General features: G+C 40.8%; 4 protein-coding genes and 1 long non-coding RNA gene across 13 annotated transcripts in view; 1 reads left to right on the top strand and 4 right to left on the bottom strand.

The window, feature by feature from the left end:
* LOC140488171 (clustered mitochondria protein homolog) overlaps positions 1-50,638 on the bottom strand; it is a 92,862-nt gene extending 42,224 nt beyond the window's left edge. For 2 of the 4 annotated variants that reach the window (XM_072588029.1, XM_072588030.1), the window contains exons 1-11: positions 50,471-50,638; positions 31,736-31,917; positions 30,791-30,962; positions 27,093-27,236; positions 22,958-23,103; positions 22,364-22,518; positions 15,496-15,621; positions 10,766-10,913; positions 9,496-9,588; positions 6,096-6,790; positions 3,508-3,605 (exon numbers count right to left, since the gene is read on the bottom strand). In XM_072588029.1, the coding sequence (XP_072444130.1) occupies positions 3,508-3,605; positions 6,096-6,790; positions 9,496-9,588; positions 10,766-10,913; positions 15,496-15,621; positions 22,364-22,518; positions 22,958-23,103; positions 27,093-27,236; positions 30,791-30,962; positions 31,736-31,917; positions 50,471-50,597 (2,086 nt within the window). In that variant the 5' untranslated portion in view covers positions 50,598-50,638. Of the gene's footprint in view, positions 1-3,507; positions 3,606-6,095; positions 6,791-9,495; positions 9,589-10,765; positions 10,914-15,495; positions 15,622-22,363; positions 22,519-22,957; positions 23,104-27,092; positions 27,237-30,790; positions 30,963-31,735; positions 31,918-46,724; positions 46,921-50,470 lie in introns of those variants that run through there. The other 2 variants (XM_072588032.1, XM_072588031.1) reach the window with 2 other exon arrangements.
* A 67,926-nt stretch (positions 50,639-118,564) lies between these two features.
* LOC140488170 (protein-tyrosine sulfotransferase 2-like) lies at positions 118,565-210,271 on the bottom strand. Of its 3 annotated transcripts, XM_072588025.1 has the most exons (7): positions 210,151-210,271; positions 153,500-153,591; positions 131,708-132,656; positions 129,571-129,769; positions 128,249-128,299; positions 121,155-121,214; positions 118,565-119,690 (listed from the first exon to the last, which is right to left on the bottom strand). In XM_072588025.1, the coding sequence occupies exons 3-6, from the start codon at positions 132,565-132,567 to the stop codon at positions 121,179-121,181; spliced, it is 1,146 nt and encodes a 381-aa protein (XP_072444126.1). In that variant the 5' UTR covers positions 132,568-132,656; positions 153,500-153,591; positions 210,151-210,271; the 3' UTR covers positions 118,565-119,690; positions 121,155-121,178. The 3 variants fall into 3 exon arrangements, with proteins under 3 accessions (XP_072444126.1, XP_072444127.1, XP_072444128.1); XM_072588026.1 differs by lacking the exon at positions 153,500-153,591; XM_072588027.1 differs by lacking the exons at positions 118,565-119,690; positions 121,155-121,214; positions 128,249-128,299 and adding an exon at positions 130,235-130,274 and having other exon boundaries at positions 129,619-129,769.
* A 126-nt stretch (positions 210,272-210,397) lies between these two features.
* On the top strand, positions 210,398-231,677 carry LOC140488169 (uncharacterized). 2 transcript variants are annotated; one of them, XR_011963007.1, is made up of 2 exons: positions 210,398-210,509; positions 229,681-231,677. It is a non-coding gene; the product is annotated as an uncharacterized lncRNA (long non-coding RNA). The 2 variants fall into 2 exon arrangements; XR_011963006.1 differs by having other exon boundaries at positions 210,398-210,625.
* Positions 221,776-240,573, bottom strand: LOC140488168 (uncharacterized). 3 transcript variants are annotated; one of them, XR_011963005.1, is made up of 8 exons: positions 240,223-240,573; positions 238,796-238,906; positions 235,762-235,917; positions 234,330-234,466; positions 228,530-228,680; positions 228,128-228,263; positions 225,024-225,398; positions 221,776-224,293 (listed from the first exon to the last, which is right to left on the bottom strand). XR_011963005.1 is itself a non-coding variant. In XM_072588023.1 (7 exons), the coding sequence occupies exons 1-7, from the start codon at positions 240,532-240,534 to the stop codon at positions 225,298-225,300; spliced, it is 1,104 nt and encodes a 367-aa protein (XP_072444124.1). In that variant the 5' UTR covers positions 240,535-240,573; the 3' UTR covers positions 221,776-225,297. The 3 variants fall into 3 exon arrangements, 2 of the variants coding, with proteins under 2 accessions (XP_072444124.1, XP_072444125.1); XM_072588023.1 differs by having other exon boundaries at positions 221,776-225,398; XM_072588024.1 differs by lacking the exon at positions 234,330-234,466 and having other exon boundaries at positions 221,776-225,398; positions 228,530-228,676.
* Positions 240,574-255,693: 15,120 nt separating this feature from the next.
* On the bottom strand, positions 255,694-558,329 carry grk3 (G protein-coupled receptor kinase 3). The gene is made up of 21 exons (XM_072588022.1): positions 557,713-558,329; positions 545,879-545,955; positions 398,568-398,641; positions 378,275-378,376; positions 377,131-377,205; positions 373,658-373,719; positions 371,173-371,224; positions 363,060-363,151; positions 359,184-359,283; positions 345,629-345,707; positions 340,580-340,710; positions 324,349-324,443; positions 322,562-322,669; positions 319,129-319,195; positions 316,717-316,817; positions 301,211-301,277; positions 290,613-290,708; positions 288,483-288,645; positions 286,833-286,969; positions 270,839-270,952; positions 255,694-270,189 (listed from the first exon to the last, which is right to left on the bottom strand). The coding sequence occupies exons 1-21, from the start codon at positions 557,823-557,825 to the stop codon at positions 270,028-270,030; spliced, it is 2,067 nt and encodes a 688-aa protein (XP_072444123.1). The 5' UTR covers positions 557,826-558,329; the 3' UTR covers positions 255,694-270,027.
* Between the last annotated feature and the right edge of the window lie 18,387 nt (positions 558,330-576,716).

Below are 576,716 nucleotides of genomic sequence, written 5' to 3'. Positions count from 1 at the left end.
CACTATGCCGATGAAAAATATAACATAATGTCAGGCTGACTATCCAACAACATCGTGCCAGTCTCTGATATTATGGAAGTAGAACAGGTGAGGAAATCAGGAGCCCATCTACCATTTTGAAATAAGTGAGTCACAAATATTCAGCACCCAAATGAATGTAATCTTTCACTGCCCACACTTTTTCTCAGGCATCAATTGGGCAAGTGTTTAGGCCCACTTCATACAGCGGGAATGAGGTGTCAACACAGGGGGTGGAAGGAAAGGCCCTAACAATGGTACCTTTGGTGCACCTCACAGTCTGCTAGTAAAGGTGGAAGCATTATACTTTTTCTGGCTTCACTTATTCACTGTTTTCTGCCTGCTGTACACAATAAAGGAGACAGCAAGGGGGCAAGGGGCACTCAAGGTTGGAGGCTATTACCAACATCCTGTCCCCAACATAACCCACCTCCCACCTGACATCACAGTCATGATATCCATTTGGGTGCGGAACCCATCCCAATGTACCACTAATTAGCAATCCACCAATTAACTGGTCATACTGAATCAGTGGAAGCAGAAGCAAGCTGACCACAAGCTAAAACTTTAAAACATAGCCTCAGTTTGTTTCATGTATTAACCTGTTCAGACTCTAATTTGGAACTTTTTTTAAGCTGCCAAATGGCTTCTTATCCATTCTCGTCTGCTTGTCACTTGAAATCAGCAACCTAAACAAAGAGGCAAGAATGCACATTCATTTGTGCTACAAAGCTCCTGCTTAAATTTGTGGATCAAGGAAGAGAAGTTTATAATGGAGATGCAACAACCCCGGACACTCTGAACTTGTCCATCACTACCCTAGGAAATGTGACTAAATGCAGAAAACATTTACCTACAGCCTCTTGACCACATTTATCTGCTGCCCAACATATACACACACATCTGGATTAGGAATGCAATTTCTCACTGTAGTGAGGATGACCTCAATATATCCTAATCTTCTAAACCATCCTAGCATTCATCTGTTACATTTGTCTATAATACAGTAATGAAGGTAAATCCTTCAATATTTAATAGGATTGAGAAACAGTGGCTGAGAAAAATGCAGCTACAATGTAGGTATCAGAGCTTCCTCAGAATCAAGCACATTTACCCTTGGAAATAAAATGCTTGACTAGATGTTCCTGGTTCTGTCAGAATGTAATCACAGGAATAGCATCAGTGGCCAGCATCCTGTTAAGGAGATGTAGCACCTTCATTATTCAGTTGTGTCATTTTTACGTAGAACACTGCATTAAAAACAAAAGCAATTCTTGGCATTCAGCTGCAGACTCTATTGAGAGAGGTTCTAATGCAGAGAAGTTCCTCATACAGCCTACACAGCATTACTCAATAATAAAAAAAACCCAAAAGAACTGCAGTTGCTGGAAATCAGAAATAAAAACCGAAATTGTTTAAAAGTCTCAGCAGGTCTAAGAGCATCTATGGAGAGAAATGAGAGTTAATGGCTCATGTCTGTCAGAACAGTGGGTTCCAAGGAAGGATCACTGGACCCAAAATGTTAACCCTGATTTCTCTTCACAGGTACTGCCAGAGCTGCTGAGCTTTTGCAGAAATTTCTGTTTTTGCATTACTTTGTGCTTTTTCAGCAACATCACAGCTACACAAAGAAAAATAGCTTGCTAAGGCCAATGGTTTTTTTTTCATTTGTTAAAAGAGTAGAGTCATAGAGCTGTACAGCATGGAAAAGACTCTTCGGTCCAACTTGCCCATGCTGATCAGGTATCCTAAATTAATCCTGTCCCATGTGCCAGCGTTTGGCCCATATCCCTCTAAACCTTTCCTATTCATCTGCCAGATGCCTTTTAAACGTTGTAATTGTACTTGCCGCCACCACTTCCTCTGGAAGTTCATTCTGTACACACACCACCTTCATTCAAAATAAAAATGTTGCCCCTTAGGTCCCTTATAAATCTTTCCCCTCTCACCTTAAACCTATGCCCTCTAAGTTTATGTTCACACCATAATGATTGCAAAAACAAAAACTGCAACAATAACTACACTAGCCTTTACCTTCCTCTTGCACCAATCCATTCATTACATTTACAGGTTAACTACAAGTAACTTACATAATGCACTGACTAAGGCAGACTCCCTTAATGCAGGCTAGACGTGTGCTTTTACCGGGAAATTATTTTTGCCCTAAAGACTTTAATCCCAACACTAGGATCTACAATACTACAACAGAAAAAGAACAGTTTCACCAGTGGCATAATGGTAATGTTACTGGATTAGTATGGGACCCAGACTAATGCTCTTGGGGTTCAAATCCACAATAGCTGAGGAATTTAAGTTCAATTAATTAATTAAAAATATGGATTTGAAAACTAGTCCCACTAACGATGTCTGTGAAATTATCATCAGTAGTTGTAATAACGTGTCTGGTTCACTAATATCACTTTGGCAAGGAAATCTGCTGTCCTTACACAATCTGACCTATTCATGTCAATGTGATTGGATCTTAACTGTTCTCTTCAAGTGAGGATAGGCCACAAGTGCTGGCCTTTGCTAGCAACATTCATACTCCCATGGAAGAAATAATGTTAAAACAAAAGAAGGTTAATTGTGCTATGTACCAAGCACTCCAGATAAGTCCTTCCTGAGGCCGTAGTCTATTCAAAAGATGACTGCATTTGGAAAATTGTCACAGTGTCACCTACACCAGCAATATGTGGAGATTCAGTTATTTTCCATAATCAAGAAAGAACTAGCATTCTGACACAGTCACATATTTGTAAACAAATGCAGCACCTAATTTGCGCACAGCAAAATCCTGTAGACAGCAAACAAGATATTTGTTCAGTTAATACTGTGTTGTTTTTGCCGAGGGATTCACGCTGGCCATGATTTGGGGAGGTCTTCGAATGGTGTCTGTCAACTTAGCAGACAAGGACAGTAACAATAATTACAACACTGCAATGTTACTGCATTGATGTGCCAGCTTAGGTTATATGCTGAAGAAGAGTATGAGATAACAACATCTAACTAACAGACAACAATGCTATCATTTGAGCAATGCTGATAATTTTTATTTTAAATATAGGCTATTCTATACTAACATCTGAGAGATTTCCAGAAGGTAATTCTCCTGTAGAATGTGGGGTTTGGAGAAACAATTCAATGCTGAGTACCCCTACACAAGATCAATTAGAGCATTCAGTCATTTCACAGAGTCCACTTTATCAACAAGAGTTGATTGAATATTCAATTCAACTGCAATGTGAAAGAGTAGTGAATTGAAAATCAAGAGCTCAAACATTATTCAAGAATTCAAACTTCGCTCACATTTTTCCATAAACTAGCAACACCTGCATTTTCTTTTTTAAAAAAATTCATACATTTACTGCCCTCTAGGAATAGCCTCTGACACCTAATACACAACTCTCCCATCTACTACAGCATTGACAGATATTATGTTCTCCCCACCCCCACCCTCAGCTAACCTCTGCAAACACTGGACTCCCTTACCATAATTTTCTGTTGCACTCTCTCCATCCTCCATTAAACTTTTTCTTCTGTCACTTCTACGCATTTTCTCCTTCAAGAGTTTTGTAAACTGTGTGTGCCTAAAGTATGAAAAACAGCTGAACGTAACACGAGCAGAGATTGTAAGGTGGTGGTTAGCAGCAGCAGCTTATTGTATGTTCAAGAAACAAAATGCCCTGTTAGGATTTCAAATTTATAAATTTGGCGCACTGGGTTGCAAAGCAATGCACTGCGCAGCAACAGGTCACACAAATATATCTTCACATGGCACATCTCTATTTTTACCTGCACCAGTAGAAACTGTCAAGTGAAGATGGATGCTGTGCACAAGAGGGTAAGTCTCCTGGTATACGCAAGATACCTAATGGTTTAAGCAGAGGTCTGGGAGCAGGTTATCTGATTAATCAGAGAAACCACTGAAGGACACAACTCAATCCATGTGGAAGATCAGATCTTCATTATCCTGTACCATGTATCAATTTTTACCTCATGATAGTTTAAATGCAAATACAATTAAAATATAATAGAAAACAGATTTCAAAGAGGTTTTCAAATTATAAGTCATGTCATCCAAGTCTGTGCTCCCAGTCTAAGCTTCTTTCCATCTTCTCAATCCAATCTGAATTTGGGGGAAGATTGATCTCACTACAAATCTATCCAGTTTCTGCCCTTGTGTTTACCTGAAGATGAATACCTCACAATACAGAACATGTTCCAACATGCAGCATTGTCCAAACATTATATTTGTGTTGCACCCACATTGTGATATTTCCAGACTAAACTGGTTCACCATATTCAGTTTTTAATTGCAGGTGTAAAATTATTGGCTGGCAATAGATCAGGGCCCTTCCCATGTGGAGAACATAGGGGGAGGAACAGAACAGGAAAAAGAAAAGACAAGTGGTAAAACGTTACATATTTACCAGAGCTTCTTACTCAACAGAATTGACAGGAGTGTAGTATATGCCATAAGGAGAAAACTTAAAGCAAAGAAGTCTGCTTATGCGCAGTGAAATGATAATGCGGCAATCTTTTTGGAAGACTTTTTAATGTCCTTTTGGAGTTATTTGACTTTAGTCCCACTAGATCAGTGTACAATCATTTTCTTTTATTCACTTATCGGGTGTGGGCATCATTGGTTAGGCCAACATTTATTATCCAGCCCTATTTGCCCTTTGAGTTGAGTGGCTTGCTAGGCCATTTCAGTGGGCACAGTGTTGTAAGTCTGGAGTCATGTGTATGTCAGATCAGGTAAGGATGATACATTCCTTTCTCTAAAGGACATTAGTGAATGAGATTTTTGTTACGATACAACAGATAGTTGGCATTAGGCTAACTTTGAATTACAGATTTATTTCAATTTAACTCATATTTACCATATTTGAACCCCAGGCCCCAAAACATCAGCCTGGGTTCTGGAATACTTGACTGGTGACACTAAAATCACATCATCACTTTCCCAATTGACTCAATTATTCCAGGTCTTGAAGAAAGGAGTAAGGGTAATTAATCAATGTTCCTTCTATTAATCATAATTCAATGATACCCTGATGGATTCAGCACATTCATAGATGTCAAGTGACATCAGGATCTGGCTTGGTTTTGATGCATCCCCTAGCATTTGTTATAGACAGAGGTAAAACAGCCATTCGTGGCCCTGCACCCCAGGTCAGCTAACGCCATTGAGGTCAGCCAGACATAGTCCTTCAAAGAGTGCAGGACATTTACATAAATAATACAGAACATATGAGACTGGACTTTTGAAATGGAATGGCTAAAGTTGGCAAGAATTCTTAAAAAAACATCAATAAGAAAACAAGTGAGAGCCATTTCCCTTAAAAAAGGTGATTATTACCAGGTCAGTTAAAAATTTACAAACTGCAGTTGATAGATTAGTGTTTGGCAAAGGTTTTAGCATTTATGAAACTAAGCCAGGTAGATAAAACTAAGATACAGATCAGTCACTGTCCTCTCTAATAGCAGATGAGATTTGAAAGACTGAAAGGCCTACTCCTGTTATTATGACAAAGATAACATTACATAGAAATGAGGAGCAAGTGGCCTCAAATCGGTGAGATAGAGCATAGGAAGTAAAGGGTAGGGATGAAAGAAAGATTCTCCAGCTGGAAGGAGGTGTTCCACAGGGCTTCAAGTTGGGCTTTTTTCATATTATCTATACCCAAATAATTTGGACTATGACTCACATACAGTAAATTGAACACTGAACAGCATTGATTACAACAAAATGGTTTGAGGATTGTGAAAGATTGCAGGAACACACTAATAGATTTGTGTGTAGGTGGCAGTTCAACATGAGAAATGTGAAATTATATTAAATGGTAAAGTTTAAAATGAAAGATCAGAAAAGCTTGTTAAATGTTAAGTGCAAAAAGGTAAGCATACGAAAAGAAAAAATATTTAAAGGGATGGAACAGGAGTGGGAAAAGTTCCTGTGGTTTATGCAGATAAACATACCAACATAATTGGATTGACCTAAAGACCCGATTCTGTGCTGAAATATTCTATGACCTTCTATACATTGCTACAAATTACATCAGATAAAACATTACTTATGTTGGATGAAATTCTCCACTAGCTCCGGCCGTAGACAGCACAACTTATGCCGATATTCCTTTGGGTATCCTAATCTTTGACATTCCTCATGCAACTCTTCACCAATCATTGGCAGGAAGTTCAGATCTGAGGGGAATGTGCGGAAAAGATCCAGAATGTAACGTCTCCCATCATTGCCAACAATCCCTTTGCAATCTACTGAAGAGCACAAGAGGATGGGCTGTTCTAAATCATTCAGGACCAGGTGCTTCTGAATCCGAAGGGGTCTGGAGGTTTGAAGCAATAGGTTGATGTACTCATGATTAGAAATAACAGTCTTCCCAAAATCTATCAATCCATAAACCACATTCTGATCTTGCTCCTGTTCCAGGATTCCAGGGATAATGGATTGTGCAATTATCCGATAGCCCCGGTAATCCACTATTACAGTCCCCAATACATGCAGACCTGCCACATCCAAGTTACTATAAGCTTGGATCCCTTTCAAGTCATTGCTGGATGCAACATAAGCAGCATGGTCCCCCCCAGATTCTTTGTAGTTGTCCCGGATGTCGAATCCAAAGCTGAAGAAAATGTTGTTCCAGATGAACATCTGCATTTTGGTATCATCACCTGGGTTGATGGCCACGATATTCCCATCGACAACTGCCATTGCACCACGGGTGGCGGCTGCAACAAAATCACTGTTCACCTAGTTAAAAACAAAAACAGCATCTTAATTAGTTACTCTGTTTCGGGTGTGTATGACTGAGGGATAGTCTTTAATGCACTAAAAGTCAATTGCAATTTCAGGAAAAGCTATAACAACTTCCCAGGTTTCCAATGTGGCAGTGTAAATGTGTACCAATGGGATTTAGGCAGGCTGCCCAGTGGCAGATGACCGCCCTTGGAAATGTCCTAGTCAGTAATTTAAATAATGTTGGTGAGAGGATACATCATGGACAGCCTGAAAAGTTTGGGAAGCGGGCAAGTGAAAGCCAGAACATCTTGAGCAAAAAAGGACTATGTGTAGTTAAAGGACAGTGCAGGCTTTTGCAAGAGGGAACCCAAAATATCTAGAACTAAGGAAAGGAAAAGGGAAGTATCTAGTTTTACTGAAGCTGATGAGAAAGCACAGCCAACCTCAGCCATTAAAAGAAATAGAGCGTGGGATTGTTAAAGTACTATGAAGAAACTTTTCAGCAAAACAGACCATATAAAAGTAGATGGTTATGAGTAGGGCCTTATCACCCAAAGGATTCCCATAATATCACAACTCTGTCTCCCCACACCACATCTCCATACACACATTCCCTGCCAGGGAAGGGGTTTTGCAAGCTCATTGGCTCAGCAAAGTTAAAGGTAAATTTAGATGGATAACAGGGTCAATAATGGGACTGTAGAGAAACATGTGGTTACATCCTAGAAAAATCATCATTGCCATATAGGACTACTGCAACAGCACTGTACTCCTTCTCCAGGCAGTAGTCATATTGTGACTCACATCTTGAAAAGAATGGAAATCTCACACGAGAAATCATTACTCTATTGACCCTATCCTTCCTATCAGCCACTCATGTTTCTGCGTGATTAATGAAAGATCTGTGAACTGCAGCCAGTAATTTACATGTATTCCTCCCATCACACAATTCCCACCTGCTCCAGAAGTGTGTCTTAATGTCACTGAATTGGTTGATTAAGAAAAATATCTATTGTTGGGAGGGTAAGAGTGCTGGGAGAAATATGCCAACACCAAACACTCAACTGTAATTGCTACAACTGATTCCAACTCTCACCCGACTGTTAATGGAGGGGAATGGAAGAGATCCAATGTGCATTTGTAATGATGTACACTTTTTAAATAATTATACTGTGCTTCCTCAGTTTCTTAGCTGGTGAAAAAAGCAGAATGTTGCTCGAGCACAATAAAGTTAACTGTAGTTTTTTATCGTTATGCAGGCAAAGACTCATCCATTCCATCATTCATCATTTCCTTTATAGTCAGCAGCCCAGAGCTACTCAAGAGATACAAACAAAACTGAGGAATTGACAAATTGGGAAACCCACAATATAAAAGATGGAGGCAGCAGAAGATGTAGTTAAGTGGAGGGGTAGCACATGTTAGCCACTAACTGCAGAGCAAACGTATGATGATTTCTGCCATAATGAGAAGGGTTCTAGTAGACACTAAAGTTCTGTGCAGCCTTTAAGATGTGAAGCAAATGTCTAGGATTTCTGTACTTTGCTCCAAAATGGAAAAGGGATTCAACAAAGTTCAGGCTGGCAAGGAGAAAGCAACAACGATAGAAGAAACTGCAAAGCTTCCTCAGAGGATTACAGATTCAAACAAGTCAATCAGTTCAACATTGAGGTTCTGAATATAGGTCTGCAGTTCTTGAGGGACCATATAGCTAAGTCAATGTCAACTTGAAATGCATATGGACAAACAAGGGGAACTAAAGCATATTTTGTATCCTTTCTCAGGAATATAAATCATTTTGATCTCATGAGATCTGTTCCTCTATTGACCATGGCTGACCATAATCTTGTTCGCATGACACACAGCCTGTTCTGCATTTACCTCAGGACTTGGGTGCCTGATGAGAAAGGCAACCTCCATGCTTAGAGGCACAGCCATGCATATTTTAGACCTGTGCATCTGGACCTACACAGCACACTGGATGGATGGGCTCTCCTCTGGTGCTACTGAATTAATCTGACTTCAGTCTTGCTTTCCTCCTGTCCAGGATACAGTCATGTCAATTGGAAATCCACTGTGCAACCTTCAAATCAGAGTTCAGTAATGATCTTCAGATGAGAAGAATATATGAGAAGACTTTGTGAGTTGAAGAGTAAACACTGTTTTCCAGTATCTGCGATGAACCCGATGTTTTGTCCACAAGTCTCCATAAGCAATCCTCAGCTAATCATGTACTTGCACTTCAATGAACAGGTCCTTGAAACTATGCACTTTAAATAGTGGCACACAATAGTGACCGAAAGTAACACAAGCGAGCTTGGGTGCTTATGTTTGTCACGGAGAGTGTAGGATGGCTTCACAGAATTCCTCTACACATTCGTCCCAACCAATGTAACTAGTCCTCAAACATGTAACTGCTGACTTAAGCCATCCTCCAATCAAGTGATCATGCTGCCCTAGTTGTTTTTATTTAATTCCCATCAAATTCCAAAAGGTGAACAACAATTCTCCGAATCGACCACAAGAAAGTGACTCTTTTTGTCATACATTGAAGCTACTATTCTTAGCCCCATCACTGTGGAAGCCAACAAAGCCATTAACCTTCCATTGAAAAGGCATAGGATGAATTTCTCCCTTTGGATAAGACTCACCTGATACTGCTCTCATAGTATTAACGTTGTGAGGAATTGCTATGAACAGATGTTTGTATACCTTACCTTAAAGATGGTCTGCTTCCTCAATATCCGCTGCATCATATCTTGACAGGGTATCTCCCATGCCGTCTGCAGCTCCTCATTCCAGTCCCGGGGCTTTATGAAAACAAGAGGCAGCAAGTCATCCAATTTTTGCAAAATTGCTGAGTAATCATAAAGGTACCACTGAAAATTCTATGTTCTAGTTGATTAAACTATGACACTTTTATTAAAAATGTTTTGCAGTGAATTATCAAATCTTTGACACCCCAATAAGTAAACTCCTACTGACTAACAGTGATTCCAGTTTGAATATATACAAAATAAAGCAATATTTGACACTGGTATATCCACATGTTTGAGTATTGTGTCCAATTTTGGTCCCTGCTTAAAATGCAAAATACCACAGAAAGGCTAATAGAATTCTGACCAAAATTAAAATCATCTGAAGATGGTCTCAAAGAGTTCAGATTATTTACTCAGGAGAAATGAAGGTTGAGAGACGGTTGTAATTTTTTTTAATGAATGGATTTGGTTCAAGATAGGCGTTTGGAGATATTTGGGACAGCAGAATGAAGGGTGGTGCATAAAAGATCCATACGCAATGAAAGAAGATAGACTTCAAGAGGTATTTAATGTGAATGTCAAAGCCATCTGAAAGAAAATGCTAAACATGAGGCTGAGTTCCTTTAAACATTCTGAGAAAACAGGACATGACCAATTATACAGAGAAAATTGCTAATAGGTTGCTGTCTTGAGGTGTCATGAGCTATCACAATCTCTTGGGAACATCCATAGTTATGTTAGGGAATCATCTCAACATGAATCTTTTCCCAAGATTTTTAGTCTCTTTTCAGACCTCATATAGTTGAATGGGTAAACAGTGTACAATTTCACATTGTTATCTGCATAGCTAGATAGACAGATAGTCTTTATTTAACCTTTTTAACCTTCCAACATTTTCTGCAGTTAGTTGATCTCAACAGGATATTGCTGTGGCTTTACCACAGTCAGTGACTCTGGGCACCATTCTTGCAGGATAGTGATGGTGGCATAGTCAGATAGGCTGGTGGATACAAGAGGGCAGGTGGCACTTGAGTAACTGCACTCAGTGAGCCAGCAGTTTCAGGAGAGGAGAAAAAAAAAACGAAATTGCTGTTTTGCAGCAAATAACAACTAAGAGTTGAAACGCGTTTTCTCCAAAGAGATTTTCCAGACACCCCTTTGTCACCTTCCCTCATCCCTAGTGCCTGACAAAGAGCTCTAGACCAAAACATTGCCGGCCAATTCTCACCTGCCCAGTAATATGTTCCTCAAACCCTAGTCGGGAGGTATATGCATCCTCAGCCCTCACACAATCAATGGTGTGCTGTTTGTGTGGGATGATCCAACTGTAACTTAGGAATGGTGTGGCAACCCTCTCCAATGGATGGCAACTCACCCTGAAAAATAGAGAATTAAAATCTCAGAAAGTCACTAAAGCTGTGGCATGACCAGAATACTAACTATATCACACAAAAACGTCAAAAATATGATGGCACAACTGGTGTATGGACACAGTCCAAAATGAATTTAATTGAAGCATGATTAGAACAAAACTATTGCATAAACCCAAAATCAAGACAACACAATGTCCAGCAATTTTTGAAAGGATCAAGAAAAATTATTCTTGACTGCTCCTAAACGTCTCTGATCGTGTTTTCCGGGTCCTTAAGGGGGAGGGGGAGCAGCCTGAAGTCGTGGTCCATATTGGCACCAATGACATAGGTAGGAGTGCTGAGGATGTTAGACAGGCTTTTAGGGAGCTAGGTTGGAAGCTCAGAGTTAGAACGAACAGAGTTGTTGTCTCTGGTTTGTTACCCGTGCCACGTGATAGAGAGTCGAGGAATAGGGAGAGAGAAGAGTTAAATGCGTGGCTACAGGGATGGTGCAGGAGGGAGGGATTTCGGTATTTGGATAACTGGGGTTCTTTCTGGGGAAGGTGGGACCTCTATAGACAGGATGGTCTGCACCTGAACCTGAGGGGCACCAGTATCCTTGGGGGGAGGTTTGCTAGTGCTCTTGGGGGGGGTTTAAACTAACTCTGCAGGGGCATGGGAACCCAGACTGTAACTTTAGGGTGCAGGACCTGGAGTGTAGGGAGGGTAGGAATATGGTATCAATCTTAAAGGATCGTGCCTGTAAACAGAAGAGTGGCTTGAAGTGTGTATACTTTAATGCCAGAAGTATACGAAATAAGGTAGGTGAACTCGCAGCGTGGGTTGGTACCTGGGACTTCGATGTTGTGGCTATTACGGAGACATGGCTAGATCAGGGACAGGATTGGCTGTTGCAGGTTCCAGGGTTTAAATGTTTTAGTAGGGTCAGAGGTGGGGGTAAAAGAGGGGGGGGTGTGGCTTTGCTTGTCAAAGATAGTATTACAGCGGTGGAAAGGAAGATGGATGAAGATTTGCCATCTGAGGTAGTTTGGGTTGAGGTTAGGAATAGGAGAGGTGAGGTCACCCTGTTAGGAGTCTTTTACAGGCCTCCTAATAGTCCTAGAATCGTTGAAGAAAGGATTGCGAAGATGATTCAGGAGAAGAGTGACAGTAATAGGGTGATTGTTATGGGAGACTTTAACTTTCCTGATATTGATTGGGAAAGCTATAGCTCAAGTTCGTTAGATGGGTCAGTGTTTGTGCAATGTGTGCAGGAGAGTTTCCTGACACAATATGTAGATAAGCCAACAAGAGGTGAGGCCATACTGGATTTGGTTCTGGGTAACGAACCAGGCCAGGTATTAGAACTAGAGGTAGGTGAGCACTTTGGGGACAGTGACCACAATTCGGTGATTTTTAGTCTCGTGATGGGGAGGGATAAGTGTGTACTACAGGGCAAGAGTTATAGCTGGGGGCAGGGAAATTATGATGCGTTGAGGCATGACTTAGGATGTGTGGATTGGAAAAGTAGATTCCAAGGCAAGAGCGTAATTGATATGTGGAACTTGTTCAAGGAGCAACTATTGAGTGTCCTTGATAAGTACGTACCTATCAGGCAGGGAGGAAAGGGTCGTGTGAAGGAGCCGTGGTTTAATAAGGAGTTGGAATCCCTTGTTAAATGGAAGAGGGCGGCCTTTGTAAAGATGAGGCGTGAAGGTTCAATAGGGGCGATTGAGAGTTATAAGGTAGCCCGGAAGGACCTGAAGAGAGAGCTAAGAGCAGCAAGGAGGGGACATGAAAGGTCCTTAGTTGGTCGGATTAGGGAAAACCCTAAGGCTTTCTATAGGTATGTTAGGAATAAAAGAATGACTAGGGAAGGAATAGGTCCAATCAAGGATAGTAATGGGAAGTTGCGTGTGGAGGCTGAAGAGATTGGGGAGGCGCTGAATGAATACTTTTCGTCAGTATTCACTCAGGAACAGGACATTGTTGTCGATATGAATACTGAGGCACGAATAAGTAGAATGGATGGCTTTGAGATATGTAGAGAAGAGGTGTTGGAAATTCTGGCAAGGGTGAAAATAGATAAGTCCCCTGGGCCTGATTGCATTTATCCTAGGATTCTCTGGGAAGCAAGGGAGGAGATTGCAGAGCCATTGGCCTTGATTTTTGTGTCCTCTTTGTCTACAGGAGTAGTGCCAGAGGACTGGAGGCTAGCAAACGTGGTTCCCTTGTTCAAGAAGGGGAGTAGGGATAATCCTAGTAACTATAGGCCAGTGAGTCTCACTTCTGTTGTGGGCAAAGTCTTAGAGAGAATTATAAGGGATAGGATTTATGCACATCTGGATAAGAATGATGTGATCAAGGATAGTCAGCATGGTTTTGTGAAGGGCAGGTCGTGCCTCACAAACCTTATTGAATTCTTTGAGAAGGTGACGAAGGAGGTAGATGAGGGGAAAGCGGTAGATGTAGTATATATGGATTTTAGTAAGGCGTTTGATAAGGTCCCCCATGGTAGGCTACTGCAGAAAATACAGAGATATGGCATTGAGGGTGAGTTGGAGGTTTGGATTAGGAATTGGCTCTCTGGAAGAAGACAGAGGGTAGTAGTTGATGGCAAAGATTCATCTTGGAGTGCCGTCACTAGTGGTGTTCCGCAAGGATCTGTTTTGGGACCATTGCTGTTTGTCATTTTTATAAATGACCTGGAGGAAGGGTTAGAAGGTTGGGTGAGCAAGTTTGCGGATGATACGAAAGTCGGAGGAGTTGTAGACAGTGAGGAAGGATATGGCAGGTTACAGCGGGATATAGAGAAGCTGCAGAGCTGGGCAGAAAGGTGGCAAATGGAGTTCAATGTAGCTAAGTGTGAAGTGATTCACTTTGGTAAGAGTAATAAAAAGATGGATTACTGGGCTAATGGTAGACTACTTGGTAGTGTGGAAGAGCAGAGGGATCTTGGTGTCCATGTACACAGATCTCTGAAAGTTGCCACCCAGGTAAATAGTGCAGTGAAGAAGGCATATGGCGTACTGGCTTTTATTGGTAGAGGAATTGAGTTCCGGAGTCCTGAGGTCATGCTGCAGTTGTATAAGACTCTGGTGCGGCCGCTTCTGGAATATTGTGTGCAGTTTTGGTCGCCATACTATAGGAAGGATGTGGAGGCACTGGAACGGGTGCAGAGGAAGTTTACCAGGATGTTGCCTGGTATGGTAGGAAGATCCTATGAGGAAAGGCTGAGGCACTTGGGGTTGTTTTCTTTGGAGAAAAGAAGGTTTAGGGGTGATTTGATAGAGGTGTACAAGATGATTAGGGGGTTAGATAGGGTTGACAGTGAGAACCTTTTTCCGCGTATGGAGTCAGCTATTACAAGGGGGCATAGCTTTAAATTAAGGGGGGGTAGATATAGGACTGATGTTAGGGGTAGGTTCTTCACTCAGCGAGTCGTAAGATCATGGAATGCCCTGCCAGTAGCAGTAGTGGACTCTCCCTCTTTATGGGTATTTAAGCGGGCATTGGATAGGTATATGGAGGATAGTGGGTTAGTGTAGGTTAGGTGGGCTTTGATCGGCGCAACATCGAGGGCCGAAGGGCCTGTACTGCGCTGTATTGTTCTATGTTCTATGTTCTATGTTCTATGTTACCACGAAGCCTAAAAAAAGTCTTCCTTGAAAAAAAAACCATAAATCTAGAAGCGACAGGACTTTGTTGGGGTCAGCAAATTCAAAGCACAATGACTCTCCATTTTTAAATTAACTGGTCATCACACTCATTAAAGTCAAAGTAAAAGTAAGGCAAATGGAAAAGTTATGTAAAAGATCAACGGGGTAACTTTAATGTCAGGGAGAGATTTAATGTCCGTTTATGCAAGGATAAAGAAATCTTAGCCATTTTGATGTGGGTTAATTTTGTGAAACAAAATGATGATGGGTTCTTTTAGAAAAACAGACTGATCATAATTCTCTAAGCAGATCAAGGATGGGGCACACAGTTGGTTGTTCTTGATGAAAGAAAGCATTAGTTCAAATTTAAAACTACAGTTTACAGAATCAATGAAATTGGCTCCATCGTTTTAGAGAGGAACTCAGTGCAAGGTGGACACTTCCCAAATCCAGCCTCCAGTACCAACTCAGTTATCTCATCCCAGAACTTGGGCGGCATGGTGGCACAGTGGTTAGCACTGCTGCCTCACAGCGCCAGAGACCCGGGTTCAATTACCGCCTCAGGTGACTGACTGTGTGGAGTTTGCACATTCTCCCCGTGTCTGCGTGGGTTTCCTCCGGGTGCTCCGGTTTCCTCCCACAGTCCAAAGATGTGCAGGTCAGGTGAATTGGCTATGCTAAACTGCCCATAGTGTTAGGTAAGGGTAGATGTAGGGCTATGGGTGGATTGCGCTTCGGCGGGGCGGTGTGGACTTGTTGGGCCGAAGGGCCTGTTTCCACACTGTAAGTAATCTAATCTAATCTAATCTAATCTAATTTTGTGAGAAGGGTCAGTCGCCTTTGTGATGTATGGAATTGGAGGTGCAATCATGAAAACAGAGTTTCTGAATGTTAGAAATAAATAAAAGGATCTCTATAACATGGATGATTCTCCTTACATTCCATACCTTTTCTTCTGCAATACTGCAAAATTCTTCTTGAATATCGGGCTAATTTGATTCAGAAGGTCCAACAGTGAATGACATAGCAGGCTGGGACTGCCTGGTTTTGGATTAAACATATCTGCAGTTGACCTAATTTAGAACAGAATAAATTAGAAACAGCTTTTATTGCAGGACTATAGAAAGGGGAAAAAGTTTGATATTGTTAGTGCAATGTCTTGATATAGAGCACAATTAGAAAAATGTTTGAACACCCAGCAAAAAAAGTTTCAACCCATTTAGCAACAGCTTCACTTTATAGCGACACAAATCCAGAGAACTTATACCTCTCTGTCAAAATTTTAAATTCAATTTAACCGATTCTCCTCCGTTTCTGCATTGTGAACTGTGGTATTTTCTGAAATGAATATTCATAAAATCGAGAGCTTATACTTTCACAGCTTAAATACTCCTGGTCTGGAAATCACTCAAACTAAACTTTTTTTCTGAAGAAATAACTTCCCTAAACTGAACTGAAGAATACTGCTTTCTCAAAATTGCTTTCTGAGAAATTAAGGGTGAACAATAAATGCTGGCCTAGCCAGTTCACATCATGTGAATGAATTAAAGAAAAACACCAAGTGGACCAACTGGTTTCCTCCTTATTATACATGAATGTTTAATACAACCAAGTGGCTCACTAGACCATTTCGGAGGGCAATTTAGACTTAATCATAAAGCTGGAGTATAGAATGAAGTGTGCAAACAGTGAGGAAGATATTAATAGATTTCAAGATACAGTAAGCTGGAGGAATCTGTGGCATACGGCAGGTGAACTCTAAAATCAAAAAACACGAAATGATGAATTTTGTTAAGAGTCAACAGGGAGTGATGCATGTTAAATGATACAATGTTAAAATGGGTAAAAGGAAAGAAATAGAGAGCAAGACAGAGAGACAGAGGGAGAAAAAGGTCAATAGATTCATACAATGCAAAAAGGTCCTTTGGCCCAATGAGTCTGTACTGACATAATTACCACTAAAAGTGCACTAATCCTAATTTCCTATACTTGTCCCATATCCTTGAAATTTATGATATTTGAAGTATTCATCAAAGTATTTTTTAAAATTTGTAAGGTTTCCAGTCTCCAAGACCTTCCCAGGCAGTGCATTCCAAATTCACACTGCCTGCTGAGTGAAAAAGGCCTTTTTTTCCTCAAAATTCTTCTGAATATCCTGCCCCTTCTCTAAAAGTATGCCCCCTCATGACTGACCCTTGACCAAGCTGCTCTCTAATCACCCTGTCCATACCCCACATAATCTTATACACCTCAATCATGTCACCCCTCAGTTTCACCATCTCAGACAATATCCTGGTGAACATCCGCTGATGCTATCACATCCTTCCTGTAGTGAGGGGACCAGAACTGCACACAGTATTCTAACTGTGGCCTAACCAACACTCGTCACAACTCCAACATTACCTCCTTGTTTTTATACTTTTTGTCACGACGGATGAAAGCAAGCCATATATCTTCTTAACTATCCTATTCTGTTCTGCTGACTTCAGGGATCGGTGAATAATTACCCCCGAGATCCCTGTGTTCCTCTAAGCCACCCAGTGTTCTGCCCTTCATTAAATACACCCTCATCTTGTTTCTTCTTCCAAAGTGCAACACTTTGCACTTATTATAGTTAAGTGCCATCTGTCACTGGTCTCCCACCTGACCAACCCATCTGTATCTTTCTATATCCTACAACCACCTTCTTCACTATTAACCACTCTACCACTCTTGGTGTCATCTGCAAATTTGCTTAACATTCCCCCCACATTTTCATGTATATCATTTGTGTACATAGCAAACAGCAAGGGTCCCATACTGACCCTTGTGATACACTGCTGGACACCAGCCTCTAGTCACTCAAACAGCCTTCTACCACAACCCTTTGTGTCCTATTACAGAACAGAATCCCTACAATGTGGAAACAGGCCATTTGTCCCAACAAGTCCACAGTGACTCTCCGAAGAATATCCCACCCAGATCCATTCCCCTACCCTATTACTTTACATTTCCCCTAACTAATGCACCTAACCTACACATCCCTGAATACCAAGGGCAATTTAGCATGCCAATTCACCTAACTTGCATACTTTTGAACTGTTGGAGGAAAGTGGCGCACCTGAAGAAAATCCATGCAGACGCAGGGAGAATGTGCAAACTCCATACAGAGATACCCAAGGTTATATTCGAACCTGGGTTCCTGGTGCTGACAGGCAGCAGTGTTAACCACTGAGCCACCATACCACCCTAAGCTAGTTTCTGATCCACTCATTTTCAATCAGTCTCCCATGTGAGACCTTGTCAAGAGTGTTGCTAAAATCCGTATAAACTACATCAACTTAATTTCCAGCATCCACACACTTGATTACATTTTTAAAAATTCTAACAAATTTGTTAAGTGCAACCTCCCTCTGACAAAGCCATGCTGACTACCCCTAATTAACCCAAACCTTTCCAAATGGATATTAATTCGCTCCTTTAGAATTTCCTCCAATAGTTTTCCTACCACGGACATGAGATCCAAATGACTTTTATCCTCTGCTTGTGCAGAAATCTTTGAAAGTGGCATAATTAATAATGCATTTCGGATTCCTTGTAGAGTATAGTCACCAATAAGTTATGTTAAACCTATTTATAACATTAGCTTCAGCTGAAGTTTTATTATTTCTGAGTACATGACTTAGGACTATCATGAAGGCTTTGGAGAAATTTACTAGAATAAATTTGTTGGCAATGTTTCAGGGATGATGGGTTAATTATGTTGGCAGACTCAAGGAGTTAGGATTGTTCTACTCAGAACAGAGAAAACTTAACAGGAGATTTCATAGAAGGTTTTTTAAATCATGATGGGTTTAGTGAGAGTAAATACAGTGAAAGTGTCTCCAATGGTTGAAGGACCACTATCCAAAACAAACAGGCTTAGGTTTGTTGACAATAGAAGCAGAGGCAGCAGGAGGAAAAAACCCATCCTTCCTCAATGTTCAAGACCCCGAACACAGCTTCTGGGTGAAGCGCATTTCATCTGTACTTCTTTCAAGCCAATCTTTTTCAAACAGCAATTGCTGCTCACAGTGCAGTCTCTTTTATGTTGACAAGATCAAACACAGACTATGACCACTTTATGGAAATCCTCTGCATTGTCCAAAGGAATGACCTTGACCTCCCAGTTGCCTGCCATGTTGCTCCTTTACTAACATTGCCTGCTGCAATGCTCTAAGGAAGCAGTAAAAATCACAAATGCCCTGCTGCTCTTGTATCCTCTGTGTCAGCTCACACTTCTGACAGCTTACTCCATAAATATCATTTCAGCTGAATGGTGCAAAATAAACTTAAGAATGGCACATATGATGAGAACCCCCCCCCCCCCCTCCCCCACTCCAGTGGCATCATGAAGATTCATGTTTATGTGCTGGCCAGGCATTATATTAATAATAAAATTAGATTAATCAGCTTAAATATTTGGGAATAGTGGTGGACCACATTCTGTTGTGGGCTATTGGATTGCTCCAAGTGCAGGTACATCAAAGGGTTGCTGGTCTTGGCCAAAATCCAGTGATTCCCCCTAAAAGATACATTTACAAGGACTCAAATGGGGTTAAGAATTGATCACTGCTCTGGTTGGTCCGGCCTGCTGATTTAACTGTTCAAGAGGGTTGAAATGTGGGTTAATATGTGGATCAAACAAGGTGCTGGCTGTTAATAAAAACACAATATGCTGGAAATACTTTGCAATTCGAGACCATCTGCGGAGGAAGAAACAGATAATTTTTCAGGTGGATGGCTTTGCTTGATAGTGAAACTGCAATCTCAACAAAAGAGTCAGCACTTTCTGTAAGAAAGGAGTTAAAAACCACCAAACATGAAAGTTAATTGAGAGTGAGACAGAGAATACAAGACCCAACAGGCCCCATTTAGTGTGCAGCTGTAGGGAATGCCTGGACCCACCCAGGTAACCGCTACCAAAGATTTCAGTTTCTGGCCTGTAAATTCTGCTTTCAGGTATTTGCTGTGCGCTCACAGGATCTAAGCAACCTGCTATCAGTACTTTATTTTTAGTGTCAAAAACCCAGTTGTTTTTTCCTATTATGCCACTCTGGCACACAAGAAAGGTCTGTTCTTATCTATGTCTGATAAAATTGTAATGAGTTTTATGCTTTTTAACCATCTGGAAATACTTAGTGGCTTTGTGTTACAACCAGAGTATGGGACTCAAGTGCCTAATTTATGAAAACTTGAATAAAAAGGCCTTTTGTTTTACACATATTTCATGGAGCAGGCTCCAGGGGCTGTATGGCCCACTCTCGTTCCTATTTCTTATTGTCTTAGTCAGATCCTGGGAGAATGGCTTAAAAAGGCTGCTTTCCTGAATTTACCTTGCAAATCATGCTGTGGTTCTCAACCAACAACAAAATACACCACAGGGGATGTGCTCATACTTAGGAGCCAACACTTTGCATGTTTACAATATTATGTCAAAATATCAGCCTGTGTCAGTTATCATGATGTAAATCGCCATATTCTTGAAACATTGTGCCATCAGGAAAATGCACTTTGGGAGGATGCATAAAGCACATACACATCTGCTGCTGTTAGTTCAGGGCCCTCCTGGTGGCTACCATTACACTGGCAGCAGGAGATGAAATCGACAGGAAAAATACATGAATCTTGCTGACTTGTAGTTTAACACATTCTGACAGGTTGATCTTGACCATTTTGGAAGTCAAGAACTGAAGATCATTACGAAAGCAGTTAGACATTTGAATGGACTGCTAAGTCAATTGTTTCTACTGTCTATTAGATGACAGTGGAAAGGAAAATGATATGGTAATAAAGAGATTTGTTTCCCCATAAGGCACCTAATCATACAATTCTACTACCACCCTCAGTTCCATCAGGATCATTTGGCATCACTTCCCCTCTCCCCATCTTATCCCAGTTCCAATCTTCCAGCTCAGCTCCACCCTCATGACCTGTCTCACCTAACTGCTCCACCCTCCTCTCCGACCTATCACCTTTACCTCCACCTCCATCCACCTATTGCACTCTCAGCTATCTTACCCCCAGCCCACCCCCCTCCCATTTATCTCTCCAACCCTAAGGGTCCCAGCCTGATGAAGGGCTTTTGTTTCCTGCTCCTCGGATGCTGCCTGACCTGCTGCACTTTTCCAGCACCACGTCCTCAACTCATTGCAATTACACCCAATACCATCAGAACCTGGGAACAATATATTTTATCTGTGGTTAGTTGGAGGCGGCTGAATGCATTGAAATGAGAGCTTAAAACAAAACATGCACAGAGAGAGAGGAGCACTGTGTGGCACAGCTAGAAAAACTGGATCAATTCTCAAAATAGAAATAAGACTTAGGTTTACAAAGCAAGTAAGTCAATAGTAATTGTTTTGATTTGCTTTGGGAAATCATCATCACCAACACAAACACTGAGTGGCTTCTACCATGCAGAACACTCCATATTTCAACTCTAAAACATAATCAAAAAGGTCATCCAAATTATTCAGATAGAAGTCTCCTCTCTAAGTTGCCCGTCAAGGATCAGCATAACATGAAGGTGGGCTACTTAACTGTCACCCCAAAATGCAAAACTACAAGCTGTTCCTAAATTCGCATAATTTCTCACTAAAAATTGAGCAGTCACACAAGGATGTTTAGCTGCTCTAATGTAAGAAGTATCCACTCTATAGATTAAGGCAGGCAAGACAAGGAAGGAAGAGAAGATCAAAAGGAAACTAAAGGAATCTAATCCTTAATTCAAAAGCATACCTGTTCCAATGTGACTGACAATTCACACAGAGAAATAGTAAATTACATGTTCATACAGGAAAATGCTAGACAATTTTTTTTTGTATCAGGGATATCCCAACATATTCCAAGACTCAGCAGGGATAGCCCCACAGCTATCAATGTTCAATGGAAGATTTAATCACTAAGGCCAAGGCTTTTATGAGCAGAGGTAGCACCTCATATTCCTAAAAGCACTGAGTTTGAGCAGCTGGTGTCCAAAGTAGAGGAGTTAATGGAGGCTGGATAGAGGAAAAGTCAGTGTGTGTAACAAACTTGGGGGCTGGGTTTTGAGAGGTCAGTATGAAGGCACTAAAGAAGTGTATGACATTGGGTGGGTGTGGGAGTTGGATGTCCATGATGAGCACAAGGGACCCAAACAAGGGTCCTCACCTTTACTTGCCTGACACATGAGCCCTGTCATATTGTCAAGCTGTGTGCTTGGCCTGAGGATCCCTCTGTTTATAGCTAAAACAGTGGCCGAGGTGGGATTCTAGCCATTAATCTGCCACTTATAGGTTTCAAGAGGCCCAATAGACTGGTGACAGCCCCATTTTCTCCCATCAGATAGTAGGCAGGTCAAGGGCAGGCAGGTAATTGGCAGGCTGGTCAAGTGCTGCTCTTGACAAGCCCCCTGCACATCATCAAGTCCCCTGTGAGCAGGAGATGTAAAAGTGTACCCAATCATTTTGGAATGATCAGTTCTTCAACTGAAATAAATGAGGAATTAAGTAATATCCACTTTGGGGTTCTCAGATCTTCATGCATCACACATCCAGGCAGCAAGCTTCAAGTTTCCATGCTGCTTTTGTACAACTTTCTCCAGCATTGATTCTGATCTCTGAATTTAGTCTATCAATTTCATAATTTGCCCCCTAGCAAGTGAATTTAATAATTTTGCATTTGATAACATTGCAATAATTGAATCATCTGAAATCTCTAAAGGTCCAATTTTACTTTATTTGTTTGAAAAGATATTGCGAGTTTTCCTGTATGAACACATTTAATAGAGGTACTGAGCACAAGGCTTGTACTCACTGGTTGATGTAGAATCCACGTGTGGATGCAGTGATGCTGACGTGACGATCCTCCATGGTGATAACATTAAAATACATCAGATCCCCACGCAGCTTACGGTTACCTGGAGGTGGATTCCACCCACTCACCATCAGACACTTCAAACACTGCAGGGACTACAGAGAGGATATCAGTTAGTAAACTCCACCTCCCCACTGAATCCAGAGGAAGAACCAACCAGTTAAACAATACATACCCGAATCAGAATCTCTAGTTACTCCTACTAAAGAACTCTGTGCTCAGATACAAACACTGCAATCATCTTTATTTTTCAATTCAAAGCAGAATCAGAAAAAATTGAAATAAGGTAACGTTGGCTAAATCTGTAATACAGCAAGACTAGAACTACCACACTGTTCAGAACACAGTTGTCATTACATTACACAAGCTTGTTTCTGAAATATCATGTCGACCTCTGATCCGACCCAACTTCCGTGAAACAGTAATTTCTGAATGCTGCATCTTTCTGCAAACAAATGCAAACATTTCTGAACAGAAAAGCTGATTCTGTCTTAAACACAAATATCACTTAACTCCACTGGCTTCGTAACACACCTTGCTATCCGCAGTTAGTGGCTGTAGGAATGAGAGGGGCCGATCTTTGGATCCTGGCAAGATATATTCCGGAGGAGAGCAGTCGATAGTCTCAAGTGATTGATCTGAACCAGAACGTCTTTTCCGTTTTCCAGTTGTAGATATATCTAGAGGGGAACATATTACGTTCATAAAATGGTTGGAGTACAGAAGAAAGCTGTTCACACTGTCTGTCCACAAAATCAAAACTAATTTCACCCAATTACCCGACACTTTCACCATAGCCTGAGGGTTCACTTCAACTCCTTCGCCAATGCACATTCGAAAGTCACAATTGAATATACTATCTATACAATCCTAAGCAGCACAGTCCAGTTCATAACCAATCACTATATTTGAAAAAAAATGTCATTGCGCTACAGTCACTGGACTAGTAATCCAGAGGTCCAGGTAATGATCTGACAATCCAGATTTGAGCTGCCCCACAGCACAGGGCGAAATCTGAATTCAGCATACATCATTAAAAGAGTAATGTGATCAGGAAACAATTGTCGATTTTCTAGAAACCCACCTGGCTCACTAATGTCTTTTAGGGAAGGAAACTATTGTCTTCATCTGGTCTGGCCTACATATAACTCTAGACCACATCAATGTGGGTGTTTCTTAACTGCACTCTGAAATAGACTAGCAAATCAGTTATATCAACTGCTAGAGAGTCTCAAAAAATGGAATGAAACTGGATACAGTACCTGGCATCTATCAAGGCACTATAAGCAACAAAAGCCGACTCAGCCCCATTGACCCTGCGAAGTTCTCCTTAGCAACATCTTGGACAAATGCCAAAGTTGAGAGAGTTGGCTCACAATCACCTGCCATTGTCCTACCTTGCACACATGTCCTATTCAATCCCATCATCAACTTGTATATACTGACTCACCAGCAAGAGTGACCCAGCAGAAGTGGTGGCATCTGTTGGATAGTCAGGAGGAAGTTGCTCTGGGAATCCTCCCAACACAATCTTCAATCTCATGACCTGGTATATCTCCCACACTATTAACATCAAACCAGGGGTTCAACCCTGGTTCAATGAAAATTGCATGAGTACATGCTGGCATACCTGAAAATTAGCTGTCAACCTGGTGAAGCCACAAAATAGGACGACTTGAAAACTATCTAGTCTCTCTTTGTGAAAACACTCCATATCTGGCAATGTCCTGGTGAATCTCACCTGCACTCTCTGTAGTACACTAAAAGTTATGCTGTGGAATGGCAACCAGAACTGCACACAGTACTCAACCTGAGGCCTAACTGACAACTAATATAGGTCCATCATAATTCCCCTGCTCTTGTAATCAATTCTCTGACTAATAAAGACAAGTCTCCCACATGCCTTTTTAATGTCCTATTCAACTATCTTACTGCTTTCAATAATCTACTGACATGTACTCTAAGGTCCATCTAACTAGGGTCCTATCATTCAACAGTTACACCCTTGCCTTTGTAATTCTCCTAAAATTCATCACCTCACACCTTTCAGGATTAAAATCCATTTGTCATTATTTAACCCACTGTACCAGCATATCTGACTATCTTCCTGCATTGCAAAGTTTTCCTCCTTGCCATTTACTACACCACAAATTTTCGTGTCATCTGCAAACCTGCTGTTAAAACTTCCTACATTCATGTCATACAGTCAGAGATGTACAGCACGGAAACAGACCCTTCGGTCCAACCTGTCCATGCTGACCAGATATCCTAACCTAACCTAGTCCCATTTGCCAGCACTTGGCCCATATCACTGTAAACCCTTCCTTTGCATATACCCATCCAAATGATTTTTAAATGTTGCAATTGTACCAGCCTCCACCACTTCTTCTGGCAGCTCATTCCCTACATGTACCACTCTCTGCATGAAAAAGTTGTGCCTTGGGTCCTTTCACATCCTTCCCCTCTCACCTTAAACTTATGCCCTCTAGTTTTGGCCTCCCCTAACTTGGGATAAAGACCTTGTCTATTTATCCTATCCATGCCACTCCTGATTTTACACACCTCAATGAATGTCACTCCTCAGCCTCCGATGCTCCAGGGAAAACAGTCCCAGCCTATTCAGCCTCTCCCTATAGCTCAAGCCCTCCAAACCTGGTAACATGCTAGTAAATCCTTTCTGAATCTTCCAAGTTTCACAACCTCCTTTCTGTATCAGGGAGACCAGAATTAAATGCAGAATGCCAAAGGTGACTTAACCAATGTTCTGTACAGCCATAATATGATCTCTCAAACTCTTATACTCAATGCATTGATTAATAAAGGCAAGCATACAAATGCTTTCTTCACTACCATGTCCACCTGTAACTCTGCTTTCAAGGAACTGTGAACCTGCACTCCAAGATCATTTTGTTCAGCAACACTCCCCAGGACCTTATCATTAAATGTATAAGTCCTGCCCTGATTTGCCATTCCAAAATGCAGCACCTCACATTTATGTAAATTAATCTCCATCTGCCATTCCTCAGCCCATCAGCCCATTTGATCAAGGTCCCATTGTACGCTGAGGTAACCATCTTCGCTGTCCGCTACATCACCTATTTTGGTGTCATCTGCAAACTTACTAACCATACCTTCTATATTCACATCCAAATCATTTACATAAGTGATGAAAAGCAGTGGACCCAGCACCAATCTTGTCTCAATCATTAATGTACACTACAAGCAGCAAAGGACACAGTACTGTGTCACTGGGTTAAAATTCTGGAACTTTCCCCTTAACGACATTATGAGTCTCCTGACGGTAAATGGACTGTAATGATTCAATGGTTCAACAGCTCACCAACATCTTCTCAAAAGTAATTGGAGATTGGAAATAATTTCTGGCCCAGCCAGCAACATTAACAATTTTTTTTCCAATCACCTTAAGTAAGTGTTCACTGGTTCTCAACCTTCTCAACCTAAGTAGTTCTCTGCCTGTTCTGAACAGACCTTTCACAACTCTGAATACCTCCATTAAATTCCTCTTAAAAGTTTCTTCTCCAAAGAGACTAAAAGAAAGTTCCTCCAATCAATTCACATCACTGAAGTTTCATGGGCCTGGAATCATTCTCATAAATACGTTCTGGACTGTCCCTAAAGGCTTCACATCTTTCCTAAAATACAATGCCCAGAATTAGTACTCCAATTCAAGCAAAGCACTGTTTAATAAAGGTTCACTATGGCTTTGTTGTTTTTGCATTCCATATTTGTACTTATAAAGCTCAGAGTCCTGTTTGTCTTTTTGACTGCATTCACAACTTGCTCTGTTACACTCAGAGATTTGTGCACATTTCTATCCTGGATCTTGGTTTTGACCTACTTTAGAATTGTATACTTTAGATTATATTGCCTTTCCTCATTCTCCCAATCAAAAGGTATCACTTCTCATCATTACATTTCAACTGTCCTATGTTGGCCATTTCACTTGCCTGTCTGTATCTTTTTGAAATCTATCACTATCTTCCACACGGTTCACAATCCTTCCAAGTTTTAGTATCTTCTGCATTCAGTTTTTTCCCCAGGGAGGCTGGTTCAAGTTTATATTTCTTGAAAGAATGAGAACCTGATGTTCAGCCTTAAGAAATAACATTAATGCTGTTTAAAATTATTACATAGAGTGGGTCTTGCCAACCCACAGTTTCACCAGCTAATTTGTGGCGAGTTAAAAAAAGAGAGCCACATCATCATAGGGAAACGTCAATGATTTGTTCTTGCAAGCAATGCTCTAGCATGTAGCTTTCCAACTTAAACTGATTTACTATTAATGTTTGCAAGTGCGCCAAGTCCTTTGCATCTTACCTTACAAAGAGCTAATTTTTAAAGACATAACACACATAAATCATAACATCAACAGCAATCGCATCAATTGAGTAAAATTGTAAATTGGTTTCCAGATGAGGTCACCAAGTGCTCTGGATGATGTGCTTCTGGATATTAGTTTTGAGACTGCCCAAATTCATGTAGAATCATTGAATAATACAGCAACAAAGAAAAACAGGTCCATCAACTTACAATATAAGAGAAGAGACTTTTATCCTATCACTCTACACTGGATCTAATCATATCATTGTGCTAATTCACTCCACTACCCAATCTACTTTTCATAACAAAGTACTTGCACAAATCATACCTGCAATATCTCCCTCAGAGATAGTGGTTAAAAAAGAAGAGGAGTTACATTCAATGCCATTATAAGCGTCAACAGGGTCCAGACACTTCAACAGATCCCGGACGTGGCGGATGTGAACCTTAACCTCTCGGACTGTATATGGTTCTGAGGCAAAAACAGAAAGATGTCACTTCAATGCTGTACCAGGGCACAATACAGCTCCACCTTAAACTGCAAAACTCCGAAAGAATAAAGAACAATCAGAAAACACACAATACAAGTCACATAATGGAAATCTGAAACTCTTTACCACTCTCTCAAAACAACTTTTGAGGTTGGGGTGTCAATTAAAAATTTAACAACTAATATTGATAAACTAAAGATTACAGAACCAAGGCATGTAGATGGGATTATGATCTAAGTGAAGGTTGGAATGAGTTGAGGGGCTGAAGAGCGTATCCATGCTCCCACGAAAGCTTAGTCACTATCTTTGCAATTTATTCACAGAACAATTCTTTTAAAAGGTCAAACAGGCACTGATCATTTTCTGGAAGAACTCATCACAGGGGCAGAAGAGAGAGCTACTCAATTGTAATGCAAATCTTTACAAAATACATTTCAAACAAAAAGGATCCAAATTAGAAACTTCAAGGTAAGGAATAGTTAAAACATGTTATGGTGATACTGTGCCACATTGACCGGCAGGTCAAGTTGCACTATGCTGTTCTGTCCGCAGCAACAGGCTGCAGAGTAAGGGATGCAGTGCACTGTGCCAAGGCCACAACAGGAATGCTGGGTAATAGTGGCTGAGACAGAAGCCCCCCATCTGACAGGACATTATGTAGGTCACATTTTTTCATCTAAATGGGCGCTTTTCCTTTTTTTTCAACATCATGTAAATACTGAACGTTGATGTTAAATGTGTGAACTTCTATTGGCCGAAACAGTGACATAAGGGATGAAGTGTCAAAATGGCCCTTTAAAGAGGACAGTGAAACCTCCAGAACGATGTACACCCCACTTTCACAGTAAGGGTGCCAAAATGGAAACATATTAGGATTAGACTAATCTTGAAATTCTGTCTTCCATTGGCCCCACCTCTTTCCTTTGTATCCTACCTCTTCCTCCTCCTCCTCTTCCTCTAATAAGTTCTCAATCTAGAGCATCACTGTCCTCCAATTCCAGATTTCTCTGGAAGACCATGTTGTGAAGAAAGCAGCAGACAATCACAATGAGTGTACTGCGGGGGCACCACCCATTAGTGGTGGTTCTTGTGACCAAGTGACTTCTGTTATTGTGCGTCTGAACTTCTTACTCGGACCCATGCAAAGCCACCTCAAGAAATATCTCTATACTTTGTGGAGGTGGTGGGTGAGTCGGTGAGTGAGATGAGTGAAGTGGGCCGAGTAGAGTGAGTAAGTGAGTGGTGACAGCGAGTGTACAAGCAGGAAGCTCTTATTGGAGTTCACAGCCCAGCTGAACATTGAAGAAGTCCTCTTCATTGTTGATGAATCTCACTCAATGAAATTAATAATGCTCTGCACCTTGAGGATTTCAAGATTGAGGTAAAACCCACTGCTCTCCTAGGCTCAATCCTCAAGGTGCAGAGCATTATTAATTTCATTGAGTGAGATTCATCAACAATGAAGAGGCCTTCTTCTTCAATGTTCAGCTGGGCTGTGAACTCCAATAAGAGCTTCCTGCTTGTACACTCGCTGTCACCACTCACTTACTCAATGGTGCTGTCCAATGCTCACTAAATGGGCATTAATGACCAGTGAGGCACAATGGTATGTAGCCAATTTTGAATCACTAACAAGCGGCTGAAAGAAGCCAAAAGTTGAAAGTCTTCAAAGGACACAGTGCCATTGGCAGCTACTGGTAGGAAAGGACAAGCACTAATGTAAAGTGATGATTCGGAGATGCCGGTGTTGGACTGGAGTGTACAAAGTTAAAAATCACACAACACCAGGTTATGGTCCAACAGGTTTAATTGGAAGCACACTAGCTTTCGGAGCGACGCCCCTTCATCAGGTGATTTTTAACTAATGTAAAGTGAGTCATTTGAAATGAGGACACAGATTTTGGTGAAAGTCTACCTGGGTCTCCTAAAGCAGTGGTTTTCTGGTGGATCCACAAAGCTGCATCATTGGTAGTAAACCCCATGCTGAAGATACAGCCTCTGCTGCTTTTTGTTCATCCTTCTCCTCTGCCTTTCTTATACCCATTGCTCTACCCTTCCTGCAAAGGACATTGCTCCTTATCATCACTACATCCAAAATCAAAGATATACTGTCATTGTGAACAGTTGCTTTCCTTGTACTTAGGTGGACTCTCAATTGTGTTTCGAAGTCTTATCTCCTTCTCTTATGCCCTCATGGTATCAGGCAAGTGATAACATCCTGCACTTCCACATATCTTTCACCCTAAGCAAACCCAACGGTTGTGAAGGATTCTCAACCATTCTCCTTTTCAAAATGACCAACTTCTTTTCCCAGTGGTGGCCATGACTGCCTGACTTCCCTGTGCTGCTTCCTCCATTCATCTAGTCTGCCCTGACCCAGAACGCAGCCAAGCACTCCCACTAAAACTGCTAAACAGCCCTCAATGGGCTCTCCTCCAGCCCTTTAACAATTTTACTTTGATTTATCTGGGAATAAGCCAGGATTGTAGGTCTGGCCTTTTAATGGAAGCTCCCCAGCAACAGCATCAGCAATAGGAAACTGGCACTTCTGTTTTCATCACCAAGCCTCCCACCCAATTCTGTTCTTGAGGTAGAGACTGGGTAGTGAAGAAGAATTGAAAGAGTGGGGAAATCCAGGGAATCAGAAGGATGAACAAAAAGGCAGCAGAAGCTATACCTTCGGCGTGGAATCTGTCTCACTTCATTGAATGCTTTACTTTCACTTTCCTAGAACACAGCTAATGAACTCCAGTGGCTACGTTTTGATCTGAGCTCCCATCCTTAGCTGCAGTTGAACATTGATATTTTCTCCTGTTGCATCACAACTCTATCAAATTTTCCATCAAAAATTTCATTTTGGTTTTACATTAATTATGTGGTAGAATTCGGGAATTCTCAAATGTCTGGGACTTCTAGTTTCACAACACATTTTTTATTTGCAAGTGCTGGTTTACAGTTCTTGAAAAGACACTACCTCAACATATGGTAAGCAACAAATTCATTGGGACTACTCAACATATAGAGCAGGTATAGGAAACTACATTTACAACATCACCTATTGGTGAATATGTTTAGCATCTTGAAACCATTCAGCATTTAAACACAAAGAATATCTACAAAAAAAGGTCCAGTTTTTCTGTTCATTGACAAGTTATTGTCCTCAATGTGACTTTGTGTGTATTGTGGTATGAACCCAAGAATCAGCCCATGAAACACCCTCCCCATATCACAGCCCTCTTTGGTCTGCGGATAAAATTTATCCCTGGTTCTAGCTGAAAACCTGGGCAGGTGACTTCTGCCACTTACAGCTTAAACAATAGTGATTGTCATTCACTCAGAGGAAGTCTCCATCTATTCCCAATGACAGCATAGCCAAAATTAGGTCATCAATAAGTAAGGAATTATGGGTGCAAAGTATTGAAAATCCGATTCCTACATTTCTGATGAGTTATTATCAATTGAGTATTGAGTAAGTGAAGCTTGTAGGTAATCTGCCAAAGACACCAAGATCCTTCAACACAGTGTCTCCCTTTACCTTCTACCACTCGGAGAACTGATCCATCCTTCAGTCCTTCTATATTTGCCAACCCCGCAAAGTTATCCAGAATGTTGCCATCATGCTGAAGTGAGAAGCAGGTCCGATGACATGTGTCCTCACGTTCCATCAGAATCTGGATGATCTCCTGGACCATCTCCTCAGAAGATACCTAGAAAAAGGATACATTATGATTTGTGTTGAGGTTCATTCAGGAAATCTCACACCCTTATCAATGGTCACTGAATAAACTGTTTAAAATAACTGGGTGGTTTATCACGTCGAATGTACATTTTATAGATTGGAGTCAAAGCACATACTATAGACATATTTATTGGTCTCCTTCAAGAGACAATCAGTCCCTTTGAAATTTCCAAAATTTCCAAAATTAGCAAGTTACAGGTTCTACGAAGTGGTCTGGAATGAGCTGGACTCATCATCCAGACTTTGCCATCTCTTATCTAGCCATTTGCTAACTATCCTTCTGCTCTCCAAAGTTATCACTTCATCTAAACCCATCAACTCTTGACCTTACTGACATTAGTGACCAGACTTTCATTGCCTCTTAAAAAAAATCATTACCATGTATAACTTTGCCAATTCCTTTCTCTCCAAGTTCTTCCTGTGTTCCTACCTCCCTCAGACTCTCCATTCTGAACTCTCAGCTCATTTGTAGCGATCCATCTCCTCTCAGCCACCAAGGACAGCTCCCTACTCTGGAAACGCTCCAAACTTTTCTGCTTGTTTTGTAAGGCTCTTCTAAAATTCACCCCTTTGACCAAGTTTTTGCACACTGCTTCCAGAATATCTTCCATTGTTTCTTTTAGAGTATATCACCTGGAGGCTTTTTGCTTTCTTTGATTTTCTTTTAATAAAGGCGGCTGTGGTTGTTGAGAGATGGCATTAGGAAACCTAAATGGTAAAACAAGACTACAAAGAACCTACTTGTAAGCTAATGGTGTCATTTCCAGGCACTTGAATCTTAATTTCAAGCGTGTTTGGAATAGGAGTGATCTCCATCACGCCATTTGTAAGCACATCAGCAGCACCATTGGTGACGAGATTATTCACCGGCAGAGTCATCTCTGAGTCTTTTCCACTACAGAGGGGTTCACTACCCTCAGCATCTGCAATGAGACAATAAAAAAAAACAATGAAGAAACAAAGCTTAGGAACCATGAACATTAAATTTTAAACAAACGATCATACAAGGCAACAGAAAACATGAATCATAAATACATAATTTATTGCTGCTATTTAGGAATCACAAGGGATAAACCTGGATTCAAGCCAATGGTGCTCAATTACAGTTGCTTCGGGTTTGTGAGGTTGACATCTGTTTGATCAATGATACATCATCAATTGCTGCATAATTATCAAGTTTACAATACACTTGAATAAAGCCAGCTCCAGGGACAGCTCTTGTACGTTCAATGTCAGAAAATAGTACTTGCTTCCAGTCCTCTCCCTGGTTATTTTTCTTCATAAACCCACAGAACCTCCCAATGGTGCAAAACTGTTTATCTAATTGTGTAAGTGGGTATGGCTTTATAAGAAGCCTGGGGCATGCTTCCATATTTGCTCCTTGATTTCCTGCATGTTGGTTAAGTGGGCACTTCAATGCAAGGGTGTCAACATGAACCTGACATCATCCCTTGGTTCTGGCCTCATATTCATCACTGGGTTAGAAGGTATGGCAGACAAATCAGATAATTCAAAGCTCATGCAATCCAAGGGAAAATGACAAATTGAATCTAAAGGCAACCATCCCAGTGACAGAAGGCAAAAAGTAATTATCCACAACCGTAAAGAGCTGACGTTTCGAGTCTAACTGACCCTGTGTCAAAGCTCTGACAAATATTTGACAAAGGGTCAGTTAGACTCGAAACATCAGCTCTTTTCTCTCCTTACAGATGCTGTCAGACCTGCTGAGATTTTCCAGCATCTTCTCTTTTGGTTTCAGATTCCAGCATCCGCAGTAATTTGCTTTTATCCAGTAATTATCCATAGAAGCTTTGTGACTGGAAGGCTGTTTCCTGTGTGGTTCTGCCGGGCTCCACAGTAGATCCCTTGCTGCTCATACTATAAGAAGAAAGTGGGACTGGAGATGCTGGAAATCAGAGTCAGAAAGTGTGGCACTGGAAAAGCACAGCGGGTCAGGCAGCTATATGGTCAATCATTTCAATTGAAATGTAGTGGGCATAATTAAGAAGTTTGCAGATGGTACAGAAATTGACAGTGTGCTTAATAGTGGAGAGGAAGAGCTGTGAAGATACCAATGGACTGGTCAGATGGTCAGGCTAAAATGTGATAAATATAGAACTCAATCTGTAGAGTGTAAGGTATTGCGCCTAGAGAGGGCAAACAAAGCATGAGGTGTGGAGTAGCACAAAGAGGCATACTAGATGCTTTTCATCATCAGTCAAGACATAAAGTATAAGCACTGGGATGTTACGTTAGAACAGTAGAGAATATTATTTAGAGCATATTGAGAATACTGCATACAAATCCAGCCATGCATTTTATGAAGAATGTGAATACAGTACAAATGCAGGAGATCAATATGGGTATTGCCAGGAATGGAGAATTTGAGCTATGATGAAAAATTGGATAGGTTGAGAGGTGATTTAATTAAGATGAATGAAAATTTGAGTGGTCTAGATGGAGTGGATTGCAAGAACCTATTTCTGTAAGCAGAGACGTCAATAACCAAGGGGTCCAAATTTAAGGTAAGCATAATTCTTTGTGCACTCGGGGTTATTTAAAAAACCATGTCCAGTCACAGAATCATGCTTCATGTTCAGCACTATCAAAGTACCACCATCAAGCCAAAAGGTCATTCTGCTTTCACATACATGAGTAATGTGGTATATGAATTTCAGTGTTGGTGTGATGCTAGGTGTGTAGGCTGCATACTCTGGCAGCTCATATCAAAAAGCACAAACTTTATCTTTTTTGCAAAAACAGGGTACTGATGCAAAACTCTCAACACACTGTTCAATATTAGGTGTGATTCCACAATCGGGGAGGGGGGGGGGGGGGGGGGGGGTAGCCTTTGTTTGTGAATTTTGAGTATGTAAAGAAATACACTGGCAAATCAATTCAAGTCAATTGAGTTCACAATGGGGTGTACCTTCCCGCACTGGAAGCTACGTATATCAATTCACAGTGTCCTGTTTTTTGCACACAGAAAGAACATGTATTCGCACTGTGCCTATTACCATTCAAGAAAAAGGATGACCGCCATTTTCTGGTTAATTTCTCATAGCAATACCTTGTTAAAAATTTCAATAAGGTTGGGCAGTTAATTGATGTTATCATTAACTGGTGCATTAGCCCACTCACCAAACAATTAGTGCTCACATCTGATACAATATAAATATTATTTTCCCCTGAGTTTGGTATTTCTAATGAATTGCCCTGTTCATAGCAAGGTGAAAAGCTTTGATTGCATTGGCACTTTTCTGCAATACTTGAGTTCTGCATCACCAAACAATTATTTGCATGTAGATAAGTTGCTGATGTATTATGAAGCACTATATCAGGTTACTGCAGCTTGAGATTGTCAGGTCCACCCAAAATATCCCCATCAGACAGGTTTATCGGAATACTGCACTGAAATAGGGAACTACAAAACTGGTCTTCCCACTTAAATGCTCCAAAGTACATCATTCTACGTGAGAGAAAAGGTTTAACTTGCTTCATCTACTCCTTAAAGAACAGTTGCTAGTTTTTGCCATTCCTCATAAAATATCAATTATCCAAATGAAAATTAATCAGACAGAAAACCTTAGAACTCAATCCTCCACTCTGACCGTGAGTCACCAGCAAATCATTTACTTACTCTCAATTATACACCCAACAGCACTCTTTAAATGCTAGACTTGATCTCATTCATTTAAGTTTGCTGAAAATATTTCACATATTTCCCTGAAAAACCATGGAGTATTGTGGGTGCACAGGCACATTTTTGCTGGGGCAAATATCCTACTATAGACCAAGGGTGTTACAACAAAGAGCAGGAAGGCAGGTAGCAGCCACGCAATTAATTATACCTGCTGCAGGTCGATGTCAGCAATCCTCCTGCTCTTGACTTCAATCATACAATTAAGTATAATTAAATATTCTACTTTAATAGTCACAGTTGTTTCTGACACCAAGGAAAACAACAAACAGGAGGACAAAATAGCAGAGCACGAAAGGAAAGTGAGAAGACAAACTTTGCCAGTATATTTAATAGATTTTAACAGCGCAATGGATGCGTGGCACAAATGATCTTTAAAGTGTTTCTATTTCATGATGGTACACATGTGGGTTGTTGGCTTGATCCCCAACAACTGCAAATTAGAATGATGTAGTCTCTGGTTTGGTTCCAAAGCCTTCTCAGCTCAATCTGCTGATTAACATGGTTGCCTTAAATGGAAGTGACAAAACGTTTGTGGCATTTGCTAAGATAGGCAGGTTGCTGTGATTTAGAAGGTGAGGAAAGTGTGCACTATCCTGTAATCGACAGTAGACAGTTGGGGTAGAAAGCTGCTGATAATGCACTGTGAGAGAGGTGGAGATATTGGCAATACAGAATACACTAAAAACAGTAGTTACAGATTCAGAATTCTCAAGTCATTCCTTTGAAGCACCAAACCCAGAAATTTCACTGTCACATTAAATTCAAAGAATTTTGTTACCTATTCTTTCCTGGACAGTGTGCAGACTATAGGGAAGATCATAACAAAGTAGAAGAAGTTAATGAGAATGAGAAAGTGGCCAGTGAGAACTAAGCCCCAAAATGTTTTGAACAAGTGATGGCTATAATTCCTCAAAATCAACCGCGCAGATACTTGGGATTCTCAGCTGTGAAAATGGGAGCAGTTTAGTTTGAGGGAGTGAGGATGGGTAATGCAATATTTCACATAGAATGAATACGTTCAAGAAGTTGGTGAGGCTGTACCATCTTCTCCACAAGAAATGGTGGAGAACATTGCTTTTGCCTTTGCTGAACTATCCCCATAGACTGAGTGGGACATGAATGGTACTACCAGGCTGTCCATGCAGGAATTCCAGCCAAGCAACAAACTGCGCCGTCCAAAGTCAAAGCTGCCATAAGAGGAAAGTCCAATTTAAACATTTGGAGGAAATGGTTTCATGAAAGGGAAATCGTATCTGATTAATTTATTAATTTCAAGGAAGTCTCAACCAGACTGGACAGAAGGGAACCAGTAGATGTACTGGACTTGTAGGTGTTCAACAGGGAACGCCTCAATAGGTTTAGTCATAAGAGCCCATGGTGTTGGAGGTAGTATATTGGCATGGATAGAGAGTTACCTAATGGACAGGAAACACCAAGTGGAGAATAAGGGGTTCTTTTTCAGGTTGACAAACCATGACCAGTGGAGTTCCACAGGGATCAGTGTTGGTCCACAAATGCTTACAGTATAAATTAATGACTTGGAGGAAGGAAATACGATAGCAAGATTTACAGATGGCACCAAAGTAGGTGAATAGATAAGTTGCAAGGGGGCGACAAACAGTTTAAAAAGACACATTACATAAGTGTGCAAAAAATTAGAAAATGGAGAATAATGTTGGAAAATGTGAGTTTGTTTGTTTTGGAAGGAAAACAAAGAACAGTATTATTTAAATGGAGAAAAGCTGCAGAAAGCTACAAAACAAAAGGGACTTTGGATACTTGTTCGTGAAACACAGTGGCAGCAGATAAGCAAGAAGGTTGATGGAACGTTGGCACTTATTTCAAATTGGCTTGGTCATAGAAGACAAAGGGTCGTTGTGGAGGGGTGTTTTTCTGATTAGACGTCTGTAAAGCTGGGACCTCTGTTGTTAGTTATATATTTATATATCTCTAAGCACACATACATTAAGGATTTGCATGTTTGCAGTCATGGAAGTTGGTGGAATTGTAAATAGTAAGGAAGGCTGTCAAAGGAATCAGCAAGATATAGATCAGTTGGAAAGTTGGGTGGATAAATGGTAGATGGAGATTAATCGGAATAACTGTGAGGTGATGCACTTTGGAAGGTAAAAGGCAAAAGGAAAGTATACAATAAATGACAGGATCCTGAGGAACATTGCTGTACAGGGATATCTTGGGGTGCAAGTCCATAACTCCCTGAAAGCTGATACAAGCTGATAAAGAAGGCATACGCATCCTGACTTTCATCGGTCGGGGTATTGTGTCTAAGTGTTGGAGTTGTATAAGTGTTGTAGTTGTATAAAATTTCTCTTAGGCCATAATAAGAATATTGTGGTCACACCACTTTAGGAAGCATGTGGAGGCTTTGGAGAGGGTACAAAAGAGTTTTGCCAGAATGCTGCCTGGATTAGTGTGAATTAACCATGAGGAGAGGTTGGGCAAACTTGGGCTGTTTTTGCTTGAATATCGGAGGCTGAGGGAACCTGACAGAAGAATATAAAATTACGAGAGGCAGGTTAGGGTGATAGTTAGAGTCTTTTTCCCAGGCTGAAAATGTCAAATACTAGGGGACATAGGTTTGAGGTGAAAGGGATAAAGGTTAAAGATGTGCAGGGCAGGTTTTTGACACAGGCTTTATCAGGAATGCACTGGCGCCGGAGATGGTAGACGAAGATACGATGGTGATGTTCGACAGACGCATGAACAGACAGGGAATACAGAGATATTGCAGTTGGATGAGATTAGTTTTGCATAGCATTAAGATCAATATAGGCATGGTGGGCTGAAGGGTCTGTTCCTGTGCTGTACTGTTCTATGTTCAAGGGGGTTGGCGTATAAGACAAGGGAAATCTTACTGCAATTGTGCAAAAATGTAGGAGCACTCTTGAGCAGTTTTAGTCCCCTTATTTACAGAAAGCTATCATTTCATTGGAGAGGGTTCAGATCAGATTCACTGGAGAGACTGTCAAAGGCTAAACAAGTTGCAACTCTGACAGTGAAGTTTAGAAGAAACAGAAGTGATCCCATGAAACACGTAAGATTCTTAAGGGACTTTACAGGGTTAATGCCAAGATGTCTCCACTCAAGGGAGCATCTATCTCGGATCACAGGCCGTTGACTCAGAATAAATGGGTGCAAATTTAAAACTGAGATAAGGAATTTCTTCTCTAGAGGGTTAAATGTCTTTGGAATTCCTTGCCATGGAGATCTGTGGAGGCAGAGTCCTTATGTATATGTAAGGCTGAGACAGACGGATTGTTGATCAGTCGGGGAATCAAGGATTTGGGCAAAAGGCAGGAAAATCAATGTCAGGAATGCCAGATCAGCCATTATTCTATTGAATGGTGGAGTGGGCTCGAAGGGCCAAACAGCCTACTCCTGTTCCTAATACTTCTGCTCTTCATGGCAAACAAGAAATAGGATGCCTATTCATCGTTGAACAACAAGTTTAACTAAAAAGAGATACACAGGTTTCATGCTCACTTATTCATGATGCTTATAAGAGATTTTCATGTTTATTTTTCTATTTGTTGATAGATATAATGCAGACATTTCTTGCAAGACCATCATTTATTGCCCATACTCAATTGCTCTGGAGAAGTTGGTGATGGTGAGCCACTCTTTTGAACAGTGTGTGTGAAGAAGGTCCACCTACAGCGTTCTTAAGTGGATAATTCCAGGATTTACAATCAGCAACAATGCATATCCACATCAGAAACATGTGACTTGGAGGTAGTTATGATCACATGCCTGCTTTCATGTTTTGAAGAAGCCTTAGTATGTTGCTGACATGCCTCTCTAGATAGTAAACACTGTAGCCATGTTGCACTGGTAATTGGTAAGCTGCATGTTTAGATGGTGGATGGGGTACCTATCAAGTAGGTGCTGCTATGGTCAGTTTCATGTTGACCTTTTTGAATAATATTGGAACTCCATTCATCCTGGAAAGTTGCAAATATTCCATCATATTCCTTACATGTATCTTGTAAATGATGAAAAGGCTTTAGTGGGTATGGAGATCAGTCATGAGAAAATACCAAGCCATTGAACTAATCTTGTTGCCTCAGTAATTATGTGACAGGTCCAATTAGATTTCTGGTCAATGGTGACACCAAAGATGTTAATACGTCTGACTGTTGAGAGCAGTTGTTTTGAGTCCCTCTTATGGAAAATGGCCATTGCACAGCAGGAATGTTATTGATCATGTTGGCGGTAGCTAGAATGGTGTTCAGGGCTTGCTGTAAACAGGTATGGATCATATTTAAAAATTTTAATTCTTAGAAGTGGTAGAAAAAGAGTAAAAATGGTAACAAAGAAATTATTTGTTTATAAACTACTGGAACATTCCTAGCTGAGCTGATTTTAGATGCCCTTTGCTGTAGTCATCTGAATGACAGTGAAAATCTCCATGCAAAATGGAGTCAGGAAAGCATGGATTCCAAGATGTTGGGCGTACTGCCCAGGGACTTTTATGCATCATCTAAAGTTGTGCATGTTTGGAAGCATATTATGAACCTCCTTTTGTGTTTTGCCAAGGTAGTAAAAACAATACTTGCAACAGTCCATGCTAAATTGCCCATAGTGTTAGGTGCATTAGTCAGAGGGAAATGGGTCTGGGTGGGTTACTCTTCAGAGGGTTGGTGTGGACTTGGTGGGCCAAAGGGCCTGTTTTCACACTGTAGGAAATCTGGTCTAATCTAATCTCTTTATCATAACTTTGGGAATGTAATCAAACCTAACAGCTCATTGGAACAAGTGCTAAAATAAAGTCTGTATCTGTGGTTGCAAAGGCTCCTTTTTTGCCATTCAGGACATACAGCCATGACTTTTCCTCCTTTGTAAAAGTGAATGGAGTATTTTCAACACAAAGTATCATGACAATTTCCAGAAAATACACAATTTATGTTGTATGATCCCATTGAACCTCGAGAAGCCTTTCTATTGAACATGTTCTTTTTTCGTTCAAAGTCATTCATAGGATATGGGCATCACAGGATGGGTGAGCATTTATTGCTCATCCCTAACTGCCCCGGAGAAGATGGCGGTGACCATTGCAATTCATTTGGTGAAGATACACCCACAATCCTGTTTGGGAGGGAGTTCCAGGATTTTAATCATCAAAGTAAAAGCAATGACAGATTCTGGATTACTGGTGCTGGAAGAGCACAGCAGTTCAGCCAGCATCCAATCGACGTTTTGGGCAAAAGCCCTTCATCAGGAATAAAGGCAGTGAGCCTGAAGCGTGGAGAGATAAGCTAGAGGACGGTGGGGTGGGGAGAAAGTAGCATAGAGTACAAGGGGTGAGTGGGGGAGGGGATGAAGGTGATAGGTCAGGGAGGAGAGGGTGGAGTGGACAGGTGGAAAAGGAGATAGGCAGGTCGGACAAGTCCGGACAAGTCATGGGGACAGTTACTGAGCTGGAAGATTAGACCTAGGGTGAGGTGGGGGAAGGGGAAATGAGGAAACTGTTGAAATCCACATTGATGCCCTGGGGTTGAAGTGTTCCGAGGCGGAAGATGAGGCATTCTTCCTCCAGGCGTCTGGTGGTGAGGGAGGGAGCAGCGGTGAAGGAGGCCCAGGACCTCCATGTCCTCGGCAGAGTGGCAGGGGGAGTTGAAATGTTGGGCCACGGGGCGGTGTGGTTGATAGATGCGGGTGTCCCGGAGATGTTCCCTAAAGCGCTCTGCTAGGAGGCGCCCAGTCTCCCCAATGTAGAGGAGACCGCATCGGGAGCAACGGATACAATAAATGATATTGGTGGACCTGCAAGTAAAACTTTGATGGATGTGGAAGGCTCCTTTAGGGCCTTGGATGGAGGTGAGGGAGGAGGTGTGGGTGCAGGTTTTACAGTTCCTGCGGTGACAGGGGAAAGTGCCAGGATTGGAGGGTGGGTCGTAGGGGGGTGTGGACCTGACCAGGTAGTCACGGAGAGAACGGTCTTTGCAGAAGGCGGAAAGGGGTGGGGAGGGAAATATATCCCTGGTGGTGGGGTCTTTTTGGAGGTGCCGGAAATGTCGGCAGATGATTTGGTTAATGCGAAGGTTGGTAGGGTGGAAGGTGAGCACGAGGGGCGTTCTGTCCTTGTGCGGGATGTAGAAGAGATGCGTTGGAGGGCATCTTTAACCACATGGGAAGGGAAATTGCGGTCTCTAAAGAAGGAGGCCATCTGGTGTGTCCTATGGTGGAACTGGTCCTCCTGGGAGCAGATACGGCGGAGGCGGAGGAATTGGGAATACGGGATGGCGTTTTTGCAAGAGGTAGGGTGGGAAGAGGTGTAATCCAGGTAGCTGTGGGAGTCGGTGAGTTTGAAAAAATGTCGGTGTCAAGTCGGTTGTCATTAATGGAGATGGAGAGGTCCAGGAAGGGGAGGAAGGTGTCAGAGATGGTCCAGGTAAATTTAAGGTCAGGGGGGGAATGTGTTGGTGAAGTTGATGACTTGCTCAACCTCCTCGCGGGAGCACGAGGTGGCGCCAATGCAGTCATCAATGTAGCGGAGGAAGAGGTGGGGAGTGGTGCCGGCGTAATTACGGAAGATCAACTGTTCTACGTAGTCAACAAAGAGACAGGCATAGTTGGGGCCCATACGTGTGCCCATGGCTACCCTTTTGGTCTGGAGGAAGTGGGAGGATTCAAAGGAGAAATTGTTAAGGGTGAGGACCAGTTCAGCCAAACGAATGAGAGTGTCGGTGGAAGGGTAATGTTGGGGACGTCTGGAGAGGAAAAAACGGAGGGCTTGGAGGCCCTGGTCATGGCAGATGGAGGTGTAGAGGGATTGGATATCCATGGTGAAGATCTTCCAATCCCTCTACACCTCCATCCGCCATGACCAGGGCCTCCAAGACCTCCGTTTTTTCCTCTCCAGACGTCCCCAACAGTACCCTTCCACCGACACTCTCATTCGTTTGGCCGAACTGGTCCTCACCCGTAACAATTTCTCCTTTGAATCCTCCCACTTCCTCCAGACCAAAGGGGTAGCCATGGGCACACGTATGGGCCCCAACTATGCCTGTCTCTTTGTTGGCTACGTAGAACAGTTGATCTTCCGTAATTACGCCGGCACCACTCCCCACCTCTTCCTCCGCTACATTGATGACTGCATTGGCGCCACCTCGTGCTCCCGCGAGGAGGTTGAGCAAGTCATCAACTTCACCAACTCATTCCCCCCTGACCTTAAATTTACCTGGACCATCTCTGACACCTTCCTCCCCTTCCTGGACCTCTCCATCTCCATTAATGATGACCGACTTGACACCGACATTTTTTACAAACCCACCGACTCCCATAGCTACCTGGATTACACCTCTTCCCACCCTACCTCTTGCAAAAACGCCATCCCGTATTCCCAATTCCTCCGCCTCCGCCGTATCTGCTCCCAGGAGGACCAGTTCCAACTTAGAACACACCAGATGGCCTCCTTCTTTAGAGACCGCAATTTCCCTTCCCATGTGGTTAAAGATGCCCTCCAACACATCCCGCACCTCCGCCCTCAGACCCCACCCCTCCAATCGTAACAAGGACAGAACGCCCCTGGTGCTCACCTTCCACCCTACCAACCTTCGCATAAACCAAATCATCCACCGACATTTCCGCCACCTCCAAACAGACCCCACCACCAGGGATATATTTCCCTCCCCACCACTTTCCGCCTTCCGCAAAGACCGTTCTCTCCGTGACTACCTGGTCAGGTCCACATCCCCCTACAACCCACCCTCCCATCCTGGCACTTTCCCCTGCCACCGCAGGAACTGTAAAACCTGTGCCCACACCTCCTCCCTCACCTCTATCCAAGGCCCTAAAGGAGCCTTCCAAATCCATCAAAGTTTTACTTGCACATCCACTAATATCATTTATTGTATCCGTTGCTCCCGATGCGGTCTCCTCTACATTGGGGAGACTGGGCGCCTCCTAGCAGAGCGCTTTAGGGAACATCTCCGGGACATCCGCACCAATAAACCACACCGCCCCGTGACCCAACATTTCAACTCCCCCTCCCACTCTGCCAAGGACATGGAGGTCCTGGGCCTCCTTCACTGCCGCTCTCTCACCACCAGACGCCTGGAGGAAGAATGCCTCATCTTCCGCCTTGGAACACTTCAACCCCAGGGCATCAATGTGGATTTCAACAGTTTCCTCATTTCCCCTTCCCCCACCTCACCCTAGTTCTAAACTTCCAGCTCAGCACTGTCCCCATGACTTGTCCGGACTTGTCCGACCTGCCTATCTCCTTTTCCACCTATCCACTCCACCCTCTCCTCCCTGACCTACCACCTTCATCCCCTCCCCCACTCATCCATTAACTCTATGCTACTCTCTCCCCACCCCCACCCTCCTCTAGCTTATCTCTCCACCCTTCAGGCTCACTGCCTTTATTCCTGATGAAGGGCTTTTGCCCGAAATGTCGATTTTGAAGCTCCTTGGATGCTGCCTGAACTGCTGTGCTCTTCCAGCACCACTCATCCAGAATCTGGTTTCCAGTATCTGCAGTCATTGTTTTTACCGGACGATGATTGGGCCTACCCTGAGGAACTCCTGCAACGGTGACCTGGAGCTGAGGTGACTGACTTCCAACAACCACAACCTTTTCTGATGTAATCACATGCTGGCCAAACCAGGCAAGGCCAGCAGTCTTCCTTCCTAAAAGGACATTAACTGTAAGGGCAATACTCCATACATAGTTTCAATTGTATCCAACACGTAAAATTTCAGCACAGTGATAAAACGACATGATTCTTATACGTAGTGAACTGCAGCACCAAGCTGCATCAATTCTGCAGTATTCTAAAATTTATATTATTTACATGATGAATGCAAGTCAGTATGAAATACCGGGTTATAATTAGAAAAGTCACTGGTTTCCAAACATTATCGCTGCTTTCTTCCCACAGATGCTGCCAGACCTGCTGGATTTTGCCAGCAATTTCTGTTGTTATTTCAGATCTCCAGCATTTGCAGTTCTTTGTTGCATTATACTACAAAGCTGTGTTAAGCTGTTTATTTGACTGTACTTACTCAGGATACTAGCTGGAATGGAACAGATAACTGGGACATCAGAATTGTGCAACATTTTTTTAACTGAATCATCATCGTTCAAAATCTCTATAGAGGAAAAACAGGCTACTGAAGAGATTCCCCTCTGCCCCACCCTGATTCCCATTCACTTTAATTTTGATAGTTTTTCTTGATGCCACGCTTAAGCAAATGCCATGCGATGACATCAGCCCTCACCACATCTCTCGAATTCACCTCTTTTATCCATGATTGAACCACATTTCAAATGAGTTCTGGAGTCAAGTGGTTCTAGTGGAACTCAAGTTTATGATTTCTGTAAACAACTTGTTACATGGTAAACGATGCTCCTCAGCAACGAAACAATACTAATCATTTTGCTGATATTTGAGAATACATTAATGGGAAGGTCAACGGACATCTTGGATTTGTCCTGGCTGTTATTAACAGGATATTCCAGGGTAATTTTCCACATTGCTGGCCAATGCTGGTTTGGAGCTGTACAGATTAGATTGGCTGGGTGCACAGCTAGTTCTGGAGCTGAAGTCTTCAGCAATACAATTGCGATGTTATTCAGCCCCGTCAGTTTTGCCATGTCCAGTTTGCTCAGCTGTTTCTTGTTATCACATGGACTGAATCAAATCAGGTGAACACTGCCATCTCTGTTGTTGGGCACCTCAGGCAAAGGCCAAGATGAATCATTCATTTGGCACAGCTAACTGAAGATGGTTGCCAACACTGTACTAGGTATGCTGCATTCATCATCATTCAGGAAGAGCATGATCGCTTGGTGAATCACTCATCACCAATCCTAATCTGGCAGTATTTCCAAGCTTTGATCCAATCAATTAATTGTGGGAGTATTTAGCTTTCTTTATAACCTGCTGATTTTGCTGGTTAGGGTGTGTGTGTTGTACCTTTGCCAGGTTGACACCTCCTTTTTTACATATGCATGGGGTTGTTCTAGGCAAGCTCACCTTGACTCCTTACTGAACCAAACTGGTCCCCTGGCTTGATTGCAAAGGAGCCAAGGTCATGGAACCACAGACCATGCAGTATTAACAATGACTGAGCTTAAAGCTATTTGTCCTCATTTTGTTCAGCCCTTCACCTTGCTGAATCTAAAACCATTATTGACATGTTCTCAAGTAACATATACTGAAATTATGTTTACCAAATTGTTCCACTAGGAATTAGTACTATAGAGCCTGAAGTGAAAGATCTGAATCATGGCATAAATACTACATATAAATCTCCATCAAATATCGCCTGCCATCAAAGACATTAATCTAATACTTCACAGTATAGTCAGCATCTCATGGTGAACCCTTGGGAAGAAAGTCAGATAATCAACTCAAACCAACTTGTACTTCACACTGTTTCTTTCTTGTTATTGCGACAATTTCCAGCAATGCTATCAGTGATGGCTTTGACCTCAGAGGCAGCATGTTACAGTCCATCAGACACCTGAACAATCTGAAACACAACAGTCGAGCTGGTTTCTACAGATGGCTGGAGGCGGTGCCTCTTTTACAATATAAAGGTGCTTCTACAAAATGCAAGTACATTCCTGTTGATGTGATATGTCCTGTCTTTCCAACATGGATTACACTTCGAAATATAAAATGGCCAACATAATGCTTGTTTTATATTGGCCTTTCCAAATTCTGGCAGCAAATTTTCTATCCCAGATAGAAATGTAAATATGCCACAATTTTCCTCAAATGCCCCATGTAACAACATCTTTAATGTCATTGAGGGACAACCAATTTTTCTAACTAATATCCATTGGTGGAAGGAGTGTTGTGGTGCAGTGGGTAGTGTCTTTGCCACTGAGCCAACAGCATCAGGTTCAAGTCCCACTCCAGAATTTGTTGCCATTCATAGGGTGCCAAACAGGTTGAGTAACAACTTGCAAATTCTTCCAATGTACACCAATTACAGTTGGCAAGAGAGACTGGTCAACCATGTGATGGAAATAAATTGTAGCTTCTCTCACCTGTATCCATTGCTTCAGATTACAATGTACATTGGCCAAAGTGAGGACTGCAGGTGCTGGAGGATCAGAGTCAAGGATGTGGTGTTGCAAAAGCACAGCAGTTCAGGCAGCTTCCGAGCAGCAGGGGAATCAATGTTTCAGGCATAAGCTCTTCATCAGGAATTTCGATTCGCCTGCTCCTCGGAGGCTGCCTGACCGGCTGTGAGTTTCCAGCACCACACCCTCGGCTACAATGTGCATGTAAAGATGTATGTTACCTTAGCAATTCAGACTCGGGTGTTGGGTGGCAGCTGGGGAGGGGGGGGTGCGGGGGGAGCTCAATTGGCCAAATGACTGGTGTGGGTCAGCACACAGCATTCAATTTCCACTAAGGATCAGGTGATTTCAGAATCAGGACAGTCTTGCCCTACCTTTGGTGGAGATCACCTCAACGGGGATCTGACCTGCCTTCAGAGAACACAAAAAGAAGATCCAGGTGTGTTGAGAGTATTACAAACAAATCACTGCATCAAAAATAATAGCAGATGCTGTTATCAATATTGTGGAAGTCATCCAATTATACAATCACTGGCATCTTCAGACCATGATCTGGGGATGGGGATGTAGAGAAGTATACTGCAAATAGCTTCTAGCACTGTTGTCTTATGCTGCTTGGGTTAGATAAAGAAATAGGGAGGAGACTTATCTGGAGCATGAACTTCGGTATGGTTACTTTGGACCAAATGTGTCACGTCGTAAGCACTTTGTTGGAAAGTATTTTCATGGGAAACCAGAGTTTCCAACTTTTTGTTGTGTTCAATCTATTAGCTGGTTGCCAGAGGATATGGGGCTTGAAACAGTGATTCTCAGCAGCTGGTTATATACAGTGGTCTGCTGTGCTCTGCTCTGCACTGTCCTGGCAGCAGTCAGTTATCTGTACTGTTCAGACAGCACGCCCACAAAATACAACTTATGTCAATAATTAATTCTTAACATACAAAAAAGGTTGTTATGGTACTCACAACTTAAATGACGACCAATTTGCATAAACAGGGAATCTCCTTCTGTGATAATAATGTTAAACCTTCATTTGCACTTTGACCATATACTCCTTGTTCCATTCTTGTATCCCTTCCACTCCAGCCATTTGAGAGTCTGAATTAACTGCTTAAATTCAGGAACATTCATTGGCACTTCTGGTCTAATCTTCCACACTAAGTTCTGGCAGCTTCCTCATATATATTTATAAAATGAAAACCACTTCAGGCAAATAGCAGTGCTGAGAAAGAATATCATTCTCTTCTGAACCAGCAACAGCCACCAGCCACTCCCATTCCAGATACAGTAACTCTACGGTAGGGTTAAAGTCTATCAGCAGCTCAGAAAACACAGTCACTAAATGTTTTCTATTTGCCAAATAATTCTAATAACATTCTGAACTCAGCCTTCCACCAATTCACATGGCCTTGTTGTTCCAACCATTGCAAGGGTTATCAGTTGAGCGTTCACTTTCGCAATGATATAGATTTAAAATGCCCAGAAAGAACTCAGTAAGAATAACTCCACACATTTCATTCAATAAACTGGATTAAAATCCTGGTTTTGCAGATCAAAGCTTACTCTAAAATAATGTACAAGCATCCAATGACAAAAATAATTCGTCAAAAGAAAAGACATTTGTATTGAATGTATAAATACAGAGACGGCAATTGCCAGTGCTGTAGGGTAAATATTAGCAACAAATGCCGTTGCAAACTGTCCACGTGCATAATAAATAGCAGGATGAGAAGGGAGGCCAGATACACAGGCAGTGCAACCTGAAAAATCTTTTGATGAATGCAGAATTCATCCCTGTTGATACTGTAAGTCTTAACCTGAACAGCTTTCTCCATGTTGCTGACACTTTCCCTTCTGAACATGAGCTGGTCAATTTCAAAGTTCTGCTACAGTTGTAATGAGTTTAAAAACAAAACCAACAGGCAAAATTCCAGTTAATAAAATGATGACTCATACACATTAAAATCAAATGTCAGCAATATTCTGTAAAATGTAATTGATTCAGTCTCCAGCATTTACTACTGCCTTTTAGAACATGTAGATTTATTTTAGTTTTGTGAGCTTTACTAATACAGTCCAAATCCTCTGGAGGATTCCTACAATCTATAAATGCCATTTAATGCTTGTAGTGAAGGCATCACTTCAACAACAACTTCTACAAAACAGATTGACGGAGGCTTAAAAACTTTGTGGGGTGGGAGAAGATTATTTTTGATAAACAAGTCATCTTATCAGTGAGAGTGTTGCTACTCCAAGGAAGCAGCATTACATGATACAAGCTCCAGATAATGAAGCATGAGAACAAGGTGGTCTTGGAGCAGAGAGAATGATGCATGACGATAAATACCATTCATGAAATAAGAGCAATAAAAAGGCTGCCTGTATTGAATAAGTAGTAAGAAGCTAGTGAAGGTAAGAATTACATTACTAGGGTGAAGGCTTGCCATTCAGAGTGAAGGAATGTTAAGTGTGTCCCCCCCCAGACACCGAATTGCCGAACCACCAAACATTTATGTAAAACAGTGAAAATAACTAATCAAAGGAAATGATACTAAACAAGTTGTGCAAACTCAAGCCAAACAAAATCACCAGGATTAGATTATTTGTATCCAAGGATCATGAGGGAAGAGAGAGAAATAAGGAAGGCTTCATGTATATCATGCCACAAGTTTGTAGAATATAAGAAGTACCTCAGAACTAGAGGGTGCCAATTGGCAAATGTAATATAAAAGGAAGATAATGATTAAGAAGTTATAAGACTATTTGTCTTGCTTTGGCAAGTTTCAGATTAAAGTACAAGGGAGGTGCATATATACATATACACATCAGTTTTGAGAAGTGTTTGAAAAGATGCCACTGTGAAATCTGAAACAAAGAACAGCAGTGTCTGGAATGATGGGAATATGACATATTGATAGAGAAGTTTAGAAGACAGAAAACTAAACATTATGGAGTCAAAATACAACACAAGGGGCTATTCAGCCCATCAATGAGTCCAGTGAAATTGGGACAACTCTAACTAGCTACATGAAAGGGATAAGCAATTGGCAAGATGCTTGGAGAAATATATTGGAATTTGCTCAATACGCTAAATTAATTAATGTGGAAAACCATAATAATTTTGAATGCCTGTAGGACATGGATAGGGCATCAAGCTGCTGTGTCGTGTACAAAGCTGTGCAGTAATCCACTTTGGAAATCAGAGTAGGGAAACATATAATAAGATTTTAAATGGACCAGAGGAACTTTAAAGTGTAGATGTACAAGTCAATATTAGACAGTTTAACTATGGACAGCCTCTTTTGAATACATTAATTAAAAGTGGGCATTGCTCGGCCAACGCTTATTGCCCAACCTTAGTTTGGGGTGGTGGGCTGTCCCCTACACCTGCTGCAATCCTTCAGTCATAGCTACACCCAACACAGTACTGTTAAAAAGGGAGTTCCAGAATGTTGACTGTGGCAATTAAAGAATGACAAAATACTTCCAATTCGGGATGATGTGTGGTTTGACAGAAAATTTGTAGGCAGTGGTGTCCCAATGCATCTGCTGCCTTTGTCCTTCTCAGTGGCAGAGGTTGTGGATTTGGAAGGTGCTGTTGGAGAAGCCTTGGTGACTTATAGGTGACTAATTAAATTGTTGAGTTTGTATTCAGAGTATCAAATGCAAAAGCACAGAATTAATGCAAAACTTATACAAAGATACAAAATTGTAAAAATTTCAACACAACAATCAGTCAAGCAAGATTGTGTATACTTTTAAGCACCGCTATAGCAAAGATATGAAAATGAAAAGTAAAATAAATTTGTCACCATATTTCTAGAAGTAATGAGTTATAGTTACAAAAAAAGACACTTTAAGGAGTTTTGACATTTTACATACAACATTGAGGTGAAGAGGTGGCAAAGTAAAGTTCCAGATTATAATAAACTAAGTAGTGACAGATTATTCTTTCCTTCATATTAGTAGAAACACTTATAACTGTAAGTTAACCAAAATGTATTTACACAGGCATGTTAAAATGTAGAAGATAACAGTATTTCTCAAATAATTGATTGTTGCTTGAAAAAAAAGTCAGGAGACTAATGAGCAGAAAAATCAAATGACATTATCGAGATTCAGACAGATAAACACGCGGGCAGGAACAGTTTTGTCTTTGCACTGTAACATTCAACAATTCTATTTGTGACCTCTGAGATACTGATCTCACACAAACAGCCACCAGCACCCCAGCGTGAGTCACTAACTTTTCATAAGCAACAGAAATGTCTGGCTGCCTCTCCCTTCCTTACCCTTTACCAGGTATGGTGGCACCAATCCTGCTAGTCACCAGCTGACTCTTAAACACGAGAGATTCAAATGAAACTTTTTTTTATCTGCATCCCTTATAACCCTGTGGAGTTGGAAGTATTTTAAATCGACAATCAGCCACATGATCTAAACAGTTGGACAATTAGAATTGAATGTGCCTCTTACTCATTCACAAAAGCAAAATTTCTACTCAGCCTCCTAATACTTTCACTCCTTCCTTTTCACATACTTCCTCTATGTTATTTAAGGCGTCGTGCACCGCCCTGTTGGTTATTGATTATCTTTTGACTGGATTTTAATCCCTCTCACACCCAGTGCTGTCTCGCCCAAGGTGTTCCCGATCCTGTACTCGGATTTCGAGCTACGTTTTTGCAGCCACGTTTCGGATCCATGTTCTTACCTATTCCACTGTTTGGTAGCTCACTCTTGGGGCGGCCGCTGGCTGTTTCCCCCGCTTCATTCCCCACGCGTTTACTCACCATGTCCCCTCTCCTATCTTCACTTAAACAAACTATCCCTCTCTCCATGTACAAGTAACTCGCCTCACCCTAGGGTTGCACTCATTAGAAGAGGGCGACGCCCAATTTTCAAATATGGTCATATTTCCATGGAAACCAGGTGGGTGGGTGTGTTCCCCAGACAGAGAGACGGTTTGTGGCTCCGGTCCAAGAAAAAAAATGACGTGAAAGCTGAGGACAGATCCAACAGGGAACGGTCATCTAAGTAAATAGTTAATATTAAGTTTAATCAGAAGTGCAGTAATTGAATCAAAGACACAGAGATCAACCAAGATGTGTACTTGTTTGTAGTCAACCCAGGTGTCTAGATCATGTAAAATATTCCCCAGAAGCTATACAATCTTAAGGCTGGGTGTTACTTTTGCTTTTTGCTGGGAAGTCCACTCACTCCAGCCCCTTGCTCCCTCAGCATTGCCAGTCAGGCATTAGATGGGCAATCCCAGTTGCAAAGAGGAGTTAGGCATCCAAATTGGACATCCAGGCTGGACCTCAGCCAGGAGAAGGATTATGCCATGAACAGAAGTCCGTCATGGCCATCAACCCAAAGGTCCCCAATCCTCCCATTTTTCTCATTGCTTACAGCAGAATGAAAACAGTGAATAAGTGAAGTCCGAAAACATATAGGAGCTGCCATTGTTATTAGCTGTCCTTGCTGCTACATGCAATCGTGGTCCATTCTCAGTCTGTTTCTGTTTACCATTGCTGCCTCCTCAGACTTGGTACAAAACACTCCTAAAATGTTTGGATGCCTGAAATTGCAGTGGCCAACAAAAACCTCTGTACATTTGTGTCCTTTTCGAGCCCAATAGTTTGTCAACTCGTTGGTCATTTTAATACAGCGTGCAGGCTTCCAATTTCAACACCCCTTGCCTTCAATAAGACCAGAAACTGGTGATGAGGCAGTGCCACCTTGATACATTGTGCCATAGTTTATGTACACTCAGGGTTTGTCAAATGATTTAAGGTCATAAAATCCAGAATGTGATGAGTAAAGGTTTAACCTAAGAAAATGGAAGTTTGCAAACTGGTTAGCACTTTTAGTGAGGACAGCAACAATGAGCTGCAATGTGTCTTGAAATCAGAGTAAACAGGTATACTGTTACAGTTCAGCTCAACATTCTTTCCTTCAATAGACTGAGGTAGGAAAGCTAGGCGAAAGTGGGCACTGCAGATGCTGGAGATTAGAGTCAAGATTAGAGTGGTGCTGGAAAAGCACAGCAGGTCAGGCAGTATCCGAGGAACAGGAAAATCGATGTTTCGAGCAGGAGCCCTTCATCAGGAAGAGAAGGAGGTAGGAAAGCATTGAGTTCAATCTCTACAGATGATGACTAAGTACAGTGCAAGACTAATAATTAAACCAATTATAATAAAATACTTACAATAAATCTGCAGAACACCCACTATAACATTTAACAATCAAAAAGAATGCCTTGCACTTTTCATGACCACAAAGTGTGTCAGCGTTTTCCAGCCAATGAAGTTGTCCTGAACTGTAATCATCTTGTAATGTAGGAAACGCAGCAACTCGTTTACGCACAGTAAACTCTCACAATCATCAATGTGATAATGATGAAATAATCATTTTTATTGTTGATTGAGGCATAAATATTGATAGGGATAATAGCAATAACTCACCAGCTCTTCTTTGAAATAGTGCCATTGGAACTTTTACATTGACTCAAGGAGACCGATGGGAATTTGGTTTAACAAAGTATTCATGAAACAGCATTTCTGACAGTGTAGCACTCCCTCAATTCTATACTAGAATGTCTATCTTGGTTTCGTACTGAAGCCCCCAGTGGTACTGTCATGATTGTAATGAGATCAGCCAGATAGACTTCATAGAATATGAGATTCCTGAATGGGATTGTTAATCTGGTCTGATCAGGTAGCATACAAAGGAGTGTCAGAGATTCTGTTCATTCGATGTTGTGGCCATTTTGGAGCATGGATGGAGCAGGGACAGGAATGATTGTTGCAGGTTCCGGGATTTAGATGTTTCAGTAAGAACAGAGAAGATGGTAAAAGAGGGAGAGGTGTGGCATTATTAGCCAAGGACAGTATGATGGTGGCAGAAAGGATGTTTGAAGATTCCTCTACTGAGGTAGTATACACTGAATTTAGAAACAGGAAAGGAGAGATCACCCTGTTGGAAGTTTCTAAAGGCCTCCAAATAGTTCCAGAGGTGTAGAGGAAAGGATAGCAAAGATAATTCAAGATAGGAGCGAGAGTGACAGGGTAGTTGTTATGGGGTCTTTAACTTTCCAAATATTGACTGGAAATACTATAGTGCGAGTACTTTAGATGGTTCAGTTTTTGTCCAATGTGTGCAGGAGGGATTCCTTACACAGTATGTAGACAGGCCCAAAGGGGCAAGGCCACATTGGATTTGCTACTGGGTCATGAACCTGGACAGGTGTTAGATTTGGAGGTAGGTGAGCACTTTGGTGATAGTGATCACAATTTGGTTATGTTTACCTTAGCAGTGGAAAGGGATAGGTATATACTGCAGGACAAGAGTTATAGATGGGGGAAAGGCAATTATGATGTGATTAGGCAAGATTTAGGATGCATGGGATGGTGAAGGAAACTGCAGGGGATGGGCACAACTGAAATGTGGAGCTTGTTGAAGGAACAGCTGTAGCATGTCCTTGGTAAGTATGTTCTTGTCAGGCAGGGAGGATGTTGTCGAGGGAGGGAGCCGTGGTTTACTGAAGACATTGAATCTCTTGTCAAATGGAAGAAGAAGGCATATATTAGGATGAAACATGAAAGTTCGGTTAGGGTGCTTGAGAGTTACAAGTTAGCCAGGAAAGGCCTAAAGAGAGAGCTAAGAAGAGCCAGGAGAAGACATGAGAAGTTGTTGGCAGATAGGTTCAAGGAAAACCCTAAAGTTTTCTATAGGTATATCAAGAATAAAAGAATGACTATAGTAACATTAGGGCCAATCAATGACAGAAGTGGGAAGTTGTGCGTGGAGACTGAGGAGATGAGGAAATGCTGAACGAATATTTTTCTGACAATATACACACTGGAAAAAGACAATGTTGTCAAGGACAATACTGAGATACAGGCTACTGGACTGGATGAGATTCAGGTTCACAAGGAGAAGGTTTAGCAATTCTGGCAAGTGTGAAAATAGATAAACCCCCTGGGCCAGATGGGATATAACCGAGGATTCTCTGGGAAGCCATGGAGGAGATGGCAGTGCCTTTGGCTTTGATCTTTATGTCATCATTGTCTACAGGAATACTGCCAGAAGACTGGAGGATAGTAAATGTTGTTCCCTTGTTAAAGAAGGGGCATAGAGTCAACCCTGGTAATTATAGACCGGTGAACCTTACATTGGTTGTGGGTAAAGTGATGGAAAAGATTTATAGTGATGGATAGGATTTATAATCATCTAGGAAGAAATAAGTATATTAGGGATAGTAAATATGGTTTTGTGAAAAGTACATCATGTGTCACAAACCTTACTGAGTTCTTTGAGAAGATGACGAAACAGGTGGATGAAGGTAAAGTGGTTGATGTGGTGTACATGGATTTCAGTAATGTGTTTGATAAGGTTCCCCATGGTAGGCTACTGCACAAAATACAGAGGCATGGGAGTGAGGGTGATTTAGTGGTTTGGATCAGAAGTTGATTAGCTGAAAGAAGACAGAGGGTGGTGGTTGATGGGAAATGTTCATCCTGGAGTTCAGTTACTAGTGGTGTACCGCAAGGATCTGTTTTGGGGCCACTGCTGTTTATCATTTTATAAATGACCAGATGAGGGCATAGAAGGACGGGTTTGCAGATGAAACTAAGGTCAATGGAGTTGTGGATAGTACTGAAGGATGCTGCAGGTTACAGAGGGAGAGATGCAGAGTTGGGCTGAGAGGTGGCAAATGGAGAGGTGTGCAGTGATTCACTTTCGAAGGAGCAATAAAGAGTACTGGGCTAACGGTAAAATTCTTGGTAGTGTAGATGAACAGAGGGGTCTCGGTGTCCATGTACATAGAACCCTGAAAGTTGGCACCCAGGTTGATAGGGTTATTCAGAGGGCATACAGTGTGCTAGCTTTTATTGGTAGAGGGATTGAGTTTTGGAGCCATGAGGTCATGTTGCAACTGTACAAAATTCTGGTGCAGCCGCACTTGGAATATTGCATCCAGTTTTGGTCACCACATGACAGGAAGGATGTGGTAGCATTGGAAAGGGTTCAGAGTCGATTTACTAGGATGTTGCCTGGTGTGGAGGGAAGGTCTTATGAGAAAAGGCTGAAGGACTTGATGCTGTTTCCATTAGAGAGAATAAAGTTGAGAGGTGACATAATTGAGACATATAAGATAATCAGAGGATTAGATAGGATGGACAGTGAGAGCCCTTTTCCTCTGATGCTGATGGCGAGCACAAGGGGACATAGCTTTAAATTGAGAGGTAATAGCTATAGGCCAGATGTCAGAGGTCATTCTTTTCCTCAGAGAGTAGTCAGGTTTTGGAACACACTGCCTGCAACAGTAGTAGAGTCTCCAACTTTAAGGGCATTTAAATGATTGTTGCATAAACATATGGATGATAATGGAATAGTGTAGGTTAGATGTGCTTCAGATTGGTTTCACAGGCTGGCGCTCCATTGAGGGCTGAAGGGCCTGTACTACACCATAATGTTCTATGTTCTATTCTGACAGCTGACTCTGGGAGCCAGACCAGTGTCAAGTAAAATGCACGTGTAAATAAAGGGTAACTTGGTAACCGGATACCAGCCTCTGTGGAGTTATTTCTTATGACTAAGAGGTGAGAGTTACCAACTGAGCCACAGCTTCCACCAATATTAACAAAATAGGTGCAAAATGCTCACTAGAGAATTTGTAGGACATCCATTGTATTTCCTGCCACTATGGAAAATATTACATAATTTCACCATTTTATGTAAACTATTTAAATTATACTTTTATAAATTGTTATGTAAGATGTATGATTTACATAACAATAAATGTCAATATAGTTTATTTTCAAGTTTAGATTTTTATCCATTGGTGTGTTGGTTTTAGTCTGTGTTTATGAGAGGTTTGATGATTAATTTATCTGTGTTTCTTGAGCCATTACATTTTCAAAAACCATATGAGAGAGAATGTTCCTGGAAAGATAATGGGAATTTGTTTGCATTGCACACTTTTACATTGACAGAGTAAACATTGAAAGACATGCTTGCTTTAAGTTTAGAAGGATCAGGATTTTGTTTTACTTTGAGGAAGAATTGATAACTGGGAAAGTTTTTGGGTCAGTTCTGTGAAGTCATGATTGAAGTTAAATGTAAGAATATAATTTCTCCTGAAGTAAGGAGATAGTTCAGAACAGTTAGGAAATAGTCTACCTCAGTGTAAGGAATATATGAAAGTCCCAGACCAGAAGTGTTGGTTGGAATTCTAAAAGGGATATTGAAGCTGAGAATGTCTGAATTCAGTTGTGCGAATAGTCAGGGAAGAGATTGTCAAACCTTCAAGACTGGAAATTGAAAGAAACAGTCAAGTCAAATCTATAAATGTGATAGAAAAGGCAATTTATTCTCTCTGGTGCTGAATATAAAGTGATGGTCATAAAGCCAAAGAGATCTGCAGTATAGAAAATGGCCAGTGGCCTATTGAACATCTGCTGGTCAAAAACAACCACCTGACTATTCTAATTCCATTTTCCAGCACTTGGCTGATAGCCTTGTATGTCTTGCTTTGCAAGTGTATATATAAATACTGCCTGTACCATGCTTATAAATCAGATTTCCACCATCTTCTGTGTGAAAAACAATTTCTTCACATTCCCTCTAAACTTCCTGCCCTTTACCTTAAATCTATCGTCGTCCACCAAGGGAAAATGTTCTACCCTGGCTTTTAATTTTATACATCTCAACCCATGCCCCCTCTCCCCAATCCTTTAGATTCCTTTGACCTGAGGGAAAACAAACCCAGTCTATCCAACCCCCCTTCATAGCTAAAACTTGGCAGCCCAGCCAAAGTCCTGGTGAATTGCAACCTCTCTCATGTAATCACACCGGTCCTATAATGTGGATTCTGGAACTGTACACAATACTCTCACCGTAGCCTGATCAATCTTTTGTGCAGCATTATCTCCCTGCACTTAAACTCCCTGCCTCCTATTGAGCCTCTGCTGGTCAAAATAATACAGACAAGTATCCCATATGCCTTCTTCACCACTTTATCTATCTGTTCTACTACCTTAAGAGAGTGATAGACATGCACACCACAATTGCTCTGATCTACATTGTTTCTCAGGATCCTACCTACCAGTATTCTCTTGTCTTTTTGTCCTGTCCAAGTGCATCACCTCAACTTTTCTGGATTGAATTTTATTTGCTGCCAATCAGCCTGTCTATATCCTCTTGTAATCTAGCACTATCTTCCTCACTATTTGCTACTATTGTTAGGAGTTTAGAATAGATGGGATCTATTAGAAACACACTTTTACTGTGTGTTTCACAATCTTGCTAAATAATTTGTGCTAAATAACTTGATAATCTATTTTATGTTCTTTTTTCTGTATTATCTTTCTGTTAAATTGTTAAAACCAGATCTATAGAGAAACAGAGTGAGCTAGGTTTTCAAGGAGACAGTGAGAGAGCCTTTAGGTGATAGCGACCACAACACAGTATGTTTTGAGTTTGTTATGGAAAATGATGGTCTGCAAAAAAGGGTTTTGGATTGGGGAAAGCAGATTTTATCAAAATAATCTGGCTAAGATAGACGAAGAACAGCTTCTTCTGAATATATCTACAGCAAAACATTGGGAGGCATTCAAATTAAATTACCAAGAGTACAGGCCCACATGTTTCCTTTTGGGGTGAAATTTAAGAACAACAAGCCCAGAGAACCCTGGATGTCTAGGAATATTCCAGACTGCATAAGAAAGAAAACAGAGGCTTTAGGTACAAAGGGATCATATCAACAGAGGCCTCAGTGGACCACAGAAAATGAAGGGGTCACTTAAGAAAGTAATTTAGGGAAGCAAAGAGGAACATGAGAAAACAATGGCAGGTAACATTAGAGAGAATCACATGATATTCTGTAAGTATATCAAGGGGAAGAGGTTAACCAAAGAAAGAGTAGGGCCCATTCGGGACCAAGGGGACAATCTGTACATGGAGCTGAGGACATGGGCAGGGTGAGAAATGAGTCCATCTTCACTTTGGAGAAGGAGTATGTAGATACAGAATTCAGGAAGAGGGAGTGTGTGGTCCTTAAGCAGTTTGACATCGGAAGTGAGGACCTATTGGCATGCTTAAAAATGGATGAATACCCAGGTCTGGGTGACTTGTATCCTAGGTTGCTGTGGAGGATGAGGAAGGAAATTACAGAAGCTCCAACCAAATTTTGAATTCTTGTCTGGCCACCAGAGAGGTTCCAGAGGAGAGCCAGAAGACTGGAAGATAGTAAATGTGATTCCAAGAAGAATGGTAGAGATAAACAAGGGGACTACAGACCAGTGAGTCTCACACAATGGTAGGGAAATTACTGGAGAAAATTCTGAAGGAAAGAAATAAACCCCACACGAAGAGGCAAGATTTAGTCATAGTCATACAGTTGTACAGCATCGAAACAGACCCTTTGGTCTAACTCGTCCATGTGAACCACATATCCTAAATTAATCTAATCCCATTTGGCCCATATCCCTCTAAACCTTTCCTATTCATATACCCATCCAGATGCCTTTTAAATATTGTAACTGTACCAGCTTTCACAACTTTCTCTGGCAGCTCATTCCATACATAAATCACTCTCTGTGTAAGCAAGTTGCCTCTTGGGACCCTTTTACATCTTTTCCCTCTCACCTTAAATCTATGCCCTCTGGCTTTGGACTCCACCCCCCAGGGGAAAAGACCTTGGCTGTTCACCTCATCTATACCCCTCATGATTTTATAAACTTCCAAAAGGTCAACCCTCAGCCTCTGATTCTCTATGGAAAGTAGCCCCAGCATATTCAGCCTCTCCCTATACCTCAACCCTCCAACTTTGGCAACATCCTTGTAAATCTTTTCTGAACAGTTTCAAGTTTCACAATATCCTTCCTGAGCAGGGAGACTTGTACTGAATGCATCGTTCCAAAAGTGGCCTAACCAACGTCCTATACAGTTGCAACATGACCTCCCAATTCCCACACTCGATGCACTGATCAATAAAGACAAGCATACCAAACACCTTCTTCACTATCCTATCTACCTGCGACTCTACTTTCAAAGAATTATGGACTCTAAGGTCTCATTGTTCAGCAACACTCCCATGGGCCTTACCATTAAGTGTATAAGTCCCACCCTGATTTGCCTTTCCAAAATGAAACACTTCACATTTGTCTAAATTAAACTCCATCTTCCACTCCTCAACCCACCAACCCATTTGATCAAGTTCAGTTGTACTCTGAGGTAAATGTCTATGCTGTCCACTACACCACAAATTTTGATATCATCTGCAAACTTAATAACTATACCTCTTATGTTCACTTTCAAATCATTTATATAAATGTTGAAAGGCAGTGGACCCAGCACCGATCCTTGTGGCACTCCACTGGTCACAGGTCTCCAGTCTGAAAGCCAACCCTCCACCACCACCCTCTGTCTTCTACCTTTGAGCCAGTTCTGTATCCAAATGGCTTGTTCTCCCTGTATTCCATGTGATCTACTCTCGTTAACCAGTCTACCATGTGGAACATTATCAAATGCCTTACTGAAGTCCGTAGACACCACGTCCACTGCTCTGCCTTCATCAGTCCACTTCATTACATCGTCAAAAATCTCAATTAAGTTAGTGATACATGCTTTCCCACGTTCAACGCCATGCTGACTAGCCCCTGCCTTTCCAAACGTATATAAATCCTGTCCCTCAGAGTAACTTCCAACAACTTTCCCACTACTGATGTCAGGCTCACCGGTCTATAGTTCCCTGGTGTTTCCTTACCAACTTTCTTAAATAGTGGCATCATGTTAGCCAACCTCCAATCTTCCAGCACCTCATCTGTGGCTATCGATACAAATATCTCAGCAAGGGGCCCAGCAATCACTTCCATAGCTTCCCACAGAGTTCTAGGCTAAACCTGATCAGGCCCTGGGGATTTATCCACCTTTATGCATTTTAAGACGTCCAGTATCACCCCTTTTGTAACATGGACATTTTCAAGAAGTCATTATATATTTCCCGATGTTCTCTATCTTCCATATCCTTCTCCACAGTAAACACTAATGCAAAATACTCATATAGTATCTCTCCCATCTCCTGCGGTTCCAAACAGAGGCGGTCTTACTGATGTTTAAGGACCTCTATTCTCCAGCCAGTTAACCTTTTGTTCTTAATATATTTATAGAATCCCCTTGGGTTCTCCTTAACTCTATTTGCAAAGCCATCACATGTTCCATTTTTGCCTCCTTGATTTGACCAGGGAGAGTCAATATGGCTTTGTCAGAGGAGGGGGTCATGCCTAACAAATCTTTTGAGGAGGTGACAAAGTGTTTTGATGAGGGTAGTGGATGGAGTTGATGTAGTTTATATGGATTTCAGCAAAGCCTTTGAAAAGGTCCCAGATGGGAAAAGAAGCCAAAAGCACATAGCATCCAGGGTAGCTTGGCAAGTCAGATTCAAAATTAGCTTTGTGGTACAAGCGTCTTCATGTAACTGAAGGACAGTGTCCAGTGGCATCCCAAGGTGTCAGTGAAAGGTCCGTTATTGCTTATATATAAATGATAACAGAAAAGATGCAGACATGATAAATAAGTTTGCAGATGAGGCAAATATTGGCCAGGTGGTTGACAATGAAGAAGGAGGTTTTAAGTTAAAGGAGGATATAGAGGGATTGGTCAGATGGGCCAATCAGTGGCAGGTAGAATACAACAGCAGGGACGCCATGTTGGAACTGCACAGAACTTTAGTTAGGTCACAGCTGGAGTATAGTGTGCAGTTCCAGTTACCACACTCTTGAAACAATGTGATTGCATTGGAGAAGCTGCAAAGAAGATTTACAAGATTTTTCCCCTTGGTGCAGCATGACAGCTATGAAGAGAGAGGCTGGATAAGCATGGATTGTTCTCTTTGGATTAGGTCAGAAGTCATACAACACCAATTATAATACAACAGGTTTATGTGAAATCACAAGCTTTTGGAGCACTGCTCCTTCATCAGATGAAGTGTTTTCTTTGGAGCAGAGAAGGCTGAGACAGGATCTGATTAAGTTGGATAAGATTATGAGATGCATGAATAGAAAGCAGCTGTTCCCCTTCATCAAAGTATCAATAACAAAAGGCATAATTTTAAAGTTAGGGGCAGGAGATTTAGAGGGGATATGAGGAATTTTTCTTCACCCAGAGACTGGTGAGAATCTGGAATGCAGTACCTGAGAGATAATAGAGGGAAACCTCACAACCTTTAAAAAGGACGAGGATGCACACTCAAAATGTTATAACACTCAAGGCTGTGAGACAATTGCTGGAATTGCTGGAAAGTGGGGCATGTTTAGATTAAAAGTAGATATTTGTTGGGGCATACTCTATGGGTTGAAGAGCTCTTCTGTACTATTCTGTATTATTCATGTTGATTATATGATTCTATGATTCTGTGTTTCAAAAAAAGACCACAACACTAAATAAAACAGAAAAAATATATGATTGATCAAACCAGATTACAGTTTGGAATCTGAGTCAAGAGTGTGGTGCTGGAAAAGCACAGCAGGTCAGGCAGCACCTGAGGAGCAGGAGAATCGATGCATCAGGCATAAGCCCTTCATCAGGAATGAGGCTTGTGGGCCAGGGGCTGAGAGATAAATGGGACGGGAAAGGGCTGGGGGGAAGGTAGCTAGGAATGTCATAGGTAGATGAAGGTTGGTGGGGGGATGGTGAAGGTGATAGGTCAAAGAGGAGGGTGGAGCAGATGGGTGAAAAGGAAGATGGACAGGTCAAGAGAGCATTGCTGGGTTGGAGTCTTGGGACTGGGATAAGGTTGGGGGGGGGGAAGGGGAAATGAGGAAACTGGTGAAACCAACATTGATCCAATGTGGTTGCAGGGTCCCAAGGCAGAAGATAAGGCGTTCGGCCTTCAGGTGTCAGGTGGTTAGGGTTTGGCGATGGAGGAGGGAGGATTGATGGAGTGGGAATCATAACAAAATAAAACTGTAAAATAAAACACTGGTGGCTTCCTTACATCTCATAGGATAGTTAACTCTGTTCACAATTGCCTGGTGTGGTTCAGGAACCACGGAGTGGCATGACATTTTCTACTGCATTTGCTGCAGAGGAAATTAATGTGATGAGGAGTGCACAAGTCACTGGTTTCAGACTTCACTGAGCCCTTTTTTTGGCCATGTGAACTTTTTGTTTCTGCTCTCCTTTTCCAACAGTCAGCATTCAGAAGTCACAGCAGTCATAGATAGAGTCATAGAGTCATTGAGATGTACAGCATGGAAACAGACCCTTCGGTCCAACCTGTCCATGCTGACAAGATATCCCAACCCAATCTTGTCCGACCTGCCAGCACCCGACCTATATCCCTCCCAACGCTTCCTATTCATATACCCATCCAAATGCCTCTTAAATGTTGCAGTTGTACCAGCCTCCACCACATCCTCTGGCAGCTCATTCCATATACGTACCACCCTCTGCGTGAAAAAGTTGCCCCTTAGGTCTCTTTTATATCTTTCCCCTCTCATCCTAAACCTATGCCCTCTAGTTCTGGACTCCCCGATCCCAGGGAAAAGACTTTATCTATTTATCCTATCCATGCTCCTCATGGTTTTGTAAACCTCTATAAGGTCACCCCTCAGCCTCCGACACTCCAGGGAAAACAGCACCAGCCTGTTCAGCTTCTCCCTATAGTTCAAATCCTCCAACCCTGGCAACATCCTTTTAAATCTTTTCTGAACCCTTTCAAGTTTCACAACATCTTTCCTATAGGAAGGAGACCAGAATTGCACACAATATTCCAACAGTGGGTTAACCAATGTCCTGTACAGCCGTAACATGACCTCCCAACTCCTGTACTCAATACTCTGACCAATAAAGGAAGGCATACCAAAGCCTTCTTCACTATCCTATCGACCTGCGACTCTACATTCACGGAGCTATGAACCTGCACTCCAAGGTCTCTTTGTTCAGCAACACTCCCTAGGACCTTACCATTAAGTGTATAAGTCCTGCTAAGATTTGCTTTCCCAAAATACAGCAATTAAACTCCATCTGCCACTTCTCAGCCCATCTGGTCCAGATCCTGTTGTAATCTGAGGTAACCCTCTTCGCTTTCCACTACACCTCCAATTTTGGTGTAATCTGCAAACTTACTAACTGTACCTTTTATGCTCGCATCGAAATCATTTATGTAAATGACAAAAAGTAGAGAGCCCAGCACTGATCCTTGTGGCACTCCACTGATCACAGGCCTCCAGGCTGAAAAACAGCCCTCCACCACCACCCTCTGTCTTCTACCTTTGAGCCAGTTCTGTATCCAAATGGCTAGTTCTCCCTGTATTCCATGAGATCTAACCTTGCTAACCAGTCTCCCATGGGGAACCTTGTCGAATGCCATACTGAAATCCATATAGATCATATCTACTGCTCTGCCCTCATCAATCTTCTTTGTTACTTCTTCAAAAAACTCAAATCAGGTTTGTGAGACATGATTTCCCACGCAAAAAGCCATGTTGACTATCCCTAATCCCTGATTCCTGATGAAGGGCTTTTTCCCGAAACGTCGATTTCGCTGCTCGTTGGATGCTGCCTGAACTGCTGTGCTCTTCCAGCACCACTAATCCAGTATTTGGTTTTCAGCATTTGCAGTCATTGTTTTTACCTTATCCCTAATCAGTCCTTGCCTTTCCAAATACGTGTACATCCTGTCCCTCAGGATTCCCTCCAACAACTTGCCCACCACTGATGTCAGGCTCGCCGGTCTGTAGTTCCCTGGCTTGTGTTTACTGCCCTTCTTAAACATTGGCACCATGTTTGCCAGCCTCCAGTCTTCCGGCACCTCACCAGTGAATATCAATGGTACAAATATCTCAGCAAGAGGCCCAGCAATCACGTCTCTAGCTTCCCACAAAGTTCTCAGGTACACCTGATCAGGTCCTGGGGATTTATCCACCTTTAACCATTTCAAGACATCCAGCACTTCCTCCTCTGTAATCTGGACATTTTGCAAGATGCCACCATCTATTTCCCTACAGTCTATATCTTCCATATCCTTTTCCACAGTTAAGTACTGATGCAAAATATTCATTTAGTATCTCCCCCATTTTCTGTGGCTCCACACAAAGGCTGCCTTGCTGATCTTTGAGGGGCCAATTATCTCCCTAGTTACCCTTTTGTCCTTAATATATTTGTAAAAACCCTTTGGATTCTCCTTAATTCTATTTGCCAAAGCTATCTCATGTCCCCTTTTTGCCCTCCTGATTTCCCTCTTAAGTATACTCCTACTGCCTTTATACTCTTCTAAGGATTCACTCAATCTACCCTGTCTATACCTGACATATGCTTTCTTCTTTTTTCTTAACCAAACTCTCAATTTCTTTAGTCATTCAGCATTCCCTATACCTACCAGCCTTCCCTTTCATCCTGACAGGAATATATATTTTCTCCGGATTCTTGTTATCTCATTTCTGAAGGCTTCCCATTTTCCAGCCGCCCTTTACCTGCGAACATCTGTCTCCAATCAGCTTTCGAAAGTTCTTGCCTAATATCATCAAAATTGGCCTTTCTCCAATTTAGAACTTCAACTTTTCGATCTGGTCTATCCTTTTCCATCACTATTTTAAAACAAATAGAATTATGGTCGCTGGCCCCAAAGTGCTTCCCCACTGACATCTTAGTCACCTGCCCTGCCTTATTTCCCAAGAGTAGGTCAAGTTTTGCACCTTCTCCTGTAGGTACATCCACATACTGAATCAGAAAATTGTCTTGTACGCACTTAAGAAATTCCTCTCTATCTAAACCTTTAACACTATGGCAGTCCCAGTCGATGTTTGGAAAGTTAAAATCCCCTACTATAACTACCCTATTATTCTTACAGATAGCTGAGATCTCCTTACAAGTTTTGTTTCTCAATTTCCTTCTGACTATTAGGGCAGCAAGTGTTCCCCCAGTTGTCAGTGTCTGCTGTTACAATCCAAACCAGATCACCAAATTTATGTTAGGATCTGTCTAGGTCTTAGTAATTTTAAATTGAATAAGTGAACAATCCTAGATACTTTATAAGAGAATAAAGATTTGAGATTCCATGGTTTTGAATGAACGACCATAAGCTTTGTGATACAAAGTGCAAACAGTAATGTAGTCTCCAATATATACATAAAATTTATTCTAACATCCAGATTAACCTGTGGTGAATATGGATACTGGACAAACTATCTTTGAACATTCCACAGAACACCTCAAATAACAAATGCACTCAAGACAGATTCCACATATTTCTCAGTAAAGCCCCTCCCCATCAGACATTACTAATATGGTGGGTCATTAAATCTAATTAAAACTTCATATGTAATTTCAATTCTTTACTTCTTATTATCTAGCCCCAAAACTTAACTTAAGAAACATTCCATCATGGAGTGTTCAAGTTATAGTATTTCACCTTTCTTCCAGTGGTCTATACTTGTTTGGATTCTGGAAACTGCACACCAGCACTTACAGGCAAATTTCCAGCTCTTCACCTCGAAGCGCACTTGAAATGTCACAACACACAAGACTGTGAGCTTCATCAAGCTCGTTCTGCTGATGGGTTTCTTCCTGAGATCTCAGTTTGTTCAACCATATGTACTGGTTCCTTGATCGTCTTCCTGAGACCTAACTGGATTTAGAGCTGGACAAGGTGGGTTGGTTATTTGTGCCTCTGATTCTCCACCCCTCTGCCTCAGGTAATGGGGTTACTGCACGATAGGTGGTGAGTGCAATTGTTATTGTGAGTGTTGTGAGAGCTTCATTGCTCGCAGCTATAAGTATTATTATACCATTAACTTTCTTGTTTCTGCTGGTCCTGTCACCAAACTACTTTGGAATGCAGGTCATCCTAGTAGTTAGTATCAAAACTTTTCTGCCCAGTTATAGGCATGTATGGTGACACTGCAGCCAAGCTCCACAGAATTACTTGTCAACGTCACAGCTGTTTGCCTATCTCAGGAGGGTAGGCAATTACTATCCCATCATGTATGCCAATATCATGGTCAACATGGGTCAATTACATCTGCAACTAATTATCCTGGAAACCTTCAATCAGTTAGTGACACACTTCAGTTACAGGGGAGATGTTGGTCTAGTGGTATTTTTGCTGAACGAGTAACCCGAGTAATGTTCTGAGAACTTGGGTTTGAACCCTACCAGGGGAGATGGTGCAATTACATCTTTTTCTACCTACAACATTTGGACTGTAGCGGTTCAAGAAGGCAGCTCAACATTACCTTCTCAAGGGCAATAGGGACAGGCAATAAATGCTGGACCGCAGGCAAAGCCAACATTCCACAAGTAAATAACACAAAAAACAGAAACCAGTGCTTCCAGCAGCCCTTCCCTTTCATTCCCACTGAGGTGCAAATATTGCAAATCATTATCACCTAAGGTCCTATTCGCTTGGGCAAACTTGTTTTTCAGATGTCACCTTCATCATTACCTTACTTCTTATACCAAATACTTCAGTCTGCTTTGTTCCTGCCTTTATTTTTTGTTTACTTACCCTACATTTCTAATCTACCTGCTCAGCGATATTATTACATAAGATGGGACTTCAAGCTGAGCCTCCCAGTCCAGGGGGTTGGGCATTACCACTGCAATGCAAGATCACCATATCAATCTGTTCAGAGGTATTATTACACACCTCTAGAGTGGGTGGGACTTGAACATGGGTAGGGACACTTGCTGATCACTGACATCTTGTCTCAATTTGTGCAGCTGCTTGCGTAGCTCTCCTATGAACCAGTTAACTCTCTCACTGATGGGTCATACTTCCTCATTACCAGTCACAACATCCCTGGCAATCTCCAAGCTCTTCCTGTTATTAACTCATATGGAATTAATTCAATTGATCTCCTGGGTGTTTCCCTGAGACCCATTATGATACCAGACAACAGATCAGCTCATCCACACCCTGTCTTTGAATGGCTTCAGCTAATTCTTTCTTTCATGTTTTATTCATTGACTCAACCTTGCCTGTGTCTGCAGGTATTGGATGTGAAACTTTTGTTTTATTCTCAGCACTTACCAAACGTTCCTTGATCACTCATCCTGTAAAATATGTTCCCTAATCTATCTGCAATGGTATTCCCATTCACCCTTAGCTTTCCTTCTTTTAGTCCTTGTTTCTTTTGTAGTTATGGGTTCATGGGGATTCATTTTTCCACACATGGTGGTGATTTGGTATCGTGCCTTCTTATGATGGTGGAAATGTCACGTACTTGGCTTCTTCTTCTAAACTTCTTCAATTTCCTCCTCTTCATCAGTAGCAAAGGCCTATCTACCACTTTTGTTCTGTTTCTTGGTGCCGTTTTGTTTCTTTTTTATTGTCTTCCTTTCAGACATTCATCAGCTCTGTGCAGTCTTCATTTTCCAATCTGCATGGTTTAGCCTTATTTATTCCACTAATAATTTCTGCCTGGTTTTGGTTTTCTATTCTACCAGTGCAATTCGGCCTCCTTGTCTGGTGCACCTGTCCTGATCCGTCTTTTAGATTCTTGGGTTCTCCCTGACACCAACTCAGTTAGGCTAACTGCTCTACCTGCTGTAAATTAAACATACTCAACTCCTTGCAGGGGAACATAATATGAGATCCTGTCAACTACACCAATATTGCTGTGGTGTGATTTCACAACCTGACAAGAGACTCAGGAATTGGTACTGACCGTTTATTCAAGCATACCTGGGAGAGTCAGCCTTAGACTTTTTAGGACAGTACTCTGAAAAGCCACTTGGTTGTCTAGCCAGGTCTCAGTCAGTGGTGTGGTGGTCAAGGATCTTAGAAGAAATTGAAGATTTTGTAACTCATTGTGAAATCAACAATGAGGCAGGACAAATTTGGAAAATGTTCCTGTCATCACTGAAGCTAAAACTTAGCAAAACTTGTCAGAGAATAAGAAGCACAACCCACTTGAGCCTATTCATTATTCTTTCATTAATAAACCTCAGACATCAGACCACTCAATGCCAGTGACAGAAATGGTGCTGGATGTGCAGCAATCCTTCTGTAGCATGACTAAGAGTCTGAGAAGTCTACTTCATCAGTTGAAAAAGTATAGAGGATGACTGAAGACATTCAATAACTGATGGGACATAAGCGGCATGGGACTGCATCAGAGCTGGACCAACATCCAAAGATTCACGACATGGTCAGGAAGATGAATCTGCCTACTCTAAGCATCCCCAAGTTACTGTTAAAAAACCCAAGAGACAACCTCATACAATTAGAAAGATATTGCCTAGTGCACTTTCACCTACTTCAAGCCTTCCTCTGCTGCCCCTGTTTTGTCACTCTACTGGTCTGATATATACTGATGATCAGGAACTTCTTCTTACTACATATTTGCAAAACTAAAATGACTGTCCTAAGTTCCCACTATAAGCCCTCTTCCTGAGTTAACAATCAAATCATTTGTTTCTCTCCACAGCTGCTGCCAGACCTGCTGAGTTTCTCCAGCCATTTGTTTCAGACCTTCAGCATCCATAGTTCTTTGCTTTATTAATCATTTATAGCCATGGTGTCATACATGCCACAGTGAAGAATTTCCAAACATATATTTGTGCTCCTTCACTGAGAAAATCTAATTCAAACTCTATAACATTACCCATCTCCATTGCTACCTCACAGTATTTACCAGCAAAATCCTCAGGCATACCTTTACTACTTCTAGGCTTGATGATTTCAATGCTTTCTTAATCATTCCCCATCTTCCATTTACCCTCATCCAAATTGTTGATGTCTATATTCTAACTTGCCTATTCACCATTATCCCAGTGTTCATTGGCTTATATCAGCTCTGAGTACAGGAACATCTTAATTTTAGAATTCTCACCTTAGTTTTCAAACCTTTGCATGGCCTTAACCCCTCCCTGTCTCTGTGACTTCCATACCAACCATCTTCTGAGATGCCAAACTAAAAGGCAAAAGAGGATGGGGAGGAAATTACAGCAATTGTTACTACAAGAGAAGAAGTAACATTTAGTGACAAAAGGCTGACTAGTCTTGGACTTGATAGCCTCATCTCTTGAAACAATTGATTGTGGATGCATTAATCAAAAATCCAAAGAACTTTGAATGCTGGGACTCAGAAAAAAAATCAGAAAATGCTGGAAAAATTCAGCAGGTCTGGCAGCATCTGTGGAAAGAAAGCAGAGTTAGCAGTTCGGGTTCAGTGAGCCTTCTCAGAACAGGAACAGAAAGTTCTGAAGAAGGGTCCCTGAATCTGAAAGGTTAATGCTGCTTTTTCTCACCTCAGATGCTGCCAGACCTGTTGAGTTTTTACAGCAATTCCTGATTTTGATTATGGAAGCATTGGTTGTAAACTTGCCAAATTCCTCAGTTGTAGAAAGGATTGTGCTACCTCAGCACCAGGGATCCAGGTTCAATTCCAGCCTTGATAATTGTCTGTGTGGAGTTTGTACATTCTCCCCATGTCTGCGTAGGTTTCTGCCAGTGCTTTGGTTTATTCCCGCAATCCAAAGACATGCAGGTTGGGTGGATTGGCCGTGTGAAGTTGCCATGTACTGTCCAGGTATGTGCAAGCTGTGGGTTAGCCATGGTAAATGTGGGACACAGGGATACGGTGGGACTGGGTGGGATGGTCTTTGGAGGATCAGTGCAGATTTGATGGGCCAAATGGCCTGTTGTGTTTCTGTTTGCCGAGCTGGGAATTTGTCTTGCAAACGTTTCGTCCCCTGTCTAGGTGACATCCTCAGTGCTTGGGAAGCGTTTTTGTGATGTTTCCTCCGGCATTTATGGCTAGTTGGTGTTCACGAAACGACACGACCAGCTATCCTTAGTAGCCACACACGCAGATGACAAGCAACATGAATTCGACTGGGACAACACTACCATTATAGGGCAAGCCAAACAGAGAACAGCCAGGGAATTCTTAGAGGCATGGCACTCATCCACAGACTCTATCAACAAACATATCGATCTGGACCCAATATACCGGCCACTACAGCGGACAGCTGGAACTGACAACCAGAAGCGGCAGAGACAGGCCACTATAAATGCCGGAGGAAACATCACAGAAGCGCTTCACGGGAGGCTCCCAAGCACTGAGGATGTCACCTAGATAGGGGACGAAACATCTGCAACACAAATTCCCAGCTAGGCGAACAGAACCACAACAACGAGCACCCGAGCTACAAATCCTCTCCCAAACTTTGACCAAATGGCCTCTTTCTGCACTGTAGCAATTCTATGATTTGGGGAAATTGCAGACATAAAACCTTTATTCAGGAAGGTAGAAGACAGAAAGCAGGAAAATCTGGGCCAATTAGTTGAACATTTCTCATTTTAATTAAGATTTCTTCATCACTTAAATCCAACAGAAGAATTTTTCAACGCTCTTCCAAATTCTCATTCAAAATGGGTGGCACTGTGGTTAGCACTGCTGCCTCTCAGTGCCAAAGACCCGGGTTCAATTCCCACCTCAGGCAACTGTCTGAGTGGAGTTTGCCCATTCTTCGTGTGTCTGCGTGGATTTGCTCCAGTTTCCTCCCACTGTCCAAAAATGCAGTGACCAGAACTGCACGCAATATTCCAAGTGCAGCCGCAACAGAGTTTTGTACAGCTGCAGTGTGACCTTGTGGCTCCAAAACGCAATCCCTCTATCAATAAATGCTAACACACTATATGCCTTCTTAACAACCCTATCAACCTGGGTGGCAACGTTCAAGGATCTATGTACATGGACACTGAGATCTCTCTGCTTATCTGCACTACCAAGAATCTTACCATTAGCCCAAGACTCTTTATTCCTGTTGCTCCTTCCAAAGTGAATCACCTCACACTTTTCCACATTAAACTCCATTTGCCACCTCTCAGCCCAGCTCTGCAACTTATCTATGTCCCTCTGTTACCTGAAACATCCTTCAGCACTATCCACAACTCCACCGACCTTAGTGTCATCCATAAATTTACTAGGTAAAAACAATGACTGCAGATGCTGGAAACCAGATTCATCCACTTCATCCTGTTGCTGCTGTTTTTGAATCTGTAGTCTGTACTGTTTGTCCTGTTCGGGTCCAAACTCTGCTGGTTTAAAGGTGGTGCGGAGTCCATGTGGGATGAGTTGGTTCCGGAGGCAGGCATTGAGGAAGCAAATGTGGCTGTGGTAGCGTGTTTGTTTCAGGACATGGTTGAAGAGCTTCAGAGCAGAGGAAATGACCTGGGAGTTGCAGTGGGAGAGGGACTCCCTGAAATTCTTGTAGAGAGAGGAGGAAAACTTCCTCAAGGCAGGCATCCTTGCAAGAGGATTCGCAGTAGGGTTAAAATCAACTAGGTAAAAACAATGACTGCAGATGCTGGAAACCAGATTCTGGATTAGTGGTGCTGGAGGAGCACAGCAGTTCAGGCAGCATCCGAGGAGCAGTAAAAGCGACGTTTCAGGCAAAAGCCCTTCATCAGGAATAAAGGCAGAGAGCCTGAAGCGTGGAGAGATAAGCTAGAGGAGTGTGGGGGTGAGGAGAAAGGAGCATAGAGTACAATAGGTGAGTGGGGGAGGGGATGAAGGTGATAGGTCAGGGAGGAGGGTGAAGTGGATAGGTGGAAAAGATTCAAAAACACCAGCAACGGTTCTCCTTCAAGATCCTCCGCTCCACGCTTGCAGCAATGCGCCGGCACCTAACCTCTCTACAGTCAGTCCTGCCTCAGCTGAGGGCCACACACTCTCAGAATTGCAAAGGACCCACTCTGTACTACATCCTCAGGAGAATTCATACTCTCAACAAACAGTATTTCAATTCCATCTCAAACATCAAAAACTAAGTACAACAAACTTTTATCTACCCACCTCCATAACCAGCGCTCCTCAAACATTCCAGAAGATTCCCCCAGCCTCTTGAACTATTTGGACGCCATTAGCCAGGTGGCTGGTGCAGCTGCCACCCCCACGTTGATTGGTGATGTTACTTCCACCCCCATCATGCCCACTCCACAACCACTCTGCCCCTGACAATTCCTCATGCATCACACGTGACATCACTTCTGCCCCTCACATCATTGCTGATGTCACACGCTCAGTGACTTCCGCCACCCCTACTGCCATGTCTGCCACCACTTCTGCCCCCACCAATGCCACTCACCTGCATTCTGCTGAGACGCCCCCCACAGATCCCACTGTCATCATTCCCGGTCCCCAGAACCCCGAGGGGAACACCAACTCTGCTCATGAGGCCATCCCCATTTCCCCCCACCATCACACCCACTCCAGTTACTGGCTCCGCCCCCACTCCCAGCTCCACACCCACACCAGATCCCAGCTCCCAGCCCTGCCGAGTTTTCACCATCCCTCCAGACCTTCCTCTCACTGAGGACGAATGAACAGTCCTCAGCAAAGGACTCACCTTCATCCCCCTCCGTCCACGCATCAATGAATTTAATACACGCCGTGACGTCAAACACTTCTTCCGCTGCCTCCACCTCTGAGCTTACTTTCACAATCAGGATTCCCGCCCAACTTCCGAGGACCTCTTCGCCAACCTCCAACACACTGCATCCACCTGGACACCCTGCACTGGCCTATTACCTGCCCTCGACCTCTTCATTTCCAACTGCCCCCGGAACATTAACCGCCTCACCCTGTCTACCCCCCTCCCCCACTCCAACCTCTCAGCCTCACAACGCACAGCCCTCGAATCCCTCTGCTCCAATCCCAACCTCACCAACAAGCCAGCAGATAGAGGGGGTGCAGTGGTAGTCTGGCGCACTGACCCCTACACCGCTGAAGCCAAACACCAACTCGAGGACACCTCTTCCTACCGCCCCCTTCTCCATGACCCCACCCCCCATAACCAAACCGTCATCTCCCAGACCATACAGAACCTCATCACCTCAGGAGATCTCCCACCCACAGCTTCCAACCTCATAGTCCGGGAACTCTGCACTGCCCAGATCTACCTCCTTCCTAAGATCCACAAGCCTGACCACCCTGGCCGACCCATTGTCTCAGCATGCTCCTGCCCCACTGAACTCATCTCTACCTACCTCGACACTGTCCTATCCCCCCTAGTCCAGGAACTCCCCACATACGTTCGAGACACCACCCACGCCCTCCACCTCCTCCAAGACTTCCATTTCCCCAGCCTCCAACGCCTCATCTTCACCATGGATATCCAATCCCTCTACACCTCCATCCGCTATGATCAGGGCCTCCAAGCCCTCCATTTTTTTTTCCTCTCCCAATGTCCCCAACAGTACCCTTCCACCGACACTCTCATTCGTTTGGCCGATCTGGTCCTCACCCTTAACAATTTCTCCTTCAAATCCTTCCACTTCCTCCAGACCAAAGGGGTAGCCATGGGCACATGTATGGGCTCCAGCTATGCCTGTCTCTTTGTTGACGACGTAGAACATTTGACCTTCCGTAATTACACCGGCACCACTCCCCACCTCTCCCTCCGCTATATTGATGGCACCACCTCGTGCTCCCGTGAGGAGGTTGAGCAATTCATCAACTTCACCAACACATTCCACCCTGACCTTAAGTTTACCTGGACCATCTTTGACACCTCCCTCCCCTTCCTGGACATCTCCATCTCCGTTAATGACGACCGATTTAATACTGACATTTTTTACAAACCCACCGACTCCCACAGCTACCTGGATTACACCTCTTCCCACCCTACCTCTTGCAAAAATGCCATCCCGTATTCCCAATTCCTCTGCCTCCGCCTTATCTGCTCCCAGGAGGACCAGTTCCACCACAGAACACACCAGATGGCCTCCTTCTTTAGAGACCGCAATTTCCCTTCCCACGTGGTTAAAGATGCCCTCCAACACATCTCGTCCACATCCCGCACCTCTGCCCTCAGACCCCCCCTCCAACCATAACAAGAACAGAACGCCCCTGGTGCTCACCTTCCACCGTACCAACCTTCGCATAAACCAAATCATCCGCCGACATTTCCGCCACCTCCAAAAAGACCCCACCACCACGGATATATTTCCCTCCCCACCCCTTTCTGCCTTCCACAAAGACCATTCCTGGTTAGGTCCACGCCCTCCTACAACCCATCCTCCCATCCTGGCACCTTCCCCTGCCACCACAGGAACTGCAAAACCTGTGCCCACACCTCCTCCCTCACCTCCATCCAAGGCCCTAAAGGAGCCTTCCACATCCAAAGTTTTACCTGCACATCCACTAATATCATTTATTGTATCTGTTGCTCCCAATGAGGTCTCCTCTACATTGGGGAGACTGGATGCCTCCTAGTAGAGCACTTTAGGGTCAGGTGAATTGGTCATGCTAAATTGCCCGTAGTGTTAGGTTAGGGGTATGGGTGGGTTGCGCTTCGGCGGGGCGGTATGGACTTGTTGGGCCGAAGGGCCTGTTTCCACACTGTAAGTAATCTAATCTAATCTAATCTAATCTCTGGGACACCCGCACCAATCAACCACACCGCCCTGTGGCCCAACATTTCAACTCCCTCTCCCACTCTGCCGATGACATGGAGGTCCTGGGCCTCCTTCACCGCCGCTCCCTCACCACCAGACGCCTGGAGGAAGAACGCCTCATCTTCCGCCTCGGAACACTTCAACCCCAGGTAATCAATGTGGACTTCAACAGTTTCCTCATTTTCCTTCCCCCACCTCACCCTAGTTCCAAACTTCCAGCTCAGCACTGTCCCCATGACTTGTCCTACCTGTCTATCTTCTTTTCCACCTATCCACTCCACCCTCTCCTCCTTGACCTATCATCTTCATCCCCTCCCCCACTCACCTATTGTACTCTATGCTACTCTCTCCCCACCCCCGCCCTCCTCTAGCTTATCTCTCCACGCTTCAGGCTCTCTGCCTTTATTTCTGATGAAGGGCTTTTGCCCGAAACGTCGATTTTACTGCACCCCGGATGCTGCCTGAACTGCTGTGGTCTTCCAGCACCACTAATCCATACATTTACTAACCTATCCTTCTACACCCTCATTTCGGTCATTTATAAAAATGACAAACATCAGTGGCCCCAAAACAGATCCTTGTGGTACACCACTAGTAACTGGACTCCAGGATGAACATTTCCCATTAACCAACACCCTCTATCTTCTTTCAGTTGGCCAACCTCTGATCCGAACCACTAAATCACCCTCAATCTCATGCCTCCGTATTTTGTGCAATAGTCTAGTGTGGGGAACCTTCTCGAAGGCCGTACTGAAATTCTGTTTGGTCACCATCTCATTTAACTTAAAAAGGTTTGTGAGGCACAACCTACTCTTCACAAAACCACGTTGACTATCCCTAAACAACTTATTCCTCTCTAGAATATTATAAATCCTATCTCTTATAACCTTTCCAACACTTTACTCATAACCAACATAAGGCTCACTGGTCTGTAATTACCAGGGTTGTCTCTACTCCCCTTCCTGTACAAGGGGACAGCATTTGCTATCCTCCAGTCTTCTGGTACTCTTCCTGTAGACAATGACAACATGAAGATTAAAGCCAAAGACTCTGCAATCTCCTCCCTGGCTTCCCAGAGAATCCTGGGATAAATCCCATCTGGCACAGGGGACTTAGCTATTTTCACATTTTCCAGAATTACTAACACCTCCTCCTTGTAAATTTTAATGTATTGGATGCAGTTCAGAGGAGGTTTACTGGACTAATACCTGGAACACCTGGATTGCATTATAAGGAAAGGCCAGACAGAGTAGGTTGGGATCATCTGGAGTTTAGAAGAATCAGAGGTAACTTAATGGACAATATCTGCTGGTACTTGACTGGATAATGTCGAACGGATGTTTCCTCTTGTGGGAGAATCCTGAACTGGTTTAATAGATGCAGAATCTTTAAATATTTTTAAGGCAGAAGTGGATAAATTCTTAATCACTTGGGATGAAAGATTATCGATAATGTGCAGGAATGTACAACAATGATTTTATTGAAAGGTGGAGCTGACTCACTTGTTTTTTATTTTGTATGTTTATATGTTCACTACTGCTTCCCCCCCATCTTTTACATGTTGAGCTGCTTGCCTTCAGAATTTTTGTCTACTCTGCATCCCAACATGTTGTGAATAATCCCCACAACTGACTTTCCCAACTTTCTGAATACAGCAGATAACCACTTGATTTTCATTGATTTCGCGCCAGGATTGACTGAGCCCAGGATTCTGACTGATCTCTGTGCACTGACTTACTATAAACCCCTGGATTGGTTGAACTGGACCAGAGTACTAACTGTGGCCTACTCCCAGGATTGCAGTGATACAGAACTCCTCACCTTGACTGCCTCAACTGATTAACTGACCATGTCCCAGTCCTTGACTGACACCAGGGACTGCGCTAAACTTACTGAGCTGGTACCCCCTGACTTGAACAGAGATTACTCTCCTTGACCTTAAGGCATGGTTATTTGGTTGAAACACATACAACTTGTGTAAGCTACTGACACAAGGTGCAGATAGAACATTGATGTATCAGGGAGGCCTAAAGCAATACATCCATCCCTTGACTGATGACAACCACAATAAGATACCTGGCTTTTTGTCTGTGGCAAATAACAAGGTAAAATAGAAGTACTGTGAGTTTTTAAGTTCTGTTAATGTGGCAAAAAAGTGAGCCAAGGCAGAGACACCATATGCATCCAAGTAGGTGTTAACAAAATAAGCGTAGGTTCTGAGATGAACCTTGGTCCAATCCATGAGATGCATGGATGCACGAAGTGTCCTGGTAATTACAATGGAATGCACCAGTGCACTCCAAAGTGCAGCATTGTGGGTTGGCTATGATAATTTGGAGAAGCTGGTATATGTCTAATCCAACCTTCTATGGAGCAGAGGGACTCGTTCGAGACTATGTACTCCTCTTATCTTGGTCATAACAAGTTTTTTTCTCTCAAAAGGAACTCTCTTCCACAAACAGTAGTGTAGGCTGTGTCTTTACATATATCCAAGGTTAAGGTGAACACATTTTGATCTATAAGGGTATAAATGTTATGGGAGCTAGGTAACAAAATGGAGTTCAGGCAACAATCAGATTAGCTGTGATCATAATGAAGAAGGGCTTATGCCCGAAACGTCGATTCTCCTGTTCCTTGGATGCTGCCTGACCTGCTGCGTTTTTCCAGCAACACATTTTCAGATCATAATGGAACAGGCTCAATGAGCCCAATGGCCCACTTCTGCTCCTCTTTTATATAATATTGTGATTACTGTGTACCACAAATTCTGGTCTTTTGTGCATCAATTGATGGCCATGCTTCAGCTGCCGAAACCATTGCTCTAGAATTCCCTCTCCAAACCTCTCTGCCTCATCATCTTTCCCACTTTGATATACTCTTGAAAACTTAACTTTTAACTGGGCTTTTGTGATAATATGTCTGTGGCATATCTTGTGCTATTTTATTATGTTACAGACTCTACATAAGTTGTTGTAATCTGTGGCATCAAATGGAAATTGGAATTTGTTTTCTGTTGATGGAAGGCATTGATTCTTTATGATAGGTGTGGGATTTAATAACAAAAACATTTGTGTGTCAATAGATTCACCAAAAGTAAGCACTATTGGATAAGCAGAACTGACAACTGACTTTTCCAGGATTTCTCTGCTTCATCCAAGGAATACTCATCTTGTCTACATGTCCACAAGTGCATCAAAATATTTTACTCATCAAATAATTTAGCACTGTTGGTTATACAATATCCAAAATGCCTTGGTGGAACATACAAACATTACCAGCGAAGAGGGTTACCTCAGATTACTACAGGATCTAGACCAAATGGGCCAATAGGCTGAAAAGTGGCAAATCGAGTTTAATTCAGATAAATGTGAGGTGCTGCATTTAGGGAAAGCAAATCTTAGCAGGACTTGTACACTTAATGGTAAGGTCCTGGGGAGTGTTGCTGAACAGAGAGACCTTGGAGTGCAGGTTCATAGCTCCTTGAAAGTGGAGTCACAGGTCGATCGGATAGTGAAGAAGGTGTTCGGTATGCTTTCTTTTATTGGTCAGAGTATTGAGTACAGGAGTTGAGACGTCATGTTGTGGCTGTACAGGACATTGGTTAGGCCACTGCTGGAATATTGCATGCAATTCTGGTCTCCTTTCTATTAGAAAGATGTTGTGAAACTTGAAAGGGTTCAGAAAAGATTTACAAGGATGTTGCCAGGTTTGGAGGATTTGAGCTATAGGGAGAGGCTGAACAGGCTGGGGCTGTTTTCCCTGGAGCGTCGGAGGCTGAGGGGTGACCTTATAGAGGTTTACAAAATTATGAGGGGCATGGATAGGGTAAATGGGCAAAGTCTTTTCCCTGGGGTCGAGGAGTCCAGAACTAGAGGGCATAGGTTTAGAGTGAGAGGGGAAAGATATAAAAGAGACCTAAGGGGCAACTTTTTCACACAGAGGGTGGTCCAGGTATGGAATGAGCTGCCAGAGGAAGTGGTGGAGGCTGGTACAATTGCAACATTTAAAAGGCATTTGGATGGGTATATGAATAGGAAGGGTTTGGAGGGATATGGGCCGGGTGCTGGCAGGTGAGAATAGATTGGGTTGGGATATCTGGTCGGCATGGACAGGTTGGACCGAAGAGTCTGTTTCTATGCTGTACATCTCTATGACTCTATAACCTTTCGTTTTGGGTTCTGAGAAATGCAGTCAGTCAGAATTATAGCTACAAATCTACTGAGACAGTAACTGCAACTTATATTACTTGTGCTGCACCAGAATTGGCATTGATAGCTGCTGCCTGAGTCACTGACACCACACCTGCTGAATCAATGAAATGGTGGGAGGAATACCAAATACATAGTTTCACATGTCATTCACTTCTCAATGAAGGACTCACACAAACAGTGCTGACTCTCCGATTTCCATTCCTGCTTTTCTAAAGGTCAAATGATGAATTAACCAGTATTTGAGTCAAAGAGAATTAAAGAGGAAGTTATGGGAAATGATTCTAGTGGTTAGAATGTGGATTTCACTGCAAAAGACTATTGTAGAAACTGAGGACATCAGTAATTTTAAAGGTGAATTGCACAGATTCTTAAAAAGAGGGCAACCAGAGGAATTGTTAGGCCAGATACATCATGTGGATAAAGATATTGGTGAAGGCGATGGGATCAATGGTCTATTTATGTGCTGTACCTGCCTATTATTCAATTCTAGAATCAAAATGAAAGAAATCCAATGCCCCAGTATAATTTCATCAAGTTCTTCTCTATCACTGGCATCAATTTCATCAGGCCTGTGTTGATTACAATGATCTTTTGCTCAATTAAATTAGAAATTGGATATTGTTATGCATGATATAATGATTTAAAACAGGCAGAATGAAAGCCAATTCCAGACAGAACACCTTGCACCCAGAAAGCAGTCAGGGTTACGTATTGGCCTAAGTTACAGTCTAGATACCTGCCAGAAAGAAATCCTAGGCCAATTAGATCTATAAATAAAGGGGATGACCCTTATTTCTGCACCCTGGCATTTAACTGGTTAGCTGTGAGTGGAGCAGGCCTGCTCAGAATTTGAGTTTTCAACCCCTACCCTCACTGGTAGCCCAGAGACTGGTAATATGCCTCAAGGTTCTTTAGCATAAGTTACCTGTGGAGGTATGACAAGTGTTGGCAGTTTATCCAAGTTACACAATAAAAACCAAGATCGACCACCAGACAATTTTCAGGCCTTCAGATTAATGTGTTCACTATCTGTGACCAATGGTCATGTATCCAAATATAAACTATAACTAACTTTTACATGACTATGCTATTACACAGTAATTCTCTTTATTATTGGATTTGAAATATTTCTCACCTGAGGTTAAGTTGCAACTGCAAGCAACAACTCATTGTATTTTCATTGGCACAATGTCTATATGCTTCTTAAAGAGGATTAAATGCAACTCTTAGCAATATTAAAAATTGTTTTTGGGATGTGAGCATTTTTGGCAGTGCCACCTTTTAATTCCCATCTGTAATTGCCCCTGCCCAGGCACCCTTATTGAATGGCTTGCTAAATCATTTTAGAGGGCAGCTAAGAGTCAACCACATTTGTGAGTTTGAGGTCACATGTAAATCACGCTAGGAATGAATAGCAATGAAAACAGGAAGTCTTGAAGAAACTCACCACGTCTGCGGAGAGAGAAAAACAGAGGGCAATATATCTTATAGGAGCCTAACGACATGGGGAATGGTGAGAAATGTGGGACAATTGAGTGAGAAGTTGAGCAAGATCATTCTCAACCCCCTGGCATTTTCCAACAAAGTTCCAGTCATCAAGACGAGATTCTGAATAGAGAATGTAATGATGCCAACTAATGGTGTTAACAGCCTCATTAACTGTAAATCTCACTTCATTAAAATAAAGCTTCCTGTCCTACCACCTGCCATGAAGAAACTAGATATCCACAGTTCCCAACATGAAAATGACAGTGGTTAGTTGACGAATTCAGCTTTCTGTTTCCTCTTCTTGACCTACACCTTGGATAGTTGGCACCAAAGTCTCAGGAAACCTACTTGGGTGGTGCAATATGGATCCATGTTCATAAACAGCAGGAACAGAGCTATGGTTAGGAAGCTCTTGTCAAGTCTTGCCCTGCTGTTGCTGCCTATGGAAACAGCACTTGACAAGAAGAACATATGACTTTCTGAATTTGCTCCACATTTCTCCTTCAAATATGTAAGCACACATAATAATGGGCAAGGTAATTTCAAATAAAACAAAACTTACTTTGAACTCAACACAAAATTGATTGTGAAAAAGTTAATATTAAAATCTGACAAAATAATCAAGATAAATTACAAATACTCACTTGAATGTGTTGCAACATTTTTACTGAATTAAAATATATACTCATGACAGCAGTATTTTGCTATTAACCCATATAAAATGGTGCAAATTTCAGGTCTATGAGTCATTGTTCACATCATGATTATCTTTGTTGAAACCTTTGCTAAGCAGAATATCAGCATGTTACAGGATTAGCAGATTTTTGATTTCATAGGCTGAGTGATACAGCGTGCAGTCACATTTCGCAGAAACTTTCTGAGTGCTTTTCTCTCACTTGGATTTGAATTTTGCAGTTCTCTCTGAATGGCTTCAATGTCCACAGACTTTAAGAATGAGACAAGGTCTTCATGGGCATTACTGTAACTGTCTTCATAAGTTGTCAGCTTCTTCCTGTTCTCCTGGTTTTTGATGTGAGCATATGTTATAGCTGGAACTATTCCCTTTGGTGGAATATCCCGTGTGGCATTGCTGCCATTGCGAGCAATGCTATGCATTAAATGCTTGTTTAAGCATGGTAAACGGTACTGATCACGGAATTCTGTGATCAGCAGATGAGGGATTTCCTTTTTCTGCTCAACTGGTCTGGGAAGAACAGGTTTTGGCATGAGTCCTTTAATCTCTGTAATAAACTGGTCCTGATATTCTGTGGAGAAATCCCCACCAAGAATATCACGTATCTCTTTTTCAGTTGGATATTTGTTCCAATACGTACGAGGAGTAGGGACTCTTTCGACCTCTTTTCGATTCATATGGTGTACCATGAATGTTTCATCAGGATGGGGATTATTCCTTTTATGTTCATACCAAGGTCCCTTGCCAAAGGATTCTCGAACCCCAGAGGTTTTAAGAGTATAATCATGTTGGTATGCTGACTCATATGGATTAAAGGGTATTATGACTGCTGGACAATCTGGAATATCTTTAGACCTGTTTTTTGCATGCCTTCCTTCATTATTACACTTGACGCGCTGCATAGTCTCTTTAGAAATGACCCATTGCCTCCATTTCTAAAATTCTTCATAAATTCCTGATGGCATCTTTTAGTTCATAATTGACTTCATCTCCCAGATCACTTCCCCTGCCTCTGGACAAGTTTCCCAGTGAGGTTGGTGCCTTTTTAGGCAGCATCTTAAATGTTGTGGGCTCTTTAATTAACTAAATGATTGTGACATCACAACAATGATGTTATGTCATGACGACACTGTGCCATGTTATATAATGATGAACTCAAATAGGTGCTTAAGTTCTGCGAAGCAGTCAGAAAAAGGCTTAAACTACAAATGTTGGGAATTTGTAAAATGACTAGTCTGTTAAAGTTAGCATTGTTCAAGCGAGAGAAACTTAATCCAGTATTATCAATGATATTTTGAGGAAACTACATCATAAATTATCTGATGGTATTCTTATGAATAAATTTATGTATAATGTTCAAATAAAATTAGCAAAGCCAGAATTTCTGGTTCATATTACTTGATATCAAACAAAAAATTAAATAATTTCCTTCTCATCATATTATCCAATAATGCCAGTCAATATCTGTGCGAAAAACATGATGGGCATATTCTTCTCTGATACTAAATGATGTCAGCAATGGCGAGGAAGTTGGGAAAATCACAGACCAGCAGTGAAGGGTTTCTTGCTGTCAAAAGCAAAAATTCCCATTTTCCAATCCAGTTTTGAACACTGTTGAGATTAAATTCTTGCTAGTGAATGATAGGTCTATTTACATGCATCAACATGTGTTAATATCTCATTATTAGTTAATCTTGCCTCTTTATGTGTAGTTTCTCATTCTAGATGGTGCCAATTCCTGCCATGAAAATTAGAGCAGTTATCTGGTGACTCTAGCTCTCCACTTGCTCCTCTGATGCCCCATCGTGCAGCCCAGTCATGAATATCTCAGGGCATCCTTCATAGGTAGCAACAGCACACATTTCAAGATAGCTCCACATTTCCATGCTGCAATTTTGAGCTCACTGGCACTTTTCATTGGAATGTTATGGCCAGGGCATTGTGGACAGGGACAGGCATCCAACTCATGGATTGCAACAGGGTGCATTTTAGGGCTCATCGCTTGCTCTTCCAAGTTCAGCAGTGGCAAAAGAAATTCACCATGGAAAAGTGTGAGGTAATGCACTTGGGGAAATATAACAAGGCAAGGGATTTCATTGAAATTGAACACCGAATCGGAGAATTCACCACAAAGGTCTAAAGGAAAGCCACACACACAGACCAAGTCCTGAACTACGAAAGCAACTACCTCAACACATACAAAAGAAGTTGCATCAAGACACTGTTCAAAAGGGCCACAACACACTGCAGCACACCAGAATTGCAAAAAGAGGAAGAAGAAAACCTCTACAATGTATTCGCCAAAAACGGATATCCCCACAATTTAATCAACAGATGCCTAAGGGAAAGACAACGGAATGAGGACATGCCACAACCCAAAGGACTAGCCACGTTACCATACATCAAGAACATTTCTGAACTGACAGCCAGACTACTATGACCACTAGGACTCATAACAGCACACAAACCTACAGCCACTCTCAGACAAAAACTCACCAGGACAAAGAATCTGATACCCAGCATGAGCAAAACCAATGTAGTGTACAAAATCCCATGCAAGGACTGCACAAAACACTACATAGGACAAACAGGAAGACAGCTAATGATCCGTATCCATGAACACCAACTAGCCACGAAATGACACGACTAGCTATCCTTAATAGCCACACATGCAGATGACAAACAACATGAGTTCAACTGGGACAACACTACTATTATAGGACAAGCCAAACAGAGAACAGCCAGGGAATTCCTAGAGGCATGGCACTCATCCACAGATTCTATCAACAAACACATCGACCTGGACCCAATATACCGACCACTGCAGCGGACAGCTGGAACTGACAACTGGAAGTGGCAGAGACAAACCACTATAAATGCCAGAAGAAACATCACAGAAGCGCTTCACAGGAGGCTCCCAAGCACTGAGGATGTCACCTAGATAGGGGACGAAACGTATGCAACACAAATTCCCAGCTCGGCGAACAGAACCACAACGAGCACCCGAGCTACAAATCTTCTCACAAACTTTGAGCAGTTTATAAGAAAGTCAAATATTTTCATCCCATTCCTTGCAAAATGGAGTTAGACTATCATGAAGAATGCATCATAGACAATCACATAGGAGAAATGTGAATGGCCCAATCTCCTGACTTTTGTCAGAAAACATCCAGGCAAACTTGTGTGTTCAAGTGGATGTGGAGCAAGCCATTCGATGTAATTATGTCAGACAGTGAACGTCAGCTAATGAGGAAACTCTTTTAGCCATAACATAATCATGTTGGTACCATGGACGTAGAATTAGCCTGCTTTCACCATATTTGGGTAATTGATTAAATGGTGAGAGATCATACAATAAGCCAACAAACGGGGAAGCAATAGCCTAGTGGTATTGTCACTGCCAATGGTGAAATTTGAATTCAAATAAAAAAAATCTGGAATTAAGAGCCTAATGATGACCACAAAACCATTGCCAATTGTCAGAAAAACCCATCTGTTTTACTAATCCCCTTTAGGGAAAGAAATTTCTATCCTTACTCGGTCTGGCCTATATGTAACTCCAGATCCACAGCAATGTAGTTGACTCATATCTTTTGGGGGTTGCTATTAAATCCTGGTCCAGCTAGTAATGTCGATACCTTGTGAATGAATCATTTTTAAAAAATTGGTTTGGAAAAACAGCTTTTCTCTTGAGCAGACAAAGGAAGGAGACGAAAAGCAGGAAAGGCAAAAGATGATAAGCTGTTTTCTCTCGCTTCTTCCATCCAGTAAGATCAAAACTTCTTTAATTAAGGATTTGAATAGTCATTGAACTTCCTCTTTCCACAATAAATCTTTATAAGACTGTGATTAGGCCAAGTATGGGTCCCATTCCAGTCAGTACACTTTAAGAAGGATATAAGGGTTGGAACATAGAACATAGAACAATACAGTGCAGAACAGGCCCTTCGACCCTCGATGTTGCGCCGTCCTGTGAACTATTCTCAGCTTGTCCCCCTACACTATCCCAAAATCATCCATGAGACATTTCAGAGACCATTTACCAGGATGATTCCGGAGATGGGGGACTTTAGCAACAAGATTTAGAAAAACTGCAGTTATTCTTCTTGGTGCAAAGGAAATTGAGGGGAGATTCAACATCTGTGTTCATTAGATAGGATGGAAAAGAAAAAAAATGTTTCCATTTGCTGATAGTACAAGGACTAGGGAAAACAGATTAAAGGTTTTGTGGAAGAGATTCACGGGAATGTGGAGGGAATATTTGATAGAATGAGCAGTGACAACCTGGAACTTGCTGCAACAAGGATGGTAGAAATGAAAACAATCAATTATTTCAAAGATGAGCATTTGGAGGAAATAAATAAAAAGGCAAAATGAATTGAATAGGAGAACTAAACTGACTTGGTTTCCATTCTGAAATGAAAGTAATAATGAGTTAGTTCGCAATTCTTTAGATTAAGTGCTTGGGAAGAAACACAAGATGAAAGAAAAACACATCTAATGATAGTACAGAAAAGTGACAAAAGGAAATTGGTTGCAGCTGGACCAGCATGAATCTGAGCAAGGAGCCTTAACCTGCAGATAGAGTTAAGCCTTCACTGAAGTTTGGGTGCTCTGTGATCCTGGGCCTTCAGTAAGTGTAATTCCCACAGCAGTCCCCACTTCCCTGGTTGGGCTTCTAAACAAAAGAGCTGTCAGCATGTGATGTCGGGAAATGGCTCCCACCCTTGGGTCCTGATCGTGTGTAAAGCCCACCGATGGCCTGTTGATGACCTGAATAGTTTGTAACTTGGTGGGATTTCATCAAGGAGGCAATGTTGGTTGCTATCACTCTTCAGCAGGTGGAAAGTGCTCCTGATGCCTCCACAAAACCCACTCCATCGCCTCACCATTTTACAAATTGAATTACATCTGTTGCTTTTCAGACCCAAACTTGGGGTAACATTTTGTTGAAATCCCTTAAGATCACTGTTGTTACGACAAAAGGTAAATCTTTTCTGTGATGTTGGTTTTAAATTAATCAGGAGGGTTTACACCATGTCGTAACAGTTTGGGGACTCAGGTCCATGATTGGAACTGGTTTAGACAGACTTGAATAGATTTGGGGGTATGAAAAATCCCAGCAGATTTAAACACTTACAGGTTAGTGTCCTAAATCTTTAAATAAAACGCAGGTGAGGCAAATTTGTTTAATTTCGGTGACTTGTGGTTAATTAAATTAAAGGTTTGGGTTTAACCAAGGACAAAAGTAAAGCTGAAATTGTAAGGGAATTACTCAAACACTTAGGTATATCAGAGAAACAGACAAGTGCAATAGAAGTAGAAAAAACTTAAATAACAATTGAGGAAAATGGAGTTAGAAGACAAACAAAGGGAGAGAGAGAAGAGAGAGAGAGGAAAGACAGAGAGAGAGACAGACAGACAGACAGAGAAGGTTCTTGCTGAGTGAAGGGAGAGAGAATTTGAACTTGAGAAGTTGAAACTAAGTCAGCAAAGTCAAGTTAATAGGATTGAGATTAAAAAAGATAGTGATATATATAAATATGTCAAAACTCTGCCATATTTTGATGAGAAAGATGTTAAAGCTTTTTTTATTTCATTTGAAAAATTGGCTAGGCAGATGGAGTGATCCGAGGATTTATGGGTAATGCTAGTTCAGACTAAACTGGTAGGTAGAGCTAGTGAGGCATTTGCCACACTGTCAGATGAGGTGTCAAGAGATTATAAAGAGGTTAAACAGGCTATTTTAATTGCTTATCAATTGGTACTAGAAGCATATAGACAGCGGTTCAGAAACACAAAGAAGGAACCAGGTCAGACGAATGTTAAGTTCGAAATTATTAACCAAAGTCATTTACATCGATGGGTGCATGCTTTGAAAATAGATAAGGCTCTAAGAGAGATTATTCTGCTAAAGGAGTTTAAAAACTCACTTCTAGAGAATGGTAAGAATTCATGTGGAGGAACAGAAAGTTCAGGAAGTGAGATGAGCAGCAGAATTAGTAGATGAGTACATGTTGATGCAAAAGATAAGCTTCCGGCCAGAATTTCGTCCTGTGAGGGTTAGAAGTTGGGAGAAGGAGAAATCCTACACGACTAAACCAAGAGGAGAGAGCACTGGTAAGATTTTATCATAGGATAAGAAAAGAAGAGCAAGAGAATGGAAAGGAGATGAAAGGCCTCAGGTGTTTCCACCATGGTAAAGTGGGACACATAAAGACACAGTGCTGGACATTAAAGAAAGGCTCTGTGGGAAAAGATGTGGTAAAAAAAGCTAAGCCAGTGACATTAGTTAAGGTAATAAAGGAGACCCCAAGAAGAGCTGAAGAAGAGTGCAGGGTCTAGGCAGGGGTTGGGTATGGAGCTAGTACCTGATCTCTACAAATAATTTGTCTCTGTGGGTACAGTTTAGTCAGAAAGAATAGGGGGAGAAGGACAAGAAATTATAATTTTAAGAGACACAGGATCTAACCAGTTGCTGATAGTAAAGGATGAGATAATATGCATTCTTTCTGATCTGTTACCCAAGAGTGTGGTAATTTGTGGGATAGACGGACAGACATTTAGTGTTCCCCTATGTAAGATCAGGCGGGAGTGCCAACTTAAGACTGGGGAAGCGACAGTGGGAGTGATTGACACAGTGTCACTTCCAGGAATTTAGTTTATTCTTGGGAATGATTTGGCAGGATCCAAGGTGGGAGTGACACCCTTGTTGTGGAGAAGATCAAGAAACTGAGGAGTTAAAACAGAAATATTTTCCCAGACTGTGTAGTAACCAGATCCCATTATCATAAGTCACGGCACAAAGTGAAAAGAGAAAGATGAAAGAGTTGAGGTTCAGTTAGCATATACCTTGTTTGTTATAATGGTACAGGAAAAACCTGAACAGGCAGAGGGTCAGACAGACATGTTTAGTCCTGAAAGGCTACGAGACTTGCAACAGCAAGACAAGACGATAAAAGATATATATATGGATGCGTATTCTGAAAAGGAGGCAGGGAATATTCCAGAGGGTTATTATCTGAAAGATGGAATCCTCAGACGGAAATGGAGACAATGGCAGGTTATTGCAGAGGAGAACATGCCAAGTCCTAGCATGTAACAGACTGCTTGAAAAACAAGTCTCTTAAAAGTACCTTTTCTATCAGTAACCTGTAACGCAGAAACTCCTAACAAGGAGAGAAGAAGACATAGGAAGATCTTAAGACAAGAATCTATAGCTGTCTGGTTTTGAGATAAGAAATGTTATTTTGTAAATCTTAATTAGGAGTATTGGACTAGTATTATAGAAGAGAAAAGATAGATTAGAGAAAGACATTGTAAATAGTGGTTAGTTAATTATTCTCTGTTATACTTTAAGAAATACAGTTGTTAATGTTTACTTTAAATAGTTCTTGGCCACTTAAAGTTTCACAGATTACCGTACAGGATAAATCTTTGTGTGTTGTTGGTTTTAAATTAAGCGGGATGGTTTACCCCGTCATAACACTGTCATATTGTTTCTTTCCTTTATTTGTTCATAGGACATGGGCATTGCTTGCTAGGCCAACATTTTTTACCTGTCACTAATTACCCATGAGAAGGTGGTGGTGAATTGTCTTCTTGACCTCCTCCCTGGGGTGACAAGCTTCCCACAGAGGTTGACCTGTTTGGTCACCAAATGGAGACTGGCCCACATGTAGCTGGATTAATCCCAGCCATAGTGTACAGGCCTTTGTGTGCTCTTTAACTCTCTAATTTCAAAGTCTCAGTTGGTGACTGGGAGAGAAGCTTGACCATGGGCTTTATCAACCATAATTTCATTCCAGAGGAGGTGGAAGGTGGCAGGCCTTGGGTATGTCATTGCCTAGCTTAATGAAGTATCCTGAGTCAAAAAGGTGAGGCACAGCAGGTCCAGGCAGCATCTTATAAGCAAAAGAGTCAATGTTTCAGGCATAATCCTTTATCAGGACTGATCTCGATGAAGGGTTATTCCTGAAATGTCGACTCTCTTGCACTTCAGATGTTGCTTTACCTGCTTTGCCATTTTCAGCACCATGCTCTTGGTTCTGACTCTCCGGCATCTCCTAATGAAGTATCCTACCCAACTTCAAGCTCATAATCTCTGGGGGCTGAAGATTCTGCCTTTTGTTTGTTTTTGGAGGAACAGCATTCTTAAGTGACAAGTCAATGAGTTCTTGTAGTCATTCAAGATGGCATTAGATACATTTTTGGAAAACTATACGACCAGATAGAAGGAAGGCAAGACTGTGGGTAATGTCCAATAAATGAGGTTCCCTGGGGTTAACCAGATGGCGTTTGAGAGGTCAGAGAGGAAAGGTTTGACTTGGCTATGAATCTTGCTCTATTTTGTTTCTTCCTGAAAATTTATGTAAAATAAATGGTCAATTCTTTTTTTTAAGCTTGGTCTGCATATACAACATAGCGTAATCGAACATAAATAAAGTTTGACTTTCATTTTTTTAATGTGAAGTGTACAAAGAGTAAGAAAATTGATATTTTAATTACATCATCGGAAACTATGGTATCATTCACATTATGATATCATGAATGATGATCTTTGTCAATAAAAGAGGACATTACCATACAGGAGCAACAGCAGTAATGTTAGGTGGTTCGTGCCATTAATAGCTTGTGGCTCTGTAAGGAATGTACTGACAATATAGTGAGTATTCCACATGTATGACGATTCTGAGTAGAAAATTATTCTGTTTTCAAGTATGGCTCTGCCCAACCCAGGTTAAGGCTGTCTGAATCCTGAGCTCAGTCTCTTCTGGAGCTGCATCAGGATACTAAAGACATGCCCAACATATTCACTGCAAAGTTAAAGTAAAAGAACTAACTCTCCTTCACTTTAATGTGGAGGAGCTGGTGTTGGACTAGAGTGGACAAAGATAAAAATCACACAACACCAGGTTATAGTTCAACAGATTTATTTGGAATCACTAGCTTTTGGAGCACTGCTTCTTCATCAGGTAGCTGTGGAGCAGGACAATAAGATACAGAATTTATAGCAAAAACTTAGTGTCATGCAACTGAAATGATATATTGAACAAACAGATTTAACAGCAATCTAGGTTTGTTCAATATATCATTTCAGTTGCATGACACTGTAATTTTTTGCTATAAATTCTGTGTCTTATGGTCCTGCTCCACAGCTACCTGATGAAGGAGCAGTGCTATGAAAGCTTGTGCTTCCAAATGAATCTGTTCGACTGTAACCTGGTGTTAAGTGATTTTTAACTTGGTCCTTCACTTTAGAGTGACCTCTGCTGGCCAGTGTATGCCAATGGACACAACAAGACACATTTCAGCTGAGTCACTCCAATTTACCAATGAAAAGCATAGGCTATTTTACTCAATACTCCCCTCAACATAATCCTGGCAAAAATGTGGCTGGCTGATGGGAGCAAGGTGAGAAAATGCAGGTGCTTCTCATGCAACTCTGAGAGATGGGCCCTAGTTATATCAGGTTAGGATCAAAAATCAAAAGACACCAGGTTATAGTCTAACAGGTTTATTTGAAATTGCAAGTTTTTGGAGCTCAGCTCCTTCCTCAGGCATGGTATGATGGAGAAGTGTAAGACACAGTATTTATAAGCAAAAGGTTAACAATTTTAAAACATTGAATCTTTTAATCAGTTAGGAAGTAGGCTGCTGATTAAAATACAAAATCCAGATTCCTTTCAAGTCTTTGTCCCTACATAATTAAAAGTTTTATCAATGTATAAGAGGTGATATCTCAGATTAGACAATTCATTTTTGGTGTGAGGTCCCATTTAGAATCTGTCTATGTTTTAAGCTGAGGTCAGATTTTTTTTATATAGAAAATAATCTTGTGAAATTATACACCCCCACCCCCCACAAGTGAGTGAGTGAGTGTGTGTGTGTGCATGTGCGAGAGAGAGAGTGTTTGCCTGTAAAAGTGTGTGCGCGTGACATTTGTGACAATATGTGTGTGTGCATATGTGTGAATATGTGAGTGTGAATGTGGGAGTATATAGTGTGGTGTGGTTACCTGTAGTGTGACATGATCAAGGGTGAGGCTATCCTCAGGGGTAGAGAACTTAGCTATCAGCCTTATCTATGCAGCAGGGGGGAGAAAGTGAGGACTGCAGATTCTAGAGATTAGAGTCAAAAAGTGTGGTGCTGGAAAAGTACAGCCAGTCAGACAGCATCTGAAGAACAGGAGAATTGACATTTCGAGCATAAGCTCTTCATGAGGAATCCTCATTCCTAATGAAGAGTTTATGCTCGAAGCTTCGACTCTCCTGCTCCTTGGATGTTGCCTGACCAGCTGTGCTTTTCTAGCCCCACACTTTTATCTTTCTAGCACTCTTACTATGCCTTAGCACCTAATGTCTCATGTCAAGTCGATCTTCTGGTGTCAATCATACAATGGGAAGTGAAAAACAGCATTGTGGTCTGAATAAACGCAGCTGCTGAATCTCAGTGAGATTCTTTTCTGTTCAGAACAAGTGCCTTTTATATACCAAAATACAACTCGTAAAATAGTGAATAACGCAGCTGTCACAATTTTATATTCATGCCATGGACAGTGTGGGGGTTTTGGGTAAATGACCCAAATTAGATTACTGTTGGTATGTGAAATAACTCCATCACATCACCAAGTCATCCTTTATTTACACGTGTATAGCACATCACACTCATATGATCTCACAGAGTAGCAGGACCCCTGACAATCCTGGTTTTTTTTGACACTGATCCAGCTCCCTCAGAGCCACCTCTCCGAATGAACAGCACCTCTGACACTCCCATTCCATCTTTTCTTCTTAACATAACCTCAGACACTTGTATTTGTTTTTTAAAAATTTTTCCCCAGCACCCATGCTGTGTGGGCGCAGGTGTGGAGACACAGTGAAAGACACAAGGTGCGTGAATCTTTATTCAGTTTACACCACCAGGAAGAAAAGAAACACACAAGTGGCCAGTGACAAGCAGTGCCCTTCACATCAAAGGGCAATCCTGTTTATTTTTTCTCTTTTTGCCTATTAGTCCCACACTACCACCTAACTGCGGTAGTGCTTATTTTTTCCCCAGCACCCATGTTGTGTGTGTTCAGGTGTGAGACACAGTGAAAGACACAAGGTGCACAAATCTTTATTCGGTTTCCACCGCCAGGAAGCAAAGAAACACCCGAGTGGCTAGTGACAAGCAGCACCCTTCACATCAAAGGGCAATCCTGTTTATATCTATCGGCCAGATTAACATCCCCAATCGGGCAACTTTTATTCCACCTGGCTGACATGAAGCCAAACTCTACATCCCTCCTCCTCTAAATCCTGGCACGTAGCTTCGTTCTTTTTCCTGTAGTTTCTCCAGGGATGTTTTCACATGAGGTCCAGTTCCTCCAACTTCTTCAGGCAGGGGTAATGGTGTCGAGGCTGCAACATCTGCTGTGGCCATTTCATCCTCAGAGGTTTATTCGATGCTAGGTGAAGGGGGAGAACCCACAGGTTCTAACAGCCATGCCAGATGTTCTGAAGGCCTGGATATTTTTTGCTCTTGACCCATTTGCGCGGTTGCAGCTCTCATGTAGTCCATGCACTTGTTTAGGACTGCATCATCTACTCGGACGTTGTACATCAGGGGACCTGACCGTGTATCGACTATGCCTTTTAGCTATTGCCAGGCTATTCCTGTGGTTTTGACACTAAACTCCATCTCGATCAGAGGCATTTTGTGATTGGTATTGGGGGTTCTGCAGCCATTTCACCCTCCCCCTAAGGTCCAGGAAGATCCGATTTAATCCGGTGAGTCTTCTCCCCATTAGTAACTCTGCAGATGTCCCTGTTGTTGTGTCAGAGATGGACCTATAATCAAGTAGGAGCCAGGAGAGTTTGGTATCAGGTGAAGCTGTAGGCTGATTCTTTAAGTCTGCGTTCAAAGTTTGGACTGCCTTTTCGGCCAGACTATTGAACAATGAATGGTATGGAGTGGTCCTTACATGTTGAATGCTATTCAACTTCACAATATACTTGAATTTCCCTTCTGGTAAATGATGGCCCATTGTCTGTGACTAACAACTCCAGGAGTCTGTGCATTGCAAAGAAATGTCTGCAACCTTTCTGATGTCATCATGGTGTCTGATAAATGTCCAAACACTTTGAATGAGTGTCCTCAGTGACTAAAAACATTGAGCCCATGAAGGGATTTGCATAGTGTATGTGTAGCGAAGGGCGGGGTTTACTTGGCCATTCCCACAAATTTGGGGCAACTGCTAGCAGTAATTTTTGTCTTTGTTGGCACTCTGGGCACTGCCCCACCAATGCAGCTCTGTCAATATCCAATCCTGGCCACCATACATAACTTCTCCCCAACATCTTCATTTTGGAAACCCCTGGATGACCCCTGTTGGAGGCCAGCCAGTATCTGGTGGCAATCTTTGCTCGAGACAATTACTCTTGCTCCCCATAACAAGATGCTGTCCTCGATGGTGATCTGGTCTCACCAGATCCAGAAAGCTTTCAATTCTGGTTGATATGACGCTTTTGTTTACCTCAACACCACCAGCTGTTTTAGTTGTTTCAAGACAGGATTCTTTTGTGTCCACTGACAATATCAGACAGTGGTGACCAGAAGGGTTTAGAAAGTTTAAAACCAGAACGGACTCTTCCAGCAGCAGCATCACTGGTGGCTTATCCGACAGTGGGAACCAGGTCAACGCATTCACACTTGCCACTTTGCTTCTGAGTGCGTGCAGTTTAACCTGAAGCTTTGGGCAGCATTACCCTATCTCCTTTAAGGAGCTCTGGCAGAGGTTTGTATTATTACAAATTTACGTCAGTAAAGGTGTTGGTAGAACTTTCTCACACCAAAGATGACCGCCAAACATCTGTGTGCATATTTGGCATCAGCTAAAGTCCTGGAAGTATACACTATCAGGAATTCATCTCCACTGGGTCATAGATGAGCTGACGTTACCCCAATACTGTAATGGGAAGCATTGCATGTCAGCCGCATATCTTGCTTGGGACCAAAGTGTGCCAACACCTTAGATGATGATAGCTGCTTCTTCATATCCCTAAAGGCTACATCTTGCCTTCAAGACCATTTCCAAGGCTGACCCTTTTTCAACAGCAACTGTAAGAGAGCCAGGATGGAGGGCAGGTTACATATGAATTTTCCGTATTAATTCACCAACCCAAGACCTAAGCTCTGTTACAGATGTGGGAGGAGGGCACCTTTGATCGCCCTTACATTATCTTCCCCACGGGCGTAATCCTGTAGCCCAAGTAGGTCACTTCGGATGCCTGGAACACACATCGTTCCCTCCTAAAGCACACACCTGCCTTGGAGAGACATTAAGCACTATGTCCAAGTTCTCTAAATGCTCTTTATTGGTCTTCTCAGTTATTAGCAAGTCATCCCACACATCATCACTAAAATAATTACATGAAGGTTGGCAACCTGTCACCAAGTCATCCTTTATTTACATATGCATAGTAAATGGTACTGATCCAGCTAGCACAGAGCAGAACCCCTGACACTTTTGTTTATATCATTCAGCCAGGATTCCCTGATTGAACAGCCCCAATCAAGGAACTCATTCTACGAGATCCACCTGGCTAACATCATTTTAATCATTGCAGTGTGCTTCAACCAAAATTACTACAATGATACAAGCAAGCTAAGGCACAAATCTGGCTCAGTAACAACTCACTCATCCATTGTATATATCATTCTTGTATGTACAGAATTAAGACACTTCATATAAGAACATATAATTAAAAAGCTTCATTTTCCGAATCAAAGTTCAACAGCCCAATGGAGTCAGTGGGAGCTAAATGCTGTGGAGAAATTATTTTTGGCATCATTTCCAAAGACAGATTTAAACTAAATGGGTTGATAATCATTGCAGCCATGCATAGACTAATCCAATTCTTTTTAGTAAAGCTCAACTCTAACAGCATGTTACTGATTGTATGGTCTCGATGCAGCTGCAAGTTTCTGCAGTGAAAATTAACCAGAAGTTGCCAGCAATTGAAAATACAACATACAGATCCAACATGATCTGTTGTGGCAGCCTTCAATCTTGGCATCCTTCATTCATAGCATTTCTCTTACAGACTGAAAATCAGGTCAATTGTCGATCTTCCAGTTTTGATCCAGGCTGGGATTCAGGATAGATGCATTTAGAAATTATCTGCTGTCTGACAAGAGCAATGTGGGTAGATAGCGTTCACAGATTATTCTGCAGGCAGATGCTGCAATCAAAAACTTCCTACAGTGTGGAAACAGGCCCTTCAGCCCAAAATGTCCACACCAACCCTCCGAAGAGTAATCCACCCAGACCCGTTCCTCAACCCTTTTACTCTACATTTACCCTTGACTAATGCACCTAACCTACACATCCCTGCACACTAGGGGCAACTTAGCTTGGCCAATTCAGGTGACCTGCACATTTTTGGACTATGGAGGGAAACCCTCGCAGACATGGGGAAAATATGCAAACTCTAAACAGACAGTTGCCTGAGGCTGGAATCAACCAGAGTCCCTGGTGCTGTGAGGCAGCAGTGCTAACCACTGAGCTACAATAGTTCCTGCAATCACTGCAGTTTCCCTTGTTCCCATAAAGAATCACAAACACCATCATTTTCCAGCTATCTATAACTTCTGCATTTAATATAAAGCAGAATACTATGGATGCTGAAGTCCTAAGTAAGGATAGAAATTGTTCAAATATTCAGATGGACAGCACCAGTGAAGAGAATTGGACAGAGGAGGGGTAGCACAGGGATGGAATGAAGGTGGAAAGGGAAAGAGCTTCAGGATAGAACAGAGACACGAGGAGAACCAAAGAAAGAATAGGGTAGCAGGTGACAGGGTATGGAGTAGTGGATGAGAAGTAGATGTAGGAGAAAAAGAGGGGATAGGTAAAGGGACAAGACAAAAGCAGGGAGTGAAATAGAACAAGAGTCAGGAAAACAGAGAGAGGTTGGTCGAGTAGTGGGTTTTAGAAAGTGGAGTCGGTGTTTTAGTGAAATAGATGAGGGAGGAGAAGGGGACAAGATTTTGGGAAGGGAAAGAGAAATGGGGAAAAAGTGATAGGGGAGTGGGTGAAAGGGAAGTCAAGGAAAGGGGAGAAAGAACAAATGGGAGGGCCTATGACAGGGTGAAGGGCAGAAGTGATAAAATGACAAAAAGCAATGGATGCGAAAATAAAAAGAATGGCAATGGGACAAGTGAAGAAACAAATATAATTGTGAAGTCAATGGAGTAGTAGAAGCATTACCACAGCTACTGTTTGAAATAAAGGTAACCAATGATTATGATATGAACTTTTGACAATTCTGAGGAAAGCTTATTGACTGAAATGCTTCTGCTTCTTCAGATGCTGCCAACATAAGTACTTTCAGCACTTTTTGATTTGATCTCTGCTCACTCTCCATTATGTACAGTCTATGTGATTAAATTTTCTCAAACTTAGTTCTACTGTTTCTTTCATGTACAGTGCAAACTGTAACTTTAACCTGGAGACGTTTTAATTATGATGTGCTATTGAATACATTTCTGATCAATACATTTCCCAGTAAATGTTTTCTTTACTTGTGAACCAATTTAATTTTAAGATACATTTTTTGTGTAGGAACTTAAACAGGTGACTGACGTGTTAATTCAGTTACGAGGTTATCACAATCCAACTCAATCTTGATGTCACCCAAGGTCCTGGTTTTACCATTAAATGCACATGTACTCTTCCAGTATGACAATGAATAATGATTAGGAATTCTGTCAATGTTAACCTTGCCAGTGTCCAACTGTAACACCCTGAAGTGCTGCTCTGATTGAGAACACATTCACCAGATTGAAAATCTGTATTTATTGTGTGAATATTTGGTTGAGATCCTAATTCTATTGTGCAAAGTTAAATAACACACAAAATATTTTGTCTGCACTCATTATGTTTACTGTCTACAAAGCATTCAGTTAAACACCTTGTTCTTAATCACATACTACAATGCCAAGATTATTATTGATACACTGCCTTTTGCTTCACAATTTTATGTCCTCACATATGAAGTCTTAAAGCACTGCTTCACTATGCATTGCTCCTACAGTCTTCTAGGTGTAGTTGTTCCTTATAGATTTTCACTACAGGTTGTAACCAGTAATCAGAAAAGCTGCCTTGAATCATTTGGACCAAGACCCTGAAGATATCTGTCAATTTCTCTGTGTTGCATGGGTTTCACAAAAGGACAGATGTTGATGCATAAGTCCTCAATTTTCACTTCACATGACTTTAATGGATTACTGTAATTCTGGTTTTCCATTTTAAAATGTGTTTGTGTGTGGGGTTTTCCCATTTGAATCCTATTTGGACACGTACAGTTTGAAGAGCTGTCCTCAAACCCCTGTTTGTAGTTTTCTTCATATTGATCAAGTCGCACATTAAAATTAGGAAGGATCGTTTTTTTGTTGTAATACTTTGTTCTTTCTGTGGCAAGTTTTTGGACTGTGCCCTGAAACAATGTGTTAATCATTTTCGTTACCAATGCATCACAATATGGATTTGCCCAGCAGGCCTGTTGCTTGTCAGAAGTCTTTCTGTCCTCTTCATGAATGTTATTATCACAGGCAGAGTTCCAGAATAAACGAAACCTGTTAGTGTTAATCGGTACTGGTGTTGAATATCTCTGCCAACTCATTCTTGTAGACCTGCAGGGATATGCACACTCATGTCTGAAATGCTGATCATTTGCCTGAATGGACTTGTAGATTGATCCAGCTCTATCCTTTCCTTTGTTGTGAAACATCTCGAAATTCAGTTTTTCCATTGTTCTTTTCAGGAAGTGTGCTAACAAACTTAGGGCTTCCTTTGTCTTAGTCACCCCTTCTTGATGTTATTTGAACGTTCCAATCACTTTGTTGACACATTTAATTTGCAATTCCTCTAGCACTTGCATTCTACAATATTATGAGTAACTAGCATTACCTGCTGTTGGCTTTACCCCACAACTTAAGCCTTATTAATATTTTTCAGGTTCATTTGGTACCTACATTATGTCACCATGCTGAGTATATGGATTATAACACATGACATCACACTGATTTTACACATCACAACACTTTGGTTACTGCCTCATTTATAGCACTTTAGGACTAAAGTTAAATCCTGGTTTTGGTCCTTTAATGCTCTGATCTAGGTTTGAAAATGTCCATGATAGAGAGCACAGATGTGCATACCCAGGTGTGAGCTACAGATTGCACTCTAATGAAAAATTGAAATGGCTTCTCTGTACATATCTATAATGGATATCTGGAAGTAGGTTACAGACTGGAAACTAATTAAGGTCTCTGATGGTTTGAATTTATAACAGATAACTTGGAGTAAGTTGCAGATAAGGAAAGAATCATGTGGTTTTGGTTGGCTTACACATAAGCCATTGAACCTTGATTATAGCAAATATAAGAGTTTCCATTCCAGGTCATGATGATCAAGCACACAATTTATTTAAACAAAAATTTAGATTAACATTATGGTCAGTGATAGAACTGTAACTAGACTAAATAGTGATACTGTCAAGAGTGTGGTGCTGGAAAAGCACAGCAGGTCAGGCAGCATCTGAGGAGCAGGAGAATCAATGTTTCGGGAAAAAGCTCTTCATCAACCCACCTCCTCCTACTGGCCCCTCGACCACGACCTCACCTCCAATCACTAAACCACATCTCCCAGACCATACACAACCTCATCACTTCAGAGGATCTCCTACCCAGAGTTTCCAACTTCATAGTTTGGGAAGCCCGCACCACCCAGTTCCACCTCCTACCCAAGATCTAAGCCTGACTACACAGGCCAACCCATCGTCTCAGCCTACTCCACAAAACTCATCTTCATGTACTTTGATACTGTCTATTCCTACACCTTGTCCTGGTCCAGGAATTCCTCACATACATTCGGGACACCACCCACGCCCTCCATCTCCTCCAAGACTTTTGTTTCCCTGGCCCCCACTGACTCCTCTTCACCATGAACATCCAGTCCCTATACACCTCCATCCGCCATGACGAGAGCCTCCAAGTCCTCACCAGTACTCTTCCAGTGACACTCATTCGCTTGGCTGACTGGTCCTCAACCTCAATGATTTCTCCTTTGAATCCTCCCACTTCCCCCAGACGAAAGGGGTAGCCACAGGCACCCGCATTTGCCCCAGATATGCCTCGCCTGTCACTGTATCAGTTATGTGGAACAGTCCATTTTCCACAGTTACACTGGCACCATTCCCCGCCTTTTCCTCCGCTACACTGATGACTGTAATTGGTGCCACCTCGTGCTCCTACGAGGAGGTTGAACAGTTCATCGACTTCACCAACACATTCCAACCTGACCTTAAGTTCACCTGGATCATCTCAGACACCTCTCTCCCCTTCCTGGACCTTTCCATCTCCATCAACGATGACCGATTCAACACCGACATTTTCTACAAACCCATCGACTCCCACAGGTACCCGGACTACACCTCCTCCCACCCTGCCTCCTGTAAAAACACTATCCCTTATTCCCAATTCCTCCATCTCTGGCACACCTGCTCCCAAGAGGACAAGTTCCACCACAGAACACACCAGATGGCCTCCTTCTTTAAAGGCCACAATTCCCCCTCCACATGGTTGATGATGCCCTCCAGTGTATCTCATCCACTTCCCGCACTTCCACCCTCGAACCCCACCCCTCCAACTGCAACATGGACAGAACCCCACCACCCCTGGTCCTCACCTTCCATCCCATCAATCTCTGTGTACATCACATCCTCCGCCATTTCCACCATCTACAAATGGACCACACCACCAGAGATATATATTCCTCCCCATCCCTATCCACTTTTGGTGAAGATCATTCCCTCTGCGATTCCATTCCTGATGAAGTGCTTTTGCCTGAAACATCGATTCTCCTGCTCCTCAGTTGCTGCCTGGCCTGCTGTGCTTTTCCAGCACCAATAGGCAAGCCAAGCTGGACAGTTTTCACCAACTAGTGATACTTCTGTAAATGCCATTAGAATGCAGCACGTGTGAAGAAGATCAAGTGCTTATAGCTATAAGAGCTACCAGATAGTTTGAAGAGCACTTCACCTGAAGTATCCCTTTCATCTACAATACACCATCATTCATCTCAGTTTCAGGACAGCACTGCAGAGCATCATGGGCAGCATGGTGGCACAGTGGTTAGCACTGCTGCCTCACAGTGCCAGAGACCCGGGTTCAATTCCTGCCTCAGGAACTGTCTGTGTGGAGTTTGCACATTCTCCCCGTGTCTGTGTGGGTTTCCTCCGGGTGCTCCGGTTTCCTCCCACAATCCAAAAACATGCAGGTTAGGTGAATTGGCCATGCTAAATTGCCCGTAGTGTTAGGTGAAGAATGGGTCTGGGTGGTGTGGACTTGTTGGGCCGAAGGGCCTGTTTCCACACTAAGTAATCTAAATCTGATCAGGGTTTATTTTCTAATCAACCTGTTCAGAGATGTTATTACACACCTTTGTAGCATGTGAGACTTGAACCCTGCTTCCTGGCTCAGGGATAGGGACACTACGACTGCACTGTAAGGCCAGTCATCAGGATAGTGACTCAGATCCAACCATCTCAAGATGCTTTTCAATTACTTTCCTGCCAACATAAGTTCAGAAGTGGCAAGTGATTGCGCAGCACCATTTACAACTCCTCAGATACTGAAGCAGCCTATGCGAATATGTAGCAAGACCTGGGCAAAATTCAGAATTGGGCTGATAAGTGACAAGATTGAATTAGAAGCTGGGAATTCTAAAGCAAGAAAAAATTGTGAATGTGACTGCCTAAGGCCTGACAATAAAAGGCACAACTCAATTATGGTGGAATACATTTAATTTGCTTGGATGAGTTCAAATCCAGTTACACTCAAACAGCTTGATACCATCAAGCAATCTACTTTCTTAAATCCCATTTTAAACACTCACTCCCTCCAGCATTAATGCACAATAGTAGTAGGGTATGTCAGGTACATGATGCATTGTAGCAACCTACCAAACCTCCTTCAGTAACCTCCACCACTTAGAAGACCAAAACAAGGAAGTCAGGAAATGTATTAAAGAAAAAGAGAGATCCTATAAAGTGGCTAAGAACAGTGGGAAATCAGAAGATTGGGAAGGATACAAAAGCAAACGGAGGATAACAAAGAGTGTAATAAGAAATGAGAGGATCAAATATGAAGGTAGGCTAGCCAGTAATATTAGAAATAATAGTAAAAGTTTCTTTCAGTACATAAGAAACAAATGACAGGCAAAAGTAGACATTGGGCCACTTCAAACTGATGCAGGGAGCCTAGTGATGGGAGATAAGGAAATAGCAGGAGAACTTAACAAGTACTTTGTGTCAGTTTTCACAGTGGAAGACAGGAGTAATATCCCAAAAATTAAAGGGTGTCACGGGGCTGAGTTGAGTATGGTTGCCATTACGAAAGAGATAGTGCTAGAAAAGTTAAAAAGTCTTAAAATTGATAAATCTCCTGGCCCCGATGGGATACACCCTAGAGTTCTGAGAGAGGTTGCTGAGGAAATAGCAGAGGCATTGGTTGAGATCTTTCAAGAGTCACTGGAGTCAGGAAAGGTCCCGGACGATTGGAAGATGGCTGTAGTAACCCCCTTGTTCAAGAAAGGATCAAGGCAAAAGATGGAAAATTATAGGCCAATCAGCTTAACCTCGGTTGTTGGTAAAATTCTAGAATCCATCATTAAGGATGAGGTTTCTAAATTCTTGGAAGAGCAGAGTCTGATTAGAACAAGTCAACATGGATTTAGTAAAGGGAGGTCATGCCTGACAAACCTGTTGGAATTTTTTGAAGAGGTAACAAGTAGGTTAGACCAGGGGAACCCAGTGGATGTGGTCTATCTGGACTTTCAAAAGGCCTTTGATAAGGTGCCACACGGGAGACTGCTGAGCAAGGTGAGGGCCCATGGTGTTCGAGGTGAGCTGCTGGGATGGATTGAGGATTGGCTATCTAACAGAAGGCAGAGAGTTGGGATAAAGGGTTCTTTTTCAGAATGGCAGCCGGTGACGAGCGGTGTCCCGCAGGGTTCGGTGCTGGGGCCACAGCTGTTCGCATTATATATTAATGATTTGGATGAGGGAACCGGGGGCATTCTAGCGAAGTTTGCCGATGATACAAAGTTGGGTAGACAGGCAGGTAGTACTGAGGAAGTGGGGAGGCTACAGAAGGATCTAGACAGGTTGGGAGAGTGGTCCAGGAAATGGCTGATGGAATTTAACGTGAGCAAGTGCGAGGTCTTGCACTTTGGCAAAAAGAATATAGGAATGGACTACTTTCTAAATGGTGAGAAACTTAATAAAGCCAAAGCACAAAGGGATCTGGGAGTGCTAGTCGAGGATTCTCTAAAGGTAAACATGCAGGTTGAGTCTGTGATTAAGAAAGCGAATGCAATGTTGTCTCTTATCTCAAGAGGGTTGGAATATAAAAGCAGAGATGTACTACTAAGACTTTATAAAGCTCTGGTTAGGCCCCATTTGGAGTACTGTGTCCAGTTTTGGTCCCCACACCTCAGGAAGGACATACTGGCACTGGAACGTGTCCAGCGGAGATTCACATGGATGATCCCTGGAATGACAGGTCTAGCATATGAGGAACGGCTGAGGATACTGGGATTGTATTCGTTGGAGTTTAGAAGATTAAGGGGAGATCTAATAGAGACGTACAAAATAATACATGGCTTTGAAAAGGTGGATGCTAGAAAATTGTTTCTGTTAGGCGAGGAGACTAGGACCCGTGGACACAGCCTTAGAATTAGAGGGGGTCATTTCAGAACGGAAATGCGGAGACATTTCTTCAGCCAGAGAGTGGTGGGCCTGTGGAATTCATTGCCACGGAGTGCAGTGGAAGCCGGGACGCTAAATGTCTTCAAGGCCGAGATTGATAGGTTCTTGTTGTCTAGAGGAATTAAGGGCTACGGGGAGAACGCTGGCAAGTGGAGCTGAAATGCGCATCAGCCATGATTGAATGGCGGAGTGGACTCGATGGGCCGAATGGCCTTACTTCCACTCCTATGTCTTATGAGAACACTAGCGCATTAGTTTCCCCTCAACATCAGACATCAAACTGAACTGGAATTTATTACGATTCCTGCACTCTTTCTGGGTCAAATTCTTGGAACTCCTTCCCTAAACAACACTGTGGACGCACCTACACCAGATAGTTTGGAGCAATTCAAAATGTCACACTTGGGCAAATGATGCTTTGATACCGAGGCTAATCCCTCTGACTTCACATTTTAAAATCTGTCTTCTGCCCACTTATGGGCTAATGCTGTAATGAGGTCAGGAGGCAAGTAGAAATTCCAAAATCCAAATTGAGCATCTGTGAGCAGGTTATTGCTGTCAAATACAGTTTGATAGTGCAGGCAGTCCGTGGGTTGTAAACAGGTTCCATTCTGGAATCTGTTTGCAAGTCGATTTGTATGCAACTCAGAACACAATGCAGGAGTGGGAAAGCAACTGTCAAAAATGCAGAAAATATTTGTATGCCTGGTCTTTAAAGTTACACCCCTGTAGGGGATCATGTTTGTAAGTACAAGCGTCATAATTGGGGAGCTCCTTTAGTTCAACAATACCTTCAATCACTTTCCTGATGAATGAAAAGAGATTGATTTGTGGCAATTGATTGGATTAAATTTGATCTGCCTTTTGTCAACAGGAGAGAAGCAGGCAAGTTTTCATGTGATAGGGTTCCAACATTGACAATGTGGTCGAACAACTTGGCTAGAGGTGTGGTGAGTCTTGGAACACTCCTCTTCAATACCACTGTCAAGACGCTGTCAGTGTCGATAAACTTTTCTGCATCAAATGCCTTCAGCAATTTCTTGATACCACGCGTAAGAAAATGGACCTCGGATTAGCATCCATAAAGTTGGTGGCCTCTAAGTTATCCACTAAGATCTGCACGATGTTCAGCACCATTCGCTACTCCTCAGATACTGAAGCAATTCACACTCAAATATAACAAGATGTGGACAATTTCCAGCCTCGGGCTGACAAGTGGCAAGCAACATTCGTGCCATGACCATCTCCAATAAGAGATAATCTAATCACCGTCCCTTGACATTCAATCATGTTACCATCACTGGATCTCCCACGGTTAACATCCTCAGGGTTACCATTCACCAGAAACTCAACTGGACTCACCATATAAATACAGTGGCTAAAAGGGCAGGTCAGAAGCTAGGAACATTGTAGCAAGTAACTCCCCAAACCTTGTCCACCAACTACAAGGCACAGGTCAGGAATGTGATCCTCACTTGCCTGGATGGGTGTAGCTTTATCAGTACTCAGGAAGCTTGACACCATCCAGGACAAAGCAGCCTGCTCGATTGGTACCACATCTACAAACATCCAGCTCCTCCACCACTGATGGTCAGGAGCAGCAGTATGTACTACCTACATGATGTACTGCAGGAATTCATCAAAGATCTTAGACCGCACTTTCCAAATGCACAAACACTTCAATTTAGAAGGAAAAGGGCAACAGGTACATGGGAACACCATAACCTGAAGCTTCTCTCCAAGCCATTCACTATCCTGATTAGGAATTATATTGTTGTTCCTTTAGTGGCACTGGATCAAAATCCTAGAATTCCCTCCTTATAGCATTATGGATCAACCTAGAGCATGTATATTGCAGCAGTTCAAGACAGCAGCTCACAACAACCTTCTCAAGGGCAATTAGGTAATAAGTTCTGGCCCCGAGTGAATAAAAAAGGTCAATTCATGAGCTGGTGGGTATGTGTGTGACAGTGAGTGGTGTTTCTCCATCATTTGTGTCCTCCTGCTTTTCCATTTCTTTCTCTTCTACCACTGCCTGGTCTCTTTATAACGTTTTGGTACCTGCATGAAAGAGGTACAAGGATGGGTTTGTGGTGCATACAGGAAGAGGTGAAAGCATACAGCAGTTGGATTATGTAAATCAGTAGAAATTGTGGGATTTTGGGCATGGGCCAGGGAAATAGAATAGAAGGATTAGTCATGAGCATGCTGTTCACTACCGCAATCATGGCTGCTCTAAGAATGCAAAGCAGTATGACGGTAAGGATAAACAACTGTGTCTGTTCCCTGTTGTTCAGGTATTACCTCGGTTATGTGTTATCTTGTCTTACAAGAGAAAGGGAAGTGGACCAGTGAAGTGCAATCTGTTTGGGAGATGCAGTTGTTCTGGTTGAATAGCTGACAGTCAGTGCAAACAGTGAGATGTGAAATGTGGGTGGGAGACTTGCAGCAGCACTCACCATGCTCTCGCCAAAGGGGGCTTGTACTCTTTAAAGGTACAAGCTAGTTTTAAATAAAGCAGACAAGCTCTGATGAAAGAGTCCCCAGAGCTGAAACATTAACTCTGCTTTCTTCCAACCAATAGTACCAGGCCTATGAGTTTCACCAGCAATTTCTGTTTAAACTTCAACTAACAGTAACATATCACAATTTTGAATCTCTGTTCAAGAATGCAGCCATTTACCAGAATGCTTAACATTAGCTGCATGCTGCAAGCATTTTTATTTGCAGGGAGCACAAAATTTATACTACACATCACAATCCTTCTGCCTTGCCCAATCTTAAAACTGAAATCCCTTTTACTTTATGTGGTAATTCAAATAATTGAATAATATATTTCAAAATCGTACCAGACTCCCAGAGCTCATTTTGCCTGATTGTCTGTTTAGCATATAGAAATTATTAAAACTCAAGGTTGTCCACCCAGCATTCCAGGTATCTTTCTGCAAACTAGGTTGAGATTTTTGTTTCACCCTTTTCCTTGCTGCAAAGAATTACTTTGACTAGCTCAAATAATAAATTCTTCAACGGCTGCTTTAAGTTATGGAAATTAGTGAAGCCTCAAGTTTCCAACAGTAGCTGCTTCCATCTTATGATGTGTTTCGCAGCTATTTTCTCTCTTCTGATGTATTTTTATTCTTGCTGTGGCTCATCATTAATTAGTATTTAAATCAACTTTTTTATTAAAATTACTAACTCTGTTATTATTATACTTTCTTTTCTAATTTCTACTAATTATTGATCTCAAAGTTATATTATCAGGGATCTTCCTTATTTTTCAGAATGTAATTATCAAGTTCAAATGGTACTCAGGACAGCTGTTTAACAAACTAAAATAATTTGCAACACAAAATATAACAATGCAAATCTGGAATATTTGAAATAGTTCAGTACCAGAAATGTGTGAGTACCTGAAAGACAGAGGAAAGGCTGAAGATCCTTGCCAAAGCTTTGATGACTGTAATGGTGTTCTTCCTGCTCTTCTCTGGAACTGAAAAATTCTGAAATTTTGCTTCTGACTTTCATCCTTCTCTTATCTTCACCTGGTCCATCTTTGATTCTTCCCTTACATTCTTTAACTTTGCGGTTTCATTTCCAGGAATGAACTATGTACTAATATCCATTACAAATCCACCAACTTGCACAGCTATATCGATTATGCTTCCTGTAAGGACTTCATTCCATTCTTCCAGTTTCTTTGTCTCTGTCACATCTATTCTGATGATGCTAGCTTCCACAAGTTGTACTTATGCCATGTCTTCCTTCTTCCTCAATTCAGGATATCCTCACACTGTGGTTGATAGGGCCCTTAACCATGTTCAATCCATATCTCAGTACTGCTCTCACCCCTACCTCTCCCTCCCAAGACAATGATAAGGTTCCACTTGTCCTCACTTTCTGTCCCCCCCCCAGTCCCACATTCAAAGGATCATCTTCGGCCATTTCGGTCACCTTCAGTCTGATGCCACCATCATACATATCGTCCCCTCCCCTTTCAGCAGTCTGAAGGGACCATTTCATACTCTGGTCCACTCCTCCATCACCACTGACACCTTATTCCATCCCTCCCCCTAATCCACACAACTTCCCATGCAATCATAAGTGTACCACTTGCCCCTTCAACTCCTCCTTCCTCACCATCCAAGGGCCCAAACTCTATTAAGCTATTTAAGTTCATATTTCAATCTAATCTATTGTGGCCACTGAAGGAGACCAAATGCAGAGGATGACTGCTTTGCAATAACACCTTGGCTTAGCTCACAAGCAAGTTCAATCGCTTCAGGGCATGAACTGTGCCCTCTATTTTGATTCCTTCCACCTCAACCAAGAGATTTGCCCTTTTTTTCATGGTTTTGCTTTCAGTCAGAGCTTGTTTTTATTCGATTATTAGCAACTAATCTGGCCAATGCTTGGTCTTTGCAATCATCATTACCACTCCCTTTGTCTGATGTTCAACGATATTTTGATGCCTAAAAATCCTTTGAACTCTCCCTGACCTGCTGTTTCTGTTCTGATTCACTTGCACCATTCCCATTTCAACTGTATAAAGATTGCATTTGTGGCCAATACCACAACATGCACATGTGAAACATTGGAGTATTGTATTAAAATTCACAATAGCAGTCTTGGAAACTTTTAATAAGAGTCAAAGAAACCAACATACTGAGAATTGTTTAACTATTCCATTAACAAAAGATTTTTTAAAATAAATGAACTGCTTACTGGGGTTTACTGTGACACACTGGACTGACTCAGGTTCCACCCTTCCACCTCTGTGACTGATGACAGAATTTGCTGCTTCCTTTGTCTTACAGCTTCAGAGTTCACTTCCTATTGACTCCCAGTACAATCAATTAATCAGTCACCAATTGCCAACATTTTGTTGTCAGAGGGAGTTCAAAGGCCAAGTGGAAGAAAATAATGCGTGACTATGAATTTGAGTGGGGAAATACAATTAAACAAACAGGACTCCCTTTATGTCACACAGCTTGTTTGTGTTTGTGTATGCTATTGTGCGCACTCAAATGGTTCAGCCTGCCTTATGAACACAGGCTGAAGAATAAAGTCTAACATTCTTCCGCTCTGAAGTGTCAATGGGCTTGAAACGGTAACTCTGTTTTTCTCTGTATTAATACAGCCCGTTCTTTTTGTTTATCCTGCACTTTTTTTTTACATTAAACAAACAAACGAGTCAGTTTCTATTTAATTACAATTGCCAAATTTACTAATGTCTGCTGGCTGTTACTGATCACTGTATTCATTTTGCACATTCTATTAATTTAGCATTACAAATGTATAGAAGTGGGGCAAGGTACACATGAGGCAATCATTTAAATTATCGTAGTACCTTTTTAATATTTAAATTAAAATGACATTATTTTGATGTACACATAACTTAACAATGTTTCTACATGTATTAAGTGAAGGATTTATCTGCCACAATGAAATAAGGTGAAGGATGAATAGAGATCATTGTGTGTGCAGGTTAATTTAAAGAGATAATAAATAGGAAACAATTTTCAGTCATTGTCTTTACCACCTGTGGAGATTAATATTTCTAGGAAGCTTAAAAATGTATCCACTTGGATATGTATGCACCCTAATACATATGTCAATATCTATATTACCTTTACTTCTCACACTCTTCAACTCTTTATAACAATCAGTGCAAGTTTGTGATTAGTCAATAATTGTTTTCCGGGCAGTTTTTAAGAAGCCTTCATTCTAAAGCAGCCTGTGTTACTAGCAGTACCACAAGGACAGATCTTCAAATGCCACACAGGCAATGAAGAGTACCGTCTGGAACCTGATGTTATACTTGTATGCCAATTATGTACAGGAACAGGTGCTGTCACTCCAGCCAAATGGACATTACAGGCATTTTGAAGTAGTGCTTCAAATGTTTCAGAAATGTCTTGCAATTCACCCCAGAGGACGCTGTATGGCTTAATGTTAAATACTGCATATTGCATAGCTTTAATGTTTTGGTTTCAGTTATCTTTTGTCTTTTCAGAAGTAACGCAAGTTCTATACCTAAACTATTTAATTTATTTTGTACCTTTCAAATGCTATTCTCAGCATCATGTTGTTAATTCAGATACACTCAGTATAAAATTAGACGTCAACTCCAAATTGTTATATTAGGATTCAGCACTTATTGGATTATACATTTTCTTCTTGTCCTGTGACAAGGCTAATCAGATATATATTGTGAGAGAAATAATAAGAAGCTTTAAATTGAATTTTATGGCCAAAATGACTTTTCCTGACACTGTCCAATATGTAAATTAGTTAGAAATTTAAGGGGTTGTTATAATGTCCTCAACATTGAGCTCAAGACAGAAATACAAACTCACTTTATTGCCACCAGCTAAGAGGAATGTCATCAATTAATTTACCACTGCAGCCAACAAAAGATAACCTTGATTAAAATTACGTGAAGAAGCTCCTAAATGTAATAGATAGCAACATTCAATTTTTGTTTTGAAAATCAATATTCAGGGTTTTCTTGGAACAAATATATGCTTAGAAGTTCTTATATTCTGGTTTTGAAATTCTGTCATAAATCCACAAAGAGTCAACAAAGTAAATCATAGAACTGCAAGTTCCTAAGAGTACAAACATGTTCTGCAACACACAAAAAAAAAATCAAGAAAATAGGAACAGATCATTTTTGATTGTAGAGTCTTCCAGTAAGGGAGGGAGGGAGTCTATGTGTGTGTGTGTGTGTATATATATATATATATATAAATATATATTAATATTATGGTGCAATGCATTAATCAGGCAAATATTTATGCATAGCTCAAACAATTTGAAAATATTAACCAACAATTTTTAACTTAGGATTGACAAAGGGGGTATAGTAAATAGAGAATAATTTACTAAGAAGATCACCGTTATGATTTCCAGAGAAGTGAGCAATTTGACAGAAAGGACAGAAGATAGAGAAAACAGTGGGAGTGGCAATGGTGAGTGAATTATTTCAATGCTATATTACAATTCTGTGTGTCAAGGACAAAATAAGTATATCTGATATCAACAAATTTATATTTAAGATTCAATTTTTTATTACTTCTTCATGAGATGTGAGTGTTGATGCTGCTATATTGAGTGTGACTTGAAGGTGGACCTAAACCTAGTAAAGTTGCCTTGGATCACCTTAAAATAGATACAGCACTAAGAGAGGCCATTCAGCAAAGTGTGTCTGCACTGGCTCTTTGCAAGAGCAACTTAACAAGCACCACTCTGTTGCCTTTCCCCCCAGAGCCCTGCAAATGTTTTTCTTCAGAAAACTAATTTTATAAAAATTCTTGATATTTAATGTTGCTTGGAGGATTTAAGTTTTGCAGGATGGTGGAAAAAATTTCAAACTTTATGGAATTACCTACATTCCTTTAAAAGATGGAATTGAAAGGTCACTGTGGACATTTAAGATTATTTCTTATAAAGCTACCAATCATATGACTGGTGATAACGGTTCTGCTGTAGACCCTGGGTGGTACTCTAAACAGTGATTAGTTGGTGAGTGCTTTGGTATCTGAAATAAGTTGGGGAACAAGAAACCCATGAGGATGAGCTGCTCAGCTGATCTTTCCCACTTGTGAAAAAAAAACCCTGTTGTTGAGTTGACGGTGAAACCGATTTATTCTTCTATAAGAGCGATGAAAGAACTTTTCAATATTCTACTTCGTGAGCAAGCTGTATCTGCAGGATCTCCACAGACAACCGTACCTGATTAATGACAATCAAATTCGACATATCCAGAATACAGAAGTTGTACAGAAATTCAGAAATTGCAGAGGTACTGGTCATAATCTTTCAAATCTGCTTAGATATAGGAAGTGCTGCCAGAGAGCTAGAGAATTCCAAATGATACACCCTTTGTCGAATAAAATATGGAAGGATAAGCCCAACAACTACAAACCATTCAGTTTAACCTTAGTGGTGGAAAAACTTTTAGAAACATCAGTCAAAACAAAATTAACAGTTACTTGGACAAATGTGGATTAATCAAGGAAAACCAGCACGGATTCAATTATGTTTGACTCACTTGAGTAAGTTTTTAGTTGAGACAGCAAGGTGGACTAATGAGGGGATTGTGATCAATGTAATGTACATAGACTTTCAAGAGGCATAAGATAAAGTGCAACATAAGGAGATTGACTTAAATTGCTCACCTTGCAACAAAGGATTTTGGTGAAACAGAAGGGTTGTTTCAATTATGCAAGTTATATATTCACTACGACAGGTACAAGTTTGATTCCAAAATTATTTAATTAGATTATTTAAATTTTCCCAGCTGTTGTGATGAGATTTAAACCCAAACGGGATTGAGGATTATCAGATAAACCATAATCTCATTGAATAGCAGAGCAGAACTGGGCTGAACGGCCTACTTTTGTTCTCATACCTTGGGTGTCTGGATCATTAGTCCAGGCTTTTGAATTACTAGTTCAGTAACACAATCACTATTTCCAGTACACATGGTCAGAAATCCAACCTCCTTCTTTCACAGGTTTCAGAAGAAGCTGGGATATGGTTCAAGAACCTATCAGTCAAACAGACCAATAATGTACAATTAGACTGGGCAGAGGCATACCTCCCATCATGTCTTCATCAGAAAATTAACGAATGTGAGTTGTGCTGGACTTGTCTATTTTTCAGGTCTTGAATTAAGAGTAGTTTGTGCATCTTTTGAAACAAATCTATTTCATGGGATGAGTGCAAGTCAGGTTTAATTGTCTCTTTCTCACTGTCTTCTAGAAAGTGACGCTCAGCTGCGTTCAACTGCTACAGTCCTTAAGATGTAGATATACCCACAGTGCTGTAAGGAGATTCAAGAATTTTGGACCATCGGCTTGGAGGTGAACGTGGAGGCAGTGTTCCCATGTATCTGCTGCCCTTGTCTTTCAGGGGTAGAGGTCACAGCTTTGAAAGGTGCTGACAAAGGAACCTTGGTGAGTTGCTGAGCTGTATCTTTTAGATAACATATCGCTGTACTATATGTCAGTGGTGTAAGTTATGGATACGATTCCAATCAAACTTGTTGCTCTGTCCTGGACAGTGTCAAACTCTTTGCATATTGGTGAAAATTCATCTATCCAGGCAGGTGAAGAATATTGCATTATACTCTTGACTTAAACATTGCAAATGGTAGACAGGATTTCAGAGTTGGGAAACAAACTACTGACCACTGAATAACTAGCCTCTGATCTTCTCTTATAGTAACAGTATTATACAGCTGTTCTATTCAATTTCTAGTCAACAGTAACCACTTAGGAGTTTCAATGATGATATCACCATTGAATGTCAAAGGGAGACAATTAAATTTTTTCTTATTGAAATAGTCATTGTCTGGCATAATGCACAAATATTACTTGCCACTTATCAGCACAAGCCTAGAGACTGGCCAGGCTTTGCTGCATATGACATTATTGGCGAGTTATGGTATTGAACATTCCATGTCAATTGCACAATGTCCCCATTCTGAAATTATAGCGGAAGGAACATTATTGATGAAGTAGATAAAAATGTTTGGCCCTGAGGAACAGAGATGAGAGATCTGCAACTACTACAATCACCTTCCTTTGTGCTAAACAGCAGCATGTTTTCTCTCGATTCCCATTCATATACATTTTCCTGGGACTCTAAATCAAATGTGGCATCAATGTTGTTACTTCACCTTATTTTAACCTTAGTGGTGGAAAAATATTTGAATCGTGGAATTCAGGGACTGAGTGGCTCTGGTAAAATGCAAACTGAGCATCAGACAGCAAAACTCTTGTCATTTCTCACCATTTAGCATCTTTACATAAATGATTTGGATGAGAATATAGAAGGCATGATTAATAAGTTTGTGGACAACAACAAAATTGGTGGCATAGTAGACAGTGAAGGATGTTTTCTAAGATTACAAAGGGATCTTGATCAAAGTGTCAATGGGTTGAAAAATGACATTTAACTTGGAAAAAATGTGAGATATTACAGTTTGGCACAACAAACAAGGGTAGGGCTTATACAATCAATGGTAGGGCCTTGGGTCGTGTTGTAGAACAGAGGGACTTAAGGGTGCAGATACGTAATTCTTTGAAGCTTGCATCACATAGACTGGGTGGTTAAAAAGGTGTTTGGCATGCTTGCCTTCATTGCTCAGTCCTTTTGTGTAAAGGAGTTGGGAAGTCATGTTGAAGTTGTACAGGACATTGGTGATGCCTCTTCTGGAATACTATGTCCAGTTCTGGTCACCCAGTTACAGAAAATAATCAAGCTATAGAGGATTCAGAAGAGATTTACCAGGATGTGGCAAGCCATGGAAGGTTTAAGTTATTAAATAAAGGCGGAATAGGCTGGGACTTTTTTCACCGGTGTGTAGAAGGTTGAGACGCAACTTGATAGAAATTTGTAAAATAATGAGAGGTATGGATAGATTTAATGGTTGTTGTCTTTTCCCTAGAAACAGAAGATTTAAAGACTAGGGGTCACATTTTTAAGGTGAGAGCAGAGAGAGATTTTAAAATGTCATGAGAGGCATTGTAGTGATTTCTACAAATTCACAACCCTTTGAGAGAAATAATTTCTCATCTATTTTAATCTGCTATCCTCATCCTAAAACTGGTTTTTCATTCCAGATTACCCCAGACGATGAGATAACCTCTCTACCCTACTTTGTCAATTAACTTCAGTATCTTATGCACCTCAATTATATCTCCTCTCATAGGCTGAAACTATTATATATGGAATCAGTGAACCTCCTTGGAACTGCATCGAATGCAACTAAATCCCTCATGTAACTCCAGGTGTGGTCTCATTAATGCCTTATGCAGTTGCTCTATTCCTTTCGCAATATATACCAACATTCCATTTGCCTTCCGGTTTATCCGCTGTACCTGCATGTTAGCTTTCTGCAATTCATGTACGAAGACACCCAGACTCCTTTGCAACAAAAACACTCAGTTTATCTCCATTTAGGTAATGCCTTTCTATTCTGTTTATCAAAATGGATAACCTCACACTTATCTATGTTGAACTTCTGCCAAATTTTGTGCATTCACCTAACTTATCCATATTCATTTGTAAATTTCTTTTTTCTTCACTGCAACTTATTTTCCTCCTTATTTTAGGGTAATCTGCATATTTGGTTATAGTACTTTCTATCCCCGCTGCCAAGTCATTAGCTTGTAAATAGTTGGGGCCTGAGGAATGAGCCATGTGATTCCCCACTAATTACATCTTGCCAGTGAGAAAAAGGACCTATTTATCCTGATTCTGTAGGTTAACCAACATTCTATCCAAGATAATACCCCTAATCCCTTGTGATCTTATCTTGTGTATTAACCTGTTGTGCAGCACCTTATCAAATGTCTTCTGGCAGTCCAGATATATAACATCTCCACGATCTCCATTATCCACCTTTACTGTTACATATTCAAAGAACTCTAGCAATCAAACACAATTTTCATTTCTTAAAATCAAACTCACTCTGAAGTACTGCATTTTGAATTTGCAAATGTCCTATTGTTACTTCCTTATTAATGGATTCTAACTATTTCTCAAATGATACATATTAAACTAGTCTATATAGATTCCTAATCTGCTTCACTCTCTTTTTCAATAAATAGGGCATTATATTAGCATTCATCCAATCCACTGGATCCTATCCCTTATTCAAGAAGTTTTAAAATATTATGTCCAATGGATCCACTATCGCCACTTCCTTTAAGACCCCAGAATGTCGGCCAACAGGCTCTGGGATCTTGTCTGCCTTCAATCCCAACAGTTTGCTTAGTACTTTTTCCCCTAGCAATGTTGATTGTTCTCCATTCATTCCCTTCGATAATAGGTAATGCAGTGGTTATTATTGGATGGCATTGGTGTCCTCCACCATAAAAACGGAATTTTAAAAATTGATTTAATGACGCTACTATTTTTGTGTTCCCCATTATTAACATCCCAATCTCATCCTACAAGGGACCAACATTCACTTTAGCTACTCCATTCCTTTTTACGTATAGAAGCTCTTGGTATCTATTTTGATATTATGTACTACTTTTCTTTCATAATTTACCTTTGCATTTTTAAATTACTTTAGCATCTACCACTGCTCAATTGTCCTATCTTTTAGTCATCCAGCCCGGTCAACTCAGGACAAACCTGTCCTCATACCTACATAATTATCCTGGTTTGCTAGTGTGGAACAGCAGTTCCTCTTTCTAATTGAATTCGAATTTCTAGCATGCCATGATCACTTTTCCCAAGGAGGACCCTTTGCAATTTCTGTACTTTGTGGAGTTAAATGGAATCGGTTTTAAAAATCAAGAATTGTTGGGAGGATTAACGCACTTTTTACAAGTGCAGTTTACAAAGCTGCTGGTTCAAGAAGTAGTGGTAGGGCTTGCAGACGAGCTGGAGCCTAGGGCTGTTTACAGATGAAAATTCAGTTGGCAACAAGTTGCTGATTAACTGGTTGAGTCCACAAATCACTGACAAAAAAACACCTTTACCTGTTGACACAGACATGACTGATTCCTAACTTGCTGAACAGCTTGGGCTATGAACAATATAGTGAGAAGCCAGAGATCTCTAAGCTCAGGGGCTACGCCGGTTTTCAGCAGAAGGAATGGCATTAAGCATGAAAAAAGCCAGTTCTATTTTTCCTTCAGCTGTTGCTATAAACTGTGACTTCTAATAAATAGGGACCTGTGTGTGAACATATTTAGAGAAGTTGGATCACAAATCAGCATTAATCAGCAAAATAATTCTCAGAAAACTGTGGGAACAGAGAAGGCCCGATTACCTAACCGATCTTTCCCTCCGACATAACACCCACGTTTTTTTCCCCGTCTGTCTGTATGTATGCATTTATAGAGGGGGTTAGAGTTTTAATTAGTAATTATAGGCAGGCAGCTTATAATTGTTTATCTGTAGCTACAGTCTAATTATTTGTAATAAATAGTAATTCTTGTTAAGTCCAGAAACTTGGTTCATGCATTGTCAATCTGGTTCTGATAGCTAAATTGGGCACCTCTGCCTACTTATAAAATGTTAACTTTTGTGTCAACTCTGTAAATTGAAGTCCATTTTCTGGTGTGTTACCCCAGAGAGATGTAACAGTAAGTAATGAGGACAATGGACAAGTTATACCCTTGGTATAAGCACAAGTTTGGTAACAAACCACACGAGACAAATCTAATGTTTGGTTACTGGTCTTTGATTGGCTAACTGCTGTCCACTAGGGACTCGATGCAGCTGGGATGAAACCAACCTTCTAATTTATGAATCAATTCTTATTGTCCTGCTGAAGGTTTCAGGTGTTGCCAGGGAGAAAACAAACCAATATGCATCCGTACATGGCACAGATCTCGTGGAAGAGATTTAAATACTCTTCGAAAGGTGATTTAAAAAAAATGAGCTGGAACGCTAGGAGGAAAATCTTTTTGTAGAGTGATGCTGCCGTCCCTGCCCCAGCCCCCCTCCTTTCCATACATCTGCACAATTAAGATGTACATGATAGTCAACAAATTAAAATTACTAGTTTCTTAAATGTTTTCCTATTGTTCCTCTAGACTATTTTTTAGTGTTTCTGCACTCAATTCTGCAAATGTGTAGTTAAAATTGAGGACAAATTTTGAAATTACAGAGTGGCAGGGAAACATGACATTCCCAAACCCAAAGAGAGAAAATGCTGGAAAATCTCAGCAGGTCTGGCAGCATCTGTGAGGAGAGAAAAGAGCTGATGTTTCGAGTCTAACTGACCCTTTGTCAAAGCTAAAAAAAGGGAGAAATAGGGAGGTATTTATACTAGGCTGACAGAAGGGGAGTCATGGCTCCAGAAGCAAAGGTCACAATAAATTCCCGATATCAATTTGCATTTTAATGCACAGTAACCTAACTGGCCCCTTAAGAGCTGTTGGTTCAGCTTGAAGCAAATTCAGCAATCAGATGTAAAAACAGTGCAAGATTTCCATTCATTGGCAGGGTAACACTGTTAAATCTTTGTAAAGCATACATCCTCATGTCTTTTCCTAAAGCAGAGTTAACACTAGAATGGAGAATAGTAGATATGATAACTAATGCAATTATTATCTAATTCTGAAAGATATTCCTAATTATTTCAGCGATGCAGATTAATGCCTGCACTAGAGTTTTTTTCTAACTTTTGGAGTAAATTTTGTGCTAATCCAGAGGAGAAAGATTAATGTTGGTAAGCAAAAAAGGCTTTCTTCGGCATTTAATCAATGGCAACATAAACATTTCTAGACCAGATACAACATGGATTAGATACAACAAATAATTTCTTCCACTCTACTCAAAAACATGTCCCAGTAGCAACTTTAGAATACTGCTTCCCGTATTAAAATTTTTCTCGATCCATAATAACGACCTTTATGTCCTCAACAAGAATAGAAATGCAATGGCAATTCAGAAGTTTTATGCCATGAATTTGTGTCCATTGAGAACGGACTTAAGATTGCTGGGATGAACAAACTCTTTTCCTGTAACTAAGAGACAGAGGAGACTTGTGTCAGCAGCCTAGAGAGACTAAAACTCAATTCACAGGTGGAAGACCAGAATCTAATAACTTCACTAGCAACTCAGAACACATCTTTGTTTTAAAGAAAAAAACTGAAAGAAACCTAGCAGATGAAGAAAGCAAACACAACCACACCTTCGGTAATTTTGAGAGTTTAGTTACCATCTTAAATGGATTCATCTAATAATTGGCAAATGTTGTGCAATTCAGTAACTGAAGGTAAAGTTTAGTCCTGAAGAGAAAGCTTTTGCTCCTTTTGATTTAAGTGGTGAGCAATGTAGTTAAAATGTTTTTATAGATTGTACTTCTACTTATAGATTAAAATTACACATTTAAGGAAGGACAGAATCTTAAGAGATCATCCAATTTCATTTATCACCAATAACAGAGTAAATATTTCTAAGTGACAAACGAAGGGAAACTGCCTCAGTAAGGTACTTGACAGGAGGCCCGCGACAATGGTTAGGCACACTGAGTTAAGACAAATAGCTGGATGAATAACAAATGATCTTTAAAAATAAGCAAGCAGATAGTGGTACTCAAGGATAGTTATACAGATTGAAGAAATATGAAAGCAGTGTTCCCAGAGACCACTATGAGTCATAACTCAGTGAATGTTTGGACTCAATAGCGAGTAACTCAATAATCAAATATTGGCACTGATATCAAATTGGCGTACAGTTAATATGGAGGAGAATGCAGCACAATGTGTATTGGGCAGGTGGATGACAAATGAACATTAACAAAAATGAGGTGATACCCCTTGGTAGGGAGAATACTAACAGATTCTACACCTTATCAAAAAGAGAATGCAATAGAAGAACAATGAGATCCAAGGATGCAGGTGAAATAAATCATTAAAAGCAAAACATATCAGCAAAGCAATTAAAGCACAGTGGAATATGTCAAACCTACAGAGGATTCTGGTCATGCTGCCATAAATCTCTTTTTTAAACTTCACACTATGAAAGAGACATAAAAGTACAGAAGAAAAGTACAAAAATGGTTTGAGGTTAGGACCAAAATTGATTCTAACTAAAAAGAAAGACTGAGTGTTTGGATCTTTTTCTTCAGAAACAATATAAAGAACTGCCATATTATAGATGTTTAGCCTTTTGAACAATGCAAAAATAGAGCAAAAAATTTAAGATAATTAATAAATCCTCTCAGGAAAAATTAATATATTCAAAATGGTTAGAATGTGAAGCATGCTACTACATATAGTTTTTTCCAAGGCTTTCAAAAAAAAATTAGATAAGTAGATAGAAGAGAGATGTGAAAAGCAGAGAAAAAAAATTGACTAGAAGGAGGCTTGTGGAGTATAAATGTCACTATAGACTATTGAACTGAATGATCTGCTTTTGTATTGTATGTATTTTATGTGAATTAGCCTTTATCTGAAAAATGAAATTTGTTTAGACAAAAACAAATGTTGAACAGTGAACCTAACCTAAATTTTCTTTACATTCCAGGAATTATCAGAATCTGGTCAGAACAGAAAGATTTTATTTTAAAATGTAACACTAAATTATCATAGCTCCATTTCTGAAAGGTAAGATTGAGCAGAAGTGGCCAGCTAATATTCTGTTTGCGAGTGAAGGTTGGATAAAGAACATTAACAAAGCAATAGAACAACCGGATAAGGAATGATTTCCAAATGGAGAATTATTTTATCCTCAGGTTTTCTTTTGGCAACATAATCAATTAATAATATGCAGATAACTGAAGTTTTGTGCAATTTACAACTGAAGATCTGGAAGTCATACAGAACATATCACAGTATTATGAATTATCCTACGTCACATGGCATTACTCCAGTGAAGGCATTTATAACATTAAGACCCAGCTTCTTGCAATGCTATTTACTTAAAGTTCAAGGTGAATGCTTTCTATCAGTCCACTACTGGTACTAGACTTTACATGGATGCCGATTTATGTCACCTTCAGCTCAAATTCTCCTGAGCTTTAATACATTCTGGTCAGCCAAAGCAAAACTGTGGTAGACAGCCAGTCATGACAGTCAAAAATCAAAAGACAAAAACTTTGCTTGAAGGTCTTTTAAAAACAAAATCACCATTTTTAACATGATAAAACCAAACTGGATTTTCAGAATTTAAGAAATATTATAGTCTGTATACAGATGCTACCTACTGAGTATTTCCAGCACCTTCTGCTTTTAGTATGCTAGATTCAGGGTTTAGCTATTACACAAACTGTTATTGGAACTCCTTGCTTGAATTTCACTTCGACACTGGTTATCTTTTGGGAAACTATTAGTTTTAACTTTGAAATTGATTAATATTAATTGATCAAGTATGCACAATATCCATTATTAGAAATACTTTGTAAGAAAAAAACCATAAGGATTACACATTCTTGATTGTCATAGTGCTGATAGGAAATAATACAGCAGCTTAAAGCACTGCTCATTTCATAATGGTCAATATATGCATGAAGGAGGGAGCATGGCCAAATTTAAAAAACAGCCATCACAGAAAACTATCGATGCAACATCACTTACAATATGAACACAGATCTTTGCACGAATGACTTCACCTTGGAAACATTTAGCAAACATTAGCTTTGGAGAAGAATCATGAAATTAGCTTTCTTCACAAGGAGGTAAAATTCAGTAAGATAGTCACAGATACATTCCTTCCATCAAAACTCCACAATGTGCACAGATAGGTTCTCCCAGCAGGTGTTTATGCTTCCAGTTTAGGTTTCCAGTAACTTCATTTTCTGTTGTGTCTTCCAGACAATCTGATTCCCTCTAGACCAGAAAGGTTTGCATTAGTTAAACAATTTGCTAAAAACGATTGTAATTCATTTTCCCCCTTTCTTGTTCACTCTGGTTAATATATGCTATTTCATATCATTCTGTTTCAATTACAGGGACTTTTCCATATTATAGGTTCAGAAGTTAAAGGGGGGTAAGGTTTAGTCTGAAAGAACCCAAAAGGGCAGCAGATCTGGGGACAAAGGCCAGATTACCATAACTTTCACTACAATCTGCCCAAACCAGCCTGGTGCACTAATTGGCCAGTGTGGATGTGGCAGGTTGCAGCCATGGAACTGAGAAATTAGTTCTTGTTGTCAGTTAAAAGTGGGAAATTATCATTTGCGTGGAATAGGGGGGGGGGGTTGTGAAATTAATAAGGATCAGGATGAGGGAAATACTAAAATAACTAAAACTGATATTTATGAGGCTAGGCCTTGAAGTTAATTGCGAATGAATTATTTTTCAAAGAATGCTCTAGATATTTTGGTTCCAGAGATGCATTACACTCAAAAAGATGGCAGATGTTTTAAAGTTAACAAGGACCTTACAAAGAGACAGCTAGTTTAACAAAGAAATGAAAGTTTAAACTGGCTTTTGAACTGTGTTCAAGTCAGAAAGATTGTGCCCATGAAAGCTACAGGACAGAGGTTTAATTGCTACCTGGTTGTCCTTCCATTATCAGCTCATTGAAAGTTCAGAGCCTGGAATCTCAGTTTTAAGTATAATGAATACTCCCCACAATCTACTGGAAGCTAATTGCATAGATAGCTGTCTTCAAAAACCAAGCAGGATACAATTCTGTGCCTGTGATGTTACAGATTGTGGAGACTGCGTAAGTGATCTAGCCAGTTATATCTTATTTATTTCTTTTCTTTTGATTTACCTTGATCTGTGTCTGCTTATCTGCCTATTCCCTTTAGTTTTACTGCCTTTTGCTTGGTTTATATCCCAGGCAAATCCAATGTACTCAGCTACAACAACGCAATAAAAACTAGCACTAAAATAGTGTAACAAAACATTTTAAGATGCTTTATGAGATTTTAAAAAAACTATTCATGGGATATTGGCTATTGCCCAGAGGACAGTCAAGAATCAATGCTATGGGCCTGGAGTCACATGCAGTCCAGACCAGATAAAGATGGCAGATTTCCTTCCCTGAAGGACATTTGTGAACCAGATCAACAAGATGCTGGCTACTGGAGGCCAAGAGCTATCCATATATCAGTTGACTCCTATCAGGCACAGATGCAGAGTGCTGATCGAATGAGGCAGTACAAAGCTGCACCTTTATAGCGAAATGTTAATTAACCTAGAACTTGAACCGTTTTTACTCCCGAGGTCCAGATGCATGTGGAAATCTAGTCTGTCAGAGTGGGGAGAGAAATATGGTGTAAAAAAGTGGCATTGTAGTGGCCTTTAGGTTGAGCTACAGCATAAATGATTAAGTGCACATACCTGTCATTATCCACGGTTTTGTTGCTACCGAAATCCAGTTGCTGTAACATTCAGCTTTACCTACAAGAAAGCGAATTCACGGAATTAAATGCCATGTTGTTTTGGAAGTACTTAGATTTTCAGCTAGAAAATAAGTACAAGAACTTTCACACAGTCTTTTCTAAGTTGGAACACAGAATGGCAGAAGTAGGCAATTCAGCTTTCAAGCATGCTCTGCCATTTGAGAAGTTTATGGCTGATTTGGTTGTGGTCTCACTTATCTACCTCCCATAGTCCTGGACTCTCAATTATGAAAAATGTATCTAACTCAACCCTGAAAAAATTTAATGACTAAACCTTGACTGATTTTTGAAGAGAAATCCAAACAGTAACAAGCCTTGAGAAAATTCTCATCTCAATCTTAAATGGAAACCTCTTATGCTTAAACTGTGTCCCTTATGTTTAGTCTCCCCTGAGAGAGAAAATATCTGTCCAGTATCCATACTATCAAGTCCCCGCACGATCTTTATGTTTCAATAGGATCACAAACCCGACGTACTCAACTTTTCTTCACAAGGTAAGCCCTTTATCTATATGCTGTACAAGTGTACCTTTGGAACAGTCTTGGCAATTAAAAACATGTTAAATGACTTTTCTAATGAGCTACTGACTTGTCAATCAACAAAAATTCAAACACTGCTCTCTCAAAGTTGTTCCATGAATAAGTGTTGTTCAATTGCACAGTGTCTGCAATGTTGTGTTCCCACAAAATGAACTACTTGTCCCTTCTGTTACTTTCAACTCAACCATAGAGATAAACGTTAGAAATACAAGCAGGAGTAGGCCATGTGCCCTGCAATATATTCCCACTTTTCAATATGATCACAATTGGTCTTATTTCCATTTTCCTGCAAATTCTCTATATCCCTCGATTCCCTGAGGCACCAAACATCTGCCTCTCTGATGCTAGAATTTTTAGCAAATTAGCACCAATGCATTTACTCTCTCATTTACCATCTAAGACCCTAGGATGAAGTCCATCAGGACCTAGAGACCTTAGTGATTGTCACTTTACCAAGTAGCCGTCTCCTTTCCACTCCTGACTTCTAGTTATTACTAAATTTTTCCTGTCAACTACAAAAACAAAATATTGAGTAATTTCACGTGCTATTTCCCTTATTATCTATTAACATCCCATTCACCGTCTAACAGGACTAACACTTATTTTATTTATTTTACTTTAAAACACCTGTAGAAACTCTTGCTATAAGTTTTCACATCTGTAATTAGACTCCTTTCATACACTAATTTCTTACACCAGATTAAGCTTGTGCTCATTCTTTGCTGTTCCTTAGATGATTGATCAGAATGTCATGCCACTTTATGCAGTCAGATCCTTCTTCCTCAAGTTTGATGCTTTCCCTAATTCCTTCAATTAGTCATAGATGGTGGGGTTTTAGGAATGTGGTTTAGAAAATGGAAGAAATATAAATTATCTTGACTATTCATAAATATATCCTTAAATGAATGCCACTGTATATCCATTAATCTAGCCACTAGTCTAGTATCCTAGTCCACTCCAGCCACCTCAGTTTTCATGCTTACAGTTGCCCTTATTTAAAACTCTAGTCTTAGACCCAATCTTCTCCCTTTCAAAGTGGATCCAAAATTCAAACAATATGGTTACTGTTACCTAAGGGTGCCTTTACTCAGATCATTTATCCCATCACATTATATAAAATCAAGTCTAATATAATCTGCTCTCTACTCAGCTCCAGAACATGCTAAGAAATTCTCACAAAAACATTATCCATGATTATCATTTTATTTTAAATCACAAACACCCAATATTTCCAGTTGTATATTTTGCCCTACATTGTGGTTAGCATTAGGGGCTGTAGACCACATCCACTAGTAACTTATTTCCCCAATTATTCCTCCTCCCCACCCAAGCCGATTTTAGATCTCAATCTCTGGGATCATAATTATTGTACAAATGTCTTCTTTGAGTAACACTGCTGCATCACCCCAATTTTGCCTAGTTTCCTATTCATGATTGTTACATTCCCTTCAATATTCAGGACCATTTCAACCTGTAGCCACAGCTCTGTAATAGTTATCAAATCATACTTATTAACCTCAACATGCACCACCAATGTTAACTTTGTTACAAATAATATACACATTCAGATACAGAACTATGTTACATCTTTTTTATTTTTGTACCATCTGGTCTTGACTGTTAGTGTATTGTAGTCTTAGGTTTCCTTTTTTCTGTCCCTTCCAACTATTTTCTAACCCTGATTTATCTGTAACTCCTGTCCGGTGTTGTCTCAGTTCTACTCTTGGACACACCTTATCTTTCCATGTTGAACCCTTACCTCCACTGTTTAGTTTAAAATCCTTTATTTCCTTAGTTATGTGGTCCACAAGAATACTGATCCCAGCATGATTCAGTTATGGACTTTCCCAACTGTACAGCCCCACTTTTTCCAGTACCCCATGAACTAGAACCCACTTCTCCCACACTAGTCTTTCAGCCAAGTATTCAACTCTAATTTTAAGAGCCCTAGAACAATTTACATTCATTTTAGCTAATAATCCTGAGATTATAATCTTTGAGATTCTGCTTTTCAATTTACTGTTAACTCTACATTCTCTGTATACATAACCTCTCAGTTTTATTTATATTGTTGGTGCCAATTTAAGCCACAACTACTGGATCCTCTCTCTCCCAGTGCATGTTCCGCTCTGAACTGGAGCGGATGTTCTGAATTCTGGCACCAGGAAAGGAACATAGCTTTTTCGACTCTTTGTTGTGAAGAATGGTGTCAATTCCCTCCACAATACTACTTTCTTTCCTTTCTGCATCCCCTAATGTTCCTGACCATCGATCAAATCACATTACCCGACCTTAAGTAGCATGATTCCCTCACTGATGAGTTGCAGTATGTAGTTCAGCCTCTAGCTCAATCTCCAAGCCAATGTTGCATGCACTTAACACTTGCTGCAGACTTGCGGACTGGTTTTCTCTGGATCACTAGAAGGTGCCACACCAGCATTTATTATCCATCCTGAATTATCTGGAGGGCAGTTAAGAGTAAACAACATTGCTGTGGTCACATACCTGTATTGAGTCACATGTAGTCCAGACCAGGTAAAAATGGCATAATTTTCTTCTCCTAAAATGTTATTAGGGAACCAGATGGGTTTTTATGACAATTGACATTGATGATACCATTAGGCTAGTTAGCTATTCCATATTTTTGCTGATTTCAAATTTCAACATCTGCCATGGTGAAATTTGGATTAATGTTACCACAATATTAACCTGTAGCTCTGGAGTAATGCACAGCAACATTACCACCCTGCAGCAACCTCTATCCAGTTGCGACATCACCTTGTCCTGCCAGCTTTGACAAATTTTAATTTAATTATACTATTCCTTTTTATATATTTTATTAATTTGACCATCGATTGCATGCTGGGCACTCTACTTTTTGTCATTTACATAAATGATTTGGATGCGAGCATAAGAGGTACAGTTAGTAAGTTTGCAGATGACACCAAAATTAGAGGTGTAGTGGACAGCAAAGGGGGTTACCTCAGGTTACAACAGGATCTGGACCAGATGGGCCAATGGGCTGAGAAGTGGCAGATGGACTTTAATTCTGATAAATGCAAGGTGCTGCATTTTGGGAAAGCAAATCTGAGCAGGACTTATACACTTAATGGCAAGGTCCTACGGAGTGTTGCTGAACAAAGAGACCTTGGAATGCAGGTTCATAGCTCCTTGAAAGTGGAGGTGCAGGTAGATAGGATAGTGAAGGCGGCGTTTGGTATGCTTTCCTTTATGAAGGCCCTGAAAGCATCGAAGTGCAATCAGACATGTCAAAAACTGCAATAAGGAAGATTCACCTTTCAGAACTATTTAAAGGATGTTATCTGTGACTTTGATTCAATTTATATTTCAATCCTGAGTCAGCATCAAGCTACCTTGTTTGCCAGTCAGTATTTGAAAAATCTGGGCATGTTGCCCTCAATTTCCTTGTTGTGTACAGTCATGTTGCTATTGTGCTGTATTTGGACACAGGTAAATTTGGTTACTAGATCTTCCTTCAGTTTAAGTATTTTTCTCCCTGCATCTTCAATGTACACACAGTTTCCATGAAGTAAATGTTTGCAGACTTTATATCTTTGAGAAAGTCTAACTAAATTGGGAGTACAATAATTTAGCATGCAAATTCTATATCCAATTCATTGGTATTTAATCTGGAAACGGGTTCTAAAATTCTAGCTTCATATCTTTGTTTTACATTTGTAATTTCTTTTGGATTGTTGAAGCTAGAACTTTTGGGATTCTCTCACATTTTCCTGGAGCTGTGTTAGCTTTTACTGATTTGGTATGCATGAGACTATTATTAATTATGACTGATGAGCACTAATTTTACCAGTCACTGGAGATGAGATAACTTTATATTTGCATTTTATGCCTTGTCTGATTGTATGTTCGACTGACATCAATGGAGCATAAATTCTCAGAAGAACATTAAGTAGGTTTCCAATCCATGTTAAATTACATTCAAGAGGTATAGAATTGAACTGGCCAGCAGAGGTACAATTTACACTAACTGTGAAAGTTAACAAAATATTACATTAAATAAAAATAAAGATAAAATCCAAGTCAGGATGGTAATTATGGAATAAATATAAACTAGCTAATACTTTGAACCGAGAAACTCATTTTAATTGTGACAAATATTGAGATTTAAAAATCAATATTAGAGCAAAATGTTACACAATGCAGAAATTGTAGCCTCAAAAGCAGCAGATGTAATGAGAAAATGCTGATCAGTAGTTGGGAGCTATCCAAAAGAAATAGAGTACTGAAGGTTTCTGTCAAATAATCAGAGACGTCATGTTAAGAATACTATCTGTTTGTAATTGTAATTTAGTGCAGAGAAGGGCATAAACAACATTTGTGTTTCTGTAATGTAGTTGTTATGACATTTTCCCACACATGAAAGGTCCTCAACTTGAAACCAGCAGAAACATTATTAAAGCTCAGGCTTGAGTGCAGAGAGAATAGATGCATTACTCTTCTTTGAAAAGGGACTCTTGTGGCACAGTGGTATGTCCCCATCTCTAAGCCAGAAAGCCTAGGTTCAAGTACCAGCTGCTTCAGAGATGTGTCAGGAACGTACTGCACAGAAACAGACCCTTCAGTACAACTTGTTTATGCAGACCAGATAACCTAGCCTAATCTAGTTCCAGTTGCCAGCAGGTGGCCCATATCTCTCTCTACCCTTCCTATTCATATACCCATCCAGATAACTTAAATATTGCAATTCTATCAGCCTCCAGCACTTCCTCTGGCAGCTCATTCTGTACACTCACCATCCTCTGTGTGAAAATGTTGCCTCTTAGGTCCCTTTTAAATTTTTCCCCTGTCACCCTAAATCTATGCCCTCCAGTTCTGGACTCCCACACTCCTGTCTAGCTTATCCGTGCCCCTTATGATTTTATAAAACCTCCATAAGGTCACCCTTTTCAGACTCTGTCGCTCCAGGAAAAACAGCCCCAGCCTATTTAGCCGCTCCCTGTAGCTCAAATCCTCCAACCCTAGCAACATCCTTGTAAATCTTTTCTGAACCTTTTCAAGTTTCACAACATCCTTCTAGTAGGAGGGAGACCAAAATTGCACACAATATTCCAAAGGTGGAATTTCAAAACCAATAACATGACCTCTGTCCAATGAAGGAAAGCATACCAAAAGCCTTCTTCACTATCCTATCTAGCTGTGACTCTACTTTCAAGGAACTATGAACCTGCACTCCAAGGTCTCTTTGTTCAGCAACACTACCCAGGACCTTACCACTAAGAGTGTAAGTCCTGTTCTGATCTGCCTTTCCAAAGTGAACATCTCACATTTATCTAAATTAAACTCAAATCTACCACTCCTCAGCCCACTGGCCCATCTGATCAAGATCTAGTTGTACTCTGAGGTAATCTTTTCTGCTGTCCACTACACCTCCAATTTTGGTGTCATCTGCAAGCTTACTGGCCATACCTCCCATGTTAACATCCAAATCATTTATATAAATGATGAAAAGCAGTGGACTTAGCACCGATCCATGTGGCACACCACTGGTCACAAGCTTTCAGTCTGAAAAGCAACTCCACCACCACCCTCTGTCTTCTACCTTCAAACCTGTTCTGTATCCAAATGGCTAGTTCTCCCTGTATTCCATAAATTCCAACCTTGCGAACGAGTCTATCATGAGGAACCTTGTTGAACATCTTTACTGAAGTCCACACAGATCACGCCCACTGCTCTGCCCTCACAACCTCTTCGGTACTTCCTCAAAAAACTCAATCATGCGAGACATGATTTCCCATTCATAAAGCCATGTTCACTATCCTTAATCAGTCCTTTCCAAATGCATGTAAATCCTGTACCTCAGGATTCCCTCCAACAACCTTCCCACCACCTATGTCTGGCTCACCGGTCTATAGTTCCCTGACTTTTCCATACCACCTTTCTTAAATAATGGCACCACGTTAGCCAACGTCCAGTCTTCCAGAACCTCACCTTTGACTATTGATGATACAAATAACTCAGCAAGGGGGGGTCATAACACATCTGAACAGGTTGATTTAAAGTAACCATTACTAAAAATATAACTGCTTAATTCCATCATGAGCATTAAAGAATACCTTATTCACAGCCTTAAATAATGAGACACGAGTTGATTAACTTGACAAGTTAATCAGACACCTTCTTATCTGCTCTATTAAATATAATTTAAGTAACAGCTCATGATCAAAAATCTGATAGCCAGCTGAGTAAAGAACTCATTGATATTAAGAAATGCATCAGTTTTACTCGGGATCTATTTTACAGATATTACTTTGCAACAAAACAACAGAAGCACACAGAAGAATTCTTAACTCACGAAGTCTAGCAGTGTCAAATATTTGCTCATTATAGAAATCAGTGACAATAAGTGGCTTCTATAAAGATGCTAGTTTAATGCCTGTACAACAATTTGAAGATGGATGTCAACAGTTTGTTGACAATTTCCTGAATAAGGTTATAAATATTGCTTTCCTACCGGAGAAGGTCCTTTTAAGTTGACAGGTGTTTTAAAGTCACCTTGCAAGACCTGTGTAAAATGTGATGAAAAGAAGAAGTTGTTTTAGCATCTGAACAATACCCAATTTTTAAGGCAGACAGCATTTTCTATTCTTCCACAATTCAGACTGGAAAGAAACATCTAGAGCCAGGCAGACTAAGACCACAGAACTTTCCATTTAAAATTGTCAAAAATCAAAAGTTGAGAATCTAACACCTATTTGAATTTGCTTACTATAATCAGCAGACACTTTGCCATCTTCCCTTTTGCCATGTGCTATCTAAAACTAACAGGAAGCATCAATAAATCTTCTTCACAGTCTTGAGGTCATTCACCCATTCACTTTGAGCCGCCCATTTACCCATGTCAGTGGAAAAGATTTACTTGAGAAGCCTCAGTTAATCCAGCATTCTTCTATTCTTGCACTAACATTGGGAGGGCATGTCAAACTAGTTGAAAACGATAGTTAATTTGGAGGAGGTGGTGGTCTTGAATTCTGCTGATTTACTTTTCTCAGTTGCAGGCAATCTTCAGGGTTGATTTTCTTTCGTGCAGTCCACAATGGCACCATTGTCTCAGGACAAACCAATCCTGAAGTGAGCAGCCAAAAAGGCCTTTTTGCAAATAGGGTCCTACATTGTTTGTATGGGTGCAAGATGCCATTTGTTGGTCCTACTCAATATGGAGCTCAGAACAATACCAGTATAAAAATGTGTCAATGCTTTCTGATCACCCTATTATTCCTTTAGTAGTCCAAGTAGCTCCACGTGTAGATCAATATGTGAACCTTGATCTTTCCCACAAATACAAGTGATCTCCCATTTGTGATCTGTTCCAGAGAGAGGGGGGGGAGCTATGTATGTACCTAGTGCATACATGTTTTCTCTCTAGAAGAGAGAGGAAAAAAAATTGAGCATTCTTAAACTTTATCCAGTGATCTTTGTATGATCAAATGATATGAGAGTACAGAATTAAGCTGAGCTCTCATGTCCTCAGAGTCTGAATCACTCATGTGAAAAGCAACTACTTATACATTGAAACGATACCCTTTGCAGCATGTATCGACTTCACAACAGAAGTTGTAAAATAGGAGAAGTATCCCTTTAAGAGCTGGATGGAGAAGGGGATGATAAGATGTGTGCGGATCAATGGAGGAACAATTCATTATCAGCCAGTCTCATTTGTTTCTTTCGAGTTGACTGAACAGTAGCATTGAGAGGACTTACATGCATGTTTTCTGGGGAAATAAAATGTTAAAAAACTACCAATAAATTATCTAGAATAAAATATTTCTCACGTACCCTTTTGGTATTATTTATAACCAGTGCGTCAGGATTCCCATAATTTGGTGGGTTGGCATTGGGATCATATCCCAGCTTGGCCAACATAGGTGCTATCCGTGCCATATCTTCAACCACACTATTTGGAATATGTCCCACCCATTTTGTCAAGGCCTCAAGATTTACTGGCTTGATAACCTGGTCAGTGGATCGTTCTATTCTGCAGAAGGAAGAAAATACAGAGAGCTTTTAAAGTACCAAGTTTATGATCAGATTAGTGTATTATTAACTTCTAGTTAGCAAACTAAATCAGGTAGACCTTGCATAGAGATGGATGTTTCAAAAGAATATGCCAGGCTTTAACTTTAGTTTTCCTACATTGCTTGCAAAGTCCTTGTAACAAAAATTAGATTGCTGATGGCAGCAGTTGTTTTACAAATATCAATATTCCCCTCATTAATCCTAATTGTTAATTATCAGGGTAATTAGAACCATTTTTTCATACCTTACTGGCCAATACTGTGCTATCCACACATTGCAGGTCATAACTCACAAATCCAATTATATCCACTCTTCATTTTGAAAGCCACAAATGGGAAAAAGTGAGATCACAATTAAATACAACCATTACAGTAGAGATCAGTACTTATCAATACAAAATTTGGGCAATGCCCAATGTCATTACCCTGCAAATGTTGCTGGCTGATGAAAGCCAATTACTTGGTCTGAAAAAGGGGGAAGAAATAAAAAAAACTGTTAGGAAACCCACGAAACAAAGCATCTGTTAGAGCAAGACTTTTCTTCCTTTAACAACTCTGGTACTAGTATCTCCTGATTACAAATTTCCATCAGTTTTAAATCAGATGGTTTCTATTCTGAGCAGCTAACCTATAATGCTGGTTTGAAAACTAGACGGCAAGTTAAACATTAACCCCATAAGGCATGGGATGCATGAACTGGGCTAATGTCACTCTTTAAGATGCTTCTTAAAAACCTACCTCTTCGATCAAGCATTTGGTCATCTATCTGAACTTGCGTCAAGTTTTGTTCTTCCATCAGATAAGTTGTCTGATTTCCTGGTCGAGTTTCACCTCAACTTTAAATTCATCCTGATTTTAATTGCCTTGACCCTTCATATTTCTAAATTCCTTGAATCCTACAATCTGCCAAATCTCCATATACCTCTTTTTTTTGTCAGTCAATATTCCCTGCAAGAAAGGCAGGTGCAAGGCCACATGGCAATCGAGAACTTCAATCCAGGACAAACAAGCTGCACGCAAGTATTAGTCCATTATGCACATTTGCAGGTGTGTAGCAATCTTAAAAATGGACTAAGTGGCGTAACAAATAGGCAGTGTATACAAAGGGGAAGTAGAACTAACATTGGCATGCCATCAACTGGCTTGATCTAAAGCAATAGAGCAATAAAACTCTGCTGTCTCTCTCGCTTCATTTAGAGGCTTGCTAAAACCAACCTCGTTGACCAAGTTAAATAGTCAACCATTCTAATATCTTCTGATATGGTTCAGTGTCAAAAGTTTGTTTGAATTGTTCCTCTAAAGCACCTGGGGATGTTATACTACATGATTACTAAATTTAAGAGGTAGAATTTCTCAGCATTATACTCTTTTACTTTAAGATGCATCAAAAATAAAACCAATCAGTCTGAACAGTTAAAACTTCAATTCTGTTCTGAGGTAATATTGGAGAATTTTCAGCTGGGAAAAAGTTGACAAGTTGCTGACTAGTTAGTAATAACCTCCTGTTAGCAAGTGCTGTCAGTGAACAGTGTGTGAGTACAGCTTCAGTGGGGATGTCAAACTAGCTGTCCATTATTATTACACATGAACTGTAGCAAGCCAAGACCCTTGTAGAACTTATAAAAACAAAATGGTGGAGAAACTGCAGTCTGGTAGAATCAGTATAGAGAAAAAGAGGGATTTAACATTAGGAGGTCCAAAATGGTTTATCTTTGGAACTCCAAAGAGTCTAATTCTGTTTCTCTCTGCCAATGTTGCCAGACCTGCTGACATTCTCCAGTACTTTGCTTTTATTTCAGATTTCCAGCATTCCCAGTATTTTGCTTTTATTTCCTGTAGCGGTTAATCAGTTTAAGGAAGAGGAGGGAAAAGCAACAACAAAAAAAGCATAAACACACTTTGAAAGTGAGACTCCTCCGGATTTTCCTATTAGTTCTTCATGATGTAAAACAGCATCATTCCATGGAATATCCAGAAATGTCATGATCTTCTCCATAGTTTTTCTGGGATGTAGTACTAGTTGCTCATAATAAACAGAGAGGCATCTGGAGGGTCCCACCTCCATACACTGTCCATACATAATTTCAATAGCCTTATTCCATTTGATTATACAATCCCTGTAGCTGTTAAGGTCAAATCCAGCTATTGTCACTTTTCTTGTAATCATGGAATGCACCGATGCCCGGCCATCTCGTATCATCAGAATAAATTTAGATTGTGTAAACAGTTTGGACAGATAACTTAACGATTTTAAGGTGAAAGGGTCCTTATTGCATAAGTATTTTGCTGGTTCACCATGTTTTGCAATTACTTCTAAAATAAATGCTTGTAATGCTGCATCTAGGACATGGTCTGTCACTCCTGCCTCATTCAAGCGCATCTTTTCACGTTCTGATTTAGACCACACCTGACGCATGGCCAGCACACGTGGAATGATCCGAGTTTCTTCACCACAGCGTATTTCTGGATGTGCATCCATCATGGCTCGCATTAATGTTGTCCCACTTCGGGGAACTCCTCCTATGAAGATTAGAGGCATATTTTTACTGTAGCGAAATTCAATGTTTTTTGAGTTATACATGACCAATTCATCCTTTTCTGGTTTCATCATACTATGTGTTTGTCTGCCATTGAACCAGCCCCCATTCTGATTCAATATCTGTTGACATTCCCACATATGCTGGCCCATGTGGAACACCATCATAGTAGCAACAGCACAGCAAGCAAGCAGAACGATTCTTCTCATGCTGACGCGCATATTGAATAGTTTCACTCCTGTATGGGCATATATGGCTTTTCAGCTTCAATGTTCAGGTTTTCTCATTTTAATAAGGTTTCATTGCAGCTCTGTAACAAGAAAGAATATATGAGACACAAACCTCCAAACTTCAAAACATTGCCAAAAAGCATCTTTAATATCTCTGACAAGACAGACATGATACCAAAGTTTTTCATCTTGCACTCATTGGAACAAATACAAGAGTGTCTAATTTTAAATCATAACAATAAAATTATACCTCAGGGCCTTCATAAAAAACTAGAAGTGACTTGTATTCATAACATAAGCATTAGGATCAGAAGTATGCTATTCAGTCCCTAAGCCTGCCTCACCATTCGATAAGATCATGACTCTTCTGCCCCAAGCCTCAACTCCTCGATAATTCAAAAATCTATTTACTTCCTCTTTAAATACTTTCAGTGACCTAGCTCCAATAATTCTCCAGGGTACATAATTCCAGACATTCACTACTTTTCAGAAGAAATTCCTTTGCGCCTTAGCTACAGAATAAGGAGACACTTATTCAAAACTATGTTCATGTTTGAGACGTTCCCCACTTGTGGAAATGTCTTCTCCGCACTTATCCTATTAAGCCTCTTTGTTTCAACAAAATCACTCCACAGTATTTCAAACTTTATTTAATTAACCATTAGTCGGTTTAGCCATTCTTGATTAGCCAACCCCTTCACACCAAAGGAGGAGCCTAGTTGAACTGTTTTGCTTTTCAACTTGTTGAATGTGTCATTTGCTGGTACTGTTCGTTGTATTAATAGTGAAATTGAGCTGTGAACTACAGCTTTTCACTGCTGCCTTCACTCCAAGAACATCTAAGAAACACAGATCATTTAAGGTTCAAGGTGATGATGGTTCAAGGTTCATAAGGTTCAAGGTGACATTTATCAATCCAGAGTAAGAAAAAAAAATCAATTGGTATAAAGCTGACTTCATTGGACAAGGACAGTTGGGCAGGATAGACTGAACAAGAGATACTTCGGGGAAAAAAACTAAATGAACAATGCACTACCTTCAAAAAGGAGATGGCTTGTGGTATATTCCCTGAATGGGAAAGATCGAAAGAACAAACACAGAGCACCCTGGATGTCAAAGGAGACAGAAGTTAAGAAGAGAACAAAATTCTTATGACAGGTGTATTCTGGCAGATAATACAACTGACAACCAAGAGGAAGTTCAGAGGCGAAAAAGCAAGAAAGAGAAGTAAATAGAAATTATAAAGAAAAGACTGACAGCCAACATAAATGGGTGTCGCAAAATCTTCTTTAGTCACATAAGAACTTAAGAACAGAAGGAGCAGAAGTAGGTCAGTCAGCTCCTCAAGCTTGTTCCACCATTCAATACGATCATGGCCAATCTCATCTTGGCTTCAACTCCAGCTTGCTGCACACTCCCCACAACCTTTTAACCTGCAACTAATTAAAAATTGGCCTATTGTCTCCTTAAGTGAATTCAGTGTCCTAGCATCTATCACACTCTAGGGCAGTGAATTCCACAGATCACAACCCTTTGAAAGAAGTAATGTTTTATCGATTTCAAATCTGCCACTGCTTAGCCTAAAACAAGAATGCTCATTCTAGATTGCCCCACAAGAGGAAACATCTGTTCCATGTTGACTTTGTCAATTCACTTTAGAATGTTATATACCTCAATTAGATCTCCGCTCATCCTTCTAAAGTCTTGTGTATGTCAGCTTAAACTGTTCAACTTCTCAAATACAAATCGTAAAATGATAAAAAGGAGGAGTAAGGCCATTTGGGCCAAATAAGGGATTTACCCAGAGGAAGGGGACATGGCTAAGGTATTAAAATGAATATTTTGCATTTGTCTTTACCAAAGGAGGAAATGCTATCCAGATCATGGTGACAGAGAAGGAAATCTCAGTTGCTAAAAAGATTCCAAATTGATCAGAAAATACCATTGGATAGACTGTTGATAAGCTTGACAAGGCACTAAGCAAAATCTTTCAGTCTTCACTAGACTGAGGGGGGAAAAGTGTCAAAAGACAGGAGAATTGTAAATATTACACAGTGTTGTTCAAGAAAGCCTGGTAACTATAGACCTGTGAGTCTGACTTCAGTTGTTGGGGGCTATTCTGAAGGTTAGGATTTATATGCGTTTGGAGAGACAAGGAATGATTTGCGACAGTCAGCATGGTTTTGTGTGAGGGAATTCATGTTTCGCAAACTTGATAGAGTTCTTTCAGGAAGTAAACAAGATGACTGGTAAGGAGAGAACAGTTGACCTTGTTTACATGGACTTTATTAAAGCCTTGGACCAAAGTTCTGTATCATAGATTAATTAGTAAAGTTAGATCACATGGGATTGAGGGTGAATTTTCCAATTGGATTTATGGTAGAAGAGAGAGGGTGGTGGAGGGACTTTTTTCAGATTAGAGGACTTTGACCAGTAGTCTTCCCACAGGGATCAGTGCTGGGTCCACTTTTGTTTTCCATTTACATAAATGATTTAAGATGAGAGTGTAAAAAGAATGGTTAGAATGTTTGTGGATGACACCAAAATTGATGTATTGTGAACAGTGAAGAAAGTTATCTAAGACTACAAAAAGAGATCTTGATCAACTGGGTCACTGGGCTGAGGAGTGGCTGAAGTAGTTCAATTTGGATAAGTGTGGGATATTGCATTTTACTAAAACAAACAAGGGCAGGATTTATCAATTAAAAGCAGTGCTTTAGGTAGTGTTTTAGAACACAGACTTAGGGATTCGGTACATCATTCTTTAAAATTTGCGTCACATGTATACAGTGTAGTTTAGCATACTTGCCTTCATTACTCAAGCTTTTGAGCATATGAGTTGGGACATTATGTTGAGGTTGTATAGGACGTTGCTGAGGCCTTTCTGGAGTACTGTACCTTGTTCTAGTTGCCTTGTTATACGAAGAGTACTAATAAACTGGAGTGGATTCAGAAAAGATTTACCAGGTGTTGCCAGAAACTGAGGGTTTGAGTTATGGGGAGAGGCTGGTTAGGCTGGGGCTGTTTTCACTGAAGCATAGGGTGTGGAGGGGGTGACCTTAGAGGTTTACAGAATCAGGAGTGGTATAGATAGGGAAAAAACACCTGCATTCACCTTAAGGTGTGGAATTTAAAGACTATTTTTAAGGTGAGAGGAGAAATACTTTTAAAAAGAAAAAGGCATAGGGCAATGTTTTTTAAGAAAACACACATTGGTTAACGTGTGGAACGAATTTCCAGAGGAAGTGGTGAATCCGGGAACAGTTAAAATAGTTTAAAGATATTTGGATGAGTACATACTTCAGAAATGTTTGAAGGGATATGGGCCAAGCGTGGGCAGGTGGGATTAGTTTGGAATAATGGTCAGCATGAACTGTTTGGACAGAAGGGTCTCTTTCCACGCTGTATGCATCTATGATTTTGTAAAAGTTGTAAGGATAAGCCCTACAATCACAGACCAGTCAGTTCAACATCAGTGATGGGAAAGCTGCTGGAAATAATTATTCAGGACACAATTAGTCATCACATGGAAAAGAATAGACTAATTTGGAAAGTTCAACATGGACCTCTGAAGGGGAAATCATGCTTGACTAACTTGGATTTTGTTTTGATGTGGTAATAGAAAGGCTCCATAAGGGAGAAGGCCATTGATATGGTCTATGTGGACTTTCAACAAAGGTTGAAAAGTGTGGTGCTGGAAAAGCACAGCTGGTCAGACAGCATCTGAGGTGCAGGAGAGTCAATGTTTCGGTCATACGCCCTTCATGACGAAATGTTGACTCTCCTGCTCCTCGCACGCTGCCTAACCAGCTGTGCTTTTCCAGCATCACACTCGGACTCTGATCTCCAGCATCTGCAGTCTTCACTTTCTTCTTTCAATGAAGGTGTTTGATATTATTCCACACAACAGACTTGAGGGGAAAGTAACAGGCCTAAGAGTACTCTTACTCAATTTACTCTAGTGGGACTCTTTTGCTGTCTCCAGTTCGCATACTGGCACTGCTCCACCTCTCCCCCACCACCACCCCCCGCCCCACCCCTTACAGCCAGGATGTGTTTTTATTAGTCAGCCAGGGTTAATGCCTGAACAAAGATTAAAATGAAATGGCACAAAGTGTCTCAGACAGGCTTTACATCAACATTTTCTCTCTTGTGTAAAGCTGGGAGTCCCCAATCTCCAGGTCACGTAAAAAACTATCGTAAAGTTTCTTACAATTGAAAAGTACAGATTTCTAGTCTGCTCTGAAAGTATTAGAAATTTGCGAAGCAGACCTTTCTGCACGCATTATGAACTAGCATTCTTTAAATGGACAGACTGGGAGATGCAACCAGAAGCATAGCACACTTTGTATGAGACTTTATAAAGCTCTGGTTAGGCCCCATTTGGAATACTGTGTCCAGTTTTGGTCCCCACACCTCAGGAAGGACATACTGGCACTGGAACGTGTCCAGCGGAGATTCACACGGATGATCCCTGGAATGATTGGTCTAACATATGAGGAGCGGCTGAGGATCCTGGGATTGTATTCATTGGAGTTTAGAAGATTAAGGGGAGACTTAATAGAGACGTACAAGATAATACATGGCTTGGAAAGGGTGGACGCTAGGAAATTGTTTCCGTTAGGTGAGGAGACTAGGACCCGTGGACACAGCCTTAGAATTAAGAGGGGGTAAATTCAGAACAGAAATGCGGAGACATTTCTTCAGCCAGAGAGTGGTGGGCCTGTGGAATTCATTGCCGCAGAGTGCAGTGGAGGCCGGGACGCTAAATGTTTTCAAGGCAGAGATTGATAGATTCTTGTTGTCTCGAGGAATTAAGGGCTACGGGGAGAATGCGGGTAAGTGGAGTTGAAGTGCCCAGCAGCCATGATCGAATGGCAGAGTGGACTCGATGGGCCGAATGGCCTTACTTCCACTCCTATGTCTTATGGTCTTATGGTATTTTCCCAGTGTCCAGTTCAGAACAGTAATTTTATCCAACAGCATGCAACATGCTTAAAGCAGTCAAAAAACCAGAGTAAAAACAAAAGGGTATTTGGTATAGAATTTGATAAAATTGATTCATTTTGCCATTTGTTTCAGAGCTAATAGCAGGAAGTGTAAATAACATTTTCATGAAGAATGCTTACAATAGTCTGCCAGTTAAGGTGGTGCAGACAAAAACAAAGGCCTAAGTTCAAATTCATGTGTGGGAGATAGTGATGTGATATCAGATTATAGGCCGTAGTGAAGCATATACAAATATGGTAGTATCCCTCAGCTATTCTCTATCTTTGGAATCTTCATGAGACCATGACTGACAACTTGAGGGCATTTCAACATTAGCTTCTATGATGTACACATAATGTAAATTTACAAAATGTCTTTGTTACAGCAGTTAATTGTGAGCAGCGAGTATTCAAAGGGATTCTGTTAAATAAATTGTGTGTACTTTGTATAAAGGGATAGCGCAGGTCTTCACCATAATTCACACAGGTGCCAAGTATACGAGTGATAATGCTACTTGCCAAACCAATGTGTGCTGGTCCACAGACGCCATTCAGGAACGAACTAAACCATAATTGTTTTACTCACTTTGTATTCGCTCAACATGCTTCCTGGTAACCGATCATATACTAGTATTAAATCGAGATCAAGAAAAGTTCAAATTTACACAAACAGATTGCTGTTCTTAAATACTGGATAATGTATTTTATGAAATTAAAACTGAGTGCACGATTGAGTTATTTTCAATAAATAATTTTTACTTGATTAAATAGGTGAAGAGTCAAATTATGTTTAGTTTAGTTTTGGTTTTTCTGTACATAACAATGCCATATGACCCAGGTTAAAAGGTTATGGTTGCTTTCATGGTTCATACACTTTAGGCTAACATGTGAGGATGCATTGAGATAAAAGGCTTTTACTCAAGACACAGCTCTGAATTATTACATTAGTTTAGTTTTGCAATTTAAAGTATATAATAGTTCTATGAATGTGATTTTACAGCCAGTTTAATAATCTTGAATTTATTTTGGTCTTTATTGATATATGTATCAATGAATTTGAATAGTTGGTTTGATAATTAATCACACTACATTTTCTTATGATTTGGAGATGCCGGTGTTGGACTGGTGTGTACAAAGTTAAAAATCACACAGCACCAGGTTATAGTCCAACAGGTTTAATTGGAAGCACACTAACTTTCGGAGCGACGCTCCTTCATCAGGTGACATCGCTCCGAAAGCTAGTGTGCTTCCAATTAACCTGTTGGACTATAGTCTGGTGTTGTGTGATTTTTAACTTTGTACATTTTCTTAGAAATGGGTTCATCAGCACCTGCTATCTTGGTAAAGATCAAGTGGAGATAAGCTAAGGACAAGCTTTTACACAAGCGAAGCTCTTTTAGAGTGATTGTCATGTCAAAGAAGACTTGGGAGACACTAGAAACTGATTAGCATTGTTAAAGGAACCAATCAAAAATTAGGCACATCTTGTTTAGTTAATCCAACACCGACCATGAGATATAAGCCAGTTCAAGTTCACAATGGTGGTGGGGAGCGAGGCTTAATAAGCTTTGATACAGAAGATGACCAAAGACAGAAGGAGAACTTCATTCAACAGGATAGGAGACCTGTGCCCATTCAACCAGCGTTCTGACCTGGATGGATTAAAAAATATTGTTTATTTTTTACGTATTTATTTACTTTTATACTTATTATGAAGAAGTTAATAACATTAATTCTGGAAACTTGTGAAAACACTTGGATTGGGTCTTGCAGCTAATTAATTAGATTTGCTCCTTAAACTAAGTCTACAATGGTGATTGGCATGGGTTTTACGCTTAAAGTTGTGGACTCCAAAATCTTGTATGAGGTCCTAAAGAAAATAATGGTATTAAAACAAAGTTTCTTGGAACTCAGGAAATCTGTCAAAGAGCACTAGAACTTCCATGGAGCTAAAGAATGTAAACTTGTGATTCCCACAAAATGTGCTTTTCACCTTGATAAAGCAAGCACATTGAATGAGAAAAAAACAAAGTAAACACTGGCAATGCATAGTTACACAACATCTAAATCTCTAATATTTCTCCCACTTTCAGGTTGGGAGTTAGCATGTAGCACAAAAATAGGTGGAGAAAGAAGAAGTTTAAACTGTATTTGCTATTAAAGCAAGGAATTCAACAATACCAATAAAAACTACAAAAAACGAACTGCTGGTACACCACATCTCAGAGCATCAGACAAGAATTAGAACAACTCTATGCCATATTGAGGACCATGAGTTTTTTCCTAGTTAAGTGTGAACCCTTGAATTTATAAATGGAAAATTGTTTAAAAAAGGTAACAACAAAAAGGACAAGTTCCATAGTCGTGTAAGCAGATGTAAAATTGTAGATTATAAACCAATGGCTGACACTTATGGTTTACATTGACAGAGCTGTGCAAGTTAATTGCTAAAGCACCTGTAAAAATCTGAATCCAATAAAAACACACTTTGGAATTAGAGGAGCGGACTCTTAATGGTATTCAGTACAGGCCTTCTTGTTTCTTTATTTCATTTGTGGGATGCGGGCGTCGCTGACTGGCCAGCATTTATTACCAGTCCCTAGCTGCTCTTGTATAAAACAGCAAATAATCAAAGAACTCCTACAGTGTAGAAAAAGGTCATTGGCCCATCGAGTCTGCACCCATCCTTCAAAGAACATCCGATCCCTGCACCATCCCAGTAACCTGTGGCATTTACCATGGCTAATCCAAGTAGCCTACACATCCCTGAACACTATGGGGTAATTCAGCATGGGCAAGTCACCTGACGTGAACATCTTTTGTACTGTTGGGAGAAAACCATCGCACCCAGTGGAAACATATGCAGACACAGGAGAATGTGCAAACTCCGTATAGGAATCACCCAAGGCTGGCATCAAACCAGGGTCCCTGGCACTGTGAGACAGCATTATTAACCATTGTGCCGCCCAAAGGCTCAAAGTCATCACACAAAATGAAACAGGACATCGACCAGTATACTTTGAATCAATGAAGATTAAATTAGCAGCTAGAAAGTGGAATTACAGGTGCAATATACAGTGAATGAATCCAAAACCTCATTTCCAAACCTTTTCAAAAACTCTAAATTTACAGCGTCATTTCAAGGCCAGAATTTTGCAACAAAACGTTAGTGTTTCATGTATGCATAGTTAGTAGATAAATAATCCAGTAATTTGATAGACAACTTGTGCCGCTCTGCTATTAGCATCATGAAAATATTGCAACTCCCTGCAATATTAAATTAAATCACTGAAGATAGTTAGTGATATTCAGTGCAAGGACCTTTCAAATGATGAAGTGTTACAGGCTACTTTTCTTCTGCTCAGAAAGGAAACATTTAAAACTGCAATGTCTCATTGATGAACAATAAAAATACATGAGATTTTTAACATGGTTAAATGCTATTTTTTCCTCATTTCTTTTTTGACCCAATATTTCTTTCTCTCCATATTTCCAGACCTGATTTGACTACAATTCACAATTATCTTTTTCAATCATCCTTATTTTGTTTTCATTATATACCAAGGTGCCTGATGCCTCTTTGTGTTTACATATGCCAGTACATTTTTGTTGCAGAATACAACTAGCATTAGAAATTCTAGAATAAGAATTAGAAAGCAAATAATTAAATATTCTATCTTAAACAATGCAATAACAGTTTCTTCAAATCAGAATGATACCTCTTTTAGAAAAGTTTGCAAATCATTTGGGAATACTTGAAACTATGATCCAAAACCTTAACATTTTCAAGTGGGTATGGTTGTAAAGGAGAGAATTAGTGAAAGAGAGGGGAAAATAATTCTGAAAAGAAGTATTTCAGATTTTTAAAAAAGGTTTAGGAAAGAGAGGCTCAGACTCTAACTCTACACTTCACTCTTTGTGATCACTACAGACTGTAGTGTAGAAAAAGAGAAGGGCAGGAAACACACACCCAAAGTAATGTTCCACTTCAGGATATTCGGTCTGCAAATTTTTCTTCCGTTTAGTTTACGTACAAAGCTCCACCTTAATTAACAAACTTCTAAAGTTTGCACATTATTTTTTTAATACTATGTTGAGCAAGATTTTTAAGAGAAAATCACAAACTAATTTCATGCATTGTACTTATCGGTTTTTGTACAGCAGGATGTTTATGTAAATATTTAAACTAAACTGAACACATTACTTACCTCTACAGGAAAAAAGATAAGAAATGTCTATTTGCTCATACTACCAGTTAACCACAGCCAGCCAACTCAGCAATCATGAAACATTTATAGCTGCATTAGACAGATTAAAACTAGGTCATTGACTATAGTTTATTAAACATCAATGGTTGTGGTGATATTTACTGTTAAACTGTCAGAGAGATTACTTACTGAGTAATAATTGGCATGTGTGTGGGGAGGGGAATGGAGCGGTGGTGCAGAGAAGAGTGCTTTTAAGTTGAAAATGCTGTTTTCACCAGTTTAATAAGCAGCAGCATGATGGGTTTTGAACTGTTTTGTCGAGGAGAACTTGGACTACAATTTGCAGATACATTTCAAATTGTGTAGACTATTGAGGAACAGAATGAATAAATGCAAAATACTTATTTTGGTAGCAGTGGAAGAGAGATAGGATAGTGGATAAATAAGACACATATCAAACAGCACTCAAGTATTCACCCTTTCAGATTAAGGCTGGTGTGACAAACTGGCAAATTAAGGAAACTGTCCAAAGGTGAAGTCTAGCTGGCAGAAGAAGCTAGAATACAGTTTTACAGAATGAAATTTTATGTCAGCCAAAGTGTAGGGATATAGAAAAAGACCTCTGTAGTTGATAGTGCAGGTAGGAAACTATAATTGAGTTCACTGGCATTGACTTTGGTTTATTGGTGGTACTGATGAGACATCGTATGCAAATAAGAGATAAGTAAGGAAGGAAGGAAGCAACCCAGGACTAGGCAAAGATATCTGCAACAGGTCAGTTATACTATTCCAAGTTGCTGCCTTCTCACTATACAAATATATTAATGCAATGCTAAAATCACAGTGTACTATAATTAAAACTCATTTGCTAATTACTAGCAAAACTAGCATGGTTCTCAAATATTAATAAATAATCTTATAGGAATAGTGTATGCACTTGAGATCTCAATTTAGGATTAAGCAGGGTCTTGTTGAGGTATCTCCTTGGACAAAATGTCTTTAAATGTATTGGCAGATGCAGAGTGATTTAATTTACTCCCAGTATTCCCACCCTCTTTGTGGGTGAGCTGCTCTGGATATGTTAGAAAATTACTCCAAATTGGTAGTGAAATACTAAGGCACAATTATCAAAATGGTTCAAATTTTAATGCCTTCAATGGAGAATGCCAGCATTACTCTACTAATTTCCATTTAAAGACTAACACTAGCACAATTACAATTGGGGGAATAACCTTACGTAATTTCTACAATTATGTGAAAAGGACAGTAAAATTTCCAGTTATTTCCTGTTCAGTGTTAACATGCAAGATGAACTAGCAATTGAATGCAATTTTCAAACAAGATGTGGAGGTGCTGATATCGGACAGGGATGGACAAAGTTAAAAAACACATCAACACCAAGTTATAGTCAAACAGGTTTACTTGGAAGTACTAGTTTTCAGAGCAATTGCTCCTTCATCGGAAGGAGCAGCGGCCTGAAAGCTAGCACTTCCAAATAAATCTGTTGGACTATGACTTGGTGGTGTGTGGTTTTTAACAGCTTGCATTCTGTAGATGACCAAACTATAGTCGATATTTTTGATTCAGTGTTGCTTGAGCCAAATTAGTTATTGCTTTAAAACACTAGACTCAAATATAATTCCTACATTTATTTTTCCAAATTCACTACCAAGTTGTTACGTGCACAAAGTGATAAGACATTCATACTTACCACATTTTTAAAATATATATTTCCATTCTAACAGGACAATGGTTTATCACTGTATCCTTAACATCAGTTCCTGCCCAAAGGCAGGTCTGTCTCCCCTCAAAGCTCAATCCAACACATTAACCCAAATCACTGTGCTCATATCATTAGCTTATGAGAAAATACAGGCCTTCTTTTAAACTCCTTACTTGTAACTTGCATTGAAACAGAACTCAAATGTTAACGGAGTGATGAGCAGTTGTTGCCCAAAATTAGAACTTAAGTGGTTGTATTTCTGAAGTGCTTTGTCACATACCTGTCTCAGAAATCTGCAATTGTCTTATAATTTTAAGATTAGTATCTAATCACAAGATACATTGTATTTGAAATTTGCAAATGTTATTTTTCTTTTGCAAGTAATAAACAACCACTAAAAATTCAAATAATGTTCAATATTCAAGAACTTGAGCAAACGATTGGCAGGATGCAGCTTTGCGCATCTGTTCGCTCATTAGTTCTTTGATGTTGAAAGAAAGTCCAACACTAAATTCACTCTCAAAATGACCAGCTGAACTTAGTCATTCATTCAAGGCTCCAGCCACCTAGAAAGTACTGTAAACACATATGGCAAATGGCCTTTGGATTTTCTATTCCCAACAGGTGTCACACTTAGAGGACGAGAACCTGTGTGACATTGAGAGAGCAAGCTTTCACAGCCAGTATAAGCAATTTTACAAATCTACAAAGCAAATTAAACAAACTGCTTTTCCAAAATGGTAAGCTGTTATTAAATCAAATGCCATTTCCTCATCCAGTTTATTTTATGCAGGTGACAATTTTTTTTTAAATTAAATTTTTTTAAAAGTACATTTCAATATCAGTATGGAATAATGTGGCACAGCAAGAATAAATATACGTATCTTGCTATAATGCATACATACTATGTCACATTTGCCAGCACCCACTGTTTGAAGACTTGAGTAACAATGAATTGGCATGGTCTCAGAACTATTATCACATTATAAGCTTAAATGTGCAACGTTTAATTTGATCTCAATGAACTTTACTGAGAACAAAAAACAGTATAGATGTTCTCATGACAACAATGTTTCAATTGTACTACACAAAGCACTCAGAAGAGCTGGCCTTAATCTGACTGCGTTTCTCCTTTTTTGGGAGGAACACCTCAACAAGATTTCTGTTTGTCTGCCCTGATTTCCTTGATATTAGAATTAAAGTGCAATTAATAAGTGCATAATTACATGAACAAATTCTGGTTTTCCCAATCTTTTTGAGAAGTGATGGCAAATAATTGTAATATTTAGCATATGATTCCAACTTTTCACATGGCAGTACAGCAAGGAAAAACGTAATTTCTTTCAAAGTGTGTCTGAAATTGATAGTAGCTTTTAACAACATTCAAAGGAAGTTTTAAGACTTTGCATCGATTATAAAGGGATCAAGGGACCCTCCTCTGGCATAGTGGTAGTGACCCTACCCCTGGCACAGGAGGCCTGGGATCAAGTTCCACCTGTTCCAGAGATTATAATGTCATGGAATCCTATAGCACAGAGACCAGCTCTTTGACCCAAACGGGTCCATGCTGACCAAAGCTGTCCATCCACGCTAACCTCATTTGCCTGCACTTGGCCCATATCCTTCTAATCCTTTCTTATACATGTATTTGTCCAAATGCCTTTTAAGTGTTATTAAAGTACCTGCCTCAAACACTTCTGCTGGCAGCTCATTCCATATGCATACCATCCTCTGTGTAAAAAAGTTGCCCCTCAGGTTCCCTTTTGTTCTTTCTGCTCTAACCTTAAACAGATGCCCTCTAGTCCTCGAATTGTCAACTTTGGGGAAAAAAACTGAGTGCATTCACCCTATCCATGCCTCTTATGATGATGTACACATATGTAAGCTACCCAGAGTCTCCTAAGCTCAAAAGAAAAAAGTCCTAGCTTGTCCAACCTCTCCCTATAACTCAGACCATTGAGATCAGGCAACATACTAGTAAATTTATTCTGCACTCCTTCCAGTTTAATAATATCCTTCCTGTAACAAGGTGACCAAAACTGAACACAATACTCCAGGTGTGGCCTCACCAACATCCTATATAACTGCAACATAACTTCCCAACTTCTATACTCAATGCCCTGACTGATGATGTGTAATAACATCTCTGAACAATTGGTTAAAAAAAGAAAAGTTAAACAAAGGAATCAATTATAATGTTCTTCAAAAAAAAAATTGGCCCATGTGATTTGGTGATCCTTCACCTTTTCAGTACCAGTGAGAAGGAAGTTAACGTTGAAACTGTGTGGCCAGACTCAAACAAGACCTGCAGATAATGGCGAAGTGCAGTATAGGGAAGCACAGGGAACAGTCATCCACAAGAATGTGTGTCTATGAAACACAATTAACCAATTAGCCTTCGATAAGGTGCCTCACAGGAGGCTCCTGAGTAAGGTGAGGGCCCATGGTGTTCGAGGTGAGTTACTGGCATGGATTGAGGATTGGCTGTCTGACAGAAAGCAGAGAGTTGGAATAAAAGATGCTTTTTCAGAATGGTAGCTAGTGACAAGTGGTGTCCTCCAGGTTTCAGGGTTGGGGCCGCAGCTGTTCACTTTATATATTAATAATCTTGATGAAGGGACTGGGGACATTCTGGTGAAGTTCGCAGATTATACGAAGTTAGGCGGACAGGCAGATAGTTCTGAGGAGGTGGGGAGGCTGCAGAAAGATTTAGACAGTTTAGAAGAGTGGTCTGGAAAGTGGTGGTGAAATTCAACACGAGCAAATGCGAGATCTTGCACTTTGGAAAAAAAAGAATACAGGCATGGACTATTTTCTAAAAACGGTGAGAAAGTTCATAAAGCCAAAGTACAAAGGGATCGGGGAGTGCTAGTCCAGGATTCTCATAAAGTTGACTTGCAGGTTGAGTCCGTGGTTAAGAAAGCAAATGTAATGTTGTCATTTATCTCAAGAGGGTTGGAATATAAAAGCAGCGATGTGCTACTGAGACTTTATAAAGGTCTAGTTAGGCCCCATTTAGAATACGGTGTCCAGTTTTGGGCCCCACACCTCAGGAAGGACATAGTGGCACTGGAGTGTGTCCAGCGGAGATTCACACAGATGATCTCTGGAATGGTAGGTCTAACATACAATGAACGGCTCAGGATCCTGGGATTGTATTCATTAGAGTTTAGAAGGTTGGGGGGGGGGGGGGAAGATCTAATAAAAAAGATGATGCATGTTTTGGAAAGGATGGAGGCTGGGAATTTATTTCTATTAAACAGGGAGACTAGGACCCATGGGCACAGCCTTAGAATTAGAGGGGGTCAATTCAGAACGGAAATGAGGAGACATTTCTTCAGCAGAGAGTGGTGGGCCTGTGGAATTAATTGCCATGGAGCGCATTGGAGGCCGCGATGTTAAATGTCTTCAAGGCAGAAATTGATAAATTCTTGATCTTGCTACGGGGAGAGTGCGGATAAGTAGAGTTGAAATGCCCATCAGCCATGATTGAATGAAAGAGTGGACTCAATAGGCCGAATGGCCTTACTTCCACTCCTATGTCTTGTGGTCTAACCAGGACAAAGGTAAAGCAGATTGGCAAGTGGATAATTTTACTCCTGCTGTTTTAAGTTTGCCAGAGCTGAACAAACCATTTAATGACATTTATTCATAAAGGAATTTCTGACAAATAAATAATTCAAATTGCTGCAGAGTTGAGAATGTTGGAAATATATGTAGTATTAAAATTCTCTACGATCCTGTGCATGTCAATCAGCATGATGATGCAGATTCCCAACTTAGGAAGTCAATGGTAAGCATGGGCCTTGGAGGAAAGCACATTGAAAAAAATATAAAGGGAGTATTTCGTGGTGCTACATCAGCAAGGATTGATGCAGACAAACAGAAATTAGGAGACTTGGACCATTTGGCCCTCTGAGCCTGTTTAGCCATTCAGTAAGATCATATTTGATCTGTTTTGAACTGCACATTTCCACTTACAGGCATTAATCATTGATTCCTTCGCCAACAAGAATCCACTTCTCTGCCTCAGAAAGCCTTGGATGTGGGATCATTGAACACTTAAGCAGAATATTCCAAATTTGTACAACTCTCAGAAAATATTTCCCTTCATTTCAGTAACAAAAGGGAGATCCCTAATTTAAAAACAGTGCCTCCTATTTCTGGACTCATCCACATAAAATATCCTTTTTATATCCACCTTATCAAGCCCGGTCACGATCTTATACTTTAATGAAGTCACCCTTGAGTCTTTTAAATTCCAGTGGAAACAAGCCTAACTTGTCCAAGGTTTCCTTACAAGACAACCCATTCTTTCCAGGTATCAATTAGCAAGGCTCCTCCATAAATAAGGAGACAAAAACTGCACACATAATTCTAGATGCCACCTCATAAATGCCCTGTATAACTGAAAATAATATTCTTACTTTCATGTTCAATTGATCTTGTAATGAAAGGCAGCACTCCATTAACACTTTTAATTACTTGGTACATCTGAACTTTTTTGGTGACTCATGAACACAGACTCCAAATTCTGAGTTGATCTTTGTTGAAGTAATACTCTGCTTTCTCATTCTCCTTGCAAAAACTGAACACCACATTTCCCATATCTACCAGATTATTGCCCATCACTCAACCTATCTATATCCACTTGCAACTCTATGTCCTCTTCACAATATACATTCTTATTTGAATGTCAGCTATAAATTTATCTACCATGCCTTTACTTCCCTCAAAGACATGGATGTAAATTTGTGAAAAGCTGAGGCTCCATCATCGACCTCTGTGGGAATCCATTTGTTACATTCTGCCAGAAAAAGCCCTATTTATGCATACAGTATTGTTTTTGGCAACCAATCTTTTGTTCACACTAATACGCAACTTCATGCATCACAAGTTCCTACAGGTCGTTCTGCTATAGCGTGTTTTGTTAAAGCGAATTAGTGATAACGTGGTTGCCTAATTGGGGACACTTAAAAGCATGAACTTTTAAAAGTATGTTTTGGCGCTAATGCGATTACATCACCAACACTTTAAGCACGGTTTCTAAAGTGTGATTTTTCTATAATGCAGGGTTGCACAAGAACACAACCATCGCGTTATAGAAGAACTAAGTGTACTTTGTACAATAACCTTTTAATATGGCAACTTTGTCAAATGCCTTCAGGAAATTCAAGTATCGTACAGGCTTCCCTTTATTCATTGTTAATGTTATTCCTTCAAAAAACTCTAATAAATTGATTAAACATGACTTCCTGTTTACTTTGATTTTTTTTTAAAAATGCACAGCTACAGCCACCTTAAATGGTAGATTCTAACATGTTTCCTACAACAGACATCAAGCTAACTGGCCTGCAACTTATTGTTTTTGTCCTCTTTCCCTTCTGAATTGAGTTATACTTACTGCTTTCTAGTCTCATGGAACCTTTACAGAATCTACTTTTGTTGTTTCAGCTTTTAAAAGTAAATCTGCCTCCTTAATATGAAGAATGATTTGCCCGATACTTCAAGTTTCATTTCATTTGGATCTGTTTCATGTTGCAAGACAAGATGCAAACAAGACTTTACATAGTTTGATAAATTTGATTATTTTGGTTTATAGTTTCTCCACAGGGTTTGCAATAAGGGAGAATCATTGAGAAATATATTCAATTCCTTCATTCTAATTAACTTAAACTTGGCATTGGGTTAAGATCTTGAGGGAGTTTTTGAGCCCAATTGTCTTCTCCATAAGACCATAAGACATAGGAGTGGAAGTAAGGCCATTCGGCCCATCGAGTCCACTCCGCCATTCAATCATGGCTGATGCGCATTTCAGCTCCACTTGCCAGCATTCTCCCCGTAGCCCTTAATTCCTCTAGACAACAAGAACCTATCAATCTCGGCCTTGAAGACATTTAGCGTCCCGGCTTCCACTGCACTCCGTGGCAATGAATTCCACAGGCCCACCACTCTCTGGCTGAAGAAATGTCTCCGCATTTCCGTTCTGAAATGACCCCCTCTAATTCTAAGGCTGTGTCCACGGGTCCTAGTCTCCTCGCCTAACAGAAACAATTTTCTAGCATCCACCTTTTCAAAGCCATGTATTATTTTGTACGTCTCTATTAGATCTCCCCTTAATCTTCTAAACTCCAACGAATACAATCCCAGTATCCTCAGCCGTTCCTCATATGCTAGACCTGTCATTCCAGGGATCATCCGTGTGAATCTCCGCTGGACACGTTCCAGTGCCAGTATGTCCTTCCTGAGGTGTGGGGACCAAAACTGGACACAGTACTCCAAATGGGGCCTAACCAGAGCTTTATAAAGTCTTAGTAGTACATCTCTGCTTTTATATTCCAACCCTCTTGAGATAAGAGACAACATTGCATTCGCTTTCTTAATCACAGACTCAACCTGCATGTTTACCTTTAGAGAATCCTCGACTAGCACTCCCAGATCCCTTTGTGCTTTGGCTTTATTAAGTTTCTCACCATTTAGAAAGTAGTCCATTCCTATATTCTTTTTGCCAAAGTGCAAGACCTCGCACTTGCTCACGTTAAATTCCATCAGCCATTTCCTGGACCACTCTCCCAACCTGTCTAGATCCTTCTGTAGCCTCCCCACTTCCTCAGTACTACCTGCCTGTCTACCTAACTTTGTATCATCGGCAAACTTCGCTAGAATGCCCCCGGTTCCCTCATCCAAATCATTAATATATAATGCGAACAGCTGTGGCCCCAGCACCGAACCCTGCGGGACACCGCTCGTCACCGGCTGCCATTCTGAAAAAGAACCTTTTATCCCAACTCTCTGCCTTCTGTTAGATAGCCAATCCTCAATCCATCCCAGCAGCTCACCTCGAACACCATGGGCCCTCACCTTGCTCAGCAGTCTCCCGTGTGGCACCTTATCAAAGGCCTTTTGAAAGTCCAGATAGACCACATCCACTGGGTTCCCCTGGTCTAACCTACTTGTTACCTCTTCAAAAAATTCCAACAGGTTTGTCAGGCATGACCTCCCTTTACTAAATCCATGTTGACTTGTTCTAATCAGACTCTGCTCTTCCAAGAATTTAGAAACCTCATCCTTAATGATGGATTCTAGAATTTTACCAACAACTGAGGTTAAGCTGATTGGCCTATAATTTTCCATCTTTTGCCTTGATCCTTTCTTGAACAAGGGGGTTACTACAGCCATCTTCCAATCGTCCGGGACCTTTCCTGACTCCAGTGACTCTTGAAAGATCTCAACCAATGCCTCTGCTATTTCCTCAGCAACCTCTCTCAGAACTCTAGGGTGTATCCCATCGGGGCCAGGAGATTTATCAATTTTAAGACTTTTTAACTTTTCTAGCACTATCTCTTTCGTAATGGCAACCATACTCAACTCAGCCCCGTTCTCCTGTTGATAACTATAAATAAAGCAACTGGCTACAATGACAGTTTATAGAAACATTATAGAAGAGTTTTTAAACAACTTATTTCTGATCTGTTAAACTGCACTGATATCACTTTAAACAAAGTATCACGAAATCAGCTCTATGCAGTTTAAGGGGGTGGGTCTACTCACAAACATGCAATTCAATCATTTGACAGTACAAAACTTTGTTTTGCACTCATCAGGACAAATTGTGAAACTTCAAGCTTGGACAATCACAACAAATTATACTCTCAGAGAAGAGGGCCTGTTTCACTGAGGCAATGCCAAAGAACTACCAGATCCCCAGCTCCAAAGTAGTTCAACATCGAAGTGTCTGCTGTTAGATATGCTATGATTGAGATGCACTTGCTAAATGATCCTGAGTACACCAATAATTGCACTAATAACTAATATAAGACAATCAACCTTATACTGTGGCTCATTTACGCTTGCTAGAAATAACAAACACTGCATGAGACATATTCTCCATAAACAAAATAAATATGTTCAAAGCTTATGCCTTTTTAAACTTACTGAATCAGTATCAACTTGATATTAAATATATATTGTGGTTATTTTTCAATCAATCAAAAATCTTAACACTTAAGAATAATCGTAGACTGGGCCATTATCTCAGCAGTGACCTCATGTGTTTTTACACACTGGCATACCTTCCAGTATTAATATAAAGTCAGTGTATGATTAAAACATCAAGAATTATAAATGTTTTAGTCTTAAACAGTTTCGACAGTACTTACACCACGAAAACTAGGTAGGTTCAAAAAGTTTTGAATGGCGTGCAATAACCTGAAGGTCAAGATCTTCTAGTTGAAGGTGAGGGTTCTAAAGCCTGTGCCCAGTGGAAGCACGCCAATGCACTAACGAAACTCCATCCACAACAACTTAAACTGGGAGAATGCATGCATGCAAAAAAATCAGCTTTGACCAGGATTATCATGCATTTGGAAAGGCAAAGACTGATTAGGGAAACATGGCTTTGCGAATGGGAAATCATCAATCACTAACTTAACTCAGTTTTTCTGAGTAAGTGACAAAGAAGATTGATGAAAGCAGAGTGGCAGATGTTGTCTATATGGACTTCAGCAAGGCATTTTACAAGGTTCCGCATGGTAGACTGGTTAGCGAGGTTAGATCACATGGAATCTAGGAGGAATTAGCCAACTGGTTACAAAATTGGCTTGAAGATAAGAGACAGCGTTATTTTCTGGACTGGAGGCCTGTGACCAGTGGTATGTCACAAGTATCGATGCTGGGTCCAATGAATTTCATCAAAAGTTTAAATGATTTGGATAGGAATTAAGGAGGCTTGGTTAGTAAGTTTGCAGATGACACCAAAATTGGTATGGGGTGGACAGCGAAGATTATTTGAGTACAACAGGTCCTTGATCAGATGGACTGAGGAGTGGCAGATGGAGTTTAATTTAGATAAATGTGAGGTGTTTCATTTTGGCAAATCAGGGCAGGACTTTTACACTTAATGGTAAGGCCCTGGGAGGTTTTGCTGAACTAACAGACCTAGGGGTGCAGGTGCATAGTTCCTTGAAAGTAGAGTCTCATGTAGACAGGATGAAGACAGCGTTTGGCACGTTTGCTTTTATTGGTCAGTGCATTGAGTATAGGAGTTGTGATGTCATGTTGCAAATGTACAAGACATTGGCGAGGCCACTTTTAGAATACTGCGTTCAATTCTGGCCTACCTGCTATAGAAAAGATGTTGTTAAACTTGAAAGGGTGCAGAAAAGATTTCCAATGATGGTGTCAGGTTGGAGGGTTTGGGCTGTAGGGAATGGCTGAAAAGGCTGGGGCTTCACTTGCCTGGAGTGTCGGAGACTGAGGGGTGATCCTATAAAATCATGAAGGACAAAGATTGGATGAATAGCCAAGGGTTTTTTTCCCAGGATAGGGGGCCCAAATCTAAGCGGCATAGTTTAAGGTGAGAGGGGAAAAGTGTGAAAGGGACCCAAGATGTAGCTTTTTCATGCAGAGGATGGTGCATGTATGGAATGAGCTGCCAGAGGAAGTGGTAGAAATGGGTATATTTACAACATTTAAAAGGCATCTGCACGGGTACATGAATAGAAAGGGTTTTAAGGGATATGGACCAAAGGGGATGGATTAGTTTAGGATGGATAAGTCAGCATGGACGAGTTGGACCTATGGGTCTGTTTCTGTGCACATAACTATAACTCTATACAATTGTTCAAAGATATCACTATTTAAAATCATCAGAACCCCATGTACTAAATTGTATTTTAAAAATATATTGTATGTACACAACTAGTAATGAATCAAAGATAATATACTGCCATTCTGGTGCACTGTAACTGAACTCAAATACATTCCTGGAACTCGCATTTCATACCAAATTCAAGCACAATCATCAACTATTAGTTTCCAATTATATTCAGAAGCAAAACTATTTTACCAATAACTTTTCAATTTCAGTTAGAAAATGTGACATGTACACATGCACACTGTAAACACTAAATATTACAATACTTTTATGCTCAGAAAAGGGTTTACATTTGAATTTTCACCTTGTGCAGTTTCTAGAAATATACTGTATTTAACATCAATCATACCTCAGAGGCAGAATTAACAATCTTGTGTTGAGAAATCATCATTTTTGACATCTACTGCTGTCTTTTCCACGTAAATGAAAAATTACAAAAACCTGGGGAAGAGAAACAAAATTGAAAACTACTGCAATTTAAAACTACTTGTTGATGAAAGTTATTGAATAAACGATGTACTTTAACATTTCAAAATTTGGAACAATAGCAAAAAGTGTTTTTTTGTCCAGAATTGGACAGAAATGATGAAAGATCATGGACCTGAAATTTTAACTGTTTCTCTCTTCACAGATATTGCGCAATCTACTGAATATTCCCAGCAGGTATGTTTTTATTCCAGATTTCCATTATCTGTTGTATTTTATTTTTGGCATTGAAAATATCTAGTGTGAGAGAGTTACAAGACAATTCAGCGTAAGGTACAATTTTACTCCTTAGCAAGGATAATTTTGGACTACGCATGCAGCTTCAGTTTACAAAAGTATTCAGAGAAGATTAACTATGACGATTGCTGATCCAAGGGTACTAAGCTAGCCAGCAATTCATATTGAACACCAGGCACACGATTAAAGAAAACAAAGTGCAATAGTTCCAAGTAAAAACTCATCCACAGCTACGTCCCATTCCCCCAAACAATACTAATGTTACTTGACAAAATATAGAGAGAACAGGAAATTTGAAAGAAAAGATCATTCGGTCAATTACATTAGCTCTGCACAGCATTTGTTTCAGATGGTCTCTTTTGCCTCCTCCCAATAACCACTAATTTCATTTTTATCCTAACAAAAATAATTCTGCCCATCAGTTTCTCTATAGATTCCAGTTTTCCTTAAAGTAGACAAAAAAAAATGTGGTGCAGGTAACTAACACAAGTTCATGGGAGAATACATGTTTAAAACTCTGCATGCAATATATTTGATCTGCTGAATAGACTCTTTCCATTTTTATTTTGCTTTCCTTCCTTCAGTTCCTATTAAACAGAGAACCATGCCATTCAGACCAACCAGTCATGTTCCATTTGAGCCCCCTGCAATCTTATCTTAATTTCTCCCATGTGTACTTGTCTAACCTCCCCTTAAATAAAGATATGCAATATTTTCCTCAATTATTTCCTGTGGTAAAAATACTCAGATTGGTATGTGGAAGAGAGTTACAATGAGCTATACAAAATACGGAAAGTCATCTTTTTGCCTTTCTTTTGTTTGGAAATATTGTTGATGGTTAAAAAGTTGATTTAAAGAAAAGGGACTCTGTGCTAATGGTACAAGATTAAGGATGCAAAAGGTGAAGTGTATTTCATTCTTGTGGCACAGTAGTAGTGTCCCTGCTTCTGAATCAGGAGGCCGAGGTTGAAGTCCCAAATGCTCTTGAGGTATGTAATTACACTTCTGAATAGGTTGATTAGAAACTATCTATAAAGGCACATGTTACGTGCTTGTGGCACAGTGCATTTGACAGGATCCTGGCTCAATTCCCACCAGTTCCAAAAGGAAAAGATTGATTGAAATATATACAAAAGTTTATTTAAGAGAGTAAGAACTCCATGTTACCCTAAAGTTTGCTAGGGAGGAGACAGACATAATGCACTTTGTAAATTAATTTTTTTAACCTTGATTTATGTCTTGATTCTTGCTTCACCTTGTGGCCGCAGCAGAAACAACAAAAGACCTCTATTATCTTTGTCATTATCCACACAGATTGTGTCTTATTGATTGACAACAACATTCATCACCCCAATACACACTGCTATTACTAATGTGTAGTTCCTCCATTTCCCACCTATCATATCTAAATGTTCTTCTGATTCAGAGTTCTGATGTTTCTGTAGCCATAGCTCAGCCAGAGAGTAGATCTGGTTCCTCATAATAAATTAAGGGAACTGACAGCAATAATTATTAACACCATGTGCACTGTTGCACAGACAGTTACATCATTGTTAACAACAATTCCTTTGTGTTTGTTAAAATGTAAATCATGTTTTATAACCCTGCTGTATTCATTCCCTCGCCATTTATGGCCTTCCTTAACTCGGAGAAAGTGAGGACTGCAGATGTTAGAGATCAGAGTCAAAGAATGTGGGACTAAATAAGTACAGCCGGTCAGGCAGCATCCGAGGAGCAGGAGAATGAACATTTTGGACATAAATAAATGGGAGGGGAGTGGGGTGGGGGGAGGAGGAGTAGGATAGCTGGGAAAGTGATAGGTAGATTAAGTTGTGGCTGAAAGTGATAGGTCGGTTGGGACTGGGATAAGGTTGTGGGGGGGGGGGGGCAGGGGAAATGCGTAAATGGGTGAAATCCACATTGATCCCAGTTAGAGGAAGCATTCTTCCTCTAGGCGTTGGGTGGTTAGGGTTTGGCGATGGACGCAACCCAGGATCTGCATGTCCTTGGTGGAGTGGGAGGGGGAGTTAAAGTGGTCAGCCACAGGATGGTGGGGTTCATTAGTGCAGGTGTCCCAGAGATGTTCTCTGAAATGATCCGCAAGTTGGGTGTCCTGTCTCCCCAATAGGAGACCACAGTAGAGAAGACCACATTGGGTGCAATGAATGCAAGAGATAACGTATGTGGAAGTACAGGAAAATTTCTGTCAGATGTGGAAAGATCCTTTGTGGCCTTAGACGGAGGTGAGACAGGAGGTGTGAATGCAGGTTTTGCACTTCTTGCGATGCCAGGGGAAGGTGCTGGGAGGGGAGGATGGGTTGGTGCGGGGGGTGACAAGGAAGTCGTGGAGCGAATGGTCTCTTCAAAACGCAGATGGGGTGGGAGGGAAATATCTCTGGTGGTGGGGTCTGTTTGTAGGTGGCAAAAATGGTGGAGGATGATGTGGTGTATCCAAATTTTAGTTGGTTGGAAGGTGAGGACTAGAGGGGTTCGGTCATTGTTGCGGTTGGAGGGGTAGGGTTCAAGTGCAGAGATGCACTGGAGGGCATCATCGACCACATGGATGGGGTAATTGTGGTCTTTGAAGGAGGAGGCCATCTGGGATGTTCTACAGTGGAATTATTCCTTCTGAGAGCAGATGCAGCAGAGATGGGGGAATTGGGAATAAGGGAGACCATCATGGGGTGTCCCATGGATGGGGTGTGTTGGAGTTTGGAGAAGGGGTCCTTGGAGTGGCCGAGAGTCTTGATGGAAAGCAGAAGCCCAGAGGCGGAGGAAGAAATGTTCAACATTGCAACGTGTGTCAAACCCATTGATCTGGGAGCATAGTGGGATGAAGGTGAGGCCTTTACTGAGCACTAAAAACTCATTCTCAAATGAGAGGGATATTGGGGGGGTGGGGGGGGGGGGGGGGAGGATGGTGAGAACCCCTAGCTGGGAGCTAGGACCTGGTGTGGGACTGGAGTAGAGAGGTGGGATGGAGACTATCACAGGAGTGGGGGTGTGGTTGTGTGATTGAGGGTGAGGTCACAAATGAAAGTGACATTGGCGGTGTTCAGGCAGGTGATGTCAGTGGGGGGGCCGGAAGTGGTTGCAGCAGCGACGAAACAGGTAACGTGCATTAAACTACACAGTCCTTTCCCAGTTAATTTACTCCTTCTACCCAAACTTCGTCAGTTTAAAAGACTTTGACAATTCTGTTTACATTAAGACGTTACTGGTTCCATTTTGAAAAACTCTCCATGATTAGAGTTCATCCTTCTATTAGGTAACATTAACTGCTTCCAGTATTCACCTGACTGGATTCAGTTCCACTTTGTTTTACAGAACGAGATCAAGGATATTATGAGAGGATGATGTTGTCCAATTCTCTTGCTAACCGTTAATACCATCACATCAATCTACTGCCGCCACCGGGGTTAAACAAACTTCACTGAATGGCACGGAGAACAGTTACGGCAGGACGAGGCCTTTAATTCTGTCTGGAGGGCCTCAACTATTCCACAGTTGGCAAGTCACAGGCACTTACTCTGCTGCAAGCAGCAGAGATGGCAGAGCAATCGTGTCTCAGTCACCCTAGCCAATCTGCCACACAGAAAGGAGGTGGGAATAACATTGTGAAGGAAGCATAAAATTACAGTCTTGAGCATGTCCACTGCAACCGGAAAAGATGCAAAACCTGCCAGCACACCACCCCCCCCCCCCCTCACCGTCCTGGGCCTCAAATAGTCCTTCTAGGTGAGACAACGTGGTCTTCTCCATATCAGGGAGACCAAACGTACACTAAGGGAATGTTTCTCCGAGCACCTCAGCCAGGCCCGCAGGGGCTGACCTTACCTCCCAATCACTGCCCACTGCCCTTCCATCCCACTCCGTTTCCAACATGACCATCCTTGGCCCCCTCCACTGCAAACTGGAGGAACAACACCTCACCTTCTGCCTGGGCAGCCTACAACCTGGAGGACTCAACACTGAGATCGCCAATTTCAAATAACCTCCCTTCCCAGCCTCTCCTCTCACTGACCTTCCCTTCCAGCCAGCCATCAACCGGATTCAATCATCCCATTGATGGACCAGATCGTACACTCTACGTGTGTTCACCTATCCCCACCTCACCACCCTGCTCTGCCCTGCCCTGCCTTCAACCTCCACCCACACTTTTGTCTGCAGCTCACCTTACACCCACCCCCTAGTCATGAAGGAGGGTTACATCTGAAACATTGACTTTTCCACCTCTCGTTGCTGCCTGGCTTGTCGTGTTCTTACATTAGGATGGTAAAAACAATGACTGCAGATGCTGGAAACCAGATTCTGGATTAGTGGTGCTGGAAGAGCACAGCTGTTCAGGCAGCATCCAAGTAGCTTTGATGCTGCCTGAACTGCTGTGCTCTTCCAGCACCACTAATCCAGTGTTCTTACATTATCCTGCTTGTCTACCTTGAGCATATCCAAGTCTAGATATCTGCCTTAATTGTGTCAATATTGTCAATCAAGAGAAGTGGTTGCAATTCAGAGTTGGATGGCATCAGATCGCATGTAGAATCCAATATTTCTTCGAACGTTGTCAAGGAGCAGTAGATTAATCAGATGGTATTAGAGGCTAGTACACAATAAAGTTAAAAATCACAGCACCAGGTTTGCACCCCAACCAGTACCCTTCCACTGACACCCTCCTTCGGCTGACTGAACTGGTCCTCACTCTGAACAACTTCTCTTTCCAATCCTCCCACTTCCTCCAAACCAAAGGAGTAGCCATGGGCACCCGCATGGGCCCCAGCTATGCCTGCCTTTGTAGGATATGTGGAACAGTCCATCTTCCACAGCTACACTGGCACCACCCCCCACCTTTTCCTCCGCTACATCGATGACTGACTGTATCGGCGCTGCCTCGAGCTCCTCCCTCCCCTTCCTAGACCTCTCCATTTCTATCTCGGGCGACTGAATCAACATGGACATTTACTATAAACCGACCGACTCCCACAGCTACCTGCCCCCTACTACATCATCTCTCACCCTGCCCCCTGTAAAAACGCCATCCCATATTCCCAATTCCTTCGTCTCCGCCATATCTGCTCCCAGTAGGACCAGTTCCAATACTGAACAACCCAGATGGCCTCCTTCTTCAAAGACCACAATTTCTCCCCAGACATGATCGACAATGCTCTCCACTGCATCTCCTCCACTTTCCGCTCCTCTGCCCTTGAGCCCCGCCCTCCAATTGCCACCAGGACAGAGCCCCACTGGTCCTCACCTGCCACCCCACCAACCTCCCATATACATCGTATCATCCGTCGTCATTTCCGCCCCCTCCAAACGGACCCCACCACCAGGGATATATTTCCCTCCCCTCCCCTATCAGCATTCCGAAAAGACCACTCCCTCCGTGACTCCCTCATCAGGTCCACACCCCCCACTAACCCAACCTCACTCCCGGCACCTTCCCCTGCAACCGCAAGAAATGCGAAACTTGCGCCAACACCTCCCCCCTTACTTCCCTCCAAGGCCCCAAGGGATCCTTCCATATCTGCCACAAATCCACCTGCACCTCCATAGACATCATTTACTGCATCCGCTGCACCCAATGTGGCCTCCTCTATATTGGGGAGACAGGCCGTCTACTTGCAGAACGTTTCAGAGAACACCTCTGGAACACCCGGACCAACCAACCCAACCACCCCGTGCTCAACACTTCAACTTCCTCTCCCACTCCAGCAAGGACATGCAGGTCCTTGGACTCCTCTATCGCCAGACCATAGCAACACGACGGCTGGAGGAAGAGCGCCTCATCTTCTGCCTAGGAACCCTCCAACCACAAGGGATGAACTCTGATTTCTCCAGTTTCCTCATTTTCCCCTCCCCCCACCTTGCCTCTGTCCCAACCCTCTAACTCAGCACCACTTTCCTAATCTGCAATCTTCTTTCTGACCTCTCCGCCCCATCACCCTCATCTTAACCTCCTTCCACCTATCGCATTTCCAACGCCCCTCCCCCAAGTCCCTCCTCCCTACCTTTTATCTTAGCCTGCTGGGCACACTCTCCTCATTCCTGAAGAAGGGCTCATGCCTGAAACGTCGATTTTCCTGCTCCTTGGATGCTGCCTGACCTGCTACGCTTTTCCAGCAACACATTTTCAGCTTGCACCCCAACAGGCCAACATTTTCATGCACAGGTTCATACAAGACTTCTTTTCTGCACATGGCCTCCAACGAACACTATACATCAGATATATTGATGACATTTTCTTCCTCTGGACCCATGGCAAGGAGTCATAGAGATGTACAGCATGCAAACAGGCCCTTTTGGTCCACACCAACCAAATATCCCAACCCAATTTAGTCCCACCTGCCAGCACCTGGCCCATATCACTCCAAACCTTTCCTAATCATATGTCCATATTCAGGTGCCTTTTAAATGTTGCAATTGTACCAGCCTCCACCTCCTCTGGCAGCTCATTCCATACACATAACACCCTCTGCATGTAAAGATTGCCCCTCAGGTATCTTTTATATCTTTCCCCTCTCACTCTAAACCTATGCTCTCTAGTTCTGGACACCCGCACCACAGGGAAAAGACTTTCTATTTATCCTATCCATACCCTTCATGATTTTATAAACCTCTACAAGGTCACCCCTCAGCCTCTAATGCTTCAGGGAAAACAGCCCCAGCCTCTTTAACATCTCCCTATAGCTCACATCTTCCAACACCGGCACCATCCTTGTGTTGGAGGCGATTTCCTCGAATGCCAGCAATTACTGTTTTATATGCTGTTGCATAGTTTTGGAACTTTGGAGAAAAAAAAATCAAAATAACAGTACTTTTAAAGAGGGAGAAGGACAGACAAAGGCAACACATTGTCAGTGCAGGAGAGAGAGTCACTGAAACAATTACACAGTGATATCAACAAGTTTCATCCCACCCGACTTACTGAACTACTCTTTAGTATCCATCTCATTCTTGGGACACATGCAACTCCATTAAGGATGGGCTCTTCACTCGACCACAAACCCACGGATAACCTCATGATGCTACACGCGTCTCACTTCCACACTAAACATATTAAACAGCCATCCCTATGTACAAGCCCTGCACATACAAGCCCTGTTCACATAAGAAGGAATGTGATGGACACCTGAAGGTGCTCAAGGATGCCCTCATAAGAACAGGCTATGATGCTCAACTCATTGATTGCCAGTTCTGACATGCCACAGCGAGAAACTGTAAGACCTCCTCAGGAGACACAGTCACAGGTTGCAATCAATAAACTACCCTTTGGTGTTCAGTACTTCCTGGAAGCAAAGAAACTACGGTACGTTCTTCACAGCCTGCAACACATTATCGATGAGGACGAGCACCTCGCCAAGACCTTCCCTTTGCCTTCACTTCTCACCTTATAACAACCACTAATCCTTAAACAGATCAAATTATCTTGAGAACGTGACTTAAAAGAAATTCTGAGATTTACATATTAAAATAACTGAAACCAATAAACCCGTTCTAAAAGATGAAAGACTTAGCAATGCAAGTTTGTTCAATGAATCATTGTATTACAGTAATCTTTTGCTATAAATTCTGTGCGTTATAGTTCTGCTTCATAACCACCTGATGAAGAAGCAATGCTTCAAAAGCTAGTGTTTCCAATTAAACCTGTTGGATTATAACCTGGTATTGTGTGATTTTTAACTTTGCCCACTCCAGTCCAACACCAGCTCCTCTAAATCAGTATATAATAAAATTCTACCAGAATACAATCTAGGATTGTATACAGCAATTGTATTTTTGCCCAATTTCCAGCTTAAGACATCTTATTTTTCAAGGTATATTGAACCTCTGAAAGTTAATTCAATAAAGCACTTTAAAACGATCATGCACCAGAACTCTTATAAGAAATAATTGCTTATAAAAGCAATTGCACTTTTTTTCCCAATATCTTAGTGAGTTTAGTAGATTTAATATGTAAATTTAGATTCTCCCTATACAGTTATTACTGTATTCTTTTTAATCCTCCAACCTCCATTTTTTATTTGGGGGCTTGCCAGTACTAGATGAAGAAAATCCTCAGAGCTGAACTATTTTTCACATAACTATCATTCTGGCATTTTTAAAACATGGTATCTGGTGCTCCAAGAGTAAAAGCTTAGACATTTTATTTTGCCTGATGCAAAATTAAGACTGCCTCAACAAATCTGCACATGCCAGAGTAAATGGTGTTCCAATATCAGCTCCACTGTCCTTGACATTCCAAATTTTCTCAGACCAACAAATATCTTAAATCAAATTGAACAGATCCTACTTTGTCAATAAGAATTCCATAAGCATCACAATTCACCATTCCTATTAAAAGGTAGATGACCATAAAAAAAAACAACTGAAATAATTATCAGATTCTTCTACTTTATGAATCACCAGGTTGGACCTGTTCGGGTTAATGTACCTGATATGAAGTCTCTTCCAAATATCCCTGCTGAGTCAGTAGTCTCATAATATGGACTATTTGGAGGGGGTATGTGCTTATCAAAGTTATACTTTCATTTAAGCATTACTTTCAATTAGGTAAGACCACAAATATACATTCTTCTCCAAAGAATAAATCTTTACTATTATTTTAAAAAATTGAGAAAACAAACAAGTATAGCTCCTTCCGGAATCTACAGGACTGCATTTCATGGGATCACAATTGTGGACTTTAAGATTTTTTAAAAACAGAATTGAATATGTTGCTCATAGCAAAAGCATTATGGAGTGCATCAAGTAAAGTTCAGAGAAAGAACAATTAGAAAATTACCTTAATCCATTTCGCACTTTCAGAGCATCTTTTTAAATATTAGCACTAACATGCACAGCTCATTAGTTACACATTAAATTTTGTAAATACAAAGTCTCAATTTATCCCTAAGTGACTAGTCTAATAACTAGAAACCTGCTGTATTTAAAAGCTAACCTAACTTGAATAGACTACTTGCAAAACACTGTCTTGCTGTTTATTATACAATACACCAATTGTTCTTTTATAACAGGAAAGATAACATTTCTTCTTCTTGCAGCTTTTGCAATTCCAACAGCAGGCAGCATTCCCAGATTTAAAAAAATTCTACATGTGATTCTCATACAGATGGTTGCCTTGCACAAACACAATTATATACACTGCAAAGGCAAAGGAGTACCTAGTAAGTATTCTGAAGGTGACCATCTAAATGTTCCTGTACACTCACCAAAAATTTCAATCTAACAGCAAGTCAGATAAAAATCAAAGGAAATTAACTCTATTAAAAGTTGAAAAATTGCAATGTTAGAAATTGACATGCATCAGCAGAATGCAGGATCATGTTGAACAGCAATTTACAGATATATATTATTTTGTTTTTAAAAGTAAAATTTGAGATAAATTAGCAATAAGCTGCGTTACTGTATTTGCAGAACACAAAACCAATCTTCCCTGGGCCAAGCTGCAAAACTTTTATTGGACGAAGAACAGACATCTCTCAGAGATATTTGGCAAGTAAATAAACATTGCTCTGGTTTCCTACCTCTCCGATAGGCATGGATTACAGTCTAGAAATAGGTTATTTTAGTTGCCAGTGTTGTATAATCCAGAATAAATCAAGCACTAGAGAAGAAATGGGGTGACAAAAGATTACCAGAACAAACATGTATCCCATGTAAAGTTTGAAACTTACTCCCCCCCCTCACCATTACAAATGTTAATTTAGACACAAGTATCAATTTAATGCCTCAGTTCACAAACATCATTGTTTAGGTGTTTGTAGTTTAGGAGTTGGTTTGATAATCTAGTATTTTGCCAGACAGATCTGTAATACGGTAAGTCATTGTTCATAATTGATGACACCCTGGACCACAATTAGAACCTGTTATGGACTTGGCCTACATTGATTCATACATTGTCCAAATGTAATGAACCTATTGTCCAAGATTTGCCATGACATCAGTCTCATGCAAAGATCAACTTCAGTTGTTATCAGGATTTAAACCCATAACAAGGTTATTGTACATCATGCTCTAGTCACAGGAAATATAACATCTCAGCACTAGTTTGATCATTCCAGCCCAGAAATTGTTAGAATCTGGAAGGGATTAGTTGAAGATAAAAATGTTTAAAAGTTCAGTTGTGGGAATAATCAAGGAAAAGACCATCAAGTAACCAAGACCACAAATTGGAACAAACAGGTCAAACCTATTAGATGTGAAAAGGGAAATAAAAAAGTGTAGGGAATAGATGAGATTGTATTTTGCCATGTTTGAAATCTTTTAGTGTTATGTGTAAAAAGCTTGGATGATTCCATTTTATCTTCATTTCCTCTATGTAATAAACATTTTGATTGTCAAAACAGAATTGCACAACATCTGGCTTGTCCAGTAGTATCAGAGATCATATCACAAGATAGTAGCTCATTTGACTGTAACCTCAAATCCACATTTGCATTTTTCTCTGGTAACCTTTGAACTAGTTACTTATGAAAGATTTATTTACCTCTGCCTTAAACATTTTCGACTTTGGAGCTTACTTCAAGAGGCAATTGAAACAGAGATGACCCATAGACATTTTTTAATTACTGTATTTAAATGGGTGACTCTATTTTTAAACAATGATCCCTAGTTTAGATTCTCCCATACAAAAAGTGAACATCCTCTCCATATCCACCCTCGCAAGACCCTTTTAGATCTCATGTTTTAAACAGTTTGCCTCTTATCTAAATTCCAGCAGATAGAAGCCTCTTCTGTCCAACCTTTCCTCATAATAGAAGCCGCCCGTTTGAACTGTTTCCATTACAGTTACATCCATCCTTAAAGAAGGTGACCACAACTATAGACAGTATTCCAAATGTGGTCTCACCAATGCTGCCAGACTGAAGCATAACCTCTCTACCATTGTATTCCATTCCCTTGCAACAAATGATTACATTTTATTAAGTTTCCAAATTACTTGCTTTACCTGTATACTAAGTGATTTATGCGCTAGGACAGCTAGATCCCTCTGCAGCTGAGTTTTAATCCCAGTTATTATCAACTTTAAGTATTGATAGGCAAGCCAACACTACTTCATCATCAATTTTAAGCCCTTCTAGTGACAGTATTCCTTCCTGTCATCAGGCCTGGGTAGCCTTTGTAAATAAATGCTTTGCATCTGTCTTGAACACCTCAGCCATGCCTATTGCCTCCATGTATAAATTCCCTTTTTGGTCCCTGATTGGTCCTACCATTTCTCTAACCACCTTTTAAAAAAAATTGGTGTGTCTTTAGAAGACTTTGGTGTTTGATTTTATGCTGGTGGCCAGTCTTTTCTCATAATCCCCCTTTGCTTCACAAATATGCTTTTTCACCTCATGTCTGAAACTTGTGTATTCCTTCAGGTTCTTGATTGTATTTTCCACCTGACATGTCATTGCAGACATTTTTAAATTTCAATTTACAGTATATCTGTTTTATCATTCAGGGATCTCTGGATTTAATTTCCTCCCTTTTACTTTTACTTAATTGTACTGAACCATCTCCTCTTTGAAGGTAGTCATTGTTTAACTACAGATTTTCACACATCCTCAACCTTTAGTTGAGGATGTGAAAATCTGTAGCTCTGTTCTTCAAGCTCTGTTCTTCAAGCAATTGAATTGGCTCTCCCTTAGTTAATTATTTTTACCTTGAATTGACTATTTTGTTTTTATATCATGATTTTATTTTACTCTAGACCTTACGATACATTAGGGAACATTTAGGAGAGAGTGACTAACTTATATTTGATCTATTTAGCCCACCTTATTTCCAATCTGATCTGACTGTGCACCCTTTCTAGTTGGTCTAGACATAGCTCTGTAGATTTTCTTGAACACACAATCTAAAGGATATCTGCCCCCCCTGCCCTTTGCACAACTGTAGCAAATCTTCAACATAATTTTCAAAATCACAAGGTGCATGGATTGAGTTTATAGGGAGGAACTGTTCCCACATAAAATGATTGAGAAGGATAAGGTACAGATTTAAAGTGATTTGCAAATATAGCAAATGTGATACAAGAAAAAAAGTTTTCACATACCAGTGGGTCAGGACTGGAATGCACTACCTAGAAGTGTAGTGTAGGCAGAATCAATTGAGGCATTCAAAAGGGCATTGTTGGCAACTGGTACCAAGTTATAAAGTTCATTGAAGAGCAGTCCAGACATCACAGGTTAAACGCCCATGTCAACACTACAACAATTCTGTGATTTTGCTAAAGGCAGATGTTAAGCCAATTGGCCTGTAGTTTCTATCTCTGAATGAAGGAATTACATTTAGCATCTTCCAATCTAATTGGAAATAAACTGAGTTTTGGAAATTAAAATCAATGTATCCATTATATTACTAGCCACTTCTTCTAAGATCACAGGATGAAGTCCATCAGGATCTGGACATTCATCAGTCCACAACTCCAACATGTTACTCAGAACCATTTCTTTGGTGATTATAATTTTCCCCAAGCTGCCCCCCTCCTGAGCTTTTGCCAACTTAGAGATGTTACTCATTTCCTCTAAGTGAAGACGGATACAGAATACCTGTTCAGTTCATCTGCTCTCTCTCTCTCTCAATTTTCCATCAACCGTGGAAAGTGCATATTTGTTTTCTACAGAACCACCAGTTGCTTTGTTAACTTATTCTTTAAAATTTGTAGGGTTATCTATTTTAACATTTATATTTCTGGCTAGCTTTCTCTTCTATTCTAATTTGATCCAAGAGGAGGACAGCATGTGGGAGAGGGCAAGAGACAGTGAGTGTTGGAGGGAGAGAAGAGAAAGGAGCGGAAAAGGGCAAAGTGAGATCATTTTAGAAAGGGTTAGTGTCTTAAAAGAATGTAAAAATAGATCATACTTGTTTATCTGTGGTTATAATCTATTCCTTTGTAATAATTAGTAGTCCTTGAAATGTATAAAATCCTGTTTTCCGTTAACCTGGGTCTGACAGACAGGTATAATAGGGTCTTTGATGGATATCTTTGACTTTTGTGACAACTCGGGATAGTGGACCTGATATCCAGCAAGTTACCCCAACGAGGCTTGACAGCAGCCATAAAGTGAAATGTGAGAACAGCATTGACAAACAAGTTATGAGAGCAGGACATATCATACATCACTCATGAGATGCTGGCACCACTAGCATCCCTATGGTCCATCCTGAATTACCCTTTAACTAAGTGGCCATTTCAGACAGCAGTTCAGATTCAACTGCACTGCAATGGGTCTTATCACATGTAGACCAGGTGTTGCAAGAGTGGCAGATCCCATGCCTAAATGAGCCAGGTGTTTTTTTTAAAAACAACTATGATAGCTTCACAGTCACCATTACCGAGATTAGCTTTCAATTTTTCAGAAAATTGAACCTATATTCCAAGATCAAATTTGAACCCAACCCCTAAAAGCACCAGCCTGGGCCGCTGGATTACTTGGTCAGTGATATTACTACAATGTCACCATCTGCTCATAAGAACACTTCAACCCCAGGGCATCAATGTGGACTTCAACAGTTTCCTCATTTCCCCTTCCCCCACCTCACCCTAGTTCCAAACTTCCAGCTCAGCACTGTCCCCATGAGTTGTGCTACCTGCCTATCTTCTTTTCCACCTATCCACTCCACCCTCCTCCTTGACCTATCACCTTCATCCCCTCCCCCACTCACCTATTGTACTCCATGCTACTTTCTCTTCCCCCCCCCCCTCCTCTAGCTTATCTCTCCACGCTTCAGGCTCTCTGCCTTTATTCCTGATGAAGGGCTTTTGCCAGAAACGTCGATTTTGCTGCTCCTCGGATGCTGCCTAACTGCTGTGCTCTTCCAGCACCACTAATCCAAAATCTCCTCATAGGTTGCATGGCAGTTTACATTTTCTTTTGTCATTTCCTAATAGTGGAATAGCAAAACTAAAGTAAGCAATCTTTAATATTAACATTATGAAAATTGGAGCTAACATTTGTTTGCAGAATTACAATTTCACCTCTGCAAACCTTGTACTCCATCTGAAAGAACATTCATAAACTCCCAAGCTCAATTGTGACAACGAAGTCAATTTCCTGATAACTCTCAACTATTGACATTCTTCCATATGCTGAGCATAGACAATTATTTCTTCCTACAAGAGGACGTTTTCTGAAGTATGCAATCTGACAGTTCACTTGCAGTCTACAAGCAATGTTGTAACAGAAACCTTTAAAAAGACATTTCAGCTGATATGTGAACTACAATTGGTTGTCAGCCAGTATAACTGGTACAACTTTCATTTTGTTACTTACAGGTGGCAACATCAAGAAACAAATTAAAATTGAACTGAACTCCTAATATTCCTTTTCCTTATTTCACACATTTCATTAGTTGACGGAGACAGGACTAACTGGAAAGCATTTTAAAATGCTAACAGCAAAATCAATGAGATAGTATTGCAGTCATGCGCAGGGTTAATATGAAAATTATCGAAAACAACAGAAGGGACAGGTTTAATTCAATGAGGTACTGTTATACTTAATGAAGTTTTGCTTATTACGAGGCAGAGACATTAAAAGGGGAATGGTTTATAACGACCAAGTGGATTAAGAATTTTATGAACCAATGATTTTGCTAAGCTGGTTACAACAGTAAAAATACAAAGTTATGGTTATGACAGCAGACATTAGCAAATTACAGCACAAACTGTTACTCAAAGTAATAAAAAGAGTACCAAGAATCACAGAAGTGTACGGTGTAGAAGGAGGTCATTCATATCATTGTGCCGGCACCTGTTTGTTCAATGAGCATCATTACATAGTACCAATCCCCTGCTTTTCCAAGATTGCCTTGTACACAACTTTTTTCCAAAAAAAAACACACAATACCCTCTTAAATACTTCAAATGAACCCACCTCCAGTACACTTCTAAACCCTAATAAATTGCCAAGTGAAGAAATGTTTCCTCACTTCACTCTTGCTCCTTTTACAGATCACTTTAAATCTATCCTTGCTTAGGAAGGATGTTGTGAAACTTTTGAAAGGATTTAAAAGATTTACAGGGATCTTGCCAGGGTTGGAGGGTTTGAGCTACAGGGAGATGCTAAAAAGGCTGGGGCTATTTTCCCTGAAGTTGAGGGGCGTTGAGATTTATAAGATCATGAAGGGTATGTGTAGGATAAATAGGCAAGGTTTTTTTCCCCCCAGGATGGGGGAATCCAAAACTAGAGGACAGAGAGGTTGAGGAGGCTGGTACAATTATAACATCTAAAGGCATCTGGATGGGTATATGAATAGGAAGAGTTTAGAGGGATATGGGCCAAGTGCTGGCAAATGGGGCTAGATTAATTTAGGATATCTGGAGGAGTTCAACCAAATGGTCTGTTTCCGTGCTGTACATCTTTATGACTCTATTCCTTCTTGCTCTTGTTCATTTACAAGTGGGAACAGTTTCTCCCAACTACTTGATCCAGCCCACTCATCTGTTGAAAACTTCGATCAGATCTTTTCTTCAAAAGGGGAATAGTCCCAACTCCCCGATCCTTGGCGACATTTTTCTAAATGCTCCTACACTTTGCAAATACATTCACAACCTTTCGACATGACGTGACACCCAGAATTGTACTCAACACTCCAACTGACATCTGTTATGACACAGGGTAAGCCCTTTTGCTAATTTAAACCCAACACACAAAAGCTCACCTCACGCTGTAATCTGTTAAATTTTGAGAAGCAAAGGAACCATATCAAATATCATTTAAAGAAAGATTTAACAATTTTATTATTCTAGTCTAAAAGAGAACATTAGACAACAACTATTTCCAACTCCTTTCTCTTAAACCTATCTTTTACCTCCTACCCTACAATACTGGGCCGATAAATTTCCTCTTACATTTACAGCAAATCAATTTCAAAACCAGGTATCATCTTCGAATGTCAAATGTTCTCCATAGATTTAGAGTCATAGAGATGTACAGCATGGAAACAGACCCTTCGGTCCAACCTGTCCATGCTGACCAGATATCCCAACCCAATCTAGTCCCACCCACCAGCACCCGGCCCACATCCCTCCAAACCCTTCTTATTCATATACCCATCCTAATGCCTCTTAAATGTTGCAATTGTACCAGCTTCCACGACTTCCTCTGGCAGCTCATTCCGTACACCTCATTCCGTACAGAGGGTGCTCTGTGTGAAAAAGTTGCCCCTTATGTCTCTTATATCTTTCCCCTCTCATCTATACCTATGCCCTCTACTTCTGGACTCCCCGAACCCGACTTTGCCTATTTACCCTATCCATGCCCCTCAATTTTGTAAACCTCTAAGGTCAATCCTCAGCCTCCAAAGCTCTACGGAAAACAGCCCCAGCCTATTCAGCCTCTCCCTATAGCTCAAATCCTCCAACCTTGGCAACATACTTGTAAATCTTTTCTGAACCCTTTCAAGTTTCACAACATCTTTCCAATAGGAAGGAGACCAGAATTGCACTCAATATTCAATCAGTGGCCTAACTGAATTCCTGTACAGCTGCAACATGACCTCCCAACTCCTGTACTCAATACTCTGACCAATAAAGGAAAGCATACCAAACGCCTTCTTCACTATCCTATCCACCTCAGACTCCACTTTCAAGGAGCTATGAACCTGCATTCCAAGGTCTCTTTGTTCAGCAACACTCCCTAGGATCTTACTATTAAGTGTATAAATCCTGCTAAGATATGCTTTCCCAAAATGTAGCACTCCGCATTTATCTGAATTAAACTCCATCTGCCACTTCTCAGCCCATTGACCCATCTGGTCAAGATCCTGTTGTAATCTGAAGTAACCCTCTTCGTTGTCCACCACACCTCCAATTTTGGTGTCATGTGCAAACTTACTAACTGTACCTCTTATGCTCGCATCCAAATCATTTACATAAATGACAAAAAGTAGAGGACCCAGCACCGATCCTTGTGGCACTCCACTGTTCACAGGCCTCCAGTTTGAAAAACAACTCCCCACCACCACCCTGTCTTCTAACATTGAGCCAGTTCTGTATCCAAATTGCTAGTTCTCCCTGTATTCAGTGAGAGATCTAACCTTGCTAATCAGTCTCCCATGGGGAACCTTGTTGAACGCCTTATTGAAGTCTATATAATTTCTCTAGGCTGGCTTTGGTGTTCTGCTGCACAAATTTCTTATGGACGGGTACCTTTCAGAATTATCCGACTGGCCTTAAGTTGGTGCTTGCTTAGCTGCTCTTTGCTGTTCTCCCCCTAAAAAAAGGTTCAAAATGTCCAATTTTCTACCCCAAAACATTGGATCATTTCATGGATTGATGTCATCCAAAACAGTTCAAATTCAAATGGATTTTGGTAACTGAGGTATAATTGAAATTGATTGGCCAAAGCTGAATTTGTTTTTGTACCATGGCAATACATCTCCAGCTATTTGTTTCAACCAAATCTTACATCTTAGAACTTTTCAGCACACTCCGTGCTTATGTAGGTCTGTCCCAGCTTCCACTCTCTCAAAAGGTATAGTACACACCTAAACCTTCATAATACATCTAATACCATATATTTTATACAAGTTCAACAACACCTCCTCGGTCATGTACTGTACTGTCCCCTTCAGATAAAGTCAAAAGGTACTGTATACTTTACTTACTCTCTCTACTCTGTCCTACCATTTTATGATCTGTACACATATATACCCAAGGTCCTCCATTCCTGCACCCCTCAATCTTTGAGACACAATTAGGTTCATTTGGTTATTCCTACCAAAATGCATCACTTATCACTTCCTGCACTGAAACTCATCTACTACCTATCAGTTCACTCCACAATTTGTAAGAATAGTGCAGAACTTAGAAGGCCAGACAAGTTTTGCATCATCATCTGCAAACTTTGCAACTGCCCCTGGCACACCAAATATTGATCATTAGAACATAACAGGAAAAGCAAGGCTCTCTCCATGGACGCTGCCTGACTACTTGTGATCTCCAGTAATTTTAGTTCCCATTCCCAATGTCTGGAGAACTCTACCAAAAGCATTCCTCCAGCCTGAAAATACCAATTTAACCATTATTCTGTTTCCTATCATTCAGCCAATTTTGTATCAATTTTGCTATTGACCCTTTTACTTCATGACCTATAAATTTTCCTCAAGTCTGTTGGTGGCACTGTATCCAATGTCTGAAAAATCACATATTGTGAACAGTATTACAGACATTGAGCCTGTCACCCTTAAAGAAATTCCAGTATTTAAGCACAAATTTCTCCTTTAGAAATCCATGCTGACTCTTCCTAATAAATCCACCTTTTTTCCCCCAGGTAACTAATTCTATCCCAAATAATTGTCTCTTGCAACTTCCTGATCACTGAAGTTAAATTGACCAGTTGGTCATTTCTGGGCTTATCTTGTGGTATTAAAGAGTTAACTTACTCTGCTGAAATTTAGGGGAACGGTTCGGGGTGGGTTATTCTTCGGAGGGTCAGGGTGGACTTGTGGGGCCGAAGGGACTGCGTCCACACTGTAGGGAATCTAATGTATCATTCAGGGCCATTTACATGGCCATTTCCTTGCCCTTGAGAGCAATATACATTGTCATCCCCTATTCAGAAATCAATAAGAACATTACAGTTGGAACTGGACTACTCCCCTATCTTTAAAAAAATACAAATTCACACCAGATCTGGCCATTAAAGGATGATTTGCATTACATGGTTTCTGGAGATGTGGTCACTGCATTGTGTCTTGAATGGCATGTTGACTGTGAGGGAGTGACTGGGGGTTGTCTTGTGAGCATTACTGACTGTGATGTAATGATTTTGCATAAAGGACTGTTTCCTTTGCTCAGAGATCTTCCCTGGACAAACATGGCGAAGGGTATTCAGGGTTTCTCCAAAGCTTGTATTGTACTGTGCTTAATAAGTTTTGCTCGTTCACAGAAGTTGGCATGTTGCAGTTGTGTCAAGTGTGTAAAGACCTCAGAAAAAAAACTTAACAATCTTAACCACATTTTTTGAACAAAGCCATAATGTTTGTGGTTTTCTAGTCCTGTCACCTCTCCAAGTTTAAGGAAGACTGAATTGCCTCTGCAATTCCTACTCTCACTTTCCTCAAAATCCTTAGATACACATTTGATCCTGGTGCCTTGTCAATTTTAAGTACCAACAGTCTATCCAATACTTTGCCAGATCAACTTTGAATCCTTCTAGTGACTGAATGATCAATTAAGCAAAACTTAAAACCTGTTTAGACACTCAAGCCAGTAATAAAATAAAAAACATTTTAAAATTGAATGCAATTGATGAAATTGGAGAAATTTCATTTGGAAGCCAATATTACCCTGAATAAAATCAACAACAAAAGTTAAGGGAAGTTACACTTGAGATTTGAAACATACTTTCAGTTGCCTGTAAAGTAGTATGTAGATTTTGGAGGAGACAAACAAAAATCACTGAGAAGTTCAGAAGAATCCAAGGGTGGTTGCACAAAGATATAAATAATGCTGACCGGGTAAAAGATATAGTATTCATTCAACAGATGAATAGTCTGTAGTAGAATAGATTAGACCATGAAATGCAGGTTACTGAACCTAGGTACAAGAAAATAAAAGCAAACAAAAAGGCAAACAAATCTGAATTTCAAAAAGCCAAAGAACTGGGGATGCTGGAAATCAGAAACAAAAATAAAAATTGCTGGAACAACTCAGCAGACCAGATGGTATCTGCTGAGAGAAATTAAAGTTAACGTTTTAGGCCCAGTAACCCTTCTTCAGAACTGTTGTGTTTGAAATAAATCTGAATAACTGGCTGATTTTCACAAGTGATCAAGATTCCATGCATGTATGATCCATTGGCACAATGTTGCCAATGGGAATGTTTGCATGCTTCCAACTCTAATGAATGTTGGTTTTCTCACCTTCCAACACAGAATTGTTTCACATCTTTCACATACTGCTTTTTTTTTTGAAAGGTTTATTTATTCACACATCCAAGAGTGAATAGTAAGCATAAAACCATTGGGAATAACTACAATTTTGGTTAATCTCACATCCCTGACATATGACTTTTTAAAATTTCATTACCAAATAGGCTGCTGCCGGAGTCTAGATTTATATACAGTAGTGACAATGCTTCAAAAACAAAAACAATCCGAGAGTGTTTAAGGATGTCTCAGGAATGAGAAATACCACACAAATATGAGCTCTTCTTTTGGCGTATGAAGCATGGTAAAGCACGTAATGGAAAAAACGTCATTCAAAGCACCGGAAGAACCTGATCAGGTGTACCCTAGAACTCTGCAGGAGGCGATTGCTGGGCCTCTTGTGAAGGTGCCAGAAAACCGGAGGTTGGCTAACATGGTGCCACTATTGAAGAAAGGGATAAGGAAAAGCTAGGGAACGATTAACCGGTGAGTCTGATATCAGTGGTGGACAAGTTGTTGGAGGGAATCCTGAAGGGACAGGATTTACACATATTTGGAAAAGCAAGGACCGATTAGTGATAGTCAATATAGTTTTGTGTGTGGGAAATCATGTCTCACGAACTTGATTGAGTTTTTTTGAAGTCGCAACAAAGAGAATTGATGAGGGCATAGCAGTGGATGTAATCTGTGTGGACTTCAGGAAGGCGTTCGAAAAGGTTCCTCATGGGAGACTGGTTAGCAAGGTTAGATCTCATGGAATACAGGGAGAACCAGCCACTTGGATACAGAACAGGCTTGAAGGTAGAAGAGTGGTGGAGGAAGGTTGTTTTTCTGACTGGAGGGATGTGACCAGTGGTGTGCCACAAGGATCAGTGCTGGATTCACTACTTTTCGTCGTCATTTATATAAATGATTTGAATGTGAACATAGGAGGTATACAGAGGAACCTCAATTATCAGAAAATCGGATTATCCGTAGGAGATCTCGAGGTCCTGATAGAAACATTACATCAAAAGATGTGTTTCCAACAGTGATCGCATTTTTTGTATATAGTGATCAAACAGGCACAGTCTCCAAATGACTGACATTCTGCCCGCTCTCTCTCCCCACACTTTGCCTGGAGTTCTATAGAGGGGTGTACCCTAAACCCCCCTTCCCCAGATAATCTCTTCAACATTGTCCTGTACAGGGCAAATGGTGGAACTTGACAAAAAGTTGCAGTAAAAAAAAAAGTGTATGTGTTGTGTGTTGTGTGTGTACGGACACTTACCCCACAAAGACAGCAGCAGTCTTGTTGTTGGTGTACAGTGCACCTGCCCCGGGGGAGAGGGGGCGGGGGCGGATGGGTTGGGGCGGGTGCAGGTGGTGCTGAACGGGTTGGGGGCGAGGGAGATATTGGATGGGATTGTGGGGTGGGGGCAGTGTTGGATGGGGTTGGGGGCGGTGTTAGACGGGGGGGGGGCATGGACGAGTTGGACCGAAGGGTCTGTTTCCATGCTGTACATCTCGATGGCAGTATGTAGAGTAGAGTAGCTTTTCATTTGTCATTTCTATCATATACAGGTGACACAATAAAAACAAGACAGCATTCCTCCAGGACCGAGGGTGCTGCATGGACAGCACAAACTACACAAGTGTAGATGGCATAAAGTGCATAAGAAGTGTAAAACATACAAGTTACAGTGCAATAGAAGAATGATAAATAATAGATATTTTTCTAGCAGCAATTTGAAGTTGTGCAAAGAATTTCTGATGAGAAAGAGTCCGATCATACTGTGTTAACGAGCCTGACGGCTTGAGGGAAGGGACTGTTGCACAGTCTGGCCATGAGAGACCGAATGCTCAGGTATCTTCTGCCAGATGGCAGGAGGGAGAAGAGTTTGAGTGAGGGGTGTGTAGGGTCTTCCACAATGCTCTTAGCCTTTTGGATGCAGCGTGTAGTCCATCTACCTTGCCATTTAATCTTCCAAGGAAATATTTTGCAGATAATGATTTCCAAAAGTAAAACCAAGCAATTATCTTTTATGGAATCCATGCACTCTTATCATTATAATTGACCTTTATTTGCAATTAAATCCTGTTACGAATCAGACAGCTCGACTTCACTGCATTAACGGAGAGTCCACCCACGCTTCAGTTTAAATGTTGGGTGAACGGATTTCCATTTTAAGTATTAATGAAATTTTGTAAACACAGTCATTTCTTCCCTACAAGAGAGGTCAGAGGAAGTGAAAATCCAAGCTGCTGAAGGTAAAAGACTTGAACTGCAGCTCTCTACAGTCTGAACAGAAACTTTTGCATTATGGAAAACAAGAACCGTGTCATTTTCTCCTTGCAGTGTTCTATAAAAAATATTTTAAAACAGTATTTAATACTGACTAATTACCAGCTTATTTAATTTTGTACAATTCAAGCTTGCTTCAGCAAAACAATAGCGATAGACAGGATGGTGACATCACTGCAGGAAATGATGTCACTAATCCAAAGAAACCCAAGCATATAAATAGAAAGCAGGAATCATCAACTGCTTCGCCTGAGGCCCACTGAAGATATTTCCTAGTAGGGTGACGAAACGTCTGGAAATTAACCTTCCAGCTCAGTGAGCAAACCTACATCCAGCTCATAATTCTGATTTACTAAGTAAGGCTAATTTATTTAAGGTTGTGTAAGCAAAATCAGAAACCATTTTCTAATCAGGGAATTTCACATAAGTGAGTTTCATTTTTGGAGCAAGAATTTGCTGATTATTACAGTAATAAATTTCTGAAGTACAAAGTAAAACTGAAAGTTACATACAAAGGTGTACATCTAGTTTTGAAATATCCAGTAAATTAATTTGACAAATAATTGCTTGCAGTACAGCTAAAAGGATTACAAAGCTTTCTTGTTTTGCACTTATCAGGACTAATTTGCAAGAAACAAAACTGGGAAGAAAAGAATACAAATTTATAAAGCATAAGATGGTGCTGATTGTTGGTCTGGTAGTGGCATGTATATGCAGCAAGAATAGTTATCGGTCAATCTCAGTTCCCAACATACTCATATTTGTAAGCTTCTGAACTTAGAATGTGATTCAGCTACTGGACATAATTAGTTCATACAGCCGAGAGTCTTATAGCACAAAAAGAGGCCCTTCAGCCCATCATATTCACATCTGTCATCAAGCACCCATCTACTCTAATCCCATTTTCCATCAATTGGCTGTGGCATTTCAAGTGTTCATCTAAATATTTAATATGTTGAGGGTCGCTGCCTCGATCACCTTTTCAAGCAATGAGTTCCAGATAACCACCATCTTAGTGATAAAGAAATATTTTCAAATCCCCAACAAAACCTCCTGTTCCTTACCTTACAACTATACCCCTGGTTATTGACCTTTCTACTAAAGGGAAAAGTTTAATCCTATCTACGCTTCTCAATTATGTCCCATCTCAGCTCCTCTGCCTCAAGGAAAACAATCCCAGCCTCACTCTTCATAGGTGACATGCTCCAGGGAACATTCTCGTGAATGCTGTGCAATCCTGTTTCTTCAGAGAGTGCAGTGAGCAGATTTGGACACAATATTCTAGTTGTGACTAAACCAGTATTTTATACGGCAAATTAAATAACCTGACATGTGCTGCACTTGAACATGTTAGAAGCTACATATATGAAAAGGATCCAGTTTTGTGGTTAAATACAAATCATGCATATGTTGCACTTTTTTTGGGGAGAAAAATAGTCATTTCCGCTGCGTTCCTGTGGCAAGCACCTTGACAAGAGATTACTTGCCTGTTTTCAGAACTAAAGATTGGCATCTCCATACCCAGTCAACACCTTTTTCTCATGTTTTTTTCAAATAGTTTCTTGTATCCTACTCCTAATGAGGCAAGATGAAAAACTTCAATTTCTTGTTTCTTTTTAAGGAACAGTTTAATTCTACAAATGTGAAAAACTGATTTAGTTAAGAGCCTACTGTGTACTGTTCAATGTTAGGCACTGACTTTGTTTGTAATGAATTTTACTTTCGCCAAATTCTTGCTCCAAAAATGAAACTCACTTCTGTGAAATTCCCTGATTAGAAAATGGTTTCTGATTTTGCTTACACAACCTTAAATAAATTAGCCTTACTTAGTAAATCAGAATTATGAGCTGGATGTAGGTTTGCTCACTGAGCTGGAAGGTTAATTTCCAGACGTTTCGTCACCCTACTAGGAAATATCTTCAGTGGGCCTCAGGCGAAGCAGTTGATGATTCCTGCTTTCTATTTATATGCTTGGGTTTCTTTGGATTAGTGACATCATTTCCTGCAGTGATGTCACCATCCTGTCTATCGCTATTGTTTTGCTGAAGCAAGCTTGAATTGTACAAAATGCTATACCAAGAGCCAATTACAAAAGGATAACTCGGCTCTGCTCGCCAATAGTAATCAGAGGAGGGATTTTGCGCTCTAACTTTAAACTGTAAAAGGTTAAGCAGCTTTGTGTGTGCCTTACTGCTAAGAAAATCTGAAGCTGTGACATAGTTGTACCAAAATAAAGCCGTACGTGAAATTACCACCAGACCTGGACTCTCATTAGAAAATATGAGATCTAAAAGTAAACAACATTAAAGTAGCAGCTTCTAAAAATAACTAGAAGATAAGCAGAATTCTTTAATTTGCGATCGCAGACTTTGGCTGTCACAAACAACTCCAATTCGCATGCATCTGCGAATTTTCAACTCTTTCACAAGTAATATTTTTGTCATTTTTCACAGCACATTGTAACTAAAACAGGAAGCACACACAGATAAAAAGTTGGCCTCTATTCCTGGATAAGAAATACATATCAAGAATGTTGCCCAGGGGAATTTTCAAATCTACACTGGCCACAGGAGAGGTATCAGAGGGCTGGAGGACAGCCAATTTGGTACCATTAATCAAGGAAGAAAAAAGGTATAAAAATCAGGAAACTCCAGATCAATCTAATCTCACTGATGTGAAAATCACAAGTAATTCTGAAGGACAGAATTAATTTGCATTTGAAGAAGCAGAGATTTATCAAGAACAATTAGCATGGTTTTGTTAAGGGAAGAACATATCTGACCAACTTGACAGAAGATTTCAAAGATGACCAGGTGTTAAGAAAAGGGCAATGCATTTGACTTAAATCTACTTGGACGACTAGGCTTTTGATAAGGCCCCACATGGGAAACAGATAGCGAAAGTAAGAGCCCATATAATCAAAAGAAATTTGCCAAATTGAATCCAGAAGTGGCTGAGTGGCAGGAAGCAGAGGGTGATGCATGGGGGTGTGTGCGCGCGCGAGAGACAGGATGCCTGTGTCCAGTGGAGTCCCGTAGGGATCGGTGTTGGGGCCCTTGCTCTTTGTGGTATACATATTTAGATTTAAATGTAGGAGGGTTGATCAGTAAGTTTTGGATGTTGCAGAATTTAAATGGGCATGTAAATTATACCTGACATCAGTAGGATGACACAAAAATTGGAGTTAAAAATCACACAACACCAGGTTATAGTCAAACAGGTTTAATTGTAAGCACACTAGCTTTCGGAGCGACGCCCCTTCATCAGGTGATTGTGGAGAAAAATCAGGTGTATTCTAACAGCTGAAAGGCTTAAGACAATCAATTTTTCAATGTATAATTTCAGTTACATCACACTGCAAATTTCTGCTATAAATTCTGTGTTACGATCGAGCCCTCCACAATCACCTGATGAAAGAGCATCGCTCCGAAAGCTAGTGTGCTTCTAATTAAACTTGTTGGACTATAACCTGGTGTTGTGTGATTTTTAACTTTGTACACCACAGTCCAACACCAGCATCTCTAAATCATGACAAAAATTGGAGGGATGGTAAACAGTGAGGAGGTTTGCTTTAGATTACAAAATGATATAAAAGAGACTGGTCAGATGAACTAATCTGGGTTGGAAGGATTGTTATGAAAAGAAACTGGATACATGGGATTGCTTTCTTTCGTGGAGAGGAGACTGGAATGGTGGGAGTTGGGGGGGGGGGGGAAAGGAGAGGAAAGAGAGAGAAAGGAGGAGAAGAGAACATGATTAAGATGTATAAAATCATGAGGAGCATAGACAGGGTGGACATAAAAGGAATGCTTCTCCTAGATGGAGAGATCAATGTCAGGGAGCATGGATTTAAGGTAAAGGGCAGGAAGCTTACAGGAGGATGGAAGGAAAATATTTTTCACATAGGAGGGTAGTGAGAATCTAGAAGTTACTGCCTGAAAGAGTGGAAGAGTCAGAGACCCTCACAGCACTTCAGAGGTATTTAGACATGCACTTGCAATGCTCAAGCATACAAGGCTACGATCTAATTGAAAATGGGGTTAGAATGTTTGATTTTGACCAGTGCAGACTTGATGGATTGAAAGGCTTTTTCTGTGCTGTAAGCCTTACTGATTCCAAAGTGCTACAGGATCACTGCTATGGAGACCATTATTTACAACATAAATTAATGACCTGGATGAGGAAGGTCAATGTACTACAGTCAAGTTTGCAGATGACAAAAATAGGTGAGAAGGCAAATCATGAGGATGACAGAGTCTGCACAATGATATAAAACCAACAAAAAAAAACTGTGGTTGCTGGAAATTTGAAACAATCACAGAACAACAGAAGAAGTGATTACTGGGCCTCTTGCTGAGATATTTGCATCATCGATAGTCACAGGTGAAGTGCCAGAAGACTGGAGGTTGGCAAACGTGGTAAGAAGGGCGGTAAAGACAAGCCAGGAAACTATAGACAGGTGAGCATGACCTCAGTGGTGGGCAAGTTGTTGGAGGGAATCCTGAGGAACAGGATGTACATGTATTTGGAAAGGCAAGGACGGATTAGGGATAGACAACCTGGGGAAATCATGTCTCACAAACTTGATTGTTACTTCTTCAAAAAAACTCAAAGAAGATTGAGGAGGGCAGAGCAACAGATGTGATCTATATGAACTTCAGTAAGGCGTTCGACAAGGTTCCCCATGAGAGACTGATTAGCAAGGTTAGATCTCATGGAATACAGGGAGAACTAGCCATTTGGATACAGAACTGGCTCAAAGTTAGAAGACAGAGGGTGGTGGAGGAGGGTTGTTTTTCAGACTGGAGGCCTGTGACCAATGGAGTGTCACAAGGATCGGTGCTGGGTCCTTTACTTTTTGTCATTTACATAAATGATTTGGATGCGAGCACAAGAGCTAAAGTTTACAGATTACACCAAAATTGGAGGTGTGGTGGACAGCGAAGAGGGTTACCTCAAGATTACAACAGGATCTGGACCAGATGGGCCAATGGGCAGAGAAGTGGCAGATGGAGTTTAATTCAGATAAATGCAAGGTGCTGCATTTTGGGAAAGCAAATCTTAGCAGGATTTATACACTTCATGATAAGGTCCTAGGGAGTGTTGCTGAACAAAGAGACCTTGGAATGCAGGTTCATAGCTCCTTGAAAGTAGAGTCGCAGGTAGATAGGATAGTGAAGAAGGCATTTGGTATGCTTTCCTTTATTGGTCAGAGCATTGAGTACAGGAGTTGGGAGGTCATGTTTTGGCTATACAGGACATTGGTTAGGCCACTACTGGAATATTGAGTGTAATTCTGGTCTCCTTCCTATCAGAAAGATGTTGTGAAACTTGAAAAAGGATTCAGAAAAAATTTTCAGGGATGTTGCCATGGTTGGAGGATTTGAGCGAAAGGGAGAGGTTGAACAGGCTGGGGCTGTTTTCCCTGGAGGCTGAGGGATGACCTTATAGAGGTTTGCAAAATTATGAGGATAAATAGACAAAGTCTTTTCCCTGGGGTCGGGGAGTCCAGACCAAGAGAGCATAGGTTTAGGGTGAGAGAGGGGAAAGATATAAAAGAGACCTAAGGGGCAACGTTTTCATGCAGAGGGTGGTACGTGTATGGAATGAGCTGCCAGAGGATGTGGTGGAGGCTGGTACAATTGCAACATTTAAAAAGCATTTGGATGGGTATATGAATAGGAAGGGTTTAGAGGGATATGGGCCGGGTGCTGGCAGGTGGGACTAGTTTGGGTTGGGATATCTGGTTGGCATAGACAGTTTGAACTGAAGGGTCTGTTTCCATGCTGTACATCTCTAGAATTCTATGACTCTATAACACAGGGAAGCTCAGCAGGTCTGGTAACACTTGTACAGAGAGAAATGGAGTTAACATTTCAAATCCAATATGACTCTTCTATAGAACTCAAGAGGGAGTGTTTCACCTCAGCAATATACAAGCTTCAAAATTCTCCTGACAACTGCCAGCTTGAAATGACACAATCTTTAATTGTACTACTGGATGTTGCAGAATTTAAACGGGCATGTAAATTACACCTTACTGAAATCCTGATATTTATGTATGCGATCAACTCGGCAATAATAATCAGATTTGGACAACTTAAAAGCTAAACCACTGAAGTATGGGCAATGAACGTAAAAGATGTAAAAAGTTACTTCACCATGCTCCAAATCACTTTGTTAAATAATGTTGAACCAAACAGGTTACACTTCTTTTTTACAAAAAGAAAGAAACAACAATACATAGTGAGTATCACTCAGGTTGACTTAATAGATTTTTTCTAGGAGAAAGTGGGGACTGCAGATGCTGGAGATAAGAGCTGAAAATGTTTGCTGGAAAAGCGCAGGCCAGGCAGCAGGAGAATCGTCGTTTCGGGCGTGAGCCCTTCTTCAGGAATGAGGAAAAAGTGTGCCCAGCAGGCTAAGATAAAAGGTAGGGAGGAGGGACTTGGGGGAGGGGTGTTGGAAATGCGATAGGTGTAAGGAGGTTAAGGTGAGGGTGATAGGCTGGAGTGGGGGTGGGGGCGGAGAGATCAGAAAGAAGATTGCAGGTTAGGAAGGTGGTGCTGAGTTCGAGGGTTGGGACTGAGACAAGTTGGGGGGGAGGGGAAATGAGGAAACTGGAGAAATCAGAGTTCATCTCTTGTGGTTGGAGTGTTCCTAGGCGGAAGATGAGGCGCTCTTCCTCCAGCTGTCGTGTTGCTATGGTCTGGCGATGGAGGAGTCCAAGGACCTGCATGTCCTTGGTGGAGTGGGAGTTGAAGTGTTGAGTCACGGGGTGGTTGGGTTGGTTGGTCCGGGTATCCCAGAGGTGTTCTCTGAAACGTTCCGCAAGTAGACGGCCTGTCTCCCCAATATAGAGGAGGCCACATTGGGTGCAGCGGATGCAGTAAATGATGTGTGTGGAGGTGCAGGTGAATTTGTGGCAGATATGGAAGGATCCCTTGGGGCCTTGGGAGGGAAGTAAGGGTGGGGGGGGGGGGAAAAAAAAAGGTGTTCGCACAAGTTTTGCATTTCTTGCAGTGGCAGGGGAAGGTGCCAGGAGTGGAGGTTGGGTTGGGTGGGGGGTGTGGAGCTGACGAGGGAGTCACGGAGGGACTGGTCTTTTCGGAACGCTGGTAGGGGAGGGGAGGGAAATATATCCCTAGTGGTGGGGTCCGTTTGGAGGTGGCGGTAATGACGACAGATGATACGATGTATATGGGAGGTTGGTGGGGTGGCAGGTGAGGACCAGTGGGGTTCTGTCCTGGTGGTGATTGGAGGGCAGGGCTCAAGGGCAGAGGAGCGGAAAGTGAAGGAGATGCGGTGGAGAGCATCGTCGATCATGTCTGGGAGAAATGCGGGTGCCCATGGCTATTCCTTTGGTTTGGAGGAAGTGGGAGGATTGGGCAGTTGAACAGTTCATCCACTTTACCAATACCTTCCACCCCGACCTCAAATTTACCAGGACCATCTCAGACTCCTCCCTCCCCTTCCTAGACCTCTCCATTTCTATCATCTCGGGCAACCGAATCAACAAGGACATTTACTATAAACCGACCAACTCAGACAGCTAACTAGACTACACCTCCTCCCACTCTGCCCCCTGTAAAAACGCCATCCCATATTCCCAATTCCTTTGTCTCCGCCGCATCTGCTCCCAGGAGGACCAGTTCCAAAACCGTACAACCCAGGTGGCCTCCTTCTTCAAAGACCACAATGTCCCCCCAGACGTGATCGACGATGCTCTCCACTGCATCTCCTCCACTTCCCACTCCTCTGCCCTTGAGCCCTGCCCCTCCAGTTGCCACCAGGACAGAACCCCACTGGTCCTTACCTACCACCCCACCAACCTCCATCTACATTGTATCAGCCGTCGTCATTTCCACCACCTCCAAACAGACCCCATCACCAGGGACATTTTTCCCTCCCCTCCCCTATCAGCATTCCAAAAAGACCACTGTCTCCATGACTCCCTTGTCAGGTTCACACCCCCCACCCAACCCAACCTCCACTCCCGGCACCTTCCCCTGCAACCGCAAGAAATGCAAAACTTGCGCCCCCCCCCCCCCACCCCCCACCTTACTTCCCTCCAAGACCCCAAGGGATCCTTCCATATCCGCCACAAATTCACCTGCACCTCCACACACATCATTTACTGCATCCGCTGCACCCGATGTGGCCTCCTCTACATCGGGGAGACAGGCCACTCACTTGCGGAACGTTTCAGAGAACACCTCTGGGCTCTGGGACACCTGGACCAACAAACCCAACCACCCCGTGGCTCAACACTTCAACTCCCCCTCCCACTCCACCAAGGACATGCAGGTCCTTGGATTCCTCCATTGCCAGACCATAGCAACACAACGGCTGAAGGAAGAGCACCTCATCTTCCGCCTAGGAACCCTCCAACCACAAGGCATGAACTCTGATTTCTCCAGTTTCCTCATTTCCCCTCCCCCCCAACTTGTCTCAGTCCCAACCCTCGAACTCAGCACCACCTTCCTAACCTGCAATCTTCTTTCTGATCTCTCTGCCCCCATCCCCACTCTGGCCTATCACCCTCACCTTAACCTCCTTCCACCAATCTCATTTCCAACGCCCCTCCCCCAAGTCCCTCCTCCCTACCTTTTATCTTAGCCTGCTGGGCACACTTTCCTCATTCCTGAAGAAGGGTTCACGCCCGAAACATCGATTCTCCTGCTCCTTTGATGCTGCCTGACCTGCTGCGCTTTTCCAGCAACACATTTTCAGTTATAGAATTTTCATCTTAATCAGAAATTGCAAGTTATTTACAGTAGAAGGATTACACTTTTAGAACAGTGTAAGCAAGCAAAGAATTTTGGAAAGGATTGTGTTATTTTTGTCTCTTTTCAAAAGGCAGATCAAGTGGTCGTAAGCAGAAACCATTTCTGACTCAAGTAATAAAGAGTGTGTGTTCAGCTTTCTCTACTTCAGCAACCTTGGCACAAATAGGCTAAATTTAATACCTTGCTTCACATTTAACAGCAAGATGGCAACTCCAACAATTGAATCAATTTAACAGAAAAGGCATTAACACAGTCATAATGAGATATCACAAAACTGCAGTACAAAGCTGTCGCTGCTTTATCAGTACATTTACAAAATCAGATTTACTGTATTAAACCTGACCTACATATACCTGATCAATAAACAGAGACTCAATAAGACCATGAGGATTAAAAACAAAGCATTCCAAAACACAAAGAAAGATCTACCAACAACTGAAACAGAAGACAAGTTACCATTTGATAAGTTTCCAACTGAAGCATACACAGGTCTTTTGAGATTACTAATGTGCATTTCCAGCATGGGTTTTCTTAAAACCTGAAACTCAAAAGGCTTATTGAAGTGAGACATATTACAGCTTTGTGAGCAACAAAGTTAAAGCACATCAATTTGCTTTCATATTTATATTTCTAATGCAGAAAATGTCCAACGCAGTTTTTCAAAAGTGGTAGTAAGGACTATGAGATTGTAAGGCAGGAAATGTCATTTGGGAGGGGTGCTTCAAAAGTTGAGAAAAAAAATATTTAAATGGAGGAAGGATAAATGAAAAGTCAAAGCTCAAGTCTCTGACAGCAGCAGTAAGGCACTTACATGTGCTGTTATCAATGATAGAACTGAGGAAAATAGGATGCCATGTTAATCACAGTCCAATGACTGAAGGCTGTGGAAGCAATATTATCAAGTTTAATGGCACAGATTGGTTCTCACTTTTTGACAAAGTCAGAAGTCACAAAATTAGATTATAGTTTAACAGATTTTGTATGAAATCACAAGCTGTCAGGGTACTGCTCCTTCGTTAGGTGAAGGTTCCACTTTCTCTTAAATTTGATCTTCCAAAGCACAACACAGTTCACACTTGCACATGGGATGATGGGCAAAAAAAAAGGAGAATTACTGCAAATTGAAGGGATTGCAAAGGAATCAATGGATAGTTCAGCAGGTACCAGCTGTTGCAAAAAACTCTTTAGGAAAGTGTGCAGAGACCTGATAGTATGAAACAAGAGGAGAAAGTGTTCCATATGGCTAGGAAGAACTGTTTGTTTAGTGTATGGATTCTTCTGTGGATGAAGAACAGTAGAGGTCTGTTGCAAGTCTGAGAGTGTTGACTTGAGCTGGGGTAGGGTTAATTGCAGGGAATATAGGTAGCGGTGCATGGCTGCAAGCGTGGAGTGGAGGATCCGGAGGGAGGTCTGTTGCTGGAGGCTTCGGATTTGTTGAAGGTACTGGTTGTCCTGGTTGGGTTCAAATTTTGTTGGTCTGAACATAGTCCGGAGTCCGTGCGGGGTCAGTCGGTTCCATAGGCAGCTGCTGAGGAAAGAGATGTGGCTGTGGTAGCAAGTCTGTTTCTGATATGGCTAGGAAGAACTGTTTGTTTAGTGTATGGATTCTTCTGTGGATGAAGAACAGTAGAGGTCCTTTGCAAGTCTGTGAGAGTGTTTCATTCCTGAAGAAGGGCTCATGCCCAAAACGTCGATTCTCCTGCTCCTTGGATGCTGCCTGACTTGCTGCGCTTTTCCAGCAACACATTTTCAGCTCAGTATGAAACAAGAGGCAGTAAGATAGGGTGGCAGGTGATACCGAATCATAGCATGATATTTTTGAGAAAGGATTGTTCGGGAGGTGTTAAAATGCTCTCCACTCTGTTTACAGCCCTCAGTCATCAGTAAATTAGACCTACCTGCATTCCTATACTAAAACGAATTATCTCCAGTCCAAGCAGCATCCTGGTAAATCTCCTTTGCACCCTCTCTCATACTTCCACATCATTCCTGTAATGAGGCGACCACACCTGTACACAATATTCCAAGTGTGGTCTAACCAGAGCTGTATAGAGCTGCAACGTAACCTTGTGGCTCTTAAACTCAAACCCCCTGCTAATGAAAACCAACACACCACATGCCTCCTTAACACCACATGCCTCCTTAACAATCCTATCAACTTGGGTGGCAATTTTGAGGGATCGATGGATGTGGACCCCAAGATCCCTCTTCCTCACACAGCCAAGAATCCTGCCTTTAACCTTGTATTCTGCATTCAAATTCACTTCCAAAGTGAATCACTTTACACTTTTTCCAGGTTGAACTCCACTTGCCACTTATCAGCCCAGCACTGCATCCGGTCAATGTCCTGTTGCAACCCACAACAGCCCTCCACATTATTTTCAGTGGTGCATACTGAAGCAAAGTATTCATTAAGGACCTCCCCTACCTCCTTCGACTCCAGGCACAAATTCCCTCCACTATCCCCGATTGGCCCTACCCTCACTCTGGCCATCCTCTTGTCCTTCATATAAATGTAGGAAGCCTAAGAGTTTTCCTTTAGCTTTATCAAGCCCCCTTCTAACTCTAACTTCTAACTTCAGTTCCTTCCTGGCTACCTTGTCACCCTCTAGAGCCCTGTCTGATCCTTGCCTCCTCAACTATAAGTTTCCTTTTTCCTCTTGACTAGATGTTCCAACTCCCTTGTCACCCAAGCATCTGTTAACCTAGTGATGGACATAAAATATTAAAGTTGGTGGATGGAATGCTGATCAAGTGAGCTAACTTTGTCCTGGATGATATGTTCAAGATTCTTGAATGCTTTTCGAAACTGTGCAATGTGCATCACAGAACACCCAGCCTCTGAGCAGCTTGCCATCATTCAATTCTTGAAAAAGAACAAGTCATGAAAACACAGAAGTAATAGTGATTAAATTACTAAAGCCAGGTGGAATTTTGGAAAACAAGGAGGAAAGATTACAGGAGTTCACAGCACTTAAACACCAAAGTCTTTCAGATTACTGGTTACATGAGCAGGGGGAAGGGGAGCCTGGGATTCGGAGCTGAGAGAGAACTGGTTTGAAAACAAACAGAGATACCATAAATAGTGAATTCATACAAAAAAACGTGCATCAACAAAGGGGCAGGTAGAGGAATTGCAAGGCCCTGCCAAGCATTGCTGGTTTGCAAAATTGGCTTTAATAGGATTTCTTGCCAACTCGTACAAGCCAGCAGTAGCATAAGCAAGGTGAATATTTACCAAACAAAGAAACTGCTCTGTGAATTCAGCTGCTATAAACAAGACATTAATTACATCTAGTATTTCAGACAGATATGGATACAAAATTTACACACACAGTTGTTCACCTGCACAAATCACATTCAGCTTCCTCAGCAACTTTCATGTACTGTCAGCAGTGAAGATATTAACTGCAACATTCAATAAACCACATAATGCATAAGCAAATTGAAATGTAAAAAAAATTCATTCAAAACATGTCAACAATTGACTATTCAACAGAAAGAAAGTGCAAAATGCAGTACCTAATTCACAGCTATTTCAGTGAATGCTACATAACCAAAGTACCAGCTTGAATTAATTTTAGTTCAACAAGCTGGTAATGCAAAATTAGTAAAGGCTTTGGAGAAAATGCTACCAATAATAAAAAAAATTCTCACATGGCAAGAAATACAGTATTAGCTCAAGGCCTAAGCCAGCAAAATGCAATGCAAGCATGCAAGGATTGCTATAGTAATAGGAGAATATGACAGTATGGCTGCTGCAATGCCATTGCCAATTGTGGTTTTGACACTTCTGCAGATAAATTAAAACAGCTTCAAATTAGAAATGAACTACTGGGACTCAATATATATCTGAGCACTTGGTGGTGGAAACTGAATAAAGATTTGTGCACCTTGTGTCTTTCACTGTGTCTCACACCTGCACACACACATGGGCGCTGGGGAAAAATAAGCACTACCGCAGTTAGGCAGTAGTGTAGGGGTTTAAAAAAAAGGAAAAAAAAGTTTAAAAAATAAACAGGAATGTCAGAGGGAAAAAAATATATCTGAGCAAGCTGCAAAGCTGCATGGTCACTTTGGTTACACTAAACATTAAATAAAGATAATTATTTCTTTTTTTTCGTAATTTATTAACAAGGTAGGAAAAATTATTTAATAAAAAGTTACAAACAGATTAACTGTTTTCTTAAGATGCATAATAATCATAATGTGCTAAATTGAACTCAATAAATCAGGAAACAGCCATCTGTTAGCAGCTGGCCTTGCACCTGTAAGACCAGAGCCAGCAAAGTTCTGCAAAACTTAGTAACACCTGCAAAATAAATCTGGAACGACTATGAAAACTAAAATGGGAGATTAAAGTGATAAGACTGGAAAATGGACTGGAGATCATGGTACATAATTAATGCTCATCCATTCATTCATTGTGGCCAGTATGTTAAACTGATACAGCCTGCTGATTGCACATGATTGCAGAGTTCAGCTAGTGCTACCCATAATCTTTACTGGCAAAACACATCAGTCTGGGAGAATCCCAAATCAGCATTCATCCCAAAATTGAAAAGGACACCTTGCATCTCATGAAGAGGAGGTGCATTGTGCGTGCAAGAGGTGGGAGTCACTTGAAAACTAAGAATCAGAAGTGTAATACATTGAGGAATGGCTACATGTGCAAAAAAATGTGCTCACCAAGGTTTCCTAACAACTGTTGCAAATATGGTACTTCAAAATATATCTTTTTTAAATTATGGGGTTTAAGAATAGATTCCCTATATTGTGGAAACAGGCCCTTTGGCCCAACCAGTCCACATCGACTCTCCGAAGTGTAACCCACCAAGACCTATTTCCCTCTTACTAATGGGCAATTTAGCACAGCCAATTCATCTGACCTGCACATCTTTGGACAGTGGGAGGAAACCGGAGCATGCGGAGGAAATCCACGCAGACACTGGGAGAATGTGCAAACTCCACACAGACAGACAGTCACCTGAAGCTGGAATTGAACCTGGGACCCTGGTGCTGTGAGGCAGCAGTGCTAACCACTGAGTCACCGTGCTGCCCCCTGATCATACCAACTCTACCTGGAGACATGCCCACGTGATCTAGACCAAAACTTGAGAATCATGTGGTATTTTTATTTCCTTGACACAGAACAACAGTTTTTATTTGGAACAGACAGCTTCCATCCACTCATTGTCAGCCACTAATGGTACCTAATAGCAGCTATTTATTCTCCCAGGCTGACTTTTAGCCATTCCTTTGTCGGCTAAACTGTTTTTTCTCTCTTTCTGGGCTCCATCTCCAACTATCATTTATCCATCCCCCCGCCACCCACACCCTCTCTAGAATAAATATCAACCTTTGCCAAGCTACGTCACTGGACCAAACATTAATTCTGCTTTCTCTCCACAGATGATGTTAAACCTGCTGAGTTTTTTTAAAAGCAAATTCTGATTTTGCTTCATCATCCTTTGTATTTTTCTCTGCCAAAAGGTGTAATAGACTTTTAGCAATTTTATATATGTTTTTCTGGTTTTGTGCTGTCTCTTGATTTAGTTATTCATGAATGCTTTTATGGAAAGTAGGATTTTTGCCCTTAAGGGGTGTAATTTGGCTGACTCATGTTAAAATACTTTCTTTGAGCACTTCCTATTGATCTGTCATTTTAGCCAGTGTACTGTGGACAGTTTCTATGATGTCAATTGAAATCAGCCTCACTTAAATCAGAATCCCAAAGGCAGTTTCATTCTCCTCTTTTACAAACACTCCATCAATCTTGGCAAATGAGACATTCACTTTACATAGAAACATTTGTGTGCTCGGAAGTCTATGCCTCATTACTAGATTGGACATGGCCTTCACCCTGGTTGGTGCAAAAAAAAACTCATTATATTTATGAAGCAAGTGTGCTTGTTCCAATCTAAATGAAAGTTAAAAGCCTGCTCCTCCAGCCAAGCAAAACCACCCTGCCTTTGCATGCTTGTCTAATCTTAACATTTATATTAGTTGTCATTTCAAGGCCTGTACAGAGACCAGGGGTCCATACACAATTCCTCCTCAAATCAAAATCCTGCAATGTTCACATCCCCATGGAACACAGCAGTTCAAAAAGACAGCTCATCGCTGTCTTCCCAAGAGCAATTAGGCACAGACAAAAAAAAAATCAGCCTAGCTAGTGGTGCCTGACATTTGTTGAACAAATTCAGTTAGCCTTAAATCCTTTCCTAATTCTACTCAAAGTCTCCAGTTCATACTTACCAATCATGATACTCTCTCTCAATAACAAAATTATTTAAATATTCGGGCTACTCTTGGTATGCTTTCTTTTATTGGTCAGAATATTGAGTACAGGAGTTGGGAGGTCATGTTGCGCCTGTACAGGAGATTGTTTGGCCACTGGTAGAATACTGTGTCCAATTCTGGTCTCCTTCCTATCGGAAAGATGTTGTGAAACTTGAGAGGGTTCAGAAAAGATTTACAAGGATGTTGCCAGGGTTGGAGGATTTGAGCTATAGGGAGAGGCTGAACAGGCTGGGATGTTTTCCCTGGAGCGTCGGAGGCTGAGGGGTGACCTTATAGAGGCTTACAAAATTATGAGGGGCATGGATAAGATAAATAGACAAAGTATTTTCCCTGGGGTCAGGGAGTCCAGAACTAGAGGGCATAGGTTTAGGGTGAGAGGGGAAAGATAGTGGGCGGCACGGTGGCACAGTGGTTAGCACTGCTGCCTCACAGCGCCTGAGACCCGGGTTCAATTCCCGCCTCAGGCGACTGACTGTGTGGAGTTTGCACGTTCTCCCCGTGTCTGCGTGGGTTTCCTCCGGGTGCTCCGGTTTCCTCCCACACTCCAAAGATGTGCAGGTTAGGTGAATTGGCCATGCTAAATTGCCCATAGTGTTAGGTAAGGGGTAAATGTAGATGTAGGGGTATGGGTGGGTTACGCTTCGGCGGGGCGGTGTGGACTTGTTGGGCCGAAGGGCCTGTTTCCACACTGTAAGTAATCTAATCTAATCTAATCTAATATAAAAGAGACCTAAGGGGCAGTTTTTTCACGCAAAGGGTAGTACGTGTATGGAATGAGCTGCCAGAGGAAGTGGTGGAGGCTGGTACAATTGCAACATTTAAGAGACATTTGGATGGGTATATGAATTAGAAGGGTTTGGAAGGATATAGGCTGGGTGCTGGCAGCTGGGACTAGATTGGCTTGGGATATCTGGTCGGTATGGACGGTTAGACCTGTTTCCATGCTGTACATCTATGACTCTAGGACTCTACTCCTCCCCACCACCGTATCTTTCTGATGGACCTGACAACCAAATACTTTAGGTTCTCAGTCCTGACCATCTTAATGGCCTTGGCTCCACAATGATTGTTATATCATATAATTTAGCATGTATTTGTAACTGCAATTCATTCAATTGTTCTATGTCGAAAAAGGCACAAAGGTTGCAACCACCTGATGGAACAATGATGATAGTACCTATACCTAACCCCCCTCTTCACTTCCTATTTTCCCTTATCCTGCAATCACTTCTAATTTTAGAGATGCACATTATGCAAGTATGCACATTTCACTTTGTTTTCTTTCAACTCTAACCTAGTTTCTTTTCCTTTCAGATATTCAAAATGGAATCTAAGTCAGCAGAGAATGAGGCAAAACAAAGATGAAGAGACACTCTCACTCAATCCTACTTGAAGTCAGTTTAGAAACAGCCAGTGTGCATTTCAGGAGCTAGGATAGAGAAGGGGCCCACACATTAATGACTTGGAGATGCCGGTGTTGGACTTCCACACATTAAGACACTGATCCTGTACACTTGTGCAAAAAAGGGAGAGGGAAAAGGTAACACAAGGGCCAGGTGCTAGAGACTGAGGTCAAAGGCTGGTCCTGTTGCAGAGGGTCAGATGAGGTATTTAATAAGCCAAGCTAGGAAAGTAATGGTGACCTTGTTGGTTATTTATTATGGACCTCCAAAGAGTGGGAAGTAGAATAGAGTATTTGACGGCAGATTATGGAAATTTGCAGGTTAAGTACAATAGCTGGCAATTTCAATTAGCTATTGGTAGATTGGGGCACAGAAGGGCTGAAACTGCTGCCATGTGTGAAGGAACAACTTTCTGGAGCAGTACATTTCCAGTTCTATCAGGGAGGACGTTGTGCTGGGAGGCCAAGTGGAAAACATCAGAGTGGGGGAGCACTTGCAAAAGTGATCATAATCTAATAAAGGTTCAGTAAGAAGCTTGAAAAGGATTAAGATCACAGACTGGAAAAAGGCAGATTTTACGGGTCTAAAAGGTGAACTGAAGCACATTGATTAGAGATGCATCTTGATCGTTAAAACGGTGGATAAAAAAAGGGAAACTTTCAAAAGAGAGATGAACAGTGTGCAAACTAGGTACGTACCCATGAGAAATAAGTACAAAGAACCCAAAGGTAGCATACCCTGGATGACTAAGGAAATTGATGAGAAAATAAGCATACAATGCACACCTGAATAATAGTGGCAAAGAGGAGGAAGATTCTCTCATATATAGAAGAAGAAAGGCTAAGGCTGAAATAAAGGTTGCTAAGAAGCAGCACTGGGAAAAGATGACAGGTTGCACTAAAACAAAATGGTAATAATGTTCTACAAACATATAAACAGTAAAAGATCAGTGAAGTATAGAGCAGAGCCCATAAGATCAAGCAGGGTAAGCTGCTCATTGAAAAAAAGGACATAGCAGAGATATTAAATGAGAACTTTGCTTCTGTCTTTACCAAATTATAAAATGGTGACAATGGCACAGTTGAAAAAGTGCTTACAGTAATTGACCAGCGTAGGATAGAGAACTCTTATTTAAGCAAATTTTCTTTATTCTTTTTGTAATTCACCTGATTACAGTGACAAAACACCTTTCACTGTATCTTCAAGATATATGTGCCAATACATCATTCATTCCACAATAGTTAAAGAAGAGGTGCTAAAAAGGCCCAGATGGGATCCATCCTAAATTGAGGTGGGGGGGGGGGGGGAATAAGGGAGCAAATTTTCAATACCTCTTTGAACATGGATTGTGTTCGGGGCAAAGGAGAATTCAAATGTAACACCATTATTTAAGAAAGGAGCAAAGGATAACCCAGTAAACCATAGACTTGTCAGCTTGACATCAATAGGGAAAAAAAATCTGATGGAGGCCATAATATAGGACAAGACAAATTTACAGAGAAAAATAAGTTAGACAGTCAACATGGCTTTGAGAAGAATAGGTCATGACTGATAAATTTAATTAAGTTCTTTGACGAAGTGACAGACAGCAGTTAAGGTAGAGCTACGGATGTTGCATACTTAGACTTTCAGAAAGCATTTCATATGGTGCCACATGACAGGTTTATTAGCAAATTAGAAATGTTTAGGATTAATGGTCCTTGGTAGCATAGATTAGAAGTTGGCTAAAAGATAGGAATCAGAGGATAGCAATAGATAGGCACTTATTGGACTGGAGAAGAGCTGAAACTGATGTTGGCTAAGGATCAATGTTTTCGGAGCCACACCATCCTGAGTTAGAACTATATTGTCGTTCATCCATGTCACTGGGTGAAAATCCTTTTTAAAATCCCTTCCAAACAGCAATGTAGCCATCCTTATACCCAAAGGACTGGAGTTATTCAAAGTGGTAGCTGACAACCAAGTTTTCCAGGACAATGATGGATGGGCAGTAAATACTGGCCTTAGCAGTGATGTTTTCATTCTATAAAACAAACTTCAAAAATTGCACAAGATATTATAACCCTTCTATAATTATTTTCTCAAACTGGTTCTTGTATCAACACCAAATGTAAATTTTGCCTTTATTCAAGGCAATCCATCAAACTAAAACATGTTTATACTTTCTGACATATTAATTTTAAAATGTAAAAAACAAAATTCTCCCCATGTTGTTCTTCCAGAACTATTTCAGTGAAGACTCTTCAGCCAAGTACATACAGAGGAACCTCAATTATTCGAATACGGGATTATCCGAAGGAGATCGCGAGGTCCCGACAGAAAAATTACATCAAAGAGGCGTGTCCAAAGCTGATAGTGTCTTTTGTTTACTGATTAAAAGTGCTGCCGAAAACAGGCCTAGACTGATGGGAGCGCAGGCACCATCTCTAAGTGACTGAGCCCCCATCTTCGCTCTCTCTCTTCCCACATTTTCCCTGGAGTTCTACACAGGCGTGTACCCTAAACCTTCCCTTCACCAAATAATCTCTCTAACATTATCCTGTACAGGGCAAAGGTGGAACCTGTCAAAATGTTGCAGTAAAAAGTTTGTGTATGTGCGTGCGCTATTTGGAGACTCACCGCCCCCCCCAAAGGCAGTAGCAGCAGTCTTGTTGTTGGTGTCCAGTCTGGCTGCCCTGGAAAGGGGGAGGGGATGGAAGGGGGTAGGGGAGGCAGCCAACAGGGGGGCGGTGGTGTTGGTGGGGCAGGGGGAACAGTATTGGGGGAGGTGCATTGGGGGCAGACAGGGGCAATGTTGGACAGGGTTTGGAGGGCTGGAGTGGGGGCAGTGTTGGATGGGATGGGATGGGATGGGATGAGGGGGCAGGTTTGGGGGTGGTGTTAGCAGGATTAGGGGGCTGGATTGGGGCCAGGTTTAAGGTGGGGGGGGGGGGGAAAGGGGGGAGCGAGGGCTCGCACGTGCTGTGCTGCTGCTAGACTCCTGAACGGGGAGCAGACTTAATACAAAACTCCGAGCCCCAGAGGAAAGGCATTGAATTGATTAACCAAATAATGAATTATCCAAACGAAATAGTGTCAGCCCATCTCACTCGGATAGTCGAGGTTTCCCCTGTAATTCAAAATAAAGTCAGTTCTTTCACTTCACCAACTTGCACTCAAGCTTCCCATTTTTTACTGTCAAGTAAGGTTTTTTTATGGTACTAGAAGTGTTAACTACATTTTCGTGAAGTGCAATGCATAGAAACTACATTACATGCTTCCTTCCTACTGCATTTCAGATGCTTTGCTAACGTGATGTAGTTTTAGTACATTTCCTGTCCTATAGAGAGGTTTAATTGTTCCTGGTGAGAGCTAGAAAACAAATGCAGTATATCAAAGATTAAGGGCAAGCAAGCAGCAACATTATAGATTCTATTGCAACAAAAATGACCAGTACACTACGTAACCATGTCAATGTTATACTTCCATAATTAAACAAAACCTACCACTTAGACTAGATTTATTAGACTAGATTTGATTACAGTGTGGAAACAGGCCCTTCGGCCCAACAAGTCCACACCGACCTGCCGAAGCGCAACCAACCTAAACCCATTCCCGTACATTTACCCAATCACCTAACACTACGGACAATTTAGCGTGGCCAATTCACCTAACGTGCATATTTTTGGACTGTGGGAGGAAACTGGCACACCCGGAGGAAACCCACACAGAAACGGGGAGAATGTCTGTGTGGAATTTGCATAGTTGCCTGAGGCGGGAATTGAACGCAGGTCTCTGGCGCTGTAAGGCAGCAGTGTTAACCACTGTGTCGCCATCCAAGAGTCAGAATCAATTTTCTCTCTCATGGGCATTAAGGTAACACTCAGGTTCTAGACTTGGCAATTACAGAAAATGGAGCTATTACAAGAGATTTCCAGCCCTTCCACAATGCTCCAGGGTGTCCTAAGGATTTTCTAAATGGATTGATCCAGTTCTGCATCTACAACAGTCATTGCTGTGTAATTTGGCAGAAGAGTGCTTTCGTTCAGTTGCCTCTTTCTGAACAATACAATTTATATCATTGGATTGTCAAATTTAGGTTTGAATAAGCACAAGATCCGTATCAGATCAGAGCATCTCAAGTCAATGAACAAATTTAAAACAAGATTTACATCAAGTATCCTTCTTATTTCCTTTCCAAATAGGGTCACTTGAGCCTTCTAGTTAGCAGCTACATGCCTTGGAGAAATATTTTATGGCTACAGCAGTAGCATAAATGACTGCTCTCAAATTCTGTTCTTGGAGCAATTTGATTATAACATTGTTGAAATAAATGAAAGTGAAATGTGGACAACTCAAATATTTACTACATGGTGACCATGAGGGTGTCACAAACCTTTAAAAATCTGTGTACACATTATTTGAAATTTTTCAGCAGTTCAATTGAAGTCAAATCAACACACATACACACTCTTTAAATTCAAGTCCTGAAGCTTCAAGATGTCGACTCAGCTTAGTATCCCTATGACAGGATGGAGATGACGATTAAAAAACATACATTTGCACACGCACACACGTACACCTTGTGAGAATCCCAACATAAACTGCAGTAAACAGGAAACTAGTCCTTCCTAACAGCTGCATCTACAGACTATGTAGTAGCTGCACAAACATGGTTACATTTTTTCCAGGTTTGGTTGTTCTAGTAATGATTTCCACATACTACACCACAACAGGATGCCTACTAATGCAATCTCCCTCCACGTTACCAAATTAAAATTTTGACTATCAAAATGAAAAGGATCCTTTTCTTTATGCTATTCACCATCACATAATCTGCAAACATCTTCTCAACCTTACAGTTGAATTTCTTGAATGGAAAAGTATTTTACAAACGAATGATGGTAGAGATGATTGGTTGAGCCCCTGGGACCACAAAAACAAACAGGATATCCTTCACTTTCAGTAAATCATCAATGACATTAATACGAAGTATTTTAGACACCAATAAGTTGAATGAAGAAACCACAAAACAAAGAAAACCTTCCTGACACATTCAAGCTTGCAGTGAATACAAAGTTACTCTCAAGAGAATTAGAAAGTTCTAACCAAATCATGACAAAAAAAAACACTCGATAAAGTGATAAATTAAGATTGAAAGTGCTGGTTATTTTTGCAATTGATTAAAGCACAATATCTAGCAAATATCAACATTTGTAGCATGAATGGATTTTATAACCAACAGTCAACTTCAGCTATAAAAGAAAAAATTTTGTTACAGCCTCTCAGCATTTTTACTACCCAATTTGCACTCTACCTGTAAATGACAACTTTAATTTCTCAGTAGTAACTGAGAGAACACTAACAAAAACAGAATGCTATGGGGGTTGTGCAGTCATAGGTATCCAGATTGGTGGCGATTAGTCAAGCAAGAGCTGGTGACCAAAATACTCGATCATATTTACAAGCTAATGCTATAGATTCTTGCAGCATCATTCCTGCATCCTGTCCAGTTTATGCAGGATTATCTCACCAGAGCTGACAGCAGCGGCATACAATCGTAGTGAGGAGGAAAGGACTGTCGTAAGAGTCCTCAGCATTGACTTGAAACCAGAGATTTCGGGCCAAACACAGGCAAAGAAGCCTCAAGAGGATTAATACCACATATCGTCCCTAGGCTGATGAATCAATACTCCATGTTGAATGCCACTTGGAAGCAGTACTAAATGCACAGAATGTGTTCTATATAGGGCAACGTCAACCCAAAAAGGGGGTTGGTAGTATTAGCTATGCCTCACTTTTCTCTATTTTGAAATGCAGTATGTGATTTGCTGTTTCTTTTCCTCTGTCCTTGATTTTAATTGATTAAGGAGGTAAAGTTTAGCACCCAATATTCACAAGACCCAGGTGCATTGACATCATTCCTTTATTCGTTCATATTTCCAATAATCTCTACTACATAAATAATAGGATCTGAAGAGGACTGTTGGAAGAGAATCTAATTCTTGCCACTTGCTCAGAGATGCACCACCTTCAGTGATTTCTGGATGTTCTTGTCAAAAAATCAAAAGCCACCACAAAGCGTTCTTTGCCCCTCCATTAACACATCTTCAAAATTATTATTTACGACTACATCAGAGTTAAAATGAACTCTGAACCAGCTTTAATTAAAAGGTTCAATTAGAAAAGAAGTCATAGTATATGAAATTGTGAAAATTGTCAATCATTCAAGGTTGATTAAAATGTCAAAATAAAATTACATTTGTTTTCAGTTTTTATTTGGCTTGGCTTTCATCAAATAAGAGTCTGTTGTTAAATTTAGTTTGATGGCTCTTCTGGAAGACCCCTTGAGTTGCTGTAACAAGTAGTTTTTCTTCAGTCTCTTAATGTTACTTGTGACATTACCACTCCCAAACATGAACTTTAACTTGCAGTCATGGTGAATTAGTGGTGTTGCTTTAATGGCATCATTCTGCGAAGCAACTATCATCAGCTTCTCCTTTTGCTCATGCTATACATGCTAGAAAATTCCCAAACTAAACTGGTAAATGATCCATTTAAAAACAAAATCTCCTCCTGACTGGTCTAAGCATATCCAACAATTATATATTGGGATGACTGAAGTGGACCCAAGTTTTGGAAGCAAGCAGGATTAATAAAGAAGATAAAGACGCCATAGTTTTAGTGGACTGCAGGGCTACTCAGAGAGATGACTGGTGGTGGTTTACCTTGCCTCAGAGGTGAAGGGAGAGATTGGAAGGAGAATTCTTCATGGTAGCCTCAGTGTGGGAATTGAACCCATGCTGTTAGAGTCATTCTGCATTGCAAACCAACCATCAGTTAACTGAACTGAACCGACTCCCAAGGTTAATACAAGAGAAGTTAAAAATCACACAACACCAGGTTATAGTCCAACAGGTTTAATTGGAAGCACTAGCTTTCGGAGCGCTGCTCTTTCATCAGCAGTGCTCCCAATTAAACCTGTTGGGCTATAACCTGGTGTTGTGTGATTTTTAACTTTGTACACCCCAGTCCAACACCAGCATCTCCAAATCATATACAAGAGAAACAATATAAACCGGCCTGTCCTTGGTTCAAAAGTTAATCTTGAATCTCAAGATTCTGGATGTGTGAAGTAAAAACAAAATGCTAGAAATACTCAGCATATCAAATAGCATCTGGAAGGAAGTACAGAGTTAACAATGTATGTCAATAATGACCCTTTTTTTTGTTTACCAAATCATCCACTGGCATGGAGTGACTATCACAAAACGATTGTTCCATGTGGAACACTTCCTGCTCTTTGTTCTACATCCCAGATTTATCTATGATCTTTCAACCAACACCCATGTGCATAAAATTACAGATTACTTTGTATGGCTAGAAGATCTCATTACCCTTAGGAAACTCAAGCTGTTGTCTCCACATTCCAAAGCTTAAAACTACAATGTAGAAAGTGGTATGTCCAAATTCAGTAAGAATCAAGCAATCCCATAATACTTTAAATTGTTTCAAATTTACTGATGAGTTCTCATCCTAAAACACTGTTAGTAGTACAGTCATAAAAAATTCATTAAAACTTCAAGTAGTTATTTAAAAGAGGATCATCAATATCCATTCTGCAAAACAATGGAGAAACCAATTTCCTTGAAACACTGATTTGCTTTTTATATTGTTTGTACAGACACACTCACGTATTTCAGTACTTAAGTAACTCTTATCATTACTAGAGCATAAAAAGAATTAAAGTGATTTCAAAAGCAGTCTTGTTTTCAGTCACAACAGTTTCTTAGTTGTTTCACCACAGTAGGTTAAAAAGTGCCAAATAAAATCACAAATCCAATTTTCTCCCTCCTTTTCTTTTTGCCAATTTTCTCCAGCTTTTCTCCTCTCCTACAAGTATTAATTTTATCCTAGAGTACCTTCCAAAATTTGCAGATATCTTTCAATGCCTGCAAAATGTAGTTTTGACATGTAAGCCTAAATGAAACAAAAAAGGATATTCACACTGGAGGCCATCCTGCCATCATCCAACTGCTAGAAATGAATTTTGATAAGGGTCATTGAATACCAATCAAGAGCAAAACCAAAGATAATATTTCCTTTTTGTATCTAGGGGGTGCTGAGGCCAACAGCATGCCTCAATGTTGCCCAGTCTAACAATAACAAAATCAGCTTTGAGCAGGGATAACCAGAGAAGGATAGTCTGAATAAAAGCAGCTTATTGAATGCTTCAACCAGTAATAGAGTGACCAGAATTCAAGTTTTGTACTGGATAGTCTGGATTTTATCAAATATGGCCTGTCGTTGTACCAGATGGCCTTTGATTCCAGTATATATATTCTGCCACTCAGTTCATAATGCCTAGCAGCCAGCCTAGGATAGGGCTGAAACAAGAACAAATATTGCTAGAGAAACTCAGAAGGTCTGACAGTATCGGTGGAGAGAAAAGTGTTTTTTTTAAAAATAGATCAAATCCAGCAACCCTTCTTCAGGGAAGGGCCATTTACTTCATAGGTGTCTGCTGACCAACGTAACAAGGAATCAGAATATAACTAATTAGAAGCTGTACAGCACCAAAAATGTCATCTTACCGGTGAATGTCAGCTTAAATCCCTCACAATCATTTCCCAGTTGCAAACGTGCATGGAGGAAAAGATATTTGGATCGACCCTATATTCTATGTCCACAACTTCCATATGTTTTTCCCAAGCCTCAACAGTCAACACCAATTAATCAAGCTCCAGGCCAGCAAGTGCCCAGGGGAAAAATATCCTCACGTTACCTACTTCAGTCACATGATTCACCAACACAAAATGTCCAAGGGAAAGTCATTAATCAAATCCAAATAGTCAAAGGAATGCAATTTCATAGCAAAAAGAAGTGAGAGTATTGTGCACTTTATGCTGATATGCCATCAAATGTTAGCCACTCAAGAATGGGAGGGGAATTTGCACAGCGTGCAATTATTTCACTTTGCTTTTGTGACAGAGGCCAGCAACCCATCACCAAGTCACCTCACATGGACTTTGATCAGCCAGCTCAAAACCAGTGCCTAAAAGGGGGAGACTTTCTGAATCTCCTGTTTAGATCTGTCAGCCAGTCTCCAAGTCAAGGATCTCACAGTCAATGAGGTCGACCTGGTGCTCGTTCCAATCGTTATAGAAAGTCAGTAAGCACCTCATCATTTAGCTATGTTTTTAAAATTGCCTGTGCTGTCTCAAAATAATAGTGACAGCTGATCTGCACAAGCCTATCATACCATTAAGCATCAAAAGGTTTACAGGTATATCAAGTTAAAAATCACAACACAAGGTTAACTTGTAAGTACAAGCTTTTGAGGTGTTGCTCCTTTGTCAGGTAGCTAGTGGAGCAGGATCATAAGACACAGAAACTATAGTAAAATATCAAAGTGTCATACAACTGATTCGGTGTATTGAACAAACCTAGATTGCTGTTAAGCCTTTCATCGTTTAAACTGGATTGCAGGTTTCACTTAATTAATATGTAAATCCCAGAAATTCTTTCAAGTCACATTCCTGAAATAACTTAAGGTTTTATTAAAAAATAAGTGACATCTCAGCTCAGAAAAGGCATTAAAAGATGTGAGGTTAGAGTTTGTCTGTGCTCCACTAGCTACCTGATGAAGGAACAGTGCTCCGAAAGCTTGTACTTCTGAACAAACCTGCTGGACTATAACCTAGAGTACTGTGATGTTTAACTTTGTCCACCCAAGTCCAACACTGGCATCTCCACATTAGGTGCATCAAGAGCAGCATAAAAGTTAATAAGTCTATAGCAACTCAATCTTAGTGAAAGACTTGATGCATAGGAAAACACAGGTCAAAACTGTGAGCAAAATTGTTCTAGTGGCATATTCCGCACAGAAGCACTTAGAATCAAACTGATATTTTTTATCTCCCTATTTGACAACTAATGCCATGAAAAAGGTTGCGACAAAGTGTTTCTCCTCAGCAATGAGAGGTTCATATTTTGAGAAGGGACCGACCACTTCAGCAGAAATTTCTTTACCCAGAATGGTGAACCTATATATTACTTGGGACTAAAGGGATCAAAGGACAGAGGAGCAAAACAGGAACCAGCTATTGAAGTGGATGATAAGCGATGTTCATAATGAATGGCAGACCAGGCATAAAGGGCCAAATAGTCTAGCTCTGCTCCTATTTTCTATGTTGCGATCTAACCAATGGATTTCTATCATGATAGCTAGGGAACATTGGAAGTAATCAGAGCAGAAATATTATTCAACCTCAGTACCTTTGAACCCAGCCTATCAAAGACTTTCACATATTTAGCTGTAGTACAAGTATCAATTCCAGAAAGCGCACCATATTTATCAAAAGCTGAAAGGTGTTCCAAAGAACAGAGTTGATGCCAATGTTTTGGTTTCTATTTGCAAATAATCAACCATCAGAAAGCTTGAATTTGATGCAGAAAGCGACATTGTTAAGTATGATCATTCCAGTGTTTTGGTTTACAGAACATCAGCAATTGAGGATGTTATGTGACATCATTAATGTCAAGATGGGTAATCTATTCAGGCACATAGGTAACCAGTGATTTTTTTCTGCAGCTATCTATCGACATACTGCTGAAAACCTGGAAAACTGGGACAAGGTATTTTGAGTGCAGATGAAGAATGAGTGCCCAAAATAGGAAGACATTGCTTTGTTGACATGGGTTTTGCCAATTAAGTAGTTGAACTTTATTTTATCAGTGATGCTTCAAACCTATCAATTTTAGAGCCCCAGTTGTTCACTGACACTTTGAAAATAAATGATATGAATATGGACCGAGAGAGAAGGAAATCAGAAAAGGTTTTTCGTGCTCGTAGCATTTCGCACCAAGAAAACTCGAGACAGACCTTTTAAACTTTCAGCAGAAGTACTTGAGTAACAAGTATGACCTGTTCAAAAGCAGCTTTCCAAATTTCCTATTTAATCAAATATAATGGCAGTTCAACAGTGATGATGCAACAGGTTTGTGCTTGAAAACTTTGGGCAAACTATGGTCCAGTAAGTTTGTTTAATGTGTTCTTTTGCAAATTAGGTAACTGTAAACAGATTTCAGCTGAGAAAGTGTGCATTTAGAGTAAACTATGCAAACTGTTTGATCCCATTTAAAAGAATCAATTATTTACAGAATAGAAGGAAGATTTTGGTCTGCTCTTCCTTTTGAGAACATAGTTGATTCTGCCTCTACTGTATACTCAGCCAGGCATTCTAAATCCTTGTCACTTGATTTTAGACTACATTAGATTCCCTACAGTATGGAAACAGGTCCTTCAGCCCAACAAGTCCACACCAACCCTCTGAAGAGAACCCACCCAGACACATTCTCCTACCCTATATTTGCCCCTGACTAATGCGCCTAATTCTATGGGCAATTTAGCATGGCCAATTCACCTGACCTGCACATTTTTGGAATGTGGGAGGAAACCGTAGCACCCGGAGAAAACCCACATAGACATGGGAAGTATGTGCAAACTCCACACAGAAAGTTGCCTCAGGCAGGAATCAAATCCAGGTCCCAAGCACTGTGAGGCAGCAGGGTTGACCACTGAGTGGGAAGAGTATCAATTTCAGATGATTGACAAAAAAGCTCTTAACTCTGCCACCAATTTCTTGTTATCTGCTCTACTTAAACAGACAGAAGTGTCCCCTCCCATTTGGAGAACACTTCAGTGGTCCAGGACATTCGACCTCAGACCTTCGGGTGACCATCCTCCAAGGCGGACTTCGAGACAGGCAGCAGTGAAAATTGGCCGAGCAGAGGCTGATAGCTAAGTTCGGTACCCACAGGGAGGGCCTCAACTGGAACCTTGGGTTCATGTCACACTACAGGTGACCACCATTGCACCACACACACAAATATACAGTCTCTCTCTCTCGGACACTCACAACCCCCCACCCCAGGCACACACATCCACACACTCCGACACTCACCCTCTTACAGACTTAGACCACTTTACACTCTCTCAGACACTCAAGTCCCCACCACACACACACGTTTGAGGGGTGAATTTGTACTTAGAGTTACATTGTACTTCGCTCAAACACTGCATGAATCCATATAAGACTCTGTTAAATCACTTTTTAATTAGAATCAGCCTAAACATTATGGCACAGACAGGGAACACAGGGGGCTAACACCTTCAACATCTCAACATCTTATGTGCACTGACACCAATTGTTACAGTTCACCTGAGAATGTAACTTTTAAAAGAAGTTACATTCTCCTCATGGTTTTGAGGAGCTCCATCAAGTATACATTTCCCAAAAAGAGTATAGCCCTAGCTTTTACATTCTGCACACAAATTAAACATTTATTCCTGGAACTAATATCTCTAAAACCCTCAAAAGTACAGTTAACAAAATTGCCTCTATTCATAAAACGTAGGACCCCAGATGCCTTTTAACCATTCCCAATTTGTCCGCCAACATCAAATATTTGCACACATATACCAGAGAATGCTGTTGTCCCTTTGCGATCCTATGTCTTGGTTTTGTATAACCTCGCCTCATTATTTCTAATAAAATGTACCATTTCACACTTTTCAGTATTAAGTTCAATCTGACATCTGTCCGCTCCATCAAACTTTGAATGTCTTTTTTTTAACCTATCACTATCAGACCATGTGACATCTGCTTATTTTGAAATTGAGCTCTTACATCCAATTGATGTCATTAAATATATATCAAAGAAATTAGGGGTCCTAGTACTAGTTCATGCACGAAATCACAGTGTGTCAGCCTCCAGTCCAAACATTTAGCATTATTTTTTCAGTCACTCAGTCAAACTTGCAGTCATGCTACCCTTGTCACTTCAATTTAGTTGGCAAAACCCTATGGAGCATTTTGTCAAAAAGTTTTTGAACATAATCATCCACATTACCCTCATTAATAACATCAAGTTAATTAAACATGATTTCCCTTTAACCAATTCCATGCTGTGTTTCTCTAATCTGCATTTGTCCCAAGCAAATTCAGTTTTATACCAGATTATTGCTTTTGAAAGTTGACCCATGACGAAGGTTAAACTGACTGCCAGTAGTTGATGCAGTTATACATACTTCTTTTGAAATATCCAATATTTGCAATTCCTTAGTCTTGAAGTCCCTGTACACAATGAGGATTCACACCTCTGCAATTTCCTCTCCAACTTATTTCAGCATTCTTCCATGCATATTTCAGTATCCTAGCACCTTTAAGCACACCAAGTCCTTCTAATATCTCCTCTCTTTCAATTTTAATCCATCTGGTGTCTGAACTGCACTACAGGGGCATCAAGCTCTTCCTTGGTGAAGATAAATGAGTATTTTGCATCTAATACCTTAGCTATGCTCACTGCCTCATGAAGAGAACCTCTGTGCATCCCTATTAGAGTCACAGAGATATACAGCACAGAAACAGACCCTTTAGTCCAAGTCGTCTATGCAGACCAGATATCCTAAATTAATCTTGGTCCATTTGCCAGCAGTTGGTTCATATCCCTTTAAGCCCTTCCTATTTTTATACCCATCCAGATGTCTTTTAACTGTTGTGATTGTACCAGCCTCCACCACTTCCTCTGGCAGCTCATTCCACACAATTCTTTGTAGTGCCTTTTTCTTTAAATAGCTTCATAACCAAGAATTGTTTATTCTGGACTTCTATCTGGCCAGGTAACTTTAAAAATTGGCTAGTTATTTTCCTTGTTGTGGTTCTGTTCGCCGAGCTGGGAATTTGTCTTGCAAACGTTGCGTCCCCTGTCTAGGTGACATCCTCAGTGCTTGGGAGCCTCCTGTGAAGCGCTTCTGTGCTGTTTCCTCCGGCATTTGTAGTGGCCTGTCTCTGCCATTTCCGGTTGTCAGTTCGAGCTGTCCGCTGTCCACAGACTATCAACAAACACATCGACCTGGACCCAATATATCGGCCACTACAGCGGACAGCTCGAACTGACAACCGGAAGCGGCAGAGACAGGCCACTATAAATGCCGGAGGAAACAGCACAGAAGCGCTTCACAGGAGGCTCCCAAGCACTGACGATGTCACCTAGACAGGAGACGAAACGTTTGCAAGACAAATTCCCAGCTCGGCGAACAGAACCACAACAACGAGCACCCGAGCTACAAATCTTCTCCCAAACTTAGTTATTTTCCTATTAGTGACGGATTTCTCAAATACATTTCCTTATTTTTGTTTACATGCAGTCATTTGGATTATTAGCTTAATCAGCAAGTGGAATTTCAAATAATCACAACATTTTACATGTTACACAAATAATACTTCAAGAAGAACTAATGGTAATGATACACACTGTCTTTTAATTACATAGACAGGAGGTTTCCAGTTTACAAATATTGCTCCACATGTATGCAATCCTAAGCAGGGGTGTAACTTTAAAGGTCCGATATATGAACATTTCCTCGTACTAATGAGCAGCTATTTTACTTTGACCGTGTTGTATTCTGACTAGCATACAAATCGACTTGCAAACAGAAACAGGAACAAAATCCATTCACAAGTCGGGAATTGCCTGTACTGTCAGAACTTTTATATAGGACATGGAATTTGTGTGTGCAAAAACTAAAGCTTGTTATCATGGTTCAGGTCAGTTTTGAATCAACATTCACCATTGTAAATTGCTACAAGACTATTTAATTTTTAGACACATGAAAGGATATCATTCAGCCCTTCATGTCTGTATTAGTTCTGTGAAAGGAGCTGTGAACTGTCAGTGTTTGAAGTTTTGGTGAACACTGTAGAAAACATTTTAATTTCTATTCCCACTCCATTCAGTTGTCACCTTGTACAGAAGATTATATTTCTCAATTTACTAAAAGGTTTCCCAAAACTGCATACACTGCCATAATTCAAGAATCCCAGAAGGTTAGGTAAGTTTTGAAAAGCTACACCCCAAGCTATCCACGTGAATGTGTACATTAATTTTCTGCTTTAGAGGCAGTGAATTCATTTATAATTAATTACTTGAACAATCTTTAAAAGTTCTTGAAAGGTGTTTCAATAATTCCAGAAAACTGCTGAAAGGACCACACGTTGTTAGACAGACTGCGGGAATTAGCAATCATTTGAAACAGGTGTCATCACTACTTTGCATAATCACAATGACTGTGTGCCTTTTTGTTGGGGAGCCATGGTACCAGTTTGCTGGTAGACAATGTAAAACATACACAATACTACAGATCATTCCTGCAAAATACAGATATATACATTTTAATGAAATATCACTTTAGGTGGCATTCTCCCAAGAGAACAGCGCTGGGGGCAATATATGGGGTGAAAGTGAGGACTGCAGATGCTGGAGATCAGAGCTGAAAATGTGTTGCTGGAAAAGCGCAGCAGGGCTTATGCCCGAAACGTCGATTCTCCCGCTCCTTGGATGCTGCCTGACCTGCTGCGCTTTTCCAGCAACACATTTTCAGCAATAAATGGGGTGCTTAATCTAGTGTTTGAAACTTCCACTCCCTTAAGCTCAAGATCCCATATCCTCATTCAAAGAATTAATTACCTCGGATTTCAGGTTTTGCTGCCTCCCAGTTTGATGAATAATCCTTTGTCAACTGATTTAAGACTCTTCCTCCTTCCAACAGCACTCCCATCCAATCACCACCACTGCCTGCCCTTAGAAGTCATTTCTTCCCCTATCCAACTCCTTTGCAGCCTCCTGCTTCCAACTGATCCCCTTCAGAAATCCCACAGCATGAACAATTAAATTCATGATGTACACAAAGCAGCTAATCTAAAGTTCAAAGCAACTAAACAGATTTGTACAAGTGCGTTTTATGGTCTCCTCCTGCCACACCACTACCTGTACCAACCCACTGCAATCCAACCTATCCTGTGCAGGTGCACTTGACAGAATTGGCTTTACATTTGCTCTAGAAGAGGTTAAAGAACCAGAGTCTGTATTCATTCTTCATATTTTCAAAGAATGAAACCTTCAGTACATGCACACCTCAAAGTTCCTATAAAATACAACGGGTAAACACCGGAATTCCCCTTGCTGTTCAGTCAAGAACTAGGAGGCAATAAATAGATCAGAATAAATAGATCACTTAAGACTGGGGTAAGGAAGAATTTCTTCATAAAGGATGGCAAATCTTTGGAATCCTGTACCTCAGAAAGCTATGGAAGCTCAATCTTTGAGTATGCTCAATACAATAGTCAATAAATTTTTGGATACTAATAACATCAAGATATGAGAATAGTAAGAAAAAATGTGACTTCACCACAGAGGTCTAGAGAGACTGGAATAATAACACAAATTGTTGTCAAAACTCTGGGTTTGGCAGCATCTTTGGGAGGAAAGCAGTGTTTACATTTTGAGTGCAGTGATTCTTCATCTGGAGTAATGAGATGTGGATGTGAAAGTGGTTTTTGGCAGAGACGATGTCAAATTTCAGGCAAGAAAACAAAAGTAATGATGGAGAGCAAGAAGAAAGTTTAGAACAGAAATCCTGTTGGATTTCTTCAAAGTGGGCATTGCTGGAAGAGATGCAGCAGTGAGCTAAATGCTAAAAGGACTGCAGATGCTGGAGATTTGAAACAGAAATTGCTGGTGGAACTCAGCAGATCTGGCAGCACCTGTGGGAAGAAAACAAAGTTAACATTTCAAGACACAAAGGGCAAAAGTGGGCACTGCAGATGCTGGAGATTAGAGTCAAGATTAGAGTGGTGCTGAAAAAGCACAGAAGGTTTTTAGCAAGGGCTTTTGCCCAAAACGTCGATTTTCCTGCTCCTCGGATGGTGCTTGACCTTCTGTGCTTTTTCAGCACCACTCTGATCTTGACTTTCTTCCCACAGATGCTGCCAAACTTGTTGAGTCTTCCCAGCAATTTTTTTTTTGTTTTAAAAGAGAGGCAGGGTTAAGAACATTCAAGGCTGAGACAGGCTTTTAATCAATGCGGGAGTAAAACGTTATGGGGGAAACGACAGAAAAATGAAACTGAGGAGTATCAGTTCAGCAATACCTCATTCGTGGTACACACTTGATGGTCCAAATGACTTACTTCTGCTTCTACGTCTTGCAGTTCAATTACCAGCCCACGAGGTACTGGAGAAGCGCAGTCATAGTTGTGATATGATGGTACTGAGTGAGGGTAAAGGTCAACCTGGATAGTTACCAACAGCGTTTAACAACGGCGCTGGTGCAGCCACACGATTCCCTCACTCAATCACTCTAACTGCGTGCACCATCATGTTTGCATTAACTGTCTTTCTCACACACAAAAAATAATCTTGGAAGCTTGGGAGGTTTTTTGCACAGTGATTCTGTTAGACGAGTGTGATCCCTGCCTCCAGATGCGAGCTGCCGCAACTCGCTTTGCTTGCGCACCCATCACAAAGCAGCGATCAATTTACTCCCTTATCTCTTAAGCAACCACAGCAGTTGAAACGGAATGACCAAATTAGCGTTATCTTTTCGCTCAAAAAAATAAGGAACGGACTCTGTGACCTGGGATAGTTGGAGCGGACTAGGTCCGGCAGAGGGGAGTCACTATCATTTACCCCACCCGAGAATATATTTGTCAGTGTGAAATTACGGAACGGAAATGAACAACGCTCGCTCACTAAATCTCCATTTCCCATTAGGGTCCGTCAACTTCTCATCACAGTCAGCCCGAGTTTACCTCATGAATTGATGGAAGGCGGTCCGATCGCCTTCTGGCTGCCGTTATTTTCAGTGGCGGCAGCACCGCGTCTCGAGCCGCTGTCCGACCATCGCGCCCGTACCGGTCCCCAGCTCGAGCCGGTCGCTACTTTAAAAAGCTTCTTTAACTGTTCATTTGAATACGCGATTACGTCACGGGACAGCTCTTCACCTCTCGACGCTGCGGGTGTCCGTTCGAGGGCGCATGCGCGGGTCACCTGCCCTTCTGAGGGCAGATGCGTGATGGTCTTGGGAGTATCTTCGCTGTTTCAAACGGCCAACTGCAGTAAACAATATTGACGGCCGACCTGACCTGACCTGACCTGTCCTCGGCGATAAGTTAGTGTTTGTTCAGCACCTTTAACGTGCAATGAAATATTCCGAACCGTTATCGGTCGCCTGATATACGAAAAATAACCGAAGGTTTGGTCGTTGCAACGGTTTTTTTCTCCGAGGTAAAGGCGGTTTAGGGAAGTATTTCCAGAGCTCATAGCAGCTTGTATTAGCTGAAGGCAGTAGATCCAGTGCAATGACTCGAATTTGGAGATGCTGAGGAAGAAGAATTAGAGTACAGATGTCCTAATGTCGTGTGTTATGAGAGAGATAATAGGTTATCTAGGAACACGCAGTTGAGTTTTAAAGATGGGGTATTGTGATTTTTAAGTCTTATGTTCATTGAGGAAATGCCATCAATCGTAAAATTGACCTTAGGATTTTTCGTACAAGAATCAAATTTAAGTGCCCAGTATGAAATGTGGCACAACAAGTAGCAATAAGTACTGTAAATCAAATATAATTTGAAAGACTTCAAAGGAATTGGAACGTCAGTTGTTTCTCCCAACTTTTTTAAAATTTTAAATCCCTGGTATCTACATATTTTTGTATTTAATTTTTGTAGATGGTTTTGTCACCTTTGGAAAGTATATGGGAACATAGAAAGTTTGTAGAGTAGAAGGAGAACTATTTTCAATGTAGTTTGAAATAGACATTTTGTGCTCAAAAACTTCCACTCACTAGAGCAGTATCTTCTATCCATAGTTGTGTTTTCCAAACATTTTCTCCCCAGCTTGACTTGTAATACCTTAAAATCAATGTGAGCCCAATTGTTGAACAGACTAACTAGTACACTAGCTGTGATAGAGGGATGGGAGCACAGAAGTTATGTGGAGTTGTTGAAAGGTGGGGATCTCAAAAACCTAACCTATTTGCACCAGCAATCAAGCCTCAAAGCTTCTTAGGCTGCACCCACCTCTAAAATGCATAATCATTTAAAAGACTCTCCCAGCTGTCTGAAATCAAGCCAAACTTCAAAACTGTTGCTGCCTCAGAACTTTTTTCCTTTATTCATTCATGGTTGAGGGCAGGCAGCATTTATTGTCCAACCCTAATTGTGCAGAAGGCAGTCAAGAATCAACCACATTGCTGTGGGTCTGGAAGCACATAGGGCAGAGCACGTAAGGATGGCAGCTTTGTTCTCTAAAGGACATTAGTGAACCAGATGATTCTGACAATTGACAATGGATCCATGATCACAAATTCTTAATTTCAGATACTTTATTGAATCCAAATTCCATCTGCCATGGTGGAATTTGAACCTGGGTCCCCAGAACTCTTTCTGGATCTCTGGATTAACAGTCTAGTAATATACTACAAGGCCATCAACTTGCGAATTCAAAACCTCACCTAACTACCCCAACCAACAGTTTGGGAAGCCCTGCAGTAAAGATAACAAATGGTGTCCTGAACAAGTTTTACTACAAAAAAAATCAAGCTTTTTTTTTTCTTTCTCTCTCTATTATAACTACCAATTGGGGGAAAACAATTGCTCATCTCTATCTGACCAATTGGTACATGTGATTCCATAAAGCTCATCCCTGCTTTCAAACCAAAATGGTGTGCACCATTAACAAGCTATTATTTCATAAATATCAATTTGAATTTTTAAAATATACACCAACTCCAATCATATTTAACTTGTTACACTTTCCCAATGACCCACAGTTTCAGCAAATCACAAGAATGCTGCAATATAACTGCAGATTATATCAATTCCTGGAGCTGATATGATAATCTGAACATTGAGCATACAACATAGGAACAGGAGTAGGTCATTCATCCCCTTGAGCCTGTTGCACCTTTCAATGAGATCATGGCTGATGTGTGGCATAACTTCATGTACCTGCCTTTGGCCCAGATTCCTGAATATTTCTTTGCTGAACAAACATTCTCAGATTCAAAATTAACAACTGATCCAGCATTCACTATCATTTGTGGAAGAGTGTTCTAAACATCTACCACCTTTTGTCATTTTTTAGACTCCTTTGGTGTTTGTCATGGTGTGCTATTATTTTCTGTTTTAGGTTGCCTGTCTATTTTGACTGGGACAGATGGTTTTTTAAATCATTTTGGATGAGAGTTTTGTTGACAAGTTATTCATAATTACCTTTGAAGCTAGCAGTGGGCCTGAATCAAGAGATTAAGGGTTTTTTTTCCAAATTTATTAGGAAGTTCCAGGACTTTGAAGCAGTGACATAAACTACTTTGGAAACATGCTGATACTCGAACCCTGGGTTATCACTAAAGTTAAAGATTTAATCAAATTACTTTAAATTTCCAGTTTCTGTCGGACAAACTTAAGTTGTCAGAAAATGCTGACCAGGTTTCTGTACTTAATAAGGAACTACTTTTTAAAAAAATTTTAAATCAATTCCAAACACAAAATATGAATAGCTCTTACACTTAACCCTATCTTAAACCCAGACACATGCAGCCATGAGATCGACAAACAAAGAAAATGTTAAGGGTGAAGGAAAAAACTAGTGAACGCAATTTGATGGAACTAGTCTACAGTACTTAATGAAGTGTCCTTTCGGTTCTTTACTGCAGACATGGCAGTTGGCACACTAACAGTTCATTCTCAGTCACTGGTTGGAGACAGCAGCTTATATGTTACTACTTTGTCTGTCTCCTTTTAAAGTCTGTAGGCTTTCTGCTGCTGTATTATTCACACAGTCTGTCCACCTGCCCAGGAGCCAGAGAATTGTCATTCTATGCACTTATAACTGACATAATTAGTCCTGATTGTTGGATTGGTTTTTCAGACTGTCAGTAGGAAAAGATGTCCTAAACACAGTTCCATAATGCCAATAAGTTCAATAATCAATCCCCACTGAAAACAAAAACTGCTGGGAAATCACAGCGGGTCAGGCAACATCTGTGGAGAGAGCAAGCTAACATTTTGAGTCTCAATGACTCAATTCTACAATCAAAACTATCTAATTTCACTGATCTATCACTCATCTCTATTCCTCCCTCAACTCCAATGTTTCCCATTTATATTTCAGTCAGATCAATTCTTCGTTTCATCAATGCCCTGCACCTGAGATCTACCAACATAAACATCAACTCTTAGGGAGAGGTGGGCGCCGCAGGGAGTGGAGTGTATTATTTCCCCGTCCAACTCTATTTTGATTTAATCCCTACCCTCCCCTTCACCTTTTTGATCACATAGCATTGCCCTTTGGTTTGAAGGGCAGTGCTTGTCACTGGCCACTTGGGTGTTTTCCTATCTTCCTGGTGGTGGAAACTGAATAAAGATTCATGCACTTTGTGTCTTGCACTGTGTCTCACAGGTGTACACACACACACCATGGGTGCTGGGGAAAAAATAAGCACTACCGCAGTTAGGCGGTAGTGTGGGGGTTATATTTAAAAAAAGAAAAAAAAACTGAAAAAATTTTTTTTAAAAAATCTAAAAACTGCGCAGTTAAAATAAAAGGGGAGTTTTAGCATAAAAAAAAATCAACTCTTCTAGAATTCTGAATGTTCTCCTGGTTCTCTTATCAAATCACCTCAGTTTTGAATAAATGGCACTCTATTTTCATAATTCACTCTATTATCATAACCCTTCGCAGTCTGATGCATGTTTGAGTGTATTTTCTACCCTTCCTCCATCATACCATTTGTGGCACAAACTTTAGCTCTTTACTTTTCTAATTCTAACCTTCCCTTGCTTAATTGCTCTTTCTCTTTGCTGAAGGCTCTTGAAAAGGCTTGCCTTGGGCCATCATTCTACCCTACAGTCTTGTTCTAATCTTGTACAGCTTTTGCTGTACTGTCTGTAATCAAGTTCATTACCATATAATAACTGTCTTTGGAGATGCAGTTGGAGTTTCTTCTCAAATTGGATTTAAACCAAATAGCATGGAAACCACTTCACAAACCTCTGAAGGAAAACTAATTCCAGACATACTAAACTTATTGATTCAAAACTATTTTAATTGATTTTCATTTATAAACTGACAAATGCTGCCATCTTCTGCAAAAATAACATTGCCATTGGAGAGCTGGAGAGCCTATTGTGCTCATTTTGGGGTGTGAGCAGGAATAATAGCCTCCACTATGATGGACAAAAAGTAAAAAAACACTTTTGTGTATTGCTCATCACATTTTAAAAGGGACAAAGCTGATGTTTTTACACTTATGAAAAAGGCATAGACACTCTGCATATGCAAACAAGGGGTCTAACACCTTCATAAAGTAACAGATGTACAGCACGAAATAGACCATTCAGTACAATTTGTCCATGCTGACCAGATATCCTAAAATAATCTAGTTCCATTTCCCAGCACTTGGCCCATATCCTTCTAAACCCTTCCTATTCTTTTAAATGTTGTAATTGTACCAGCCTCCACCACTTCCTCTGGCAGCTCATTCCGTACACGCACCATGCTCTGTGTGAAAAAGTTGTCCTTTAGGTCCCTTTTATATCTTTCCCCTCACCCTAAACCTATGCTGTCTACTTCTGGACTCGCCTATCCCAGGGAAAAGACCTTGTATATTTATCCCTCTGACTCTCCAGGGAAAACAGCTCCAGCCTATTCAGCCTCTACCTGAAGCTCAAACCCTCCAACCCCAGCAACGTTCTTGTAAATCTTTTCTGAACCCTTTCAAGTTTCACAATGTCCTCCTGATAGGAGGAAGATGACAATAGGGTGGCACTGTAGCTCAGTGGTTAGCACTGCTGCCTCACAACGCCAGGGACCCGGGTTCAATTCCTGCCTTGGGTAACTGTCTGTGTGGAGTTTGCACATTCTCCCAGTGTCTGCGTGGGTTTCCTCCAGGTGCTCCGGTTTCCTCCCATAATCCAAAGATGTGCAGGTCAGGTGAATTGGCCATACTAAATTGCTCATAGTCAGGGGTAAATATAGGGTAGGGGAATAGATGGGTTACTCTTCAGAGGGTCAGTGTGGACTTGTTGGGCCGAAGGGCCTGTTTCCATACTGTAGGGAATCTAATCTAATTGCACACAATATTCCAAAAGTGCCCTAACCAATGTCCTGTATGGCCACAACATGACCTCCCAACTCCTTTACTAAATGCTCTGACCGATAAAGGAAAGCATACCAACACTGCCTTCATTATCCTATCCACCTGTGACTCCACTTCGAGAATTATTTGTCATGAGGATTTTAATGTTGGCAAGGATCCACTTGGGGAAACCAAATATGGTGTTATGTACAACCTATAACTTATGTTTTTTACACTTAGTTATCTGAATATACAGTCAAGAGGAAGAAATCAGCCCTGACTTAATTTTCTCCCCCTCCCCCAAAATCCACCTCACTAAGCAGCCTCTTTCCCTGATCAATTTCCCTCTTTTTAGAAATTTAATTGTCATCGAATTGCCAGATCAATTTATCTGAGGGACATTTTACAGTTGATAGCTGCTAGATGTTACATAGCTCTTTACTGCAGGCTCTACTATGACACTGGCTCGATTATAATGCTCAGGTACAGGGAATATACCCTGGGCACATCCCTATTTCTATTACTTTGTATGTTGAACTTAAGTACTGTAAGGAGTTCTGTCAAAGTATTTCTGGTGGTTTTCCTTTAGTTCCAATGTGGCCACATCTGTCATTGAGGTGACATACAAGTGATCGAAGTGAAAAAATGACTAGAGAGGCTGGCTTGGGAATCAATTTAATAAATACACCAAGCCACATTAGTCTCCTACATCTTTCTCATTCTAACAATCTTAAAAAATAAAAAAGATTTACAGGATTGTTGCTAGGGTTGGAGGGTTTGACATAGTGAGGGGCTGAATAGGCTACGGCTATTTTCCTTGGAGCTTTGGAGGCTGAGGGGAGACCTAATAGAGGTTTATAAAATGAATAGGATGAGTAGCCATGGCCTTTCCCCTGGGGTGGGAGAGTAAAGAACTGGAGGACATAGGTTTCGGGTGATCAGGGAAAAATTTAAAAGGGACCTAAAGGGCAACTTTTTCATGCAGAGGGTGGTGTGTGTCTGGAATGAACTGTCAGACGAAGTGGAAGCTGGTACAATTCCAACATTTAAAGAGCTTCTGGATGGGTACATGATGAGGAACAGTTTAGAGGGTTATTGGCCAAATACTGGAAAATGAGACGAGATTAATTTAGGATACCTGCTCCCGGTGGATGAGTTGGATTGAAGCGTCTGATTCCATGCTTAACATCACTATGACTCTTAAAATATTTCATTATGCTGATGCATCTAGTTATGCAACACATTGAGCAATATTCTACCACAATTTTGTTTCAAGATATTGAATGCATAAAGTCCTATAGATTAAGACAGTTTTATTGAAACATTGATGTCTTTTGGACTAGAAGCCTGTAACCAGTTATGTGCGACGAGGATCAGTGCTGTACAGATTGACTACAAAATACCTACAATTGTCCACATCATGAACATGGTTAAGTTTAACATTTATTGTAAGCAGTGGAGTACAGGCACTAGAAACCAAAACAGTGCATCCCTCTTACCTCAGTCATAACACATGGTTTTTAAAGAGAATTCTTACTTCAAGCATAAAGTGAACATTTTCATAACCTTAGGACATATCAAAGGATTTTACAGTCAACTTTTTTTTTCTGGCAAGTGATGTCACTTTTCTATGGAGAATGTTTGTTTTTCTTATTCATCCATTGCTTGTGGGACTCATGCCAGCCCAGCAATTAAGTGTCCATCGCTAACTGCCCTTAAAGTGGTGGTGGTGAGCTACCTTCTTAACTTGCTGCAAGCTATGTTGGGGAGGGAGCTCAAAGATTTATCTTTTGTGAGAGTGAAGAAATGGTAATATAAGTTTGTGACTTGGAGGGAACTTTCAGGTGGTGACATTTCCATATGTTTGCTGTCCTTGCTGTTCTAGGTAGTAGAGGTTTCAAGTTTGGAAAGTGCTCTCAAAGTCTTAAACTTTGACAAGTTTGCTGCAATGCAGGTTTACATGTGGTATATACTGTTGCACTGTTAGTGTGGAGGGAGTGAATGTTTAAAGTGGTGGATAGGATGCTGATCTAATAGTCTACTTTCTAGTAGTTAAATGTTGTTGGAGCTGCACATCCTGGCAAGTAGAGAGTATTTCATCACACGTCTGACATGACGAGTATTTTGCATCAGCGTTTATTGTTGAGAAGGACAAGGAAGATATAGAATGTGTGGAAATAGATGGTGACATCTTTAAAAATATCCATATTACAGAGGAGGTGGGGCTGGATGTCTCAAAACACAAAGTTGGATAAATTTCCAGGACCTGATTCGGTGTATTCTAGAACTCTTCGGGAAGCTAGGGAGTTGATTGCTGGGCCTCTTGCTGACATTTTTGTTTCCACTGTTTAAGAAAGGTGGTAAGGAAAAGGGCGGCACGGTGGCACAGTGGTTAGCACTGCTACCTCACAGCGCCTGAGACCCGGGTTCAATTCCCGCCTCAGGCGACTGACTGTGTGGAGTTTGCACGTTCTCCCCGTGTCTGCGTGGTTTTCCTCCGGGTGCTCCGGTTTCCTCCCACAGTCCAAAGATGTGCAGGCCAGGTGAATTGGCCATGCTAAATTGCCCATAGTGTTAGGTAAGGGGTAAATGTAGATGTAGGGGTATGGGTGGGTTACGCTTCGGCGGGGCGGTGTGGACTTGTTGGGCCGAAGGGCCTGTTTCCACACTGTAAAGTAATCTAAAAAAAAAGCCAGGGAACTATAGACTGGTGAGCCTGACATAGTGGGCAAGTTGGAGGGGATCCTGAGGGACAGGAAGGCAGCGACTGATTAGGGATAGTCAGCATGGCTTTGTGAATTGGAAATCATGTCTCACAAACTTGATTTGAGTTTTTTGAGGAAGTAATGAAGAGGATTGACGAGGGCAGAGTGGTGGACGTGATCTATATGGACTTCAAGGCGTTTGACAAGGTTTTTCATGGGAAACTGGTTAGCAAGGTTAGATCACATGGAATACAGGGAGAACTAGTCACTTGGATACAGAACTGGCTCGAAGGTAAAAAAGACAGAGGGTGGTGGCAGACTGGAGGCCTGTGATCAGTGATGTGCCACAAGGATCGGTGCTGGGTCCACTGCTTTTCATCATTTATATAAATGATTTGGAGGTGAATGTAGGAGGTGTAATTAGTAAGTTTGCAGATGACACCAAAATTGGTGGTGTAGGAGACAGTGAAGGTGGTTACCTCGGAATACAACAGGGTCTTGATCATATTGGCCAATGGGCTGAGAAGTGGCAGATGGAGTTTAATTTAGATAAACGTGAGTTGCTGCATTTTGGAAAGGCAGTTCAGAGCAGGACTTACACTCTTTCCAAAGAGACATTGTTCCTTGAAAGTGGAGTCGCAGGTAGATAGAATAGTGAAGGTGTTTAGTATGCTTTTCTTTATTGGGAGTTGGGAGGTCATGTGGCTGTACAGAACATTGTTGGAATATTGTGTGCAATTCCTGTCTCCCTCCTATCAGAAGGATGTTGTGAAACTTGAGAAGGTTCAGAAAAGATTTACAAGGATGTTGCCAGGATTGGAGGGTTTGAGCTATAGCAAGGCTGAATAGGCTGGGACTGTTTTCCCTGGAGCTTGTAAGGCTGAGGGGTAACCTTATGGAGGTTTATAAAATCATGAGTATGGATCAGGGGTCCAGAACTAGAGGGCATAGGTTTAATATAAGAGGGGAAAAAATTAAAAGGGACCTAAAAGGCAACATTTTCACGCAGAGGGTGGTGCATGTATGGAATGGGCTGCCACAATCAAAATTTTTAAAAGGTACCTGGATGGGTACACGAATAGCAAGTGATTAGAGGGATATGGGCCAGGTGCTGGCAAATGGAACGAGATTGGTCTAATTCTGACCAGATATCCTAAACTAAAGGGTCTGTTTTTGTGCTGTATATCTCTTTGACTCTATGGCTATGTTGCTGACGGTTAGACTTTGGGGAGCCAGGTGACAAGATATTCACTGTAGAATTCCCAACCTTTGTGCTGCTCTCAGAATCAGAGATACTTACAGCACAGGAGGGCCTCAATGATCCACAAAGTAATCCAATCAGTTCAACTCCCCTGTTTGGTGTGTGGTCCTGGGAGTCTGTTCTCTTCAAATGCTAGTGCAATTTCTTTTGGCATCATCATTGCTTTTGCAACAAACTTCCTTGTGGGTTCAGTTCGATAAATTTGTAGCTATGTTACTGGTATGGGTGATCCTGTTAGGTTTCTGGCAATAGCACTCAGGTTGATGATGGGAATTTAATGATGGGTATGCCATTGGGCACCATGGAAAGGGTTATTTTCTCTTGAAGATGGTAATCGCCTAGCACTTGTGGCACAAATATTACTTGTACCTGGACAGCCTACAGCCTGGAGGTCTCAACATTGAGTTCTCCAATTTCAAATAACCTCCCTCCTCATCCCCAGACTCCCTTCCACCAACTGGATTCATTCCTCCTCTTGACCAACCAGGTTGTACCCTTTACCTGTCTTCACCTATCCCCACTTCACCACCCTGCCCCCGCCACCCCCTTTATCTGCAGCACCCCTACACCCAACCCCAGCCCAGAAGAAGGGTTACACCTGAAACGTCGACTACTCCACCTCCTGATGCTGCCTGGCTTGATATGTTCTTTCAGCCTGTCTATTTTGGATTCCAGCAGCTGCAGGTTATTTATCTGTAGTAAATATGAGGCTGGATTTTATAGTAAAGCCCACTGACAGTAAGGCTGAGAGTATTGAATTCAGGCAGTGGCCGCCTTGCTGACTATGCAAACCCCCATCCAGTCACAGTACATCTGATTGTCTTTACTGTTCCCTGGTTTCATATCTGTGTTGCAACTGCAACTCTTAAGCCAATACATCATTAAGAAGGTACAGTGCCCAGAATTCAGTGCAATACTGCAAATCAAGTCTGACCAAATTTTATCATTCATGGAACTTCCACCTGTTTTTGCATTTCAACTCCCAAAGACAAAGGCTAGATCAATTTCTCTACTTGGATCTCTAAATCTCTGTTCCCCTTGAAATTTATATGCCACTGTAGTCTTGTTTGCAGAGTTTATCATTTTTGTTGTTAAGTATAAACAGTTGGTTTATTTCCCCCCAATGCACAGGTGTGGCTGGTAGTAGCCATGCTAGCATTTATTGCCCAGGAGAAAATAATGGTGAGATGATGTCTTGAACTGCTGTAGTTTGAGGGAAAGGTACACCCACAATAGATTTTCGAAAGGACGTTCCAGAATGTTGATTCAGTGAGTGTGAAGGAATGGCAATATAGTTCCAAGTGAGAATGGTGTGCAGCTTGAAGGGAATTTCAGAGGTGGTGGTGTTCCCAAACATCATCTGTCTTCATCCTACTAGATAGTAGTCACAGGTTTTGCATGAGCTTTCAACACAGCTGGACTGCAAGAGTACATCCAATGATGCACACTGCTGCCAGTGTATAAGCATGCTACTGAATGGGCATTGGAGGCAACAGTTGGGGTTTTAATCAAGCACTCATTTTGGTTTGCATTGTCATAGATGGGTTTGAGCTTCTTCAGAGTTGCTGGAGCTGCACTTGTGCCTCGTCAATTGTGGACATTCTTTCCAAAGTCAGGAGAAGAGTTAGTGCAGGATTCTAAGCCTATGGCCATAGTGTTCATAGATCTGGTCCAGTTCAGTTTCTGGTTAATGGTAGTAATGATGATAGATGTATGATGGTAATTGACTGTCAATTGGAAATGTTTAAATTCTCTTGCTGCAGCTGGTCATTGTCTGACACTTGTATGGCATGAATATAGTTCACCATTTGTCAACCCAAGCCACGTGGTTGTCCTAGTTTTGCTACATATGAAAACTGCTTCAGATTACATAACTAATTTTCATATTCCTCAAACTAATTGTCAAAAGAACACAAAGACAGGACTGTATAATTTACTATAGTAGTATTAGAAGACAATATTTAGTTTTAAGTATTGGAAAAGATAGTTTCATAATTAATCACAGCATTTACAATTATGAAACATGTTTCCTTCCAGTCAAATCATTAATCTGCATGAAAATTTTCCCCTTTATAGTGACTGTCTAGTGTAACATTTGCAAAATTGTATAAGTATTAATTGACAGATCCATTGCTGCAGCAAAAGATGTAGAGTGATGCTGATCATACCAGGCTAAGTCTGCTTTCAAAAATGATTAGGTTGTGCAATGTTGAGTGAGAAATTATAGTTTAAATCAGTAGATTTAGCTCATGACATATTGTCAATTCCAAATAACACATTTTGCACCTCAAGGAGGCTTAATGCGTAACAAACAATACACAGTTTAACATTAATTTTTAAATAACTTTGTTTGTCTTTCCAAAACCGCAATTTATTATTCATCTTGTGACCACCTGAGAAACTGATGGATACAATAGCTTTATCAAAATCACAAGATGATCCACAGCAAAGTGCTGTTTGAATAACTGTTTTGTGGTTTAATCAGAGTTCCTGATACCTAACATGATCTTTGATTAGATTATTTGCACAGGATGAGATCTATGCTACTGTAACAAAAGGGTTCAATAGTCGAAATAAGCTTTACATCATATTCAAACAAAATGATTAACATTCTCAGTTAGAGAGGTTTAATATAGCTGGATGTCGTGATAATAAAATACAGGTTGTTATCTCCCTAAAATTTTAATCAGTTAACCTTAGACTACAGAGTGAGAGAAAAACATTTATCATTTGAGTTGAGACACTTTAAAAGGGCTACCAGAGTCTACCTGACCTGAAATCAGCTAAGCTCAATGGAAAATACAAAGGAATGTCTAATAACTGGGACTAATTACCACACCTGGAAAAGGCTACACAAGAGGTAATTACCTGCACATGAAAATCAAGTATTTAGAATGTATAACTCAGAAAAAAGACCTTTAACCGTCCCTGCATAGGGGTGAGACTCCTTTATTTCAGGTGTTGCTGAAGTAAAGATTTCAATCAAAAGTTCATTATGCAAAGAGGAAAACTGAACCCTTGTAACTATATTAAGGGAAAGTCTGAGAATGGATTATCAAACCACTTTGTAGTAATGGATTAATTGGATGATAGCCAGGTTTTCATCCTTTGAAACTTATCACTATCTCAGGAAGACATTGACACAATGGTTGCCACAGAGAGACTATCCAAAAGAACCTCTTAGAGATAAACACTAGAATTGGTATTTCAGCAAAGGCTTTCAGAGCAGTATGGTTGATAATTGAAGAGAAGCTGTTGTCTCTATTTTCTCTCTGAGGTTTATATTAGTTACAAAATGTGACTGTTTCAGTGACTGTTATAATCGAGGAACCAAGAATTTCATCAACTGGAACAATTTGCTATGACTTAATCCAGAAAATCACCTTGTTAACAACCAATCACAGGATAAAACCTTATGTTATCATTATGGAATCCCTGCAGTGTGGGAACAGGCTATTCAGCCCATCAAGTCTAAACTGACCCTCTGAAAAGCATCCCACCCAGACCCACACCTACCCTATCCCTGTAACTGTGCATTTACCATGGCTAATCCACCCAGCCTGCACATCTTTGGACACTATGGGCTATTTAGCATGGCCAAACCACCTAGTTGGTGTATCTTTGGACTGAGAGATGAAACTAGAGCATCTGGAGGGAACCCATGCATCTATGGGGAGAACAGGCAAACTCTACACAGATAGTCACCTGAGGGTGGAATTGAACCCAGGTCCCAGGCGCAGTGAAGCAGCAGTGCTAACTGCTGAGCCACCAGCACTAACCACCTAGCCACCATGTTGTCCTGCTGTCTCAAGGACACACAAAGACCTCTAAACTGTATAATCTTTCTTCTTCTTTACTATTCCCCTTAAAAGAGAGAGAGAGAGAGGAAAAGAGAGAACCCAAGTGCTTTTATTTTCCTCTGCTTTAACAGTCAGTTAATAAATCTGCTCTTTCCTTGACTCAAGGAAGCTTCGCTGATTGGCTCCTTGTTGCTCACAGCAAAAAAAAATTTCTCTAGTTTTAATTAGAGAGCAGTATGGCTTAATGTAAAAGTATACAAACATTTGTTGTGATCAGTGGGGGAGGATGAACAGACGGGAGCCAGTTCACAACGAGGATACTCAGTGCATGTTTCAGCTCTATTTACTGATCCCTTTTCCTTGAATGTCTCACCTTGCAAATGACCATTCCACAGATGCACTCTATTTCTGATTTACCATTCCTCATAAAACCCTGTTCGCAGAACCCGAGCTATGAACAAAACCGTATCCCTTGGATTAACCTCAGTTTATATATACGTCAACATAACCAAACAATAAAAGGCAAGTGATAGAACGCGAGTTAACTAAGTAGAAAGTAAACTAGATAAATTACTTTAATTCAAGAACAGTACAGTATCCCTCAATCCAAAAAACTTTCAATAAACATATTTCTCATTTGATGAATCTCAACACTTATAAATTTGCAGAAATCAACAGTCTCTGCCTCCAAAAGATCTGCAGCCATATTTCTTCTGGGTTTCTCTAAGATCCACAGATCCCTTCCTCCAACTGTTTTCTAAAGTCCCTTCTCCTTTTATATTTGAAATGCTTTTCCAATCAGGACATGGAGATTTTCCGATTGAGAACTGCCATTGTCTGTTCGCATTCACAATCCTCTGTACAGCTCTGTACCCATTCTCCACTGCTGAAGAAAAATGTTCAGATCTTTTTCTCCTTTAAACTGTAGCTCCTTCAAATACATGTCTCCCACAGGAGATTAGTATCCCTTCTCCTTAGATTGGCAGTCCTCTGTCTCCATTTAAAAATAAATCAATTCCTGCCATGCTGCCCTCCTGTAGTTTAGCTCTAAAAGCAGAAAGATTTATTACATTTTGATGTTTACCAAGACGAAATGACTTATTTTAAACACTTTGAAAGGAAAATTACGGACAGCTGAAGGGAAGTATACCGACAAAAATTTAATCAAAAGGAACAGGATCAGCCCATTCAACTCTTTTTGGTTTTCCACAACTTTATTAGATCATGCTTGATCTTACTTCCATTTTTACTCAATCCTTTGATATACTGACATAACAAACATATATTGAACTCAGTTTTGAAAACTTCAATAATCCCACTATCCACAGCCTTTAAGTAGTTCCAGATTTCACTGGCAAAAATGTCCTTTCTGATGTTACTCTTAAGTGGGGTAGTTCCAATTTTAAGATTCCTATTCTCGATTCCTCGATCAAAGATAGGCGTAGCTATGAAGAAACTATCTTTGTCAGGTTATCACTTAACCTTCTAAAGTTGAGGCATCTTGTCCTCAAATTTAACCCTCTAAACCCCAGCATTATTCTGATGAACATATAACAAATTCCCTCCTAAACCAAAGTATCGTTTCTGAGGTACGATGATTAAAACTCTTTGCAAAGCTCTTGAGGACCATTGTCAATGTTGTGCACAACTGAAGGAGCATCACTTTCCCATTTCTGTACTGCAGATCCTTTGAATATAAGGTTCAGTATTTCATTGTTAATTATGATTTGTACCAGTGGACCAGCTTTTTAATGCGTAAGTAAAATATCCAACTCACTGTAGCATTTCTTTTATAATTCTGAATTAATTTGGGCCTCGACCATGATGGTTGCTTGAAGTCTACATGTCCCTTTTCATTCAGTGGGCCAACTTGAACTTGCAGAAACCCCACAAAAATGAGGATTTAAACTTCACAGCTATATCAAGGCAAATAAAAATAGATGGTCTCCAAGGATATTCAAGGTCAGAGATGCTGGCAACAACTTGGCCAGTCCAAATCAGATATTTCTTGAAGCAAGATACACGGCCTTGTGGAATCACTTCTTGCATCATTACCTGGGATCTTGAAGCCAATTACCTGTTGCAGCAAGTCCTATGGCAATGGAACTAAATGGACGATACTGAACCTCCCACATCTGAAGTGGTATAGCAACTAGGTGAGAAAAAAATGAATACAAATTTTTAACCAAACGCTCCAATAATAACTTGATTCTTTATTTTTCAATTCTTTGAAGGAATTTATCTCTGCTAGCTTATTATTTAAATGATCTCCAGCGAAATGACCTAATTAAATAACAGATCAGGTTCAAGTGACAGCAAATGTCATTTATTGCATCCGTTGTTCCTGATGCGGTCTCCTTTACATTGGGAGACTAGATGCCTTCTCGCAAAGCGCTTTAGGGAACATCTCCGGGACACCCGCACCACACAATCCCACCGCCCCGTGGCCGAACATTTCAACTCCCCCTCCCATTCTGCCAAGGACATGCAGGTCCTGGCCACCTCCAGCCCAACCCTCTCCCATTTATCTCTCCACCCCAGAGGCTTCAAGCCTCATTCCTGATGAAGGGCTCCTGCCCAAAACATCGATTTTTCCTCCTCCTCCTCGGATGTTGCCTGACCTGCTGTGCTTTTATAGCACCACGCTAATCTTTAATCTCCAGCATTTGCAGTCTTCACTTTTGCCTCAAGTGAGAGCAGTTTAGCACTATTTGTATGTAGCTCATTCAAATTATAATTCTTCAAGTCTAAATAGAAAGTGTTATCAAGCCACATAACTATATGAAACATCAAGTTTGCACTCCATCATGTTCTCATCCTAACAACTTAAATACATTAAAGTACCAAAGCTGATGTTTTCTTTCACAATTCAGTAGCACAGTCTAACTGATTCGCATCAAGTACTACCCTAGCTAACATCAGTAAACACATATCAAAGATCAGACCTAGGACGTTCTTGACTCGCTAAGTCCAATAGGGTGTCAGGCCATGGAACTGATTACAATATTTATTAGTTAAGATTGGCAGGTTAGATCTCATGGAATATAGGGAGAACTAGCCATTTGGATACAGAACTGGCTCAAAGGTAGAAGACAGAGGGTGGTGGTGGAGGGTTGTTTTTCAGACTGGAGGCGTGTGACCAGTGGAGTGCCACAAGGATTGGTGCTGGGTCCTCTACTTTTTGTCATTTACATAAATGATTTGGATGCGAGCATAAGAGGTACAGTTAGTAAGTTTGCAGATGACACCAAAATTGGAGGTGTAGTGGACAGCGAAGAGGGTTACCTCAGCTTACAACAGGATCTGGACCAGATGGGCCAATGGGCTGAGACGTGGCAGATTGAGTTTAAATGCGAGGTGCTGTATTTTGGGAAAGCAAATCTTAGCAGGACTTACAGACTTAATGGTAAGGTCCTAGGGAGTGTTGCTGAACAAAGAGACCTTGGAGTGCAGGTTCATAGCTCCTTGAAAGTGGAGTCGCAGGTAGACATTTGGTATGCTTTCCTTTATTGGTCAGAGTATTGAGTACAGGAGTTGGGAGGTCATGTTGCGGCTGTGCAGGACATTGGTTAGGCCACTGTTGGAATATTGCGTGCAGTTCGGGTCTCCTTGCTATCGGAAAGATGTTGTGAAACTTGAAAGGTTTCAGAAAAGATTTACAAGGATGTTGCCAGGGTTGGAGGATTTGAGCTATAGGGAGAGGCTGAACAGGCTGGGGCTATTTTCCCTGGATCATCGGAGGCTGAGGGGTGACCTTATAGAGGTTTACAAAATTATGAGGGGCATGGACAGGATAAATAGGCAAAGTCTTTTCCCTGAGGTTGGGGAGTCCAGAACTAGAGGGCATAGGTTTAGGGTGAGAAGGCAAAAATATAAAAGAGACCTAAGGGGCAAATGTTTCATGCAGAGGGTGATACGTGTATGGAATGAGCTGCCAGAGGATGTGGTGGAGGCTGGTACAAAATTGCAACATTTAAGAGGCATTTGGATGGGTATATGAATAGGAGGGGTTTGGAGGGATATGGGCCGGGAGCTGGTAGGTGGGACGAGATTGGGTTGGGATATCTGTTGGCATGGACAGGTTAGACCGAAGTGTGTGTTTCAATGCTGTACATCTCTATGACACTATTTACAAGTCCAATAAATTCTAAAATTCCAATGTTCTTTGCAAACCATACTTATCTGTAGAACAAAGTAATTATCAGTGATGAATTGGCAATAAAGAGCAACATTCATTTTCAAACTGCAATATTGAAAACAAATAGAAAACTCTTGAATGTAAAAGGTGGTATAAGAGACAAAACTGTAAAAGATAGTTCTTATTTGGGTCTTTTGATATTATACCATCTTCAGGTCATGGGAAAGAAATATTGGACAGGAGTAAGCCATTCAATCCACTGAGCCTGCCCTGTCATTCAATATGATCATTGAATGCTTCAGTGCCTTTTACTGACCTCATCCTCATAACCTTGTAATCTGAAATCTATCAATCAATCAATCAATCAATCTCTACATGTACTCAGCCCTCTGCAGTAGAAAATTCTAAAGGTTCACAGTAAAATAATTAAAGAAGTTTGAGGAAGTAAAGCTGAATTGAACCATAATGGTGAGGACTGACTGGCTATTAATATTATCATCATTAAAATGTTGTGCCATTGGCCTAAAGCTGCAGGTAGTGAATGGTCCACACTGTCACCTGTAGCTTTAGGTCAGATTTAGCTAGTGTTACCAAATGTTCCACAGTAGTTTGTTAGTAGAATCTACAATCAGTAACATAGTACATTTCACTAATGGTGATACACCAATACAACTCTTAGAGTAGGAATCGAAACTATACATGTAATAACACAAAGATTTGTCCAGGAGAACCATTCTGCATACCTATCTCTCCAGGAGAGAGCTTCAAGGTAAAAAGAGTACATTTGCTTGCACATATGTCCTTGGGTAAGAGTTGAACTTCAAAGATCCCCTGCAGCTGAGCGATCCACATCAACAAGTCCCCATCATGATCTTTCACCTGTACAAAAATAACAATCTCTCAGTCTCTCTTCATTCACAGTTGATCCACATGGCTCCTCTAATTGCCAGAACTATCAACATCAAATAAATAATCCAGTACATAATTATATAACAAAAAAAAGTTGTAGGATGGATTGTGCAAATGAAATTCAGACATAAAACATGCAAAAAAGGAAGTTTCTGGTCCTTCAATACTCACAACTATGCTAAAACATTGGACTAATTGTTCATATTCCGATCCAACTAAAGCATATGTTATTTCACCTTTACAAATGTGTCCTCTACAGCGCCGTTTTCCTCTTGTGATGCCATCAGCAACCAGTTGGACTCTGCCAGTTCCACTACCGGAGGGAGGAAGTAGGGTCGTTGATAAAATGCACGGATTACCTTCGCAGCTGCTTTGTTGCAATTCTTCCTGTGCAGAAATAATTCTTATCTACAGTCAGCATTCAAAGATTAAACATCATAGCTGAAACTCACTCCAAACAGCTTCTTAGCCAACACAAACCAGAATGCTCTAAGATCAACTGGCGTGACATTCATTCCCTGAGTCAGTTCACGAAACCTATTTAAGTCCAGTTGATGTGCCAGTTTAAAAAAAATCCAGTCAGTGTTTAAATGAATTCAAGAACCAAATCAAGTATGATGCACAATGCATTGCAATGGACAGCCTCCATATGAAACACTATTGTGAAAAGCAAATAAAAAGTTTTGAGTGATAGTGGTAGCCTTTAAAATTAATGATTCAGAAAAATATTGCCATTTGATGGATGAAGTTGAAATCTCTCAAACAACCAGTGAGATACAGATGAAAATAACTACATATAGACAGACATTATTGTACAGATCAATAGATGAGAGAGTTGCATGTGTAGTGTCATGATGTCGGGTTAGTCAGACCTTAATAAGCTGCCAGTTGGCTGTTGTAATTTATCAAGGACCTTGGTGTGTAAGAAATGTTATGACTGAATCAAATGGGGGGGGTGGGTGGTTTAGATTCAATTTCATTTATTGTTTGGTCATTCTTTAAAATACTTAAAATGACAGTACTTCTGACTTTAGAGTTAAGATTGTTCCTACGTAAATAAGACAAACCTTGCAGCATAAAAACTGGCATCTTTGTTTTTATGCTTTTTAAATATTGTGGGTTGAAATAAGAAAGAACTGTTTTAAAACCAATGGTTTAAAAGATTGCTGCATGTTTTGAAAAGCAAGTAAGCTGATAATTATGGCAAGCATTGCATAAAAAGTTGTTTGAACATGCAGTAACTTATGTGGTTGCAGATAAATCAAAGTTGAGGGGTTCTGTGTAAGGTTGCAGGTGAGTGGCAAGAAATTGGTTGGTCTATTGACTAGTGACCAGTTATTAATGGCAAAAGCCTTGTGCTTACCAACAACTTATAATTTGTTCTCAGGTAACTGAACAGCTTCAGCCTGTGAATAGGACAGGAAGAGGCATTTTGATTTTCACCAGCACAGACATGTCTCTGTTGTCTGCAGTCAAAATCAATTTTAAATCTGAGAAAAAAAAAATCAGCTTTCCTTCAACAGTTGTTCTAAACTTTGATTTCTAACTGACGATTCAAATCTTTTAAGTGAACCCTGAGTGTTTCACATATCAGAAAAAACATCGAGAGAATCAACTGAGAAGTAATATTCAAGTACTCTGCTTCCACCATTGTTTCCATGGACAGGTCTAAAGACTAGACGGTCTTAAGAGAAAATGCACTTAAATGGGTGACTCAAGGAAAGCGACGGGCCTGGACTGGGTCCCTAGCCAAGCGCTTACATCCTGTGCAGACCAGCTGGTGGAGGTATTCACATAACTTAAACCTCTCCCTCCTACAAGCCGAAGTCCCCACCAGCTTTAAGAAGACCACCATCATCCCATTACCAAAGAAAGCACATGAAACATGCTTCAATGAGTGCTGCCCTGTGATTCTGACTTCCGTAATCATGGAGTACTTTGAGAGTGGGTCATGGCACATATCAACTTGAGCCTCTCAGCCTGCCTCAATTCCCTGCAATTTGCCTACCAATGTAACAGCAATCCCTGGGGCATCTGGAAACAAAGGACACCTATGTTGGATTCTTACTCAGCGAGTATTGCTCTGCCTTCAATACCGTAATCCCTTCCAGACTGATCTCAAAACTTTGAGACCTAGATCTTGGCTCTGGCCTCTGCAACTGGATCCTCAGCTTCCTGACCCATAGACCGCAATCACTGAAGACAGACATGATAACCCTCAACTCTGGAGCCCCTGCAAGGTTTCATTTTCAGCCCCCTACTGTATTCCATGTCTTGTGTAGCCAAATTCCAACCGAATACCATCTACAAGTTTGCTGAGGACACCATCCTACCACAGTGCATATCAAACAAGTAGGAGACAGTGAGGTCTGCAGATGCTGGAGATCAGAGTTGAGTGTGTGTTGCTGGAAAAACACTGCAGGTCAGGCAACATCTGAGGAGCAGGAAAATCAACGTTTCGGGCCGGAGCATTCCTGATAAAGGGCTCCAGCCCGAAATGTCAATTTTCCTGCTTAGATGCTACCTAACATGCTGTGCTTTTCCAGCAACACACTCTCAATTCTGGATATCAAACAATGATGAGTCAGAATACAGAAAGAAGATCGAGGGATTGGTATTGTGGTGAAATGATAACGCGCACTCAATAACAGCAAAACAAAAGAACAGATCATTGACTTCAGAAAGAAAGGAGGAGAACATGCTTCTATATACATCAACAAAATGGACTTTGAGGGTTGACAGTATCAAGTTCCTAGGAGTGACAATAATGGGCAACCTGTCTCAGACTTACCATGTTGGTGCAAAGGTCAAGAAGTCAGAACAATGCCTTTTCTTCCTCAGGTGACGGAGGAAATCCAGCATATCCATAAGGACCTTCACCAACATTTACAGATGCAGCACTGAATGCATACTGTCCAGGTGCATAATTGCCTGGGTATGGCAACTGCTCTGCCCAGGATTATAAGAAATTACAGAACGTCGTATGCACAGCCCAGACCAACACAACCTTCCATTTCCATTCCATTGGACTCCATTTACACTAATCAGTACTGAGGAAAGGCTGCCTACATCAAAAACCCATCCCACCCTGGTAATCCTCTTCAACACCCTCTTCCATCAGGCAGAACATACATAAGCTTGAATATGCATCAACAGGTTTAAGAACAGCTTCTTCCCTGCCATTTTTAGACTGATGAATGGACTCTCAAGCTTCAAATAACGTTGATCTTGTTAATGTTAATCTTGCTTTATGCACCTCCTGTGCTCTGTAACCTCTATGTTCTGTATGTCCTTGCTTAGTATGATCTGTCTGTACTGCTCTCAAACAAAGCTTTCCACAGTACTTAAGTACATGTGACTACAATAAATCAACTCAAACCTGTAGCTGATATCAAAAGCAAGTTAGTTGGCCGTACTACAGAGACTGCATCAGTGGATCTATCAAGATTTCCCCATCCTTGACCAATCATGAGACATTTAGCCTATCTGTCTAGGCTGGAATTATCTTTAGTTTAGGTGTAGGTTTGCTCGCTGAGCTGTAGGTTTGATATCCAGACGTTTCATTACCTGGCTAGGTAACATCATCAGTGGCGACTTCCAAGTGAAGCGAAGTTGTTGTCTCCTGCTTTCTATTTATATCTTTCTACTGGATGGGGTTCATGGGGTTTGTGGTGATGTCATTTCCTGTTCGTTTTCTGAGGGGTTGATAGATGGCATCTAGATCTATGTGTTTATTTAAGGCATTGTGTTGGAGTGCCAGGTCTCTAGGAATTCTCGGGCATATCTTTGCTTAGCCTGTCCCAGGATAGATGTGTTGTCCCAGTCAAAATGTTTTTTTTCATCCGTGTGTAGGGCTATGAGGGAGAGAGGGTCGTGTCTTTTTGTGGCTAGCTGGTGTTCGTGTATCCTGGTGGCTAACTTTCTTCCTGATGGTCCAACGTAGTGTTTGTGGTAGTCCTTGCATAGAAGTTTGTAGATGATGTTGGTTTTGTCCATGGGTTTTACTGGGTCTTTTAAGTTTGTTAGTTTTTGTTTGAGAGTGTTGGTGGGTTTGTGTGCTACTAGGATTCCGAGGGGTCTTAGTGGTCTGGCTGTTATTTCTGAAACTACTTTGATGTATGGTAAGGTGGTTAGGGTTTCTGGCTGTGTTTGGTCTGCTTGTCATGGTTTGTTCTTGAGGAATCTGCGGACTGTATTTTTTGAGTATCCGTTCTTTTTGAATACGTTGTATAGGTGGTTCTCTGTTTTCTGAAGTTCGTCTGTGCTGCAGTGTGTGGTGGTTCGTTGGAATAGTGTTCTGATACAGCTTTGTTTGTGTGTGTTGGGATGGTTGCTGGTGTAGTAAAGTATTTGGTCAGTGTTTGTCGGTTTTCTGTATACGCAGGTTTGTAGTTCTCCGTTGTCCTTTCTTTCGACTGTGACGTCCAGGAATGAGAGTTTGTTGTTGGTTTCTTCCTCCTTGGTGAATTTTATGCCTGTGAGGGTGTTGTTGATGATGTTATATGTTTCTTCTATCTTGTTTCGTTTTGTGATGACAAAGGTGTCATCTAGGTAGCAGACCCAGATTTTTGCTTTGATGGTTGCCATACATCAAAGAAGTTTCAGAAATGACAGCCAGACTACTAAGACCCCTCGGAATCCTAGTAGCATGCAAACCCACCAACACTCTCAAACAAAAACTAAAACTTAAAAGACCCAGTACAACCCATGGACAAAACCAACGTCATCTACAAAATTCCATGCAAGGACTGCCACAAACACCACGTAGGACAAACATGAAGAAAGTTAGCCACCAGGATACAGGAACACCAGCTAGCCACAAAAAGACACGACCCTCTTTCCCTCGTAGCCCTACACATGGATGAAAAAAAAAACCACCATTTCGACAACACATCTATCCTGGGACAGGCTAAGCAAAGACATGCCAGAGAATTCCTAGAGGCCTGGCACTCCAACCACAATGCCATAAACAAACACATAGATCTAGATGCCATCGATCAACCCCTCAGAAAATGAATAGGAAACGACATCACCACAAACCCCATCCAGGAGAAAGATATAAATGGAAAGCAGGAGACAACAGCTTCGCTTCACTTGGAGGTCGTCACTGATGATGTTACCTAGCCAGGTAATGAAATGTCTGGATATCAAACCTACAGCTCAGTGAGCAAACCTACACCCTAAACCTCAACCTGAGCTACAAACCTTCATACACCTTGCATTATCTTTAGTCTTGGACAGAATGCACCAGATTACCTAATCCCTCATCTGAGATGTTCATTTTTAAAAAAATTAGTTATCTCAAAATACATTAAATACTGGGTGAACAACAGAATATCTTCATCTAGTCTTCATAGTAAAAGTATTGTTCACTTCTGTAAACCTCTCATTCCATAATTGATACATTTTATAAAATGTTTAGCTTAGGCACTGAATCTACATTTAGATGCAAGGAACTGTAAGACTGGTAATCTGGAGTTAACAATATTTCAAGGGTAAATTGTGTTTATTTAAAAAGGACCAGAGTTAGAAGTGAAAATAAAACTTAAAACAGATGACACATACCTCTTACGGTGTTTTTGCTAAGGACAGAAGAACTACAATTACTTTAATAAAAGAATTAAGTTATTTGTGTAGTTCCCAGATCAAAGCAGCTAAAAGTATCTTTGTAAATATGGAGGTTTTTTGGTAGAGCCTTCAGTTCTGGAAAGTTGCTTATTAAGTAGACTAAAGATATGAATTTTCATGTGGTCCCAAGAGGAAAGGATTGTATTGCAGGCAAAAGATAACTAATTTCCATTCCTGTTGGGAGCATCCAGATTATGCCATGGGGATGGACCGAGGGGGAATAGGATGGCTCTTTTTTAAAAAAAAATTATCAATGTGCTTTTTTGAACAGAAAACAAGCAGTTCAAAAAGATAAGAATTGGCTAAGGGGTGTAAAGTGACTGTGGGAACTATTGTACTTCAATGAAATTGCATAAGAAGGTTAAAAGAATCTCACGTAACATTCATCACACAAGTCTTGAGTCTTACCACTGAATTGCCCATTGGTCAAGCCTCTGTTGACGGACTTTTTCAAAGAAGGTTATAGGAGTATTCTCCACCGAGTGAAGGGAGTCCCAATAACTGCATACTTCTGTGCTCTGCAGAACTGGGTGACCACTGTATAACTAAGAGATGCCAATTCAGGATCAGCCAAGCACTCAAATCTCAATGTTATTTTGCTGTTCTTTACTTCCCCACTTAAATATTATCATTTCACCAGCTCCCTCCTTATTCCATAAATTTATGATCCATCTCTCATCCTCATATGCCGTAATCTCATCCCACTTCCGGAGGTCTCCCAACCAATGCAAACTCTTCCCAAGTGAAGTAAATGCAGTATCAAATTCCCAACTGTAATAAAGCACTGCAGAAGTTACTGCCATTGCAAGGTAAGATTTAGATTTGCAGCTCTTTCATCTTATACCATCAACCAAGGTAGAAAAGAAACAAGCAATTAAATCAGAATTTCAAATATGAAATAGATTGCAAAAATTCCATACGAGGGTGCTCATAAAGGAGAGTTTTAATCTGTAAATCTGCCAAGAGAAATAAGTAAAACATCAAACACCACCCTCCCCAACCACAAGGTGCATCAGAATATACATTTACTGATTCTCATCCCCCTTAAGAAGGGTGCTGTAATTCTGAAGCTAAGCACTGAGAAAGTTTTAATAAATTGCTGCTGGCACAGCCAGGGCAAACCATATATAATGAGGAAGCAGGGCATGACATTGTACAGATTTACTTCTCTCAGGATTGTGACTGGACTATGGTTCAGGATTTCCGAAAAGCTGAAGACTTGTGCTTTTTCAGAGTTTGTAAGGAACACATTATGTAGGTATTTATCACATGGGCATGAAATCACTTGAAGGATGGGACAAGTAGCAACCCCATTTAAACAAATTCTGGCAGTATTTTCTTAACCCTCTCTAAAGTTTTATTTTTAATTTTATGACACACCTCTTGGGCAAGTATGACTTGAATATAGGCATCCTAGTGCAGGGGTAGGAAAATAAACCCTTACATCTACTGTTATCTAAATTTACAAAGGTGCAGATTAATTCATTCACTCATTCTTAATGTCTTTGATCAGAAGCTGTGATTGTGGTGGTCAACACCCAAAGTAGCCATCTGGGGCTCTGGCAGTAAAGCAGTATAGGTTTCTGGGACAGAACACAAGACCTCACTACAAAGCACCAATACCAATGGCATACTTTGGAGATGGCAGTTTCCACACATAGAAACTACAGCATGAATTTTAATCAGACACAAGCCCTGTAGTCAACACTTAGCTGATTCTGATGAAGCATCAGAAGCAACTGTGGGGCACTACCTATGCCCACAACAACATGAGTGATTAAAGTATCCAATTACACATGAAGTAGAACAGGGATATTAAAAAAAATCTGTATTGACTGACCCGAGTTATGAATGGCACAGTAAACTCTCTCTGTGCAACCCATTCTTCTGCCCCATCTGTTATGATGACAGGTAGATTCTGACGTAGATAATTCTGGAGAACAACTTTTGGATCTACTTTGTGCAGAAATTCCACTTTTGGATATTGTTGACATACCTAAACAATTAGATGCATAAACATAAGGCTTAAAAACTAAACTGTAACAACAAAACAGAAGTAGCAAATAATTCCCCACATTAGATTGTGGCTGATCATCTACCTCAATAACTTTTCTCCATAAATCTTAAAGCCAGTATAGTGTATTTTGCAGAAATCTTTCGATTTTTGACTTGAACATGCACAACAATTCAGCTTCCACTGCTGTCTGGAATTGAGAATTCCAAAGATTCACCACTCTCTGAAACTTAAATTCTTCTTTAGCTCAGTCTTATCCGGAGTTTCTCGTCCTTGCTTTTAGATTCACTGCCCAGTGGAAAACACCTTATTTACATCCAGCCTGTCACACTCTTAAGAACTTTTTAAGTTTCAATGTGATCACCTTTTTTCATTCAAAACTTCAGAGAATACAGTGTCCTCAATCTTGCCTCACAACAATGCAACTATGCCAGAGATTAATATAGTGACTGTCTGCTGCCCTGCCTCAACAGCAAGGATACTTCCTCCTTCTTTCTTTCCTTGTCTGTTCCTTTTATATAACAAATCCTCTACTGGACTTCCCCTCCTTTGCTCTCCCCTCCTGTACAGCCGAATCACCCAAGGTGCCATGAACTTGGCTCTCATTGCACCCTTCTGAGAAACCAGTGCTGTCATCTATATCCAATGCAGCAAATGAATTAGACAACGGGACTACAGGGGATTCCTACATTATCTAGGCAAAAGTGAGGACTGCAGATGGTGGAAACCAGAGTTTAGATTAGAGTGGTGCTAGAAAAGCACAGCAGGTCAGGCAGCATCCGAGGAGCAGGAAAATCGACGTTTCAGGCAAAAGCCCTTCATCAGGAATAAAGGCAGGGAGCCTCTCCATTCCTACACTGTCTGCCTCAAATATTCCTAGCCTGTGGTATGACCACCTCTCTGAACAAGCTGTTTGCCTTGCCGATTATCTACCATGTCTCTAACTACCACTTGAGTTCCAAACATCGGCACTCGAGATTCCATCACTGATGACACCTCTTACACACATTTGTCAGTAATTCCACATACTACAGTACACATGTTCCACATGACCAAACTGGTCTACCATGCTGCAACTTTACTTCACACATTAATATAAATAAATCAAAGTTAAATAAAATTAATTTACTTAACACAACCTTACAACTACTGGGAAATGCAACCTAATATTTAGCGCACTATTTGCAATTAGCCTTAATAGAAATTACATTATGTACCAAACTCTCTCATGAACCTGGAATCACATCTCACTCAAAACATAATACTGTGTGCTCCTTATTGAATATCAGCCTCTGATGAATCACTGGCAGTTTAACTTTCTGCTGCATTAATTAACACATATTGAACTAATTACTCTTAGCTGATTGATAGATGATTGCCACTGGTAGGCAGTTCCCTTTTTAACAGTGCAATTAACTTCCTTGAAGGTTACTGGTTCTATGTCAAAGCCTGACTCTCAATTTATATCTAAACAGGAAAAGGATTTACTTGAACACATTGTTAGTCATTCTGTCGATCTAACTCATGCACAAGTTCCTGACTATGCACTCCTTAAAAACAAACTTCTGTCTACAAAATTTTTCTTCAGTTTCTTCATAAAAGCTCCAACTCCCATTACAATATAGTTCACAGAAGGTTGGAATCCTTCACGTAGATGCAGAAACTAGCTTGAGGAGTATAGAATGGTATAGCAGAAGTGCCATGTACTTTGCTGAGCCTAATGCTCATACCAAATCTTTATGACCTCATTTGTACAGCAAGTAGGAATAGTAGTCCTTTGGGCCATCAGGTAAATCTCTGTTCTTAAAATATTAATAATAGTTTATTTAATTTATGGTAAACTTTCATTTGAATTTTGCTTCACTGGTGAATTAATTTTGAATTTAAAAATAAGCGTATGTCAAAGAAGCCTTGTTTCTTCTTTCTACTTGCATCAATGTAGTTTGAGAGTTTTGAGAAGATTTGTAGCTCAGGGTGAGTTTCTGGATGTAGGTTTGCTCACTGAGCTGGAAGGTTCATTTTCAAACATTTCGTCACTATACTAGGTAGTATGTTGTGGTTCTGTTCGCCGAGCTGGGAATTTGTCTTGCAAACGTTTCGTCCTCTGTCTAGGTGACATCCTCAGTGCGTGGAAACCTCCTGTGAAGCCTTTTTAAAAGATCATCCTGAATCCGTTCTGCCTGGCTGTGTCCCTGGCTTGTGGATTGTTGACTGGTGGTCTGTATCTGACACATGGTGGAAGGATTCGATTCTTTCGGCATTCATGCAGGAACCGGAGTTGTTCGTATGTGGCGCTTAGGCGGTTGACACAGGATTCCCATTTCCTAGCTTGTCTTAGCGTCTCTCGCCCATAGGTGTTCAAAGTTTGGGAGAAGATTTGTAGTTCGGGTGCTCGTTGTTGTGGTTCTGTTCGCCGAGCTGGGAATTTGTCTTGCAAACGTTTCGTCCCCTGTCTAGGTGACATCCTCAGTGCTTGGGAGCCTCCTGTGAAGCCAGGTAGTATCTTCAGTGAGCCTCTAGGTGAAGGCTTTGTCCGGAGGCTTACTGAAGATGTTACCTAGTATGGTGACAAAACGTCTGAAACTGAATCTTCCAGCTCAGTGAGCAAACCTACATCCAGATCAATGTAGTTCACCTGCATTTTTGGTATGAGGCAGTGTATTGGCAGAAATGCATATGAGCAAAGACCCTAAACATTATTCAATCCTGTCCCTTGATTGTGTTTAAACACACTGGTGCAACTTGGCCTCAAAGGATGGGCCTGCTTGTAAATGATATTTGTGGTAAATATAAGTTGCTAGCCCAATTCAGCATATAAAGGTCCTCGAATAATTTTAGAAAACAGTGCTTGTTAACTCACAGTGATGCAGTCTGTGAGCTGCAAAGACTCAAGGCCTCTCTCAAAGTAATAAGGGTTCCTGATCAGGCAGTCAGTATTGGAGTACAATGTCCAGTCCCAGTAAGGCAGCAGCTGAAAATAAGAACAAATATGTTTCATTAAAAAATCTCTATCATTCAGGAACATGGGATGCAAAAGCTTGAGAGTTATACTCAACCTCACTGGTTAGGACTAAACTAGAGCATTCTTCCCAAATTCTGGGCATCACAGTTTGGCAAGGATATTAAAGCCTCGCAGAGAGGAAGAAGAATTTTCTTAGAATGACATCTGTGATAAGAGATTTCAGTTTGTTAGATGCTGGATATTTTGTGTTGCTCTCCTTACAGCAGACAAAGTTAAGAGGGAGATTTAAGGGAGCCATCATGGCCAATTTTAATAGAGTAAAAAAGGATAGTTTCGTTCTCATGGCAGAAGGGTCACTAACCAGAGGGCACAGTTTTATGGCAAAGAATCAGAAATGATGTGAGCAGATATCTCTCTCACAAACAGAAGAATTTGTGAAAGGAAATTGGATGAATGGGTAAGGGAGAAAGAAGTGAAGCCATGTCAAATTAGTTCATAGAATCAGAATCCCTAGACTGTGGAAGCAGGCCATTTGGCTCATTGAGCCCACATGGACCCTCCAAAGAGCATTCCACCCAAACCACCTACCCCTATAACCTGTATTCCCCATGGCTAAACCACACAACACATTCCTGGACACCATGGGCATATTTAGCATAGCGAATTCTGACCTGCACATTCTTGCACTGTGGGAGGAAACTGGAGCACCCAGAGGAAACCTAAATAGAGAGTTGCCAGAGGCTGGAATTGAACTCGAGTCCCTGGCACTGAGGTGGCAGTGCTAACCACTGTGCCATCTTTTCTAATAAAGCACCAACAGAACACTAAGCAAGTGCTGTACCATTCCAGAAATCTAAAAAAGCAGAAAATGAGGGACTGAAAGTAACATTTTAATTCCAGACAAGAACTGCATGTTCCATCTTGGAAGACTTAAGTTTACAAACTCTCTTTAACTGAATCCCAAAATAAATGGGAAGTTCTGCTCAAAGGCCACGTGGATTCCCAAGTCCAAATTACTTCAAAGATCAAAGCAAACACTCCATTCCTCAAGCTTATTCCACACAAGGGGAGGAACAACACATACTTCCTCTAGAAGGACATCAACAATCCCCAAAAGAATTGTATTTTAGTCTGTCTGTTTGGGAGGGAGAGACAGAATGGATCATTTTGTGCAACTCTGGAAGAGGCTGTTGTTTATACCTGGGGTATTAGATTCCCATCAGTTACTGCGAGGATTTACGGTGTTTCTCTGAATCTCAACGAAACGCATGTATTAAAATGTTCTCAGTGCCAATCTGTAATGGGGTGGAGGCAGGCACACTGACCTGAATCAGCAAAGCCCGGCCGCAGTAACTGAGAAATCTGGAGCCGGGGCGGCTGTGGAGCAGGAGGCAGCCGAGCAGGAAGAGGACGCCAGCTACGAGAGCGATCCTGCCCTGGGCCCGGCTACCGCTGCGGCGGCTTGGGGGTGAACAGCACCGGAGCAGGGGTTCCATGAGCCGGCAGTATTCGGAGGCGGAGGCGGGGAGAAGCCGGCGCTGGTACAACCTCTCGAACTCGCCGTCGAAGTAGGACAGCTTCCTTGAGAAAGACAGAGAGCGCAGCCCTGAGCTGCTCCGACCCCTCCGAATCACCATCTCTGCTTCTCAACCTCCTGCCAAGATCCGGAACATTGCCTTAAAGCGGAAATGACAACCCCATCTATTAGTTTGTAAATATATTTATTAACAAAAAAAGTTTTGACTTTACAAAAAGATAAAGTTATTAAAAATATAACAAATATCAGTATAATAAGAAAAACATAAATTGCAATACAACTACTGTCTATTAACTACTAACCTACTCTATAATACAAAACAAAACCAAACACTGCAAAACAACACCAATAGATAAGTGAGTAATAAAAAAACCCAAAAGAACACACAGAGCACAACATAACGATGATCGACTCAAAGTTCCCAAACAAAAAAAACCTATTAACTCAGGAGTTCCCTCCTCCAGGACCCAGGGCTCAGCAAACCTAACCATCCTGGTTAAACAAACGCCCTAGTTAAGATAGCAGATAAATCTTTGTCCAAGTAACTCAAAAAGGGCTGCCATGTCTGAGAAAAAAGGTCTGTTTGGTGCACCATATTGGTGAAAAAAAATCCAAGGGACTGTGCTCCATCCAAATTTCTGCCATCCAAACAAGCCAGGCAGGTTCTCAGAAACCCAATTCATCAGAATTTTCTTCCATGCCTAGAAAATAAGAATATTAAATAGTTTCTTCCCATGCCATCTAAAGTTGATAAATTCAGTAAACCTAGACGGAGAGATATTGGGTCTACTTTAACTTCAGTCTTTAGTCCTTTAACCCTCCTTTCTCCTCCGCAACAGCGCTTCAAAATACACGGAGACTGTGGCAGATCCAGAAGCAACAGATAAGAGCACTTCAGTTATTTTATATTTGGGCACATTGAAGATATCCCCTTTTTAAACTTCACCAGACAAATCGGTGCCAAATGAACCCCCTGCTGAACTTTTAACTGCATAGCACATGTCCTATTACAAACTGAGATGTTTTGCACATTCTCCCATATGTCCTCCCACATTTCAGAAGAGATCTCCACTCCTAGCTCTTGCTCCCAAGCCTCACATAATCAGCTAATATCGTGCCAGGCCCGACCACCCAGCATGTGATAGAGGGCACTAACCAAAAGGGTGCTTGTGGAACGTAGCAACAACCTCTCTGTCTCTGGCTTATAGGGCTCAGTGAGAAGCGTAGACTTCTTCTGGATAAAATCCCTAACCTGAAAAAAAAGGAAAAGATCTCTGCTGGGCAGCCCATATTTGCAACTCTGTTGCTTGAAAGACATCATAACCTCCCCCTCAAACAAGTCTCCCACACTGGAAACTCCTCTCACTGTCCAAAGTTGAACCCTGCGTCCATCATCCCTGGTTGGAACCCCGGCATACAAACTATGGGAGTAAGTGGTGAAGTCTTGGATAAACAACCCTTACTCTGATGCATTGCCCTCCATGCCTTGACCGTACTATTAACAATGGGGTTCCAGCAGTAGTCCATAACTGCAGGTTAGTAAGAGGGCACTCTGCCTGGGAGGCCTCAATATCCAGCCATATTGAGTTGGATCGTTACCTACCCAATCACAGACAAAGGACAGCATGGAACTCAATTGATACCTCCTGATGTCTGGGAAATCAACCCCTCTCCATCGTTGAGGCAACTGCAATTTAGTAAATTTGATGAGGGGCCACATACGATGCCAAATGAAGGAACTAAACCAACCCATGAGTTTTTGCAACGTTGATCTGGGAAACATGATAGGGAGCGTACCAAGGGATAAAGCAAGTGAGGGTGGACATTCATCTTAAATTAGGGCTATTCGGCCCAACCACGAGCCTCCCATCCCTGAAGATCCTGATAATGGATGTAGGTTTGCTCGCTGAGCTGGAAGGTTCATTTCCAAATGTTTCATCACCCTATTAGGTAACATCTTCAGTGGGTCTCCAGGCGAAGCACTGCTGCTGATTCCTGCTTTCTGTATATATGTTTGGGTTTCTTTGAGTTGGTGATGTCATTTCCTGTTCTTTTTCTCAGGGCGTGGTAGATGGGGTCTAATTCGACTGAGTAGTCTGGCAGTCATTTCTGAGACATCTTTGATGTAGGGGAGAGTGGCTAGGGTTTCTGGACATGTTTTGTCTGCTTGTTTGGGTTTGTTGCTGAGAAATCAATGGACTGTGTTCATTGAGTACCCATTCTTTTTGAATACATGGTATAGGTGATTTTCCTCTGCTCTGTGCTGCAGTGTGTGTTGGCTCATTGAAATAATGTTCTGATGCAGCTTCTTGTGTGGATGTTGGGATGATTTGTGGGCGGCACAGTGGCACAGTGGTTAGCACTGCTGCCTCACAGCGCCAGAGACCCGGGTTCAATTCCCGCCTCAGGCGACTGACTGTGTGGAGTTTGCACATTCTCCCCGTGTCTGCGTGGGTTTCCTCTGGGTGCTCCAGTTTCCTCCCACAGTCCAAAGATGTGCAGGTCAGGTGAATTGGCCATGCTAAATTGCCCGTAGTGTTAGGTGTAGGGTCTGGGTGGGTTGCGCTTCGGCAGGTTGGTGTGGACTTGTTGGGCCGAAAGGCCTGTTTTCACACTGTAAGCAATCTAATCTAATCTAATCAAAAGAACATTATTTCAATGAGTCAACACATACCACAGCACATACTCAGAGCAGGTTAAAATGACTTATACCGTGTATTAAAAAAGAACGGGTACCCAATGAACACAGTCCGCCAATTTCTCAGCAACAAACTCAAACAAGCAGATAAAACATGTCCAGAAACACTAGCCACTCTCCCCTACATCAAAGACATCTCAGAAATGGCTGCCAGACTACACAGACCCCTTGGCATCATGGTGGCCCACCAACACACTAAAACTTGAAATGAACTTGAAAGACACTCTCCAGACAACAAGCAAAACTATAGAATTTACAAAATACTGTGCAAGAACTGTAACAAACACTACATTGGACAAACAGGCAGAAAACTAGCCACCAGGATACATGAACATCAACTAGCCACAAAACGACATGACTCTCTCTCACGAGTATCCTTACGTACAGATAAGGAAGGACACCACTTCAACTGGGACAACACATCCATCCTAGGACAAGCCAAACAGAGACACGCATGGGAATTCCTCGAAGCATGGCATTCCAACCGGAGCTCTATCAACAAACACATTGAGGTAGACTCCATCTACCACGCCCTGAGAAAAAGAACAGGAAATGACATCACCAACCCAAAGAAACTCAAACATATAAATGGAAAGCAGGAATCAGCAGCAGTTCTTCGCCTGAAGATATTACCTGGTAGGGTGACGAAACATCTGGAAATGAACCTTCCAGCTCAGCAAGCAAACCTACATCCAGAACCTCAATCTGAGCCACAAATCTTCTCAAAACATGCTAAGCCCACCTAATATTGTCAAGCAGGAGAGCAAAATTAGTCCGGAATAACTGATCGAACATGGGGGTAACAAGATACCTAGGTAAGTGAAACCCGCCCATGACCACTTAAAGGGGAACCTAGTGCCACCTTCAACCTCTAGTACTTCCTTGTGGTTCCCCCAAAGGCATAGCAAACGACTTTGCAAAGTAGACCTTCTATCCTGAAATAGCCCCAAATGAATTAATACATTGTATCAGGTGGAGTACGGCGGTCATCGGGTCCGATAAAAACAGAAGGACATCATCCTCGTACAAGTGCAATCTTGTGTACCCTCGATTCCACTTTCGGACCGTTCTGGCAAATTGTCTCTGCCATCGGCTCTATCACCAATGTAAGCAACAATGGCAAGAGGTGGCAGCCTTGACAACCACCCTGCCAATCCTAAAGTTCCCAGACTTCACCCCGTTGATGAAGACCGTGGCCAGAGGGTGGTGATATAAAACCTCCCCCCTCCCAGCAAAGACCCCAACCAACCCAAACGACTCTAAGGCATAAAAAAAATGGCCATTTCACCCAGTCAAATGCTTTCTCTGCATCTAAGGAAATCACCAACCCTGCATCAATCGTTCTGACATAATTGAATCATATTTAGCAAACTTCTAATATTATTAGAGGACTTACAGCCCCTTATAAAACCTCTTTGACAAGATAGGGCAATACCTTCTCCAATCTCAGTGCCAAAATCTTAGACAGAATCTTAAAATCTGAGTTTAATGGAGAGATGGGCCTGTATGAGGCACAATCCTCAGGAACCTTCCTCTTCTTAAGAGTGAGGGAAATATTAGCTTCTCTCAAAGATGGTGGTAGGCATTCATGCATATAGGAGTGATTATACGTTTCCAGTATCAGCCCTGACAGAATCTCTGTGAACGCCTCGCAAAACTCACCTGGGAGACCATCAGGGCCAGGCGCTTTCCCTTTCTGAAGTTGCCAAGCTGCCTCCTGTATTTCCTGAACTGTCAAGGGGGCATTAAGGAGAGAGGGCTGTTCCAGGGTTACCCCCAGGAGGTCCAGGCTCTTAAAAAAGGCTTCCATCTTGGCCCTCCTATCATTGCAACCTTCAGACTGATAAAATTCAAAGTAAAAATTCCAAAAAGCCTGATTAATCCTTTTGGCATCGTATGTAATGATCCCAGCACTGTCTCTAACTGCAGTAATAGTTTGGGGAGTGTGCTTTTTCCTAGTCAGATACGCTAAATACTTCCCTGGCCTATCCTCGTACTTGAACAGCCTTTGTCTAGCAAAAGTAAGTTCTTTCTTTGCATTTTGTGTCAGTATTGAATTCAAGGCAGCCCGAAGGACCTGATCATTTGTAGTTTGGTCACCAAAGGCTTTGCAACATGTGCCACTGCAGCAGCTTTCAGCTGTGTTTCAAGTAGATGCTGATGTTCGTCCTTCTGTCGTTTCAGGCTAGCCAAATAAGAAATAGCAAATCTCTTAGCAAAGGCCTTAGTGGCCTCCCATAGCATAGACGGACTACTAGCCGTGCCTGAGATGATAGTCAAAAACTTCTGAAACTCCCTCAAAAAGTATTCCACAAATTTAGAATCCTTAAGGAGAAAAGGATCCAGATGCCAGTGCCGCAAACCTACCCCCTCACTTTTGGCCTTAACCTCCAAATATACTACCACGTGATCAGAGATAGCTATATTCCCAATTTTACAACCCATAATCAAATCCAGAAGGGTCGAGGGAGCCAAAAAAAGGATCAATCCTCATGTGACATTTGTGTGTGTTTGAAAAAAAGGTGACGTCCCTGCCAGTAGAGTGAAGACATCTCCAAATGTCCGCCGCCCCCAACTCCTCTTATAAGTCAGCCACATGCAAAGAGATAGTTGGGGGCCCACTAGGCATCCTGTCCACTATCGAATCCAAAAGGCAATTGAAATCCACGCCCCCCCACCATAATAATGTGCTGTGTTCCAAAGGTGCTCAGCTTAGAAAAGGCACTAATCAAAAATTTGAGGGGATGCGCCAGAAGACAGTAGACATTTAAAACGCCATATTCCTCCCCATGTAACAGGGCCTTAAGTATCATAAACCGCCCTTGCTCATCTTTCCCCTGCTCTAATAATGTGAATGGAAGATTTTTCTGAATAAGCATAGCCACTCCCCTACTTTTAGTAGTAAAGGATGAAAAGAATACCTGGTCATAACCCCGCTGTTGTAACTTCAGGTGTTCCCCATCGTCAAGGTGGGTTTCCTGCAACAGGGCAATATCCTTTTAAGGCTAGAAAGCACTTTTTTTTCCTTTTAATAGGTGAATTACTTCCCTTGATGTTCCAGGTGCACGATTTAACAAGACTTGCCATATCCCCTTTCAGAGACCCTTGAACCCCCAGGAGGGAAAACCCTGTTTGCACTACGCCAAGCACAAGTAAATGAAGACTCAGAGTCACAGAATTATGGATACAAAAACTACTCTATCATAATTACAAACAATTATTGCTACCAAAAAACTACAAAGCAAACCAACTATAAAATCTTGAATGGGAGGCACTCACCCTACCCATCCCATCCTGCACAACTACTTCAGGCCTGGACTGTGCCCCAGCCTTAGGCAAAAAAATGTAAATAAACAAGGAGATGATCCTTAAGTCAACAAAAGAAGACAAAGTCAGGATAAGCACTCCGCCTATCCCCGGCTCCATGTCACCCCTCCTTGTGACTAAAAGAGAAAATGAAGAAAAAAAAGGAAAACAACAAAGGGCACCCACAAAGTTTCCCGATAAAATCTAGTTATAAAAATATAATAAGAACAACATATTCCAAGATTTTTTAAAAATGATTAGGGAAAGGGAAAAAGGGAAAACACAGGGAAAGGAGGAAGAGAGGATGAACATTAACAATATTCTTCAGACCAATCGGTCTGTTTTACAGTGTCTGCAAAGTTCTTGGCTTTATCTGCTGAGTCAAACGTATAAACTGAGCCTAGTGGCTGAAATGGAGCACCATGGGATACCTCACGGTGTACTGGATGCCCAGCTTCCTCTTTTTAACTTCATTGAAGGACTTCTTCTTTCGAATTACAGCAGCTGAGAAATCCTGGAAAAACATGATTTTTGACCCCTTGTGCAGCAGTGTCTGTGGATCTTTCCTCAGTAATCTGGAGGCTTCTATCACTCTTTGCTTGTCCCTGTATGTGAGGAAGTGCACTAGGACCGGGTAGGGCGCTGTACCAGCCCGGACCTACATACCACCACTCACTAGGCCCTTTCAATCTGCAGCCAGCCAGATTCAGTTTGAAGGCCCAGGAACTGTGGCAGCCAGTTTTCAAAGAAGCTGACTGGCTGCCCATCTTCTTCACCCTCTGGAAGTCCGACGATCCAAAGATTCATCCTCCGAGCTCAATTTTCAAGGTAGTCAACCTGATCTCGAAAGGCCCAGCACCTGGATCCATATGGATGAGGACTCCATCGCTGCTGATAGCCAGTCAGGTAGGCAGCATCCAAGGAACAGGAGAGTCGACGTTTTGAACATTAGCTCCTCATTAGGAATATAGAGGAGTGGGGCTGGGGAGAAGTTAGCTGGAAAAGCGATAGGTAGATGAAGGTGGGTGCTGATGGTGATAGGTTGGAGTGGGAGGTGAAGCAGATAGATGGGAAGGAAGATGAACATATAGGACAGTTCAAGAGTGTGCTGCCGAGTTGAGGGGGGGGGGGGGGGGGGGGGTTGGATCTGGGACAAGGTGGGGGGAGGGAAGATGAGGAAGCTGGTGAAATTGTCATTAATCCAGTGTGGTTGGAGGGTCCCAAGATGAAACATAAAGCATTCTTCCTCCAAGTGTCGGGTGGTGAGAATCTGGCAGTGGAAGGACTTACATGTCCTTGACAGAGTGGGAAGGGAAGTTGAAGTGTTTGGCCACATAGTGGTGGGGTTGTATAGTGTGTGTGTGTCCCAGAGGTATCCTCTGAAATGATCTGCAAGTTGGCGCGCTGTCTCCCCAATGTAAAGGAGACCATATTGGGAACAACGGAAACAGTTGATGATGGGCGCAGAGGTGCAGGAAAATCTCAGAGATGTGGAAGGATCTTTTGGGGCCTTGAATGGAGGTTTGGGCACAAGTTTTACACCTCTTGCAGTGGCAGGGCAAGGTAGCGGGAGTGGAGGGTGGGTTGGTGGGGCACGTGGACCTAACAAGGGAGTTAAGGAGGGAATAATCTCTGCGGAACTCTGGGGAAGGAAATAGATCTCATGTGGTGACGTCTGTTTGTAGGCAGTGGAAATGGCAGCATAAGATGCAATGTATACAGAGATTGGTGAGGTAGGAGATGAGGACCAAGGGAGTTCTATCCTTGTTGCAACTGGAGGGATAGGGATCAAGGGCAGATTTGCAGGAAGTGGAGGAGATGCGCTGGAGGGCATTGTTGACCACATGGGAGGGGAAGTTGAAGTCCTTGAAGAAAGAGGCCATCTAGGATCAGAAGCTCAGTGGTCATTCAATAGCCCCAAACTGGGCATCACTGTGCAGGTTATTGCTGAGCAGGTGCTGCTTGATAATACTGTTGATGACTTGTTTCATCACTTACTGATGATACAGAGTAGACTGATGGGATAGTAATTAGCCAGTTGGATTTGAACTGCTTTTTCTTTAGTGTAAAGGACATATCTGGGTAATTTTCCACATTATTTAGTATATGCCAGTGCTATAACTACTAGAACAGCCTGCCTAAAGGAATGGCAAGTTCTGTAGCACATGGATTCTGTACTATTGCTGGAATTTTTTAAGGGCCCATAGCCTTTGCAGTTTCTAGTGCATCCATTTATCGATATCATGCAGAATGAATTGAATTGACTAAAGGTTGACAGGTGTGATGCTGGGGACCTCCACAGGAGGCAGAAATAGATCATCCACTCAGCAAATGCTTCAGCCTTGTCTTTTGTAGTGATGTTGGGGTTGAGAGTGTGGTGCTGGAAAAGGACTGCAGATGCTGGAGATCAGAGTTGAGTGTGGTGCTGGAAAAGCACAGCCGGTCAGGCAGCATCCGAAGAGCTCATGATGAACAGCTTATGCTCAAAATGTCGATTTTCCTGCTCCTCGGATGTTGCCTGACCAGCTGTCCTTTTCCAGCGCCACACTCAACTCTGATCTCCAGCATCTGCAGTCCTCACTCTCTCCCTTTTGCCCTTATATGTTGCACTTGCTTAGCAATAAGCATGGCAATATTTCTGAAGCCCCCTCCTCCCATGATTTATTTGCCCACCACCTACCATGAATGGATGTGGCAGGACTGCAGAGCTTAGATGGGATGTGTTGGTTGTGGAATTGGTTAGCTCTGTCCATCACTTGTTGCTTACCCTGTATGGTTCTTACCTCCTGAGGTATGCCAGGTGCTGTTCCTGACATTCCCTCCTGGACCCTTCATTGAACCAGGATTGATCCCTGGTTGGGAGGGTTATCTTTGGCTCTCCTTAATGGACTGCTCCATGTCCCACTGCATCGAGCAGTAGGCAAAACTGTAATTTGAGAGTGATGGCAATTGACTGCTCACATTACAAAGGCTTGATCTGTGCTTTATGTTTCCCACCAGATTCTGATGGATTCAGCTACAGCAGGGGCTTCATTGCTATTGCTGCGATGCAACAGACCAGTAGAGATATGGAGGAGGAGCAGATGAACCAGCAAACCCAGAAGCAGCAATAACCTTCAGTGGTTGCCAGGCAGCCTCCACAAGGAGTAGTCAGAGCCGAAAGGCCACCGGGATGCGGAGGTGGTACAGGGGGGCTAGAGTCTATCATCCTCAATGTCATTTTTTCCAGATGGTAAAGCAGTGTCTGCACAAGCTAAGGATATGCCAGGACACACTCAGGATTGTGCCAACCACTACAACCTGTGACCCGAAGGATTGGCTGACCATCCTATACCAGTAGCAAGACAGACTGTAAATACATCAAATTGAGAGGTCCATATCATTACTTGGCTGAGTTCATCAATAGGAAGGCTTCTGTTCCATCAATGTGCAAGTGATCTATGACCACTTCTTAGAAGTTTGTTATGCTACCCAAGGATCTGCCATGAAATCTATATCCTTGAGAACTCTCACCTTCATGCTGTGTTTAAGGAGCCAAGGCATCTTTCAAGGATGGTTACTGAGTGATAAGGGCTACCCTCGGGCATGGCTGATGATTTCAGTATACAAACCCTGACTGAGGCCAAGCATAGATATGATGCAGCCCAATCTTCAACCAGGGTCATGGTGAAGTAGACGATAGGCCTCCTGAAGGTGTGGATCTGCTGCATGGAATGTTCTGTGGGACATTGAAATTGACTCCACATAGAAGGGGCTGTATCACCTGGGCATGTGGTGCTGTGCCAAGGGGAGAATATGACGGACGTTGAGGGAGAGTAGGAACAGCCTTCCAAGGAGGAAGATGAGGACATTGAGCAGAAAGAACATCAGCTTCAGCAAGATAGAGCTTAACAGTGTCAGAAGAAACAAGCCAGACAGGACTTCATTGACATTTGGTGCTAGTGAAAATCTTGAACTATTTTAAGTCTATCCTGTTTGTGATGAACACACTGAACAACGATAAGATGCTGGGCTGTAGTGGGCATTGGAGCAAGAGTAGCAATGACACAGAGTGTTGTAAGAGGGAATGTGGCTAAGGACAGGGAATTCTGTGGCCTGGTAGTTAAATAATGATCAAGGTAGGAACGTACAGTTGCACATCCAAGAAAGTATCAGCCATGTCACCTCCATGCTATGACAGGCATCAGTTTGCGGACGCTGTGCCACTACGTTAATGGTGAAGGGCAACTCCAGATTGACAGTGCTTGACCACATGCATAATACAGTGGGAGAGAGATTCAGCTGAGCATCAGATGCAAGGGGGACCCTAGGGGTGTGGTATCTAGTTAATGAAGCAAATCTGGAGAGAAACCTCACTAGGCCTCACAGAAAGAATCACTCCATGCAACCTGATGAAAATACAGTCATAGAGATGTACAGCATGGAAACAGATCCTTCGGTCCAACCCGTCCATTCCTACTAGATATCCCAACCCAATCTAGTCCCACCTCTAGCACCTGGCCCATATTCCTCCAAACCCTTCCTATTCATATACCCATCCAAATGCCTCTTAAATGTTGCAATTGTACCAGCCTCCAACATTTCCTCTGGCAGCTCATTCCATATCCGTACCACCCTTTTGTGTGAAAAAGTTGCCCCTTAGGTCTCTTTTATATCTTTCCCCTCTCACCTTAAACCTATGCCCTCTTGTTCTGGACTCCCTGACCCCAGGGAAAAGACTTTGTCTATTTACCCTATCCATGCCCCTCATAATTTTGTAAACCTCTATAAGGTCACCCCTCAGCCTCTGATGCTCCAGGGAAATCAGCCCCAGCTTGTTCAGCCTCTCCCTGTAGCTCAAATCCTCCAACTCTGGGAACATCCTTGTAAATCTTTTCTGAACCCTCTCAAGTTTCACAACATTTTAACCATAAACTGAACTTTCTTGTTTTTACTTCAGCTCAACCTAAAACAGTTCATACATATTCTCTATAATGTCTTTAACTAGGCATTCGGTCCTCTGAGATCTAGCCAAAGTTGATTCGCAGCTCATGAAGGTTAATTTCTGTATTTGTTTTGTTTTTCACACTGAGGTATTTTCCCTGGAGATTCTTCCCTAGTACAAACTAGGCAAATCTTCCTGTCTTGTTGTAATTCCTCATGAATTTGATCTTTTTAGTCCTCCACATTCCTCTATGGTAAATCACAGCATCTTGCCACTCCTCTTCTCCTGATTCTGGTAGACCAATTATCTCTTATGTTCTTCCACTCTTCAGGCCTACATGAATCACATGGGCCTTTTATCTAGGGAGAAATGCTGATTAGCTTTCCTTGAGACACCAACTCTATTTTATCTTGGGGAAAACAAGTGCAACTGTTTACAAACTGACATCAACCCACTTTCTGGGACTTTATAGCCTCACATTCTACCCACTGTCAGGACACAGGTAGCTGCCATTCTCTCCAAGTGTATATACCTTGCACCTACTTCACCATAAATTAATCTGATCCATACATTAATCTTTAATATCAAACCACCCATGGTGTCAGTCAGGCAAGGTCCCATGACCTCCTTCAGTTTATGTTACATTAAAGACAGTCTCAAATAATATCAATGATACTGACCTCACAACTGTAATAACTTGGTTTCACAAACTAAACATGGTCAAAGTCACAGATGAACAAATGAATTTGAAATAGGCAGCTCATGGATTATAGAATGAGTTTGATTGAATTTGTAAATGATGAGAACAATGGCCAACGTACTTCACGACTGAAGCGTGAGATGAACTGCAACTGGAAATAAGCTGCAAGTAATTCATAACTTCTCATCTACTGTCTGGTTCTCTGAAACCACAGTTTGTAAAATGTTTTCTCAGTAATAAAGCATCATCCTAGTGCAAATTAATACTTCACACCAAAGTAAAATTTACTACTGAAACAAAAATTGAAATTGCTGCAGAAACTCAGGAAGTCTGGCAGCATCTGTGAAAAGAAGGTAGTAAACATTTCGAGTCCAGTGACTCCTCTTCTGAAACATGCTTAAAACATTAACTCTATTTTCTTTTCACAGATGCTGCCATACCTGCTGACTTTCTCCTGCAATTTCTGTTTTTGCTTCAGATCTTCATCCTCTTTATCTTTGTTTATAAAATTGACCACTCCCTGGTTTGACATGTCAACCAGATAAATAGACACAGCAAAGGCAATGGGCTCAGACAATATCTGGCTGTAGGAATGAAGATTTGTGCTCCACATCTAGCCAGGCTATTTTAGTAGTCACAGAATGATATATACCCAACAACAGGAAACCTGCCTGGCTGTGAATGCTGTAAATGTCTGTTACAGATGACAATGTGCATGTGCAGACACAAAGAATGCTAACTATCTAATTTGATTGACAAAATTGAGAGAACCAGACTCAAAGCTGGTGTAGTCGGTGCTGCTATAACATGCATTTCTTCAACCTGAATTGACTATAATGCAATTGAAAAATTTAGATCATTATTTGTAGAAGGTGAACTTTCCTTACCTGTAAGGAAACACGATTCTGGTCCCATTAGTTTAAATGGTGCTGTTATTACGCAATTTTCTTATAATTGCGGTTAGCATGGGAATGGAACTATCATGTTATATCAGAATAGATTGTACTGCAATAGAACTGCAGTGACCTCTCCCCTCTGCTCTCAAAAGGTCTCTCCCTTCTTTACTCACATTTCCTTCCCTCATTCCCATCCTTCCTCCCCATTACTTCCTCCCTCTCATGCCCACTTTCACCCCTCACTCCTATCCTCACTTCCTCCTGCTCCTGGTGCAAGTTTCTCCTTTTGCCCACCTGTCCCTCTGCCCTTCACTTGCATCTTCCCTCCCCCTTGCTCTCAGTAAGGTCCCAGACTCTGCCTCTTCAATTCCCCTTCAGCAGTGTATACAAGAATGATGGCATCATCACATGCAAACAGACCCTTCTAGGTGATGTCATATTGTATTTTGGGTAATCTTTACAAAATTGCCCCAATATGTCCTGTCCACAAAAAGCAAGACAAATCCAATCTGACAAAATACCTCCCTATTATTCTTCTATCAACATCAGGAGAATGTGAAGACTGCAGCTGCTGGAGATCAGATTCGAGAACGTGGTGCTGCAAAAACACAGTAGGTCAGACAGCATCCGAGGAGCAGGAGAATCTACATTTTGGGGATAAGCATTATCAAGTAGTATTTACATAGCAATCATCTGCTCACTGACACGCTGTTTGGGTTATACCAGGTAGTCTCAGTCCTAGAACTCAAAAACCAAAAACGTAATATATAGATAAAGGAAAAATAGCTGCCCTTGACATCAAAACAGTATTTACTTGGTTATATTGGAGCCCTAGGAACCTCATCAGTCAGGCAGAAGATACAAAAGCTTTAGCACACGTACCAACAGGTTCAAGAATAGCTTCTTCCCTGCTGTTATTAGACTGCTGAACAGACCTCTCTAATTTCAAATTTATTGTTGACCTTACTTCTGTGCACCTCCTGTGTAATCGTAACCTTGTATGCCTCACTCTGTCTAAATACCAATAATCTGTATGTCCTTGTTTGCTATAATCTGCCTGCACTGCTTGTAAAACAAAACTTTTCAATGTACTTAGGTACGTATGACTATAATAAATCAAATCAAATTAAGTTAATAGGAATCAGGGAGAAAACTCTCCATACCGAGCATAAAGGAAAATGATTGTGGTTGTTGGAAGCCAATCACCTCAGTTCAGGACATTGTTGCAGGAGTTCCTCTGGGTAGTATCCTAGGCCCAACCACCTTTTGATCAATTATCTCTCCTGCATCATAACATTAGAATGGGAATGTTCACTGATGGTTGAACAGTATTCAGTACCTTTATTGTAGCCTGCATTAAGCATGACCTGGAAAACATTCAGGCTTGAGCTGATAAATGGCCAATAACATGTCACAAAATTGCCAGGCAATGATGGTCTCTAGCAATAGAAAATCTAACTGCCTTGACTTTCAATGGCATTACCATTGTTAAACCCTCCACCATAGACATATTGAGGGATACCTTTGATCAGAGTCTCAACTAGACCAGTTCAATAAATGCTATGATCACAAAGAGACTGAGAAGTCTGAGATGAGAGGTTGACCTGCTGACTCTACAAAGTCTGTCTACCATTGGCAAGATACAAGTTTGGAATGTGGCGGAATTCTCTCTACCTGCCTGAATGAATACAGCTTTAAAAATACTTAAGGAGCTCAACACCATTCATGAAAGCAGCCCATTTGATTAGCACCCCAACCACATCCTTTAATATTCACTGTTTCGACTGTCAACGCTGAGTGACAGTAGCATGCATTACCTACAAAATACACTACAGCCACTCACCAATCCTCTTTCTACTTAATTCAAATTCTACAATGTATAAGGACAAGGCCAGAAGGTGTACTAGGAATACCATCACCTTTTTGTTCCCTCCAAGTCACTAGCTAGGTCAAAATCCTGGAAGCTCCTCCCTAACAACATTGTGAATGCATCCATAGGACATGGGTGTAAACAGTTGAAGGCAGCAGGTCACAATCACATTCTCAAAGACGTTTGTGGATAAGCAGCAAATGCTGGCATTACCAAAGACATACTCATCCTATGAAAGAATAATATAAATTTACTCTTATCAATAAGTTTTATCTTCTCTCATCTACACTTCTGGCAAAAATAGGATTACTGGTTTTGTCCTATTCAATTCCCACTTTAATCTCGAGTGGAAGGCCCACTGAACTACCTGGCAGCAGGGTGGGGATGTCCAGACACTATGTAAGAAGAAGCAGGACAAACAAACCTGCATGGATTGCTAGTTATTATTCTAGATGTTGGGGTAGGTGAGGGCCCTCATTCAAGGACACTCAGTGACTAATTGGGGAATCTAGTATTCAGAATTAGGGATGGTGGGAGGTGGCGCAAACCAAAACTCACGATCCTGCCTTTACTGTTGACAGCCCTAAATCCTCTTCCCTGGCAACCTCTATTTGTGAAGCCTTTCTTGCCTTTACTTACGTTTTGTCTGGTTTGTTCAGTGATGCTGGGCCTCCTGTTGGTGCCATTGAAGAAGCTTTGATTTCTATATTTCTGTGGGATCTGGATGGTGAACCTTTAAGTATGAAGGAATAATGTACCATATAATTAACAAACCATCCTTTATCAAGACAGAAAATTTGAAAAAGCCTACCATGTACTCTTTGAGTCTCTGAAAGCAGAAAACAGCACGCTATAAGACCACATGTTCAGGCTAAATCTAATGATCAAATTTATTTACACCATATTTAATTACACAGAAACAAGAGATTATACAGCCAATAAATTTGCAATACAAAGCTTCATTTACATACTACTTTAAACTTCCTGTATCCAAAATAATAATTCTAAATCAGATTCCTTTATAGAATTATTTTAATGAGTCTTTAAGTATCATAATGTGGGTACATCTCTGCCTTCTAGAGTTTATTCTCAATCTTGTGAAGCAGAAACAACAGATGAATTTGAAGTTGCAAAATTAAGAAAGCCAGGCACACAAGTGCTTTGCTTAAGTGGGTTTTGCCATCTGGGAAGAAAGCAATTCTTTCATACTTGGTATGCTCTTGTGAAGAATTCCCTTTTTCTCAACAACCTGATTTTACAATTAACTCTTTCCATCATTTCAATGTATGGAATGTGGACAGCAGCCCTTTTGCTAATTTCATTTACTAGATCAGGACCAAAAGAAAATACATTGAAATTGTTGCCGGTCATGAAATCCTTAAGTAATTGTAGCAGTCTTGAGAATGCTTTTGCACTGTTGTGGTGAAAATCTAGCACACATTACAATTTGAATAGCTTGAGGTGCTAGCCAAAGAAATTTGATTGCAGTTAGATTCTGGTTATAAACAGATCAACAAGTGAAGGGGGTGCCACTTCACCTTGAAATTAATAGTAATTGCTATAGATTTTGACACACTTCTTTTGTGAAAATTTAAAAAAATTCTTCTCAAAATGCATCCAAGAGTTTTGTTTTAAGATCACATTTTTTGGCATATCTAAAACTCACAAGGAAAATATATAATTGCATTTTTATGATTTAAGGTAAGACTCGAGTTTGTGTCTGTCTTTTTGTTTTACAGAAGGAACTGTTCTTCTAGGTTCAAAATTGTATCAAATTGAACAGTATATCACTCCCTGGCATGAGAATGGAATAGAAAACACATAAGCAACTGTTCTATGTTAGGATATACAACAAAAATATATGAAACCAGTGCATGATCAATTAGATTTTTATTTCTGAGTCTCTGCCCTCAGAGAACATGTCTCCCTTTACCAGAATTTGGCAGAATTGATGAACAGAAATATATTACATAACTTGGCACTCATATCCTTCAATATAGCAAAAACATCCAAAGGCTCTTCACAAAGTGGCAGTTAGGTTGAATGAGAAAATGTTAAGGTAAGTGACTGAAATTATCATTTAAGGAGGAGATGTTACAGAAGGTTTGACATTAGGAGGGATGTGGTAAAGCAGATCAAGTTGCAAACAGAACTGCAGAACCTCAGGGCAAATTGTTTAAATGTCAGTTATCAGTCTTGGTAGAATGCCCAGTGGATCAATCAGAAAATTGCAAGGCGTGAGAAAGAGATAACATGAAACAAGACCAAGAAGGAATTTGTCACTAAGATCAGAATTTGAGAGCTATGAACTAGCACATACAGGGACTGACAAAGATAACCAAATATAATTTGTGGGAAAGACTGTTGCAAAGGAATTCTGGAAGAATTAATAATATATAGATTCAAACTTGGGAAGCAAACAAATGCAGACAGAACTTTATCATGAGGTAGATTATGTTATTTGAGTGAACAAAGTACATAGTTTTGTTGACAAAATGGATATTGAATTAAAACTTAACTTGGATGAACAAAGCAATGACTTTACACAATTGAATTCATCTTGCGGAATCAGTTTTGGGGATGTTGGTGGGATGGTGATAAAGTGCTTGATACATGGGTGAGTTTAAAACAGAGTAACAAAAGTCTGGACGTTAACTGGAGAAGGTTTGAAGAATCAAACATACCACCACCATAGCTGGAATTAAAACAAGCTTGAACTAGTAATTATTGTTTGCATCTGAAAATTAATTGCATATGCACTGCACATTATTGCCCCTTGTATCATATTATAACTTAAATAACGATTAGGTGTTGTGCAAAGGATGGGAACTTCAGATATTCTCAGAGAGAATACAAACAGCAAGGAAAGAATGTTAACTGAACTAGTAAAGAAAGGAATGGATCGTCTGATGATGCCAATGAGTTAGTGTATACAATGATTTGCAGACAGCCAAGGGAGATAGTCTGATCACTCCTATTAAAAATTATAGAGTAATTGAAGAGGAATAATTAATATTAGCTGCATTCATGCATAAAGTCTACTGTAGTTGTGGTTGGGTTGAAATGGAACTGAAAGTATTTAACAAGGATTGATAGGAAAAGCAAGCAGAGAGGTCGGTAATGACGATGGAAGCATTGGAGGTCATTAGAAAGTAAAGGGGTTGTGATGGCAGAAGGTGCAAGACAGGATATGAAGATGGGCTTTTTAATGAATACTGTAATTTATGACCAAAGGTTTGAAAGATGTTGCCAAAGGGAATCATTGATTTTATTAGCAAAACCTAGGCTTGAGATATAGCTAAATTAACAGGAATTTGACTGAGGAAGCATCTTGCGAGTTTCATTGCCAGCCGCGGTTCAGTTGGTAACATTCTCGCTGAATGACGGTGTAGGTTCATGTACCTCCAGAGAATTGAGGACAAAATCTAATCTGACACTTCAGAGCAGTAGTGAAGGAGTGCAATCTTCTAAGGCTCATTCTAGCTTTGATTGATGCAAGATATATCATGGCACTATTTTCAAAAGCAACTGGAGAATTCTTTCTTGCATCTTGGCAGATTATTTATGATGAACCAACATTGAAAAAACAAATTATCTGGTCATTATCAGATGCTGATCTTGGGAGCTTGCTGTGTGAAAATTGGGCGTGGTGCCCTATAACAATGACACACTTCAAAAGTACTTAAATGGATGTGAAACACCTGGATATCAAAATTTCAATGACACATTTGAAGAGCAGGTAGTTCTCCCGTTATCTGAGCCAACGTTTCTCTGTTCAAAACTGCCAGATTGAAAATTATCTGGACAGTGTACTTTTTGCGGTTAAATGGCATCTTGCTCCAAATATCTGATTTGCCTTTGTTGCAACAGTGACCATTACTGCGAAGAGATTTAGGAAGACCTAAAGTTTATCCAAGTTGTTATTTATGTTGTGACTTTTTATTACATACATTTATTCTGTATCAGATTCATACTGCAAAAGAATTATCACCACTTTAACACATTTATTTCTCAAGTCATCAAATCTCAAATGGATCCACAATGACCAGATATTGAGAATCACTCTTCACTACACAAAGATCAGAGGAAACTTTCTAATTTCTTTAATCTGGTTTGGATTCAAGTAGATACTGTTGTCAAACATTTGAGCAGCAGATGCTATTTTCTGACAAGCTCATTGCAGAATTCCCTCAACTTCTGATTTCAAATTGCTGTGAATAACAGGCTGATATAGAAAGTTTACTCAAATACAATTTGTTCCTGAAATCTTTGATGAAATAAATTAGACAACTGTAAAAAGAAGGATACTCCATAACTAGGACAGTCTAATGTCAGTGTTGTACTTCAGCATTTACTTTAAGATGGTATACATTCAAGAGATTGAATCAAACTTAAAAAGGATCCCAAAATTCCTGAAGAGGGAAAAATGCTTGTGGGTAGACAAATATTTGAGAGTAACATTGTTTTCTTGGGATTCTGCTTCTTAAATTCCAATGGTGGAGGTGTTTGTGAGCAAATTTTCTTTCAACCCTCCACACCAACATCCTACTGTCTTCCACAATGTTTACAATTTTGGAAATCTGGCTGGCTGGTTCAGACAGATGCTTCAGAAGTTCCCTTGTTGTCATAGAGTACTCATTGACACCCAACCCCAGGAAAAATGGCCTCCTAGGAATTTCAGGATCAGAAAGTTCACTCGCAGCAGTTGTAGCAGGTAAAGGTTGCAGTGAATGGATAATTTTCAACATATAACAATGATGCTCAGCTGAGTAATAGTGTAGGTGTATTACTATGAACACACGTTAAAGTGAAAGTAACACTGATGCAGGGATAGCACATGATTCAATAGGCCTTCTATGTTGAAATTTCTGTAATGTATATTTATTCTACGCGGTGACCTTTAATTCAGCCCATAACCTTTGCAGAAATATGTTGTTACATACATTTAATCTACGCCGTAACCTTTAATTCGGTCCCATAACCTTTGCTACAGCCAGCTTGTGTGTGTTTGGCTTTTACGGTGTCATTTAATTAGTAAATACTTTGTTATATTATGTACAGTTAGGAAAGGCGCATCTGATTAATGTGAGCTGTGAAATCATTTATTGAAGATCGGACCAATGTTGTTCGTAGATTAAATTACAGGTTGCTCCTCTCCAAACAAACATTTACCAGATACTGCTACTATTCTGCAGAGAAATATTTGTTAATCATTGTAAAATATTAAACAGATGCAGAAATTGTCCATTTTCATTTCTTCGAAAACTACTGATCTGCACAAAGCAACCTGTGATTTATGTCAGATAGAACAGATTGGAATTACAATATAAAACAGATGCACAGTTTTAGCCTCCTGCTATTGTGTGATTAACAGATTTATATCCTCCCACTCAGAGTGCTTGCTGTCCATTAGGAACAAACATGTGCAAATAACATTCACTGGTACTTGTTTCAAAAGCTTGTTTGTATCAAAGTCCATTTGGACTTTTAATTCGAAATAGAAATCATGATGTCACTTCTCAATCAGCATCTTAACTATGGGTACAAGAACTATCACACCAGCTGTAAAAATCAATTAATGTGGTTCACCTGAATTGAATTAAACACAAGCGATAACACAGATGGAAGAGTGCTAATGTGAAGCACAGTGAAGTGGGACTTTTAACTAGTTTCTGCTGAAAAATTCAAATGAATGACACGGTGGCATGATAGATTGTGCAATTCGTAAATCTCCCGGTCAAGGTCCTTGGATTGGCAAATTGTAAAATGGACTATTGTAGAGCGCTATGACTTTTAAAATTGCAAGGATTTAAAAACCGGCAGGGATGAGTAGAATTTTCTTTTTAATCTATAATTAAAAACGACCTGACAATAAATGTTGAGCATTTTTCAGTAACAAGTGAATTATAAATTTAACACCGATCCCAACACCATTCTGTTCAGGGAATAAGAGTCTGAGCATTTTTTTTAAACTTAAGGTTTTAAGGAGGGGGGGGGAATGACACCTTTCTGCTGTCCCATTCTGCCAATTACATAGGTCCACATTTAACGCGTAATCTGGCCATCATTCTAGACTATTACATTTCTCAGGTGGTGGCAAGATTCTTTTGATCTAATTTCAATTTCTATATAGTGGCTAACTTTTTAACATAATTTTCACCACTGTTAATTGTATAATTCTGCTCTATTTCTTTACACCAAATCACAAGTGCAATCCTACAACAGTCACTCGGCTCCAATAGTAATTAATTTGGTAAAGTGCTTTGAGACATTTCATTGTGATAAGGTGCTTTAGAAAGCCAAACATTATTAACACCGTCATTGTAAAACCACCTCAGCAGGGCAGATTTATGGCACTCTTGACAAGTAGGAAGAAGCAGCCACCATTATGATAAATGCCACATTTCACTTTGGAAGAAATTATATTTTTCTTCCATTTTTCTCTCCTCCTCTTCTGAAAAAGTTGATTCTTGCTGGGAAATGGTTTTATTAAGTGCTAACAGCCCACCAGTACCTTGCCCAAGTGGCCATTATTCAAGGGTGAGCCTACAGAGAAGTGGAATTACGATCAAACCCAATTCTATTCTCACATTATCCACACATGGCTACTTTTCAGAAGGTCAGTTAGGTTTGTGAATGTTGGCTGGTTTTCATTTTCAGAAACTCTCATCAGGTCATTCTACCAAGACAAGAAACTGAGCTATTATTCAGATGAGAAGCTAGGGAACATTACTCCTTACAAATGTGGCAGAAGTGTGGAATTCTCTCCTATAAAACTCAGTCAATGTTAGTTCAATTTAAATTTTTAAATCTGAAACAGACTGTTTTCTGCTAGTCCAGAGGAATGAATGGATGGAGTTAGGATTCAACTCAGTCATCATCTGACTGAATTGCACAACAGGGTGGGCAGGCTGAATGACCTGCTTCTGGTCATGGCTCAGTTTCATGCTGCTGCTATTAACTATTCCACCAGAGGAGGAGAGAATGCTCATTTACATTTTTGGGATCAATTTGTCCACCTGAGTACATAAAAATACCCGAAATCTTCAGACAGGGCAAAGAATCAGAGAAGCAATAATGTGACCACATGCACAGTAATGATTCAGACAAGAATTCAGTTTGGAATGTCAGAATGTCACAATGATGTCGAAAGAACAGATTCACAATAAATAACATAACATGTCTTTTTGGTCTCTCCCTCCTCCCCCCTCCATTCCAACTTTTACACTGAACATAGCATGGCAGCAAAAATATACAGCTGCATCCATGACACAGTACACTAGAATCCTTTTCGAAAGATACAGGTTGATGACTGAGCAATGGATAGGGAAAAAGAGGGAGGGAAGAGATCAGACATTCTGTATATAGGATGCTCCTTTTTTTAGAATATGTACATCAGTTTGATACAATACTAACAAGATTCAGTCAAAAAACAAAAGCTTAAAAAACATTTTTTTCTTTTTTTTAAAAATTCAAGCACTGTATAGAAGTTGAAGATGCAGCATATCTTTGTGGGGGCTAATGTGGGTTTCTACCATGTGCTTATTCTGACATGTGTCCATCTGAAACTGGCAATAGACATGCCTGACCCCAAATCATTCCAAGCCTGGTGCTCTGCACTTTTATTACCATGACTCATCAGAATAAACAAGAAAGAATTAGGGGATGGGCAAGTTTGAGGATATGAGCTCTACAATTTTTTACGGGATTTGTTTTACTCTTTAAAGGGAAGCACTGCTCCTTTCATTTGTTTGAAATTAAACAATTTCTTGCTTACTACCTAGCCACTTTCTGGAGTATGGAAACCCCACTTCTGGTCATATCCAAGATTTTCACGGGAAGTGTCAGAATATGCACATTCCCAAGTCCAAATTTCCTGTCTCCAGTGTGCTGCAGGTCAATTGTCATGGGCATGAATCTGAGCATGTTCCAATCTCCAGGATAAAGATTCAGAAAGTGCACAAATCATTTGAAACAGATTTGCCAAATACCATAACAATCACAGTCAAAACAACTTATCCACAATGACTGCAACAGCCGTCCCCAAAAATATCCCTCCTCCCAATCCACTCAGCTAACTGCAACCTGGTTTGTGAAACCCGGGGCACAGTAACAGGGTTAAAAAAACTTCTGTTAAACCACACTGGCCATCACTAAAAAAATGCTGCAACTTTCAATACATCCTTAAAAGCATTTCTTCAGCAGTATAAAGTACAGGAATTAACCCGATTCAGACAGCCTCATTAATGCAAAGCAGCTTCTTTCACATCCCTGAAAACTGGTGCAAAAAATATGATTTCAAAGTTTAAAAAAAACCCTACAGAGCAAATGAAATCAAATTATTCAATCTGTGCAGAGACTCAAAAAGGCACAAAGTTTACCACAAGCTGTTGCCATAAACCACTGCTTTATTGCTGTAACCCACCAGTATAAATTATACAATTAATACAACTAAATTAGGAATCAGCAGAAATCTGCTTAGCCAGCTAATGGTGCCTTGCTGCATAGCTGCAAATGCATGACACTGCTCAACAATATCCTCTAATTACTGAGAAAGGCCTTTCTGCCTGCATGAGGAGGAAGTGGCTTGGTCTGACTGATTTAGATGAGTGGAAAATATTGGGAGAGGGAAATATAAATGATTTTTTAAAAATGTAATGGTTTTGAAACCCATTTAAATCGATAGGAATCTTTATTTATAGGAGCAGATCAAAATGAATAAACACACTAAACAGTTGACAGTTAGCATCCATGTGTTGTATCTCTGAATGGTAATTATTTGAGACAAGTTTTTGTGAATTTTTTTGGAAGAGAATATCACTGATTGTAAAACAGGCACATTGTGAGAAAAATGCAAATTGAAGAAAAACATATTTCCTTACCCTTTAAAAAGAACCAGTCCTTGGTCTGTTACAATCAGCTTCTTTTAGACCAAAAAGCAACAGAGATGCCGAATAAATATCCTCATCCTTTGTTAATGTAATTTCATTCTATCACACTATCCCCTATGATGTAACTTGTACTTCTAAAATGTTACTTCAGGTTCCTTCCCATCACCCATTGGGCAGTCAATTGAAGAATGCTGTGTGGATGTTTGGAGAAATATTTCATCTTACAGTGCAGAAAGGATATTACTGAATCTAATACGTGGAAAAGTCAAACAAGTCATAACAATAGCATGTAGCTAAGTATGCTGTGGATTCAGTAGCTACATTAGACCCACAGAAGATTTGGTTTAATCGCAAACACTTCATTTATTCTGTTTCATATACTGTAGAATGTTTCATACACCAGTAAACAGTAATGAGTCAAGTTTGGACACATTAGAAACTTGAGTGATTGTCCAGAAGTGTCACCCTCAAAATACAGGAATCTGAAAGAAATGCAGAATGACTCATGGGGACAAAAGTATGAAAGTAAATCAAACGTTTAAAAAAATGCAAGTTTCAAAATTTTTGTACACCAATAAATAATTCCTAATTTTCTCCAAATTTTTAAAAGTTGGATCATATTCACAGATCAAAATGTCATGGCCTATTTTACAGACAATGACAAAACTGAGGTCATTCCAACAGTTTCTGTTCTTCTGTTCACATTGTCAGAATTTATAATATTTTTCCTTAATATCTTTCATATGGATCATGGTTTTCACTTTAAAAATTTTGAGTTCTAGGCAATTCATTCAAAATGACAATTTAAACTCATGCATATCCAGCTGTAGTATGTGAACTCAGCTGAAGGATTTTAACATTAGACTTCTCAAAAATGAAAATTAATTCAATTTAACTGTGTGAAGTTAGATTACATCTGTCTAATCATTCTCTGCAAAAACAAAATATTATAAAAACTACAAATGAGGTTCTTGGCAGCACTCTTAGTTTGTACAGACTGAGAATACTATAAAAAATTCTTGGCTGTGAGTGCATACAATAGTAATAATAATTGTAACTGAGAATATTTACGTCTTCAACAACAATAAGGTTGGAACTCTTTCAACACACTCCTATTGAAAGCTTCATTAAAAATCACACAACACCAGGTTATAGTCCAACAGGTTTAATTGGAAGCACTAGCTTCTAATTAAACCTGTTGGACTACAACCTGGTGTTGTGTGATTAACTTTGTACACTCCAGTCCAACACCAGCATCTCTAAATTGTAAGCTTAGTCTGACTGCATTGAAAGAACCCCAAATTAGGAAGAAAACCTGATACACCAGTTTGACTGAATGTTGAACATCCCAATGAAGTCTGTTCGTTTTCGAGTCAAAGCCAACACCAACAAGGTCAACAACATTGCTGTGACAGGGATAGGCACTCCTAACACTAGGAATTCATGTCCTAATTAGCTATGCATTAGTCAGGTAGCTCAATGGCAGCCAGTACACCATGTGAAACTACGATGTGGCTGGGACTCCAATCAAGGATTTGTGGGTTGAGGATAACCTGACTTTCTTTCTGGAGATTGGAAGAAATAGCATCGCCTGGACTGGCAACAGAGCTCCGACCTTCTGGCCTCTGAGTCAAAAGGACAACAATGAAGTGCCCCAATCACCTGGGTGCCTGCCATTTACATTTTATTGAAAGGATCTCCCATGATCATGCCGATTGCTGGTCCAGGATTTCTTTAAGGTTACGATGCAAACATTAGGGCTGTTAATTGAGGGTTAAGATCGGATGATTATTACATTGTCCTTTACTAAACCTGCTGACCCCCTCTATGTGATGTATCAACTGAAAGACAAAACTCAATGTTGTCTAGCTGGTAAATAAATGGGAATTATTGCACCATTTCATGTTAACAGTATCATTGCAACGAATATGTCCTCATGGTCACTGGATGTACATTTTAATAATCTGCAATTTATAGAAAACTGCAAATGATCACAATTTTATAAATATTACAAACCTCCCTTACCTATTTCATGTTTATGGTATGTCTTTACATATGGAGAACAAACACTACCATATGCAATTTCCACCATAAAATACCACATTGTGTCATAAGTAAGCAAGAAATGCTTAACATTATTTCTGGTCATGCACCTTTAAGAAGATGGAGAAGCCAGTAACTGAAGTCATTAGTAACTCCTACATCCTGTGTAACTGTATAGTAACATTTCAGCTAGGTTTATCTGTATTATGGTTTGTGATAAATGTGTTACAATTTAGTATTAACATCTGAAAGACATGTTAACAAAGTATAACAATACTACTAAACACTTGTTTTCAGAGTTTAGATCAGCCTTTTGTCAAAGAAACAAAGCCTAAGAAAATGTTTACTTATCAATAGTCTCTACTGCATATGTAAAACATAACAATTAAAATCTTAAACTCTTACCAAATTAAATTTAGTTTAGTGAGTTTTCCCTTTCATAGTGGCTTATGAAACATTATGTTCATTATTAAAAATATGGTGGAAAGGGGGACAATTCCTAGATCTAGCAGAAATATAACAATGCTTTTCACCAACCAAAGGTGCACAAAGTTGGCATCCATTTGGGGTCCATTGTTTTTATTAATAATGCATATGGTGTAATAAATATTACAAATAGTGGCATCTTATTCACAAATTCTAATGTTCTTATGTAGCTTCTCGGTTTTATATTCTCACAATAATACTGACAAAATGTGCATTGTTTAAGAATATTTACTTAATATAGACATCAAAGACACTGTAACACTCACCAGTAGAATGGGCACCTTTCATTGTTATGGAGTTCATATGAAGTACACATCACTGCTCCAAGTAATGCATTATATAATGTGCATTAAACCTCTTTCACAAATTCAAACACCAAAAATTCTCAATTATGGTTGAATCCAAAGCTGATTCAAAGAAGATACTCCTGAATTCATAAGATCATTTGCTTCAAATGAGCAATTTGCCTCTGCCATGATATAAAAGAGCATTGGCAACTGGCATTCAGTTTTTTTGTATGGAGGACCTGCTAATTAGATTATGTCATCAGAATATTAGTCCTTTCTATGCTGCTTGTGTTTTTCCAAGTTTAGGTATTTTTATAACAATTTCAGCCATAGTACATTATTAAACCACCATGGGTCATGGCACTTAACTTGTGTTGAACCTTTCAGAAATAAAGTTGGTCAGTGCATGATACGTAACACTAACTGATATAACATGCATTTTTAGGGCACTATTGGAGGAATCATTCTTAGTATTGTTTGACAAAAGATGAGACAGATTTTGTCATTTTTCAAAGCACTGCCTAGGTACAACATGGAAAGGGAAATTGAACAGTGAGGATGGCACACCCCCATACAGGCACATGGAAGGAACTCCAAGGTTCTGCTCAGGACTTATACTCTTCCCTGTCCAATTTTCCCTTTTGCTCTCTGATGAGATGGAATAGGCAAAAATCTACTGAGCTTTAAAGAATTGAGGTTACTATGCTGATGGATTCATGCTAATTTCAGTAGAATTTTCTCTGATAAAAATTAATTTTTGATCAGGAAATGAACTGCAAAAAACAAAGTGCAATATCAGAGCTAACTCCTGCAACAATGCAGAATTAGTGAGTTCTTGTTACAGATTTGGGCACTTATTGGTTAGATCAGTTGACCTTATAATTTTGCATGTGCATGCTGCACTTTAGGCACTATTTCTTTTCAGAGGTGGCCTGTACAGACTAACTGTCTCATTTAAGAACATACAAGCTGTACTAATACTTCCTGAGTCTGAAATCTGACAATATTGCATCAACTCAACGTACACTAATGTATAAACTGAGAGAAGGAAAACAATCTTGTCAATGGAATTTCCACCAGTGTTGCCCGAGCACTAGGTGGTGCTACAAAATAGTATAGATACAATTGTATCCAATTTCATTTTTTTGAGGAGCAGGTGGTGAAAGTGGAAAGGAAAGAAACAGATAAAATGGTGGGTTTTTTGGGATAAGCAAGAAATAAAAATTGGTTTTCTTATCGTATTATAAATATCAATGTTAACTAATTGAACTTACACCCTTAGGATCAGCAGTGTTGTCTCCCCACACTCTTGATAAAGTCAGGTTATATATTTATTACTGATTCAAAAGTAAGCTAGCAACATTATCCCACTTGGCAACAGAAATTATTATGACATCATCCTGTATGAAAAGCAATTGGAACTGACCACAGACTAGCCTTGTTCCATCACTTAATCTCAATTTCTGTTAAAGCAGTAGTCTATGGCAATGGTTGTGGCAAATTTTGAGCCCAATTGTCTCCTTGCTTAATATTATATTTCAATACGCATTAAATGCAGTAGTTCTAAACAAAAATATAACCTGAAAAAACTATACACATCACCGTTATTTTTACAGTTGAAATATGAGGTCTAAACATTTTAGTGGTACTGTAGCTGAAACAAAATGCAACAAAGAAAACCAAATGAATTTCAGCGTTGATGTTGCTCCCTAAATTCGGATTAATAGCTGACCCTTGTTGCGACTGACCAGTTATTAAGATGTAACAATGCATTGTCACTGTGTTCATAGAAGACATGTTCAATAAAGCAACTCATGCTATGCAATCACCATTTAAAGATATTCTCATGTTGTTACCATAGATTCTTGGTATATTAGTTCTTAAACATTATGTACACTTGCACAGTAATATCAATGATAAATATTTTACTTTTCTCTCAGATTGGTTTTAAAATCTTCCTTAATCTGTAAAGTCCATTGGCACTTTGCACTTCATGGTGGGAAGGGGACAAAGACTTTATAAAACAAATCATATGCTGCGTAGATCAGAAGTGTAGAATGTAGGGATTCCTAAATTTTTTCATCTCACTGGAGTAAAGGTGTAGGTTGCAGCACACATTAATGTCCCGTCAATGCAATGATTTCAAAATCCTTCAAACTGTGACAAGTAACCTAACAATGGAATGGCTTCCAGTAATCCTTGATCAGTATCTGTGAACATAGATATCAGGACCAGCTAGGTCTGTCGATCAGCATCTAAATATGTACAATAACTGAAAATTCTCCAGCAGTAGCAGAATAGTCCACGCTGAAACCAGGTATTACAGAAGCACGACGGGTCATGATCAGTAACTATAGTTAGATATCCAGTAACCATAGACACTTGGCAAAACACAGAGAACCTTGTCATTCGTTATCCATGGAAACTTGACAATGATGTGTGACTGTGTTGTCATCTAGCAACCACTGAAACCCAATCAACAAAACAGGCCACAAAGCAACATTCGAGTAGCCAAGAAAACTTAGTGACAGCTGAGAGCTAGCAGATATTAACAAGTTGACAATCTGGCAAACCAGAATGGCAGCAATCATTCTCTTGTCATCAAAGAAACATTGCAAATAAAAGGGATTTGGGAGGGATGGTGGGGGTGGTGGTGAAGGGGGAGATCAAGCACCAACACATAGTTGTTTATCACTGTCTGTATAACCTTGGGAATAAAATAATCCATCATCCAACTGATGTTTGCAATCACCCAATGTTGGGTACATACAGAAAGCAGCAGCTGGTAAACACATGATACGTAGCAAGGTAGCGAGTCCGAAATAGCAAAAGAAACTCAAGTCAGATGACGATGATACTTATTGGCACATGGTGCTATTCATGACAAGTATGTCACAAAACAGCATTTTGAGAGCAGAGTAACCATGGCGACAGATGCACCACCGATGATGGGTCAATGTTCAATGTGATATGTTGCAGTTCAGAAGCAAAAGAAATCTGAGTGAATCAGTGGCTAAAAACACAGGTCCTGTCAGCCACTTGCTTTGTATGTCAATGTTCCTCCAACTCTCTGATATGAAGCAAAAAACACCACCAGGGCGCAATGACACATGACAAAATAAATTCTCCAATATTATTTGGCAACATCCTCTAGTCCATTCTTGGGGAGTTGGCTCATGAACCCCAGTGGTTACTGTGGTTTCAGTTAACAGATGCTACACTCGTTCATCAATACTTCCAATAGAAAATACACAGCCAAACTGTTCCAAAAAGTCTCACATTCATATCTACATACATGTATGCATATATATAGTATATATACACATATGATATATATATATTTCTATATATATATATACCTTATTTTATGGGATCATAATTAATTAATAACAACACGCTGGACCACGTACGAGGTGATATAGAAGTAGTTTGCACAAAACCATCCTCAGGTCTCTTGCTTCTGTTCCCCGACTCACGCAAAAATGCTCTCCCTTAAAGTCCATTGCTGTTCCTGTGGCTGAGAGGGGGTTTGGTCAGCTCTACCACTGCTGAACGTGACTTATTCAACATCTTAGGGGCTCTTCGGAGGACTCTTTGGGCCTCATTGAAGGCTTCCGTTAATTCTTTCTTCCACTGGATGAATTCAGGATCACTCTGGTTGGAAAAGAAAATGCAAAGAAATTAGTCAGAGACACTGTTTCTATTTGGATTTCCCAATTTTCTCTGAAAGTCATAATTAGTGCTAGGTACAGGCTTTTCCTTTCTATCAGCAGGAGAATTCTGGTACCTTCGCCATTGTTGTTTGGGACTCATTGTCACATTTAATTTGGGGCCTTTACAGGTAGTATAGACAGTAAGATATGCAGTAAGATTGCCTCTTATCCTCATATGGCAGAACCCAAGATTGAGAAGTGATAAAATAGACTCATTTTTCACTTGTGCAGCATCAAGTAAACGTTCTGCTAATGAAAAAAGGAGCCGTGCCTGAATTTCACTCGCTTCAGAAGAGGAATTCTTTATCACTTTGAAACAAGAAACTTTGTGAATAGAAAAAGAATGACTGACATGTTACTGAATTATTGAAAAATCATTGTAAGGATCTTAATGATTTGAGCTACGATAATTCAATCCTTTTCTTGAACAAAAGTGAGCTAAAACAAAGACTTAGAACATAAAAGCTAATAGGTAGTGAGAAGGGTATAACTGTCGTATAGTTCTTCCTTATGACTGCATCAATGCCATTCAAAATGAAGTTTGATGAGACAGAGCAGACACACTTCCCTACCTTGCAGGAACCACTCACCTCACACTGCAGCACAAATTGCTTTCCTCCTTTAATCCGCAGGAGGATACATTTCTTATCTTTAATCTGAGTCTCTTCCACCGACACTATCTGCTCCATCGTTAACAGGCTTTGCTAGATTAACAAAATTTAAAAAAAAGTTAAATTCATTCAGAGATGGACCTCAAATGCTTGCACAAGTTGATTTTGCTATGGACTGCATTTGGTTCTCTGCTAGAATTTCACTCTAAATTATAGCATTTTACTTTGGGATAAGCCATCTTAGAAAGAGAGGTTCATAGTTAATATCACTTCTGGCCATATGTTATCAGATGCACGAAGTTAGAGGGATGTTTGATGAAGAGGCAAATTTAATGATGAAGCTCTGTTTCTTTCTTTGGTGATAACTTTTCTGTAGATGGGCTAGATTCTGAAACGTTAATGTTTTGCGAATGGTGAAGGCTATAAGATACAGTTGTTGGCAGAGGATAGCCCTGCTAGCCTACTCATTTCCCAAGACATATGCCCAGTTACCGGGCCGGGTGGTGGGTAGGGGAGGTGATTGGAAGCTGAGAGGGAGAGAAGGAGACTGCAAAGGAGAGAGATTAGTTTTATACCTGTCAACAAATGAATACTCAGCTCACTGAAGTAATGAATTCTTTGAAAAATCAACATGGAATCTGTAATGCAAGACTCCACGGTTGAAGAAGCTTATTGTAATGAACACTACTAATTTAAACATGGAAAATAGGATTGCTGAATTTAAATCAGAGATTGGGATGTGAAGTGATGTACAATAATTAGGAAATCCTTGGTTAAACTTTCAGCTTTGTGCAAATATAGTGGAAAATAAGAAATTGTTTATTTTAGAAGGGAGAACAAAAGAACTGAGTATTAATTAAATAAAGAAAAGGCTGCAAAAAACTGCAATGAAAGGGATTTTAGGGTACTCGCACATGAAACACATAAAGTTAGCACACAAATACGGCAGGTAATCAGGAAGGCTAATGGAATGGTGGCCTTTGCTTCAAGGGAGTTGGAGTATAAGAGTAGGGAAGTCTTACTGCAACTGTCCAAAGTACTGTTGAGACCACATCTGAAGTATGAGGGTAGTTCTGGTATCCCCGTATTTAAAGAAAGGTATCATTTTAGTGGAGGCAGTTCCCAGGTGTGGACAGATTGTCCTATGAGCAAAGCTTAAACAGATTGGGACTGTACTCACTGCAGTTTAGAAGATGGGGAGGCGATCACATTGAAACATATAGCATTCTTAAGGGGCCTGACATGGTAAGTGCTGAGTGACAGCCATACAAGGCTACAGGCTAAGTGCTGGAAAACAAAATTAGAATAGTCAGGTGGGTTTTTTTGACCCATGCAGACTCAATGAGCCAAACGGTCTTCTAGTGTGCTATATACCCCTGACTCTGCTTCCCCTCAAGGGAGAGTCGAGAACCAGAGGCCATAATTTCAGAATAATGGGGCAACAACTTTAGACTGAGATGAGGAGGAATTTCACCTTTCAGAGGGTTGTGATTCTTTGGAACACCTTGCCACAGAGAGTTGTGGTGACAGAGTCCTACTGTATATTTAAGGCTAAGATAGATGGATTCTTGATCAGTAGGGGAAGCAAGAGCGATGGGGATAGGACATGAAAGGGCACATGAGGAATATTAAATCAGCTGTGATTCTATTAAATAGCAAAGCACACTTGAGAGGCCAAATGGCCTACTCCTGTTTCTATTTCTTATGGTCTTAAATACACTAACTGTGGCCTTACCTCTCTGCGGAAGGCACAATGATGGGTGTATGATTGCTAAACTATGCTGGGTGTCTTGTGACAGTTTAGATGATCTGGTTTTTAAGAACATAATGCTGTCCTTGTGCTGTGGCTTCAAGGTTTTAATGAAGTGCCAATGACAATTGGGGACATTGATTCATTCTTCTAATTTTGCTTCTCTGAGTATCCAAACATCCCATAAGTCAACACAAATACAGAAGGTATTGTTACTCGATGACTGCATTTCCAACTGATGAAAAAAGTTCCCTGAAATCAAAAATTCAACAAAGTTGCAAAAACATCTTTAAATAAATTTTCCTTTTTAAATTGCCCTCATTCAGAGTATGATTAACTGGAAGGAGGAAGTAAAAGGCTCATCAAGAGAACACTGATTCCAGCTGCAGGAACATCAATGGTTGTCTTCTCTCTTTGAGTTTGTGACCAAAGCACGTGATTGGAAAAATTATATGGAAAGAAAACCAAGCAGTCGAAAAATCCACACTTACTGCCAAGGTTTTCTAATTTGTAACCTATTTACCAAATACACTATTCAATTAATTTACTAGCCAGGTTTCCAAAGAATTTCAAAACTTGTATGTTATAGTAACTGACAGTCAGTAAAACGATAAAACAACATTTACCTCGAAAAGCTCAAGACTTGTTTTATTCCACCTCTTAACTTTTCAGAAATGCAGACATTCAGAAGCAGGAGGGACCCTTAGCCAGGGTTATTGAAAGGATTATCAATTACATACAATTACTTGTTGGTTAATTACTTCAAGATATTACTTTGATTCAAATTCGTTTCGGTGCTTTCTACACTTGTTTAAATCTGCTAATTTCGACCAGGGAATGGTGTGGAAAGTGATGAAAGAGTTTTGATTAATTTAAGATCTATGCACATAACGATTGCTCGCAGACATTGGTACACAAGTAGACTTTCTCCTTGGAATACAGTATAACAGAGAATGAGCTGAGAGGCAATGTTGAGCAGGGAGGTGCAGATAGGGCTTCAAATGCTCTCAAGCAAAAAGCCGTATCTATCAAGGATTCTCAGGCAATTATCCCATCTATGAGGAACAACAGGTCAGATCTCTCCACTTTGGTGAAGATGATCTTATTGAAATCCCTCTAGTGCAAATGCAACCTTAGAGCAAGGTGAGGATTTCACTGCAAGTTGACATCACCTTTTATGGGTCTGGTTCTTTCAATGAGGGTCATTCCTGATGAAGAGCTTTTGCCCGAAATGTCGATTTCCTTGCTCCTCGGATGCTGCCTGACCTGCTGGCTTTTCCAGCACCACTCTAACCTTGACTCTGATCTCCAGCATCTGCAGTACTTACTTTCGCCCTCTTTCATTGCAGGACCTGGAGACATTTGCAACATCTCAAAGCTTGCCATTCACTATTGTGTAAGGCAGGTCACTGAGATTGACTACTCAATGGGAACTAGTGACATTTCAAACTCTTACAACAGAAATGTAGAAGCAGAACATGCATTTGGGTTTGCTGAGATTAAATGTTTCCATGATCTAGGATGCCAGTGACATAACTTTGCAAACACAACTTCTCAATTCTGCCCATAGCAGAATCAAAGGGATTGCATTCCATCAAAGGTCCAGAGGTAGCAAGTCACTCAGGTCAATGTCTGGTAGTCTGGCAGCACCCATGATGCTGTAACCCTTTTTCAGTCTGCTGTGCTAGCCGTATTTCAGCCATAGTAAAGCAGAGGATGACTAATGGACAACGAAAGTTATCTAGTGACAGCATAGCTGATGACTCTGGTGTGCCCCCTGATGCACACATGCTCAACATGCATACAATGAAAGTCATGCCACTACAAAAAAAAATGTGCAAGAGCAGGGCTTTGTTGGCGAAACCAACACCTATGTTGCCTGGACAGCTTTGGAAAAGGCCTGCAGAACTTGGTAGATTGTGGAAGATTCATTGCACACTACAGTACTGTATTCAGCAAAACACTGTGATCATGAAGGCACAGTTCATGCCAGGAGCTGTAATGTGAGCAGTTGATGAACATGACTGTGAAGGAGAACAAAGAGAAAATGTAAAGAGAAGGCAAAGTAGACATCCCCTTTCTGATTGGGCTGTCTGGTATGAATGCTGGTGAGACGAAGTGACCACAACAATGTTACAACAGGAGGCAGGTGGGTTCTCCTCCAAAACTCATCATAATGCCAGTGAAATTTCAATCATGTGGACAACCTGAAAAAAGTTGACCCCGAACTGAAGGAGAATGGACAGAATCTGAGGAGCTGCTCCCCGATCATGGTCGACTTTGTTGCTGATGAGCTCACAGTGGCAGCAGAGAACAGAGCTCCCACGGCTGGAGGCAGCGAGGCTGTCACAGTAGTAGAAGTCGTGGTGAGGGCTGGGAGCTGCCCTTCTGAAGCTCAGCAGATGGGATGCAAGGAACAAGGTTAGGGCTTGACAGCAAGGCAATTGGATTTTGGAGACCAAGGCCAGGAACCTGGAGAGTAAGTAAAGTTGCAATGTTGGGAAAGGGGACAGAGGAGGTGTAAAGAGATGTAGAGGGATGCAAAGACAGGGATGGGAGCTGTGAAGAAGGAGGAACGTTCAGGAGAAGTGGAAAAGAGGGGAGGAAACACTGTGTGGGGTTGGGAAGAGGGTTTGCAAGGGGAAGACAAGGGTTGGAGGCGGATGATTAGGGGGAGAGAGAGGAATAAACATTTTGCCAAAGGAACTTCCAGTGAAATGGGGCCCAGGAAAATTGAGGCAATGAATTCCTTGCAATTGAACATGGAGTCCCTGTCATCAGACTGCAGTAGGGGGAACCTGTAGCATGCTGTAGTAATGAATGACATGTAGATATTTTAATATTGAACAGTTTCATTTCATAAATATTTTCATTCATGTGATATAACATCACAAAGCGTTTCACATTTCTTGTGATACTGTGGTTTGTGTTAGATACAAGAATGCAACCATTTAGCTGTGACCTCACCAATCTGTGTTTTGGCATGATGGAGTTTTTAACTGATTGATTTATTTATTGTCACGTGTACAGTGAAAAGCTTTGTTTGTCATAGAATCCCTAGAGTTGGAGACAGGCCATTTGCCCACGGCCCCACCAACTCTCTGAAGAGACACCCTCTCTGATGCTTAACACTTGGAAGAAGCAACAAAATAATAAAAGTACATAAAATGCTCTGGCTGGGAGTCTGCAATGCTCATGACCATGATTTGCTTAGCAGCACCACTACTGACAAATGTCTGAATTCAAAACATTTAATCTACCTGATTAAGCCACAAGTAGCAGTTGGTACAAGAACCAACAAGAGAATCAATTATCACCAATCTCTTGCAGATACATTTCTGCTCCTACATCTTATGATCTTATTACTGGTATGAGTGACACAGGGCTTATGCAAACAGAATCCCATCTTGAATGTTAGGCGAACCTCCGTACTGTGTTATAGTACTATCATGCTGAATGGGATAGATTCAGAATGATTACCAGTTTGAAACTGGGCTTTTATGAGGTTGTGCAGGCTAACTTGTATTCCACCACAACTTCACGCCCTGGCATATCAATTGCTCTACCATTACTATCAAGCCAGATGACTAATCCAATGTTACTGGGGAACGTAAGACAGCACACAAAACTAACATCAGTTATAGCCAATAATGAGGTACAAACTTGGTGAAGAAGTAACACAGAATGATGTTCATGCTAATAAGCAGTGCACAATACAAACCTAACAGGAGGAGGTGGACCATCCTTATTTTCAATAGTGGCAGAGCACAGCATATTAATGAAAAGAGCACGGTCAAATAGTTTGCAAACACCATTAGCCTGAAATGCGAAGTGGATAATTTCCTCCTGCTCAAACCCCTATCATCACAAATACTGGTCTTCAGACAGGTTTATTCAAATCATATGAAATTACAAAACGGCTGAAAGCACTGGATATAGCAAAAATTATTGGGTCCAATATTCTTTATTTTCCTTTTCACAGGATGTGATCCCTGACAATTTTAACATTTAAAAAAAAATTTTTAGAAAAATCACTCATGTTGTGGATGTCACTAGCTAGGACAGCATTTATTACCCAGTTGCCCTTGAGAAGATGGTGGTGAGCCACCTTGGTGAGTCCACGTCTTTTGAGTCCATCCAGGGTGCAGCTAGACGGCAGGTTTCAGGAGTTAGACCTCGTGACAGGGAAGGAATGGAAACATAGTTCCAAGCCAGGATGGTTGTGACTTTTTCAGAAACATGTCCCTTATAGTGGTACTATATGTCTGTTCCTGTGTCCTTCTAGGTGGAAGGGGTTGTGGGTTTGGAAGGCGCAATCAAAGGAGGTTTTCACAGTTGCTGCAATGTATCTTCTAGATGAAGAAGACCGCTTTCACTGTGCATCAGGGGTGGAGGGTGTAAACGTTTACAGTGGTAGATAGGGAGCTGATCAAATGGATTGCCTTTGTCCTAGTTCGTGTTGAACTTCTTAAGTGTTATTGAAGCTGCACTCATCTAGGTAAATGGAGAAGTCACACTCCTGACTTCTGCCTTGCAGATGGTGGACAAGCTGTGTAGAATTCCCAGCTTCTGACCTGCTGTTGGAGCCATTATATTAATATAGCTGGCTCAGTTATGTTTGTAGTCAATATTAGTCTCATGGGTATTGATAGTGAGAGATTCAGCAATGGGAATGCTGTTAAATATAAAGTGGAGATGATCAGATTCTGTCATGTTAGAGATGAGCATTACTTGGAATTTGTATGGCATGATTAATACTTACCAATTATCAGCCCAAGCCTGAATATTATTCAGGTTTTGTTGTGTTTGGGCATGGACTGCTTTAGTATTTGGGGCATTATGAATGGTACTGATCTGTGTCAAATCATCATGAAACACCCCCATTTCTGACTTTATGATACAGCAACTACCATTAAGAAACAGCGGGAAATGTTTCTGCCTAGAACACTGCTTCAAGAACTCTTGCAATATTGCAGTGGAGCTAAGATAATTGGCCTTCAGCAATTACTATCATCTTCTTTTGTGCTATCTATAACCCTAACCAGTAGAGAATTTTCCCCATGGCTCCCATTACTTCAATTTCACTAGGACTCCATGATGCCACACTTGGTCCAATGCTGTTTTAAGGTCAACAACAGTCATTCTCACCTTGCTCCCGGAATTCACCTACCTTGTATACAGAACCACAGAATCATTACAGTGTGGAAAGAGCTCATTTGGCTCATTGAGTCTGCACTGACCCTCTGAAAAACATCTGACCAAGACCCGATCCCCCACCCTAGGCCCTGATACTTTTAGCATGGCCAATTGACTAGGCGTGCACATCTTCAGTCTGTGGGAGGAAACACACACAGACAAGGGGAGAATGTGCAAACTCCATACAGAAATTCACTTAAGGCCGGAATCAAACTGGGTCACTGGCGCTATGAGACAGCAGTGCCAACCACTGAGCCACCCTACCACCTACATGTTTGAATCAAGGCTGTTATGTGGTCTGGAGGCAAATGCCACTGTCAGCGATCACCAATTTATTCTTAATTCAGTCCAGCTCTGATGAGAAATGTAAAGGATAGACTCACTTTGCAGAATCCCAAACAGCTATGTGGCCAAGGCTACAAATATGGCTAGGCCATGGACAAGATTCTGCTCATGACAGACCATCACTGATTGGGAATACTCCAAAAACTAGAAAACTCCTAAGTAGTATGGAAACAATGTAGTGTAGTTTAACAGGATCCTGCAGTTTTTCCATGTACGTTGATTCTGCTATAATGCAAATTAGCTTTGATATGATTGAAGATTTTATACCGTTACTTGTAGAACACAAACTTTCCTTACCTGTACTGGCTATAATGAGATTCTGGCACAATTAGTTTAAATGGTGCTGCTATTATGCACAGGAATGGAACTATCTCGTCAAATGAACCGACTGTACACAGTCTAGGGATCTGCTCCCTGTTGTTTTTCAGCAATACGCAATAGCTGGTTTGAAAACACAATTCTCATTGTAATTAAATGTAATTGTAAATGTAATTGCATATTGTAAGAAGTATATTCAGCCCATTAAGTTTCCCACAGATCATGTACTGTATCCTGTATTGTGAGCTCTATCAATAGCTTACTATTGAGGGGACACAATTCCACAGTCTACAATTCTATAATGCATCTGAATTCCAGTTTTTTTTTGTAGTGTAGGATACTGTCTGCAATACAGTAGACTGGTGGATATAAATGAACAAGCTGAAAAAAAGTCTACAAACAGAAAACAGAGTAAATGTTTCGAATTTAGTGATCCTTCTTCAGATCAGTGTTTCGAACAGCTTTCTGTTCTGAAGAAACGTGACTGGGCTCAAAATTGTTTTTATTCCTTTCACAGATGCTGCCTGACCTGCTGAGTTTCTCCTGCAATTTTTGTTCGTTTGTTTCAGATCTTCAGCATCTGCAGTTCTTTATTAAAAGACCGCAGTTCTTAATTTTATTAAAAAGTATCTATCTTGATCTGCACTAGGATTACTGATCTCTGCCTGGGTGCATGACAATTACCTTCAATATTCAGAAACTCCCTGTTCCTGATTGTTGTTCAGTGGAAGACCACTGATAGGCATGATGATTCCTGTATTGTCTGTTTGTACACAGTGATGGCGAAAACAGAAGTGGATACTTCAAGATGAAAGATGGTTACTTGAAGAAATTAGATAAGGTTGATAGATACTTAAATTATTTGCAATAAAAGACCTTTAAGTGCTAATTGAATGTTCATTATCATGACTTTTCCAACAGTCAAAATCATTAAGACTGAAGAAAACTGATCATATTGAATAAATCATAATGAGACTATGGATAGTGTATTACACCATGTTCTCAATTATTGTTTATGGAATATTTGGTTGAACCTACCCAATCATGTGAATTTGGTGTAATATTGTTACCTACTGCGCCTGACTAACTGAAATTATTTCATACTTGCAATCTTATGATTTACACAGATGAAGGAAATTTAAAATAAACACAGAAACCAATACAGCAGGGACTTTGCAATCAGATGTAACAGGAATAAAGATATTGGATGACAAGGGAGATTCTTTATGCAGTGAGGGTGGCCCAGCAGAGGAGATTCACACGAGAAAGATGGTAATGAACATGGATTCTGTGCTCAAAATTTGCGTACTTCCTGTGGCTTTATACCAAGTCTATTAATTATCTCGGCACTTTTGCCCCTTTTGTCCAGCCAATCTTCCAGAAAGCCTGCCACGTGGTAATTAAATTTCTTAATGCAGAAGAAATGGCAGTATCATAGAAACAATGTAAATTGATCTCCCTTCCTAGTAAAGGAGGACTGAAGTGATAATGAGGAAATAATAAAAACAAAATACAGGTATAACATGTAAAGACATCCCTCAAGTTGAATAACCAAGTTTGCAATTGCTAAAGTGTTGCTTGAAATAGAGGAGAAGAATGACAGGCAGAGAGATGATGTCCGATGAAAAAGACTAGTTTCATGCTAATAAAGCTCATCGTGACATCCCCACAATACACTCATAACATTTCAACTATAGCATGGGAGAGCCGGGTGGATGCTATAGTTTGATAGCATTGTTCTTACCAGCCTACGTCTTTTATAAATAATCCAGGCATCCTAGATGGAAAATAACATGACAAATCCTTGTTTGATTAGATCTCACTTTACAGAGCACTGATCAACTCACTGTATTGAAGCTCTATTAAAATTCAAATGCTTAAAACACTGAACTTCAGTCACATAGACCTGAGGTTGTACCTTAGAGTGAAACTTCCTATTGTGGCTTAGTGTCATGGCAACAAAATATCACCATCTATATATACATGATCAAACATATGATTTGGTATTGACATTTGCAATCTCAAGATTATCTTAATTATGCACTCTTAGGAAAGATGTGATGTTTTCCATCACAAAAATGAAACCATTTATGTAATGGCTTAAACACATATGTATGGATATAGATTGAAACATTTAAATTGAGTTATTTGCAAATTTACCCTGGGAGTGCAAAATCAGACTAAGGATAGAGATATCAATCTACATCTAACTTAACCGTATAAGTCAGGACCAGGTCATGAACAAGCAATGATAAAGTCTGTTTACCAGACAGAACATCCCTCAGCTCTTCAGGCACATGAATTGGAAAAATCCAATAAGATATACAGCCCAAAAAAATTGATTAACTGCAGTGAACAAACAAAAGTGTGTTTGTGTGGTGTAACCTTTCATCTCAGGCAATAATAACGTAAGTTTGCAGTGTACCTTTAATCAATGCTTTTTTATTCCAACGTACATATTCCTTTTGTCTGACACATCTTTTTGGATCTAAGGCAGAATACAATAATCATGCAATAGTGTCTTTATTCTTCCTGTTTACTGGAATGACTAGGTTAAAGATTACATTGCATAAAGGTAGTGCTATTTGCCTGCTGCAGTTAATAATTTATGTTGGATTTCTTTTGGATTTTTCTGGGAATGTTTTTGCATTAATCATGATGGGAATATTAAATCTCTGAAGCAGAATTTTCACTTTGGTTATATTGTTAAACACTAGAGGTCACACGGCGGATGCAGATTGTAGAACCTTCGAAACAGATCTATCTGGAAACTGCGAGTCAGAATAGGTTAGTTACAAATTTAATCTCTTTCAACACAATCTGACACAAATTCCCAGAGAGGTATCGAAGCAACTCGCCCCATGTTTTCCAAAGTGCTTATAGATGCTACCGTATTCTAATGCCTCAAATTTTATATGTGACATCGGGCTGAAACTTTGAAGGGCAGGATTGGGGGTAAGAGAGCAGAAATGCATTATTAGGAGTCCAGCATGCCCCATCTCCCCTCCTTTACCTCCCATTCCTTCTGCCCCTTTCTCTGATGTTGGGAAGGGAGGGTTAAGGTAATGGTGGCTTCCAAAAGAAACCTACTTTTGATAGACATCTCTTTTGCTGCATCAGCATGGAGTCATAAAGATGTACAGTACAGAACAGACCCTTTGGTCCAACTCATCCATGCGAATCAGATATCCTAAATTAATCAAGTCCCATTTGCCAGCACTTGAACCATAGCCTTCTAAACCCTTTCTATTCACTTACCTATCCAGATGCCTTTTAAATGTTGCGATTCGATCAGCCTCTACCACTTCCTCTGGCAATTCATTCCATACATGCACCATCTTTTGCGTGAAAATGTTGCCCTTTAGGTCCCTTTTAAATCTTTCCCCTCTCACCCTAAACCTATGCCTTCTAGTTAGGTCTCAGAGGTCAGTCCATTAGGCCACATCCACCAACAAATAAAAACAGGATTTTGAAGGGCTTAAAGCTGTTGGAAAGCACTCCAAGCTTCATAGCAGCCATTGGCATCTAGAACATCGAACATTACATCGCACAACAGGCTCTTCGGCCCTCAATGTTTAGCTAACCTGTAGAACCAATCTGAAGCCTATCTATCCTACACTATTCATTTTCATCCATATGTTTACCCAATGACCATTTAAAATCCCTTAAAGTTGGCGAGTCTATTACTGTTGCAGGCAGTGCATTCCACACCCCTAATACTCTCAGGAGAAGAAACTACCTCTGACCTCTGTCTTAGATCTATCACCCCTCAATTTAAAGCAATGTCTCCTCGTACTAGCCATCACCCTCTGAGGAAAAAGGTTCTCACTGTCCATCCTATCTAACCCTCTGATTACCTTACATGTCTCAACTAAGTCACCGCTCAATCTTGTTCTAACAAAAACAGCTTCAAGTCCCTCAGCCTTTCCTCATAAGACCTTCCCTCTATACCAGGTAACATCCCAGTAAATCTCTTCTGAACCCTTTCCGAAGCTTCCACATCCAGAACTGTATGCAATCCTCCAATTGCGGCCACACCAGAGTTTTGTACAGCTGCAGCATGACCGCCTGGCTCCAAAACTCAATCTCCCTACCAATAAAAGCTAACACACTGTATGCCTTCTTAACAACCCTATCAATCTGAATGGCAACTTTCAGGGATCTCAGAATATATGACACCCTAAAGAAGCTCTGAACTAGATGCAGAGTAAATCATAGTTTCGACTGTGTCAATGTCAGAAGACTGTACCAGGCAGACACCTAGTGATCCTTAATGTCTCTCTTAACTAGCAATGATTGAGGAATGGGAGGAGACCAGTATATCATAAGCAGGACAGTTTGATGAAGCACATTCAGAAAATACTAGACAAAGACAACAAAAACCTGTAATATTAGGTGAACGCTGTGTGGAACCTATAACCAGGTTCAACTAAAAGATTTTATGTGTAATGATAATAATCAAATGCTGTTAACACTGCTTTAGAAAGATTTCTGCCTGACAGACTTAACATATTTGAAGAAGCTAGGTGTACCAAGTCCTACTAATTCATTACAAACAAATATAAGATAATGCATATCAGAAAAAAAAAAATGGGCATAATATATATTCCATGAACGGTGTTGAAATAGCTAAAGGTAAAGGTGAAAATGACCAAGAGCCTCAGTGAATTTTATGTTCAATGTGTCTAACCAATGCAAACAAATAATTAACAAAGTCAACAAATTGATGAACTACATTATCAATTTTGCTTAATGGCAGCACTTGCACTGGAGTCAGAAGGTTGTCGACTTAAAGGTTGTAAACTAAAAATCTCATTGAAGTTATGAATCCTGGGCATGGAACTTAGGCTGATGCTTCAATGAAGTAGTAATGTCCAAATATGATATTGATGGTGCTGGTGTCTTTCTTAGACATTAAACATAAGCCTGAACTTTAAAGATACCACAACAGCAATGGAGTTGTCTTAATGTTCTAATCAAAATATTTCCCTCAATCAGTATTAAATCACTCTAAATGATATTTGTGTGGCTGTGTCTTAATTGGCAGTCAAACTTGTCTCAGTAACAAGCACTGAATTTTAAAGTAAATTTATTAGCTGTTACGGGTTCTTTATAAATTTTTCTTTTTTCCTTTACATAGCTAAAATCATCAAATATATGTGACAAAGTCATGACTAGAATACATTGACCAGTGTGCCTAATTCTGAGCACTGAGTTGTAGATGGTTATTAGAGAGTTGAGACAGTGCAAAGTATAAAAAGGAGGATTCCAGTCTCTAGAGGTCAGAGTTATGAGGAAAGACTGGAGGCACAGTAGCTGATCAGTCTTAATAGCAAGTGTTTGGTAGATGATTTTATAGAAAGAGTGCAGGATCTCAATAATATGAAAAGTGCTAAAAGTGGAAAATTAAGTTGCAAGAATCGGACAAAGGGACAGAGATTCTAATCAGTAGGAGGCAAGATTTTTAAAAATTCATCCATGGGACTTGGGTGTTACTAGTTGGGCCAATATTTATCTGTCCGTCCCTAGTTGTCCTTGAGAAGGTGGTGGTGAGCAGCTTTCTTGAATCACTGCAGCCCATGTGGTGTCGGTAGATGCATGATGAGGGAATTTCAGGACTTTGACCCAGCAATAGTGAAAGAACGCCGATATTTCCAAGTCAGGATGATGAATGGCTTGGAGGGGAACTTGCAGGTGATAACGTTCCTGTGTATCTGGTCTTTCTAGATGGAAGTGGTTGTAGGTTTGGAAGGTGTTGTCTGAGGATTGTTAGTGAACTTCTGCAGTGTACCTTGTAGACAGTACACACTGCTGCAGCTGAGCGTCAGTGGTCGAGGGAGTGGATGCATGTGGATGTAGTGCCAATCAAGCAAGCTGCTTTGTCCTGGATGGTGTCAAACTTTTTGTGTGTTGCTTGGGTTGCACTCGTTGAGGAAAGTGGAGAGTACTTCATCACACTCATGACTTGTGCCTTGTAGATGATGGACAGGCTTTGCAGAGTCATGAGGCAAGTTACACACTGCAGTATTTCTAGCCTCTAGTCTGTTCCTATAGCTACGTATTTTTAAGACTAGTCCAGTTGAATTTCTGGTCAATAGTAACCAACAGGATGTTGATAGTGGGGGATTCAGTGATGGTAACACCATCAAATGTCAATGGGTGGTGGTTAGATTATCTCTTACTGGAGATGGCCATTGCCTGGCATTTGTGTGGTGTATATGCTACTTGCCACTAGTCTGGATTTGTCTAGATCTTGGTGCATTTGGACATGGACTGTTTTATTATCTTAAGAGTCATGAATGGTTTGAACATGGTTCAGATATCAGTGGACATCTCACTTCTGACCTCATGACGGAGGAAAGGTTATTGGTGAAGCAGCTGAAGATGGTTGGGCCTTGGACACTACTCTGAGGAACTCCTGCAGAGATGTCCTGGAGCTAAGATAACTGGCCTCCAACAACTACAACCATCTTCCTATATTCCAGATATGATTCTTAACAAGTGGAGAGTTTTTCCCCGATTCTCATTAACTCCAATTTTGTTGGCCCTCCTTGATCAATTGCAGATCTGAAATCAAAGGCCCTCCTCTCTGATCTTTGGTATCAACTCTCTGCCATGTTTGAACCAAGACTGAAATGCGGTGAGGAGTTGAGTAGCTCTGGTGGAACCTAAACTGAACATCAGTACACAGGTGCTGCTTGATGGCATTGCTGATGATGGCATTGCTGATGACTCCTTCCATCACTTTACTGATGCTCAAGAATTCTGGGGCAGCAATTTCCCAGGTGGTATTTGTACTGTTGGTGTTGCTGGGCATACCTGGGCAATTTTCCACATTGTCAGGTGGATGCCAGTATTGCAGCTGAACTGCAAACATTTGGCTAGGAGTGCGGCAAGTTCTGGAGAACAGGTCTTCAGTACTATTGCCAGAATGTTGTCAGGACCCATATTCTTTGCAATATCTAGTGCCTCCAATTGTTTCTTAAAAGCACAGAGTGAATCAACTTGTCTGAGTACTGACATATGAGGTGCTGGGAACCTCTGGAGGAGGTGGATCATCCACTTGGCACATCTGACTGACGATTGCTGCAAATGCTTTGGCCTTATACTTTACACTAATGTGCTGGGCTCTCCCATCATTAAGGGAAAGGATATTTGTGGAGTCTCCTCCTCCAGTGACAAGGACATTTATTAATTTTATTCCACAAAAAAAAAGATGGAACAGACTATTAAATAGAATAGTGGAACAAGAATCTTTGAATTGTTTAGGAAGCAACCAGATGCTTCGGATCAATGAATGAACAAGATAGGTGGAACAGCATTCCTCAAGAACAATCATCTTGAAATCCTGTAAAATATGGGGTATAAAGGTTGCACTACATATTGTACTGACTGGTTTTGGTAATGAAATATTGCCTCAAGAGGCTTCAGAGTGATTGACAGCATGCTATAATCTTTGTAAAAAGTCAAAAGGAACAGATTTTGGAGATGGAGACAAAGGATTTGCAATTTCACCCCCCCCCCCCCCCCTCTCTCTCTCTCTCTCTCTCTCTCTCACTACTCCCCAATGTTGGATGCAATCTTCATTGCAACATGTCAAAAGGAGTTAGCTAGGTTTTCTTCATTTAAAAAAATTGCAGAATTCTTTGGCGAACCAGGTTAATTTCATAACTTCTTAACATTTTAAGTTAGGATCGCTTTAACACAATACCTAGAGAAATGTGAAGCTGAGCAGTGGACAATTAAGCTTCAAATGAGACATGTGAATGAAGAAGCATCTTTTACCATTGTATGACGTGTGATGAGATCAGCGCGACAAATCTGTTTTTAGAATTTATCACAATCAATCAAAGTCAAAGACTTTTCTACGGTATTTTTTCTTTTTGCTCGCTGAATGGCCAGCTTGTGCTGAAACTGAAAGCTTTCTAGATAGCTCTCATTTAAAGGTTCCATTATGCTTTCAGCATTTTAATTTAAGTTCCTAATCACATCACATGATACATCATAGATAATAATGAGCTGCAGAACATGATGGATAACCAATGTATGGCAATGACTATCATTCACTTGAGGGCTTTATTATTTCTGTTTTCAAGTGAATCCATTCATGGGATATTATGATAGATTTCTCATTTTAGCTCTCCTGGCTATATTTATATTTAATAAAAATTCACATGCTAGATAAACAGTAATTCACTACAGTTAATCCACCCTAAAGTATTTTTATCTTGCATGCCCTATACACTCAATGCTTAAAGACGCTGAGTAAAATACATTAACTTTCACTTTCCTGATGATACTTGGACAGTGATACACATACTCTCAGAACAACCTCCTCGCTTCAGTCAGTCTAACATTGCTTACCCGTGACTCGCCCTCTCCTTTCCACTCTAGCCGATTTGGAAAGAGGTAGAAATATCGACGTTGCCATTGGGTCAGGAAAGGGTTTCCTAGTTTCAGCATATAACCATGCATGATGCAGTCTTTTCCGAGGGCATAATCTGTATATTATATTAAAATATGATATTAGTCTAGGTCCTCAGAATGAGGATAAAGAAATTGATTTTCATAGAATCCTTATAGTATGGAACGCGGCCATTCACCCCATCAGGTCTGCACCAACCCTCTAAACAACATCCGACCCAGACCCAGCCCACCATCCCCATAACCCTGCATTTGCTATAGCTAATCCACCTAACTATCATTCATTTATGGGGCAATTCAGCAAAGCTTAATTACACTTAACCTGTACATTTTTGGACTGTGGGAGGAATCCAGAGAACCTGAAGGAAACCTATGCAGACAAGGGCCGAATGTGCATACTCCACACAGACAGTCATCTGAGGGTGGAATCAAACCCAGGTACCTGTGAGGCAGCAGTGCTAACCACTGAGCCACCAAGCATCCATTTTTTATTTTTTGATGTAATTTATTTTTAGTTCTTTCAGCTTGCTTGTAAGTATGCTTGTATACCAGTGAGTAGAGGTGTTAAAATCATCTTTAGCATGTAGACAAATGGTATAAGATATTATTCAGGCAAAGCCTCTTGCCACTCTTCCTTTCTGCATTCATGGCCATTCCTTAGCCCCTACTTGACGCAGATAGGAACAGAATGCTGAACTGTGCATGCCACATCCTAGTCCATTACACTGAGCATTCGAATTTTAATTCGGTACAAAGGGTTGGAAAATACTGTATACAGCCACTGCACAGTCATCTGGTCAGACACAATCTTAAGTACTGCATCAAATTCTAGATACCAAGGCTTTGAAGGGATATAGCACAGATTCAGATAAATATAGAGGCTAAAACAGTTACATTATATGGGCAGGTTTCATACACTAGGCAAGCTTTTCTTTGAGTCTGAAGGATTAAGGGCTGAGCTAACTGAGGAATGAATAAGTTGGTTAAAGGATTGGATGTTGTAAGTAGAGACAGACTGTTCTGACTGGTCTGTTAGTCCAGAACAAGTGCATGTAACCTTAAAATTAGTGCTCGGTCATTCAAGGATGATGTCAAAAAACACTTCTTCATGAAAGGATTAGTGGAAGTAAAAGATTCTTTACCCCATAAACTTTTAAGTAAAGTCAACTGAAAATTTCAAAACTGAAACTGATATATGTTTTGTTGTACAAAATCTTTAATCGTGATGAAATCACAATGGGCTGATGGAGTTTAGATTCAGGTTAGCTACAATCCAACTGAATTGTGAAACAGGCTCAAGAGACTGAATGGCTGACACATGTTCCTGGGTTAAAATAGCAGATAAAAAATTATTTTAAAGCATCCAACGATGTGCCATTTTGGACCTTTTCGGCAGGAGACTGGTAGCATGTAAAAAGTCTAGAAAAAAGACAACTATAAATGCAGATACTCCAAATACAGATCAGTTAGTATCTGTTGCTTTTTCAGCATCAACTGTCATGCTGGGTATTTGGAAGTATTTTTGGGTTTTAGTTCAGGATGACAGTTAACGATCCACAAAGCAGTTACCTTATCAATGAACTTTCCTACCTTCCTCATGTCCAAGCGTCTTATTCTTTGCTCGCTTCCTAACCTCGTTTTTGTCAGTGTCAGCATTGACTGCATCGTACACAGTTTCTGCCACTTCTTGTTGCCAACGTTCCGATATCACCAAAGGGAAATTCTTATACAGTTCTTGGTCACTATCCAACAGCTGTATGGAAAAAAAATCAAAGAGACGAAAAGACAGAGTTGGAGAGTCAGGGAAGAAACAGACATGGTACAGAGAGCAAGAAATGAAGAGCAAATGACAGGGATAGAAAGCAAGACAGATAGCACAGAGAAAGTATAGATGGGGGCAACAAGAAAACAAAACAGAAAGCATGCAGGATGACCAAATTGAAAAGGGGTGAAAGTCAAAGGACAGAAGGAAGAGGGAAACAAAAGTGGAAAGTGAAAAAGAAATAGAAAATAAATTATCAACATAGCATTCTGAAACCAATTAAAATATAATAAATCTCATTTCATTTAGACAAATTTTTGGGATTTAAGCCTGGTTATTGTGTTGTAAGGACGTTTTCAACTCCTTTGAAAATATTGTTCATATACAGTAATGTACTTTGTTCAGCGTACCAAACATTGTTCCTTTGAAAACTTTGCTATTTGAAAGTATGTCCTTTCAAAATCAAACTTTTTTCTAGCATTTGTGTTTATATTATGAATACTAAAATGCCAGACTAATCGGCATTTTAAATTTACAATTTCAGATATTCTTCAAGCTCTGAGGTATCCAAAACTTGAGAATCTTTTGTATCAGAAATTAAATTGGAATTCAGAGGTAAATAAATAATTGGACAAAACCATGGTACTTTGAATGTTGCAGTCAAACAAAGACCAGTCACAATTTAAGAGTAACTTGTCTATTCTAATGAATTATATAGTTTCACAGCTGTCACCAGCATTTACTCATTATATGCACGTAGACAGTTCATAGTCTGAGGGCTCTGGTGGTACAGGCAAACTGTTCCTATGTCTGAGTCAGGAAACCCGGGTTCAAGTCACACCTCCTCCAGAGGTGGGTCATAACATCTATGAACAGTTGTTTAGAGAATATCTACAACTAATAAACCAGATTGGGAGATTGCTCCTCAAGTTTATTAAAGGGTTCTTGTGGTACAGAGGTAGTGTCCCTAGCTCTTGACCTGGGTTCAATCCCACCTGGTCAAGAGTTGAATTTTAATATCTCTGAATAAATTGATTATAAAATATGCTTTTAAAACCTCAATATAATTCTGAAGTACAGAGCCTGCCTTCCAGGGTATCCAAAATTTATCTAAACAAAGAGGTCAGTTAGCTCATTTGGCTGGATGGCTGGCTTGCAATGCAGAGGTGCCAACAATATGGGATCGATTCCTGGACCAGCTGAAATTATAACGAAGGTTGCTCTTTCTCAACCTCTCCCCTCATCTGATTCATGGTGACCTTCAGGTTAAAACATATCAGTTGCCTCTCTCCCTCTGTCTCTCTCTCTAATGAGAATGTGGTCCTCTGAGACAATTGTGGACTCTTGTGGAATAGTGTTACTGTTCCTACCTTTGTGCTAGGAGTTTTTGGTTCAAGTTCCACCTGCTCTAGAGGCGTGTAATAACATCTCTGATCAAGTTGATTAGAAAATATCTAGAATCCACATATGATACAAAATACCAGCATTGTTAAGGCATTGACTAGTTACTTAGGTGGTGCTAGTATGCATTAGCTGCACAGGCACAATTGATTCAGGAGAATGTGCAGATGGACCAGTGCATCCTGGATATACTGGTGTCACCAGAACTAGGTAGTTTCATAGGACCAATCAGAACTCACTAGCACATGCATGCCATGAGCTCATTCTGACTACAGGATGCTACTGGTATTGCTTATTATGCCATTGCCATTAATACTTGAACTAGTGAATGAAATTACAGTGGCAATACTGGAATATCTAATGCATTAACAGTGCTTCTCTCCCTCAAGGTATTGCCTGACTTGCTTAGTTTTCTTCAGGAATTTATTTTATGCCACTCACCCTTGCTTATGATAGGAGTGTCATTTGTTCCATTGGTAATTTCTATTTTATGATATTCACAGATTACTAGCACAACATTCAGAGGAAAGGATAAATCAAGAATACTCAGACAGTACCTTGATGCCTTTTGTGTCTTCTTCATCAAATGATCCAATGTCAAATGCATCAGCTGCATTCACCTCTCCCCGAGGGGGAATGAGTGGAGGTGGATACTTGAAAACATTAAAAAAAACAAGGTGGAAGTTATTTTAAGATTGCACTGTACTAGATATACCACAATCAGAACCACGGTGTGGTCCCATGACATTTGATACCATTAAATATTTTGCCTGATAAAATAATTTTTAGTGATAAGGAACTTTGAAAAATAAAGTTCACAGCTCCAAATTGGATTCAAAGTCTTATCTAGTTAGAATTTAATCCTTTCATATCTCCAACCAGGTGAATCTTACTTGGGAGTTATAGCTCTCTTTGCTCTGTTGTGAAATGGATTTTAATGAAATTAGTTTAAGACAGTCTCATCAATTTTCATTTGGCATAATTGGGCTACATACAGCAAAGTCATATATGTGCTCAGGAAGTCTTCCCCTTATCGTACAATTTCACCCACAAAGGCCGTAAATGCTTTTGTTGCAAATTGGGATCATTTGTTTGAGGATATGGTTAAGGGGTGCTGCTGAAGTCTCAGGAACACCTGTATGTAACCATTGCTGCAATGTGAATTATTAATGGAACAAAATACATCGAAAACGTGTTGTGGTTGATCGCAAAGGAACTGATGCAACAGTGCAAAAGAAACTTCAGTGCAGTTTTTTGGACAAAATTGATAACTGCTTTTTTAAAATCATTTGGGTGACTGGAGATATATCACCATATCTGACAGCTTTCAAAACAATCCACAATCACCTGCAGGAATTCTATCTATTCCAAACAGCATGTGTGCTCTTACCATGCAAGAAGATACAGTATTTTACTTAGCCAAGTTCAACAAGTTTGAATGTACATTTACAGAGTAAAGGCTTAAGGACTCTCAAGTCTGTGTTGTAGTAGCACTGAAGTTCAATCAGCTAATACTGGGCTGCTTTTCGACTAAGGCATTGGCCTGATTCTTTATCTATAGCTAACTGAAGAATTGTCACCTTCATGACAAACTTCCTTGCACAGGTCTGTCACAAAGCTAGTCCTTTTTTCCTAAGAGCTTTAAAAATCGAGCAAACCTATGATGCCCTTAGGGAGGTAATTATTTTGGAGGAATTCAAACATTCACTGTCTGAAGTAATGCGAACTCATGTGGAAGAGCAGAGAGTTAAAACAGCAATGTTAGCAGCTGAAGTGGCTGATGATTCTGAGCTGGTCCATAAAACACAGTTCGGCTTCCAGAATCCATTTTACTCCATGAGGGATAGAAATTGGGGCAAAGAGAAAGCCTCATGTGGAAAGGGAAAATTAGATCTCAGTGAAGATCATAAGGATAACTTACCACAGGGTAAAAAAAACCCTTAAGGGGGACAAAAGTTACAAAGCTCCAGCATTTTCATTGTAATAAAGTGGGCCACACGAAATCAGAGTTTTGATGGCCTAGGAGAAAGCCAGTTGTAGGAAAACCAGACAAACCTTTTGTTGGACTAGTAACAAAAGGCATAAGGGAAGTTAGACAACTGCCTCAGAGTGTACAAGATGATCAGAGATGGGTTAAGGAGGAAGTAACAGATCTGCTTAAAAAATATATATGCAAGGGTAAAGTTTATTCACATAGGCCAGGAGCAGTAGGTAAGGAGGTTACAATATTAAGGGACACAGGATCCGCTCAGTCTGTAATGCTGAAGGATGAGGAGATATGTACTCCTGAGGGACTACTGCCAGAAAAGGTACTGGAACAGAAATTCATGGTGAGACAAAAAGTGCTCAATTATGTAAAGTGAGGCTAGAGAATCCAGAGAAGAGTGGAGAATTTGCGGTAGGAGTACTGGACAAACTCTTAACTCCAGGAATACAATTTGTCCTTGTCAATGATATAGTTGACTCACCAGTAGGCGTGGTGCCTACTCTAGTTGAAAAGCCAGTGGAAGACATGGAGAATATTTTTCCAGGACTTTTCCCTGATTGTGTGATCACAAGATTACACAGGCACAAGATGAAGCAGGAGAGATCAAAAGGGCACAGATAAGGAAGCTGACTTAGCTTTATCAGAAACTTGCTTCCATCAGATATGTCACACAAAGAAGGAGCAAACAGGTAAACATGCCTGTATCTTTAGCTGTGCTAAGCTGATTGAATAACAGCAGAAAGATGAGGAGTTAAAACAATTGTATCAAAAGGCATTTACAGAGAGTGAATGAATACATCCTTGTGTGTTATTACTTAACAAATGATGTCTTAATGAGGAAATGGAGACCATCAAATATTCAGATGAGAAATGGGCAGAAATTCATCAAATTGTTTTGCCAGTAGGCTATACAAAGGAGGTGCTGCAAGTGACTCATGAGCTACCATTTGCAGGTCATTTAGGGATGAAGAAAACACAGGCTAAAATACAGAGACATTTTTACTGGCCTGGACTACACGAGGATGTAGCTGAATTTTGCCAGACGTGTCATACATGACAGCTAATCGGTAAACCACAGGCAGTAATAAAACCTGCACCTTTAATACCTATTCCAGCATTTGAGGAACCTTTCACAAGAGTCTTGACTGATTACCTACGTCCCCTACCTCAAACAAAAAGTGGGAATAAGGATTTACTAACAATAATGGATGTGTTGATTAGATTTCCAGACGCAATCCAATTACGCAACATCACAACAAAAAGGCTTGTAGAAGAATTACTTAATTTTTTTTCACTAGATACGGACTGCCAATAGAGATCCAGTCACACCAAGGAGCAAACTTCACATCCAAATTCTTCGAGGAGGTTATGGATAACTTGGGAATAAAGCAATTCAAATTTACTGTGTACCATCCGGAGTCACAGGCTCCACTAGAGAGATGGCATCAAACACAAAAGATCGTGTTGCGGGCTTATGGTCAGGATTATCCAGATGATTGGGATAAGGGAGTTCCATTTGTACTTTTTGTGATCAAAGATGCACTGAATGAATAGACAATATTTAGTCAATTTGAATTAATTTTTGGGCATGAAGTAAGAGGATCGTTAAAATTGATTAAGAAGAAATTAATAATTCATAATTCAGAGACCACTCATTTGGAGTATGTCACGTTTTAGAGAATGATTAAATAGAGCTGGAGAATTGGCAAGATAGCATTTAAAAATATCACAGCATACGATGAAACAGGAAGCGGATAAGAAATCACAAATTCGCAATTTTGCAATTGGGGATAAAGTATTGGTGTTGCTTCCAGTAACAGGTGAGCCTTTAAAAGCCAGGTTTAGTGGATCTTATCAAATCAAGAGAAAAATTGAGTGATGTGAACTACTTGATAAGGAAGAAATCTCACAGAGTGTGTCATGTGAATATGCTCAAAAGGTATTTTGATAGGGAAGGAAAGCAAGAGGAGAAGGTGTTAATGATTACAGCTCAGAAAGAAGAATCAAGTTCAGAGGATTCTGAATTGGACATTCCTCAAATCAAATTGGACAATGAGGAAGTTTCAAAAATTGGGATAAATTATTGAGTTACCTTCCCCAAGAAAATCAAAATGACCTGAAAGAGTTATTACTATCACATGGGGAGATATGTAGAAATAAACTGGGAAGTACTAACCTAATTGTGCATGATGTAGAGAAAGGAGATGCTGTTTTGATCAAGCAACATCCTTATAGGCATAACCGTCTAAAGTTGGCACAGATTTAGAAGGAGAGCGCATGTTCCAAGATGGCATAATCGAACTTACAGTGATTGGTGCTCACCCATAGTCGTAGTGCCAAAGCCAGATAGTACCCAACGGTACTATTTGAAAGTCAACTCTGCTACAAAGACTGATGCATATCCAATTCCACGGTTGGAGGACTGTGCTCAATAAGTGGAACAAACAACTTACATTTCTAAGTTGGACTTGCCTAGAGGCTCTCATTCTTTGAGGAGTTCCTCATTATTAAATTTGGGGCACCACAGCGGCTCAGTGGTTACTCTTCTGCCTCACAGCACCAGGGTCCCAGGTTCGATTCCAGCCTCAGGTGACTGTATGGAGTTTGCACATTCTCCTTGTGTCTCCGGTTTCCTCCCACAGTCCAAAGATGTGCAGATCAGGTGAATTGGCCATGTTAAATTGCCCCATAGTGTTAGGTCAATTAGTCAGAAGAAAATAGGTCTAGCCGGGTTACTCTTCGGAGGGTCAGTGCGGACTGGTTGGGCCGAAGGGCGTATTTCCACACTGTAGGGAATCTAAAAGGGAATTTAATGGCAAGTGCCTCTGTCAGAAACAGCAAAGGCAATTTCAGCTTTCCTGACACCAAATGAACTATATCAGTTCAAAGATATGCCATCTGGAGCACTCCAGCCATATTTCAGAGACTGACTAATGAAGTCATTGCTGAATTACCCAACTGTATGGTGTATATTGATGACCTGGTGATTTTTAGTCAATCATGGAAGGAATGTTTACAACATCTATTGGACTTGTTCAATTGACTTCGGAAGGTGGGCTTGGTGGTAAACCTCGCTAAAAGTGAATTTGCCAAAGCCCAAGTCACCTTCCTGGGCCATGTTATTGGACATGGGCAAATGGCCCCATGAGATACAAAAATGAAAGTAATTGGGGAATTTCCCACACCGTTGACAATAAAAGCAGTCCTACGGTTCCTGGGATTGAATGGATTTTACCAAATGTTTGTGCCGAACTTCAGCAGTGTGGCTGCTCCACTCACCGAATTGTTAAACAGCAAGAAGTTTCAGTGGACAGTGGACTGTCAAAAGGCATTTAACAGCCTAAAAAAGGTGTTCGCCACTGCCCCAGAATTAGCCACACTGGATTACATGAAGCCTTTCAAGGTGGCTATCGATACCAGTGATGTGGGTGTTGGTGCGATGCTCCTGCAGGAGGATGATGAGGAGATAGAAAGACCCATTGGGCATTTTTCCAGGCAGTGCAACGTTCACCAACAGAAATATTCAATGGTAGAGAAATATATTTTCAGCTTGGTATTGGCATTACAACATTTCAGTGTTTATATCACCAGCAATGCATCTGAGACAATCGTATACACTGATCATAACCCACTGACAGTTGTGGAAAAGTTTAAGGACAAAAATGCCAAACTGTTCAGATGGAGCTTGTTGTTGCAGCCATTCAATTTGACAATGCGTTGGTCATTATTTTCCAGAGTTCGATAGATTCGGGATCAGTTCCTATGGATTGGAGGGTGGCTAATGTTGTACCACTTTTTAAGAAAGGTGGAAGAGAGAAAGTAGGAAATTATAGACTAGTTAGTCTGACCTCAGTGGTGGAGTCTATTATAAAGGATGAAATTACGACACATCTGGATAGTAGTAACAGGATAGGTCAGAGTCAGCATGGATTTATGAAGGGGAAATCATGCTTGATTAACCTTCTGGAATTTTTTGAGGATATAACTCTGAAGATGGACGAGGGAGATCCAGTAGATGTAGTGTACCTGGACTTTCAGAAAGCTTTTGATAAAGTCCCACATAGGAGGTTAGTGAGCAAAGTTAGGGCGCATGGTATTGGGGGCAAAGTACTAACTTGGATTGAAAGTTGGTTGGCTGACAGGAAACAAAGAGTAGTGATAAACGACTCCATTTCGGAATGGCAGGCAGTGACCAGTGGGGTACCGCAGGGGTCAGTGCTGGGACCGCAGCTTTTTACAATATATATTAATGATATAGAAGATGGTATTAGTAATAACATTAGCAAATTTGCTCATGATACTAAGCTGGGTGGCAGGGTGAAATGTGAGGAGGATATTAGGAGATTACAGGGTGACCTGGACAAGTTAGGTGAGTGGACGGATGCATGGTAGATGCAGTTTAATGTGGATAAATGTATGGTTATCCACTTTGGTGGCAAGAACAGGAAGGCAGATTACTACCGAAATGGAATCAATTTAGGTAAATGGGCAGTACAGAGAGATCTGGGTGTTCTTGTACATCAGTCAATGAAGGTAAGCATGCAGGTACAGCAGGTAGTGAAGAAGGCTAATAGCATGCTGGTCTTCATAACAAGAGGGATTGAGTATAGAAGCAAAGAGGTTCTTCTGCAGCTGTACAGGGCCCTGGTCAGACCACACCTGGAGCACTGTGTGCAGTTCTGGTCTCCAAATTTGAGGAAAGATATTCTGGCTACTGAGGGAGTGCAACGTAGGTTCACGAGGTCAATTCCTGGAATGGCAGGACTACCTTACGCTGAAAGACTGGAGCGACTGGGCTTGTATACCCTTGAGTTTAGAAGGCTGAGAGGGGATATGATTGAGACGTATAAGATTATTAAAGGATTGGACACTCTGGAGGCAGGAAACATGTTTCTGCTGATGGGTAAGTGCCGAACCAGAGGACGCAGCTTAAAAACACGGGGTAGACCATTTAGGACAGAGATGAGGAGAAACTTCTTCACCCAGAGAGTGGTGGCTGTGTGGAATGCTCTGCCCCAGAGGGCAGTGGAGGCCCAGTCTCTGGATTCATTTAAGAAAGAGTTGGATAGAGCCCTCAAGGATAGTGGAATCAAGGGTTATGGAGATAAGGCAGGAACAGGATACTGATTGAGGATGATCAGCCATGATCATATTGAATGGTGGCGCAGGCTCGAAGGGCAGAATGGCCTACTCTTGCAACTATTGTCTATTGTCAATTGTGCATGTGGCAGGTCGTGAAAACGTGATCGCCGATGGGTTATCGAGACTCGAGTGAGATACAGGGGCATTCGGTGGGGGGTGTACTGCAGCCTGAATTTGCAGGTGGTTGTGCACGTTTGCATGTTTATAGTTAGTATAGTGTTTATGTGTGTTTAGTTTAATAACCGGACTTTTGAAGTGCTAAAAATGAAGCCATCTTTTGGGATTGCTGGTTCATTTTTTTAAGGGGGGAGGTGTCACAAAGCTAGTCCTTTCTTTTCTAAAAGCTGTTCCTTGGCTCAAGGATACTCTGTCCTTGATTTTTTCAGAGGGGTAATAAACTGGGCCAGGCTCCGATTAGACTGGTTTGGTACAGAGATACAAAGGATTTTGAGAGGCCTTTTGTTTTTATGTAAACAGATGAGACTTCAGACCAAAGTGGTTATGTTTTAGAAGTGACCTTTAGAATGAAAGGGGAGTGGTCAGCTCTTTAGCTGAGCAGTTTTGTTTAGTCCAGAACTGGTTGGGAGTTCAACAGTGAGCTGTGTGGAAATGCTCTCTCTCCTAACTTCAACCTGTAAGCATGTGTTCCATTTATACTGATCTTTAAAGGGAGTTTGCTTATTGGGACTGTTGTGTATATTCAGAACAGCATACTTGAGTCTAGTTTGGAGTCTAGTTCTGTAGGGGTTCTTTATTCTGTTCTTCGTGTTTCATTGTGTAATTTTGAGAATACATTTTTGACTATTTTTAACCTGGTAGTCCATCTCAGGGTCATTTTCACCGTAGGCTGACTGAAACAAATTGCAAAGTTATGGTCTGGGCTGCCTGCTTAAGAATGTTTTGAGTGGCCTGGCCTACTCCATAGATTCAAGGTTAGAGTGGTGCTGGAAATGCACAGCAGTCAGGCATCATCTGAGGAACAGGAAAATCGATGTTTCGGGCAGGAGCCTTTAATCAGGAATGAGGTTTATGGCCAAGTCCATAACAGGTTCTAATTGTGGTCCAGGGTGTCATCAATTATGAACAATGACTTACCGTATTACAGATCTGTCTGGCAAAATACTAGATTATCAAACCTGCCAATAGATCAATGAATGGGTTTAAACCTCAGTTGCATAACATGACACAACTGACTTTCAAAGAGATCTTGTTACATCTCCTCTCCCAACCACAGGAAAATCATAAGGTTTTGTGTAATTAACTGACAAGAGTGTGTTTCAGCCCTTGATGGATGACAGCAATTACTGGGAGTTCCTAGTAAGTGGGAAACTTAGACACATCTCACGATATGTTGCCATGCAGATGATAGCAAGGACACACACACTGTCAAATGGAAGTTTCATTATAGGGAGCAGCTTATTCACCTGAGCAACATGTTAGCTGTTAGACACTGAACATATGCAAACACAAGCTCATGTTTTGACAGTCAGCCTCTAGTACCTTCCCATGGCTAATATAACTGATGATGAAAATGAGATTGGAGACACAAGTTTGCCTTTAGTGCAGTGAAAACACCAAAAAAAAAGCAGCTTGTCTTGTACCAGTCACCAAGTCATTTAAATCTATTGTCTTTCTAGAGCTTATTTCTGTTTACAAAAAAATCTCATCTGAGGGCTTTTGGCAGAGACATGAACACAGAGGTGCACCTCAACTGTGACAAACGCACTGTGTGGCTTGTTCCTAGATCTTTCACATGGCCTGGAATTTTAAACGTTGATGGAAAACTATTTGAACATGTCTTACGTATGATAAACTTAATTTGTGTGGAACATTTGTCAGGAAAGAGAGCCTCAAGTAAATTTTATCCAGCTTCAGTATAGTTCCTGAAAGACTACCCAGGCTGAACCGAGAAACCATAACAATCCAAATGTCCTGATGCAAGTCAACTGAATACCATTACAATTCCTCTTGGACCATGGCTCCTCATGGCTCCTTTCAAGCACCTACCATGTTGTCTTATTTATTCGCCAAGATAGTCAACTCAGCACATTTAATACTAAATACAAGGCAATCCCTCATCGCTTTATAAAAGAGCACTCTGATTATGAATAACAGATTTTAGCGAAGTTAAAAGATGATTTACAATCAATTTTATATGATTGCTAGCATTCTTGAGGATGAAGGAAACACAATGGATCCAATTCATCTTTCTAATGAGCTTGTGAGAAGCTGCACATCATTCATCTATGCGATAGCTCAATATCCCAAATAATTTTTGAAGTCCCACTTCGAAGGATTTTCAATTTTTGTGTAACAACTCTCCTTCCATTTGGAATTATTTATACAGGCCACTGTTTGATGGAACAGTCTCCAACTGATTGTAGTTTCATTTTACTCATGATCTCAGCCACTTACAGCAAGGCCACTATTAATATTATTTGCCATTATGTTCATCCTATCAACAGGCCCACAGTTCTGGGCCCAGACGTCACTGCCAGAAACAGATTCCTGCAACTGTAGGCCTTGGCCAGTTTGCTCATAGATACCATCGTGCTCTCTGACCTGAACTGCCATGCTGCTGGACATTCAACATCTTGTTCAAAACAGATCCGAGTTGACTTTGGACTAGTTTTAACTGGGTCTATACAGTTTTTAGTACTTCTTAACCATTGACAGTTAGATGACAATCAGCATTCCACACATTTCCTAAATGAATACAAATCTATTTTCAGAAAAGAAGGAAGCTCAGTATCAAACTTCAACCTAAAAGAGCTGGAATGATGCAAGTGACCCAAGCAAGTCAGAGAAATTCTTCAGTTTCTGTGACAGAGTGGTCTCTGTGCCAGTCTGAAGATGTTGGCTGACATGGTACACAGAGTAACACACATGATGTTCACTGATAAAAGTGAACTGGCCATGAGCTTCCTCACCTCCTCCAACCCAGACTTTGTCAAGTCCTGGTTCCAGGTGACAACATTCAATGATGTAGCATCTGCTGAAATATTCATCATGGGTCTTTCGAGAACGTTCATTAGCGTGACATGTCTCTCCAAAACTCTTAATCCTGGCTCATAAATGACTTTATAAACAGAGTCTCAACTCAATCAGTAATTACCCAGAGCAGGCCAATTCCCTTTAACAGGTATATCAGAGATAGGTTTCCCACATTTCCCATATGAATCACTGAAGACTAAATATATTCAAAATATAGAAAACCTCTGCAGCGAGAGTCATAATTTAGGAAATGGTGAGAAATCTTCAGTTGAACATATGCATTTCACTGACCAGAAAGGGAATTCAGAAGAAAGGAAATTTCATGTTGTGACAGGAGCTGGTCTGTAATTCCAGAGTTCACGTGGCTGCAGGCTTCCTTCTGCAGGTCATGTTTCATTTTGCACCCATTTGAGATGATTGGTTTTGTGAAGGTGACTAAAACAACATGCTTCACAACATTCTTATTCAGCTATTTTTGGTTATATCTGAACAGCCAATTGGTTTGGGCCATATCTTGTTTCCTTAAGGAAAGGTACAATTACAAAAAACAAATGTGATCTGTAACCTTGTTTACTATTCTCTGACTGCATTATGGGATCCTACTGTGATTCTAGACCTCAGGGTTTGGGAAGCTATACATTAATTATTGTCTGAGGAACAGGTACCAGTTTCCCTTCTTTTTAAAAAAATTCATTTTGTGTGATGTGAGCATTGCTGGCTGGCCAGTATTTATTGCCCATCCTTAGTTGCCCTTGAGAAGGTGATGGTGAGCTACCTATGTCAACCATTGCAGCCTACCTGCTGAAGGTTGACCTACAATGCCATTAGGGGGGGAGTTTCAGGATTTTGACCCAAGAAACTAAACTGCAGAATTCACAATGACAGAAATTTTGTAAAGTGGTAAAATCTACGTAAAGTAGATTTTCTGAAGTGTGCCACTCGAGGGCGCTGTGCATGAGAATTCAATGTGCACCAACATTCTATCATTTTTACTTGTTACTTAACAAAATCATAAAATAAGGCACCACTTACCTTCTGTAAGTAGACCTGCTGCCAATCAATGCCTTTAAAAAAAGGATGTTCTTTCACTTCTACTGCTCTGTAGAGACAAAATAAATTCATCACCCGGCATCAAACAACAAATTATAATCAGTAACTGTTGCATTAAGAAACAGGATGTAAACTCTAACACTGGCACTGTGTAAGAAGAAATTAGTTTCTAGTCCTTCCATGTAATTGAAGTCCTTCATCCCTATACCTTTGTAGTAAAATCTCTTCTGGACTCTGTCCAAGACTTTGAAAGAACGTGAGGCTCAGAATTGAACAAAATAATCCAGTTGAGGTCTAACAAATGATTTAAAGGTTTAGCAGACATTAGTGTCTTCTCAACTTGTCCTAATATCAGTGGTACTGGCATCGGGCAACAATAAATCACAAGCAGAACTGGCAATGAGCAAAAACAAGTTATTAATGCCGGGAAGAACGGGGACAATACATAATCATATATATCGTGGAACAAAGCAACTAAAATATAGTAGTTAAGCCCAGCGCTTAAAAGAAAGAAACAATCAGTAACCCTAGGCATAAGCAACAAGAAATCAAGCCTGGCAATGAGCAACAAATTATAATCATTAAATGCAGTTTTCAGTGTCAAAGCTAATTGTTAACCCTGGAACAGGAACAAGATATAATCACTAACACTGACACTGACACAAAGAAACAAGGATTAATCTGTAAAACTGGCACTGAATACTAAGATATCAGTAAAGCTGACATAGAGCAAAGAGGTCTGATCAGTAAACTTAGCACAGAGCTATAAAATATGACCAGTAATCTTGGCCCCGAGTAATTCAGTATCAATAACCCTGGCACAGAGGAAGGCAATATCAATAACCCTGGCACACAGCAACATTATATCAGTAAACCTGGCACAAGAAAATATGGTATCAGTTAGCCTGGTGCTGACAACCAGCTAAGTTCAGTAACTTTAGTACTGAGCAGTAAGATGTGCCTAAACCTGGTACTGAGGAATACATTATGTGTAAATCTGACACTGAAGAAAAGGTACTATCATTAACCTTGGCACTGAGTAATACAGTGTCAGTAAATCTAGTGCTGAGCAATAAGCTTCCATTGTTAACTCTGGCTCAGTAATATAGTATCATCAGTATGCTTGATAGTGAGCAATAAGATCTTACCAATTTACTAAGTCCCCATTTATGTTTGTCCAATTTTGTGTTGCTTTGTTTCAAAGTATTCCAGAATATGGGTTGTATGCTCGTTTAAAGATTTGCGAGATGCAGTTTTGCACAAGTATTACATCAGGCTCCACGATCCAATCAGTGTCATTTTGGACTGACCAATTTTTAACTCAATCTGTTGCTGCTGACCCTCCAAAATGCAGCGTCACCTTCTTACTGCCAACCCCAATACATAGCCTTTCCTATTCCCTAAATTAAATTGTTGCTGATGCTTTAACTTGTGACCTCTGCTGCTGCAAAACTCACCCTCTCATTGACATTGCTCTTTCATCATGATGAAGCTCGTGCTCCATGACTCAGTTGCTTGTCACTTCTCTCTCCTGCAACCTTGCTTTTACTGAGGCAACGGTCATAATGCTAGGGCCCTGAGGTGTAACTACTGTGTAGATATCAATTAGAACAATCATAGTTCAGCATTTTTGCACAATAAGGGACCTGCTTCATTGCCAGGGTTATACAGTAAATCCTTATTTAGAGTTCTAGTTCAGTAACTGAACATTGTAAATGTTAATTGAAATGACTTTAAGCAAATCACACTTTCCCATTAAGCCATGGTTCTGGCCTATCTCAGGTCCAGGCAAGACCATCATTGAACAAAGACATTAAGCTTTGGACCTAGAGCTCTGAGGTTGCTCAAGTGCGGGTGCCAACCGTGTGGAATGGTGAAACTAAAACTGTTATAATTAACATCACTATTATTGTCACATTCAAAAGGTTCTAGGAGTGCTGCAGCTCTCTCACTCACAGCAAGGGTTCAGGAGAGAGAAGTGGTGAGCAGCAGACACAGGGAAGTGGAGCTAGGCATGAGAAAAGGTAAGTGAGAAGGTGAGACTGAGAGCAGCAGAGGCGACAAGAAGAGCTGGCGAAAACCAGCCACAAATTGGAGGGTTTGCAAGAAGCAACTGCAGCAACCAGGATGGTCAAACAATGCAATGTGTTCCAAAGAGGATCAGCAGTGAGTGGAAGGCAAATAAAAAGTTTTCATATTTTATAATATATTCTTAAACTTATTTTGCATCATTGATTTTAAATATTGCATTCTTAATTTACTGAAGTGGAAATTTAACCTTGTAAAGTGTTTCAAGTTACAAGACAATGTTTCAATTTTTTCTGATAAGGCGGCTCCTACTGAACCTCACTACAGTTTTTACAATGGTGTCAATGGGAAAATGTGATTTGCTTAAAGTGATTTCAGTTAACATTAACCATGTTTGGGAATACAACCAAAATGCTACATGAGAACTTACTGCGTAACCATGGCAGAGAACAAGTGGTAATCATTAAAACTGACTCTAAACAAAACATTACCAACATGGCACTCTACACCAAGTTATCACAAACCTTGGAAATGAGCAATAAAGTATCAACTAATAAGGTATTGACAAAGATACAAAAACTAAAGTCTGTTTGAAATATACATGCACACAAATAGTACCCACAATAAGCCAAATAACTGATTAACCTGTAGCAAGACATTATTAAATTTGGTGTTACATAAGAAGGTACCCCTGCTGCTCAGCAACAAGGTAACAGCAGTAACTCTGACACTGAACAAGGAAGTTTCACAATTAGCTATGAAGTGAATAAAACTAAATCATTCATAAGCCTGTCACCAAACACAATATAAACAGTAACCCTGCCACAAAGAAACAATTGATGCTTAACCTGGCACTGAGCAACAAGATTAACTCTGACACTCAGCAATCCAATTTCCACCCTTGGCTCCATTTTACACATTCTACTGCGGACCTTTCTCTTTGTGAGCTTTTGCCAGAAATATCGAATGTGAGGTCATCAACTAACATTCATTATGAGGCCACCAACTCCCAGTTTCCCAGCCAACACTTCCTCAGATGCTAAGGATTCAATTTCATCCTCCAGGTTCGTCCATCTCTGCTGTATCTGTCCTCCCCAAATGGTTTTTCCCCAACCAAGCATTTATCTGCAAGACCATCAGACACATGAGTAGAATTAGGCCATTCAGTCAACTGAATCTGCTCCGCTATTCAATCATGGATGGTGTGTTTCTCAACCCATTCTCCTGCGTTCTCCGCACAACCCTGGATGCCTTACCAGTCAAGGACCTATCTATGTCTGTCTTAAAAACACTCAATGATTTGTCCTTCATAGCCTTCTGCAGCAAGGAATTCCTCAGATTAACCATCCTTTGGCTGAATAAATTCCTGCTCATCTCAGAGCTAAGGAGGTGTCCCTTCACTCTGTAGTTGTGTCCTCAGGTCCTCGTCTTTCCTACTAGTGGAAACATCTTCTCCATGTCCACTCTATCCAGGCCTCTCAGTATTCTGTAAGTGTCAATAAGGACCCCCTCGTCCTTCTAAACTTCATCAAACATAGACCCAGAGTCATCACCTGCTCCTCATATGACATCCATGGAGTCACTCTTGTAAACTTCTTCTGGACTCCCTCCAACCTCAGCACATCCTTCCTTACATACAGGACCCAAAACTGCTCACAATATTACAAATGCGGTCTGACTAGCCCTGATTATTTAACTCAGAACACCGTTTGTGCTTTTTACCCATATACTTTGACATCCTTTAGCCCCAAGAATTACATTTAACTCCTTTTTGAAAGCGTTCAAAGTTTTGGCCTCAACTGCATTCTGTAGCAGAGAATTCCACAGGTTTACTACTTTTTGGGTATAGGGAGTTCTTCTCTTCTCAGTCTTTAAATGGTTTACCTCATATTTTTGGACTGCAATTCCTTTTTTCTGGGCTCATTAGTCTCAGGTATAGATTTATGGGGGCTGGTTAGCTCAGGTGGCTGATGGCTGGTTTGCACAGCAGTGCAATGTCAACATGGTGAGTTCAATTCCCACACTGGTTGTTTCTCAAATTAGAGAGCAACCTAATTCTATGGGGACTTTATATTTACCTGCAAAAATTTTAGGTTTCTAGAAGATCCCCATTCATTTTTTGAAAGTCCAGTAAATATCGTCCTAACTAATCCAGTCTCTCTTCAGATGTCAGTTCTGCTGACCCAAGAATCAGTCGCGTGAACACAGACGGATTGAGTCCTAGAATAACAGAGGGGCTGAAATCCCAGAGCGACGGCACGTGGGGAATCCCAAGTCCCAAGTGGCACGTGGTGGAGGTGAATCCGGTACAGTGCAATATATCTTGCTGCTAGGCAAAAATGAGGACTGCAGATGCTGGAGATTAGAGTCAAGAACGTGGTGCTGGAAAAGCATAGCAGGTCAGGCAGTATTTGAGGAGCAGGAAAATCGACATTTTGGGCAAAAGCCCTTGTTACTGCGGAGTGCTGGTGAGGAGTAGACCAGAAGCAGGAGCAATGTTGGGTTTGAGCCTGTTGTCTTGTGCTGGGCTGTTGCTTTTGGAATTCTATATTAGACTGTAATGTAAATCCTTTTCATAATGTTATAACTACTTCATTCCTAACTCATTCTCTGACAACTGTAAGTAATGATACTGCTTTCCTTTCCTTTTAATCCACTTTTGACTCTCTCAGCGGAGCAGATAAGGGCTGTTTGGCAGTGGCTGCTTGAAGGCTCGGTGACGTTTGTTTAACGGTTTAAATTTGAAAGTTTTTAAAAACAAAAGCGCGGAGTGGACCCGGAGGGTGGTGTAGCGCAAGCTTACCTGGGTAAGTTTTCTTCCTATAAAGGCGCGCACGAGAGGAACCCGAGGCACTACAGGGGTAGAGCCTCCCACCCGCCCTCCTCCTCTAACCTAATAATAAGACCCGTTGTGGTAAGCAGGTAAATGCTGCATTTTGCTTGTTCTATTGTTTAGACCTAGTTTTTTTTAAAAAAGGTTACTTTTAGAGGGATGGCAGTGAAGGCAGTGCAATGTTCCTCTTGCAACATGTTTGAGGTGAGGGATGCCATGGTCGTCCCTGCTGATTACACTTGCAGGAAGTGCACCCATCTCCAGCTCCTCCAAGACAGTGTTAGGGAACTGGAGCTGGAGTTGGATGAACTTCGGATCATTCGGGAGGCAGAGGGGATCATAGATCGGAGCTTTAGGGAAGTAGTAACTCCAAAGATTGCAGACAGATGGGTGACAGTGAGGGGGACTGGGAGCAAGCAGCCAGTGCAGGGACCCCCTGCGGCCGTTGCCCTCAAGAACAAGTATACCGTTTTGGAGACTTGTGGGGGGGAACGACTTACCAGGGGTAGGCAATGGGGTTCAAGCCTCTGGCACGGAGCCTGTCCCCGTTGCTCAGAAGGGAAGGGTGGAGAAGAGCACAGCAATAGTTATTGGGGACGCGATAGTTCAGGGCACAGATAGGCGGTTTTGTGGGGGCGAGAGAGACTCACGTTTGGTATGTTGCCTCCGAGGTACAAGGGTACATGATGTCTCTGATCGTGTTTTCTGGGTCCTTAAGGGGGAAGTGGAGCAGCCCGAAGTCGTGGTCCATATTGGCACCAACGACATAGGTAGGAGGAGGGCTGAGGATGTTAGGCAGGTTTTCAGGGAGCTAGGTTGGAAGCTCAGAGTTAGAACAAACAGAGTTGTTATCTCTGGTTTGTTAACTGTGCCACGTGACAGAGTCAAGGAATAGGGAGAGAGCAGTTAAATGCGTGGCTACAGGGATGGTGCAGGAGGGAGGGATTCCGGTATTTGGATAACTGGGGTTCTTTCTGGGGAAGGTGGGATCTCTATAAGCAGGATGGTCTCCACCTGAACCTGAGGGGCACCAGTATCCTTGGCGGGAGGTTTGCTAGTGCTCTTGGGGGGGGGTTTAAACTAACTCTGCAGGGGCATGGGAACCTAGACTGTAGCTTTAGAGTGCAGGACCTGGAGTGTAAGGAGGTTAGGAACATGGCATCAATCTCGAAGGAGAGTGCCTGTAAACAGGAAGGTGGCTTGAAGTGTGTATACTTCAATGCGAGAAGTATACGAAATAAGGTAGGTGAACTTGCAGCGTGGGTTGGTACCTGGGATTTCGACGTTGTGGCTATTACGGAGACATGGGTAGAACAGGGACAGGATTGGCTGTTGCAGGTTCCAGGGTTTAAATGTTTTAGTAGCGTCAGAGGTGGGGGTAAAAGAGGGGGAGGTATGGCATTGCTTGTCAAAGATAGTATTACAGCGGTGGAAAGGACGATGGATGAAGACTCGCCATCTGAGGTAGTTTGGGCTGAGGTTAGGAATAGGAAAGGTGAGGTCACCCTGTTAGGAGTTTTCTACAGGCCTCCTAATAGTCTGAGAGACGTAGAAGAAAGGATTGTGAGGATGATTCAGGAGAAGAGTGAAAGTAGCAGGGTGGTTGTTATGGGGGACTTTAACTTCCCAGACATTGACTGGGAAAGCTATAGCTCGAGTTCGTTAGATGGGTCGGAGTTTGTCCAATGTGTGCAGGAGGGTTTCCTGACACAATATGTAGACAGGCCAACAAGAGGTGAGGCTATACTGGATTTGGTTCTGGGTAACGAACCAGGCCAGGTGTTAGAATTGGAGGTAGGTGAGCACTTTGGGGACAGTGACCACAATTCGGTGACTTTTACTCTAGTGATGGAGAGTGATAGGTGTGCACTGCAGAGCAAGAGTTATAGCTGGGGGCAGGGAAATTATGATGCAGTGAGGCATGACTTAGGATGTGTGGCTTGGAAAAGTAGGCTTCAAGGGAAGGGAGGTAAAAACAATGACTGCAGATGCTGGAAAGCAAATACTGGATTAGTGGTGCTGGAAGAGCACAGCAGTTCAGGCAGCATCCAATGAGCAGCGAAATCAACGTTTCGGGCAAAAGCCCTTCATCAGGAATAAAGGGCTTATTCCTGATGAAGGGCTTTTGCCCGAAACGTTGATTTCACTGCTCGTTGGATGCTGCCTGAACTGCTGTGCTCTTCCAGCACCACTAATCCAGTATTCAAGGGAAGGGTGCAATTGATATGTGGAGCTTGTTCAAGGAGCAACTATTGAGTGTCCGTGATAAGTACGTACCTGTCAAGCAGGGAGGAAAGGGTCGTGTGAGGGAGCCGTGGTTTAATAAGGAATTGGAATCCCTTGTTAAAGGGAAAAGGGTGGCCTATGTAAAGATGAGGCGTGAAGGTTCAATTGGGGCGATTGAGAGTTTATAAGGTAGCCAGGAAGGATCTGAAGAGAGAGCTAAGAGCAGCAAAGAGGGGACATGAAAAGTCCTTGGTTGGTAGGATTAGGGAAAACCCAAAGGCTTTCTACAGGTATGTCAGGAATAAAAGAATGACTAGGGGAGGAATAGGTCCAGTCAAGGATAGTAGTGGGAAGTTGCGTGTGGAGGCTGAAGAGATTGGGGCGATACTGAATGAATACTTTTCGTCAGTATTCACTCAGGAAGAGGACGTTGTTGCGAATGTGAATATTGAGTCACAATTAATTAGAATGGATGGCTTTGAGGTATGTAGGGAAGAGGTGTTGGAAATTCTGGAAAGGGTGAAAATAGATAAGTACCCTGGGCCTGATGGCATTTATCCTAGGATTCTCTGGGAAGCAAGGGAGGAGATTGCAGAGCCATTGGCCTTGATTTTTATGTCCTCGTTGTCTACAGGAATAGTGCCAGAAGACTGGAGGATAGCAAATGTGGTTCCCTTGTTCAAGAAGGGGAGTAGGGATAACCCTAGTAACTATAGGCCGGTGAGCCTCACTTCTGTTGTGGGCAAAGTCTTAGAGAGAATTGTAAGGGATAGGATTTATGAACATCTGGATAAGAATAATGAGATCAAGGATAGTCAGCATGGTTTTGTGAAGGGCAGGTCATGCCTCACAAACCTTATTGAATTCTTTGAGAAGGTGACTAAGGAGGTGGACGAGGGTAAAGCATCTAGATGTGGTGTATATGGATTTTAGTAAGGCGTTAGATAAGGTTCCCCATGGTAGGCTACTGCAAAACATACGGAGGTATGGCATTGAGGGTGAGTTGGAGGTTTGGATTAGGAATTGGTTGGCTGGAAGAAGACAGAGGGTAGTAGTTGATGGTAAAGGTTCATCTTGGAGTGCAGTTACTACAGGTGTTCCGCAAGGATCTGTTTTGGGACCATTGCTGTTTGTCATTTTTATAAATGACCTGGAGGAAGGGCTAGAAGGATGGGTGAGCAAGTTTGCGGATGATACAAAAGTCAGTGGAGTTGTTGACAGTGAGGAAGGATATGGCAGGTTACAGCGGGATATAGATAAGCTGCAGAGCTGGGCAGAAAGGTGGCAAATGGAGTTCAATGTAGCTAAGTGTGAAGTGATTCACTTTGGTAAGAGTAACAAGAAAATGGGGTACTGGGCTAATGGTTGGATACTTGGTAGTGTGGATGAACAGAGGGATCTTGGTGTCCATGTACACAGATCTCTGAAAGTTGCCACCCAGCAAAACAGTGCTGTGAAGAAGGCATATGGCATACTGGCTTTTATTGGTAGAGGAATTGAGTTCCGGAGTCCTGAGATCATGTTGCAGTTGTGTAAGACTCTGGTGCGGCCGCATCTGGAGTATTGTGTGCAGTTTTGGTCGCCATACTATAGGAAGGATGTGGAGGCACTGGAACGGGTGCAGAGGAGGTTTACCAGGATGTTGCCTGGTATGGTCGGAAGATTGTATGAGGAAAGGCTAAGGCACTTGAAGCTGTTTTCATTGGAGAAAAGAAGGTTTAGGGGTGACTTGATAGATGTGTACAAGATGATTAGGGGTTTAGATAGGGTTGACCATGAGAACCTTTTTCCACGTATGGAGTCAGCTATTACGAGGGGGCATAGCTTTAAATTAAGGGGTGGTAGATATAGGACAGATGTTAGGGGTAGATTCTTTACTCAGCGAGTCGTGAGTTCATGGAATGTCCTGCCAGTAGCAGTGGTGGACTCTCCCTCTTTATGGGCATTTAAGCGGGCATTGGACAGGCATATGGAGGATCGTGGGCTAGTGTAGGTTGGGTGGGCTTGGATCGGCGCAACATCGAGGGCCAAAGGGCCTGTACTGCGCTGTATTTTTCTATGTTCTATGTTCTAAAAGATTTTTTTTTACTCTGCATGTAAGACTTGTACATAAGTACTTGTACCTAAGATGGTGCCAGTAAAAGCCATTGTAAAACTTTTCAATGTACTCCTATACTTCTGTACTGGAGTACAAGTGATAATAAAGGATATTAAATTCTACTCTATAAGAAGACCAAAACTGTACACCAAACTCAGCAAGGTCTTGTCCAATTGAAGCTAGAAATCCCTCCACCTGTATTCAAATCCTCTTGTTATGAAGGCCAACATACCATTTGCATTCTCCACTGTCTGCTGTACCTGCATGTTGACTTTCAGTGACTGCTGTATGAGGATAACCAGGTCCTGTTGCACTCCCACACCCAAAGTACAACGGAAGATCAGGATCATGCCAGCAGACTGAATTTTCTTCCATTAGACTCCAAAGTAAATATTAGAGGTGCTGGTTCTCTTGTATTTACTCAATTTTCTGTCAGAACTTTGTTATTTCACACATAGAACAACTAGGAACCATATTAAATGCAGGTCACGGGATCTCTCTTTCTACTGGCTGTGTGAAACCATGGCTGAATTGCATACTGTTTACTAGTTATAGGAAAATTGTAAATCTATTTATGAAGAATGTATTCACTGCATGAATTCATTGCATGCAAAATCAAACAGAGAAACCTTCACTTTCTAAATGTATTACTTTCTTTCCATTTAACGAGCAGCTCCTCAAATATTTTCCCCTACCAATGCAAATCACTCTCAATTTCTACACACTGAATTTCATTTGCTTGCTGCTTTTTCAATTGAAAGCACATTCAAACCCCTGGTCAATTTTGCAATCTATACTTTCATTAGTTTTTCATCATAAGGGTTTATGAAGATTTACAAAAGAGAATGCAAAACCGGCAATCCCCTTGACTGATTACAATCTCTGTACCCTCAAAATCTGGTTTCCACCAATCGACCAATTACATAGCAATTGTAAAATACTTCCATTGAATAGTTACTTATTTTTAATGGCTGAATTTCCTGAGAAGCTATATCAAAGATCTTCCTTCAGTTCAAGTATATCATATCTACTGTCTTACCTGCCTTAAGTTGCTTTGTTATATCCTCAGACAAAACACGTAAATTAGATGAGCAAAGCATCTCTCTCATGAAGCTATTGTTATTACCTCAGCTGATATTATTACTGGACAAGGCAGATCCCAGACTGAAATCCAGATTGAACATGATATTTTGTTTTGTTTTGGCTTTAACAAGGTGTTCTTTTCATTAAGCAAAAGCACGCAATGTTGCATATTTTGTTTTAACACTAAAACAGAAAATTATTAAGCAAAAAGAATTGAAGATATAATAGAATAACCAGATTATTTACTTATAATACAAACTTAAATCACACCTCTGTGGTACTTAAAAGCAACCATTATGTAGTATCACACTTGAGCTACCTGTTTCATATAACTCTCAATGCCAAATCTATTTGTTACATTGCTATCAAAAAAAGGTGGGCTAAACCTATTAGCCTCATTCTCTTTGTTGTTATAATTACATTTTCAAAATAATGTCTCCAACATGTGAATTTCTAAATCATCTTCCCATTTCATAGACTCCTTTTCTTCCTATCTACTTCTATGGGCCTGAGGTCTAGTCAAAACATTGTTTCCTGACTATCTAACATTGTAAAATTTCAATTTATTTTACTTCCACTGGTTGTTTCATCAACCTTGGTGAAGCCAATATTCTTGAATCTGCCAGATCCTTTTCCAATCAAAATCAGTCAGAATTTTTTTCATAACTCCAATTCCAACTTTTACATTTACCAAGCACTTTTAAATCCAACTTTGTATAATGAGACTGGTTCATAACCTCTTCGCAATATTTTCTTCTTCACTAATCCCTCTGGAAGACATTATCTGCTAGCATTATTGCTGCATTCTCTCAATATCTTTAATGGTGTAAGTCCTTCATTTGCAGCATAAGGAAGTATCTCCTTTTCTAAGATAAAATTATCAGCAGTCTGATTTTTCTAGTTAATATTTGAACAATAATTTTTATAACAGTCCAAAGTCCAAAGATGTGCAGGTTAGGTAAATTAACCATGCTAAATTGCCCGTAGTGTTCAGGGATGTGTAGGTTAGGTGCATTATTCTTGGGAAATGTAGGGATATATGGCAGACAAATAGATGTTGTTATGGACCAGGCCAGACCCCTTCAAAATATTTCAAGGAAGTGGCCCAGACCCTAACTTTGCTAGTTGTCTTAAGCAGGTGTAAAGTGGATATTCCAGGAGAGATCCAGCTGGCCAAACCACTTAAGTTTAGGCAAAACAGAATTTATTTACAAGATTACTGAATGGAACACATACAAAATAGAACAATGTAGAATAAGTTAACCTATCCAAAAACCCAACAGATTATACCAACTTAATGATGCTGTTCCAAATACTTGCCACAACCCCCATAAATACCCCTCAGCACAAAAGATAAAATCCAACACAAGGTCTTACAGGAGAGATGTCAGAGAGAGAGAATCAGCATGGAGCTGTTTCTTTGGGTCCAGCAGCTTCACAACACTAGTGCTTGCAAACCAAACCAAACCAGAGAAAAGCTGAGCTAGGAGAACAGGCCATTCCCCTTTCATTGTACAAGAGTTTTTCTTTAAAACTTGAAAGCCTTGAGACAGTATCTGTTAGTTATAATAAAATTGGCCCTAAAACTCATAAGCCAGACTTTTCAGAATTGCTACCTTTACAACCTCTCCGGAAAAAAAAGCCATGGACAGCATAACCAAAGGAGGAGCATCATCACAGTGTGGATGAGGTACTCTCATGTGGGTCGGTGTGGACTTGTTGGGCCAAATGGCTTGCTTCCACACTGTAGGGATTCTATGGTATTCTATGACAGTCCGGAATGCACTCTCCCTTCTTGATACATTCCAAGGAAACTGCTGCAGATTTTTGTACCAAACTTTTTTTCCTCTTGCCTTCTTTTCTGAGGCTACTCAGACTTACCCACTACTGCAATTGATCTCCATTTAATTTGCAAAAGTTAGCTTTGATATGCCCAATCTTGCTACAATGAAAGTGTATTAATTACTTTATATCACTTTCTTGTCCCAGGCTTTCTCCTTTACTACGCTGACGCCCTATTGTCTGTTCTCTAAATAGCTCCTTTTCAATTCATAGATTTTTATCACCTTCCAATTACTTTGTGGATTCAATAGGGTCAACTCCTATCTATAAGTGTCTTTGCAAGATGTCATTGATTTTGGTCAGAACTGCTGTTTCACTTACCTTAAATATTTGATATTCAGCTACAAAAGTTCTTTTTTAATTCACAGGAATGCTTTCTTTCTGAATTACTCCATTATTATAATTTCCTTTACATTATCAATATTTTTCTCCAACCAGACCCCACAGTACTTCTTTACCCCTGACAAATTCGACAAATGTTTGATTAGGTTTCCTTCTTGTAGTCCTAAATTTCAATTGATATGTTTGAGGCACAAACTCATAACCATCGAGTATTGAAACTTTGCCAGTTTCATATTTTGTAGGTTGTACAACTAACAAAATGATGTACACAGTCATAGCTGTACTTATCTCAAAAATCTCTTAACATTAAAATCCAACTTCTTGGCCACTACATCTGTCTGGCTACCTTTACAAATAAAATAGCTTTTGCCTCCTTCCTTATTAAAATTGGTTAAATCAAATCCCTCATCAGAATCAGAGACAACCTCTGAACAAATACCTCTTAAGCCTTCTTTATTCTAAGCTTTTCTTTTGCTAACTCATTCTCTAATTTCCCCATCTCTTCAGAGTTGAAGTCCTTGTAATCCCATCTCCCTTTGCTCTTCTGTTTCCTCTCTCTTCATTATCCCAATCCTTTCTATTTTCCTCAACATCAGGTTTTCTTAACTTTATTTCCATCTATTTTTCTCTCTCCTTCAATTCAAGACTTGTTATTTCTCTTTCTTGCAGTTTTGTTTTTCATTTGTAACCACAGTTTAGATAATTTGAGCGGTGACATCTAGATTTCAGGTTTAATTTCTTACCGGACTAAATGTTAAATAATCACTTGAATCATTTCATCCTTATGTTTTTCCTTCTATTTTCCACATATTGCTAACTCTTTCCATTTAGCTTTAGTCAAAAATTTTAAACAATCCACTGTTACTTATTTGAATTCCAGAAAACTCTTAGTAACATGCAAATCCATCTTCAAATTTCATGCAGGTTTCTGTCCCGAATTACTTTGTTGCCATTACATTTATAGGAAAGAGACCGACTCATAGAGCATGGAAACAGACCCTTCGGTCCAAATAGTCCACACTGACAATGTTCCCAAACCAAACTAGACCCATTTGCCTGCATTGAGCCCAAATCCCTCCAAACCTTTCCTATGCATGTACCTATCCAAATGTCTTTTCAATGTTGTGACTGTACCTGTATCCATCACTTCCTCTGGCAGTTCAGTCCACATACGAACCGCGATCTATGTAGTAAAGTTGTCCCTCGTGTCCTTTTTAACGCCTTTTCCTCTTACCTTAAAAATATGCCCCCTAGTTTTGAACTGTCCTACCCTAAGGAAAAGATCCTTGCTATTCACCTTATCTATGTCCCTCATTATTTTATAAATCTCTACAAGATCACCCCTCAACCTCCTATGCTCCAGTGAAAAAAAAAGTCCCAGTCAATTTAGTCTATTTTTATAACTCAAACTCTCCATTCCCAGCAACATGCTGGTAAATATTTTCTGAACTCTCTCCAATTTATTAATATCCTTCCTATAGAGGGGTGAGTAGAATTGCACACAGTACTCCTGAATTAACTGAATTCAAAAATCCTGCCAAGAGTCCCAAGTATTATAATCCTTGCCGAAATTATGACTGGATAAGTCAGGTTCCAGACTGGAATTTGAATTGATAGATCATATTTGTTTTGTTTTGATTGTAATGAGGTGAAATCTCACTGAAACATAAATTTGCAGTTTTGCTGATATTGTTTTAACATGAAACATAAGTTTACAAAGCAAAATGAATAAAGATAAATTAGGACAAAGCAGAATATTTACTTATAACGCAATTTAAACATTTTGAAATACACAGTGAAATATAATCTCATTATTCCCAAAAATACTCTGTTATAGGTCCCCAAAACATCCCTGTATGGGAGCATTGCTCACCACAGAAAATCCTTTTCTCCAACATCTTGATGGGTTTAATTTGACTCCAAATAATATATGGCATTGCCCTGAATTTAAATATACCCAACTTCAGAAAACCAGTCTTCACAGTTTTAGTCCCAGGCAAGACATTTTGGGATATCACTAACCCCTTACTCTAAGGCAATCTAATATTCACAAATGTGACAGTCTTCTCCCTTTCTCAGGAGTGACTCTAGACATGAAAAGCATGTACAGAACTACCCAAACTGAAAGTGAAACTGAAAAGGCCTCTCTCTCAATAAACCAGTACTTCTCAAGCGGTGTGCCATGGTGACAAGGTAAGAAGTGTGGGATGAAATTTTCAGGAGGCAGTGCCACTTTACCTCGGCATCAAGGCCATGTCCATACTTCCAATCTCCTCAGAAGGTTCACTGTTGATTTTTGAAGGCATTAACTGCAGATACCACAGCCCCCACTGACTGCTCATGCACAAGCGTCCAGGGCTGTGCACATGTAGAAGTTTGATAACATGCATGTGTGGAGATTCAACACTGCTCATGCATGGATATTCACATCAGTTCAGTTGAAAAAAGTGGGTGCGGTGGGGAATTTTTGTTTCATTGAAATGTGCCTTGATACTGGAAAGGTAGGAAACCATTGCTCGGATACTTAAACTTTAAAAAAAAACACAGAAATTTCAACAGAACCTTGAGTACAATTGTTTACCTTGCTATGACATAAACCTTCCCATGAGCTCTTAAAAAAAAGCGATTTCCTAACCTGCTTTTGGAAAAAAAGTCACCATGGCTACAAAAATACTTAGGTTTATTATTAACCCTTTCAGACACACAGCAAAGCTATACGTCACTAATTCAAACATCCAAACTTAACACATAAGATATTTAAAACATAAATCTCATTCTACATCAAACCTGTTGGCTATATTTTTTTATTTTGCATCATATAACCCCAACTTGTCATATTTCACACCTGGGATAAGTTTCCTAGCTTTAACTCTTGTACCTAGAGTGATTGGCATCATGGAGCTGCATTGTTGTTTTAAGGTCAGGTTCAACCAGCACTTACCATATGATGTACTGAGAAGCCACAGTCTCAACACATAGTGCTTCAGACCTGTAACCTGTTCCAAAGCATAAGGAAATCATAAAGCTCCAGCTTACCCTCGTCCCAGGCACCCAAGCCTCTTTGCAACATCTCGCTGTAGTAGGCCTTCCAAAAGAGACTTCAACTCCACAGAGAAAGAATCTGGTAATTCCACATTCTGAGGCAGAAATAGAAAAATTAAATACCATCAAAGCTGACAGCTGTACTATACATTCCTTTCTACTGCATCAAACAACAATCCCCCCATCCTCAGTTACTACAAAGGTCATATAAGTGCAGTATTGATAAAAAACATCTAACAAGGAGACATCAAGAAAAATGTCCAGATGCTCAATAAAGGGGTTGGTTTTATAGATCATCCTCAAAGAGGTGAGATCAACACTAGGGAAAGAGTCCAGAAAATAGGGCCAACTCATTTGAAGACAAAAGTGTTGATGGTGGATTATGAAAATTGATGTGCAACAGGTCAAAACTCAGAGACAGCATCATTCTCAGCCTTCTAAGTCTTCGAGAGAGTCCATAGAGTGAGGGAGTGGCAAGACTACAATGGATTTTGAGGACAAAGGTGAGAATCTTAAAATTAAGTATATTAATTACCCTCACGAACCAGGGAGGGTAAGCATGCACAGTGAGGATGGGTGAATGAGATTGGAGTGAGTTAAAATACAAGCAGCAACATTTTGGAATGAGCACAGGCTTGTCAAGGATAGATTGTAGGGGCCATCCAGAAGCCTCTGAAATAATCAAATCTAGAGATGAAAAAGGTAACAATGAAGGACTCTGTGAGATGTGCTGAGGCAGAGTCAAAGCCAAGTTAAATTATGCAGGTAGAAGCATGCAGTCTTGGTGATGGTTTATAAAGTTAAAAATCACACAACACTAGGTTATAATCCAACAGGTTTAACTGGAAGCACACTAGAATTCGGAGGCCACTCCTTCAGCATCTACAGTATTTTTGTTTTATTTTAATGAGATGTGTGCGGACTACCAACAAAGGCTTTTTAAAGTAATTGATGGATGGAAATTTTTGTTCATTTGTTACTGGATCTCAGACAAGCAGTGTGACAAATCAGAAATAGTGGAGGAGTTCAATGAGGTGACAAGAAATAGCTGAGCATTGTTGGAATACATATGGAAACTGTCCAGAAAGGGGAGAAGGGTAGATGCCTGGGGTTTCCAGAGATAATAACACAGGAATGGAGGGAAAAACCATGACAGATGTTTTTCTGGCTCCAATTAGAATGAAATGGAGCAAAGGCAGTTCCATCTGACTGGCTGACATAAGAGAAGTGTTGGATTAGCATGATGTAGTCAGTAGTAGAAAAGGGATGATAAATGATGATCACATCACACAGTTTTTCTTAAATGACTTTGACTAGGGCTGTTTCAATATTGTGGCCAACAAAGAAACCTGATTGAAGGATTTATAATTTAAAATTGTGGAAATGATCAAAAGGCATTTAAGATGTGATAACATGTTTTGAAGACATTTAGGGGAAAGGGAGATTGGATATAAGGTGTTAGTTTTAAAGGATATGGGGTTAAGGGTGGACTGGAACAAAAGCTGAAGAGAGAGAACTTTTAGTGGTATCAGTAAATGTGGAGTCCAGAAAAGGAATCTCAGAGATCAATAATTTAGTCCAAAAAATTATCAAGGAAGGATGGGGAGGTGAGTCTCATGAAGATGACAAGAAGAGGGTACCTTAGGAAGAGATGGTTAAAAGCTGGGGAAAGAATCAGCTCCAGGATTAGGACAATGGAGAACATTTGGGGAAGGTTGTCCTAACAGACGAGAGAAGGGAAGTTGCAGAGACAGTTAAGTGAATTGTCTTGATTTTTGAGACAAAAGATCCAAAAAGATCCAAAAGCTTCTACATTTAATGTCAGAGGTGAGGGTGGAGGAGGCAACAGAGGTTTAAGAAGTCAATCTAAAGTGAAGAGAAGGAAGCTGGGGATTGTCCTGCATTCCTTTCTGATCTTTAAATACAGAGTAGATTTTGATTTGGACAGCATAATATCATAATGCAATGATGGTATAACCAGATCAAACAAATGATGGTTCAATCAATTGTTTGCTGGAAATGGTCAAATCTGCAGCACTTCATCAGTTATGATGAAAGGTCAGAAACGTTAACTTTAGTTCTCTTTTATCAGATGCTGTCAGACCTGCTGAACGTTTCTAATATTGTTGTTCTTTCCTGTTTTTAATCTCATTGTTCCTTGGTTGGTGTTTATAAGCTACCCAAAGAATTATTTTATAAAATCAAATTAAATCAAATGATCAAAGTTAACCATAACAATGTTTATTTCCTACTAACCTAAGTGAGTTTATCAGTTTATGTATAATATTCCAACAGTTCTTTGACAGAATTCGGAAGTCATGGTCCAGCATGACAATTCCATTTAGGAAAACTTTCTAAATCTGGAACATTTGTGAATGATGTCTTTGTCGAGATCTGTTTTCTTACCATTGTGAGTGTCATGCGATCAATCTCATGCTTGTCCTTTGTTTTGTGCTGCCGGAATGGACTGTGCCTAATCGGAGGAAAATAAAGTTTATTATTAGACACCTCATAGATTGACTAGAACATTGTTCATCAATTACATGACCATTAGGAAATAAGGAAATGTCAGTAGAAAAGGGAGAAGGAAGGAAAGGGCACTCATTCCTCAATTTAACAACTCAAATGTTTACATCAGAAATTTTCTTTGGGAATGGGGGGTTTGGACACGGAGGTTGAAAGGTTAACATCCTGTGAAATGTGAAGGCTCACATGGAGTGTGGCAGAAGCCTACTCATTGGTAGGAATTATTTTCAACAATGTTCTTTTAAGAGAAGGACACATGATAAATGTTTGCATTATTTTTCTTATTCTTCCCAAACAACTTTGTTTATTACTACAATGTATGTCAGTTATAGGCATTGAGTAGCTACTGTCAATTCAACAGTGGTATAATCAAGTTTTATTTTGATTCATTGTTAACATTTGAATTCTAAACAGAACAGGGTACTTGGAGATGATTAAAGGCTGTGTCATCATGGGGTGGGGGGGCTCTAATGGCTCAGTGGCAAGTGAACTGCTTAGTATGAAAACAGGCCATGCAGAACAATAATTATGAATCTGGTCAGGTGTGGAATTGGTTTATTTCTATGCAATGACACTGCTAACAGCACATCTTTGCTAGGGAGGCCAATGTCAGGCATGGAGCCATGGTTTCTGCTTCTCATCATAACCAGATAGCTCTTGCTTCAAAAGTGCCCATGTGAGAATTAGCTTGCATGTGATATGTGCTCATAGTTGAATCAATAAGATATATAACAAAGGGCTATTCAAAACTGTTAGCTCTATATCTCATCAAGAGATAATGCTTTGGAATGAAAGGGAGAAAAGTCAAGCACTAAAATAAATTAGCTGACAACATCGATTCCTCTTCCCAAGACAGTTTAATCTGTTTTTTTAAAAACTCAATTTCACTTTCCATTTCTCCTGAATGCACCAGTTTTGCTGCCCGATGGTGTCCATATGGTCATATGAGAACCAATAGACCGCCAGAGCTTCAGGCTTGAACCAAAACATTGTGTGTCTAAAAGCTATTCAACTAGAAGTTAAGTTAATGCTTTTCTCACCTGACAGTCACACATGTATTTTCCAGCAAAGGCCAATAAACAGTGATTATCATCATAAACGCTGAATAATTTTACCTTTCTTTCTTTGTTGTGTCCTATCTGTTGCTACAGATGAAACAAGTGAAATTCACTGCAAAGAGAGAATTAAATCTGGTGCCTTCAAGTTTGTATCTGGAAAATTCATTTTCTCAAGAAGTCTCAGGGGAGCTGACATTTTATTTTAACATCTGAGAACACACTTTCTCAGTGTGGAATTCAATTTTTTCATCATTCATAAGTTATACCAAAGAGACAAAATCTACTCTAGTTGGATTTGATCTATAAATAGACTTTTCACCTCTTTCTTCCTGAAACATATTATCTTTGCCAATATAGACTGTAGGTATACAACCCAAAATACTGAGTGGGAATCACCTTTATTTTACAAGTAAGATGTAATTTGTCTTTTGAACCACCAGGTAGCAGTCCTGTTGCACAAACAAGGAGGTCTACCTAACCCAAAAGTTCAATGGGTTGACAAGCTACCTAATTTATTCCCCTGCTGGTTTTCTGACATTGGGTCTAATACCAAAAAGACTCTTTCATTTTTTTCCTCATTCTTCTGATCTCTCTGGCTTCTCTGACTTTTACCCTACAATACTTCAAGGCATCATTTATATCAATCAAATTGAGCATCCCACAGGCAGTGACTGCCACCTCTTTCTCTTTATTCGATCATTCTGCCCGACTCTTCAAAGGGCAACATCAAAGAGTATGTTTTGCTTCAGCTGTACAGAATTCCATCTTCCATACCACATTTAAATAGCAATGAGTTGTGCTTCATTGGTTGGTTTTCTCTTTGAAGAGAATGAAGAATTATTCAAGCCGCTCTATAACGTGCTGACCTGAGAAAATCTATTTTCATTATCCCTGGATTTGCTTATTTCTTTGCTCATCTTTATTTTTGCATGAAAATAAAGTCACCAGGAACTTATGCTTATTTTAAATATTTGATGAAGCAGCTATATTTTTATTTCACCACACTTGTGGAATAAAGCCATGTTGGTGGCAGAATTACAGTAATACCCAATTTTCTCAAAATTATCAGTACTCATAATTCTGTTCCATATTTCTCAACATCATGATGCAGACTGGAGGGTAAGCAATTTAAGGCCATTATCATTCATTCAGTCCTGAAAGTTGAGATATCTGATTGTAGTTTTTCTTCTATTGCTTATTTGCATTTGAATTTGGTGAGTCTTTAGATTTGGAAAGGGCTGTGTTTTATTGCTGTTGCCTCATTCATCAGTATACTAGTAGCTTTTGGTAAAAGTAATTTGAAATATAAGCAGATTCATAGGAAGATACTTATTTTATTCACTCAAGAGGGGTGAAAGTCGCTGGCTGGCGAGCGTTTATTGCCTGTCCCTACTTGCCCTTGAGAAAGTTGTGATAAGCTGCCCTCTTGAAAAGCTGTAGTCATGTGCTGTAGGTAGACCCATAATGCCAATACGGAGGAATTCCAGGATTTTGACCCAGCAACAGCAAAGGAATGTTAATATATCTAAGTCAAGATGGTGAGTGGTTCAGAGGGGAACTTGCATGTGATGGTGTTCCCATGTATCTGTTGCCCTTGTCCTTCCAGATTGTAAGGTGCGTCTAAGGATCTTTGGTGATGTGCACACTGCTGCTACAGAGCATCAGTAGTGGAGGGAGTGGATACTTGCAGATGTACTGCCAATCACGCTGCTGCTTTATCCTGGATGATGTCAAGCCTCTTGTGTTCTTGGAGCTGTACCCAATCATGCAAGTGGAGAATATTTCATCACACTCCTGACTTGTGACTTGTAGATTCTGGACAGGCTTTGGGGAATCAGGAGGTGAATTAATCACTGTAGTATTCCTAGCATCTGACATGCTCTTGTTGCCACCACATATGGGGAGAACAGTTGGGTTTCTGGTCAATGGTAACCCCCAGGCTGTTGATAGTGGGAGATTCACTAACACCACTGAATGTCAAGGGGCAGTATGTGACCTTGGTTTGATACTCCCAGGTCACTGGGAACATGATTCCTGCATTTACCATGTTTAGCCCTGTTAGTATATTACAGGTTTCCATGAGAACACCCTCATTCTTCAAACTTTAGTGAATAAAAACTAAGCTGTCATGACAAAGAATGCAGAGTTTAATCTGGTGCCATTTGCAAAGTTATTACCAGGCAAATTACATCTGACATCATGAGACAGACAGAGACCAATGAGACACATATAATGTTTGCTGTTTAGTGACTTACCCTCGAAGGAGTTTGAAGAGCATGCATCCCAATGAGAACCAATCTGCACTGCTGTCATACGCTGTTCCTTTCTGTAACACCTCTGGAGCCATGTAACCGTGAGTACCACTACACCAATAGAAACAAATTAAACTTCAATATGTATAAAAAAACCTTGTCACGTAACACAATGTACCTTAATTTTGTAGCAACAAAAAATGGTTGGGGAAGAAAGGACTCTTTATGTTCATTTACGAAACATGGGCAGAGCAGCCAGAGCTGGTGGTGGTGTTAAATTTGTTCAATTATTTTATAGGACCATTTGAGTTAATCATATTGCTTTGGATCTGAGGTTAAAAAAAAGTCAGTCCAGGGGAGGATGGTATATACCCTTGCTTAAAAGAGATCAATTAACCAGATGTTTTTTTACTACAATCGGATTCCTGTTACATGATCACCATTATTGATACTTGTTCTTGAATTTCAGATGTATTTAATTAAAATGAATTTAAGTTTCCCAGCTATTCTGGTGGAACTTGAACTCTGAATCAACAGCTGAGACCTCTGGATCCTTAGTCCAGTGATATAACTACTATATTACTACATCAAGAGATCATCTCTGCGGACAGTTAAAAGAGGCAAGGCATCACATAGTGAGGTAACGAATCATCCAAAATAAAGTATATCCAAACTTTGCCTCTTATCTTGGATGATTTAGATTATCTCAAACTTGTTGATGATGACATTGTTGACAACTGAAGGTTAGGGAAAGGAAAATAATTCTGCTAATGTTTTGATTTGTTATCTAGTAACACTGACAGAAATGTATGTGTGCACATTGGATTAAAAATTTAGTTACAAATGATTGTCACCAATTTTGCTGAGTTGAAACAGGTGCAGTGCTTGCACAACAAACTCTTTCCCTCTGCAAGAACAGGACCGTGTTAATATGTGTTATTTCCAATGCACACAAGTGCGTCGTACAAACAGCCATTTTAGGATTGAAAGAAAGGACAGAAATATCATGTGCACACACGGTGCCTATTTCAACTCAGCAAAATAGGTGACAGCCATTTGCTGGCTTATTTCTCAGGCAGTGCCCTGACCAATCAGAGTCAACCTGCATGGTTTGAAATCTAAACAAAGCTTGGTAGTTAACTGTCGATCATCACTGTCACATTCTACATAGCATCACGTTTACCAATCAGAGTGAACTTGTCAATCAATCAATCAGCACTCTCCTGTCATTGAGTTTTCCCCTTTAATGACATTCTTGATGAGTGGAGGTGAAACACCAATAAAGTAAGCTTCTATTTTATCAGCAATACTAAAAGGTAGTAGAAACAAAGTTTCTCATTTTGATTTATTTATATAAATAGATACAGTTACAAAGTTTGAGTGAGGGAGCTGCAAACATAAGAAGTGAACAATAGCCAAGGGATATTATATTTATAAATGGAAGTTCTTTCAGGTATAGAGAGCAGAGAAACAAGATCCCAATAACACTGCTCTGTCAAATCTATCTTACAGCAATGACAAATTCAAATATACAATCAGATTTATAGCTGCAATCAGCAACATCACTAGAAGGCACCTTTCGGGGCTTTCTCTCTTATTCCCTCTTTGAAGCTCTTCCTACGTTACAGCTTTCCAGCAGCTGTGAGGGGGAAGTGATGATTTTTTTAAAAAGAGAATTAATATAAATAGGAACAGGGAGAGAAACAAAGAAAGGGTGGATTTGTCTGCCAGCACAAAACTGATTTTGTTCATGCAAATCTATCCACGTAAATAGGTTAACAAGTACATACACGCTGGCATGAGGCTTCTTTTTTGAAAAATCACAAGCAAGCCCAAGGTCTGATATCCTCACGTGACCATGTTCATCCAGGAGAATGTTTGCTGGCTGTAAAACACAAAATAGCAGGGTGCACGGATCTGAATTATTTTAATTTCAGAGTAGAACTACATAATTTCTCAAAACACATTCTGAATATTGCAACTTAAGTCAAGTAGATGTATCCTTTCCCTCCAGTTTTCTTTGTCATGTGCATTTTCTTTTTGCCATTAGATCCCACTTCAGACAGTGGGAATCAGACAGCAGTGCGTCCGGTCAATGTAGCCACCAGTATCTGCACAACAGCAGTGACATATGACTGTTACTTTCATTCTTCAATTTCATCCTTCCTTACTGTCAATGTTCCCTCCAAGCTATGAAGGATACAATCATACAACAATTTGAAATCCACTAAGCAGTGCAATAACCAGGCTATATACAACAAAGTGCCTCCAAATAACAAGCATACCTGATGAGCATGAATCTTGTATGAAGATAAATCACGGTGTAATAAAGTGGTTCCACAAGACAAAGGTAATTTCAAAGAGGGAGCATTTCTTCCTGTTTATCCTGACAGCAAGTTACCAAGTAGGGAGCCATAGGGAATGGAATCATACTCCAAAAGGTCATACCTCAGAGTTGCATTTGACTGCCCGTGTCTTGACAGATTTCTGTTCCCTAACCACAGCTTTGGATATGATGCATTCCCAGATGTTTATTGTTTTTATTATATGGAACAAGTGTACGCAATGGCATAGACTTTCTGATAGTTTGGTAAGTAAAATGGGCAGAGAAATTTAAGCTGAAACTCGGTCCCAAAAGAAATCATTGGAAAGTCTCTCCATGAGTTCACTGTGCCTCTAACTAGTCAGCAGCTGCATGCAGCTAAAGGAGGGAGCAACATAATCCCACACTTCTGACTTTCTTAACATTCTCACTGTACACAACCCCTCCATAAAAAAAATGACAACTTAGATCACAACAGGTGGGAAGAGATTGGGAAGGTAAAAGTTCACATTTCCAAAACAATGCCTTAGCTGGGTGTCATTCCAATATTTAGAAATTGTAATAACCAGATATTTCAAGGTACGCTGTGAACTTACTGAAAATTTAAAGGAAATTACCAATAAAATAGTGATTTTCTTGTTACATGTTATTTATTATTACTGAGCTTTGTTGAGGAAAGTGATGACAGCATGGAGGAGGAAAATATTATCCTCATTTCTGTATTACCTACTTCATTGGGTGACAGATGTGGTTTTTGGATTGTATCAACGTTAACACCATCTATTACTTGAGACAAAATTGCACTGCCTGTATATTAAGAAACAAATAACTTGCATTTATTTCAGACTTATTATTTCAGATGACCCAAACATGCTTCACAGCCAATTTGTGCATAACAGTGTTCCACAAACAGCAACACAATAATGGCCAGAAACTCTGTTCTACTGAACAAAAATATAAGAGCTGCTGATGCTGGAAATTAGAAACAAAAACAGAAATTGCTGGAAAAGCTCAGTTCTGAGGAAGGGTCACTCTACCCTAAACTTTAACTCTGATTTTTCTGCACACATGCTGACAGACCTGCTGAGCTTTTCCAGCAATTTCTATTTTTGACTCTGTTCTACTGAAGTTGGTTGAACAACAATTACTAAATAGAACTCCCTGGTTCATCTTCAAATAATGTCATAGAATCTTTTTTGTCAACACAAGAGAATAAGTTTTAGTCAAAACATGACACTTCCAAATGTGCAGCACACTTTCAACACTCGACTGGGTAATGAATCTAAATGTTGTGCTGAAGTCTTTGGATTGAGACATGAGTCTATAATCTCCTGACTCAGAAATGTATGTTTTAACACTGACCAGTTCAGACCATACTTGAAACCTTTCAAAGATTCAGCCTGAGAGATCACAGACCTTGCAATCCTTAGTTAGTAGCAATAACCTTCGCCTCACTGTCGAGAAACAACTACTTCCTTATCATGTCCACTCAGGTCTATGCTGCTCAATGAACCATCTTGTTAAGTGCCTGTCTCCCAAGTGGGTGCAGCTGAACTGGTGCTTGCATAAATATGGTGCAATTTTGGAATGAGTGAGCCAGAGAGAAATAGCCCTTTGCAACCACTATGTATTAAATGTTCAACTATATTGAGTGACAGATAGAAGATTAATTCCAGGAGGTTACACTCTCCATAGTGAATCCGATTATGTGACTAATCAGTATCAAAAAGACTTTAAAGTATCAGAACGTCTGAACATAGAAGAAACATTCAATCCTGTAAAAATTATGAGGGACATGGATAGGATAAATAGACAAAGTCTTTTCCCTGGGGTCGGGGAGTCCAGAACTAGAGGACATAGGTTTAGGGTGAGGGGGAAAGATACAAAAGAGACCTAAGGGGCAACTTTATCACGCAGAGGCTGTTACGTGCATGGAATGAGCTGCCAGAGGATGTGGTGGAGGCTGGTACAATTGCAACATTTAAGCGGCATTTGGATGGATATATGAATAGGAAGAGTTTGGAGGAATATGGGCTGGGTGCTGGCAGGTGGAACTAGATTGGGTTGGGATATCTGGTCAGCATGGACGGGTTGGACCGAAGGAAGGGAGTACATCTCTATGACTCTATTCCATTCCATTCCATGACCAACCTGAACATCCAACATCTCCACTGATCACAAACTTGCTTATGTGTCTGTCCAAGATATGCAACCTTTCCTTCTTATGCCTACTAAGGGGTCTGATGTTCATCTTTTCTCTAGCCGTGGTTGTCTTTTGCCTCTAGTCTGTATAAATTTCTTTACAAAGGACTTAAGCATTTCACACTATGGACCAATTCACAATTTGTTTTTAGTGAGTGTCATGAAAATGCCATCAGCTGTTGACAATGCAGCTACCTCTATTTGTCACTCAACAATTGTTATAAATGTAAAATGTAACAGCAGAATAGCAAGTGGTGCATCCTTGAGGAAAGTATCAAGTGGTCTGAAGTCATTGCATTGATACACTATGTTCTGAGTTTTCTCAATTTCAATTGAACTTTTAAGTTACGTTGCTCATAAGCAGAATTTTGTTTTTATTTCTTCATGAGCATTAATAGTAAGGCTAGCATTTATTACATATCCCTAATTACACTTGAGAAGGTGATGGTGAACTGCTTTCCTGGGTGGTGAAGATATCCCCATCGTGTTGTTAAGTTGAGAGTTCCACTTTTGGCGGTGAAGAAAGAGTAACTGATAAATAATTACTTATGTTAATTTGCACTTAAAATAGCATAAATTCAGGTGTAATTCCATTCTAAAAGATCAATGAGTCGGAAGGCAATTGGAATTTTGTCATTAATTACAAGAAGAATGGAATAGAAAAGTAGAGATGTTTAACACAATTACACAGGACATGGGTGAGACTACATTTCAGTACAGTATACAGTTTTAGTCAACTTATTTAAGAAAGGAGACAACTGGATTAGAAACTATGCAGAGAAGGTTCATTTGTCTGAGTCTTAAGATGAAGGGGTTGTCTTACAAGGGAAGGATTACAGATGGTGCTGATGTCTGTTGGGACTTCAAAAAATTAGAGGTGATCTTGTTGAGACATTTGAGATCTTGCGAGGAATTGACAATGTAGATATTAAAGAATGTCCCTGGGATGGAGAGTCCAGAATTAGAGGGCATAGGTTTAGGGTGAGGGGGCAAAGATATAAAAGAGACCTGAGGGGAAACCTTTTCATGCAGAGTCTGGTACGTGTATGGAATGAGCTGCCACAGGAAGTGGTGGAGGCTGGCACAATTGTAAAATTTAAAAAAGTATCTTGATGGGTATATGAATAGGAAGGGTTTGGAGGGATATGGGCCAAGTGCTGACAGGTGGGACTAGATTGGGTTGGGATATCTGGTCGGCATGGACGGGTCTGTTTCTGTGCTGTACATCTCTATGGCTCTAAAGAGATATTTCACCTTGTGGGATAAGTTAGAACTAAGGGTCACTGTTTGAAAAAAAGGGATACCCAGTTTATTTGGAGATGATTTCTTTTCTCTTTGAGTCATGAGTCCATGGAATTCTCCTCCACAGGGAGCAGTGAAGACAGGGTCATTTAATGTTTTTAAAGAGGATATATAAGAATTCTTAACAAACAAGGCAGTTATAGAGATGTACAACACGGAAACAGACCCTTTGGTCCAACTCGTTCATGCTGACCAGATATCCTAAATTAATCTAGTTCCATTTGCCAACACTTGACCCATATCCCTCTAAACCCCTCCTATTCATATACCCAACCAGATGCCTTTTAAATGTAATTATGCTAGCCACTTCCTCTGACAGCTCATTCCAATCACGTACCACCCTCTGCACAAAAACGTTGTCCCTTGGGTCCCTTTTAAATCTTTCCCCTCTCACCCTAAATCTATGCTTGAAAAGTGTCAGGAAATGGAAAGAAAATGCAGTCAGATAAACCATGATCTTGTTGAATGGTGGAGCAAACTTGAGGGGCCAAATAGTCTCCTCTTGCTCCTAACTTGTATATTTATTTATTTGTTTGAATGTCCTTGGACACAAGGAATCTTGTGCAGATGTGGCGCAGCATTACCCTCTTAATCAAAGCACTTGAGATTAGCAAGGACAGACTGCAGAAATTCATTCTTCAGCCCTTTTATAATTGTAATTTTTACACTCCAGGAATCTCTCACTTCTGTTTAATAAGCCTCGTGCCAGAACCATCAGTAATCAGAGGTCAGTCATGGGGCAACAGCTTGCTTTGGACTGTTCACAAGATGACCAGTAAGTTCTTCTGAGGACACAGATGGTCTGGCATTCTATCAACTCTTCTATAATGAGGATTACACAGAATAACTTCTCACTCGAGACCACCTTAAAGCAACACCCATACTTACTGACCCATCAAACTCTAATTTGCTTAGCAATGAGAATTTCCTATTCCACAGAATGCATACCTCTTGCACAAACATAAAATACCTTCTGGCAGTCAAACAATCAAACCCAATTCTCTCTAACTCACTTCTCTTTAATTCTTGCCATACATTAATCAGTTCATCATTTTTTTCAAAGAAACTAGAGTGTATAATTGTGAGACATTCACCACCAGAAAGGGCATCCAACTCTGGTTGTATAAAAGCAGATTATCATCATTGCTGAAGCTCACATTAATATTGGCAGAATTTCGCATGACGTGAAGCTTAAATAGTTACAATCTCATGCTGCCAGCTGACAGCATAGCTACATGGACACATACATTTCATTTCTTTTCCATCTCTCTTTCAGCCTAAAGGCATCTTGTTCGGCCCTTGCCTTGTGTCATCCTTCCCTGCACATACACCACAACTACAATGTCATCAAATGAAAAGGTGGTGGTGCTGGGAAAAGGAGAAAGTGAACCTTCGTTAACAGTAGAGCAGAAGGCAGATGTTAAGGCAGAGAAAAGGCCAAGACAAAGAGTTTGCATGGTTATTCTACCATCTTTAACTTCATTCCCAACTAATTCTGTGGGCGAGATATTGAGTTGCTTCCTTCAGGGGAACACAGATGTAAAGCTGATAAAATGTCATGATGAGAATCATCAAAAGGAGAATTGGAGATCTGGGAGGAGTTCAGGACGTGCTCTCTTTCCAGCAGAGGCTAAGATTGCTTCACAGCTGTGGAACCAAGAATTCAAGACAAATCATTTCAAAAAGAAGAATGTTTGCAAAACATCAGAATATTTCAGAAACCCTGTACATACTTGCAGGCTAAAGACAATCACGGGACAGGCAGCAACTGGAAGGCATGGCTACTGAATTTACATTTCTCATTTGCACTAACATCTAGGAAGCCTTGTCTTACTTGATGCAACCAACGTAGTGAGTGGTAAATATACTGATGTTGACAGCAGATCCATGGAAACCAGGTAGACACAACCATTTTTAGTCACCATCCCCATGGAAACCCTTGACTGCACCTATGCAAAAGTGGGTAGGCTGGAGTACAGCACCAATATTGTCCTATCTCTGCACAGCAGCACATACCATGGCACCAGCAGTTGCTGTCAGAAAAAGTTGGTGGCAAGAAAGATCAGGAGATTGTTTTAAAGATGCACCAGCAGCTGTTCTTGTCAAAAGCTGTGTCTGGATGGAATGTTCTTCAGTGGGTTGACGCAAACTTAATGGGCCAAACAGCTGCTTTTCATGCTATAGGGATTCCAGGATTCAATTAAAGTGATCCATAGCAATATCTCTAAAGTTAAAAACAGGGTTCACCATAAGTGGTATTGGACATTTTGAAGAGCGTTAAGGTGGATAAATCCCCAGGGCACAATGGTATCTACCCTAGGTTATTGAGAGGCAAGAAAGGAGATTGCTGGAGCCTTGACCAAAATCTTGCATCCTCATTAGGCACTGGAGAAGTCCTGGAGGACTAGTAAGTAGCTAATTCAAGAAGGGAAATTGGGATAATCTAGGAAAGTCTGGTGAGTTTCACATTGGTGGTTGGAAGTTATTGGAGAGAATTCTTAGGGGTAGGATTTACGCACATTTGGAAAAGCATGACCTAATTAGGGACAGCCAGCATGGCTTTGTGCAGGGCAGGTCATGTCTTATTAACGTGATTGAATTTTTCAAGGTGGTGATGAAGATGATTGATGAGAGTCGAACAGTGGACGTTGTTTATATTGAATTTAGTGAGGATTTTGACAAGGTCCTTCATTGCAGGCTCATCCAGAAGTTTAAGATGTGAGGCCGTGCAGGTTCAGAATTGGTTTTCCCATAGAAGACCGAGGGTAATGGCAGAAGGGTGTTTTTCAGGCTGGAGGTCCATTACTTAGTGGGGTGCCGCAGGGATCCATTCAGGGACCTCTGCTGTTTGTGATAATTATGAATGACCTAGATGAAAATGTAGATGGGTGGGTTAGTAAGTTTGCAGATGATAGAAAGATAGGTGAAATTGTAGATAATGTAGAAGGTTGTCAGTGGGATATAGATCATTGCAGATATGGGTGGAGAAATGGCAGCTGGAGTTTAATCCAGGTAAGTGTGAGGTGCTGCACTTTGGGAGATCAAATTTTAAGGAAAAGTATACAGTTAATGGCAGGACTCTGAACAGCATTGATTAACAGGGGGATCTTGGGGTTCAAGTCCATAGCTCCCTGAAAGTGGCCAGGCAAGTAGATAGGATGGTAAAGGTGGTGTGTTGCATGCTTGCCTTTATTGGTTGGGGAATTGAATACAAGAGTCGGGATGTCATGTTGCAGCTTTATAAGACTTTGGTTAGGACGCACTTATAGTATTGTGTTCAATTCTGGTCACCACATTACAGGAAGGATGTGGAAGATTTGGAGAGGGTGCAGAAGCGATTTACCACGATGCTGCCTGAATTAGAGGGTTTGAGGTATAACGAGAAGCAAGAAAGACTCAGTGTTTTCGCTTGAGTGGCTGAAGCTGAGGAGATACTTGATATAAGTCTATAAAATTATGAGATGCATAGATAGGAGTGACAGTCAGAATCTTTTTCCCAGAGTTGAATGGTTAATACAAAGGGCATGTGTTTAAGGTTAGAGAGTGAAAGTGCAAAGGAGACATGAAGGGCAAGTTTATTTTAATACACGGAGTGGTAGGAATACACCGGCAGGGGTGGTGTTGGAGGAGGCAGGTACAATAAGAGACTTTTAGATAAGCATATGAATATGCAAGGAATGGAGGGATATGGATCAAGGGTAGGCAGAAGGGATTAGTTTAATTTGGTGTCATGATTGGCACAACATCATAGGCCATATTTCCTGTGCATAGAACTTTAGGCCATAGACCTATGTTCTACGACCACATTCAAAACCTGGTGTGTCTGCAGTGCACATTCATGTGTATAGGCATCCAAGGAAGAAAGAGATATGAAAGAATTTCCAAATCACAAATCACATTTCAGAATTAGTTCATGTGAATTAGAGAATTCAGAAATCAATGTCCAGTTGAGGATTTTTTCCAGATAGCTGTCCACAGAAAACCCTTTTGGTGGAGCTGGTTCAGAGTATTAAGTACAGGAGTTGGGAGGTCATGTTGCGGCTGTGCAGGACATTGGTTAACCCACTGTTGGAATATTGCGTGCAATTCTGATCTCCTCCCTATCGGAAGGATGTTGTGAAACTTGAAAGGGTTCAGAATAGAGTTACAAGGATGTTGCCAGAGTTGGAGGATGTGAGCTATAGGGAGGGGCTGAACAGGCTGGGGCTGTTTTCCCTGGAGTGTCAGAGGCTGAGGGGTGAGCTTATAGAGGTTTACAAAATTATGAGGGGCATGGATAGAATAAATAGACAAAGTCTATTCCCTGGGGTCGGGAGTCCAGAACTAGAGGGCATCGCTTTAGGGTGAGAGGGGAAAGATATAAAAGAGACCAAAGGGGCAACGTTTTCACACACAGGGTGGTACGTGTATGGAATGAGCTGCCAGAGGATGTGGTGGAGGCTGGTACAATTGCAACATTTAAAAGGCATTGGGATGGGTAAGTGAATAGGAAGGGTTTGGAGGGATATGGGTCGGATGCTGGCAGGTGGGACTAGATTGGGTTAGGATATCTGGTCAGCATGGACAGGTTGGACCAAAGAGTCTGTTTCCATGCTGTACATCGCTATGACTCTATTAGCTCAAATGCAGTCAAATTGCTGATAGAAGAGGGACTTGGTTCACTTTGCAGAAGAAACAGGTTTCTTGTCAGGAATCAGATTTTTGGGAGATCATGATACCAGAGGAAGGCATTTAGCTAAGTGTGAAGCTGTTTTGGGTGTTACAATCAGATTCACAAACAGACAGTAACATGTCACTAAAGACGATTCAAATGATCCAGCAGTTTCAGTCATGTGACAGAGGCTTTAGGTTGAGACACTCAGTCAATGAGATGGAATGTCATGTTCCCACATCAGAAACCTTTATGCTTTTTTTTAAAGGAGGTAGATAACTATGCAGTCATTTTCATTGAGTCAAGGAATAATGGGTTTTCATGGTCCCTTTGTTCAGAATTGGCTGAGGTAGACTAGTTCTTTGCATTAGTTAGTCTGGAGTGTTCATACAATTTAAAGAAAGTGACATTTCAGGAGGGTGTTCACTAGCCATTTTCAAATCCAGTAAGTTTCCATTTTTAATAAATAAATTAGACAAGCTAACATAGGATGCATTTTTAAATTAGGATCTTGCTCTTCCTGTCCTCTGGGCATTATAATATTCTTCCCACAGATCTCTTATTTAGTCATGAATATCAACAATATCATGAAAAGGGTGTGTTCAATCTCAGTAATTTGAGTACTGCCCATTATCTGATAAGTTGGCAGAGGCTTCAACTAAAATGAAGGTGCAATGCATCACTATAGCCAGAGATTGTGCACCTCTTGCACATGACTTCTGAGGAAGGGTCACCCAACCTGAAACATTATCTTTGATTTCTCTCTACAGATATTGCCAAACCTGCTGAGCTTTTCCAGCAGTAGGATCCAGGAGAGAGAAAGCAACTAGAAGCTGATAGTTCTGTGGTTCACCATACAAGAATGGCGGTAGAATTTTGTGTTCAGATTGAAAAGACCAAATTCGTGACATGTTGGAACAAGGCTAGAAGATCCATTTACCTAGAAAGAGTGCCTCCAGTCAGTTCTTGGGTTAAAGGTTACCAGACTGAGAAAACTCTTGCAAGCTAAGAATTATTTGGGACTAGTTTTGGAGAACAGAATGTCTACTTAAAGGATGTATAATGTATATTTGTAAAGCTTTTTAAAAAAAAGAATTAGGAGAAAGCTCTGCTCTGTAATTTGAAGTATAGGCTACCCACCAAAACATTGTATTTCCAGTGACACGTTTAGTCTGTTTGCTAGAGAAGAAGACTTAAAACATGATATCTTTTTGTTACATTTTTTTCAACTGCAAATTTCCAGTTCGCAGTATCCGTGGGTATTGTAACAACAGTCTCAGAATAGGGAATTGGCCAATATAGTGCTTGACTTTAAAAAAAACTGTAAATTTATGGAATTCTCCATGCCAGAGATTTATAGATGCTCAGTTGTTGAATACATTCAAGAAACAGACAGTTAGATTTCCAAATACTAAGAGAATTAAGGGATATGTGGAGTGTGCAGGAAGGTGGAATTGAGGTAGAAGACCAACCATGATCATATTGAACAGAAGAGTAATAGCCTACTCCTGCTCCCATTGCTTATGTCCTCTGCCTTCCCTGAAATTGACCAGGCTGTGTCATCTACACTTAAATGGTTATTTCGATCATAACTGTTGATTTCAATTGCCTCAGTAGACTCATGAGCCATAGCTGTAGCAGATATGAGGTATCTGTGAGGAGCCATTCTTGGACATAATTGGCTTCATGGAGGAGATCAGTAAGTACTGAGTGTTTTAAAATGAAGGGATAATGGCAGCCGTGTGTATTACATTGTTTCACGTGTAGGTTCTTTTGGGTGACATTGCAGATAATCTGATATTTTAGTGACTGGAACAGTTTCATGCTTAAGATATATAAACAGCTATTCTGCTGGTGCCTCTGGTATCACATGTGAACAGCCTAAAGCTGGGCAACTCAAGCTGGGGTCCATTTTTCTGCCACCAGTATCTAATATGAAGCAGGACATGCACTGCAACTCAAGCTAAGGATTACACCTGTCAAACAGCTGCCATGGCTGGTCTTTGGCTGAATTCATACAGACTCTTTGTGACACCGTGAAATTATTGAGTGGCAAAAAATATTGTATATAGCAAGAAATACAGCCATTCAAACAGTACAGCAGTACTGAAGTTATTTGTAAAGAAGGTTACAAGATGATCCAATGCAGCCTCAGAAACTAACATCGAATAAAGGCTCCTCCAAGAATCGTTGAAGTATCCATGGCAGTAATTGATGTCATCTGCTTATGAGATCAAATGAGCTTTTCTTGCAATCAGCATCCTGAACCTCTCTTGATATTTTACATCATCAGAATCAGTGACTCCATCCATATTATTCATAGAATCCCTAGTGTGCAAGCTGACCATTCAACTCATCGAGTTCACACTGATCCTCCAAAGAGAATCCCACCCAGACCCATCCCCTACCCTATCCCTGTAACCCTATACTTCCCATGGCTAATGCGCCTAGCATACGCATCCCTGGACATTGTGGGCAATTTAGCATGGCCAATCCACCTAATCTGTACATCTTTGGACTCAAAGCCATCAAAACTGAAGTTCATACAATTGCAATTGGTAAATGCAATACTTAATGTGAAATCCAATGTGGATCTCTTTTCCTTACAATACTGAATGCCTGCTTTAATTAACAAAGGTCATAAAAAGAAAACTATAACAATAGTCTTAATTCTTTTCAAGTATATGTTTGAAAATAGCTTCAGTGTCAAGGTTTGTTCTTCATACTCCAAGAACAAAACCAAATAAAATGATTTGGTCATTTAACAAGTACTGGGAAGGTTGACACCTCAGCTTTGATTACCATGTGGCTCACGTCAGGTGGCAGTCTGTCATAGTATTTACTATCAGTGTGCTCTCGAGGTCTGTGACAAATCAAGGCAGGGAACCTTGTTGCTCTGTTAGTTTCCAGTGGAGAAAACATGTATTCAAACCATTCCCTTCCAATTACAGTTGCCAAACCTCCAGGAGTCTCCAGGAATTAATGTCTAATCTCCAAGATATTGCTGCAGGCAACACAGGAGAAAAATCATAGTCAAAACTGTATTTAGTGTTTATTCATTAGTATGAAAATAACAGGCATGTTGTTTGACTGACAGTCAAGAATCATTGAATTACATAAATAAGTCAATGGGCTTTTCAATGAGCTGGGAAGGAAATGTGCTGCAATTGTGGACATGATAGGTGACCAACAGCAGCTGTTTGAGGATTAAATGGTTAGAATCACCAGCTCATGTAATGATATTTCCAGGAGTATGTCCAACCAGAGTCAGCATCATAGTTCCAAAAGGAAGCTATTGTTGCTCTCCCTACACCTGTGGTATGGAATTTTCTCTTGAGTGGATTTTGGTTAATTTTAGAATCTGACTTGCGTATAATGTTTAGTCTTCAGACCAGTTATTAGGGGGATAGATGATACTACACTGCAACACAAAAAGCAGTGTATTCGAAATGCATTTATAAAATTGCTACACATAGCATCTAATGCACTTCAGCCTGTCTACATGTAGGAGTTTCCCAGTCGAGATTACAGGTTGCTTTCATAATCATATAAATGTATGTATCTCATGACGATCAAAACCATAGGCATGGTTTCAGGATTGACGCATACTGAGTTAAACTGGTTTCCAGGAGAAAGTGAGGACTGCAGATGCTGGAGATCAGAGCTGAAAATGTGTTACTGGAAAAGCGCAGCAGGTCAGGCAGCATCCAAGGAACAGGAGAATCTACGTTTTGGGCATCAGCCCTTCTTCAGGAATCTGATGCCCGAAATGTCGATTCTCCTGTTCCTCGGATGCTGCCTGATAAACTGGTTTCCAGCCTGATTTCTGGCTATTCTATTTATATTGATTATGAAGAACCCAGGTGAAAGTTTGAGACTTATAATACCTTCAAAATTAAAAAGAATAAGAGAGAGAAGTTAACTGCCCAGGAGTAGGTGGTGGTCAGCTGCCTTCATGAACCTCTGGGTATAGGGATACTCAGTACTGTTAGGAGGGGGATTCCAATATTTTGACACAGCAACAGGGAGGGAGCTCCAATCAGCATGGTCTGTATCTTGGAATGGAACTCACAGGTGGTGGTTTTTCCATTTCATCCGTCTCCTTTTTCCATCGAAGTGGAGGAAGTTGAGATTGGAGGGTGCTGTTATAGGAGGCTTGGTGAATAATTGCAAGTATATCTTGTAGATGGTTCACATTGCTACTACTGCATCATTGATAAAGGGAGTGAATGCTGAAGTTGGTGGAAGACATGCCAAACAAATGGAAAGCTTTGTCTTGGATTGTTTTAAGCCTCTGGAGTGTTGTTGGGAGTTGTACCATCCAACGCAGCAGATACTCCTCATTTGTACCTTGTAGATGGTGGATAGCAGTGGGGAGACAGGAGGCACATTATTCACCATACAATGCCTAGCCTCTGACCTGCCCTTGTAGTCACAAGAATTATATGGCTAATCCAGTTCAGTTTCTGGTCAATGGTAACTTGCAGCATGTTAAAAGGGGGCATCCAGCAATGGTAATGCTATTGCATACACCTGGGCTCAACTAAAGATCACTGCTCTCAGAAATGATAGATTAATGTTCAAATACAAATGAGCAATGGTAAGATTCTGTCTTGTTAGATATTGTCGTAGTTTGGAACTTGTGGTGCAAATATTACTTGCCACTTATCAGCAAAGTCTTGATGTTGTCCAGGTCTTGACAGCTTCTTCATCTGAGGAGTTGTGAATAGTGTTGAACATTGCACAATCATCAGCAAACATCCCCACTTCTGACTTTATGATGGAGGGAAGGTCATTATTGAAGCAGCTGAAGATTGGTTGGACCTAGGAACCTGAGGAACTCCTGCAGAGATGTTCTGGAGCTGAGGTAACTGACCTCCAACAATCACAAGATCTTCCTTTCGGCTAAGTGGACCCCAACCAGAAGTTAGTTTTCCCATAATTCCCACTGACCCCAGTTTTGGTGGAGGTTCTTGATATCCTAATCAATTGAATGTTGCTAGATATTAAGGCTAATCAGTCTCACTTCATCTATGCTTTACCAAGAGGAGTGTCAGTGAGCAGGTTATTCCTTTGCAAGTATCATTTGATAGCAACATCTCTGAGCATATGTAAATCAAAAGGTATTGTTCGTGTAGTGCTACTTTTTTTTTAAGTGTGTCAGCTGCAGGAAAAGCGAAGCTTAGGGTAATAATGTGAAGCAATATTCAGATGCAAAAAATCACCAACTTTTCTTGCAGTTTAAGCAAGAATATTTTTGATTAGTAGTTGTTGGCTTTCCCGTAAACATTTTTTGGATCCATAAAACTGGGATGGATTAAAAGGTCATTGCTCTGTAACTGATAGATTAATATTCAAACACAAAATACTACATAGTGTTTCCCCTACAACGACAATTTTGAGCTATGTAGTTGAGTTCTGTGAAACAGCCAAATTATCCAGCTACATATCTGCATCAAGTGATTCGAAACATATCCTTATGGCGATATAGAAACTAACGTTATCATGTACTCTCACTGGTTTGAAATAAATCATTTCATCTCCAGTAGACTCACTTAGCACCATTTCTCTCCAAGGGATGATGCTGCTGTTCTCAACGGTGATGATTTCCCAAGAACTGAATATAATCTTCTACCTTTGTTGTTCAGAGGATTGCTTATACAATCATGGAACAGTGATCAATTCAGGATTGCACAGTAAATATTTTATGCATTACAATGTCAAGTGTTATTGTACATTTCAGTAAATGAGTTTTAATTATATTCATCCTTGGAATACAGACTTGGATAAGTCTTTCTTAGAGTAACTCATTTGAGTTTTTATTTACAGATTATTATGATATGTGCACTCATTTCTTGCATCATTTTATTTGCATTTAAATGGGAGGGTAAATGGGAAATGTGGGAAAATGAGTAACATAAGAGGGAGTGACCAGTGCTTCCTGGTACGATAAAAACAATAGGACAAGACTGGGGAGTAGATTTGCATAATTAGATTCCTCTCCTAAAGTGCGAACACAGACTGGATGAGCTAAATGGCCTCCTTCTGTGCTGTACAATTCTATGATTCTGCATTTAACAAATTCAAACAACTCCCACAGCATCCTCACAGCACGTCAAATGATGCACCATTTCAGAAGTGCTGTATTGTGAAACACACAAAGAATTTTTCTACTTCTCGGTGGAATTATAAATTTTTAATGCTACTATTACTGGTTTTCAGCAAATGCTACCTCAGATCAGTTAGTGTTTAATTGTTGCTTGGTATTTCAACTTAGATAAAAATATCAATTACTGGCTCCCTTACTAATTTTTTTTAAAAAAAGGATTAAAGTTTTTATTTGTATTGCAAAGTGATGGCAGATGCAAGATTCTGCACATATAATAACAGAACTCCCATGGGTTTGGTAATAGGTAAGCTGGAGTCTGCAGCATTGTTGTGATGATGTATACCTACTAGCCAGTCCATTTAAAACCACTGATGAAATGGAACCACAAATGCTACAGCTAATTGTAATTGGCATGTTAGGAGGTTAGTATTTTATAAAATTGCAGTCTCCAATAAGTGTGTTTATTTAAATATAACATTGCATTTACCACAATGCATGATCTATGATTTATAACAAGTGGCGCATGAGGAGTCGTATACTTGCTGTAAAGATTTAGTACATGCACAAGCAAATCCCCTGCACTGATGTCGCTGCAAGTCAGAGGAGACAATTTTTCATAAAATCAGCAACAGATGGGAGGAGGAATTGAACTCAAGGCCCTGCTTTTTCCACAACATTGATGCCCAAAGTTCAGCTAGCTGTAAATGAGCAAATTGCTTATTTCAAGTAGATAGGCTATCAGTTGCTTAAATATACAAAACAAGGTCCTTTCTGTTTGATTACAAGATCTCTGCTGTATTCTTTACTTCATTTACGAAAGGCAAGGTATGTTGCATATTGTGGGATTTTTCTATGAGCGGAGTAGAGAAAGGTATTTACATGGAACTGATTTTGAGCCCAAGGTGGTGACCATTTCTTTTCAAGAAACGAGCAGACCAAATATGTTCTGGAAGCATCTAGTGGTTTAATTTCAGACGTTCTGCATTGTAGCTTTTCCCAGCTTCCTGTTTAATTTTGTTTATTTTTGTATCCCTCTGACAGACCTCTATTTGTCCATTCTAATGTATTGATTAATGTTTGTGTCATCTCAGTGCTAATTTTTAAAGCATCGATTCACCAGTTTGTAGGTCATTCAAACCATTGACTTACCTTGTTGGAAGCATCTGTTCCTCTCTCTCCCTTTCTCTCTCTAATTTTCTCAGGACTAAAGCTACCTGTTTATCTTTCAGCCCTTGCTTCTGAAGAAAATTTTCACACACAAAATGTCAATAACTTGTTCTTGCAGATTGCTGTGTACAGTTTGCAGAGTTTTCACAATGAAGATACTCCTTTAAAAAATTACCATGTTCCAAGGTTATTGTGAAGAAATCGACTTAATCAGTTTACATAAAGCATAACTTTAAAAAAATTATGGCTATGTGAATCTTATCTTACCTTCAGGTCCCTGTATACTACAAATCGGTTGTGCATGTGTTCAAGGCCCAGCATAATCTCTGCAGCATAGAACCTCATCTCCTTCTCAGAAAACACTCCATGTTGTGAAAGATGATAATGTAAGTCTCCACCTAGAAATAGGAAGAGCAGTCAGCTATAAGATTTTGAGTTGATTAAATCATTTTGTACAACCCTACCAGTTTGTCCTACTGATTGTTACACTCACAGTTGATACTTGAATCAAAGTAACCTGGTGTAGCTGGTTCTGGTAGTGGAAGAAAGAAAGATGTGCATTTATTTCATTGATTGTCCCTTAATGAAATTGTTCGACTTGATAAATTGCTCTTGAAAACACGGCTTTTGTTTTTGCAGGCAACCATGGAATCAGATGATAAGCTGACCATTTGTTTGGATGATGTTGTTCAGAGGAAGAATGTTGGGCAGAACACAGGAAAAACTATTGCCTCTTCTTTAAATAATATTACAAAATCTCTCATTTCAACATGAACCAAAGAACAGGTGACACAAATAAAACAAATAACTGTTGATGCTGGAGTTCAGAAACCAAAACAGAAATTGCTGGAAAAACTGGTGATGTCGTTCAGTTTTGATGAAGAGTCACTGGATTCAAAATGTTAACTCTATTTTCTTCCCACAAATGCTGCTGAATTTGACCAGCAATTTCTGCCTTTGAACAATGATAAAGCCTTACTTACATATGTCACACACAAAAAAAACACCTCTGAAAATACAGCATTTATAACTGAATTATCATTTCTCAATGATAGATTATATTTCTCAAGTCTTGGGGCGGCACGGTGGCACAGTGGTTAGCACTTTTGCCTCACAGCGCCAGAGATCCGGGTTCAATTCCTGCCTCAGGCGACTGTGTGGAGTTTGCACATTCTCCCCGTGTCTGTGTGGGTTTCCTCCGGGTGCTCCGGTTTCCTCCCACAATCCAAAGATGTGCAGGTCAGGTGAATTGGCCATGCTAAATTGCCCGTAGTGTTAGGTAAGGGGTAAATGTAGGGGTATGGGTGGGTTGCGCTTCGGCGGGGCGGTGTGGACTTGTTGGGCCGAAGGGCCTGTTTCCACACTGTAAGTAATCTAATCTAATCTAATCTAATCTTTAATCCATTATCATCAGGAGCAGAGGTGCAAGTGCTAACAATTGAGATAAGCTCATCTGGGCAGTCTTTTAATGTTTAAAATGTGATCAAGAAAGATTTAACATTTCAATACAATGAAATTACAGCATAGGATAGATATGGACTCATTCCATTTATTGATGGCATGACATAAATGGGGTTACGGATAGGTGTTTAGCGATAATGCACTCTGAAAATAAGAACTAGGAGCAGGAGTAGGCTGTCTGGCCCTTCGAGCATGCTCCACCATTCAATATGATCACGGCTGATTTTTTCATGGACTCAGATCCACTTACCCACGCTCTCACCGTATCACTTTATTCCTTTATTGTTCAAAAACAAATCTACCTTAGCTCTAAAAGCATTTACTGAAGAGGCGTCAACGACTTCACTGGGCAAGGGATTCCATAGATTTACAACCCTATGGGTGAAGACGTTCCTTCGCAATTCAGTCCTAAATCTGCCCCCTCTAATCTTGAGGCTATGCCCTCAGGTCCTAGTTTCACCTGCCAGTAGAAACATCCTCTCTCCTTCTACCTTATCTATTCCCTTCATAATTTTGTACATTTCTATAAGATCCCCCCTCATTCTTCTGAATCCCAAAGAATATAATCCCAATCGACTCAGCCTCTCCTCATAAGCCAACCCCTCTCAATTCTGGAATCAACCGAGTGAACCTCCTCTGTGGCCCCCTCTAGTGCTATTACATCTTTTCTCAAGTAAGGAGACCCAAACTGCGCACAGTACCCCAGGTGTGGCCTCACCTGCACTCTGTACAGTTGCAACATAACCTCTCTGCATTTAAACTCAATCCTTTTTGCAATAATGGACAAAATTCCATTTGCCTTCCTAATTACTTGTTGCATCTGCAGACCACCCTCCTGTGACTTATGCACAAGAACACTCAGGTCCCTCTGCACAGCAGCATGCTGCAACGTTTTACCATTCAAGTAATAATCCTTTTTACTGTTACATCTATCAAAATGGATGACTTCACATTCATTAACATTATATTGCATCTCTTAGCACCGCCTTGACGTTGTCCTTGAATATCAGAGGTGCACTACCTCTCTTACCTTCCTGTCTGTCCTTCCGAATAGTCTGATACCCCTGGAGATTTAACTCCCAGTTGTGACCATCCTGTAACCATGTCTCCATAATGGCTATTAAATCATAGTAGCCATTCACGATAATTTGTGCCGTTAACTCATCGAACTTGTTATGAATGCTACGAACATTCAGGTGAAGTGCCCTTATGCTAGTTTTCTTGCCCTCATAATTTCTAATATCTCTAATAATATCTCGTGAGCTATCCTTCTTTTATACTGCTTTCATAGTCTGCCTTGTACTTAAACACCCCTGCACACATGCTAATCTGCTGCTTACCTTTTTATTTACCATCATACTTCCTGCCGTTTTCCCTTTCCCTTCCCCCCGATTCATTAATTTAAAGTCCTACTGACCACCCTATTTATCCTTTTTGCTAGAACACTGGTTCCAGATCGGTTCAGGGAGAGATCATCCCATCGATACAGATCCTCCCAGTTCCAAAACTGATGCCAATGCCCCATGAAATGGAACCCCTCCTTCCCACAGCACTCCGTTAGCCACATGTTTACTTCCCTAATTTTCTTATCCTTAAGCTAATTTGCACGTGGCTCGGGCAGTAATCCGGAGATTATGACCTTCAAGGACCTGTTCCTTAATTTCGTTCCTTGTGCTTGAAAATCCCAGCCTTGCCTATGTTGTTTGTCCCAATGTGGACCACAACAACTGGATCCTCTCCCTCCTGCTCCAATATCCTTTCAAGCTGGTCAGACATGTCCTGCACCCTGGCACTGGGCAGGCAACACACCATGCGGGACTCCCGATCCAGCTTGCAAATGATACTATCCATCCCCTAATTTATAGAATCCCCTATAACTACCACTAGTCTTTTTGCTCCCCGTTCTTGAACTGCCTTCTCCACTGCCGTGGTCAGCTGGCTCACCCACCCCGCCACCCTTTTCCTCATCCACACAGGGAGCAAACTTCTCATACCTATTGGATAAGGTCAACAGCTGAACTGCAAAGAGAATGGTTTTTAATACAGAGGTTTGTGTGGTTGTAGAATTCACCATCCATGTCAAAGCTTAGATCAGCTTAAATGAGTAGCTAGAGGAAAGGGAAACAGAAATGGATAATTTCTCACCTCATCACATCTAAATGCTGAGTCTACATTCCCATCACTCTCACAAATGGAAGGGTGCCAAACCATAACATTGATGACTCTGTTGAATGGGCTGTGTTCTTGTTTGAATTTCTCTATAATCTTATGTAAAAGTGGACATTCATAGCAGGAGTGAGCAAATTCACAAACTACAAAACCATGAAGGCTCAGATTGACCTTCGAGTTCCTAATAAACACTAATCCCAGCTGGGCCAACAGCTGGTTCACTACTCAGTCTCAGTTCCCCCAAGTTAGGGCAGAGAAAAATTAAGTGTAGTGCAATGTAGTGACCAGTGATCTCGGACAAACAGGACAGTGCCATGCGAGGATCAGTTTGGCTATCATTCCTTCATGATTGAATACCACATTATTATTCACTGTCTACTTATTTTGTGCAAAGTACTGAAATGCCATCAAAACCTGCTGAAATCAAGACACAACATCTCTAAGAGAACAAGTGAGAAATTGAGGAATGAAACAATAAGTTCACATTTAAAGAGAAATTTTAACAAAGTTCAATTCTTCATCTGATTACACTGTTTTTATGTGTGTGAAAGTGCATAATTGCCATTTTTGGATTCATATGGTATAGAATGCTACACATAAATATTAGTACATTGTGTTTTAGGCTTTTAAACTTCTGGAACACACAACATCCAGTGAAATTAATGCATAAAAGTTCAAAAAGGAGATGGATACTTTACTAATTCAACAAGAATGATATTAACTTGCTGATTGAAGCAGGGCAATATTACAATGTTCCGTATGGGTCAGGAACGGACTGGGTGATAAAACAACTTTCCCTCTTCCAAACATCTTTTCTTATTTGGAATGCTGTACTGATTAACGGAGTCATTTTAATGGCAAAACTGTTCATTGTTTTCACCAGCAAGCAGAAGAGTAAATATTGACACCTTTTGATACATTGCTCAGATGAATAACAAAAAGCAAAGTCACAGCCTCTCAGATGATAAGGGCTTTTGCCCGAAAATCAACTCGATTGCTTCTCGGATGCTGCCTGACCTGCAGTGCTTTTCCAGCACCATTCTAATCTTGACTCTAATCTTCAGCATCTGCAGTACCCACCTCCACCTTTCAGGAAATGACAGGTCTGTCTTGTTTTGTTAAAATGGGTCTGAATCTCTTTTAAAAGTTACCAGAAGTTCTGAACAAGAGCCATGCTGGACTCGAAATTTATATGGTTCTTATATTTATATGGACTCAAAATGTTCACTCTGTTTCTTTTCCCACAGATGCTGCCAGACCTGATGAGTTTCCCTGGTATCATGTGGTTCTTTCTGAAAGTATCGGCGATATTTTCCGTATATACTAATCTTAATGTGTTTCATGGGACAATAAAAAAAAGAGATTTACTCTAATTCTAGCTTTGCTTTTTTGATAGGACAAGTGCAGGGTAGGCTTTGTTGTTCATCTAATTGTGCCAAATACAATCTAATCAGGTTTGATGCTGACATACAGCAGAGATGGGCACCAATTCATTTAAAATAGATGATCATAAAAAATACAGTAGTTAAGAATACAGAGTTTTTAACATTCACTGAACCATATAAATAAGAAATTAAACATGAAAACAGAGATGTACTCATCCAGACAAAATCAGTGTTTTAACTCATCTCTTCTATGGATCTAATCTGAGAGTCATCCCTGTGCATAATGATCAAAATAACTTACCGTTCATCAGATCAAGAATAAAGCATAGTTTGTCAGGAGTATGGAAGGCATAAGTCATACAGACTATAAATGGACAGTCCTGCAGAAAGAAGTGACAACAAGAGGCAACAAATAAGTGATCAGATAGATTGCCACACAGCGCAGCAAAACACATTCTCAGTAATAAAATTAAGGAGAGAATTATCCCTTCAGCCTCCTTAGTTTGCAGTAAAACTTTAAAATAAAATTTCATTTGTTAAGTAAAATTCTCCTAGGGATGCCATAAGATAAAAATCAATAAGTCTACATACTACTGTTTCTTTTGCTTCATCTTTTTAGGTCAGTTGCATTTCTTCTTAGTGACACTTAACCAAGGCTTTCCTCCCCACCTTCTCAGTTGGACAAACCAGGTGCATTGAGGAGACTTGGCGACAATAACAATCAACCTACTATTTTATGTGGACATAAAATTGTTTTGAAGAACCCTATTGGTAAAACATAGATAAAATCACCCGAGCCCTTTCATCACTATCAAACAATTGCTCAATTCATCAAGTTACAAGTATCAAATCAAATATTTATTTTCTGAATTGATGTGGCCCAGTTCTTCTTCACTTTGTTGCTGCAGTTTTAGAAATTACCCTTTTTCAGATAAAGGACAAATAACACAGCCTGAACACTAAAACACCACATAAAGAAAAGAGCATTTGTGGGTTAGGAACTATGTTGTATCACCCATGATGGGGGAGTTGAAATAAACAAAACATTGAGGGCAAAACAAATGTGAAATACAATTGCATCATGATGTATGGGTGTAATGTGCTAAACTGGATCAACATGTTTACCATGCAGCAAAGAAACATCTAAACACCAACTGAAGACTTGGGGTGTGGCATGGAATTGTTGAGTGTCTGTACACGTTTCAATGTCCGATAGCATTGTCTGCTGCTGAAAATCATACATCATAATTCATAATGTTATTGTAAAATATCAATCACTCTGTGCCATTTTAGCAATGGCTGAAGACAGACCTTCTCCCATTTATGTTTTTTTAGAGGAAGATTTAAACAAACACTTGGAAGTGAACTTTGAGGCAAGGGGTGTGGCAAAATCAGAAAAAGTACACATCAGGCTGAATCCCAACCAGGTTCCTGCCACTTCCCAGTTTGCTGGACACAGTTTCTGTACAGTGATGGCAACCTGTCAAGTAGCAGGATGCCAATTAAGGCTGCAAAATTGGCAACAATGAAATCATAGATGGTTCCAGTATAGAAGGTCATCATATGCTCCGCTGTGTCCATGCTGGCTATTCTTTGTTGAAAACGTCATGTGGCTTCTGTGCTGTTTCTGAACCTTGGCTATTTAGAAGAGGTGGCTGCACAGTGTGAGGCTGGAGCCACATAAATGTCAGTTACAATCTGACCATTTCATGGCATAAATGAAAAGTCTCAGGGCATCCATGGGAGAGGCTTCAACATGCAACGATTATCTGGAAGCTAGAATAAAGATTCCCAGTATCTAGGGATCTGCTGTTTTTGACTCCATCAGCATGCCAGTCTAATTGTTTAATCCTTTCAAGAGTTTTGTAGAGACCTACATGTTGAGTACACAGCAAAGGAACAAAGCTTTAACTAGCTCATGCTTTCCACATTAATCACACAGAGCTAACGTGCACCACAGTTAGTTTCACTGAAACTGAATTTTGTAGAAATCAGCTCAGAAATCTTGAAGATCCCACACTCTCACATGCACCCTCTCACAGACCTATACCCCTTTACACTCTCACTCACGCACATACATGCACTCTCTCATACACAGTCATTACCCCCGCCCCCTACCCTCTCTCACACCCACATGCACACATACACATAAGTTTCTGGGATGAATTTGTACTTGCAGAATTACATTTTATATTGCTCAAAAACTGCATAAATCCATGTAAGATTCTGTAAATCTATTTTTTAGATTAGAATCAGTCTGACCATTGTGGCACAGACTCACACCTTAAATACATTATCTGGGGTGACATGAAACCAATTGTTAAAGTTCACTCGAGAACGTAACTTTTAAAATATTCTGGGATTTACATATGAAAGAACTGAAACCAACATGTTCATTCTAAAAGATGAGAGACTTAACAAACAATCCAGGTCTTTTTCAATATATACGTGCACAGTGGTTAGCACTGCTACCTCACAGCACCAGAGACCCGGGTTCAATTCCTGCCTCAGGCAACTGACTGTGTGGAGTTTGCACGTTCTCCCAGTGTATGCATGGGTGTTCTCTGGGTGCTCCAGTTTCCTCCCACAGTCCAAAAATGTGCAGCTTAGTGAATTGGCCATGCTAAATTGCCAGTAGCGTTAGGTGAAGGAGTAAATGTAGGGGAATAAGTCTTTGGAGGGTCAGTGTGGTGGGCCGAAGGGCCTGTTTCCACACTGTCAGTAATCTAATCTAATCTAACCTGTGATTATAACTGGTTACGCTTTGGGTTTTGAGAGAGGGGAGTTATTTTCCTATTTCAGTCCACAATCAAAAATACCAGAAAAATAAAGATACAGTCTTTATACTTTGTGCAAATATTCCCAACAACAGAGTTCTGCTGCCCTCCAAACTATGAACAAACCTTTGCATTATTATTACAACTTTGTAGCTATGTGCTAAAATACTAATAAATTATGCTATTATCATTGCCTCGTTGATTGGCATAATTATTGAAAAAGAAAAAAATGGTTGCGTACAACATATTCAAATGTAGAAATCGTGGAACACATATGTTATCAAGAAAACAGTGAGATGTTGGAGAAGAACAGATTTTACACAGAAGGTAGAGTTTAACTATAAGAACTTAGATACTTGTCCAGCGTATAACGATAAAATGCCTAATCATGTCCGTCACTCACAATATTATCTTGTAATAATATAAGATTGGGCAGTGATGTGAAAAATATAGAGCTGGGCCTCTGCAGATGTGCAAAAGACAAAGGAAAATGGAACACAGCACAGTGTTATTCTATATTAGAAAGTTGTCCATTAGTTTCACAACCAAACAAAAAAAAACACGAAATTCAACTGTGCAGACCAACAAGATGAGAAAAGAGGCAAGCCATCTTGAGTTACTGCATCTTTAAAAGTCAAAGGAGTAAGGAACCCCCACGCCATAATGAAAGTCACTAAAATTAAGTTATCTGCTGTTGAATTCACAAGGCCCATGTTCCCAATGATCAAAAAAGCCAATCAGCACTACCCATACTTACATGTGCAAAATGGCTAGTGCAAAGCACTAAAATCTCATGAATATTTCTATTCATCCATGGGATGTGGGCATTGCTGGTTGGATCAGCAAGGGCCCTTCCCTAGTTGCCCTTGAGGAGGAAGTGGTAATCTCTTGTTGAACCACTGCAGTCCACTTGGTGCAGATTGGTCGTGATGGGGAGTAGGCAGGAAGGTGAAATGTAATCAAATCCTTTGGTAATCAAAGCTTTTTGAATGGTGGAGCAGGCTCAAGGGGATGAGTAGCCTGTTCCTACTTCATATGTGCATCTGGTGTCACGTCAACCATGGCTCAGCTGTTAACACTCTCATGCTGGATTAGTGGTGCTGGAAGAGCACAGCAGTTCAGGCAGCATCCAAGGAGCTTCAAAATCGACATTTTGGGCAAAAGCCCTTCATCAGGAATAAAGGCAGTGAGTCTGAAGCGTGGAGAAATAAGCTAGAGGAGGGTGGGAGTGGGGAGAAAGTAGCATAGAGTACAATGGGTGAGTGGGGGAGGGGATGAAGGTGATAGGTCAGGGAGGAGAGGGTGGAGTGGATAGGTGGAAAAGGAGATAGGCAGGTAGGACAAGTCCGGACAAGTCATGGGGACAGTGCTGAGCTGGAAGTTTGGAACTAGGGTGAGGTGTTGTAAGGGGAAATGAGGAAACTGTTGAAGTCCACATTGATGCCCTGGGGTTGAAGTGTTCCGAGGCGGAAGATGAGGCGTTCTTCCTCCAGGCGTCTGGTGGTGAGGGAGCGGCTGTGAAGGAGGCCCAGGACCTCCATGTCCTCGGCAGAGTGGCAGGGGGAGTTGAAATGTTGGGCCAAGGGGCGGTGTGGTTGATTGGTGCGGGTGTCCCGGAGATGTTCCCTAAAGCGCTCTGCTAGGAGGCGCCCAGTCTCCCCAATGTAGAGGAGACCGCATCGGGAGCAATGGATACAATAAATGATATTAGTGGATGTGCAAGTAAAACTTTGATGGATGTGTCAGGCTCCTTTAGGGCCTTGGATAGAGGTGAGGGAGGAGGTGTGGGCGCAAGTTTTACAGTTCCTGCGGTGGCAGGGGAAAGTGCCAGGATGGGAGGGTGGGTTGTAGGGGGGCGTGGACCTGACCAGGTAGTCACGGAGGGAACGGTCTTTGCGGAAGGCGGAAAGGGGTGGGGAGGGAAATATATCCCTGGTGGTGGGGTCTCTAGCTTATTTCTCCATGCTTCAGGCTCACTGCCTTTATTCCTGATGAAGGGCTTTTGCCTGAAACGTCGATTTCGAAGCTCCTTGGATGCTGCCTGAACTGCTGTGCTCTTCCAGCACCACTAATCCAGAATCTGGTTTTCAGCATCTGCAGTCATTGTTTTTACCTTGTTAACACTCTCAACCTCAGAGTCGCAAGGTTGTGGGTATAGGTCCTACCTCAGCACTTGAGCACAAAAATCAAAGCTGACACTTAGATAAGATGCTCATGATGCACATGACAATGTAGATGGGGCCTCAATTTAAGATGCACTGCAAGGATCCCCTGGCACTATTTTGATGGGAAGGGAATTATCACTCATGGCTTATCTTAGATTTATCCTTCAATCAACTTCACAAAAACTGTTTACTGATCAAAATCACATTGCTGTTTGTGGGAGCTTTAAGTGTGATTGCTGTATTTTTTATATTACAGGAGTGACTGTACTGCAAAAATTTTTAAAAATATTTTACAGAATAGAATCTTCTGTCTACTTGAGACACAGTTGCTGAAGCATTGGTTGTTAAGAAAGAAGAACCAGAGTCACATCACTCACATCCAGAAAGTGTTACTATTTAATTCCCCTATTCTACCCCAATTTACTCAAACAAGTCAAAACATACAATTGGTTATGGCATAGTACATTTACCAGCAGCAGGTTCCAACAGATGTATGGATATTTCTCATCTTTTTTCGTTCTTTCAGTCACAACTCAGTTGGCAGCAGTCTCACTTCTGACTCATAACGCTGTGGCTTCAAGTCTCACTTCAGAGACATAAGTACAAAAATCAGCATAGAACTGAAGAAATACTGCATTGTTGGAAAGTGCCACCTTAGGATGAGATGTTAAAACAAGGTACTGTCTGTTCTTTCAGGTGGTATTATTTTGTATCTGAAATAATCCACAATAATATGCCCTGGCTACCAATATTAATGAATGCTTCAAAAAAGTGGTCTGCATCTTAATCTAATCAGTTCACTTTTGGTCATACATTATTGGTGTACCAATATTTGCTGAAATCACCTATTAATTTTCAGATTTTTTGTTAACAAATACAAAGGCCATCAAATAAGCAGAATCATAACCTTTGCATATCTTCAGTGGAGGAAGCAATAAATGCATGGACATTCTTTCTCTGTTATTTCGTTCATGAACTGATTGCTGTGCAGTGGCTACACATGAAAACATTAGAATTGGGCTCCTGATAGTTTATAGCCAAATGGCTTTTAAGGTTTATTTATGAATGACAGTTTTCTGGGCAATGCACATGAGGAATTGGATACCAGCAAACAGTTGCTGTCTTGAAGAGAGCCAGGAACCATCCTCTCAAAGAGAGTTTACGACCAAAAGGAGAAATGGAATACTGTCGGGTCTCTGAGGTCACAATTTTCATTCCTTTCTTTCTGCTACTTTAATTAAAAATGCAATTGCACACAAAAGTGATATTGTGTCTGCACAAAACATTGTTCTTCCCTGATTAACTGAGGATTCCAACCACTTTAAAATAACTTCATTAATGAAATACGAATAAATTTGTTGAGACCGTCTCACTTTTATTAAACATGAGCTCACGCAATAATCCATCATGGCTCACCTTTTGCTTGGTGATTCCGAAAAAAACCACATGAATTTAATTTATTTTCTTATATCATCTACTTTTACATAATTATAGGAAACAATTTGATCATACCTGATGCTAGCTACTAAAAGGTTTACAGAATCACTTTGTTACCAATGAATACAGCTTACTGCAGTGGAGCAATAAAGCACGACACTTAGCACAGCAGCAATGCGACAATCATACTGTCATCTACAATTGTAGCCAGTGACTGCACAAATCAGTCACCAGGTCAGCTCATTAACACTTTGAAAACCACGACTGGAAAATAAATATGAAACACTGTCTGTAGTGGTGCACCACAAAAACATACACAAATTTGAAAATATGCAAATTAGGAGTTGATTAATTTCAATTACATATTCACTCATTTTGTTGGCTAAAAGAACCTCAGTAAGGCACCATCTGTGATATGAAAGTCTAGCTGTTATCTAGTCATTTGTTTTTAATTGGAATCTGGAACATGTTGAAAAATAAAGTTTATACAGTGCCTGATCCTGGTCCCAACTCTTCCCTAAATACTTCACTGTTAATTACTTTGGAAGTAAACTATATACAAACATTATGAAGATACAAATTAGGAACAGGAGTAGGCCAATCGGCCCCTCTAGCCGTTCTGCCATTTAATAAGAGGATGGCTGACTTTGTCTATTTACCCTCTCCATGCCCCTCATGATTTTATAAACCACTACGGGATCACCCCTCCGCCTCAGACGTTCCAGGAAAAACAGCCCCAGCCTGTTCAGCCTCTCCCTATAGCTCAAATCCTCCAACCCTGGCAACATTCTTGTAAATCTTTTCTGAACCATTTCAAGTTTCACAGCATCTTTCTGATAGGAAAGAGACTAGAATTGCATGCAATATTCCAACAGTGGCCTAACCAATGTCCTGTATAGCCATAACATGACCTCCCAACTCCTGTACTCAATACTCTGAGCAATAAAGGAAAGCATACCAAACGCTGCCTTCACTATCCTATCTCTCCCCTTTCAAGGAGTTATGAACCTGCATGTCAGTGTTAAATGGAAGATCCCTTATTTTGAAATGGTTTCCGACTTCAAATCTTGCCCACAAAGGAAAACATTCTTTCAGCACTCACCTGATTAAGCCTGGTCAGGATCTCATTTGTTTCAATAACATCATTCTTCTAAACTCCAATGGATACAGGTGCAGTTTGTTCACCCTTTCCATAGGATAACCCTCACCATTCCAGATATCAGTCAAGGTCACCTTCTCTGAAATGTATTTAACACATTTACATCCTTCTTTAAATAAGGACGCTTTTCAGTATTCCAGCTGTGGCCTCCAATGCTGTATAAAACTGCAGTAAGACATCCTTACTTTTATACTGTGTATCCCATGCAATAGACAATATTCCACTTGCTTTCCTAATTACATGCTGTACCTGTGTACTAATGGTTTGCTTTTATGCACCAGTACACACAGATCCTTCTACCCCAGAGTTCTGCAATCTTTCATTTAAATAAGATGCCGTTTTAATGCTTCCTGCCAAATGGACAAGTTTCACACATTGTATTCCATCCACTTTTTTTTTGTCCATTCATATCACCATTTATATCCCTTTTCTGCAGCTTTTGTCACAGTTTTGTCTCTGGGTCAGGACTGCAGCCAGCAGAAATCCCAGCTCCAATGTCCTGATCTTTAGTAAGCGTTCCCTGCATTTTTGATTTTTAGTCCGGATTGTGAGTTCAATAGGTGACTGGGGAAACAGTGTGGCCTCTAATTCTTCTGTCAGCTGCATGGGTCTCAAGACCGAAATACCTAATGGATTGAGGCAATCAGGGTCTACTTCACTGGTGTCTGCCATTTACACGGTGTCACGATCTTATAGGAGGCAGCGATTAACAGACCTCCTCTGCTGTACAATTCAGGATGGCAGGCAAGACTGCAAGATGGGGAATCCTCTTTTGGGTGTAGGACAGTAATTTCCTTTAGCAGTGGGAGTCAGGGATCCGATGGGGGAAGGTGGGATGTCAGGTATTCTTGTGGTAATTTAAATATGGAGAAGATTGTTTGTATTTTTTGCAGGGATACAGTGGCACTATCCAAAATAAAAGCACTGCAAACTAATCTGCTTTTAATGGTCTAATCTCCCAACTCTGGGTTCCTATTACAAGCATTCCAAGATCTTGCAGTGGAGACAACTGATCATTTGAATGACCAAGTGCCTCCAGGAATCACACACACAAGAACCTTGGCTTACACCCAATCCCACTTCTGTGGAATGAGTAAGACAGGATCGGGGTGGAATCTGGGGTTCCCAACAAATTTCTGCATTTTAGCCACATCTTGTCAAAAATCAAGACCCTTTTGTTCACAACTTAAATTTCTAACTGCCTTGGTGTCATTGGAAAACTTAATAGCTATGCATTTGGTAGGTTCTAATTAACTGAGGCCTCAACACTGATCCCGAGGGCACGTCACTCATCCTATCAAAACTAAACCAAAAAAGGAACGATTATCCCCACCACCTTGGTTCTGTTGGTCAACCATCCAACAATGTTAATATATTAACCTAGATTAGAGTGGTGCTGGAAAAAGTCATTTGTCTCTCCACTCTGCAGGCACCCTGCCTCTATTCCTGATGAAGGGCTTTTGCCCAAAACATCGATTTTCCTGCCCCTCGGATGCTGCCTGACCTGCTGTGCTTTTCCAGCACCACTCTAATTTCGACTCTGGTTTCCAGCATCTGCAGTCCTTGTTTTTACCTACCTTAATATATTAGCCCCCTACATCATCAACTCTTATTTTGTGTCATGATCTTTGATGTGGTATCTTGTTAAATGTCATCAGTAAGTCTAAGTATTATCACTGGATTGTTAATCCAGAGATCCAGGTCATGTTCTGGGGACTCGGGTTCAAGTCCCGCTGTAGCAGATGGTGGAATTTGAATTCAGCAAAAATCTGGAATTAAGAATCTAATGATGACTATGAATCCATTGCTGATTGCTGGAAAAATCCATCTGGTTCATTAATTTCCTCCAGGAAAGGAAACTGCCATCCTTACCTGGTCTGGCCTACATGTGACTCCAGACCCACAGCATTATGGTTGACTCTTAACTGCCCTCTGGCCAATTAGGGATGAGCAATAAGTGCTGGCCTAACCAGAGACGTCGTCATCCAATGAATGAACTTTTTAAAAAGTACAGTTTATTCACTGGTTCCCCTTTATTTACATTGCTTGTTAATTCATCACAAACTGCTATAGTCAAATAGGATCTGCCTTTCACAAAAAACAGGTTGACTCAGTCTGACTGTGTTAAGATTTTTTAAGGGCCAGCCCTCGTTGCCAAGCAGCTGTTTTTCAGACGTACGTGCTCTCATTCTGCTTCACAAGTAAATATAAAGCGCCAGTGGTTCCAACAGGTTGGTCAGTAGACGCTGACTTTGCCATCAAAATTAATTCTCTGGATGACAGTATTAAGTCATTTTAGCCCAATATTATGTGCTTCCTCACAGTCTGCTCATCACAGTGTAAATAGGACCTTTGAGAGAAGTTGGTGAATCATTTTCGCTTCACAATATGTAATACAAAATAACTTTAGAATCAAGGAAAGAGGAATTTAAATATACCAAAGTTAAGAAATCTGACAATGTAAGGAGAAAATTTTAATTCAGTACTCATAAGTTAAACAAACATACATGGCACAGACTATAAGAGGAGGTGCTTATGTCGAACTGCACAACCACCAGCCAGACCATAGCCAAAACATGACAACCAGTTCTGGGGTGCCACATAACCAGGAGGATGTGATCGATTTAGAGAGGATACAATGTAATTTTAAAAGAACATTGCCCGAAACGGAGACTTTTAGCTATTAGGAATGATTGGTTAGCTTATTTACTTTGAAAAAAGCAACCTGAATGGAGATTTAATTAGGTTGCATGCAGTTATGAGGGACCTCCATGCAGCGAATAGAACAGATCCATTTCCCTCAGCAGTGAGGCAAAAACCAGGGTTATAGTGAATAAAATTATTTGAACTGGAAAATTGCTGAAAATGCATATCGGTGTAATATGTGACACAGCACCAGCTACAAGAATCTATATAGGGACGTAAATTTGTTATAAATACTTTTGGTCAGGACAGCTTTGGAAATTGGATGGAATCTTCCCAAAATAGAAAATAACTGATGGTATGAGACGATCAGGGTCATAGAGTCATAGAGATGTACAGCACTGAAACGGACCCTTCGATCTAATCTATTTCACTGGTGTCTACATGGTGTCACAATCTTAAAGGAGGAAACAATTAACAGGTTTCCTTTGCTGCACAGTTCAAGCTGGCAGGCAAAACTGCAACACTGGAGGTTAATGATACCCTCCAGCACATCTCCTCCACTTCACGCACCTCTGCCCTTTGAACCCCACCCCTTCAATCGCAACAAGGACAGAACCGCCCTGGTCCTCACCTTCCACCCCACCAACCTCCGTATACATTGCATCACCCTCAGCCATTTCCACTATAGAGAAACAGACCCCACCACCGGTGATATATTTCCCTACCAACCCCATCCGCTTTCCGTAAAGACCATTTCCTCCGCAACGCTCATCAGGTCCACGCCCCCCACCAAACCACCCTCCCCTCCCGGCACCACCCCCTGCCGCTGCAGGAATTGCAAAACCTGCATCCACACCCCCCTCAGCTCCAAGGGCCCAAAGGAGCCTTCCACATCCATCAGAGTTTTACCTGCACCTCCACATGTCATTTACTATAGCCGTTGCTCCCGATTTGGTCTCCTCTACGTTGGGAAGACAGGAAACCTACTTGCAGAACACTTTAAAGAAAATCGCCAGGACACCCGCACCAACCAACCCCTCCGCCTTGTGGCTGAACACTTCAACTCCCCCTCCCACTGCACCAAAGACATGCATGTCCTGGGCCTCCTCCATTGCAATCACTAGTCACCCGACACCTGGAGGAAGAACACCTCATCTTCAGCTTTGGGACCATTCAACCCCATGGAAAAGTGGATTTCATCAGTTTCTTCATTTCCCCTAACCCCACCTTATCCCAGTTCCAACCTTCCAACTTGGCACTGCCTTCATGACCTGTCCTACCTGCCCATCTTTCTTCCCATCTATCCACTTCACCCTCCCCTCCGACCTATCACCATTACCCCCACCTCCTTCTACCTATTGCACTCTAGCTACCTACCCCCAGCCTCACCCCCTTCCCATTTATCTCACCACCCCCTCAGCTCACAGTCTCATTCCTGATGAAGGGCTTTTGCCCAAAACGTCGATTCTCCTGCTCCTCGGATGCTGCCTGCCCTGCTGTGCTTATCCAGACCCCAACTCTTGACACTAATCTCCAGCATCTGCAGTCCTCACTTTCACCGAGTTGATTGCAACACTGGAGAGCCAATGAATTGGACAACATGACTACAGTATTAGAAGTTCCACCAAGAGAGTTGAATGCTGCTGAGGCTGAGTGGGTCTCGAAATGGAGACACTATTGGATGCCTTTAGAACCATGTGTTTTTAAGAAAGGCTTGGAGTTGATGAGGCTGACAGGACTGAAATGAGAAACCATTGTACAGGAATGCTCATAGTCACAGGTCTGCTCATTTCAGCCTTGCGCTTTGTCAATGGGAATTTGAGAGGAGGCTCTGATGGCCCTTGAATAAAGAACAAAAACAATTACAGCACAGGAACAGGCCCTTCAGCCCTCCAAGCCCGCCCTATTCCAGATCCTCTATCTAAACCGGTCAACTATTTTCTAAGGGTCTGTATCCTATTGCTCCCTGCCCATTCATGTATCTGTCTAGATACACCATAAATGATGCTATTGTGCCCATCTCTACTACCTCCACTGGCAAAGTGTTCCAGGCACCCACCATCTGCGTAAAGAACGTTCCACGCATATCTCCCGTAAACCTTTCCCCTCTCACTTTGAACTCGCAACCCCTAGGAATGAAGTCCCCCACTCTGGCAAAACAAAAGCTTCTTACTATCCATCCTGTCTATACTTCTCATGATTTTGTAGACCTCAATCAAGTCCCATTACCTCATTTCTGCACCAAGGGGAATATACAGACTTTAAAATGCCTCCGTTTCAGATTTTGATTTATCAGTCAAGATAATAGCTGGGGCATCACAGTGGTTCTCCGTCACCAAGGGAAGAGGAAACTTAACTCACGCTTCCACTCCCATTGGCTCTTCCAAGGCGTCTGATACAATATGACTTGCTGTGGAAGATGGATGAAGGCCAAATCAGGGTCTGATGAGGTGCTTTTACAGCACAGGCTGGCTATAAACTATTAGTCTATTTACTAGGCCAAAGGATTTTGGGACAGAAATAGAAAATTGATGATGAATGAATTAATTTTTTGTGCCCACTACATATCAGTTACATGCATCATCCAAACCAAGGGACAAGGTCATTTTGCCAATGATATTGCTATGCTTGTTATATTCACCTTTCAGTTTGTCCCACCATTCCACTGGAAATGTGTGAGAAAATACTTCTCCTCCTGGAGAAACAGAGAAACATACAAGGAGGCCATTTGGTCCATCAGGCCTTTGATAGATTGCTTCTGTTTAGTCTGATGCACTGGCCTTTTGCCTGTAAAACAGCAATTTCCTCATCCTCAAATACCTGTCTAACTCTGTTTTTAAATTATTTATGGAATCAGGTCGTGTTTTCCAGATTCTGACAATCAACCGTATATAAAAAACGTCCTCTTATCTCACCCCTAGAGTATATTTCCAGTGATGTTGAATTAATGACTTCTAATTATTGCACCAAAGATTATTTTGCTCTATCAACATCTATCATTCTGAAAACTTCAATTAGGTTAGCTGATTAGGTCAATCCAAGATAATTTGCAGTCCACACTGAACTATTTTGTTTACCAGGGCATTGCAACATTAGACATTTTCCAATTATACACCCTTGACAAAACTATACTTGCTCTCATTTGTTTAAAAATGCCCTGGGTGAGGTGCTGATGTTATGAGTAGCAAGAAATAACCATACTTGGAACATGTGATATTGTTAGCTCATTGTTATTTGATCTTGAGGCATGAGGGGCATAGCCTTTCCTTTACTGTGAACATGGCTGTGTGTTACATGGTTGAACGAAGTATGTGGAGTCGAATACAAACCGCTTGTTCCATAAAGGGAGTTTTAAAAGGCTATGAGAACCTCCGCTAAATTCAAAGTCAGATTCAACAAAAGGAAGTAATGCATTACAAATGATTTATTATCAAGAAAGGTAGGAAGAACATCATTACTTGGCACTGCATAGAATGCAGAAGTGTTTTAATTCCATAATAGCACCAGTCGATAAAGTCTGAACAATTCCAAAGCTTCTGGGCAAGTGACACTCACATTTGGCGAAAGAAAGATGTGAAGTTTACCACTATTTTCACCAGGGGCAAGTTCCAAAACAAGTATCATCTTTTACAAACAACATGCTTATAAAAATAAAACTGCATCCAAACTCACCCCAGTGCTGACTAGTGACAACATGATTCGCTCATTAAGGGCTAACGTTTCTCCCTGTTTCATCTTGATTCGCTTTTTATCTAAACACTTCATGGCATACCTGAAAACCACAAGTAGAACAGGATAATTACACAAATGGTCACAGTATGATTCACCAAGAGAAAATGCACAGGACATAGTATGGACCTATAATTCAGGCTGGGCAGCCAGATACACAGTGAAAGCGAAGGAGACGAAAAACATGATTGCAATCAATTCTTTTCATTATTTGTAAAAACATCCGAACATCCAACAGAAAGGCAAATTGCCGTCAGCTATGACCCAACATAACACTCCTGGAACAAGATAATACATTATTAAAATAATCATGACTTCCCCTCATCCAAGGAAAAAAGTAAAAAAGGATGAGGTCTCTCTGAGATTGTGCTGGATTTAAAACGGGATTGCCTGAAACATCAGAGCTGAGTCACTCTTCAACAGCAAACTACTGAGCTTTAACATTGCAGTAAAATTCTTGAGATTGTCATGATGTACCTTATTCGTGTTTTTGTCAGGCTCCACCTGGAATAATGCATTCTGTTTTGGCTGGGAGGTTATGTTGCAACTTTTGGAATACTGTATTCAGTTATAGTCTCCCTGCTACAGGAGAGACACAATGAAACACAAAAAGGTTCAGAAAAGATTCACAAAACTGTTGCCTGGATTGGAGGATTTGAGCTGGATAGGCTGGGGCTATTTTCCCTGGAGCGTCAGAGGCTGAGGGGTGGCTTTATAGAAGTTTGGAAACTCATGACAGACCTGGATAGGGTGAATAGTCAACGTCTTTTCCTAGGGGTGTGGGAGTCCAAAACTTGAGGGCATAGATTTAAGGTGAAAGAGGAAACATTTAAAAGGGCCCTGAGAGGCAACATTTTCACAGAATGGTACGTGTATGGAATGAGCTGCCAGAGGAAATGGTAGAGGCTGGTACAATTACAACATTTAAAAGGTTTGGAGGGATATGGGCCAATGCTGGCAAATGCGGCTAGATTAATATAGGATATCTGGTTGACATGGATAAGTTGGACCGAAGGGTCTGTTTCCATGCTGTACATCGCTTTGATTCTATAACTCTACTGAGGCACAAGGGAAACAGTGAAAATATGGGTTCAAGTTTGTAATCAGCTATATCCCTAGTGTCAGAGCAGCGACTTCTTGATTATGCTTTGACAGACTGTACATGAGGGAGATAATTATATAGACACATCTTAAGATACTAGCTGAAACAGTAGTTAATCCATTTCAAATTCAAACTCAATTGCAAGACAAAGGAATATAGATGTTAAAAAATGGTAATGAACATCATAAATGCTGTCAGGAAGCATTTTTCACAGAAAAAAAGTGATTAAAACTTGGATTACTACCCTGAAAATGGTGATGGAGGTACTATCACTGGAATTGTTAAAAGATTTTGGATGTTGTTCTTGGGTGGATTGTGGTTTTTATATAAGCCTCAATCAAATTGTATGAATGAACTCCTTCATCCTTACTTTAGTTTTTTAAACTTTCCAAGTGTAGTAGGAAAAAAAACATTCATCTTCATCCTTTTAATGAAAGGACACACTGTCAATGGTTATAAAAAGGCACAATTGATTTTTTTTAATATAAAGCTCATTCACAAGCTGTTTTCAATTTTTATATAGCTCATACTGTCTCATTGATAAATGCTAGGCTACTATTGAAATCCTCTCCCTGTCAGGACAAATTATCTAATTTAGTTGCAACAGAGTTGATATTTAAAAAAATAAATACAGGCACAGATTTCCTGATAGTCGGAGACTGACACACTCTGAAAGATGTGTGTCTGGACCTCTTCAATGTTCTGATATACTGACTATGCAGTAAGTGATCAGGATGTCTGAACATCTGATGGGCAATTACACTGCATCTGGAACCCTCCCAAATCTGAATATGCGGCAGACTCTTTGAAGAATTCTGACTCTGTTAATTTAATAGTTAGCCAGGAAATGTTACCAAATCATATAAAGGTGCTCTAACCCATGACTAACTATAACCCACTAAGTCACAAACACCACAGACACCTTACCAACACCCCACACCACCCCCAACATCCAATCCACCCAACCCTTTTACTCACCTCCCGCACCCTCAGCACACCTTCCCACTTAGTCATTCATCAACTTGCTACTTTACCCCACTCACTTGCCACCTACATGCTTACCCCAATAGCCACCTCACATCTTGTATTAATCCCGTCACCACACCCACTCTGACACTTACCATACACAAACTCTCTCGGTTGCTATTAAATAGCTTTTGGGATCCTTAAATATTTTACTTTCAGGAATATGGCTGACATTGCCATACAAATCCTGACTTAGTGCAAATGCTGATCCAATGCTGGATAGATTCAGAGCTAATTTCCTATGATGAAATACTGGTTGGAGGAATAGGTTTAGCTCAGTCATGTCTGTACTGCTGGTAGTCTGAAGACCTGGACTCGAGTTGCTAATTCAGTTTTATTGTCATGAACAATAATGGCAAAAATGTTACAGTTTAGAAAACCATGGACCTTAGTGACATAACCTGGTGATACTATTGTCGATTAATCAGGAAATAAAACCCAATTAGCAAAATTTTCAGGGAGCAGGCAGGAAATATTGAAATTAGTTTGCACTCTAATCAAGATGGTGACCATCCTTAACTGGTAGAACAGGTGTCCAAATGCCTCACTGGCAAATAACCTCCTCAGGTTGAACCACAAGATGCTCAATGTTCCCAACCTTCTTCTCATTCTCTAAACTGAAAACTCAGCATAATCTTCTAGGTATTCCCATCAATGCCTCTGGTTTAAATCTATGGAGACTAAAACAGGTCTTCATTGTAGTTTAATTATTTTTCAATTTTCTCTTCCCTTTCCTATTCCAAGTTAGCCTCCCACAACTAAACTCTTTATTATCCATTTGGAACTGCCATCTAATGTGGAAAAAAAAAGTGTATCTGTGTAAAAAGCAGCACAAGTATCTCAAGCACAATCTTACTGATCACCATGAGTTAAGGTACTGGATACAGCTCAATCTGAGACTGTTTTGTTTCTGCATAAACGATTATTCACAAAATGTGGCAATGCGTTTCAGGATTCTGGATTCCACTCTTCTTCAGTTAATACCTTGATATAAATTACGAGCCTGTACCTCAAGACAAATGCTCAGTTAACACTCTGAATTAAAAATTGGCATTCAATATAGAGTTCTATTGTCAGCTTCAACTTCTTATCATACCTCTACATAAAATTCATAGATGTTCAAACTTTGCTGGTTTTCAATATTAACTGAGTTGTTAAATAGAAGATTTGAATTATGATTCAACAGTTAGGATCATTGTTTGTAAAATTGTAAGTGTGTCATCCTTTATGCTTTTGTTCACACAGAAGTAGTTGATTAAAAGGTAATAGTCACATGTGTGTGCCTGGCCTATGAGCAATTGTTTTTTACTCTTCAGATGAACATTAGCCAAGGCTGCTTGGAGAGAAAAACATGTCAAGATCTGTATGCAGCAGCTTTGCAGCATATGGTATTTTGTGTGTTATCCTGTGTGTGACACACTGAATTGTGTACTATCCTAAATGTAATACACTCAGATCTCTACACCATTTAGCGCAGAAAACACTTTGGCCTGTGTATTATCCTATATTTAATACACACCAGCCAACATATTAATCTGTAAATAGTAATTTCAGCTTGAATGTTATCCAGCCACAAAAAACAGTCCACTTATTATCTACCATGTAATTGCATAAAAATGGCATGCACATTAATATACTGAAATAAAACTAAACTTCTTAGAAATAAATAGTGAATGTAGGAATAAAATTACATTTTTCCAGTGTCAGCTTTCCTGCATCCATAAACCTCGCCAAATCCTCCCCTTCCGATTATACGATGTACACTGAAGTCATTCATTGTTAGCTGCAAAATAAATGAAATACCATAACTCCTGTCCACTGATTAGCAGCAAGTGACATTTCATTCGATAGGATTGCATCAATCATTAGATTAGATTACTTACAGTGTGGAACAGACCCTTCCGCCCAACAAGTCCACACCGACCCTCCAAAGAGCAACCCACCCAGACCCATTCCCCTATACTTAACCCTTCACCTAACACTACAGGCAATTTAGCATGGCCAATTCACCTAACCCGCACATTTTTGGAATGTGGGAGGAAACCAAAGCACCCGGAGGAAACCCACGCAGACACGGGGAGAATGTGCAAACTCCACACAGACAGTTGCCTGAGGCGGGAATTGAACCCGGGTCTCTGGCGCTGTGAGGCAGCAGTGCTAACCACTGTGCCACCGTTTATCATGCTGATAAAATGTAAGTATGTGTTTCAATGCTTTACGAACATATCTACATCTTGTTCAGATATTTAAGCAAACTTGCACTTATCCTCTCAAAGCATTACGCCTTGCAACAATACCCTAAGACAGTGGTTGTTTCTGTAAGAGTCAATGCAAAAAGGGAAGTATTATCACAGGAAGTGATATGAAGTGGGATATCACTTCCTATTTAGTATAGAGGGTATTACTTCAAGAAATGGCAAGGGATGTAAAGCATTATTGCAGAACAGGATAGAGAATAGAAGCTGTTGTTACAGAAAGGGGCACAGGACGTGCAATGATAATGTGGAACACATAAGCCTTGTGCAAGAAGTGCTTTCTTTCAAAAAAAAAAGCAGCATATGTGGTCTGTTCCCTGTATATAAAGCAACATGAATGGTAACAAATGAATTAATTATTGCGAATAATTTGTCATTTTTGCTGTCATTTTAATCACTGTCCAATTTTAACATCACATGAATATACTCCCACTTCCTGCATGCTTCAATAAATACAAGTATTAATCCATGCAGCTTTCATTAGTGGGATCATATTTACTGCAAAACCAAATATGCCAGAGTCAGATGTATGCCTAATTAGGTTTCCATTGGCTTACACAGGGTTAAATAGTTAAAACTCAATGGGGAAAAGAAATCTAAACTTACATTGTTGCAATATTGTTAAATTATTCTTTCTTACCTGCCCCACAGAATTATAGTTATTGGATCACTTGATAAGGTGATTGAGGGAATATGTTGAATTTACAAGAATGTGTCCAGTGATGAGAAACTTCAGTTGAGGATAGATTGGAGAGGTTGGGAAAGTTCTCCTTGGACTGAAGAAGATTAAGAAGGAATCCAACAGAAGTTTTCAAAATCATGAGGGGAGCTGTATATAATTGGGAGAAATGGTTCCCACTCGTAAAAGGTAAAAAGGGCACCAAATTTAAATAATTTACAAATGTGATGAAAGAAAAATCTTTTTTCACACAACAAGGGATTCAGCTATTGAATACATTGCCTGGAAATGTAATGAAGACAAGCTTGATTGAGTAATTGAAGAAATTATTAGATGATTATTTAAACAGAAGCAATGTGCAAGGATAGTGGGAAACAACAGAATTGCATGAAGCTTTGATGCTCATCTGAAGAGCAGTTGTAGACACAATGTGTTGAATGATCTTCATCTACACAATAGAACTAATGTGAGTTTGAATGTTACGGAGGGAATTGCTTATGTAATTAATGATAGAGGATTCATAAGAAAAAGTGGTATACAAAGCTTGTACAGAACAAAATGTTTAAGAATATTGAATGCTAGCAAATTATAGAGACAACATAGGATACGCGTGAGTCAGTGATCCGAAGCGAGATGTTTATATACTGTAGAGTATGCACTGAGATTACTGCAACTATATCACATTTGTTAAAGTGTTAGGTTGGCTCAGTTAACAGAACTCACGGTGACACAGTGGTTAGCACTGCTGCCTCACAGCGCCAGAGACCCAGATTCAATTCCCGCCTCAGGCAACTCTCTGTGTGGAGTTTGCACATTCTCCCCATGTTGGCGTGGGTTTCCTCCGGGTGCTCCAGTTTCCTCCCACACTCCAACAAATGTGCAGGTTAGGTGAATTGGCCATGCTAAATGCCCGTAGTGTCAGGTGTAAGGGAATGGGTCTGGGTGGGTTGCGCTTCAGCGGGTCAGTGTGGACTTGTTGGGCCGAAGGGCCTGTTTCCACAGTAATCTAATCTAAAAAAAACTCATGCTTCTTGTACTGGAGAGATGGAGTTTTCAAGGTGTACAAATTAAACAAATAATCTGGGTGGAAGCTTGACTGTCGAACAGAAGAAATGCTGCATTGTCTAACGTGCCAGTTCTTCTGATGAGATATGATCTGACCACTCTGGAAGTTCGGGTGGATGGATTTTAGAAATCTTACAATACTTTTCAATGGTGAGCAGGAAATTCCTGAATAATGGACTTAATAATATAATTCCATTAGCCAACGTTTAAAAAAAAACTATTTATCACTTGATCAATGTTCGTGGATCTTGCTGTGCATGAATAGCACTTTGTTTATCTGCTTCACAAGGTAATTTATATGTACAGTAAACTGCTTTCAGACATTGTCTAAGGATGTAATAATAACAGCAGTTCTTTTTACATAACACTTACCATTAATGTTTGCAGCACCTAGAGAGACTGGTATTCTACAGTATGTTCTAATCTGCATGTCATTCTAACAATGCTCTTCTAGCGTGTGCAGTTCTGACTGTATACCATTTAGCGTGGAATACATTTTAGCTTGTTTATTATCCTGTACATACGGCATGCCAGCCAACATGTTAATCTGTAAGCAATCATCAACCACAGAGTGGAAATCAAACATATTGCCTTCTTTGCCTCATCTATCCAAACCCCACTGGCACAAGTTTTCATTCATAAAATCATTCAAGCAGTTAGCTGCAGAATGTTGATCAAACAGACAATTAGAACCAGAGGGCTGAGGTATCGCCTTGAATCTTTTAGCATTAGGTTTGTATGTATTTTGCATAATTTCTCAGCAATTTTCTATCATAATTTCCTTCGGTAGAACACTCAAACTGGACTACTTCAGCATCACCGGCCTCTTCTCTTTTCTCATTGTTATGAGCCCAGAAGATAATTGAAAGATTGTGAGTATTGTAAGTATGACATCCTTTTATTTTGTTCACACTGAGGTCGATGATTCAAAGGTGGTTGTCACATACAAGTGCCAAGACTATAAGCACATTATTCTTTGTTTGATTGGCTAATGCCCATCTAAGCAAAGCTACTTGGAAAGAAAAGTCATTTCAAGATTGGTATGCAACATCTTTACAGCATGTTCTAAACTGTGTGCTATTCTGTGAGTGACACTCTGGCTCGTGTGATAACCTGAAAGTAATGCACTCTGGTCTCTATACCATTTACTGTGGATCACACTTTGGCCTTTGTATTATCCTGTATTTAATGCATGCCAGCCAACATATCAATCTGTAAGCAGCAATTCCAGACTGGACATATCATTTACTTGGCCTGAATATACACCTTAAATGTTCACCTTAACTTAGGAGCGTCTCTGGCAACTTGAATTTAGGCAGTAGACTCGTACTGTGACATCCTTTGGACATGATTTGGAGATGCCGGTGTTGGACTGGGGTGTACAAAGTTAAAAATCACACAACACCAGGTTATAGTCCAACAGGTTTAATTGGAAGCACATTAGCTTTCAGAGCGACGCTCCTTCATCAGGTGATAGTGCCACTACCACCTGATGAAGGAGCGTCGCTCCAAAAGCTAGTGTGATTCCAATTAAACCTGTTGGACTATAACCTGGTGTTGTGTGATCCTTTGGACAGTTCAACTCAAATCAAATCAGGTAGGCAAAAAAAAAGACTACAGATGCTGGAAACCAGATTATGGATTAGTAGTGCTGGAAGAGCACAGCAGTTCAGGCAGCATCCAAAGAGCAGTAAAATCGACATTTCGGGCAAAAGCCCTTCATCAGGAATCAATCATCAAATCCCTTCATCAAATCAAATCAGTCATGCATCTATAACTGAGTTACAGGTAAAGACCACAAGTACATAAGAAATAGGCACAGGAGTTGGCTATTTGGCCCCTTAACCCTGCTCTGCCATTCAACATGATCTTGGTTGTTCCACTTTCCCCATAACCCTCAATTCTCCTTCTACTTTAAGAAAATATTGATCACAGCTTTACATGTACACAAGGATTCTGCCCTTACAGCTCTATGTGGCAAAGAGTTCCAAACACTCTGAACCATCTGAGAGGAGAAATTCATCATCATCTCAGGCTGAAATTGGCATACCTTTACTCTGAGACTATGTCCTCAGGTCCTATGCTCTCCCATGAGAAGAAATATCCTCTCAGCATTTAACCTGCTGAGCCCCTTGAGAATCTTATATGTTTCAATGAGGTCACCTCTTACTCTTCTACATTCTAACCTTTCCTTATAAGACAATGTCTCTGTACCAAGGATCATCCTAGTGAACATTCTCTGAACTGCCTCCAATGAAATGATAATGTTCCTTAAATAAGGTGATCAAAGCTGTTCACAAATGTGGTCTCAAGAGCAGCTTGTAGAGATGCAGTAAGGCTTTCCTACTCTTATACTCCAATCCCATGAAAGAAGCACCAATATTCCGTTAGCTGCACTATTACACAGCCCACTAACTTTTCATAATGTATTTGAGTTTTATTGTGAAGTGCTGACTAAAAGGGTCACATCTCTATTTAAATAATAAACTAATTACTACCAGCTCCTATTAATAAAAGTAAATATCATTCTGGGAAAAACTATGCCTGATGTATTTCAGCAATTGTTCCATCTTGGAAGTAAATGCATTTCTCTCAAAGGAAAACTCAGCGGGACTTGCCTGCTGTTGTAATGGAGATGTGTTAGACGACCCTTGAATGATATCTGGCTTTTGAGGTCCATGTATAGTCTCAGATTCTGCATTTGTTGTGTGGTAAGATTCTGCAGTGTTATAATGCAGTTGTAAAGATCAGAGAAGAGAACCCCTACAGTGCGGAAAAAGGCCATTTGGCCAACAGAGTTTGTACCAACCCTCCAAAAAGCATCTCACCCAGACCCACCCCAAACCACCACCAACTCCACTCTATTCCTGTCACTCTGCATTTAACATGGCTAAACCATCTAGAGTACACATCCATGGACACTATGGACAATTTAGCATGGCCAATCCACCCAACCTGCACACCTTTGGGGTGTACAAGGAAACTGTAGCATCCAGGGGAAATCCAGACAGACACAGGGAGAATATGCAAACTCCACATAGACAATCACCCAAGGTTGTAATTAAGGTTGTTCCTGGCGCTGTGAGGCAGCAGTGCCAAACACTGAGCCATCATGCTGTCCTTCTAAACAATCTAAAATTATTCCCAGCTTCTTGTTGTTTTCCTGTCACTTAGCTGAAGCAACGTGGCTTTCATGATCATTCTTTCGTAAGTGGTGCCTCCTGCTCCATTTCTAAGATTCACTGATTGTGTTTAATCAAAATAGTCCTCAAAGTGACATGCCAATTGACAACATAGTGATGAAAAGCTTAACACGTTCTTCACCATCCAATGTTGCCAGGAAACAGCTGACCACTGACTGATTACATTCTTCATCAAGAGTCTTAGCTGACTTCAAAGGATAGCCATCAATTTTGAGTGGTTCTGGTTTATGTGGCTGTGCCAAAGTGCATTACTGGCTACAGAATTTTATTGCTCAACCAAGTTACACTTGATCAGGTGGTGCCTGATCAAAATATTTAGTCGTAAAGCTAATCATGAAGTCCAAGATTGGGTTTGTGTGACTATCATTAGCATGAACTTAACAGGAAATCATATGACCATTGACTATCCTACCTCTATATCAAAAATCATAAACAAACTGAAGACACAGAGTCTGTTGGCCGTCATTCAGTAAGTAGATTACTGCAATGGGCATTGTGAAAGAAACTGGAGATATTAAGTGGATGGAAAAGGCTTTAAATAAAATTGAAAGCTCTTCACAGAATTCAACAGATACTGTGAAAGTAGATTATGATTCAGTGTTTTGTTAGGATAAGAGGATCATTAGGAGATGAAACAGGATCAGTGGATTTCATTCACCTGCAAGGATGTTCAATTACACAGAAATTATCCTAATTTATATTTCAACAGGATAAACCATTTATGGTTTAAAGGGTCCCTTTGGGCAAATCAATAAATCCAGCAACCTTGAAACAAAATTCTATAAAGGTTACCCTCCAAGTCTAGAACAAGAACTACGCATTCAACAAAATGGGCTGAAGTGGGCATATATCTGCAAAGTCACTGATTTGAAAGTTTGGGTAAAAAATTTCAATAAAGCAATCCATTCGGACAAGGTATTCATGACCTCAAATTTTATGATATTCCTGGTATACAGGATACCTACCTAACAAGAGGTGAAACTTGTCAGGTGTCTAATGACCAGCTGACGGCTTTGAGGATGGGTTTGGATGGTAAGAGGAGTTGTCTTCTCAATATTTGAACAAATGATGGATCATTGGTGAACTCTCTGCGGCAATCTGATCCAAATACAAAGAATGTTGGAGAAACTCAACAGGTCTGCAGCATCTGGAGAGTCAGAGTCACACAGCACAAAAGAGGCACAGCTCAATTCACCAGCACTGATCTATCTGCACGAATCCCACTTATCAGCACTTGGCCCATGGCCTTTCATTAGCCAGAGTTCCAAAGAAGAGTCATATCGGAAAAGTAAAGTCAATTCTGTTTCTTTCTCCAGAGGCGCTGCCAGAGCTGCTGAGTTTCAACAGCGTTCTGTGTTTCTCTCAGATTTCTGGCATCCACAGTATTGTACTTTTATTTAAGTTAGTAATGTGACTCTTGAACAGGCCAGCTATACAATTAAAAGTTGACCAGTTGGCTGATTCTGAAAAAACTGTATCCTACCATATTATACAATGGACACTTTGTTGATATCAAAGGCAAAAAAAACATAACTATTAATACTAATTAAGGGAGATAAATTGGACTTGTTAAATTGAAGACAACTCTTAGAATTCCAAGATAATTTTCAATCTGACACTTGCTGTAAACAGGAGGATGTTGCATCTAGAAGGAGCTTCCAAGAAAGAAGTTCAAATTCAATTCAAACAACTCTAAGATGTCACTCAAAAATTATCAGTACAAATAGCATGTAATAAAATATTGGGCGACACAGTGGCTCAGTGGTTAACATTACTGCCTCACAGCACCAGGGACCCAGGTTCCATTCCAGCCTTGGGTCTGTCTATGGGACTGCCTGTGTGGAGATTGCACATTATTCCATGTCTGCATGGGTTTCCACTGGGTACTCCAGTTTCCTCCCATGGTCTAAAGATCTGCAGGTTAGGTGTATTGGCCATGCTGAATTGCCCTGTAGTGTCCAGGGATGTGTAGGGTAGGTGGATTAGCCATGCCAAGTACAGGGTTACAGTGATAGTGAGCAGGGCTGGGTCTGGGTGGGATGCTCTCCAGAGGGTTGGTCCAGGCTCAGTGGGCCAAATGGCCTCTTTCCACACTGTAGGCATTCTATGATTCTATGAATTAGCACTGTAGAAAAAATCTGCGTTTGTATGACTCCTTATCATGTCACTCAATGTCATAAAACATCTTACATCCAATAAATAACTTTGATGTATAGTCACTAATGCTATGTAGACAAACAAGTCAGACAACTGGCATACAGCAAGTAATGAGAAATTTGATAAACAATCTATTAACCTGTTGTTGAAGAGGAATTTTGATTAGGACTCCCTGCTCCTTTCTTTTCATGATGTCAGGAAGTCTTTAATATCCAAATGAACAAGTAAATGAATCACAGTTTAGCATCTTATCTAAAAGATGGACGCACAAAACTTTCATAATTTAAGTATATCCATCACTTTTATACTGGATTGCAAAATAACACTGCCACGAACTCACAGGTCAAACTTTCAGAACGGCAGGTCATGAATCCAAAGCAAAAAGCAACATATGCACCATTTTTAACAACATTACAAATGATCCAAAAGTAAACAATACACTTACATGGATGTTTAGTTCTACATTCTTCCACTGGCAAAACCTAGTGAACCTGTCACTGTGAAAAAAAATCAAAGACAAGATTTGGTGAGAATTTCCTGGTTCACAGCAGACAAGCTGTTGAAATTGTGGTGGAGAGGCACAAAGCTCATTAAGGTCAATTACATCTCAGATGGAAGAAAATCCTGGTTGTGCTTCCAGTATTCTTCCCATCTCTCTTATCGATATTGATACATGCTACAGAAGAACTTCACAACTATCATTACCTCACTGGTAACTTGCCAAAACAAGAAGTTCATACATGACCTAGACAGTGAGGGATACCAGGCGTCATTCATAGAATGCATCCTAACCAAGACCAATACTTTTCTCTTCTACTGGTAACACATGCACTATGCAAGGGATTACAACATCAAAGGCCAAAAAAAAACTTTGATTGCTAAGTTGATACAGATAAAACATAATCAATGTAGAAGATGATTGTAACATAACAGATGCCCCAACTGACAACAGTTTCCCCACCTCATATATCCAAATCCTCACTGCATGAGTTTTCACTCAAAATCATTCAGGCAGTTACCTACAGAATGTTGCTTGACCAGAGAGTGATTAGAACCAGAACGATCAGAAATTGTCTTGAATCTGTTAGCATTAGGTTTGTATGCATTTTGCATAATTTCTCAGCAATTTTCTATCACTATCCTTTCTTTCCTTCAAGATGCGACTCAAACCGGACTATTTCAGCAGTATAATCATCTGTCAGTTACTTTCCTCTTTCTTATGAATCTGGACAATAACTGACAGAAGGTGAGTCAAATCCTTTCCTCACACTCAAATTTCCACACCTTATAAGTTGCTATCATAGGCTATAGAGTCATACAGCACATAAATGGACCCTTCGGTCCAACTCATCTGCGCTGATCAGACAACCCAATCTGACCTAGTCCCATTTGCCAACATTTGGCCCATATCCCTCCAAACCCTTCCTGTTCATATACCCATCCAAATGCCTCTTAAATGTTGTAATTGTACCAGCCTCCACCACTTCCTCTGGCAGCTCATTCCTTACATGCACCACCCTCTGTGAGAAAAGGTTGCCCCTTAGGTCTCTTCTTAAATATTTCCTCTCTCACCTTAAACCTGTGCCCTCTAGTTTTAGACTCCCCCACCCTAGGAAAAAAGACCTTGACTATTCCTCCTATCCACGTCGCTTATAATTTTATAAACCTCAATAAGGTCACATCTCAACATTGAAGTTCCAGGGAAAAAAGCCTTTGCCTATTCAACCTCTCCATGTAATTCAAACTCTTCAGTCTCAGCAATACCCTTGTAAATTCTTTCTGTAAACCCTCTCAAGTTTAACAAAACTCTTCCTATAGAAGGATGACCAGAACTGTATGTAGTATTTGAAAAGTGGCCTGACTAATGTCCTGTACAGCCGCAATATGATGTAACCAACTCCTATACTCATTGTTCTGACCAATAAGGGAAAGCCTCCTCCTTCACCACTTTTTCCCCACCCTGTCTAGCCGCGACTCCCCGTTCAAGAAACTATGTACCTGCACCCCTGGGTCTCATTGTTTTGGGAACACTCCTCACAACTCTACCATTAACTGTATAAGTCCTGCACTGGTTTGCCTTACCAAAATGCAAGACCTCACATTTATTTATAATAAACTCCATCTGCCACTCCGCAGCCCATTGGTGCATGTGATCAAGGTCCTGTTGTACACTGAGATGACCTGTATACTACACCACTAATTTTGGTATCATTTGCAAACTTACTAATCGCACCTCCTGTATTAACATCCAAATCATACATATATAAATGAATAAAGGCAGTGGACCAAGCACTAATCTTTGTGGTACACTGTTGGTCACAGGCCTCCAATTTGAAAAAGCAACCCTCTACCACCACCCTCTGTCTCCTACTTCAAGCCAATTGGCTAGCTCCCCCTGGATCCCTTGTTAACTAGCTTACCATGAAGAACCTTGCTGAACACTTTGCTAAAGTACATGTGGTTCAGCGTACGTAACACTTGCACAACACTGACCATTTTATAACCAGCAGTCGTATAGCATGGACCCTGACATACACAAACAGCATTGGTACAGGTATATATGAACAGCATTGGCACAATACCAACTCTGTTATAATCAACAGTCACTGGCACACATATACTATGTTATAAATAGTTTTTGCACAATGTAGCCCATTATCAGGAAGCACTTACACAGCATAAACACTCTTTTATAAACAGCAATTCCACAAGATATTATTTCATAAACAGCATTCGTACAGATACATCTTTCCAGTAACAACATTTACATATTAAGTGGAATTTTAGCTATAAAATTTGCACAGCACATAAATGTCAGTGAACAAATTCCACACATTGTTAGCCTTGAACAATTGTTGCAACAAGTCTCAATAAACACCAAATACCTAACAGCAAGTTCTCTAAAATGAGTACACTTGAACTGAACCTACCTCTCTATAAATTTCTGAAAAATTTTTCCCCGTAGGCTGTCACAGATCTCTTCTATGTACGGCTAATAGAAAGAAACAAAAAAAATGAACAAGTTGCTGGAGCTGGAATGTCTACAGGTTATATTCATATGGTAGGAGGTGGCTGTACATTTGTGAAACTTCATAACAGACTTAAATAATTACTTACACTTTTGTAAAGAACACTGAACTGCCAAATCTGTAGTTGTATCCCTTTAGCTGAGGCATAAGCCTTTACAAAGTTGATGGATATTGCACAACATGATGTATAATGCTTTAAAATATGGCAGGGGGATGTGAATGTGGACTGTTCTACCTGCTTTCAGATGCGGATGCATGCACTTTACGATAAAAGAGGAAAAGTGATACTCTGGAGAAATGTTTACTCATAGTTCCTCTCCCGAACTGGAAATTTTCCAGGAACTAATCCCACCATTTAAGTCTTTTGGATAGTGAAAGTTGTATGATGCGAGAGAAGGAAGAAGTAAAGATAACAAAACATACAAAACTTGGGCAAGAAGAAGCACAATTATAAGTACAAACCAAACAAGAACTGTCACCCATTTTAACGGTGTGTCTTTGTTATTCTGAGGACTGTAGCAAGATTAGAATGCGTGTTATAAAAATGTAGGAATTCTTACAAACAGGAGTACACCTGTCAAATATGCAACATGCAACAGCAATAACAGGCATGTCATCCAAAGACATTTCACTCATTCTCCCATACCCTTTTCTCATTACAGAAAAGGGCAATTCATAATAGGGCAAAGAGAGCACAAAGGGTGCCTGACATCGATATATTCAACTCTACAAGGAGAGAATAGTGTCCTTTGCAGGAGAAAACAGAAACCACTTGTGCAAAGAGACAGCCATGTCCTGCCAAACGAGCAAACACAACTCTGCATGCCACTGCTGCTCTCCTACTTCTGCATATCACTTCTGACTAGTGACTGTAACCAATGACCTTGACCAATAAAGGGAGGCTGCTTTTAACTTACCCCCTGACTGAATGGTGCATCCATGATATGCTGCCAGGCACATGCCATGTCTTTGCCACAAAGGTTGCTGGCACATGGAGCAGATGTGAGATTGAGGTACCACACTACCTTTCAAAAAGATGTACACCCTCTAAGCTGTGGACTGCAAGGCAAACTGATTGGCTCCTGACTCCATTAATTTGTAATTCCAAGACAAGATAAGGTAGAGATGCCATCAGCAAGCAGGTAGACACTAACTGAGTGAGCACTAGGAAGCAAATGAACATTCCCAAGATGAAACCTGGTCCAATCTGCAAGCTAGTGCCTGTCCCTGTGTGCCAATTGTTCCCACTGCAGCCTTTTAGTGTTAAATACTGGCATGACTATGCATACCAAGTGCACTTCCAGTGCATACTAGATGTGCCAGGACAGTGATGATGGGTTTACAGATGGCTGGTGCCAATGCCCATGGAGAAGGAATGCATATGGCTGGTGCCAGAGGATCACACCCTTGGCTGCAGTTTGGCTGTAGGCAATGTAGATGTTACTTGGAGCAACAGAGGAGCTGAATTAGTCAGGTTTACTTGCTCTGATTTCCTTGTTGAGATTTTCTGCTGTCTAGCTTGTTTTTGGGGAACTTGGTAAGAGGGGAGAGTGAACATTAATGAGGCACGTTGAGCTGCTAACAATCTGTTCAACAGTCAGTATTGAACATCAATTGACATCTTGGGGCTACCTAGTGAAAATCTCATCACACCACTTCTGAAAAGCATAAAAGGAATGACATGATCTTGACGTCAATTATTGTACGGTTCTGCCACACTTCTCATCATTGACAAGATAATTCAGACGCTTATAAAATTCTGCCAACTGTCATTGGCACATGAACAACAAGAGGGGTTGACCATTCAGCCCTCTATCATTCAATAGGATCATGGCTAATCTGATTGCAACCTCAGAGTTATCATCCACACACCAATGATAAACTTCCACTCCCATGTTTAACAAGATTATATCTACCTCAGCCTTAATGATATCAAAGGACTTTTTCTACCAGCTTTTCATGAAGAAAGAATTGTAAAACGTCACGAACCTCACAGAGAAAAAAAATCGCCACATTGCTGTTTTAAATGGATGACCCCTGATTTTTAAACAGTGACCCCATTTTCTGGATTCTCTCATAAGAGGGAACATCATCTCCACTTATATCCTGTCAAGAAATTTCAGGATCTTATATGTTTCAATAAAGTAGCCTCTTACGCTTCTAAGCTCCAGTGGATACAAGGCTGGTCTTTTCAACCTATTTATTCTCTGTCTAGATATTAGTCTGGTAAACCTTCTCTCAACTGTACCAATGTATTTATATCCTTTAAAGAAGGTGACAATATGATACACAGTACTCCATATGTCGTGTCACCAGTGTTCTGTATAAATGAAGCATTAATTCTCTGTGCAACCTCCCAAATCCCCTTATCCTTTTAAATATATGCTTTTAAGGCTCATACCTTAACCTTCTAAACTCAAAGGAATACAGTATTACGTTATAAGTCTTAATGCTGCCTTATCAAAGTGCCGCACTATAGATAAGCAAATCCTGTCTCAAAGATGCGATTACATAATATAGTTTACTGTCATTAGAACAAAATATCAAATATCACATCAGGAGCCTTTACGTAGGAGCTAGTGAATTCACTGAGCCTATATGACTCCCAAAGTTGCCTACTGTCTTTGGCCAGATGTGTCATACAGACTTTTTCTAATTGTGTCCTAATTTGCACCAAGTTCTGCTCACCTATCATTCCTGTGCTCATTGACTCCTTGTCAAGCAATGGCTTGATGTAAAATCTGTAAACAGTGATAAGCAATTAATCTGAGGCCTCAGCCCTTTCTATCTCTCTGAACTTATCCAACCCTACAGCCCTCTTAAAATATCTCATCTAGTTCTGGTCTCCTGAGCATCTTGGATTTAACTTCTCCACCAATGCCAGCTGTGTCTTCAGTTGCATGGGCCCTAAGATTTGGAAATCCCTCCCATTACCTCTCTTCTTTTCTAATTCATACACTGTTTAAGGTGCTCCTTGAACCAACTCTGACTGTATAGTCAACTGGTTAGAATAGTGCTGGAAAAGCACAGCAGGTCAGGCAGCATCCGAGGAGCAGGAAAACCAACGTTTCGGGCAAAAGCCCTTAATCAGGAATGAATGAGGATTCATTCCTGATTAAGGGCTTTTGCCCGAAACTTCAATCTTCTTGCTCCTCAGATGCTGCCTGACCTGCTGTGCTTTTCCAGCACCACTCAAATCTAGACTCTGATTTCCAGCATCTGCAGGACCCACTTCTGCCTGTATAGTCAACTGGCCTATTCATCTTCTCATGGCCCTTGCTGTTACATTTTGCTTTGTCCTGCTCATATGAAGAACCCCAGATGTTTTATTACTTTTGAAAGCTATTGTATAAAATATTGTAATCAGGACCTACCTGGAAGAGACTGGGAGGCACCTGCTTCTTGGCCAAATGGGTTTGTACATGATCCACAGCTCGCTTGGAGAAAGGCTACAACAGCAGTGAATCTATATTAGCACCTTATAATACTAATACATGTAAAAAACATTTTGTATGAAGTTAATTTTCCAACAATCATGCTTTCTGTTCGCTTTTGTTAATTGCGAAAAACTGAGAGCTTAATTGCATTCAGGGAATGGGCATTAGCTGATGATTCACTTGTGCTCCTGCATATTAGAACATATTGAAAGTGTGGTGTTTGGGTTTGTAGGTGCAAATCTATAATGAGTATTTCTGTAAATAAAAACTCCAGTTTAAATCCTTCACTATCTGGAATGGAACTACTAATGCAAACTTTATGCCTCGTTGTTACCAATTCACTGTTCCAATGGAAATAAACACGCAGTATTTATTTTCTCAAGTTCTTTCAAAATGTTGGAAACTTCTTTTAGATTCCTATCATCTATGCTGTTCCACAGATTAAGTTCTTAGCTTGTAAAGTCTCTCTTTATAACTATGGCCTCTCACTTCAAGTAACACTCAAGCAAATATATGATACATAATTTCTGTGGCTCTAAATTTTCCATAATTGCATATCTTGATATCTCTATAGAAATTCTAGACCTAGAAGTGGGCTGGGAAAGTGAGGAAGGAATTTGGGGCAGAGGGGGCAGTGATGTCAGACAGTAGACTAATGCTGCACTTCTCACCTTACTGCTGTTCATGGCAAGCTGAGGGTCTCACAATATTGGGTCTCGGGCCTCATTTCAAGAGCGTAGAATGCCAGTGAACAGAATGCCATCCTTGGGCTGTGGCGAATGGTAATGTTGGGGTAATGTTGGGGATCATGACAGAACATTGGTAAATGATTGAATATTGGGTCAGTATAAATAGATCAAGGGATTCTGTGTTGGAAATCAATGTTGAGATGGCAGGTAGCGTCATATGGTTTCAAAAGTCCATCTTCCAGTGCATGGTATAAATGCAGTCCCTGATACTGTATATTTTATATATGTGGAATTACAGATCCTGTACCTGATACAAATACCAACATAAAATTCTCATTAGTGTGGAAATGTTGTCAAATATGTGGGTTTTTCAAAAAAAGTAGCAAACTCACATGTGAACAGGACAGTAGTTCTTTCATTATATATTTATCATAGATCTGTCGACTTCGACACAAACGATCCTCTTCTGAATCTAGCTTTTCATAGTCTTTGATCTGAAATTTAAAATATTCCTAATTACATCAACATTCTTTAAACTGAACATTATTTGAAGCTACAGAAGGGAAACCTTTTTAATCTTATAGATCATGGATTTTTCATTGCAATTTTTAAAAAACTCATTCATGGGATGAGGGTATCGCTGCGTAACCAGCATTTATTGCCCAGCCCAGAAGGCAGCTAAGAGTCAACCACATTGTTGTGGGTCTGGAGTCACATGTAGGCCAGACCAGGTAAGGACAGCAGTTTCATTCCCTAAAGGACATTAGTGAACCAGATGGGATTTTCCAACAATCGACAATGGATTTCTGGTCATCACAGGCTCTTGATTCCAGATTTTTATTGAATTCAAATTTGACCATTTGCCAAGGCAAGATTCGAACCTGGGACCCCAAAGTATTACCTAGGTCTCTGGGTTTAGAATCCAGCAATAATGACACAAGGCCACTGACTCCCCATTTTTACAAGAATTCCCGAAGGTTATTTTTCACAAGGTAACCAGCAACCTGAATAGGCTGGTATTTTGGAATTTTTTTCTGGCTTGTTTGTTTATACTTAAGTCAATTTAAGTTTTCACCAAGGCACTGTTTTTGAGCACTTTGAGAAGTCTTAATTTAAAACAAAATCAGTGAAAACTGGATAACCTATACAAATACTCACTGCATGACATGGCTATTGGCAAATATACAACTAAAATGCAACAGAGGCCATGTTGCAAAGGTGAAAGATAAGATTGAAAGACATGACATCCTGCTCTGCAGGATAAAAGGCTCGGATTGGAAAAGCACATCCGAGGCTGAAAACAAAAACAGCCTTAGAAACTAGTACAGAGCATTCCTTACACAATACAGTAAGAACATCCAGTAACCTCAGAGCAAACAGCACTGACAGAGTGAAATATACTCACTTCTAACCTGACCTCAACACTTGCGATAAACTCTCAGTCATCTGGCAGGCTGTGATTTGGTGAACTGGAATTAATTTCTATGGAATAAACTCTGCTAGGTTCAAAAATGCACTGGCAGATTACATGGTGATGATGATATTTTAATTTTTTTAATATATCTTTCATACTGTATGTTAAACTTCAATCATTTTTGCAGCCAAACTGCCCAAGAAGATCTGCACAAAAGAAAAATTATGCAAATGGTGGAGAAGTGAAATTGTTTTAAAAATGCTGGAGTAAATAGGCAAGAACTTTCAAAAGTTGATTGGGAATAGATGTTCGCAGGCAATGGAAAGCCTTCAAAAATGAGAAAATGAGAGTCCAGAGACGGTATTCTCCCTTTAGACTGAAAGACAAGGCTGGTAGGTGCAACAAATGCTAGATGACTAGAGAAGTTGAGGTTTTGGTCAAGAAAAAGGAGATATATGTCAGGTATAGACAGCAGAGATCAAGTGAAACCTTACAGGAGTATAATTGCATGAGGAGTATACTTAAGAGGGAATTCAGGAGGGGAAAGACAGTACATGACATACCTTTGGCAAAAAGGGTTAAGGAGAATCCAAAGGGATATTATAAATACAATAAGGATAAAGGGTGACTGGGGTGAGAATAGGATGCTTCAAAGATCAGCAAGGCAGTGTATGTGTGGAACTGCAGGGGATGGGACAAGATACTAAACAAGTACTTTGCATCAGTGTTTACTGTGGAGAAGGAAGATATCGAATGTGTATAAATAGATAGTGACATTTTGAAAAATGTCCATACCACAGAGATGATGCTGAATGTCTTAAAACACATAAAAGCTAATAAATCCCCAGCACCTGATTGGATGCAGCCTAGAAATCTGTGTCAAAAAGTCTGGCACTGGAAAAGCACAGTCAGTCAGGCAGCATCAGAGGAGCAGGAGAGGCAACGTTTTAAGCATAAGCTCTTCATCAGGAATATTGGTTGGGGCCGTTGGGGGGGGTGGCAAGGGAACTGTGAGATATATGGGAGGGAGGTTGGGCGTGGGGGCGGGGAAGGTAGCTATGAATGTCTTGGATGAAGGTGGGGGTTATGATGATTGGTTCGAATGGAGGGTGGAGCAGATAGATTGGAAGGAAGATGGATAGGTAGGACAGTTCAAGAGGGTAGTGCTGAGTTAGAGGGTGGGATCTGAGATAAGGTGGAGGGAGGGGAGATGAGTAAACTGGTGAAATCGTGTGGTTGGAGGGTCCCAAGGCAGAAGATGAGGTGTTCTTCCTCCAGGTGTCGGGTGGCTAGGATTTGGGGTGGAGGCAGCCCAGGACTTGTATGTCCCTGGCGGAATGGGAGGGGGAGTTGAAGTGATCGGCCACAGGGCGGTGGAGTTGATTGGGGTGTTTGTCCCAGAGATGTTCTCCAAAACATTCCATAAGCTGGCATCCTGTCTCTCCACTGTAGAGGAGACCACAGCGAGAGCAACAGACACAGTAGATGAGGTGTTTGGAGGTGCAGGAAAATCACTGCTGGATGTGGAAGGATCCTTTGGGGCCTTGGACAGAGGTAAGGGGAAAGGTGTGGGTGCAGGTTTTGCACTTCTTCCAGTGGCAAGAGAAGGTGCCGGGAGTGGAGGTGGGTTGGTGGGGGGTGTGAACCTAACGATGGAGTCACCGAGGGAATGGTCTCTGCGGAATGCTGAAAGAGGTGGGGAGGGAAATATATCTCTGGTGGTGGTTTCTGACTGTATGTGGCAGAAATGGCAGATGATAAAGCGTTGTATCTGGAGGTTGGTGGAGTGGAAGGGGAGGACCGGGGGGTTCTGTCCTTGTTGTGATTAGAGAGGTGAGGTTCTGTACAAACTCTGGGGAAGCTAGGGAAGTGATTACTGGGCCCCTTGCTGAGATATTTGTATCATTGATAGTCATAGGTGAGGTGCCGGAAGACTGCAGGTGGGCTAGCGTGGTGCCACTGTTTAAGAAAGGGGGTAAGGAAAAATTACGGAACAATTGACCGGTAAGCCTGACATCGGTGGTGGGCAAGTTGTTGGAGGAAATCCTGAGGGATAGGATTTACATGTATTTGGAAAGGCAAGGACTGATTAAGGATAGACAACTTGACTGTGCAGGGGAAAGCATTTCTCACTAACTTGACAGAGTTTTTTGAAGAAGTAACAAAGAGGATTGATGAGGGCAGAACGGAGGATATGATCTATTTGGACTTCAGTATGGGGTTGGACAAGATTCCTCATAGTTAAAGATCATACAACGCCAGGTTATTGTCCAACAGGTTTATTTAGAAGCACTAGCTTTCAGAGCACTGCTCCTTCATTGGGTGATTGTGGAGAATAAGACCATAAGACACACAATTTAAAGCAAAAGATTAATGTCATGCAACTGAAATGATATATTGAACAAACCTGGATTGTTGTTAAGTCTTTCATCTTTTAGAACGGGTTGCAGGTTTCGGTTCATTAATATGTAAATCCCAGAACCTCTTTTAAGTCATATTCTCAAGATAACTTAAAGTTTTATAACAAAAGGTGACATCTCAGCTCAGACAATGTATTAAAGGTGTGAGGTTACAGTCTTTAAGTCACCTTCATGAGATAAAGATCCCAAAAGATCACAGATCATAAACCCACTCAAGTCAACCTACAACACTGAGAGACTTTGCCACTGCACCCCTTGCAGTACAAGATGTTTTTCCCTGGGGTGGGGAGTCCAGAACTAGAGGGCATAGGTTTAAGGTGAGAGGGGAAAAATTCAAAAGGGACATAAGGGCAAGTTTTTCATGGAGAGGGTGGTGTGTGTTTGGAATGGCTGCTAGAGGAAATGGTGAAGGCTGGTACAATTACAACATTTAAAAGGCATTTGGATGAGTATGTGAATAGGAAGAGTTTGGAGGGATATGGGCCAAGTGCTGGCAAATGGGACTAGATTAATTTAGGATATCTGGGCAGCTTGGACAAGATGGACCGCAGGGTCTGTTTTCTTGCTGTACACTTCTATAACTCTATCTGGCAGTATCTGTGGAGAAAGAAAGAGTTAATGTTTCTAGTCCAGCATGACTCTTCTTCAGAACTTCACAGTCATACTGAACTCCAAATGTTGACATTGTTCCTCTTTTCACAGACGCTACAAGACCTGCTGAGTTTCTCCAGCACTTTCTGCTTTTATTGGGTCAAATATTTCACAGATTAGCTATTCCAAAATGATGGAAGGATGCCAGAGATTAGCAGACCTCAGACAATATTCAGAGTTGCACAGGTACCAGTCAGTGACTAAGAACAACTGCTCAGTTCCTATTTATTAACAAGATGCCATTAACAAATCTTTGCTATCTGCATCAAACCACACACTGAGCACCTCTTCCAATGCTTTGCATGGAGGTCATTGCTAGCTAGGATGATACTGTCAGTTAATGTACTGCTCACAGATCAAAGAACTGGCAATTGCTTTTATCTCCTTTCTTCTTAAATAGCATGGTACAGTTGCCACTGCCAGCACTGCAGCACATCCTAAGGATAAGAGATCAGCAATGGACTGTTATATGCTTGTTTGGAAGTGTGCCTGTGACCATTAAGGAAGTATAGTTGTTTTGTAATATTTGGTGTGCAAAGTTCTTGGGTATTACGAACGTAACCAAATTTAACTGTGTGAACTAACCCTTGTGCACATGTCCTGAAGCATGTGCATGCATCACTCACATTGAAATGTTGTGTGAGAAATACATAAAGATATGTGAAAAGCAACATTATCAAATCTACACTGCAGTATTAATCCTGTACTAGGCGTGGTGCTACAAGTAAGTTGGCAAAGAATTCCCAATTCTATTCCATTGTCTCCGAGCTTGTAAAGGTAGATACACAGCATACAACCTGCAAGACATCTTTTGCCAGGAATGATAGCCTGGCACCTCAGAGCCCTAGTGTACCGAATTCATCTCATGTTGCAGTATGCCGAATTCTCCAGCCAGAAAGCAAAGATCAAAACCATACCATTTAGCTACAGACTACTTTGTGCCTCACTTTTTGGCAGCATTCCTTTTTCTCCTTCTAATGTAGTCTTTGGCAATGCTGACAAGTACTGAAAAAATATGAAAAGATATTAAAAATAAATTCAAAGATTTATCACTTAAAGCAGCCAACTATACTTACTATTTAGTTATTTCTCTTAGTAGCCCTTTAGACCTCTATTAATGCACTTACATTGCCTTGTCAACTAAGCCTAAAAAGTACATAAAATTAGATCAGTCACATGCCCTGCAGACATAACTAACATCCCATGTACAGTATTCCAGACACTTGCACTAAAACATTCTGCCCTTGGAACTGTCAGAAATGCAATATTATGAACAGCAGGAGGTCTTACTTAGCTGAAATTGAGGGTTTGGGTAAGAAAAAGAAGGAAGCATATGTCAGGTATAGTTAGGATAGATAAGTGAATCCTTAGAAGAGTGTAAAAGCAGTAGGAATATACTTAAGAGGGAAATCAGGAGGGCAAAAAAGGGGACATGTGATAGCTTTGGCAAACAGAATTAAGGAGAATCCAAAGGGTTTTTACAAATACATTAAGGAAAAAGGGTAACTGGGAAGAGAATAGGGCCCCTCAAAGATCAGCAAGGCAGCCTTTGTGTGGAGCTGCAGAAAATGGGGGAGATACTAAACGAGTATTTTGCATCAGTATTTACTGTGGAAAAGGACATGGAAGATATAGACTGTAGGGAAATAGATGGTGACATCTTGAAAAGTGTCCATATTACAGAGAAGGAAGTGTTGGATGTCTTGAAACGCATAAAGGTGCATAAATCCCCAGGACCTGATCAGGTGTACCCTCGAACTCTGTGGGAAGCTAGGGAAGTGATTGCTGGGCCTCTTGCTGAGATATTTGAGATAGTTACAGGTGAGGTGCCGGAAGACTGGAGGTTGGCTAACGTGGTGCCGCTGTTTCAGAAGGATGGTAAGGACAAGTCAGGGAACTATAGACCAGTGAGCATGACGTCAGTGGTGGGCAAGTTGTTGGAGGGAATCCTGAGGGACAGGATGTACATGTATTTGGAAAGGCAAGGACTGATTAGGGATAGTCAACATGGCTTTGTGTGTGGGAAATCATGTCTCACAAACTTGATTGAGATTTTTGAAGAAGTAACAAAGAGGATTGATGAGTGGTAGATGTGATCTATATGGACTTCAGGAAGGTGTTCGACAACCAGATATCTCACCCAATCTAGTCCTACCTGCCAGCACCCGGCCCATATCCCTCCAAACCCTGGATGGGAGACTGGTGAGCAAGGTCAGATCTCATGGAATACAGGGAGAACTAGCCATTTGGATACAGAACTGGCTCAAAGGTAGAAGAGCTTAAAAATGTGTTGCTGGAAAAGCGCAGGAGGTCAGGCAGCATCAAAGGAACAGGAGAATCGACGTTTTGGGCATAAGCCCGAAACGTTGATTCTCCTGTTCCTTTGATGCAGCCTGACCTGCTGCGCTTTTCCAGCAACACATTTTTAAGCTCTGATCTCCAGCATCTGCAGTCCTCACTTTCTCCTCAAAGGCAGAAGAGCAGAAGGTGGTGTTGGAGGGTTGTTTTTCAGACTGGGAGGCCTGTGAACAATGGAATGCCACAAGGATCGGTGCAGGATTCTCTACTTTTCATCGCTTATATAAAAGATTTGGATGCAAGCATAAGAGATACAGTTAGTAAGTTTGCAGATGACACCAAAATTGAACGTGTAGTGGTCAGCGAAGAGGGTTACCTCAGATGGGCCAATGGGCAGGGAAGTGGCAGATGGAGTTTAATTCCGATAAATGCGAGATGCGGTATTTTGGGAAAGCAAATCTTAGCAGGATTTATACAATTAATAGTAAGGTCTTAGGGAGTGCTGCTGATCAAAGAAACCTTGGAGTGCAGGTTCATAGCTCCTTGAAAGTGGAGTCGCAGGTAGTGAAGAAGGCGTTTGGTATGCTTTCCTTTATTGGTCAGAGTATTGAGTACAGGAGTTGGGAGGTCATGTTGCGACTATACAGTACACTGGTTAGACCACTGTTGGAATATTGCGTGCAATTCTGGTCTCCTTCCTGTCGGAAAGATGAAAGGATTCAGAAAAGATTTACAAGGATGTTGCCTGGGTTGGAGGATTTGAGCTTCAAGGACAGGCTGAACAGGCTGGGGCTGTTTTCCCTTGTGGAGGTTTACAAAATTATGAGGGGTGTGGATAGGATAAATCGACAAAGTCTTTTCCTTGGGATGGGGGAGTGCAGGAAGGGCATAGGTTTAGGGTGAGAGGGGAAAGATATAAAAGGGACGTAAGGGGCAACTTTTTCACGCAGAGGGTCGTATGTGTATGGAATGAGCTGCCAGAGGATATGGTGGACACTAGTACAATTGCAACATTTAAAAGGCATTTGGATGGGTTTATGAATATGAAGGGTTTGGAGGGATATGGGCCGGGTGCTGGCAGGTAGGACTAGATTGGGTGAGATATCTGGTTGGCATGGACGGGTTGGACCAAAGGGTCCATGCTGTACAACTCTATGACTCTAAACAGCTGCAGGCATAACATTGCCAGTTATTCTAATAAAGTATTAGTTAGACCTGTGTTTTCCCAGTACTGAGGAAGCTCTGGAATTGAAAATGTTATTAATTTGCAATTGTATCTGGGTACAGGCTATGCTAAGACACATTGCTATGCATGAAATGGTGTAAATGTTAGATATATTGTCCACGAGGTAACCTGTAGAGTGTCATGAAATTAGTAAAGAAATTGGAGGTTACTTAGCCAAACGTTAATGGAAGGACCCCACAAAATCTTGACAAATAGCTTACATACTGAACTGAAATCAGACAGAATTCTGGAGAGTATTGTTACACCTTTTGAGTTTCTCCCAGGAAAGAGAACAAACCTTGAAGATGTCGGAAGATAAGGAAACTCCTGGAGGAGAATACAGAAAATAGTACTACAATTACAGTATACATCTGCATAAACTTTAATATTAAACTATTAGTGTTTATTTCTTTTGTCTTCATATATGCAAGAACATTCATTTTTGTTTTGAAAAACAATCTTGTTCCATGGTTCTATGGATTCAAGGAATCACATAAATGTTATGGGGCAGGAGGTGGTGATTCAGCCCAACGGTGATGCATGGCTCCCTGAGCATTTTAACTTGGTGCTACTTCCTGCCTTCTCCCTATACTTCTGAACATCTGCGTGGGTTTCCTCCAGGTGCTCTGGTTTCCTCCCACAGTCCAAAGGTGTGCAGGTCAGGTGAATTGGCCATGCTAAATTGCCCATAGTGTTAGGTGCATTAGTCAGAGGGAAATGGGTTTGGGTGGGTTACTCTTCGGGCAGTCGGTGTGGACTTGTGGGGGTGAAGGGCCTGCTTCCACACTCTAGGGATTCTAATCTAATATCTTCTTGAATACCTCAAGTGGCTTTGTCTCTACCACACATCAGGGGAGTACACTCCAATTCCTAACTACTTGCTTTATGAAGTTTTTTTTTGCCCTCATCTTGCATTTTCTTTTGAAATAGTTTAAAAGTTTAAAACGGTCTGCTGGCTCTCAATTCATTTGAGTGAAACAGTTTTCTATGTCTACCCTGTCCAAACTCCTCTAGATTTTGAAATCTTAAGCACTGAAAAAAACTGATTAGTTTGCAATTGCTGGGCAAATCATTCAAATATTTTTTAAAAAGGGTGCAATGTTTGCAATTTTCCAATCCTCTAGCACCACCCCAAATCCAGGGAAGATTGAAAGATAATTGTTAATGCCTCTGTAATTTTTACTCTCTTTTCTTTTAATATCCTTGGATGCATCTCATTTGGTCTCAGTGCCTTTTAACTTCAAGGATAAATGGCTTAACCAAACCACCTCCTGATTAATTTTAAATCTTTCTCAAGGCACGATTTCACACCCTGTCTCACTGTGATCCAGTGTCTTGCAGGTAAAGACAGATGCAAGGTATCCACTTAAAAATCTCATTCATGTCTTTTGCTTCCAAAAGTAAAGCTCCTTTGGTTTTCCCTTGTACACCTGACTCCTCCTTCTACCGAACTTTTACTATTGATTCACTTAAAAAAGACTGGGATTTCCTTCCATGTTAAAACATTGAACAGTATAGCACAGCACAGACCCTTCGGCTTTGATGTTGAGCTGGCCTTTTATCCTACTCTAAGATCAGATTAATCTATATACTATTCATTATATCTGACCCTACTCCCACTGCTGGCAGTGCATTCCACATACCCACCACTCTGTGTAAAGAACCTACCTCTGACTTCTCTCCTAAATCTTTCTCCAATTACCTTACAATTATGCACCTCATAATAGACATTTCTGCTATGGGAAAATGTCTCTGTTTATCCATTGTATGCCTCTCATCATCTTGTGCATTGCTATTAAGTCACCTCTCATCCTTCTTCGCTCCAATGAGAAAAACCCGAGCTCCCTCAACCTTTCTTCAAAAGACATGCCCTCAAGTCCAGGCAGCATCCTGGTAAATCTCCTCTGCACTCCCTCTAAAGCTTCCACATCTTTCCTATAAGGAGGTGGCCAGAACACCACACCATATTCCAAGTGTGATCTAACAAGGGCTCTATAGAGCTGCTGCATAACCTTGTGGCTCTATTCCCCTGCTAAGAAAATCCAACACACCACACACCATCTTCACAACTTTATCGTGGCAACTTTGAGGGATGTATGGACGTGGACCCCAAGATGCATCTGTTCCTTCACACTGCCAAGAATCCTGCCTTTAACTCTCTATTCTGCATTTAAATTCAACTTTACCAAATGAATCACTTCACACTTTTCCATCTACAAATTATCAGTCCAGTTCTGCATCCTTTCGATGTCTTGTTGCAATGTACAACAGCCCTGTACAATATCCACAACTCCACCAACCTTTGTTTAGTCAGCAACTAACCCACTCTTGCACTTCCTCATCCAAGTCATTTTGAAAAATCACAAAGAGCAGAGGTCCCAGAACAGATCCATATGGAACACCACTGGTCATCGAACTCCAGGCTGAATACTTTCCATCTACCACCACTCTGTCTTCTATGGGCCAGCCAATTCTGTATCCAGGCAGTCAGATTGCCCTGTATCCCATGCCTCCTTATTTTCTGAATGATTCTACCATGGGGAACCTTATCAAATGCCTTGCTAAAATCCATATACATCACATCCACTGCTACATCTTCATCAACTTGTCACATCCTCAAAGAATTCAATAAGGCTTGTGAGGCATAATCTGCTCCTCACAAAGCAATGCTGACTATCTCTAATCAAACTATGGTTTTCCAAGTACGTAAGATCCCCCCAACAGCGGGGGATATGTTGCAAGACCAGTGGGGGATATGCTACAGAAGCCTGTCGATAGGAACGAACCCATTCATTTCAATGGGAAGTTTACCATCCTGGCAGCCCTGGTTCCTGATTCTCTATAATATGTTCAGACCGCGGTAAACCGCAGGTAAATGAAACTATGGAAAATGATTCAATGGATAAGGGGGTCACCCTGTAATCATAAATCCTGTCTCTCAGAATCTTATCCAATACTTTGCCCACCACTGCATAAGATTGACTGGTCTATAATTCCCAGGGTTGTCCCTATTCCCTTTCTTGAACAAGGCAATAATATTTGCCACTCCCCAATCATCTGGTACTACTCCAGTGGACAGTGAGTACACAAAGATCATCGCCAAAGGAGCAATAATCTCTTCCCCCACTTTCCGTAATAACCTAGGGTATATCCCGCCTGGCCCAGGAGATTTATCTATCCTTACGTTTTTCAAAATTTTCAGCACATCCTCCTTCCTATCATTAACCTGTTTGAGCACATCAGTATGTTCCACGATGTCCTCAGAAACGTCACAGTCCCTCTCAGTAGTGAATACTGAAGCAAAGTATTCATTAAGGACCTCCCCTACCTCCTCCAACTCCAAACTCAAGTTCCCTCCACTATCCCTGATCGGCCCTTCCCTCATTCTGGCCATCCCCTTGGTCCTCACTTAAGTGTAGAATGTCTTAGAGTTTTCCTTAAATCTACCTTAAATTTCCTTAAAGCTTTTTCATACCCCCTTCAAGCTCTCCTAAGTCCATTCTTCAGTTCCTTCCTGGCTAGTTTGTAACCTTCTAAAACTCTGTCTGATCCTTGCCTCCTCAGCCTTAAGTAAGCTTCCTTCTTCCCCTTGACTAGATGTTCCACATTCCTTGTCACCCAAGGTTCCTTCACCCTGCCATCCCTTCCTTGCCTCAGTGGGAAAACCTGTCCAGCTTCCTAAACTACCTTCACATTTCTGTCATGCATTTCTCTGAGAACATCTGTTTCCAATTTAGGCATCTCAGCTCTTGCTTAATAGCATTGTAATTCCCCCTTGCCCCCCAATTAAATTCTTTCTTACACCATCTACTCCCATCCTTCTCCATGAGTATAGCAAAGGTCATGGAGTTGTGATCACTATCACCAAAATGCTCTCCCACAGAGATCGGACACCTGGCATGGTTCATTGCCAAGCACCAAATTCAATATAGCCTCCCCTCTCATTGGCTGATCTACATATTGCATCAGGAACCCTTCCTGGACACGTGACAAAAACTGCTCCATCCAAACAATTTGAACCAAGCAGGTTTGAATCATTATTAGGAAATTTAAAGTCACTCATGACAACAACCTTATTACTTCTGCAGAATTCCAAAATCTGCCTCCCAAACAGATCCTCTGTGTCTCTGTTGCTATCTGGTTGCCTGTAGAAAACTCCCAATAAAGTGACTGTTGCTCTCCTCTTTCTGACTTCCACCCATATTGACCCTGTAGACAAACCTTCCTCAACAATTCCCCTTTCTGCAGCTATGATACTAACCCTGATTAGCAATGTCATTCCTGCACCTTTTTTCCCTTTCCCCTCTATTCCTTTTGGAACATCCAACAACCCTTCCCAGTTAGCTGCCAGAATTTTCTCAATCTCTCTTTGCTTCTTGTACATTTTTTTTAATCTACCTTCTGAATTTGGCTAGGTTCTCAATCATAATTGCTTTCTGACATCTACCATAAACACAATTTTTCTTCTTTAGCTTAATTTCTATCTCCTTTGACATCCAAGAGTTAGGAATTTATTTGTGCTATCTTTCCCTTTTGATGGAATATACCTTGACTCTGCTAGATCCATCTCTTGTTTGAAGGTAGTTCATTGTTCTGCTATTGCTTTTCCCACCAACCTTTGGTATCCAGCACAACCCTGTTCTTGCCCCATTGAAGTCGGTTCTCTGCTAGTTATTTATTTTCTACCATCATCCTAAAACTTAAAGTATTGTAATTGCTATTCTCTAAAAGCTCCCAACTGTCACTTGATCTTGGCCCGTTTCACTCCCAAGAAGTGGTGCTTCACTTCTTGCTGAATTAGCTAAATACTAGTGTAGGAAATTTGCCTAAATACAACCTAGGAAAACTTGTCCCTTGTTGCCCCTTACAATATCACTACCCTCATTTACATATGGGTATTTATAGTCCCTCACTATAATTACACTATGATATTTACACCTCTCGAAGGTGGTCTATATAGGCAGATATGTGTGTGTGTATGTATATATATATATATATATATATATCTCAATCACACCAAGCAATATAACCGCAACCTTATTGCTTAATTCTAACCAAGTCAATTCTGCCTTTGAACCCTTGCTGCAGTACTGCAATTCTCTTACCCAACAAGACAACCCCTCCTGCTTTATTTCCTTTCATTGTTTTCTAAACTCCTTACAGCCTGGAATATTTAACATCCAGATCTGCCCTCGCTTAACCCAGATTTCTTATAACCATACATTATAATCTCACAATGTAATTTATGCTGTAATTCTCCAATTCTATTAACTATACTCAGCATTCATATGCATGCATTGCAACCATGATGTAACTTTATTTCTTATTTACCTAACATACCATATCATACTGAAATTATGTATATCTATAACATAGTGCATCTTTTCCTTTTTTTTGTGCTTATGATTTGCATCTAGCTACTTTGTACCCAAGATGCCGCCATGCATTGGTGACATTGTACACTTTTCACTGTAATCCTTTTGTAACTTGAGTTCACATGACAATAAACCTAATTCTAAGTTAGACTCCTTACTTTCTCCCTCCACCTATTTCCAACTCCACCTATTTAGTTACAATTTTAGCAGTGAACAAAGAGATCTTGGAGTGCAGGTGAAAGGAGAGTCGCAGGTAGATAGGATAGTGAAGGAGGTGTTTGGTATGTTTTCCTATATTGGTGACAGTATTAAGTGCAGGAGTTGGGAGGCCATGTTGCAACTGTACAGGACATTGGTTAGGCCACTGTTGGAATACTGTGTGCAATTCTGGTCTCCTTCCTAGCAGAAGGATGTTGTGAAACTTGAAAATGTTCAGAAAAGATTTACAAGGATGTTGCTAGGCTTGGAGGTTTTGAGCTATAGGGAGAGGCTGAATTGGCTGGGGCTGTTTTCCCTGGAGTGTCGGAAGTGGAGAGGTGACCTTATAGAGGTTTATAAAATCATGAGGCGCATGGATAGGATAAATAGACAAAGCTTTCTCCCTGGAGTGGGGGAGTCCAGAACTAAAGGGCATAGCTTAGGGTGAGGGGAAAGATAAAATCTTTTCATGCAGAGGGTGGTGCATGTATGGAATGAGCTGCCAGAGGAAGTGGTGGAGGGTGGTACAATTGAAAAGGCATCCAGACAATATATGAATATTAAAGGTTTAGAGGGATATGGGCAAATGGGACTACATTAGATTGCTATATCTGGTCAGCATAGACAAGTTGGACCAAAGGGTCTGTCTCCATGCTGTTCACCTCTATGACCGTCCAAGCATTTTATGCAGCCTGTACTACTTTCTAACATGCTCTCCTGGTTCGACACTTCTAGTGATTTAGTTTGATCCCCCTCAATCCAACTGTTTGATTTGGATTTGTTAAACCTTAAATCGTAGGAACATTATGAAAATAAAGTACTCTTGTCCTTAGTTCCTTATCCTATTTTTGTCTCCATAGAATCCTATTAAGTTTTCAGACTGGTTCTTCTTCAGCTGTGCAGGGAGCAGCAGTATCAGAAATAGCAGCTGATCATCCCATCAGTACACACACTGTCAACTTATCAATGTACCTGCTCAAAAGCATCCTCTCTGAAAAAGGACAGACATAAGGAGATGTTTTTCACATCCCAGTCTCCATTCCCACCTCAGATCTGTGGTTCAATAAGTTTCTAGATGCAATGGTCAATTTGTCCAGAAGTTTCCAAAGACAAAGTCAAGAAATATTGGAAGCATGCTGCAGCTTCATAAATGAGATATTGAGGGACTTGTAAATTTAGACAGAGCAGCAAGTCTGTCAGTATCTTTCCAAAGAAGCTCCAATAACCGCTTAAGTAGATACTATCCAGATTTTGAACTAAACTACCCTCACAGCATTGAGCATTGCTGTTGTGAGGTGGCTAAAGGAGACTGAACATGAATGATAATTACAAAGGTCAGTTCTGATCATTTTCAAGTTAGCTGCATTTATGTGCTACCCACCTATTCATCTACATGAAGGGAAGCTGGACTAGGCTGTCCTGACACCAACAATAACCTTCAGAGGTCTGTGTTTAAAGTGGCTGAGGGTCATCCTGTTCACAATAGTGCAACAGTGAACATAGCTTACACAGGTTACCTCTATCCCAGTCTCCTGTCTGTGGAGGTTACTGAGAAAAAGTTTTCCAAAGGCAGTTGGACACCTAATAGTGATTAATTGTGTTCCAGATATTTTCCAGTCAACCTGCTTACAGATGTTAATACACACCACTACTGCAGGTGGGCCGTGAACCTGGGCCTTCTGGCTCAGAGGTAGGGATTTTGCCACTGTGCCACACAAGAGTCCCCACATGGTTAACTGCATAAATTAAGGTCAAGTATACTTAATTCATTCATTGAGCATTCATTGTATAATTGCACAGGCACATAGCAAAAGACACTAACTGACACCGGTGATACATGGAACCATCAGAAAATACACATTTGTTTCATTTTCTGATTAGATTTACTTCTGATGTCCTCCTAATCCAGGAGTAGGAACCAAATCCCCTCCAAACATACATTCCAAAAATGAAAAATGAACCTCAAAACACAATGCTGCAAATAAAAAAATCATCCCTTAACACAAATTCACAGAGGCTAAATTCAGACAGTGGCTCAGCATGAGGGATTTAATATTGTCTGACTGCCATCATTAAACAATAGTGCAGGGGAGTGCCACAGCAGTAATAACGACAAAGTCACCATGGGGAGGGGTGGTGGTTGTAAACCTTTATTGATAAGTCACAGGCAAAATGTCACATTTGCACCTGCCACTGTCTGATGCAAGAGATTTACCACCTAATGCAATAATATTTGAACCTGACCATTGTTATTATGATCAGTTCTCTTTGAGGGGGGGGATGGTTCATGCAAACCTTTGACCATCTGGGTTCATCTCCAAAAGGTGGAGGAGAGGTTTAGAATTATTGTGCATTACTGATCATGTTGTTTGGACTCTTTTTCCATAGTGAAGAACTATATTGCTTCACCCATCATACCTGGCTTGATTTGTGAGAGATTTACATGAAGGAGAATTAGCTCTCAGACATCTTGATTAACAGGAAAATATTTGATGTGGTTATAATACATTTGATACGAATCATGAGAGAAAGGGGCAAATTTGAAGCAACTTTACTCCACTCAGAAGAAAGGGGAAGACCAATCATCCTGACTGAGGCCTATAATCAAAACCAGATAACCAGCCATGTGGGGATCCTAGGTGAATCACAGTGACCTTAGTCTGAAGAGGTCTGTAATTGTAAGCAGGGTCAGGAATGGCTGACCTGGCTTGTAGACACTCAGTCTTCATCAGAAAGACCAATTATGTGAAGGATGATAGGTTATCTGCTAAATCCAAGGGATATTGGGGTTGCATGTGATGTTAAGGTAACACAGAAGTAACAAGCCAATCAGAGAGTTCGGGTCTGCGTTACGTAATTACAGTTTGGGCAGAAATATGAGCTCTATGAGAAAGGTTTATTAGTTCCTTCATACATTCTGGTAACTTCGTGATCTTGGGTGGGAGCAGAGGTTAAATTTTAGAGGGGTTTAAATTGGTCACACCAATCAAAGTATTGTCATTTAGTCTAGTTTAAAGGTTTTGTATTGGAACCTTAAAAGGTTTAGTTTAATAAACAAATATAACGTTGAGCCAACGCTGCGCATACGTGGATGTTATTCTTCAAGAATTTGAAGTCCAAGAACTATTTAAAGGGGTAAGAATATTGTAGTCTAGTCAACTTTCTCTGAACTGTTTCCAACTTAATTAAATCCTTCTTAAATAAGGTAATCGATACTGTACATAGTATTTCAGATATAGTCTCACCAAACCCCTGTACTGAATTGAAGCATAACCTCCTTAATTCTGTTTTCAATTTTCCCCACGATGAACAATAATACACCTTTAGCTTTCCTAGTTGGATGCCATACGAACATACTAACTTATTGCAATTCATGTCGTAGGATACTCAGATCCTTCTGCATCTTAACTGTGAAATATCTCACTAATTGGTAATATTAGGTTCAAATTTTTCCTTCCACACAATGAAGAATTTCACATCTTTCCATGTTATGCTTGATTTGCCAGATCTTTGCCCACTTGTTTAACCTGTCTTTATCATTCTGTAGCCTCCTCAAGTCTTCTTTACAATTCACTTTGCTATATATCCTTACGTGATCAGCAAATTTAGTAACCTTACCTCTGGTCCCTTCATTCAAGTAATTTATATAAATTGTAAAACATGGAGGTCACAGCATTGGTCTCTGTGACACAGTACTCATATACATCTTGCTGATCAAAACATGATCCATTTATGCCTAGCCTGTTTCCTGTTAGATAGCCAATCTTCCATCCATACCAATAAGTTACCTCCCACACCATGAATTATTATTTTCCACAATTACCGTACAGTACATCCACAAGTTCCGCTTTATCCAGAGAAGGTGTTACTCCCTCAAACAGCTCTAATAAAGTCTTTGAGCATGACTTCCCCTTCACAAAACCATGTAAACTTTGCCTGATCATCTTGAATTTTTCTAAATGCCCTGCTGTGAGGTCTTTAATAACAGCTTTAATATTCTCCTGCTTACACATATTAAGCTAACTGGCCTCTCTTTGGGGGATGGGGCAGGTGTGGAAGACAGCAGTACTCCATCTACCCTCTCTCCATCTTAGCCTTTGGGCTACAAACACTGTTCAAGTGGCGGGGCTGCTTCCTCATTGACTGCCTGGCAGCTCGAGCCTAGTTTCACTATTTGAAATCTTTAAAAATCTCTATCCTGAGAAGTTTTCCTCCCTGAATTGGCTCTCACTTCTGACAGTCTGACTGCTAAGGTATCACTGTCCTCCAACTTCAGGAACTCACCTCACACCCTGAAAAGGCCCTGTTCTTCAGATCAGATGTCAACAGTGTGGGTCAGTCTGAAGGGAAAGTTCACCTGTCATGAGGGCGCCAACCCCAGAACAATCCATACAGGAAAACACAGAGCAGCCATGATCCTAATGAATGGTGGCAGAATAGGCTCAAGCAGCTGAAGTGTCTACATTCTGCTCCTGTGTGGAAAAACTCTTTCAAGAGAAGTTGTGTAGGAGGATAATTTGAAGGAAAAAAAAACAGACTTGTTCCACTAATGGATTTTGTGGATAAATGTGCCTGAGCCATACAGATCAAAAGATCCCAGCAACTGTGCTGTTGTTTGAGCACTAATCTCTTAGTGCTTTTCCTTAACAAGAGAGAAAAAAAAATCAGCCAGGGTTCCCACACTATTTCAGTGATTTTTGCTGCAATGTGCACAAGTATAGATGACAAGGCCAGCATGGGGCTCAGCTCTGATTTCCTCAAAGATTAGCTGTAGTTAGATTTTTATTTCAATTTCAATTAACTCATCTTATCAAGGTGGGAATATCAATGCTGAGGAATGGATCACTTTCCATGTCAACTATCACTCACTCCCAGGTAATATAATAAACCAACAGGAGCAGAATAAATGGTCAATTACTTTGGCCCAATGTGCCTCAGCACCATCTTCAGAACAATGTCTAATGCTGCACTCGCTTTTATAATATAGAAACATTATCAGTTACATGAGTTTGCAGAATTCACACAAAATTAAATGTGTGTTGAAGATTATTTGGAGACTGATCAAGTTTAGTTTACAAGACTCTTGTGGTCAACATGCAGTGCAGATTTTCATCCTATTAATCTCACAGAAATAGGAAACCAAAGCTCACCTCCAGTACCAAGAAAATGGAGTATTAGCAACTTTTGTTGGGTTGATCCAATGTAAACTAAAAAACATATTACCCCGTCTTTTCATAATAATTTAATTGAGTCTCATCTAGAAAAAAAGGCAGAATATTAGCAACTCAGTTCTTAAACATAGGATTGGACCATTTTCAAGGCCCAACACTCATGTTTTAAGAGGTTCACCTATCTTCATGATTTAACCAGAGGTAACCAATTTATAGTTCTATTGAAGTAATGACTCTAAGTCTGGCTGAGGGCTGAGCAGGTGGGAAGACTAACGGCAATGTTGAGGTTCTGGATAGATGACTGCCCCATGGGGAAAAAAAGATAGTGCCATTATAAGTTAGAATCTTCAATGGTCTCTCAAGAAAGAGTTGCCCTTCATCCATCTTCCAGTTTTCAACTTCAACATAGGGCCTGTCTGCTGCCAATAAGATCCCAGCTAAACTTCTCCCAATTAGCAATATGCTGCTGCTGGGAAGATAGCTTAGACATAGTCTTACTCTGCTTCCAGTAATATTACTTGCAGGAGGGATTGCATTAGGGAATAGCCAAAATACAGATTTCCTAAAATTCCTTGTACCTGCTTCCCAACAGCTTTTAAGATCCTGCCCAGTGTGTCCAGTTTTGTTTCACTCATTTGTGATTAAATGGAGGATTCAGAAAAGATTTTGAGGAGAGTCACTAGATTAATACTTTGTTCAAAACCAATTATTTATTATGATGGGCTTGCACAGTTTGGTCTTTTACTACAGTTAATCACAGATTTTGTGATGTGAGAGATGGGGCCCTGTCCACACGCATCCATTATTTGCATTAGTTTGTTGAGGAACCAAGGGAGTTACTTGTGTAAGTTATAGCACTAACCCCGGGAGCCCACTTTTAACCATCTTCTCTGATCAGAGAGAAATCCCTTAAAATCTTTTCTCCCTGAAATGACATTAGAATTATTTTTAAAAATCTATCTCATTTGTGTTTTTCCTAGGAAATGACAAAACTGCTATTATAGAGAGAGCATTAGGAGCTTATAATATTTAGTTGTAGCATTATGGAATTGGATGGATTTGACTGACTAGCTGACATTTCTCTGTTTGTCTTTTTAAATGACCTAACCAACTGCATTATCTACTTCTCCACTCAATATAATCCAGATTATATCATATTTAATCCAACAGGACATTGAAACACACTTTTACAAAAATGTCTGAGCTGGAGCTTCGGGCAGATGTTCAATATCTGATAAAATTTGTTAGGCATGCAATGTAACACAAGTGCATTTGTTTAGCTGACCTTTCCAGGTGCCATGCTGGAAGACAAGATCCATGAAGCTTGTTGGGAGTGTAGCATGGGAATGTTCATTTGTGGTAGCCATTTTGCCCTCAGAATTTCTTTTTGAAACAGACTCTTAAGAGACTAAGACATACCAACAAGAGGAAGCCTCTAGACTCACTGCTGGAATCCAAGCAAGCCAGGCAGCATCAGGAGGTGGAGAAGTCCACAGCAAGCGAAGCGATGCTGCCTGGCTTGCTGCATTCTTCCAGCCTCCTGCTTGTCTACCTTGAGATTCATTGAGCCTGTTCCTTCACTCAGATAGATTATGAATGATCTGTACTACACCTTAACTTGCCTACCTTTGCTCCATATCCTTTAAATCCTTACATATTAAAATAAAGCAGTTTTGATCATTTCAATTAAGGGCTGATCTTTTGCAGCAAAGTCACATTCATACTCTCCCTCTGAAATGCCTCAATTCCTTCAGACCTGAGATCATTCACTCTCAGTTTTGTGTGTAAACAAAACACCTTCTTAGATAGACAATTCAAACAATTCAGAAGCTTCTCAGTGAAGAAGGTTCTCGCAGATCTCCTTCATAAATGGTCAAACCCTTATCCTGAGATTAAGACACCGAGTTCTATGTTTGGCAGCCAGGTAACTTACCTCTTCATAAAACTTCAACTGGGGAACAGCTTCATCAATTTCATTCAGACAAAAATCTTTAAACAGCAAAAATCCTGAAAAACAAAATGCAAGAAATATTAACATTTGAGGAATCGTACAGATGTCTATGGCATACAATTTACTGTTGCCGATAACAGCATAAATATGCTTAATGCACTTGTAGTGAAGTGTTTTTTCTTTCTAATTTAAATTAAACTGTTAAAAAAGTTAGTGGCTTTGCACATCCAAAAATTCTGTTCTTTCTATCAATGGAGGATGTGCATTCAGCTGCTTAAGCCTCAAGTTCTGGGCCCATTGCTAAAAAAGCTTTTGGTCACCTCTTCTAATTTCTTTTATGTGGTCAATTATCAAAGACTGTCCCATTAACATTTCTGTGCAGTACTTGGTACATTTTATTGCATTAATGTGTGATATAGCTACAAGCCACTAATCAAATAGTAATGGGTGAGGGGTCAGAGATAAGGATTCAGAATTTGATACATATAGAATATACAATTGCATGGTAACCTTACCAACATAACTTCCTCTCTTGTGCTTCTAAAAGAATTTTTGAACACACAACACTTCTTGCATTATTCAATGACTGAATCCTAAAGGTTGTGTTGGGTGGTTTTCTGTATTATATTTTCTTTCATGAGAAGTGGGCATTACTGGCTAAGCCAACACTTATTGTCCATCCCCATCTGCCCTTGAAAAATATGGCAGTGAGCCACTGCAGTCAATATGGTGCTATTAACAAGGAAGATCTTGAAGGAACAGCGATCTAGTTCCAAATCAGATTGGTGTACGGCTTGAAGAGGAACTTGCAGATTTTGAATAAAATTGTCAAGCTAAACAAATTACTTTAAAATGTCTTTCACAGTTTTGGACTAATAAAAAAAGAACAGTAATTGTTGCAGCAAGTCACAAAAAAATACAATGAAAAGAACAACCTTAGCAGGCTAAAACTATAAAGAAATGTTAAAGCACTCCTAAGTCAATTTTCATTGGTCAATAGTGGAAGTAACGAGTTGAGGAAAAACATTAGCTTATTATATGTTCTATCATGCAATTAAAAGGCATAATTTTCAAAAAGAGTGATTTGATGAATAAAAGGGTAGGTGGGGTGAGGCAAAGAGGCAGAATGAACATGGTGGGAAGAGGATGTTTGAACATTCCACCTGTCTTTGGCACCGTGGGGAGGATCTCCTGTTCTCCAGGAAGTTTGTTTACAAGTCAAAACTCAATTTGTACACCATCACAGTCTTATTTCTGCCCTACCCTAGTGCTACAGACAGTGAAGAGCTATCCTATTGCTTTATTTGTTGTTAAACTTCAATAAATGCATTTTCCACAAAAAAATTTTTTATGATTGAGACATGAAATAATCTTGGTGTTCATTAATGGTACCCTTGGTCACCGTGGTTCCCGAAGCAGAATATAATTTCCCTTTTTACTCCATTTTTTAAACTTCTATTAAAACCACTTCTTTACCTTCCATGCTCCAGTCAAAATAGTCCTAAGTATCGCACGATGTTCCTCTATTTTCCAATCCCAATGCATCACCCAAGTGAATCATCTAGTACAGATTACAACAAGATCTTGATCAGATGGGCCAATGGGCTGAGAAGTGGCAGATGGAGTTGTGACAAATGTGAGGTGCTGCATTTTGGGAAAGCAAATTTTAGGAGGACTTATATACTTAATGGTAAGATCCTAGGGAGTGTTGCTGAACAAAGAGACCTTGGAGTGCAGGTTCATATCTCCTCCAAAAGTAGAGTCACAGGTAGATAGGATAGTGAAGAAGGCATTTGGTATACTTTCCTTTATTGGTCAGAGTATGGAGTACAGGAGTTGGGAGGTGATCTTGCAGCCGTACAGGTCATTGGTTAGGCCACCTTTTGGAATATTGCATGCAATTCTGGTCTCCTTCCTATCGGAAGGATGTTGTGAAACTTGCAAGGGTTCAGAAAAGACTTACAAGGATGTTGACAGGGTTGGAGGATTTGAGATTTGGGGCACGTTTAACAGGCTGGGGCTGTTTCCCCTGGAGCGTCAGAGGTTTATAAAATCATGAAGGGCATGGATAGGATAAATAGGAAAAGACTTTTCCCTGGTGTAATGGAGTTCAGGACTAGAGGGCATAGGTTTAGGGTGAGAGGGGAAAGAGATAAAAGGGACGTTTGGGGAAACTATTTCACGCAGAGCATGGTGCGTGTACGGAATGAGCTGCCAGAGGAAGTGGTGGAGGCTGGTACAATTGCAACATTTAAAAAGGCATCTGGATTTGTATAAGAATAGGTAGGGCTCGGAAGGATATAGGCCGGGTACTGGCAAGTGGGACTAAAGTAGGTCGAGATATCTGGTCGGCATGGACAAGTAGGACCGGAGGATCTGTTTCCATGCTGTACATCTCCATGACTCTAAGACTGCACCAGCAAAAACTACTTGTCATCCATACTAGTTCCATTTTCCAGTGCTAAGCCATACACTTGAATGCTATGACATTTCAAGTGTTCAGCCAAGTGCTTTATAAAAGGTAGTGAGCTTTCCTACCGTAACTACCCTCACAGACCCAGACTCCCACCTCCTCTGGGTGAAAATGTTTTTCCTCAAATTCCCTCTAAACCTTTTACCTTTCACCTTAAAATTATGTCCCCTCATTATCAACTCTTCAACTAAGGAGAACAGATGCTCTCTATCCACTCCCCATATAATGTTATATCCATTCTCAGCCTTCTCCATTATAGAGAAAACAATTTAAGCTTTTCCAGTCTCTCCAAGTGGTTAAATTGCCCAATCCCAGCCAACATCCTGCTCAATCTCCTCTGCACTTCATTCAGTGCAATCACACCCTTTGTACAGTGTGATGACCAGAACTCCACACAGTATTCTAGCAGTGAACTAACCAAAGTTAGGTAGTAGCGACATAACGTACCTGATCTTTATAGTATATGCTATGACTGCTGAAGACAAGTATGCCAGTATGTCTTTTCAATTACTCTGTTGACCTGTCCTGCTGCCTTCAAGATCTCCCTGTTCATCTGAGCTTCCTAGCTCCTGCCATTCATCGAGTCCTCCACTGTTGTTACATCTTCCAAAATTTTCAGGGTTAAATTTCATCTGCCGCTGAAAAGTCCATCTATATCCTCCTGTATCCTATGATTTCTTCCTAAGTTATAACTACCTAGCCAATCTTTAAATAAATTGGTAAATGAGATGAAGTACCCAAATTTACTTCTGGCATTAATATATATTACAAACAAATGTTATAATTTTTCTGAGGCATTAATATACTTTGCATAAAAAGGGATGCAAAATACAATGATACTAGGAATCTGAAACAAACAGAATTCTGGAGAAACTCAGCGGTCTGGCAGCATCTGTGCAGAGAGGCCCCTTCTGAAGAACAGTCACTCTGGACTCAAAGTATTAACTCTGTTCCTCTCTCCGCAAATGCTTCCACACTTGCAGAGTTTCTCCAATATCTCTTCTATATTGCGAGTACCCAGAAGTGTACATACGACTCTAACATCAAGTAACTGGTGCAATATATTAGAGGGGGTTGGGGTTGGTTAGCTTAGTTGGCTGGACAACTGGTCTGTGGTGCAGCAACACCAACAGTTCAATTCCCACACTGACTGAAATTACCATGAAGGACTCTCTTTCTCAACCTCTCCTGCGGCATGGTGACCCTGAGGTTAAACTGCCACCAGTCATCTTTCTCTAATGAGAGAGCAGCCCTATAGTCCTCTGGGAGTATGGTGACCTTACCCTTTATATAAATTCATTATAATTTATTTACTTTTGTGCTCCATACCTCTATGACTTGTAAACGTTCAATTTATATTTACCTTTAGATGGCTTCACCTACCTGCATTCTTACTTTTTATAGATTCAAACCCACCCTCTCCCCATTGACTCCCTTTCGTGTCAATTAAATGTTGGTTTTCTTCCCCTAAGGCATACTATATCAACCTAAATTAAATTAAGCTATCTGTCTCCATTCTAGTAACCTGTGTCTTTCTGAAGTTATTTTAGGATTTATCAGTTTACTAAAATTCCTACCCTTTGTTTGCAATTTTCTAGATTATGTTCCCTGTATTCAAGTTCAAATCATCTTTTTCAACAGACTATTAAATTGGGTCTAGAATTTTTCTTGAACTAAAGCTATATCAATCTTTTTCCAGTCAAAGAACCATTGATTCGTCCTTGCTCTTCGTTTACGATCCACTCGCCTTTCTTCTACTAATATTTATGCAGTTCTTCTCGCGTGGCAAGGCAGCTTGCAATTATTAGAACACTTTCTCTGCCTCACATGCATACAGGTAAAAACAAGGACTGCAGATGCTGGAAACCAGAGTCTAGAGTCAAGTGGTGCTGGAAAAGCACAGTAGGTCAGGCAGCATCCGAGGAGCAGGAAAATCGATATTTCGGGCAAACGCCCTTCTCATCAGAAATAGAGGTAGGGTGCCTGCAGAGTGGAGAGATAAATGAGAGGGAAGTGGGGGTAGGGAGTAAGTAGCATAGAGTACAATAGGTGACTGGGGGTGGGGATGGAGGTGATAGGTCAGAGAGGAGGGTGGAGTGGATAGGTGGAAAGGAAGACAGACAGGTAGGACAGGTCATGAAGGCAGTGCTGAACTGGAAGGTTGGAGCTGGGGTGAGGTGGGGGGAAAGGGGAAATGAGGAGACTAGTGAAATCCACATTGATGCCCTGGGGTTGAAGTGTTCTGAGTTGGAAGATGAGGCGTTCTTCCTCCAGGCGTCTGGTGGTGAGGGAGCGGCAGTGAAGGAGGCCCAGGACCTCCATGTCCTCGGCAGAGTAGGAGGGGGAATTGAAATGTTGGGCCACGGGGCAGTGTGGTTGATTGGTGCGGGTGTCCCGGAGATGTTCCCTAAAGCGCTCTGCTAGGAGGCGCCCAGTCTCCCCAAGTAGAGGAGACCGCATCGGGTGCAACGGATACAATAAATGATATTGGTGGATGTGCAGGTGAAACTTTGATGGATGTGGAAGGCTCCTTTGGGGCCTTGGATGGAGGTGAGGGAGGAGTTGTGGGAGTAGGTTTTACAGTTCCTGCGGTGGCAGGGGAAAGTACCAGGACGGGAGGGTGGGTTGTAGGGGGGCATGGACCAGACCAGGTAGTCACAGAGGGAACAGTCTTTGCGGAAAGTGAAAAGGGGTGGGGAGGGAAATATATCCCTGGTGGTGGGGTCTGCTTGGAGGTAATGGAAATGTCTTCAGATGATGTGGTTTATGCAAAGGTTGGTAGGGTGGAAGGTGAGCACCAGGGGGGTCCTGTCCTTGTTACGGTCGGAGGGGTGGGGTCTGAGGGCAGAGGTGTGGGATGTGGATGAGATGCGTTGGAGGGCATCTTTAACCACGTGGGAAGGGAAATTGCGGTCTCTAAAGGAGGAGGCCATCTGGTGTGTTCTGTGGTGGAACTGCTCCTCCTGGGAGCAGATACGGCGGAGGCGGAGGAATTGGGAATACGGGATGGCATTTTTGCAGGAGGTAGGGTGGGAAGAGTTGTAATCTAGGTAGCTGTGGGAGTTGGTGGGTTTGTAAAAAATGTCAGTGTCAAGTTGGTCGTCATTAATGGAGATGGAGAGGGAGGTGTCAGAGATGGTCCAGGTGAATTTAAGGCGGGGTGGAATGTATTGGTGAAGTTGATGAATTGCTCAACCTCCTTATGGGAGCATGAGGTGGTGCCAATGCAGTCATCAATGTAGCAGAAGAGGTGGGGAGTGGTGCCGGTGTAACTACGGAAGATGGACTGTTCTACGTAGCCAAAGAGACAGGCATAGCTGGGGCCCATATGGTTCCCATGGCTATCCTTTTGGTTTGGAGGAAGTGGGAGGAGAAATTGTTAAAGGTGAGGACCAGTTCAGCCAAACAAATGAGAGTGTCGGTGGAAAGGTACTGTTGGGGACGTCGGGAGAGGAAGAAACGGAGGGCTTGGAGGCTCTGGTCATGACGGATGGAGGTGTAGAGGGATTGGATATCCATGGTGAAGATGAGGCGTTGGGGGCCAGGGAAATGGAAGTCTTGGAGGAGGTGGAGGGCATGGGTGGTGTCTCGAATGTATATGGGGAGTTCCTGGACTGGGTGGGGGGGGGGGGTGGGAAATAGGACAGTGTCAAGGTAGGTGGAGATGAGTTTGGTGGGGCAGAAGTATGCTGAGACAATGGGTCAGCCGGGGTGGTCAGGCTTGTGGATCTTGGGAAGGAGTTCGAATCGGGGGTTCCTGGACTGTGAGGCTGGAAGCTGTGGGTGGGAGATCTCCTGAGGTGATGAGGTTCTGTATGGTCTGGAGATGACGGTTTGGTGATGGGGGGTGGGGCTATGGTCGAGGTGGCGGTAGGAGGAGGCGTCTTTGAGTTGGCATCTGGCTTTAGCGGTGTAGAGGTCAGTGCGCCATACTACCACTGCACCCCCTTTATCTGCTGGTGAGGTCGGGATTGGAGCAGAGGGAGTGGAGGGCTACGCGTTGTGATGGTGAGAGGTTGGAGTGGAGGAGGGGGGTAGACAGGTTGAGACGGTTAATGTCTCGGCGGCAATGAAGAGATCGAGGGCAGGTAATAGGCCAGCGTGGGGTGTCCAGGTGGATGGAGTGTGTTGGAAGTGGACAAAGGGGTCCTCAGAAGGTGGGCAGGAGTCCTGATTGTAAAAGTAAGCACGGAGGCGGAGGCAGCCGAAGAAGTGTTTGACGTCACGGTGTGTATTAAATTCATTGATGCGTGGACGGAGGGGGATGAAGGTGAATCCTTTGCTGAGGACTGATCGTTCGTCCTCAGTGAGGGGGAGGTCTGGAGGGATGGTGAAAACTCGGCAGGGCTGGGAGCTAGGACCTGGTATAGGTGTGGAGCTGGGAGTGGGGGCTGTAACTGTAGTGGGCGTGGTGTTAGGGGAATGGCAGTGGAGTCATGAGCAGGAGTGGTGTTCCCCCCAGGGTTCTGGGGGACGGGCATGGTGACAGTGGGATCTATGGGGGGCGTGTCAGCAGAGTGCAGGTGAGTGGTGATAGTGGGGGCAGAACTGCTGGCGACCACGGCAGTGGGGTTGGCGGAAGTCACTGAGCGTGTGTTAAACACAACAGCGGTTAACACTGACATTTACACATGCTGCAGTACACCAAGCAACCCCCAGAAATGGCAGTGGTGAGATTCAAACCCTCGCCACCTTAGAGACTCACATGCATACACCAGTCTTTTACAGTGTTCCCACAGAGAGTGACAAAACAATGTTAAAACGTTTCACAGGACATCACCCACACCCAAACAACAAACACTGCTCACTCTCCAAAAATTCAAATGCCTAAAAGTAATCTGCACACCCGTCATCAGCAGGACACAATGCAAGGTTAGCTAAGAGGAAATACTACAGAAAAACAATATGAAAATCAACCACAGTAGAGCCTAATGGTGAAGTTAAATTATTCCATTGCAAAATCACAAGGAAGTACAATGTTGGTTCCCTGTTTTTACAACAGGGTGATGGAATCTGACACCTAAAACTTATTCTGGGGGTTAACCAGATTAAAATGGGGAAGTTTGAAAATGAACCTCAAGAAACAACAGCATAAGACAGGTTAGTTGTACAGTTAGTGTGTTCAAAGTAAGCATAAGGAAGAACATTACCACAGATCAGCAGAACAAGAACCAAACAAGCTGATCTCAGTATATCTTCTTGTCAATGTTTCTGGCTCGACTTTTTTGCCGACTAAGCTGATAATCCAAAACTGTGCAGGTTAGGTGAATTGACCATACTAAATTGCCCACAGTGTTCAGGGGTGTATACATTAGTAAAGGGTAAATATATAGTAGGATAGGGGAACAGGTCTGGGTGGGTTACTCCTCAGAGGTCAGTCTGGACTTGTTGAGTCGAAGGGCCTGTTTCCATACTGTCGGGATTCTATATTCTATAATATTACCTCTCAAGGGTATGTTTGTCTATCACTGACATTTTCACATGTTACAGAATAACAATGGAGGGTGGGGGGGGGGGGGGGCGGGGAATAACATCAATGCCAATATGCCATTGATAAAGTATGTTAATAATGTGATTCCAGGTTCATGTGATATTCTCAGTCCGTAGGTGATGGAATTGGAGTGAACACCATCCTACCTTAGTGTTATGTACTTTAGGATACTCTCAACCAGACAGTGTAAAAAAGCTTTTTATTAGTTACACCTTTAACATTTCACACCTACATAGCAGGAAAATTTTCATATTATTCACCATTATTATCATTGTTAAAGATGAGACTAAGCATTGGGGCATACTGTTGTAATATTACAATATTACACAGGAGAGAGGGAGATCTAAGATGAGCAATTCATCGTGAGTCAGGCTAATATTTTCACTAAATATTTCATGGAAATGTTATTGTTTCTGAAGGATTATAATCCAGGCTGTAAAAGTGCTTAATCCAATAAAAGAATGCTTTTTTTCTACGTGATAGTCTTCAACAGTGATATGGTAACAGAAGGGGTCCATGCAGAATTAAGTCACTAATCAATGCACTAAAAGGTTCTGGTTTCACCGCAGCAGATTAATATGATAGCATCAACACTAGAAAATCCCACAACTGAGAGCAGATAAGTTTTATTCTCCTTCAGGACCATACTTGCCTTCATTGTTGAGTGAGTCAGTAGGGACTCTAATTCTGAAATAATTATGTGAACAGTGAGAAGATGGGCTTATTCCCATCTGGATATTCTTCAACTCAATGAGTTGGCACTGGGATTACTAATTAAATGATGAGCACACTGAACCTGCTACACAGGGAGAAAAATTTTCCCAATGCATATGTGTACCATTTCACTACACAGTCAGCGATAGCAGTTACTTTGGCACAAGCCAAGCAGTCAGACAGATAGAAGCATAAGCATAAATTACTAGCCAAGCGCAGATAGATCGAGAAAAATGGTACACAGACTGAGCAACAGGTACAAATACAATCATGGACACTGGCAAGCAGAAACCTTCTGATAACCTACAATCGAGAACACACCCTCTAGCTCACATTTTACTGTCTTACAGCCTCCTTACGCCAATATATCATACACACTTAGTGAAATTCACATGCCTCAACGGCCAGCAGTATACTTTGGGCAGATGGTTAATGAAATGAGGAACAAAAATGCATCTAAAGACATCTCAATGAGGTCACATCTCTGGAAGGGAACATATAGAACTTGAAAGAATATCTGAGTCTACAAGAATCAAAAGGCATAGGACTAAGACAGGAAGATTGAGTTGAGGTAGAAATTCATTCTTAACTTTGACTCAAAGGACTGTGATCTACCCTGTTTCCTTGTCCTGTGTTTTTACGAGTTGCCTAGTGACATATGCACCTCGTACCATTTCTTTATCAAAAATCTGTTTTATTTTGTTTTTTATAAAATTCTCTTCACCAAACTGAAGTGATAATTTTGCATCAGTGTAGCTTTATAGGTGGCCACAGGGTGGTGTGTGACACTCAGCTTGTTGAGATCTAATTTTCACCTCCGGCACCAACCTGACCAAAATAGGATAGACAGCATTGCCTGTCCATTGAAGTGACTTGCTGCAATTTGAAGACCTCAAACAACTTCAATAGGCATGAAAATTATTTTTGTATTAAAGAAAGATTAAGTAATTGACGTACCTTCAAGAATATGTCAAATTAACAGGCTGTCAAATGGCAGTGACAGAGAGGAAGGGGATGAACATCACAGTTACCAGCTACCTTGATTGAAAAGGTGGTGGTGACTAGTGGAAAAAATGCCAAATCTATCACTTTATGAATGGCAGGGAGTACAGCAAAGAGGTTAATGACCTTACCAGAACAGAGCCCGGAGCCATCCAATATTGCTAAACTAAGCAAGTCTACCAATTGCAATAATCTTTCTCACTGAGAGACTAAAAAAGATTTCCACTAATTCTGATGGTATCCTTTCACCAGATGAAAAGTCTCATGTACATTCTTGCATAGACTTGACATTGTACTTGAAATTCTGGACACAGGGAACATGGTTTTAACATAAGGCTTAGCCATTAGGTACCAAGATGAAACAAAATTTCTTCACTCAAGAGCTGTGGAATCTTTGGAAGTCTCTAACCCAAGGCTCATGAGTTCAGATGTTACATATATTCAATGTTGAGCCTGAAAAAAATGTTTGGACAATCTGGCAGTTAAGGAATATGTGGAAAGGGCAGGGAAAGTACAGTTGCGAAAAAAAATCAGCTCTGATCTGATTGAATGATAGATCACACTCTCAGAACAATAAGCCTCCTCCTATTTCTTACATTTTTATGAGTTGCATTGTGACATTTGGTTGTCATTACATATAATGTTAGCCGTGGGATCATTTTTGCACTCATTTGAATGAATGCATCAGCCTGTGACAACCATGAGAGCAGTGCAACAGATGGGAAGCCCCAAAATTCTCAAATACAAAAAAATAAATACTTCAAATTTGGCAGGAAACTTTTAGAAAATACCATAAGACAGCATGCTCTAAATTTGCTTTTTTAGTTACCGATTGAATGAATCGCCAACAAATATATCATGAGACCGCTTCTACTGTAATTAACATACAAACTCAGCTCATCGGGCAACTATTAAGCTCTCATCATTCCATTCTCACTCATGGCTGGAAGTGTAGTTCCCTCAGAAACCTGATTTCCATACATTGAAGCCATGCATTGTTGTACTTGCTTTACAACACATAATAGTGTACACTTCCACTGTACACATTAATGAAAAACATATTCTCCAAAAATAGTAGTTAAGGTCCCTCACAGTATGGGAAGTGTATAAAATATATTTTTAGTTGAACAATAATCAATATAACAATATCTGATATATCCAAACATATTAATTATAACACCCTGACCTGCCCTCCATCCCTCACTGTAATATTTTGATATACTGCATGCAGTTCACTGCCGTTCTGAATACACCCCATTGACTAAACCTAAGAGCTCATATTGTTTGTGGAGGGAGGGTATGATAAAATCCTGTATCCTACAGGTGTATAATGCAATCTGTTAGGGTCACTTTTTTATACACAATACGGTGGTTAAACAGTGGTTAGCACTGCTGCCCCACAGCGCCAGAGACCTGGGTTCAATTCCCACCTCAGGCGACTGACTGTGTGGAGTTTGCACGTTCTCCCAGTGTCTGCGTGGGTTTCCTCCGGGTGCTCTGGTTTCCTCCCACAGTCCAAAGATGTGCAGGTCAGGTGAATTGGCCATGATAAATTGCCCGTAGTGTTAGGTAAGGGGTAAATGTAGGGGTATGGGTGGTTTGTGCTTCGGCGGGTCGGTGTGGACTTGTGGGGCCAAAGGGCCTGTTTCCACACTGTAATGTAATCTAAATCTAATCTAAATGTTTTGTGAACTGTTTAACAGTTTCCTGCCTTGGTGACACTCAGTAGTGAACCTACTGATAATTCTTAGGCAGCTGCTGTTCTGTGCGTCATGTTGAATTTCATCTGTTTGTATTCATATTTCACTGGTAGAATGTCACACGTGATATTTTATTGATTGAACTGAAGTAACGCAAATGAAGATAGAAGCGTAAACATGGACTGAGAACTGAACCAAAATGTACATGAGATTTTATAAATTTTACAGAAACGAGGTATAGGGGTGAGATGGAGGGGTTGGTGTGAGGAATTTGCACATTTGGCCGCACAGTATTTAAAATTGTATCTGTTTCTAGCTGCATCTTCAATGAATGAATACACCCCGTATATCTCATCTTTAAGATTTATCTTTTACCATGTCCACTGTGGTTAAATTAACTATTAATGATGAGAGACAGAAAACTACGTGTTAGAATTGAGTGGTACTGCTCCCTTCTCTCTTTTCCCCTTGCCTTTTCAGCTTTCTGCACTTGCCACTTTTTCAATAGTCATTTGTGCAGACTATTACATCTGCTTCAACTGAATTAACAAATTAGTCAGCTGGTTTTGCAATGATAAACATTTAGAGCAAGAAATCTAGGAGAGGTTACTGGTGGTAGATGAGGAAGGTGCCTCTGTTGTCCTTCTGCCATCTCCAAGGTACACAGAGGGGAGAAAAGAGAGTACAGCATTGGGATGAATGAGGCATTAAACAGCCCAAAAGTTCAGGTTTTTGCCGCAATTGCTAGAAACATATGAATGCAAAAACAGATTAGATGAATAGGAAAGTGATCCAGTCTAATGGATATCTGCCTTCTGCTTTTGTCAGATTTGCCCTCATAAATCAGAGAGCCTCACAAAGGTTTTTCTGTTCTCGGTTCTTGCCTCTCCACCTGCAAAATGTTTTGACAGCACAACTCAAATCCAAGTTTTGTCAATACTTGGTGGGTATCTCTGCAGGAGAGATCTCACCTGAGAACTGCCATCCTCTGCATGTATCTACCTACCAGGAATTCTTGGCACACAGCATGAAAAAACACAGATGGCTTTGCAGGGAAGCATTTAAGCAACAGTGAAAAAGGAAGCAAGTTATAACTCTTCTGCTTTTCTTCAAAGTAAAGCCAGGGAATCTTTTATCTCTCTTCTGAAAGGAAGAACCAGTGCGACACTAGAGCATCAACTTGCATTGTGTGTTTCTGACTCACAGGCAAGATTGCTGCCAATTAAGCCTTAGGTGATGCAGAAAGCTGAAAAGGCAAGGGGAAAAAAGAGAGAAGGGAGCAGTATCACTCAATTCTAACACGCAGTTTTCCGTCTCTCATCATTAATAGTTAATTTAACCACAGTGGACATGGTAAAAGATAGATCTTAAAGATGAGATATACTGGGTGTATTCATTCATTGAAGATGCAGCTAGAAACAGATACAATTTTAAATAATGTGTGGCCAAATGTGCAAATTCCTCACACCAACCCCTCCATCTCACCCCTATACCTCGTTTCTGTAAAATTTATAAAATCTCATGTACATTTTGGTTCAGTTCTCAGTCCATGTTTACGCTTCTATCTTCATTTGCGTTACTTCAGTTCAATCAATAAAATATCACGTGTGACATTCTACCAGTGAAATATGAATACAAACAGATGAAATTCAACATGACGCACAGAACAGCAGCTGCCTAAGAATTATCAGTAGGTTCACTACTGAGTGTCACCAAGGCAGGAAACTGTTAAACAGTTCACAAAACATTTGTTTAACCACCATGTTGTATATTAAACAAAAGTGACTCTAACGGATTGCATTATACACCTGTAGGATGCAGGATTTTTATCATATATTGCCCCCACCCTCCACAAACAATATGAGCACTCAGGATTAGTCAATGGAGTGTATTCAGAACGGCAGTGAACAACATGCAATATATCAGGGAGGGGCATGCAGTATATCAAAATGTTACAGTGAGGGATGGAGGGCAGGTCAGGGTGTTATAATTAATATGTGTGGATATATCAGATATTGTTATATTGATTATTGTTCAACTAAAAATATATTTTATACACTTCCCATACTGTGAGGGACCTTAACTACTATTTTTGGAGAATATTTTTTCATTAATGTGTACAGTGGAAGTGTACACTATTGTGTGTTGTAAAACAAGTACAATAATGCATGGCTTCAATGTATGGAAATCAGGTTTCTGAGGGAACTACACTTCCAGCCATAGCAAAACAGAAGCAATGACCGCTGGAATTTCAGCGGAAGGGCTCAGATAGTGTCGATACTGTCAGTAGCTTGAGGGAAAAATCATAGCTTGGAAACATCTAGAAATATTCATTTATTTACATTGATAATTAAAATAAATGTACCCACATTAACCACTGACCAAACAGCAAAACTTGCGTGTGAATAACTGCTTCATTTTCATTCCATAAAGGTAGGAATTGAAACTCTGTATTGGAGCCAACAAACAATCAACAAAGATCTTCCAACACAAAGCTACATTTTGAAGTCTGTTAAATAATTCCAATAACGTGAATTAATTAGATTAACATTACATGCAAAGGGCAGTGAGAAACTTACATGACTATCAATAAACAAGAGGAGAAACTAAAATGGACAAACATATGTTGTAAACAAGAAGCTGATTTTCAAACAAAATGATCACTGAGGCATTAAATGTGGTTAAGTTGTAATTACCTGGTTGATTCATTACACAAGTAATAGTATGAGAGAAAAAAAACATAATGCTTGTAACAAAACCTCCAATTGCCCTAACTAATACTACAAAGGCAAGAAGGAAATCACACATTTGTCACACTAACTAGATTAAAAAAAGTCAAAGTCTATCTTTAATTACATTGATATTTAGCGTCAGCCTTCCCTCTGTAAATTTAGTGGTGAATTATTGCAATGTGAATAACTGATCAACAACACTGTAGTAACATCTGTAGATAGAATAGTGAAGACAGCATTTGGTATGCTTTCCTTTATTGGTCAGAGTATTGAGTACAGGAGTTGGGAGGTCATGTTGCAGCCATACCAGAACATTGGTTAGGCCACTGTTGGAATATTGCATACAATTCTGGTCTCAATTCTACCGGAAAGATTTTGTGAAAGTTGAAGGGGTTCAGAAAAGAATTACATGGATATTGCCAGGGTTGGAGGATTTGAGCTATAGGGAGAGGCTGAACAGGCTGGGGCTGTTTTCCCTGGAGTGGAGGCTGAGCGGTGACCTTATGGAGGTTTATAAAATCATGAGGGATGGGGATAGGATAAATAGACAAAGTCTCTTCCCTGGGGTGGGGGAGTCCAGAACTAGACGGCATAGTTTTAGGGTGAGAGGGGAAAGATATAAAAGAGACCTAAGAGGCAACTTTTTCACGCAGAGGGAGGTGAGTGTATGGAATAAGCTGCCAGAGGAAGTGGTGGAGGCTGGTACAATTGCAACATTTAAAAGGCATTCGGATGGGTATATGAATAGGAAGGGTTTGGAGAAATATGGGCTAGGTGCTGGCTGGTGGGACTAAATTGGGTTGGGATATCTGGTCGGCATGGATGAGTTGGACCGAAGGGTCTGTTTCCGTGCTGTATATCTCTATGACTCTATAACATACAACAGAGTTTTGAGTGTAGATGGTTGCAGCAACCTCAAACAATCAGCACAACAGCAGATACTGCAAACAAAAATTTCAATCTCTACAATGAGAAGACGACAATGCCTATTGATAATGAGACCAGAAAATCAGGATTAAAATAGATTGCCAACTAAAGCAAGTAGCTTCATTTTTCTACTTGGACAGTCAGACACACACGCACACACACCACAAACTTTGTTGGATATTCAGAACACATCAAGCAGATAGTTTCCATTGCTCCCAGACAACTGAAAAGACTCAAAAGCCATAACAGTGTAAGTGAAGTCAAAAGTTCTTTTTAATATCACACTGTTAACGATATCCTTCATGGTAGTGATTAAAGGCAGAAAACAGATGAAAGATTTTCAATGTCAAAATGTTCTGCTTGTGTAAGATTTACTTTTAATCAAACTGCAATGATGTTTAAACAAAATAATCATGAAACAAATCATTATATCTAAAAAGAACTCTTGCTAACCAAAAAAAATACTTTGGACATGTTCAGTAAGTGCCCCGCAAATTGGTTTTTACAAACGTGCATTACATAGGCAGTGGCAATGTCATCAGAAACCACTGAACATTCCCAGTTGTTCCAAGGGTCGCTGAGTCTGCCTTAGGTATAAAATGAGTGGGCAATGGCATAATGGGAAACTACTCAGGTGTAACCTTAAACACACTAAAAATCCTTAGTATATAATAACTTGAACTTATGTAACGTCTAATCCTCTCTCAGGAATATCCAAAGTGATTCATGTTAGTTAGTTTGAAGTGCAATCACTGCTATTAACCAGGGAAACAAAGACGCCATTTTAAACATAGAAAGGTCACTCAAACAATAATCAAACTGCCAATCTCTGAGCACCATCCTACAACTCATCTGTTTCATCCTTGACCACGTTTTCACCTTTGACAACCAGTTCTTCATCCAGACACATGGAATAGCCATGGAAAACAAACTTGCGCTCCAATGTGCCAACATTTTCATGCACAGGTTCAAACAAGACTTCTTCTCCACCCAGGAACCCCAACCAACACTATACACCAGGTACATTGATGACATTTTCTTCCTCTGGATCCATGGTAAGGAGTCACTGAAATAACTACACAGTGATATCAGCGAGTTTAATCCTACCATCAAACTCACCATGGACTGCTCTTTAGTATCTGCCTCATTCTTGGACACATGCATCTCCATCAAGGATGGGCTCTTCACTCTACCGCAAACCCACGGATATCTTCACGGTGCTACACTTCTCCAGCTTCCCACACGAAACACATTAAAACTGCCATCCCCTACTTACAAGCCCTACACAGACATAGGATCTATTCAGATGAAGAGGGCCATGACTGGCACTTGGAAGGACTCAAGAATGCCCGCATTAGAATGGGGTATGACACTCAACTCATCAACCACTAGTTCCAACATGCCACAGCAAGAAACCATAATGACCTCCTCAGGAGACAGACACGTGCTGCAACCGACAAGGTACCCTTTGTTGTCCAGTACTTCCCAGGGGCCCAAAAACTATGCCATGTACTTAGCAGCCTGCAACACGTTATCAATGAGGATGAGCACCTTGCCAAGACCTTCCCCACACCTCCACTTCTTGCTTTTAAACAACCACCAAACCTTAAACAGATCATCACTCGCAGCAAACTGCCCGGCCTTCAGGACAACACCAATGCAACCCTGTTACAGCAGACTCTGCAAGACGTGTCAGAGTGTGGACATGGATACCACCATTACACATGGGGACACCTCCCACCTTGTACTGGCAGGTACTCATTTGACTCGGCCAACATTGTCTATCTCATACGCTGCAGGCAAGAATGCCCTGAGGCAAGGTACTTTGGTGAAACCGAGCAGAGGCTATTACAACAGATGAATGGGCACCGCACAACAATCAACAGACAGGAGGGTTCCCTCCCAGTCAGAGAACACTTCAGCGGTCTGGGACATTTGACCTCAGATCTTCAGGTGACCATCCTTCAAGGCAGACTTTGGGACAGGCAACAATGCAAAGTGGCTGAGCAGAAGCTGATAGCCAATTTGGGTACCCATGGGGATGGCCTCAACTAGGACCTTGGGTTAATGTCATACTCCAGGTGACCCCATTGTACTACACAGACAGACAGACAGACAGACAGACAGACAGACACACACACACACACACACACTCATATACTCATACATACACACCTCCCATACACACACCCTCTCACAGACTTGTTCCATGATGAATCTCTCTGCCAGCGCGCTCTCTCTCTCTCTCTCTCTCTCTCTCTCCTATAAAATCTTGTGTTTGATTTTACCTTCTTTGGACAGGGGTGTTTATGCAGATTCTTGCAGGAATTGGAACAGCATCATTAAGTTGGGATAGTCTGTTGGGTTTTCAGATGTTAAGTTATTCCATACTCTATTCTCTTTTATTTGTGTTTCACTCAGTAATATTGCAACTAAATTCTGTTTTGTTTAAAACTAAGTGGTTTGACCAGCTGCTTCTCTCCTGGAATGACTGCTCTACACCCACTTAACAAAATCTAACAAAGTTAGGGTCTGAGCTACTTTCTTGAAATGTTTTGAAGGGGTCCAAAACACCACCTCCATACTTATGTAACAGAAGCAATTATCTCCACTTCTGACACTATCTTTGGAAATTGAACAAGTCATATTTTGCCTTTGGCCAGTATCTGTGTCTTTTTAAGTCAGTGCTGTAAGCTGCAACACCATTGAGATGCCAATGTTCAATTTACAGCAGCCAGTGGCATGGTGCAAATTGCCTTTAGGGTCAAAACTGTTTACTCTGCATGTATTGTAAATGAACAATTGAAGTTATTGTAAATTTCATGAAGCTATGGTTTGCAATTCTCTGCTTCATGCATTTGCCCCTTCAATACCTCAACATCCAGGAGATGTGGATCCTAAATTTTAGCTCAAAGCAAGAGTAACATTATCCATCCTGGGCACTGTCCCAGCTATATTTGAGTTGCATTTCACATCTTAAGAACAACAAACAGTATATGGTGTCAACCATCAGCCCCAGGCTCTGCCTGGTCACTAGGTATTCTCCAGAATTTCTATGTTGTTTTTTAATTTGTACTTACCCTACTTGCCCATTTCGACCCTCTGACAGTCTACACCCACTCATTCACACCCTAGGCCGAGACTCATCATATTGAACTTTGCTGTCATCTGCCCTCCTTGTCCACGTGCCCAAACATTACACATTAAATGATCCCCACCCTCAGTACTTCCCCACTGGAGACCACAGTGACTGACACTGCCAAAAGTGGCCCTCCCATAACCTATCAAACCCTCCAACACTGTTCTGCCTACCCTTCCATAAAGCTGGAGAGTCCCACACACCACCACGCCCCCCCCCCCCCACCCCGTCTCCATCCTTGTCCACAATTTTATAAATTCTGCTGCTTTCCCTCTCCCTTGCATCAGCTCTCCAACTTCTTTTGGCAGTAGTATTCTCACTGCCCTACAACGCCCCTGTAACTCCCTGAATGATTGACACATGGACACCAGGTACTTATGCAAGCCCACCAAATGTCCCTAAACTTCAAAACTTTAAATTTACCAAATTTTTTTCAAAAATATTCTGCTCTTCTTACTAGTGAGATGAGTAACTTCCCACATTGTACTTCAAGCACTTTAAGTAAATTAAGGGAAAAAGAATAACTAGAGAGACAATAGGGCCCCTCAAGGCCCAAGGTGGACATGTATGTGTAGAACTGCAGGAGATAGGCAAAGTCTTCAATGAATATTTCTCCTCTGTGTTTACCATGGAGGAAGACAAGACGACTTGGGAACTTGGGAAGTTAGTGGTGATATTTTCGGAGACAGTCCTTATCACAGTAGAGCAAGTGTTGGATGTATTAGAATGTATGAAGGTGGATAAATCTCCTGACCCTGACCTGATGTATCCAAGAACACTGCAAGAGACCAGAGAAGAAATTGTGGGGGGCATGGCTGATATTTTTGCATCATCGTTAGCCACAAGTGAGATCCCAGAAGACTGGAGGCTCGTGAATGTCATGCCATTATTCAAGAAGGACTGCAAAAAAAAGCCTGGGAACTATAGACCAGTAAGCTTAGCATCTATGGTGGGTAAGTTATGTGAGAAGATTCTGAGGGATAAGATATACGTGCGTTTGGAAAGACAGGGTTTGATTAGGAGTAGTCAAGATGGTTTTGTGAGTGGGAGATCAAGCCTCACAAATTTGTTAGAGTTCCTTGATGAAGTGAGCAGGAATGGTGACAAGGGTAGGGCAGTAGACATAGTCCATATGGATTTTAGTAAGGTCTTTGATAAGGTAGGCTGCTCTGGAAAGTTAGGAGAAAGTGAGGATTGCAGATGCTGGAGATGAGAGCCGAAAGTATGGTGCTGGAAAAGCACAGCAGCTCAGGCAGCATCTGAGGAGCAGGAATTCCTGATGAAGGGCTTATGCCAGATATGTCGATTCTCCTGCTCCTTGGATGCTGCCTGACCTGCTGTGCTTTTCCAGCACCACACTGGCAAATTGGATACAAAATTGACTTGATGGTATGAGGCAGAGGGTAATAGTGGAAGGATGCTTGTCAGACTAGAAGCCTGTGACGAGTGAAGTACCTCAGGGGTCAGTGCTGGGCCTTTTACTGTTTGTTATCTATATCAATGATTTGGATGAGAATGTACAAGGTACAATTAGTAAATTTGCTGATCACAGTAAAATAAGCAGAAACCAGAGGTCACTTAAAGCCCTCTTCCCACTTGTTCTGATATAATGTCACTGGCAAAGATGAACTCAAGACACAACAAGGCTGCCAAATATATTACAATGACCTGGCAGAATCTATCCTGTTTGGGAACCCTGTACTCCTAGGGTTCCTCTACCCCACACATCTCTTATTAGGGCCACAGTAAAGCCACCTCACTTGAATAGTTCTCCAGCTTCCATTACTGTTTCTGGTCAAGGACTGACTACAGCCCGAGCAAAAATCCACTCCATCCATTGGCACTGCTGGGACTAATGAGTTAGTGCCTTCTGAATAGTTGGCAGTGGGAGGTTGGAATCATTCCTTCATGGAGCCATGACCAGTTGTTGGAACAATGCAAAAGTTGCTTTTTTTCTGGTTTCTGTTATAGCCAGGCTTGTCACCAACTGTTGCTGATGTGAATATTGAGTCACAAGTGATTAGAATGGATGGCCTTGAGGTACGTAGGGAAGAGGTCTGGAGAATACTGGAAAGGATGAAAATAGATAAGTCCCCTGGGCCTGATGGCATTTATCCTAGGATCCTCTGGGAAGCTAGGGAGGAGATAGCGGAGCCATTGGCCTTGATTTTTATGTTGTCGTTGTCTACGGGAATAGTGCCAGAAGACTGGAGGATAGCGAATGTGGTCCCCTTGTTCAAGAAGGGGAGCAGGGATAGCCCGAGTAACTATAGGCCAGTGAGTCTCACTTCTGTTGTGGGCAAAGTCTTAGAGAGAATTGTAAGGGATAGGATTTATGAACATCTGGATAGGAATAATGTGATCAAGGATAGTCAGCATGGTTTTGTGAAGGGCAGGTTGTGCCTCACAAACCTTATTGAATTCTTTGAGAAGGTGACCAAGGAAGTGGATGAGGGTAAATCAGTAGATGTGGTGTATATGGATTTTAGCAAGGCGTTCGATAAGGTACCCCATGGTAGGCTACTGCAAAAATTACGGAGGTATGGCATTGAGGGTGCATTAGAGGTTTGGATTAGGAATTGGCTGGCTGGAAGGAGACAGAGGGTAGTAGTTGATGGTATAGGTTCATCTTGGAGCGCAGTTACTAGCGGTGTTCCGCAAGGATCTGTTTTGGGACCACTGCTGTTTGTCAATTTTGTGAATGACCTGGAGGAGGGGCTTGAAGGCTGGGTGAGCAAATTTGCGGATGACACGAAAGTCGGTGGAGCCGTGGACAGCGAAGAAGGATGTGGCAGGTTACAGCGTGATATAGATAAGTTGCAGAGCTGGGAAGGATGTGGAGGCATTGGAACGAGTACAGGAGGTTTACCAGGATGTTGCCTGGCATGGTAGGAAGATCGTATGAGGAAAGGCTGAGGCACTTGGGACTTTTCTCATTGAGAAAAGAAGGTTTAGGGGAGATTTGATAGAGGTGTACAAGATGATTAGGGGTTTAGATAGGGTTGACAGTGAGAACCTTTTTCCGCGTATGGAGTCAGCTGTTACTAGGGGACACAGCTTTAAATTAAGGGGTGGTAGGTATAGGACAGATGTTAGGGGTAGATTTTTTACTCAGCGGGTTGTGAGTTCATGGAATGCCCTGCCAGTATCAGTGGTGGACTCTCCCTCTTTATGGTCATTTAAGCGGGCATTGGATAGGTATATGGAGGTTATTGGGCTAGTGTAGGTTAGGTAGGCTTCGGTCGGCGCAACATCGAGGGCCGAAGGGCCTGTACTGCGCTGTATTTTTTTTCTATGTTCTAACTTCTTGTTAAATCAAACATAATAAGTTAGTTCCATCATTCTTGCAGGCTCTACTATGAAACACAGTTTTTGCATTGCAGATGGAATTTTATTGGCTGACAAAACTGTAGTGCCAGATCTGAGAGAGGCAAATTTGATGCAAAAATCTTCAAGCTTTCAGCTACTCTCTTGTACGTAGACTAATACTAACGCTTATTAGATTTTAATTACACAACAGTAGCTCTTTATTATATTGATAATAATGATTTAATTCTGCAGACACCCATCTAAAGTTAGTTTTGAATTATTTATATTTTGCACACAGTTTGTTACACAACACTGGATATTTTAAATTCTATAATGTTGTTACTTAATACTGAACTCTCATGTGGCATGTGTGGCAGTGTGCTTTGAAACCCAAGATTGGTATTATCCAATCACTGTTTTGAGAGCTGGCTCATCTTCTATGACTCTATTTAACCTCGGTGGTTTCCTGCGCCTGGATTTCTTAACATTGGTGGTGAAGCAGTGGCATGTGGATCAAGGAAAAAGGAGGGAGAGACTGTGTTTACCAAAAACAACTTTTTTTGAACTTCTAAATCCTGTTCATTATAGGAGGAGGAGGACAGCCAGAGACTCCTGTGCAGCGAGTACTTTTGCGTAAACTAGTCTCTAAGCACTCCCAGCAATCTGCTGTTTTTGACCCTTGTTGAAGAAAGGTCATGGTTGTAGGATATGAGCAAAGATGATGCAGTGCCAAGAAACATTTTCGCAAGACACTGCCAAATATTTCAGTTCTCTTTCATTCTTCCTCCAACAGTCTACAGCGTTGTTTCAATTAAATCAAAGATCTTGGTTTTTCAGCGTGCCAGAAATATTCTAGGGTCAGTAATGATTTGATTCTTCAAGTCTCCTGTTACTGCTGGAGCACATTCTTGATAGTCCAACGTGGTTCACTGTGAATAGCAAACAAGCAGAAGATTCTCATGCTCATTTTCAGGAAGTGTGGCAACAAACCTGCTCCAAACCTCAGCCAGTATTTTAAAATAGCAAGTCTCTAATCTATGTTTAACCTAATTTAAAAATGGATACTCCCAGACCCAATCATTTGCAAATAGCTGAATACAATTAACCCCAAATCTTTCAATTCCAGGACAAGAGTAAAGCTGCTCACTTAGATTTACTGCAATAGTTTTGTCCAAACACATTGACGTTTGGGTTTTATGAAGGTGTAGAAGTGTATTGTACCTTTAAGAGAGTGAAAAACTTAGAAAGGCACTCAGAGAGCTGGAGAATTTACATTGTAACATTTGGTCCAGCAGCTGGAATAGTGGGTTGCCTGGATACAAAAGCAAATTCGAATGTGGCCGATCAGTTTAAATTATACCTCAAAAAGTACCAAACTCCAACCATGTTTGAATTGAGTATATTGACAATCTTAAAAGCCAATGACACAATCCGGGGAAACTTGAACAGTTGAGAGAGAACTGTCAAGCCACCAGCAGCTGCAGACTGCCCGGAAAGTAAGCTCTTTTAAAGGTACATTTATCTATCCACGACCGGTGAAAGAGAAATCCTAAGAAGAAGAAAATCTACAGAGGAAGATACAAAGGGAAGATTCGACAGCTGCCTGGTTTTGAAATTGGAATTTTGGTAAATCTTGGGTGGCACGGTGGCACAGTGGTTAGCACTGTTGCCTCACAGCGCCAGAGACCCAGGTTCAATTCCCACCTCAGGTGACTGTGTGGAGTTTGCACGTTCTCCCCATGTCTGCGTGGGTTTCCTCCGGGTGCTCCGGTTTCCTCCCACAGTCCAAAGATGTGCAGGTCAGGTGAATTGGCCATGCTAAATTGCCCGTAGTGTTAGGTAAGGGGTAAATGTAGGGGTATGGGTGGGTTGCACTTCGGCGGGGTGGTGTGGATTTGTTGGGCTGAAGGGCCTGTTTCCACACTGTAATGTAATGTAATGTAATCTAATCTAATCAGAGCTTTTATTGGACGAGTGTCATAGAAAGGAAAATAAAGAATAGTTTTGAGAAAGGAGTTGTTACTTAACTATTCTCTGTTATACTTAAGAAATAAAGTTGTTACTTTTTACTTTAAATAGTTCTTGCCATCTCAAATTTTCAGAGATTATTGCATGGGATAAATCTTTTCTGTGTTGCTGGTTTAAATTAACAGAGGGGGCCTACCCTGAGTTGTAACATAGTATTCTCAGCAGGAGAATACAAAGCACATCAAGGACCTTTAACAGCTATTACAAAATCACCAGCAGAAAAATGGCACAGAGACCAACATAATCCTTTATGACGTTGCAAGAGAGACACTAAAACTCGTCATTCTCCAGTAAAAATTGGGTAGCAATTGCATCGAAGGAAGTCGCTACCACGATAAAAATAGTCATCCAGGTCTCTCAAACCTATCCCGTCAGGGAGCTCAGAGCTTAAATGTGTCAGGGTTGCCATTCAAGAATTACGTATAAAGCTCAGACACAAACTTACTATCAATCAGCTTAAAACACCAGAAAACTGAAATTGTTAAATATACCAGGATCGCTACTAATTACCATTTAAAGGATAAGCATGTCCACTGCCTTTTTCTGGATACTCCATGTGTCTAAACTTCTTTGCATATGCTCTTGCAATTAAGAGGCTAGTTTTTTTTCAAAATCATTTGTGGGATGTGGGTGTTGCTGGCTGGCTATCATTTATTGTGCATCCCTGGTTGCCCTTGAGAAGGGGTTGGTGAACTGCCTTCCTGAACTGCTGGAGTGGGTTGACTCACAATACACCATTAAGGAGGGAATTCCAGAATTTTTGACCCAGTGGCAGTGAAGGAAAGGCAATATATTTCCAAGTCAGAATGGTGGGTGGCTTGGATGGGAAGTTGAAGGTGATGATGTTCCCTGTGGTCCTTGCCCTTCTAGATGGAGGTAGTTTTGGATTTGGAAGGTGCTGTCTGAGGATCTTTAGTGAATTTCTGCAATGCATCTTGTAGATGGTACACACTGCTGCTACTGAATGTCAGTTGTGGAGGGAGTGGATGCTTGTGAATGCAGTACCAATCAAGTGGGCTGCTCTGTCCTAGGCTGTTGTTGGGGTTGCACTCATTCAGGCAAGTGGGGTGTATCCCATCACACTCCTGATTTGTGTCTTGTAGATGGTGAAAAGGCTTTGGGGAGTCAGGTGGTGCGTTACTCGCCATAGTATTCCTATCTCTGACCCGTTCTTGTAGCCATTGCATTTATGTGGTGAGTCAATTGAGTTTCTGATCAACGATAACTCTCAGAATGCTGATAGTGGGGGAATTCAGTGATGGTAACACCGTTGAATGTCAAGGGGAAATGGTTAGATTGTCTCTTATTGGTGATGGTCATAGCCTGGCGTTTGCAGGATATTGTACAGACCTTGTTGCATTTGGACAAACTGCTTCAATGTCTGTGGAGTCACAAATGGAGCTGAACACTGTGCAATAATCAGTGAACAAGCCCAATTCTGACCTTATGATGAAGGGAAGATCATTGATGAAGCAGCTGAAGATGGTTGGGCCGAGGACACTACCCTGAGGAAGTCCTGCAGCGATGTCCTGGAACTGAGGTTACTGACGTCAAACAACCACAGCCACCTTCCTATGTGGCAGTTGTGACTCTAACCACCAGCGAGTTTGCCCTCTGATGCCCTTGATTCCAGTTTTGCTAGGAAAAACTCTACCGGGCGAGCAGCATCTCCAAGAAGCAAAATGGACTTCAGATCAAAGGCAATTTGTTATGAATTAAGATTTTAGTGAATCTTGGAATACAAATAAAGTTGTGCACTTGTATAAAATTCATCTTCTTTCTAGAGGAGCATGCAAGTACTTCTCCTTACACATATCAATTATTCCTTGCTTGATGTAAGGAGTGCTGCAGATCGTTTGATGAGGCAGATGTCCCTGGTTTGGAAGAATTCACAAAAATAAAGGAAAAGTTGGTTCTTGTGTTTTTAAAAAATAATTTGGCGGATGTGGACGCCACTGACGAATTCAATATTTATTGACTAATTGCCCTATAGAATGTAGTGGGGTGGGCTGTCTTCTTGAACAGCTGTAATTCTTGTGGTGTAAGTAAATCTTTAGTGCTGTTAGAGAGGGAGTTTCAGGATTTGGATTCAGCGGTAAAGATGAAATGAGAACATATTTCCAAATCAGAATGGAATATGGTTTTGAGGGTAACTTGGTGGTGCTGCTGCTCCCATGCATCTACTGCCCTGTCCTTCTTGCCTATAGGAGATTAGGGTTTGGAAGGTGCTGTCAGAGGAGCCTTGATGAGTTACTGCATGACATCTGCTGACACTATGTGTTGGTTGTAGTTGGGGCATCAATCAAGTAGGCTGCTTTGTTCTTTGATCATGCTGACCTTCTTGAGAGTTGTTGAAATTGCACTCATCCAACCAAATGGAGAATATTCAATCACACTCTTGACTTGTGCTTTGTAAATGTCAGACAGATTGTGAGGAGTCTGGACATGAATTCCTCACTGCAGAATTCCCAGTCTCTGACCTGCAGTTGGAACCACAGTATTTATATGGCTGGTCCAATTCAATGCCTAGTCACTGGTATCTCCCAGGATGCTGACAGTGGAGGTTTAATATCAAGGGGCCATGGTTAGGTTCTCTTTTGTTGGCGATGGTCATTTACACAATACAAGTGCCAGGCAATGTTGCTTGTAACTTGTCAGCCCAAGGATATTGTCCAGGTCCTGCTGCATACAAACACAAAGGTGCATGTCTAAGTCTGAGAAGTCATGAATCATAGAGAACACTATGCAATCATCAGGAGGTATTCTCACCTCCCACTTTATGATGGAGGAAAGATCACTGGTGAAGCAGCTAAAGAAGACGGGACCAACGACATCACCCTGAGGAACTTGGGCTCCTGTTGTGCAGCATTGGAGTTCCAACCTCTGGGCTAAGAGCCCTGAGCTCAAGTCCCACCTGCTCCAAAAATGTGAAATAATGTCTCTGAACAGAATGATTAGAGAATATCGCACCGGAACAGTTCCTGCAGTTATGTCCTGGGACTGAGATCATTTTCATTGGCCACTATCAAATATTGCTGTGTGCTGAGTAGGATTCCAAACAATGGAGAGCTTTCCACTCAATTGCAATTGATTCCAGCTTTGCTCTGGCTTCTTGATGTCATATTTGGTCACACACTACTTTGACGTCAAGGGCAGTCACTCTCACTACATCACAAGCTCAGTTCTTTTGTCCATGGTTGGTCTATAATGGGGTCAAGAGCTAAGTTACACTGGCAGAACCAAAACATCAATAAGCAGGTTATTGTTGAGTAATTATCATTTGATAGCACTGTCAACAACTCTATCCATCACTCTTGTGATTGACAACACACTGATAGGATAGTAATTGGCTGGTTTGAATTTTTCCAGTGTTTTATGAAAAGGAAATACCTGGTCAATGTTGCATACCGATGGCCAGATGCCAGTGTTTTTATCTACAATGGAACAGCTTGAACTAAAATGAACCATTCACTACGATCATCCAACTCAAAAGCCTGTTCCCACTTTTCCTCTATATCCTTAGATTCCTTTAGCTGCAAGTGCTATATCCAACAACTTCTTGAAATGATACAATGCCTTGATGGCTTTCGGTAGTTGTAAGTTCCTCAGGCTCACTGTTCTCTGGGTGAAGACATTTCTCCACCTATTAGTCCTAAATACAAAGAAGGAAGAACAATACAGCACAGGAACAGGCCCTTCAGCCCTCCAAGCCAACACTGACACATTTTGGCCTTCCATAGTAAAACAGTCTTCACTTACAAGATCAGTGTTCCTCTATTCCCTTCTTATTCATGTATTCATCCAGGTGCTTCTTGAATGCTGCTATTGTGTCTGCTTCCATCACCTCTGCTGGCAGCAAGTTCTAGGCACTTACCAACCCTTGTATGAAAAAGATGTCTCGCACATCTCTCTTAAACTTCCCTTCATTGTACCTTGAACCTGTCTCCCCTAGTAACTGACCCCTCCACCCTGGGAAAAAGCCTCATACTTTCCACTCTATCCATGCCATTCACAATCTTTTAAACTTCTATCACAATCTCATACACTTCTAACCTCAACCTCCTGCATGCCAGTGAAAACAAACCCAGTCTATCCAACTTTTCTTCAAAGCTAAAATCCTCCATAGTAGCCAATATCCTGGTAAACCTTTTCTGTACCCTCTCCGAAGCATCACATCCTTCTGGTAGTATGGTGACCAGAACTCTACTTAATCTTCCACGTGTGGCCTAACTAAAATTATATAAAGCTGCAGCATAACTTGCCTATTCTTATACTTAGGTGAAAGTGAGGACTGCAGATGCTGGAGACCAGAGTTGAAAAGTGTGGTACTGTAAAAACACAGCAGGCCAGGCAGCATCCGAGGAGCAGGAGAATCGATGTTTCGGGCATAAGCCCTTCTTCAGGAATGAAGCTGGTGTGCCAAGCGGGCTGAGATAAAAGGTAGAGGGGGAGGGAATTTGAGGGAGGGGCACTGGGAATATGATAGGTGGAAGGAGGTGAGGGTGAGGGTGATATGCTGGAGAGGGGTGAGGGCGGAGAGGTCGGGAAGAAGATTGCAGGTCAAGAGGGCGGTGCTGAATCCAGGGGTTGGGACTGAGATAAGGTGGGGGGAGGGGAAATGAGGAATCTGGAGAAATCTACATTCATCCCGTGTGGTTGGAGGGTTCCTGGGCAGAAAATGAGGCGCTCTTCCTCCAGGTGTCATGTGGCCAGGATCTGGCGATGGTGGAGGCCAAGGACCTGCATGTCCCTGGCAGAGTGGGAGGGGGAGTTAAAGTGTTCAGCCATGGGGTGGTTGGTGCGGGTGTCCCAGAGGTGTTCGCTGAAACGTTCCGCAAGTAGGCGGCCTGTCTCCCCAATGTAGAGGAGACCACATCGGGTGCAGCGGATGCAGTAAATGATGTGTGTGGAGGTGCAGGTGAATTTGCAACGGATATGGAAGGATCCATTGGGGCCTTGGAGGGAGGTGAGGGGGGAGGTGTGGGCGCAAGTTTTGCACTTCTTGCAGTTGCAGGGGAAGGTGCCGGGAGTGGAGGTTGGGTTGGTGGGGGGTGTTGACCTGATGAGGGAGTCGCGGACGGAGTGGGCTCTCCGGAACACAGATAGGGGTGAGGAGGGAAATATATGACGCCTGGAGGAAGAGCGCCTCATCTTCTGCCTAGGAACCCTCCAACCACACGGGATGAATGTAGACTTCTCCAGCTTCCTCATTTCCCCTCCCCCCACCTTATCTCAGTCCCAAACCCCAGATTCAGCACCACCCTCTTGACCTGCAATCTCCTTCCTGACACCCCACCCCTTCTCTGGCCTATCACCCTCACCCTCACCCTCACCTCCTTCCACCTATCATATTCCCAGCGCACCTCCCCTAAATTCCCTCCCCCCTACCTTTTATCTCAGCCCGCTTGGCACACCAGACACATTCCTGAAGAAGGGCTTATGCCCGAAACGTCGATTCTCCTGCTCCTCGGATGCTGCCTGGCCTGCTGGGTTTATCCAGCACCAACTTTTCAACTCTATTCTTATACTTAAACCAATGAAGGCAATAGGTCTTTTTTATATCTTATCTATCTGTGCTGCCAGCTTCAGTGATATGTAGACCTGCCAACCCAAACCCCCTGAATATCAAGAATCCAAAGGGTTCTGCCAGTCACTGTATAATTTCCACCTGTACTTAATCTTCCAAAATGCATTTGTGTGGATTAAACTCCAGCTGTGATTTTTCTGCCCATGCCTCCAACTAATCTATATCCTGCTGATTCCTCAGACAATCCTCCTCACTATCCACAATTCCACCAATCTTTATATCGTCTGTAAACTTACTAATCAGACCAGCTACATTTTCCTCCAAATCATTTATGTGAACCATGAACAGCAGAGGTTCCAGCATTGATCCCTGTGCAACACCACCAGTCACAACCTTCCATTCCAAAAAGCATCCTTCTACTGCTACCCTCTGTCTCCGATGATTAAACGGTTTACAATGCATCCTTAGATTGTGACCCTGGGTCTGGGCTTCCCCTGCCATTGCAAACATCCTTCTTGTATTTACCTATCTAGCTCTGTTAGAAGTTTACAAGTTTCTAGGAGACCTCCCCTCATTCTTCTAAACTCCAGCGAATATAATCCTGACTGATTCAATTTCTTCTCATACATCAGTGTTGCTGACCCAGCAAACAGTCTGACAAATCTTCAAAGCACTTGACCCATAGCAAGAACATCCTTCCACAAGGAGGAGACCAAAACTGCACACAGTATTCCAGGTATGGTCCCACCATGGCCCTGTATAATTCCAGCAAGACATCGCAGCTCCTGCACTTGAATTCTCTTGTGGTGAAGACCAACATACTATTTGCTTTCTTTACAGCCTGCTGCAACTGCATGCTTAACCTTCAGCGGCTGGTGTACTAGGAGACTTGGATCTCATTGCACATTCCCTTTTCTCAAGTCAGAATATAATCTGCCTTCCTGCTTGTGCTACTGAAGTGGATAACCTCACATTTATCAACGTTAGGCTGCATTTATACATATTTGCCCTCTCACTCAACTTGGCTAGGATCATGGCTAGCTCTGGAACAGATGTTGTCATTGCTATTGCTAGAATGTTATCAGGAATCCTTTGCAGTGTATCCTGTGTGTTCAATCATTTATTAATATAGTACAGAATTAACTGAATAAGCTCAACACTGAAGTCTGTGATGGTGGGAAAAGGGTGAGATAGGTCATCCGCTTAATAGGAAGGGTTTAGAGGGATATGGGCCAAATGCTGGCAAATGGGACAAGATTAATTTAGGATATCTGGTCTGCATGGATGAGTTGGACCGAAGGGTCTGTTTACATGCTGTACATCTCTATGATTCCATGAACGTAAATGCTTCACAGCCTTGTTCGTTGCATGGTGTACTGGCCTCTCCCATCATTTTGTATGGGAATTTTTTGCAGGGTATCCTCTTCTATTGAATTGTTTAATTCACAACTGGATTTGGCAGGGCTGCAGAGCTTAAATGTAATCCATTTGTGGAAGAATCACTCAGTCCTATCACTTGCTGCTTATGTTGTTTGACATGCAAGTTGTCTGGTACTGCAGTTTCACCAGGGTAACACCTTATGTTTAGATATGTCTGGTTCTGTTCTCTTGCAATCGCTGTAAACCAAAGTTTATTGCGGTTGGGGATAATGATTGAGTGAGTATATGCTGGGCCTTGAGGTTACAGATCATGCTCAACCACAATTCTGCTGATGGTCAACAGCATTTCATAGACCACAATATTTTGAGGTGCTAGATCTGTTCAAAGTCTATCCTATTTAGCACAACGGTAGTGTCAAGCAACATGATGAATGGTATCCTTAATGTGAACACAATAATTTGACTCAGTCAAGACTGTGCAGTCATCATTTCTACCAATACTATCATGTTTACATACACCTGCAACAGTCAGGCTCACAAAGGCAAGGTCAAGTGAGTTTGTCCATCAATATCTGCCAGTCGAACAGCTAAGTCCTTGAGAACTTGCCCAGTAGTGGTACTACTGAGCTATTTTTGGTGATGGACATTAAAGTCCTCACTTGCCATCCTCCAAGAGGTGTTTAGCGAGGAGTATTGATTCATCAGTGGGGAGATGGTAATCAGCTGGAGACTCCCTTGTCCATGTTTGTTCTGGTGGCATGAGACTTCACGCAGTCCAAAGTCAATGGTAAGGACTGTTATGGACCAGCCCAGAGCCCCTGAAATTGGATTAAGAAGATAGTCTAGACCCTAACCTTTTCTTATCGTTAAAATAAGTGTAAGGAGTTGGGTTCCAGATGCAATTTGATTCGACCAGATTTGATGCAAAACACACTTTATTCATACACTACAGTTAAATATACCAAAAGAAAGAAGAAATTGGAATAACTCAACTCTACTGAAAAGTTTAACAGAATAATAGATTATTTTATTACTAAATAATAACTGTTCCAATATAGTAACATCCCATAAACATGGCAAAAGGAAATTCAGTAAAATAGATTATCTCACAGACAATTCTCCAATCCTGGAGGAAAAACAATCAAGAGAAAACTCAGAGAAAGTCGCAGGCAGAGGTGTACTGCAACTTGCAAACCCAGTTTCAAGACCCAGCAACTGCTACTACTGAAACTAAAAATTCTGGTCGGTTGGGAGCTTGCCCCACCCATTCAGACTATTTCTATTGTTCCTAGTTTTAATAAAAAACCCAAGGCACCATTAGCTGTTTAATTTATTAGCTTTCAATAGATAGTTCAGCACTTCTGTCTTAAAACCTTTCCTCATATTAAAAAAAAATCCAGGGCAAAATACACCTCTTAAAGCCATAATATCATCACAGGCCTCCCAAGGCAACTCGGTCCTAACTGCACACCACTGTGCCCACATCTCTGGTGGGTTTGTCCTATTGGCAGGACAGGGCATACCCAGCGATGCTGGTGGTGGTGTTTGGCATATTGTCTACAATATCCAATGCAATGAGTTTGACTACGTCAGGCTGTTGCTCGGCTAGTCTGTGGGACAACTGTCTCAATTCTGACACAAACCCCCAGGACTTCACAGGGTTGACAGGGTTAGATTTTCTGTCGCTGTTTCCAGTATCAATGCCATCAGATAATCCATCAGGTTTTATTCCGAGCTCTTGACTTGTAGTGGTTTCATACAGGTGGTCATTTCAGACAGCATTAAGAGTCAGCCACATTTCTGTGAACCTGAAAAATCATATGTAAGATGACGTGGTCCTTTCCATAAAGGATAATGGTGAACCAGTTCTTTTTTTCAAAACAACAATCGCAGTTACATGGTCACTGTTTGTCTAGTCTGTTAATATTTTTCATTGAATTTAATTTCACCGTGTGCCACAGTTGGATTCAAGAACATTTGACCAGATTATTAGCCCATGGTTCTGTATTACTGTTTCAATGACACTATGACTACACTTCACCTTGTTGTCAGCACATGATTGTGCAGAAGGTATTGTAAATTTGTGACAGCCTGTCCTGTGAAACAGAGGTGGCAAGCACAAGTCTCATCTAATAGACAGCTCTAAACCTCTAAAGACATATCCTAAGGTAACAACTAGCATTGATAAGATGATGACATTCAGAGACCTTGTAGGCTTTGTCCTGGCCATGAAAATATTTGCATGAGATCTGCAACCTCTGTTTTGATTTCAAAGTACCTGTTTGAAAATCAGTGTCATCATACATAATTGGTACAATAATGTACCTAGCTTTTTGACACAGGCTTGTAGTCTAAGATCTCGAGATGATTAAACCATATTTTCACCGAGAGGAGCAGAAAGCACAAAACTGCAGCTGTGTCTGTTTGGGAATTCTGTCGTGCATTTAATAATTGTGGAGCTGTAACTACATCATTTAAATTGCCTGCAGCCAATAACTGTAAAGTTGAGAATGAGCAATTGATGCATATAAACTTTCTGTCGAACAAGGTTCCGTGACTCTCAGCAATACAATATGCTGTCTACAATTCCAGAAATTCGCTCTATTAGACTAGACTGAACAAATAAGACTTCAGATGGGGTAGGCTCGCAGTCACAATTTAAAACATTGCTTTTACTGTTATTTTGAGACTCCAACCCTGCCCATAACATGGTTTCAATGAGCTCCAGCATCTCTGATACAATGTTGAAGTCCCCAATCCATTTTAATACATTTCATACACAGCATTGAGACGTAAAACAATTGCTTTTGTTGTCTCATTCCTGCTCTCAGCCCTCTGTAACTGCAACGATCCATTGGCAGCTCATCAACAGATGAGAAAAGAAGGGAGACAAGTTTATGTTTTTTTTTAAATGTTATACCTGTTGGAAAATGACAAAAACAAAAATAGCTGGAGAAACTCAGTATCTGTGGAGGGAAAGCAGAGTTAACATTTCAGGTCCAGTGAAATTTGAACAGTCAGCTATCTCTAGTTTTGTTTCAGATTTCTAACATCTGTAGTTCTTTGTTTTATTTAATTCAAAACATGTCCAAGTTTCTAGTCATAAAAGGAAAAAATGTTTTGAGGCGATAGTAAAATATTCTTGTACACAATGTTAGGTGATTTTTTTTTAAAAAAGAGATTTTTTTCAGAACATACTCTGAAATAGTTCACAGATCTAATAGCAAATTTTCAGAACTTACACACTCATGCATCTCATATGCAGCCAATATACATAGGCATGCAACCTGTGACATCACTAATGACATAAATGAGGCTCCAAACCTCATAAAACATGGTGATAAAATGATTTTAGCATTGATAAAAAAAAGACAAACAGCAGCATAGCAACGTGTTGAGAAGCAGCCAGCTCCATCTCGATCACTCGACTACCAAATGCACCCGAGAATTCACAATGGAACCACCGCACCTCCTTTCCACCCTTTTAAGTTGTTTCTTGCATTCTGATCAATTTTGGTGCAACCCCATTCTGAACTGAAAGCAAGCCATGCAGAGGGACTATTGTTCTTCTCTTGAGTTAAATTATGTAACGGGAGTTACGTAATTGGTCATACTTTAGGTTTATTTCAAGAAATGAAGCGTAGGACACAATGAGCTCTAACAGACCTTAGACAGAAAGTGCCACATTACAATTTGCAGCATTAACATACAAACAGGAAACAAGAAGGCCATTACACTCTATATGTCTTACTATTTTTAATTGAATGCTACCCCAATTTCTTTCCACACAACTTCATCTCTTCTTTCTCCAGAAATACACAAAGTTTGATCTGGTTGTCCCCACAAAGAGAACAGCACATTGAGCGTGAAGCTCAAAAACCCTCAGCTTACTGCCCATAATGTTCGAATCACTTATTTTATTTGACAAAAATAACCATGGGGCTGTGGGCCCAATAATTTCTTGATCTGGCCCACATGAAACTTCACTTCTTGCTAGATGCACCCGATCTTCCCAGCACTCCTCCCTCAAAACCCATTTGAATAGTTTACTTTGTTGCCTTATCCTAATAGTAGTTCACAACTCTATTACTTAATTGGATGAAAAATTGAGGAATCACTCCCATTCATTTCATTTAACACAGAGAGGAATGAATTGTCAAAAAGCAAAAATTTCAAGAATCTACTTGAATTGAATTGAATTTATTGTCATGTGTACCAAGGCATATTTTCATCAAATTTGTTCCTGAAGCAATGTCAATCCCCTATCAGGATAGATAAATATCATTCAGCAATATCCCCATACATCACTGTATACAAAATACTAATTATATTCTAATTAGCTGCATTCAACTGACATTCTATCTCCTTCGAGAATGACTTGATTCCACTATGGTTCGACAGATATTGAAAAGACCAGTAGTTTAATGTATGAGCTGCAGAGTCTTCCACATAATGGGCAGGTTGTATTCGAAGGATTGGGTAGTTGGATATTTGAGGAGTCAATGGGATGCATGACCTCTTTCAGGAAGCTTTGAAGACATGCCTAAAAATTTTCAAAAAAGTCTCCTGTCAAGAACAGCAAAAGCATCAGGAGCCTGCTCTCAGGCTTACAAACAACAGGATACACCTAGCAAGCTGGTTGTGAGCAATTAGTGCCTCAATGTTGGGCAAGTTGACTTAGCGGAGGGCACGTCTGTTGGACTGCTTTCTTGCCACTAGATTTGGAAGACCTTGCAAAAGTACCACTAGTGACAAACCTACAGTGATTTGAGATGCCTGTTGTAAGTTGTCCAAGTCTCTGAAGCATACAGAGTGTGAGGATCACTGATGCCTGGCAAACCACGGTCTCAAATTTGAGATGCTGTTCCTCAAATACCCTTTGCACAATTGGCTGAAGCCTGAGCTGGCACTGGGGACGATAGTGACATTCATATTGTCTCAAAATAAATGCAGGTACAGTGATTCACACCTTTTTGAAAGATTGTTGGCTCTAATGATAGGGTCTCTGGTGTTTGTTACATGGAGACTGCTTAATACTAATAATGCAACACTGGAGCAACAAATACACATTTACACAGGGGCTTTTGTTAACAGACAAATCATTAATTGATCTGAATGTGACTGGAAAATAACTGACGAGAGGGCCTGAAGGTAGTAGTTCAAGCCAAATGCAGCAATATGTTACACAATGACAGATTTATTCTGCAAAGAAAAGGCTTTCAGTGCCTTTACTTTGAGCTCAAGATAAAAATAGGAGGCCTGTTTCAGTTTTAACATGAAACACTACAACTGAAGCACAAAAACAAGCAGCATTTTGTCACTTTATCACTCTGAACTTTTGGTAACTGGAAGTATTCAATAGCACCATAGCTATTAATGTTTTAATAAATATTTTGTCCCCTTCTGTCTCTAGTCTGGACATAGTATGTTTTGTTGCTGAACTAAGACGTCAGATAGCCAAGTGCTCCTGGTCCCGGGAAGCTGCAAAGAGACCAACCTGCAAAAGGAATTATCAGACATGATTGCTCCCTTATTTCAAAGGCCCATCTCTCTTCCGCCTAACAGCCAAGATTGAGGACATGGTGTATGAGGTTCATGTGGGATTGCATTTTATCATACACATCAATGAAGCTTATAAGTAAATTCAATTTTTCAGTAAATTCAACAAGTAGAAAAATACCATTTTGAGCTCTACTTCACTGTAGCTCACCAGCTTTAGATGAAGTGATGAGGGTGCTGGAGAAACTTAGCAAGTCTGACAGTATCTGAGGAGAGACAGAGTTAATGTTTTGACTTCAGAGTATTGAAGAAGAGTCTTATTAAACTTGAAACACACTCTATTTCTCTCTCCACAGATGATGTCAGATCTGCTAAGTTTCTCCAGCACTTTCTGCTTGCATTTCAGATCTCCAGCATCCACTGTATTTTGCTTTTATTTTAGTTTTGACACGAATGAATCAGAAATCAACATAAACCTGCTTAAGAAAAAACAAGCATTTTCTGGGCACAGCACCTTTCTCATTAAACCATCAGAGGCCAGTGGGAACAGATGAAGGCTAGAGCTTAGAGAAAGGCAGGCCAATGAAAATAGAACTGAAATATTTTACAGAAGGTGCTACATTTGGACAGTAGATGTGTTGAATAAAACTCATCCACACTGGGCTAAGGATACATACTTCAGACATTCCAGTATTTGAAGCTCCTTCTTGTCATTATGCTAATGTAACCTTGGCCAACCTCTGCACCTTACATGCTTCAGTTGTCAGTGCAGGAATTACCTACAAAAGTGCCCTACTTTTATTCAGGCTGATGCTCAGATTTTCTCTCATGCTGCAATAAATAAACTATCACCTAACAAGCTTACATAATACTATTTTAAAAGGGGACTGGAACAGAGAAACTTGTTCACAAACCATCGAAAGTGGCAGGACAAGTGATTTTTGAAAAAAAAAGAATTCACGTTGGGATTTATTGCCTGTCCCCAACTATCTTCAAAAACATGTGGTGGTGAACTCCCTTCTAGAACCACTGCAGTCTTTGGAATGTAGAAACAGTGTCTTGTTAGGAATTCCAGAATTTTGAACCACTAACAATGAAGAAGAAACAATGTAGCACAAAGGGGCTGGTGGTGCTGGTCTCATGCATCTCCCTTGACCCTTCTAGCTGGTAAAGGCTGCCAATTTTTAAAAGTGCTGCTGAAGGAGCTTTGAGACTGCAGTGCATCTTCTAGACGGTACACACAGCTGCCACTGTCCATCATCAGTGAAGGGAATAAATGTTCAAAATGGTGAATGGGATGTTAAACAAGTGGGCTGCTTTGTCCAGTATTCCATTATAAACGAAAGCAGAAATTGCTGGAAAAAAAACTCAGCAGATCAGGCAGCATCTGTGGAGAGAAAGCGGAGTTAACATTTCATAGAGTTATAGAGATGTACAGCACGGAAATAGATGCTTCAGCCCAACTCATCCATGCCAACCAGATATCCTACCCTGCCCATATCCCTGCAAACCCTTCCTATTCATATACCCATCCAGATGCCTTTTAAATGTTGCAACTGTACCAGCCTCCATCACTTCCTCTGGCAGCTCATTCCATACAAGCACCACTCACTGTGTGAAGAAGTTGTCCCTTAGGTCCCTTTCATATCTTGCCCCTCTCACCCTAAACTTATGCCCTCTAGTTCTGGACACCCCGACTCCAGGGAAAAGACTTTGTCTATTTACCCTATCCATGCCCCTCATAATTTTATACTCTGTAAGGTCATTCCTCAGACTCCGATGCTCCAGGTAAAACAGCCCCAGCCTGTTCAGCCTCTCCCTGTAGCTCAAATCCTCCAACCCTGGCAACATCCTTGTAAATTTTTTCTGAACCCTTTCAAGTTTCACAACATCCTTTTGATAGGAAGGAGACCAGAATTGCACGCAATATTCCAACAGTGGTCTAACCAATGTCCTATATAGCCGCATCATGACCTCCCAATTCCTGTACTCAATACTCTGCCCAATAAAGGAAAGCATACCAAACGCCTTCTTCACTATCCTATCTACCTGCGACTCTACTTTCAAGGAGCTATGAACCTGAACTCCAAGGTCTCTTTGTTCAGCAACACCCCCTAGGACCTTACCATTAAGTGTATAAATCCTGCTAAGATTTGCTTTCCCAAAATACAGTACCTCACATTTATCTAAATTAAACTCCATCTGTCACTCCTCAGCCCATTGGCCCATCTGATTAAAATCCCATTGTAATCTGAGGTCACCTTCTTCACTGTCCACTATACCTCCAATTTTCATGTCATCTGCAAATGTACTAACCAAACCTCTTAAGCTCACATCCAAATCATTTATATAAATGATGAAAAGTAGTGGACCCAGCACTGATCCTTGTGGCACTCCACTGGTCACAGGCCTCCAGTCTGAAAAACACCACCCTCTGTCTTCTACCTCCACCACCACCCTCTGTCTTCTACCTTTGAGCCAGTTCTGTGTCCAAATGGCTCGTTCTCCCTGTATTCTGTGATATTTAACCTTGCTAACCAGGTCCAGTGACCCTTCTTCAGGACAGTTCTATAGAAGGGTCACTGGACCAGAAATTTTAACTCTGCTGTCTTTCCCCACAGATGCTGCCTGACATGCTTAGTTTTGCCAGCAAGTTCTGCCTTTGTTTTTGATTTGCAGCATCAGAAGTTCTTCTTTTTTGTTTACTAGGTGGTTATACTTTGATTTGTGCATCTCGTAGTCAACAGGCTTTGGGTAGATCGAAGGGGAGTTACTCCTGAAAACTTCCTAGCCTCTGGTGTGGTCTTATAGCCACTGAATTTATCTTGCTGTTCCAGTTCAGTTTCTGGACATGGTAACCCCAGAGGAAGGATAATGGAGGATTCAACAATGGTATTGCCATTGAATGTCAAGAAATAATGGCTAGGTTCTGTAAAATTGAGAAATGGCCATTGCCTGACACTCTTGCGGCAGGAATTTACTTTCCACTTATCAGCACAAGCCTGAACTTTATCCAGGACATTCTGCACATGGACATGGACCGTATCCATATGTCACGATTGTACAATTTTCAGCAACAATCATCAGCAAACATCCCCAATTCTGAGTTTATGATGGAAGGCAGATCATTGTTGCAGCAGCCGAAGATGGTTGGGCATTGGTCACTACCTGAATAATCACCTGGAGATATACCACAGGACCAAGATAAAACGTTGAGAAGCCAGTTACAAAAGCATAGGAGATCTCGGATTTTATTAATGGAGGCAGATGACAAATGCACGGAAGCTTTGTGAAAGCACAGAGTGGTATGTTCATTTTTGGGCACCATATATGAGAAAGAATTTTTAAATCTTCAGAGAGAATCCAGAAAAGGATTCCTAAAATGGCACCAGAGGAGAAAAAGCCTTGTTATGCAAGACGACTCTGGAAACTGAGTTGCTCTCCTGACTGCAGAAAATTTAATTATTAAGTCCGTTCTGAACATCCTAAAGCAAATACAAACCATATCTAACTGTGCAAACTGAAAGTGGACGCCATAACCTCATCATCCCTGCTACCCCAACTCTACAAAATCCACCCTTACTTCAGTTTCATATATTCACAATACTAAAATGAGCTGTGGATTGGGTTGATGCATGGGCGAGATTATAGCCTTTTGGATAATGGGATGAAAACCGGCCCAGACCACTGGGATGAAATCTATTTCTGTCCTAGAGAGGAAATTCAGCAACTGTGACATTGGGATAAACCTTTTTACCCAGCTAGCAGTTTGGATCTAGAATGCGTGATCTGACAGTGTGGTGGAGATTCATTGAACACCTTAGCTGATTGCCTATCCATGAAAATTATTTCTCTTTAGATAACAGGTAAAGGCAACAACTGTGACTAGAATGCCTGCAGAGTCACAATGAACTGAATATCCTCCTTAAAATGCTGTAATCATTCTATGATTCTACATGAACTTGGGCAGATCCAGGCTACCTCCCAATGAATATAGTTGAGTGTGTGTGTTGCTGGAAAGCACAGCAGGTCAGGCAACAGCCAAGGAGCAGGAAAATCAATGTTTCGGGCTGGAGCCCTTCATTGCTAATTTCTGATGAAGGGCTCCAGCCCTAAACGTCAATTTTCCTGCTCCTTAGATGCTGCCTGACCTGCTGTGCTTTTCCAGCAACACACTCTCAACTCTGATCTCCAGCATCTGCAGACCTCACTGTCATCCAATGAATATAGACAAGCAGATGTGGAAAATGAAAATATGATGCAGTCTGTAATAATTTTCCATTAGTGGGGCGAAAACATATTTCTGGGATAACGTACAAAGACTTTACATCTCATGTTCCACTCATTTTGAGGCCAGTATCTTGATTGTGACACTGAGTAGTCAAAAAAGTGCAACATTTTGCATAACATGTCCGGCATTACAGGCACATGTCATTAGAAAAACGTGGCCTGCAAAATCGCATTTCAAGCATGCATTCAAGTTTAGTTACCTCATTTTCCTTTGCATGTATATAGTAGGGAGGATTATCTCAGACGGTTAAGTTTACATTTTAAAGTCCTTTCAGTGTACCACCTCACAGTGTTAGCTATGAACAGTTCTACAAGCAATATACAGCTAGGATGTGATGTGACAACCCTACCTAATCAATTGGAGCTGACATGAAAAGGTAATCCCATTCACTTGGCACTTTTAGGGTTAAGTGAAACATTCAACAGAAAAAAAGAACAACTGTGCAATTCCTAATGTCTCTTCACGACTACTGACAATGCAGTGTACTGTACACATCCTGTAATAAATCAAATGCTTGAGTCAATAGGGCTGTCAACCTATTTAACTCTAATTTCTAATTCTATCAGGGTTCTTAGGACACAACTCCCATTCAGGAAACACAAACTTGTATTCTTTTCCCTTATTCTGTTATCTTGTACCACTTCACAAAATATTTACTTCTGCACAACTAGATTTCTTTACCCAATCAGAGATAGCTCAGATTAATAATTATTGTAAAATATACTGTATTCTTATACTAATCAAGTGTGTTTGGTAGTTGAAAAAACTAACTCAACTAATTCTTCTGACAACTCATTTCAGCTGTTAATCAGCCTCTCCTGTGAATAAGTACATCCTGATATTTATCTACCACCACCACACTTCTGTATCTGTAAAAACATCCCATTCTGTCCTGTTTTGACACTTGACATAATCACCTTGATAAATTATGACCTCTTTACCTTAATTAGTTTGTACAGTTTTGGATTACTTATTACTTTGGCTAGACCCTCAGCTTGTGACTCTTATACCTATCATGTTATTCCAGTCAAATAAAACTGAAAGAACTGTGGATGCTGTAAATCAGGAGAAGGTCAGGGGTTGCTGGGGGCTCAGTGGGTCTAGTGGCATCTGTCAAGAAAAATCAGAGTTAACATTTCAAGTCCAGTGACCCTTCCTCTGGTTTTTCTTCACAGGTGCTGCCAGACTTGTTTGGCTTTTCTGGCAGCTTCTGTTTTTGTTCCATGTTATTCCAGTCCTTTGGCTTGTGTCCAGCAGCACTTTGTTTTTAATTTTTTGTAATTATCTCTCGGCCTCATTTAATCAGATTACTGGTCAGCTTTTTTGCTTGTTATTCAGCTGTTAACATTTTACTCACTCCATCTAACACACTTGATCACCTGCAGAGACTTATTATTCAACACTCCACTCACACCAGTTGTACAATCTTTTGATCTCTCTGACCATAAAGTCTGTGTTCTGCGTGCTCCCCTCTCACTTCACCTGACAAAAAGGCTATGCTCCGAAAGCTTGTGATAGCAAATAAAACTGCTGGACTATAACCTGGTGTCATGTGACTTTGACTAAATCAAGGTGAGTGCGCAAAATAGGATGTTAGCACTTGAGCTCTCTGCAGAACACTAATTTTGAATCACATTGTACACATACTGCAATTACGCATCATACTTCAGAAGTTTCAGACCAAGTTGCTGAGAAGTTCACACAGATATAATGTCTGTTTGAAATAAAGTTCATTCTCTTTCAGCATAGCACGTATTAATTGAGCTAAGTCCAGTTATATATATTCCCTCCCTATCAAATGGCTTTTTTTTACAAACACAAGGTTCCTTCAGCAATTTCCCTTTTTAAAGATGATGGTTCCTCAGAATATTGCCTTGATATTACAACTCAACAACTTTACCTCCAAAAATAGTACTCCATACTAATGGCCTGCCCATTTATAAATTTATTTTAAAATATCAGTCTTCCAACTCCTGCACAGCCACCCACACCAACCATATTTGGGAATTTGTAGTATCTTATCAGGGTCAATAAGCTCAATTTACTGTTAATTATTTATTTACAAATGCAGACCACCTACCCTCTATTGGGGGGGGTAATGTGCTCAAGGAAGGTGAGAAGGTCATAGGCTAATCACTGAGCCACCTGCCAAAAACACACTTGGCAGAGGCACATAAGATCCAGCCTCTAGGTCCCATGTATAATATTCAATACTTTGCATTGATTCAACTGAAACTCATCTACTATCGATTAGTTTATATGCTGGTGTCAAGTACTTTTTTTGCAAAAAAGCTAAAAATCCAGATGAGGCAGTGTTTGTGGAGACAAAGAGTTAAAGCTTTAGGTCAGCAATCTTTTGTCAGAACTGAAGAAAAGTCAAAAGGAAGGTAGAGGGGCAAGGTGGTGGTCTGGGATAGAGTGGAGACAGGGGACAGGCTTGGCACTGCTCCAGTGAAGCTTAACCGAAATGTCTGGATCTGAATCTTCCAGTCTGGGTTGGAACCCCTGTTTCTGACTAAAATCAGATCAAAAGGTTGCCTACTTAGCTCAAGAGGTGTTTTCCACCCAAAACCTGCAGGGCAGCATCCTTTCAAACTGCAGTAATCCAGTCAGGTAGCAACAGTGTAGGTTGGCACTGAAATCATGCACCCGCACCCATGGGAGAATCTACCTTACTCCATCTTTAATAGTCAAAAAGCCACTTCAACACCAGCTACTGAGAGGAGGTAAGTGTGTAAGCTAAGTGAGTATGAAGGGTGCAAGTGGGTGAGGGCATAGGGTGGAACATAGCTGTCAGAGAGAGGAGATTCACAAGTGAGTGAAGGCATTGGATGGCAGGTCAGTCGGGGTGGAGGATGGGAAGTGAGCTTGCCAAGTGGGCAACAGGGAGGAGGAGGTTACCAATAGGGGAGGATGTAGCTTGGCAGGTAGGTCATGGTGGTGGCAGTGACAGTGATGGCAGCAGGTTGGTCACAGTGGCAGTGATGTAGTAGGTTGGTCACAGTGACAGTGATGGTAGCAGGTTGGTCACAGTGGTAGTGATGGTAGCAGGTTGGTCAGTGTGGCAGTGATGGTAGCAGGTTGGTCAGTGTGGCAGTGATGGTAGCAGGTTGGTCAGTGTGGCAGTGATGGTAGCAGGCTGGTCACAGTGACAGTGATGGTAGCAGGTTGGTCACACTGACGGTAATGGTAGCAGGTTAGTCACAGTGGCAGTGACGGTAGCAGGTTGGTCACAGTGGCAGTGACGGTAGCAGGTTGGTCACAGTGGCAGTGACGGTAGCAGGTTGGTCACAGTGGCAATGATGGAAGCAGGTTGGTCACAGTGACAGCGATGGTAGCAGGTCAGTCACTGTGACAGTAATGGTAGCAGGTTGATCACTGTGACAGTAATGGTAGCAGGTTGATCACTGTGACAGTAATGGTATCAGGTTGGTCACTGCGGCAGTAATGGTAGCAGGTTGGTCACTGCGGCAGTAATGGTAGCAGGTTGGTGGTTACTGTGGCAGTGATGTCAGTTTAATAGTTAACCAAGTGTTAAAACAGATTTTAAATCTTTTAACATTTCCTTGGTAATTAATAAGTTAGCAGGGTTACAACCAAAAGTCTCCTACTTTAATTCTGAATTGGAGACCATTCTAGAGCGATTTGGATGCTGGGTATTGGTCATTCGCACTGGAACTCCTACACGGTCCTGATGCACAACTGCAGACCATGCCTGAGCAACAACTATCTTCTTATTAGAAGGTCCAGGCTCTTATCTTTTAATTTGACACCAATAGCCTTCTGGACTCAAAATTCAACATCATTAGATCATTACCCCTCTCTTCATCTTTCTCTGTGCTTTTATATCTTTCTCCTTTGATTAGTTGATTGGTGTTTATTTTGTTCCTTCTATGCCCCTTTATGGTGCCTTCTGATAGCTTTTAATGGAACACAATCTTTCTTTCTTCACTATATCCAGTACAACTCTTTTGGCTGTTGTTTTATAAAATATTTTGTTGTTATTTAATCTAGTCTGGCCTCAACCCTTTACTTTCCCTTGTTCTTCCTATCCCTTACCTCGTAAACAGAACATTGCATCTCTACTTTGCTTCAGTCTTAATGAAAGGTCATTGACCTGAAATATTAACACTTGAGATTTTCCAGACTTTTATTATTTTTATTTCAGATTTCTGGTATCTGCAATGTTTCGCTTTTCTCTTTCTGCAACCTTTCCTTTTTGCTGCTATTGAGTCAACATTTGTCTTAGAATTATTTCTGCATTGAAATCGTCAATTAGACATCCATTAGATACACAAGGTCCATTAGAAACACAAGGATCCACACAAGTACACATCTGATAACAATCCACTGGCAAGACCCAATTTTAATTAGCATGCCAGCCTAACAGGAATGAAGCAAAAGTGCTCATTGTTGCACTCACCTCCCACTCCGATCCAAATGACCACCATTTTGTTTAGGCCTTCAGAACAGTGTCGCTGCATTTGCATGAAAGACTGAAGTCTATCAATGTATAGAAATTAAAATCTTTTGTATATGCAACTCCTTTCAACAATTACAAATCCAACTGATGCCCTATCCTTGCTATTTAGCTTCAGATCTGAAATTCCACAGGTCAGACACCATAGTTAAAACCTTATTAGAATGTATGGCTCAAAGGGAATGGTAGCGAGATGAACTTCTCATAAACATGCTTAAAGAACAGCATTGATAAAGACATGATGTGGGAATGACTGAAGTGATAGAAAGTGTTAATTTTCAGGTGTTAGGTTACATAAATACAGTGAAGAAAAAGAGGAATTTTGTTTCGTTATTGAAGTTCCTTAAAATTTGGAGAATTAGGAATTCAGAAGATTCACTGATTATTAATTGCTTGAGGAATTAATACACAGGTTATTTAGCATGACAGAATTGAGACCTTTGTGAACTATGGAATGTGCTAGATTGGATCTCTGTTTTCTTTCTATTGCATTGTTCACAAACAAGATTCAGATTTTATAGGTGAAAAAAGCTCATAAGTGGGTATGTAGTCAGGAAGTAGTGATGACAGTTTACAAGAGGACATAGAGAGGCTGGTACAATGTGCAAACACAAAATGGATAATATTCTATACAGAAGTTGGTATCATTTGGGAAGATTGAGAGATTGACAATACACTAAAGGGAATGCAAGGAGTCAAGGTGAGTTAAGGGGGAGTTGTTTTTCTTCACTTGTTGAAGGTGGCAGACAAGTTGTCAAAGAAAATGGAATTCGCAGCAATACAAGCAAAGGTATAAAGTTCACAAGCCAGGAAATAATGCTAGAACTCTCGCTTGGCCCCAGCTGACCACTTTAGACCTTTTGGAAAGGATGTGAAGAAGAAGGTGCCAAAAGAGAACTATCACCATCATAACACAGAAGGAGGCCATTCAGCCCATCAAATCCATGCCAACTCCTTGTAGAGCAATCGATCAGTCCCATTCTCTCACTCTACCTCATTGGTGCTGCAAGATTATTCCTTCAAGTTCTATTTCAATTATCATCGATTTGGGCTCCAGGGGCTATGAATTCTCAAGTATCTCAGTTCCTTTCCTAAATATAGCTAAAAGCACAGAACAACTTGTAAATTTAGTTGAAGCTAACAAAATGTTCCTCTTCTCCACCCTTTCCCTCTCCCTGCAGAAAGCAAGCGATTCAGTTCTTGCACTAGTGCTGAGCTACAGATTCCAGGAGGTTCAAGGCGCCATTTCTGATCTATGATGAATCTGCTGACTTCAACTGGGTGAGAAAAATTGCACAGAAATGGTGTCCAAGCAAAGGGTAATAAAGTATTTCAGCCGATAAGAAAATTCAGCTATAGTTCTACTTCCGATTCCTACCATTTAATTGCTGTGGGGGGAAAGAAAAAGTCTCTGACTATAACAATATATGAGACAACGGACATAGAATATAAACTACAAAAACTGGCCCTGAGCTCTTGCAGTGCTTGCACGGAGGCTCCATTTGAGCATCCCACCATCTTTCCTCATCTATCCTCATTAACTCATTTAACATTCCATTAAAGACCATTAATCTTAACCAGTCACTGCGCTAACAAGCTTTACATTCTCACCACTCTCTTGGTAAAATATACAGAAGCATGAGATTTAGGAACAGGAGTCAGTTACTCAGCTCTTGTGCTTGCTGCGCCATTCAAATCAATCCTATTTTCCTGTCTGGCACCCATAACCCTAAAGAGCCTTGTCTCTCAAAAATCCAACTTTTGTCTTGAATACAATCAATGACCATCCATCACTTTCTGGAGAAAAGCATTCCATAGATTAGTACCATCTGGGAAAATGCATTTTTCCTCATCTCCATCTTAAGGGGAGGTGATGCCCTAGTGGTGTTATTACTGAATTATTAATCCAGACACCCAGATAATGTTCTGAGGACCCAGGTTTGAATCCTGCCATGGCAGATGGTGGAATTTTAATTCAATAAAAATCTGAAATTAAGAGTCTAAGATAACCATGAATCCATTGTCAATTGTCAGGGAAAACCCATGTGGTTCACTAACATCCTTGAAAGGAAAGGAAACTGCCATCCTTACCTTGTCTGTACGACATGGGTCTCCAGACTCTCAGTAATGTGGGTGACTCTTCGGGATGGGTAATAAATACAGGCCAGCCAGTGATGCCCTCATCCCATAAATGCATTGTAAAAAAAGGAAGGCCTCTTATTCTTAAACAGTGTGCTCTAGTTCTGGTCTCCCACAAGTGGAAATACTCTCCTAGCATCTACCCAATCAAGTCTCAATAATATACTCACATTATAAACAGTCACCTCTTTTTCTTTCAATCTCCAATGAGAATAGGTTGACCTTGTTCAAACTTTCTTCATAAGCACTGCATTCCAGCAATGGGGTACTGTTTCTAACACAAATATCTTTTTTTCAAATAAGGGGGCAAAAACTCCAGACACAACATAATCAAGGTTCTCGTAAAAGCTCCCTATGTTTAAATCCCAATGCCCTTTCAATAAAGAACTACATTCCACTTGACTTCCCAATCACATGCTGAATCTTCATACTAATTTTGTGTGATACATGTCTGTCTGTGCCAAGATCTGTCTGTGCCACAGAGTTATTCAATCTCTCTATATTTACATAGCATCCTACTCTTGTATTCTTCCTGCCAAGGTAGACTATTCACATTTTCCCACATTAAGCATTATTAGTTAAATTTTTGCCTATTCAGTTATGACAAAGGGTCGCTGGACTCCAAACAATAACTCGGCTTCGCTTTCTAGAGATGCGGTCATACCTCTAGTTTCTCTAGCAATTTCTGTTTGTGTTTCAGGTTTCCAGGATCTGCTGTTCTTTGTTTTCCTTACAACAATCTATGGTATTACTTATTCAGCACTCAGACATTTGCCAATCTAATTTTGTCATGAGGACTAGCCTGGGTCTATTTTGTCCCCCTCAAATCAAAACAGAACCAAACCAGTTTCATCCCCTTTCTGATATTTAGTTCTTTTATTTAATCAGCCATATATAGTGATAAATTCTGCTTACACCCTGCTGAGGGAAGAGTATGTTGTTCACATTTTCCATCGTGAATATTTGCAATACTGAGCAAAATAAGCAAGAGAGACCAAGCATCGGTATCTCTCTATGTGCGTAAATGATATTTGCGTGGGAGTCTTTGAATAACTGCATGCATCTCTATATTCATACATCAGGGTGCAGCTGTCTCTGGGAGTCGAAGAGAATGTGCATAATAGCTAAGCAAACCTTTGCTTGTGTCAGTCTTTAAATGTGTATCAACCTGTATCAACATTTGTGTTACTTTCCAAATGTCTCTATAGAATATGCACATTAGTGTGGCTTCACAATCTGTACACACGTTTCTCTACACATTTGCATGTTCTGACGATAAGTCTATGTAAATGTCTCCCTGCGAGTGTTTCTGCAGTTGTCATATGAACTGATACAGATCCAAAGATGAATGATCATTTGTGCATTGTAACTCAAAGCTGAAGGCTGTGGTGAGGATCCACAATGTCCACCTTGATAAGCACAGACATAGTCTGCCTGCTATAAAAGTAGCAATATTGACTGAGTCTTTAAAGGATTCAAGTCATCAAGAGGTACACCCATCTCAAACCACCATCAGGAATGTGTGGTTCATGTACTTGCACTGACCTCTGCTCTCATACACTGTATTTCTGCCAATCAGAATGAGACACTGTAGGAACCATAAGTACATAAACTGCATTCCTGCAACACAAAGTCCAGGAAACTGAATATGCAGTTAAAAGGGAGATGTTCCATAAATAAAATGTAACACTTCTCTATCTCTACATTCAATTAATTTTAGTGTTCTACACTTGAAGGTGCTGAGTATTCCTCAATTTGATTTCAATATCACTGTCTACTTTTCAGTCACTCACCTTTCAGGTCATTTGGATATTCGAGACAGTGAATGTTGTCAGGATACCTAGCCATAGGGAAATATCATGGCCATGTCCAATTCTACATTTACATATGCATAATAGCTGCATCTAAACACTGTCAAGTGTGAGTCATTACTTAAAATGAACAGTGGCAACTGTGGTAATTTTTTTCTCCCTGTGATTTAGAGGCATCAAAGTTGATTTTAAATCTCCAAACGAAACCTGTTAATGCAGTTCAGGCCAGAGCTAAACATGGAACTTCCTTATCATTAGACTATATAAACTCAGATTAAGTCAAACAGAAGGCACAACTTGCAGTCTAACAATAGTAACTATTCGATTAGTTGTAGAAATGTATAATCTCCCTAGGTTGGACATCTTTTATACCTTTGAGAAACATGTTCTTAACTTCAACGTTAAGGTCTTCATAAAAATGCAAATCGCTAAATAACTAGCTGCAACTGGTCAAATCTTGTGCAAGTGACCTTGTTTTACTGTCTTTGCACATTAAGAAATCTTTAAGAAATGGTAAAGAGATAAACTTTCATGGTAATCTTATCTCCAAACAATTAAAAAGTCATTGGCACCTCTAATCCGAATAAAATCCCCAGGCCTCACAAGCAGTAACTGAAGACATTTTCACACAAAATGCACAATGTGGAAAATCCTGGCAATCTGGATGACCACATGTACAGGTTACAGCAACTCAAGCTCTGAGCTTTGTAGTTTGAGCAGCATTTGGGGAGGTGGGGGAACACTCAGGTGCATTCACGAGGGTAAGAGGTGTGTAATTACCAGAGTTCAGGATGATATCACCCTGCACTTTAAGAGAGTGGAAACAGAAAGGAGGGGGGAGCCAGGCAGGGAGGAATTCAGTGAACAATTCCCCAAGTGCATCTCATTTGTAAACCATTTTTAGGCTGCGGAAAACAATGAGAATGAGTTTTCCTTTGTGACAGTCAGCCACAGCCAAAACCATAGCCAATGTGAGTGGTCCAGCTGCTCCTGGGCCATGTAAGGGGCATGAGAGAGAGTGGGGGGGAGAGAGAAAGAATTTGTGTGTGTGCGTGTGAGAGAGAGAGAGAGAGAGTGTGAGTCAGTGAGTGAGTGAAAGAAAGAAAGACACACACAAAAGACAGAGAAGGGAGGGAGAGAGGGGGACTAAACTGTAATTATGGGGGGGGGGAATTCACTGACACTTCTGCGGCCATAGACATGACTCCAGGATACTAGGTTGCCTTCCGGGTGTCAGGGTCAAGCATATCCTGGAACAGCTGCAGAGCTTTCTGAAAGGGAAGGTTGAACACCCAGAGGTTGGGAGTCACACCAGACCAATGACATAGGAGGAATGGGAAATGAAATCCTGTAAACTGATTTTAGGGAATTAGATAGGAAATGTAAAGGTAGGACTTTGATAGATAGTAACTTCTAGATCACTCTCAGTGCCATGCATGGCTGAAAGATGGTGCAGGAAGAAGAGTTTTAGATTCCTAAGGCATTGGGACCATTCTGGTGAGTGGGTGGGTGGATGTGGGTAGACTGAATAATTGGTTGGGTTACATTGGAAGTGGAATGGGACTAACATTCCTTGCTATTTGTGGTGCATTATTAATGATTTGGACTTCAATGTAAGAGGTACGAACAATGTGAATGACACAAAAACTGGCAGGGTGAAAAATAGTAAGGAAGATAGCCAGAGTCTAGGGAAGAATGAAAAATTGTGTCCAGTGCCCCTGCAACTTCCATTCTCACTTAAACTCAAAATCCTTACATGCACTTCACCTGGTCCCAATGCCTTGACAATTTTGAGTACCAACAGTCTATCCAACACTTCTTCACATCTAGTGTAGAACCCCTCTCATAACCAAATTCTCTCTTTTGTCACCATGGTCTATATTGCATCTATCTTTAATAATGATAGATACAAAATCTTAATTTAACACCTCAATCATGCCCTCTGCCTCTTACTCCATCTTTTACCACCCTTTTACTATTGAAAGGAGACTTTGGGGTGCCTCTTTATGATGGTTGCTGATCTTTTCTCATAATTCCTCTTTGCTTCTCTTATTTATTTTTTCATCATCACTCTGATTCATCTGATACTTAAGAGCATTTTAAAACTATGAATTTATTTAAAACATTCAATTTGTAAATGCACACAAACACGTCCCAACTGGGGAATTGTTGCATACCAATTAGAAATAAAGACTAACGTTTCCCTCTATATCCTTGGCACTCTTAAGTAACTTGTACCATTCAAGGTTGCCCTCATAATACGCAACAATATAGACTAAGGTTTGAAATCAAACCTTCCAGATCCAAATGGCCCATTGCAGTACCTTAGATTTTCATGATTAATGGTATTTTTATGGACTAATAACCCAGAGACCCAGATAACCATCTTGGGGTCTGAGATTCAAATCCTATCACAGAATCTGAATTTTTAAAAATCTGATAACGGTCCAGTCATGACCATTAATTGTCTCTCATAAAAATATATCTGTTTCAGGAGCTTCCTTTAGGGAAGAAAATCTGCCATTCTTACCTGGTCTGGCCTATATGTGACACCAGATCTCCACCATGATGGATTGTAAAATTCCCTATGAAATGGCTGAGCAAGCAACTCAGTTACATCAAACCGCGCAAAAGTCCAAAATAAATGAAATGAAACAGACCATTTGGCAGCAGTCTAATCACTAGAAACAGCAATGGTAATTTAAATTCCATCAATTTGCCAAATTTCTTCTTACTAACTTCTGAGGGCTTGTTCCAAAACTGACAGTTGCTGCTGAGACTAGTCATGCAACAAAATGACAGTCATATTCATAGAATCATGCTTGACAAACATTGCCCCAGACTCTAACATCACCCATCCCTGGGTATGTCTTGACCCACCACTGCGACAGATGCAGCAGAGGCATACAGTTGAGAGGGAGTTGCCCTGGGAGTCCTCAATATTGATTCCAGACCCAGTGACATTTCATGCCTCCAGGTTAACCATGGACAGGGAAATCTTCTCAACCACCACATTGCTGCAGTAGAATGTACCACCCACAAGATGCACTATAGATATTCACCAAGACTCCTTAGATGGCACTTTCCTATTACCACTACCACTTAGAAGGACAAGGGTAGCAGATGTATTGGAGCATCACGACCTGTAAATCCCTCTCCAAACCATACATTATCCTGATTTGGAAATATGTCATTGTCACTGGATCAAAATCCCCGAAATTCATCCTTAACAGCACTGTGGTCTATAGACTGCAAATAGACAGCTCACATCTGAACATTTCCACGGACAATCAGGGGATAGGCAGTACATGCTGCCCAACCAGCAATGCCCACACCCTCTAAAATAGTTTTTAAAAATTCATTTATTGAGTCATTAAACATAAACTTTCAGATATGTATCCATCTGTTACTAACAATGATATTGTTGATTCTCTAATGGCGTAGCTGCTTAATCTAACAAGGAGGTGCACCAGCCATGAAGCTCAAAAAGTCTTAGCTCCTAATTGCAGCCTGTTCACAGATAGCTGATCCACCCAGGATGGCAGCAAGACTGTTATGGCTCTCTTTGCTTTAAATCAAAACACCCAGTTCTGGCATCTTCTAGATATTTTGCAATCAATTTGTTCATAGACACTACAGCATACTGTTGGTACAGGTGGCACTTGAACATTGACCTCCTAGCTCAGAGGTGGGGACATTATCACCATACCACAAGAGCCCTTCAGGCATCTTCTAAACCACCAGTTCATTTCCGAGCACAGAAGATCTTATGCTATTTCTGTTGTTATTATGCAGATGCCTCAATTCCATCCCAGAATATGAAACAATACACATTGTAATTGAAGAAGAATATGAGTAAGATTGAAGCTAATTTATTCTAATATACAGATGCCCAAATCTGAGAAGCTCAATAAATGGGCCAGGGTATTTTGCAGGCAGTACAAAGTATAAAAAGCAAAGTAGGCAAAATCAAAAGTACCAACAGAATAAAACTGACTTAATTCTGAAAACAAAAGATTTTAGAACCTAGACTGAGCAACACAGAGTACTTACAGGGAGTCAATGGCCTAGGGCATTATTGCCAGAATTTTAATCCAGGAACCTGGAATGGTCCAGAAACCTGGCAGATGGCAGAATTTGAAACCAAGAAACAAGTCTGAAAGTTAGTATCTCATGATGACCATGAAACTGTTACCGATTGTTGGAAAAACCCATCTGGTTCATTAATGTCCTCTGGTTAAGGAAGCTGCCACCCTAGCCTGGTCTAGCCTACATGTGATTCCAGATCTAGAGAGATAACTTCTGGGCAACTAGGAATGGGCAATAAATGCTGGCCTGAAGGAGTAGCAAGCAACATAGAACAAAACATTTTTTGTGAAATAAAAGTTCAGGCTATAGAAGTAACAAAATAGAAAAAGGGGGAAATAGCAAAGATTGTCAAAGCAATTGGAGACTGTAAATGGATATTTTGTCTTCCCAAAGATTATTGAAAGGGTGAAAATTAAATGATTTTAACAGTTTAAATTTATATTATGGTTGGGGCTTTAAATCTCTGGCTCTAAAACAATCTCTGGCACTATTACTTGTCGTCAGAATTTGCTGCAAGTTTGTTTTAATACATTACTTACTTCCAGAAGACCAAAAGGAATAAATACTTTTGATAATGTCTTGTAATCAGCAAGTGAATGCATCATTTGTTAATAAAGTAACAAGATCAGGATGGCTCAAGTTTCTAAGCACATTCGGTGGTTGGTTAGTTACATTTGGTAATTGAAAAAAAAGATTACACCCATGTTCCTGCTTCCTATCAGAAAGTGTGTATGCCTTAGTGTCAGGAAAGGATAGGATCAGACTGAATTGTGTTGTTTGCACGGGCCAATAGTCTCAGTTTTTCATCTCACAGGTGAAGAATGACCTCTTGAAATGATAGCCGTCAAGAGTCAATGTTTCAGCAGAGGACAGGAAGCAAACTCTCTAATGACACACATGCTGCGTTGAATTGGATTTCGAGATTTTCCAATTCAATGAATTTGCTTTCTGTATACGGAGAATCTTCTATACAACACAAATTTCTGAACTCTTTCATTCGACATATTTCATAATCTTTTCCAAGAAAAGATGATGAGAGCTTTAAATAAACCTTCTAGGGAGGTGCCTGCAGTCACCAAGGACATGACCATAAAGTGGAAAGAAGTGACTCAGCAACTCTATGTTTAGGAGGTGTTTGCTGCTGATAGTGGCTGAAATTTAGCACCAACAGCAATCTAAAAAAGGACATCCTAAAATCAACAGTGGTAATGTAAACAGTGACAATGTGGTGGTCAAGTGCAGTTTTAACGAAATGACTTTATTTCTTTATTATGGAGAGGAGAATAATATTGGTCAGATCTCCGCGTTGGAGCACTGTCTGTGGGGATATCCTTCACTCAGGTTTCTATTCAAATATAACATTAACGAGATCGCTACTGCATGAACAATATTGAATTAGGTTTAGACCTAGAATAACGTAGCCAGTTAATTTTCACCCTAATCACAATCCAACAACAGTTGACATTTACTGCAGCATGGTCAGCTAATAACCACCATATCACAATGTGGCCTAGTAGCATAGTTATCACAGAATCATAGTCCAGCAACACAAATATACAAATTTTGATTATCAAAGAAAAGGGCTGTAGGAACATGGAAAGAGCAGAGGAACTGAACAGCTGCATCACAAATGAAATGGGTTAGATGGTTTCCTTCTATGCTATAAAATGCTAAAAAAGGAAATGGAAGCCAAAACGACCATTCAGCAACTCAATTCTGCTCCAGAATAATACTGGAATAACATGAACAGCTCCTCCATGCAGTTAATGCCTTAGAGAATTGTCATTTTTACTCCTTGGCCTCCCTTAAAAAAAAGTTGCTCAACATTACAATCTCCTCTCTCAATATCAACACTGGTTTATTTTACACACAAAACAGATGCATTCATAGACTTTATTTTATACAGAATTATAGAATCCTTACAGCGGAGATGAACACCATTCAGTCCACTGAGTCGGCACCAACCCTCTGAAGAGAATCCCATCCAGATACTCCCAACCCAACATTTACCATGGCTAACCCACCTAGCCTGCACAGCCCGGGACACAACAGGACAATTTAGCATGGCCATTCCACCTAATCCACACGTTTCTGGGCTGTGAGAGGAAACCCAAGCATCTGCCAGAAATCCATGCAAACTCTACACAGGCAGTAGTTGAAGGCTGGAATTAAATCCATTAGCAGTGCTAACCACTGAGCCACCATACCACATACACAAAAAAAAAGGATGCACTAGCTGTGAAAGGAATGTTTCAGATAAAATGGGTTAATAATAGGAAGAGACACAAAGAGGGTCAAAAAGTAGAATTTGTTGGTTGAACTTTGGGAGACTCAGGAATCCCATTTAATCCCCAGCAGCCTCAAGGATAATTGGTGTCAAAAGGCTCATTTCTGAACTGAAATTCCCTTGTGAGCAGGCAAGTTGCACAAGACCACCCACTAAGTTTCACGTTGTAAAGAGATGGATTGTATTTTGTCTGTAATTCCAGGTTCCCATACGTTACAGGGTCCTCAGATGAGTTATGACATTGTTTCAAACAGAAATTCATATGGAGATTATTATTTGCCACATCATTGTTTAAAAGAATTTGTTAAAAGCCAAGGGAAGTTAGATTTCTAAATACTAACAAGATCAAGGGATATAGGGATAGTACATTGAAGTAGATGAGCAACCACGATCTAAAATGGCAGAATAGGCTCAAGGGAATGGCATACTCCTGCGTACCATCAGGACACTTGTCTGCTCTGACCATAAAATGTTGAATTACATATCGTTAAGTAGATAGATAATTAACACTCTTTTGTTGAATGTTTGTTGCTGTAAAATGTATCAACAAATTCCTCATGCCTGTTCCATTCCTTCTATAATGACATCAAACAAATATCATTATGGCAGTTGAACAGAACCTCATCTAAGATTATAATGAAACCTCATTCTGCTAGATTGTTGGAGATCACATCTCCAGAGAGGCCTACAGCTTCTGTCACCAGAGACAGAGTTCAATTTGCACTAATAAGAAGCACAGAGCTAATTCAAATGGATTTCTGGCAGGTATTCAAATTAGTAAATGCATCCCAAAGGGGATGATTTTACAAGTCGGTACCAGCAGTACGGAGCTTCTTAGAATAATTGCACAAATGGGAAAACACTGCCAAGCTTTGTATTCCTGGTCAGAATTGCAGCACAATGCCAATATTTTATTGGCCACTTCTTTCTGTTAGCATGCCACCTTTCTAAGTGCTCCGACTCCTGATTGCTCTCGAATAAATCTTGAGATGGAATAGTACTTAATAAGACATTGGCGAGGACAACATCATGTTTGATCATAACGTGCTCTGAATCAATAGTTTATGGTATACAGTGCCAGGGCCTGATATGATTAAAGCATGCTTAGTATGGATCACAACTGGCACTATGGAAACAATCAAACACTTCTGAGTTGAAAGGAAACTTGCCTCATTCAAGTTCCTGATAGCTGTAAGTGAAAGACCAGATTCTTACCTTGCTAGTCTGGGCTGGCTGTAAATTCTAATTCTTAAATAAAAAGATAATTGTACTAATCCATTGTTTTACTAAGGCTCCTGTAATAAGCAAGTGTTCTAGGTGAAAGCATGTAGCATAATTAGCTATGGCTTTTTTTCATGAATCTACACAATATTAGGCTGTCAACTGAAGTAGAGTGCACTTCAAACTATAATGTTTAAAATGCACCTTTCTTTCACCTTTCAAGAGCACTCCAGACATTTTTTTTTGCCTCAAATGATGCTTAAGCTCCTAACCATGGACTTAGTTACCACTAATTTCCAAATTTTTTCATGGATGGCTTCCCAATTTGTAACTACTGTAAATTTGAGCTCACCTAAAACTCCACTGCTTGTATCCCAATACCTATCATCCTTGTGGTTGCTGACCAACACTGCCTCATATTTTGGTAATATTTAACCTTTTCAGTTATAAAAGTGGGCGGTGCATGTATGGAATGAGCTGTCAGAGGAAGTGGTGGAGGCTGGTACAATTACAACATTTAAAAGGCATCTGGATGGATATATGAATAGAAAGGGTTTAGAGGGATATAGGCCTAGTGTTGACAAATGGGACGAGATTAGGTTAGGATATCTGGTGAACATGGGCAGGTTGGACCAAAGGGTCTGTTTCTGTGCTGCACATCTCTAAGACTCTACAAGTCTTGTTTTTACGTCTATGATCTCACTCCTTTCTGTCGATATAACTTCCTGCATTTTTACAATCCTCAGAAAGTCTCTGTACTCCAATTCTGACATACCTCAGATTTTAATTATTCCACTATAGGTAGTTGTGTTTCAACTGCTTAGGCCCTAAATTCTGAAGTTCCTTCCTTAAATACTTAGCCTTTCTACCTTTCTCTGCCTTCAGACATTCCAACACTTCTTAAATCCCTCCTCTTTGACTGAGCTTTGATCACTTGGCCTAACATCATCTAATGGTCCTGGATGTCAATTTATTTTTTAAATCTTGTGAAGCATTTTGAGATACTGTATTATACTAAAGAAGCTACAGAAATGCACATTGTTTTTTGTAGTTGGAATGAAAATTCTTGCACAGTAAATTTTAAATTTCAGGACTTAATTCAAGATATTACACTCCTACTTCAAGACTATATCAAAAATCAACAAATTGTTTCTTTTTCCTGAAGTGTAAAAAGCAGTTAATCCAAATGACAAGTGTTTCTTGGACTGGCATGCTGCATTATAGAATATGAAACCTGACTTTTATTTCTGATGGGGGCAGAGACTGAGGGAGCTTCATCGGAGATTAAATCATCATTGGGTATTACTGCCAACTGGTAGAAGGCTTGTCATGAATTTAGGAATGCCCTGAACTGTTCAGGAATTAGAAACAAATCTCAAGGATACGGTCTTCAACGGTTCATGGATTAAAAGAAATATATATTATATTAGATTAGATTGCCTACAGTATGGGAACAGACCCTTTAGCCCAACAAGTCCACACTGACCCTCCGAAGAGTAACCCACCCAGTCCCATTCTCCTACCCTATATTTACCCCCTGATTAATGCACCTAACACTATGGAAAATTTAGCATGGCCAATTCACCTGACCTGCACCTCTTTGGATTGAGGGGGGAAACCGGAACACCCGGAGGAAATCCACACAGATACGGGGAGAATGTCTATGTGGAGCTTGCACAGTCACCCGAAGCTGGAATCGAACCCTGGTCCTTGGCTGTGAGGCAGCAGTGCTAACCACTGAGCCACCGTGCTGACATATAGAAGTCACTTAAAACATTGTGGTGCTTCCTCCCCCTTTTCTTTGAATACTTTTATTTATTAGTTACAAAAATGTTGGAGAAAAGGAAGGATGAAGACCATACCATGAAACCTCTAACCAGTACTGGCAACCCCAACTGATGGTGACCTGTGCCTGAGAAAGGTTTGCCTATTATCTTAAATTTTACAGGTAAAATGTGATAAGAGGAGAACAGAAGCAAACAGTAAAGAAACTGGGGAAGGAGGCACAACCTGAAGAAAAAAATGGGGCTGTACCCTCCCATGCAACTATGGATATTCAGAATCACTGTCACTGTGCTTTTTGACATACCACAGAAGATGCATTAGAGAGAAATGAGAAAACAATATGACGCAGATAAGAAAGGATTTTACATTTTCTACTGTCTGTGTCTGGATTCTGATCAGCCTGACGTCTGAGACCTTGCAAAAGAGAACAACTTTGTTACATTTGACTGGTTCATAAAGCAAAGCATCTAATTCATACTTGAAAGGATTTTGAAGGCCTCAGCCTACGAACACATTATGGGATCAAATTCGACAGCTGAGCTGCAGTTTCCATTATCACTCGTGCTGTGGATCCAAGGCATGGTGGAAAAAATTCAAAGACATGACAGTTCGTTTAGTCCACTATATTCAGGGCTGACTCAAACTTTTTTTCCCTGCTTCTCCAGCCTTGACTTTAATGGTCCATGATTACGAATTTGCTTTCTCCCATTCTCACTAGGACTTTGTTTCACTTCCTCTCAGTTCTAGTCTCACTTCCTCTAGTGGGGATTAATGTAGAGAAGATATCACACTTAATTGAAGTGCCAATCGCTCTCTGCATTCAAAAAGGTAGAGTCTTCAAGTTCAATTCAGCATCTTTACTGACCTCTCCACAGTACACATGTTCAACAAATTTTGTTAAATTTTTTTATCCATTTAAGGTGAACCAGCATTGTATTTTATAATTATTTGTTCACATTACCTGAAAGGAATTAGTACTTTCCTGGGTTACAGTCTTTAGGAACAATACTGATTTAGAACTAGTTTACAGGTTTAATGTAGGGTTTGAGGATGGAATCACCCCTCTCAGCTCAGAGATATTGGCAGTATTCTCAAATTAATGCCACACTTCGAGATTAATTCATAGCACTTCTCTCTGTACAGTAAGTGCTCACTTCAAGTTGACCGGTTTTACATTGTTTTGCTTCAACATCAGTTATTTAAATGCGGCCTGTGTCCTCATTTCGTGTCACAAATTTAGTTTATAAAATTGATTTGCGCCAAACATGGTGCCAATCAGGTCATGCGGCCTTTCCCACTTCCTGACCCACAATGTCACTGCCAACCCTTCAGTTTGCGGTCTCTACCACTCCCTGTCATGCCCTCTCACTGATGAGCTGCCTATTCATGACTTACCCTTTTCTAATCCCAGCCATTCCCCTGCCTCTCAGGGCTTGTCTACAGAGTCCTTCCTTGCTTAAAATTGCAGGAGTACACCAACTTTAAGTAAGGAGTTTGTGCCCCTTCACTTGAGATGAGTTACAATACATTTATGGGGCTTCATTATAAAAGTACACTCCACAACACAACCCAAAAAGACCATCAATCTGAAATGTTAACCTAATTATATTCTCCACAGATCCCGCCCCTTCTGTTGAGTTTTCCAGCACGTTTTGAACATAATCAGAAAGATTATGGGACATCACTCAAACATGCGTATTAGCTACATAACATTATACAAAATTGTATTCGTGTAATTCATTTACTTTATTTCTGACACATTCACAAACTGTACATCTCTTTCAAAAGCTAGTGGAGTTTCTTTTAGGAAAGGAAATATGAGCTTAAGTATTTAGGATGCTATATCCACAGTAATGCAGCTGAACCTAAACTTCTCCCTGAAATAGCTATCAAGCCATTCTGTTGTTTCAAGGAGAAATTAGAAATAGACAACAAAGGGTAGCCTTGTCAGCAAATACCAACATCCTATGAAATGAATAAAACAAAAACAAAATCTGTGTGTGACTGAAATACATGACAAATCATCTTTTAATATCCTGTCAATTCAGTTCACTCCACATGATCTTAAAACCAACTGAAGACACAGGACCCTGCAAAGCCTATATGCCCTGACATCACTTCAGCAGTAGTACCTAAGACTTGTGCTTTAGGACTGAGCACGATCCTCGCCAAGCTGTTTCATGCAGCCACAACACTGCCATATACAGAATAAAGTGTAAAATTAGCCAGATAGGTCCTGTACACAAAAAATGGGACAAACTCCAAAACCAGCAAATTACCGCCTGATCGATCTGTTCACAATCATCAGCAAAAAAAGTGATAGAAAGGCCACCAACAGTGCGTCAAGTGGCACTTATTCAACAATAACCGGTCATGGATAATCAGTTTTATTCTACCAGGACCGCTCAGTGCTTGACCTCATTACAAACATGGACAAAAGAACTAAATGTCAGAGTTGAGAATGACTGCCCATGGCATCAAGACCAAGTATAGTACCAAGGAGCCCTAATAAAAGTGGAGTTAAAGGGATTCTGGAGCAAAGCTTTCCACTGGTTAGAGTCACATGAGGACAAAAGGAAGACGATTATGGCTGTTGAAGTTAATCATCAGGATTTCACTGCAGGAGCTTCTTCAGGTACCATCGTCAGCTCAAAATCTCCAGCCAGTTTATCAATGACCTTCTCTCCAACATAAAAAGGCTTAAGTGGGAACGTTTGCTGATCATTATACAGTATTCAGTGCCATTCACAATTCCTCACTTGATATCCACATGCTGAAAGACTGAGACAATATTCTGGTTGACAAGTAGCAAGTAACATTTGCACCATACAAATGCCAGCCAATTAAAATCTCCAACAAAAGAGAATCTAACTATTGTCCCTTCACATTCAACTGTCTGATCACAGTGGGGCACCCCTCTTTCAACATCCTGGAGAGCACAGTTGACCAGATATTGAACTCCATCAACTTTATTAATATTGCAGATAAAATAGCTGCAAATTTTGTGATGAGTAACTCACTTTCTGATTTCCCCAGGCTTGCTCACCCTCTATAAGGCACAGGACTGAAGCATGATGGAATACTGTCCACTTCATAGAATGACTACAGTTCCAACAAGACTCAAGAAGCTCAACACCATCCAGGACTAAACAGCCAACTTCAATCAGCACTCCATACATCACCTTCACCATTCACTCCCTTCACCACTGACACTTTGGCAGTCATGCATATCATCTACAAGATGCTTTATAGCAATTCATCATAGTGCCCTCCATTACCTAGGAGAATAAAGATAGAAAGTTCATGGAACACACAACCACCTGCCATTTCCCCTCCAAGCCACACACTTTCTGACTTGAAACCATATTGCTGTTGCTTCAGTGTCACTGGGTCAAAAACTTGAAACTCCCTTCATAACCACATATACATGGTGCCAGCGATTGACAGCAGTAGTTCATTGCCACCTTCTCAAGGGCATTTAGCAAAGGGCAATAAATGTTGGCCTAGCCAGCAATGCATAACACCCATAATATAACTCTTTGGCAAAAAGTAAAATAACTTATCTGGTATGTTAGGTACTGGCTCACTATTGTAATGACTGTATAGCTTGCCTAGCATAAACATACAATAGTCATTGTGACAATGCAGGTCATGTAAATGACAAAAATGCTAATTTATGCCCAGTTTTCGACCAGGCACTTTGTACAAATCGAAAGAGACATACCGGTTGTAGATAGCATATAAGTGCAGCAGGTAATCAGGAAGGCTAAGGGAATGTTGGCCCTTATTTCAAGGCTCATGCCCGAAACGTCGATTCTCCTGCTCCTTGGATGCTGCTTGACCTGCTGCGCTTTTCCAGCAACACATTTTCAGCCCTTATTTCAAGGTGGTTGGAGTAGAAGACTCAAAAATTCTGACTGCAGCTGTCCAAGGTGTTGGTGAGACCATACCTGTACTGTGAACAGTTAGTTCCCTTTCTTAATGGAAAGAGACTGTTTCATTGGAGGCAGTTATAGAAGGTTCACGAGGATGATCCCAGTATGGAGGGACCGTCTTTGAACAAATGCTAGACAGATTAGACTCTGCTCATTGCAATTTAGCAGAATGACAGGTGACGTTCCTGAAGCATATAGGATCGTTAAGGGACTCGAAAGGGTTAGACTAGCTGAGAAAATCTTTCCCCTTATAGGAGAGTATACTCTCAGAATTAAGGAGCGCAAATTTGAGGCTGAAATAAGGAGTAATTTCTTCTAGAGTGTCTTTGAAACTCCTTCCCACAAAGAACTGAGGGGGTTTACTCCTTGTGTATATTTAAGTTAAAAATCACAAAACACAAGGTTATAGTTCAACAGGTTTACTTGAAAGTACAAGATTTCGGAACGCTGCTCCTTCATCAGGGAATTAGCTGCGTATAACTTTGTCCACCCCCAGTCCAACACCAGCTCCTTCACATCATGTATATTTAAGTCTGAGATAGACAAATTCTCAATCAGTAGGAGAATCAAGGGTTACAGCAAAAAGAAAGAAAACTAGGTCTAAGGATTTTCGGATGGTGGAGCAAGCTCAAGGAGCTTCATGCTCCTATTTCGTACAGTCTTTAATATGAGACAGGAATAAACTGTTTTCTCATATCAGATGTGAAGCAGAGAATTATTCATGCTTTACAGTACGGCTTGACACCTTTACATACACACAGAAACTGTTGAAAATACATACAAAAATTGTTTAAGTCAGACAGCAGTTGTCACCGAGTGTCTACTACGCATGTAGATGAATTGACACTGGCATCAAAGATGCAGTGATTTATAGGACAGATCTCTTGACAACCAAACAATTTTTGAACAGCAAGTGAAAAGAAATAGAGAGCAAAAAAACTTGGAATTGTACAATGGCTCCAGTTGTTATTAAACTTTTCACTTAATAGACATCAATATATTTTACAACCCAATTCTAAATTAATAGTCAACTTTTAACAACAAGAGTTATCTATCTTAATTGATAGTCTTCAGGGGTCCTGGAAGTATTTTCTTCTTCGACAACTAAATTTCATCAACAATGCAGGGCAATAAACCTCAGCAAAACAGATAATAGGGCTCCATTAAATTTAAATAGTTATCTTTTAAATTCAAAAGAAATTGCCAATCAGAGGCAGATCAGTCTTCAATGATCATTTAGAATACTGGTGTTTAAAATTGTATACTTGGCTTCACCCATCAAACAAATTCCTGTTGACAAGTGACATCCTCAAAACACTGCACCAACACTTGACTTACAAGAGTGAAGCTGGTTTCCAACTCCTTCTGTACTACATAATAGCTATTAACAAATTTTGGTTTAAAAAGGCTTTTCTAAAAAAGATCCTATTTCCAACATCACGTGGACCAAACAATGTTTGAAATGTTAACTGGTTTGCCTGTAATTCTACATTATGTACTGGAACCTAACAAGATCCCCCTGCCATTCCTACCTTTGGTTTTCATCAAAACCAAAAGAACTGCAAATGCTGTAAATCAGAGACAAAAACAGAAATTGCTGGATTTTTATGGATTTCAAATCAAAATTAATGATGACAAACTACAGAACAGCCATAAAATCAGACACATTTTGACTAGTGTGGCAGGTGCAGGAGAATCTTTGGGAATTCAAACAAAACATAGATGATGATTGAAATTTTCAAAACATATCTAAGTGAGCAGTAGGACTTCAATTCTTCCATGGTGTTTGAAAATATCTTTTTGGGCTAAGAATTACTGTTTCAAGTTGAGTAACCCTTCCTCAAAACTGAGGGAGGATCACTCAACCAGAAACACTAACTCTGATTTCTCTCCACAGATGCTGCCAGACCTGCTGGGCTTATCCAGCAATTTCTGCTTTTGTCTTTGTATCTAATCAACCTGTTCAGATACATTATGAAATTGTCTGGGGCAGGTGGGATTTGAACGCAGACTTTCTGGCTCAGAGGGAGGCTCCATGTGCCAGAAGACCCCTCCTCTTGCTACTGCTGCATACTTGGGGAAAATTAGCCCCTGATGTTCAACGCAAATCCACTTTACAATGAATTACAATGTTTTAACTTGCCCAATAAAGATCTTATTTTATTCCCAAAGAAGAGTAACTACTTGCAAGAATCATACCACCTTCACACCTAACCTATGTACTGACATTGGAAAAATGAATACCCAGGTAAACCTGAGACTAATAAAGGCCTTTAATTACCTACTTAAAACTCAGTGAATACTGTGCACCATAGGAAAAATGATATTCATGCAAAATGTTTAAGTACTGTACATTTCATTCCTTGCTTGATGGACCTGTTTCATAATCACTTCGAACAACTCCCACAGCTGCCAGAATTATACTACTTACCAACAATTTGCCCCACTATTATACAGCTCAAAAGGATATTGCCTGCTACATGCCCTGTTCAATTCAATCCTTGCTAATAGTGTAAACTTTTATGTGTGATCTGGTCCTTGTTGGTGATGCAGAATCACCCATGAGAATCAATGGAAAACCCCGAACTCCAAATGATCTGGTTCCCACATGCATTCACAACGCCAGATATGATTTACCCCCTAAATATTATCTGGCACCTGGAAGACAACATTAATGAAACAATTGGATTTTTAAAAATCCCTAGTATACTTTATTAAACACAAAATGGCAATGCAGAATAAATTATAAGGAGCAAGTGTCCTCAGCTTCAAATCCTATGTGGCAAGTTCACTATGAGAGCTGTGATGAGGAATTGGCATGATTTATTCAGCTCAGTTAAAGATAAAAGAAAGCACATCACCACAGATCCATTATTCTGGATCACATGCAATGGCTCATGATAAGGGCATACAGTATAACCCAGGAAATTCCCAAATTCATACAGATCGACTGTGTGTATTTGTTAAATCAGATGATCAGGCTTGAGTGCAATGCTCTCTATAATTAAGTAGTCCACAACATTAAGAATACTAAATGCTTCCGTCAAATGACACATCAAAAGAAAGTCAACACTTGCTGCAGCGAAAGGAAAGAAATTGGGGATCCCAATTCGCAATGCTGGTTCCATATCAAAATGCAATGCAATAAGAACCAGCAATCACACTATGCAGATTGCAGTGTACACAAATCTACATTTCAAATGAAGACTCCACCATTCCTACAATGGAACTTGTTGGAAAATTGTTAACATTTCTGCCTTTTCTTATAAGGGATTCGTTACAAAACCTGGGCTACCACTTAAGGAGATATGTGACAATATGATTATAAGCCAAAGTAATTAATGGAATTAACTCTTTCTTACAAATCCTGAAACAAAGAACTCAACTATACCTATCATGCCAATCTTCATCTGTCACACTGGCTTATAATAATTCTGGTGCTGTATCCAGGAAATATAGCTGAGACTTGTGAAATCCTAAATCAGAAGCAGAAACTCAATGGGCAAGTATATACATGTGAGTAGAGCAGACCTCTCTTTCGTGTAGGCTATATGATCAAATATCAATTTCCAGGTATTAGCTATCCACACCCAGACTTTATTCCTAGTTTGTCTCCTGTTGTATATCTTTCAACAAGAGCCCCTCAAAAGAATTACTTTTAACAAGCACATCCTTTCTTGATAGCTGAATTTGATTACATGCTTTCTACCTTAATAACAAATTCCTTCTCCATCTATTAAACCTCTTGAATTCATTCAATTTCAAAAGCCTATTCAAGTAAACTATTCCATTGAAACTTGAATACCACTTTTATTTAACCTATTCTTCTAAATCAACCTGCTCAGAGAGGTTAGTACACACCTCTGGAGCAAGTGGAATTTAAACCCTGGCCTCCTGTGCCAAGGGTAGGCACTCTACCACTGTGTTGTGGTTCTGTTCGCCGAGCTGGGAATTTGTGTTGCAAACATTTCGTCCCCTGTCTAGGTACATCCTCAGTGCTTGGGAGCCTCCTGTGAAGCGCTTCTGTGATGTTTCCTCCGGCATTTATAGTGGCCTGTCTCTGCCACTTCCGGTTGTCAGTTCCAGCTGTCCGCTGTAGTGGCCGGTATATTGGGTCCAGGTTGATGTGTTTGTTGATAGAATCTGTGGATGAGTGCCATGCCTCTAGGAATTCCCTGGCTGTTCTCTGTTTGGCTTGCCCTATAATAGTAGTGTTGTCCCAGTCGAATTCATGTTGCTTGTCATCTGCGTATGTAGCTACTAAGGATAGCTGGTCGTGTCGTTACGTGGCCAGTTGGTGTTCATGGATGCGGATCTACCACTGTGACACAAGAGGGTCCCACATTAAATGACAACACTTGATCCTTACTTGTCTTGTGCAGTGCCAATTAATTAAGTCACAAGTAACAATTAATTATATAAAAATGGTGTAACACAGGTGATTTGGTGGGTGGAGAAAAAAAAAAGTGGTGCATAAAAGCATTTCTGAGGTTAAAAAAGAAATATCTTCCTCAGATCCAGCAAAACCAATTAAGGAAAAAAGCTCCACAACTCGTGGTGCTACTAGCCCCAAATTCAGTTCAAAATTGAGGAAGTCTGAAAGGTCACTGCAAAGGAACACACACAGGTATCAAGCAGAGTGAATCAATATGTTTACATCCAACACTGCACCAGTCCAGAATCATGTGCTTATTGCAGAATCCATCCAATTGTGACTTTCGTCAGTATACACCATTCTTGCCTCATATTCAACAACCTTGTTAAAACAGAACATCCAACACATGTTTATCACTTGTTTTTATGTCAAAGTTCCAGCATCTGCAGTATTTTGCTTTTGTTTCACAATCTTTTGTAAGGTGGTCTCAAGAAGTGAGAGCTTTTAAATGCATAATTGTTTGGACAATGCACAAAGCAAGATTTTCAATGATAGATTTATACAGCACAAATTTCAAGAATACGTGAGTAAAGCTCCTCAGTCATTAAGGTATAAAACAATAGAGATATGATTCTTAACCTCTATCACATAAAGATGCAGCATTATTATGAGTGAGAGAGGAATATTCTCCCTTCTCTTTGAATAGAGGATGTGTCATCAAGAGTGAAGGGGAAACAAATCTCCTTCTGTACAAGGGAATGGACAATATTATTGTTAAGGGTATAACATGTTTGTCAAAAGAGCCAGCATAAGTCTGATGAGTTGAATAGCTTTTCTGTGCTGTAAGATTATATGATTCTCTAACACCTTATGAGAATTCAAGGGAAGCACCAACTATGTTACATCCTACTACAACACAACAAACATCAAAATAAGTGACATGGGCATCCAATCCTTCTCCTCAGCCCATTGGCTTTCATAAAATCCAACATTATAGGTCAAGGTTAGTCCTTGATACCAAATAGTCTGTGAATAAAGCCTAAGTACATTATCCCTTTACTGCTAATAAAACATTCTATGCACAAATTTAAACAAAGAATAAGTTATACCTAGGGTCCTGATAATGTCGCTCCCTGTTAATGATCTGGAATATGGTAATAATGCTGTCGTATTAAGGATGTGAAATTAAGGGTGTTAATGGTCATTAAGCTTTTTAGCAACATAATGTGAAGAATGGCTTCCCCCTCCTGCTGAAATCTCTTGCTTCTGTGGCATGATCTATATGCAGAATTAGATTAATAGAATTTTACAGTACAGTCCAGGTGCCAGATAATGCTGGTTCTTTGAAGGAGACATTCCATCCATAAATGTGTGCCACTTAAAGTTCGAAATGTCTGCGATGGGATCCTTTACATAGATATGACTTCTTACTGAAGCCTTGAGTTAAACTGGAACTTTAAATTGGGCTATCTAACTGCATTGGGCTAATTGATTTTGGGCAAAGACTCAGAGCTTTCACTCTGCTCCTGCAGACTTAGAGTGGAGTGGTCAAGTGAAGCTTAATGTGACACAATGCACCAACAGGTATTTTATTTCACAGCTTAAAATGCAATCGAAGGAATTGGTTTTATTTGCAAAAAGCTGTTTTGCATCATTAAGAGAAGTTAGTGATTGAGTTAAGGCGAAGGTGGCTTCTACACAAGATGTTTTAGACATTGTAGTAACTGTCAGTCTTCAAACTAAAGTCAAAAATGACCACCTGTTCATGACCTGGTCCCTGCAGATACAACAGTAAACCAAAGGACAGCTTCAATGGAAGGGAGAAATAACTTTTATAAATAACTGAGAAAGAAAACAAAGGTTTTGGGAAGAAAAGAAAGGAAAATCAGTTTTGAAAAATTTAAATTGTTGCCACTTTTAGGCTGCAGTAACTGGTTTGTCAAGACCCATGTCGACGTCCAGCAACATCAAGACCGACAAATAATAAACAAAAAGGTACATTATACCCTCTTAGACCTGAAAACATAGTTCTCTGTCCAGAAAAATGGGAAGCTTAGAACTGGAAGGCATTACAATAGTGTCTACTGAAGCAGGAATTATGTAAAAACTTGAAAGAAAATAAATGAGGAGGAAAGAGCAGGTGAACAAGGTTAAAATAGAAGTAGTGTGATTTTTACTCCAGCCTCATTCTCGACTGTAATTCCAGAACATCCATGAGCAGACCACAGAAAATGGTACTTTAATGACCAGCAAAGAATAGGTACAGTACTCAGTTACTCCTACTGACACTGCTTTTCATACAGAATAGGAATTTTAGCCAAAGTGCTACTCCTGTAAATTGACAGTAATGGAAAGTATATTGTCATTTTACTCACCAAGTCCAGAAGGAAGGAATGTTTCCTCACTGTACATTTGATAATCCTGTTATGGTGCGCAGTACAAAATGTGTACCATGGCCCATATACTACAATTATGCTGCCGCTGTCTACAATGTACAGGATTATATTGCTTCTTTACTTCTAAATATAAAAACTGTCACCATTGGTTTAAACCCTTCATTAAAAGGGGCTCCAGGATACTCCCAATAATTATCATTCTATTTCCAACCTGTTAATCCAATGAGGGCAGCACTGTAACTTAGTGGTTAGCACTACTGCCTCATAACATCAGAAATCAGGATTTGATTCCAGCCTTGGAATCACTGAGTGAAAGTGTAAACTCCACACAATGTCTGTGTGGATTTCCTCCAGGTACTCTGGTTTCCTTCCACAGTCCAAAGATGTCAATGTTAGGTGAATTGGCCATGTAAAACTTCATGCAGAGTCACAGGGATGGATGGGGGTGTGGGTGTGAGTGGGATGCTCTTCAGAGGATTGGAGCAGACACAATGGGCAGAATGGCCTCTTTCTGCACTGTAGGGAATTCTATGATAAAAATGTCAAAACCAAAGCTGCAAATTAAACCCTCCATATTGTGAGTTCACATAAAAAAAATCAACCATGCCAATTAGACCACTTTGCTCTTGAAACTGTCCATTGTATGTAACACAAGTTGTACTTTGAAGAGGTAATTTAGAGATGAACCAAGAGATTATTCCACTACATTGAAACTGCAACAGAAAGCAATAATCATTAACTGAAATAAGTTTGCGCATGAATGCAGTTTAACCTGTGTATTTTGTGGATGTAAGTTTGATCGCTGAGCTGGAAGTTTAATCGTCAGACATTTCGTCACCATACTAGGTAACTTGCTGATGATATTACCTAGTAGGGTGATGAAACGTCTGAAAGTGAACCTTCCAGCTCAGCGGGCAAACGTACATCCAGAACCTCAACCTGAGCTACAAATCTTCTCAAAACTCACTGTGTATTTTGTCTAAGCTTTGCACTAAAAGTAACCGAGACTTTCAACACTGCACCCTCCACCTGGATAGAGCACTGTTCTCGTGGAATGCATAGTTTCATCCAATGAGCAAGTGCCATTTGAAAATGGCTGGATAAATTCATAGCAATTGCTCACTGTACGGAGGAGGTTGTTTCAAACATCCTAAACTGTTACCTTAGCAACAGAATTTTGGTGACACTATTGCTGCTGCTGAATATTGATTTGAGTTCAGTAATGTCTGTAGAGGCTGTTCAAAGACAGCTGTGCTTTGTCATCATTCCAACTGGGATTTGCTCTTTTCAATTTCTGAAATGCTCCAAATTATGCTGTCAAGACATTTTGAGCTACTTAAAAATTAATTTCACATCCACAATAACAAGTTTCAGTAGCACTCCTTACACTTAGAATTTTTATTTCTCAATGCTTTGAAAGGAATAGAAAAACTGTAGCAGCTGAACAGAAAGAAACAAACGTTAGCAGGAAGGGCAAAAGGTAGGATATAGGTAAGTTGTTACAAATCTTTTGAAAGCAGATGGGAATGTTGCAAACGTAGGGAGGCGATGTGGAGGAATTGCAGGGGGAACCGGGAACACACCAGTGCCAGAGGAGCAGAGTTTCTGCACAAGGACATGTAGCTAAGAAGATCAGAGACAAAGACAAAGACAAAGACAAAGACAGAATAGGGCAAGGACATTGATGAACTTGTAAGTGAGGACAAGGATGATGAATTCAATTCAACAGCAACAACAATGCTTCAAAATACTTCACAGGAGCGCCAGTAAATCAAATTCAACACCAAGGCACAGAGATATTAGGTCAAAACGTAGGTCAAAAGAAATATGTTTCATAGAACACTCCAAAATAAAAAATAAAGAAAGGGAATCAAGTTTCAGAGCTAGTCTGTTGGCAGTTGAAGTTATGGTTATCAATACGATAGTAATTAAAAGCCAGTTATGTACAAAAGCTGTGACTGGAGCATCACAGAAATTAAGCATGTTGCAGATGATATTCCATTTATAAGTGGGAGCTAAATAACAGACACCGTGATGTGTGTGTGCGCGTGTGTGTGAGTGAGTGCGTGTGTGTGTGTGGGGCGGGGGGGGGGGGCGCGGTGGAGAGAGTTACCTACATATCTTGTTCCATGAGGGAGGCACATCTATTAGGATTGGGTCATCTGATTTGGAAAGTGTTCAGGGACAAGCTTTACCATGACTCTAATTGCCCAAAACGTCGATTTCGAAGCTACTTGGATGCTGCCTGAACTGCTGTGCTCTTCCAGCACCACTAATCCAGAATCTAAGTAAAAAGAGGCCCAGTGGCCAGAAGCCTCAGCCTTTGCACTCTTCAAAAGTATTTAAAGTTCTTTCAGCTTGTCTGGACAAGACTGAAGGATTCAGAGAAGGTGAACTAACTGATCATGGCAGCTTTTTTTTTTGCCTAGGAACTGACAAAATGTGGAGGGTTTAATTTACGGTTTAGTGGTGGTAAAGGAAGCCATTCGAGTGAGCAAGCAATTATGTAGTCAGAGACAATCTAGTGAAGAGAATTGACATTGTTCTCTGCAGTAAACAGCATGTGTTCAGTCAGCTGGGTTTTCTGCCCTATGCCAGCGATTGGGACATTTGCTCAGGACTCGAATGGAATTTGCACTCGGAAGGGGAGGATCCAGTCGCGGTGGTTAATTTAACTATCATTGAAGCAGATAGGATAAAGGAGGCTCTGCACACTCAGTATGAGGAGCCAGACACCAAATTAAGAAGTAGAACCTTAAAGGCCATAATTGCTGAATTACTGCATGGGTAAATTGTCATAAGGCAAATCTGACTAGAGAGATGAATGTATACCTCAAAGTTTGGTATGGGAGCAATGGCTTCCAGTCTGTAAAACACAGATACCAAGCCTGGGGAAAGTGTGATTTGTAACAATGGACAGTCACTAGCTGGGGGCCAGCTATATGGGGGCTGGTGTTCCCGCCAACTGCATAAATAGGGAAAGAGAGGATTTTGAACTAAAAAGCAGTGGCAAATGATCAAATTTGGGAAGAACTGATAAATGAAGTCATAGAGTCAGGCCAAAGAGAAATAATTGAGAAGCCAAGACAGGAAAGTGATACAGGATATACACAAAGAATCAACCAACAGATAAAATTAGAACTTACAAAAGAATAGAATGATAAAACGTAAGGCTTTGTATCGTAACATTTGAATCAAATCAAATGAACAGAGAACCCAAATAGAAATGAGTACGTACAATATGGAAGCCATTACAAAGACAAGGCTATAGGTTGACCTGGATTGAGACCGGAATCGTGAAAGATTCGGGAAGGACAGGAAACTAGGACAAGGTGGTGGGGTGGGTCTAGTTAATGAAGGTATTAGTACGACAGACAGGCTTGACCCAAATTCAAGAAACCAAGATGTGGACACATTTTGGATAGAGATGAGGAATGAAACAAGCAGCAAGTCACTTGACATCTTGCAAAATGTTCAGATTACAGAGGAGCAAGTGCTGGATGTCTTGAAACGGTTATAAGGTGGATAAATCCCCAGGACCTGATCAGGTGTACCCGAGAACTCTGTGGGAAGCTAAAGAAGTGATTGCTGGGCCTCTTGCTGAGATATTTGTAACATCGATAGTCACAGGTGAGGTGCCAGAAGACTGGAGATTGGCTAATGTGGTGCCACCGTTTAAGAAGGGCGGTAAAGACAAGCCAGGGAATTATAGACCAGTGAGCCTGACCTCGGTGGTGGGAATCCGGAGGGACAGGATGTACATGTATTTGGAAAGGCAAGGACTGGTTAGCAACAGTCAACATGGTTTTGTGCATGGGAAATCATGTCTCACAAGCTTGATTGAGTTTTTTTTGAAGAAGTAACAAAGAAGATTGATGAGGGCAGAGCCATAGACGTGATCTATATGGACTTCAGTAAGGCGTTCGACAAGGTTCCCCATGGGAGACTGATTAGCAAGGTTAGATCTCACGGAATACAGGGAGAACTAGCCATTTGGATACAGAACTGGCTCAAAGATAGAAGACAGAGGGTGGTGGTGGAGGGTTGTTTTTTAGACTGGAGGCCTGTGACCAGTGGAATGCCACAAGGATCTGTGCTGGGTCCTCTACTTTTTGTCATTTACGTAAATGATTTGGATGCGAGCATAAGAGGTACAGTTAGCAAATTTGCAGATGACATCAAAATTGGAGGTGTCGTGGACAGCGAAGAGGGTTACCTCAGATTACAACAGGATCTTGACCAGATGGGCCAATGGGCTGAGAAGTGGCAGATGGAGTTCAATTCAGATAAATGCGAGGTGCTGCATTTTGGGAAAGCAAATCTTAGCAGGACTTATACACTTAATGGTAAGGTCCTAGGGAGTGTTGCTGAACAAAGAGACCTTGGAGTGCAGGTTCATAGCTCCTTGAAAGTGGAGTCGCAGGTAGATAGGATAGTGAAGAAGGCATTTGGTATGCTTTCCTTTATTGGGCAGAGTATTGAGTACAGGAATTGGGAGGTCATGTTATGGCTGTACAGGAATATTGCATGCAATTCTGGTCTCCTTCCTACTGGAAAGATGTTGTGAAACTTGAAAGGGTTCAGAAAAGATTTACAAGGATGTTGCCAGGGTTAGAGGATTTGAGCTATAGGGAGAGGCTGAACAGGCTGGGGCTGTTTTTCATGGAGTGTCGGAATCTGAGGGGTGAGCTTATAGAGGTTTACAAAATTATCAGGGGCATGGATAGGATAAATAGACAAAGTCTTTTCCCTGGGGTCGGGGAATCCAGAACTAGAGGGCATAGGTTTAGGGTGAGAGGCGAAAGATATAAAAGAGACTTAAGGGGTAATGTTTTCATACAGAGAGTGGTACGTGTATGGAATGAGCTGCCAGAGGATGTGGTGGAGGCTGGTACAACTGCAACATTTAAGAGGCATTTGGATGGGTATATGAATAGGAAGGGTTTGGAGGGATATGGGCCGGGTACTGGCAGGTGGGACTAGATTGGGTTGGGATATCTGGTCGGCATGGACAGGTTGGACCGAAGTGTCTGTTCCATGCTGTACATCTCTATGACTCTATAAGAAGTGGTGTACAAGCCCCTTCTCAATAAGGTGGAGCACAAAGTAAACAATAATGAGAGCTTGTCAGGAAGGCACCTCTATAATCATGGGAGATTTGAATTTACGTATCAACAGGAAAAAATCAGACAGGCAAACATAGTCTAGTTTCAGAATTCGCAAAATGTTTTCAGAATAGCTTCTTGGACTAGCATGTGTGGTTCTGTAGCTACCAGACAGCAGGTTACACTAGACCTGATAATTATGCAATGAAATAGAATTAATCAATGCCGAAGTAGTGAAAGCACGTCTAAATATGACTGATTTAGGTGAGTGGGCAAACATCTAGCAAAAGGAGTACAAAGTGAAACTGTCAATTTTGGCAGGAAGAATAAAGGAGTCATATGTTATCAAAATAAGGAGTGACTGCAGAGCTCTGAGATGCAGAGGGATTTGGGTGTCTTCATGCATGCATCATAAGGTTGGAATGCAGGCACAGCAAGCAATTAGAAACTTATTAGCATGTTAACATTTATCATGAGGATAATGGATAAAATAGGGAGATTTTGCATCAGTTTTACAAGTACTGATGGATTTCTGGGCATATCAATTGCTACCTTAATTAAGAAACAATGGAAACCCTACTGGAAGTCGCTCAGAGAAGGTTTACCAGGCTTATACCTGGAATACAAAGGTTGTCTTGAGAGGAAAGGTTAGACAGGCTATGCTTTTATCTGTTGGAGTTTAGAAGGGTAAGAGGTCATTGAAACATGCAAAATCCTTAGAGGTCTTGACAGACGAGATGTAGAGATATCATCTTTTTATTGAAAAATCTAGAACTAGGAGACATTGTTTAAAATCAGAGTTTGTCCATTTGAGAGAGAGATGGGGTGAATTTCTTCCGCACAGAGTCTCCTGAAACTCTTCTTGAAAAGGTAATGGAAGCAGAATCCTTGAAAACGAACACTTAAGGCAGAAATATACAGATTTCTGTTAAGCAAACGGGCAAAAAAAGGCTAGACAGGAATGTGGATTTGAGGATACAATCAGATCAGCCATGATCTTATTGAATGGCAAAGCAGGCTTGAGGGGCTGAATGGCCTACTCCAACTCGTTGCTCAAATTTAAATTTCGGAAAAAAGGTCACCCACAAAACCATGAGCAATTTTGTAAAGTATTCTCCTATTTCAAGGCCATGCAAAAAAAGCACAAAGATTTCGTCTAATACTTTTAAAATATCCATCTTAATCCTATTGTTTTTAAATATTCTGCCAAATGAAAGTCAAAAACGTAATTTCCCAATTCCCCTAATTTTCTCCCTGATGGGAGATGGTGCCACAGCCAATCCTTTCTCATTTGCACAGATCAGAGAACAAATCTGTAATATCTGACCAGCACGCAGCTAAACAACAACAAAACTGCAGGATGTTGGCACCACTCCCAAACATATGGTTTGCTGATTGGCAGGTTTGATAGGGAGTGAGCAGCGCAAGGGAATCCTGAATGTGTTAAACTGTATTTGTGAAACATTCTATTCTATTTGTTTTTAAATGAAACCCACTGTGTAAAACTTCACGTAATTTGACAAAGTCATTTGAAGTTGCTGTTACATTTCTCGAATTTTGCTGCTCTTACTGTGAGATTATCACGGCTTCTGTATTTTAGACTATATTCAGAAACACGTCTTGGCTCCATATAATCTCAGTAGTATCTGTATCAAAAACGTATTTAGACATCAGGCTAATAATGGGCCTACCATAATAAACAGACATTTTATACTGATGCCGTAAGACAGCATGAGGCCTCCACATTGGTATGTTTATGGTAGGACTGATGAGAATCACTGAAGTGTTATATTGCAAACTACAATTATCATGACTCTCTGTGACCCAATCAAATTATAAAAAGCGATACATTCACTTGCGCTTCTATTACTTTGAACAGTCATGAGATTTAATTTGTATATATATTATAGGTTGGGGGCGGTGCTTCAAAGAGTCATACAGGACAAAAACAGACCCTTCAGTCCAACTTGTTCATGCTGACCAGATATCCTAAACCTATCTAGTCCCATTTGCCAGTATTTTGCCAATAACCCTTGAAACCCTTCCAGATGCTTTTTAAATATTGTTATTCTACTAGTCTCCACCAGTTTCTCTGGCAGCTCATTCCATACTTGCACCACCCTTTGCATGAAAAAGCTGCCCCACAGTTCCTTTTATATCTTCCTCCTCTTACCTTAAACCTATGTCCTTTAGTTTTGGGCTCCCCTACCCTGGGAAAAAGACTTTGGCTATTCACCCTATCCATGCCCCTCATGATTTTATAAACATCTAAAAAGTCACATCACAGTCTGACATTCCAGGGAAAACAGCCCTTTTTTGAGTGATGAGATGTTTCAAAAGGCGACAGCATTACATAGGCACACAAACAGTAAAATTGAAGAACACTACTTGCTGTGTGAACCTTAGACATTACCCTACTATGTGTAGCCCAAATCCTTGCCCAAGCTCTCTTGACCACATCACACAGCAACAAGAATCAATCCCACTAACGGCACTGAGGCACAAGCAATATCACAGAATATGTACAGCACAGACGGAGGCCATTTGGTCTATTGTGCCCTCACCAACCCTCAAGAGAGCATCCCATCCCCATCCAATCCCCATTGCCCTGCACTTACCATAGCTAACCTCCCCACCCTACATTACCCCGGACACCCCATCACAATTTAGCATGGCTAATCCACCTAACCGCACATCAACAGCAGAGCACCTGCAGGGAACCCACACAGACACGGGGAGAATATGCAAACTCCGCAAAGACAGACAGTCATTCAAGTTTGGAACCAAACCTGGGTACCAGTGCTGTAAGGCAACAGCACTAACTATTGAGCCACTGTGCCACCCAATATATTGTGGTCTGGAAAGACTGAGCCCGCTTACCAAAGTAGCCAACACTTTCCAAGTTCCAATAGGCTGCACTTCACATCAGTGACCATAAAACCTTGCATAGCATTAAGGATGGCTAGACTCTGCAACTTCATTCTTGCACTTACAGCTAACCTGATATTCGCTCACACAGCTGAAAATGAAAATGTGAGTACAAGGACATGTCACCTGTGCAACTTGTGTCGCCTCAGAAGGTCATCTCTCTTCCTCTCCCACTACATCTCAGTCTTGTCCTGAGGTCCACAGCAGGTTAGAGGAAGCTTGCTCTGCAATCATGCCGTTTGGCCTTGGATGTTTTGGCTGACCACAAGAGTGTTGCTGTCCAGAGGGCCCATGTTCGCTGAGTGTGTCCTGCCCAGAGGTAGATGTACAACCTTCGGCTTGATCTGCCACACGACTGTGGGTAGCTGGCAGGATAAAAGGTGGAAGGCTCTGTGGAATGGTATGAGGAGATTTCTAAGGGGGGCCTAAACACGATTCCTCCTCCAGCTGGGGACCTACTGGCACCACCCTGTCTCCTCGTGAGAAAGGAGCAGCTGGACTGAGGTCAAGGTCCCTCGCCCTCTGTCACCCTGCTGTTGGTGCTGAACAATCCTGGAATATCCTAGCAGTTGTGAGTACCCACAACAAGTGGGAGAATCTGGTAACTGGGTTACCACTGGAATGTGGCGCATGGTTAATAAGGCAAGTTTGGGATGACAACCTGAGAAAACTCACCAGGCTCCTTGGGCAGATACCCTCCATAAAATTTGACAAAGTTCCTGGGTTTCCATTTATAATGGAAAGCATCTATGTCATTCCTTTCTCTATTATTGTTATAACAGAGGCACGAAGTAATATAAAACAATATGGATTTCGAACCACCTCAATGCAATGCACCAGATGACTGTAGTTAGAAGTAAAGGTTAAAATTATTTCCACATTAATGCTCAGGAGATCACTACGGGGTAAGATCTTCTGTGCAAATATTAGAACAATTTTTCTTGAAAGGAAGGGACAGAGAACCAATGCCTTTTAAACATTTAATGTTGCATGTATTTTTCAGTCCAGGCCAAAGTATTTCAATCCCAAATAAAAGAAACCAGAGAGGTCTGCATAAGCAATAGTGCATTATTACTACATAGTAATAGGTGCCTTCTGCTTCCTCCAAGTACACTTTATTGGTCCGTAATCCAATTTCCAATCTTTCAGTTACTGATTGCTAAAAATCGGATTGGCAGAATATAAACAACCACTTACTATCTATTACCAACAATGCTTGCTTTTACTTTTCTTTCATATGTTGCCTCACCTTATCTGCCACTGAAACCCAAATTTCTTCTGCTATCTCTCCTGGCTGCATCGCATCTTCCATCCACAACTTTTTGTTTTGTCATCTTTGCACCAGGATAGGGCATACCAAAGCAATCCTGTGAGATAATGTGTCTCCTGATTAAAATTATCAATTGTACAATCACTAAAAGGCCTCCAGCCACTATTTTTGGCCAGGAGAAGTATCCAGCTTATTTTGGATTACCCTAAAAGGTGTCTCAAAAGGTCTAAACAAGTGAACACTGCACTACGTAGTAAATCCACAAATGGTTTTCTCCACTAACAGAATGCTGCTGTCAAATAGAAAAAGATATTTTGCCCACCACACAAATAATAATTTGATATGCGTTTCAGCATTGATGTGACGCATGTAGCCCATATATCTCAATGACTGAAGGACCAGTCAAACAATACATCCATTGACCATTCACAGTGAGCAGCATATCAATCATGCTCAACCAAACTTACAAGCCTCAGAAAACTATCCCTTCCATTAGGTATGATTCTGCCCTTGGAAATCATTCATTAAATAATCTGGACCATACCAATAATTACACTGGAAACCAATTTCAGATCATCAGCTGCACTTGCAATGTGATACATTTATGTGCGCTAGAGATGTTACATACATAAATACACAGGACCTAGTTTTATGTTGACAAAACAAAAGATTGCACGTATATTGCACCTTTTTCAAAAAAGAAAGGGTCATGCAGACAGCAAACTCCTGCGGCATCCCCTCTGGCAAAACTATAACCACTCAGAACCTACTCTCCTGCCCTGAGAATTAAGATTGTCAGTTAACCTTTCTTGCAGCTTCTCCATGCCAATGATGCTGTAAACAATCACTGTATAAAATGGAGTCCTTTTGTTCAAGTCCATTTCGTAGGTCTGATGATGAAAAGCTTCAATTTCTTGCATCCTTTTAGCAATGTTTAATTTTTGTTTATCAGCACCTGCAATGTTTTGCTGTTATCTAAAGTTTTGTGAAACACCTTAGGAGATACTACTACTCTTAAAAAGGTCTGTTACAAATGCAAGTAGTTACTGTTCTTGAGGAAGTGACCAGGCTGAGACCTCTTTTTTGGATATTTTGACATCAATCTACCCAGTGATATTATTGAAGACCTTCAAGCAAGTGGAACTTGAATCTAGGTCTCCTGGCTCAGAGGTAAGGACACTACCACTGCATCACAAGAGCCCCACTTTTCTTCTTTTTTTAAATTTAACTTATTTTTCTGACCAATCTGCTCTGAGATGTTATTACACATAACTTGAGCCCAGGCTTTCCAACTCCAGGGGGTATGGACACTGACACTGCACCACAAGAGGGCCCCACTTTCCCCACCTTCTTTAATCCCCATCAGCTGCTGCTACAATCCAGTCGATATTTACAGAAATTACCTCATGGTGCAACAAAAGTGGTGTCCATGGCAACTTCACACCTGTACCACATGATGCTATTCGGTGTCAGAATTGCAATTGATTTTTCAAGCAGCAGCGATAAAAAAAAACTGAGAAATTGCTGAAAATCTGAATCCAAAAGTGGAAAAATGCACGTTATGTAGCAGAGACAGAGAAACTTAACATGTCAAGCAAAGCCATTTTATTTAAAAGTGGTCAGACCATCAAGAAACAAAACACACCAAGTATTTTCAGTAACAAATTCTGAGTGGTTATCCCTGAGATCTTATCCATGATATTGATTTGTTAGGTTATAGACTAAGCTGTAGCATACTTATAATATTGTGTCGAAGCCAGCTAATGCTATATAATAGAGGATTCAGATTAAACTGTTGCATGCAGAACCGGACACAAAAGTAACAAACATAAATGAGACGCAAAATACAAATCAATAAAGAAATCTATTCCCTTCAAAGTAATGAGTTCTGTCTACGATGACATGAAAAATGATTAAGCAAGGTTGACTGAGTTTTACAGGCTTCTGCCCTTGACCATTGAGATCAGGGAACCATTATCTCACAGGATTGTTTTGGTGTGCCCTATCCTGGTGCAAAGATGACAAAACAAAAAGTTTGAGGATGGAAGATGCGATGCAGCCAGGAGAGATAACAGAAGAAATTTGGGTTTCAGTGGCAGATAAGGTGAGGCAACATATGAAAGAAAAGTAAAAGCAAGCATTGTTGGTAATAGATAGTAAGTGGTTGTTTATATTCTGCCAATCCAATTTTTAGCAATCAGTAACTGAAAGATTGGAAATTGGATTACAGATCAATAAAGTGTACTTGGAGGAAGCAGAAGGCACCTATTACTATGTAGTAATAATGTTTTCACCTTCACCATCTGGTGGGTAAAGGGTGGCAGAGTGGTTCACAAGAATGTTGTAATATCTCTCAAATAGTTATCTTACTGGACTTCTATGGAAAGAAAATCAATTGGATTTTACAGCAGGTGGCCAAGCCAATCTGCCATTGTACCACTAGGCAATGAAGATGGACATTTTTTCTTATTCTACCTGACCAGATTGCCACTGATGCTCCAGTTATAAACACAATTAAAAGCCTTGTGGATAAAAATACTGTTCAACATTGTACTTTAATATGAAAACCAGAAGATCATAAGATTCATTTGAAAGCCTTAAAACATTATTTACCCTAGTTGCCTTGGTACTGAAGGTAAGAAATGGGAGCACAGATCCTATTGTTAAGTAGCTGGTCTGTATTTAACTCCCTTCACCCATGTAAAAACAATGTAAATTATGTTGGAATGAACAAAAACATTTCTTGCCTTATTTTCTCAGAATCTACTGTGGATCCAACTTACAACGCATGAAAAATTAGCACGAGAGGCCATCCCTACAGGCTGGATTATCCGCAAAAGTTTTCCTCAATCTAAGAAATAATCTTCAGTTGACAACAGCCATCATACCCAATGGAGCACTTGGGATACATGGCACTGCAGACCAATGAAACGGTTTGACACAAATTGAAGTACTAACTCACTGGTTGGTAAATAGCTGGTAACTGCCATCTGGTGTCATATTTAAATGACCATCCTTCATATATATTCTGGACACTGGCACAATTGAATTTTAGCAAGTCCAATCTCATTCATAAAGGAATTCTAGCAAGAGTCTAATAATGGTAAGAATGCTAACAGTAAGCATTCCAGTCTGGGCCACTGGATAGTAATCAGTGGGTCTTGGATCTCATACATGAGCTATCGATATCCTGGCAATGACATTGATCAGAAACTAAATTGCACCATCCATATAAACAGCTACAACAGCAGATAAGAAGCTAGGTATTTGGTGGCAAGTAACCTCACCTTTTGTCTCCTCAGTGCCTCTCTAGCAACTACCAGGCACAAGTAGGAAGTCTGATGGAATATTATTCACTGCCTTGGATGAGTGCAATTCCAACAATCAAGAAGCTCAACACCATCAAGCACAAAGCCATGTCCGTGCCCTACCCCTCAATCGATTGGCATCCCATTCAACACCTTCAACATTGACGCCTTTCAGTACGATGGACAGGGGCAGCAATGTGTACCATCTAAAAGATATACTGCAACAACTCATTGAGGCTCCTCTAACAACCCATTCCAAATTCATTACATCTACCCCCAATGACAGAAGATGCATGGGAACACAGTCACCAGCAAGTTACCCTCTAAGCCTCATAACATCTTAACTTGGATCTCTATTGCAGCTTCACAGCACTTGGATCAAAACCGTGGAACTCCCTTCCTAACAGTTCTATGGGTCTGTCTCCACGAAAAGGACTGCAATAGTTCAAAGCTCACCATCCCATTCTCCAGGGCAGGTAGCAATGGGAAATAAGTAGTAGCCTAGCCAGCGGTGCTCATATTCCATGAACAAATTTTTAAAATGCTTGGAAGAGTAACAGGAACACAGAGCACTAGGCTAATGGTAAGATTCTTGGTACTGTGGATAAGCAGAGAGATCTCAGTGTCCATGTGCATAGATCCCTCAAAGGTGCCATCCAGGTTAATAGGGTTGTCAAGAAGGCATACGGTGTGTTAGTTTTTATTGGTAGCGGGATTGAGTTTCAGAGCCATGAGGTCATGTTGCAACTGTACAAACCTCTGGTGAGGGTGCACTTGAAGTATTGTGTGTAGTTCTGGTCGCCGCGTTATAGGAAGGATGTGGAAGCATTGGAAAGAGTGCAGAGATTTAGTAGGATGTTGCCTGGTTGGAGGGAAGGTCTTATGAGGAAAAGCTGAGGGACTGGAGAGGTGACTTAATTGAGACATACAAGATGACCAGAGGATTAGACAATGGAGCCTTTTTCCTCAAATGGTGATGGTTCACACGAGGGGACATAGCTTTAAATTGAGGGGTGACAGACGAACGACAGATGTCAGAGGCAGATTCTTTATTCAGAGAGCAGGGTGTGGAATGCCCTGCCTGCATCAGTAGTAGACTCACCAACTTTAAGGGCATTTAAATGGTCATTGAATAAACATATGGATGATAATGGAATAGTGTAGGATTAATGGGCTTCAGTTCGATTTCACAGATCAGCGCAACATTGAGGGCTGAAGGGCCTGTACTGCATTTTTATGTTCTATGTTCTGTCTTCCCAGCTAAAATTTGGAGCTCAAAATGGTTGTATGGTCCGCCACATCACCAAGATATTTTAATCACAACTTGATAAAATAAAATGTAGCATCTGCTCCCAATGGATGGTTTCATGTGCTTGAGCAAAACATTCTGTAACACTGTGGTGACTTTTCCTACCAAAGTATGTGAACTTCTGTGACATTTGTTTATGTACAAACTGGTGGATACTGAAGAGATGGGATGCCTCCAGGGAATTCTAAACACATTGATGAAGCAAATTGCATGGCTATAATATCAAACCTAGGACAAGTAGCAACAGATTTTAACTTGTTTTGCACACCTTGGTATTTGTGCAACAGGCGCATCGATACCTACCGACCATAACTGAGCTAGTGTAATTTTTTCAAGAGTGCTGGAATATTATATATGTACACTGAAGTATTATATAAGTACTAGCAAGCTTTTGCTCCTGTCCTAAGTACTTAAAATAATCATACATTAATGATTTTAACTGGTCAAACATGAATTGTCATGTCAATGTGAAGTTAAGACCTGACTTGGTTTCAGAACAAGCTGTTTTATCTTGTTGGGATTGCTGGCCAACATGAACACAGGGAGGAGTGAGCAGTGAGTTGCAGCCACCCCCCAAGTGTGCCTGTTCAAACCTACAGGTTAGGAATTGTCATCATTTGGCCTCTCTCCGCTGCCTGGAAAAACAGCAGCATGCATATAAGTGAGCTGAGATTTGGTTATAATGAGATGTGAATACATGTAAATGTGCCCTTCACTGATGACTAGTAAGATTCTCACTTCAACGTTAAAACATTGAGGAAAGACGTCCAATTTTTTTCATCCAATGTCGAGAATTTCATTTTCCCAATTGAGTATCAGCCATGTTGTTCAAGGGCTTGGAAGATTCCATCCATTGAGTTGTGAAATCCAGATTGTGAGCTGGTTTGTTGGTATGTGCACAACACCAGTGGAGTTGCTCACAAATGCAGCCAAATAAAAAAAAATGTTCTCAAGAAATTCTGCAGGTTTGGCAGCAGTTGAAGAGAGATAAAAATGTTAACATTGAGTCCAATATAGGAGGGCAAGGGAAGGGATAAAACACTGACTCTATAAAGCTGTGTGCAACAACAATCTAGGTTTGTTCAATATATTGTTTTAATTGCATGACACTGTGATCTTTTACTATACATTCTGTGTCTTATGATCCTGCCCGACTAGTTACCTGACAAAGGAGTAGCGCTCTGAAAGCTAGTGCCTCCAAATAAACCTGTTGGACTATAACCTGGTGTTGTGTGATTTTCAAATTTGTTCACCAAAGTCCAACATCGGCACCTCTACATCTTTTTTATTGTCTCAACCCCCTTCAACATTTATTGGTTAATGAGTGTTCAAATAACAACAGGTCAAAATGAGAAAGTTAAAAATAATTGAAGGAAGCTAGGTGGAATTTTTTCTACACAACACTTTATAGAGTTATGGAACACTGCACTTGAGTGATGTGGGAGGAGATGGGAAAAATGGGTAGGTGAAACTGATCAATGCAAATGTTAAAAAGACCCTTAACTACTTCTTATTTCTTTAGCTGTCATAACAAAGTAAAATAATTAACACCTTTTTAACAGCAATAATTTATTGTTGCCACATTTTGCATGTTGCTAAAAGGTTGTTTTTATAATTAGAAATGGTATAAGTTGAAATCCACAAATATATAGACATATAAATATATGCTTACTTTGGACGTATAGGACTCTTAGAAAAATATAACATTACAGCAATCAAAAACAGTTGCCTTACTCCAAGAAAGTGCAAATTGGCTTGGGCAATGCAGAATGCAGTATACTGATGGAACAAAAACAAAGATGGAATCTACAGTGTAGAAAAATTTAATCCCTTCCCGGTGTTCTCTTTCCTACTGGTATGGAGATGACTTTCAACCTAAATGTTAATGGAAAATATTCCAGCAGATTCTGCTTTTAATCCTAGCCTCTGCATAGTGCACTCAACTGCGTTGTCAAGAGAATATTTGCACTTTGTCTGGTAATGCTTCACACTTTTACTTCCTTGGCAAGCTGTTTATTTGATCAACATATATTTTACAAAGTAACAGCATAATAAACTCAGTGCACAATTAAAAATAAAGACAAGATTACTGATGAGGAGAGTCAATTGGCTTGTTTTAACTCATCACTCCAGAAATGACTCTGGTGCCAGTACTACAGCATTCATTCAAAATTAAAACGATCACTGACCACTCCTCTACCCAGGAGTCTACTCCAAGTTTCACACTCATTATGTGAAGAAAAGCATTAATAGCTTAACCTGCTTTTAATAATTGAAACCTGTGGATGTTAATTTTGCAATTTATGTTGTAATAACATTTCAAAGCTTGTATAACTCTGTAACACCATGTGACATAGGAGCAGAAGTGGGTCACTCAGCCCATCCAGTCTGATCAATGAGGATATTTTCTCTGCATGAAGTTTAGGTAAAGCTTACTCGTCCAATACCTGCACTGGCAGCCTGAGGAACTATGAGGGCCAGGACTCCTTTCTTTTATTGGGAGCTGGGAGTGATGCACCAGATTATGATCAGGGTCGGGAGGCTAGCATTTAATTCTCTCATAAAATATGGTTATCACTGGCTGGCCAACATTTGTGGACTGTCCCTAGTGCCCTTGACAAGGTGATGCTGAGCTGCTTTCTAAAACCATTGCAGGTTCAAGTGCTGTAGGTACATCCACAATGCCATTAGGGAGGGAATTCCAGGATATTGACCCAGTGACAGTGAAGAAACAGTGATATATTTCCAAGTCAGGATGGGAAGTGGCTTGGAGGGAAACTTGCAGGTAGTGCTCCTGCTGCCCTGGTCCTTCTTGATGAAAGCAGTTACGGCTTTGGAAGCTGTCTGATGATCTTGGCCAAATTTCTGCAGTACACTTGTAGGCAAGAGAAACTGCTGCTACTGAGCAGTGGTAGAGGGAGTGGATACTTGGGAATGTGGTGCCAAACTAGTGGACTGTTTTGTCCTGGATGGTGTCATGCTTCTTGAGTATTGTTAGAGCTGTACCCATCCAGGCAAGTTGGGAATATTCCATCACACTCCTGACTTGTGCCTTGTAAATTGTGAACAAGTTTTGGGAGTCAGGAGATGACTTCATTACTCCTAGCCTGTAACTTGCTCTTACTGCCACTGCATTTATGTAGCAGGTTCAGTTTCCTCAGGATGTTGATAGGAGGTGGTTCAGTAATGGTAACACCATGCAATGCCAACAGGTGGTGGTTAGGTTGTCTCTTACTGGAGATGGTCATTGCCTGGAAATTGTATGCCATGGATGTTACTTTCCTTTTTTTTCAGCACAAGCCTGGATATTGTCCAGATCTGGTTCCATCTGAAAATGGACTGCTTCAGTATGTGAGGAGTCACGAATGAGATTGAATATTATGCAATCATCAGCAAACATCCTCAATTCTGACATGATAATGGATGGAAGGTCATTGATAAAACAGTTGAAAATTGTTGCGACAAGGACACTACCTTGAGGAATGCCTGCAGAGTTGTCCTCGAGCTGAGATGACTGACTTGCAAAAACCACAACCATTTTCCTATGTTTGACTCCAACCAGCGGAGATTTGCCTGCACCCCCCCCCCCCCCCCCCCCCCCCCCCCCCCCCCCGCCCACTCCAATTTTGGTTTTGCTAGGACTCCTTGATGCTACACTCAGTTGCATGAGGCATTGATGGTAATCAAGATTATTTAGGATATCTAGTCGGCATGGGTGAGTTGGACCAAAGGGTCTTTTTCCATGCTGTACATCTCTATGACTCTTTGATTCTAAGTTATCATTCAAGTACCTCCCAACAAAATGCTGAATATCATGATTAAAGAACACAACAATTGGCTAAAAGGGTGATGTCAGAAAGAAGATTTCCATTAATGTGACACTGGCACAATTTTAGGGATAGCAGGAGTATTCTGAAAGGTTGGAATATATCTAAACAAATATGGAGCTAATGTAATGGCAAAATGTTCAAATATGAGACTGAATTTATTAAATGAGGAAATAATGAGACAGGAAGCAAAAAGAAACATTAAGTGCAATCACAAAAATTAGACAAAGATGCGAATAAAGAAGAAGAAAAAGGAACTGAAGTTCGGATAGCATTCAGATGTATAAAGGCAGTAAGAGGAGAAAATCAAATGCAGCAATCACAAACAGGAAAAGGACTGAGATAAAGGAATGTGGCTAAGTTTAAACAAAACAGGAAAAGATTTAGTGTTTAAAATCCAATGTTAAAATATTTGTAATTAAAAAAGATAGAATCCTCCAGAACAGAAGACTGCTATTCAGCCCATTATACATGTCCCAGTTATTTGAATGCATTATCGAAATAGTCAAACTCCCATAATCCTCTCTCACGTTCCTTTTGACACTTTCAATTAAATTATTTCCATTGCCTTTGTAAGCAATGCATTCCAGATCTTGACAGCTCGTTGGGGAAGAAAAAAAAGCCTTCATTTTAATTGGTTTGTCAATGGTTTAAAAATTCCATTTTCTATTTGCCAACCTTCCTGCCAGTGGAAACAATTTCCTCTACTTACTCAACCAAAATGCCTTATAATTTTGGCTACAATATGGTTAGGGAGATCACATATCCTAATTATAGGAGGCGTACAAGAGGAAATCTATGAACAACTGAGGGAATGTTAGGATTAACAAAATGATGAGATTATTATGATCTATCAAATTATTGCATCATAATGGTGTAAATGGAGAATGGAGTATGGAATCCTAAAATGTGGACTTGGACTCCTTTCTCAACTACGTCTACAAAAGGAATTGGTATTGTTAGATCTAGTTAGGTATAGCAAAATAGAGCAGGCACATGCATTAAAATGTGGATAAGCATTTAGTAAGTAGTGAAGATATTAAGATATGCTTTGTGATCCAGTTCGAAAAATCTAGTACAAAACCAGAGGACTACAAATTGGAATAGGCTGAATTTTAGGATTATCAATAGAATGATCAAATAGGCTGAAATCAGGTGGCAAGAGAAATAGAAGGCACAAAAGATCATCGATGTGATTTGTTATAAAAGATTACAAAGATACAAAACAAACCTTTGCTATTAAAAAGGTACTGAGTTACAGGATATTACAGCTAAACAAGAAGATTAAAAACAAAATAACTTTGAAGCAGGCATGCCAACCTATAGAAATGATAAATAAGGGAATAAAGAAAGCAAAAGAAAATATAAGCAAAGCTCAAAAAATATCAAAAGCAACAGTAAAGTGCTCTACAAATAAATCAATAAACAGAGAATGGTTGTGTGCGAGGCAAGATGCCCAAGAAGACAGTTGAACGCAAACAGGAATTGGTAAAACCACTAGAGTCTTCACACTAATGTTTACCAAAAAGGAAACTGAGGAGACAGTAACTTCCAAATTTGTTGAAAAGTGAGAGATTGTAATAAATAAAAAGGAAAGTATTCGATAAGTTGGTTAAGCTTAGGGAGAACCGGGTGCCAGAAGCTGAAGAGATACAACCACTGATCTGGACAGAAATTAAAGAACAGCAGCATGAGAACTTCATATCTTTAAATTTTAACACAGCCCAGGGATGGGTGGGCAAAACATCCTGATCTTGTCAGAGCGACAAGGAAATGTTAACTAATGCTTAGGAAATGTTAACTCTCGCATCTCTAATCTGCACTCAATTTTCCATTCAAAAATAGTGGCTGATGGACACAAGTGTAAATGGTGGCTGGCAGCACGCTAGCACTGAAGATCAAAGGAATAGTTTGTAGCAAAATAATTTTTTTAAGTCAAGGAACAAAACGAGAGTGAGCAGACTTGGAAGGCATGTGGGACTTGAAAGGGGACTCCAGAGGAAGGACTTTGCTTTTGGGGCCTCTCCTAGTCTGACTTCTCTTTCCATTAGTTGATAAGTTTCTATCTGCTGGAGTTGCCTGCTAAAATTAGCCAATGAGCCCCAACCAGCACATCTGTAAAAGGATCAGACCAGTAGGACCCCCTCATGCTTGCTGTAAAGGGAGATTCAATTTACACAGCTCGACGAACAGAACCACAACAACGAGCACCCGAGCTACAAATCTTCTCACAAACTATGAAATCAGAGAGATCGATCGACACTCATGTCATTCAAATGGCTACCCATGCATTTTTCACCAAGTAGTAAAAGATGGAAGATTGTCCCTTATATTTCAAGGTTCTAGCAAGAATGCATTTTTACTGAAGGACTGGCAAGTAGCCAATTTAATATCCATTTTCAAAACAGGAGACAGAATGAATTCATATAAGTACAGGCTTGTTAGTTCAACATTAGTGATAGGAAATCATTAAAATTTCAACATGAATCGAAACCTGCAACCCATTCTAAAAGATGAAAGACTTAACAGCAATCTAAGTTCATTCAATGTATTGCATCAGTTGTATGACATTGTGATCTTTTGCTATAAATTCTGTATCCTATGACCCTGTTCCCCTAGATACCTGACGATGGAGCAGCACTCCAAAAGCTTGTACTTCCTAATAAACCTGTTGGATTATAAACTGGTGTTGTGTGATTTTTAACTTTGTCCACTCCAGTCCAACACCAGCACCTCCACATCAATAGAAAAGATAATCATTTTAGACAAATCTTTATGTAGTAACAATATGGTGCATGAGTAAATCCTGGGAATATACAGTCCAAGTCGACGACCTCTTCCACTTATTTCCCTTAAGTAACCAGATCAAATGTCCTGCACAGTTTCCTCTGCCTTAACCCTTCTCTAATTTCTCTCCCATCTCCTGAGATTCAGTGTGCATCTGGGCCACAAGGCATAGCTCTTGCACGGACTAAACTGCTAAAAGTCCAATTTTCTTTCCTAATTCCTCATGTTAGGTGATATCATGAGATGTTCTCTCTCTCTTTCTCTCTCACACACACCAAGTACTGTCACCTCTCTCTAGTAAATGTATCAGTTCCACCCAAATAAGACATTTACCACCATGGTCCTTGTGAGCTAACAGATTTAATAACAGCCTTCAAAGAAACAATTGGATAAATAGCTGAAGGAGAAAAAGATATACAATGGATATGTGAGGCAAGGGAAGGGAATTGTGGTCAACTGGATTACTTTTCAAAAAGAGCATGCACACATCCAGTGGACCAAATGGCCCTCTTCTATTTTCAACCTGTTTAGGCATGTTGGGACACATGTCTGGGGCAGGTGGGACTTGAATCCAGATCTTCCAGCCCAGAAGCAAGGAAATGCCCTCCACTGCTGTGCATATGCTGTTCTATCCTACCATTATTTCAGTTACTATTTAGTACAGAGCCTTGTCGGTTGCCCAATCTGGAACAACTTATCGATTAGAACATCAGTTTGAGAGTGTGCAGGCAACAAATGGTGGTCCAATCACACTAACATCTCTATTCTCTTGTTCTGTTAATGAGCGAGGTTATGATGATGTGTTGGATCATGTGTGCTAGTTTTGGGGGCATCTCTGACTCAAGTATTGTAATACTGAGGTAAAAACAATGACTGCAGATGCTGAAAATCAAATACTGGATTAGTGGTGCTGGAAGAGCACAGCAGTTCAGGCAGCATCCAACGAGCAGCGAAATCAACGTTTCAGGCAAAAGCCCTTCATCAGGAATAAAGGCAGTGAGCCTGAAGCATGGAGAGATAAGCTAGAGGAGGGTGGGGGTGGGGAGAGAGTAGCATAGAGTACAATGGGTGAGTGGGGGAGGAGATGAAGGTGATAGGTCAAGGAGGAGAGGGTGGAGTGGATAGGTGGAAAAGAAGATAGGCAGGTCGGACAAGTCAAGGAGGCAGTAACTGAGCTGGAAGTTTGAAACTAGGATGAGGTGGGGGAAGGGGAAATGAGGAAGCTGTTGAAGTCCACATTGATGCCCTGGGGTTGAAGTGTTCCGAGGCGGAAGATGAGGCGTTCTTCCTCCAGGCGTCTGGTGGTGAGGGAGCGGCGGTGAAGGAGGCCCAGGACCTCCATGTCCTCGGCAGAGTGGGAGGGGGAGTTGAAATGTTGGGCCACGGGGAGGTTTGGTTGATTGGTACGGGTGTCTCGGAGATGTTCCCTAAAGCACTCTGCTAGGAGGCGCCCAGTCTCCCCAATGTAGAAGAGACCGCATCGGGAGCGACGGATACAATAAATGATATTGGTGGATGTGCAGGTGAAACTTTGATGGATGTGGAAGGCTCCTTTAGGGCCTTGGATAGAGGTGAGGGAGGAGGTGTGGGCACAGGTTTTACAGTTCCTGCGGTGGCAGGGGAAAGTGCCAGAATGGGAGGGTGGGTCGTAGGGGGGTGTGGACCTGACCAGGTAGTCACGGAGGGAACGGTCTTTGTGGAAGGCGGAAAGGGGTGGGGAGGGAAATATATCCCTGGTGGTGGGGTCTTTTTGGAGGTGGCGGAAATGTCGGTGGATGATTTGGTTGATGCGAAGGTTTGTAGGGTGGAAGGTGAGCACCAGGGGCGTTCTGTCCTTGTTACGGTTGGAGGGGTGGGGTCTGAGGGCGGGATGTGGACGAGATGCGTTGGAGGGCATCTTTAACCACGTGGGAAGGGAAATTGCGGTCTCTAAAGAAGGAGGCCATCTGGTGTGTCCTATGGTGGAACTGGTCCTCCTGGGAGCAGATACGGCGGAGGCGGAGAAATTGGGAATACGGGATGGCATTTTTGCAAGAGATAGGGTGGGAAGAGGTGTAATCCAGGTAGCTGTGGGAGTCAGTGGGTTTGTAAAAAATGTCAGTGTCAAGTCGGTCGTCACTAATGGAGATGGAGAGGTCCAGGAAGGGGAGCGAGGTGTCAGAGATAGTCCAGGTAAATTTAAGGTCAGGGTGGAATGTGTTGGTGAAGTTGATGAATTGCTCAACCTCCTCGCGGGAGCACGAGGTGGCGCCAATGCAGTCATCAATGTAGCGGAGGGAGAGGTGGGGAGTGGTGCCGGTGTAATGACGGAAGATCAACTGTTCTACATAGCCAACAAAGAGACAGGCATAGCTGGGGCCCATACATGTGCCCATGGCTACGCCTTTGGTCTGGAGGAAGTGGGAGGATTCAAAGGAGAAATTGTTAAGGGTGAGGACCAGTTCGGCCAAACGAATGAGTGTGCCAGTGGAAGGGTACTGTTGGGGACGTCTGGAGAGGAAAAAATGGAGGGCTTGGAGGCCCTGGTCATGGCGAATGGAGGTGTAGAGTGATTGGATATCCATGGTGAAGATAAGGCGTTGGGGGCCAGGGAAACGGAAGTCTTGGAGGAGGTGGAGGACGTGGGTGGTGTCTCGAACGTATGTGGGGAGTTCCTGGACGAGGGGGGATAGGACAGTGTCAAGGTAGGTAGAGATGAGTTCAGTGGGGCAGGAGCATGCTGAGAGAATGGGTCGGCCAGGGTGGTCAGGCTTGTGGATCTCCGCCTCCGCCGTATCTGCTCCCAGGAGGACCAGTTCCACCATAGGACACACCAGATGGCCTCCTTCTTTAGAGACTGCAATTTCCCTTCCCACGTGGTTAAAGATGCCCTCCAACGCATCTCGTCCACATCCCGCACCTCCGCCCTCAGACCCCACCCCTCCAACCGTAACAAGGACAGAACGCCCCTGGTGCTTACCTTCCACCCTACAAACCTTCGCATCAACCAAATCATCCACCGACATTTCCGCCACCTCCAAAAAGACCCCACCACCAGGGATATATTTCCCTCCCCACCCCTTTCCGCCTTCCACAAAGACCGTTCCCTCCGTGACTACCTGGTCAGGTCCACACCCCCCCTACGACCCACCCTCCCATTCTGGCACTTTCCCCTGCCACCGCAGGAACTGTAAAACCTGTGCCCACACCTCCTCCCTCACCTCTATCCAAGGCCCTAAAGGAGCCTTCCACATCCATCAAAGTTTCACCTGCACATCCACCAATATCATTTATTGTATCCGTTGCTCCCGATGCGGTCTCCTCTACATTGGGGAGACTGGGCGCCTCCTAGCAGAGTGCTTTAGGGAACATCTCCGAGACACCCGTACCAATCAACCAAACCGCCCCGTGGCCCAACATTTCAACTCCCCCTCCCACTCTGCCGAGGACATGGAGGTCCTGGGCCTCCTTCACCGCCGCTCCCTCACCACCAGACGCCTGGAGGAAGAACGCCTCATCTTCCGCCTCGGAACACTTCAACCCCAGGGCATCAATGTGGACTTCAACAGCTTCCTCATTTCCCCTTCCCCCACCTCATCCTAGTTTCAAACTTCCAGCTCAGTTACTGCCTCCTTGACTTGTCCGACCTGCCTATCTTCTTTTCCACCTATCCACTCCACCCTCTCCTCCTTGACCTATCACCTTCATCTCCTCCCCCACTCACCCATTGTACTCTATGCTACTCTCTCCCCACCCCCACCCTCCTCTAGCTTATCTCTCCATGCTTCAGGCTCACTGCCTTTATTCCTGATGAAGGGCTTTTGCCTGAAACGTTGATTTCGCTGCTCGTTGGATGCTGCCTGAACTGCTGTGCTCTTCCAGCACCACTAATCCAGTATTGTAATACTGAGTCTACTAGAGAGGGCCATGTACATTTCAATCTCCCAACACCACCTGCATCATTCTGGAGACAATTAATTTCCAAAACAAACCACTTCTCTCTTCGAAAAGGGATAATTGCTAGTTTATACAACTGTCATTACACAATGGGCAAAATGATCAGTTTGAGTTTTCATGAGATATATACCTGACCTTCTGATTACGAAACTTGAAAGAGTTCAGAAAAGAGTTACAAGGGTGTTGGAGGATTTGAGCGATAGGAAGAGGTTGAATAGGCTGGGGTTGTTGCCCCTGAAGTATCGAAGGCTGAGGGGTGACCTTATGGAGGTTTATAAAATCATGAGGGACATGGAGAGGGTAAATAGACAAAGTCTTTTCCATTGGGGGGGGCTGGAAAGAGTCCAAAACTAGAGGGTATAGGTTGAGGGCGAGGGGGGAAAGATATCAAAAGAGATCTAAGGGGCAACTTCTTCACACAGAGTGTGGCACAGGCGTGGAATGGGCTGCCAGAAGAAGTGCTGGAGGATGGTACAATTACAACAGTTAAAAGGCATCTGGATGAGTATATGAATAGGAAAGGTTTGGAGAGATATGGGCCAGGTTGGACTAGATTGGGTTGGGATATTTGGTCGACATGGATGGGTTCGGCCGAAGGGTCTGTTTCTGTGCTGTATATCTCTCTGACTCTATGAATCTGAGTAGTGAGCAACACAAAATGTGTCCCTCTGCTAGTACCAAATTCCAAAACACAAAACAGATCTTAAATAAAAACCAAAAGAACTATGGATGCTGCAAATTGGGTATTTCACTGAGTAGGTCACTCAACCCAAAATGTTAACTCTGATTTCTCTCATCAGGTGCTGCCCGATCTGCTGAGCTTTCCCAGCAATTTCTTTTTTGTTTACAAGAAGTATTGTGTCAAAATAATATCTATCACCTCTCATGACTAAAGCAAATCAAATTCTATGTGAGACAGGCAAGACTGCAATCTAATGGATAACATTATTATCTGATGCAATGGACTGGGCCATCTCGTCAAGTCTGACATTTGTGAACAAGTCAAAAACACTAGCAATTCAAACTTCCCTCATCCTGAATTTGCTCATTAATCTAAATGAAACCGCTAAGTAATGAACAAAAATCAAGGACTGTGTACGGATGGTGGAAACCTGGAATAAAAACTGAAACTGCTGGAGAACCTTAGTCGGTCTGAAGGAGGGTCACTCGATCTTAAGTGTTAACTCTGCTTTCTCTCCACAGATGCTGCCTGATCTGCTGAGGTTCTCCAGCAATTTTTGTTTTCACTAAATAATAAATCTTCATCGGCCAATTAATCAGAAAAGATCATGGACTGACTTAATGAATGAGACACTACAATTAGTGATGAAGGCAGGATAGTGAAGCAGCAGAAAAGCTTGGACATTGGATATCTTTGTCTGCTTTAGTAAATGACATTTACTAAATGTACTGAAGCCTTGCATGCAAATCATCAACAACACATTTGATTTATTGCAGGCTTGAAACTGTGAACAATTGAAACATTTCCCTGTCCAAGTGCCAACCGTTATTTGAACTCTCTACCATATGTCTTGATTTAACAAAGAGCTGAAAGACCACACAATAAGAATAATAAAAGACAAGGTGTAAGTCAGATATTTACACCTTGAATTCCACCAGTACCAGCAACCCTTCTGTTATTTTACTGCAAAGGCTATTCTACATTTGTAAATCTCAATTGTTAGTAGCCTTTACAAATACAACCATTACTGCTGTGCCAGACTTTGCCTTGCCTGATGCGCACACATCCACATTTTTAAGCATAAGGATTGCAGTAAGAAGCTGGAATATTAGATTAATTTTCCTCCCTGCCACCTAGCAGCACACAGATAAATTCTTGCACCATTTCAGAAACAGTGTGACATCAGCTGGAACAGTATGGATTGAGGTTTGAAGGTTTGATTTTCCTGGCTTAAAATATTTGCCTTGACCAATAAGTCAACCACAGAGAGTTGTTCACAACAACCTTGACGAGATTAATGGGATCATCAACACCAGCCCTCCTTGCAGCTATCATGACGTATGCAATTTTGTCAAGGCCAGAATTACATTTAAAATATTTCTTGTGCCAGTCTCTTTTTCATAAACTGAGACTGAGAAAAATTAGTTTTTTAAGTTAGACGTCCCTTGATAATCATGAGCACTGGTGTGGCTTTCTAAATATTGCTTCAAATTATGACGCTTTAAGTGTATAGCGCCATGCTGTGTCGCTTGCACAAGGCAAAACTTTTAAAAAGGCACAAATCCAATCCACAAAGTTAGACTTTGGGCAATTCTAAAGTTGTATTCCATTACCCCTTAGACTTTAATTACTACCCTGTGTAATCAATGACTGCATAAACGAGTAATTAGTTATTTTTTAAATGGCAGCTGTATCCCTAATGGCATCACAGATAAGAATTTACCTGGCACACAGCATGATATTGAAAATTCTCAGCTTCAGCCTCAGCAAGGGGTGGAGCACCATAATTAGGTTAAAGGTGCCAGTAGAGTCGTAGAGTCACAGAGTCAGAGATGTACAGCACGGAAACAGACCCTTCGGTCCAACCCGTCCATGCCGACCAGATATCCCAACCCAAACTAGTCCCACCTGCAGCAACAGAAAACATCTCATCTGTGTTTTCAGCTTTCAACTGTTATCCAATTGCTTTTAATGAATGAGATACGTAGCAAGTGAGGATAGGATCAAGTGGAACTTTCATTTTTGATGCAATTCTGGGAGTTTTCTTTTGTTTTAATGAAAATGGAAAAATAGCTCAGAAGCACTATAAAAGAAAATATCTCCACATCACTGGAAGACAAGGCCCTATTTTACAATTGGGAGCATACAGATCAATAGCAGGCCATTCAGCATGTAAAAACTGTTCTGCTAATCCATTAGAATACAGCTGATCTGCACCTCAACCCTATTTGCCCACCTTTGCTCCATTCCCCTGGACATCTTTACACAAAGATCAGTTAACTGAGTCTTTGATAATTTCAATTGGGTCAGCACTCTCAATATTTTGGATAAAAGTTAAATATTTTTAACATCTTTTGCAATGAAAAAGTACTTTGTGACTTCACATTGGAATGGCATAGTTCAGGATTTTGCACTCTTGTTCTCGATTCTCCCACCAGTAAAAAAAAAGGATAGCTTTTCTGCATATGTCGTGTCAATTGCATCATAGTTTTTGAATGTCAAAATTAATATTATTTCTTAAAATGAAGGGAATGAGCAAATTAATATAGTATACATAATTTAAGTCTTTTATCCTGGTATGATTCCAGTGAATCTGCACCACACTCGTTCCAAGGCCAATAAATCCTTCCTGGAGTTCAATGCAAAAAGTATAGTGCAGTATGTCAGATGGGGTCTGATCAAGGCTCTACACTTAAAGCATAATTTGTTTGTTTGTTTCCCGTCCTATTCAAAAGCTCAGAAATCTATCATTAATTTCTTTTTATATTTGTGCACTTACTTTGTGATTTATGTACGAGATTAATTTTATCTTGACAACATACTGTTTAACAATTTTACCTATTTAAATACTGACAGCTGCATTCAAATGAGTTAAGAACTATTAAAACAGTGCAAAAACAAGTACTTTCATATAAATGTACCAAGCAATTTACTAGACATGCTAGAAATGCTAACAACCCAACCAAGAACCAAAAAAGGTGGCCACTGATCTAAAAAAGGTATTAATATATATTGTAAAGTGGTGATTAGTGGCAAAAGGGTATCAAAAAGGTTTTTTTTAAAACCTTGTGAACTTGGGTGCAGAAACAATGGCATGACAGTGAAAACTCAAATTTCAGAGCACCATTATGTTTACTTTTATTTGATGCACATTACCAGATCACTTTGATCCATCAGAAGATCAGTAGTGAGGAAGTCACACTTTACATTTAACATCAGCTCGTGTAACTAAAGAAGTCAGCTGTCGGGCACTATTTGAGATGTCAAGTTTGACTTCCCTATAGTAATGAGGACGACATTATGGGCACAAGCAAAAGCGATCTATGTAGGCGAACGACCAAAAGGACTGGTACAACAGGGTTTATATATTAAAAAATTGAATTCATCAGATGGGAGCATCACTGGCACGGCCAGCATTTGGTCATGATCCACAATCTTGAACCTGGTGCAGTCCATCTGGTGCAGGTACAGCTATTTGCAAGATGTATATGCTGAGTGAAATTTATAACTCCCTTGCAAAGCTGAAAGAACAACAATCACCGCTTGCAGGTAGTGATATTCCAGGTGCCTGCAATCACCTTTCTAGATTGTAGAGATCATTAATATTGAAGATGCTATCAAAAGAACCTTGCAGAGCTGTTAAAAGGTATCCTTATACTTGATACACACGGTACAGGGACTGAAAATTTGAAGTGGTTAATGGAGGCATACAGCATGGAACCAGACCCTTGAGTCCAATTCATCCAAGACGACCAAGTTTCCTAAACCGTACTAAACCCATTTGCCTGTATTTGGCCCATATCCTTCTAAACCTTTCCTATTCACGTATCTGCCAAATGTATTTTAAATGCTGTTATTGTACTGACCGCTACCACTTCCTCAGGCAATACAGTATAAGCACCACCCTCTGTGTGAAAAGTTGCCCCTCGGGTCCCTTTTAAGTCTTTCCCCTCTCACCGCAATCCCTACCCTGGGGATTCCGCTATCCTGGGGAAAAGACCTTAGCTATTATGTTGAGCTTGAGTATTGTTGACATTGCACTCATTCAGGCCTCCTGCTTCAGAGGTATGTGTGTTTGTGGGGGGGGTCTTTGGGGGCAACTACAGTCATGCCATAAGAACCCTATTGTGGAATATCCATCATTCCGTTAAGACAGAATAATGACTGGACTATGAATCTCAAAAAAGACAGCTCTGGCATCAAAGCAAAACTGCTCACAAACTGATGTCATCACCTGCCTGATCTGCAGTCACTCGACCAGTACATACAAATAAAATAGTGTCCCATGCATTTTCTATCAGGAGTGTGAATGTACATATTGGACATTAATAATTGGCCAGGTAGCGCAAACAAATGAGTGTTACACAGCTCAATGTAATCCTCTAGTATGTACCAATGGTAGTTTTACAAATACAGTGGATTTTTGCTTGCAAAGATGGTTTAGTACATTGGCTATCTGTCAATGGAATTGAAAATCAGGGGTTTCTGTAAATATTGGCCAATTCAAACTTTTTAGATTCTGGGCAGCAAATTGAAAAGGCCTCCACAATCTTTACAAATCAATAAAAGTAATTTTTTTTCAGGCTATGACAAGAAAAATTGCTAAATTACTAAAACCAAAGCAGTCCCAATTAGCAAATCTACATACTTGTGACTTGTTCTATTTCTCAGGCCATATAATATGGATGTCATTATCATCCAAGTTAACAGAATGCAGACCTTCTGTGGACAGGTGCAGAACTATAGAATACACTAACACACAGCAGGTGCCACACTCTAGTGCCCAGTGTTGCCAGGTTGTTAAAGTATACAACTCTAAATAATGCATCTTTTAAAATTAAGAATGGAAATTTAAATCAAAGTCATTAACATTTGCAATGAGAAGAAGTCAAGCCAGTATTCCACATGGAGAACGAGGTTAAAATTGTTGATGTCTACCTGCACCCAAGTACTAATCTAAATCCTTCCTTTGTTGTTTACAAATGTGATTTGTATTTTATCATTTGCTGTTTTGATGGTACATATTAGGAGTGAAAAAAATGGTGAAATGTACAATGGGTCAACCAGCTTCTGAAAGTGAAGGGGCAGGATGGTAGTTTGGCTTTTATCCTTCTGATAAACAATGGAATGCAAAATTTATCCTGTTGATAAATTAGTTAGAGTTTTTTTTGTTTTCCAAATCAGATTGCTCGTAATTGTAATTGTTTAAGTCTTACAGGGTAGCTGTGGTTGTGTTGCACCCCCAGCTACCAGTCAGAAGGTTAAAAGTTTGAACCCCTCTCCAGGATTTGAGCTACAACACTGGGGAAACGTATGGTCAGTAGCGTTATCTTCAGGTCGGATATTAAATCGAAGCCATACTCCTCCCTCAGGTTCACATAAAATATTTTTGGCATACTTTTGAAGAGCAGGATCATTAACTCTGGTGTCTTTGTCAATATTTATCCATTAATTAACATCAAAAAAATCATACTGCAATCTATGGGAGCTGGCCTGCTTCCTACATTACAGCAATGACCACACACTTTAAGAAGTATTTCATTGGTTGTAAAGTGCTTTCCTGAGATCATGAAATGCAGCGACCACATAGTCAGTGAGGGAGAGAGGGAAAGAAACCTACACTGCTAACTGACAGCAGTGAATCTGCACAGTTACTGCCTTTGCTGTTTGAGGTCATGTATTTCTGGACATCGGAGTGCATCTAGGAAAACTGAACAAACAGCGAAATTCACAGCTGACCTTGGAGGAACCTGTGTGGGAGAGTACATAGTTTTTAAGTGTAGCCTTGCTCTAAGTCTACATCAGTGAGTTGACTGGGCTCTTTCTTGATTATATGTTTTATTGATAGCTGTCTCTTGATTAAATTTTAAAAATATGAACCATAAGTACTAAGTTAGCCTGGAGCATGTTTTTTTTAAGGAGCAATAAGATGGTGCTACTTTCTGGGTCTATAGATTGTTCCTTCACAAAGTTGGCCTTTAGTAGACAGATGTACTCTTCCTGTCAGATGTGGGAGTTTAGGGAGAGTTTCCATATTACTGATGATTATGTCTGCACAAAGTGTCATTGGTTGAGAATGCTATCATGTTGCATGGATCAGTTGACTTGGCAGTTAGGGGCAATGAGGAATGGGTGTAATGGAAGGCAGTTACAGAAAGGAAGAAAAGCCACCGATACAGTAAGGTGGATGAGTTAACTCCAGGAAAGGTATGAGGGGTAGGTAGGTAGTGCACGTGTCTCCTGTGGCTAGCCTATCTCAAACAAGTATGCTGTTTTGGAAAATATAAAGGGTGATGGACTGTGAGGGGAATGGAGCACAAACAGCCAGGTTTCTGGTACTGAGAATGACTGTAATGTAATGAGGGATACATCCGGTTCCAAGCAATCGATTGTGATCGGGGACTCTCTGGTCAGAGGCACAGACAGACGTTTCTGCAGCCAGCAGCAAAACAAAAATCAGAATAGTGTGCTGCCAGGATCAAAGATATCTCAGAGAAGGTGCAGAATGTTCTCAAGGAGGAGAGGAATTAGCAGGAGGGCATTGTACACATTGGAATTAACGACAAAGGAAGGGAAAAGGATGAAATTCTGAAGGGAGAACATAGAATGTTAGGCAGGAATTTAAAAAGGAGGCACTCCAGGCTAGTAATATCTGAATTACTCCCAGTGCTCCGAACATGTGAGGATAGGAATAAGAGGATAGAGGAGATGAATGCATGGCTGAGGAGCTGGTGGAGGGTAGAGGGGTTCATATTTCTAGATCATTGGAATCGCTTCTGAGGTAGAAATGACTTGCACAAGAAGGACGGATTGTACCTGAATTGGAAGAGGCTCATATACTAGCAGGGAGATTTGCTAGAGCTGCTCGGGAGGATTTAAACTGGTAAGGTGGAGTGGGACCCAGGGAGATAGTGAGGAAAAAGGTCAAAGGTCAATCTGAGACTGGTACAGTTGGGAAAAGGAGCAAGTGAAACAGTCAGGGCAGGCAGTAACAAAGCAGAAAACAAGGTTGGACTGATAAACTGCATGCATTTCAATGCTAGAGGCCAAACAGGGAAAACAGATTAACTCAGGGCATGGTTAGGAACATGGGACTGGGAGATCATAGCAATTACAGAGATGTGGCTCAGGAATGGACAGGACTGGCAGCTTAATGTTCCAGGATACAAATGCTATTAGGAAGGATAGAAAGGGTTGTGGGGGGCGGGGGCACAAGAGAGGAGAGGGAGTGGCATTTTTGATAAGAGATAGCATTACAGCTGTACTTAGGGAGGATATTCCTGGAAATACATCCAGGGAAGTTATTTGGATGGAACTGAGAAATCAGAGGGATGATCACCTTACTTACTGGGCTTGTAATACCGACCCCCGAACAGTCAGCAGGTAATTGAGAAACAAATTTGTAAGGAGATTTCAGCTAACTGTAAAAATAATAGTGGTTATGGTCACGGATTTTTAACTTTCCAAATATAGACCAGGACTGCCATACTGTTAGATGGAGAGGAATTTGTTAAATGTGTGCAAGAAAATTTTCTGATTCAGGGTATGTGGATGTATTTACTAGAGAAGATGAAAAACTTGACCGACTCTTGGGAAATAAGGCAGGGCAGGTGACTGAGGTGTCAGTGGGGGAGCACAATGGGGCCAGTGACCATAATTCTGTTTGTTTTAAAATAGTGATGGAAAATCAGAGACTAGATTTAAAAGTTGAAGCTCTGAATTGTACAAAGGCTAATTTTGACAGTATTAGGCAAAAACTTTCAAAACCTGATTGGGGGCAGATGTTCACAGGCAAAGGGATGGCTAGAAAATGGAAAGCCTTCAAAAAAAGAGATAATGAGAGTCCAGAGACAGTATGTTCCTGTTCATGTGAAAGGAAAGGCTGGTAGGTGTAGGGAATACTGGACGACTAGAGGAATTGAGGTTTGGTTAAGAAAAAGAAGGAAGCGTATGTCAGGTATAGACAGCAGAGATCAAGTGAATCCTTAAAAGAGCATAAAGGCAGTAGGGTTATACTTAAGAGGGAAATCAGGAGGGCAAAAAGGGGACATGAGATAGCTTTAGCAAAAAGGGTTAAGGAGAATCCAAAGGGTTTTTAGAAATATGTTAAGGACAAAAGGGTAACTAGGGAGAGAAAAGGGCCCCTCAAAGATCAGCAAGGCAGCCTTTGTGTGGAGCTGGAGGAGATGTGGGAGATACTAGACGAGTATTTTGCATCAGTATTTACTGTGGAAAAGGACATGGAAGATAATAGAATGTAGGGAAATAGATGGTAACATCTTGAAAAATGTACATATTAGAGAGGTGGTGGTGCTGGATGTCTTGAAATGCATAAAAATGGATAAATCCCCAGGACCTGATCAGGTGTACCCAAATTCTATGGGAAGCGATTGCTAGGCCCCTTGCTGAGATATTTGTATCATCGATAGACACAGGTGAGGTGCCGGAAGACTGGAGGTTGGCTAACATGGTGCCACTACTTAAAAAAGGAGGTAAGGAAAAGCCTGGGAACTATAGAATGGTGAGCCTGACATCGGAGGTGGGCAAATTGTTGGAGGGAATTCTGAGGGACAGGATGTACATGTATTTGGAATTAAGAGTAGTCAGCATGACTTTGTGCATGGGAAATCATGTCTCACAAACTTGACTGAGTTTCTTAAAGAAGTTAAAAGAGGATTGATGAGAGCAGAGCGGTGGATGTGACCTATATGGACTTCAGTAAGGCATTTGACAAGGTTCCCTGTGGGAGACTGGTTAGCAAGGTTAGATCTCATGGAATACAGGGAGAACTAGCCTCCACCACTTCCTCTGGCAGCTCATTCCATACATGTACCACCCTCTGCGTGAAAAAGCTGCCCCTTGGGTCCCTGTTAAATTTTTCCCCTTTCACCCTAAATCTATCCCCTGTAGTTCTGGACTCCTGCATCCCAGGGAAAATACCTTGTCTATTTACCCTATCCATGCCCCTCAACATTTTATAAATCTCTATAAGATCAGCCCTCAGCCTCCGACGCTCCAGGGAAATCAACCCCAGTCTATTCATCCTCTCCCTGTAGCTCAAATCCTCCAATCCTGGCAACATCCGTGTAAATCTTGTGTGAACCTTTCAAGTTTCACAACATCCTTCTGATAGGATGCTCTGACCAATAAAGGAAAGCATACCAAATGCCGTCTATCCTCCTATGACTCCACTTTGAAGAAATTTTTTCAATGTACATAGAATCATAGAGATATACAGCATGGAAACAGACCCTTCGGTCCAACTCGTCCATGCCGACTAGATATCCCAAGCCAATCTAGTCTCACCTGCCAGCACCCGATCCATATCCCTCCAAACCTTTCCTATTCATATACCCACCCCAATACCTTTTAAATGCTGCAATTGTACTAGCATCCACCACATCCTCTGGCAGCTCATTTACCACCCTCTGCGTGAAAACGTTGCCCCTTAGGTCTCTTTTATATCTTTCCCATCTCACCCTAAACCTATGCCCTCTATTTCTGGACTCCCCGACCCCAGGGAAAAGACTTTGCCTGTTTATCCTATCCGTGCCCCTCATAATTTTATAAACCTCTGTAAAGGTCACCCCTCAGCCTCTGATGCTCCAGGGAAAACACCCCTAGCCTATTCAACCTCTCCCTATAGCTCAAATCCTCCAACCCTGGCAACATCCTTGTAAATCTTTTCTGAACCCTTTCAAGTTTCACAACATCTTTCCGACAGGAAGGAGACCAGAATTGCATGCAATAGTCCAACAGTGGCCTAACCAATGTCCTGTACAGCCGCAACATGACCTCCCAATTCCTGTACGCAATAGTCTGACCAATAAAAGAAAGCATACCAGAAGCCTTCTTCACTATCCTATCTACCTGCGACTCCACTTTCAAGGAGCTATGAATCTGCACTCCAAGGTCTCTTTGTTCAGCAACACTCCCTAGGACCTTGACATTAAGTGTATAAGTCCTGCTAAGATTTGCTTTCCCAAAATGCAGCATAAGAAATAAAAGTAGGATATTTGCACTTCTGGAATTGTTAAATTAATAGCATCATATATAATGCAAATGTATTGGTGTGTGTGTTTTCCCAAATGTACTCATGCTGTTTTGCTTAGCAAATCTAGAGGCTGCCATGGGGAAAACGATCTCAGAGGCAACAACAAATAATTTACCTGGATACTTTAGCTGTACTTCAGTATTTAAAATTGCGAAAGTGGGCTGTTGTTTTGTCTGTCACTTATGAATGAATGTGATAAAGGGTTAAAACTGACGAATGTCTCATTAATTATCTTATTTTCAATGCAAACATTATTTTCCTGGAATTTCCTCCCTATTGACATTGTGGGTCTACCTACAGCACTTGGACTGCAGCTTACCACCATCTTTTGAAGGGTAATTACGAATGGCTAACAAATGGCTAACTGATGCCCACATCGTACCAAGTAATCACACTTCTAAAAAAAAATTGACCTAGTTGACTTTCTCAAAATCACCCCACTCCAAATTCCTGGTTTTACTGCATATCAGTCACTGTTCTCAAGAGAAGTAAAATTTTCTTTGCAGTTCAACGCATCCTGTTGACAACTCAACCTTTTGTCAGAGACTTGGAACAAGATATCCTTTCATCGTCTCCAAAAGAAATCATTTCCAAACTATTTAGGTTACATGGGACTTGCCAACTGTACAAAGTGAATGCTAGTCAGTCACCTGTTTTATACCCTGCCCAATCTTAATCATCAACTTCAATTCACTACTGCCTATGTTATTTTACTGACCAATACCAATTTCATCCCAATGCAAATACTTCAGGAGCTTTACAGTCTGCCAACATCACACATAATAGAAATACATCAATCTCAAGGATTCGTGTTGTAGCAAGTTACACAATAGCTACTTATCACTCTAATCTGGATTCAAATTAAACCTAGACAAACAGAATAGAGCAAGTCTTGTCTGCTGGCCCTTAGGATCTTGTCTAAACTACCGTGGGTAGGACTTACTCCACTTCCTTATGGACACACAGTCTATAAACAGACAATGTCCTTAACTAGATAAAAAGGTCACAGTGTGTCTGGTGTAGTAAGTGAGAAAATTCATGCTAAAGAAAAATTCATTTCCTTGGCTTGGTTTGCAAATGGGGAGGAGAAAGCTTCACCATGTTTGGCTATACTTAATGGACTTGGTGTATGGACTTAATGGACCAATAATGGTTGCCTGAAGTAGGCAGAGTTCATTTTTCAGGAACAAACAAAGCTCACCATGATAAACACAGACACTTGACAGAAAGAACAAAAACGTATTGTCAAACAGAAAAAAAAACAAACATCAAGCCATCAGAAACAAAAACACAGATTTGCTAGTGAAACTCAGCAAGTCTGGCAACATCTGTGGGAAGCAAGCAGACTTAACATTTTGAGTCCAGTGACTCTTCATCAGAATTGTCAGCAGCTAGCAAAAAGTAGTATTTGAAGCCATCTGATAGTTAAGTCATCATTTGGACCCACTTAAAGGAAAGAATTTTAATATCTAGATCCTCTTTTAATTAGGGGTTGCTCTTGAAAGTACAGTTGTATATTCTAGTTATATTTTCTATATTTGTGCTCATGAGAACAGTTTTTTTAAAAAAGCTGAAAGGTAGTAGACTGTAGGAGCTCAAGTAAGACATGCAAAGTTCAAATGAACATGTTCACTATAACACAACAAATGATTCTACTTGATGTTAATTCAGCTCTCAGGAACTCTACATTCGGCAATTCTCAGGTAATTGGAAACTGTCATTAAAACAGGAATATTAAAAGTATGCGTTCCAGAATGAAAGCAACAGACTCTTTTAGTTAACTAACTATGCTTAGTGAGACTGATGGGCAGAACAATTTTTAATTATCTAATACGTCACCTACTAATATTAGGAAATTACTTTTGTGATCATACTGCCCAGTGTGCAATGATTATGTGCAAGCCTCAGCAATGTGCGGTTACCATATAGATATCACCAAAAATCTAACCGTGCAGCCTTGGTCCTGGACAAAGGGCTCGAAAATGACACGGAGCACTGAGTTGAAGATGACTATACGAATAGGCAGTCAGTCGGCCTCATACTGACTCCCACACTGTCCTCAAATGGCTCATTCAATTTGCTTAAAACTCTTTTGACTCCTGGAGCAGATTGCTTTGGTTCAAGCTGCACTGCAGCTGTCAAACACTTGGGAAGATGGGGGAGTTTTTTTTTACATAAAGTGAAAGGTAGAGGTGTTGGACAAAACGATGATCCTGCAGCATTATAGGAATAGTACATGTGACCGAAAGAGGAAAATCAGTTAGAAAAAAATGTTTAACAGATGCTAATGTTTATATGAATGAACACCTCCCATTAAAAAAAAATTCCATCATTTCGGCATCTAATTTATGCTTTCAATCTTGGTGTCTCATTCAAAATCCTTTGTTCAGGTTTCCCTACTGATTGGGCAAAGATAGTTCCTGCATAATGCTTAGTCATACAATATCAGTTTGACTTCTGGTCAGTGCTGAGCCAACTACAGGAAGCAAAAGTACCAGTACTCACAACCATTGTTTTAATTTTGTTTGCCCTCTGCTGTGGATTGCATAAGCTACACAATGTTGTCATTGCTCAAAGGCAAAGCAAAAAAAAACTCAACGTGAATTTCCCGATTATTTGCTCTGGAGATTCTCCAGATTGATTGGTTTCCATGCTAGTCATAACTAGCTGATTGACTAAGTGAACCTGTAGAGTATTATCCCAGGACTCTCAAAATTATAGAATGGTACAGCACACGAAAAAGAAAGTGGGCTTATCTATGAATAGTTGAGCGTTCAGATTACGAAGGCCCAAAATTCAAAATCCAAGTTTCCTGAACGGAGTTGGAGTGACAGCAAGGGCACAACTAGCATAATGCTGTGTCATCTTGGATTCTTTTTATAATGAATCATACTCACACTCCTTAATAAAATACATTCAGATATCGACTTAACTCAAAAGGATTTTGAAGTATGGGACACCATTCAAGGTAGCAAGTATAAATTGGATGCTGAAATGATGGAATTTTTTTTATAGGAGATACTCATCAACTCAATTAAAATTAATGCATTAGTCAACTCAAGAAAACCAAACAGTGATGTGATGTGCTGTGGGTAGGAATAAGCAATGTGGGATGTCAAGGAACAGACAGCTTAACATTCATGGTGCATTGATGAATGAGGACAATTCAAAGAACATTAGTTTTAAAAACGATTAAAGACTTTATCTGTATGCACAAAGCATTTGCAACAGGATAACTCATTAGTGACACATATTGAGATAAATGATTTAGATACACAATACTTCGACAAGACAGACAGAATAGAAACGTATATATATTTAATTGCTATGTGTACTCAAGTACAGAAGTACAGGAGTACAGTGAAAAGTATCTAATGTCACCACACAGGGTACCACTTTAGGTAGAAAGGAACCAGATATATTTTAAAAATTCAGGTATAAGATAGTAAAAGTAAAACATTACAGGCCGTCATAGAATAAGTATAGAAGTAAAGAAGTACGGTCAAGATAATATTAAATTCCTTCAGTAATCCTGATTGTTAAGGATGGCACAAGGACAATACTAAGAAAGGGTCATGGCTTAGAAAATAGAAATCAGTACGGGTGGAATATCTGGGGTCAGAAAACATCAGTTGAATGAACATATAGGCCCTAACAGAATGTATCATTTGCAAAAGCATTAAACAACTTATTGGACCTTGTAAGAAAAACAACATAATAGTTGGTGGGGGACTTTAATTTTTATACCGGCTAGACTAAACAAATTGGCAACTGCATCTGTGACAGTTTCCTCAATTATGTATTGCAAAATTAACTAGAGATGAACTATTTTAGATCTAGTCTAGTGCAGTGAGGGAGGATTAATTAGTAATCATAGAGGAAAAGATCCACTGAGAAAAAATGGTCATAATATAAGCGAGTTCCATGTTAAGTTTGAAACAAACTCAGTCCGCTTAAACATAAAAAACCCACGTGCATAAGCATGATCGGAGAGCTGACTAAAATTGATTGGATAAGTAGGCCAAAAGATATATTGGTAAATAAGCTGTAGGAAATATTTAATGAAACAATTCAACACTGAATTGTATCATGTTTTAAACAAGTTCCAATTTTGTCAAGTTTCATGGAGAGTTTCTCTTTGTGGAGCACAGCCATATCATCCCAAGCTCACCTCATTAACTACCTCAGGGCAGCATGGTGGCTCAGTGGTTAGCGCTGCGGCCTCACTGCACCAGGGACCCGGGTTCAATTTCCGCCTCGGGCAACTGTGTGTGGAGTTTGCACATTCTCCCCATGTCTGCATGGGTTTCCTCCGGGTGCTCTGGTTTCCTCCCACAGTCCAAAGATGTGCAGGTTAGGTGAATTGGCCATGCTAAATTGTTCATAGTGTTAGGTGTAGGGGAATGGGTCTGGTGGGTTGCTCTTCGGAGGGTCGGTGTGGACTTGTTGGGCCAAAGGGCCTGTTTCCACACTGTAGGGAATCTAATCTAATCTAATCTACTCCACTGCTACACCACTCCTCTTGTTAGATGTTAGCCCAATTCTACCATTCATTACACCCAAAAATTCACCACTCACTGGATTGCCTAGGATGACCAACATCCCTGGTATGAGTCTTGTGTCTGAAAGGCAGTTGCACAACTGGACAAACTCTGGCATTCTGAAGCTGCCCTGCTCAATACTAGACTAATTTGAAATGATGTCCAACAAGGGCAAATGGACACTATAATTCTCGGAAAGGTTCTGATGGACAGGATTGTGCAGAGGAAGTCTGTCTTCTTCCCCAAGGATGTGCAGAAGAGACCATGACACCAGACGATGCTACCCAAAGCTGAGACTGCCACCAGGCTCACTACCATTTCCATATCCTGGACAGACTCCCAGCAGTGCGTGGACAAGGTGAATGACCTTCTCCATGCTACCAAGGTAAGCACCATTCTTTTTTCTCTGTTACTGCACAGACCTTCCACCAAGTTTCATTCTCTACTACTCACTGTTATATGCAACATCTTCCCTCACTCACTTTCACATTGCAACAGCCCCAAATTACTAACCATGTCAATGTAAAATATCCTTGCAGCATGTGATAAGATAGGAAATTGCAGAGTGATAGGACTTAGCATCAAGGTTGCATTTGACTAGATATGGCTTCAAGGAGTTGATGGGAATCAGGGAGAAAGCCCTCACTGGTTGGAGTACCCTTCAGTCTGACTGGTCGAATAGAACAGGAAGAAATCTGCATTTGGTCCTTCCCTTCATTTTGGCAAGTTAACATACATGACTGACTCGCTAGCACTGATGAACCTGCCTTTCTGCAACTCAACCATGATGGTCATACCTTCAATCATAAGGTCAGAAGTGGGGATGCTCGCTGATGACTGCACAACATTCAGCATGATTTGCAACTCCTCAGATACTGAAATAGTCCATTGCCATAAGCAGTATCATTTAGATAGCACTTATCAGCTCAAGACATGATGTTAACTAACATCTGTGCTACACAATGACCATCATTCCTTGATCAATGTCATTACCAACATCACCCTGGGGGCCTACCAGTGACCAGAAACTGCACTTAAACACCATACAAATAAAGTGGCAGCAATGAGTACCATCTACTAGTTACACTGCAATAACTCACTAAAGCTTCTTTGACGGAACCTTCCAGACCCAGGAGCTCTACCACATAGAAAATCAAAGATCAGTAGATGCATGGGAGCACAATACTTGCAAGTTCCCCTCCAAGCCATGTACTCCATCCTGACTTGGAATTTTATTGTCATTCCTTCACTGCCACTGGATTAAAAATCCTCAAACTCCATTCCTAACAACACCATGGTTGCCCCGAAATTCCAAAGACTGCAGAGGTTCAAGAAGGCAGTCCAGCTCTACCACCAGCACAGAAACTTAGGTTTGACAATAAATGTTGGCCAAACCATTGATGCCACACAACATGAATGAATGAAACAAAAAGGCAGTTGTCACGATTGAAAGTTCACAGGGTGAAAGGATGACTCTTCATTGAAAGACTAAATAAATTGTGCCTACATTTCCCTAGAGGTAAAACATTCAAGATTCTGAAGGGGATAGAAACAGTGCTTATTTCCCCTGGCTGGGGAATATATAACACATGGGGACAGACTCAAAAGGAGACATTTAATACTGAAATGAAGAGGAGGTTCTTTGCTCTGGTTTGTAGACCTTTAGAATTTTCTATCCTGGGGGTTGTGGATGTTCCATTGTTTGAATTATTTAATGCTGACTTGGACAAAGTTTGGTCTCCCAGAGACTCAAGGAATATGGCGAGTGTTTGGAAAACTAAATGTGAAGCCAAAAGGAATACTCATAATTGTACTGACTCATTCAGCAGGCTCAAGGGTCTGGACAGTCTGCTCCTGCTCCAATTTGGTATAGTCTCTTCCATCAGCAGCATGACTGATAATAGCCTTCAGCTGAACTACAGTCGATGGTTTTATTAAAACTTCCATTTCCCTAGGTAGGTCAGTTTTATTCTTCGGTGTGAAACATCTCAGCAAATTGGAGAGTGTGAACAATTCAAAACATAAAATGCCAATTTCTATTAGTCTTGCGTCTGACTTGTACAATACAACAGTAAATAAATCTGCTTCTAGCCTTTCCTTTGATTTTGGCTGGATCCAGTTTAAGAGGCTTCACTGACCCTCTAGTACTCATAAATCTGCTTTTCTTCAACTCAACTACAATGGTCAAAACTAATCATCTCCAGCAACAGCATAATCAACAAAATCAGGCTGGTACTGATAATCAACCGTCCTCCATTTAACATCACTCAATCTCTGCTCTATTGCCTGCTCTGAAAAGTGCTATTTGTTATTTCTTCCCTCCCCCCCCAAAAAAAGAGCAAACATTGCCTTTTAAAAGGCAATCTACACAAGGAGAAAGTTATAGAAAATATTTGCAGAGGCCAAGTATACACAGATTCCTCAATTATACACATGTGCTGTTTGGACTTCTAGTATTTTCCTGCATGACAGGACCAAATTAGAAGCTAACAGTGATCTATTGTGGATAAGTTGCCACAGATACCAGAGATCAGAACACTGAATGAACAAAGGTAACAACAGCGACTATACAGTAAATGGGTATGATTACCACAAAGTCATAAGTTTGGATTCACATCAAGGATGAGAATTTTTTTTCAAGTAGTCCTCTAATTTTCAAATAAATTGGATTTATAACAAACTGACAACAAACATGGATAAAACCAGATTGACAGAAGGTACTTAGACTTCCGAAGGCATTTGACCAAGATGCCATATCAAGGATTACGATGCACACTAAATGTTCATGGTGTGGGGTAATGTAAGCATGGATAGAGAATTGATTGGCTAACAGGAAGCAGAGGGTCAGCACTAATGGGTTGTTTTTGGGTTGACAGGATGTGATGAGTATCACAAGATCAGTGTTGGAACTGCAAGCATTTTCAATATAATTTACAGTTATTAAATTTGCTGATGACACAAGTAGGAAAGTAAATTGTAAGAGTATTAAGGAATCTACAAAACCATATAGATAGGTTAGCTGAATAGGTAAAAATTTGGCAGATAAAATATGGTGTGAGAAAATATGAACATGACCACTTTGACAGGATGAACAGAAAAGCAGCAGGTTATTTAAAAGAACTGGGATTGTAAAACTGGGAGACAGAGAGGGATCTGGGTATGCTGGTACATGAAAGCACAGAAAATTTGTGTTGAGGTACAGCAGGTGATAAGGAAAGTGAATTTTGGCATCCATTGTTAGAGGAATGGAATATTAAAAGTAGGGATATTTTCCTACAGTCACATGGCATGTTTGTGAGACTCTGTGTGGAGTACAGTGTAGAACTTTGCCCTCATTTATGGAAACATGTAAATGCATTAGAATCAGTTTGGGGAAGGTTCTTTTGAGAGATACTTGGGGTGCGGTTACCTTTCAAAGAAAGATTGGACAGGCTAGGCCTGCATCCAGTACACAGTATAGAGAAATGAGAGGATGGATGCTGAAAGGATACTTCTCCTTACGGAAAAGATGCCAGCTAGGAGACACTGCTTACAGTGGAATATCGCATTTAGGGCGGATATTAGGAGACATTTCATTTCTCAGAAGGTCATGAGTACTTTTTCAAACTTTCTTCCCCTTGGAGTATTGAGGTCGGTTGAATTCTCAAAGGTACAACTAGATAGATCCTTCACTAACAAAGCTTTCAGATGTTATCAGGGATAGGGGATAAAGTGGAGTTGAGGCCACAGTCAGATCATAAAGTTCCCAAATTGAACTCCCGACTCTTGCAAAACATCTTCAAGGAGCACCAAGTATGTTACAAATACTCTGAAGGGAAAAAGAAATTCCAAAGTCCAATTGTTGTCCAATGGCACTCACTGTAAAGGACACATGTGATGGAGCAGATATGAAAAAGGATCAGTTTCACCTTGCTGATACTTTGCAAGTTTATAAATAACTACTTCAATGAGTTACCAGAGAGGATATGTGCAATTTTATGTCAGTTAAGTGTTTAAGCGAAAGGAGGGAAGAAGAGGAAATTGCACAGTCTTGTTGTTTTAGAAGGGAATGCAGTTACAGTCACTTTATCAGGTTTATATTCAGTGGGCCATTGAAAAATGGCCATGTTGCAAGTAATTGCTGTTACACTTTTCTAGCTTTCACTAATATTCAGCAACAATGACTGTTTCCATAAGTATGCCCTCACTTCCCATAAACCAAAATGTAACCTCACACACAATAACTGGGAATGTAGCATTATTCGGAATCATAAAGAACACCCTTGTAATTATTGTTTACTCACTGGAAAGGCACAAGCTGCCTTTTATCCTTCTACCCTTCAGATAATGGAGAATACCACTATCAGACCAAGTGACTTGACCTTTTATTTATGAGCCCGTTTGTTAAAAATTAAAATTAAATCATTGCAAAAGTTAAACAAAGCTGAATTCATTTTAATTGCACAGCCCTAATTCAACATTAGCTTGTTTGGAGCTCTTTCATTTGAAATGTAGGTTTCTGAAAAGGCTGTCTTCTTTAATTTATGTTGATATTTCTGGGTTTATGGATTTTTTAAAAATCAGAGTCATTGATCATCAAAGTCCAATCAGCACCATGGAATGAGAGACAAAGAGGGAGAAGTCTGAGCAGAGACAGCAGGGTTGCCAGGTCAATAGTCAAAATAAAAAGAATTTTGTCAAATTAGACTAAGGTACATGCCTTAATGGGCATGTTCATTCTGCATTGAGGATTTTCTCAATAAAAATCCCAAGCAGTGTGATGTACACCTGGTGCAATATTCTTGTATCTTCCATCAAAACCTATATTTATATTTAAAGTAACTGCATGACCACAAATATATAGACATTCAGTGATATATTTTATTTGGCAAGTTATAATTCCAGCTAGGGCTACATGGCGATGCATACATATGGAACAATATCTCAAGTTGTATATCAGCCTCTCCAGGCATGTTATTGTCTGAAGGAACAATGACCATGGATAAAATTTAGATAATCTAACCTGATCTCACATAAGCATGAGTCCACAGCATCAATGTTCTCGTAATTGAAGATTATTGACACTGTTACACAAAGGCAGAAGAATAGTTCATGGGAAAAACAGAAATGGAATGCTGGTGCATATTCTTCTAAACATTTATTAACACTTGTATTTGTACAGTATTTTTAACATTATAAAACATGGATTTAAGATATACAATTGAAGCAGAACTGAGGCAGCTTTGCTCTACACCACCCCATGCTACCACCATAACTTGAAATATTTGATAAAGAAGTGAAAAAGTTTTACTCTGCATTCTTATGTAGTATTGGTCTGTCCTCGATGGGGCAATTTCAAGGGAGATTTACTCAGCATCTAACAACACTTGACTTGACAGCACAAAAGCCAATTCTGAAAAATACTTCAGTTCTTAGAATCACCTTGAGAAAAATTAAAATTGTGAAAAGTTTACTGTGAGCATATGCTATTAACATGCATTTCTTGGTGGCGATTCTTCATTACAATTAACAGCAAAGCATGTCTGTCAGTACCCAATGCAAATACCCAGGTTCTTTGGGCAGGAACAATAGTACTTTAGGAATGGGAACACAAGTTATTTTTAACCCTGTAATAAACTGACAGGTAACCTGGAGAAGCAAAGAATATGTCTCAATTACTCAAAAAAATGACGTTTTTGTCAGCGAGACAACCAGCTGAATAGGTCAGGGAGCCAGACATCAATTGATGCGCAGAGAATCGTAATCCATTTTAAGTAACACCAGCTTGGGCAGTAAAAGACAAGAGAAAATTACGAGGGAAGAAGAGTATCAGTGGGAAGTAAATACATTCAATCTGCCAATTCCCACTTAACATAATGTTGGCCAATATTAACCTTAGGCAGTCTCCTTGAGCTGATAACCAGCATGATCCTTCTTTTGCAGAGAACAATTTAAACTAACATGGATTTTGGGAAGTTTTAATAACTGAAAAAATATATTATACAATTCTACTTCTCTTCAAAGAATAACAATCCAGAGCACAATAATCTGCATTTATTGTCCTAATATTAATCCTCTTGAATTCTATCTGTATTACCAGTTGTATCATTCTAGGTATTTATTAAATCCTCGAGACTACTTATTGTTATGGACTAGGCCTGACCACTCAGAACATTCCTAAGCAGGCAGCCTAGACCATAACTTTGCAATTTGTATTGGTAAGTGTACAGTGAAAATTACCCAGATTAAGTTAGCGAGGTTGACTACCAGATTTAAAACAGACAAGAAATTTATATACAAAATTACACAATGAAACACAAAGAATAGAATAAAGAACCCCTAAAGAACTCAGTCGATCCAAACTAGACTCAAGTACGCTGTTCTGAAAATACACAATAGTCCCAATAAGCAAACCCCCTTTAAAACACAGTACAAAACATGGTCAGGTGCTTATAAGTTGAAGTTAGAAGGGCAGAAGAGAAAGTTTCCGCACAGCTCACTGTTGATCTCCCAACCAGTTCTGGACTGAACTAAACTGCTCAGCTAGAAAGCTGACCGCTCCCCTTTCATTCTACAGGTCACTTCTAAAACATGACTACTTTGGCCTGAAGTCTCATCTGTTTACATATAAACAAAAGGCCTCTCAAAATCCTTTTCATCTCTGTACCAGACCAGACTGATCGGAGCCCGGTCTGGTTTATTACCCCTCTGAAATAAAATCAAGGACAGAGTATCATTGAGCCAAGGAATAGCTTTTAGGGGAAAAAAAACTAATTTTGTGACACCTCCCCACTTAAAAAAAAATGAACCATCAATACCCCAAAGATGGCTTCATTTTTAACCCTTCGAAACCCGGTTAGTAGTCTGAACACACATATACACTATACTAACTATTAACATGCAAATATGCACAGCCACATGCAAATTCAGGTCGCAGTACACCCCCCACCGAACGCCTCTGTATCCCATTTGCGTCTTGATAACACATCGCTGATCACATTTTCACGACCTGCCACATGCACAATTGTCAAATTCAATGGCTGCAACAATAAGTTCCAACTAAACAGTCTGGCATTTTGGTCCTTAAATTTTTCCACAAATGTCAATGGGTTATGATCAGTGTATACAAATGTCCCAGATGCATATAAACATGGAAATGTTGTAATGCCAACACCAAGTTGAAAGTCTCTTTCTCCACTGTTGAATATTCCTGTTGATGAACGTTCAAATTTCTGGAAAAATACTCGATGAGTCTTTCTAGCCCCTTGTCTTCCTCTTGCAGGAGCATCGCACCGACATCCACATCACTGGCATCGACAGCCACCTTGAAAGGCTTCGTGTAATCTGGTGTGTCTAAAACCAGGGCGGTGGTTAACATCGTTTTTAGGCTGTCAAATGCCTCTTGACAGTCCACTGAAACTTCTTGCTCTTTAACAATTCGGTGAGTGGAGCAGCCACACTGTTGAAGTTCAGCACAAACTTTTAGTAAAATCCATTCAATCCCAAGAACAGTAGTACTGTTTTTGTTGACGGTGTGGGAAATTCTCCAAATACTTTCATTTTTGTATCTTACGGGGCCATTTGTCCATGTTCAATAACATGGCCCAGGAAAATGACTTGGGCTTTGGCAAATTCACTTTTAGCTACATTTACTACCAAGCCTGCCTTCCAAAGTTGATCAAACAAGTCCGATAATTGCTGTAAATGTTCCTTCCATGAGTGATTAAAAATCACCAGGTCATCAATATACACCACACAGTTGAGTAATCCAGCAATGACCTTGTTAGTCAGTCTCTGAAATGTGGCTGGAATGTTTTTCATTCCAAATGGCATGACTTTGAACTGATAAAAGATTCCTGAAGAAGGGCTTACGCCCGAAACGTCGATTCTCCTGTTCCTTGGATGCTGCCTGACCTGCTGCGCTTTTCCAGCAACACATTTTCAGCTTTGAACTGATATAGTCCATTTGGTGTTACGAAAGCCAAAATTGCCTTTGCTCTCTCTAACAGAGGTATTTGCCATTAGCCTCTGAGCAAGTTCAACTTAGAAATGTAAATTGCTTGTCCCACTTTTTCAACACAGTCCTTCAACCGTGGAATTGGATATTCATCAGTCCTTGTAACGGTGTTGAACTGCGATAGTCCACAATAACCGTTGGGTACCAACTGGCTTTGGCATAATGACTATGGTTGAGCTCCAGTCACTGTAACTCACTTCGAATGTCTCATCGTGGAGCATGCACTATCTCCTTCTGAACCTGTGACAACGTTAGACGGTTATGCCTATAAGGATGTTGCTTGATCAAAACAGCATCTCCTTTCTCTACATCATGCACAATTAGGTTAGTACTTCCTAGTTTATTTCTGCATATCTCCCCATGTGATAGTAATAAACTCTTTCAAGTCATTTCAATTTTCTTGTGGAAGGTAACTCCATAATCTATCCCAATTTTTGCCAACTTTTCCTCATTGTCCAATTTGATTTGAGGAATGTCCAATTCAGAATCCTCTGAACTTGGTTCTTCTTTCTGTGCTGTAATCATTAACACCTTCTCCTCTTGCTTTCCTTCACTACCTTTTGAGCATATTCACATGACACACTCTGTGAGATTTCTTCCTTATCAAGTAGTTCACTTGATTCAATTTCCTCGCGATTTGATAAGATCCACTAAACCTTGCTTTTAAAGACTCACCTGTTACTGGAAGCAACACTAATACCTTATCCCCAGTTGCAAAATTGCGAATTTGTGATTTCTTATCCACTCCTTGTTTCATTGTATGCTGTGATACTTTGAAATGCTGTCTTGCCAATTCTCCAGTTTTATTTAAATCATTCTCTAAAATATGACACACAGCCCAAATGGGTGGTATCTGAATTCTGACTGAATAGTTTCTCCTTCATCAATTTTAACAGTCCCTTACTTCATGCCCAAAACTTAACTCAAATGGACTGAATTTGGTCCATTCATTCAGTGCATCTCTGATCACAAAAAAGTACAATTGGACCTCCCTTATCCCAATCATCTGGATAATCCTGACCATAAGCCCGCAACATGGTCTTTAGTGTTTGATGCCATCTCTCTAGTGCTCCCTGCGATTCCGGATGGTATACAGTAAATTTGAATTGTTTTATTCCCAAGTTATCCATAACCTCCTCGAAGAATTTGGATGTGAAGTTTGATCCTTGATCTGACTGGATCATTATTGGCAGTCCATATCTAGTAAAAATATTTAACTAATTCTTCTACAACCCTTTTAGCTGTGATGTTGCGTAATGGGATTGCCTCTGGAAATCTAGTCAACACATCCATTATTGTTATTAAATACTTATTCCCACTTTTTGTTTGAGGTAGGGGACCTACGCAATCAATCAAGACTCTTGTGAAAGGTTCCTCAAATGTTGGAATAGGTTTTAAAGGTAGAGAATTTATTACTGCCTGTGGTTTTCCGATTAGCTGACATGTATGACACGTCTGGCAAAATTCAACTACATCTTTGTGTAGTCCAGGCCAGCAAAAATGTCTCTGTATTTTAGTCTGTGTTTTCCTCACCCTTAAATGACCTCCAGGTGGTAGTTCATGTGCCACTCACAGCACCTTCTTTCTACCCTTTTGGCAAAACAATATGATGAATCTCTGTCCATTTCTCATCTGCTTGAATGCGTGATAGTCTCTATTTCCTCATTAAGACATCATTTGTTAAGTAAAACACACAGGGATGCATTCACTCTCCTCTGTAAATGCCTTTTGATACAATTGTTTTAACTCCTCATCTTTCTGCTGTAATTCAATCAGCTTAGCACAGCTAAAGATGTTTACCTATTTGCTCCTTCTCTATTCCACTTATCTGATCGAAGCAAGTTTCTGATAAAGCTATGTCAGCTTCCTTTTCTATGCCTTTTGAACTCTCCTGCTTCAACTTGTGTCTCTATGATCTTGTGGTCACATAATCTGGAAAATTCCTGGAAAAACAATTCTTCATGCCTTCAGTTGCCTGCATCTCCACTAGAGTAGGCAACATACCTACTGGTGAATCAGCTATATCATTGGCAAGAACAAATTGTATTCCTGGAGTTAAGAGTTTGCCCAGTACTCCTACCGCAAATTCTCCACTCTTCTCTGGATTCTCTAGCTTCACTTTAAATAATTGAGCACTTTTTGTCTCACCATGAATTCCTGTTACCAGTACCTTTTCTGGCAACAGTCCATCAGGAGTGCATATCTCCTCATCCGTCAGCATTACAGACTGAGAGGATCCTGTGTCCCTTAATATTGTAACCTCCTTACCTACTGTTCCTGGCCTAAGTGAATAAACTTACCCTTGCATGTGTATTTTTAATCAGATCTGGCACTTCTTCCTTAATCAACCTCTGATCATCTTGTACACCTAGGGCAGTTGTCTAACTTCCCTTGTGCTTTTTGTTACTAGTCCAACAAAACTCCCAGGCTTGTCTGGTTTTCCTACATCTGGCTTTCTCCTAGCCCATCAGCACTCTGATTTTGTGTGGCCCATTTTATTACAAAGAAAACACCGGAGTTTTTTAAAACTTTTTTGACCCTAACAAAGGTTTATTTTTTACTCTGTGGTAAGTTACCCTTTTGATCTTAACTGAGATCTACCGTGCCCTCTCCACGTGAGGATTTCTCTTTGCCCCAGCTTTTATCCCTCATGGAGTGAAATGGATTCTGGAAGCCAAACTGTGTTTTGTGGACCAGCTCAGAGTCATCAGCCACTTCAGCTGCTAACCTTGCTGTTTTAACTCTCTGCTCTTCCAGTAGTCCATGAGTTCAAACTACTTCAGGCAGTGATTTTTTAAATTCCTACAAAATAATTACCTCCCTAAGGGCATCATAGGTTTGCTCGATTTTTAAAGCTCTTACCCATCTAGCAAGATTACTCTGTTCGATCCTTTCAAACTCAATATAGGTTTGATCAGGGTCCCTCCTTAGATTCCTGAAACGTTGTCTATAGGCTTCTGGTACAAGCGCATATGCACTTAAAATGGCTTTTTTTCAACCTCCTCATACTCCCCAGATACCTCCTCAGATACTGATGCGAATACCTCAATAACTTTACCTAAAAGTTTCATTTGGATCAACAAACCCCACATTGCCACTGGCCACTGCATCTGTTTAGCCACCTTTTCAAAATGAGATGAAAAAGACTTCCACATCTTTCTCATCAAATTTAGGAAATGCTTGAACATACCTAAACAGTTTCTGATGAGGTTTCTGACTACCAGGGGCTTGCTCATCCTCACTCTCTTCCTCACTAAGCCCACCCTCAGCCTTTATCTCCAGCCTTTGAAGCTGACTTTCCATTTTAAGTGTCAGTTTTTGAAGTTCAAAAACTCTTCTTTTTTCTCTGCTCTCTCTTTTTCCCTCTCTTCTGCTGCTCTCTCTTTAGCCCTCTGTTCTGTTTTTATTTGTAACTCGAACGGTTTCATTTCTGCTGCCCTTTCCTTATCTCTTACCTCTACCTCAAGCTGCTTCATTTGCAATCGGTATCTTGCCATCACTATAGATTCTGATGGTTTCTCCAGCAAGTTTAAATGCTGAGCTACTGCTGTAATTATCTCTCCTTTCCTCACAGAAGCAGGCAGTTCCAATTTCAGCTTTTGTGCTAATTCCTACAGCTTGGTCTTAGTCACGTTTTGCAAAACTTCCAAAGTCACTGCATCCACATCCAGAAACGTTTTGGTGACTGAAAGAGCCATTCCTATCCCAAGCTTCGTCTACCCAATCAAACCAACACCTGAAATAAAGACACTAGCACCTAGCACTCACTGTTTAAAATCCCGTAAAGAGCTCCCAATCTGTTATGGACTAGGCAAGAGCACTCAAAAAACATTCTTAAGCAGGTAACCTAGACCATAACTTTGCAATTTGTTTGGTAAGCGTACAGTGAAAATTACCCAGATTAAGTTAGCGAGGTTGACTACCAGGTCGAAAACAGATAAATTTTATTCACAAAATTACACAATGAAAACGAAGAATAGAATAAAGAACCCCTCAGTCGATCCAAACTAGACTCAAGTACGCTGTTCTGAATATACACAATAGTCCCAATAAGCAAACTCCCTTTAAAACACAGTACAAAACACGGTCAGATGTTTATAGGTTGAAGTTAGAAGGGCAGGAGAGAGAGTTTCCACACAGCTCACTGTTGAACTCCCAACCAGTTCTGGACTGAACTAAACTGCTCAGCTAGAGAGCTGACCACTCCACTTTCATTCTACAGGTCACTTCTAAAACATGACCACTTTGGCCTGAAGTCTCATCTGTTTACATATAAACAAAAAGCCTCTCAAAATCCTTTTCATTTCTGTACCAAACCAGTCTGATCGGAGCCCGGCCTGGTTTATTACCCCTCTGAAAAAAATCAAGGACAGAGTATCCTTGAGCCAAGGAACAGCTTTTAGGGAAAAAAAGTACTAGCTTTGTGACATTTTGCGAATTCCTAGCTTAAAATAACAGTAATGGCAGTGGACACAGATGTTAGCACTGCTCAGGGATCCTTCTGCACAAGCCACAGCACTTTACAATTTTGATTCTTGGTAGTAGCACCATGATAACAATCAGAATGATTCACTCGCTGATGTGACCCAGCTGAAATCACAATTACAATTGGAAGTGATTACCCCACTGCTTTGTTGGTTTAAAAATCCATATGTAGTCCTCATCAAAATTCTCAAGTGAATAAAACACATTATGACAGCAGCTTGTGAGGTCAATTTAAAATCATTTGTATGGATGCTTAGATGGACACTAGATACATGATACTCTAGTAGGTATAAACTATAAGATTTTAAATTATTTTAATTCGAAAGTACAAAGTTAAATCACATTCATTAAACAAAATTTATTTCTTGAAGCTCTCGTCTGTTAAATGCTATTGACTTTTCAATATTATTCATTGAAAGTTAAAAATTATATTGTCTTATAACAGAAGTAGCATCAGGACTTATGATACATTGTATGTAACACAGTAAGTGTGGAGATTGTATGTTTATCAAATTTCATAATTAGTTGTGCTCTTGAAGAAAACTGACACATTCCCAGATATTAACACAACCAAACTGAAAAATAATGCCATCAAATATGGTTAAGAGAAACAGTTAATAAAATAAAGACAAATACACATGCCAGGTTCTGATCAGAGGTATTGGCCTAAATTATACATGAATATGCTGAAGTATGGCATGAACCTACGGCCATGTTACTCAAAAGTAAGAGTTCTATTGCTGAACCATTACTAACATCTCCTGGGTTAACAAAAATCACCTGTTATTACAGATACCTTCGAAACAACCTGTTCAGACACATTGGACTTAGTCATATAACACAGGAACGGACCATTCAGTCCAACTAGTCCACAATGACCAGCTTTCCCATACAAAAGTAGTCGCACTTACCTGCATTTGGCCCTTGTCCCTCTAAGCCCTTCCTATTCATGTACCTGTCTAAACACCTTTTAAATGTCATAACTATGCCTGCATTTACCATTTCCTCTGGCAGTTCATTCGGTATGAGCACCACCCTTTGTGTGAAAAAATTGCCTCTCAAGTCCTTTTTAAATCTTACCCTCGATAGCCAGAGACTATTTCCCAGGGCAGAAATGACTAACACGAGGGGTCATAGTTTTAAGCTGGTTGGAGGAAAGTATAGAGGGGATGTCAGAGGCAGGTTCTTTACACAGAGTTGTGAGAGCATGGAATGTGTTGCTGGCAGCGGTTGTGGAGGCAGGGTCATTGGGGACATTTAAGTGACTCCTGGACATGCATATGGTCACAGAAATTTGAGGGCGCATACATGAGGATCAGTGGTCGGCACAACATCGTGGGCTGAAGGGCCTGTTCTGTGCTGTACTGTTCTAAGTTCACCTTAAATCTATGCCCTCTAGTTTTGAACTCCCCTATCTAGGGAAAAGACCTTTGTTATTTATTTTACCTATGCCTCTTGTAATTTTAGAAGGTCACCCTTGAACTTCCATGCTCCAGGGAAACAAGTCTCAGTCTATCCAGCTTCTCCTTAACAAACAAACCCTCCTGCTCCTGTAACATCCTTGCAAATCTTTTCTGTACCCTTTCCAATTTAATAATATCCCTCCAATAGCAGGGCGACCACAACTATAGGCAGTACTCCAAAAGTGGCCTCACCAATGTCCTGTATAGCCACAACATGGCATCCCAACTCCTATACTCAATGCTCTGAGAAATGAAGGTGAGCATGCCAACACCTTCTTCATCACCCTGTCTACCTGTGATGCCACTTTCAAGGAACAAAAGTACCTGAACCCTTAGGTTTCTCTGTTCCCCAGGCCCTATTAACTATTTTAATCCTGCCCTGGTTTGTCTTACTAAATTAAAACACTTCAGATTTATCTAAATTAAACTCTATCCACCCCTGACCTAAATATGGGCCTCTTGCCTCAGAGGCAGGGAAACTGTCACTATACCATAAGAGCCCCTTCACCCAATTGTATAACTGCAGCACATTGGCTCAGTGGTTAGCACTGCTGCCTCACACAGTCAGGTTCCCAGGTTTGATTCCAATCTTGGGAACCTGTCTGTGTGGAGTTTGCACATTCTCCCAGTGTCTGCGTGGGCTTCCTCCGGGTGCTCCAGTTTCCACCCCCAATCCAAACATGTGCAGCTCAGGTGGATTGGCCATGATGAAATTGTCCATAGTGTTCAGAGGCGAGTCGGCAAGGTGGGGTTGGGGTCTGGGTGGGATGCTCTTTGGAGGGTCATTGCAGAACCGCACTTTAGGGATTCTATGATTCTATACCTCATCCTTTCAGAGTGTTTGCATCATCAACCATTCAGGAATAAGTCAGGGTTGAGGGGAAATATATTTGTTTGGAAGGTTGCCTCTGCTTATGCAATTTGCTGATACATTAAGCAACATAAGTTTAGGGAAGACAAGGAACAGGTCAGAATCGTACATCATGACCTAGCATAGAAACTGATAAATGACCACATTTCGAAGTAAACAAATGGATTTTATAATCACATTTATGTCTAACAACTCAGTAGAATCTGGGATTGTCCCCAAGGGCTGATGGAGCGGAATATCGTACCAGTATTCCAAAACAAAACAAGTCAGAAGCAGGAAATTAGGTTGACTTTGGTTATTGGCTTGATGCCAGAAGGGATGATTACAAAATACTTTGTTTGACCACCTGGAGGGATGAAGGTTATTAACTTCACTTTTAAATGTTGCCTCTGGAAAAGGTCAAGTCTCAGCAAACTAGCTTTTCTTACCCCCTCCCTTCCCCACCCCAGTTAGTTACAAGATTGCTGGATAATGATAATGACAGCAAGATCAATAGAGTTTCCTTTCAGATGTTTTGGATGAGGTGTTACACAACGGGCAATACAGATTTCTTTCTCTTCCTATTCTCTCTTTTGCTTTCATCTACTCAAAGTTTAAATTTTTTTTCTGCTTGTTATTGTTTTTCAAAAAAAACTTGGTTCTTCTCACTCCAATGTATGTTCTTCTTTAAATGCTTATATTTGACTGCCTCTTCTGTTCTTCTGAAAGTAATTCTTTTAAATAGAACTTGAAAATCAGCTCCAATGCTACATCCCAGTGGTTCTTTCTAATTTGTAATGGTAAATGATAGTATCTAGATTAGTGTGGTACTGGAAAAGCAAAGCAGGTCAGGCAGCATCCGAGGAGCAGGAGAATCGACGTTTCGGGCAAAAGCCCTTCATCAGTCTTTTGCCCAAAACGTCGATTTTGCTGCTCCTCGGATGCTGCCTGACCTGCTGTGCTTTTCCAGCACAACTCTAATCTAGACTCTGATTTCCAGTATCTGCAGTCCTCACTTTTGCCTGGTAAATGACAGTAACCTAGTTAATTGTAGGGGTACTACAGCCGAGCTTGATCATGCACCCACTCTGTATATCTGGTTCTAGAAAGGACAGTAATTCTGTTCCAATAATCTGTTCCTTACTTCAAGGTCAGTGAGAATATTGCAGCATCCCGGCTATGACATTGGCTGAGATCAGTTAATTGATGACACTACAAAAATGCGCATCATTATTTTAGAAGGAAGGCCAGGAGGAAACTGCAAAACAACTAGAAAATAAAAAGATCTTCCGTGTTTTCTGTCAGCAAGGAAGGATGGGCAAATGTGGATTGCTTGCAAATGAAAATCAATATGGCAAGCCTCGCGCAAAAAGAATTCAAATACTTCTGAACCAGCCTGTCATTACCATTCAATCGCTTTGTCATTCTCCACTGTAAACATCCTGGGAGTTATCAATGACCAGAAATTCAACTGGACAACATATAAATACTCGGGCAACAACAGCGGGTCAGAGGCTAGGAAGGCTGCGGGTAATTCACCTTCTGATTCCCCAGACGCTGCCCACCATCCACAAGGCATACATCAGGATTGTTCTGGATTACTCCCTCCCTGCCCGGATGGGTGCAGCTCCAATAATATTCAAGAAGCTTGACACCATCCAGGACAAATCAGTCCATTTTATTGACACCACATACACTATTGAAACTCAGGAGCAGCAGTGTGTATACCACCTACAAGATGCAGAAATTCACTAAGGCTCCTTCGACAGCACTTTTCAAACCGACAACAACTTCCATCTAGAAGGTGAAGGGCAGCAGATACATGGAAACACCACAACCGCATCAAAGCTCCCCTCCAAGCCACCCATTATCCTGACTTGGAAAGCTATCACCATTCCTTCACTGTTGTTGAATCCTGGAATTCCCTCCCGACAGCAGCTCAAGAGGCAGCTCACCACCACCTCAAGAGTAACTTGGGCCAGGCAAAAAATGCTGACCCCACCAGTGGCTACCAGGTCCCAAAAGTAAATGAACAAATAAATGACTGAAAAAACCTTTTAAACAATGCTTAAGTGTCAAATGAGCTTTATTTTTCATTCAGGTTTCTTTTCAAGTTCATTCTAATTTCTTTTTGAAAAAAAGCAAATTCCCACAGGATACACTTTAAACAGAGCAAACTTGTTTTGAACTAAGCCAGCTGTGTGGTGTTACATGTAAGGTATGGGAACTGTTTGAACACAGCACATGTAGCAATGATATGTTGCAGCAGTAACTGGCAAGGAAGTGTTACCAAAATAAGTGCTCATAGATTTGAAATTAATGTCCTGCTCAAATACATGAACAAAAGCATCCAGCAAGGAAATTCCCAGTTAGATTCCAACCACATATTTCAATCTGCATGGAGGCCACAATCATCTGTTTCCTCCCCTCATTTGCTAAAGGTACCTTAATACGGCGTCAAGTGTTCCAGCATGTTATGTTCTATTCCCACCTGCCAACAACATACACACCCTTTCTAGCACGGCTTGTTGTACCACAGTCAAGAGCAGAAACTGCTAATAATTTAATCCTCCATTTCAGGTTAGAATCAGTGAGGGACTGATCAGGAATTTCAGCTGTAATCACCTGTTATGTAGAGTTTAATTAAGCCCGAGGCAGGATCTTCACACACCAGACTACCTCAAAATAAGACCTGAAAGAATTTGCTTGCATGATGGCTGTATTACTGCATCTATGTTCTTTGTTATTGGTTCCTGTTGTCATAGATACATAGAGATGTACAGCGTGGAAACAGACCCTTCAGTCCAACCCATCCATGCTGACCAAACATCCTCACCCAATCTAGTCCCACCTGCCAGCACCCGGCCCATATCCCTCCAAACCCGTCCTATTCATATACCCATCCAGATGCCTCTTAAATGTTGCAATTGTACCAACCTCCACCACTTCCTCTGGCAGCTCATTCCATACACGTACCACCCTCTGTGTGAAAAGGTTACCCCTTGGGTCTCTTTTATACATTTCTCCTCTCCCCCTAAACCTATGCCCTCTAGTTCTGGACTCCCTGACCCCAGGGAAATGATTTTGCCTATTTATCCTATCCATGCCTCTCATAATTTTGTAAACCTCCATAAGGTCACCCCTCCGCCTCCAACGCTCCAGGCAAAACAGCCCCAGCCTGTTCAGCCTCTCCCTATAGCTCAAATCCTCCAACCCTGGCAACACCTTTGTAAATCTTTTCTGATCCCTTTCACAACATCTTTCTGATAAGAAGGAGACCAGAATTGCATTCAATATTCCAACAGTACCCAACCAATGTCCTGTATAGCCGCAACATGATCTCCCAACTCTTGTACACCACAATCTGACCAATAAAGGAAAGCATACCAAACACCTTCTTCACTATCCTATCTACCTGCGACTCCACTTTCAAGGAGCTATGAACCTGCACTCCAAGGTCTCTTTGTTCAGCAACACTCCCTATGACCTTACCATTAAATGTATAAGTCCTGCTAAGATTTGCTTTCCCAAAATGCAGCACCTCACATTTATCTGAATTAAATTCCATCTGCCACTACTCACCCATTGGCCCATCTGGTCAAGATCCTGTTGTAATCTGAGATAACCCTCTTCGCTGTCCACTACATCCAATTTTGGTGTCATCTGCAAACTTACTAACTGTACCTCTTATGCTCACATCCAAATCATTTACATAAATGACAAAAAGTAGAGGACCCAGCACTGATCCTTGTGGCACTCCACTGGTCACAGGCCTCCAGTCTGAAAAACAACCCTCTACCACCACCCCCTGTCTTCTACCTTTGAGCCAGTTCTGTATCCAAATGGCTAGTTCTCCCTGTATTCCATGAGATTTAACCTTGCTAACCAGTCTCCTATACTGAAGTCCATATTGATCACATCTACCACTCCGCCCTCATCAATCCTCTTTGTTACTTCCTGAAAAAACTCAATCAAGTTTGTGAGACACGATTTCCCACGCACAAAGCCATGTTGACTATCCCTAATCAGTCTTTGCCTTTCCAAATACGTGTACATCCTGTCCCTCAGAATTCCCTTCAACACCTTGCCCACTACCGATGTCAGGCTCACTGGTCTATAGTTCCCTGGCTTGTCTTTATCTCCCTTCTTAAACAGTGGCACCACGTTAGCCAACCTCCAGTCTTTCAGCACCTCACCTGTGACTATCGATGATACAAATACCCAGCACTTCCCTAGCTTCCCACAGAGTTCTAGGGTAGGTACATACACATATTGAATCAGAAAATTTTCTTGTACACACTTAACAAATTCCTCTCCATCTAAATCCTTTACACTATGTTAGCTTCAGAGTTTCAGGGTATAACATAATAATATTCAAATTCAAAATTCATTTAACAAGTATGACTCCCATCTTTCCATTTCAGATCCAGAGATTGTTCTGAATGCCAAAATTGCTGTAATACATGTGCAGATAGAGCCAGTGACATCAGCCCTTGATGACAGCACACATGCCTCGGACATCACCATATTCTGTGCCAACATGCCTGTAAAACAATCCACCTTTGTGTCACATCGATTATTCTTTAAAAGCTACAACTAACTCTCTCACTACTAGAGCCACTTACTGCAGGCAAAGTGCTAGCCTATGAATGGAGAATGCGCATTGACAGTATGACTGGCGCCTGCTCAATGTGGTGCCACAGTTACAGCAGCACAGTTATTTCAACCTGAGAAACAGCTGACAGTATGAGAGTAAAAGAGTAGCACAGGATAGGCGGCTTCATTAACATGTAGTGGTGGTCTCAGGCCCATCGATGCACATAAACCCTGAACAAAGCAGCTGTTTCCATTGCTTACAACTGGCGCTGGCTTCCTCTTTGCACGTGGGTGCTCCTTAAGCCTCCTAGATATGGCATTTACATGACTCACAGCCTTTGAAATTACAATACATTAAAATAATACCTTGCTGTAATACTCTCAAACGAGCAACACAATAGAACTCACTGTTTATTTTTCTGCTTATTAAAAGCTATCTGAACATCATTCTACATTTATGTTGCAAAATACTCCAAATGGATCTGAACCAATAAGAAAGACAACATGACATTTAAAAAAAGGAAGAAAAACTGAAAACTAGTAAACTGCACAAATAGTTAGGTTCCACAGCAAACATAATAAGTGCATTAAGATCAAGCATTCCAATGCCCACCCAGTATTCATTTCCTTGAAACTGGTTATAAATTTGTAGTAGACAGAGCTGGTGTTTGAAGCCTGCCTAACCCTGTCATTCCCAGGGGTGTAAATGCAAAAATTCCTAGATTTTGGGTGGTGTCCACTAATTGGTACAAATTGGCTGCTTTCTGGGTTATGATGTTTAGTGTTCAACCCTCCCAGAGATAATTTCCACAGATTCAGATTCCATTGTTTACTTTAAACCTCAGAATATCAGTGTCCCAAGATTATGGCAATTCCTCACATGATCTCAAACTACCACATAAACTTACAAGCCCTCCTGCCTGGATGACCATACACTTTCCAGTTAGACAAACATACGAAACAACACAAAGAATTAGAATGCAAAAGGTATAAAATCATTGTATCCAAGCACTGTAATTGACAGAACATAGTTTCTCTTCTGTATTGCGCGGGTCAATGAGTTTCCAATCTAGCTGGGACTTCTGCAAATGCCTAGACTATTATCTCGTGGGTACATTTAGATTAGATTACTTTAGATTACTTACTTACTGTATGGAAACAGGTCTTTCAGCCCAACAAGTCCACACCGACACGCCGAAGCGCAACCCACCCAGACCCATTCCCTTACACTTACCCCTTCACCTAACACTAGAAGCAATTTAGCATGGCCAATTCACCTAACCTGCATATTTTTGGACTATGGGAGGAAACCGGAGCATCCGGAGGAAACCCACGCAGACACGGGGAGAATGTGCAAACTCCACACAGTCAGTCGCCTGTGGCATTATGGGAGTCCAATCAACACGTCACTAACACACCTCTTGACTTAAGCAACAACATTCTGACCAAATGGCCAACAGAAACGAGATGAGGAGAAAGCTCAGGGAGTTTGGGGACCTAACATAGAATTGTCTAGCAAAAGCTTGGCAAGAGACTATTTTTATTGGCGCTGTCATTTCAAGTTCAAATGCCACACTACATATCCAGTCTCAAATTTGCAGAATATTGCAACCTACTTCACAAATAAGTGCAGAAATAGATAGGAATATTCACTATGATTCAATATCAAAAAATAGCCTGGCAAATACTAGGCAATCAACATCACAAATTAACTGTTTAAAAATAACTAAAGGTCCTCCAGCTGAAGTCCAACATCCTATATGTCCCACAGATAAGCTGTATCTCCAAGTTGAATTGTTAGAAATCTTGTTGACACACGTGCATTTGTAGACAACAGAAGAGGGCAGGACTGATGTGTGCATTAGTGCGTGCAGCTCTGGTCTTATTATCTGAGGAAGTATCTGCTGGCTATGAAGGGAGCCCAATAAAGATTCACCAGACAGATTTTGGGACAGCAGGACTGACATGTGGACAGAGACTGGATTTACCACATTCACTGGAAGTTTAGAAGAACTGGAAGTGGGGAGGGGTGTCAAGGCTTTAAAATTACCGGTAAAGTTCTAACAGGACCAGGCAGGGTAAATTTGGAAAGGGAGGATCTTCCTGCTCGCCATGGACTCCAGAACCAGACGCCACAGTCTAAGGATCTGAGGTAAGCCATTTAGTGCAGAGGTGAGGAGTACTTTCTTCACCCAGGCAGAGTGGTTAGCCTGTGGAATTCTCTGCCACAGAAAGCAGTAGAGGCCAAACTCCAAATGTTTTCAATAGTTAGCATTCTTAGAACTAAAGGGATCAAAGGGAATGAAGAGAAAGCTGGAGTAGTGTACCAAATTGGATTATCAGGCATGGTCAGACTAAATGGCAGAGCAGGCTCGAAGGGTCGATTAGCCGAATTCTGCTCCTATTTTTTATGTTCTTATTCATTTTTGAGGTCATGTCAAATAATCAGATGACACTCATTATCTCAATTCTGAGGTGAACAATAACTAAGACCAAGGCTATCAGCATACATTTAGCTTTCACCTTCAGGAATCAAAGAGAATGGTCAAAAATAAGTTTTTCATAATTTTATAGAGAATAGCAAATTTTGAGTTTGTTCCACCATTCAATTAGATCATGAGTGATCTGTACTTCAACTCCATTTTATCCACCTTAGTTGAAAAACCTCAACACCTAACAACGCCTAACAAAAAGAAAATCAATCCCAGAATTAGCATTCACAAATAGCTTACCACAATATATCCACAGTTCAATATATCCACTAGAGTTTAGGGTGATAATCAACTAATTGGTTTACAAAGAAAGATAATGAGGATAGGGAAAGAAAAGCAGTTTAAGTGGTAACAGTAAACCACTTAAGACTTAGAGTCATAGAGCCATAGAGATGTACAGATGTACAGCATGAAAACAGACCCTTCGGTCCAACTCTTGCATGTCGACCACATAAGGATTATTAAGGATGAGGTTCATTAAGGATCATTAAGGATGAGGTTTCTAAATTCTTGGAAGAGCAGAGTCTGATTAGAACAAGTCAACATGGATTTAGTAAAGGGAGGTCATGCCTGACAAACCTGTTGGAATTTTTTGAAGAGGTAACAAGTAGGTTAGACCAGGGAAACCCAGTGGATGTGGTCTATCTAGACTTTCAAAAGGCCTTTGATAAGGTGCCACACGGGAGGCTGCTGAGCAAGGTGAGGGCCCATGGTGTTCGAGGTGAGCTGCTGGGATGGATTGAGGATTGGCTATCTAACAGAAGGCAGAGAGTTGGGATAAAAGGTTCTTTTTCAGAATGGCAGCCGGTGACGAGCGGTGTCCCGCAGGGTTCGGTGCTGGGGCCACAGCTGTTCGCATTATATATTAATGATTTGGATGAGGGAACCGGGGGCATTCTAGCGAAGTTTGCCGATGATACGAAGTTAGGTGGACAGGCAGGTAGTACTGAGGAAGTGGGGAGGCTACAGAAGGATCTCGACAGGTTGGGAGAGTGGTCCAGGAAATGGCTGATGGAATTTAACGTGAGCAAGTGCGAGGTCTTGCACTTTGGCAAAAAGAATAAAAGCATGGACTACTTTCTAAATGGTGAGAAAATTAATAAAGCCAAAGCACAAAGGGATCTGGGAGTGCTAGTCGAGGATTCTCTAAAGGTAAACATGCAGGTTGAGTCTGTGATTAAGAAAGCGAATGCAATGTTGTCTCTTATCTCAAGAGGGTTAGAATATAAAAGCAGAGATGTACTACTAAGACTTTATAAAGCTCTGGTTAGGCCCCATTTGGAGTACTGTGTCCAGTTTTGGTCCCCACACCTCAGGAAGGACATACTGGCACTGGAACGTGTCCAGTGGAGATTTGCACGGATGATCCCTGGAATGACAGGTCTAGCATATGAGGAACGGCTGAGGATACTGGGATTGTATTCGTTGGAGTTTAGAAGATTAAGGGGAGATCTAATAGAGACGTACAAAATAATACATGGCTTTGAAAAGGTGGATGCTAGAAAATTGTTTCTGTTAGGCGAGGAGACTAGGACCCGTGGACACAGCCTTAGAATTAGAGGGGGTCATTTCAGAACAGAAATGCGGAGACATTTCTTCAGCCAGAGAGTGGTGGGCCTGTGGAATTCATTGCCATGGAGTGCAGTGGAAGCCGGGACGCTAAATGTCTTCAAGGCCGAGATTGATAGGTTCTTGTTGTCTAGAGGAATTAAGGGCTACGGGGAGAATGCTGGCAAGTGGAGCTGAAATGCGCATCAGCCATGATTGAATGGCGGAGTGGACTCGATGGGCCAAATGGCCTTATTTCCACTCCTATGTCTTATGGTCTTATATTGTAAATTAATTTAATCCCATTTGCCTACACTTGGCCCATATCCCTCTAAACCCTCCTTAATGATATACCCATCCAGATACCTTTTAAAATACTATAATTATACCAGCCTCCATAACTTTCTCTGGCAGCTCATTCCATACATGCACCATCCTCAGCGTGAAACAGTTGCCTCTTTTGTCCCTTTATTATCTTTCCCCTCTCACCCTAAACCTAAGCCTCTAATTCTGGACCCTCCCCCAATCCCACCCCAGGGAAAATACCTCGTGTATTTACCCTATCTATGCCCCTAATGATTTTATAAACCTCTATAAGGTCACCCCTTAGCCTTCAACGCTCCAGGGAAAACAACCCAGCCTATTTAGCCTCCCCCTACAGCTTGATTAGTTGTTTCTGAAGTCATCTGTAGTCAGTTGGTACTGATCTGATGCATGGAGAGGTATGCTGTCCTCTGAAACAATGGCAAAATTAGGACAGCCAAAAGTCTATGTGGGCTCTGTTTTATTGACACAGCTGCTTACACAACACTTCTCAGCAAGCTTTAAAGCTAAAATGGGAACTGTACGGAAAGCCTTCCTTCCTCTTTGCCTTAAAAGTCTAATGGTGCAACAAAGCTGCTGTATTCAATCAGGATGTGGAGGAGCCGGTGTTGGACTGGGGTGGACAAAGTTAGAAATCACACAAAACCAAGTTATAGTCCAACAGGTTTATTTGGAAGCACCAGCTTTCAGAGCACTGCTCCTTCATCAGGTAGTTGAAAGAGCAGTGCTTTGAAAACTAGTGCTTCTAAATCAACCTGTTGGGCTATAACCTGGTTTTTATGTAATTTCTAAGTGTATTCAGTCAGAGTATTGACCTGATGCTACAATTTAACTGTCGAATTTCCTTCCACTCTTTCATCCACAGTGTTAAGCAAAACTCCACTCAGTTTTTTTTTAAAAAAAGTCAAGTACCTTCTAGACTGGATTGCATTCAATGCTTCTCATGGTCCGAAGCAATAGTTCACTATGCATTGTACTCTTATGCCTGATGAGAGGTAATGGATTCTCTCACATATATTCAGAGTAACCAAATAACTACAGACAGATATAGACAAAAAAAAACCCTGGAAATCAAAAGTAACATTTCTTTAAAACTGCCAGTGCATAGTTTCAACGACTGAATAGCTTAAAGGGCACAGAATACATCAATGGGATGAAAGTCTTGAAGTTGAATTAAAAAGGAAGGTCCTTGGAAGGGCAAACTGAACTGGTCAGAATTCACAAGATTTGTTCTGCTACAGGTTGCAACGTCTAGGTCCTAACCACGTTACTGTGGTGAGTCGAGACCAGAAACTTCCACAAAAACTGAAAAGGTCAGATGCGTCAGGGAACAGGAGGGTGTTGTTCTTCTTCAGACATTTTGGAGACAACAAATGGGAGAAACCAAGAAGAAAATAGCTTGCTCAAACTCTGACACACATGGAGCATCCCAGCCAGAAACCACAAATAAAAGGGAAAGAACAGAGAAGTCGAAAACATTACACACTTCTGAACAAGCAGAATAACAGGTTCCGAATGGATTAAAACATGCAAAATAATATGAAAATAACTGTTTTTGAAAGACCATGTGATGTCACATCAATGTTCCAACATTTGCTCATAAAATATGTTTCCATGCATATGGCTTCCCAAACAGGTTCCTCTCAGCCTCAAAAATGTTAATTTTAATTTTTATCATTTGGCCTCTTCTACTGAACCTTCATGCTGCAGCACATTTGCAAACTAACAGCTGGAATCCAAAATGTTCATTATTCACAACTAAGGTTTTAAACAGAGCACTGGCAGACCATCCAATGTGGAGGTAATCAAAGCTCAGTTTAGTCTTATTCTTTCCCAGCAGGCACACACTTTCCAAAAAGGACTAATGTCAGATCAAGAGTTGATCTTTTTTTAAGTTCAAGACAAATGGGTAATTGTAAAACTTAGCTGAAGAAACGTAGACTTTAAAAAGGTCCAACCTTGACTCAGTGATAGCACTGAAAAAGTTGGAAGTTGCAGGTTGAAATGGCATTCCAGAGGCTGGCTGGTAGTTCATGCACTACCAAGGGATTGCAAGGCAAACTCATATTTGAAACATAAAATCCTTAGGTTAATATATTTGTCAAAATCCATGCTCTCTGTCCTGAAACGCCTTTAAATCAAACATTCGTCACTTGTCTTAATATCTGTCTATTTCCTTGGCTCCGTGATGTTATTTTATTTGATTACACTCCTGGTAACTATCTGGGGTTGTTTCAGCATGTTAAAAGCATGACTTAAGTGCACTTTGCTGATCAAAGCTAAAAGGTAGAGCAATCATTTTAAAAATATCCAGGCATCCTACTCTAAAATGGACACTTTCCTACCTTGCAGCTGATATAGTTTTGCATGCACAGTTGAATGAACCCATTATTTTAAAGACCGAGGTGAAATCAACCATGGAAAAGCAATAATCCAGGAAGATTTGCCTCTGACATTGTTTCTTGTCCGATCTACAGCAGATAGAGAGAGAGAGAGAGAGAGAGAGAGAGAGAGAGAGAGAGAGAGAGAGAGAGAGAGAGAGAGAGAGTGCAGTCCCCCATTTTACCACCAGTGCTGGAGTTCCAGAAAGACAGTGTGAATCAGACATTCACACATGTTAAACAATGCTGAACTATATGTATAATATACATATGCTGATGTGCTTGATGATAAATAAAATAAGGCCTATGTTGTTTGCAGCTCTGATGGACACATTCAGGATCAATGAAGAACTGAATGATTAAATCAATAATATGACACAAAGAGGAGGAAATGCTGCTGCTTTCCACCAACTGCATGTTATCCACGTAAAAGGTCACTTCAGTAGAACTACACTTATAAGTTTAGGATCAGAACTTGTAGATTAGATTAGTTACAGTGTGGAAACAGGCCCTTCGGCCCAACAAGTCCACACTGACCCACCGAAGCGCAACCCACCCATACCCACTCCCCTACATTTACCCCTTCACCTAACACTACGGGCAATTTAGCATGGCCAATTCACCTAACCTGCACATTTTTGGAGTGTGGGAGGAAACCAGAGCACCCGGAGGAAACCCACGCAGACACGGGGAGAATGTGCAAACTCCACACAGTCAGTCGCCTGAGGCGGGAATTGTAGATGCCTAAATATATGTTTTAAAAAGGCTGATTTGTCACTGCACATTTGATACCACCGACAGTGTGTAGGAAGGAGGGAGTTGAAAATTCAAACATGACAGAACATGTTGCAAAATAAGCAACACATTACGAGGTACAGAATATGTCCTGGCAGGCTGTATATTCTGAAGCCTCATTATCTTTCGTCTCTTTGAATACTGTAGAAAAAGGCTAATGAAGCATTCCAACGACCAATAGGCAGGCATGCAAAGCTGCAACAGGCCTTTCCTCTCCACAGACTTCCCTTCCCCCATTACTTCCTGCTTGGCTCTGTACTTCCTGTATTCACAGTTACAGATTTTCTACTAAAATCTCTCTCACCCAGCAGTGAAGAATTTTTTTTTAAATTTAAGAATATTTGAAGACATTACTGACTTCAGTGATGGATGAAAATAATAGAAATAAAAATCATTTAATTCACATTTTATAGGATTCTCCAAGATTGGTAAAACATTTCCTGACTGATGGGATACCTATTGCAACTGGGTTCAACACAGTCACAAATTGACAGAATGGTAATAATCCTGGATAAGTAGTTCTATAACCAGAATAATATGACAGTTTATAATCCTATGGATTTGTAATTTATCCATTGGATAGATGTAAAGTCACTAACAGCTCCATCTATGTCTGCTTAACCTTGTACAATCCTTCATGACACAGTCATTTCCAAGTAGCTGTTCTGCGGGGTGTTTTGTGGCAAGATGCCTGCCGTGTATCGCTAGATAACAATTAGCTCACTACAGTTCAGTCAGTACAAAATATTATGCAGTTCATTCCAGTGTAATCCAGTACAGGTTTTCTTTCCTGTCTGTCCAATGAAAATCTGACACCAGTACTGTCAAATTTAAATAGGCTACCAGTTGGGGAGAAAATTGTGGTTCATAATTAATGCATCAGACAAGCACTCCTGTGAATTGCAAAGTAACACCTCCAGGCCAGTTAGTTTCCTTTCTTATTACAAGTCCACTACCACTTATGTGCGACCTTACTCCTTCACTCAACAGCCAACACATTACATGTTTAGTGCAGATGGATCTCACCACATTCGACAAACAATTACTTCTGGTTAACGCACTGGCAGAAACAGGTTGCCCTAAAGACACACTACACAATACTTCCCCACTGCCGACCCCTTTCCCGTGCACCAACAACCTCAAGAGAGATTTAACGAATATTATTTGTGCACAAATTATTCTTGGGGTGGGGAGGACATGAACAATGAAGTGGCTCATCACAATTTAGCTATTCCTTGAAAGATTTTGTTTTTAACTGAATAGAAAAGCTAGTAGTTCAGGTGGATATTAAATACCACAGGAAATTCTTTAAGCAATCTGGTCAACAAACCCTGCCTCAACTAACAAATTAAAAGGTTTCCATAGTCTTACCAGACTACAGGGCAAATGTGAGAGAAACAGGGTAAGACAGACAACTGGCGGTTGTTTAATCTGAGGGTCACCATGCTCGAAGTGCAGGGAGAGGTTGAGAAGGACAGTCAGTCCTTCATGGTAACCTCAGCTGGTGTGTGAATTGGACCCATGCTGTTTCATTCTGTCATGATCTCATTCAAGGCAGAGTGGGTTGAGGTACTGTATGATCTACTCCTGTGTGTACTCTTATGTACATAAGAGCAGTCTGTGAAATTCAAAGTGATCCCCTAAATAGTTAGTACATCAAAGTTTGGACGTGGCAATAAAAGTGTTTTACAATTCCAAGTCTGTTTTTTCATCTCAACAAGCAAACAGAGTGCTGTATGGCAGTTTGTATTGGGAGTGTGTAATAACACCTCAAGGAATTCCTTTAACATTTCAGTTCCTTCATTCTGCAGTGTATGAAAGATGCAATATTATTTGTATTATACTGCTGGGGTGCATATAACAAAAAGATTCATTCATATGGGTTGCTGTCAGTTTCAAATAATGTAAAAAGGCAGTCCTGTGTATCTTCCAGAAACCAAATCCATGGATCTTTAGCAATTTCCAGGTTTAACAGCCCCTGTAGCATGCATTGCACTGCCCTTGTGGCAAGTTAACTCTGGTCTAGGAGTTAGCTGTGGGGCAAGAATATCTACTTCCAAACAGAATATTAATTTTAAAAAAGTGTGCACTAGTCTGAGGTAACACTTTATACAATAATAGTTACTTGCAAATAAAAGGTCCCGGGTGGAACTGGTGTACTCCACAGTACACACTGGTCTTGCTTTGTGTGGCAGGACAAAAGAAATTGGAAGGCAAACAGATCAGGATCAAGTGTTGGAGACCTGAGAGAGCAAAAAATAATTTTGTTTGAGGTTTCTTTTAGCTACTTACACGCAGCTCCTTCCTTGGAAAACGAAATTAATGGTTTAAAGTTTATGCTAATGTTTACACAAAGTCACAGTCATACAGCACAGAAACAGGCCCTTCAGCCCAATCTGTCCATTCCAATCAGGTTTCCTAAAACTAAACTAGTCCCATTTGCCTGCATTTTGCCCATATCCCTCTATACCTTCCCGATCCAATCTACCTGTCAAAATATCTCTTAAATCTTGTAATTGGATTCACCTCAACTACTTCCTCTGGCAGCTCGTTCCATATACACACCACCCTCTCTGTGTGAAAAGTTGCCCTTCAAGTCCCTTTAAATCCTTCCTCTCTCACCTTAAACCACTGCCCTCTGGTTTTCGACTCTCCACCCAGGGGAAAAGACTTTGGCTGTTCACATTATCTATGCCCCACAAGATTTTATAAACCTCCAGAAGGTCACTCTTCAGCCTCCTACACTCCAGGAAGGAAAATTCCAGCCTATCCAGTCTGTCCTCATAACTCAACATTCCAGTCTCAGTAATATCTTTGTAAATATCTTTTGCACTGTTTCCAGTTTAATATCCTTTCTACAGCAGGGTGACCAGAATTGTACACAGTACTCCAAATGTGGCCATACCAATGTCTTGTACAGTTGTAACATGACATCCCAACTTTTTTTTATTCATTTGTGGTCTGTAGGAGTCGCTGGCTGGCTAGCATTTATTACCCATCCCTAAGTGCCCTTGAGAAGGTTAGATTAGATTCCCTACAGTATGGAAAGAGGCCCTTCAGCCCAACAAGTCCACACTGACCCTCCAAAGAGTAACCCCCCCTCCCCAAATCCATTCCCCGACCCTAACACTATGGGTAATTTAGCATGGCCAATTCACCTGACCTGCACATCTTTGGATTGTGGAAGAAAACTCACACAGACACTGGGAGAACGTGCAAACTCCATACAGTTGCCCAAGGTGGGAATCGCACCCGGGTCCCTGGTGCTGTGAGACAGCAGTGTGCTATGCCGCCCATGCAATTAGGGAGGGAATTCCAGGATTTTGACCCAGAGCTTGGCTAGGGGAGCAGCAAGTTCTGGAGCACAGTCTCCAGTACTATTGCCAAAATGTTGTCAGGACCTATAGCTTTTGCAGCATCCTCCAGCCGTTCTTGACATCACGTGGAGTGAATCAAATTGGCTAAGAATGGTATCTGTAACACTGGGGACCACGGAGGCGGCCGAGATGGATCATTCACTCGGCACTTCTGGCTGAAAATTGCTATGAAAGCTTCAGCCTTATCTTTTGAAATTACGCGTTAGGCTCTTCCATCATTGATATTTGTGGAGCCTACTCCTCGAGCGAGTTGTTTAATTGTCCACCACCATTCACGACGGAATGTGACAGGACTGTAGAGCTTAGATCTGATCCATTGGTTGTGGGATCACTTGCTGCTTATGCAGTATGGCATGCAAATAGTCCTGTTTGGTAGCTTCACCGGGGTGACACCTCATTTTCAGGTATGCCCTCCTGCACTCTCCACTGAGCCAGGGTTGACCCCATGGCTTGATGGTGATAGTTAAGTGGGACATATGCCAAGTCATAAGTCATTGAGTACAGTTCTGTTGCTTTTGATGGGCCTATAGCACCTCATGGATGCCCGGTCTTGAGTTGCTAGATCTGTACCATTTAGTAATCACAGTGCCACACAATACAATCACTAGTACTGCAGCTGAGCCATTCCTTATAGACATTTAAATCTCCCAGAGTCTAGATTAGAGTGGTGCTGGAAAAGCACAGCAGTTTTTAAATCTCCTACCCAGAATACATTTTGTGCCCTTACCAGCCTCAGTATTTCCTCTAAATATTGTTCAACATGGAGGAGTATGGATTCACCAGCCGAGAGAAGACAGAATATGGTAATTAGCAGGAGATTTCCTTGCCCATGTTTAACCTTAAGCCATGAGACTTCACGGCTGAGTCTGAGTCTATGTTGAACAACTCCCTCCAGAATGTACACCACTGTGTTGCCATCTCTGTTGGATCTGTCTTGCTGGTGGAGCATAACATATCCAGGGATATGGTGATAGTGGTGTCTGGAACATTGTCTGTAAGGTATGATTCAGTGAGTATGACTATGTCATGCTCACGTTCGACTAACTTGTGATACAGCACTCCCAATTTTGGCGCTGGTTCCCAGATGTTAGCAGGGTTGGCAAGGCTGTTTCTGCCAGTGTCTTTTCCGATGCCCTAGGTTGATGCAAGGTGATCCATCCTGTTGCATTTCTTGGAGACTTTGTTGCGATTAGTAACTAAATGGCTTGCTAGACCATTTCAGGGGACAATTGAGAATCAACCACATTTCTGTGGGTCTGGACTCACATGTAGGCCAGAACAGATTAACCAGATGAGATTGTCAACAATCGACAATAGTTTCAAGATCATCAGTAGATTCTTAATTCTCAATTTTCTTCAAAAATGGAATTCAAACTTCACCATCTGTCATGGCAGGATCTGAACCCAGGTCACCAGAACATTAGCCAAGTTTCTGGATGAATAGTCCAGTGATCATGCAACTAGGCAGCCACCTCCCAATACTCCTGTAACAATGCAGATTTGGTTTCAGTAGAATTTCCAACGGAGAGAGAAAAGTGGTGGGCACCTTTTAGGGAAAATCAACTATTTTACACCAAACTGCATTTATTGTGAATGCTCCCACCAGGTAGTGCATACCACGGGAACACAGGTTTGCAAGGACCACATCACTGCAAGCAATGAAACAGCAGCTGCCAGGAGCTTCTTTTGTGTTTTCTGTGGCTTACAGCCTAAAGATTTGTAGACCTGGCCATTCAGCCATTCCTGCCACACAGACAAAAAAAAACTCTTATCACAGATCCAAACAAATGACTGTCCATCACCAGTTCACACAATGGACATACTCCATACACATTTACCTTTGCTCTTCACCATAGTAACAAATGGCTGAGCAAAGAACTACTCCGTTGGAGAGGAGAAGGTCCACCTCTTCCCAAATGCCCCCATTCACCTCACCCTCCAGTCTCTTCCTCAGTGCCTCTTCCTGTGGAGGACATCTGCACACCTGCATTGTGACTAATTATTTCCTCATTTTACTGTCACAAAGTGCCCAAAGTGAATTTTTATCCTGTTCTACATTTTGTTTTAGGAGATATTTTAGAAGTCACTGAATGTTATCAATTACAAATTTGATAAATTTACTCAGCAAGTGACCTCTGCTGAGCTTGGTGTCATGATGCATAAAGTGAGCCTTCTTTGTGTGCAATGCTGCAGAAATAAGATTAATAAAGAAAGATTATGCAAAACTTGCAAGCGCTGGTTTGCATTTGCCAGGAGATGTTTTAAAACAGCTAATTCTCCATTCATAACATTTTATGGCTTTCATGATGTGATGAAGCCATAGCCAGCTGCTCCTGTTCATTTGGAAAATGAATAAATCATGCCTTGCACCATTTACTGAGAGCTGCAAATGGGCATTAAAAGAACAGGGCCACAGATGGAGAAGATGCCGAATTAAAAAAGATAAATATATCTCCTGCCAGAGGAAGTGACATCAGACAGTGTTAACCATCCTTAATGATATAGTCATATTATACTGGGCTTTCCTGATATACCACCTTGTAGTTGTCATGGATCAATTTAGTCAGCGTATTGTAAATTACATTAGCATTAATTTCTGCACATTAAATCAAACTGTCCAATGCCCCATTTAATGTAAAGCTCAGTCTAAGCAATCTCCCTATATATTGCCTTATTCAAACTCGACATCCTCTACAGACTGCATATTCCTCTTTATTTATTGTTTAGTCCACATGACTTCATTTGTGAAACATTTTACAACTTATCCTGAACCATGACATTGTTCACCATCTTGAAACTCCATGTTGAATTCACATGATTCCTTGTGTATTATTGGGCTGAAACTTACTTTTTCTGGCTAAATTTCATTTCATTGGGTTTTAAGGAGGGTTTCTCTCTACAAGGCCTTGCAAGCTTTCTTGCCATATTATCTTAAACCTGTTCTAGTAACTATCTACTCCAAACACAATGGAAGCCCTCTCATTCAATGCTAGCCTGATTCGATCACTCACCACATCTGGGAAAAATAAATCCATGGACAGCCATCACTGGTGCCCATGCCATCTTTAAATGTATGGCCAGTCCAGAGCTTCCCCGAATGATATTTGCCTGAGAAATGGCAGATAAGAGGAAATTGGTGCATTGCTTTGTGGCGAGGGACGTGTACCTGACAGTCACAGTCTTCCCCAAGATTGGGAGAGGAGGCCATGACACCAGATATTGCCACACGGTTCAGTGCAGTCTCAGCCATCTGGAGGCACATCCAACAATGTAGGGGTCCTAATACCACACACTCACCATCTCTGCTACTGCACCCACCTTCCACCGAAGCTCATACTCTCCTACTCACTATTGCTGACAACATCCTCCCTCTGTTGCTCTCAACCCCCAATGCACCACTATCCCTGAATGGCCTCTGCACTGCCTACTCACTCACTCAGGACAACTCATCACAGCTCCCACCTGAACCAGCACTAACAGCTGTGTCACCCTCTCATCTCCCTTAATTTCTCATTTTCTCCCTCTCTCTCATTCCAGGAGGATAAACAAAGCCAATACAGTCAGGACAAGTGGACGAACCCAACTCTGACAACCCCAAGTGATTGACTGTCCATGGCCAAGTCCCTGGACTTGTATTGGAGGGTGCCCTTAACTTACTATTCCTGGAGCCATTGAGTTGAGTGAGGACCGCCCTGATTTGTGTCTGCACTAAATGGCAACACAAGACAGAAGTACCATATCTCTGCTGACGGGGAACATGTGCAAAAAGACAAGGCAAGTCAGGTAAGGATTCTGTGAGCATCCGGATTAGCTCAATGTAAATGAGTGTTCAAGACAGTGAGCGGACAGCCCTGAAAAGCAACCGGGCTGAATAGATGAGCTGAGTGCCTGACCCTGCACGTAATGTGGGCAGCAGCATTACAATGATAGTTTTCAGTACATCCCAAAGTAAACCTTTAAATGTGCAGAAACATGCTGTAAGTGGATCAGCCTTGATGATACAGTGAAGCTGGCAAGTGTCTGATGCCAAGATCCATGAATGTGGAGTGTGCACATCAATGCTCATGGAGCATACCCTGGATATGCTAATGTCAGGTGTCCAAGATAGAGGTCTAAAAAGGAGCAAGTGGTGAGCTGGAATTGCCAAGCACCCACTCTGACATTCATGTTGAAATTCCCAGCATCAGGTTTTCTTGTGGCGGGTAGTAAGGTACAAAACAGCATATTCATCAGACAAGATATGCAGTTAAATGAAGCCAATGAAAAACAATAATAGACATCTTGCTGTTGTCCAGTGAGAAACTTATCTCAATGCATGATATTTGGTTGGAAAATGCAGCTACTTTTTTTCCCAACTCAAGAAAAGACCTCGCTGGACTTCTCACACCATTCTCAGATTTCCTGCCATTACCCAAGTTTTCAGGTCCCTTGAAGATTCCCCACCATTTATGACCAGCTCTCACCACAGTACTTCAATGCAAGTCTTTCAGTGGAGTTCACCATTCATTCTGAACAACACCTTGAGTTTTTCATGACTGGGGTTTTCCATTAATTATGCTGACTAAAGATACTGATGTCATTTTGCTGAATTAATTCAGTGCAAACTACAGTTAATCTCTTACATTTAAGTCTTCAACAGGTGTAGTAAACCAACTAGTTTGCACAGTTGGACCTTCTTTTCAAGAAAAAAAAAGTAACCCGATTCCTTGAAGTCTGAAAGGTACCACAAAATTAATTGTTCAAAATACATTATAAAAAGTAGAATTTGACTGTCACAATCACCAATGTCAACAGCTAAATTCTTAACTAATAGAATACATACCCTTCAATCAGAAAGTCCATTTCACATACTCAACATATTCACATGTTCAAAGACTGTTAGCTTTCCTAATTTTAGACTGCAAAATTGAAATTAGATTGCTGCAGTTGTCAGATGTTGAAATTGTCCGCCAACACATTTTTAGATGCTGCTTCTTGCTGGCACCATTACCAACCTTTAAGTCTTCAGATCTGCAATCTGCATCTGCTCTGTGGGTGTTGCTAAAACCTTGTTTTTCAAATAGATTCATTGGCTTTTATTAAGCTGCACTTGTTTGTCTTTCCATCTACAATAACATCCATCTTGACCACCATCTGTCTGAAGGTTATGTATAAATTTGATCCTTTATCCAGCTTTCATTTAAATTGATACATAAATTTCAAAATCGATCCTTTTTTGGGAGCAGCAGATTTGCTCCCCAATAAAACAGAATCTTTTTTAAGTATTAATGAAAAGAACGAGAGCTTAATAATTTTCATTTTAAACTAAAACATAATAAGGGCTAAAATGGCACTATCTGGTACAGATCAGTCTGACACACTATCAGTTTGTCTCTTAAAAAAGATGATAAATGCTACTGCAGTAAGAATTTTCAAAGTGAAGCCAAGGCAGCCATTGAAGTTTTTCTTTCCCCAAGAAGATACTGCAGTGCTCCTAGAAAGTCTTGGTTACAGGTTCATATTGAACTTAACAAAACAGTTTTCCATGCACAGAAACATATTCAAAATCACCCTTGAACTTGTGCAATTTTTAAAACAGAATGTATCATAATACTGAGGAGGCATTCATTGAATTCTGGACATGCAAAGAGCCAAGTATCAATAACTGTAGTACTCCCAAAATGCTGTTCACTCTGTAGACTTCCAACAATTCAGGCTAGCAACTGGGCTACCTGCTTTATTTTTATGTCTGAACAGAACTGCACTTTTCCATGCACCTGGAAATATCGAGAAACGTCAGATAAATTGTAATAACCAAAACATTGCTCAACACAAAGATAGATTGAATCAGGACTTGAAACAAATATTTAGCCACCCCACTTAGGGTTGATTAAAATGAAACAGAATCAATACAAAATGCATCTTGCAATTGTCCTGATTGCAGTCACCATTTCTCCTAGAAATACAATGCAAAATTTTGGATACACAATTGGGAAAGCATATCTGAAATTATCAGTAAAAGTCTCAATGTAAACTTTTAATATTTTCACAGGAACACAGCTTCTACCATGCAGAGACCTGGCCTTCTATCTCTAGACTTTCCTATCTAGTGTGTCATATTACTGCTTACAGTCGAGTGTGCTGAACCGTATGTAAGTCGAGTGTGTTTCATCTGTAATGAACTAGTGTTTTGCAAAGCTTTACCGTAAGCAGTTGATATGGAGAAAGTGAGGACTGCAGATGCTGGGGATCAGAGTCAAGAGCGTGGTGCTGGAAAAGCACCGCAAATCAGGCAGTATCTGAGGAGCAGTAGATGCCCAAAGCATCGACTCTACTGCTCCTCGGATGTTGCCTGATCTGCTGCGCTTTTCCAGCACCACGCTCTCCATTCTGATCTCCAGCATCCGCAGTCCTCACTTTCTCCATATCAACTGCTTACAGTAAAGCTTTGCAAAACACTAGTTTCATTACGGATTTCCAGCAGCAACACAGCCATTTATGCCATTCTGCGGTCTTCTCATTACAGAGCAGTGAATGGCAGGAAACCTGTGGAGCCAAAACAGCAGTGTTGTTTATTGAGGCCAACCGTCATACATGTAATGGGGTTGGAGGCTGCTGTGGATTCATAAGGAATAAGATTTGTCCCCCAAGGGTTCATTTTACAGTGATTTCACTTTTTAGGCTCACTTAGTTAAATGTAAAGGAAGCTACCCAAGACCATATCTGAACACAATCCCTGTGAATGTTTTTTAAGTTATTAGCATTTCTATAAAAATTTTTTAGCATAAATAACAATAAATAACACCTTCAAATTTGGGCACATACTACCCAGGCATCGTGAACTCCATTGGGTTAAATCCTTCCAAATCTACTTTATTTCAAAGATCACAGTGAATTACGCAAGTTTAAAATATACCACCTTTTCACTTTATACAAAAAGGTGAGTGAATCAAACTACTTTCTATGCACTCAACAAATATCACTTTTAGTGCCTTCAACATGATAAAAAACAAAAATGCTTTTACAGGGACATAAAGAAAAGACACCAAGCCAAAGGATGAGATATTAACATGGTTACTCAAAAACATGGGTGTAAAGGAATGATTTCAAAAAGGAAGAAAGAGTGTGAACAAAATCTAACTCATCAAACCCACTTCTCCTTCATTCCAAGTATAAAAGGTCCAAAAGAAGTATTCTTATTAATTGCCATATAAAAATATAATTAATCATTCCCCTTCTTATTGATATGGTGTAAAATTCCACAACATATGAGTAGTTTCCTAAATTTTCCTGAAGTACCACAAAGCAACATTTAATGCCAAGATTTGAGATAAATTGAAATATTGAACTGTCCAAAAATACATTTTTAGCTCCTCTGCTACATTTCATTCTCTAGTGTAGATGCACGAATGTCTTTTTCATAAAATCAAACTTGAAGTCCAAACCCATATTCCTCACCTCTTTATAAATTATAAAGGTTTTTACTACAAATAAAGGACACTTTTGGAACCAAAAATAACACATCAGAACATTTCTGAGATTTCAGCCTTGGGCTGTCTGTGTGGAGTTTGCACGTTCTTCCCACGCCTGTGTGGGTTTCCTCCAGGTGCTCTGGTATCCTCCCACAGTCCAAAGATGTGCAGGTCAGGTGAATTGGCCATGCTAAAAATTGTCCATAGAGTTCAGGGGGTGCGTGAGTTGGGGACATTAATCATGGGAAGGGGACGGATCTGGGGAGGGATGCTCTTCAGCAGGTCAGTGTGGACTTGTTGGGCCAAATGGCCTGTTTCCACATTGTGGATGTTCTATGAACATTGCTTAAACAATATTTGGTAGGACTGTGGCAACTTTATCTGCATTGGTCAATCAACAGGTTTGTCAAAATGCTCTCTATTTTCACCATGTTAAAATGAAAAAAAAAATTTTTGTTTCGATGCACGATGATTAACAACAGGTTTGTGCTCAAATGTTGCCTTAACTAGTTAACTTGGTTGAGTCCCTGATCTATTTAGTCCAAGTCCCTTGTTCAGTTTCTAATCTCCACTGAATTACATGAACATTGAAGTTTCACCTGATCACGTTCATGTAATTCAATTGGCATCTTTATTCTCAGGTTAGTTATGAGAATGTGATTAAACAAAGGGTTTCCACATTGTCAATTAACTGGTGAATTCTCCTGGCAAGTATGCATGTGCCAGTCAGGTTCCAGTGTGATAAATATTTTAAACTTTTCTAAAAATATTTTATTTCTAATCTATACATATAAGATGACTGAGTACTTGTTCTGTGCTAGATGGCTCCAGGCACATTCAAACTCTCAGCAAAAGTTGCAACTTCAGGAGAGAAAAGAAGAAAGGATAAAAATGATCAAGTGTACAAAAAGTGTGTTCTCTAGAAATGCCTACATTCAAAGGCTTGAATTTCACATCCTTTTTGATAATGCATGATGTACAACACCCTTACAAACAGATCTCAAAAATCAAACTCTGCAGCAGAAAAACACTGAAACATGTATAAACTTTTTACTCACCAATTTTCTGATTGAAAATCTTCTCAAAGGTTAGTTCATCTCTTTCCTCCAGGTACTTTTGCATAACACTGCGTATGCTAAAAATAAAGAATAAAAAAAGTAGAAATCTTCCAATGTTTCATTAAATTGCAACATGTTGGTTTCTGACAAATTGGATGAAATCCCATACATTACAGTGACTGAGACATATGATGTTCTTTAATTAGCTTCCAAAAGACAAGTGGGAACAAATTATGACTGAGGAGGGAGCTTGCAGTACAGATTGTATTTAAATATTATAGTCACTGTCCAGACATGTAAAGGAATGTAATGCGGTCATGATAAAGTCACTGGACAAGCAGTCCAGAGACCCAAATGTTCTGGAGACATAGGTTTAAAGTCCCACTATGACAGACGGTGAAAAATTAATTTAATAAAATGTGGAATCAAAAACTTTCCTAATCGCAACCATGTTACAATTGTCAGAAAAGACCCATCTGATTCACTTGTGCATTTTAGGGAAGGAAGTCATCCTTACCTGGTCATGACGTACATGAGACTCCAGAGCAATATGGTTGCCTCTTGTCTGCACCGTGAACTACCAAGCTGTTCAGTTGTATAAACTGACAGACTACCTAGCATTGACCTAGGCACCAGAAACAATAATGGCAAACACAGCCCTTTCAACCCTGTAAAAAATCTGGGGGGCTTGTGCAAAATTGAGAGAAAACTACCTCACAGGCTATGATTCCAAGAATATATGACTGTCCCAGACCCCTCTATCACCATCCATGGGTATGTTCTTTCCCATAAGCAGGACAGATGCACCAGAGATAGTGAAACAGTGGTACAGCAGAGGGGGAGGTACCTGGAGATTCTCAACATTGACTCCAGATCCCACGAAGTCTTACAGCATCAGATCAAACACAGGCAATGAACCTCTCTGCTAATTACCATGTATCCCAGCCAATGAATCAGTACTCTTCCAAATCAAACACTGTTAAGAAGAAATAATGATGGTGGCAACAGTACAGAAAGTATCGTGAGTGGGGAATCTCAATATTCACCATGGCTCAGTTGAGCTTCAAGGGCCAAAGGATATAGCTTCTGGACTGAATCTGTGATGGGCAACAAGGGAACCAAGAAGAGGGAAAAGTTTGTTAGATCTCATCCTCAGTAATCAGCCTGTTGCAGATGTCAGATCATGACAGTGTTGTAAGGCACAGTGACTAGCTCCAATCAGGTTGTGTGGCACCAAGAACATATTAAATGAAACAGTTTGAACAGATCTAGCAACTCAAAACTGAGTATCCACTAGACATTGTTACTCATCAAAAATGTACTCAACACAATCTGGAAAATCACGGTTAGCATACCCTCTTACTCTAGTTACTACCAAGCAGGGAAATCAAACTCGATTCAAAGAAGAGCGCATACGGAGATGGCAGAGCAGCACCATGCATTCATAAAGATGAGGTATCTGCATGGTGCAGCTACAAGGTTAATTGCATGCCAAACAACAGAAGATAAGCCAGTCTATCAACCCCACAAACAAGGAACCAGATCAGGAGTTCAGTGGTCCTTCAATATCCAGATGGGAACTGTCATAGACAACTAAACAAATAACAGTAGGAGGTAGCCCTTCAGCCACATCCTCAAAGTATGGGAGCCCAGCATGTTAGTGCAAAAGGTAAGGCTGAAGCATTTGCATCCATTTTTAGCCAGGAGATCCAAAATCCAGATGATCCATCTCAACTTTCCAGAGTTCCTCAACATCAGCTAATTCAATTCACTCCACACGTTGTTATCAAGAAACAGCTGAAGACTCTGCAAAGTTCTGACAAACTTAGGGCAATAATCCTGAGGATTTGTGCTCCAGAACTAACCTTGCCCCTCACCGATTGTTGAATACAGCCACAACATTGACATTCACTCAGCAACAATAAAGATTGCTCAGATTTGTCTTGTCCATAGAAAGTAGGACAAGTCTAACCTGGCAAATTACCACTAACCGACTCTCAAAAGTAAATGGGCCATTGTTAATGAATTAAAGCAACACAATCTCAGCCATATTCATCAATGCTCAGGGTGGGTTTTATCAAAGTCACTGAGTTCCTGACCTCAATTACAACCTTGATCCCAATAAAGACAAAAACGTTGAATGTCAGAGGTGAAGCAAGAGTGACTGCCTTTGTCATCAAAAGACCAAGAGTGGCATCAGGAACCCCAGCAAAACTGAAGTCAATGGGAATTGGGGAACAAACTTTCCACTGGTTGAAATTGCACATGACACAAAGGAAGGTGGTTACGATTGTTGCTCCTCAGGCCACTGCACTAGCCTCACCACCTTCAGTTTCTTCACAAAAGACCTTCAATCAATTGCAAGATCAGAAGTCGGGGTGTTTACTGATAAACGCAGAACATTCAACTCCGTTCAGAATTGATGCAATTCATGCTCAAATGCAACAGAACCCAAACAAAATCCAGGCTTGGGCTGACAACTGGCAAGTTGTCACACTGCACAACTGACAGGCAATGAATATCTCCAACATTAAAGCATTTAAATTATCACCTCTTGATGTTCAATGGTATTACCACTGCTGAAGGCCCTCACTACCAACACCCCAAGAGTTATCACTGACCAGAAACTGAACTAGATAGTCATATAAATAGTCTGGCTACAAGATCAGGTCAGAGGCTAGGAATTCTGCTGCAAGTAACGGATTTCCTTTTCGTTTTATTTTATTCTGCACAAGCCTCAGGAGGTCCATACTGGCAGTGACTTCCAAAACCAGTATTCAATGCTGGGAATGGCATCAGCATATGGACTGGCATAAGCAGCCACATAGCTTAGAGGAAACATTGCAAGTAACTTGTGTCCACCAACTACAAGGAACAAGTCTGGAGTACAAGGGATTATTCTCCACTTCTCCGGATAAATGCAGCTCCAACAACATTCAAGAAGTTCAACGCCAATCAGGTCAAGACAACTCCCCCCATTTGATTGGCACCTCATCCATGACCTTGACCACTTAGAAGTACAAATGCAGCAGGTGTATGTGACACCACCACCTGGATGATCAGCTCCAATTCATATCCTGCTTACTTGGAACTATATCATCAATCCTTCAATGTTGTTTTGTCAAAATCTTGGAACTTTCTGGCTATAGCATTGTTGATGCACCTATACCCAAAGGACTGTAGAGATTCAAAGTAGGTGGTCATCACATTCTTCAGGACAATTCAGAATTGGCAATAAATTATCGCCAGAGGCAGAGTCAATGACACCCACATACCAAGGCAGAAAAAAAGGCTTTTGGGAAATTATATTTCTTCCTTACGACTTTTCTTTGGTTCTATCAAATCACAAGTCCTGCAGAGCTAACAAAGAAGACTGCAATCCTAGTCTGTCAATGTTGATCTCTGCATTTGGCACTTATAAAGAAGTTCTTCTTCCTCCCTCTGTGACAGCTTATTTCTTCCCTCCATTTCAAAATGACTCTTCATCTGATTTTTATTCTCACACAGCATGCAAATAAGTTACCCATTCACTATCATTCTTTGGTGATTTTACCCACAAAGTACAGCTAGTCCCTCCATTCAGTAATATGACTGAAGTCACAACTGCCTACAATTACAATCTCATGATTTACAATGTAATCATATTCTTAACTGGACACATTTGTAGGGTATGGCCTTGACCGCCAAATATATCATTTTTGTATAAAGTTCTGGCCAAGAAATTCATTCTCACCACTTATTTACAGATTATATATAGATCTCATCATCCGATTTAACCAGTTTTCATCAAATGCAGACAGGAGTAGTCAACTGCACAGACAGATACAATTCACCAAGGATTAAAATGCTTGAGTTTTCTAATATTCTTCATTGATTGATTACAGGAATAAGAGGTCACGCCTAGTGACACTTAGAAGTTGTTGTCACCGGTGTTTATTGTACTGATCCAAGTAAGTAAATCTTATGTCAATGTACAATGTTATTGTTAATCTATCATTTCAAATTGTTCCTACCACTACCACCTGCAGTGGTAGATCAGTGACCAGCTGGACTTTATTCTGCATTTATATTAAGCTTGGCATTGTAGTAGTATCACTTGGTTACTAATGCAATGATCTAATGCAACCAACAAGGACAAAGACAAAGTAAAGTCTCTCCATGGTTTCCTTATCTCTTGTCCCTGCAACTATATATATTTCCTCATCAATTACTTACATTCTGCCAATTTTTGTCTTATATGTGCAACTAGTGTTGTACTGTCCGAGCACCCCTTTCAGAATTCCTTTCCTCCATTGTTCATTTTAAGATACCATTCTAAACTTTAACTCTCTCACTACAGCTCAGTATCATTCTTCTGAATTTCTTTTACCTATTTTATCAATATCCTTCATATGTAAAACTCCTGGTCACATTTTCTACATTAATGGAGTAATATAAATTAAGTTATCACTTGTTTTTAGACAAGTAAGAATTTCAAACCAATCCTTTAAAAAATTGTTCACTTTACACTGCAACTAACGCAGTGCATCAATAATTTTCTCTGAGTCATCCCCTTCCCTTTGGTTACAGAGTAGGCAGGAAGGTTGCAATAACAGCAACCTGCCTTGTCGTTACGCAAGGGTAATGCACTAAATATCATTTAGTTAGGCCAGCGTCTATGGTTCTTGATCTTATCCCATTCAGAAGTTATGAAACAAAAAAGACTTCCCAAGAGAAAGGATCAAGCTCATCTCCTAAATGTTTCCTAATGGGCACACGCAGCACCATTGACATAGCCTTTATAAACAGGTCACTTGTTGACTGTGTAAATACTAGTGGAACCAGTACAATGCAGGACCAAATGTGAATAAGCACAGAGGCCGAATGGCATACACCCAGGATGCTGAAAAAGATCAGAGACATTGGGTTTGTCTTCCATTCCTTAAATATGCAAATTACACCAATGAACACTTTTTTCAAAAAAGTCTTGGAATTTTATGGATAAGTCAATCTAATATCGGCTGTGAGCAAAGTCTCATAATTCGTTATTTGAGATACATTTCTGAATACTAAGCAATGTTAAGAGTTAGTCAAGATAGTCATATTTCAAGCAAATCACATGTTGAAAAATTTCAGAGCTTCTGAAGAAGTAACTAATTGAATACAAAATGAATCCATCAGGCGTACTACGTACAATGTCCTGCTGCACAGAAAAACATCAAAGTGTTGGGCAAATGGGTTTTGTCTGTACTGGAGGAAGAGTGGAAAGGATGAATGGACAGCCCTCATTATTTGAGCATGATAGGCACCTTAAAATTAACAGAAAACACAAAAGTCAGGGTTTTGACAAATAAGAATAGCTGTATAAGACGTCAGGAAAAACAGATAGTTTTGAATGGCAGACTGGCCGCTAATGTGATTTATTGAAGATAGATACACTTAAAGTAATATCTGGGAAAAACAAAACTGCATAGAATACATACTGAACGTAAAGTTTCTCAAGGACACAGATCAACAGAGAAACTCAAGGATTCAAATACATAATTCTCTGAACATGCAAGTGAAAGCACATTTTTATTCAGCAAAAAGAAAACAACAGTGTTAGAATGAATAAAAGATAAAAATTTGGACAAAATACTGGTCAGTCAACATTTAAAATAATTAAAGTAATATCCTGCAGATGCTAGAGAACAAAAATTAAAACAGAAAATGCTGGAGAAACTCAACATACCTGGCAGCATCTGTGGAGAGAAAAAGAGTTTTAATGTTTCGAATCCAGTCTGACTCTCTTTGGAACTCTTAACATTTAAAATGCAGGTTTTATCACCTCATTTTAGAAGTACCACTAAAAGGACAAAGATCATACTACAAATCATCAGGATCAGCCTAGGGTAAGGAGCAATCTTTCGAAATAGATTTGAAATTTGTGGGCTTGATATTACCAAAGGTGCAAAGAAAGCTGAAATTAGTTTTAACAGAATTTCCTTTCAAACGACTATCGAATTTGTTAGATTCAACGGGGAAGAAATATTTCCTCTCATTGAGGAGTCAGTGGTAAGAAGCCACCAATTTTGACCTGCTTCTTTTATAAACAACTTAAGAGAACTTCCTACATAGATCTATCACAGTATGCAATTTGTTTCAGGGAATGCTTGAGGCAAACACCATTGCACAAAAATTTAAGTAAGTATTGTAGCAGAGGAAAAAAAACACAATACTGTGAAAGGAGCAGAACAGTGGTAGGTAAATCAGAGAGTTAATCCCAAAGAGCCAACATAGACACATTAGCCAAATAGCTAACTTCTGTTCTGTAAGCTTCTGTGGTTGTTTATGTGACACAGGAATGTCCAGCTCTTGGTGGGTGGTACTTTCAGCACCAAAGATCTCAATCAACCTGAAAAAAGTCCCAACTACGGCATCCACCAATATAAGTGAACACTGCTAGCTGTGGGGGATGTTGATGGAAACTCCCCCATTCAGGAGATTACTTTCTCTCTTGTAAGGAGTCCTGGGACTGGTGAAGAAATACTTTGGGTAACAGGCACCTTTTTGAGGGAAAGCAAAGTTACCCAGGTCACATGTTGGAACATTTGCACTGACAGAAAAGCCTCTGTCATAGAGAAAGTCAAAAGATTTGTCAGTAAGGTGAAACAACAAAATTCTGACATTTCAATCATCTACCTCTACCCTGAAGCTCATGTAACCAAAATAATACAACCAGAGTTCGATGTATTAGAGCAAGCCAACAAAATTGTGAATTACACATAATCATAGCCATTGAAATCTTGTTTGTTCAATATTTTACGTGTGGAGATGGTGACTGAGCATCAAAGTTTACTGTTACACACCGAGGTGGATGGTTATCAGAGGGGAAGTTCTCTCCTTGTTCAGGAGGTCCTGCAAGTACTGATGGAGGCAGGACTTCCTTAAAAAGAGTTACTTTCTGATGATTACTGGTGAAACGAGTGGCATCTCTTTCAAATATTTTCAGCCATCTGAATAAATTGAATACTAAAAAAGCAGGGAAGAATGTGAGGATTCTGACTATCACAGATGAACTTGAAGGTTTCATTTTCAGTTAGTTGGAGGTCTGCTGGCTGCTGAAAGCTGGTCGAGGTAAGTCTTAGATGAAAGTCTTCCTCTAAAATCAAAAAGGGCTGATTATTCCTTTCTTCTGGACTGGAGAGAGAGAGATGCATGTGAGAACTTCTGTTCCGTAAGCTTCCGTGGTTGTATATGCGACACAGGAAGCACACAAAGCAAGAAGCGAATATTGTCTGCACTACATTCATTATTGCCGTTCCCCTTTAGGTAAGTTCCTGTCATTATATAATCTCAATTTAGGGTGTAGGGACACCAAGTTTGAATCACCTGAATCAAGATTCCAACCCTGCCACAATACTTAAACATTTCTTAAAGTCACAGATTACATTCTGTCTGATTGTAACGGAGATAATCTAACCCAGCTCATCCTTTGCAACTTTTGACACAGCTGACCATAATGTTCTTCAACCTCTCTTCACCACCATTCAGCTGAGTGGAACTTGTGTAGAACTGTTGATGGTCTCCACCCTCTCTTTTTTTAAAAAACAATTTTCTCACATCTTCAGAAGTGGGTGTGAGTCATCACAGCCATGCCCACTCTCATAACCATGATAATGAACTTGTTCCCTCCCTCACTCTAAATGGCGAACTCTCCAATGCTTGGAGTCATACCTGACACATAGGAAGATGGTTGTGGTTGTTGCAGGTCAATCATCATCAGTTCCAGGACATCGCTGCTGGAGTTCCTCAAGATGGTGTCCAAGGCTCAACTATCTTCCGCCATTTCATCAATGACCTTCCCTCCATCATAAGGTCAGAAGTGGGGATGTTCACTGATGATTGCACAATGTTCAGCACCATCTGTAACTCCTCAGACACTGGAGCAGTCCATGTTCAAATGCAAACTCGTCTGGACAACATCCAGGCTTGGCTGACAACTGGCAAATAACATTCATGCCACACAAATGCCAGGCTATGACCATCACAATAATAGTCAATCTAACCACTACCCCTTGACATTCAACGGTATTACTTATCACTGAAATCCACATTATCAACATCTTGGGGCTGATCATTAAACAGAAACTCAGCTGGATTTGCCACATAAACACAGTTGCTACAAGAGTAGGCCAGTGACTAGGAATGCTGCAGGGAGTAACTCACTTTCTGACTCCCCTAAGCCTGTCCACCATCTACAAGACACAAGTTAAGAGTGTGATGGGATACTTTCCACTTGCCCCAACAACTCTCAAGAAGCTTCACACTATCCAAGACAAAGCAGCCCACTTGATTGACACTATATCAACAAGCATCTGCCCCCTCCACCACCTATGCTCAATAACAGCCGTGTGTGCTATCTACAAGATGTGCTGTAACAAATTCACCAGAGATTCTCAGGCAGCACCTTCCAATCCCATGACCACTTCTATCTAGTAGGACAAGTGCAGCAGAAATATGGGAACACCATCACCTGAAGTTCTGCCCCAAGCCATTCACCATCCCAACTTGGAAGTATGTCACCATTCCTTTACTGATGCTAGGTCAAAATCCTGGAATTCCCTCCCTAATGGCCTTCTGGGTGAACCCAAAGGAAGTGGACTGCAGCAGCTCAAGAAGGCAGCCTCACCAGCAGCTTCTCAAGACAACTAGAGATGGGCAATAAATCTAGCTAGCCAGCGATACGCACATCCCACAAATTAATTTTTTTTTAAAAACGAACGCTATTTTAGCATCCTTAACAGTGGATCTACACAGATTTGTGTACAGTCATGAAAATGGACACCTTTTCACAATTACAATAGTTATTATTGCAAATCAACTCCCTGAATAATGAAAGGCTTATTAATTCATTCTTAAAAAAAACTTCAGAGGCTCCTTGAATCAACAAATGTATATATTTTGCAAATTATTTTTGGCAAAAATGGTATGTCTGCCTTTGTCAGGGTTAATGATGCTAGGCAATGAAACATCTATCCTGTACACTCAGTGTTAGCATCAAGCATCTCCAAGTCAAATACAGCACAGTCTGAATGAAAAGTAAATCTGCGTCTGCTTTGGGGTAGATCCAGACTAAAAAGCATTCTGCAATTCTCTGTCAGACACTGAGTTCAGGTACAACTCAATTCAATGAGAAAATAAATGTTCATCCAAACCGCCTCTCACAAATCAGGAGAAAGTGAGGATTGCAGATGCTGGAAATCAAGAGTGCGGTGCTGGAAAAGCATAGCAAGTCAGGCAGCATCAGAGAAGCAGGAGAATTGACATTTCACACCTCACAACCAGGAAAGCAAAGATTAGGTACAGAGTAAAGCTTCATAATCAATGTTCCCAGTTCCAACTACGCCAAAAATTATTCAGTTCCATCGAGCACTTTAACCTTTTTTATGACTTCTCTGAACCCCATTTATCTCCATGTATTCCTTTTCCAGTTCTGGCTTTTTAAGCTAAATCCACCTACCATTTCAGTGGCAGAATCATAGATCCATGAAAAAAAACATGTTAACCTTGGTTGGGATACAGAGTTCCATGAATTCCAGAAGCCAACTAATACTTCACCAAAGCAGTTCCTCTGTTAGGAATCCAAACAATGTCAGGTTCCTGTTCAGCCATGGTGGACAACACTGATCACGACCTCATCTCTTCCCTCATTTCAGGCACTTCTTGGAAAATGCAACAAGGCAATGATCAGAAGCAAGAACGTTGACTGTTTTTCTTCCTCATTCTTAGTCTCCAAGTGCTGATATAAATGTGAACACCCCAGGAGAAGGTCATTTGGTGCTGAACCCAGGATTTCACCTTTTTTGCCTCTACACCTGACAGTGTCTCTTCTCACTCAGCCAAAGGAGAACTTCCTTTAAACCAGCCAGTCAATCAATCAATCAATCAGCTTCCAAAGAATCGATATTAATGGCGAGGAGGGTACTGCACATTCAGACTTCACTTTCATTAGCAACAGAGTTCTTCATAACTCACTCCCACAGAACTTCTGCATTAAGGGCCTTTTGTGCTTGTGAAAGCATAATAGTAATTTGTCATTCAATGGACATTACATGAAAAGTTTCATTCCTGGAAACTATATTTGCATAACTCATGGCTTCATAACTTTTATTTCAGTCTGCAGAAAATAGTCCTATCATTTTAGGCAACAAAAATCTGATGATTGAAAGAAATAATGCTTCCAAAAAATATTGTCAAAGCCTTTCAGATGAGAGACAGAACGTTACCACAATCACAAATAATACATAATATTATTTGTGATATGTAAAGCATTTTTAATAAGAAGCTTTAAAACTTTTTTTAAAAAATTATTGTTAACAATTAGTTTCCCCCTCTGGGGATCAGCTAAACTTGTTTAGTTTCCTGTGAGTGCATCAGAACCACAACAACAAAACAAATGCAAGGCTGGTCAACTGAATTGAAAATTTGGTCAAAACTGATGAGTGGATCTCTTTAGGGAAGTAAAGACATAACTTTATTTTTAATAAATCTTACACCAGCATGTAGCAGATTTACAAAACCTGTGTACAGTTTCCTAGTATAGATGTTCATGTGAACACACACGTTCATATGCAGAATATTATAGTTTGTTCTTTATGGATAGTAGGGAATAAAAATCAGCAAATTTAGCCAAATTTGAGAGCCAGTTTTCCTCCTCTTTCTCAAACATTTAATCTTCAAGAATAGATTGAGTTACAGCCCTCAAATACATGGTGTTTAATAATCAAAATATCACAAATATTCAACAAACACACGTGCATCGTAATTGTTCTTAAGTTAATGTTTTTTTTTACTATGCACTTGTTTTAATTTGAATTTCTAACACATTATTGTGGAAGTAAAGTATTCAGCTCTCTCCCATAACATACATTGCTCTCTCTGCTATGCTGGTGTTTGTTCAAATCAGACAGGAAGGAACTACAAAACCTACACAGTCTCACTACTCCGAGCTTTAGTGGCCTATTTTCAAAAAAGAACCTAATTGAATATTTCTCCTCCAAAATATAATTTTGCTGAATATACCATATTTTTGTATTCAAGTTTAATATTATATCGCATTCACATTTAATCACACTTGACATGAGCCAAAAAAAACAAACACGTTGCAGGAAGACATAATCCCAAATTGTGATAAGTACTACTTGTTTTTTTAAATGCCTAATATAATTTATGAGACTGTTTTTCATTTTAGATATTTGATTTATTCTTGAACAAATCAAACAAATTCTGAAATGTAATTCTAATTGCCGATGTCTTAATGCAGAAGACCCACGTGATAGCGAGCAAAAAGAAAAACACAAATTCGATGATTTTTAACCTATATTATTTTGGGTTAGCACAATTCGTTTGGGAATGTACACTGGATTTTTGAAAACAATACGCATGATCCTCTAGGCATTTTTTTTTACATATTGTACATTCATCTCAATGGTTATCAATGAGGTCATTAAATTTTCAACAGAAAAAAAGGAGAGCAAATTTGTGATTCACCCAATTTCGATATTGACGGTGGGGATGCAAGGAATGTCTGGTTTAGCTGTCGATTCGGTCCCGCTGGACGTGCATGTAGGTTATGCTCGCTTGATTTCTTAAGCTCCCGTTAATACCGTATTTTATGACTGAATATATTGATGATATTAAGAATTTTTGCAACAAATGACAGCTACTGTTTTGATGTTGTTTCAGAGGTCCGCTTGACATGACAACGGGCTGCAGCTCTTTAGATTCGGATTCTCCCTCAGGGTTTGTGCTGGGGATTTTTTTCTCCCCCCCCCTCCCTTCCCCTCCTTCTCTGTCTCTCTTTCATTTCTTACCTGGGCTCTGGAAGTACAATTTTCTTGCTGGCTCTGGCGGCTGGAGTCGATTTGCTTTTCTCCATCGCCATTAAATAGCTCACATCAGCCAACACAGCCTCCAAGTCCGCCATCTTGCTGAGAGAGAGAGAGAGCAACAGCAGCAGGGGAAGAGTCTTTAGAAGCAAAACAGGAGAGGAGCACAGTCTCCCACAAACAGCCAGAGACGGGCAGCGGGCAGGCTGGGGATTTCGCTGCAAGCTCCCCAAGGGGGGGACAGTCCAGAAGCCCTGATCCAAAGGCTGGAAGGGAAGAAGAAAAAACTAGGAGCCTCTTCAAGCAGCTAACAGCCAGAAACTCTGTCCCAACTGTATCATCTGGGAACCAGCCAGGCTTCAGTCCTCATTCCTGGGAATAGGAAGCCCCCCAGGATGGCTGTTGAGAGAAGGTGTTCCTTTTCTAAGCCCCAGCTCCGATCTCCTCTGCTCCCGGCGGCCTTTATTTCTCCTCTCTGTTTATGGTGCAGCCTGATGCTCTCTGTTGTACAGTGGCCATGAGCAGAGAGAACTGAAGCTTTCCACTTCCTCCTGGTGTCAAAAAAAACGATCTCTCCGAAAACGTGGAACTGGAGCTCTCCTCCGTTTCACACCAGACGCTCGCTGGATGCATCCAGGGGCACGTTTCTGCTTTGAGGTGAATGTGGGAATTAGAGAAGGGCTTCTTTTATTTGAAACAAAACCAGGTATATCCAAGGGGGAAAAAAAAGACAGAAACAAGCAGAATTTGCTATTTTCTATTTCACTTGCTTTGCCATCTTGCATCGACCAGGAGGAGCTAGTTTCACATTTAAATTGGCATCGTGGGGTCGGGATGAGAAAGGTTTCGTTAAATTCAATTATAATCCCTCGGGTTTACAAAAAAGGAAGGACCACAAGTCTCAAGCAGGCACATGCACCTTAATCAATTCAACCTACAAGTGGGGAAAAAAAATACAAAAATCTCTCGGGGATCCGGATTTCGTCCGCGGGTTTAGCGAACAATTCGGCGCTAATCTACTTCGCTGCGTATCACAGGCAGATATGTCACTGGAATTTAATTTTAGACCTTATCAAACTGGTGGCAGATCCGATACCGCCGGTTTTACGCCTATTTTTAAGAAAATCCGAGGTGAATTTCGAACCCCCGATATTCATCGTCCAACTCGGATAGGTTGGATATTTCAACATCTGCGGTCTAATTTCAATGGAAAGTCACATCTTTGAAAGATAACAGCAATGAGCAGTCAGTTATATCGATGATTAATTATCAGAGATCCCGCAAACCAATAACTAATTGTTTTAATTTATTAACCGTGACTTTTTTTTAGGGGGGGGGGGGGGAATCAGAGTCATCGGCCCACATGTAAAGATGCATCATTTTGACGATCTTAATTATATGCCGTCCCTTGAAGCGATCCCAAAACCTAAATCAATACGGTCAGGAGCGAAGACATGAAAGCTCAAAAGGGGGAGTTTTATTTCTATCGTTTGAGCTTCCTTTCCGCTTTTCAATGAGACGTTGATTTTTATTTCTCTCAGGGCTACAGGTCCACTGGAGCAGAGACTACATTACAGTTATTGGCACGTTACTCACAACAAGCAACAGATCATAGACCACAAACTAACCTGCGACCATGACAGACTGCACAATAATAGTGTAACATTTACATTGCTCTCCCCATCAACTGAACCACAGTGATGAACCAAAGGAAATCTTTTTTGAGGGGTGAGCTTCCTGCTACTAGCTTTTTGAGATTAATTTTGGAAAGATTTCTATTCTGCTCATTTCAGGAAATTTTCTACCCCATATCATGATGTTACACAACTGTGTATCGTCGTTGCTCAAAATCAGCAAAACGGCTTTGAAATGACATTCAATTTCAACTTGAAGTCTAAACAATAGTGCAATATACAAAACATGAGGAGTCCAGGTCTAGTGTGAAGGGAAAAGAAAGTCTTGACATGAGTCTATCATAATGTTTTGGCTACAAACTTCCACATTTATGTTTTTAAAACATAACTCTTTCCTCTGTCCCAGAAAATATTCCCTTTTATTGCAAAATCCAAACAATGTAAAATGTACCATGTATCCTCAGGATACTGTACCCCTAACCTATAATATTGAGAGCATTATTTGCTCTTGGTTGTGTTGGAAGTAATGGAAGTTTCCATCAGGCTCCATTCAAACCAGTCCTTTTAAGTTACCTTGCGTGCATGGTGGTGTAAAATGCGAGGGCCACTCACTCACATAAATTGTTCCCATACTCTAACAAGGAGGATTAGGTGATGTGTTGATGTTTATGCATTGGTCGGAATTTTGCATTTCACGTTGGACCCCCAAAGTTTGAGTCAAATGTCTTTTTTTTGTTTACAGGATTTGGGTGCTGCTGGTTAAATGAGGATTTATTCTCCATTCCTAATTGCTCTTTAGGAAATGATGGTGAACCACCTTCTTGTATGTTGCAGTAAATGTAGTGTTGATATGCCCCCAGTGCCGTTAGGAGGAGAGCTCCGGGGCTTTGACACAGCAACAATGAAGGAGTGGTGATACAGTTCCAAGGGAGGGTGATGGAATTTCCATATACCTGCTACCCCTGTCCTTCTAGTGGCAAAGTCATGGGTGTTGCCATCTAAGGGGCCTTGGGAGTTATTGCAGTGCATCCAGTCAGTGGTACACAAGGTTGCCACTATGCATCCATGGTGGAGGGACTGAATATTGATGGTGTAGGTGGAATGCTGATCAGCAGGCTTCTTTGTCCTGAATCGTTTCAAGCTTCCTGAGTGTTATTGGAGCTTTACTTATCCAGGCAAGTGAGTTTATTCCATCACCTTCTTGACTTCTGCTTTACAGATGATGGACAGGGACTGAAAAGACAAAAGGTGAGTTACTTGCTACAGAATTTGCAACCTCTGATCCTGTAGCCGGAGTATTTGTATGATTAGTCCTCTTCAGTTTCTGGTCAATGGTAACCCCCGGATATTAGCAGTGGATGGTTTAGTTATAGTAGTGCTATTGAATGTCAACAGGAAATGGTCAGATTCTCTTTTGTTGGAAATTATTTTTGCCTGGCACTTGCGGGGCATGTTTATTAATTGTGTCTCATCAACCTAAGCCTGAATTTTGTCCAAGTCTTTCTGCATCTGGACACAGACCGATTTAATATCTAAGTGGTGAATGGTGCTGAATGTTGTGCAATCAGTGAACATCCCTTATGTGACCAATGATGGAGTGAAGATCACTGAAGATGAATGGGCTGAGGACACCACCTTGAACAACTCCTGGAGTGATGTCCTGTGGCAGAGATAATTGACCTCCCAAAACCACAAGTGTTGTTCTTTGTGCCATGTATGACTCCAACCAGCATAGCGTTTTCTCTCCGATCCCCATTGACTGAAATTTCTTTCGGGCTAAATAGTGTTACACTGAGTCAAATGCTGCCTTGAAGTCACTTCCCCTGCTTGGTTGAGCTGTTATGTCCATATTTGGAGCAAGGCAGTAGTGAAATGAGGAGCTGAAATTACCTGACAGAACACAAACTGACTATTAGTGAGCAAGTTGCTGGGTAGGTGCCATTCGATTGCACTATAATACCTTACATCTCTTTGCTAACGATTGAAAACAGACTGATGGGTCATTAATTGTCTGGGGTGGATTTTTCCTATTGATGTACATAGGACATTACAATGTAAATTGGTACAGTGCTGGGTAGGTGCCAATGTTGTTGTATTGACACAACTTTGCTAATAGTATGTCGTTATTTGCGCAAATTTTCTGACTATGTTCTGGCAATAGTACAGAGTGCATTGTGTTTGCTGCATCTGATCTCTTCCGCCATGTATTGATACCATATGGAGTCAGTTGAATTAGCTGAAGGCTGGTACCTGATATTGGAGACCTTGGGAAAAGGCCACTTAGTACCTATGGCCAAAGACAGATACAAATGCCTCAGTCTTGTCTTTACGCAGATGTGCTGGGCTCCTCTGGTGAGTTGTTTATTTATCCTCAGCTGGAAGTGGCAAGACTTCAGCACTTAGATCTGATCCATTGATTACAGGATCATTTAAACTCTGCCTAATCACTTGCTGTTTATGCTGGAAGTAATCTGGTGTTGAAAAGTGTGGTGCTAGAAAAGCACAGCAGGTCAGGCAGCATCCAAGAAGCAGGAGAATCAATGTTTCGGGCATAAGCCCTTCATCAGGAGTTTCTGATGAACTGCTTGTGCCTGAAATGTCGATTTTCCTACTCCTTGGTTGCTGTCTGACCTGCTGTGTTTTTCTAGCGCTACACTTTTTGACTGATCTCCAGCATCCACACTCCTCACTTTCTCCTAGTAATCTGGTGTTGCACCTTATGTTTAAGTATGCATGGTGCTGTTTCTCATGTATCCGCCAGCACTCTCCATTGAACCAGAGTAATAGTAGAGTGCGGGATATGCTGGGCTATGACATTGCAGATTGTGGTTGAATATAGTTGTGCTGCTGTTGTTGGGTTATAGCACCTCATGGATACCCAGTCTTTAGCTACTCAATTTATTCAGAATCTATCCCATCCAATTAGGTGGTAATGCCATGTAACATAATAAAGGGACTCTGTGTGAAAGCAGAACTTCCCTTCCACAAGGACAGTGCAGTGGTCAGTCCTACTGATGCTGTCATGGACTGGTATCTGTTATAGGTCTAATTTGAGACTGAGGTCAAGTGTGATTTTTTTCCTTTTTGTTAGCTTGCTAACTATCTGCTACAAGTCCAGTCTAGCAGCTATGTCCTTTGTGGGGTTCAGAGTAGCTATTGAGTCCTCCCAGGGCAACTCCCTCCACTGTGTACTGCTGTGCCATCACCTCTGTGTTCACTGATCTATGAGTAGTGAGTGCTGATGTCAGGGACATCTAAGATTCTTATGAGAATAACTATTACAGACAATGTCAAGCTGTGCTTCACTGGTCAGTGGGACAGCTGTCCTAGTTTTGGCACCAGCCCCTGATGTTAAAAAGAAGGGATCTGCTGGTCAACAGGTCAGCCAATGCATTGAACAGGAATTGGAACTGATAATGCTAGATGATCTGTCCAATTTAATTCCTTTATCAGACTCTGTAGCAGTTGAATACGTTTGAGTGGCTTGCTAGACCATTACAAAGTCAACCACATTGCAATTTAGGCCAAGCAAGAATGGCAGATTGTACTTACATAAAAGGCATTAGTGAACCAGATGGGTTTCTGATGACAAACAGAAGTGGGTTATGGTCACCATAACACCAGGGTTTATTTCCAGATTTGTTAACTGAATTCAAAAAAACTATCATCCTCCATTGTGACCTTTGAACCCATTTCCCCAGAGTGTTGTTTTTGGTCTCTGGATTACGAGTACCGGTATATCACCCTATCATTACTCCTGACAAGGTTGGGAGGCAATTATCCATTTGTTTAATTCTTGACTGGGCTTAGAAATTGTGATTTTGCATCTTTATCTCTCTACCGATACTGCAAAACCTGTTGAGCATTTCCCATTTTTATTTCACATTTGCAGTACCTGCAACATTTTACTTTCATATGACCATTGATCTTCAGTATTTTACCTGCTTGTGTTATCTTGAGCTTGATTGTGTCTTAATTTGACAATTAACAATTGTGCAAATGAAACCAGAATGCTTATTTCTTCCCTTGTTCATGACAGTGAGGTCAGTTCAGCATTGAAACTATTATATATAGATTATTATATAGAACATTACAGCACAGAACAGGCCCTTCAGCCCACGATGTTGTGCCGAACATTTGTCCTAGCTTAAGCAACTATCCATGTGCCTATCCAATTGCCGCTTAAAGGTCACCAATGATTCTGACTCTTCCACTCCCACAGGCAGTGCATTCCATGCCCCCACCACTCTCTGGGTAAAGAACCTACCCCTGACATCCCCCCCTATACTTTCCACCCTTCACCTTAAATTTATGTCCCCTTGTAACACTGTTGTACCCGGGGAAAAAGTCTCTGACTGTCTACTCTATCTATTCCTCTGATCATCTTATAAGCCTCTATCAAGTCACCCCTCATCCTTAGTCGTTCCAACAAGAAAAGGCCTAGCACTCTCAACCTATCCTTGTACGACCTATTCTCCATTCCAGGCAACATCCTGGTAAATCTCCTCTGCACCCTCTCCAAAGCTTCCTCATCTTTCCTAAAATGAGGCTACCAGAACTGCACATAGTACTCCAAATGTGGCCTTATCAAGGTCCTGTACAGCTGCAACATCACCTCACTACTTTTGAATTCAATCCCTCTGCTAATGAATGCTAATACACCATAGGCCTTCTTACAAGCTCTATCACCTGAGTGGCAACTTTCAAAGATCTATGAACATAGACCCCAAGATCCCTCTGCTCCTCCACCTTACTAAGAACCCTACCGTTAACCCTGTATTCCACATTCTTATTTGTCCTTCCAAAATGGACAACCTCACACTTATCAGGGTTGAACTCTATCTGCCACTCCTCAGCCCAGCTCTGCATCATATCCAAGTCTCTTTGCAGCCAACAACAGCCCTCCTCACTATCCACAACTCCACCAATCTTCATATCGTCTGCAAATATACTGACCCACCCTTCGACACACTCTTCCAAGTCATTAATAAAAATTACAAACAGCAGAGGACCCAGAACTGATCCCTGCGGAACTCCACTTGTAACTGGGCTCCAGGCTGAATATTTACCATCTGCCACTACTCTGAATTCGACCGGTTTGCCAGTTCTCTATCCAACTGGCCAAACTTCCCACTATCCCATGCCTCCTGACTTTCCGCATAAGCTTACCATGGGGAACCTGATCAAATGCCTTACTAAAATCCATGTACACTACATCCACTACTCTACCCTCATCCACGTGCTTGGTCACCTCCTCAAAGAATTTAATAAGACTTGTAAGGCAAGACTTACCCCTCACAAATCTGTGCTGGCTGTCCCTAATCAAGCAGGGTCTTTCCAGATACTCATAAATCCCATCCCTCAGTACCCTTTCCATTACTTTGCCTCCCACTGAAGTAAGACTAACTGGCCTGTAATTCCCAGGGTTATCCCTATTCCCTTTTTTGAAAAGGGACACAACATTCGCCACTCTCTAGTCACCTGGCACCACCCCCATTGACAGTGAAGACGAAAAGATCATTGCCAACGGTTCTGCAATTTCCTCTCTTGCTTCCCACATAATCCTAGGAAATATCCAGTCAGGCCCGGCGGACTTATCTATCCTCAAGTTTTTCAAAATGCCCAACACATCTTCCTTCCTAACAAGGATCTCCTCTAGCTTACCAGTCCATTTCATACTCTCCTCTTCAACAATACGGTCCCTCATTTGTAAATACTGAAGAAAAGTACTCATTCAAGACCTCTCCTATCTCTTCCGACTCAATACACAGTCTCCCATTACTGTCCTTGATTGGACCAACCCTCGTTCTCGTCATTCTTATGTTTCTCACATACGCATAAAAGGCCTTGGGGTTATCCTTGATCCTACCCTCCAAAGATTTTTCCATGCCCTCTCTTAGCTCCCCTAATCCCTTTCTTCAGCTCCCTCCTGGCTATCCTGTATCCCTCCAATGTTCTGTCTGAACCTGGTTTCCTCAACCTTATGGAAGCCTCCTTACAAGACATTCAACCTCCCTTGTCAACCAAGGTTCCCTCACACAACCATCTCTTTCCTGCCTGACAGGTACATATGTATCAAGGACACGTCTTATCTGTTCCTTGAAAAAGTTCCACATTTCAACGACATCCTTCCCTGACAGCCTATGCTCCCAATTTATGCTCCTTAGATCCTGCAGCATCGTATTTACCCTTCCCCCAATTGTAAAACTTACCCTGTTGCATGCACCTATCTCTCTTCATAACCAAGGTGAAAGTCACAGAATTGTGGTCACCATCACCAAAATGCTCACCCACTAACAAGCCCATTACTTGTCCTGGTTCGTTACCGAGTACGAAATCCAATATGGCCTCCCCTCTGGTCGGACAGTCTACATACGGAGTTAGAAAAGCTTCCTGGACACACTGCACAGACACCGCCCCATCCAATCTACTGGATCTAAAGAGCTTCCAATCAATATTTGGGAAGTTGAAATCGCCCTGTGGCTTCTGTACCTTTCCAAAATCTGTTTCCAATCGGTTTCTCCACATCTCTGCTGCTATTGGGGGGCCTATAGTAAACACCCAACAAGGTGACTGCTCCTTTCCTATTTCTGACTTCAGCCCATACTTACCTCCAAAGGCAGATCCCCCTCGAACTGCCTTTCTGCAGCCGTTATACCATTTCTAATTAGCAACGCCACACCCCCTCCTTTTTTTTACTACCCCCCCCTAATCTTACTGAAAGATCTGTAACCAGGAACCTCCAACAGCCATTCCTGTCCCTCTTCTATCCACGTTTCCGTGATGGCCACAACATCGTAGTCCCAAGTACCAATCCACGCCTTGAGTTCACCCACCTTATTTCTGATACTCCTTGTGTTGAAGTACACACACTTGAACCAGTCTCTGTGTCCGCAAGTATTCCCTGTCAGTGCTTCCTCTCCACAGCCTCCCTACATTCTTGGACATCCTGAAAAACAGTTAACCTACTTGCTGGACTACAAGTCCGGATCCCATCCCCCTGCCAAATTAGTTTAAACCCCCCGAAGAGTGCTAGCAAACCTCCCTCCCAGGATATTGGTGCCCTTCTGATTCAGGTGCAACCCGTCCTGCTTGTGCAGGTCCCACCTTCCCCAGAATGCAGTCCAATTGTCCAAATACCTGAAGCCCTCCCTCCTACACCATCCTTGCAGCCACATGTTCAACTGCACTGTCTCCCTATTCCTTGCCTCACTGTCACGTGGCACTGGCAACAACCCAGAAATGACGACTCTGTCCATTCTAGCTTTTAGCTTCCAGCCTAACTCCAAGCTCCTGAATGACCTCCCCAACCCTCTTCCTACATTTGTCGTTGGTGCCAATGTGCACCACGACTTCTGGCTGCACACCCTCCCCCTTAAGGATTCTGAAGACACGGTCCAAGATGTCTCAGACCCTGGCAACAAACCATCAGAGTGTCTCGCCCATGTCCACAGAACCGCCTGTCTGTCCCTCTAACTATAGAGTCTCCTATAACTAGTGCTCTCCTCCTCTCTCCCTTTCCCTTCTGAGCCTCAGAGCTGGACCTCGTGCCAGAGACCCGGTCACTGCAGCTTACCCCTGCTAGGCCGTTCCCCCCAACAGTATCCAAAAGTGGTATACTTATTGTTGAGGGGAACAACCACAGGGGATCCCTGCACTGCCTGCCTCCTCCCCTTCCCACCTCTAATTGTTACCCAGCTACCTCTGTTCTCTGGCGTAACTATGTCCCTGTAGCTTCTATCACCCTCTCGAATAATCCTCAGTTCATCCAACTCCAGCTCCAGTTCCCTTACGCGGTCTGTGAGGAGCTGGAGCTGGCTGCACTTGCTGCAGGTGAAGTCAGCAGGAGCATCTGTGGTCACCCCTACCTCAAACATCCTGCAGGAGGAACATTCCACCGCCTGCGCTGCCATAACTCTACACTAAGTCTCCAAAACAAGAACACTAAGTAGCTTACCTGTTCAGCTGACTGAGTCCTTTTTATTAGGTTAGAGGAGGAGGAGGGAGGTTGGGAGGTTGGGAGATACTACATGTGTAGTGTCTCAGATTCCTTCTCCACTCAAACTTCTTACCTTCCCAGAAGCCTCTTTTGACGACTTCCGGGTTCCCGCTCCTAGTTGAAAACAAAACAGACTGCGAAAAGAAAAACGTTAATTTAAACTGGTCTGCGCTTACCTTCCGGCTCCCCTCTCTGTGCGCCCGCTGTAGCCTGCCTAAAGTCATAAATAATGAAATCCTGTGACTCCGATGTTTTCTTGTCCTCCTTCACTAGTTGATGCAGTAAACTAACAGTTCTTCTTCCATCCTCTGTGCTACGTAGCTTTCTGCGTCTCCTCTCATGATTCTGCAATCAGAGTAACCCTAACTTAGAAATGGTTTAAAAGACAAAGGCTGGCAATTGATATGCCTTTGAGAATGTGTTATAAAATCTGATATTCATTGCTCAAGAAAAATGTTTCCAACTTAATTCTCAAATACTATACTGTATTTCTCAGGCTTTATGGTTGTAAGGATCGGATATATGCATTACAGTATTGACTTGGTTATGACTGACAGAGGTAAAATAAAATTCTGCCATGAGAATGCCAACCAACAGCAGTTTCAAGGAAGACCTACCTATTGGAATCAATAGGGGAGGTAATGGCCAAGTGGTGTTATCACTAGGTGATTATTCCAGAAACTCCACTAATGTTCTGGGGACTTGGGTTCGAAACCTACGGAGACAGATTGGCATTTGAGTTCAAAAATATAACTGGAATTAAGAATCTACTGATGATCATGAAACTATTGACAGGTGGCATAAAAACCCATCTGGTTCACTCATGTACTTCAGGGAAGGAAGTCTGCCATCCTCATTGGTCTAGCCTATATTGGATTCTGGACTTTTAACTGCCTTCTGGACAATTAGGGATGGACAATAAATGCTGGCCTCACCAGTAATGCTCACATCTAGTGAATGAATGAATAAATAAGAAAATAAGACTGTTGAGTCCTTTTCTATGAAGGATTTGTATTTTGTTTGTTTGAAGGATCACAGAGCTGAATGATCCATCTGCACCAAGGCTGCATTGGCCGATACAGATCACAGAGGAGAGAGAGAGAATGAAAAACACAAAGCAGTAAATTACTGATGTGGATAAGGACCTAGGAAGCTGTTATGAAAAAACAAAATATGGCCACATCATCAGGAGACTCAGTATAATGTAACTGATAGATCATTACAAATAATGATCATTTTCAGAGTCCAGGAGGGTAAATGTAAACACCACTTGGGTATAATGTGATTTGAGACCAGTACTTTTCTGACTTCTAGGCAAGAGAGTTAAGCTTGGGTATAGGAGGCATAACATCAAAGTATGCAGGTAATTCGAGGAATGTGTTTGATTGTGAAGCAAAGTAGAATGGCTTTAGGAGATCCTGGCCAAGTTAGCAAATTAGATTGAAAACTGGCAGATGGCATTTAATGTGGGAAAAGATTCACTACAATTTTGGGAGAGGAGAAACAAACTAGTATTTATTCATAATTTGGAAGGACATCATGTATCATTTCTATTACATCTTCAAATAATTCAAGAAGGTTGGTGAAACATGAATCCTTCAAAAGAAAAATAGGTTTGGATGAAAGTGGCTCAAACTATTGTTGGAATACATTCAACCTTTTAACTTAAGAAATGTAACAGACAATTTACACATAACAGCGATCCCCCAAAGTGATAATGACCAGATAAAGCAATTTTACAACATCATGGATGAGGGATAAATATTGGCCAAAACAACTGAAGTAGTCCCTCCTTCACGTATTGCCACGTGATCATCTATGCTGAGATCTTTCCTCCACTTTTTCTACTGCATGAAAACTATCACTTTTCCAGTTTCATTCAGTTCCATAGTAGAGTAATCTTTGACTTGAAATGTTAGCATTTTCTCTCCACAGATGCTGCCAGATTTGCTGAGTTTTTCCAGCAATTTCATTTCAGATATTAAGTACCTGCATAGTTTTGCTTTTAGTTTCGGATTGGGGAGACCTTGGTTTAAATCTCAGCTGAATTTATATACATTCATTTTAACGTATGAAAAGGGCAACTGGCATGTAAATTCCATCCAAATGAGTTTAAGCATTCAGTTGATTCGTCTAATTAATGGTAGTTGTGTATAGCCTGCTCCTTGTCGACTGGCACATTTTTATCTAACTGGCTCAGCATGCTTTGTATCTGTTTGGTCATGCAATGTTGAGGTATTAGATTATTATTTGAGCCAATACATACAAATGTCACATTCACCTTAAACAGTTAGTCTTAGATCATACAGTTTGAAATTTGATGCTCATTGACAGTGTCCAAAGCAAATCTTACATATGACAAATATTATCAGGCACCCTGTTATATTTGTGATTTGTAGGGCAATGGGTTGCTCTTCGGAGGGTCGTTGTGGACTTGTTGGGCTGAAGGGCCTGTTTCCACACAGTAGGGAATCTAATCTTTCCAGAATATGCTGTTTTAGAGCAAGGGGTGACTTATTCCATGCAATGTAGAATTTAACTCTTTAGGCAGAGCCTCGTCTATTTAAGGCTGTAGGTAAAGTGATGGACAACAGGAAGTGTATGCAGATTTATATTACCAACAGACCTCTCATTGCTTACAAGGATTTGGAAGTTGTATAGTTTTAAACAAGAGAATGCAATATGAAAAAGAAGTAGTATTGGATATTAGAACGTAAATTGTGAAATAATTCAGAAATTCTACACTGGAAATAGCAACAATGTTTTACACTGTTTCTAAGATTATGGTGCTTTCCTTTTATGTTGCTGCTACATAAAATAATGTATTAAATTTATTTATCTCTGATAAAACAAGCAAATTGACAATTTAATATATAATCTGCATCAATAATTAATCTTGCCGCACACCAGTCCTACAAAGCTAAAATATTATGACAAAGATTACTTATTGCATACCTTTTATGTAATGTCTTTGTGTATAAAATTAAAAATCACAGAACCAGGTTATAGTCCAACAGGTTTATTTGGAAGTACTAGCATTTAAAGTGCTGCTCCTTCTTCAGGTGACTAGTGGGACAGGACCATAAGAGACAGAATTCATGGCAAAAGATTAGTGTCGTGCAATTAAAGCAATATATTGAACAAACCAAGATTGCTATTAAGTCTTTTACCTTTTAGAATGGGTTGCAGGTTTTGGTTGATTAAAATGTAAATCCCAGAACATCTTTTAAGTTACATTCTCACGATAAATGAAGGTTTTATAAAAAAGTGATATTTCAGCTCAGACAATGTATTAAATGTGTGAGATTAGAGTCTGTCTGTATCCCAATCTGGAGTCAGACTGGTTCTATTTCCAAAGTAGGAATTTATGAAATGTTATATGGATTGACTGCCTGCAGGTTGTGTGTTTTTTGAGCAAAAATAGAATGCATCTGCAAATACAAATTCACCCCAAAAAACTTGTGTGTGAGAGAGAGTGCATGTGTGTGTGTGCGTGTGTGTGTGTGTGCATGCAAGTGAGTGTGGGGTGTATATATGTCTGAGAGAAAATCCATACAACATTTTATAAGTTTGTGCTTTGAACAATCTAGTTAACATTTTATAAATTCCTACTATGGAAATAGAACCAGTCTGACTCAAGATTGGGATACAGACAGACTCTAACCTTATATCTGATAATGCATTGTCTGAACTGAGATGTCACTTTTTAAAAATAAAACCTTAAGTTATCACAAGAATGTGACTTAAAAATAGTTCTGGGATTTATATATTAAATGAACCAAAACCCGCAACCCATTCTAAGAGATGAAAGACTTAACAACAATCTAGGTTTAAGTGAGGACTGCAGATGCTTGAGATCAGAGCTGAAAAATGTGTTGCTGGAAAAGCACAACTGGTTAGGCAGCATCCAAGGAGCAGGAGAATCGACATTTCAGGCATAAGCCCTTCTTCAGGAATGAGGAAGGTGTGCCAAGCAGGCTAAGATAAAAGGTAGGGAGGAGGACTTGGGGGAGGGGTGTTGGGAATGCAATAGGTGGAAGGAGGTTAAGGTGAGGGTGATAGGCTGGGAAGAAAATTGCAGGTCAAGAAGGCGGTGCTGAGTCCGAGGGTTGGGATTGAGATAAGGTGGGGGGAGGGGAAAATGAGGAAGCTGGAGAAATCTGCATTCATTCCTTGTGATTGGAGGGTTCCTAGGCAGAAGATGAGGCACTCTTCCTCCTGAGGAAGATGAGGCGTTGTGTTGCCATGGTCTGGCGATGGAGGAGGCCAAGGACCTGCATGTCCTTGGCGGAGGGGGAGTTAAAGTGTTCAGCCACAGGGCGGTTGGGTTGGTTGGTGCAGGTATCCCAGAGGTGTTTTCTGAAACGTTCCACAAGTAGGCAGCCTGTCTCCCCAATGTACAGGAGGCCACATCGGGTGCAGCGGATGCAGTAAATGATGTGTGTGGAGGTGCAGGTGAATTTGTGACGGATATGGAAGGATCCCTTGGGGCCTTGGAGGGAAGTGAGGGGGAGGTGTGGGCTCAAGGTTTGCATTTCTTGCGGTTGCAGGGGAAGGTGCCGGGAGTAGAAGTTGGGTTGGTGGGGGGTGTGGACCTGACGAGGGAGTCGCGGAGGGAGTACTTGCGGAACGTTTCAGAGAACACCTCTGGGATACCTGCACCAACCAACCCAACCGCCCTGTGGCTGAACACTTTAACTCCCCCTCCCACTCCACCAAGGACATGCAGGTCCTTGGCCTCCTCCATCGCCAGATCATGGCAAGACGACGCCTGGAGGAAGAGTGCCTCATCTTCTGCCTAGGAACCCTCCAACCACAAGGAATGAATGCAGATTTCTCCAGTTTCCTCATTTCCCCTCCCCCCACCTTTTCTTCGTCCCAACCCTCGGACTCAGCATCGCCTTCTTGGCCTGTAATCTTCTTGCCGACCTCTCCGCCCCACCCCCTCTCCAGCCTATCACCCTCACCTTAACCTCCCTCCACCTATCGCATTCCCAATGCCCCTCCCCCAAGTCCCTCCTCCCTACCTTTTATCTCCACCTGCTTGGCACACCTTCCTCATTCCTGAAGGGCTTATGCCTGAAATGTCGATTCTCCTGCTCCTTGGATGCTGCCTGACCTGCTGCACTTTTCCAGCAACACATTTTTCAACAATCTAGCTTTGTTCAATGTATAGCAAAACTGATCTTTTGCTATAAATTCTGTGTCTTATGATCCTGCCCCACTAGTTACCTGATGAGAGCTAGTACATCCAAATAAACCTTTTGGACTAAACCTAGTGTTGTCCAATTTTTAACTTTATCCACCTCAGTCCAACACTAGCACCTCCACATCTTAGTGTATTTTTTTTTAAAAATGTATTTTTCAGCTGTTTGTTCCTTTTGATACTTCTCATTATTTTTGAGTCTAGGTGACAATTCAGCTTAAGTACAGCTGCTTACTCCAATCATTTTCTAAACAATTGCTTAGGAGCTCTCAGTATAAACAAAAGAAAGCAGGTAATCATTTTTTGTTTCTTTCTATCTTATTTCCCTTTTCAAGCTAAGTTTACTGAAGTAATAAAAAGTAGTTTGAATTATGCAAATTTTACACAAAACATTTCTAAAGTTTATTTTCCTATTTCTATAGAATCCCTATCTGAAAACAGGCCATTTGGCCCAACAAGTCCACACTGACTCTCCAAAGAACACCTCACCCAGACCCACCCCTCTACCCACAACCTTGCATCTCTCATGGCTAATCCACCTAACCTACACATCCCCAGACACTATGGGCAATTCAGCATGGCCAATTCACCTAACCTGCACATTTCATTGCTGTATACTTGGAAAACTCTACCTTTCAATATGTGCACCAATAACAATACATGTATTCTGTTTTTGAATTGCAAAGTAGAAATTCTGAGTACCCTTTATATTGCAGTGTTATTCACACTGCATGAATGAAAATTTGAATCAAGGAGTCAGATCAACATAATAGATTTTACTGGACAGCACACATGAATAATACTAGTAAGCAATTTAGCTGCACTCACCTTTGACTGGGTCCTCACCAATACAGACTATTCTTGCTGCTGAGTTCAACTAATAAGGCTTAATTACATATTTATACTTTGCTTGAAGCACACCTACTTTGTGACTCATAATGACTCAGTGGGAATCATGTGATTAGTTTTGATGTTAACACCAATGTGGAATTGGAGCCTCTATTGTCATCTATACCAGTCCTCAAGTGACATCCTCCATTCCTTACTTTTGTTTAGTAAAACAATCTCTCTTTACTTTTCCAAATGATGCATTTTTTTAAACTAACTCTGACACCACCATCTCATATTGTTCACCTTACAATCATCTGGATCTATTTCTAAAATTATCTTGTTCTCATTACAGTCCTTACCACAATAATTATTAAAGGTAGAAGCATTTTGCTGTAACCATCCTTGTTCTCTTTTAACTCTCTGTCAACTGAGTTCAGCTAATTCTTTATGCTTCACCACACATACACACTTTGTTCCTTTATATGTTAAATAGCTCATCATGCTCTGGCAATATGCCAAGCCATTTATCCTGTCACACTAAACCTTTTTCCTTTTGTCTCTGAACTAGATGCACTACCTGAAATGTAAATTATACAGTTAATAATGGTTTAAATTCAAAACCTTGCCTGGAAAGAGTTATTCAAATTAATTTCCCAGTATCTTCTCAAAACACTTGGAAATTTTGCATGTTCCATCTGCTGAAATTGTGACACTCTAGAATTTGCAGGCACAGGTGTATCTGTTAACTTGCACCATCTGACAGACTGAAAGCTTTTGAAAAGATATTTGCTCCAAGCTTATTTGAAAGAAATTGAGAAGTGAAAATGTTAACAAAGGTACAAAACACACTTTTATATGTAAGGCTAATTATGCAATGAGGAATATTTTTATGTTCAAGTTCGAAGCCTTCAGGCTTAAAATCTACAGCCTTTCTATCACAAGCCTACCATGATAAAAGTGAGAATGCAGCAAATTGCATCAGAATTCAAAATATATGTTAAGGTTGTTCTTGATGTTTGAGAGGATTCTGTTATAGAAAGGATATTATTCAACTGGAGAAGGTTCAAAAGAAATCTACCAGAATGTTGCTGGAAATGGAGGGTTTGAATAATAGGAAGAGGCTATATAGGCTGGGACCTTTTTTTTGCTGGAGTGTAGAAGGTTGAGGGGTGACCTTATAGAGGTTTGTAAAATCATGAGGGGTATAGATAAGATGAATATCAGATGTCTTTTCCCTAGGGTGGGGGGTTTTAAGACTAGGGGGCATATTTTTAAGGTGAGCTGAGAAAGATCTAAAAAACACATTGGGGCAAAATTTTCACACAGAGCGGTTCATGTGTGGAATGGACTTCTACAGAAGGTGATGGATGTGGATATGGTTACAATGTTTAAAAGACATTTTAGATATGTACATGAATAAGAAATGTTTGAGGGAAATGGGCCAAGCACAGGCAAGTTGAACTAGTTTAGTTTTGGATTATTGTCTGCATGGACTGGTTGAACCAAAGGATTTGTTTCTGTGCTGTATGATTCTATATCGGAGTCTATTAAAACAGTGTCTTAGTTTTCATCAGCCGTTGTACAGACAGAATCTGCACCCAAGCCAAGCCAACCTATCAGTACAAACCAGGGAGGCTAGTGGTAAGGAATTTCAACCTGAGACATTATTTGTCCCTGGCCTCGTAAAAGCCCATCAAACATTGGCTGTTGTACCACTGGCAAAAATGTGAGTACCCGTCTATGCATCTGTGTGCACTACCTGGGGTCCAGGCCCTGATAGGTTCTAATCAACACGGGTTGATTTTCATGGCAGTTCGTTCCACTTGAGAGGTTTCTGCATCAGTCACATGTTTTCACCAACATAATTAAAAAGATTATCTGTTTATTATCACTTGGTTGTTTAAGTGATATTCCTGTGTGCACGTTGTCTGATGTCTTTCCTTAGAACAGTGACTAATTTTCATAAAGTAGTTGGATGTAAAATATTTTGTTATGTACTGAGATTGTGAAACACACTATAGCAATGGATCTATACTTAGTGCATATCCATGCCAATAGGGATAAGGACCACTTGTCTGGCAGGATCAGTACTAGAGACCTCATGATGACAGATTTTGTCATATTGTCAGTACCCTGTATGGAGCCCTCCTCTCCCATCATCAATCACCACCAGTTTAAAACTCTGGAAGATTTTGAACATAAGTATTTTGAATGTTTTGGTTGGTTTATTTTATTTCATTGCTTACTGACTGAAACACTTTGTGATTCTTATAATTTCACAACTAATGATTTGCATGCTCCTTTTGTTACTGATCATTTGACATGGTGTCTACCTATATAGTTCCCCATTTGTCATTTTATAGAAAAGTAAAATTTCAGCCAATGAATGCAGAAATTTGAATGATGGATAGCAGGATGGATAACTGGAAATTTTGGATTCATACTATTTTAATAACACCACCAACGGGTCCCTAATGAAATTGCTTATATTTGATTTAGAGAATATATTGTTTTATAACAATAAGGAAGCCATGCCATGTAAAGCAATTTGCATTGCTACGACCACTGATTGATGATAAGTCATTTAGTTAATTCATATTTTTATCAGGAGATTCTTTAGGATTTTTACTGGCGTTTTGAATTCAATTTTCATGACTCAGTTTTGTTTTTGAAAGCTATAAATAAATCAATGCTTTTGATTAACATTCACCTTCAGTGCTGATATTATGTTTCTATTTATTTTTAATATCTAGGTTGTGCAAAGAGTTAGTAAATGATTTAACAGCTTGCAGGTGGATACCTGTATCTTTCACTTAGCAACTTTGGAGAAAGGGTTTGGTAAAATAGAACTGGAGGAGGGGGGAATCCAGGCTTTGGTAACAATGGAGAAAAAGGTAATTCTGGGCTGCAAAAGGGGTAATCCTGGGTTGGATGCAGATCCCAAAATTTGGAGATCTTGGAGATTTGGTGGCATGCATTGAAGGTGTTATTACATCACATAACTCTTCCTTTCTCCAATGCTGCAATCTAGAGGGGCCGGAAACAATTTTCGGGACCATTTTGGATCCCTGCCAGTTTTCCAGAGGGGGTGTCCCCTTAATTGACCTGCCAATTGATTCACCATTCAAGTATGAACAGTAGCTGGCTTCTTGAAGCCAATAGAGGTTTTCCAAGTTGCAAGGTGTAACAGCCCGAATTGAAAATCAGGAAAGGAGGGAAAGCTTCAAATTGAAGGTGCTCTCTCTGCAACCGATTTAAATCTTATGTTGAAAAATGGATCTTGCAACCAAGACGCCGTGGGTTGGAGGTGGTAGTGATT

The sequence above is a fragment of the Chiloscyllium punctatum genome, chromosome 17 (genome assembly GCF_047496795.1).
Source record: "Chiloscyllium punctatum isolate Juve2018m chromosome 17, sChiPun1.3, whole genome shotgun sequence".
In the NCBI taxonomy this organism is placed as follows: Eukaryota; Metazoa; Chordata; class Chondrichthyes; order Orectolobiformes; family Hemiscylliidae; genus Chiloscyllium; species Chiloscyllium punctatum.
The sequence above is the reverse complement of the archived record's forward strand: the minus strand, read 5'-3'. Positions and strand labels throughout refer to the sequence as shown.

Coding starts and splice junctions, on each gene's coding strand:
- LOC140488170 (XM_072588025.1), bottom strand. CDS start 132,567: ATGCGCGTCAGCATGAGAAGAATCGTTCTGCTTGCTTGCTGTGCTGTT. Junction 128,300..129,570: donor TTATAAATAATACCAAAAGG/GTACGTGAGAAA, acceptor CATTTTACACAG/GTCTTGCAAGGTGACTTTAA. Junction 121,215..128,248: donor ACTTAAAAGGACCTTCTCCG/GTAGGAAAGCAA, acceptor GCTTTCTTGTAG/GTAAAGCTGAATGTTACAGC.
- LOC140488168 (XM_072588023.1), bottom strand. CDS start 240,534: ATGGTGATTCGGAGGGGTCGGAGCAGCTCAGGGCTGCGCTCTCTGTCT. Junction 228,681..234,329: donor GACCAATGGGCAATTCAGTG/GTAAGACTCAAG, acceptor ATTTCTGCACAG/GAAGAATTGCAACAAAGCAG. Junction 228,264..228,529: donor TAGAGGACACATTTGTAAAG/GTGAAATAACAT, acceptor ATTTTTGTACAG/GTGAAAGATCATGATGGGGA.
- grk3 (XM_072588022.1), bottom strand. CDS start 557,825: ATGGCGGACTTGGAGGCTGTGTTGGCTGATGTGAGCTATTTAATGGCG. Junction 371,225..373,657: donor TTTCAGAAATTTATAGAGAG/GTAGGTTCAGTT, acceptor TTTTTTTCACAG/TGACAGGTTCACTAGGTTTT. Junction 345,708..359,183: donor TGTCACTAGTCAGCACTGGG/GTGAGTTTGGAT, acceptor TTCTTTCTGCAG/GACTGTCCATTTATAGTCTG.